The sequence below is a fragment of the Numida meleagris genome, chromosome 1, assembly GCF_002078875.1.
Source record: "Numida meleagris isolate 19003 breed g44 Domestic line chromosome 1, NumMel1.0, whole genome shotgun sequence".
Classification (NCBI taxonomy): Eukaryota; Metazoa; Chordata; class Aves; order Galliformes; family Numididae; genus Numida; species Numida meleagris.
In genome coordinates, this window is record NC_034409.1 from 152,151,007 (window position 1) to 152,613,177 (window position 462,171).

General features: G+C 38.7%; 8 protein-coding genes and 2 long non-coding RNA genes across 28 annotated transcripts in view; 7 read left to right on the plus strand and 3 right to left on the minus strand.

Annotated features, from left to right (window-relative positions):
* SCEL (sciellin) overlaps window positions 1–38,568 on the minus strand; it is a 50,510-nt gene extending 11,942 nt beyond the window's left edge. Inside the window, exons 1-12 of one of the 4 annotated variants that reach the window (XM_021416987.1) lie at window positions 38,376–38,568; window positions 32,471–32,544; window positions 28,092–28,209; window positions 27,380–27,442; window positions 26,980–27,045; window positions 21,693–21,761; window positions 19,768–19,833; window positions 16,022–16,087; window positions 14,793–14,828; window positions 13,868–13,933; window positions 2,305–2,364; window positions 1,090–1,146 (exon numbers count right to left, since the gene is read on the minus strand). In XM_021416987.1, coding sequence (XP_021272662.1) covers window positions 1,090–1,146; window positions 2,305–2,364; window positions 13,868–13,933; window positions 14,793–14,828; window positions 16,022–16,087; window positions 19,768–19,833; window positions 21,693–21,761; window positions 26,980–27,045; window positions 27,380–27,442; window positions 28,092–28,209; window positions 32,471–32,513 — 710 coding nt within the window. In that variant the 5' untranslated portion in view covers window positions 32,514–32,544; window positions 38,376–38,568. Of the gene's footprint in view, window positions 1–1,089; window positions 1,147–2,304; window positions 2,365–13,867; window positions 13,934–14,792; window positions 14,829–16,021; window positions 16,088–19,767; window positions 19,834–21,692; window positions 21,762–26,979; window positions 27,049–27,379; window positions 27,443–28,091; window positions 28,210–32,470; window positions 32,545–38,375 lie in introns of all 4 variants that reach the window. The other 3 variants (XM_021416981.1, XM_021416974.1, XM_021416994.1) reach the window with 3 other exon arrangements.
* On the plus strand, window positions 33,817–68,668 carry LOC110408386. The gene is made up of 6 exons (XR_002444300.1): window positions 33,817–34,361; window positions 37,047–37,173; window positions 46,355–46,404; window positions 47,736–47,960; window positions 64,640–64,760; window positions 65,687–68,668. It is a non-coding gene; the product is annotated as an uncharacterized LOC110408386 (long non-coding RNA).
* On the plus strand, window positions 85,040–95,750 carry LOC110398505. Of its 2 annotated transcripts, XR_002438729.1 has the most exons (5): window positions 85,040–85,120; window positions 85,298–85,387; window positions 87,712–87,890; window positions 88,621–88,689; window positions 95,456–95,750. It is a non-coding gene; the product is annotated as an uncharacterized LOC110398505 (long non-coding RNA). The 2 variants fall into 2 exon arrangements; XR_002438565.1 differs by lacking the exon at window positions 85,298–85,387 and having other exon boundaries at window positions 85,041–85,120.
* MYCBP2 (MYC binding protein 2, E3 ubiquitin protein ligase) lies at window positions 132,238–328,324 on the plus strand. 14 transcript variants are annotated; one of them, XM_021417056.1, is made up of 85 exons: window positions 132,238–132,554; window positions 154,740–154,815; window positions 162,668–162,883; window positions 164,933–165,086; window positions 169,123–169,319; window positions 169,521–169,763; window positions 170,008–170,079; window positions 173,986–174,082; window positions 178,847–178,920; window positions 180,059–180,197; window positions 180,941–181,017; window positions 181,563–181,767; window positions 183,424–183,588; window positions 184,298–184,456; window positions 185,211–185,415; window positions 187,182–187,327; window positions 191,000–191,101; window positions 198,014–198,121; window positions 205,500–205,619; window positions 206,057–206,138; window positions 212,458–212,575; window positions 214,726–214,930; window positions 215,308–215,461; window positions 218,615–218,787; window positions 219,859–219,984; window positions 220,099–220,226; window positions 221,805–221,896; window positions 222,855–222,989; window positions 223,080–223,163; window positions 225,092–225,188; window positions 226,823–227,015; window positions 227,619–227,893; window positions 228,816–229,037; window positions 230,675–230,866; window positions 232,002–232,208; window positions 232,955–233,086; window positions 234,496–234,674; window positions 235,837–235,979; window positions 236,833–236,933; window positions 238,135–238,353; window positions 239,721–239,946; window positions 240,458–240,576; window positions 242,571–242,658; window positions 246,346–246,398; window positions 247,610–247,782; window positions 248,087–248,231; window positions 250,043–250,255; window positions 252,527–252,582; window positions 252,966–253,081; window positions 254,984–255,081; window positions 259,382–259,498; window positions 260,293–260,433; window positions 265,919–265,993; window positions 268,449–268,673; window positions 269,553–269,685; window positions 271,508–271,633; window positions 276,729–276,890; window positions 286,577–288,217; window positions 289,405–289,574; window positions 291,233–291,477; window positions 292,076–292,243; window positions 293,840–293,997; window positions 294,454–294,653; window positions 295,056–295,205; window positions 295,607–295,767; window positions 296,365–296,521; window positions 297,292–297,516; window positions 298,338–298,403; window positions 300,515–300,754; window positions 300,893–300,991; window positions 301,734–301,814; window positions 302,620–302,886; window positions 304,494–304,777; window positions 305,050–305,146; window positions 309,482–309,601; window positions 311,045–311,146; window positions 314,327–314,455; window positions 316,914–317,046; window positions 317,294–317,397; window positions 317,887–318,075; window positions 318,567–318,674; window positions 319,666–319,875; window positions 325,787–325,894; window positions 326,084–326,249; window positions 327,517–328,324. In XM_021417056.1, exons 1-85 carry the CDS (start codon window positions 132,271–132,273, stop codon window positions 327,630–327,632), a joined length of 14,256 nt encoding a protein of 4,751 aa, XP_021272731.1. In that variant the 5' UTR covers window positions 132,238–132,270; the 3' UTR covers window positions 327,633–328,324. The 14 variants fall into 14 exon arrangements, with proteins under 14 accessions (XP_021272731.1, XP_021272720.1, XP_021272739.1 ...); XM_021417045.1 differs by having other exon boundaries at window positions 246,349–246,398; window positions 276,705–276,890; XM_021417064.1 differs by having other exon boundaries at window positions 246,349–246,398.
* Window positions 338,219–351,628, plus strand: FBXL3 (F-box and leucine rich repeat protein 3). Its single transcript, XM_021417142.1, has 5 exons — window positions 338,219–338,396; window positions 341,998–342,361; window positions 344,656–344,778; window positions 347,369–347,540; window positions 349,217–351,628. The coding sequence occupies exons 2-5, from the start codon at window positions 341,999–342,001 to the stop codon at window positions 349,858–349,860; spliced, it is 1,302 nt and encodes a 433-aa protein (XP_021272817.1). The 5' UTR covers window positions 338,219–338,396; window position 341,998; the 3' UTR covers window positions 349,861–351,628.
* On the minus strand, window positions 353,421–360,817 carry CLN5 (ceroid-lipofuscinosis, neuronal 5). The gene is made up of 4 exons (XM_021417157.1): window positions 360,630–360,817; window positions 358,748–358,913; window positions 357,556–357,781; window positions 353,421–354,523 (listed from the first exon to the last, which is right to left on the minus strand). The coding sequence occupies exons 1-4, from the start codon at window positions 360,743–360,745 to the stop codon at window positions 354,012–354,014; spliced, it is 1,020 nt and encodes a 339-aa protein (XP_021272832.1). The 5' UTR covers window positions 360,746–360,817; the 3' UTR covers window positions 353,421–354,011.
* LOC110408461 (ES1 protein homolog, mitochondrial-like) lies at window positions 369,493–374,139 on the plus strand. Its single transcript, XM_021417186.1, has 4 exons — window positions 369,493–369,685; window positions 370,608–370,779; window positions 372,392–372,596; window positions 373,846–374,139. The coding sequence occupies exons 1-4, from the start codon at window positions 369,578–369,580 to the stop codon at window positions 374,036–374,038; spliced, it is 678 nt and encodes a 225-aa protein (XP_021272861.1). The 5' UTR covers window positions 369,493–369,577; the 3' UTR covers window positions 374,039–374,139.
* On the minus strand, window positions 374,208–399,429 carry ACOD1 (aconitate decarboxylase 1). 2 transcript variants are annotated; one of them, XM_021417173.1, is made up of 5 exons: window positions 399,103–399,429; window positions 379,453–379,614; window positions 378,271–378,360; window positions 377,584–377,789; window positions 374,208–376,769 (listed from the first exon to the last, which is right to left on the minus strand). In XM_021417173.1, the coding sequence occupies exons 2-5, from the start codon at window positions 379,528–379,530 to the stop codon at window positions 375,815–375,817; spliced, it is 1,329 nt and encodes a 442-aa protein (XP_021272848.1). In that variant the 5' UTR covers window positions 379,531–379,614; window positions 399,103–399,429; the 3' UTR covers window positions 374,208–375,814. The 2 variants fall into 2 exon arrangements, with proteins under 2 accessions (XP_021272848.1, XP_021272847.1); XM_021417172.1 differs by lacking the exon at window positions 399,103–399,429 and adding an exon at window positions 381,721–385,427.
* Window positions 400,184–402,159, plus strand: LOC110399106 (feather keratin 1). The gene has a single exon (XM_021397643.1). It carries the CDS (start codon window positions 401,342–401,344, stop codon window positions 401,636–401,638), a length of 297 nt encoding a protein of 98 aa, XP_021253318.1. The 5' UTR covers window positions 400,184–401,341; the 3' UTR covers window positions 401,639–402,159.
* Window positions 408,624–412,997, plus strand: KCTD12 (potassium channel tetramerization domain containing 12). The gene has a single exon (XM_021417199.1). The coding sequence runs from the start codon at window positions 408,784–408,786 to the stop codon at window positions 409,765–409,767; it is 984 nt and encodes a 327-aa protein (XP_021272874.1). The 5' UTR covers window positions 408,624–408,783; the 3' UTR covers window positions 409,768–412,997.

Consider the following 462,171-nt stretch of genomic DNA (forward strand, 5'->3'; position numbering starts at 1 on the left):
CCCTTGGTGAAGCCATGCTGGCTGTCTCGGATCACCTCCTTGTCACGTATGTGCCTTAACATGTCTTCTAGGAGGATCTGCTCCATGATCTTCCCAGGCACAGATGTGAGGCTCACCGGCCTGTAGTTCTCCGGGTCATCCTTTCTCCCTTTCTTAAAAATGGGAGTAAGGTTTCCCTTTCTCCAGTCACCAGGGACTTCACCGGACAGCCATGATTTTTCAAATATGATGGAGAGCGGCTCGGCAACCATATCAGCCATCTCTCTCAGAACCCTAGGATGGATGTCATCCGGCCCCATGGACTTCCACACATTCAGTTTCAAGAGGAGGTCTCAAACTTGTTCCACTGTTACAGTGGGACAAAATCTGCTCCTCTCACCCACACCTCGAGGTTCAGGGTCCTGGCAGACACGGGGAGCCTGACCACTAGTGAAGACCGAGGCAAAGCACTTATTGAGCACCTCAGCTTTTTCCACGTCTGAGGAAGCCAATTCTCCAGCCTCATTTACCAGAGGGGGAACACTCTCCTTGACTTGTCTTCTCTTGCCTATGTCCTGTAGAACCCTTTCTTGTTATTTTTCACATCCCTAGCCAAGTTCAGCTCTACCTGCGCCTTGGCAGGTAGCGCCTTTCAACTTGTTAACATGATTTCCCTTATAACAGGCACCAGCACCATGAGCAACATGGTTGCCAAAACGTGTTATTTGCTTTGTAGTTATATCCAGCACCATTTTGTCTTACTATTATTTAGGTCTGTATATGTTCCCTAGAACCATATGAGCACATCTGTACTAGTAACTGGTAACTCGTTGGCTGTGCAACAGCTGATTTGATAACAATATTTCATATTAAATGGTCTATAATTAAAAAAGATGGTCATGCACTAAGATAAAATCAAGCACTAAGTTTCCTCCACACTGAATTATTTACATTTACTATCCTGAATTTAATGAGGAATTTTAAGTAATTAGCTCAAATTGAAGCATTAATTTTGACTTCCCTAGTTATCTTCACAGAAAGAAATCTATTAATATCATTATTTAACCAAAGAAGTTTTAAAAGTATGTAAGGTAAAGATGAAAATCTTGCCTCTTATTTTTCTGAGAAGCAGCATTTATTTCAGTAAAATCCTCAAGGTCTTTTACTCTGAAACAACAAAAAAATACAACTGTTACTATTCCCTCCAGCTAAAAAGAGGTAAAGTGTAATAAAATAAAGAAATATATAAATTAATAATTCTTTATGTGATTAAACTAGGAGTGACTTTTTCCTCTCAATTTTTATATTTTAATTAAAATTTAATTTATTTAAACTGACTTTATATTGGTTCTGTTAACTACAGGAAATGATGACCTATGAAAAGCACTCTAACTATTGCAATAAATCCTAATTCTTTTTAGGTAGAGGAAGAGGGCAAAAGCAAAAGGTAAGTTAGCTCTTTGAAGCTGATAACTGAGTTGGACACTTTCATCCAGAATGGACTTATTGATCTTAGAACTCTGGATGTCTCCCAAAATTAAGAAGTGCTTCAAAGTCTTGGACTCTATCCTAATACATTCTCTGTAAATGAGAATTTGCAAAAAAAAAAAAAAAAGTCACATTCAACTTACAGTTTAGTTATAAACTGTATACAAATCTATATGTATGTATACATATAGGTAATATTGTCTATTATAAAATAGATGATCACATCTTGGCAACATTTATGCGCTGCTTCTTGAAGTTCTCTGTACAATTCTAGTGTTAGATGCGAAAAATGCTACACAGCTCCTACTAGCACAGTACAGCATTATATAGCTCTTCTCGCACTAGCACAGGGCAGTTCTCTTTCTGTATGCTGAAGGACTGATAATAGACTACAAGAAATTTGGCCTGAAACAAAGTGAACTGACATGCTGTTCAAAACTGTAAGTTCAAGCTGCTCTTCATGGCTCACTTCCCTCGGCTGACTGAAATGCTTTGTTACACATTGCTGGGGCAATGCTTATCATCCTTGATTCATACAATATTTTGTTCAGTGCACCTTCCCTAACTATATTAATATATTTCTGTAATACTTTTATTGAGAAGGCATGTTGGATATGTATGTATTCCACAGATGACATTTGTTCAGCTGACAGTGCACACACCAATTAATTCATCTGCATTTTTATATTCATGTTAATATCATTCTGTATAAAGAATGCTACTTGTTAATCTAAAAACATTTTAGAGATTTGCAGCATTACCTTTCCTGACATTCACGTTATTACAAACTAGTCACTGCCTTAGAAAAGCAGGGCCTGAAAAGCTTTGAAGACTTACTCCTTGTCTCTTGTGAAAGACTGTGGATTCACTTTGACGAGGTCATCAAGATCTTGACTGCTTTACAGACAAAACAAAAACCAGATCAAATCAAAATTTATATATCCAGCTACCAATTAGCCAACATGATTTACTTAAAATGAAAGTATAATTTATACATCGTTAATGAAAGTTGAAATTAAACTAATTAAATGTTCAAAGCATACATCACTTTTGTAATTCAAATATATTCATAGACTCAGCCATGTCCTTTATCTCTTTTCATAGGATTTAACCAGTGTCAACATGCTTCTGCAAAAAAATTTTTCATTTCCATGAAGAATGCATTTTCCAACGGAAAACTCCTCCACTGTAAAACTTAAAGCAACTTTACCAAGAAATTACCATCTAGTAAACTTAACTCATGACAGCAATGAATAATTGACTGAAAAAAATGAGAAAAATTTGGCTTAAGTAGGCAATTTGGGAAAGAATGATGCTCATGATAGTACGACAGTGTTCCACTACTGATAGCTTGGTAGCCAACAATGTTCTATATGAGATTTCATTCCGTACAGTTCTGCCATGAAGCAGAATCTTAGTGAAAGACAACGACAGCCCTTTCAGGTCAGGTATGTCAGCTTTGAGAATCACTACAATGAGATATTCAAGATATTCACTTCTTTAGGAATGAAATAAAAACAGATCAATATGCAAGAAGAGTTTACTGCCAATTAGCTGGAAGTCCATACCTGTTATTAACAAATAGAGTAATCTACTTATTACAGTTTTCCAAATGTTCACAGATTTCACAGTTTTCATAGTTTTTTCTCCAGGACCTAGAGTCATGAAGTTATGTAAGAATTTCATCTTTCCTTTAAGAATTAGAAAGCATATTATTTCCTCACTATTTGGAGGTGGCAATACTAAGATGGGTGGGTAAATGATGAATAAGGCCTCAGGTAATTATTTTCTTTACTGTTTTTTTTTTACATTTTTATTAAGAAAGAACATCCAGCTGTGTATGTATCTGGCTTGAGTAAAACATTATTACTCCTCCATCTCTTTATATTCTTAGAAGTGTTTAAAATATGCATCTCAAGTCTTCTATAAAGCCTACTGAAGCTTTGCATCTGCAGCTATGTCAATTATAATGTTTAAGTGCTACATAACCCTCATGTATTTATCAACTTCAGTGTTGCACATTCACTCAAAACACAGAAAGCAGTAGATTTGGGGCTCCTGCTCATTCAGTGCACACTCATGACTTTATATGCAGTTTACTCAAAAGGGTTGTCAGTAGCCTTTCTGCTAATTTCTGCTGACTGTCACAGAGTGGAACATCAGAAAGGCTGCAATAGTACCAGATCCGGGCCCTGCAGGATAGTATGCCTCTGTCTGATTTCCAAAGGAATATAGACAGCTAGGGAACTAGATTCTGATTGGCTTTTTCTAAGACTTAGCTCAGTTAAACAGATATACTTGACATTTTCACTCAAGGTATATATATAAAATATTGTATTCATTTTTTTACAATTTTCAATTTGTTTTTTTTTTTATATTTCCTGGGGATTCTTCTATTAAAATCAGATAAAAGAATTGAAGATGACTTCCTATAAAAAAATCAAACAGACAAGATGTGCTCCTACCAAAAAGCCAGAAGGCCAAAATGCTAGAACTTTTTGTATTAATACTTGAGAGAAATAATAAAATATAATAATGGTTTTGTATCAAATGCTTCTTCATGGAGTTCATAATACTCTAGAAATTGATTGTAGAACACTGCAAAATTATATCACGTACTTGCTGTTCTTTTAGAGAACGTTTTTCTGCCAACGGGGAACAAAGAAATTACCTCAAGATCAAGATTCTGCCTTACATGCCCAATCTTCCTGGATGACTCCAGATTTACTTTACTGTAAATTGCTGTGTTCACTTTGCACAGTTTTCAAACAAAAAAAATAGAATTATCTGAAATAATTCACCCTTTATGTACTGCATTTTTGTAAATCATGACAAAAGTAGATCTACAAGCTGGCAATAATTTAAGAATCATTACTTTAGAATAGAATCACAGAACTGCAGGGGTTGGAAGGGACCTTGAGCGATCACTGATTCCAGCCCCCATGCTAAAGTGGGTACCCTACAATTGATCACACAGGTAGGTGTCCAGATGGGTCCTGAATATCCATAGAAGGAATCGTCACAACTTCTCTGGGCAACCTGTTCCAGTGTTCCATCACCCTTACTGCAAAGAATTTCTTCCACATGTCTGTACAGAACCTCCTATGTTCAAGTTTTAGACTGTAACTCCTTGTCCTATCACTACACACTGAGAAGAGCCTGGCCTCATCCATTTGCCTCCCATCTCCCTTTAGATATTTATAAACATTTACTAGATCCCCTCTCAGTCTTCTTTTTCCCCAGGCTAAACAGATGCAGGTTACTCAGCCTTCCCTCATATAGGAGATGCTCCAGGACCTTTATCATCCTTGTGGCCTTCCGCTGGACTTTTTCTAGCAGATCCCTGTCTTTCTTGAACTGGGGACCCTGGAACTGGTCACGGTAGTCTAAATGTGGCCTCAGCAGGGCAGAGTAGAGGGGGAGAATCACCTCCCTTGCCCTGCTGGTGATGCTCTTTTTAATGCTTCCCAGGATACCACTGGGGTAGAAATGTGTCTACTGGTCATATTAAACCCGAATGCTGAGTTTGTTCCATTCTGTAGACTTCAAAACATCACAACTTTGCAGATGGCAGCATTTTTTACTTCTTCATACATTATTTTCAACACTTTGTGTATTAGAATGCATTGATGGACTTGTGATGGAAACTTGCTGTCCAAAGGGATTGTAACAAAAGTAATAAGTCTAGGCTGTATGCACACACCCTGACAACAAGCAGCCTGATTTACAGAAGAGTAACACTGAAGAGCCCTAGGAAGGGGATGGAAACAGTCCCAGCTGCAGCTTTCAGCACAAAAGCACATGCTGATTGACCTGTTCAGCTACAGTTTATGGCTCCTATGGAACAAAACATGTATAGAACATGACCCTCAGAGGATGCTAATTTATTGCACTGGTAAGACTTCACTGACTTTCAACTTCATGAAACAGCTGCTTGATTGGACTGCAGAAAGTAATCAGGGCTGACATCTTGCAAATTCCTTGCTTTAAGGTAGCTGGGAAGTGCAAAGGAGAAGTCACAGGAGAATATCACTTCAGGCTACCAGTTCTAGCACAGCCCTGGTTACTAGCTACTGAAGTTAAAGAATTATTACTTATAAAAGGATAAAATGTAGCATAAGGCAAACTATAGGATTTAGTGGGTCAATCAGAATTTAACTTATTAGGTATTGGGCATACTTTCAGAGTTTTTTAAAAATTTCTCTTGCCCTTAGTAAAACTACATTTACTTTTATTATAGAACAGTGGCTGTAATTGCAGTTAAAACCACATAACCCAATGTCACGTTTACTAATATTTCTGAAAGAGATGTCAAGTATTAAACTGTGGAGAAGACTAACCTATAAACTCATTTATTAAATAAGCTCTTTTAATATCAGAAAATTTCACACAGTGAAAAGCCATTGTGGAGAAGTATTTCCCATTTCAGGTATAAGTGTTATTTGAAAAACAAATCACTGTCCAAACATGGCTAAATGTAATTCATTCTTCTTAAATTTGTCAGCAGTTTTTTAGAATATAAATGACAATGGAAAACAACAGCATAAATTTTCTAGGATTACATACAGCAATTTAGACAAACTTGGAGAAACGTCTTTCAAATATGGTAGGTGGCTTGTAATGGATGCTGACATTTTTCATAGGTCATTTTGAAGGATGCCACCTCCAAACATGGTATTTCCAGAGACAGCCATTACACCACTATAAACATTCTGCCTGGGGTGAGTATTTTTAGAAATGGATGGGAAGGAAGCAGGTTAGACAGCTTGCCAGGAAGAGAATATATTGTTTGTTCATAAGTTCAAGAAGATGAAATACATTAATACAACCTCAGGACATGACTGGAATTCTTTTGGAGCACCCAGCTCAGGACAACAAATACATTTTCAGCATTAAAAAAAATACCTGGAACAGCAGTACAGAAAGTTTTGTTATCATATCTTATATAAAAGGATTTGTTTAAATTAAGTATTGACAAAATTAATAAAATCCTTAAGCTGTACATGTGCTTGTAATAATCACAGAGGTATGGACTGCATTTCTATTGATTCATTTACTTTCCATTATTAAGTAAGTAACCACATCCAGGAGAAAAAATAAAATAATTAAAAAAAAAAGTCTTTCTGCTCTTAACATCCCCTTACAGAAAAGCACTTAACACTTCGAGTCCCCACTCCAAAAGGCAGAAAAACCCATGTGCAACTGGGCCATAGTGGGCCTCACACTATAAACTTTTTAACCATGAACTTTGCTGGTGCTGTCTGTTTTCTTACCTCTAGCTCCTTGTGCAAGATAGGATTAGAGATGTGATAACTAATGAAGAGAATCCAGCAGAAAAAAGAGGCTGGCAAAGAAGTTAAGTAAAGTAGGTTTAAAAAAGAGCTGCCAAGGCAGGCTGCATGCAAAAATTATCACTTATTTAACCAGAAACTTCTCTTTTGCCATATCTTGGACCTCTGTGCTCCTCAGACACAAACTAAAAGGGAAATTATTCAGATAAAAAGCTCTCCACAAATCAGCTAATTTTCAAAAACGTGATGTATTTGACCCTGAATCAATATCAGTAAAAGTTTCTTCATTTACAGAAAAACTATTTATTTTGGCCTATTTCAATTTGCTAATGTTATCTATTGAATGTTTTTATTGATTTAATGCATAAAAGACCTACAGACATATTGAATGAGTAAACCTTGAAGGTATTGAAACTGATGTATAATGTAACCAAAAATTTTGATTTTTTTCTTTTATGCTCTGTATCACAAATTCAGAAATTGAGTTGTCTACATTTTGCTTTGACTTTCATTGTGCATTTGATTTCTAACTCAGTTCACATGAGATAAAGCTCTAATATTTTCCAGTCCTTCTGCTTTGTCAGATATGTTTATGAATCTCACTTATTTCAGTGGATAATAGTTCTGTAATTCTAGTTTGACTGGTGACAAGTCAGACCACAATCAAAAAAGAAAAAGGAAAATGAATCCTACCTATAAATTCCATAAATTCAAGAATAGCTAATAGTTTTGGTGGGTTTTTTCTTTGTTTCTTTTTTGTCTTGAAAGCATCCAGATAAAATTTCAAATGTCATAGAAAAAGGAAATATATAAACCATGCCTACAAAAGAGTTTTAGCATGTCATTGATGGATGAAAGCAATGAAAACATTTATAATGTTTGCACTTGCAAATTTGGAAGGTAACGGAGAAAACAATAATCTAAAAGTATATCTAAAAATAGATCTTAATAGAAAAAAATAGACCACATTACTGTGTCATTATGCTAAGGCCAAACTGCAGTCAATCCTTGATGCAAGTGAGAGAGTGAGAAGAGAAATCTTAAACAGACCCTGGCCTTACTCTTGAACTATGCATCCTGAGTACAAGGCAGAAAAGTATATGGAAGCAACTCCCTAGGCATTCAGTGAATGAATACTTAACCTGTAAAAGTCTTGCTGAGACCATTTCTAGGTTCAGATGTTCCCCAATTCCTGAAAGAATTCTTGTCTCATTACCTAGAATACCTCTTTGCTGATGCACAAACAGCTCATACAGTATGGAAGTCTTACAACATTGTAGGTGGTGTTTTACAGACAAGACAAAAGAATTACTACTAAAATTTCAGAAGACTTACTGATTGCTGGATATGGTGAAGCTGCCCATGAAACTTAATCAAACACTATTCTGACTGTTGGCTCCTCTGGTGAATTGCTACAGGTCATGGTGAGCCATACTAAGCAAGAAGTAAATACCTTTGATCTGGATAGCCATTGTGACAAAATTAGAAATCTGTTGATAAACATCAACCACCTTCTCTATACTCAGAATTTACTTTTCTAGATGTGATACACAACAAGTATTATCTGTTATCCTTTCTCCAGTGATATTTGTACCTGCTACAAAGCATCTGATACAGTTTTTTCCTCTAACAGAACTGAATATGTAAAGGCTATGCTGATAAATTCTGGCTAAAACATTAAGGGCATTTCTGACCTAGTAATTTCAGCACAGAAGACAGTTTAAGGTTACAAAAACAAATGGTTGCCAACTGGACCTTCCAAATGTGAACTAAGAGAGTTGGTCTAAAATATATTAAGTATGTCAGGCACCTCACTGAATAAGGCTTAACATCATGGGCATGTCTGAATTTTGATCTGCCATGAATGGCTGCTTTACTATCCTTATATCAGACTTTTTTCATGAATAAATGAGAAAGAATAAAGAAGTTCTTTGAGAAGTGAGACATCTATTCTGAGGCAGGCTGCATTTCTTTCCACACCAGTATGCTCACTAATTAGCGCCAGGAGTCCTCATTCAGACCAAGAGCTGAGGATGATGGAACAGAAGAGTTCTGCAGTCAACTATGAAAGCCAATTTAAACAGTGCCAAAACCAGCATAATGCTTAGCTTAGAGGATTTCAGAGTTAAATGCAGAGGAAGAAGCTGTTAATCAGAATGTTTTGTAGAAGGTAGACTGGGAAAGATCACTGAAGAAAGGACACCAACATATTCAGTTTTGCTTGGAGAATATGTATGACCCTGAAAATACTGTATTATCTTTTCAGTTAGGAGTAAAGGGCTTGGATCTCTGCAATGAAGCTCTGCAACAGCAAATCGTTTATATCAAAAGCAGAAAAGCTGCAAATCAGCACTTCATTCAAAGGCAAATCTCTCAGAAAGGGCAGGCAGGAGGTCCCCATCACTAGAAAGTAAATTAATGTTTTTGCCTTCTACCAAAATGCAAAAATGTATCATCAAAAATAAGTGTACTTACTTGTACTATCAAAAACAGTTTTGAAAGCTTTAAGACACTTCTCCTAACTATAAGAAATAAATTGCTGTTGTAGTCAAAGCCAGATCTGGCTGTCTGGCTGCAGTCATGACTATTACATTTTGACTGTACTTATGTGACTCCTGTTATAGTATCTTTGTTTCCAACACTTTTGGAATGACAGAGGTCTGCTGAAACATTATACAGCCTATAAAAAGTGAAAGTAAATGAATAATCTGCCACAATGATAAAGTCACACAGGACAGGAATACTTGGTGTGAGATTCATGCCTTCTTCTTTTGGTCATCTAAAAACTATTCCAATCAATGATAACTTTCCAGTGTGTTTCTAGTGGCTGTTTGAAGCTGCCTGCCTTTGTCCACAAAACAGATTTCTCTTTTCACGTAACAGGATGACATAATTGTTAAATGCCTCAAGACGTACAAAAATGTTCTTTCAGTTTTGTGCTCATTGCAGCTGTATAATAATAGAAGTTCTATCAATAAATGTTCATTTAGAAGACCTGACAGGATGGTCTTAATTCCATTGATTTGGAAAATTCCAAGGTGAAACCAATTTATTCAAAACTTATAACTCAGTAAAATATGAGAGAAAATCTGTATCTTTTTCCTTCAAAGTCACCAAATGTAGACGGACACAGGAAAATGTGTCCTTATTACATGAGATGGCTTAAGCACAAGTAATTAATGTATTGTTCTTTCATGATCTTTCAAAATGAAAACTGGTAATGTACCTCAGGTCAAAGAGGAATATCAGCAAAGAGGAGCATAATAAAATATATTTACAGAACCATTAAATTTGCAACACTCTAAGAGAGATAAGTGAATTACCCTGTACACAACAGAAAAACCTAGTACAGGCTACTGTACTTTATAGAAAATATAATGCTAAAGAGTCAGAAAAATATTCTAGCTCTTCATTTCTGTTCCATAGAAATTACCATTCTTACCCATGTACATACAAATACACTGCTAAGGTATCTTCTTCAACCTATCTGCACTGTAAATGGTATGTCAAAAAAGACAAATGTATGTAAAAGCTCCTATAATATGTGCTTCCACAGACTAATAGTCAGTCACTGTTAGCAGCCAATACCACTTCGGACGCTTCAAGAGTTGAGATGTCAATGCCATCCAGAGGGACATGGATAGGCTTGAAAAATGGACACATGCGAACCTAATGAGGTTCAACAAAGCCAAGTGCGAGGTGTTGCGCTTGGGTTGGGCTAATCCTAGATATAAGTACAGACTGGGAGAAGAACTCCTTGAGAGCAGCCCTGTGGAGAAGGAGTTGGGGGTCTTGGTGGATGAGAAGCTGGACATGAGCCAGCAGTGTGCGCTTGCAGCCCAGAAGGCCAACTATGTTCTGGGCTGTATCAACTGAGGGGTGGCCAGCAGGGAGACGGAGGGGATTGTTCCCCTCTACTCTACCCTTGTGAGGCCCAATCTGGAGCATTTGGGTCTGAAGTCCTCAGCACAAGAAAGTCGAGGTGCTTTTGGAGCAGGTCCAGAGAAGGGGCCACAAAGATGATCAGAGGGCTGGAGCACCTCTCTTATGAAGAAGTGTTGAGGAAGCTGGGCTTGTTTAGCTTGGAGAAGAGAAGGCTCCTGGGAGACTTCATTGCAATCTTCCAGTACTTGGAGAGAACTTATAAACAGGAGGAAGACTGACTTTTTGCATGGGCAGATAGTGATAGGACAAGGGGAAATGCTTTTAAAGTAAAAGAGGGGAAATTTAAGTTACATGCTATAGGAAGAAATTATTTGCTCAAAATGTTGTGAGGCACTGGCAGAGGCTGCCCAGAGAAGCTGTGGATGTTCCATCCCTGGAGACATTCATGGTTGGATGGAGACCTAGGCAGCCTGATCTTGTAGGTGGCAGCCCTGTCCATGGCAGTGGTTTGGAGCTAGATGATCTTTAAGGTCGCTTCCAATCCAAGCTATTCTATGATTCTATGAAATTTGGATTTCTGATTATTCCAGTTCTTTTGGTGGTAACGCTTTTGTTACTGTACTGGTAAATGTGTTCCTCTATCACAAATCCTGTTGGTTTCTGTATAGATCATATGCAAGAAAACAGCTTAGCTGAATGCAAGTGAACTCTCAAAGTATTTCATAGAAACATATATTTTTATTTCCCTATTATCATCAATGATGAAAAATGAACTAAAGTTGTGTTAAACACCCTTACAGGATGCTTGAAATGATTTAACAAGACTGCCCACAAGGCATGGTTCATAATGCAGTTGTCTAAACAACTGCATTTTATAGATGCTGCAATTCTGTATTAGAAAAAAAAAAGTGAAAATCTTGGTTCTCCACTGAAACAGAAACAAAATAGAGAAAGTACTTGATAAACAACGTATAAAAGACTAAAAGACCCATAGTGTAAGTCAGAAAAATATCTAGATATCTGATTTGAGGACAGCCTGTAATACTCTGAAAAAATACACAACAATTATTATATAGTGGTTATCTCTGCCTCTTATTTATTTATGCTGCCTATGGAACCTTTAGATGCCCCAAAAAACTGTGGTCTATTATAGTCTGTTAATCATATCAAATAGGTGGCGGTCCAGAGGTTAATTATGCCTCCGTGCATTCTAAATGTATTTTTGTTTTAAGACAGTACTTCTAACTCTTCTCTTTGAAAACAACACAAAAAAATTTTCCTTTAATAGAGGCAGGCTCAGGCTTTTCACTGAGCAGTGCATAGTGAAGCTATGAGAATATCTGACATCCTTTTCAGGTAAGTCCTTTCAAAAGATTTTCTTTATGTCATTAATGAGGTTTGATAGAAAACCACTTAGCATACTCTCTTTATTTTATACGGAAATTAATCCATTATGCCATTAACATCCATATCAGAATCCTTGACAAAAGACAAATAATCAATTAAGTATCACTTCAAGAAGCATGACCTGAAAATCTTTGCATTTTGAGTAAAAATACATGAAATTAAAGGATTTAAGATTACTTTTTATACCAGTCAGTGTTACTAGAAATATTCTTAATGTTACCATTGATTTTTCCTGTGTGGCGCAAGCATTTTTGATAAAAGCATAATATTGATATGTCATCTTTAAAGGAAGAAAGGCGCTTCTGCTGACAGCTGCTTAATGCATTTTTGGTTAGCATAAATTCAGCAAAAATTTGTAGCTTTGTGAAACTGACACATAAGTAGCAGATGGTTGACATCTAAATCATCAGCCAAACGTAAAGGAATTACAGCAGGAGGAAAGAGAGCAGAATTTTGCCTATGAAGATTGCAGGCTACTTATAGTTTACATACTGACACATATAGCTGTAGTTAGTGCGAGGTTACCATAGTAACTTGTAGACCAGTCAAATATTCCTCCAGCTCTCCGCCAATGGAGGGACTCGAATACAAAGCTCAAGATGGTAATGAGAGCCACCGGGGACGATGGATGTAGACTGATTGAGGCTGGGGATTAAGTAAGACTTTTACACGCCTTTAGGAGCGAAGAATGGCTGTGAATTCCCTCATTAATACAGTGGCATATTTAATTCTCTAAGATCTCCCACATTTGTTGGCAGGAAAATGTTTCACTAAAACATGGCTTTTTTTCCAAGGAATTACACTGTCACATGTTTTTTGCATGTTATCCTTAACTATTCTGTACTGATTTTACATACTGAGAGGAGCGAACAAGATTCAAAATAGTATAAACTGTGACTGCAAACCACAAAACTACACATGATGAATCAAACAAAAGTGAATTAGCTAAACAAGACTAATTTTAGTATCTGCACAATTTAGTATTTCCAGTTAAAAACTACAAATTTGAGCTACCGTAATTCTCAGGGCGTATCTAGAAATCTATTTCTAATTCATCCACTTTTTATTTGCATATTCAGGCATTTTATTCTGGTTGAATATTTTGACTCAAAATATCTCAACCCATGAGCTCTTTTTTTTCGACTGTATTTTCTTCCCCTGTTCTCTGGAGGAGGGGGAGTGAGACAGTGGTACGGTGGAGCTTAGCTGCCCATCAGCGTAAAACCACCACACAGTTCACTGGAATTTCAGTAAAAAAACATTTCTGTCTTTCTCACCAATTGTTTTCATGGTATTCTGTACACTGATACATTTCTAAGATACATTACTACATATGCCATCTAACTTACCACAAGAACAAATGCTTCTGCATGAACATACTAATTTTTCACAATACATGTTATTTTTTCCTATTTAAAATTTTAAATTTGGGACTTTTTATATACATAGCAGTGTGAAGGTACTCCTGCTCCCACAGTTTCTTGAAGCCCCAAGAAAATATACTATGCAAACCATACTACTGCAACGCATCTGCCTCTGTTTTTTTGCAGCAACTATCCATATACTACCCTTTATGACACAAGCTAGACAGACTGAAATAATTAAAAATGAAAACATCTGAAATAACTTAGCAAGTCAGTGAGGTGGGACTCAAAGTTCATACTTCTAGGACAATTGTTAGGAGTAGAGAAATGCTGCATTTATCACACACCATGTCCAAAAAAGCTATCAAATACAGAAATGAAAAAAAAAGGAGTACATAAAATGACATTTATCACATATTATAACATCATTTTGACTATGTCTGTTTCTGTTACCTTGCTTGATCATCTACATCAGTCTCTGATTTTTGAGGGGTTACTTGTTCTGATGAAAAAGCAGCACTGCAATACAAGTGGTGAAAACATACTTAATGCATAAGATATTTGGAAACAGATTATGCAGTTTATCACTTATACCAGTTATCAACGTAGATATATTTACTTATTTCTGATAGGATCAGTCAGATTGGTCAGTATTGGAACACTCTGAAATAAGAGAAGGTGGCAAATACAATTGGAAATTAGAGTACATGCTTCTGTAGACAGTCGTTCTATTAAGACAATTAAATTATGACAAATTTTGCAACTCCCTTCATCATAAGCCATGAAATTGCAGGCTGGTGAAGCAATCTTTTTCTAATTTAGGGCATGTGAAATGTACATTTCATTAGTGAACTGATTTAATAAATTGATTTTCTGAAGTTAGAGCAACCTTTGCAAACACTCAAATAAGTTTAGGGATACTCTACAACAATTAATTGTATGTCAATGCCTTCTATTACAAACCTTTGCATTTGTATAGCTTTTTCATTTATTACTTTCTCCTTCTTTACTTTGCTTACTCACTCTTTAAAACATCAATTTAGCATAAAGGAATGGTCACCTTAACTTCATATATAATCGTGGAATTAAAATTTTGGAGCAATTTTAAATATTTTTATGCAGCTACAGGTTTTTAAATTTGAATAAATATCCAATGAAGTGTTCTAAACTATATGAACATAACTATACTTCTGCAAGGATGGATGTCTTCTTCATGCAATGCTGGGACCCTGACTTTGGAGGAAACTCCCCAAATAAATCATTGCATTATAATGAATAAATATAAAATAATAATCAATGTTTGTGCGCAAGGGTTTGTTTTATTTCTAAATCTAAATAAAAATCTTGCTTCTAAAGAAGCAAGATAAACAAGACATACCTTGTTGGATGTTTTGAGTTTTCTGATGAAGGGGCCCTGTAGAAAGAGGAGAAAAAAACATTTCAGAAACCAAGAAATAAAATGCTAATATTGAAGCACTTTGCAAGCTTTTAGATCAATAATTAGCAATTAATTTTACTTTTCTTCATTCAAGAATGTACTTTTCTTTATTTCTTAATGTAGCACATAACTCATTTAACCCAAGTATTATAATGATAAAATTGTAATCATACTCTTTATATGTTACTAAGGCACTAATTCTGCACTTAATATTCTCCAGTAAATCATGGATCAGTGTTTTGTTTACAGCACACAATTCATAGCCCAGAAAACTCAATTACAGTCAATTGCTTATATTCTTAGCTTAATTTTTTCTAAATGTTCTGTAAAGTGTTATTAATCCATTTAGGACTGAGACAAAATACTATAAAAGTTCAAGTGTCATGCTTGAATACAGAAAACTAGAACTGGGTCTCAGAATCAGAAAAGGTTATCAAATTATAAACTCTATAGAAAAAAAATCCTTCATTGCTGAACTGCCTTTCTGAAGATAGCAAAGATAGCAGAACATGGGCCATTCTCGTATTTGAAGAAAAGACAATGCTTTGCTCCAGCTGACCTAAGACTGATAGCGACCTTTTAAAACTGTGATTATTAGCATCTACACAACATACTTTATTTTCTGAAAGTCATAAGCAAATAAAAGGCTCTTCTTTGGCTACTATTAGTTACAGTGATTTTCACGATTTCACATAGCTTACCCATCCTCAAAGCACTTTTCAAAGATAAACAAATTAATCATTTAATGCCTAGCACTGTTTAACCAAGTACGCTTGAGAACATTGCAAGATGATTCAAGAATGGCAAGAGTTCATCAAAGCTCCATCAAGAATAGGCCTGTATTTCAGTTATCTCTGTTTGATGATAGTAGAGGAGTAATTGGATAATCAGTGCTGAGAAGGATATACAAATCTCAGTATTTTACTGGAAGCTGGGCAGGTGTCATATAAAGATGTACTCCTTGCTTTCAAAATTACCATTATCATAGTGAGATACTGAAATTAAGTCAGATAAATTCATTGTAGCTGACATATTAAAATATCTATTAAGCACTGGGTTTGCACTGGTTGATGAGTGACCCATGCCATTTTAGCCCTGTAGGCTTACATGTGAAATCAGCTCTATCCCAAAATTACAAAAGGAAATAACTAATGATCATCAGTACTTACTGTTTGAATTCCACTGTTTCTGTTGTGGTCTTATTACTTGAAACTGGGGGAGGCATCCAAGATTGTCTGTCAGTGTTAACAAACAAATGCTTGAGTATTAGTATATGTTATAGGACTGAACTGCAGCTTGAGTCTGTTTCTCTTCTAATGAATATTAGAATCTCAGACACGGTGTAGAAATGTCTGTAATTATTCTTAAATTACTAATATTTTGAAAAAATAAAAATAATAACTCAAGAAACATTTTCGGGCTTGTACTAAAGGTCTTATAAGTATTATAAGCTCCTTCAGCTGTCATTTTTTTTCTTTTCCTCAAACTTATTGCTCAAGTGGTTGTTTGCAAGGCAAAAGCAATTGTACCATAAACAGTGCAATTCAGACCTTCCATATCTTGAAAGGACCTGAAGAGAACTACTAGGCTGAAAACACCATAAATCTCCACTGAACACACAGTAATTTCTACTTTTGTAATACTACTGATTATATTGTTTGCACATGGAATATGGAAAAGAAAATTACGGACAGAATTTATGAATGGAAAGAATACATAAAGCAGGACTTCATAGCCTTGGAGGCACAAGTGAAAGGGATGAGGATCCAAGTGACAGTCTCCTTTACATTGCCAGTCAGAGATATGGAAGCAGACAGAAGCGGACAAATGGAGATTAATACTTGGCTACATGTCGTTGCTAAGTCTTTGGTTTTTCTAATCACAGAATATATTTCAATGAAAACAGATTACTGGTGAAATATGGGATCCACCTCTCTAGGAAAGGAAGGAAAATCTTCACTGGCAGGTTGGCTGACACAGTGAATTGTGCTTTAAACTAACAAAGCTAACAAAGCTATGACACTTTGTATACTTGCAAGCTACAGGGTGGAAGAATGCCCCTCAGCCCTCCAAAACGAATGCATCAGAAACATTTGACAGTTGAAACTCCAATTGAACTGCTCATATTAATATACGTAGCATGAATAACAGGAGGGGCTCATACAACGTGTCCAGCTAGAAAGCTGTGGTCTGAATGCTGTCACTGAAACATGGTGGGATGAATAACATGATTGGAGTGCTCCAATCAGTGGCTGAAAGCTGTTCAGAAGGGAAGGCTGCCCTCTATGCAAAATGATGAGTGAGACAGGGGACCTGACTACAACTGATATGGATAGGACTGAGGTATTCAATATTTTTGTCTCAGTCTTCACCAGCATTTTTTCTTTCTATGCCTCCCAGTTCACTCAATCTCAAGGCAAGGATTGGAGGAATTAAGTTTTACCCACCATAGGAGAAGATCAGGTTTGAGACCATTTGAGGAGCTTGAAAGTGCACAAGTTCATGAGACCTGATGAAATACATCCCAAGGTCCCAAGAGAGCTGGTGGCATTTGACACTCTCTCTCCCAGTATTCCTCTGGAGAAGCTGGCAGCCCATGGCTTGGACAGGTACACTCCTTGCTGGGTTAAAATCTGTCTGAATGGCTGGGCCCAGAGGGTGGTGGTGAACAGAGTTAAACCCAGCTGGTGACCAGTCATGAGTGGTGCTCCTCAGTGGTCAGTATTGGGGCTGGCCCTGTTTAATATCTTTATTGATGATTTGGATGAGGGAATTGAGCATACCCTCAGTAAGTTTGCAAATGACACCAGCTTGGGAGGAAGTGTTGATCTGACTTAGGGTTGGAAGGCCCTTCAGAGGGACCTGGACAGGCTGGATAGCTGGGCTGAGGCCAGTGGGATGAAGTTCAACAAGACCAAGGGTTGAGTCCTGCACTTTGGTCACAACAACTCCACACAATGCTACAGGCCTGGAGCAGAGTGTCTGGAAAGCTGCACAGAAGAAAAGGGTATGGGGGTGTTGGTCAACACTCAGATGAACATGAGCCAGCAGTATGCCCGGGTGGCCAAGAAGGCCAATGGCATCCTGGCTTATATAAAAAATAGTGTGGTCAGCAGGAGCACAGAAGTGATCGTCCCCCTGTCCTCAGCTCTGGTGAGGCCACACCTGGAGTACTGTATTCAGTTTTGGGCCCCTCACCACAAGAAAGACATTGAGGCCCTGGAGCATGTCCAGAGAAGGGCAGTGAAGCTAGTGAGAGGTCTGGAGCACAAGCCTTATGAGGAGCAGATGAGTCACTAAGTCACTACCCATCATACGTGGAAAGTCACAGCACCCAAGTGAATTTCCCAGTACAAAAAGGGAAAAACATCTTTGTCTCTTAAGAGAGCCAAAAACCAATGTTTTTGATGGGTATACTTTTAACTGGATAATGAATTGGCTGAATGGCCACATCTGAAGTGTTGTGATCAATGTCTCAACATCCAGGTGAAGATCTGTGATCAGTGGTGTCCCTTGATGGTTCATACTAGCACTAGAACCATTTAGTATCTTCACTGGTGACATGGACAGTTGGATTGTGCACACTCAGCAAGTTTAAGGATGACAACAAGGTGAATGGTGCAGCTGACACTTTAGAGGGAAGGAATGCCATCCACAGGGACCTTGCGAAGCTTAAGAGGTCAGCCCATGTGAACTTCAGAAAGCTCAGTAAGGTCAACTGCAAGCTCCTGAACCTGGGTCAGCATAATCCTAAACTTCAGTACAGACTGGACGATTAATGGATTGAGAGCAGGCTTGTGGAGAAGGACTTGTGGGTACAGGTGGATGAAAAACTCAACATGACTCAACTATATGTGCTAGTAGCCCAGAAAGCCAATCATATCCTGGGCTGCATCAAAACTAGTGTGGCCAGCAGGTTCAGGAAAGTGATTGTCCCCCCTCTACTCTGTCTTTGTGTGATCCTAACTGGAGTACTGTCTTGACCTCTGAGGCCCATAGCATAGGAGAAATGCCAGAGCAGATCAAGAAGAGGGCTATCGAACGATCAGAAGATTGGAGCACATCTCCTATGAAGAGAGGCTGAGAGAACTGGGATTGTTCACCCTAAAAAAGGACCCAGGGAGACATTATTTCAGCCTTCCAGTATTTAAAATGTGCCTACAAGAAAGATGAGGAGAGATTCATTATTGAGGCGCATAGCGATAGGACAAGGGGTAAATGGTTTTAAACTAAAAGAGAGTAGACAGATTAGATAATAGGAAGAAGTTTTTCACTATGAAGAGTGTTCAAGGCCAGGCTGGAAGAGACTTTGAGCAACCTGATCTAGCGGAAGGTGTCCCTGCCCATGGCAGGAAGTTTGGAAATAGATGAGTGTTAAAGGTCCCTTCCAACCCAAACAGTTCTATGACTGAATCACAGAAATACAGCTTTCCTAAGCAGTACGTTTTGAATTGAAAAAATGTCGTTCTTTGTTCTACACCCTGTTTTTTCTCTTTTTCAGACAATATTATTTGAAATCTAAATTTTTAAAGCTAGCTCTGTAACATTCCAAAACCCTTTATGTAGTTTATATATAATGAAACAGCATAGGGTCAAGTTTGGCATCAGAGATTTCAGCTGGTCGCAATTAGAGTAAGCTATAATGCTTTGAATTTATACACTGAAAAGGCATAGTTTTGCTGAGTTAGGGGCTGCAGTGAAGAATCAGCATCTATTGTTGTGTCCACAGATCTCAAATTGACAATACAGACAATCTTGCAACACAGTACTCTCAGGGAAAAGAACAGAGAATTCTTCTTGAAGTTGGAGTTTGTTAGAGGAGAAAGTTGGTAGTGTTTTTTGATACAGTTATTAACTGAGGTTTAATACAGCGCCATATATCCTCTGGCAACCAAACAATGGTGGCAACGAATACCTTTTTTTCTTGATTGGAGAAGTGGCAGGAGTGTTTGCAGAGGACGCATTAGGAGTCCAAGATTGTCTGTTAAGGAAATATACTTAATTCATTCATATATTCATTCATCTTCAATAAGTGCATCATTTTAAATGAGATAACAAGGATAAGAAATGACATTTCCCTTATTGGAAAGATACAACTGTACAGAGTAAATTGTCCAATTATGTTCACATATGTCAAATGAAATTTTGGAAATACCTCAAATGATAGCAGATTTAGGATACCTTAAGGAGTTCTGTTGCTTAAAGAATAAGTGTCTTCACTTGATATCCAAATTAATTTCTGACTTCTGAAAATCTGGACTTCTGTACCAACACTTTCCTCTCCAACTGCTAAAATATCTCCATTTTTCATATTTTACATTTTATGTTTTTTTATGTAGCTGTCAAAGCTGCTCTATTTTACTATATGCCTGTAAAGGAAGCTGATATCCCTCATGTTCCTAACTACATAAATTCCAAGTCAGAGATTTTTCTCATAAATGTTATCAAAAATTACTGTCTGTCCTCTTCAATCCTTAATGTAATTAGAATAACTAAAGAATGGAGTTTTAAAAATCATTTCATTTCATTGCTGTCTGGCAGGAAAAAGTGTTACCACTGAAGTCTCACTTAAGTCCTACTTCAGAATTCATGGTAGATCTATTAAAAATTATCACCAAACCCTATAACTTAAAATTCAATTTATATGATATTTCACATGTCAGCATCACAATGGTCTACAACATTATGAGATAAAATTATAATTTAAAATAATGACCTCACTTGATGTTGAAATGGCTTTATTTTGCTCTTCAGAGTGAAATCTTGGCACTTTGTATGATGACATTTAATCTCTGTGCTCAGTCTTCACTAGCCACTGTATTCAGTGCAATTTATTGTTGATAGAACTCTACAGGCACTGATGAAGGCACACATCAATATATTTGTTTGTTTACATTTATAAGGATGGCAACTGAGCTCTTCTGACTTCCGATTTTTAAATAAAAATTTCAATTAATAGAGCTGTGCATTCCTTAGAAATTAAATTTTCAGTGTTCATTGATCATGTTATATGTATCCTATGGACACTTCTGAATCATAACAGATTTTTTTAATATTATGCCACAGATTTTCTACTATCTAAACAAAAAATTGTCTTCAACTTGTTTGTAACAAAAACAATGAACTTCTGAAGAAATAAAAGCTTTCAAATAAACCATGAATTTTCTGTTTGATTTTAACTGGAAAAGATCAGCCTTGCAACCAAAAATATTTTTTTTACAACTTGGTTCTCAAGTTTTCCATTGGCCAATGTTCAATGGCATTGTCCTCTGAAAACATGAATCGGATTTTTTTTTCCTGTAGACTTCCCTCATGAATTCATGCAGACAAATGTAGAGCTCTAGAACATAACCACACTACAACGAATTGATTTCAAAATGTTCTCAGTCTTTCTTTTCTGTATCTGTATTGTATCTAAAACCCTGTATTTCTTAAATAATTGCTATGAAAGTAAATATATAAATCTGAGCTGATTTTTCTTTTAATCTGTGTGAAGAAATAGGCAGTTCTAGGGAAATATAATTTCTCTTGTTCTAAAAAAATGTGAAAGACATCAGATGAATTGTCCTCCAAAAGACTCTTTTTCACAGCATCACAGAATCACAGGGGTTGGAAGGGACTTAAAGAGATCATTGAGTCCAACCCTCCTGCTAAAGAGTCCATGGTAACTCAGGCATGGATGGCTGTATTACAGATGTCAGATGGTGAAATGAAACCTACTGTTAAACCATATACCATACAAATTATTTCTTTGTACATTCTTAATATATACATATAGGTAACTAAGGTGATAATACCTGATATATAATGCTTAGATGATACAGTTTCCAAAACACTTACCTATTGTTTTGCTTATTATTCAGAGTGGGAGACTTATTTATTTTGTCGATATCACTACTGCCTGGAATTCTGTTTAAAAAGAAAAACACCAAAACACAGAAATTATTCATAATACATACTCCAACTCTTCATTTAAAACCACTGAATAAAATCAGAAGATGAAGTATCCCTTTGTCCTGTGTTCAGATTACAAATTTATTAGCACCACAAGAAGCACAGAACAGAAGCTGACTTAATATAAATTTAGTGCATTCATATCTGAACAGTCTAAGAAGCTCACTGAAAAACTGCTTTTTAAAACAGTTCTAACAGTCTTCTTTTAAGACTATGTTTACATTCTAATCGACGTATCAAGCCTTATTGCTGTAACAGTTAATTTTAGAATAGAATAGAGTGGAATATATAGCAATTCTTTTGAATTATAACTGAACTCTAGAAAGAAAGCAATGTTTTTCAAATAAGCAGTGTGTAAGTTATACCCTTTCCATCTACTTCATCTCTTCATCTCTTGAGCAGTATGGTTTTCCTTATGGCTCCTAGAGGTCAATATGATTTGAAAATGCTCTAGTGAAAAATCCCTGATAAAGCCTAGTAGTGGCCTATAGGAGCACCATCTATCACAGAAGTCAGATTATTTTAGCTTAAATTGATTTTATTAAGCCATTAAAATTATACTAAGAAATAACCATATGACTTCTAAGGCTCTTTAAGGATTCTACAGTTGCTGCCCAAAACCCTGTCACACTTTCAAAGAAAGCATTATGTAGCTATTGTAGCTGAAATACAGTTTAAATACTTAAATACTTATATATATTTACTCCATAAATGAAATCACAGAATCAGAGTTGATGTTGGAGAAGACCTGTGGAGGTCATTTGGTCCAGCCTCCCTTGAGCAGGGCCACCTACAGCAGACTGCTCAGGACTATGTCTAGACAGCCAGAATAACCTTTAGTAAGAACAGAGTGAGTCCCAAAAGCTCAAATATAAATTGAAGTGCATTGAAATAAATTACAAATACTAAGTTGAGATGTTTATCTTAAATATTTGGTTAAATTAGCTGAAAAATATTTTGAGCTGCGACTTATTTACATATGGAAATTACTTAATTTTAGGTAGAAAATAATTATTTCTACATCTATAATCCAGTAGTGTGTACAAAACATTTTGTATGCTGCCTTTAGCCAGCTATCACAGAAGACAGTTGTATTTAAAGAAAATCCTTCAAGGACACTCTGGGAAAAAAATTTGTTCTTTTTTCAAATCTTAAATTTAACTGTTCAAATAACTACTTCATATCGTAGCTGTCTCGTAAGTGACCAGCAGCTACAGTTACCCAAAAGATCACTAGAGGTCTCACTAATCTTGCAAACTTTACAGTGGATGCAAATATAAGTGCTGTAATACATCCACTGAACAAGCATTTCATTAGAGCTTCGTTTCCTATTTTCAAAATTTAAGCACAATACTTTAAGTGGTGAAGTATTATACAATTCTAGGTAAGACTTAAAGGGTCCATTTGGCATCCATCTGGCTGCTCAATGTTGTAATGTTTTGAAAAAAGGAGAAGAAGTTAACTATAAAGTTAACTTTTCATTGCACAACTTTTCTGCTTCTGATAAGCAGTGATGGAAGAGTATGCACAGTTTGCACACACAGTGCTATCTCCAACAGACACCTTTGGACTAGTGATCCATTTATCCATCTAATTTTTTTCTGAGCCAATTTAAATATCTAACCTCCACATTATCCTGCAGTGGTCACTCCTATAGTTAATTTATGTGTTAACAAAAAAAAACAAATATACTTTATTTTCTTCAAACTTTTACCAAAACCTTTCATTGAGTATCTCATCATACTTAAATTCCTTCTTTACTCACTTTCCCTACATTACACTCTTTTCCAAGCTGAGAAAATGTTTTCTCTTCAGACATTCCATGTGTGAAAGCTATTCCGTACCTACATACTTTCTGACATCTCCCTTTTTACATAAGTGAAATACTGCATACAGTGTTCAAGATGTGAAAAAGCAGTTAATACCATGACTGAGTAGTAGTTTATTTTCACATTTGAATATTACAATTTTTCACTGATATATGAAGTATAGATCCATGTGCCAGTATAAGTATATCTGGATCTACTGCAGTCAAGCTACAGATTTCTCACAACTCAACTGCCCTTTCGCTTGCAGTCAATGGTGTAAACATGTAGAGATCCCCAACATCTCTTCCTGGTCCTTGATACTGAATCTAATGTTCATATTTTGTAAATACTGGGTTATCATAGAATCATACAATTGCGTGGGTTGGAAGGGATCATCTAGTTCCAGCCCTCTTGTTATGCGCAAGGATGCCACCCACTAGATAAGGATCCCCAGGGCACCATTCAACCTGGCCTTGAATGCCTCTAAGGTTGGGCTTAGGATAAACTCATATCAAGCAACAACATTCTTGAATATGGAGATGGCAGGAGTTGGGAAGCATAGCTGTACTTGTAGGTATGCTTTCACAGTCATATTTCTACATGCATTGAAGAACCCACAATTACTCCTGTATTCTTCAAGCAGTGTATTTCTGATTTTATTTAATTAGAGTTTCAATGACTATTTAGATGTTTTGAAAACTAGCCAGTGAAGACACATTCATCTAGATAGGACCACATTCTGAAAATCCATGTCTTCTGGAGTATTACAGTAACGGCCACAACAGATATAAAGCAGAAATGTGGAAAGATACCCTAATCTCTGGCTTAGAACTGCTAACTTCTGCACACCTTCTGCAGGATAGAGGATTACCATTTTACAGCATCTTAGCTAGACAAAAATTATTTCCCATACAGGCTTTGGTAAACTTGGTAAACAACTGAGAAATCCCCAATACCAAGGTAATTATTTTCAAAGCTGTCAAGCTATGAAGAATGCTCTAGATTTTATTCTACATTCCAGAATCACAGAAGACATTTTTCAACTATACATTTTAGATTAGAGCAAGGGAAAAAAAAAAAAAAGAAGAAGAAAAAGAAAGAATGATTCCTTTTTACACAGGAAACTATGGAATATTGCTATTCTGAAGACTGCTTTATTCTAAGCTTGAGATTTCTGTAGTAGTGTTATACTTGCCAGAAATAATTTGTAAGAAAATAAGGGAATTATACCTGGTGGAGAACATCCTTCACAGAGGAAGCAGAAGTACCAAATTTAACTGCAAGCTACAAAGAGGTGCTAAGAGAAAATACATCACCACACCCTTTTATGCCTCAGGTTGCATATTTAAGAAGATGCAGAACATATGGCTCATTCTCATAGAAGTGCCTTCTGGCAATGGGTGTGTATGAATTAATCCTGAAATTACTATATATCACAGTTTTGAGAAGACTAGTGATGACTGAGAAAAAATAAACTACTTGACTACCTGCTTCCTCATTTTTATCATTTTAAGATAGAACCAACATTATTCACATAATTCCACATCAGTTATCAGAAATGTATATTCATATATATAACCATTTCTTTATATTTTTTGTCATCTGCTGCATTTTAATAACAATTTATCTTAGAGATTTATGTGTATGAGAACACAAAGACAGGCAGCTTACAACTTCAAATAATTCAGTCACCTTTAACATCTCATTATAAAAAAAGAAGTCCCAGATGGATAGGGATGTTCAGGACAATGCTCCTCATCAACACTATAGAAAGTGGAATTGCCCTATGACTTCTAAACCAGCAGTCAGAGCTTCTATTCTGGAAAATAAAGCCTTAAATTTGTTTTTGAGTCAATGAGTGCGTGGGTAAGAATGACACGGTAGATATAGTCCACTTGCATTTCCAAATAGATTCCTAGAAAATTACTCATTAAACTGCTAAATAAACCGATTTACTATGTGGTTAATAAGAGTTCTTTCATGCACAAACAACTGGTTAAAAAGTCAGAAATAAAGGTTTGGAATAAATGACATTTTTTTCAGAGTGGAAAGAGGGATCTGTACAAGACCTGTGCTTTTCCATATGTTCAGAAATTATCTGGAAAAGAGACGTGAGAGAATGTTGCTTGCCAGTTACACTAACTCATGATAGTCAAAGCAAATGCTGACTGGCAAGGCTTTCAGAAGTCATCTGCTAAAACATCAGATTTCTAAACTGGCAGATGACGTTCACTTTTCTTAGATGCAAAGTAATGCCTGCCAAGAAAAACAACTGATCTCTGAACTAGCTATTATCACTCAAGAAAGAGGTCCTAGAGTTATATAGATAATATTATGAAAATGACAGCTCAATTCTCAGCAGTACTCAAAAGAGCAAATTCAATATTATGAAGTATGAGGAAAGATATGACAAATGAACCAGAAACCGTTGCTATACTCTTGTACATGTACAAGGTGTGCTCTGAGGTGCATCCTCAGATCAAAAAGACTAATATAGAAATAGAAGAGATATGGAGAAAAGCAATAGGTAAAATAAAGTTATAGGCTTGCTTCTTCATGATGAAGGAACAAATACAGTAGAATTCATCAGCCTGTAAAAGAATCACAGAGCACTGTAGCCCATTTTATTCCATCTTTCCATGGACGCAGTAAATTTTATGCAATAATTTGTCATTGTTCTTTACAACACCAGAAATATGGGTCATCAAACAAAATTACAAAGTACCAAGATCCAACCAAACAGGCTCATGTTTTAAACAGAGTGTGCATTTAAATTCTGGTACTGATAGATTCAAGGTCTTGTTGATAACAGATATTAATTGTCGACTGAATTTTGAAGATTTTATGCAGAAAGAATCTGCAAATACAGGTGTGATCATGTCTTAAACAACATTTAGACAGAAGTAAACACTGATAAGAACATTTAAATTAAGCACCTTTATGATATATATATGGTACTGATATTTGTGCTGATCATGTATGAAGTGGCAACAAGAATTTGGAAAGAACTAAGGTTTTAGACATGTTGTGCTTAACTGTTGGAGATAGGATGCTGATTCATAGTTTGAAAAATGGGAAATGGGTCATCTGCACAGAGGTGTTTACTTTTATGAATACAAGAATCCACAAAAACTGATACAAGGGAAGAAGAGAAAGATTTCAAAAAGAACCTTTTCCCAAATCACATTTCCATTTGTCTCACTTACAATTCATGCAAAAATCATTCAAATTCTTCTACAGAGTAAACACTAGTAAATAGTTAGTAAATAAATGATATATAATTTATTTCATTCATGCCTTCATGTTCGAGACCACTTATATGTATGAGAATCACAAAATATTACATATATGGAAAACAGCTGTACCTGTCCAAGTTAGTATCAGATCTGTATCGTCCAAGTACAGTTTTCTGATCTTCCTTTTCATTTGCACTACTGCCATAAAAAAGGTTAGAAATAACACATTTGTCACTGTTTTATTAAGCAACTCATCACATACAAAACAATATAGGAATTGAATTAAAGTATCATACAGAATTTCAGACGATTCAGGCGTTAACAGATCCAACCCTGTATGCATTGCAATCATCAGCTTAACAATTATGTCAGATTTAAAATGAGAACAGACGTACAAAGGGAAACTAAAGTCACATTTATAATGGATTATTATTTAAAGAAAGCTGTTGCTATAAACAGGATATAATAGAAGGGTCCTTGGTTTTCTCGGTCAATGTCATCAGAAAGATGTTTAGATAATCTACTGTACCTGTGTAGGCTATCTTGGGATTTGTATTGGTTAAGCACAGCCCTTCCATAGTTTTCATCAGCACTTCAAGGAGAATAAAGACAACGGTTAGTTTAAATTTGAATATCAAAAATAGAAGAATATATCTTGGCTTTCTGTCCTCAATCAGATTTCACAGTCATTCACTATCACTGTAGATACAGCAGAACTCTGCATTAGATCACTCCAGAGATTTTGGATTATAAATTATCTGGTCCTATGTGCTGTTCATGGACCATATAATGAGGACCTGGTCTCTAGGTAGTTTCTACTCTAATGGAAGCCCCAGTTTGCATTACAGTGTATTTCAAATGATTCTGACTTTACTAAGTTCCTTAGAGGAATTTGTGAAGATTTACAGTCTTCACACCTGTGAAAAAGAGTCAGATGGTATTCTTGGAACATACATACAGGAAATATGGGACTTTTCATGCAAAGCACAAGGCTAAGATGCTCAATACATCTCAAATACTGAGTGCACAGAAGTCCTACTGAAAATCACTCACTGAATGTCCAACAAACTAGAGTTCCATAACACAATGAAGGTCTCATCAAGATGAGCAAATAATAGTTATTTTATGAAATCTATTTCATTTTTGGTAATATAATTCCTGAAAAAGTAGACATTCTATGAAAATGTTTACTTAGCATGATAACCTGAAGACTGAAGAAACGTACTTCAGATCTTTCCTACCTTTCCTCTTCAGGTCTCTTCTTTATCCAGCTGTTATCTTGCAGAAGGGTCCGTCGTTTGTTAACATCATGATTAACTTGCTGTCTGCTTTTAATTGCAACAGAAGGGCTCTTATTATCTACAAACGCAGAGAAACATGTCTTGAAAATGAAGGCATGAAAAAGCTTTGGAAAATTTTACTATTAAAAAGTACTATTAGAAAGGCTGAAATATGTGAAAGTTCAGCTTTTTTTTTTTTTTTACCATCGGAAAAGAAAAAAGCACAAGGAATATGTTTGATGATCTTGTTTAGCGTAGACTGTTTCCTTGAGAAGTTTGCGGCTTAATGCCTTCAACTTTACAGGGGATGCAGAAGGACAGTTTACCAAACTGAATTCAGTTTCATCCTCAATATGAAGTAGCTCGGAATATTTTTTTAATGTAAACAAATATCATAGATCTGATAGAGGAATTATGAAATGTACATACAACAGATATTCCAGGAAGGCCAAACATACGATTCCTATCTCCCATGGGATTGTCTGTGACTTCTGTATTTTCAGATGTGGGACAGGATACAAATTTCAAGTGAAAGCTAATCTGGAGAAGATCACATGGTCCTCCACCCACATCCAGCCCAACTTCTCCAAATTTTCAGGTTCCTCAAAAGGCTCAGGCTCCCTCTGAACCTTTTTCCTTAGTGGCTGAATTAACAGGGTTCTTTTTTTTAACCTACTATCTAGTTTTGCTTAACTATTTCTAAATGTCGTATTTTTATGTTTTCAAAGGTTTTCAAGAGGAATAGAACAATAAACATGCATGCTCATAGAATTCTTATTTACTTATGTAAGCAACCTAAAGTATCTTTGCCCAACAACGATGATACCTCGTATATTGAATAACTAACAATATGATGTTCACTTGATCTGTGAGAATATATGTTCTTCACTGTATTAGAAGGCTGATGTTTACCTCCTTTGGTTTCTCTTTATGAGGAGTTTGACCCAGGAACAAGCAAAAATATTAAAAATATTGTCCATTATTTCCATTTCTTTTCCTTCCCACTGAGTTTCATATCATCCTCTTCTTTGAAGTGGAATGGAGTATTTTTTTGCCATTACAACATTTCTTTCTAAAATGAAGGAGTAGAACTTGAGCCCTAATAGAAACTACACTTTTTCCCAGTCAAAATAAGGTAAAATATTAAATACTATAAATATTTATCAATGGCATCCAATTAATCAACAGCCTGACTGATGAAGAACACTGAATTTTTCAGGTTTTCCTTTGGAGACCTTATTGATTTTCTTCATGAAGTCCTAATTCCCTGATCATCCTAGCAAAAGTAGTAGATTTCAGGAGGCATTATTATCTGGTATTCATTAAGGACATTCAATTTTAAAGGAACATCACACTTCACAGTCCATACTGTGTCATTTTTCAGCACTGTGTTTTGACATTTTTCTGTGATTTGTAAGAAAATATAGCTCTTGCTTTTGATCCAAGATCATCAGTTGTAGTGGTAACATGAAAAATGACAAATAACTACAGAGAGTGGTACACAGAATCATAACATAACAAGAAAACATTTATTTTAAGTGACAATGGCCAAGATTTATCTTTCAAATGTTTTCTTCAAGAAAAAAAACAAACACTATAATATCATGAAAAAAGTCAGTCTAAAAATGTGTACCTAACTTCAAACCAAACTATGCCTGCTCTTATCTGTTTCAATTCACTGCAGATATGTCCAGACCCCTAAATAAAGGAAGGCCAGTGAAGGAATTCAAGGATTAGACTCCTCATCATTTGTATTTGCTTAGCTGTAGGCATGTCCTCTGTCTCTTTGTCTCTAGGTCTCTCCAAGACTAAGTGCTAGAGAGGAGACAAACATTTAAGAAGCACGGATGTGATAGTATGGATGTGTGTTGCTGTCTCTTGGCCTTGATCCCAAAGTTTGATTTTATTCTTAGAGCAGCAAAGATGCAGCCCTTTGAGACTATTACAAAATGAATGTACACATCAAATACAGATTTGTGAGAACATGTTGACAATCACAAATTAAGAATAAAACATCATCTATCCTTACTGTGTAATTTCTGTATCAGCCTGTTCTCTTACACTTAGTTTTTCTCTTAAAAATATTTATTGAAACCTGTGCTAAAGCCTTCAAAAAATAAAAATATCACGGCCTTCTCTGCATAGCTCCTATGGTTTGTTAAAATATCTATTAAAAATCCACTTCACTTCTTGCAAACAGAAGAGAGGAAGGAACTTCATCAGTTTAAACAATGTCATTGTCTCATAGTCACTGTCAATAATGGAGATAGTTGTAATTTGCAAGCAAAACTCTAATAAGGGCATTTGCTCAAAATATTTATTGTTTTGAATATACTGATGCTATTAGTAATGACTGGAATGTACTAGGGACTTGGACAAAGACACATAAAAATAAAATAGGCAACAATCAAAAATCAAGGACTTGAATGAAGACACAATAGCATGAACTGTGGCTTCCTATTCTCATAAATACGTAGATATTTTTAATTTGGTGCAATCATTTGCATTGGAAAAAAAAAAACACTTTAATGAAAGTAGGAAAAATATGAGTTCAAGTATATGCATTCCAGAGATAAAATTTCTCTTTGGCAAGGAGTGGAGGTAACTCCAGCATTCCTTTCATACTTACAGTTTTCGCCAGAGAAGCTTTCAACTGTGCGATAAATCTAAATATGTGCTGTGCTGTTAGGCATAACCTCCAAATCTTGAAGACAGGAACATAACACAAGTTATGTTCAAGAAGTACTCAATGTAAATCCAGTTAACTTAACTTGTTATATGCAATCTTTTTCTATTCCAATGGCATTTTATGAAAACTCTTATCATCTACCCCAAAACTGTTTGGATTTCAGAGAAAACGTGGCTTTTTTAATTGCTTACTGCAAATAAGGCTTCAGGAAATCTCCCATAAAGGCAGCAGCCAAAGGATATATACTGTTCTTTCTTTTCAAGAAAGAAGTATTTGCTGGTGCATGAGGCCTACGGTTTGCTGAACAGCACTCACTTCTGATCTAATCAATTACTTCCCAAGTTTCAATTAAAAATTAAGTACAGATCTGATGCAGCTGTGTAGGTCACATGAGCACAGGTAGACAGAGCTCACCCGATTCTTATTTTGGCAATAGTTTATGTCCTTGTCACTGTACAGACTTGAATACAGATGCTTCTGGTCACTTTTTCATTTACTGTTTCTTCACTATTTCAGCCTTAATCTTTTCAGCAGGGCTTGAACACAAGAGCAGAGGAATTACCTCCCAAACCTAAGTGATTTCATCCAGAGTTGACGAACATTCAGAATAACACAAAATTCTGATTTTCAGTATGCTCAAGGGCATGGGTGATATAACCTGTTTCAGGATGCATGACCCCAGCATGTTCCCAGAGGCCATTTCTAATTGTGCTGCTTCTGGGGAGCCCTCCTCAGAGGGCAGAATGTTTGTTCCCTTCCTGTCCTCTGCCACTCTGCAGCAGGGCTGCCTTACTCTGAGCACTGCCTACAGGAAATCAGAACAAGTTCTTGAAAGTTGTAAATAGGTAAACGCACAAATAAAGTTTTTTGCAGTCAATCCACTGGGGAGGCTGCATTATGCTCATTACTTGTGGCTGAGCTGCCTCCAGCCCTGGTCAACACTGAAAGCATGGCTGTGGCCATCTTGATGCACTGAGGCCTCTAGTATCTCACCAAAACCAGGCCCTCAGGCACCTTGAAACAGTGTCTTTAGAAATATTATGTTTCATCTGTCAACGATTAAAGAATTTTTCTCCCTCCTCCCTTCCCTTCTAATTTTCCACGGTTTCTCATTTCCCCCAGTGAAATCAAAGGGTAATGGATGGCCCAGCTGCCCTGCTCCCATGGGGTTTCCATGGCAACCAGGATACCATGGGGAACTTCCATCTTGTACCACACTGCCCAGATCTGCTGCCCAGCACAGTGTTTTGGCCTAAAACTCTGCCAGAAAAAAGCTTTCACATGACACAGAATCATAGAATCATAGAATCATTAAGGTTGGAAAGACCACCAAGATCATTTAGTCCAACCATCAACCCATCACCACAAAACCACTAGACCATTTTACTCAGTGGGACATCTAACCTTTCTTGAAAACCTCCAGGGATAGTGACTCCGCCACCTCCCTGGGCAGCTTGTTTCAATTAAGAATCCTGGCTTTGCAGCGGTAGTGGGTCCAACTGTGTGTCACTGTCAAAGGGCGGTCAGTGCCAGTGCTGCTACCAAAGAGTTGTGGTGTGCCTTGGAAGGGACCTGTTCAATGGGCACTGCAGTGCTTGCAAATGGGAAAGAAGAGAGGCCCCAGGAGAAAATGAAAGATACTCAGCATTACCACTTTGATTAGGAGACTGCTTTCGTATGCTGAAGACCGACATTTTCTTCAGTGGGGTGTCGTTCTGTGGGAATCTAAAAGAAAACACGAAAAAGAAAAGATGGCAGTGAGATTAGGAATCAGACTTGAAGCCAGTGTAAATACATTTGCCACTTTGATCAGCTACTTGGACAAGTTTAGTAAGATAGAATGACTTAGAGATACCTGCAGCCTTCTTTGAACTGAAGCTCAGACATGGCGTTCATTTTTCCATCCCTTGTTAAGATAATACATAATCCTGCCCTGCATCTGTGCTTGTCTTTCTCCTTGTCTGGAGCTTCTTCCCTGAGAACATGTGGGGTGATGAGAGCCTTCAGAGGAGAAGACTCGGGAGGGAAGATGATATCAGTCTGTGGCTCAGAGTGCTGCCTGGAGCACACGTGGGCTCACCCAGCCCTGCTGACAGGTCTCACAGCTTCAGTGGCCTGCAGCTAATAGCAGGGCCTGCAGCTAATAGCAGGGCACTGAGGGGAGAGGGGGAGGAGGAGGAAGAGGTGGTTCTTCTGCCCTGCAGCAGTTCTCAAATCACTGACTTCTTTCCCTGTCCCAAATGAGGTCAAAAAACAAGCCTGCAAATACGCTGATTTAAAAATATATATGGGAGATGAGTCACGTAAAAATTTCACGATGCACTTTGAAACTTTTATTATCAGTTTTATACAGAAAACATCAAGTAGAACATAATGACGTTTTAATAACCAAAAAAATCCCCTTAAGGAAAAAAAAAACAAACAATACTAACACTAACTTAAGCATGTGAACATGATCCTCTTTAGAAAATGGTTTTCTGTTTGAAAAGCAGTATTTTCCAAGAAAACAATGTTAAGCTGGAATTCTCCCAACCAGCTCCACTGGTCAGGCTGGTAAGAGTAAGAGAAGGACAAGAAAACAGTTTTTGTGACAGAGACATTCATTAAAAAGTCACAAACATTCCTGTTTCTCTGGGTGACACTGTTGTGTCTTACAGATGTAAACAGCAGATTGAGAGATGAGAGCCTGTGGCTGTTTCTTTACTGTCAGAAGGTGATCATGTTGAATTTTGGCAAAGCTTAGCAAAGGTACTAAAAATAATGTTGAAATGAAGGTATGGAAACAAAACAAACTAGTGGATGCCGTAATGAATTGCACTTAGAGCAGATTTTCCCTTTGTATGTTTCTACTGCCAAATAATTGTTAAAAGAGCTTATGATGACCAAAAAAGGAAAACATTAAACCAAAATCCGGACATTAAAAAAAAAAAAAGTAGATTTTTTATAATGTAAATCTATATACATTTTAAAATAGTATTAAAGTACAGAAGTCTTCATCTATCTTACTGAGCTGTGAAATTCCAGATGTTTATAAGAGTTCAAAATTCCAACGTGCTGGTTGGAAGGCTCTGAGCCACACTCCTTTCTTTTAGCATTAGTTGTAAGTACCAAGAATGTGTTGGCAAAGTGCATGTAGAAAACACGTGACTGCAGGATCTGGTTCCCACCCAATAAAAATATGCTCAGGGCTACAGTGAGCCTTATTTATTTTGCAGTAGGTTACAAAATACCTTTCAAAATTACTGATACAAGGTTTTAAGTAGATAAGTACTGAATTTCCTGGAAACTGTTCAGGCAATCCATTTAAAATAATGAATATTCTTGCTATACATTTTCCTGATCTGTCAGAGTCATATGAGAAAAAGGTGATAGAAAGGCTTCTGATTTATTTATATTTTCACTTAGCAACAGCTGGACATCTGATACTGCTCTTTATTTCAGTTGGTCCCTGGATAATAAGAAGCTTGACATTTCAGCATGTTTCACAAGCAAGGAGTTCTGTCACTTCTTCCTCTGGATAAAAAAAGGCGTTTGTGTAGAAGGTACTTGCATTTTTTTTCTATTAAAGATTTTAAAATATATTTTCTAAGGGAAGAGTATCATAAAACTTCGAACAGCTTTCTTTTGTCAAGATTAGATCAAATGTGGACATTCTAAGGCTTAGAATAAAAAATTAAAAAAAATTACATTTCGCACTTGAAATATTTCTCATTAAAACAGCAAGAAATTGCTACGTACTTCACAGTATACTGTCACCGTTTTTTTTCCATAGATTCATGATGGAAACTGAAATTTTTCACAGAATTGACAAGGAATATCCTTCATATTCCTTTGTTAAAAATAAAAAAGAAAGTCACAGATATTAGTTCAGGAAAATGTTATATCCACAGCAAAAAATTCATACGTTTTGAGTCTTGACTTTAAAATCTACAGAATAACTAAAAATGCATTGAGGATACTGAGACACTGAAAACAGCTGAAAAACAGGTTTGCTACTCCCACTTGTATCCATGCATGACAAAACTAAGTCCAGCAGAGAACTAAGAACTGTCCACAGCAAGAGTGCTTCTTTCATCCTTCATCTTTTAATTGAAACTGTGTGTTGTCTCATCCTATATTAATTTTTTACTCTTCTTAGGGCAAAAAATTATTTCTGTTGCACATGTGTACTGCATCCAAAATAAACTACTACCTAGTCTTCAAGCCTCAAAGTAGAATGCATCAATGAGCATATGAAACAGCTCATTACCTTTTACAGCCAGCACTAAAAATGTGTCAGGCATTCGGAAATTTCAAACTCAGGCATTTTGGTCTTACAATATGTCATGTTGTCCTCAAGGTTTATGTCTTGCTTTTGTACTTTCGAGTTGCATATCAAAGATTAATCCATTAAAATTTAAAATGCAAATTAAAAACCCTTCTAATTTGGTCTCTAGCACAGATGATCAAGAGTCATCAGAGGAAGAATTAGACTTCAAGATCTTAAAAATGAAAAGAATCTTGCATAAAGAGGCAGGGTAAAACTCATCAAAGCATTTTTTTCTTGGTCTTTACTATTACATAAAAGGTGTGCGCATCTGTGTATGATGTGAAAAGAGGAATGGACAGAAAATTGTGAGAATCACATTAGTTTGAAAACTTCAACTTATAAAGATCTAGAACCATCAAATTATTCACACAGGTCAGTGAACAGTTTATCATCATCCCATAGCTATGAAGAGATTTTTTTAAAAAAGTTTTTAACTTCTGAAATTAAACTGTGAGAAAGAGAAGTTCTAGTCTTCCATAGTAACGTACTAAATTGTGTTCAGGTTTTCTTAATAAGAGCTCAGCTACTGAAGCAAAACAACTGCTGGAATGCAAAACAAAAGCAAACAGGAACGCTGCTTCAGTGCAATTTGAATTTAAAAATAGCGTCAGGAAACTTTAAAAGAAAATGAAAACTGCCCAAGCCAGTCCAATGAGCTGCTCCCAAAAAGTTTTAGGGCATAGTAGACCTGCATTCAGAATTCCCCACATTTTTGGGGAAATTAAAACACAGTCCTAAAGAAACCCAGAAAAAGCCTTCAAACATGACTTTAGGGAGTAATCAAATGCCTCTTCAAGCTGGTAGCACAGTCATCATAGAGTCATAGAATCCTTAGAGTTGCAAGATGACCTTCAAAGGCCATCTGGTCCAACTCCCCTGCAAGGAACACCCACAGCTACATCAGATTCTCCAGCCTGACCTTGAATGTCTCCAGGGATGGGGCATCCACCACCTCTCTGGGCAACCTGTTCCAGTGCCTCACCACCCTCACTGTAAAAGACTTTTTCCTTACATCCAACCTAAATCTACCCTCTTTAAGCTTGAAACTATTTCCCCTTGCTCTATCACCACAGATCCTGCTAAAGAGTCTCTCCTCTTCTTTCCTGTAGTTCCTGATGTAAGTTAGTCAGCAAGCACCAGAAGTCTCTGAACCTATTTTTACCACATATAACCATTGTCACAATTCTACATCTCATTTCCATATCTTGATCAGCAAAAGACCTCAGGCTACCATCATTACAATTCTAGATAGATAACCGTACATGTGAGATGCAATCTGGAGGTTCTGGAAGTCAGCATCTATTTTGCTGTTGTCTACATCCATCATTTCTCCCTTCAAGTGAAGGTCTATCATGATCCTATCAAATGCTGTGACTATTCAGATGTTCAGACTTGACTACACATACATAAGAATTTGTATTTCTAAACACGGGTTTGCTTCCTGAACTTCACTTCTTGTTTAACAAGTGTCTCAGCATCACACAGTCATTCGCTCACTCCCCCCCTTCCCAATGGGATGGGGGAGAGAATCAAAGAAAACAAAGTAGGACTTGTGAGTTGAGCTAAAACTATTGTCAAAGAAAATAGGGAAAGGGTAGTAATTATTACAAATATATATATAAATATAAATGTATATGACAAATGATGCACAAGCAACTGCTCACCATCCCTCAACCAATGCCCAGCTAGTCCCCTAAGCAGCAAAAGAGAGCCCAATGAACTCACGCTCCCTTCAAAACTCCTTCCACTTAATGTCATATGGTTTGGAATATCCCTTCAGCCAGTATTAGTCAGCTGTCCTAATTCTGTTCCCTCTCAGCTCCTTGGGCCTTTTGCTGAGAACGGCCTTGGCTCTGTACAACATTGCTTAGCTGCAGCTGTAAACATCAGCGTGTTATCAACATTGTTTTTCTCCTAGAACCAAAACATAGCATCATACCAGATACTCTGAAGAAAACAATTCTGTCCCAGATGAAACTAAGACACTCACCACAGTACCAAGCGAGTAGTCAAAGCTTAACACTGAACATGAGAATATCAAAATTGTAAGTACAATGTTTATCTGGCAATTCATTAACCTTTCTCTACTTTTGCTGAAAACAAGACAACTACATTTATTTTACAGGCATGGAAGAGCAACAAAAACACATTCCTAGAATATTTTTTCTTGAGTTTCATGTCAGATCAAAAGCAATATGTTATATTTTTAAACTTCTGGAAAGAATACACTGTGTATAAATGAATATTTTACTACATAGTTTAGGCCAGAGAATTCATAACAACCCTTGCAAAGAATAGGAACAATATGTGCACGTACATAAACTAGGCAAGGTTAGAACAAGCAAGGTTGGACCAGAGAGCACACGAATGTAAGACAGAAGTCATTCATCTATTTGTAGCAGAAAGAGCTCTCAAAACTGGTTTTTCAGGACGTGGGTGGAGGAGATTCTGTTTTGAAAGAACTGAAGCTTTGGAATTGTCCCTAATGTATGCCAAAAATCAGCTGCTAAGTCAGAACCCGAATTTGTATGCGTTTTGTAATTAGAAATATATGATCACTTTTAAATGTGTGTTGTTGTTTTAATGGGCTGTTGAAGGAGAGTATTAATTTTAGATTTTATTAATCTATTTCCTTTCATTTTGCAGCATTTTTAATGCAGAACTTTTCCTGTTTATACATGAGTTCATATCATGGTGTGGATAAGTCATTGTATAAAAGCAGAACAAGTATTTTGCTACACCTTATGCAAAGGCAGAAATGAATTCTGAATATTTCACAACTGGTTTGTTCTTAAAAAACAAACTATTGCTATTTTCTTTTAAAAATCATACAACTAAAGCAAATTTAAGTAAATGATATCTTAATGGACTTTACTTCATTTAGATTAAAATTCCAAAGAAAGAGTAAAGAAATAATAAACCAAGCCATAGAGTAAAAATGACAAAATGACATTAAAACAGCCATTCATGAAAAGGGGTCCTAACAGCGACTTTGTCATCAAAGAATTACAATTAGTAATAAAATGTAATTAATCATGTAATTAAGACAGTATGGGCAAGAGGAGATTTCAGAAAGGTGAATGGAATTTGAAGACCTAAATTGAGACACATGAGTTTTCATAGCACATTCTCTGCACTTCTTTGAAAATCATATTCATTAAAGTTGGACACTCAGAAATCACAGGGCATCTGGAAATGGAGGACTTTAAATACTTGGTACATATAAGCAAAAAGTCAATGCTCTTACCTAGATATGGTAGAAGTCAATGTCCTAGTGTGGCTCAGTATGGTAAGTCAACCTGGAGATACCTGGAAGTGAGGTATAATCAAAGCAGACTGAGAGCCGAACTGTTGTTCTCCATCCAGCTGTCTGCAAAGTCAAGAGACTTCTACTTCAGAGGCTGAGTCACTTAAGGAGGAGGCAGGAGGTGTGGAAAAGGGTGGCACCTTGTAGAAATACCAGATCAATTAAAAGCACTGGGAAGCTGTTATACTTCTGTGCTTGCTGTACTTTTCAAGTGTGATAGGGCTGGGTTTCACAAAATAAAGTGCTTGCACACACCTTGAAACAGAAAACCAAGCAATTGCTATCTGAAGAAATATACCAGTCTCATTTGGATTTTCCACAGATACATATATTGCAAGGCTTTAGCACTGTCTCTCAGGTAGAGGGCTTCAGGTATTTACACAGTCAAACATAAAGAAATGCTGTATTTCATCACAGGAAAATTCTACAGAAGTGGAGAAGACACTGTATACTGATAAACATTAGGTATTTGCTCTGTTAGAATATGTGGGCAGAGGCAAAACATCTGTGGGGAAAACCCTCCCACATGAGATCTTGTTGCAAGTCTCTCTTATCTCCACACATTTGCATTCTCCTTCAGTGCAGCCAACAATAAACAGAAGGAAGAAAAGAGACTGTCTGTTTTTTTTTTTTCTTTTGTATTATTTTTATTTACAATGACACCACTGTTTGTTTCTCTGAAGGCTAAAGCTGTCTCACTATTAATAAATACAGTGATAGAGAACAATCATTTTGTTATATGAATGCTTTGTAAGATGCTATAGTTCAGTTTGGGGCACAAAGTCTGTTATAGATACATAAATATGTGTACATATATATACATAAGTCTACGCTTATTTTATATTTGGAGAGTTTTTATAACAAAATATGTGAGACATGGTTATACAAGATGCTCCTTTAGTCCTATTGTCTTTCATGAAACTTAAGACTGTCTTTTAGTAGTAAAAAAGCAAACACTGACACAAACCACTTAATAAATATCTCTCAAGCCATGTTTCAACTCCTTCTTTTTGCTTATGATTATCTCTTTACAGGCTTGGTAGTTAGTAACATGAAGTTATTGTCCAAACATTGGTTATATCTGATGAGATGCAGCTGATGAAGCAAAGCAGCAGACCAGAAAACACCAAGTATGAGCTAAGAACAACCACAAGTTTCAGAGTTAATGAATGCAAGTATACCTTCCCAAGCTTTGAACATCTCAGCCTCCAGGACTCTGAAAGTGAAAAATATTTGTATCACTGATGGCACATTCAAGTATATTGTTCTATATCTTCAAATTTTTACAAGCAAGAAGAAAGTTTTGCAAATGCATCTCTTTACATACACATTGCAATTTTACAGTTTTAACATGCATGCCTCCCAAATGAAGTAGAAGTCCAATTTCATAAGGAATACACAGTGGAAATCAGGCTAAAACAAAATTCTACATATGTTTTGAGTTGAAATGGAATTGCAACTTTGATTTATAATAACAACACCTGAGACTCAGAATATCTTTTCATTTTGAAGGGCCCTTTTCTTACAATCCAGGTGCTGGATGTCATTGCTTTGTCAGCATTTTACATTCAACCAAAATAATTTTGCCCGTAAATCCAAAATAGACTTAACCTGCCTCACAGCACTGCCTTTTTTACCCAATATGTTTGAGAAACACCAAAAGGGGTGAATCCAACAGAGTCTGCCAAAATTCAAGTGATACTTTCCTAAATTTATAATCTTTAAACTCAGAGAATAAATCCTATGGGGTACAGCAAGTCAGTTCTGCTACCTAAAGTCAGAGACTTTCTTTAAGACAGCCTTGCCAAGACTTTATTGGCTGGCATGACAGCATAGAAGCTCCTCAAGAAAATGCATAACCCAAAGAAATTCCAACAGTGCTATTGAATTCAGCTTAAGAGTAAAGAAGGCCATATATTATTGACTGATCTGCAACAATCAGTAGAGTCAATGGATGATGATTTTTTAACATTAGCTACACTAATTACTTACTGTTTCAAAGCTGGAAAAAAATCAATGAGAAAACATTATATTCTCCACATTTAAGCAACTATGACTCACTGCTAGTCATTCTGTCTGATTTTCTCTATGGCAACTGTACAAGTATTGTATCTGGTGAATAAGGAATATATTACGCAGTACCACATATCAAGAATTGAGCATTTGCTGCACAAACATACAGTGGAATTGACCTACAAGTATCTCCCATGAACCACCTCCTCATTTTCTGAAGAAATTTGGCTTTTGGATCTTCAGAGGAACTCAGATTTTGCCTCTCAGTCTCCAGTTTATTCCACAGATTGTGTGTGGATTGTGTTTTACAGTCAGCATGAGAGAGCACTTCTGTTTTCAGATCCTAGTTTAAAGTCCTTATTTAAGTAAAGAAAGGACAGAAATACAGATAGAGTGAAACAATTGCACAGACTTTATTAAAATTTGAATCATGTCTCCCTCATTCTCTTCCTTCCCTACAGTAAAATTCCCCAGTTATAGCACAGACATCCATTCTGGACACAGACTTTTCAGTGGTGTCAGAAAACGGTAATGCAAAAAATACATGCAAGTATGTGGTTCTGTACTGTCCACCAATGACTTTCAGTGAAAGGATACAATTTACCTGATCTACCAGCTAACAGCATGGGGCCATACTGTTCCTTTGGTTTATCAGAGCTGAAGGAATTACTGATAAGTTTAAACAATAATGTAGATTTGGTGATGACAGTAATTAATTTCATAACTACCTATTTGACATAACTTCTATACTTTTTCTATATACTCTGCTTTTTTCTTGCAATTCCCTCAAAAAAGAGAAGCTTCTTTATATAGAAAATACACAAATGGCCACATCCTCAACTGATACAAAGGAACGTAACTCCACCAAAATCATTCTGATGGCATGATTCCCGTTAGCAGAGTATCTGGTCTGACATGGTTTATGAGGGAAAGCAAGAAATGACTTAGAATTTCTCCTTACATTAAGTCCTCTTTTTAATTTATTAATAAAAAACAATAGAGACACATTAGTGATTAGTAATCAGAGTTCACTGTCTCTTGCTGATCAGGCTGACAGCAAGTTTTGGAGGCCATTTCCAACAAGCTCATATTAATTACTTGATCAACAATTGAGGATTAGGCTTATTACTCATTCAAAGAATTCTTAAAATGACTCTCAATAAACTGCCAGTTTCCAGTAGAGGATATTGACTTTTAAAATTGTGTAGCACTGGCAGAAACCTGTCCATAAGTAGTTCAGAAGGACTGTCGTTTAGGTTTGAATGACTGATTCAGTGTTACCAAAGTCAAATGCATGTAGTACTCAATAGTGGTTAACACACTATTGCACTTCCTGATTCCCACCTCTTTCTGAACATGATAGTTGTGTTCTACATATTTAACTTCAGTTTATACTTTTCTACAAAGTCCATCCTTGACTGCTACTAAGATGCATTTTCTCTACATAATTTTTTGTCAATTTTTATTGAGTTCCCATTTTTTAAGTACAAAATGTACTGCTAAGTATTATTCTCCTTCCACATTCTTATTAAGGTTTGTAGAGTGCCTGTCATGTGAAAGTAGCGTACTGCAGCCTAGCCCTGTTAAGATATTACATAGACACTCAACAGAGAGAGGAATGAGTGATGACTCAGCAGGCAAATTTTTTGGCAAATACCATTCTGTGACTCCTCCCAAAAAGGGAGGAATACCTTACTGAAAGCATTTTTTTTCATACACAGTCTTTCAAAATAAAAGTCCTTTAATACTCTAGACCTTCTAATTAGGATTGGTAAACTAATGTCATTCAGGATATCAGATGCTTCTGTTGTTATTGTTGTGTCCAAAAGACTTAAAGACCTTCAAGCAAGCGGTGTTCTAATTTTTGAGTTTCAAAATACAAAAAAAATAGCTACATTTCTCCTACTAAGTTAAATATACCAAGCTCAGTCTCTGGCCAGAGGACAAGTGGTACAGCATGGTTTGCACCCACAGGGCTAAACCTGCTTGCCAAAAACAATTGTGTAGCTTCATCCTTACTCCTATCAGAGCATGGGGCTTGTATCAGAGTCAACCAGGCCTAAGTTTTGTTTCAGAGAGAATTAATTGGCAAAGACAAAACTGTAGCAAGGAGTGTGCTGTTAACAGGAAGGCATGGAGGACTGGGAGATTTTGCTCAAGTCTACCTCTTCTGAATTAACTGGCATGGTCCTACTCGTTCAATCTGAGTTTTCTACAGTGAATTGTGTTTGACATAACTTGTGTCAAAAGGAGACTAAAACTATAGCATACAGAGAAGTGTCAGCAGTGGATGATGGCCAGCTGACAGCCAGCAATGCTTAGCAGGCAGAAACAGTGACCTGTATTTGGCAGGACAGTTGCACATCTGTGCTACCAGCACATTTTTCTTGCTAAGGTGTCATCTAGATCACCTATGCATGTAAGCAGCAGTTTTGATAAGTAACTCAAAAAAATTAGGGAAGAGAGAAACCAGCCCAGCAAATGTAAAACTCCCGAGGTAAGAAACTGGTGCTTATGCATAGGTGATATCTTCCTCTTACAGGTGACTAACAGAAGAACCACTCCTACCTTCATTTCCACTCCAGTCTAACCTTATAAAATAAGAAGATGCTTGGGACTTTTGCTGCTTCTATGAACAGGGGCACTTTTCAACTCCAGTGACAATAATTAACCAAGGGAACACATTGCCTATGAGTACATCCTTACCAAGAGGTATTTATGACTCAGAACCAGGCTAGATACGGTTATGTGAATCCCAGTAGGATTCACAGCTGCAACAGAGAGGAGAGGAAGAAATAAAGAGTGTGTGTGTGTTTGGTTTTTTTTACAGGCAAGCTATTCCATCACTAGATCCCCACAGCTTTCTGTAACTTTCTCTTGAAAATCCTGGAAAGACATCTTAAAAAAACCCAAACCCAAAATCTACTGATTTGATGTGAGATGGCAACTCCCTTTCTCTGTAGGCATCTTGGCTCAGTCCAGGATGGAGATTTTAAAGACAGACAAGCAATTTTGAGGGCAGCCTTGTGAAGCCTAACTACTGGCATTGGCAAGTGCCTGAGCTCCATTTTAACACCTTTTTCCTCCCCTGCTGCTCAGAAGTCAGAATTCCTCTGCCTAATCTGCATGTATCTCAGAGAATGTCTAAACCTTTCAGAGGACAGAAAGAGAAAGGAGCAGTCTACCAATTGGAAAAGTCATGTAGACTATGTCTAAAACCGAGTTCACACCACTCCTCTTGACAGCAGCCCATTTTTACCTGCAGACTATCTTGGGCAATGAGTTGTAAGGTGGCTTACAAAGGCCTCATCACTGACTAAATGAATATTTAGATATTATATATGGAATTCCTCTCTTTATATTGTATGTTTCAGAAGTGTATCGCCTTGGTGATTAAAATAGAGAGGAAGGTCATTTTGCAATACAGCAGTTGCACAGAGGTGAAACAATTGAGAGCCACTTTTTGTAGATTATGCTAGTGTTAAAATAAGCAAAATATTTCAGTGAGACTTAAAGCTGATACAAAATTCTAGAATACACAGGGATAATGTGTTTTATGAATTTTTTTTGGTGCCAACCCAGCTTGCATTTGTTACTGCTATTGCATGTTGCCATTTCTGGGGAAGACCTTTTGGCTGATAGTTGTAGGGTGTGAAGAGCAATTGTTTAACCACACCTTCCTGAGTGAAGGAAGGAGCGCCGTCAGAGCACTTTCATATACATTTTTTAATTGCGAGGAAATCCTTAGTGACACTGCAGATGTATTTAGCAGCCCTTTGTTTTCCCAAAAGGTGTGGCAAAATTCATCAGCTAAAGAATGGGAAAAAAAAATGCTATAGTAGTATGCAAGTTGTCTAAACCATTTCACTGCTTCTAGGTGCCACAGAAAATGGCTGAGCAATTTATTCCATTTCCCTTTCTAAAATTGCTTGGTAGAGAAAACATGCTAATCATAGCAGGTGCCAGCACTTTCCATGGCAGATAAATTATCTTCAGTGTTAATGGTCTTGCTTTTCTCACAGTTTGAATACCTCCCTACTCTGCAAATGAGCGCAATGTTTTGCAAAAATGTAAGTCTGGTCCGTATTATTCTAAACCTGTGTATCTTAATCTCGTACCACTACCATTATTACTTTAGCTAAAAGAATGCTAAGAGTTGCTGATAAAATCAGTTGTCTAAATATAATATTCAGCTGAAAATCTGGCTGTATCAAGTGACAACTGCATGGTACCAGCTGAGTGGCTCTAACTGGTTTTGTAGCTCATGTTGCTGATAAATAACTTATTTGTTTCTGTGTTATCATTTACAAATAATGCTTGTGTAGGTGGCTAAAGAAATAACAATCAGGCTCTGAGCAATAGTAGTGGGATTGTGACAAATTAGATGTGCTTTTTCATTAAAGAATAAGCAATACTACCACCATCACCTAGAAATCCTCACTGAGAAATCTGGAAAAGAAGCCATGGTTGCTGATTTCAGGGAAGGCATCTTGTTAAAAGACACTAAAGGAGAAAGTGAAGAGAGGAAGCTGTTTTTCTGCAACGTATCTAAAATTTTCTCAAAGCAATGAATTTGCCATGGGCATTTTAAACACATAAAAGACATCTTCCAAGCTGTTCTTTTAACGGAGCAGATACAGAGATGTATCTACACCACAAAATGATATCCTTGTGAGGAGGTTCAAATTACACTTATCTGATAGATTGCATTTTCCTCCTTAGCCTGGTACTGTGTAGGGATTATCTGTGAGGACTAAGCAGCCTCTGCTATTGTAATTATTATTTATTCTACTCTTTGGTACAAATTAATTTATACAGAAATGAACAATTGTCTGTCATTTGAAAACTTATATGGAAATTTTGTATCAGTAAAATAACTGATGGACTAGTGAAACAATATTTTGTTTATTTAATTTGATCTTAATTTGGTAAGTGGTTCCACTTTATTAACACATAACTGCCGTGCTTAACGGATCATGATCCTGTTCCCCATTCACATCAAAGCCAAACATGAGAATGGCAGAAAAGTAGCTCTTCCCCTATTTCCCATACATATATATCTGTGTTTCTCTGCGCATATCATACAATCACAGAATCATAGAATGACCTGGGTTGAAAAGGACCTCAAAGATCATCGAGTTTCAACCCCCCTGCTGAGTTCAGGGTTGCCAACCACTAGACCAGGCTGCCCAGAGCCACATCCAGCCTGGCCTTGAATGCCTCCAGGGACGGGGCATCCACAACCTCCTTGGGCAACATGTTCCACTGCGTCACCACCCTTTGAGTGAAAAACTTGCTCCTAATATCTAACCTAAACCTCCCCTGTCACAGTTTAAAACCATTCCCCCTTGTTCTATCACTATCCACCCATATGTGTATACATATACATAGATGCATATGTGTATACACGTATATGAATGAGTGTATACTCCTAACTAAAACAGTTTAATGAGAAGGCTTCCAGGCTCATGGAAGAGAAATCCATTGACAGCTACTAAGAAAACTCTAAGAAAGACTCTAATGTGCAAATTGATAGAGCTTGTAAGGACACTTAAGGAAAGCCATACATACACTTTCCCTGTTCTTCCACTCTTCCATAAGCATCTGCTTTTGGCCACCACTGGAGATAGAATACTGGGCTAAGTGGACTGACTGAAGACTGGACACTCACATTATGCCTCTGTTGTTAAAATGTGTGAATGCAGAAAATGTCTAATGCAGAAAACTGAAATTCCATTAAATTGTTCCTAAATCTTTGATGATGATGTAAACAATTATTAATACAGTGAAGGTGATATCAGATTTTTTTTAGAATGTTTATGCTTTGGGTATTAAAATAAGCCAGTCCTCTTAGTAAATCTCAGCACCGTTGCTCAGTCACTCAGCACTCTTTTTTTTTTCTACAGACTGAATTTCTTGTCTAGTTACTCAGTGAATGTGGAGAGTATGTATATAGGTAAGTATGGAGAACACTATATTTTGCTAATGCATGTTTAAGACAGTTTTCTTACAGCTAACTACCTTTTCTATCAAATAAAATTGCTCATCTGTTCAAAGGACAGATAAAATAGCAAGGCAGATTTATGGTATGTGTTGAAATGTAGGTCATCTGCAGGAGTAAAATAGAAAATGGTATTACAGAACTGGAGTCTTCTCTCCTTGTTCCCTTTCCAGCTTCTCTGGAGAATTCAGCTGTTTCACTGTCCTCCCTTGCCCTCAGAAGCAGAAGAATCAATAGCATTCCCAAGCATATTCTGAGGTGTAAATTTCAAGCACAGATTTCAATATCAAAGAAACGATGTGAAAGAGGTCAAAATACATTTCCCAAATCAGTGCTTCACCACGCAGGGTATAGTGGGCTGGGACACAGAAGAAACAATTGAGCCCTCATCTTGCCTTTATTAAACACTTTTCCTATTGTATAAACCATCCAATAGACTTTTATAAATGTTAGTTAATGTATTTTAAAAATCAACTTCTCTCTTATTCTGTGTAAATTATATACTTCTGAAAAATTATTTTAAAAACTATTAATACTTTGGAAATAATGTTGGCAGAAACAGTCTTTCAAATTATTTTTAATGTTCACTACATAAAGAATTTCACTGAAAGTTTTTTTTCACTTTTTATTTTTTTTGCTGTTCTTGTTAAGATCAGTGAAAACAAGGCTGGGCTTTGAAACAGGATATTTTCAAAATAATTTGGGTGATATTAAAAGGCAAAGAGTATGGACAAAATTATTATAATTATCAGGATGTAATCATGGAGTCTCAGATCAGTTCCTAACATTCCAGATCCTGCCTTGGCCCTACAGGAGCACACCATGAAGAACCCAGTAATTTAAAGAATGGATTGTTGTGGATCCTTGTGCAGTCTTGTAGACTGAGAAAACTAAATGAAAATTAATGCCCAAGTAGATAATCTGAATTCTACTCAATGAAAGGAGAAGCCAAACTGGTGACAACTATATTCAAACACTTGTTTCTTCAGTGCGGGGTGAGGATTTCCATCACAGGCCCTGTTTAACAAAGCTAAGCAACATCAAAAGTCAGGCTCCTACCTCTAGGTTTGTCACCCAAGACTCTACTAATGAAATTCTTCTCACTAATGTAGATGACTAAAGTAGGTCAGAGCATTGGGCTCTAGAAGTTACTGTTTCGCTTCGTTGTCTTGAAAGGGAGCTTAAGATGACAAGTGAGATGTACGCATCTACGCTGTAAACACACAGACACGTCAGATCAATCCCATGTTATGGCAGGATTTCAAGTTAAATTTTTTCTCTTGCAGAAAGCAATGACTTCTTGCCAAACTGAAAACCAAAGGAAACAAGCATGCAGATTTTTTTTTCTCTGGCTCTGGACAAAACTCAAGTTGCAAAGTTCATTCTGCACCCTGAAAAGTTCGCCACCTATACTAAATCAATATTTGTCTCATCTTCAAGCATGTCCTGTGGTGCATTGTAGAAAACAGCTTCCCTGCAACTGTGGCAACTGACAGAAAAAGTATGATGAGGTAATCTGGGCATGTGGAAATCTGACTGACGGAGAATAAGTAAGGCAAGGGGTGAGAGAAAAACCAAAGAATAATGGGTGTTGGTTTTTTTTTTTCCTTTTTTGGCAGTTTCTTCCCTTTCATTCACAGGTACACAAGGAAAACTCCTGTTTCGAGAAGGAATATGCCAAATCCTTTTGGGTTTGAACCCCCTAGTAATAACAAAAGTGAGACTTTAATTTAGGGGTTTATCTGCCTTGTAGTTAACTGTACTCATTCTTTTCAGATCCCTGAGCTGCAGACAAAACAGTATCAGTGAGATTTGACATCTGTGGACTTGTGAACAGAATCTCCGTAGTATTGTGCTTAAATCTCCATCTTTGATTTTTTTTAATTTTTCTCAAATTTTCATTTGAAATATGCAATTCTGCTCCAGAATATTTGAAACTTCTAAGTTCATTGTGGTTTTACCCTGTAGGTTGCAGCAGAAAGCTCCATGCTGTAGCTTAATTATACGGCCAGGATGGGTGTGTGAAAATAGCCACCGCATGCTGGAGAATAAATTGCTGGGTTTGGTTTTTCTTGATTTACAAGTTGCTATATGAGGTGCATGTTCCCAGGGAGTGGTGAAAAGTACGGGTGTGTTAAGCAGGTTTAAGAACATTTTAAAGAGACACAGTCAGGTTTGTGACATACTAGATTTGGTGTACTTCCTCCTTCTTCCCAAATAACATTTTCTGTGCTTAAAAGCAGCTGCCTCCTTGTGTAAGTGATACCACAAAATCCAGTGTAGCACTATGTGTCACACTGATCTCTGTGTCATTTTTTTTTATTTTTCTGTCATCAGCCAGGAAATGAAACTGCCAAAACTGCTGGTCTTCATACTCTTTGGAGAGCAGAATTCACATGCCATCAAGCCCAGCCATTAAAGTCCTGTGGTTTTCTATAAAAATGGCTGTGGTCAGGACAAACAATGCTTAGATCAAGCTATTTCTCAACTCTGAGCAGTATAGAAGTTATTTGCTAGTGCTGCTGCGACCACTGCTCTAGGTTATGGAATACAGTAGTCTGAAGTCTTGCAAGTTCCCAAGAACTTTGTCAAAAATCATATTGTTTTGAACTTCAATTTTCTTGCATCCCAGAAGTTCTGCATGGAAAGCAGGCATCATATTGAATCTTTCATATACATAGTACTGGCTTTGAGCCTTGAAAAACTAAAGGATATTTTCTCCTTCTGGGTAAAGATCTCTACTGGAACTAAAGATAATTTCAATTGAAAATTGAAAATAAGAGCAATCTTTTTTAAATGGCTTTCACAAGGGATTACTGTAATATCAATTTCAATCTCTTGCTCACTGTAGGAGAAAAGAGTTCAAGCCATATACAAACTTCAGCCTGCCATTATTGAAAATAGCTCTGAATTTTTTGTTTGGAAGCATTCAACGTCACATTCTAGGGAATATTTTAAAATCTTTTTTTCTTTTCTCAGTGATAAATGTGTTAAATTTTGGATGTTTTCCATGACATTATACTGTATAACTTACAGTACTATCTGATGTTCTGTATAATCAAAACATTTAACATCGTAAGATCCAGTGTTTAGTTATTCAAGAAAATGTATGTTTTAAATTTGCCCTTCCAGAAGTAATAAGTGAGCAACATGACACACACAAAAATCATAGTAAATCAGACTAAAATTTAATTCACAAAAAGAGCTCTTGCAAATGCCACTTTGGAAAAAGGAGAGTACATGGAAACTGAAATTCGGAAGTAGGTAGCAAAGTAACTGAAGGGAAAGGAGGACAATGTCAAAGAGAAAATGTAAGCAAGCAGAAAAGGATTTAGGAGGGCAAGGATCAGTCTAATCTTTGATACTGACAGTACAAATCATAATGATTTGTGATTATGAAGGGTTTTGAGAACTGGAGACATGAAGACACATGTCTTCTGCTATTTTTAAGCAAAGACAGAAGTGTTTAAAGGGCTAAAAGAATAATTCTTTCCCATAAATTTTACATTATAAAAAATCCGTGATCAAGTGAAGAAAGAGGATGAACAGTGATGTTACATGAAAAGTATGTCATGAACAATGCGTGGCATGTTAGTTATTCCTTCCACATGGCTTGTGATCAAGGTGGAATAACATCTGAATTTTGCTGCAGAAGGAAAAATGAAAGCCAATACTGGAGGAAGGGCAGTGGTCCAGCTGAAAATTACCCACAGACAAGCAGCCCTGGGAGGTTCATACAGAAGAACAAGTTCACTTATAACCTCTTCAGACAATTTTTCTCATGTCAGCCTCCTGAATGATCGAAGGTGTAACTGCAGTCACTGCCTGCTCAGGAAACACCCCAGTGATGGCCATGAATCAGTATCTCTGTCACTTACCTAACTGTATAGTGCAGTGATCCAGTAATCCAGTGCTGACAATAGCTTTGCAGTTGGCAGCAACGGTATGGTTTCATTATCAGTTTAAACTGATAATATTCTAATTTCTAATATTCTAATACTCTATTTCTAATGTTCTAATATTCTATTCTAATAATAGTCCCTCAGATCACCTCAGTCAGATCGGTAAACTGATCCAATTCACTAAAGGTCTTATGATCGAAAGAAGTGAGGGAAAGCATATAGCAAAAAAGAAAGATACTGGGTAGAGCAAGACCACCCATTAGACTTCATGTGCTATTAGGAGGTTTACACCAGTCACAAGACCAGCTATTAAAGCTAGTGTGTTAATTTAGCAACTATTAAACCAACAGGACAGTCCATACCATAAAAACAGTATTTTAACCTCTCTGTAAATCCAGTCATGTTGTTTCTAGTTATATTCTTCCTCTAGAGTATTTTCCCAGCCTTAACAGGCACAGATTTTTACAAGAGATCTTCCCCATAGGTTTTCAACTAAAAGAACTTGCTAATAGTTACAATGAACAAGATACGGCCTTTCAGATTATGTCTAAAATCTCTTAAAGTCTTAAAGTACTGCACTAGCTTTCCTCTCATCTATGAATTACATCTTGCTCAAATCCCTTCAAATACATATATGGGAAAAGCTATTAAAAACATCAATATTTGCCAAATGTTATTCATACATCATATTTTCTATATGAAAGAATCTTTCCTGACCTCAAAATTTGTTTTCATATTAACGATCCTTAATATCTTCCAGGCACTACTGGTATGGACAAAACTTGAGATTTGATGAGAACATTATCATATTAGGTGTTAGAGAAGTCAACTGACCACCTAATTGGTTGACAACTCAAAAGAGAACATACTTTCTTAGATTTTTAGACTTATACCCTTGCAAGCAAACTTCAATTAAATAATAGGATCCATTCACAGAATTACAGAATTGCTGAGGTTGGAATGGACTTCTTAAGCTCATGTAGTAAAACATCCTTTCTTAAACACGACCACCCCCCACAGTAAAAAAAGTGTTTTCTTGTTTTCAGATGGAATTTCAACATTTTTAATTTGTTCCTGTTCCCTCTTGTCTTGCCAGTGGGTACTAATGAGAAGAGTCTTGCTTCCTTTCCTTTATTCAATCCCAGCAGGTATTTACACATCAATGAAGCCTTCTCCAGGCAGAATAGTCCCAGCCTTCTCAGCTTCTCACATATACGAGATGTTCCAGGACCTTAACCGTCTTTGTTGCCCTGCACTGAACTTGCTCCAGTAAGACCTTATCATTCTTACTCTGAGGAGCCCAGAGCTGGACACAGTACTCCAGATTTGGCTTCACCAGTCCTGAGCAGAGGGGAAGGATCATCTCCCTTCATCTGCAGGCCATATTTTGTTTAACACAGCCCAGGATATTGCTGGTCCTTTCATGCCATGAGGGTGCATTGCTGGCTCATGGTCATTTTGTTGTCCATCTCCTGGACAATTTCCATTCCAAGGACCTTCTCAGCAAAGTCACTTACCGGTTAACTGATCCCCAGCATGTACTGGCCCCTGGGGTTAATCCTCCCAAATGAAGGACTTTGCCTTTACCCTTGTTGAACTTCATGAGATTCCTCTCTACCCCATTCTCCAGCTTGTCAAGGTACCTCTGAATAGCAGCACAATGAACTGGCACATCAGCCAGTCTACCCAGTCTTGCATCACCTGTGAACTTGCTGAATGTGCACTCTGTTCTTTCATCCAGGTCATTAATGAAGATGCTGAATAGTACTGGCCCCAGTGTTAAGCCCCGGGGCCATCTAAACCATCTAATTCATCCATCTAAATCATAGATCTTCTTTCCTCTTATGATGAATGACAATTTCTCTTCTTCCTAAGCCATAAGTATACTGTATAAATTGCTACTTCCTCATAGGGAAAACTGAATTAATAACTTTGAAAAGCAGCCCACACTTTCTCTGTAATTATGGGCATATTTTCATGGGACAGTGCTAACCGGTTTCTTTCCTATTTTGTTTTCTCCAATCCTTTCCACATCCTGTCTCTAACAACTGTGATTAGTGAAACAGATAAGGGCATCCTTGAGCCCTTCATGGAATAACAAACAAGAAGGAAGGAGGTAATCACATGTGCATTTGCAACTCTTATTTGGAACTATTATTATAAAGTCAATGAAATGTAAACAATCCCCACTTCTGCCTTATAATTAATTAATTACTAAAATGTACTGATTTATTATCATTCTGCTACAACAGAGGTGACTATTAAGAAGTTTGCGAAGAGAAAGAATAGTACAAGCTCAAAAAGTAAAATTCATTTACAAGAAGGTATTTAAACTTGAATATAAATTTCTGTTAGAAGCAAAGGAGATGAATGGAGTAAGTAGGTATACTGTATGGTGATGCTCCCCTCTGAGTCAAATAGTATGTAATCTCTTGAAGTTTTGTGTATGTACTTAAGGTGTTCATCTGTGATGAACATCCAAGCTAACCTGAATGCACAGGCAGAGTATCTCATAAGCAGTAGTACTATGAAATCTAAAATATATAAGAGATTTGATTTACTCAATAAGGTACAGTGTATGTATTTAGTCAAATATATGACCACACAGTCGAAGAAGGCATCATAGACAGCGTAGAGATGAAGGAAAGACGAGCCATAACTTTATGTATTTTAATTCCACAGTAAATTTCATATTTGTAAAAATATGTATATTACTTTACCAAATTTAAATAAGATCACGTACAACATTAATGTTCCCGATGACAATCCTTCTCTGTAGTTTCCTTGTGTAGCGTGCCATTAGTACAGGAATCCTAAACTCTGGCTCTTGGGTCGCTCATGCAGAGTCTCTAAATACAAGGTGGCTGTGTGTGCCTTGTATTACTTTCTCCTCAATTTGTGGTTAATAGAGTAGTCCTCAGTCAACACTTGGCAACAGCAATGGCAGACACAAATCTGTTTCTGGTTCCTGATGAACAGAACTCAGAATAACAAGGCACCTACAAGATGTAAGAGATTCCTGCTCTCGGTATTTTTCTATTGACTAGTCCTGAGTGTCTACACAAAGAAAAAGGGAATTTCAAGAAGCTCTGTATTGGGGCATATCTGCTCCCATGAATCATTTAAGGTGCCTGACTCCCCACAAAGCTGACTCAGAGCTTTGCATGCCAGTGTAAGTGGCAGATGACTCCCTGTGTCCTGTGGCTATGTCTGACTTTCCCCAGACTGTCTGATGTTCTTTCTGAGACCTTCATAAATTCTCCCCATAAATCCAGAGAGAAATTTGGGTCTAAGACTAAAGGCAGACAGAATGTGTAAAATCCTCACAAAACAGCACCAAACACAAGGGGTGAGATTACTCCTTTGTAAATATCTTATCTCTATCAGCGGATAGGAATGTGCAATGCACTTGCCTAGGAATGTCCAGGTGTGAATTCTCAGGGATCCTGGGCCGGTTGCGTCCATAGCTATTTCTGCCCCTGCCTCTCAGCCCAGTGTGGTAACTCCAAATAATGGCAACTGTCCTACATCGAAGCTTCAAGCAAGGATCAGATGTGATATCTTCTGCCATTTTTCAGGATCACTCAGTACAATAGATAGAAAAATTGTGAATGGCTGCCTCTTTATTTCTGGTATCACCGGATGAATCTCCAGGAAACTGCTCAAGGTGAGCAGCTTTATTATCTTCGTGCTAAAGAGAGCAGTGCCCTTGACTGCAGGTTTTTGCACCTTCCCCGAGCTCTGTCAGAAACAAGTTACTGGCCAGGATGGTGTGTACATCTAATCTAGTGTGTCCATTCCTCTAAAACAGAAAGCATAAAAAAGAAAAAAAATAATAAAGAATATTTATCAAAGATGCCCTTCTTTCTACTAGGTCTTCAGTGATTCAAAATATAGCATCAATATTAAAATGCTGCAAAAATCAAAGTCAGCTTCCCCCTTTTAACTCCAGTATTTAATTTTCTGCAATATCTCTCATAAAATATTTTTATCCACATACTCATTAGTGCAAAGATCACAGGACTGTATATACAAGGCTGAAGAGGACACACAGTATTAATTTAATATAATCACAATCTATTAAATATTTGCATAACTGCCATCCTCCAAGGAAATCTATTTTTGTTTTGCCAAGAGCAGTTCTTTAATGGATGATGGGGTAAGAAATATGATACGTATTATTACAAAGAATTACTTAGAGGTGAATGTACTGATTTTAATTATATCAGGTAATCTTGAGGCTCCCCATACTATCAAAAAAATCACCAAAAAACATTTGCTCTGCTTGCACCAGTTTATAGTTGGCTTTAGACACTGGCGGTGTGTTTTTTCTCCTATTGCTAAGTCCTGCCTTCCACTCCCTTGGAAGGACACTGTCTCAAACCCACCCTGACTAAAGTGACTCAGATTGTCTTCATCTGATCAGGCAGCTATAGAGAATAAATGCTTGCAGGCTCTCATCCTGGTGGGGGATTTCAACTACCTGGATATCTGCTGGGAAAACAATGCAGTAGGCTGCAAACAGCCCAGGAGGCTCCTGGACTCCACTGACAACAACTTGCAAAGAAGAGTGTACTCCTTCTCATGAAAGAAAAGGGAAAGCTGGTCTCCTCAGATGTGGAGAAAGCTGAGGCACTTAACAAGTTCTTTGCCTCAGTCTTCACAGCCAGTCAGGCTTCTCATGCCTCTCCATGTCCCTGAACTTCTAAGCAGGGGTCAGGGGAGCAAAATCCCTCCTAGTGTAAGAGTGGAGCAAGTCTGAGAACACCTCATGAGGCTGGATGTGTACAAGTCTATGGGGCTAGATGACATGCATTCCAAGGTTCTGAAAGAACTGGGCTGCATTAAAAGAGGAGTGGCCAGTAGGGAGAGGGAGGTGATTGTCCCCCTCTACTCGGCTCTTGTGAGGCGCCATCTGGAATACTGCATCCAGGCCTGAGGCCCCCCGTACAAGAAAGACACAGAGCACTTGGAATAGGTCCAGAGGAGGGCCACCAAGATGATCAGAGGGCTGGAGCACCTCTCCTATGAAGAAAGGTTGAGGGAACTGGGCTTGTTTAGCTTGGAGAAGAGAAGGCTCTGGGGAGACCTCACTGTGGCCTTCCAGTACATGAAGGGAGCATATAAACAGGAAGGGGAATGATTGTTCACAAGAGTGGATGGTGATAGGACAAGGGGGAATGGTTTTAAACTGTGACAGGGGAGGTTTAGGTTAGATATTAGAAGGAAGTTTTTCACTCAAAGGGTGGTGATGCACTGGAACAGGTTGCCCAAGGAGGTTGTGGATGCCCCATCCCTGGAGGCATTCAAGGCCAGGCTGGATGTGGCTCTGGGCAGCCTGGTCTAGTGGTTGGCAACCCTGAACCCAGCAGGGGGGGGGTTGAAACTAGATGATCATTATGGTCCTTTTCAACCCAGGCCATTCTATGATTCTATGATTCTATGATTCTATGATTCTATGATTCTATGATTCTATGATTCTATGATTCTATGATGTGGTTGCCAAACTGCTCTCCACCATATTTGAAAAATCATGTCTGTCAGGCAAAGTTCCTGATGACTGGAAAAATGGAAACATCACGCCCATATTCAAGAAAGGGAGAAAGGAAGATCCAGGGAACTACAGGCCAGTGAGCCTCAACCCTGTGCCTGGGAAGATCATGAAACACATCCTCCTGGAAGAGATGGTAAGGAATATGTTAGATGAAGAGGTGATTGGAGACAGCCAGCACAACTTCACCAAGGGCAGATTGTGCCTGACTAATCTAGTGGCCTTCAATGATGGAGTGACGATATCAATGAACAAAGGAAGGCCAACTGATGTCATCTATCTAAACTTGTGCAAAGCCTTTAATATTGTCCCACACCACATCCTTATCTCTAAATTGGAGAGAGATCGATTTGAAGGTTGGACTTTTTGGTGGATAAAGAATTGGTTGCATGGTCATAGCCAGAGGGTTATTGAAATGGCTCTATGTCCAAGTGGAAATTGATCACGAGTGGTGTCTCCCAGGGGTCTGTCTTGGGACTGGTGCTCTTCAATGTCTTTATTAATGATGTGGAAGGTGGGATTGAGTGCACCTTCAGCAAGTTTGCTGATGACACTAAGCTGAATGTTGCTGCTGATACAATAGAAGGTAGGGACACAATCCAGAGGGACATGGACGTGCTCGAAAAGATGGCACTAGAGAATCTAACGAGGTTTAACAAGGCCAAGTGTTGCACTTGGGTCAGAGCAATCCCAGATATGAGTACAGACAGGGAAAATAACTTATTGAGAGCAGCCCTGTGGAGAAAGACTTGGAGGTACTAATGGATGAAAATCTGGACATGAGCCAGGAGTATGTGCTTGCAGCCCAGAATGCCAACAGTACCCTGGGCTGCCTCAACAGCAGGGTGGCCAGCAGGGTGAGGGAGGTGATCGGCCCCATCTACTCTGCCCTCATGAGGCCCCATCTGGGGTACTGTGTCGAAGTCCAGGGCTCCCGGTACAGGGTGAGAAGCTGTTGGCATGTGTCCAGAGGAGGGCCACAAAGATAATCATTGGGCTGGAGCACCTCTCCTATGAAGAAAGGTTGAGGGAGTTGGGCTTCTTTAGCTTGGTGAAGATGTTGGGGTAACCTCATTGTAGTCTTCCAGTGATTGAAAGGAGATTACAGGCAGAAGGGGGACTGAATTTTTACACAGTCTGACAGGACAAGGTGGAATGGCTTTAAATCTAAAAGAGGGTAGAATTAGGCTAGATGTTAGGAGGAAATTCTTTACACAGAGGGTGGTGCCTCCTATCTAATAAACCAGCACTTAGTACGCTGTCTTGAGAGAATGGCCAAGAAACTATGAGCCTGAGACAGTCCTCTTCCTTAATCTTGGCATGAACTTATTTCCCTTTTGCATGTAGTCAAAGAGAAAATGCAAGAGAAAAAAAGGAATTGAAGCATTTTTCCTAAAGCAAATGTCCAAATTACAAATGCTGAAGAGAGGAGACTCTGTCCCCCTACACACTGGAAGCATGGATAAAAATCCTCTATTTTTCAGAAGGTGCATGTGGTGCAAATCAGTCGTTTAGCTATTTTGCTCTAGCAAGAATGGGCAAACAAACAGAATTGCTGTATCTAGATTTTGCTAAAAATTGCATGAATAAAAAACTTAGCTCTCAAAGCTATTGCCATACTTACCTTTTATGAAAGACTGTTTGAGTTTAGCAATACCAGTATTTTTTTTTTACTTTTTTAAGCATATATGACATATTAAAATGTGTAAGACCAAGGCCCAATTTGTTTAGTCTTATAACCTAAAAGAGATGTAAAGCATCACTTGCACTGTCTATATATGCTTTTTATTCATCCTTAAGATTCCTACATTTCAGAAGGTAGATCCATAAACTGAATCTTTTAGCTATGGTTTGCTGAACCTCCTGTCATAGTTCAGCACAAAAATCTTTGCTCTTTTCTTCCACATCACTGTGGAGTTTTTGAAGCCTCCATATTCTGTTACTAAAAGGTTATGGTTGTTATAAAGTCTGAAAGGTACTTTATAGCTTGAGATGCATGGAGAAAGATTGCCCAGATCAGTCCGCCTGAATGAAAACCTAGGGGCAGTTCAGAGACCCCCTTCTAGACTTCAGCCTCAGCACACTCTTGCCCGTGAGAGTAATGAATGTCGTTCAGTCACCACAGTGCATTCATTTGTCTTCAGTTCAACAACAGTCCTCATGCAAAAATGATATCCACAAGAGGGATTCTAAGATTTAAGTAATCTTTAAAATAACCGAACAGATCATGTAGCAAAGACTATAGTCGATACTTGATTGACGTAGTGATAATCTTTAGGAACTATTGAAAATACCTTTTAGTAAGAGAAATATTTAATATTACTGTACTCATTTGCTTATTTGTAATGCAAATGCCCTCGAAGCTCAGACCAGCGCAGATTTGCAGTTACCAATTCTGTAACGCACTTATCATTTAGTGTAATTTGCAGTTTGAACGCTAGGTGGAAACAGAGCAATGAAAATAAGATCTGTTATCAAATAATCTTCAGCACAGCAAATGGAAGAGCTTTCTCCAACACACATGACTGAAATCCCAGAAGAGAGAAATGGCAGCTTAAACCTGCTTAATTTCACCGGAGACCTCTATCATTCTCACTTCTTGTGCAAAAGAAGAGGACAAAATAGTCTCCCTACATTTCTTAAACTTGAATTTTTGATTTTCTTTCCTTGATGGCCAATTTTAAATTTTGAGATAGGATACATATATTCAGAATGCTCAGATGTATTTCTATTGATTGTTCAAGTATTTTGGTGGAAATTGAAATCTGAATTCAACATGTAGAAATTTTTCCTCTATTGTTTTTGCAGTTTTGCAAAACTTCAGATTGATCATATTCTGAAATGCTTTTATCCGCTGCTACTTGTTTGTCATACATTACAAACAAATACAACAGTGAAAATTATGTGTTATTTTTCACATCATGTTTATGCAATAAGAAAAGCACAGCTAGAAAAAGGCAGCCTAATTTTACTTCTTTGTGTAACAGTTACAGGAACCTCTTTATTTTAAATCCAAATTTCTTCAGCTCAGGAAAGGGAACCAAATATATTTAGTTTTGGATGATAGCCATCTTTTAGATTTTCTGTTGCTTGTGAAAAACTTGGCTCCAGAAAAATACATATGCAGAATGCAACTGAAGCAAAAACCCATAGAACGAAGGAGGAGTGATGTAGCATTTCACAGGAAACCACAATGCAGAACTGAACTGCACAACAGCAGTTCTGGTCAGGATGTGACATTAAAACATTCTCATTTTTTTTTCCAGGAAACAACCAATCTTAGGGTAAGACTATCCTGCTGAAAAGATGCAGCTACAATTTACAACACCTCAAAAGAGACTGGCCTGGTGATCCCTCGCCCCTTTGAGTATGGTTTGCAGAACTTGAAAGAGTTAAGAAGAATCTGGTGTAGTAGCAAGAGACAGCTCAAGGTTTCTTATAGTTCATAAAATGCTGTTTCATTTGTGAATGGTACCCAGCTTGCCTCCAGAATGAATACATAATGAACCACGAGGTTTCCAATTTTCACTTCTTCCAAATTTTTCTACTTGCTTTACTTCATTCTACACGTTTATCAAAGTTCTGATTCTTTGTCCATCTTTTAACAGAATAAATTCTAGCATCACAGCCCAGTTTTACAAACTGATGGGGATTTCAACTGTCTGAGCTTAGTCAATTGGCTCAGATACCAGAGAAAGTATTCATACTGGTGGAATGCAAATCAAAATCTGAACTGAACTTGAAACCTGCTGAGGCTTGGTGGATAAGTAAGTTTATTGTTCCTGGACCTGGGGGTATGGTCGATGCTTGGCTGAGCATGAGCCAGCAGTGTGCGCAGGTAGCCAAGAAGGCCAATGGCATCCTGGCTTGTATCAGAAATAGTGTTGCCAGTAGGAGTAGGGAAATCATTGTCCCTCTGTACTCAGCCCTGGTGAGGCCCCACCTCGAGTACTGTGTTCAGTTTCAGGCCCCTCACTGCAAGAAAGACACTGAGGCCCTGGAGCGTGTTCAGAGGAGGGCGACGAAGCTGTGAGGGGTCTGGAGCACAGGCCTTATGAGGAGTGGCTGAGGGAGCTGGGATTGTTCAGTCTGGAGAAGAGGAGGCTCAGGGGAGACCTTATCGCTCTCTATAACTACCTGAAGGGAGGCTGTAGTGAGCTGGGGGTCAGCATCTTCTCTCTTATAACTAGTGACAGGACGAGGGGGAATGGCTTCAAGTTGCGCCAGGGGAGATTTAGGCTGGACATTAGGAAATTCTACTTACTGAAAGAGTGGTCAGACGCTGGAATGGGCTGCCCAGGGAGGTGGTTGAGTCACCGTCCCTGGAGGTGTTCAAGGAACGTTTAGATAGTGCGTTGAGAGACATGGTTTAGTGGGGTTATTGGTGGTAGGTGGATGGTTGGACTGGATGATCTTGTAGGTCTTTTCCAACCTAGCTAATTCTGTGATTCTATGATTCTATGATTCCTGATCCAAATAAATATAACCCTGTGTCTACTGAGTATTTCAGTATGTTAGATTAAATGATTTTGAGTACATTTTCAAAACTCTGTAGGAACGAGTGCGAAGATGAAGTCAAAGAGCAAATATTGTGTAGGTGCATAAGACCTACCGTCAGCATTCCTGGGGAAAGTGTGCATGTGATGTGTACAAGGAAACTGAGATAAGGCAAGATATAAATGTAATTATGAAATAAAAACTTCTAGTTTGGAAGAGTTTTGAGGAAGTCAATGCCTCTGAATTAAACTTGCCAGTAGGATACTATATATTTCCTCAACCAACGCTTTTATAAAGTAAAGAAAAAGATTCTGTAGAATAAACTATGTCTGAGTTAGTTCTTTGTTACTCAAAGGATGATTATCCCAGTCTTTATCCTTACAGTCATCTTTCAGAGGAGAAGACATGTTAAATAAATAGCATGGAAATCTTCTTGAAATAAAATAAAACAGTGTCAATCATTCTTCACATACAATGAGAGGTAATGAACTCCTAAATAAAATATAGCAATTGTTAAATGTAGAATGACAACACTTACTTAATAAACCACATTCTGTGTACATCCAGTATCATCTCCTCTTGAAATTATGCCAGAAGATGTTGGCATCTCTTCTATTTGTCTTATTATTCCCGTCCTGCTAAGTATTTATGAACTGGATTTGTATCAATGGGTCATTTTAATGCAGTCTAGATGCATGACTGACCAGTTTCCTAATACCAACTTAAAGAAGTCAAATATTAGTGCTGAGAATAAAGAAAAAAAAAAAAGAATTTTTCATGACAATTAGAGTCCAGATTACACACAGCAGGACTGAAAGGATAAACACTACTTTGTAAATTTAGCAGCTTGTGTGGAAGACACTGAATATAAATCACAAATGTGATTTGCTTTTTTTATTTGTTTGTTTTTTAAATTAATAAATTAATTTTCAAAGTTTCACAGACAAGCATACTTCTATAATATGGACTTACCAGTTTTGGCACTGAAGCAGGTAGCTAGGGAGAACTTTCCGGAGGAAAGGACTTCCACTGCTTATAAGCCGTTGACTTACTGATCACTCAGTAGAGGACCCCTAATGTGTCTTCAGTTAATACTTCCTCAAATCTCTCTTCCACTAAAATTCAAGCTTCAGGTTGAAGCAGATTGAGAGTTTATCTCTGCTGTTATCTGTTCCCACTGGTTGTCAGTTGCTGTTAGTGACTGAAAGTGTTACTAGGAGTGGTTTTGGCACTGAGTAGGATAGTTGTGAGTCAACATGTGGGAATAAATCCAGACGTGCCCAGATTTCCCTCTGCTCTCTAAACAAAGTGATCTGATAGAGAAATCTGACTAGGATGATCTTTAGGTGGAATAAGTATACCTGACTTTGACAAATGAAGGCTGTCTTCCTACTGAACCCAATAAGCATGTGACACAAGTTATTTTTTGAGGCACTCTAAATTGCAATCACTTCCTTGCCTGCAAGGTCAAGCTCTTGTGATAAGCACCGAGACAGTCATCTTTGCTGCACTAGAGCCAGGAGCAAAAATCCCACTGATCTCAATAGAATAATGGCATTGCCCCAAGACACTGCAGAGCACTGCAGTGAGGGGAAGCTTCCCACAGCCCATTTTCTCCCTCTCAGGCTTACTCTTCTGGCTCCTCCTTTGCATTCTTCCCACTTCTTAGCTTCCAACCAGTTTCTTCTACCAGAAAATCCCAAATAACAAATTTCCCTGTCCTGTTTCCATTGTTACCTTAATCTTCTGGTTTGATTTGGCTGAGAGAAATTCTAGCTAATAAAATAATCTGAAATGTTTACATTTTTTTTTATTTATCCAAGTGTATGGCTACATTGAAGCAACAGTCGTTCAGCTGAGATCTTAAGAGTAAGACTTTATGCTGAGTACTTGCTTTCCCAAGTTAATATCACATGCTACAAAAGTCTTGGCACTGTAGAGTATCATAGAACCATAGAATGGCTTGGGTTAGAATGGACCTCACAGATCATCCAGTTCCAACCCCCCTGCCATGGACAGGGCTGCCACCCACCAGCTTGGGCTGCCTAGGGCCCCATCCATCCTAGCCTTGAACACCTTCAGGGATGGGGCATTCACAGCTTCTCTGGGCAGCCTGTGCCAGTGCCTCACCAGTAAAGAATTTCATCCTAATATAAAATCTAAACTTCCCTCTTTTTAGTTTAAAGGTATTTCCCCTTGTTCTATCACCATTTATCTGTGTAAAAAGTCAGTCTGTTTTGTGCTTATAAGCTCCCCTCTTCTATTATCTTCTACAAACAAACAGATTTTTAAGCAGGTGAACAGCAGGATGCTGTATTCTTTCGCTGAAGCTACTAAATGCCACAGTAAAACAGGAACCGTGTGTGAAAATGCTAAAGGAATATATTCAATAGACAAACTAGAACTGTGCTTTTGCAACAGAGGACATAAAAAAGTTGTGTTTTAAAGGTGTAGAAATAAGCTGGGCACAGACAGAAGAATAGACATATATAGCTATGTTCTTTGCAGACTCCTGTTGTCTTCAATAAACTAAAAGACAGAAATAAATACAGTCTGAAAAATGTTTTTTAAGAAAATTCAAGGGTACAAGAAGATATGAAATTAGAGGAATAAGAATGATTTCTCTGAAGTTGGGATTTGTCCATTAGTTGTTACTTGTATCACCTGCTCATCCACTAATGAATCTGCTTTTCTGCCTGTATAATATTGTAGAATCCTAAATTATAATCATGAAAGAGAACATTTTGATCTTTACCTTGACATCCTGCAGAGTCAAGGCCATTCAACTGCCGTGAGTTTTGTTCACATTTGATCATGTTTTTTCAGATAAAATGAGTAATATTATACTTTAATCACACTGCAGTAGAGATTCTGCTTTATCACAGACAATAGAAAACTGGATATTTGCAGCAATGCTACATCTGCAATAAAGTTGCTTGTAGAATTTGTATTCAGGGCATAGTAAAATTTTCTCATTACTCAAATTAGGCCATCAAACTGGCAGGCCAGGGAGAAATTCTCACATGGTCCTCAGATCATTTTCCATCATCCTTTAAAACTGTAAAATTTATTTGCCATCTGATCCTTGAGTAAACAGCTATAAAGTAATCTCTCCTCTAGTTGTCAAGAAGTTTGACAGCCCTTGATTAAAACATAAGCATCTTAGATGAAGAACTGCTGCCTGTAGGATACTTTTAGAAGTAAGAGCATTTTCTGAAGCCGAAAATAGTTTATCTGTGGTGTTTGCTTAGCTTTTGGATGCTGGTTTTCATCTTTATAAATAAAAGGTACTGAAAGTAATTCATGATGAGCTCTGCATATATAAATGCACGTCTGAATATTCTAATCACTCACGTTTAATTCAGTCTCCACAACAAGTCTCTTTTAAGTAATTTCATAGAATCACAGAATGGCCTGGCTTGAAAAGGACCTCAAAGATCATCGAGTTTCAACTCCCCTGCTGAGTGCAGGGTTGCCAACCACTAGACCATGCTGCCCAGAGCCACATCCAGCCTGGCCTTGAATGCCTCCAGGGATGGGACATCCACAACCTCCTTGTGCAACCTGTTCCAGTGCATCACCACCCTCTGAGTGAAAAACTTCCTCCTAAAAGGAAGTTTTACTCTATTTATTTAGAGTGATGGACTGAATTATATTATTAGAAATAAGTCTTAGCATAAATTCTAAGGGTAGTATACACACAGAAAAACCTGTATCTGACAGTACTCAGTGGAGAGTACTGAAAATACCACTTACATGTTGATACATGACATTGACACAGTAATTTTCTAACAAAATAATTCATAAATAACAATACGTTAGAATTGTTAGCACAGCTGATCATAGAATCATGGTAACTGATGAAGTAGCAGTTTTAACAGTATTTTAATATGTCAACAGTGCCTATTTAATGTCAGTTAAACATAACTGTAATTTCACATGTGCACTGCCTATGAGACTGTGATTCTCAGATTCAGGAGATGCTAATGTTGTGATGTCAGTCTCCCACCACCCTAACAGAACCCTTTAATCAGTGCCCCTTGCAAAATGGCACAAGTTCAAGATCATATCAAGGAGTGGAGACTTAAAGCAGACACAGTCACTAACAAGTATTATCACGCACTCAGAATAATTATTGCTAAAAAAAAAAAGCAGCAGCTACTGAGCATCATTTTAATCTTAATTCAAAATAGCTACAGTGTATTAAGCCCCTCTTCCCCTTCTTCCCTGTACGCTGCAGTTTCTAACTGGAGATGTTTATGAACACCTTCCAGCTGGAATGAAGGGAACAGCTGAACAACTACTGCCCATTGGTGTTTGCTCAAACTACTGAGGAAATCACGACAGACTTTCAGCTACAAGTAGGCACAACTTCTCCTTCATTTTATAAAACAACAATGTAAAAACAAGTTGGATTTTGACTTGATAACACTTCCTCTTTTAAATGTGTTTTAAATACATCTATTTGGCATGTGAAAAATGAAATGTCTTCCTACGCACAATATACAGAAGCATGTGAGTTTTATCTTAAGAGTGTTTTGTGTTAACTTACACTTCTGTGTCTTCAGCAAATTTCAAGAAGACTGAATATAAATCATAGGCACGCATATTATATATAAATTGATATAGACCGCTTTTATTCTTGAATAAAATCATAGAATCATAGAGTCGTTAAGGTTGGAAAAGACCACTAAGATCATCTAATCCAACCATCAACCCATTCCCACCATGTCCCTAAACCATGTCATTCAGTGCCACATCCACATGTTTCTTGAACACCTCCAGTATGGTGACACCACTACTTTCCTGGGCAGCCTGTTCCAATGCATTATCACTCTCTCTGAGATGAAATTTTTCCCAATATTCAACCTGAACCTCCTCTGGTTCACAGATTCACAAAGAACTCACAAACTAAAGTAGTCCTTTACAAATGCAGTAAGGCCATGTGGTCCTTTAATATGTTAAGAAAAAAAAAAATAAAAAAAGTTGATTACAACAGGTGAGACTGCTTCTTCCATACAAGGTATCTTGGCTCTCAATGCCTGCTTCCATTTCTCAGAGTTGATACAGCACATTCTGAACCATTCCAAGCCACAAAGGCCATGTGCCAGTCTTAAAAATGGCAAGAAATTCTCATTAAAAAAATGCTGTGAACAAAGCTGGTCCCAGAAGCTAAAACAGAAAGGAAGACAGAGTAATTACTTCCAGTATTCTCAGGGGCCTTGCTCATATTCAGAACCACGAGTATTAAAGCTATACATTGTTCATTAACTGTTTCTTCCTACAGGTGTGATGTAAGAAAAAATGATACTTATGGAGGCGTATATGGTCTTCAGGAGGACTCTGACAGTGACGCTTAGGCTTACAGTGCAATGGGACTATATGTGAAAGCTTCTTATTCACAAAGTAGCAGAGAAACACGTCCCCTGGCTTGCTTTGCTAGTGGAGAGTGTGCAGACCAGCAGACAAAGAAATCAGCTGGTCACTTAAGGCTTTGCAGAACTGGTGATCTCACCCTCTCCTCCCACTATTACAGAGGGAAGGACTGCTAGGATTCAACTGATTGGTTTTATTGCCTATTCTCCTGACATATGAGAGAAGTTAACGCCCAGTTCTCTGCCATTTAAATTAATTTTAAATAGTGCTGCTTGAAATTATTGGACACAAGCCAGCTGATGATGACAGCGCTTGGGATTTTTTTCTCCCTATAGGAAAAAGGAAACAGCACTGGACAGTTACATCAGAGCTTTTTAGCAAGGCATTAATAAATCATGTGAAGATTACTGATACTGCTGGTTACTCATAAGCAATAGTTTAGCTCTCACGTTCCTGAAAAGAAATAGGTGCCTAAAAGTATGCATTTCAACGATTCAATCTGGATGGTGAATATCTGCCTTTTCTGTACTGTGTAATGGTATGGAATGAATCAATCAGTCCTAGAAAACATTATTGCTTGATTCAATGTCATTGTTATATGAAAGTAGCAGAATTGAATCTGCTGCATTTTGAGAAATTGTTGCTAACAAACAGAATGTGTAAGTTTCTTCACTGTTCATTTACTAATGGAGTTTGAGTTTGCATGGCAAGCAAAAAGAAGTTGGAAAAAACCCTGTTTCTCACTGTTGTGGAGGACAAAATTCTTTTGATGATTGGTCTGTAGAACTGAGACATGGACACTGAAAGAAGACTACATGCACAAAATATCTAGAAGTAATTCGTGAGAGAATGAAAGTGGAGAGAATATCAGTCGAATGAACTATTTCAGAACTGTCACTTGATCTACCTGGAAATGTTGTTTTGTGCACCGAGGAACTGCTGAAAAAGCATTTTATAGAGCTTGAATCCTCTGATTCATTGTTGTTTTGTGGTGCTATATAGATGTTCTGCCACCCTGCTTTTCTACTGCTTTAAACTAACGAAATCTGCTACTTTGATCATCTGTAGCATGTACCAAGACGTAAAACAGATATTCCAATAGTGCCATTGTACATCTTCAGAAGATAGCTTCTTATTATTGGAGAAAAAATGATCTCTGCACTTGAGATTAAAACAGATTAATACTTTTCCTTTATTTATTCTCCTGCTGATGGTAAAGTGCAGCTCCCTCGGAGAATGGCAACTTACTCGCAATGCAAAACGGAGATGTGTGATTAATGCAAAGGATTATGCAGAAGAAGACAAAGATTTTTATCCTCATTTTCCACTGTCACCTTGGCAAGCCCCCAGACAGTGAGGTACAATACTTCCACGGATAGAAAAGGAGCTCTTTAATGGATGAATGTAAACAGAAGATCTAGAAACAAAATGCAACATAATGTTTGATTATTTACTGAATTTTCAAGCAATAAACTCAGGTAACTAACAGTCCCTCTTTAGAAACAAACCGATATCATTATATAAAGAAGAATAAGCTGTGAGAGTGGGCAGGAGGAACATCAAGGCATGCCTAAGTTGCTTCTTAAGTAGGCAGAGTCCACAGAGGAGGCAAGCAACTTGCAAATGGCAGAGGAGGTGGAAAAGAGAGTAAAGCGTCCCCTCGGATAGCAGAACTGGGGAAATAAACGCAATGTCACCCTCTTGCCAGCCTTCAGGAAGGAAGTCCTATCGAAGCTGTTACCACACTGCAAAATCTCTGTAGCTGCTAAAAGGCTTTCAAGGGGCAGCTTTAGACTAATACCACATTCTAGGAGGGCTTTTCATCAATGTCGATTTGGATTACATTTATTTGTTCACTATTGATTTTCTTACCAGCTTCAGAGCAGGCACTGAATTAGTCTCAAAGGGTAGCTGCACACCACTGCATAAACAAAGTTAGGCTAATCAGGATCCTCAACAACCCGTGCTGCCTAACTTTTTTTCTTCTGCAGGGCCCCACTGCAGACCACACCAACTAGCTGTCTCCAAGGCAGGTTTGTTAGTGAAGAGACACACCATAGGCAGTGTGAACTTGTGGCTGTTGACCTCTGGCTCTGGTCCCTTGCTCTCTTCTTTTAGCTGTCGATGTAGCCATAGGTTACGTGCCAAGCTATGCCCAAAGATATCATAGTCAGCACAGGCAGGGAAGCAGGCTTAGACAATGGTTTCATGATCAGAACTGGGTCATTTATACACAGGGAAAAACTTGACAATACTTGAGCTTTTGAGTTTCTTTTGGACTGGCAGACAGTATTGCCTGAATGAAGTGCTTTTCCGTGAGATGAGTCAGTTGCCTAAAGCACAGTCTTTACTGATGTGAGAAGAGGATTGTAGGTTATCCACATTTTAATCTAAGCTGTCCTCTTCTCGAGACAATTTATCTCCCTATTATATTTCTGGGAGACAGTGCTTGAGACAAGAGGAAATTCTCATCTGGAATACAGTTCAGTGATATAACTGAAAGAAGGTATTAAAGCAAAGGTCTGTTTAAACCTGTCCCAAAGCTGTGAGTATTGTTTAAAGAGAGATGGAGATACTGTCATCTCACAACAGCAGTGAATAATAGCTTGGTTGAGTTGTCTTTTTGTAAACAAAGGAAAACTTCTACAAATGATTCTCAAGAATGCAAAACATGCAGTGAACTCTAAATGAAAAAGTGATACATAGAGCAACACACATGTGGCAATACTTGTCAATTAATAAAAGTATCCCAACTAGAAAATGAATAAAACAGACTATTTAATAGAGACTATAGAATAGGTTGACTTTAAAATTTGAGGAATGTTGGGTTGGAGGAAGGGAGATAGGAAGTAATGGAGGAAAGAAGAAAGGAAAAGAAAGAAAATGATTCAAAGAACATAGAAACGTGAAGGAGAAAATAAACAGAAAATAAAAGAGACATGGAGAGTGATGGTGGGTATGTTTTTTTTTTTTAATTTTAATTTTTTTTTATTAGAGCTACACAGAAATTATACAAAACAGGCTTCATAACTGGCATACTCCTTACTTCTCTTTAACAGCTTTTGCTGTAGTAGAAACCTGTGTTCTGTCTCCTTTCCACCCCATAAAGAGTATCTTTACATAAGACATACCATTTACAAGACATAACCATTAGGACTGTGTTAATTCAGAATGACTCAGTCATGCCATTCTGCCCAACTGTCCCAAACCAAGCGCAAACTCTGTGGCTTCAGTTACATGTCTCAAATCTGTGCTTCTGAAAATAAATAATATCCTTTACTTCCTGTGATAAGAGAGTCCTAAAACATTTCTAGGAAAACAAAAATTATGATGACTATTGGTCAAAGGCTTTCTCCTGTGAAGCATTACAAAAGGAGAAGAATTTAAATACCATAATAAATTTATGAGAATTAATATCCACTGACACAGTCACTTTTTAAAGTTATATTTCTGTAAGTGAAATTACCTCATCCAACAACCATCCAACTTTACTCAAAAAAGACTAAAATGAAAAATAAATCTATTCCATTTTTAATACGGTTCCATCATCCTTTCTTTTAAGTCTCAGAGATCTACATGCTTAAAAGCAAGTCAGTTACAGTTCATCATGTTGTTCCTGCACTACATTTGTAGCAGAATAATGCCATTTGTCATTCCTAGAGCCATAGCCATTAGAGATCAAAGTGACCTTTCAATGTCATTGCATCCTACTCTGATTCCTGCAGCCCATGGCAACAGACTAATTCCAAACAGATTATTATGACTTCACTGCAAAATGTAGCAAAAGAGAATCATAGAATTACCAGTGCCGGAAAAGACCTTCGAGATCATCTAGTCTAACCATCCACCTACCATCAATATTTCCTCACTAAACCATGTCCCCTAATATCACATCTAAACATTTATTTCCAGTTGTAAGCTAAATTTTAGAAGGCAGATAACTAGCCCTTGCCATTCAAATGAAAGTTATTTGCATTTCATTTGCAAGCTGCTTGACTGTCAAAGTATTTCTAACCATCCACCTTGATTTGGTACCTACATTGCCTGCTAAATTGAGAAAAGAAAATAAAAATGGCCAAGTCAAGGAGAAACAAGCTGTTCCTGATCCAGGAACCTTTCAAACCAAGGACAGCTTTTTCATACAGCTGCATGGACATAGTTTATCTGCTTTACTCATCCCCCAACAAAGACTGAGAGCCTCTGGCTTTCATGGCAGGAGGTAGTTACAGAATGCTCCATTTGATATAGCATGGAATCCAGCATGAACCACTACTCAGCTGTACCTCCCTCCCACTCTTCTCCAGATCAGACTGAACTAATGTGTCTGCAGTGTGGGGAGATGGAATCTGAGGTAAACACAGAGAATAACCAATATCATGATGTAGATGCCCTTTTAGAGATGAACATTTAGTTTTTATCTGGCTGGGTGTATATAGGTATCTGTATATCTAAAATGCACAACTGTGTAAAGATATTTCTGCTTGATTTAGGCCAGAATCTATGCAGCATTGTCAGTGTAACACTAAACCTATCATAGGTTGCCCTTTTTCAGAGGTAGGAATAGTTTATCTAGGCCACTGCCATCCTAATACAGATCTACTGCTTCTAGGACCTGCGAAAATATGCATACAGGACTACTTACTGAAACATACCTGCTTAGTTTTAATTTGTCTTTATTCAAAACAATTCTTATAAAAAAAAAACAGGGGGGGATGAACTGAATTGGACAATTTATCATCAAAATGACTGAACAGAACTCTGTAAGGGCTCTCTTAAGAAGTCAGCCCAAAGCTTTTTAAAATGCAGCCTTGGAAAACTGAGCATCTGTCGTTTTATATTTCAGGGATGATGCAAGTTTTTTCGACCTTTAAATTTCAGCTTGTGCAAGCAGTGCTGTTACTTAACTCTAACAGATTTGCAGATGTGTCCATCTCTGAGGTAATGGGCATTGCATTTCTGTCATTCAAAAGGCTGAGATTCAAAGCAAACCAAATAATGAATTAATCCTCTCTTCTCATTCTCTAAAAGCCTCTAAATACGACTTAGAGGAATTCTAGCAGAGATAATAGATTTTTATAAAGAGATTCTGAAGAGTTTACAGAAAAAAAGAGAAGTAAGTACTTTTAATCTCTGTTTTAGAAACAAAAGAGAGAAGGGTGCTTTACTTGGACAAGTGATATGGGCAAATCTCTGCTAATGGTAAGTATAAACCTGATCCAAGGTCTAAGCCTTACCAACTGTAATACAGTCCACTCCTCTGCCCACTCCTCCAAAAAATCTAATGTGAGAGGGCAGATGGACCAACAGAAGAAAGGAAAGAAGGGAAAGAGGAAGGAAATGAAGGGAAAAAAAGGAAGATTGGTTCTTGAAAGATAAAATTGATAGTACTTAAGAACTAAGTGAGTAGGTATTTACATTTCACAATTGAATATAAGGCTTACAAAAAGCTGCATATTTTTATGACTGATAATATCTGCAGTGAAGCAAGCTAAGATAACAGTTCTGTCTCAGCATAACGGCAGAGTTCACTGAAAGGACATGGTGTTACGTGTGTGCAATCACAGGGAAACACTGACTGGCATTTTCCCTTTTGACCTGACACAACAGTGATACATTCCAACAGAAAACATCGCCAAATCTCAATTCAGCCAAAAAACAACACTGAAGAAAATAATCTGTAGCAAATAAAATAAAAAACTCTTTCAATGAAAAAGACCCACACTTGGAGCCAACAGCATCTCTGAAAGTCTGTTTATTCTGTTGCCTCAAATCTGACAGGCTCATAATGAATTCAATGAGCTACAGTTAAAAGAAGTGTTTGGAGTGAACTAGGAATGCTATGTTTTCTTTTCTCACACTAGGATTCAGCTGACTTATATAGCTAATCACAAGATGCAAGAATGTGACTCTGTCCTTACTGTGTGATAAAAACTTAAAAATGGAGGCCGTGATAAAATTAAAAAATAAAATCCTGGGAGCTTGGCATTACGCAAGTTATTCCGTAATGCACCAAAGTGGTATTTTTACATTTCAGCTTCATGATTTGGGGTGTGGGGCTGTATGTTTACAGGAATAAATCAAAAAGGAGAGTTAGTTTTTCGTGGGGTTGGGAGACACTGGTACCTCAGCTCTCTTAAGGACCTCTTCGCACTGGACTGGAAAGATTGGGCTGTTAACCTGTTCTTCCTGAAATTAAGGAAGTCACATCTCTTTTACCACTTTATAAAAGGTTTCAGATGAAACATATCTTCTGGATATGAACCTATCTGAAATATAATTTTCCCTGCTGAATAAAATTTTTCAGACTCTCCCACTACTCCTCCATAACATTTATAAGATTTTTTTCCCCAAAGAAGGCAAACAATAATATAGCTGACTGTGAAAAAGAAGTCTCACTGTCCCCTCTACAGCAAAAAAAAAAAAAAAAAATCCCAAGAATTTTATTTTCCATGGGCAGAACACAGATACTCCTGAAATGTGTTGTGAGGGTTTCCCTCTTCACCTTCAGAGCCACAAACCGGATTTGGAGAGATTCCCCACTTGGAGGTGCCCCCACCACATCCAGAGGAGACTGTGGATCCAGAAGAAGATCCAATAACATCCTTAAAACAAATCCACCTGGTTATGCCTATACTGGTACGGTGATACTCAGATCCTGACACTGCTATTTTGCTATCTCTGCTGATAAACTGCTAAAAAAAAGGCTCCAGTATGGTTGTGGCCTTGACCAGCAAGCACATTCTCAAATAAACCCTTTGCAAAGATTTAGAGCTGGGCAAGGCCAGGGACCCTGGCTGTGGCAATGAGGTTGGAACTAGGTGATTTTTAAGATCCCTTTCTATCCAAGAAATTCTACTATTCTAGATGTTGATGAGGCAAAAGCTGTTACATTTACTGCGAAAAATGGTATGAAATCTGTGATTCCTAACATTAATAACACTTGTGGAGAGAGCGGAAAACTTATACAGGTGAAAAAACAAGATTATATCCTCCAGGTCGGTAAGTATCCATGTTAATTGAAATAGAGGTGAAAACAGGTGGAGTGAATGGATGTGCTATTTTGAGAAGGTGGTGGAAACAGAGCCTCAGCCCATTTGGGGCATTTAAACACCAAGGATTCTTTTACCTCACAGTATTAGCAGATGTGTTTTCATGATTCCAGACTGTTTTGTGCTACTTTGTATGTTGGTCAACTGTTTTCCATGGCTCTAGGGGATGTTTACATTACAGCAAGACAAGATGGGCTTCCCAGATCATGGGTTTTTGTTAGAAATTCAAAATGTAAAGCAAACTCGCCCAGATTTGCCAGCTTTCTAGACAAACTGTTGTGAAGTTTCAAGAGCTAAACAGGCAGAAGATGCTAACATATACCTACTACCTAGACAAAAACAAGAAGGTAAACTGATTTAATTTTAAAAAAGGTACATATATGTTTAGGACTAATCTACATTTAATTATTTATTAATCTAAAATTATTACAACCTATTTTCTTTGCTTAGAAGAGAAAAATGAGACCTCTTTTTGTAAAACTGAGGGTAATTCTTTAAAAATCTTTAAAATGAATTTACAGTTTGTAGCAGGCAAAGTTGATCAGCACAGTTAGTGTCAAAGATACACCCATTTTAATTATTTCAATTTGCTGGAAAGATTCACTACCACTAAAGCTACAATAAGAATGAATTCCCAAACAGTTAAGCTGGCAAATTTTGATGACTACTTTTTCTCCAAGGAGAGAGGGTAAACTTTATATCATTACATGTTTTGAAGTTATCCAACTGGTCAGGTTAAAAACCTGTTTCCATTTGCTTCAAAATTACTTTGAAACAAATAATTTCAATTACACTAGCAAATTAAGAAAAACATAGTGTTAAATTCCTTCCCTCTAGCGTTCTTACCACAAGTAAGTCAAAAGATAATATTAAACTCTGATCCTTCTGTTGGAATTCATTAAGACAGATGAAATGCTGCTTTGACTGTTTTTTCTCTCATTTTATTAGAAGATAAATGTAGTTTTGATACATGCTGAATCACTAAAGCATATTAGCAACTACTTTAGCTAGGTGTTAATTCAAGCCCCAAAACAGAAAAAAATTTGCATGTTCTGGAGCCAAAGCTGATGTTGATATTTTCCTTTTAAGGGAATGAATTAAACCGAATGTTGATGTTTATCCTACATCTACTTACACTGAAGTTTCTTCATTTCCTGTACAAACCTGTTCTGCAATGGCATTTGCACCAATAAATAACACACTAGATTCTAATGAAAGATAAAAGATCATGAAATCTTAACATGAAATTGCTTCAAACATTACCTCTTCACCACACGTTGATTAAAATGCCGCACCCCATAACAACTCATAATGACATTTTAGAGTGTAGAGAACAGATATATTTGGAGAATGTAGGCACCCCTAAGCAATTTGTGTTCCATCAGGAGTCACAGAAAAACAGCCAATCTGACAGAAATATCTTGAAAGTGGGTTTAATATGGTCAGAGGAGAGAAAAATCTATGTCCTGCCTCACCAGATCTCCTTGACGCAGCAGCTGCTATCTTTGGGCTTTTGAACTGAACTCAGTGGGGTTGCTGTCTGCCTGCACCCCACAGCAGAGCTAATCCTGACATGTCTGAATCAACTAATGATTTCATATTGCAGGAAGCCAAGGTGTGGAATGACTGCAGACTGCAAAGCGCCAAGTACCACAAATGCGCCAAAGGTGCGTGTAAAGCAAAAGATGAGCAGATAGGCAGCCTTCAGAATGGATCCATTTTCTCTCTACCTAAGGGTATGTTGTGGTTTTACCTGGCAGGTAGCCCAGCATCACACAGTTGTTCACTCACTCCTCCCCTTTCCCAGTGGGATGGGGGAGATAATCAAAAGAACAAAGTAGAACTCATGAGCTGAGATAAAACTTTTTACTGAGATGGAGAAAAAGAAAACAGTGGTGACTGTATGCATATATAAATGTATTTGACAAGTGGTGCACAAGCACTTACTCACCACCCTCCAACCAAAGCCCAGCTAGTCCCCCTGAGCAGCAGAAGGAAGCCAGATGAACACCCATCCCCTTCAAAACTCCTTTTGCGTGATGTCACACAATATATTGTGTTATCTTTCACTCCAATATCTTATTTAGTAAATTAGCTTTCCTCCCCAGATCATCGCTGCTGTTTTCTTTTTAGGCTCATCCATGGGTCCCCTCGCCCCATTAGTCACGGAACCAGGCTGAACCAGCTTGTAAACTATTGACAGGGTATCACTTGAAGTGTGGCTGAACACGAGCCAGCAGTGTGCCCAGGTGGCCAAGAAAGCCAATGGCTTATATCAGAAATAGTGTAGCCAGGAGGACCATGGAGGTGATCGTCCCTCTGTACTCAGCACTGATGAGGCTGCACTTTGAGTACTGTGTTCAGTTTTGGGCCTCTTACTACAAGAAAGACATTTGAGGCCCTGGAGCATGTCCAGAGAAGGGCAATGAAGCTGGTGAGGGGGTCTGGAGCACAGGCCTTATGAGGAGCAGCTGAGGGAGCTGGGATTGCTCAGTCTGGAGAAGAGGAGGCTCAGGGGAGACCTTGTCACTCTTTACTACTAACTGAAGGGAGGTTGTGGCGAGGTGGAGGTTGACCTCTTCTAGGTAACTAGCAACAGGACTAGCAGTAATAGCCTCAAGTCAAACTGGGGAGGTTCAGGTTGGGTATTAGGAAAACCTTCTTCTCTGAAAAAGTGGTCAGGCACTGGAATGAGCTCCCCAGGGAGGTGGTTGAATCACCGTCCCTGGAGTTGTTTAAAGGAAAGGGTAGTGACATGGCTTAGTGGGTAACATTGGTGGTAGGTGGACGGTTGGACTAGATGATCTTTTCCAACCTTAACAATTCTATGATTCTATGAAATGAACCGTGGGTGATGTTGCACAGTGGCACAGCTACAAAAAGAGGGGGAAGGAACCCAGAGTAGTCAGGTATCGGGAGGATTTATCTAGGAGTTGGAGAAGGTGGATTTGACCTCTGTCTCCCTCAGAAAGAACTGAATCTCAGCTTCTCAGTGCTTGAGTAAATGCTGAAATGATAAAAAAAAAAAAAAAGGAAGGGGAACACCTCCACATTATGATTTCAGAATGAATGAGCATGCCCACTACGAAGGCAGAAACTCTGCTTTCAGGAGGGGAATCTTAGCAGTGGGTCACAAATATGTAGAGATGCTTAACAGCTCCTGGGAGTGCTTATACCCTATGTAGGAGGATGTCAGGCACGTTTGTAGGCCGGCAGTACCCCTGCTTCCTACTCTCTGCTCAGAATGCTCTGGATCCAAACTGAGGCATTTCACTACTTGCAGAGACTATGCATGTAAATTAGATCCAGCAGCATACCTGAAATTCAGCTATTTTGCTGTCCTCATACCTGGGTTCCCGAGATCTGGAGTCACTTTACCTCTCTGATCTTTCAACTAATATCCTTACAGGCTTTCTGTAGTCTGTTAAGAGACTTGGCTTTAGGGAGTGAATTACCTTTCTGGAGATGCCCCTGGGAATCTATTAGAGTTCCCAGACCTAGACGCATGCCCAACCACAGACACTCCAGCCCTAAGACAAGCAAAACCCCCCAGAAACACACCACTGCCTGTCATGGTTTCCTGACAGATGAGAAACAGGTGCAGAAGATAGAAGGGAATCACCACACTCTCCAGCAGCTCTCCCATATCTGGGCTATCTGCATACATGCCACAGGGCAATTTTTTTTTTTAAATACATTTTTATATCATCAGTACATTACTGAGCAGAAGCATGAAGGATAAATGAATTAACAGACATTCACTAAGTTACATGTGGCATTAAAATGAGAATGGCTGCAAGCAGAAATATGTTGCTACCTCACCTCATTGTCTTCTTTCTTTTTTTTTTCTTCAGTTCTTTTGGGTGGGAGGAGGAATTTTTTTGAAAATAGTTTCTCTGTGTCTTTTTTTTTTCTGTTGTATGACTTATCATGATGTTCTTAATATATTACCAGCTTTGAATGGAAGATTCTGAAAGTTTTTACATCACTAGCAGAGAGCTACATTTTGCCCACAGTTTCAGAAAATATAAGAGGACATTTGCAAGGCTTTATTTTATAGAAACATTATAATGAGTTGCTCAAAGATGTGAACTCTGACCAATCAAAGGCCCTAGGCAGTAAATTAAATGACATTCCTGAAGAGTAATTCACTTTTAAATTCAGAATTACAAGGTAGCCTAGATAAATCATTAAATATCTCCCAACTGAATGACTGTAAATTTAAGAATTGTAATCAGGGGAATTAATGAGGCTGCTGAAATATGTGGTAATGTGAACAAGACCACAGTGACATGAAGAACCCTGTACTGTTTGTTTGTTTAAATATCACAGCAATATTGTTGAGACCTGTGATTCTGCAAAGAAAAAAAGAATGATAAAGCAGACTTTGCAGAAAGGAATAAGGCACAAAAACAGTCATAGGCCACTTGCTGGCAAATCAGATAATGTATCTGGCTTGGCTGTGTCCAGCATCTCTGCTATATTTCCTAATGTACGAGTCAGTCTTTCTTTCAACACTTGCTCAATGCAGCACCCTTCGGAAAATAATGTGAAATCTATAACAATTCAGCTGCATAGGTAGAGACCATAAACAGCGTGAAGGAACTCCTGAATCCTCCTGAGGGGATGTTTTCGCTCCACCTTCTGCTCTCTGCTCCCTCCTAACTTTCCTCCAGTCCAGGCACAACACAGAGCCTTGCCAGACATTCTGCTGAGCACTTGGCACGCTTGCCCCAGCCACAACGTATGCTGACACTGCAAAGTGTTCTCACCACTCGGTTCATTTCCTTTTTTCTTATCTAATTTATTCACATCCTGGAAATTCTGCCTCTTAGAGCAGTAGATATAATGCCACTGGATAATAAGAGAGGGAATGTTAATAGCTATTTATTTTTATACTGACATTAAATAGACATGTTATGAGTTTGAATCTTATTAAATGACTTCTCTACAAGTTTGCTGTTTACATATTTATATTCCATGGGCAAACGAAAGAATGCAAATATTTACATTCCTTTGGACCAGGAGATCTGAAAATTAACAGAAAATGAGTTTCCAGTATTGCACTGAAGACTGTGACCTCTTGTTCTCCTAGAATAAATGTGCCCATTTTCTCTTTGGAGGCTTGCCAGATGCTACGAGTGAGTTAAAGCACGTGGCAAGCACAAGCTGTGGGTAGAGCTGAGCTGCTCGTTGGGGTTGCTTCTGTAACCCAAGTGCACAGACTGGATCCTTCATGGGGTGGGACATCTCTGTTCCCGCCCAGCTAAAGCATGGAACTGAAGCCAATGATAAAACCATGCTCCAATAAGCACTATGGGTGGAATCAAACCAACTCTCACTACCTCCACCCAGCCCAGCCTTTGAGCACCATTCTACCAGGGGATGAGCTGTCAAAATACACAGCTCCCTCTGCAAACACTCCCTTGGCAGCCCTCACAGTTACACCAGTATTAGAGACGCCTGTGTATAAGTGGCCGCATCAGCAACATCCAAATGCTATATGCTGCAGGCTGGGCTGCGTGACTGGGAGTGTGGCAAGCTGTCGGACACAATTCACTTGCTTGAGAATAGCAAATCCATCCCTGCAGCGGGTGGTGGCACCAGCACAGACACACTCATCCTTTCGCGGCTGGATCCTTACAGGCAGGCTGTGCACAGGCCAGCCCCATAGAACTTATAACTGTGGGAAGTCTGGCAATGCTGAGAAACACAACTTATTTCCTCCTAAGTCTTGGCTCGAGAAATAGTATCAGCTGGGCTTTCTTTTTTGTTTGTTTAATCACTGAGATGGGCTGTGCTGAATGCTGCAGATCAGGTTTGGTTAACCAACATTGCTCCAGGGCTTCACGGTGTGTACAGATTCCTGCACTCCACAATCTACTTCTTCATGTTTGGTGACTCCTCCCTAAGTCACTGCCCACTTTCACCCCAGTGCCTGTTTATATTTTCTATGCTTTCTGTGATTTTGTCCAAATGCCTTATTACTTGTATTTTCCAGAATTAAATATATATATATATATATATGTTGTTTTTGTCTACTCTTCTAAATTTATCTTGGTCATTTTCAGGTTAGTTCTAGTGTTTCCAACAATGCATCTCATAAGAATACAAACACATTTGAGGGTTTTTTTTTTTAGATCATTAACAGCTTTTTTTTTTCCCACAGAAAATTAGTAGACATCTCCTAAATTCAAGAGATTGTCTCAGGTGGATACTTTTTGTAATTTTTTTTAGACATTTTTTCAATTTACGTCACTAAAGATGTAGCCAAGCCCATCTGGATTAAAAGAGCTGGCTGTGCTTTGAGCAGGAGGTTGGACAAGAGACCTCCTGAGGTCCTACCCACCTGAGTTACTCTGTAGCTCTATGGCTACAAAGATCTCCTGCAGAGTACCATTAAACATCACACAATATCATTCTCTTAGATCATCTTATTAAGATTGTTCAGGTTCACCACTTACATGGTTAGCACAGAGACTAAATATCATCACTTGTTGTGGTAATAGCTGATGGGAATATCTGTAGCTCTGGTTTGTTTCATATACTCTTTGCTATTGTGTAGACACTAGAGCACATTCATACTCTTGTTCTTTGCCTTCTGTCTCCTAGCAACTCCATCTGCTGCCTTATTTTGTATGTTGGAAGTACAAGTCAGATTTTTATTTTTTTTTTGTTAGGAAAAAGCTGCTCCTTCCCTGCTTCCAGCCTAGCTTAACACACAGTTTTATATTTAAGATCCCTTTTGTACAAATGAAGATCATTTCATCCTGTGTTCCATCACAACAAGACCGTCTTTTCCATAGATCTAAGCCAGTCCTTTGTCTGCAGGTTCTTGGCCACATAGGCATTTCAGTGACTGTAAATATTGTCTGTTCTCTCCAAGACCTGTTAATCTATCCTCAGTTTGGGGAAATGTTTCTGTTGTTTTTTTACCCCTATTGTTTGGCCTTTCATGAGCTATAATTAGACATTCTCTGGCATCCATAATTGATACAAATCTCTGTTGCTCATTCCCTGACACATGACACATTTCCCTGCCAATGCTTGCGGAGCACACTGCGAACTGAGCAGCACTGAGAAGTACGTAACAAAAACTGCTTATCCTATGTATGCCTGTCAGTTACACACCCATTAATTTAACTCATCTAGCTCTGCTGTGATATTTGTGTATCCTTGACTACTAGTGATTAACCATCACAGCAACATAATCACCCATCCAACTGATAAAACACCACAGTATTGGGTTATGAATAGAAAAATATTAAGGAAAAATCAGTCTGCACTTGGAAGATGTGAGAGTGTCTCAAGAGAACACCGAAATATTATGAAGCAGTTTGCCTTTCTTAAAACATGTTGTATTTACACATGGAAGGGTAACATCTATCTGCAAAGTAGCAGAGTAAAACCTAAGACCTCTCTGTAGCCTAAAGAAAAATCTTGACAACTTTCAAGTGTATTCAGTAGAATTGGAGATTAAACTTTTCTTTCAGAGGTCACTGGCTCCTTATTCTGAGTATTCCCTTCACTATCTTCAGTCCTTTTCATAGTGTGTAATTTTCATAGAATTTAGTCACCTCTCCCAAAGCTCCCCCACTGATCTCTGTAACAACTTCAGGCATTGTCTTTTCTGATATCAGCAAAAAATATCATTCAGCTACTCATTTCTGGAGTGGAATTTGTGCCTAAATTTTGAAAAGATGGATTGAGAGTGAAAAGTAGGCTGCCTTTACTATATCCAGGCTAAAATGTACCCTAAACAGAACATAAAACAGAAAAGCTGGCAGCGCAACAGCTGGAAAGATTTTGTTTGTGAACGTTTATGAATTTTCAGCTTTATAAATTGTCATTCCTATAATTCTCTCTTTTGAGCTCTAGGACTGAGTTGTGTCACTGAAGCTAAATCAGTGTATGAAGTACAACTGTTCTAGGAGCACAAACTAAAAGAAAATGCAAACATCAAATTGCAAAATGATGTGAGGAGCTTCTCTGGTGCTGTGTACACAGTACAGCAGTAGTCCAGCCAAAATATTTATTTTGCCTTCTACATGCATGACTTTGTAAAAGGAAGGGAAAGTTTCAAGAAAATCTATGTACTAATGGTATCATAGACTGCCACTGTAGGTAGGGAGGACTGCTGTCTCAATCTTTACTGGCAGGAACAGCAGAAAAACTTCTCCTACTGCCCCAGAAGGTTTCACAATTCTGAGCAGGCCAAGGGGTTCCTGTTCTGCACTTTTCCTTACCCTGTCTCTGCCAGCATCAGTCTTGGCAGATTAATTCATAACATGTTATTAATGTGTTTTTTTTCTCTCTCTCTCTCTCTCTCTCTCTCTCTCTGTGTGTCATTAGAAAGTTTCTCCTGGTATCTAATCCAGCTCTTATGTAATCATAGTACCTCTTATCTTTGGTGCATAAAACAGAGAATAGATATATTCCACCACTTTAGAAGCTGCTTTTACCACCTGAACTTGTTTTATTTTAGATCTTCTCTTTCTTGACATTGTTCAGTCAATCCTTCCTTACAGGCCATATTTCCTAACCATCTGACTGCTCTTGGTCACAAAGTTTTTAATTATAGAAGGTCTGCCAAATCCAAAATAAAATAAAAAAGTAACAGAGAGACAGTTTACCAGGGCTTTGGTTTTTAAAGCATTCCTAAGCAATATCTAATGGCCAATTTCTAGCAGTACATGTGAGCCTAGGACTGGTGAAGGGATGATGTAGCTGACTATAAAAACCCATCTCACTCCAAAATTCCCAATTGGAGTGAAGCTAGGATATAGCCCATCTTTCTTAATGCCTTCTTGGGGCCTACAGAGGCTGTAATAAACAGAGTCAATAATCCCCTAATTTAGCAGTGAGTAATGATGGCAATGGGTTAATCCTCTAAGTGCTTCACCCATCTCAAAGAAACAACTAGCAAACAAGCATGGAATCCACTAGCTGTTTGTATTTTCTCCTTTTGTAGTTGCCACTGGCAATAGAAAATTACCATGTAAAAATTATAATAAAATACATGTTGATTTTAATCAGTAAATAATATACTGGTTTGAAAATAAATAACCCTAGCAGGAAAAAAAAAAAGATGTAATGAAAAAAATACGTGCTTTAAAAAAATTTTTAATTCGCACAGCTGCAGTTTCCTCTAATAGTGAACTAAAAGGACAGTAAGTAATAGGCATCTGACCCTTAAATCATTATATACCTTCTATTTATCAGCCCAGTGTTTGCTGCATCATTTCTCAGACTTCAAAGTATCTGGGAAGAAAGACTAAGGAGAAGAGATACTCATCTTTTCAACTGAAAGCATGTATTTCTGAATGACAAAGGACAACAGGCCATGTTCCATTGCTATTGCACAGCAGAAGGGCACTATGAAACTATCTTTTTAATGTAATAGCAAGTTGAAGTGCATGTGTGTGTGTTAATGTTTACAGGAAATAGAACATAAACTCAAACCCCAGTGAAAATGAAGTTATCCATCTTTCCATAAGACATAACATTCTGGTATCCCAGCTATTTCAGAGAAGGACAATGTCCTCAGGTGCCTCTAGGAACCAGTTCTGGGAGGCATTTGTCTTTCCTGTGCCCCACTGATTTTCGGTGCCAGAGATTTCTCATTTCAAGACTTTCCTCCTTACAAAGAAAGGGTTGGATTATTCTCTCATACTTACACAAATCAGGGGAAAAAGACCATGAATTAATACCAGCATTAAAGCAAAAAGAGGATAAGACAACAGCTTCACTAAATCATTCTTTATCATCCCTTTCATTAAAGGGAATTAGAATTAATTATTCCAGCTTGAAGATAAATGAATATTCCATACATATCTGAATAAAACCTTCTATTATACTTTTCTAGGTTTTCTCTGTGCTTGTCAGAGCCTCTATGAAGGAGCATACTAGATGACTTTTCCTTATATCTTTAGAAAACCCCTATATGTTTTAATTTAGAATCAGATCAAAATACTGTAGCTCAGTATTTTCCCTTTGTTAGGGGAAGTCATACAACATTTGAAGGACTTCAGAAGACTCAATGCTGTATTTTTAAAAGATTGAAGAACTAGAATCCTGAAGAATCAAGATATCGATGCCACACTGCTAACCACTAGATCCTGGTTGTCCTCATGTATCTACCCCCTGCCTCTATTTTGGACATCTGTAGCCAAGACCATTTTGATGTTGAGAGAGCTAACACCAAGCAGGATGGATTTCAGCCAGTCAGTGTCATTTGAATGCAAGAGTGGCATTAAATCCCAAATCCAGCAATTAGAACTTCAAAAAATATATATAGAATCGGGGAGACTGAAACTGGGAATTTAGAGACTGGGACACAGCCTCAAACTGATATGAAGGTGTGTGTTATATAGCCCCTTCCTACACACATACTCAATGGGCATGCTGTCAAGCCCTGACTATCCCAGTGTGTTCAGAGTATCAGCTTTCACTGAGCTCTAGGGAAAACTGATGAAGTTAACAAGGTAAAGGAGTGAGGGATGCTTTCAATTCCTTCAAACTGCCCTTTGACAAAGGAGAACAGCCTTTGCTTGGCTCAGTCACAGCTGGAGCAAGTGCCTCTTCCAGCCAGTACCGATCGCAGAGAAGCATTCACTGATTCCTACAATTAAGAGCATTTCTCAGAGGTCATTCCTGTTTCTTGAAATATAGCTGGAGGGTCATTCAGCTATGTTAGGTGATTACAGCCACATTCATGTCCCTCAGAACCACTTCCATCTTTTACACAGTATGAAGGCAATCCTGAAAGGAGGGAATACACTCAGACCCTCCTGTTTAATCATTTTTGCTTTGAATGAATCAACTAAAATGCAACAGAAATAGGCAGACAGCTCAAGAATGAAGCCTGGTCTCCAGTTTTGTTCGTTATTCTAGATCCTGGTTTAATGCAAGTTTGTCACATAACCCAGGGTTAAATTACTCGTTTTTTGAACATGCCCTTTCCTCTCTATTTTTTACAGATTAGCTTTTGGCTTGCTAGGTTTTTATGCTCCTCACTCATAAGCCTTAATTCTACACACAGTACACACATACATGCACACACATAAATACCTTTGCAGGTGCGTGTGGTACCCTCATCACCTGGTGCTATGGAGGGATTTCACTAGGCAGCAATATCTTTGCAAGACATATATTGCAACAATGGATTTTTCTGTGAATCTACCCTGGCCTAGGAAGCTAGTTAGGTGCTCTGCAAAATATTAGCCCTGTTGCCTGGTTACAACACACAATATTTCAGAGCTTGGACAAAATAGACCTAAGCAACCTTCTGCAAGAAATGATCTAAAAAAGAAAATCCCAGTGAACCCCAAAACCATTGTTCTGGTCTGAAACAGGCCAAATTCTACAGAAGACATCTTTGCCAATAATTCCAGTAAAACTAAGCTTTCATGTTACATTCACATTGACGATTAAGTCAGTTTGCATGAAAACTCATTTCTGAAAAGGTTAATTTGCACATTGCCTTGAAAATCATGAAACACAAAGTCAAAAACATTTAAGGATTTTTTTTCTCCTAGTGTGGCAGGACTTACCACTCCTTTTCTCGTGATCTGTCTTTTCCAGTTAAAAAAATAATGCTTGGAAATCAAAATTTACTTTTGCTAAATAAATATAAATGATAAGGAATCTAAAATCCTTGGTTTTGATAGCTTCATTTCATAGTGTTCATGTACTACATTTTCTTTAAAAAACCATGAAAATACTATGCAAACAATAGGAATATTCAAAACCATTCAAATATTGATACAAACCACTGTCTGTTGCTATGGTGCTGTACTCATTTTATATTCCCATAGAGGCTTTAATAACATTTTCTCTGATGTTTTCTACAAAAAAAAGGAAGTCTTAAAATGACTAGTTTTATTGTCTCTCCTGTTTAAGGAGAACTTAAACACATTCATTCTACATACATATATATATATATATAACATATACACGTGTATACCTCACCTTGCCTTTTGTTAGAGTCACAGGGACAGGACATCACCCTAGAAGTCAGCACTGAGCGTGTTAGACTATTGATCTTCACCTAGTTATAAGAAAGAATAAAAATGCTTACTTACAGGCTCATAAGAAGGGATATGCATGTCCTGTGGGGAAACACCCCCAGAAATCATTAACAATAGTCCTAATTTCCTTTTCCACCTGTGCCTAAGCTGACAATTAAAAGCAGCTGGTAGGGGAGGAAAATCCATTGGGAAGGCAGGTGTGAGAGGACTTAGAGATCTTTTGGGTTTACAGATTAAGAAGAAAAAATACTATGCGGAGAACTAATGGTAGAGAAGATAAATAAGAGACAAATAAGGGTTTTGTTGGTTGGTTGGTTGGTTTTTGTTAATTATTTCATTTGGGATTCTTGCCTTCTGGTTTTAAGTAGTTTCTGAGGCTGGTTCTTCTATATATTATCCTGTGGCTGTTTTAAGGCAACGTGGTTTGATTTATCTGTCTTTCAGGAGCTGATGCTGCTTTAACTGGAAAAGTGATGTCTCTATTCCCATGATTCTTTCTTTTTAAGGAGAGAAATTGTAGAGGAGTGTCCATAGGTATTTGGCGTACCTTTGGTTTTTCTGTGCTTTATAGCTCTCTTCTTCTGCAGTGGAGTAGTTTTGCCTTTCTTGTTTTTTCTCAGTGCCATAAGAAATTCTGGAGGATGAAAAGCAGTAAGCAAAAACTATGCCCAGATTGCCAGAGGAACAGGAAAGTAGTGAGGCTGAGAGGGTGCAGTGGCCTTGGGGATGAATGAAGGAGTTCTTGTGTCTTTTCATGGCATCTCAATTGCCATTTTTCTCTGTATGTACTGGTCCTACCAGTTGTTTCCTTGCACCTTTCCTTGCTCTCTCTTATCCATATGGGATCCCACCAGCTTTATAGTAACCTGTTTGTCTACAAAGCTCAGCTGCACTGTCAGGAAGCTTGAGTTGTTTGTTGTCCCCGACCAGAAGGGAAGCAGTGGCATTAGGGAGCAAGCAATACAAGGAAGAGATCAAGACTGACCATATAACTACTCAAATTATGTGATGGGGATATGCAACTCCAAATTCCCTGTTGGGTGGGGATTATTTGCTGAATTATACTGACAGGAGGCATTGTGGGTGCCTGTGATATGTCTACATAGAGGTAATCCCAAGGATGTTCTTGGTGCTCTTTGTGTAAATATAAAATTGAATATATATTTTTTTCAATGGGAGCCCCAAACAGTATGCAGGAGGGCACTTAAACTACATAGAAAATAATCCTGGGCTGTAAGAACTTTTACAGGCATAGCAGTATGGTCATCTGTCATACAGATTATATTTCAGAACAAAATTGCTGTCTAAAATGTAGAAATTTATGGCGTAACTATTCTGGCATAATAGTATTAGCAATGGGTTGTTACACTGATCTATATGCTACTGTACATGCACAAGTGAATTTCTCTGCATAAACAAGCTTTACAGAGGAAAGTGCAATATCTTTTATTGTTCCTTGATGAAAGACTGAAATGTAAAAAGAACAGCGTACACAAGCTGCCTCTTGAAAGAAAAACCACGGTGCTGAGTGTCCCTTTTCCTCTCAACAGACACAAAAGATTTGAAGGCAAGCCTGTTGTAGGGCTGCTTAAGTGCTCTCTGCCCCTTCTTTAATTAATGCACAGCACTGAGGAGGAACTAAATCCTCCTTGTTTTACTCAAGGAAGTGATCCCATTGACTTGAATTAATCTACCTGCAGGATTAGAATTAGAAGGATTAAGACCTCAGTGTAGCAAATTCATTTCACTCTTTTTTTTTTCCACATGCAAATAGTTGTCTCTCAATTGTCAGCGTGATTTGTCTGGTGGTTGTTCAGCACAATGAGTGCCTGATTCTGCTCCCTGACTGTTTCCTAGGCTCCACTGTCTCACAAACATGCTCAGCCTCAACAAGATAATTGGGATGGAAATGGAACAATAGGTGCTCTAACAATTATGTTTGTATGTACATCAAAAGGGACAGAAAATCATTCTCATAGGGAATTGTTATAGTAATTAATTAAATCCTGAGCTTCCAGTTTGCACAGGGGCTTTATAACTACTTGCTTTCCTTTTTATGTAGACAAGCTTTTGCTCACCTCTCTCCCCCACAGTGATGCTGAGGGAGAGATGCTGATACTTGATATGCAGCATGGGAAGTCTCACATTATTTTACAACTGATGTGACTATCTTGTGAAACCACTTTATAGCTGCTCTCATTAGAGTGTCTCTGCTGAGTTCAATAAATTACTCAGTGTTAAATCAGCTGTAACTGGGAACATATTTTGATCTGAAATGTCATCTTAGTATGTAACCTGTTATTTTAACATATCTAATCATTATTTTTGGTGGGGTCAATATTCACATTTTATTGTTTTTATCTAGATTATTGAAAAATTCAGTACAAGAGATTGCTACTATGTTTATCAGAACTCTCGTGGTGTCTAGAAACTCTCCCAGAATATTCCTGATTTTATTATGTATATTTTTTCTTTACAGCAAGACCGAACCTTTTCAGATCTTCTCTTTGATCATTTATTTGATCTGCCACTAAAGATAATTTTCCTTTTCAACTGAAGAAGCACAGGTTAAGAATTCTCACTATAGTGTCCAATTTTGTAATAAATAAAAATTCAATCTGATATTATGTATTGCTGGAAATGACTGAGAAAGGGAAGCAGTGATTTTTATGAGTTTATATATCATTGAATCATCATAGAATGATGGAATAATTTGGACTGGAAAGGACCCTACAGATCATCCAGTTCCAGTCCCTTGTCATGGGTAGTTTTGCCACATTATGCCATGTCTTAGTTTCATTTGTTTCTTTAATTGTTTTCTTCTGAGTGTCTGGTATGATGCTATGTTTTGGTTCCAGGAGAAAAACGAAGCTGGTAACGCACTGATGTTTGTAGTTGCTGCGTGGCACTGTTATACAGAGCCAAGTACCTTCTCAGAGAAGGGCCCAAGGAGCTGGGAGGGAACACAATTAGGACAGCTGACCCAAACTGCCCAATATATTCCACACCATATGACATCAAAGGAGTTTTGTGGCAGGTGAGTGTTCATCTGGCTTCCTTCTGCTGCTCAGGGGGCTAGCTGGGCTTTGGTCAGCGGGTGGTGATCGTTATTATTTTTTTTCCTTTTCTCTATCTTGCTAAATAGTTTTATCTCAACCTATGATTTCTACTTGATTTTGTTTGATTATCTCCCCCATCCTACTGGGAAAGAGGGAGGAATGAGTAAATGACTGTGTGGTGCTTAATGTTGTGGTTAAACCACAACATGCCACAAAGCAAAAAATGTAATTTTGAAGAGCACAGAAAAGCAGTTAAACTGTTTAGTTTTATTTTAGTAAACATATAATCTTTTGTTCATCACTTAGAATGTCTTCAAAAAAACTCTTTAATGACATGCTCTATTTCATGCATTTCTTGCTTTATAAGTAGAATCAGTGTATGAGTGTCTCCTGCCTGTATTGAAATGTTTATCCTACTGAATCTAGAGATGATTTGAAAAAGGGATCTCATTAGAAACAGCATATTTTGTGTAACCCTCAGAAACTGTAGGTGCTTTGCTGAGTGGTTGTCAGGCTTACAGCTGTGTTTTCTTATGCCAATCCTCAAAAAGTCAGTATGGTCCCTGTAGATGTGTCATCTCTATCTACATAATTGTGATTGAAGAGTAAGAACTCAAAAGCTGGAATGCTTGTCTGAATCAATATTTCTTGGAGTTTTAATGTTGGGTAGTTTGTGTTATTTTTGTTTGTTTTGTAATGCCTTGTCAGTAACGACCCTCCTGGCTTTGAGATTATGCCGTGTTGTCCTGATGTGATGGCAAGACTCATTTGATGGAGGTAAGCCAGTTCTCCCTGTGGAATTTTAGGATGCCAAGTTTAAAGAATAAGAATAAAGAAATTACCTGGCAGTTCTGTCTTTGTAGCAAGGAACATCCTGGAAATATTATAGATCAATTACAAAGTCAAAAGTATGCTCTAGCTTAAAAACATCAGAAGTTCCTGTAAGGAAACGTAACGAATATGATGAAATCCAGAGTCAGCTGTTGTATTCAACGTATCAACAGTTAGACATATTTGACATAGTAATAAAACAGACTAACAAATAGAGAAGTACGGATAAAACACTTGCTTTTACACTTAAAAGAACTGCTTGGACTGAGGACAAACAGCAGTTAACGAGTTATTACACGGTCATGGTACAGACACAAGCTTGCGTAGCTTGGGCTTGTACAGTAAAGTTGAAAATGTATCATCTTTCTGTTGATATTTCACCAGGAATGTCACAATGTCACAAGTTATTTGCTAAAACATTAATATAATTCACAGTAACTTTGTAAGATATCAAAGCAAATCTCTATTGAATTGCAACAAACATTTTACAAGTAAAATGCTCTGTAAATTAAATATTCATGCGAATGCGTTAGTTGTCTATCAAATCTTAAATTAAGGAACTGGTCTGGTGTCAGAGGATTAAAAAGGCTACTGGACTTCAATAATATTCAACAAAAACTCAGGTGCTGGTCCTTACAAATCTATCATCAACCAGTACTGGTAATAATAACTGATAATAAACTAAATAATAACTGATAATAACTAAAACTGCCCATTAGTTGTTGAGTAAGCAACACTTGAAAAAGTTGTGGAGGACCCTCTGGCCATGTTCTCAAACACTTCTGAGTATCCTGAGCTGAGAAGCCACATTCTTGCAAATAATGAACTGAGATTTCTCTACTCACAAATACCTTTTTGTTAGAGAAAAAGGCAGGAATAGGATTAATTACTGGGGTCCTTCACGGATGCTTTGTTTATCTCACAGCTAGACACCCTTGAGAGCAGCGTGATTGCACCTGTGTTAAGTACAGGCTATGTTGCCTTATAATACAATGTGTGTGTTTTAGAAAGAGTTAGCACTTTGTTGCTTTACCTGCACATCAAAACAGGAGGAATCTTGAAATATATCTGTAAGAAGCCATACTGCTCTTTCAGAACAATGCTTAACTTTTATTTTGCATACAATCGCTCACACACAAAAAATAAACTCAGAGAATATCCATTTAGGTCTAATCCAGAGAAAAAAGTTAGATGCCTATAAGTTATGTGAATAAAATGTCTTCTGAGAATGTTCTGCACTGTCACTGTAAATGGAGATGTCTCAGGATGGAATTCAAATCAGACAGCAAGCTAAGCAGGAAAATGTCTAGACTTAGCATAAAGATGTCTGAAATCCCATCACTCTCTAGAGCTCAGGGCATTTTAGTGTGCATAATGTTCTCTTCAATACACAGGTTCACATTCTTTCTTTCAAAGGTCTGTGTAGGATTGCATATGACTTCTTAAAAGCCAGTAGATCAAGTCCAGAGCTGCATTCCATACTGATTGTTGAAGTAGAATCATACTAGTCTTAGAGTATAGGAGTCTGATATTTCATTTCTAGTGATTCTTCTGACCATTATATAAAAAGTTCCTTTTTTCTGCTATTTTCTTGCTCCCCAGTGGTACTTTCAGGTTTGACCTGGGGCAGTACGCAACTTTCTATTCAGACGCTGCCTTGAGATCTGAGACTTGAACTCTCTCAGACACAGCATTGAATCAACGCAGTGTGGGCTGGGTGAATGGTATCCCTTCTGAATTATTGCAGAAGGTATTCCACCTTCTACTAGAGGAAGAGGTGTTTTTCAGCTATGTTTTGGAGGCTCTAAATTCATTACAGGTGTTGGGAATCTCTGAACACTCCTCTGGGATGTGTGTTTCTCAAAGGACTCAGCAGCTGACAAGAATGCCTGGTTTCTGACTCCCAGTGAGTTTTTGGTGGAGGGAAGAGGCTGAGTTGCTCAGAAAGGCCACTTCTCATTCCTGAATGAAACTGCGGGCTTTAAGCTTAAATTCCACTGGTACATACAGTACTTTACAATAAACTACCACAGATTGTACATGTGGAAGTTTCAATTACAATGAGTTCTATTCTTTCAGGCTGGTGCAAAAAGCTTTCTCAACATTCAAAGAGATAAACATTTTTGCTTGGAAAATTTTGAGCAATACAAGTGGTGAATGTGACCCCTCAAAAAAAAAAAAAATATTTGGAGAAGCAGAGAGAGAGAAGTATAGTATCTTATGGTGCATACTCAGTGGACAAGAGGCTCCTCTTTTTTATGCCCACTAAGGCAATAAATTCTGCTTAATGTAATGCATGCTAAAGCTAAATGAAACCATTTCTAATTCCTTGGTTTGAGGAAAGTCTAGGGAATAAGGAAAAATATGTGTGGCCATTTAGATATGTGATAGTAGAGTTATATTTTTAAATGATGCTGGAAGGCTTTCCTTGAAGTTAATTTATGGTGAACGTGCACAATATGCATCCACCACCAAAACAACTAAAAAATTTTTAATTTTAGCAGTTCTAGAATTCGTCATCATGAACATGATGAGATACACAAAATCTGGTACAAATGAAAGGGAGAAAAATGCAAGCACACAAACATGCTTGTAATGTGAGATTTATTTTCTGTGGTGCTACCTTACAGTCCTATTTCTGTAGCAGCTGTCTAAACTCATTTCAGTAATAAAATATACGCATCACATTCTTGTACTATTTTACACATTTCAAGACAAATATTCAATACTCATTCAATTCATTTTTCACTCAATTCATACATGTTTTCTCATATCAGAGTACAAATATAAAGGCAGAGGATATTAGAGTTTGAGATAAGACTATGGAGGTCAGAAAGGTTAAAGAACTCACGTTAAAATGTTTTATTGCTTCAAAAGGCTTCATTACAACTTTTAATGTATTACATGACAGGGTTTTTGTCATGAAAGAAAATTCTGAGATGGTCAGAATTTGAAAATTGGATAGTAATCACCATGATTTTTTAAAAGCAAAATCCATGTTGTAGCTATCAGTTCTCTTTTTTGTATTTCATAGCTAATTAGATAAGTATATATTTTAGATTAATGGTGTTCAAAAAGATAAAGTTGATTGGCTATCCCTCTTTTTTAATTCCTCAAAGTATATACATATGAAGAATTTCCAGCTTTTAGAACTGAGTTTTGAACATATTCTTCCTCTGAGGAGAAGTGAAGTTGATGTGTAATGCCTATGTAGTGTGTAATGGGCATCTAGTGCAATTTCAGATACTCTATGACACATGCTGCATGCATGTAGGGTTTGCAGGCATGACACAAGTCGCATCTGTAACCTCATGAAAGGTTGCACCATTTTGAAATGCCTGCTGGAAGGCAGCTTGGATGCGTAGTCTCCATTTCATACTTTAAAAAATGGTAACCTTCCCATGATTTCAGACTTGAAACTGAGCAAAATAAACAGTAAAGAAAATGTCGTATTTCTTTTATGACCAAAGGGGCATCACATACAACTCAGAGGAGGTGCTAGATAGGGCTAGCTAGCTGTGGGCATCCTCCTAACTGATGTCAGTGACAGCGGTTTTCACCACCATGACTACCACCACTGCAACCCTTATGGCATATTTTCTGTTTGTGTGTTTTCTGAGAGTTCACTCATTGGGGCAGCACCAAGTGAGGAAAACCAGGCAGTACCGGAGCTGTACTCAGCACAATATTGTCACGTTCATGCTCAAGTTTCCAGAAATCCTATACACAAATTTCTCTGTTCGGCAGATGGAAGAGCTGATGTTATGATGCTAATCGTTTTTCTTTCATCGTATTCACAGTAGTAATAGGATTCTATAATGAAGATCAGCATTTACCAGCTCTAGGGATCTTTACTTATTATAAGGGTAATTGATAATTATTTCTGGCGTATTTGCAATTTGAGATTTCTCCATATTTTTGTTTCTTAGGATACAAAATAAGGCTAGCAATCACAGTTATACATACCAGTAAATAACAGTTTACTGGAATAACATCTTTGGGCTGAAATGTCATAATTTACAACAATTTATGTGACAGGTAAATATGAATTTATACTGACAGCATGAGCAACAACCTAGGAGAATGACAGAAGCTTTCATGTTAAATTCTAAAATAAATTCCCTAATTCCTATGTCTTTTCCTAGCCTGGTAACATCAATAACTATTGAAATATTTTTGTATAGAGTATTATTTATAATATAATTTAATATTATATTATCTATAATCATTTTGGCTTGAAACATCACACTGGTGCCTAATGTTGACAACTGCTACAATTAATTGGTTTATTCTGTTAGAAAAAAAATAGAGGCTAAGTAATTCACACTACTTTAAAAAATATGATATAATTAACAAAACATAAGCAAAAATCTTCATGCGATACTCTCTGTGAAATTATCTATAATTTATTATAACTTCAAATGAAAATAAAGAGACCGTCTTATTTAACTTCACTGATTTCCAAACAGTCTTTAGGCACTAAAGCTACATCCTACACGTTCATTTGGTCTTTTAAAATATTCATGGAGCCAAATTAAGTATTTGAAATAATTTCCATGTTGAGTCTTAATATGAATATTAAAATCCCAAGGCAACTCAGAGCTTGCATATTTAAAACATCTCTTAAATTGACTTAAAACTTCTTAAAAAAAATGGTAATCTTGCTGGGTTAGAGCTTGGAACTTAAAATGTAAACAAGCTATTCAATAATATGACATATTTTACAAGAAAAAATTAAGGATAGATGCTTGGTTGGTGTCATGGTTTTGTGAGTTTTTTTGTTGTCAGTATTTTACATCATAACATCATGTTAAAGAGCTAATGTTCCGGTTCTGTGGGCTGCTGGTTTCTGGGTGCCTGGTTCTCAGAGGAGGCAGGGAGGAGCTGCATACCCCAGAGGACTTTGTGCTCAGAGGAAAAAGGTGGAGCTCCTCACAGGTCAGGAGACCCTCTCTTTGTTTGGTGCCCTGTGAGCGCGTGCTCCCCTGCCATTTTCCACCTGCAGCTTCAGAGTAAGGCCTTCGGTTTTGGACACACTCTCTCTCATTTTGTTTGATTTTGTTGGCCTTAATTCCAGTTGTATTGTGTTGTATTGTGTTATCTTGCATTCCGATATCATATTTAGTAAATTAATGTTCCTTCTCAGATCGTTGCTGCTGCTCTATTTTTTAGACCCATCTACTGTCTTCCTACCTTTCCCCCTTTTCCCCTTTTCCAGGCATAGGTCTGCGGGTCCCCTGCCTCATTAGTCATGGGGCCAGGCTGAACCAATCCGTAAACCACTGACACCTTCTTTTTATTTCCCTTCTTTTTTTTCCGGACTGGTGGGCCTGTGGGCCTGCTGTCCTCCTGTAATGGACACAGATAGATATAGAGACAGTTGTCTTGCTTATAGATTAATCCTATGCATGTTTTGCTATCCCAGTTAGAATCACAAAGAATTTCTGCATCTGTCTTACCTGTAGTATGCACTGAATTTAAAAGTATACGTTATATTTTACACAAGTTTTTAATTCAAATTACTAGCTGAAAATCAGAAGGATATGGGCTTCATCAACGCTCACCTAAAACAGAAAACACAGGTCAAGTAAGTGGATCAGCTAAGGTACCCAATACTAAAGTGCACAACAGACAATTTTTATAAGATTGCTTACTTTAACTATGCAGTTCCAAACAATTTCACAGCCCAAGCAGATTTTTACGTCTGTATAAAACACATCCACTTATAAAAAATAGTTTTGAACCTAATCTTACCATGAAAATATCTTAAATTGGGTGTTCAGCTGCCTCTAACATTTGCTATAGGACAGAGATTAGAGAGAATCAGCAGAAAGGTGGATGTGAGTTTTAAAAATATACTGAAAATTATATGAGCATTATATATGTGTACCTTACCCACACTCCAACGTTGTTTAAGGTGATTTTGTTGCATGTTAATAAATCTCCAACATTAAGGAGTACTCCTCGGTATTTTTTGTGCTGGTAATGCTGAAAGACTTTTAACAAACCTGCAGGACAAATTCTGGCAGACTACATGAGATAAATGTGGCAATCCATTACCCTAAATGATAAGCTGATGTTAGACTTGGTACTTCTCAAAAAATGGCTAAGAACAACATACTGCGATTATCTCTTTATTAAACTCAGCAGATATGTCTATCTTTGACTTTTGAAATTCATTTCAGACTTTCACATTTTATGCCATAGCACTAAATCCTTTTGTTGTGAATCTAAAAGGTTAAAGTAAACTTCAGCCTAGTGGAATACACTGTAGTTGTGCATAAACTGTAGTTTTGCTGACTTCCACCTACAGGTACAGAAACGCCGTGGACAAATAAGAAGATTAAGAGATTTCTTTTATGCCTTCTGTGAACACGCTGGTGTTCTGTTCTAGGCATTGCAATCTTGAGTTCAAAAATAGTATTCAATGCAATATCAAGTCTGGATCCCTTTGCCCTAAACAACCTCCAACACTATTCTAGTAGGTTTTGAATGCATGTCTTCACCTACATCAACTTTTAGGACTCACCATGCCTTAATTTCATTCTACAAAAACATCATGGTGTTGGGCCCTTCCCAGTACTTCAGACACTTTCAGTAGAGCTGGATGCACTTGGCAGTACGGATGCGGTCATGGAGTCCTGCCTTGCAAACACAGTGAGGCAATGGAAGTACAACCAGCACTAATTTGGTTCTCCTTTCTCTACTACAGATGCAAGGCAGTCAGCCTGTGCTCCTGTCTCACCTGAGCTCCTCTCCCTGAGCAGCAGGGATCCCCCCAATCCTTTTCTGAACCTTCTCTGCAGCCAGTGCTCTGAAAAATGGGGTATGCTTTTGTTCAATACTATCATTTTGTCTCTGCAAGCAGAAATCCTCTTGCAGTAGGAACAGACAGCTTTGAAGAGTAACCTGCTTACAAAGAAATGTCTTCTCAGCCCAAGTTCAAAATCATTTTGTTCTGCTAGCAAACAAAAATGTATGTTTGGACCCTCCAGAAGTTAAGTAAACCAAGATGGATTTAACAAAGATATGCCTTCTTGTTTTACTTTTTAATTTTTGATCTTTGCATTCTAATAGTTTTTGAAATTAGCAGGAGTCTTTGAGACATTCTACAAATCTGAGCGTGAAAAAGCACCTTTTTAACTCTCATACTTGTTCTCTCATCTCCATCTAAGATATTTAGCTGAGTGGCCTCTAGTTTCACATTTAAATAATGCAGAGATACCATGTACCATGTACCATGGTACTTCCTGCTCTGGCTGGCACAAGGAATTTTGCAGTAATAGTGCCTTCCCAGAGAAAGCCATTGATGCTATAATTTTTAGTCATTTGTTTTCAGGAAGCTTTCAGGAATCTCCAAGGAAATCTTTAGCAGGCTGCAGAAATCAGCTGTCACTTTAAACTATCCTTCATCCTCTTTTTCTCCCCTGTGAGAAAAACTGTCTCCAATGCAGTGGTTTGCATTAAACAAGATCAGATTTTAGCTGTACTTTATACGAAATTCCAACTAAAAATACAAAAATAGAAATACATTCATGAACATAAGTTACCCTTTGTTTCCTTTTCTCTTCATCACTGGATCAGGGGATGCCACTGAAGCAAGTCTTAATTCAATAACATGATTCAGCTTCTCTATTGAAATTTGGCATCAGATTTTCAGAGATTTGAAATGTAATATGTAAATATGTACCATCTTATCCATGTGATTTCTGCTTTTTCTGCATTGTTAATCTGTTTCCTAGAGGAAGATACAAGCTACCCTACTGGTAAGACAAGTTCTGCTATATTATTCAGAGGAAGTAGCTATGGGAATGGTGTCTTGTGAAACTATACAGGTATATACTGAAACTTGCTCTGTTCCTAAACTTTGGTGTTTGAGTGAAACGTATAATTAAAGTGCAAGTCATTATCTGGCAAGACAATTTTGATGCAGTGTCAGGAATTAGATGGTTATAGTGAAATACAGGTTTGCTCAGGTCATCTAGATAGGTGTTTAATAACCTAATATAAGAAATGTGGGTTGGAAGTTGCTGAGAGACCCCTCAAGTCTCCTACATCAGCAGTACAACAATTTCTCACCCTAGCTGGCTGCCTAGGAACTGCCTCCCACATGTTCTGCTTCTAACCGCTGATGCGCTGATTATTCCAGAAGAGACATTTAGGTTACTACTTAACTGCTGATGTTCCTAGTCCAGCAGGAATATGCCCTGTACATGGAATAACAAAAAAATACATATGCTGAGGAATTCTACTGTGTAATGATATTCTGTTTTCTATTCAATCTCAATACATTATGGGAAATTATTTATCGTTATGGATTGTAGTTTTCTTAAAATTCTCCTTGTAGCTACTTACATAAATAAAAGATAAAATCATGGAATCATTAAGATCATAGAATCACTAAGCTCAACTAGTCCAGCCACCAACCCATCACCACCATGCCCACTAAAGCAAGCCCCTCAGTGTCACATCTACATGTTTTCCCTGGGCAGCCTTGTTCCAATAACTCACTGTTCTTTCGGAGAATATTTTTTCCTAATATCTAACCTGAACCTCCCCTGGCTTAACTTGAGGCCATTACCTCTTGTCCTATCTCTCGTTACCTGGGAAAAACTCTCATGTTGCTACAACCTCCTTTCAGGGATTTGTAGAGAGAGATAAGGTCTCCCCTCAGCCTCCTCTTCTCCAAACTCAACAATCCCAAATGCTTTAGCACAACGAATTACTAGATATTAAGAACTGGAACAAAGAAGATAAATACATTCAGCTTATAGATGCACATTTTATAATTAGATGTGTTACATGAACAGTAATAAAGAAAATACATAGAACAATCTTATTTAAACAAAGTTTTAGTTTTGCTCAGATCCCTGAAGACAGGCATACCCAGTTAATTCACTCTCATCAGCTACTGAAGAGCTGTCTCCTTGTGAACTCCTTACTGAACTGTAGCATTATTTACATACTACAGGCCTTCAACCTTTCTTGCAATTAGATCTGGCAGTGGAGGTTTGATTCAGTCAAATACTCTTCAAGCACCCAGAAGGTGCTTATCAACAGATGTTTTTTTCAGTCAAGCTTGTGTCTTGTGTTTCAGTGTCTGTGCTTCTCATGAAAGATTTCTTATTAGAATGGATATTTGTACGTATGACATGTTGTCTAATCACAAGTGCAGTAAAGCTTATGTGAGGAAACTGATTTGTGGGCAGAAACTACTTGTTAATTCTGATTTATAAATGCCTGAGATGTTTAGTTAGGAAATAAAAATGGTATCTTAGGCTTTGAGTTGCCAGTAAGTATCATAGACGTTCATGAATCTCAAATCTAAAAATTTGGCAGTAGCTTGGCTAACCTTGACTGATACCCGTGCACAAAACATGATAGACATATAAGAAAAGCAACAGAAGAAATGAATCAGTTGATCTCAAATTTAATTTCTAAGTGGTAGTTTAGATAAATCTCACCCTAATCAGTAACAATCAAGTATAAACAAAACTGTTAGTAGTGATTTTTTTTTATGCAACAAAACATTTGACTAAAAACACATGAAACTTTATATTTGGTAAACCAATACCAACTAATTTCTCAGCAGGATACTTGGATCATCATAAGATGTTTAACTGACATCAATATAGCACCTTTCTCCTAATTAACTTCACAGTGCATACATCACACCAGGAACGTGCAAATCACTTCATGCCAAGAACTCCCTAATCTGCTCTGTCCACTCTTGCAAAATATTTAAGGAAATTATTCTCCAGGTACTGGACGTACTGAGAAGATTTGAAGGAATCCAGTCATAACAGAGACTGGATATTTTATGCATACAGTTTTACAGTCCTTTCCTTGCTGTAGGCCTCACAAGATCTTGAAAAATTCCATCCACTTCAATCAGATTAAACGAGTCAATCATTTCTCCTTTGCGTCTTCCAATTAGAGTAACTCAATCTCTTAACAACAGACTTTGTCTTTTAAACTGATTAAAAACCATATGTAAACATCGTTAACTTTAGAAGAATTAAAATAATGCAACTTTTGTAACTACATTTCTATGGTTTTACAGTATTACTGAATGATTCCACAAAAAGTTACCTTGTGTTAACTAAAGCTAAAATTCCACTTAAGAAACTGTAGAGGAGCGTGAAAGGAAGGCTTATAATGATAGAAGGTGGCAGCATGCCATTATTCTTTCTGTTGTCACTGGCAAGAACACAATCGCATGCCTTTTAATCTTTGTTAGTCAGCCTGCTACTCGTATGGATAACACAATCAACCACTTCTTTCAATCAAAGGAATCGTCTGTATTGAGAAAGCAGCAGAACTAGTCTGGACTTATGAAATTGAGCTACTATGCATCCCAACCTAGCATGTAATTCTAATCTACAGAGATGAAAATATTCTATGGTTTGCTGTATGCTTAATATCTTCTAGCACAACAAATTTTGAAAATGCTCAAAGTAGTAGACCAGCAGATTAAAACTTAGGGAGCAAATATACTGCTTAATTAAATGGAGATCTGCAGTGTCACAAACTAATATCCTTGGCGATAGCTTTAACTTATTAATATATTTTATTTCATATCTGACATATGTAATACACACACTGCATTATTAATGGTAATAATGTTACTAGAAAAAGTAATAGAGTGGATAAATTCTGTTTCTTCAGCTTTACAGAATGTTTTTCTTCGCAATTTCCTAATGCCATTTATGCCTGATGCACATTTCAAGGTGGTTAACAACAGTTTCACCTGTAAATTCTATGAAGCACTTTAAGAGTCTTTATCCTGTTTTTTTTTTTTCTTATATGATTTCCCTTAAATAGTAACACCAGAGTAATTGATAACTGTCAAAGTAAACTCTTGTCAACTTTCAAAAATTAGTTAGAAATAGTTTTGGGTTGTGGAATGCCCCTCCTAATTCTGTTTTTTTTTAATTGTCTCTTTTTAACGTGTTATTTCATTATAGCAGGAAAAGAAAATTATAGCTAGGTTCAGAGAACGGAGTTGGTGCAGCAAGGCTAACCATTGAATGACTGTTAAGTAGAACAAAACCAGGTACTAAGACAGAGCAAATATTTCTGAAGATGGTTCTGTGCAATTTCCCAGAACCTTGTAAGAACATTTATAAGCAAGATTAATTATGTAAATACAATCTCACCTAATTAAGAAAATGAGAATTCCTCATACATGCCTTAACACAATTTAAATAATGTGTGCAGAACACCTTCATATTTATGTCATTGTATACAGACCTAATCATGCTCATACTAAGTATTTTGCTCTGCCCAGGCGCTTGGATGACTCAGTATGGAATAATCTAATTTTTCCAGGAAGAACTCTCACTAGAACATCAAGTCAAGGAGTAAAAAGACTATGACAGCAGAGGTCTCACGCTTAAATATGTGAGAGCATTCATAACACCAGACTTTTAATTTCAAAAGTAGATAAAAATCTGACTTAATTTTAGATCTGTTCATCTGAGATCATTAGCACTCAGTGAAAGCTTGCCTGTAGTACAAAAACACATTTATTTCTTTAGTGACAGCTGGGTAAGTTCATAGGCATTCTCATTCCTTCTCACCAAAGAGTTTTGCCATACATGTTTATCTGTTTTGGACTTAATGCAGATATTTTTAACACTTTAATAAAATGTTTTATGAGTATTCTGTCTAGACTAATTTAAGAACGTCTACTATCTCTACAGCATGACAGATCTCAATCCCTATGCTTCTTTTCTGGATAATCTTCTTAAGTTTCATTAATTTGCTTATTCCTGAATAATAACTCTTTGTATAGATTTCAGTCAGTTCAGACATCTAGAGATACTTAATTTCTTCACTTTGATGACACTATATGGTACACGTATAAAAATGTAAATACATATATATCTATAAATTTTGCACATTTGTAAATAATGTTAACAATTACTTAGATATTAGGGGAGGACGCTGAAGCTGATCTCAAGGAAATGCCTAATCTTTTCCTGTGATGCTAAGAAACGATCACCTAATGGTAATTAATTCCACTAGAGCTCAGTGTCTCTCCCTTAGTGCCATATTGGAGACAGAAAGTGAGATAGAAACCTCTCTTCTGAATCTCTTTTTTGCGCATAGTTGTGCAGCCACCTTACAGTGCTATCATCTAGATCCCTAACTTCTGTGTGATACTGTCATGTGAAATGGTGCCTGAAGCCTTTCAGGTCAAAATAAATCATATCTGCTCATTCTTCTTTATCCATTTGACTGTTACCCTGCCATAAAAAAGAAATCATTTGGTTTGACATGATCTGTAGTGGACAAATTGATGAGGGCTGTTATTTCTCATCTTGCTTGCAGTGAACTTACTTGATCCAGTACTTTTACACTTTTACATGCTATAGGTTTATAGCATGGTACATAGCTTCCTGGCCTACTTCCTTCCCCTGGCTTTCAAGGATTAGTGCTATTTTTGTCCTTTTACAGTCTTTTGGAACTTTATTCATTCTGCATGAGTTCTCAGATATAAATGCTAATGACTTTGAGATGGTCTCATTCAGTTTGCTGTATCCCCTACTGTGAATCTTACTTGGCTGAGCAAACTTGAAAACGTCTTGCAAATCTCTTACCTTTTATTTTCTTAAACTACAAGATTTTTACCTCTATTTCTATATGTGTTAATTGTGTTAACTAATTAGGCTTTTAAGTGAAGACTGGAGAGAAAAAAAATAAAAAGGCACTAACAACTTTGGAATTTTCTGGATTGTCCAACACTGGACATCCTTTACTTTTCTGTAGAAATTTTTCTTTGCTCTTCTACCTACCATTAAGATTACAAAATATTTTATGTCTCCTAATAACTGTTTCTCATTTTCTGCTTCTGTGTTTTGTCTTTTAGAAGTTCATGCTATTTTATTTTCATCCTTAGTAATTTGAGCAATTTGTGCTTGAGGTCACTGAAGAGTTCATATTCATGTAAAATTCATTACATAGTATGCTTTCTTATCTTTCTTTCTATTGGGTTATGCATTTATGGCCTGAATACCACTTCTGAGAATCTATCAGCATTGCAGTCCTTTTTTCTTTAAATGGACTTCCAATAGTTATTTACAGCTTCATTTTCTTCAGAAGACCATGACCACAACAGTAAATAACATTTTGTCATTAGGCAAGTAGGCTGAGCATGCCTGTCTATGAGCAATTTAGGAGTTTGAATGCCCATCTATATATATTTGATTCAAAAGGCAACATCTTTTTTCTTTTCCATTCACAGTTAAGTTACACTTACTGTATCAATATTCTAGCTCTTTGAACTAAATTTGTTATGCATGTTAAATTGTTATTTGACATTTGTACATTTAGTCCGCTGTGTTCATTACTCATCTAAACCTAATCTAAAGCATTATGTCATATGCCTAAAAGGTTTACTACATCATTTTCTTCTTTCTATCACTATTATGACAACAGAAACTTCCTTCTTTTCAGTCATAGGTCTTTAATGCTGGCCTGTACACTTAAACTGCCATCATTTGCTAATCTAATCGAAAATTCTCCTCTTACATGGTATACGGAAAATTCCTCAATCATCAGTATCCCCTGACTGAATAGTCTTACAGCCCATGAACTGTGGTAATTAGAGTTACATGGGTGTCAACATCTTTTCCTTAGCACCTGTTTTGGCTTCAGCCAAGACAGTGTTAATTGTGCACTAGTGTTTTTGTTGTTGATGAGTGATAGGAGCATGCCGAGAACTAGGCCAGGCTGCTCAGTGCGAAAGAGCCACTGCCATTATGGTGCAGTGGCAGGGGATGAGGCAGAGCCAGGACAGGTGTCCTGAATTTGACAAGGGTTCCTTACCATGTGACATCGTGCAGAAGGTCATAAAGCTGTGGGGAGTTTGCCGGGTGGGCAGCCATTACTTGGGGATTTGCTGGGTGTCAGTGGGTGGGTAGTGATACATTGCATTAATGGCAAGGTGTCCATCAGTGGGCAGTTGGCTGAGCATCGGTTGGCAGGTGTAGAGTAATTGTATTGTGGAGATATATATATATATATATACACATATACATAGTTATCATCACACTTCTATTTTCCTTTTCTGTCTTTTTAAGTAGTTTTTATCTCAACTCATGAGATTGCCTCCCTCATCCCAGCTGGAGGGGACTGAGCAAATGGCTGTGTAGTGCTGAGCTGCTGCCAGGTTACACCACAACAGTTTCACAGGTTTCATTTCCTGAAAATCAGCACACTTCATAGGCTGTTAATTTAACTTACAAAATGGACGCTTTCAGTCTCTTCAAATGTGCATCACTGAATTCCCCCAATATTTTTCCTCTTGAAAGGGGCAATCATTAACTTCTCAACATTTGGAAATGTTAGTTCCTCATTATTCATGTCTGAGGCTAGTCCTTCACTCTCTCACAGTACAGCAGATCATTTTTTGATTGAGGAAAATGCAAAGAGAACCAGCAGACAGTTTCCAATCCAAAAGTCATCCCAGTGCATCTATCTTTGTCAGCACTGCTCCCGTTCCTTTTATTCCTTTCTGTATTCATCACTGTTGTCTGTTTCTATGTCAACCCTATTGATCAAGGCCTCGCGATACTGGATGCATCTTATCTGTTTCCCAAGAGAGTCTGCAAACAGATGCATCCACTATGTCTGCAAGTCCCACAAATGAAACCTGGGAGCTGAGTAAATGAATTAATCTGCTTTCCCACCTTTTTTATTCTGTGGTTCTTATACAATGTCTTCTCCCTTTTCCCTTACAAATGTAGTATTTCCTACTGCATTTGAATAATTTTATCTACCTAACTGTAATATTCTGCTGTTAATCCCTTTTATTCTCTTTGTTTCATCTGAGTCTTCTTGGTAAAGATATGGTGTATCGACATCCCAAACGGGATGTAACTTCCCTGTTCTATTGTGAATCTGACCCCCACACAGTACATGATTTATTCAAGAATTCTTACTTCAGATCATTCATCTTTCTATCAGTTAATCAAAAATAGCTCTTGATTTTGGGGACTTCTTTTTTTTCTCCGAAACAACTAGAGGGACATGTGCTCTTCCAGATTTTCAGCTGATGTTCATCACTGATTTCTGTAAATCTTCTGTTTTTATAGTACTGTCCTGTGAATATAATTAGCAAACCCACAAAAAGCTCTCAGGATGGCTACATAAATACTGAGTCCAAAGATTTTTACACATTGACTGTCTGGCTTTTTTCTTTCCAGATACATCTCTGAGAGATTCATTCATACAATGCTAATAGAAGCAAATGAAAAAAGACCACATTTAATCAATTTGAACTTCTTGATGATTATGGAAACATCTGTTTTATAGAATTTATTTGTCTAATTCCTTTCATTAGCTTCCTACGTTAGCAACTCCAACTCAAAGCAGGCGATCTTCCTCTAGTATATGTTTTTAAAAATCACTTATTGTCATCATCATCCATGATCTTTTCAGCAATGCATGTTTTTCTCAGAAATTATTTGTATTATCCCACAATGACTTTTCTTGGGTTTACACCTGTTACTATGTTACCTATGAAAGCTTCCAAAGCTGCTGAAGTCAATATAGGAATCAATCTCAAAAGATGCATCTGTAGCCTTATTATAATATTTTTTCTTGTCTGTGATGCTGCAATATATCATCATTTGAAAATTTTGCTGGTGAATGAAACAAAGACAAAGATATAAAACAACAGTGGTTTCAGGGGAGACGCAAGAAGCAAACCAGATAGAAAATTCAGAATGAATGTGCTAAAAATAAAAACATTCAAGAAACACATTTCTTTTCTCACATGGCTCTACTCACACTGAGTACATCCATGCTAATACTTACACAGCCACAGCTTCTAAGCTGTAAACACATGAACAATATTGATATCAAAAAGCAATCAAGTACTTCCTGATAACATGATTAGAAATACTAAGAGAAAGAAAATTAAAAAAATAGGAAGCGATAGAGAATAATTTCAAAGCTAGTAACTTTTGTGTATACATCTTTTATAATACCTGGGAAATGACAGTAAACCCCAGAAGCTCATGCAAATGGTGCCTAATTAACTTTTTGTGCAAAGGGAAAAGTCCTCTAAGTGGACTGATTAACAAATTAAGCATATCTCCATTTACAGACATAATTAAGAAAACAGCTGAAACTGAGGAGTGAAAATGAAAGTGAACATCATGGAAAACTTCTTAATAGCAAACTTTTTTTTTCCTATTCATTCCATTGTTATTACATATGTAAATACATAACCAGTACTATGGCCAGTGAAATCTCTTAAAGTATGAAATATTTTCACAAGGGAGTCAAGTGTAAATTCTTTCACTTAACATATCAAAATGCTACAAAACAAAACACTAAAAACATTTTACTAGCCAGCAAGTATCTCTAGTTAGCATCTAGAGCATCTCTAGCATCTTAGCATCTCTAATTTCCATGAGTCAAGGATCTATAAAATTGATTAATTTCTCATAGCTGTCACCCCTATTTCACTCACCACTAATTTCTATTATTTCTGCAAAAACAAGGTGACTAACAAAAACACTAGTGTCATTTTGCTAGTTGAACTGCACGTCTTATTCCAATGCTACCATGACATATATTTTCTGAAAAACTTTCTGATTTGCATGAAACTTTATTAAGTTAAAATCTGTTGCAATCTATTTTCATATATCTCTGTAGAAATATAAATAGAATTGAATGCTCATATACTTTTATTAGTTTATTTTCAAATAGAATTGAATGCTCATATGCTTTTATTAGTTTATTTTCTCATCCTAACTCAGTATGAGAATACAGACCCAATATAGTTCTACCATCTCATTAGATGATGCTAGACCAAATGTTTTCTTTGCATTATTTTAAAAACAGCCACACAAAACAACAAAAAACCTAAGGAATATGTTAATTACCAATGGTCTGATAGGCCATGTTCTTGTGAAGTAAGAATGTGCAGTAGCTTATAATTTGAAAGTTTAATTCTTTATCTTTGTAGTCAAAAAAAAAAGAAAAAAAAATAGGAAAAGAAAACAATTTTTTTTCAGGCACTTTAATTTCTTACAACTATTTATATCTAGTTTAGGGTTTTGTTTTTAGAGTTCTACTAAAGCTCTGTGCATAACAAAAGTACAGTAGTACGCTGACTTCTCACAAATTATGAGGAAACAGAAGTATTAGTTTTAAAATACATCAAATCTTTAGACCAGCAGGACACAGGTATCTAAGTCTTACTGATGAGAACATTACAACCTAGTTCAACTCACTACACGTACTAGCAAGTGAAAAATATGCAGTAACATCTATTATATTGCACGCATAAAAGTAGTATTTGTTAACTGAATTCATCAGCATGTGCACGAGATTTGGTAAGGCTTATCATGTGATAAAATATGAAGAATAAGATGAGACTTATGAAAGTAGAAGCCATAGAAGTAGAATAGAAAATTAATTTTGATGCAAAAGTTCAAAAAGATGTTCTAATAATAGGGCATCAATTTTAGGTTGCATTCCAATCATAACATCTTGTAAAATACCAGTTGTTAGAAACACACACAACTGAAAAATAATCATAAAATAAGAAGATATTTCCTTTTTTTTACATAACACTACTCATGTCAGGCTTCTCGTAATTCTTATGAAAGCAAACTCAGGAAGGTCAAAGTTTTGTCTATGTTGGAAAACTTTCATAGTAGTTTTATAGCTGCAGATTAAAAACATTAAATGTTCAAGTTCAACATTAAATGTTAAAAAAAAAGAAAAAAACACCAGCAACTTCAAAAGTGATTAACAACATTTCTTTTCTGTATTGAAAATACAGAAATTCTTTCAGTTCTTCCAAATACTCTTTTTTCTAGTTTTGCCTGTTGCACTAAACATCTTTCTCTTAGATATATCTTACTAGAGGCCTACAAGAATGAGGTATACGTATTTAACCTCCTGTTTTGTTTTATGCTTTCTTTCTTCTGTCTTTCCTTACTAGCGCTGCTGACTGCACCTATTCATTGCTATTCTCAGCCAGTTTTATTCTGTACATTCCCAGCATCCTAGCTTGCTTGTGCTATTGTTCATATTATTAATTGTAGGAACTGATCTTGCACATACCAAGGTCACTGGGAAACTGGAATTTAACTGAATAACAATGGAGTCAGAACTTTACTTAGAAAACTGAGCAACAATCTTGCATTAAAAATTATAAATGACACTAAAACTCATAAACTCCCTTGAAGTTAAGGGTTTGGCAGGAAGATGTACATGGTGACAAATACACTCCAAATAGGGAAACGAGGCAAGATAGAAATAGTGATGGAGAACAAAAGGCAAAATTAAAAAATCACAAAGCAAGGAAGGAATGGAAATGAAAAAGGGGAAGTAAATAGAACTGCAAAGAAAAAGATAGGAAGGGTTGTAAAAATATATAAGGAAAAGTATTTTATTAAATGAGTTAACTCTAAAATTAGGAAAGGTATTTTATTTATAACAAATGCATTTGTAGAAATCCTAAACCAGCAGCCTTTATCGGTTCTGACAGAAGAAAGATTTTTGAGGAAGAATTATTTTGTTTCTTGGTTGATTTTTTTGTCTCTTTCCATCTGAAACACTAGCATTTTTGGTATAAAATGTTCTGATTTAATAATGTTCCGAAACCAAAATTTAGTATTACTAAACTTAATACAGATCAATAAATACAAGTTACTTATCATGTGGCATCATGAATTTTCTGTATTTTCTTTTGCTTTGCTATGCATATTATTTATCTCTTTGTGACTTATGAAGAACTTACAAAGAACTTGTTAATACCATTATTTAGGGGTGAGTGATGATATTAGGTTGTAGTGCTGCTAAGGCAGCAATACTAGCTATAATTAATGAATCAATCCCATCGAATGAAAGCTGAAGAAGGTAATTTTTCCAAATTAAAAAAAAAATTAATTTGCCCAACATAAATGTGGCTGTACAGCTGAGGAAAAACATAGCTTTCCAATATCTGGATTAGGAGAGCTGGTCTGAATAGCTCTTTGATAGTAACTCTTTGTTTTGAATAATTATTTGGTAGGATTAATGCAATAAACATTCACATACTGTCAGATGTAATCCTACAGAAAAAAAAATTAGAGTGGTTTAAATTATTACAACCTTCAGATGTTAGCTGATGGAAGTATGAAAAAAAAATTTGAATTATAGTTTCTTGATTACTCAAGCTACACCACCCTAATGCACTTCAAGAAAGCTTTAGGAGAACACACTGCTGTTACCGTTGTCTCACGGGTAACATTTAAATTGCTTGAGTTCGATTCACAATAGGCTGTCTCAACATACAACTATCTTCAGTCTGAAAAAAATAGAAGAAAAAAAAGAAAAAGGAAAAAAGAATAAAATAATGCTTTCTACTAAGCGATGCCATTGCCCATCTCAGAAAACTATTAAATATACGTAGACACCAAAGACTAGCCCATACCTATTCAATACCAAAAGACAATTTAGTAACTGACATACCAGCCTCTGCCTTTTGAGATCCTAACCAATCTGCTAGATTCAAAATCCTTGCTGTATTTATTTCTCAACAGCATAATAAATCTTGATTTATTTTCTGCCGAGTAGTGCAGCTTTGAAAGAAAAGTTTTTGCCACTATCTTCCTTAGCATCCTGACAGTGAGGTCACTCTTCAGAAGTAGGAGTTCTTGGTTTGAATCAGTGAGTCAGTGAACATGAAATGTGAGACTTCAGTACCAGCTAAGATAGTGAAATCTGATGATGATTCTTTAACAGATATATGCCTATAACTTTTTCTCCGATGTGCTAATACCTCGGAATGACTCATCTTCCTATCTGGTGGCAGATACATATATCTAGTGGTATAAACATGTATTTTCAATATAATATATTTCATGTATTTCTTGGTGAAGAGATTTGTTCTATAAGTACAAACCTGGAAAATATAAATTTAAATGTACAATAAACCAATATAATAATTTTCTATTTATGAAAGCACTTTATACAAACTATAAGGTCTTTGTAATAAGATTCAACCAATTTTAAACCTCATCTATCTTTAATTAAGGTAAATGAGTTACCCAGTCTCCCTCTGCAATTAATTTTCAGCATCTTATCTCAAGAAGTTTGTATTTTTTTTTTTTTTTTTTTGGACAGTGTCTTCAGCTGTTCACTTCCATATGACTCCAATGGTGCTTTGTTTTCCACTGAGGTCATTCCTTGTTATCACTTCCAAGTAAACTAAGAGATCATTTCTGATGACTGCATTCATTCATAACATACAGCGCTTTCTATTTCAAAAGGGGTGACTAATGAGAAATCTTTCGACAGTGTCGTTTTTCCTAAATGGTAAAGTATCCTTAACAATGATTTTTTGCAGCTTCACTGACAATGTGAAGACCTTCCACCCATCTCTTCCTTGCAACACTTTGTGCTTTGTGATTGTTAAGTAGCTTATTTAACAGCTTTATCAGCAGGTATTTCAGCCTTGTTCAAGTTCTGACAGCGTCCATAATTGGAATATGACAGCAGATCCAGACAGCTCCCAGAAAATATTATTAGGAATTTCTCTTAATGTCACTAGGTTAACGTGGACCTTCAGAAGCTGTGTAAATTAAGTATCTTTTGCAGTCAACTGAGATAGTACGTTTTGATACTATCAGAAACTGTAAAAATACTATCAACATCTTGTAAGCAAGAATGTTGATGACAACTGTGCAAACCAAATCTGCACTGTGACATTCAGTTTTCATTTTGGTGCTCATTTTCAAAAACCACTCAGTTTCACCATGGATAAAAAGACACTACTTAAGCTATACTTAATATAAGTTATAAGCTATACTTATATAGTACTACAGTGAAATCCATCTGACAAATTTTCCTGTTTCAGTTGGCCTTGGGTATCATTCCAAATTATGTTTTAAAAGACAATAGAATGAAATAATCCAGACTGCACCTCTGTTTCTAAGCAGAACATTACTTCAACTTGATTCTTAGGAAAAAAAAGCCATGTATACATATTCCCTTTCACACAGAACTCACGTCTGCACAGGCTTGAATTTGTAATTTCTAAATGTCTCTTGCTGCCAGCTGCATGCTCCATGACATCAAAATACAATCTTTGCCTGTAATAGCATTTCCTTTCAAAATCTGAGGAGTTCCAATGCTGTAAGCTGTTTTGTGGACTTCACATCATTACAGTAAAACTGTTAGTCTCTTTACTCCTTCACAAACAGTGCCAAAATATTTTCTTTTCTGGAAATCCACTTGTCTAAGGAAATGCATGTTTTGATTTACATCTTATAATTTATATTTTTTATTCGTATCTTAGGTGTTGACTCTCATAATAAATAGGCTGAGGCTGGTCCTTCCAGACTCACATGGATTACATAAAGTACATTAAAATTTGGCTGCTTGCAGAAGTCAGCAAATGTCCCTCCTGTTACTCTCAGATCTGTTTATCCCAGTAATCAAATGTTTGAAGAATGTATCTACTCTGAATGCACATACAAAAGTTTACGAATGGGAAACAATTCTAATTTAAAACTGTGCCTGCACACAGATGCTATTAATTATTTTTAGTAATTTCTGTAGCATGTTGGGCAGAAGCCTAAAAAGCACTTACGTACACTTGTACAAATAAATCCTAAACTGAGATTCTCAAAATCTTTCCTCAATTTCTGTATAACTATTTAAAACCTCATGCAAGTTCCTCATGTTTTGAGATTAAATGTACGCCTAGATGTACAACAGTATTAGAGAACTAATTGCCCATGTTTGACTATGATCAGAAATAAAGAACTCCTCTGCCTTTGTCCAGGACAGGCAGAATCTCACAAGCATTGAAAACTGCATGCAAACAGTGCACAAAATACAACTGCTGCAATTCATTTTGAAATAGGTAAGTGGAAGGGGCAGACTCTCAAACACTACATCAGGGAATAGTAAATTGATGAAAATACCCATCCAGTAATAAATAATGAGATCAGGTTCCTCAAAAATAGAGTGAAATTTCTTGTAAAACAATCTGCTGGTCATATGGTTCTCCCAGGAAGAAACTCAATTACCTTTTTATGATGCAATAAACTTTGGAGTTTTTGATGCAATAACTGGCACCTCTTTGGAAAGAGAGATGGAAAGCATCTGCTCTCAAAATAGACTATTCAGTGTTTAAGTTGACTCCGAAGATACACATTTGAAACTCTCAGGGAAAGGATGATCTTTAACCCAACAACTTATTTCTTTCTTCAGTGTTCCAAGTATGTGGAAGAGAAACACAACATTGGAACACCCTTCCATAACAATAAGGAACAAGAGCACCAACAACTCTCTGTCTCATTAAAGTCCTTTTACTGTACTTTGAGATGGTGTTGATTCTGTTCACATCTGTTAGTCTTGCTCAGTGCTTGGGCACTTAATTAAGCTAACAAGGACATTTAACCTAAAGATGTCTAATACATACTTGTGGGATTCAACATGCCAAAGTTCAAATGTCTGTAATGTAAGTAGTCTGTAATGTAGTAGAAATCTGTCTACCTTTAGTAGACAGATAATTGGACCAGCCAATGGACTCCAGAAAGCTATCCTCCCAGGGTAGACACCCACATTTCATCATCTGAATATCTCTCCACACTCCAGCTTTTGCAGTATCTAACACTAGAGAGACTATAATTGGGTCTAAAACACCTAGATCACACATAGACTCTATCTGCATTAAAAAAAGAATTAGAGAATTAAAAAAAAAAAACATAACAGGCTCAACATTTTCAGTTGAAAAATATCCTCAGTAGGTGACGTGAGACAGAGAAGTCAAGGAATCAATAGACCTATTGAGCATATACATTAAATATAGATATTGTAATGGAGAATTTTTTACTTCATTGAGCTGTAGAAGTTATAAGCCTGGCCCTACTACATTTGTTTGGGGAATTGAACTGAAGAATGTTCCCAAATTAAAGGCCAGTTTCTCATCCATTCACACTGAATTTACTCTGACTAGAGTTAGATAAGCTCAAAGCTGTTCGCTGACTAAACATCATATTTTTCAGCCTTTGTTTTCTGCCTGTGAGAAAAAGTATTTCAGGTTTTCCAGAAAATCACTGACAACTCTTCACAAGTTTCAAGACAAGTCTTGAAATACCAGTCAGTGAGTCAGGTTTAGTGTAATGTTAATTAGTAATGATAATTAGGACTTTATATTGCCTTTTATCTTCAAAGCACCTAAGAAATACTGACTTGGCATTAACTCTCACATCTTCTCTGACCTTACTGAGTACACTTAAAACTAGACAGCTTAGTAGAAAATAAATAAAAAAGAAGAAAGAACATCTCAGTTTCTACCTATGCTCTGTCAGATTCACATACACACATAACTCCTGGAACAGAGTCCCACTGTGAACAGAAGCTGCCCATATCTGAAGTTCAGATAGAGACTCAAAATCTGTCATACACACTTATTTCCAGTATTTGTCAAAGCACCATTAGTTAAATGTTGGAAAACACAATTTATTTTTTAAAGATTTAACCTTAAATATTCATGGAAGTGAAGCTCTAGAAAGGTGTCCTTGTGAAAATCACGTTTTATTTTATTTTTAAACAAGAAATGTATTGACAACTTTGTCCTTCTAGAAACACTATCAGCAGTTAACTTCAAGGTTAGACTAGGTGACCTGGGGAATGTTCCAAAGAAATTTCATGACCTCTGTTAGCAATATATTCCAATGCTTAACAATTTTCACACTAAATTTTTCTTCCTTGTATTCACTCACAATTTTCTTTATGTAACTTGTGACCAATGCCCCTTGTCATTTCACTGTGCACCTCCTACAAAAGTTTGGCTGTGCAAGACCCCCTTTAGGTCACCAAAGACAGGAATTTGATCCCCTTCTAACTTCTCTAGACCAAATCCAGATCACTCTGCCCCATACATGGTGTGTTCCAGCCACTTAATCAGCTCAGTGACCCTTTGCTGGTCTAACTGTTTCTGGTACTGGCACGTACAACGCTGGACACAATACATCCAGTGTAGCCTTCAGAGTGCCACATAATGGGAAATAAAGAATTTCCTTGACTTTCTGGCTATACTCTTGTTAATGTGCTTTGGTATGATATTGGCCTGCATGACCACCAGTACCCTCCATCTGTATAGTTGCTATCTAAGCAGCCTGTATTGTTGCATGGTTTCGTTCTGTCTCAAATTTTGCATTTGCCTTTGCTTAATTCCATCATGTTCCTCTTATTCTATTTCTCCAGGATACCAAGGTTGCTCCAAATTGCAAGGTTTTCCCTCCAGTGTATTCATCAGGGTTGACTCACCAATACCACCCTCCCCAGTTTAGTGACATTTATAAACTTGCAATTTAATCTACCATCATAGGTCACTGATGAAAGTAGAAAATAGTATGAGCCCTAATACTGGCCCCTGGGGAATATCACTGCTAGTTAAACTTGGATCTGTTGACAACCATTCTTTAACTCTGGTGTTCGGACAGTTTTTCATCCTGTTTGTAGTCCATCCAGTCTATCTTTCCCCCTCTAGGCTATGGATTTTCTATGGGAAACTATGTCAAAAGCCTTGTCTAATTCAATGCAAACAGCACACATCACTACCTTTATTCAGTACAAAGAGCCAGTAATATCATAGGAGGTACTCATTGCAACATATCTTGGCCTTGGTAAATCCATGCTGCCTGCTCCCAAACAGATTCTTGTCCATCACATGCTTGGAAATGGCTCCCATTAGGTCTTTCTCCATTATCTTTCAAGACACTGAAGAGAGAATGTGTGACCTAGAGTTCACAATATCATTCTTCTTGCCCTTTTTGAAGATAGATATAACATCTGCTTTTTCCCAATCATCATGGACCTCCTTCAATCACTTTTACTGTTCAAAGGTGGTAGAGTGGTCTAAAGCTTAAGAAAAACATAGTGAACAAAACAGGACATAGTGTTCCCCCACTGTATACCAGTACACTCCAAAATGAAACGCAACGTTGCACTGCTGACAGATTCTCCTCCTTTGATTCATGATAGCTCCCACACTGGATTGGAGATTTTTCTGAAGTCTGGCAAGGCAAAATAATCACATTTCTGATTCATAAGTGGTAAGATTACCAGTCAATGCCTTTCTCTCAGGAGAGATTCAGGTTTCAAAGACATTGAATTCAGTGACCTCTGATGATTCACAGCATCTATTGTGATCAGAATGATAAGACTAAGTGTCCTTGACTAAGAGTTTTTTCACACGGAATTACTACAGATGAGCTAATAAAAATAACTCACTTGTTATATTGAACTCATTCTACATGTCTGCCTTAGCATGAAATATAAAAGTATTCTATTTTTTCCCAATTGAAGCACAAAAGTACTTAGCACCTCTGATTTAATTAATGTTATTTTTAATGTTAAATATTTATTCACAACACCAAAATCTCTCCTTTTATAGAGAATGTTTTAGTAATTTTATGGGTTCTACTCTGATCATAACTACTGATACATGCTTTTTCATTGAATTCCTCTTTCCTTACCTGCCTAAAATGTTAAACCTGATGAATTAGGTTTTGACTTGTATTTATTAGTTAGAAATTATTGCACTAGCATTTACAAAGAAATTTCAGTGTTTTGGCAGTTATTTTTAAGAATGATTTACATTGTATTGTAATTAGTTTCATATCATAGTCAGATAGTACTATTTTCAAGTTTATTTTCAAATAATGTCTTTTTAAATCTACCACCACTTGCAAACAAAAATGAGATGGAAATAATTTGAACAGATTTTCATATCAAATAAATTAATACTTACCAAATCTTTCTATTTAGATGTAGAAGCAAATTTAACACTGGTTTATTCCTCACAGCTTTCTACTCTCCTATGGCTTCTCCAGCAATCATATAAGAAATTATCTATATCGTATTTTGTATGGTATTAAAATAATCTGACACAAGACCACCATTTTTATCTTTTCTGCCATCTGCAGATGAGATAAACTTGATGAAGGACTGCCATCTGAAGGATTGCCTGCATATGTGGGATGTCCTGACTCTTTAAATTCCATAACCATATGAAAGCCGATCTCAAAATTTTTAAATTGTTTAAGTAGTTAAACTGTTTTGAAAAATCTCACCTTTATTCTAAATACAGTCTCTCCAGTTGTATATTATTGTATCTGTATTTGATATCAGAAGAAAAATCTCTAGTATCATCTCACTAGAAATTAACAAGAACCAGGAACAGCACTCTCTCACAAATTCACAAATCCTTTCATATATCCATATCATAGGATTGGAAGCTCTAAAACATAAATAAACTAGTTTCTGAGGAAACTTGGATCAACTGAAATAATTAAAGATAAGCTTTCAAAAGATTGTTTTTGATGATTTTTGAAAAAAAAAACCCAAAAATACAAAAAATTTTGAGGATGTTCTTCCCTTTTACTAAATCATTTTCAACCATAAGCTTGTAGTAGGAAAGTTCAGGAGCAGAAACACCCACTTCTATAGCTACTAAGTTGACAATTTACACATCCAGTGCTCTGTTCTAAAATGTACTAAGAAATGTCTGTCTAGCTTCCCCAAAGCTAAAAAAAGAAAAGATATTTTCACACAGAAGCCAAGAACATGTGTGTGGTATACACACATACCCTACTCCTCTCTGTATCATAGGAGCTGTTTCATTGCTTTGATAGGACATGGAAATATACCTTATGAGGAAATGAACAGCAGCTAAGTTCCTGTCTACAGGAGGGATGCCTCTGCTCTGCTACGTTTTTCCTTTCAAAATATATTTTCTCCTGATTCCCAAATGAACCATCATTACTGGTGAACGGATTTGTTCTGTTTTCTCTTCTTTCTAAGCAATAAGTCAGAGTGGAACCAGAATCATTAAACAAAATTTCATACTCCTTCATTATTCATAGCTATGCCTTGTCTTAATATTTAGAATTGTTAGTAATGCTGCTTTTTTTTTCTCATGGTGTAACTTTTGCTAAATTGAAAACACAGGCAGTAGTATTAGTAGAAGCCTTTCCTGGCAGGGAATTTTTCTGAAGGCACAGGTAAATAATCTTTTTTAGACATAAGAGGGATTATTTGCACTGAGAAGAAAGATTAACATATTATTGCCATGCTTGATCCTGCCTTAACAGTTTCTGTGATGACTGAAAATACATGCTATGATTTATTGTGGACCAAAAATTATTTCAAATGGCCTTCTTAATTAGGGTTCCCAATGCTAAATATTTTTTCATTTCTTATGGCATTAAGAAGATTAGAAGAATTTTGAAACTTTCCAAAATTTGCTAAAATTCACTGAAATCTTGTGAGTTATCTTAATTTTTATGTACTACAAGTAGTAACATCTTTTTCTCTCTTCATATATTTATTTTCTCCTTCAACATGGATGCACGAAGAATACCCCTAGACAATGAATTAACTTAAGAATCTTTTATGTAGGAATTTCTGTTTTCTTTCATACTGAATGGGAATGAGATGATTAAGTTTATTTTTAGCAAAGACAGGCATTTCCATCATTCTAGTACCATTATCCAGTTCCAAAGGGGAAAATACCTGATGTTTTACCTAAGAAAAATTTTGGCTATTGTGCTTTTGGAACTATGGAAGGCAAAACCCTTCCCAAAAGCTGCATTCTGTCATGAAATTTTCTGGAAAAAAATCAAATCAAATCAAAATCACCATTCACTGCAATCTTCAGATGTTCTTTTTAATTAAAACTCACCTGAATCTAGGGCATATAAAGCATGTGAATAAAACTGAACTGTAATTAAGCAATGTTTGCGACAAACACTCCACTCTCATTGTTCATGATTATATGGATTAATAAAATACTCTGAAAACATGCTACTTTTTAAGTGTGGCCACCATAATATAATCAGTGTTGTCTTTTTGACTTAGCATACAACAATTTTCTTCATAATAATGGGCAAGTAGTTATGATAGACATTACTCATTGTTGATAATCTCAGCCTCCTAGCAATTTTAGACCCAAGTTATTGAGCGCTGGACACTGTCTACAGCTTCAAATTGAATACAAAGGTTGACAAGTTTGCAGTATATAATGTCAGTAAAACACTCATTAAAGAAATCTTACGACTCATACTGTGGTATCCTGCCATAGAGGTAGGGGCCTTACAACCTAGGCTTCAAAATTAAATAACCATCCAGTATTTTGATGTGGCCTTTAAGAAAGAGGAAGCTCTTCCTCTGTGATTTTGAAGAGTATCTACAATCTTTTGGTATATTCTCCTGGGAAGTTTTGGTTTATAGCCCTTTCAGCTAGAGGAGGTAATAGGATATAAATCTCTCATTTCCTTGGCAACTGTGCTAACCATTAGGTTACTCTATGAAAGAAAAGAGTGGATTCAGTTGAGCTCTCCAAGTAAGAGACTATTGGCACTTACTTTCAAATAAAAGATTTCTCAAGCTCTCTGTGTTTTCTACAAGTTTTATTCTCCTTAATAAGTTTTACTGCAAGTGGATAAAATGATAAATTGATATAAACTATGAAAGCCACAAAATACATAAACTTTTTTTTTTTGGCCTAATCACTGCCAGCAGAGTATTTAACACTGCTGTTAATAGCATTTAAATAAGTGTATTTAAACAATAACTTGACCCAACCTACATAAAGGGCTAGGAAGTGATCCTTGAAACCAAGGGCAAATGGCATTAACCAGGCTGAAACTGCATGGTGTACTGTTGGTCACTTGTTGAGCAAATATTTCTTGGACAGAGCTAAACCAATACAGGCACTGTTGCCAAGCTAACAGTTAAATAGCATGCTCATCATCATTCTCTGGCCCTTTTTCATGTCATCGCCGACATACAAGAGACATACAAGTTAATGCTTATGTATTCTCAAAGTTTTCAAAATCTCATACAGGCTTCAAATATTGATAACAATATTGTTTTTTGTTTAGATTTTATATTAATCCTTGTGAGCGTGTTTTATGCTTTTTAAAAAATTATTTTTAAACTAGTAGTCTTACATAGAATAAACTTAGAACATTCCAGTTCATAAAAGGACAGGTGTAATAAAAGGATGACCTTGTAATCTGAAGGTAGCTATATCAAAGACAGTTCAATCAGTTCAAGTGTTCCCACAATGATAACCTAATGTACTAGAGATGTGATTTTCAGATGTTTCTACTCTTGTAAGCTCAGAAAATTTTTAATAGCACATAGAAAAATTGATGTTTACTGTCAAAAAATTGCCCTGCTTTTCATAATTCTTTTATACTATTATGAAGGAATGTATAGTCCCCAGGAGTTTAGGTATCACAGGTTAAAAAATATTACACTGGACAAATACCTTCAGTATGTTCACATGCACAATTTTCACTTTTCTTTCTTTTTAATTGAAACAAGACTTCAGATTGATGTGGTTTTGGGGTTCAGATGGCCTCTTGCTTCCTATCTATTTTCTAATGGAGAAGGTGTTTCCTTCACAGCTTGTTTCCAGATGGTAGTAGAACTTTTCTCGTATGAAAGCTTCTGAAGACAAACTGACAGATTTGTATAAGATAAAAGCATTCTTCTCTCACAAACATGGAAAATTAAAATTACACAGGAACCTGTATTCATAGCGATAGATTCTTTCCACATATAAAGTAGGTGTACTATTTTGCATTTGATTTACTCTCAAAGAAACTTAACATTTCAATGACATCTACTCAGGAAAGCAACTTAATAATGAGTAAGCAAACTACTCTGAATTACCCCATAAGACATTTATTCTACCATTTTCCCTAGTTCTAAAACTAGTAAAGTCTTTACATAACAATCTCTTCCCAATCTTCTATTAAGAGCAGAAGCTGAGATTTTTCTATGGCTAAGGGATGTCAGTAAAAATGTCAGGAAACAAATGCATTATGGATTATAATATCTACCTGACAGATTTTTAAGGAACAAAGCTGTAGATAAATTTTAAGAATACAGCCTGTTCTTCACATTTGAAAGAAAGGCAGAAATTCAGAAAGGGAAAAAGGGAGAAACGGAGAGTGTCAGTGTTTGCTTATTTGTCTTACGGGGAGGTATTACTAGGAAATCCAGTCACAAAGGAGATACTTTCAACAACAGTGAGCTAATGAATCCCAAAAGGAAGAAAGAAAAGGGCAAACTCATAAGAACATACCACTCTGAGAAACTTCTCCTAAATAAGTTGATCTTTCAATAAACAGGGAAAACTTTTTAAAAATAATTCCTTTTAGTCTGCACATGTAAGATGTTTTACTATCATCTCTGATAATGCACTGACTTTCTTTCTTTCTTTTAAATTTATTACAAAGTATTAACTCATAAATATCCTTGAAAAGTTTGTTTTATTTCTGGATTTTAGTCCAAAACAATACCCACTGCACAAGGAACACCAATGTACCAAGCTTCAACATGTAGCCTAGGCATCTCCTCTAAATTAAGTATCTAAGTTTAGGATTAGCTTCAGAACAGTGCAGAGGCAAAGTTAGGACCACAAAGCTGGATTCAAAAGGTGTTCACTTTCATGAACATTGGCATCAAATGCCCTATTTTTTCTGATTGATACCCTTACGAAGAAATAACTATTTGTTCATAGCTTGCTTTCAGGTGGTCCTAATACTCTTAAGCAGTTCATTAATGCCTTAATTGCTTTTGGTCATTTCAAGGAAAGGGAGAAGCTATTTTGGATGAGAGTGCACTACTTCAGTAAATAATATTTTACTGATTTTGTTCCCATTTAATGGCTAAGCACTCCTTCAGCAAATATTTGCCCATGGGAACAGACTGACTTATGAATAGATCAAGTGCTCTTCTCCATTAATCTTCTGGGACAACAAGCTCTGTTCTCTATTTCTGAAGTGATTTTCTTCAAGACAAATTCATTTGGAAAGCTCTAAAGAGTTGCAGACAGACAATGTTTCAAGAGTTTCTTACCTTTCTACAGACTTCCCTTCCTCATTGCCCGAAAGCCTCAAGATCAGTCATGGGAACAAGGAAGATGCAGATGTAATCATTTATATTATCAAGATGTTATGTATTTTTCAAATCTTTCAGGCAGGGTCCTCCTTAAGATATGAGTACAATCAAGAAGACCAGTGGGATGGTTTGAACTTTACCCCTGAGCTGAGTTTCATGGAGTTTGTCTGGGTAACAGAGCAATGCAGATGATTGCCAAGCCAGAAACAGTAGGCTTGCAGCAGTTGCAGGATGCTAACTAACCCACTGGCAAAGCATTCTGACTCAGCAGGCAGAGTAGGAATAGGATAGCATCCATGTAACCAAAGCTGACCCAGAGCTTTGTAGGGGTATAGACTGAGAATTCAGTGATTCCCTATCTTCCTTGCATTCCTGAACATCTGTTGCACAATTTGAGCTGTGGTGAAATTATACTGACCTTTTCAGTTTGCTGTGGTAGGTCAAAGCTCTTGAGAAAGCTGCTTTCAGACTACAAAATCCTAACATTCAGTGGTGCTGAGATGACTAGTTTCAGACAGTACAAGACAGAGTCTAAGAAAAGTATGTTAAACTTGCATGGGACTAGACAAAGAGTGTGCCCACGAAGGACAGTCACGAGATCATTAGCATCCAAATTGTCTAATCTTTCAGTTTTCACCTGACCAGAACCCATTAGTCTGCTCTAGGACTTCATAGGTAACTTGTGTTTCTCTCTCAGCAGAGTGCATGAGCTCATAGATCCATTTACATTATTAACGTCTCCTGTCTTACAGTTTGCTATCTTCATTGGTATTAGAGTTTCAGGGAAAAGGAACTTGAAGCATTGTTGCTGCAATACCAGCCCATCAGCCAGATTTCAGCTTCCTCTCTTTCACACGCTGAATCATCTGCTATGTCCAGAAGGCATTCCAAGGGACTGTTGCTGCTCATGCTGGCAGAAATCTGACATATCATAGAATCACAGAATCAAGATTCTACCACATTTCAGCCCACTGAACTAACATCCATTCTCAAAGTGTATTCATTTCAGTGGTCAACATGGGTCTGATTCAGTTGCCTAAGCACAGACACCAAGGGTACCTCTCTGACTCCAGCTGCCATTGAAGAAAGGTGAAGATCCCTTACAGAACTTGTGCTGTACTTGTTTGTCCAGTATACTGGATAACAAAGATATTCTAAACGCTCTTTGGGAATCTCAAATGACACTTACCAGTTATGTTTGAGCAACATCTCTGTGCTTCTGATGTGAGACCAGAACTAGATAATCTCACTCCTGGCAAAGACTGAATCAGTTCTTCCAGCACTTTGGCAGCAAAAGGGGTAGTCTCCAGTCAGACCTTGAGCCAGCAGCATCTCAGGCTATCACTTAAAATAGCTAAATTAATATCAGAGCCAAAGCCATGACAAAATCCTGGAAAATATGTTAGGAACAGGATTTGGAAGAATATATGAAGCCAAACACATTCATTATTTTATGATTTTGCTGTTTCCTCTCATGTTTATTACAGAGGGGACACATTTAGTTGACCTTTTCCCCTCTGCAAATGAAGCATTAGACACAAATAATAATGCCTAAAAATATGAGAGATTCCAGTATTTACACCTCTACAAGAGTCTATAGAGCTCAGAACATAGGGCTTGACAGTGACTTAGCTGAATCCAGTTTAAACATGTGAGAGGCTGAATCCAGTTGCAACAAATATTGCATGTTTCTGCAAGAATTGCTGCTGTGTGTCATCTATTTTGGAAAATGGATTCATCAGGTAGATTTCCTCATTAACTCACATGCTGACTGGAAAGACAGGCAGAAACCTTCTTTCATGGGAAAACATTCTAGCAAGATTCTTTTTTGTTGAAAAATCTTCATTTAGGATATTAATTGAAAGGCCTCTCCTAACAGACTATAATTTTGACTTTCTACCGTACAAACTGGAAGAGCATTTTACTGCTTTTAGCAGATTCTTTAGTCTGAGTGACCCCAGGAAAAGTTTGTGGGTTTACTCTGTCTAATACCAGACGTGTATTTTAAGTCATCACTAGCTCCATCTACAAACTTATGAATAAAGACAGAAGACTCATTCATGTCCTTATGTACTCCCAATAGCACCTACAGATGGCAAAATAGCCCAGCATCATCTGAGTTACCCACTGACTCTTGAGAGTCAACAGCAACCATCTTCCTGAATTTAGATCTTCAGGGTTTTTTTTTTCCTGAAACTACTTTGAAAAATCAGGACTCTAAAATGTTTTGATATGCCATCTGGTTAAACTGTTGTTTATTCTTTCAGAATGAACAGCAATTTGCAGAGGAGAAGTAGAGTTGGGAAGAAAAGCACAGAAATCTCTGTCTTTCTTCTATGTAGTTAATCCAAATAGTCAGATAAAACATTCAGTCAGATTCAGCAGCCCTACAAGAGTTTTCCATTCTCGTACACATCATCAGTCTTAAATGGAATATCTTAATTAAGTTCTCAGATTTTTTTACTGACCTATCTTTAATTTCCTAATCATTTAATTATGTAATCATTTTGGCTGGAAAAAATCTTCAAGACCATCAAGTCCAACCATTAACCAAGTTCCATCACTAAACCATGTCCCTTAGTGCCACATATTCTTAAGATTTCATGAATCCATTTTCTGTCTCGTTTTAATCGTTTCCAGATGATTGTCCTTGTTTCTCATTATCTCCTGATAAATTATGTTGCAAGGCATGATTTTGTGGTTTCTAAAATGAATTTATGCATGCTAATGTTTATGAGCACTAGCAGTGTGGCTGATACTCAGATAAATCACTTCCTGTCCCCTAAGCTTTCATAAATAAACAAAAAGGGAAAGGGAATAATGATGAAGGCTTGCTCTCAATCTGACATGAAGCTGGAATGCAGCTGGAGGTTGTAGCTGGACCGAGATGTTGGGACACGGTCTCATGTTCCGCAGTTTATATTGCTTTAAGTACTTTTAGGCTTTCTGACCTTTCTTTCAAATAAGGAGTACTGACTGATCCATCTCTTCCCAGAACGAACACTTAAAGCTCTAAAATTTTTTTGTATCTGTTCAGATTATGACTAGATAAGGCTTTTCCTGCATTCATTGTGAACCATTCACTTTAGGATTATTAAAGGAAGTTACAGACAAAATTCAGTAGAAATCAAGAAGAAAGAGTAAATTTATTTAATTGCTACAATCAAAGCTTTGGCCTGCTTGTTTGCTTACCTTTAAAATAACCCGGCAGAAAACACAGTTTCATGTTAATAAACAAATTATGCTGGAATCTTCAAAGAAATATGCTTATTTTCTCTTCAAACCTTTAATACTTTCTAAACTATCCAAACCATTCATTTCCAAAGCATTTCTAAATCATTAGATTGTCTGCTATTAGCTACATTCATTTAAAATGAATTTGTGTTAGCTTTTATTACCAAATATCTGTGTATAACTTGCTATTATAACTTTGAACTTGGGTGCTTTCAAAAAAAGATTTTAACTAGTGTGGGCTAAACAGCCAATACATGGGTGGTTAAAGTAGCAAATCCTGCTAGATTATTAGCTACTAGTGTTAGACTGAGTTATGTTATGTGCCTAATTAAATTTTAAGCCAGATTATTCTGAGATGCCTAACATTTATATGACTAAAATTAGATAAAATAAATCCTCCCTTTTGTAATTAGAACAGCTATCCTAGAGAAGTGGTTGTAAATTAGCTTCTATTATTCTGAGCATGAATAGAGGCTAATAATTTCTTATTTATCTTTCTCTTATTGTTGTGAGCAGGAAATACTTGAAATACTTGAAAATATCATTAAAATGTAACTAAATAACTTTATATTTTGTCTCATTACTTTAAAATCATTATTTCAATAACTGCTTTGAGCAGAGAAAAGTGCCAAGAGCCTCATGAAGTTATCCTAAATCCAGTAGTTGCATGTGGCACTTCCAGATTATTTCTGAGCACTCTGTTGCAAACAGTCCTGGTCTCACATCACCTGGCAATAATAAGCCTGCTCCATACTGAGTAGTATAGTATAGATTGATAGAATCACTTCTCTTTGCCCATCCTTCTCCATTTTGCAATGAAGGCTTACATAAATTCATGACACAACACTGTTGTTAGGTGTTACAGTAATGAAGCATGGATTCTTTAAAGATAAAGGAAAATAGGCTGTTTCACTTTCAAGAACAGAGAGACGTCCATCATTATGAATGAGAAAAGGAAGGAAAAGGAGAGACTGTGTGTGAACTGAAGGATAGGAAAGTCTTTGCTTGATGCACTGAATGATGCTTTCTTTATGAGTTTGTTTGTAAAATAAGATATAAAACCTCACTGTTTAATAGCAGTAGTTGTACAGGGCTGATAGTTTTCACAGCTACGCTACTTTTAGTCTCTTTGCTTATCATAAAAAAACCCCATGCAACTAGTATTGTTCTTGTATACTTGTATACTATAGAACAGTATACTAGAGGTAAAATCTTTACAAAACAAACAAAAAAACCTACTAGTAACTGGACTGCAAAAAACCACGTAGCTTGGAATTTTTTTGAGGGTTTTTTTTTGTGGGTTTTTTTTTTTTTTTGTGGGTTTTTTTTGGAGGGGAGGGTTTGTTTTTTTTTTTTACTTACTAGCTAGCATGACTGGGGCTAGATCCTGGTCAATAATAGAAGTATACTTTGCAGTAGAAGTAGATTCTATCTAAGGATGCCCTATGCATTTATATTTTGAGAAGTTCTTGTTAATCAAATAGTTTATTTATTTTATGGTCTATTGCTTTCTATGGTGTTGATGTCTGAGTCAGAATTTTGTGTAGTACTAACTTGGATGGCTATGCTTGTAGTTCTGTCAAAGACAGAAAAATTTATTTAATGAGACCTACTTTCATATAACAGAATAACTAATGCTATTTCTTCTGTGGTTGTCTAGCACTGTAGTCTCTCCTGATACCTGAGTGAGGAGTGACACTAAAATAATTACAGGGTAATTATTGTTGTCATCCTGTGTGTACTTCTGATACTAGCATAAATTTAGCTTTCCAGTTATCTTTTGATAGATATTTGAGTACCAGGGAGTTCTAGGGAAAAGAAAAACAAAAAAAAAAGAATGTTTGAATTTTTAACTAAGGTTCACAGAGTTTTTATGTCTCTTCTCTATAGATCTTCCTAACATCTAACTTAAGTGCTGATGCAAATGGAATCAGAAGTGCCACTCTGCTTCAGGGTAACACAAGAACTTTCCAAATACAGAACAAATGTGTAAGAGCACTTAGTATTTTTAGCAGCTTTACTATCTTTACTTATTAGTAGGAAAGACGATAGATCTCTTCAGAATGTAGTTTTTAAATCCCCTTTGTGGCTTTTCCCACCTTTTCTCATAACTTAGAATATCCTCACTTCTCTTTTTCTCAGTTCATGGGTGCTTTAATTTTACTTGTTGTCTTTACTTTGCAGCTGAACAAGTTTAAGATAACTTGTCTTGTTTTCTGACCTAAAACAAAAAAGAAACAACAACGAGCAAATTTAGATATATTACTAAAAGCCGAGAAACTATGTTTAAATTTTTCTTCAAACAGAAATATTATTAGTATATCCAATGTAATCATGGCATGAGGATGGGTTTCTCTGTGATCATATTTCAGACAGGTATGATCACCTTCATACCTTGTCCTTGTAGTCCAAGTCCTAGCCCTTCTTGTCCCAGGGACCGCTTGACTCAGGGTGCTAAGCAATGTATGATAAAATTCACAAACACAGCTATGAAATGGGAAGTTCCTTTTGATGCATATTAGTAAGAAAATAATCCATCTAGCGGCTAATGTTATAGTCCTTCCTAACTGTAAGTCTACAAGGAGGGAAAAAAACCAGCAAAATAAACCAACCAAAAAAAATGACAACCAAAATAGCATTGCTGCTGTAGCAACAGGTATGTGCGTAGCGTTCAAGGTTTAATAAATGCAATCTGATGATTCTGTGCTTGTTTCAACTTAGGACTGAGAAAGTTCACTGAGTTTTTCAGTGAAACCCTGGGACTTTGTATTTTTAACACAATGCAAAGCCCGAAAGAAAAGTCTGTTCAAGTAACTTTCAGTTACTAAAAATACATTTGTGCATGGGTTCTCAAGCAGCTGAACCCTAGAATATTTTTTTTTCTGTGATCACAGCACCATCCCTTCACTCTAGACTAGCTAGACTTAAAAATCCTCTGCAATTGTTCTAAATATATCCCTGGCATCCTTCCCTGAGACTGGATTTTGTATTTAAGACTGATCTGTTTTATCCATTTGACAAGTCTCAATAATGTAATTTTAGTCTTGCATGAAGACATGGTCCAAATGGAAATATAATCTCAACTCACTTTTCTTTTTGAAATACACAAGATTATTGCTGGCAGAGTAACATTTGAAGTACTAGGTTGTTTTATGCTAAACCAGTTTAGCTTATACAATCATAGAATCAGAATCCTTAGAGTTGGAAGGGACTTTTAAGGGTCATCTAGTCCAACTCCCCTGCAATGAACAGGGACATCCAACACCAGATCAAGTTCCTCAGAGCCTGATCCAGCCTCACCTTGAAAGTCTCCAAGGACGGAGCAGCATCTATCACATCTCTGGAAACATGTTTCAGTGCCTCAACATCCTCACTGTAAAAGATTTTTTCCTTACATCTAAAAAAAATCTACCCTCTAGATTCCAACAGAACGTAGGTGCTCTGTGTCTTGTAAAGGGTTTACAGACTCCATGTCTCTTGCATCATTTCTGGTGGAGGACTGGTCTTGAAGACTGATGTGATTCCTCCACTCCTGTATTTCTACAGTAGGACTTGTGAGTGAGATTGCATCTAAGTCTGTATTTTTTTTCTTCACCCTAATTAATAATTCAATAAGCATTTCATGTTATCTTGGAGAGCACTTGCTGTTTCCAAGGACAATGTCCAGTTTCAAATCTTGCTGGCATCTGTAGATTTGAATGTCAAACCACATTTTATCTTCCTCTCAACCTAGATAATTTCATAGCCATTATATTTTATGAATCATTGGTAATGTCACCTTTGCAGGTTTCTAATAGTCTTTTTGGTTCTTTATTTTTTTTCCACTTCATTCACACTCTCAAGAACCATTGTTTAAAATATTCTAGGTAACTTTTCTTGCAAACTATGTCTTGGTCAACTTTGTCTTCATGTGACATCTAACTGATTTAGACACACAAATGTATGTAGGAAAATTCTGAATTTCTATGTAACAGTAAATCTTGTGGGAATACTTTTAAATAATTAACTGCAACAATTTTGAAAGGAAAGTGTTACTCATGAACAGTGTGCTCATTGTAACATGCATCTATTTTTGTTTATTCTAATGCCAGTCATACCACCATGGTAGAAGTAAAATGTAGAAGGTTTCTTTGTTGATCTCACTACTACTTGAATGGAATAATTATCTTAACTTCAAGAGATGATATACATGGTACAGCTTTGTGAAATGCCTGAGCTGTAAGTTTTTACTTTGCACGCATTTTTCTCTACTAAGTGACTTTTCAAGAAGGAATTTCAAGGAGAACATAGACCTTTCAGTTAGCAAGCTCTTTGGGATCTATGACTGCTTGCACACAGAATAGAAAGTATGCTTTTGTTTTGTTTATTTGTTGTCTTTTAGCATGTCTCTACAATTAATGTTGGGAAAACTTAACTTGCAAAAAAAAAGAAAAAGGAAAAAGGAAAAAGGAAAAACAACTATAGCTAAGAAAATAAATTTATAAGTACATTTTTTCCCTTTTTTTTTAATATGTAAGCTTTGTTTTCCTTCTCTTGGGCTGTGTAGAAAAGCTAAACATGGGCTAGCATAAGAAGACGTCAGCTGGAAAACAAGCTGAGAGAGGGATGAGCACCTCCATTGCAGGAATGAAGAAGACTGTGTTCATAGAGTCAACATAGTTCCTGTCCTGCACATTTTATCACTAAAGAATTCTTTGCTGCTTCAGGTGCACAAGAAATTTAACAGCTAATTGTAGTAAATTGTAAAAAATATGTCATATTGAGAAAGTTTTAAAAAATCAAGGCCTAGAAATGTGATTAAAAAGTGAAAGGGTTGGATTATGAAATTGTAGAACCTTCTCCTTTCCATCCAGTCATGCAGGATACTAGATCTTCTCAATTAGATATTAGAAATTCTTGTTCTGCTGTGCTGAAATTTATGTTAATACAACGATTCACACGAGCAGCGATATTGAACAGTATGGACTATCAAACTCTGAATTTCAGATGACTTCTGACCAATTTTTTTCAGATAGAAACTACTCATAAAGATGCCAGGTTTATGAATGCAACTGCTGAAAATCCCATGTTAAGGTAAAAGAGAGATGCTGACTGGCAAAGTGCTTCATTCAATACCAGCAGGTAAATGGTACCAAAAAGGAAGAGAGTATTGTCAGAAGATACATTATGGTTGCAAAGCAGAACTGCCAAAAAATTGTAGCTTTCAGTTGACTGAGGTTATACTTATAATGAATCTGTCTTCCAAGCGTCTTCTACTAGACAAAAAGCTCTGGAGCTACATAAAACAAAGAGCTAATCTGGTGTAAAAAGGTTCTCTAAAACTGTATCACCATTTTTTACCTTTTGGATTAACGAATCTGAACATGTAATTATTTTATACCAACTGCCGAGTTATGCAGTATGCCCACGTTTCTGGTACTGGGGAGCCCAGAACTGGACACACTACTCCAGGTGTGGCCTCACCACTGCTGAGCAGAGGGGAAGGATTATCTCCTTTGACCTGCTGGCAATGCTTTGCCTAATGCAGCATCTTTTGCAGCAATAGCACACTACTGGTTCATGTTCAGTTTCGTGTCTACCCAGACCCCCAGGTCCTTTCCTGCAGGCTGCTTTCCAGCTGGGTGCCCCCAGCAAGTCTTTTGGCTGGGGCTGCTCCTCCTCAGTTGCGGTGTCAGTTATCAAATATTTTACCTCACCCTAAGATGAAGTTTATGAGAGGAAGGCTGTGCACCACAGACACTTCAAGAGATTCCCTCCAAAAAAGCAAAGACTTGAGATAAAAAGATTCAGAGCAGCAGTTGCAGCTTGAAAAGAACAATATTCTGCACTCTGTGTACAGCTCTGTACAACGCCAGCCTAGACATGTTCTAGAGTGTGCAGCAATATGCAATAATTGTAATAAATTGCATCACTTTCCTAAAACTTTGCCAGTACTTCACTTTCATAGCACTCGTAATAAGATGGCTACAATAGCATACGTGCAGAGGAATGGTTTTGAGACCTGATGTGCAATTTTACACCAGAAGATAGTTCATTTGTCAGGCACTGTGTGCTTGGTGAAGAGTAGCAGCTGTTGCAATAAATCACATAATGAGCTAAACAGTCCCCCCAGTTCTTGCCTGTGTGAATGATTTCAGGCAGTCCCAAAAAGTTGCATGAAAAAGGCAAATCACTCTGTTTGCCAGAGCAAATGCAATTTGATGGGGTTGGTACCATGAGACATGGAGCTTGCTTGTGGTTCCTTTTCTCACTGCTGAATTATCCTTTTCCTTTTTTTTCCTCTCCAAATATTCTACAGTATATAAACTGTAAGGAAAGCTTTTTATTTAATTAGTATTTTAATTACCCAGTGGGTGGTTTCTGGTGCCTCAAAGTGCATTCAGAAAGCAACATTTCCTCAGTGATGGCACCAATCTGGCTATCTTTGTTACCAGGCCAGCTATTCTGAAGAAAACCTGTACAGTTTATTATCTTTGGCATCCTTCATTCCTTGTACAAAGAATTTGAAATTTGGCACAAACACATAAGTGTTGGTGAGCTACACATGAACATAACAAAGATGACAGATACATAGTTCATTTGTATTCGCTATTATGCAGAAAGTTGTTTGCAACTCTATCGGTAAGGATAGAGCCCTATAAGAGGGCTGCTCCGAAAGTAATGCCTTCTATTTGAAGTTGGCCTATGACGTCAGAGGCAGATGTTAGTGGTATAGCAGTACAGGTTGAGCCTTCCCATCAATATTCCATTACATGTTGTTGCTGTGCGATGGATGACAGCAGAGGGGCAGTCTGACACACTGGCATCTGATACAGAAGTGCGTATGGAGCAAAGGTGTGTCACTGACTTCTTCCATGTGGAAAATATGGCACACATTGACATTAATCAATGCTTACTGAGAGTTTGTGGAGACCAGACATTTGATGCGAGCACACTAAGGCAGTGGGTGGTGCATTTCAGCAGTGGTGACAGCTACAGTGGGTCACCTCCACCAGTACAGATATTTATAAGTGCGTCATGCAGGCTCTTGTTCCTCACTGGCAAAAATGCATAGCTAATGGTGGTGACTGTTACAAAAAATAGTGTTCTGTAGTTAAGAATTTGCTCTCTCAAGTAGTGTTGTTGTATTTGTTGTCATTTCCATGGAGATAAATAGGAGGCATTACTTGCAGAGCAACCGATGCATACATATTCACTAGCAGCAGAATTCCAGGCTTTTTCAGGCCCTCAAATGGAAAAAAATTGAAGGGGTCCCCTGCTGAATGAGGAAGGTGTCTCAGTAACGGGGGATGCTGAGAAGGTGGAGATGCCAAATGCCTTCTTTGCTTCTGTCTTTACTTCAAAGACTGCCCCTTGGGACTTCTGGACCCTGGAGGGAAGAGAGAGAGTCTGAGAAATGGAGAGCTTCCCTCTGGATGAGGAGGGGGTGTTCTGGGAGCATCTGGGTGGGATCAATGTGCACAAATCCATGGGCCTTGACAGGATGCATCCACGTGTGCTGAGTCCTCGTGAACGACAGGTTGGCCATGAGCCAGCAGTGTGCCCTGGTGGCCAAGAAGGCCAATGGGATACTGGGGTGCATTAAAAGGAGCGTGCCTAGCAGGACAAGGGAGGTGATTCTCCCCCTCTACTCTGCCCTGGTCAGGCCTCACCTGGAGTACTGTATCCACTTCTGTGCTCCCCAGTAAAAAAAGACAGGGATCTCCTAGAAGGAGTCCAGCGGAGTGCCACAAAGATGATAAAGGGCTTGGAGCATCTCCCCTGTGAGGAAAGGCTGAGTAACCTGCGTCTATTCAGCCTTGAGAAAAGAAAACTGAGAGTTGATCTTATTAACATTTATAAATATCTTAAGTGTGGGAGTCAAGGGGACATGGCCAACCTCTTTTCAGCAGTCAGCAGGACAAGGGGAAATAGCCATAAACTGGAGTGTAGGAAGTTCCACACCAATATGCAAAGGAACTCCTTCACAGTGAGGGTGATGGAGCCCTGGAACAGGCTGCCCAGGGAGGCTGTGAATTCTCTTTCCCTGGAGATAATCCACCTGGACACCTACCTGTGCAGCCTGCTGTAGGGATCCTGCTTTGCAGGGTGGTTGGACTCGATGATCTCTAGAGGTCTCTTCCAAGTCCTACAGTTCTGTGACTGTATGCACTGTGTTTGGGGGGCAGTTTTTTGCAGACTTAAATCCAAGCTGCATTTTGCACACACTCTTATTTTACTACGTATTTTCTTTATTTTTGTAGGACATACTCTGACCTGTGCACTTGAAGCTTTCAGCTGGGTAAAATAGTAGAAAGACTGACAGAGCTGCAGAGCTAAAATTACAAGAGATAAAAAGTGAAAATGAAAGAAGTCAGAAAGAAATCGGAATGAAAGGAGGTAACAGAATATACACTGAAAAGGTGCCTGCTGCAGTGCTCCCTTTTCCTCTGAAGACAGGCAGGGCATCCTGGAGTGAAGATGATCTAAGGAAATTTTGGCCACGTGTAGCCACTGCAGGTAGCAAGCCATGTGTTAAGAAAGAGGGCATTGCTCCCTGACAGGAGTCCGACCTGCTCGTGGTACAGAGCACAGACAAAGGCCGTGGGAGGCCGGTGCTGCAGTAGGTCACGCCAGCGAGAGGCCTCGAGGTAGAGATTGTAACATGAGGGGCCAGCACGGTGACAGTCCTCTCGAACCGGGCGTTCTACCCAAGTACGATGGGACAGCGAAAGAAACGCGCTCCCCTCCATCCTCGGCAAACAAAAGGGCTCCTCTCAGGTGCCCGTGGCCCTCGCAGCCGCCCGCCCCACGGCGCCCTGAGGCAGCAATACCCCGCCACCCTAAGCACCGCCGCCGGCTGCCGAGGTCAGGTGCCGATCCCGCCTGCCCCGCACTTCCCGGGGGCCGCGCTGGGGGCGGGGCGGCGCATGCGCTTGGCGCCGGGAGGGAGGTGGGGCCCGGGCGGCTGCGCGGCCAGGGCGGCGGCGCTGGGCAGAAACTCCGGAGGGGAAGCGGCAGCCGCCGGCCTCCTCCCCCTGTCGCGGGAGGACGAAGCGAGCGGCTGGGCAGCCGGTCCCCAGGCTTACAGTGCCTCCCGGAGCTCGGCGCGCCCGCCTGCGGGAGAGAGCGGCGGCGGGCAGCGCTGCGCCCGGGCCGGAGGGGCAGCCGGGCCCCCGCGCCCCTCCGAGGGGAGCAGCGGGCGCGTTGCCGCAGCCCGACCCCGGGCCGTGTGGATGTGCAGCTCGCGGGGCGGCGGCGTCAGCGGCCTCCCCATGGCCGGGCCCCGGCGGTGAAGGCAGCGGGAGCCGCCTGTGTGCGCGCCGGGCCGGCGGGCAGCGCGGCCACCAGGGGGCGGGCGGGGAGGGGATGAGCGCCGCAGCCGCCGCCTCTGCGGGAGCCGCCGTCGCCTCCTGCACCGGGGCAGAGGGCGGCTTCTTCTTCCTCTCCGGCGGCTCCGCTCCTGCGGGGGCCATGGGGCCCGAGGAGGGCTCCGGCGGCGCGTTGGGAGCCTTGCCCGGAGCCTTGCCGCCGCCGCCGGGCTGCCGGGGCCGCTACCAGCTGCTGCTCTCGGGGAAGGCCCTAGCCGACAGATACCGGAAGATTTACACGGCGGCGCTGAGCGACCGGGAGCTGGGCGGCCACCCGGGCAGGTAACGCTCTCCTCCTCACCGCGGCGTAGAAGAGGCCCTTCCCCGGGCTCTCTTTCCGCTCGTCGCCCCGTGCCATGCGGCCGCTGTCGCGGATAACGCGGCCTCGGGGTGGGGGGGATGGGGGGGGTGCGGCGATGCAGCCGCCCGGGTGCCGTCCCCGCCCCGCAGCCCGGCCCTGCCGCCCGCCCGCCGTCACGGCGCAGATGGCGCTGCCGCCCCCGGGGCCGGCGGAGCGCTCACCTGCGGCCGCCTCCCCTCCCCCTCCCGCGGGCCCGTAGCGGGAGCACGCCCGGATCGAAACAGAACGCCGCATCCCCTCTCCTCCCTTCCCCGCGAGGCCCCCGGGGCTGGCCGCTGTCTCTTCGCCGTCCCCGTGCACAAACGTGCAGCCCCGCCGGCAGTGCCGGTTGCTCCCCGCCGCCCGGTGGCTGGAGGAGCCCTTTCCGCGGGGAGGCGGCTGCCCCCGCCCGCCTGTTGCTCCGCCGCCGCTCACCTGGGCCGCTAAGCCGCAGTGCTGCGGGATGAGGCGACGAGGGGCTGCTGGGGGGGGGGGGAGACGGGGTGAGTGGGAAAACACCATTAGCCCCATTATTGCTCTGCACCGCCCCGCCCGGCCTCGCGGGCGGCCCGGGCCGAGCCCTTTGTGTGAGGGGGCTGGAGGTTGGAGGTTCGTTGGCATCCGTCCGTGCCCAGGTGCGCCCCATTGTTCCTTTCTGGAGGTTGTTGGGGTTGTGGATGGCACGAGAACGGGCGGTTCCTGCATGAGGATCCCTGAGTGCTGTCAGGCCGTGGTGTGGGTGGGCCTGATTGTAGGTGACACTCGGGTTGCTGTTGTTGTGAGTTAGCAATGGCTGAAAGACACGAGGTGGTTGGCATCTCTGGACGTCTTCTGCTTTCTTTTTCTTCCCTTTTTTTTTTTTTTTGTGTGTGTGTGTGTGTGTGTGTCTGAGCTGAGTAGCAGGAGTTATTCCCTAAAGGAGGGTGCATATAGGAGGGGATTGGTGTGAGAAACTAGAAGAATAATGTAACTTTCCCAAATTGCTTTTGGCCGGTGTCACAAAAGTGGACTTACAAATGTGGACTTACAAACGTTGGCATGTGACATCTTTGTAATTACTTGAGCTCTCTTCAGAGTGTCTGACAGGGAAACTATGCTTCTTTACACACATATATATGCGAACATACTATTATATTCATTGTCTGTGTATATGGCATGTATATATCTATAGTATGTGTGGATGTACACTATTTCCATGCGTAGTACCTGTCAGAGTTTTCTTGCCCTCATTATCCCTTAGCCGAGCGTTCCTTCTTTTTCCTTTACATCATCTTTCCTGCTTTTGAGCGCATAATCCTGGGACTGCAAGTGCTCGCTGTAAGGAAGTCTATGTTGAACTTTAATCAGGCATGTGATTGTTCTGTGGCATTCAGACATCTACCTGAATTTTCACCTTTACATGACTGTATTGCTTAAAGCTATAGTTTTGAATTTGTTGTGTCATCGGTGGTTTCTGGTTTCATCGTAATTTGACAGATATCTTTTGAACATATTGTTGTGGAAAATACCAGCTTTGAGTGTCAATTTCAGCTTTTCTTTTAATTGACATACTTAATATATTTACTTTCAACTCCGAGTTACCATACATTGTGTTCTTTCTGAGTCTGTTCCTGATTAGCGTGTTATTGTGAGGCTGGCAACCAGAAGAAACAGTGACGTTGGAAAGTTACTGTATACCTTTAGTTTTGGAGACCAGATTTGGTCACTTGTTGGCTACATTGTGTCATCATAGAAGAAATCCAAGAAGCCTGAATCCTCTGTGCAGGGGAAACAGATTGTCTCAAGGTCAATGACTGCTAGTTACTTCTGGGGAATACAGCCAATACTAGATAATAGAACTTTTAAGAGGTTTAATACATAATTATTAGCTAGTGCCAACTGTCTCTTGATGCTGACCCCCAACATCTCTTGTATTGGAATGGTGGCAGCCAAGGTACTGCTCCTAATCTCCACCCTTTATCAGTGTCAAAACATTCCTGTTGAAGGTTTGAGAATTTCAGCTACTTAGTAGAATTTAAAAAGAAATTTCAAAAATGCTTTCTAAAATTATCCTTTAAAACAATAAAGATCTCCAACACTTTCTAAAGAGATACTGTAAAGTAATTTGCGCCTCCATGTAGTTACTACAATAGATAAGTGTCAGATAGGTAAAATTAAGACTCCTTATAAACCATGTTACCTTAGCGTCCAATTAATCTATATGGAAAATCTAGCCCTGTTAATCTGTCACTAAGAGTGTTTGTGGCTATAAAAATATATTGAAGTAGCTTAAGCTAAAATTGGCTTTCAGACATTAATAACATCTGCCTGTACTCTGAGAAGACTCTCTGCTATGAAGAGTGATAGTACAACCTGCTTGCAGTAAATTGACATAAAAAATTTTTGTTTCAAGTCTGCAAAATTGTGTTCTGCACTTAAAATAGTGTGGTCAGTGCCTCACTGAGTGCTTTTATTCCAACTCTGATTTAAATGCTTATGAAGAACTAGAAAACAGTATCAGAGTGCTTGTGCACAGACAGGGAAATTAGGCATTGTGAAGAATGTTTTAAAGCTGCTTGTAAGATTAATTTCACATTTGCAAGGTGTTTGTGCTAGCTGTCATCTGAAAGCAGTGAATGTCACGTGCTGAGTAGGATGGAGTAATTGGCTTTGAAACAGAGCTAGTAGTGCTTTGCATTTCCTCAAGTAGTGCTGGCTGTGGTGTTATGAACACTTTGGTCTCCAGAGGAGACAGTTTGGTTGCTATGCTTGTTGCCCCCACTGTGTTGATATTATTTATATAGACTCTTGCAGTAACAGATTAGAGGCTTGTTCTGGGTTAAAATTAACTTGGCAAAAATGGTTTGTTGTAATCCGGACTAATTCCCCGATCTGACTCACCTTCTGATCGTACCCAAGCGTGTGACAGCGTGAGGGGAAGGGCTGCACAGAGTCTCTGTACAGAGAGGTGGGAGGAGAGAAGCAGCTTCTCTTGTCATCTGTGTCAGGCTAACAGTTTTATAAAAGGGAACAGGAAAATGCATCTAATCCTGTAATTTAACATCATCTTCAGTCAGATGGCTTGACATTTCCCACTGATATTCAGGATTGGTCTGGAAGATGAATGTATTTTGAGTGTGCTCAGTTTGTAGTCCCCAGTTTGCGGCTACTGAAATATACAGGAATTACTATCAGTGGCATTATGGCTGGTATGGTCATGGAGGTCTCTAAAGCAGTAGTAGGAAACATGAGTCTCTTTAGAGGACAAGTAAAAATTTTGTCATTGGAACATGAACTCACCCATGCTGGGTTCTGAGTGGATGAAACTGCTCTCTGTTATGAAGAATAATAGAAGTTGTTAACTGCTTTCACTCCTGAAACTTCGTATGGGCAAAATAGGGTACTTGAAAAAATATTTTTGATTTTCATGTTTTGCTGTCTTCAAATGTTTCACTTAAAATTTAATCCTAATAAGCAAACCCATCTAACTGGATTGCTGCTATTATTTCCTGTACATCTCAGTTTTCCTTAAACTGTCAGTCCCTTCCTTTTTCCTTGTTTATTGTCAGAAGTATCAGGTGGGTTTATTACGTTCTTTGAAACCATTCTCAAATACAGATTGAAATACATTTGTAGTGGCTCTTGTGCAGCCTGTCTTGTAGTGAAGATTTTTACTGTATGAATTTGATTAATATGAGTTTTTAATATTACAGTGATAATATATTCTGAAATAGTAATAGTGTGCTACTCATTTCTGAACGTTTCCCATCTAATTTACGTCTCATCAACTGATCTTTACCAAAAAGTTGTTTTTTATTTGTCTGAAGAACATAAACTCAGCAGCTGTAGAGGTAATATCATGCAGGTCCAAGAATCGTTTTTGAATAGGTTCTGATTCAATTCTGAATGCATTTTAAATTACTTGTGAGGACTGTCTAGATTTCTGTAGTAAAAGTTGGTATCAGAGATGCAGCAGTATTTATTGGAATAATAATCAATATTGAATATACCCTTTACGCACCTTACTAAAGGGGGTCATCCTGCTGAGCTCCTCAGATTCTTATTTTTATTTTTTTTCCCCCCACTGGAAATATCCTATCAATTACTTTAAAAGCATTAGGAGTTTAAAAATACGGCTGTTTTTTTTCTTCTGGTTTACATTTTTTGTCTGTTCCTTCTTTGCTAAGGTTGCCTCTCTTAAATCCTCCACAGGAGGGGAAAAAAAAAGCTTGTATTTGTGTTCTGGAGGGAACAAACAAATAAAAACACAAAAAACCCAACAAATGTAATGTTGTGAAATGACTTGCTGTGAGACCAAGGAAAATTTCAGTAATGACTGAAATAAAAGATTTCTGCTATTGACCAGAAATCAGATGGCAGTTTCTTCAGCTGTTTTGAATGAAGAAGAGGCAGCCAACTTTTGTTTTATGATGATCTTTTCAACTGGATGATGAAAAAATTTTTGGAGGGTGGCCAGCTCGTCTGCTTCCACAGTGCTAAATTATACATCCTTTGGAGCAAGTTTATCACTAACGCTTTGTTTAGGCCTTTCACAGTTAAGTGAAAGTCTGGAGTTTTCCCTTATGCCCCTTCTTATGCTCAGTAATGCAATGCTTATTTGGCTGGGGAATGTTTTAAATATATACATTTCAAAATTTTACTGGAGAAATGCTACTGAAACACTTTACCTTTCTACTGCCAAGTTGTTTAAGAAGGTGTAGATGCATAGAAACCATGCTTATTATATTTAGATATATGAAGTGTACGTTGATTTGGTAGCTGGTACACAAAAAGCCTAATAATTTTTTGGATCTAAAGTCTTTACAAAAGCTGTAAGTTCTTGTTTGTTTGGGTCTTGATGTTGTCTCTTTTTTGTTGTTGTTTTCTATTTTTTTTAAAAATAAAACTGTAATTGCAAAAAGCTTGGAAACATTCATTTGATTGAAAAAGAAAGATTAGTATACATAGAGACTAATAAAATTATTACGGTGCTGTTTATTGTGGAGAATTCTGTGTTCTTTATTCCTGTAAAAAGGATTTGCTTCCCTGTTTTTTGATTCTTGTCTTTTGTAAATATCATTTTGTCCTCTCCTTGGATATTGGGACTAGCTTGAGGGACTAGTTTGTGAAGTCCTTTGTAATTCTGTTGTTGAAGGCACTGAGGTCCATCAGTGCTAGTCACTTTTTAAGTACCACCTCTTAAGAGCACAGAAGCAGGGTGGTCCAAAATGTTGCAAGTCACATGGGCAAAACAGAAGGGCAGCTTGGCTGAGCAGGGGTTTTCTAGAGCTTAGACAGGAAATTGAAGTGCATGGCCAGTGGAAGTGAGGTTGAGTGACATGGGAGGACTATGGAGATACTGTTGGACATTGAAGGGAGATAATTAGAGTCGAAGCAGGTCAGTACTTTGGGGGAAAGCTAAAAGGACTTTTTGAAATATGTTAACAGCAAAAAGAGTACAAGAGATAACATTAGTCAGTTGATTGATAAGGGTGGTCACCTAACAAATAGGGTTGCAAACAAAGCTGAGATATTTAACACCTTCTTTACCTCTGTTTTCAACACTTGCAATGGGCCCTTGGGATCCCCAGAGCCCTGAGCTGGAGAACCCTTACTGCAGGAACAATAAATTCTCTACCACTTCTGAACTTGCACAGGATTTCCTGCTTCAGCTGGATGCATATAAGTCTGTGAGGCCCAATGGGGTTCATCCAAGACTCAGAGCTGGCTCATGTCATTGTGAGACCTCTTTCAATTATTTTTCTTGGAAATCTGGAGAGGTCTCAGTTGACTGGCAGCTTGCAAATATTGTCCCAATTTTCGAGAAGGGCAAGAAAAAAGACCCTGGTAATTACAGGCCTGTCAGTCTCACTTCAGTGCCTGGTAGAATTATGGAGAAGGTTATTCTGGGAGATACTGAAAAACATTTGAAAGAGTGCAATCATTGAACAGGTGACGTGGGTTTGTGAGGAGAAAGTCCTGCTTAATGAACTTAATCTCCTTTTCATAAAACGTTACTCACCTTGTTAACTAAGGGAAGCTTGTATATGTAATCTATTTGGATTTCAGCAAATCTTTTGATACTATTTGTATTCAAATTTTTAATTTTTCAAATTATTAAATAAACTCCTATATGAGCAAGAAGTTTTTTGCTTTCTGAATTACAACAGATTCTTAACTTCGCTGACCATCTAGAACAGCCTTGATGCTCTTACGTTAAGAAATCAGGACTTAAGTTCATCTCTATTCTGCAACAAATGAAATTCGTGACATTGGCTAGCACTACTGGCTGGTGCAGTGAAGGGACTGTCTTGCTCTGTTGTTGTACAGCCTAAAGCACTGTGTGCAGTTCTGGGTGTGACAATACAAGGCAGGCATAAAAATACAACGTATTAGAATGTGCGCAAAGGAGGGCTATGAAAATGGTGGAGGGTCTAGAGAGCAAGGTATGCGAGGAGCGGCTGAGATCCTTTGGTTTGCTCAGCCCAGAGGAGACTGGGGGAAGGTCTCATGGTGACCTCTATCTTCTCACAAGGGGATTGGAAGGATAGCACTGAGCTCTGCTCTCTGGTGACAGCGACAGGATCCAAGGGAATGGCACAGGTCTGTGTCAGGGAGGGTCAGTTTGGGTGTTAGGGAAAGGTTCTTTACCAGAGGGTGGTCAGACACTGGAACAGGCTCCCCAGGGCAGTGGTCATGGTGCTGAGCTGCAGGAGTTCAAAGAGTGTTTGGACAGCTCTCTTGAATATATGGGTGGAATTCTGGGTGGTCCATTGTGAAGCCAGGAGCTGGACTCAATGGTCGTTTGGATCTCTTTCAACTCAGGATATTCTGTGATGTATCATACATGCTATTGGTTAGTGAGGATTAACTATCAACTAAATCCATGTATTGTATGTATCTTCTTTACCTCATGTTGTGATAATGAAAATTGTTTTACAGAGTAGCTATTTTTGAGATGCTGTAGTAGATGCTTAGTCTAACATGGTTTGTATTTCTGCAGTATTAGCATGGAATGCATAATGAAAGCTGGAAAGGAGCAAGTAATCTGGGTGATGACAGGATTAGCAATAAATCAAGTTGAAAAAAAAATTCAGAGTGAAAACACTGTGGCAAATGTACTAAAATTTGAATGCCTTTAAAAAGACAAAGAATGGAATCCACAAGGTGAATATTCAGTTTTTGTGGATTGCAAGAAACAAATATCTGTTTTTGCAAAAATGGACATGGAAGTTTATTCAGAAGTCTAGTGATGCTAGAGGACATCTTTGTCCTATTTGTAGTCATGCATCCTACTGTTTCTCACAATTGTGTTTGGAAGAGAATTAATGCACATGATAGAATCACATTGTCTGGTTTTGTTATTTATTTTGGAGTACAAAATAATACTGTGTGGGACCTCTTGTTTTTCTGTCACAATTTCAATTACAGGCCAGCTGGAATTCAACAGAAGTTTCAAAAAAACCTGATACTAGGTTTTCTAGCTCTGGGACTGTGCTTGTAGAAGAGTGTGTCCAGTAACAGCAGCTACTGTGTGTGAGCTCTTAATTAGTGACATTCTGAACATGTACTCATGGAAAAGGAAAACAGTTACATGGAGAACACGTCAATTTGTTACTGTTCAGCTATAGTATTTGTTCATTATTACTTAAGATTTTTTTGTATTCATATGGTACCTGGGTCAGGGCAGTCCCAGATACATGTACAGAGAGGAACTAATTGTGAGCAGCCCCACAGAGAAGGACTTGGGGGTCCTGGTGGATGAAAAGCTGGACGTGAGTCAGCAGCGTGTGCGTGTGGCATGGAAGGCCAACAGTGTCCTGGACTGCATCAGGAGAGGGGTGGCCAGCAGGGTGAGGGAGGTGATTATTCCCCTCTACTCTGCTCTTATGAGGCCCCATTTGGAGTACTGTGCACAGACCTGGGGCCCCCGGTGCAGGAAGGATGTGGAGCTGTTGGAGTGGGTCCAGAGGAGGGCCATGAAGATGATCAGAGGGCTGGAGCACTTCTCCTACAAAGAAAGGTTGAGGGAGTAGATCTTGTTCATCCTGGAGAAGAGAAGGCTCTGAGGAAACTTTGCTTTGGCCTTCCAGTACCCAAGGGAGCTTATAAGCAGGAGAGGGACTAAATTTTAGCACAGAGTAATAGTAAGAGGACAAGGGGAGGATGGCTTTAAACTAAAAGAGGGGAGATTTAGTTTAGATGTTAGGAGGAAATTCTTCACTCATAGAGAGGTGAGGCACTGGAAGAGGTTGCCCAGAGAAGTTGCTGATGTGCCATCCCTGGGGGTATTCGAGGCCAGGTTGGATGGGGCCCTGGGCAGCCTGAGCTGGTGGGTGGCAACCGTGTCTACAGCAGGGGGCTTGGAACTAGGTGACCTTTAAGGTCCCCTCCGACCCGTGGCATTCTATGACTATATGATATGATTTGCAGCAATTGTGCCTTAATCTGTTTCCTTAATATTTTAACCAGTGACTGATTTTTTTTTCTTAATTTATTTCAAGATGCTCCACAGCTTCATAGATCAAGAAATAATTAGAATTAATTTTACTTGATTGGGATTGTACTTCTATTTTTTTAAAGGCATATAAATTCTGTTGGCAATTTACTATGAAGTCTGATATTCTGTTCTCAGTAATCTTCAGCCTAATCTGTGTGTCCCTGGGATTCTTCCACCTACTGATTTAAGACCATATATGTATGTGTTCCAGAGTCTCCACTTATCCTTTCTTTTTATGTTGTTAGTTTGTGGGGAAGGGTTCTTTTGTGGTTCTGTTGCTGTTTCATTTTTAAACTGAGAGAAAATGTCAGTTAATGTTTCAGTTCCAGTTATGCTAACTGCCCTGACATGTTGATGGACATGTTAAGTGGCCAACGTAAGCAGTTAAAGTTAGATGGTTGTTGGAGTAATTTAAGAACTAACCACCCCCCACTGCTGACTGCATTAAATGTATTGAATGAGCTTTCTGCTTCCTGAAAGCTTGACACTGAAATTATGCTTCTGCTGTCTTTTGCATGGGTGTGGGGATTTTTTTGTTTTGTTTAGCACTACTTCTGCTCCCTGCCCCTGCTGTGTCGTGGTCTTTTTCCTGGCCAAAATATTTTGAAGATGCTTTAGTAATTCTTCTCTTGACCTATGACTGCTTACATTTTCAGAGAGAGCACATATATCAGTAACACAGTCTTTCACGATGAGACATTCTTGCAAGCTGTTTTCCAAGTCCTTTGATTACATTGGAAACATGACTCCTCACAGCATCTCTCAAATACACCGTTGCATTTCTTTTTCTTGCCAGGAACAGTGCTTCAGACTGAGACGTTGATTGGAATTGTAGTCTTATAATTAACTAAAGCTCTTACATTTCAAATATACTCTTGCTAAGTAGCCTTTCTTAGCCAATTGCTGCCATTGTACCACTCCAAAGATGAATACTAGAAATTGGTGAAGGAGAATGGGCTACTTGTACTGTAAGTGGCTATGTTAAAGTATATGGATTTTGTATGTTTACATTTATTTTGCTTCAGGTTGGTAGGTTGTTTTTTGATGTTGTTTTTAAGTAACCAGTATTTCTTAGTAAATAACATGTCATTAGCTCCTTTGGACTGATTAATGTGTTGGATTAAGGTTTTTTTTTTGTTACAACTGAATGATACTTCTTTCTTTGCTTGTGATTTATTTGTGACAACTTCAATCTGAGAAAGCTGTGGATGTTTTTCTTCTACTGATTTAATGAGTCTAGAGCTGTACCAGTTGCACACCCTAGAAAAGAAACAAAAATTAGCTTTTTGTCCCTACGTAAATCTGGAGGCCTTTGGTTAGATAAGAGCCATTCCTCATTTTTCTTTTTCTTCCCATGACTTTACTCATGTTCCCAAGCGTAATTGTCTAAGATAATGCTTTCTGAACAGTGGTTTGTGAACAGTTTTATAGATTCTCTGAAAGGGAGAGTAATATCATGTCTTGCTCTCCCATGAAAGAATAAGCCTTTTGTTAGTAATTTTAGATTCACTGGAATGATCCAAACTGCTCCCAAAGTTTTATAGGCCTGCAAATGAAAATAATTGGAAGTCTCTTATATAGCTTGTGCTACAGTGTCACTGGATTTAGATTATTTGATCATGGGCTCTGTCAGTCTATACAAATATTTAGATATTAGATAACCCCTGTTAAGGGTCAAACTCTGAACTCTTTATTTTACTTCTCCATTAGTCTCTGTCTTTTTGATATTACTTATCTTTTCTGTTGCTGAACCTTTAATCCAATGATCATCTTTATACAGATTTGCAGCCAGTCATTTGCATTAGATCGAGGTGAGCTTGTCCTTAAATAAAAAACTTATTATCCACTTTTTAGTATTACGGCCTCATCTCTCTATTTGATTTTCTCACCATGAGTTATTGTAATTCATGACTCACCCTTTTTTTTCTTTTGCATTTCCTTTTTTTCCCACCAGCCAATATATTATCCTCTCTAACAGATTTGCTCCTATGTCTTCATTACACTCGTATGTTCTCAAAGTCATCATATCTCTTCTATTTGTCTTCAAACCAATAGATTCTGTCTTGCATTTTATTACTACAATATACTGTTAGAGGATGTTGACCATTGGCAACGGAAAACTGGTGGGCTTTCAGTAGTATGCACCAGGGGGAGTTGTCTTGTGCTGTTCAGTGAAGCTTGCATATCATTATCTGCTGTTCATGTTCACTTTATTAATAAGTACAGTTCTTCCTAAATTTCATGGAGCCTGTTCTCTAAATTAATTTTCTTCTGATATGATTCCCAAAAAAGTGGCATTGTACACATTTCAGTTGTTATGGTTGCATTTAGATAGAAAAGTAGCTAAAGGTGCAGATATTGTTGTTCTTGATATGGCTGAATTACTTTTTATTTTTACCAGAGCAAATAAAAAACAGTCCTAAAATTGTAGAGGTGAGAGATACAAAATGTTTTCCTGTGCACTGAAGAACTTGAGGCAGAATGCTTACCTTGCATCTAATTTCATTGGTAATGTGGCAGGTAATAAGTGAAAAACTACATAATTACAGAAAAGAAACAGCACCTGACAGTGGTTGTATTGAGAAACCATTCTCTTTGTGCAGAGAATACTAGGTAGAGGTGCTTCCTTGTGTGTACTTTGCTTCTAAAGCAGCATAAATATATCAAATATTTTGATTTATTAAAGGGAATCTTCTAGATACTGCTTTGCACTTCCACAGTTATCTCCAAGCTAAATGCAAATTAGATCAATTTTGTATTTGATGTTAATTTCATTTCTAGTACATGCAGTATCTAGTTTTCAGACTATAGTGGAGAAGTTTAGGAAGGATATTCCAGGAGTCTGAATAAAATCCTTCTCCCTTAGGCCTCCAAAAATTTGGTTTTCAAGGAAAAATCTAATTGTTTTAAAAATCATATAATAGTAATAATAATAGTGTGATGTCATAAGGTCGAGAAATTGCTTAGAATTATGAAGCTAACAAGTCATAATTAAAAAGATGTGCAATTTCAGGCTTGAGTATGTTTGTGTACTTTCACAAGCCTGATGAAATTCCTCTGGCTGGTGGCTGGGATAACTGGCTGAGACAATTTCAGAGCTATTACGAGTTATCGTGAAGCTTCATAGTTGTATGAGGTTCTAAAAGACCAAAATAAAGCAAATTGATAAAGAGTGCTTGAATAAAAAAATGGATGAAGAAGATTCAGTGTATTTCTAAAAGTGCTGTAAAAAACTGTAATATAAATGAAAGTGATAAATTAGACAAAGTGAATTTATGATGAACCCTGTCTGATATTGTAGTTTAGTTTGGGAGCCAGCTAAGCACCACACAGCCATTTGCTCACTACCACCTAAGAGGGATGAAGGAGAGAATCAGAAAAACAAGTAAAACATATGGATTGAGATAAGACTGTTAAATAGGAAAGAAATGATGAGGGGAGAAAAAAGTAAAAACCAAAATGAAAATAATATACAAAAGAAATGATGCACAAGGCAGTTGTTCGCTATCTGTTGACTGTTGCACAGCCAGTTCCTGAGCAGTGGAAGCTCCCCTTGGCCAACTCTGTTCTGGTTTTATTGTTCAGTGTGATGCCACATGGTATGGGATATCCCTTTGGTCAGTTTGGGTCAGCTGTCCTGGTTCTGTCCCTTCCCAACTTCTTGTGCACCCTCAGTCTCCTTGCTGGCAGAGCGGTGTGAGAAGCTGCAGCGTCCTTGATTTAGCACAAGCACTACTCAGCAACAACTAAAACATTGGTATCTTACCAATATGATTCTCATCTTAAATATATAACACAGCATCACGCCAGCTACTAGGAAGAAAATGAATTTATTCCAGTCAAAACTTGGACCACTTGGCTGCTTTTGTTCTAGGTGTAACTACTGCAGTGTGGGTTTGAAACTGTTAAAAACAAACAAACAAACAAAAAACCACACTGTGAATAGGTGCTGCTGAACAGCACAGCCAGGTATTGTGGGGAAGGATTAGGGTTTACATCGTGGGGAGCAGTAGCAGTGGCTGTGCTTCTGGCTCTGTCCTAGGTCCTGAACCGTACAATCTCTTCAGTGGGGTTTTCAATGCTGGAATTGAGGTTGTAAGTGAAAAAGTTTGTAGGTGATGCAAAGCTGGGAAAGATTACAAGTATTACTGGAGATTATAACATCAACAAGTGCTTTACTCCAAGGGAAAAAAAAACAATACATACAAATGTCATGAAGAATTTCTACATTAGCTTTCATTCATTTTGTTTTTACAACTTCTACCTATTGCATAAAATTATAAAGTCAAGTTAATTCAGAAGTGTCATGCTGTAGGATTGTTCTCAATTTTTTTTTTTTTCAAAATTATGACAAATTATTTTCTGTAGGAAACCTGAAGTACTTGACCTTTTCTTTGCACTTCATAGTGATGGAGGATTTGGAGAAGCATCCTCGTCTCTTTTTTTTTTTCTCAGTGGGAGAAACTAGTTATGAGCATAAGAGAATAGTGAAATTACATATCAGTGGTGTAAATTATGTGGTTTAGACTGAAGGAGCTGACTTGAATTGGCAGGTGACTTATTTTTCTTCAGAATTGAAGTAAATTCAGGCTAGCCCTGGAAAAAGAGGAAAACAAACTGATTTTTTCAAAAATAAAGAAGTCAAGAATTAGCATTAAATTATCATTAAGGAGATTAAGACCTCACCTTAAGAGCTTTCTGGTAGGATTGGCAATATTTAGAAACTCCACAGGGAAAACACCTGCCAGGAGTTGTTGTGGGTTAACTATAGTAGGCAGCTAAGCAGCACACAGCTGCTTGCTTTTTACCCTATTTCCACTGAGATGAAAGAACAGGAAAGGAAGAGTGACAGTGAAAAGCAAAACCAAAATTTTGTGGTTTGAAAGAATTGCATAATTAGTGAAGGAAAAGTGGAAGAAAAGAGAGAGAAAAAAGTGAGGCAAAGATGACAACTCACCACCCCAAGAGGTGACCAGTGCTTAGCGAGCACCTGAGTAAAAGGTGACTAACCCCCCTAAACACCATATTTTCACTTATTATTGCTGATCATCTTGTTATATGGCATGGAATACTTTGGTTAGTTAGAGTCATCTGCATAGTTGTGTCCCCTCCCAACCTCTTGTGCATTCCCTTATCTTTTTGGTGGGAGTTTGGGCATGTAGAGTGAGAAACAAGAAAAAGCCTTGATGATGTGCAAACACTGCTCAGCTACATTTGTTGTGATTTAACCCCAGCAAGTAGCCAAGTACCACGCAGTCACTGTCTGAGTCCCTTTCCTCAACAGAATAGAGGGACAAAATATAATGGATCGTATATAATATAATATATATAATTACATATATGTAATGGGGGACAGTGTACTCTACTGTGGGCCTCCAGGGGAATTCTACTCTGTGCCAAGAGTATGTCCTGCCCTCCTTCTGCACTGACCTTGGTGTCTCCAGGGCTCTCTCTCTTTCATTTTTCTCACTCTTCCAGCTTCTGTTGTGCAAAATCTCCCCCTTTCTTAACCATGATCTCTCAGAGACATACCCAGTGTCACTCTGGCCAGCACTGGGGCTGAGCTGCCCCTCTGCTCACAGATTCCACCCCTGTAGCTCCCCACTGTCAAAGCTTTGCCACGTAATTCAGGTTACAACATTTACGTAACATTAGTGTGTTATCAGCATTGTTTTGGTTCCAAATCTAAAATGCAGCACCACGTGAGCTGCTATGAAGAGAATTTACTTCATCGCAATTGCATCCAGTATAGGAATGAAGTGGAATTTGACTATTCCTGTGCTGGACCAGGGAATGGTGAAATTAACCTTTTTGGTTCATTCACAGACAATGTTTTTAATGATTCTAGAGTACTTTCCACTTGTTAAAGGATGTTTTAGGTTGCCTGCACCGTTGAAGTTTGGAAAAGTCTTGTTAAGGGTGCTATACACATTGTCCACAATGATCCATCTGTACAAAGCAGCTTACATTTGTTGTGTATAAGCATTTTTGGCAGGCATTACTAAGTATGCACTTGGGTGTTGGTTATTGTTAAGAGAGTGTGTGGATTGATTCAACTGATTGGCTTGCCTTAATAGGACCATACATTCTTATTACCTTTGCATAGTATTGTAGTTTTTATTATGTTAATTTCCATACAGATCTGCTTTTTTTGTCTAAATTTGCTGCGTTTGCCGATCCAGATGGTGAGCAGATGAAAAGCTCAGTATGTCTCTACTTGGAAACATAATCAGAGACATGGCATGGCACCAGGAAAATGATAAACACCGGATTAGAAAAAACATACTCCTATAATGTATAAGCACAGTTGCCTCTTTCCCTGCAGTCAAATTTTTCTTAGTATGTAAACAATGAGAATCACAGCATAGTTGAATTTGGAAGGGACTTCCGTAAACTGTCTAGTTCGGTGTTTCTGCTCAAAGTAGTATTTTTGTGTAAAGATACCTTCCAGTCAGTTGGTTGACAGTGTGTACAGGTGTGTGGGGTTTTTACTCAGGCACAGGATTTTGCATTTCCCTTTGTTAAATTGGATAACGTTCCTGTTGTCCCATTTCTTTGGCCTGGTGAGATCTTTCTGAATGGTGGCACAACCATGTAGTGTATCAACCTCTCCTCCAGATGTTATCTGTAAACTAGCTTGAAGATGGACTCTGTCCTATCGTTTAAAGCATCGACTCCAGCAATTTAGTCAGTCTTCAGTCAACATTCATCTAGCTTGTACTTCACCAGTTTTCATAAGGATGTTGTGACTGAAAGTGACAAAAGCCTTACTGATATTGAGATAGACAATACCCATTGCTCTCCTGTTACCTGCCAAGCCAGCCTTTTCAATGCTACCATTTGTTCAAGTGTGATTGCCTCTTCATAAGTCCAAACTGACTGCTCTGTCACTTTTTTGTCCTTTCTATGTTAATTTCCATTGTTATTTGCTCCATCGCAGATAAACCTTAAGTTTCCTAGGTCCTCTGTCTTTCCCTTAGTGAAAATAGAAGGAATGTTTGTTTTCTTCTTCTTCTCAGAATACTATGCCAATTGCTATGACCTTTCAGAAAATTGTCAACAATGGTGTTGCAGTATCATCAGCTAGGTTCTTCAGCATTTGCAGGGGCATACATGCAATTTATTTAACTTTTTCCTAACTTGATCATGCTTCACTGACGATACATTGTCCTTACTCAGACTTTTCCTGTGGGCATCTGATTGCTGAAGACTAGTCTTACCATTAGTAATGGAGGTGACCAAAGTTCTTTGTGACTTGGTTCTTCACCTCATTCAGCATGGGGCTCACATTTTTCATACTCTTTCTTTTGCTACTTGTTCTTGTCTTTCATATCTCATGCCAGAATCAGCTTGAGGTGGGCTTTTGTCTTTTATAAACCCATCCCTGAACACTCAGACTGTGTCTTTGTATTCTTCCTGAATGACTTGATGCTGCTTCCATCTCCTATATGCTTTCTTTTTATACTTGAATTTTGTCAGGAGGCTCTTTGTACATCGATGTATGCCTCTTGTCACCTTTGCTTCACTTCCTGCATGTATTAACAGACTGTTATTGAGCTTGAAAATGAATTCTTCTGCACCCCTTTCTCTGGAGGAGTGTACCCCCATAAGGTTATTCAAAGCAAGTCTCTGAATAGGCCAGAGTCTGTTCTTTTGGTGTTTAGGGTTGTGATTCTTCTTTTGCCTTGTTCCCTTGTCTCAGGATGCTGAACAACACTGTCTCATTGTTGCTGCAGCCACGGACACATCCAACTGGTTCTTCCTTGTTTAAATGCCAAGTCTAGCAGAGTGCCTTCCCTAATTGACTCCTCAGTCATCTGTGTCATGCATCCATACACTCAAGAAACCTTGTGCATTGCTTGTGCCCTGCTCTGTTGCCCTTCCAGCAGATGGTTAGCATCCCCCATAAGGATCAAGGCCACAGTGAATGTGAGGTCTCTTGTACTCCTCGTCAACTTCTTCCTGTTTAGGCTGTGAGTAGCCAACACCCGATGTCATATTGGTCTGCCCTAATTCTAACCCTTAAACTCTCAACTGGCTCATTGTCAGCTGTTTCATCTTCTGTTTAGATCATGAAAAGGACATTATGTTGCACTATGCAACAACTATAATAGATGTTGTGGTGAAGTTTAATGTGGGAAGATAAAGAAAAACCATCAAGCTACACAACAGAGATGTGAAAATTACTGTGTTAACAGATTTCTTGAGGTATCATTTATACCTCACAGAAACTAAAAGAAGAGAGTAATGAAGTCGCTGCCTTTTGTGGGTACTCATTTTATGTTGATTCAGCTTGGTTTCTCAAAATAATCTCTTCCTCATCTCTCTTGTAGTATTTCAGTTCTCCAGTGGTGACGTAAGAGTAGTGGTGCTTCTGTGTGTTACTGGGCATCTGTAAAGATAAGACTTTGGAAAAACCTTTTGACGGTCAGATCTTGTAACATGCTTATTTAAAAAAGAAAATCACAGAGGCATCTAGGCTTCTTAGAAATCCAGTGCCATCCTGACAGCTTGCAAGTTAGAACTTAAGGTAGATAGTTCACTATGGTTGTTTTTTAACTGCTTTGGACTTGTTTGTCTTCCTGTATTGCCACTACCTTTTTAGCAAACATGATATTCCACCTTATAGTGGTAGCTTGTGGAAAATGTTATTTTGTAATTCATGGATTGTTTGTGACAGTACAAAGAAAGCTGCCAAACAGCACTAGTTATTATATGATTTCTGTACATAAATACAAGTATTACTGATCTTGCACTGTTACTGAATATGGGGTTAGCTGAGAAATACACTGGAGGAAACATCAGGTCATTACTTTTCAAGCAATACCTGTATGTCAGTACTCATATTTCATTGCCCTTGCATAAAACGTGTTGGTAGATTTTCAGTTTTTTAGGTAACTTGATGCTGTGATGACAGATCCTGAGACATCAAGGTGACTAAATGACTGTTAGGGCTGTAGTGCCATTAACTTGCAGTTGCAGGCTACTTGAGAGTTTCAAGTTGAGATTTCACCTTGGATTGTTCAGAAACAAATGCTGCTTCTTGTCCAGCCAAACTGACTACCAGAGGCAACAATTCACTGAACAGATAGAATACAAGAATTGTTTGATGTCACCAATCTGATTGTTTCACTTCAGCGTCATTGAGCAGTTGCTGCCTCTTAAGAGGCTCTTTAGTTGCTCTATTAGTCCTTGAATGCTTAAGCTGACTGCCTAACCACCTATGGAAACAAAATAACAGTACATTTGCCATTTATCTGGGTGCAGTCTGACTTAAATGGACCTCTCCTGTCAAATATGTACCTATTCTCTAAGATAATTAATCATCTAATTGAAGCCACCAAGTCTAGACAAATACACTGACTCAAAATCAGTTTGGAAGTTTGAAAAATTCTAGGAAGTAGGTTTCTGAATTCACACTACTTTTTTTTCCCCAAAATGAAGATTTTTATCAGCAGTAGATTGACTGAGTCTTGTGCTGCACTTGTTGCTGTGACCTTTGGTAATAAATTTCAGATATGAGTACAAGTTTAAGGGCCAACAGCACTTTAGTATAACTTGTGTTGCTCTTGTTTTGCCTCAGCAGCTGGCACAGTAATATTTTTGTCACTCAAAGGCGATTCTTTTAGTGTAACATATAGCCTAGAAGAACTTATGCAGATGTGAACACAGTGTTAATATAAGGTTAACTCACTGACTAATTCAGTAACAACTCTGGGCACTCAACACACAAAACAAAACTTTTCTTCCTTCTCAAATTTAATTTCATGAATTGCAAATCAGGGCTATTCAGCCCTGGGGTAAGAGTTCTGTTTGCATTTCTTCAGATCTTCCAAACAGTAAGAGCAATGCTTTTGAGGTGATTTCATCCCCCTTGCAATGCAGCAAATATTGCAAATGCTAGCTAGTGCTACTTGTAATCTGAAAAGAAATGAGTTTTGCATGCTTTTACTGCCATTCACTAAAAATACTAGAAAGCTGGATAGAAGTTGCAATCATGTTATTTAAAAGCTTTTTTAAATTGTCCAGCAATCAGTTGTTGCTTTTCTTGAGACGGTTGTTAAATATTTGAGAGTTGAATGTTTTCTGTCTTTGCTTTTATTTTCAGTGGATTTTTCTGAGAAGGCTGTAGTATAACCACGTGCTCATTCTTAGGGTCCACTTGACCCAAGTATTTTATTGTCAAGGTCTCCTCATGTTCTGCATGATTTTCTTTGTGGTCCAATTCAAAATTATGAATTCAGTCTCAAATATTACAGAGGCTTAAAGCTGTTTGCAGAAAACCTGCCTAAAACTTTCTGGTAATTGAAATATGGTTTATTAGACTGAATGGTATCAACATCTGACTTGATAGTGAAAAGCTTCTGTTTCTGGAATTAAGTTGTCAGCATAGAGTTTGAGGACCTTTACAACTGACAGTTTATAGCAATTTACAATTATTAACCAAAACAACTTGATAATTTAGTTAGAAAATCCAACCTAGCCATATCAGATGTTGTTAATCTTCAGGCAGTAGAAGAGGTGGGCTTGTAATTAACAGTTGTGGTTTTAAACAGGAAATGACTCATAATCTTCCTAACATTATTTTTCATGGGTAGACCTGCCCATATATTATCTTCTCTATCTGAATATTAAAATCTCATGACGTAACGGTATGTAACAGTAATCCCATGGAAATCATATATATCTTATCTTTTTTTATTTGAAGATACATTGTCAACAGATGATAGGTTGCTCGGAACTGTTTATAAAGTTAGAGTTGAGTGGTTTTTTGTTTTAATGATTAATTGCTTTCTAGTTCTGAAGTTTCTTTTGGAAATGAGTCTTAGAGAGGAGAAAAATAAGATTTAATTTTTGGGGTTTCTGTTAATACAGCAGCATTCCCCAGGGGTCAGTGCTGGGTCTGATCTTGTTCAACATCTTCATCAACCACCTGGATAAAGGGATAGAGTTCACCCTCAGCAAGTTTGCTGGTGATACAAAGCTGGGAGGAATGGCTGACATGCCAGAAAGCTGTGCTGCCATTCAGCAAAACCTGGACAGACTGGAGAGTTTGGCAGGGAGGAACCTGATGAGGTTTAACAAGAGCAAGTGTAGAGTCTTGCACCTGGGGAGGAATAACCGTACAGGTTAGGGGATGACTGGAGAGGAGCTCTGCAGAGAAGGACCTGTGTGTTCCAGTGGATGACAGGTTGGCCATGAGCCAGTAGTGTGCCCTTGTGGCCAAGAAGGCCAATAGTATCCTGGCGTGCACTGAAAAAGAACATGGCCAGCAGGTCGAGGGATGTGATCCTCCCCATCTGCTCTGCCCTGACGAGGCCATATTTAGACTACTGTGTACAGTTCTGAGCTCTCCAGTTTAAAAAAGACAGGGATCTCCTAGAAGGAGTCCCGCAGAGGGCCACAAAGATGATAAAGGGCCTGGAGCATCTCCCTGTGAGGAAAGGCTGAGTAACTTGGGTCTGTTCAGCTTGGGGAAAAGAAGACCAAGAGGGGATCTTATTAATGTTTATAAATATCTAGAGGGAGGCGGGAGGCAAATGGATGAGGCCAGACTCTGGTGTGTAGCAATAGGATAAGGAGCAGTGGCTTAAAACTTGAACATAGGAAGTTCCATACTAACATGTGGAAGAACTTTATTACGGTAAGGGTGATGGAACACCAGAACAGGTTGCCCAGGGAGGTTGTGGAGTCTCCTTCTCTGGAGATATTCAAGACCCGTCTGGATGCCTACTTGTGCGACCTGTTGTAGGGTACCTACTTTGACAGGGGGGTTGGACTTGATGATCTTTTGAGGCCCCTTCCAACCCCTGCAATTCTGGGATTCTATGTTATACACACCTGTACAGAAAAATACTTAACAAAGTATGAGTATTGTTCAGTGAAATACTTGCAAGCTAGAAAGGAAAAAGTGCTTATAATATTTGCAGGCTGTAGTAAGTTTGAAGAGTTTGTAAGGATTTTGGCAGGTGGGATGTTTGAAATGTCTTGACAAGTGGTGTTAGTGTCCTTTTAGAAAAAAAAAAGAATGGAAGGGACCACAGTGTAGTTCTTCGTGTTTGGCAACAGAATAAGAATTGATTGCATTAAACTGTAATAAGGAATTAAAACTTGTCCAGTGTAAGAATAATTGAATAAGGAAACATGCTATGGAGGGTGATGATTTCTATCACACATTTCTATTCACACATGAGAGGTTGTGTGGATTTTTACTACTTCCCTCCTCCTCTTTTTAAATATGTTGAACAGACTTTGATATATTTTTGTTAATTGTTGAAGTGATCTTAGGATGTCATCTAGGTTCTCTTTGTAAGTTTTAATTTACTATTTTTTTCTAATCACTGAACTGCTTCTCTGAACTCCAGGATAATAGTGCTTGTTCCTTTTTATATTCAAGACTTAAAATTTATAAGAAAAGTGATGAGGTGATTAGTTTTTGCAGCAAGTGTCTTGAAGAAGAATATGCCTCCCACTTTCTAATTCTAGTATTAATAGATGAGATTTCTAGTGGTCAACTTTTTGCAGAGATTCTTTGATTTTTTTCTGGCTGGTTGGTGTCAATAAAACTTTAGTTTCTAGCATTTGACTGCTGGACCATGAGACTTGTATCCTCTTCAACTGTAAATGCTGAGACAGTTGTAAGCAATATATTTCTAGTCCATCAACATTTTTGTTTAGACCAAAGTTGTTCAAATAAAATACTAGTTTGCTTTGGTTCTCAGTCTCTTTCCAGTTTGTTATCTGTGATTTTCAGTTTCCATACTTCTGTTTTTCTAACTAATCTGAACTGTAAACCATTTGAGTAATGTTTGAGTGGCACAGAGGAATGTTAGTAGCTTTCCAGTCTAGAATAGGCTGTATGCTAAGCAGATAACATTTCTTTTTTTTCGCGGAGTGCTTGTAGTCTGAACAGAGTAGAAATGTAGAGTAAGTTAAAATGCATACATCTCAAGCAGAATAATCTTGGTAATGGCATGTGTACAGTGTCTTTTATTCTTTGTGTATCTTCTTTGTGTATTTTTTTGTTGCTGTTTTTTTTTAAACTGGATAATAAATTGGAGAAGAAAAAGAATGTGGTAGGAATGAGATGTGGGCAGAAGAGAATTAGAGGAGCATGTGTTAGCTGGAGCTGTAGCGTGAAGGGGTGGAAATAAAAAGTCTGTAAATTGAGGGTGGAAGAAGAACACACAAGTTTAAAAACATACATGTTCAAAAGTTGCAGTTTCTTCCATCACTTGAATTCTCTGCCAAATGATGCTTTATTAAAGCTATCTTTTTGTATTGGAAGGCTTGGTAAAGTGTTCACAAAATGTGTCTTCTCACTTCTGGTATCGGTATATTATATTAATCGACTTGCAATAGGAGCAGTAGGGTAAAAATACAAAATGGAGATGTTTGATTTTTTTTTTTTCCAGTTCTAGCTTATATTCTTCTTAAAATATTGAAAATAAAAATCTTTGATCCAGTAGAAAAGCATTGTGTTAACGACCTCTGATTTATACTCTGAAATTTATCGGTTCTTCCCCTTAGGAAAAAAAGTTTTAGAGGACTTATGACAATATTTTATTTCCTAATGTTGCTGTTTACTATGAGGAGAGGAAGGAATTTTAATTATTTTATTCTCATGGGTTTTCTCCTCTTTTTTCAGGAGTAAGAAACTTTTTAGCAAGAAAAAATTGAAAAGGAAACAGAAGACTAAATTAAAAGTAAAAACACGCAACAAGGTACGTCTGTAACTAACTTTAAAAAGTTCTGCCTGAAAAAATGAAATAATTTTAATTTAAGCAATGTTAATCTTTTTATTTTATGCTGAGCATTGGTAGCAAACGCAATTGGATATGAACAGTGTTTTTGTTTCTCCAGTTCATGGAGTATAAATGTAGCTAAAACAGTACTGATTTATAGTTAAATTTTAAGAGATGCACGTCTAGCCAGGAGCTGGAGACTACTGCTACAGAGTTATGTCCATGTCGGTTGAAGAGAAAGGGAGCACTCTATGTCTAAGGAATTCATAGTTATCCTTGAAAATTTCTCCCTAGTGGAACAGAAACTTAACAGTTTCTATTGATATTTTCTCACCTGCACCCATCACTTAAGTGCCAGGAGCAGTACAGTGTGCTTAATCAAAATGTTTACACGTTTTACTTGCAGAAATCTAGGCAAGTGACAGTATTTTAAATTATTGCTTTGCTGTAATCGTTCTCTATTGGAGACCCATTATTTCTCTGTTCAAAGCAGAGTTTTGGAGGGATTTTCATGAAGGCTTACTGTAGGCCTGGAGGATTCTTCCTAGATTTTGATTATAATCAGTAAAGAGAAAGAAGCTCATCTGTAGAATGGTTTTGCAGGACGGTACCACTGAAATAACCAGTGAAAACGCTTTCTAGTCAGTTGAATGTCCCTATAATACCAGTAAGCTGTAGATTGCTTTGACCATCTTATCCCTATTTGCCATACATCCTGTAGTTACTCTGTCTCAAGGCAGATGACTTTGGGAGGGTGAAGCAAGCCTTCTAATCTCTTAATTTAGTATTGCCTTTTGGATACTTGCTAGATTGTTCTGCTTATCTCAAGTAATGCAGCTCCAGACTAGGGCACAGAAGAGACTTATCTTCAAAACTTTTCTTTTCAGTGCTGGACAGTAAGTATTTCTAGTCCAAACGAAATTTTTAACTTTATTTTCAGTCACAGAGAAATTAAAGTTTTTAGTCTTGTTTCCTTCATTCTTTTTATCAAACTCAATAACAACACAGAAAAACAAATTAGAAATCAGAGGAAACAGTGCAGGATATCCTTCGTCTTTGTATGTTCTGGCTGGTGACAGAAATGTGTGCTTTTATAATAAGTTAACTCTTCATTTTTAATCATGGTTACTATATGAAGGGAAACTTGCCTTTTTGCATAGTTGTGCCCTAGTTAAACTACTAAATAGGAAACTAAATCTAGAATTGCTTGTTCCCCACAAGTTTCACAGTCCAATATATTTCTTGGATTCATTTGCATTGGATAAATGGATTTATCCTTTCTGATTGGCCAGAGAAGACATGAATGTATTAAAGCCTGGCTCTTGCCAGTAGTTATAAATATGGCACTAAACAATCATCTTGCACATTGTGACTAGGAAGGGTTGTTTCCAAGATTTTTCTTAGATTTAAAACAGCTTCTGCATGAAATGCTAGGTGGAATTTTTCCACTCTTGGAAAGTCGTAATGGGTTTTAGCATGTTTCTATTTTGTATGCCTCTATTCTGTGCCGTCTTTAAGGTGGACAAAACAGTCGTATTTCATGTTGTATATCTCATGTCCTGAGATACAGAGGTGTAGAAAAGCACTCCAGCTTACTCCTGCTTGATAGCAGGAAATTGAATATTTCCTGAAAAATAAAATTGATTTCATTTCTTTAGACTATTAAACTTTATTTGTGGACAAAATGATTTGTTGTTGGTGGTGATTTTGTTTTGTTTTCTTTCATCCCCATAGTGCTTTTCAATGTATCCCTATGCTTACCAGTGCAGAAAAAGCTTTATGATCATTTTTGCATGGGAATGTCTGACAACGGACGTGTTGTTTTAGGAAAACCTGGATTTCCATTAAAGTCTCATAATAGAGCAGATCGTCCTGAAGTGATGAGCTTTTCATTCTGAAGAGAAGAAATTGCAGAGATCAGTTTACTTTATATCAACTGGAGTTTAAACATAGATGGCAGCTTTCTCTTACTATGCTTTTAGAGGATGGGGAAGGCCTTAAATTAAGAATAAGCTTAAGGAACCCCACAAAATTTTACCTATACACTGCACTTACTAAAAATGACAATTGAATAAGAGAAGACTGAGTAATTGAAGAGGGGATAACAAAAAAAATCATTATTGAGAAATCAGAAATTAGTTTTACCATTTAGGCACTCATATTGTAACATTTTAAGGGTAAAAATTAATTGGTGTCTTCTACAGCCCAGTGGTTTGGACCTTATTCTGTTATGAAGCTGGGGTCATGTTGTAGTCACTTGTATATAAGCCACTTTTAACTTCTGATTTTGGAGTTTAGTATCTTTTTTAAAAAAAATAAGATAAAATTAAGTTTTCCGTGTGAATTTGGTGTGTTTTGGCTTTAGCAATAAAATATTTTTTACACAGAAAATGAATATGTGAATATTAGACCTAAATTCAGCACTACTATGAAAAATTGGAGATTGCCTGAGGAGGAGAACGTGCTTTGAATGAGATGCATTCACCTGTTTAGTTTATGCAGAAGTTCTAAACTCTAATTTATTGAGCTTAATACAAACATAAGGAATAAAATTTTGGGACAGGACTGTTCACGTAGCAGAAAAAAATATTGTAAACTGGTGATTGGATGTAAAAAGTAAATCAGATGAGATAAACATTTGTCTCTTTAAAAACATATCAATAATTTGGCAATGTTCTCACTGGCTTCTGTTTTTTTTACCTGGTATTTCAACCTCAACTCCTTTCTAAATGATGTTTGAAGTATTTGAGGAATTTAGGTAGGTTTTATATTTTGTGCTACACACAGGTTAGATCAGATGTTTAAGTTTACCATCTTTAACAACAGATTAGCTTTCCTCTGTTAGATATCTATTTCTGTCACATCTGAGAGTAAGCCATTCTTGCAGTTACCTGGTTGAAGAGGAAGGAAATAAACTGGTCAGAAAATAAGCTATGTTTGGATTTCATCTTTTGGTAATTGAGGTTGTTTGGGTGGGAAAAAGTTTAAAAAAGACCAGAGGGTTCTGTTTTTCCCACTTCTTTCCTTGCATGTATTAGAACATTACAGATGGCTAACTGAGAAGAGTGCTAGTAAGTCTAGTTGCTCCATTTTATGAAGACAACCATTTCAACTGGAATATAACAATTGAAGGCTACAAGATTTTTAGAAGGGATAACCAAAGCAGGGTGAGTGAGGGAGTTGCCTTCTATGTTAAGAAGTGGATACATTGTGAAGAGCTGCCTCTGAGAGCTTGCTCATGGCTCTGAGAGCTTGTGCGTTAAAATTTGCAACCGCACCAATAAAGGACATCTGTTGGTCAGGAACTACTACAGGCCACCTGATCAATGGGAGCCTGTGGATGAGGCCTTCTTTCTTCAACTACAAGAGGCATCACACTCAGAGGCTCTCATCCTAGTGGGGGATTTTAAACACTCGGACATCTGCTGGGAAAATGACATGGTAGGCTGCAAGCAATCCTGGAGATTCCTGGAGTCTGTTGAGGATAACTTCCCGGTCCAGATATTGGACAAACCAACCAGAGATGAAGCATTGCTGGACCTCGTGTGCAGCAATGCAGAGGAGATTGGAGGCAGTCTGGGCTGTAGCAACCCTACCCTGGTTGAGCTTGTGGTCTTGAGGAATAGGGGCCTGGCAAAGAGTGGAATCAGGACCCTGAACTTCAGGAGAGCGAACTTCTAGCTGTTTAAGGAACTGTTGGATGGTATCCCCCTGGGAAGCCTTCTTTAGAACTTAGAGTGAGCTGGCAGCACTTTAGGAACACCTTTCTGAGAGCACAAGAGCTCTCCATCCCCCAGCATAAGAAATAAGGCAGAGCCAGCATGGCCAAGCAAGGACCTGATGATCAAATTAAGGGTGAGAAGGAAATGTACAGGCAGTGGAAGCAGGGATGTGTGGCCTAGGAAGAATACAGGGATGCTGTCTGGATGTGCAGAGATGTGATCAGGAAAGCCAAAGCAGAGATGGAACTGAACTTGGCAAAATATATGAAAAATAACAAGAAGGAAGGGATTCTACAGGTACGTTGGTCAGAAGAGATACAGGCAAAGAGACTGTACACCTTCTGATAAATGAGAAGAGAGAACTGGCTTCAACAGATATGGAGAAGGATGAGGTACTCAAGAAGTTCTTTGCTTCAGTCTTCATTGGCATTCAGGCTTCTCACATCTCTCGTGTCTCTGAACTTCAAGGCAGGGATTGGGGGAGCAAGTAAGACAAATTGAAAAGACGGGGAAAAAAAGCTTGCTGAGTGAACATTTGAACTAGGAAAGCAGAAAATTATTGCTTTAATATACCAGTTCTATCTCTATGTTTGTAAAAGAAATCTAAGAAAATGTTTCTTATATAACCTATCAAACAGATAGTTTTGTGACAGGAAACTACAAATATTCTGATAACTATAATCACCGAAGTTAAAGCCACTGAAAGACTTGAGCAAATTGATTACCAATAAATTATCAGTGGTTTTTATCTTATGATAGAGTTTGCAGAGAGAAGGAAGAACTTGAGGATCACAGGTACCCTTTCTACTCTCCGACATGGAACGATGTGTCTTGTTTTTACTGAGCACCTTTCTTTTGCCTTGATAAGTGCTAAATATTGGTATACATTTGCTTTTATTTTAGTTTAGTTTTTTCCTCTAAATAAAGGATAGTAAACAATTAAAGTTACATTTATCCTTCAGTTCTAACCTATTCTATCAACAGAGCAGCTTATTGTTCAAAAGTGGATTTATTTAGTGGAGTCAGAAGGCCAGTGGTTTTAAACTGCCAAAAGGAGATAGTGTATTTCAAGATTATTCTTAAGGGGCTTATCACGATTGTGGCTATATTTGTCAAGTGTGTAGCAAATGGAGGATAGGATGCTCCTTGTTTCATAGAATTTGCAATTTTCAGAAACAAGGTATTGTGAGAGAAGTGGAAATATGAAGCAAGACAAATGCAAACAGTAGGTCTACATCACAGCTATGTAATTCTAGCTCTGACTCATTCTAATGCTATACTGTCTGTTTAGGGAATGCCTGTAGTAAAGTCTATATGGGATATTTTTGGCTGTAGTGTACTTTCGCAGAAGAGTGTAGAATTAAAGAGAGTGATTGAAGTGCTAACTGTTTAAAAGCTAAAGCATTAGGTAAGAAACTTTTTAATAGTGAAGTATTGAGAATAAGGAATGAGTTTATTTTTGAAAATTAGTCAGCTTATTATTAATAGGCAAGAGAACAGGCATTGATATTTTATCTAGCACTGTAATGTCTAAAATTATCTGTGCTGGTGAGATGATTTGGCCAACCCATTTCAGAAGAGGTGCCTCTGAGCTACAGAACTCAGAACTGCTCCAGAACTTAAACTGATCTGGAATAAAAACTAAGCTGAACTCCTGGCAAGAAGAAACTGGAAGCTCATTGCTGAAGTTGTAATTGCGATACATGATACTAATTAGATGAGTGAACTTCAGATAGAGGTATTTCAGATGACCCTGATATTTTTATTTTCCTCTAATCATTTATCAGTAAAATAGGAAAATGCCTAGTAAATTTACTATTTTTTTTCTTAGTGTGGGGAATTCAACTGAGTTAGCATTCAAGCTGAAAGCTGATATTGTGTATTTGTTTTATCAACACTTACAAAAATCTTGGGATGTGTATACAAATATTTCTCGGGGAAAAGAGTCGTATGTTATAACCTTTCAATTTTCTGATGCCAAATGAATTCTAAGGTATGTAATAGTCCTCATCATTGATACCAGTGTAAATCGATTTGTACTCAGTTTGAAACTGGAGTAACACAGCAGCCTGTATCTTGACTTACAGTGCTGTGCAGTATCATTTTTTTAATAGCATCTTTAATAGTTTAGGGATATTTATGTTGAAAAAGGACTAAGTTATGTTGCCTTTCAATCTTTAATGGCAGAAGTTCTGTTGTGCTTAAAAAAAATCTGCATTTTCTCTCTAGGTAATTTCTTATCTTATTTTTTCACGTTCTCTTCGTGTTTTTTGTGCATTACTGCTAACGCTGACTCAAGTAAGAAAAATTAGCTCACTGCATTGAATAAAATGGTGTAAATCCTTGTTTCTTAATGTCTCAGCTTGTAATAATTTTGTAATAATTACGGAAAGAAAGGTTATGCAAATATATACCACTATGGTTAGAATAATACTTAAGTCAAAAATAAAAATAAATTGTGTAAACAATGAAATATTAAGTTGTTTTGAATTTTCTTTTAAGTTTTGCAGTGTATGATATTAAGTACTCTGATTGTCCTGCCTGTGATTGTCCTCCCCTGTGTCATTTCTGCAAATAATTAAAACATGTGCAGGAAAAAAATTTATTACGATTCATTACTGAGTTTCAATGTTCAAAGTTGTGGCTACCATAGAAAAATAAACCATCCCTTTCAAATACCTTCTTATTCACTCTTTCTCAAACATCTTTCCTCTTAACTTCTGCTAGTTTATGGTCCTTTTTTCCAATCCCTGCTCTCTATGTGTATTTCCACTGCAATCTTTTCCAAATCACTGTTATAAAATTCGCTGTGTACTCCCATGCCTAATGAATGCATACTTTCACAATATCTATCCTCATTTAGAGAAAGGAGAAGGCAAAAGCCCTCCATGTTCACCACATCTAAAGAATACAACAAACCAAACAAAATACCCTTATGAAGGTAGTCGTGACCTTGACTAGTCTAATCATCCCCCAGATTTTTCCAGACTTGTTCAAGTGAGGTTGTCCTACATTCTTAACCTAGGTTTTCCCTCCTTACTTTGTACGTTTTATCTACACCAAGATGTTATAGGGAATTCCTTACAGACACACCATATATCTTAAGTCTGTTTTTTGTTTTGTTTTGTTTTGTTTTGGACCAGCCTAGTTTTTGGTAGTTTGCAGCCTAAGAGAAAGTATAACCCTGACTGCTTTGGTTGAGGATTTTGGTTGTTTTAAAGTCTTCTTTTGTCCTACCTTATTTTATTATTGCAGAAAGGGATAGTATGCAGCAGAACCTAAAATGTTTTTTCCTAATATTTTTCCAAGTTTAATGAGAGTCCTGTGGTTCTTCTGTGTCTCAGGAGTGGCTGGCAGTAGCATACCAATTGTAGATAACTGGCGAAGCATAGGACAGGGTGTAGCTAATGACAGTTTCTCCAAACAGTTTCCCAACTCTTACTTTGTGGTTCAGAGCTTCTGAAGACAAGGTGGTGTCCTGTTACCGCACAGGTCTCTACAGGTTTCTTTTGATAAGTAGTTTGTCCATTAGATTTTCATTAATTTTCTATCTGTGTAAAGTTATTATGCACAGCTCCTGCCATTTGTTTTATTTAATCAATTAAATTGACAAATCAATTAATGCTATCTTCAGTTTCTAATATGCATTTAGCAAACAGCTTAAATCTTTACTTACTAATAGATTAAAATTAACAACTACAGTAAATAATCCATTTTAAAGTTCATTAATAATACTAAAACTGATATGAAGATAAATTCAAAGTTCTACTAGTCATTTGTCTGTGGCACAGATTTGGACCTTTCTGTAGCCTGCACTGCCCTTGGCTCTTAGCATTTTCCATCTCAGTTTCCTCATCACATTGCGAGAAGAGGGACTAAAGCCAGATGGAGTATAGTGAAGTTTCTCCCTCTTCCTCCTTTCTTCTGTGCCTGAAATATGATTCACGTCTCAACAAGGAAGTTCAATCACCAGTTTGAAAACCATTTGAACAGCAAAAATTACTGAGTCTTTGTTGAGACAACAAATTAAGCAAAGTTTGAAACTTCAAATAAACCACAAGCCAGATTTTTTCTCTTTATTAAAATTCAATCTTGTTGTTGTTTTTCAGACGGAAAACCTAGAGAGTACAATAACCATACCAGATATCAGATTACATAGCAACCCTTCAGCTTTTAATGTTTACTGCAATGTCCGGCATTGTGTATTGGAGTGGCAAAAAAAGGAAGCATCTGTCTCTTTGACTTCAAAGAACAGTGTACAGAGTGGAGATTCGGACAGTGATGAAGAGGAGGAATCCAAAGAGCCACCTATTAAACTTCCAAAGGCAAGTAACTCCTTAAAATGTACCACATATGTAGTCTGAAGTTATTAGGTTATGTTGGTGGAGACTTACCAGTGGATGGGCAGGATACTTGTGAGTGGAAACTAAAAGGATAATGTTATTAAATGTGCTAGAGAATATATCAGTAAGAGGCATGGAATGGTGTAGTTTCAAAAAAAGATGGGTTAGAAAAAGAAAAGGTAGGAATACTCTCAATAAGAGACTTCAGTTTTACTTTCTCAAAACAGAAAATTGAATGAGATATTTGGTTACAGTTATTATAGGAAATATAAAATTGATGAAAATCTGTGTTCTTCCAAACTATTCATTTTTTTTAGCAAAGAAGTTGTAAAATATCAAAGAATTCAATAACTTTTACTTATTCAGCAATGACTTAAATGCTTGTTGCAACCTCAAATTTCTTAATTTTTGAGTTTGACAGTGAGGCAAAAATCATATTAAAAGTATAACCACTATTTCTGCAATTCCAGGTTCTCCAGTGCTAAACTGCAGAACTGTTAAAGTTAGTAATTTGTGTTTCATAGTATTGGGTTGCTTTTTGTTCTCAAAAATACTTCATTTAATTGACAGTAGGTCAGATTACACTAAAACAAGAATGTGTATAGATCAGGATAAATCCCAGTGGTACTATGTATAGTTGATGACAAGTTAGTTACTACAAGCTTACCAAATTACTTTCTCTGCTGTTTTTCATGTGTTAGGTTCACTGCTTTCTCCAGCTATTAGTCTTCTGTCTGAAGACTGGGAATAACAGAATGAACGTCTCAGTTTATTTGGATATGCTTTTTTTTTTCAGTGATAAGATTTCTAAAAATATCCTATGTATTCTTTAGCCTGCATGATCAGATTTTTATTCCCTGTAGATTCCATAAATGTGTTTTCCCCTGTTCATTTTATGGTATGAAACCTGAGGTGTAATTTGCGTGAAAATTGCTGTTGAAGACTTGATTTGATTTTTGCTTCTTTTCTTCCTCCAAAAATCAAACAGGTTGTAAAATGATAACTTCTGAAAGATAGCAATTGAAATAAATTGAAGGACAGAGAAGACAATTACAAAGCATCCAGTATATGTTATCGCTGGCTATCAGAACAGATCCGTTTTGTTGAATGGCAGTTCCATTAACAATTTTATTTGTTTTCACATTTCACTCTTCTTTAGCTTTTAGTCAAGGGTGAATCAGATACTCTAGACTTTAAGGCTCTTCTGTTGACATCTTAGCCTTAATGTTATTTTTGTAATAGAAACACAGAGTTAACTTTTGTAGATATGCTTACTTATTTGTAATGAGATAATCCTGCTCACTTTTCTTTCATCTTCATAATTGTTGAAACTACTGACTTTGAGACAGCAGCGAATGGAACAGTCAGTAGAAAGAAACATTAGTATAATCTAAGAATAATCAGGAATGCTGAAAGGGGAAGCTAAGGGGCGCTGTAACAGCGCTCTTACAGATGCTGTTTTATTTCCCATGAGGTGTGTCTGTGATAAGAACATATGGAGCTTTCTTGACAGGTAATTAACTTCCTTTTTTATTGTCACAAATAAAATCTCAGAGTCTTTGGAGAGGAAGGTACCAGTGCTTCCAGTATCAGCTGTCAAATATACTCTGACCCATAGCTGGAGTAGGAACTCCTGCTGCAACTCAGTTCTTACTTGTTGGCTCACATTAATGAGTGATAATAAAGAGGAAAAAATGGTATGTCAAATCAAATATGAACTGAATAGAAAGCAGAAGGGCTGGGAGTTTGTCTTACACTGTCCAAAAAATTGAAACTTTCCTTATTTTTCAGGGTACTGTTAACTCTGCTTAGATATGCTCTTTCATATAATCTCATCATTCCTTTTTAATATTTACTGGTACATGTGCGGTTTTGATTTTTTTTTTAATTATCATATTCTATATTACATAGTGTTATTCAGAGAACTATTTTGTTATGTCAGCGTTTGGATGTACCCTAATTGATGGGGATCCAAAATGGTCATATGAACAGATATTGTAAAATATCTGTACTTTTTTTTTTTTTTTTTAGATCATTGAAGTTGGATTGTGTGAAGTTTTTGAACTGATTAAGGAGACCAGATTTTCTCATCCATCCTTGTGTCTCAGGAGCCTACAAGCCCTACTTAATGTGCTTCAGGGACAGCAACCAGAAGGCCTGCAGTCAGAGCCTCCTGAAGTATTAGGTAATGTCTCATTCTTCCCCACCTCCCCATCTATTACTGTGTTCAACTGAAAAAAAGTAGTTCCTAGCAAGTTTTTCTGATACAGGAAGATTTTTTTCTTTAATTAATATGTTTGTTAGTGCTTGTTTTCTTTTCCTGAGTGACTGACTTTATTCTGGAGTGTAAATTCCGTTATGATGTCTGTAATCAGTATTTCTCAGCATTAATCTTTTGTAGAACAGAAATGTTGGCAAAATGTCATATTTTGTTGTGTAATGTAGAGTTTAACTGAAGCATAAACCTGACAGTCTTATGATTCACTTGCCTTACTGAACCTATAAAATGCTTGGTCTTACTGGAAAGATAAGATTCTGTAGTGAATTTTTGTTGCAGTCTACTGTTGTATTCCTTAGCTTAGCTGTTTCATGTTGTGATTTATATAAAGCTGCTAAACAAATAGAGTAGGATAGTGAGAGCAAACTAAAAGCACTTCCCCCTCAACTCCTCTTCTTCCTAGGCTCAACTTCAGTCTCAGTTCTTCTACCTTTTTCCCGTATTTTGAGTGGTGCAGGGGAATGGAGATTGTGGTCAATTCATAACACTTTGTTGTGGTTTAACCCAACTGACAGCTCAGTACTACACAGCTATTCACTCTCTCCTCTTTCCCAGTGGGATGAGGGAAACAATTGGGAAAACCAGTGTAGAACTCCTGGGTTGATATTAAAATAAATAAATAAATAACAACAGACAAGGAGATGGCTGAGGTACTTAACAACCTTTTGGCCTCAGTCTTCTCTGATAACTGCTCGTCGCACAGCCCTCAAATGTTTGATTTGGTAGGAGAGGATTGGGGAAGCAATGTCCCTTTCACTGTAAACGGCTGTCAGGTTCCTGACCACCTGAAGAGCTTGAGCATCCACAAGTCTATGGGTCCCAATGAGATGCATCCCACAGTCCTAAGGGAATTAGCTGATGTAGTTGCCAAGCCACTCTCAATGATATTTTACAAGTCGTGGCAATCAGGTGAAGTCCCTGGTGACTGGAAAAAAGGCACCTTCACACCCATTTTTAAGAAAGGTAAAAAGGATGACCCCGGGAACTGCCAGCCTGTCAGCCTCACCTCTGTGCCAGGTAAGATCATGGAGCAGATCCTCCTGGAAGCTACACTAAGGCACATGGAAGACAGGGAGGTGATACGGGAGAACCAGCATGGCTTCACCAAGGGCAAATCCTGCTTGACCAACCTAGTGGCCTTTTATGGTGGTGTAACTACATCCATACTACATCAGTGGACAAGGGAAGAGACACTGATGTCATCTATTTAGACTTCAGTGAGGCCTTTGACATGGTACCCCACAACATCCTTCTCTCCAAATAGGAAATATATGGATTTGATGGGTGGACTGTTCAATGGACGAAGAACTGGCTGCAGGATTGAGTCCAGAGAGTGGTGGTCAGTGGCTCAGCGTCTGGTGGTGAATGGTGTCCACCAGGGGTTAGTGCTGGGACCGATACTCTTCAGTATCTTCATCTATGACATTGACAGTGGGGTCAAGTGCACTCTCAGCAAGTTTGCTGATGACACCAAGCTATGGGATGCGGTCAACACACCAAAGGGATGGGATGCCATTCAGAGGGACCTAGACAGGCTTGAGCAGTGGGCCCAGGTGGTTCTCATGAGCTTCAACAAATCCAAATACAAGATGTTGCACCTGGGTTGAGGCAACATCTGCTACCAATACAAATTGGGAGATGAAAGGATTGAGCGCAGCCCTGCTGTAAAAGATCTGGGGTACTGGTGGATGGGAAGCTGGACATGAGCCAGCAATGTACCCTTGCAGCCTGGAAAGCCAGCTGTATCCTGGGCTGCATGAAAAGAAGCATGGCCAACAGGTCAAGGGAGGTGATCCTGCCCCTCTACTCTGTGCTGGTGAGGCCTCAACTGGAGTACTATGTCCAGATGTGGAGTCCTCAGTACAGGAGAGACGTGCACTGCTGGAGCATGTCCAGAGGAGGTCCACAAAAAGGATGCATGGAACGGAACACCTCTCCTACGATGACAGGCTGAAAGAGCTGGGGCTGTTCAGCCTGGAGAAGAGAAGACTGCAAAGTGACCTGATAGCAGCCTTAGAGTATCTAAAGGGAAGCTACAGGAAAGAAAGGAACAAACTCTTTAGCAGGATCTGTTATAGGACAAGAGGAAATGGTTTCAAGCTTGAATGGGGTAGATTTAGGTTAGATATAAGGAAGGAGTCTTTTATAGTGAGGGTGGTGAGGCACTGGAACATGTTGCCCAGAGATGTGGTTGATGCCCCGTCCCTGGAGACTTTCAAGGTGAGGCTGAATCAGGCCCTGGGCAACCTGATGTAGCTGTAGGTGTCCCTGTTCGTTGCAGAGGAGTTGGACTAGATGACCTTTAATGGTCCCTTTCAACTCTAAGGATTCTATGATTCTATGAAATTGCTCAATACCTGCCAACCAGTGCCTAGCCAGTCACTGAGCAGTCTCAGCGCCCCGGCCAACTCTTCAATTTTATGGTTTCCTCACATGTTGTCATGTGGTATGGGATATCACTTTGGCCAGGTTAGGTCAGCTGTCCTCCTTCTGTCTCCTCTCAGCTCCTTGTACCCCGAGGCCCCTTTGCTGCCAGGACAGTACAAGAAGCTGAAATGTCCTTGGCTTTGTGCAATGCTGCTTCACAGCAACTAATACTTTGGTGTGTTATCAGCATTGTTTTTCTCCCAAAGCCAAAACATAGCATCATACCAGATGCTATGAAGAAAAAAAATCAACTCTGTCCCAGCTGGAACCAGGACACGCTTCCTCTTTGCTACTTCTTCCTGCTCACATTCTTCCACTGCTCCTACATGGAGTCCTTCCGACAGGATACAAGTCCTTCACCGATTGCTCCAGTGTGGGCCCATGGTGCTTCTCGTAGGCCATGGTTCTTTAAGAACTGCTCATGCGTGAATCTGTTCCTGTGGCATACTGTAGTCCTTCGGAAATAGACTACTCAAGCACAAGTCTCACACAGGGCTGCAGTTGCTGCCAGAAAACCTGCTCCAGCGTGTGCTCCTCTCCACGGGCTATAGTTCTTGCCAACAACCTGCTCCTGTATGGGTTTTTCACAGGCTGCAGCCTCCTTCTGTCCACATCCACCTGCCCCTGTACTGTCCTCCATGTGCTGCAGGCGTACAGACTGCTCCACCATGGGCCTCTCCATGGGCTGCAGGGAACTTCTCCTCTGGCACCTGCAGTGCCTCCTGCCCTTCTGAATTGACTTTGGTGACTGCAGGGCTGTTTGTCTCACATTTCTCACTCTTCTCTCCCAGTTGCAATTGCACAGCACTTTTTCCCTTTCTTAACTCTACTTTCCCAGAGGCACACCCAGCACTGTTCATGGCTCAGCTTTGGCCAGTGGTGGGTCCCTTTTAGAGCAATTGGAGCTGGCTTTTATCACAGAGGTCGCACCTGCAGCCCCCCACTACCAAAACTTTGCCACATAATTCCAGCGTGCACAAAAATTGAGGTAGATTTCTGTTCACACCTTGATTGTTACAGATATTTAGCCTTTCAAGCATTGTGAACAGTACTTGAAAAATTGCATATGATCCAAAATAATTTTCAAGCTGTAACTTGAAATGCTCATTTCTGAAGAATAGGGTGTGTTCCAATATGGGTAATGATCATAAAGATTAGGCAAGACCTGTGGAAACCTACACATCTCAGTGATGAGGTAGACTGAATAGGCAGGTAAAGTAACTCCTTCATCACTTACTGTTGTGCTCAACTGTATCAGAAAGACTTGAGATTTTTCTTGTTCTTCCTTGTGATTTTTAGATTTTCTTTTTTTCTGGGTGAAAAAGAAAGTCAATTTAAGGATGATTATTTTAGGCTTAACAGGTGCTTTCTCTTCTCTCTGGAAGTAAGGCTAAGCTTAATGACTGAGGAAAGATACCATGTATTCTGTAAGTTCCAAATTAATTTCCCATTGATTGGCAAATTGTTTAGTATAGTTTTGTGATGTGTCTGTTGAATTGCTGTGTTTTTTCTGCAGAATCCCTGTTTCAGCTTCTTCTGGAGATAACTGTCCGTAGCACGGGAATGAACGACAGTACAGGACAGTCCTTAACAGCACTTTCCTGTGCTTGCCTCTTCAGTTTGGTAGCTGCATGGGGGGAGACAGGAAGAACATTGCAAGCAATCTCTGCTATCCTCACCAATAATGGCAGCCACGCATGTCAAACTATTCAGGTTGTGTACTAAAACTTCTCCATATCTGGAAATTTTGTGTATATGAATTCTGAGATCTAATGTGCAAATTCAGTTATTTTTTTCTTGCTTTTTTGAGGTAAAAGTAGATATTTCTTTTTGCCTCTTAAGTTGGAGATAGAACTGAAAATAGAACATTTGAAAACAAGCATGTTTTTTCACTATTTCTTTTACTGTTTTTAGGTGCCAACAATTTTAAACTCCCTTCAGCGGAGTGTGCAGGCAGTTCTGGTGGGCAAAATCCAAATCCAGGACTGGTTCAGTAATGGGATAAAGAAGGCAGCCTTGATGCACAAATGGCCATTGAAAGAAATATCTGTAGATGAAGATGACCAGTGCCTACTTCAGAGTGATGGTTTCTTTCTCTATCTCTTATGTAAAGATGGACTTTACAAAATTGGCTCTGGATATAGCGGGACAGTGAGGGTAATGTTATTTCTTGTACGGTGAATGACGGTTAAAATACAAGTTTTTAAGATGTCCCAATTCCACTGAGAATCTTTTGTAGCTTACAGTTCTACGGTTTGTCTATATTTTTTCTGATGATTTCTGCGAGCTTTACAGCATTTTCTTACCGTTTACATTTCTCAATATGTTGTTTAGATTATAAATGATTATTTTATAAAATGGTCATTCTGAGATGTGCTTAACAACTTTTTCTGCTTTCCAGGGCCATATATACAATTCTACATCTCGCATCAAAAACAGAAAGGAAAAGAAGTCTTGGTTAGGCTATGCTCAGGTAGGTGAATACTTGAAACTTAACACATATGCTCCCCGCTCTCCATAGAGTAGTTTAAGTACAGCATGACCTAGAGTTAGCTTACATAGAAACTGCATTGCTCCTTTGGCTTTACTTACTATTTGTTTGGTGCTGACTTTTAAATTATTGTGGAAGATAAGGAACATCTTATAGATGAATATAGAAAGGAATAATGAAAAGTGTCATTTATTTACATCGTCACTTCTCACTTGCCAGTTCTTAAATATGATTTTAACATTTTAAATTTTTGAATTGTGCAGTCACACTTAATTGATGTTTACTTCTTAAATAATGAATTTGGTGGATATAAATATCTAATGCAACAAAGTAGCGTAACAAATGCTTATAATATCTATTTGCAAAAATGAATTGTTTTAACACATTTGCAGCAAAACACGGAAATACTGTTTGGTTGACTGAGGATTGAGGGGTGCATAAACCATAAGGAGACATATTGTTGATCTTAACTCCAGGAAATGTTAACTATGTTTGGATGCTTTGGTTTATTTAGGGTCAATTTATGGAGAATCAAGAAACTTTTCTTACACCATTACAGTTCATTATAGAAATAGTTTCGATGTGTTTTTTTTTGTTTGTTTGTTTTCAGAATCCTGTTATTAGCACTGGATGTTTTCAGAAAATAAATACATTGAGAGAATTCTGAGTTTTCTACGTTTTTGAACTAAATTTTTATTGTACATTTATTGTTAACCAAGTGATCTCATTGTCCTTGCATGAAACCATATATATCCTTGCCGTAACTTCAAAAATTACTGCTATTATCATAGTTATCATATATATATATAAACATTTATTTTCTTTAGTAGTAAAATAGATATATTATCTAAAGGTACACCAGTGCAATACAAATGCATGATGATGCATTTGTTCAGGAGCCTTTTTTGTCACTCTGGAAAGGATTAAGGTCCATAAAGTTTCTTTATATTCAATGACACATTTGCACAGTCTGTACCTAGCTATAAATATATTGCATGTTATTCTTTTCATGCTATGCTTATATAGCTGTATGCAGTCACACAGCAATTGTGCCCAAGCGAAGGCACTGCTAGCTGTTTAAAACTCAGTCAGGGGGGTTATGTATATGTGAAGGTGCACAAGTTTCATTTACTTCACATAAATAAGAGTGTCCTCAGTCTCATTTCCGTTCAGGTGCTTGGTTAAGTCAGCTCAAGTTCAAGTGATTTTTCTTATTTCATCATGCAAATTATTTTAAACTAAAGCTTTACTATCTACATTAATGCTGTTCACATTTTTTCCTAGTCTGTGTAGTTTCTTTTCCTCATCTCAGGATGATTTATCCAGAAAAATTTAAATAGTTTAGAAGGAAGAAAGAGAGTCAGATCTATCCATCTGTCTGTCTACGTTAGGTGATTGTAGTTGGAGTCTCTGAATATAGCAAACGAAGATATTTTGAGGTTAGGCTTTTTATCTAGGCTCTAGATATTTAGAGGTTAGGCTTCACCCTGTGAAATGCATCCATTTTCAGATGTGTAGAATCCCCACCTGAGACCAGTCACGCTTCAAGCAAATGTAAGCCACTGTCAAATCTCTTAGTATGACACTGCCATTATCAGAATTGTGATTTAGTCATTATTCAAATTGGCCTCTGGAAACCTCCAGGTGAATTCTAATTTGCTTGGCCTCAGTTGCATTTAATGAATACGTTCATAAGTGCCATTAAGTAATCTTCATCTTTTCCTGTAGCTGCTTTTATAGCAGAAATATTTTCTAAATGTGGTTTCCCCAAGTGTTCCTACCCTCTCCTCAACATCTTTGAAAGGTTCCTAGGCATTGCAAGATCTCAAAAGATAGAACAAAGTTGCCAGGTGCCCCTAATATGTAAATAGCACCTATGCTTGTTATGCAGCAGTATGGGCTTATGCAAGCTGTCTAAAGTAAAATTAAAGTAAAGCATAACATAGAATCATTAAGGTTGGGAAAAGACCTCTAAGATCATCTAGTCCAGGATGATGACTCCACTTCCCTGGGGCTCTGAACGCTTTCAGAGAAGAAATTTTTCCTAATATCCAACATGAACCTCTCCTGGGACAACTTGAGGCCATTACCACTTGTCCTGTTGCTAGTTACTCAGGAAAAGAGGCTGACCCCAACCTTGCTACGACCTTCTTTTAGGTAGTTGTAGAGAGTGATAAAGTCTCCCCTGAGCCTCCTCTTCTCCAGACTAAACAGTCTCAGGTCCTCATGAGACTTGTGTTCCAGACCCTTCACCAGCTTCAGTGCCCTTCTTTGGACACACTCCAGGGCCTTGATGTCTTTCTTGTAGTGAGGGACCCAAAACTGAACACAGTACTCAAGGTGTGGCCTCACCAGTGTCGAGTACAGGGGAATGATCACTTTCCTGGTTTCCTGGTCCCTCTTGCTACACTATTTCTGATACAAGCCAGGATGCCACTAGCATACCTGGGCACACTGCTGGCTCATGTTTAGCTGGCTGTCAACCAACATCCACAGATCCATTTCCTCCATACAGCTTTCCAGCCACTCTGCCCCAAGCCTGTAGCATTGTTGTGACCAAAATGCAGGATCTGGCACTTGGCCTTGTTGAACTGTATCCCACTGGCCTTAGCCCGACAATCCAAACTGTCCGGATCCCTGTGCTGGATCTTCTTATCCTCAGGCAGATCAACACTTCCTCTCACTTGGTTTCATCTGCAAACTTACTGAGGGTGCACTCAATCCCTTAGAGTTTAGTTCAACAATAAAGGTATTAAACAAGAGTCTGAAAAGCCAACCCCTGGGGCTGGTCACCAGTTGGATTTAACTCCATTCACCAGTCTCTGGGCCTGGCCAACCAGCAAGTTTTTTACATGTGAAGCACATACCACATACGATATTATCTAAATCATGATAAGCTGCCAATTTCTCCAGGTGAATGATTTGGGAAACAGTGTCAAAGGCTTTATTAACATCTAGTTAGGCTACATCCACAACATATTTGTGTTTCTATACTCATTCAAGGTTATAAATAAAAAAACCCTCAGATGTGAGCTTCAGATAGTTAAATCTTTTTTACTGAGAAGCCAGCAGAGCAGGTGACCGAGAAACTTAAGTACAAAAGCAAATAAACAAACAACATATGAACTCAGAGAAGATAATATTTTGATATAGCAAACATTGATGTGGACTGCTGACCAGACAGATAATTTTGAGGAGGTGAAGGTATTCTACCTGCAGGGAGACTGGAAGAGAAAATCATTAGTCCTGAGTACATCTCTTCCCCTAGGTTTGGTTAGGAACTGGGAGGTAAACAACACAATAACTCATTGTATGTAGAATTCTGTGTCATGGCTGCTGTCACCAAAATCATCATGTACTTCTGAAAAAACTGTTTCATGAAGAGCTTAAAATGTTCTCCCTAGTGGGAGTCAAGATACTTAATTAACGTTTTTGAAAAATTCTCTAGTCTTTTAATACAGTTACTAATATTCATTAATGTTCACTTTACTATATGGGTCAATAAAAGTATCTCCTTCATGGAATTCTTGTGAATCTTTCACTATTTTAGAAAATGAGGACAAAAAAGTGTTCTTTGTTGTGGCTTTCAACTTTATTTTATACACGTATAAAGAATGGATTTCCTACATGTGGCTTCACATGCTGTGTATGAGTTATCAGCATACTGATCAAAGTGTGCAGAGAGTGTGGAGGGTTCCAAATTTCCAGTTTTTATCCTAGTGAAAAAAAAAAGCTGAATATCAAAATAAAATATATTTGATATAAAAGGCTTCAAAAAATTTTTACCCGATGTCTAAGATAATAATCAAAACTCTTTAATTTTTTGACAGTACCTTTTGATGTATTTGAGAATATTTTCATACCAATATGTATTCTTACTTTTACTAGGGCTATTTATTATATAGAGATGCAAACAATCACAGTATGACAGCCATAAGAATAAATCCTGAAACTCTGGAGCAGGACGGTACAGTTGCTTTACCAGGTATGAACCTCCAGATATGAGAAGATAGTTATATTTTACTGTTTACATGCTATGTATTTTCAGGTAAGCAGAAGAGAAATCATGATAGATTTTGAGATTGGAAAGAAACTGCTTTTTTATGCCTTTGATTTCCTGCATTAGACCAGTTGCAGTATTTCATTTAGAGGTCTTGCGTCTACTCCAGATGCTGTAGGAAGAATGTTGTATTTTTTAAGAATGTGTAGTTATCTTAATTGTAAGACTAAGAGCTCAACTTCCTGCTTAGAGAATTTTTACTTATTTCTGGTTTGAATTTTTGAGCATTTGACATAGGTGTAACTTTGTTTCCAGTATCTTCTATATGGAGGTAGTCCAAACTGGCCGAAGTCATTTGTTTTTCATATAGGCAGAAATAGGCCCCAAAAACCGAGGGACGCTAAAGAACACTGATTAAGCGCACTTCTAATGTTTCAATTGGTGGTGTTTAGATTTTGTTTTGTTTTTCTTTTGGTTTGTTTGTTTTTCCCTAGACTTCCTGGTGAAACTCATCTGTTAGCCACCCATGTAAACAGATCGGACACAAGAGTATCAAATGACAGGCTAATTCTTATTGATCAGAAGAAAGATTCTGTGTTGCATCCTGATGTATATAAGAAAGCACTGACTGAAAACTCAGGATATGTCTCTAATCTTCTATACTTCAAAAAAAAAACCAATAATTTTTAAAACAAAGGATGAATGTAGAATCTAGTCTGTGCAACACAGTCTCTTTGGAGCTGTATAAGAAATTTGAGCGAGTGATGTTCAAGGACCTGACAAATTGCCTTACAGGACTATATTTCCACTTTCTTCACCTCAAGGCAGTTTGAACCATTAGGGATTTTGAGGTCCTTAACTGTGTTGCCACTGATAAGCAAAGCGGTATTCTTCATGGAGGTCTTGCAAGACGCTTAAATGCATTTGAAGTCTACACCTCAAAGCTGTCAGCTTCCTTTTGCAAATCACGGTGGAAACTAGACTCATTCTACAAGAAAGTCTGTTTATACTTCAGAAAGGCACAAATGAATCAAAATCTGTTAATCTTTCAGTGCAAAAACAAATCTTAAAACTGTAGAAACACCCATTCAGAAATTCCTCAAAAATTGTTACACAATTGTATTTTGTGTGGTTTGTGTTAGCACTGAAGTGAATGCTAGATTTTGTGACTACTACCCTTTGTACTTCAGCCTTTGAACTTTATTGTCTTGCTTTCTGCACTTATGCACAATTACCTCGTATTTATTTCTTGTGAGCAGATATGGCCTCATTCTTCTGGGTAGGGCAAATGTAAAGGGCTCCACTTCTGGTTATTTTTGTTTGCCCGCAGTAGGAAAGAAGCGGAGGTGGGTGAGGGTATGTAATCTGTTCTGAGGAAACCTGACTATATACGTAACTCTAAATAGTTATTGCTGTCTTACTCTAATACTATTAATGACTTGTAGCATGTGCTATAGCTTTGAAAAATCACACCGGATAGAACTAGAGGGCGTTTACCCTGCTTACAGCTGAATTCTGATAGGAATCCAAGTATTTCTTCCAAGTTGGTACATTATTCAGATGTAGTTCCATCTGGAGTTAATCTCTTTCAAATACCCTAACCGGTCATAATACATTTAAATAAAGTATTCACGTTTATTTGTAAAGAGATGAGTAGGAGGTTAGGAAATGTGATCCTAGCTAGAAGTCATGTGGCCTTAAAAAATTCTGTTAACTACGGAACATGATCTTCTCTTTTCTCAGATGATAGGATCCACAAGTTTCTTGAAACTATGAACTGTTTTAAAGGCTAGCGTTTCCACTTTAACTGATGATGTAGCAAATCTAACAGTGTATCTGGAACTATCAGACTGTGTGTCAACATTCTTACATCTAATAAATGCCTTTGCCAAACTTCATACACTTTCCATGAGCTAGCAATCTGTCTTTTCAGTAGAAATACCATACAAGAATCCCCAAAGTCTGAGATTGGCTAGATAATTGGACCTAAATTTACAGAGGAGGTTTTCATCTTGACTTTTTCATTAACAGTAACACTTACTACATACCTTAGAGAAAGGTTGCTGTGTTCAGCTGAAGAAACTATACGGTATATGTTTTCATTGTTAAAATTGCACAGGAATATCTTGGAGCTAAGAACTGTTCGCTTGTTCTTGAAGAGACCCACTGATGATAGAATCATATCATATCCTGAGTTTGAAGGGACCCATGAGGAGCATTGAGCCCACCACTCAACTCCACAAAGGGCAGTGTGTTAAACCATAGTCATTCCCTACTGACACTGGGGAGAGTCATAGAATGGCCTGGGTTGAAAAGGACCTCAAAGATCATCGAGTTTCAACTCCCCTGCTGAGTGCAGGGTTGCCAACCACTAGACCAGGCTGCCCAGAGCCACATCCAGCCTGGCCTTGAATGCCTCCAGGGACGGGGCATCCACAACCTCCTTGGGCAGCCTGTTCCAGTGCGTCACCACCTTCTGTGTGAAAACTTCCTCCTCATATCTAACCTAAATCTCCTCTGTCTCAGTTTAAAACCATTCCCCCTTGTCCTATCGCTATCCACCCTCGTAAACAGTCGTTCCCCCCCTGTTCATATGCTCCCTTCAAGTATTGGAAGGCCACAATTAGGTCTCTCTGGAGCCTTCTCTTCTCCAAAGAGAAGATCAGCACCTCCCTCTCTGCTCCCACTCATGAAGAAGCAGTAGACAGCAATGAGGTCAACCTTCACTCTCTTCTCTAAGCTGAACTAAATCAGGTGACCTCAGCTGTTTCTCATATGTCTTGCCCTGTAGTCCTTTCACCCTCTTTGTTACTGTCCGTTGAAGATTCCTAGTGTTTTTATCCTCCTTCAATTGCGGAACCCAGAACGGGTAAGCTCAATAGCACTTAATGTATTTAATAGCAAACAGCATGTCCACAGTACGCTATATGAATATGTAAGGTGATACTTGACTGTTACCTTCTCTTGGAACCTTTGAGGAGGCTGCAATTAACAGGTGTCTGTGGTTAAGTTATTTAGGTAAGACAGAAGAATTTTGTTACAGTGATCTCCAGACAGAAACCTTGAATAGTTTTCTTAGCCCCCAGAATAATTTCCAAATTCATATTAAGATTACAAATGATCATAAGAGCTTGTTGCTATCTGAAAAATTTTTATATTATTCTATTTTTTTACAGATACTCACCTTTCATTTCTCCTCTTGCTATTAATTTGGTATTTAATCATGTGCCTGGGTTATCTTATTAAGTGCTAACATCTAGGAAGTTTTTCTGAAGAATCTATTAAATAAAATAAAAAATAAGGCAAACTTGTTCCCAATTTACTTTTCAGAGCCACCTGCCAAACAAACAACCCTCAGAAGTTTTTTTTTTGGGAGGCTTGTCTCTTCTTCAAATGACTCAAAAATTAGGCCAAAAAATGTAATATGAAGCCAGTGATGGCCAGAATATCCCATTTCCTTGACAGTTATGCATTCAAGAGGTCTTAATACTCATCTATAAGATATCCAATTTCCTATAGCCTTTCAGAAATGTCACTTAGATTATTTTTGGAACTTCTCTTCAAGTTATTGACGACTTTCTTTATTATATCACTAGTATCACTTTACAGCATAGAGAATTAATAATGTGATTAGTCATTGAATCTGAGCTTAGTTTTGAGAGGGCAGTATTTCAAACTTCAGTGTATTTGCCATTTTCAATCTTCTTTACTACTTACCCGCGTTTCTTACCTTTGTGTGTTCTGCCTTAGGTCTGTTGCTTCGAGATCTGAGAATTAGAGTATGTCATCTAACACATATTTCATTCCTTGTAAGATATTCTATTAGACTAGGCAGTATAGCAGGAAGTAGTAATTAACTACTTAACAAAAATTTAACAAAAATTTGTTCTAGTTAAGATGCAAGTATGTAGAACATAAAATATCTGTTCTATGGTATTTTTGGAAGAGCCCTCTTTCCTGTGTGTAATCAATGTAGGAAACACCTTACAAGTCATACAATCATACTACCTTTGTTAGTAGTTCCATCAGCAGAGCAGGAAGAGAAGAAGAGATGGTATAAGGGTGTACTTTTAGACGTGTAGAGAAAATGGACTTTTCCCTTTTTTTTCCTTTAATATGGGCAGAATTCTTTCCCTGCCTTCATTTCTTGAAAATGACTGACCTGTTTTCAATAAATGTGTGTTATATGCAAGTATGTGCCTTACAGTTTTTCAAAAAACACAAAACAAAATAGAAGGTTTCCTTCTAATAGTTTGGCAAAAGCTACGAAGAATGGAAGAATGAGATGAATGTTGAGAGGCTTGATTATCTCTGTTTCATTTATTTCTGCAGGTTTCATATGTTGATCTAAGTAAACTTTTCCTCTAAAGAAAATGATCTTACTTTAAAAAAAAAAAAAAGTCTTTGGGGCATGGGAAAGACTAACACTCAGCAAAACTGAAATGTAGCTCTGTTATAAAAATTTAGGTTATCCCTTAAATGTAAATACTAAAATCTTCTGAAGTTAAATATTAGGGAAACCCTTACATTTCACACAATGGAAAGAACTTCAGTAACTTGTAAAGAGGCAGAAGAGTAACATATTTAATATGTAGGTTAGAGAGAGGAGATCCTAGTATAAAATAAAACATTATTTCTCTCTGTACAAACTGAAATTCTTATTGTCATCGTGAGAGTGAATTAGACAGAAGGCGAGAATGGTGTCTGAAGGTTAATATTAACTAATGCGATGCACTCCATCTTTCGCAGATTGTCATACTGAAGGGCAGAATATCCTCTTCACTGATGGAGAATATATTAATCAAATAGCAGCATCTAGAGATGTAAGTGTTACATACGATGGGCAAACTATTTCTTCTTCTCACCCTATTCCTTTACTTTATAAAATGTACACAACTTCTTTTTGTTTAATATTTGGCTTTTCCTTGGCTAACACAACTAAGGAAGAAATCTGTGCAGCTAGAAGTCATAAGAAGCTGCCATTTATGTGTATATTCACACAATTTTGATTTGTGATGGAACATGATTTTTCAGATGAGTTTTAGGAAAAACTTAATTTCTATTTTTGGAAAAAAAAAAACCTCTAATACATGGAATAATATCTTCTTAATGTATTCTTCTACTGGGGCTCTGTGGGATAAGATGCTTAGAGCAATTTTTCTTTTAATTTCATTTTCTTTAATCGCTTTGGTACTTTTTGGAGAATTTCGGCCAAATTTAGTAGAAGAGGTAGCAAAGATACTATTTTAAATGAAAATTGACTGTTGGCTGAAACTGTGCAAATCCAAATATGTGCTTATATGAGGGGCAAATCAGTTTTAGCTGTTGTATGTTTTGTCTGTGAGGTAGTTATTACATTAATAATTCTGGACCAGTCACTGTTTTTTGCCTGGGGCTGTAATACATGAGTGGGGAAGAGTGGGCAAGAGGTGTGGGTCATGTCTCTGTAAGGAAAACCCATATGATGCGGTTTTCGTGTTAAGACAGCTTGTTTTTAACATAGCCAGTTTAACGTATTTCCTCTGTACTTAGTTTTTTTCTTTGTTTGTATTTTTACAAAAAAAAAAAACAACTTATTTTAGATACTATTTGAAAAAGTAAGTTGTCTCCCTTAAAACTGCAGTTAGAAATTTGAGTTACGAATCAGGAGAAGTTGAGAACTTAAAAGATGTGTGTGTATATATATATATAATAGCAAGATTTGTCTGGTAAAGTTCAGAGCTAATTATTTCTATAGCAAATCGCTATTTTCATAGCCAATTCAAATATTTTAATGTCTGTCAGATACTCCAGCTCATTGTGTTTGCCTTTCTTTTCTTTCCCTCTATACTAAATGTTACTTCATCTGTCTATCTTCTGATAATTAACTGTGATATAGTATTATTCTCACGCGCTTAGACTGTGAAGAGTAAATCGCTGCATTTAATATTCATTGTAAAGTGGTTATTTTATTTATTTCAGGATGGCTTCGTAGTGCGAATATTTGCAACAAGTACTGAGCCAGTACTGCAACAAGAACTGCAGCTTAAGCTTGCAAGAAAATGCTTACATGCCTGTGGCATCTCATTGTTTGATCTGGAGAAAGACTTGCACATTATCAGTAAGTTCTCCTCTTTGAAGGTTAATTAGAAACTAATAATTAAAATAGGAAGACTGAAACCCTGCCCCTTCCATTTGTTTGTCTTTATTATGTGAAGGAAAATATAACTCCATTATAAATGAGAAGCATAGATTTTTGAAATGGCTTAAACACTAACTCATAGTAAGCCATACACTCGTTTTGATCTACAGTCTTTTTGTCTACGATGCTATCTGCAGTTTTCCATTGTTTTCCTTTAGTTTATAATAAATACAGCATTATTTGAAGCTTAGACTTGATCATACGGCTCACACAACATGTAGTTAAGCTATAGAACTCCTTGTTGTGGGTCAAAGCTTGCAAAAGTTGTAAGGACTGCTGTCTGGACACAAGGAAACGAATGCACAGATACTACATATCTAGAAACCACCTCAGTATCAGAATTTCTGAGATGCAAAACTCATGGTGACTAAGAAGGTAGTTTAGAGAAATCACTTGACATTTGGATTGTTCTTTTGCTAATTCAGCTGTCTGCTTTTGACAGAACGGAAGAATGTTTGGCCAAATAGACCTTTTGTCTGACCAAGTGCTCTTATGCTAGTGCTTTTTTTTCTCTTTGGACAGCCCCATTACATCTAGCTCAGCAAGCCTTATTGTGGCAGCAAAAGTTTGTTTTGAGAAACACTCCCTGGTGGATGTAGGTCCATAAACTATTCTGTGAAACTGCCTTGTAAAACTGGTTAACTGCAATCTTCCTTGCACAGGTACAGGGTTTGATGAGGAGTCAGCTGTCCTTGGTGCTGGAAGAGAGTTTGCACTTATGAAAACTGCTAGTGGAAAGGTACTGAAAATATAATTCCTGGTTTTGATCTGTTTAAGTTGGCTGTTTAAGCACGACCTAATAATAGGACCTAATGAAAGATGTCTGTAAGTGTACTCATAGGTCAACGTACCCATTTCATAAGTACTGTTGAGTGGCATAGTACTAGGGGAAGCTTTTTTTGTCCATATCACTAGTTTTATATTTGTTCAAGTGAAATATTGTGTTATATCTTACAATTTGTGTACTCACTTTACTGAAAATAAGCTTTAAAAAAACATATTAAACATTTTTTTCTGTATATAAATTATCAAACCAAACAAATATGAAAAATAATTATATGGCACAATATAGATAGCACATATAGCTCACTTCAAAGCAAATAGAATCTGATCAGAATGCTTCCTCCATTAAATAAAAATTCATAGGGTGTAGGTTGTAGATACTTGTATTAGGAAAAGTTCTGTATGTTTTGAAATGACAGGCTTTAAAAACAGTGCTGCTTTAAAAATGATGTACATTAAATTATTGTGGCATAACTGGAAATGATATACCATTTTTCCTAGATTTATTATACTGGTAAATATCAGAGCCTTGGAATCAAACAAGGTGGTCCTTCAGCAGGAAAATGGGTTGAACTACCAATCACAAAATCTCCAAAGATTATTCAGTTCTCTGTTGGACACGATGGTTCACATGCCTTACTTGTCGCAGATGATGGAAGTATATTCTTTACAGGTTCTGCTAGTAAAGGAGAGGATGGCGAATCAAGTATGTGCTATGTTTTCTTGATTAGTAGTTGATAAAAGCCTATTAACCAATTTTTCATTTGAAAGGATTGTTGTTGAAACTTTGCAAGAACATGAAAGCATGCTGCTGGTAGAATTATCTTATGTAAGTGATAAATGATTAATACACCATTCATAAAAGTGTTCCTAATAAAGTAATTAATACATATTAAAAGGATTTAAGGTGTGAGCACAACAGCTAATTTTGTGAATCATAGAATCATTTGAGTTGGATGAGTCCCTTAAAGGTCATCTATTCCAACTCCCCTGCAGTGAACAGGAACTTTCAGCATTAGATCAGGTTGCTCAAAGCCCCATCCAGCCTGACCTTGAATGCCTTCAAGGATGAGGCTTCCGCGACATCTCTGGGCAACCTTTTTCCGGTGCCTCGCCACCCTTACTGTGAAAGACTTTTTCCTTATATCTACCTATACCCTCTTTAAGCTTGAAACCATTTCCCCTTCCTCTGTCACCACAGACTCTGCTAAAGAGTCTGTCCCCTTCTTTCCTGGAGCTCCCCTTTAGATATTGAAAGTCGGCTATTAGGTCGCCTTGGAGCCTTCCCTTCTCCAGTCTGAAGAGCCACAGCTCTTTCAGCCTGACCTCGTAGGAGAGGTGTTCCATCCCTTGGATTATTTTTGTGACCCTTCTCTGGACATGCTCTAACAGGTCCACATCTCTCCTGTACAGTGGAGTCCTTTTATGCTTTGAAGCAAAAATTGTATATTGTGTTTCAAAAACACTTTCCAATTACCTTAAATGTTGTTGAGTTTGAATTTTACCCCGTTAATGTGCTCACAGTATAGGAAGTTCATTGTACTACTCTTGTATGAAAGACTATGGATAACATAGCATGATCCATAATAAACTTGAAGAGTCTTAAATGCAAACCTACTGAAAAATGTGCAGGACAAAATCATACTTCTTCAGTAAACTTAGAGTAAATTTAAGAGATCTAATCATCTTAGGCAAGAAGATTTCAGAAAAAAATATTTACAAGCAGAAATTTCAAGAAATTTCTTCCATCACTTATTTGGAAGTTATCTGTAATATAATTTAATAGATTCTTTTTATTGTATATTAAATTAACATTCAATTTCAGATGAAACAAGTCAAGTACTTTGCAGTAGATTACTGAAACTGTTTTTCTTTAAATTAGGGAAGTTGAAGTGGATCTTAGCATTAGATCTTTGTACTGGAGTATATGATCAGGATCTTGGTCAAAGTCTCACTCAATTCTTTTGAAAGTTCAACTCTGTTCAGACTGATCTGGTTCTCTTTATCACTCTAAGTTGGCTCAGAGCGAAGTGCACAAACTTTACAATTTTTTCTACTTTCTTTTAAAGGTGCGCAAAGAGATTGTGTTTCTGACTGCAGAGTCTATGTGTGTGTTTTTTGTAGATAGTTGGTAACTCAGCGTTTAAAGGTTACAGTTGTCTGATTTGGATGAAAGTTGACAGGCAGTAATAGTAGCTGTTAGTTGTTTGTTCTGTTATTTAGCAGTATTTTTACTGTTTTGTTTAAGGACAGAGTGCAAACAATCAACGTTTTTATTATTTTTCGTTGATAGTTATAAAACAAATGCTATTGTGTCTTCAGAGGTTTTTTGTGGAATAACTTGTGATTTATTTATTTAAAGCAAAAAGCAGACGGCAGTCAAAACCATACAAGCCTAAAAAAATCATCAAAATGGAAGGAAAGATTGTGATATCTACGGCTTGCAATAATGGAAGCAGTTCTGTAATTTCAAAAGATGGAGAACTCTACATGTTTGGAAAAGATGCCATTTACTCTGATAGTACAAGTAAGCTAATATTTGTTTTAAGTGATTTCTCAAATAGACTAAATTAGTCTGGAAAGCTCTAGCCTGTGGAAATGATGTTTGTGTATTTCTTACTCTCCTAATAGATTTCTGAATTTCTGCTGATTCAGACAGATATGACAGAAGGATAGAAAGAAAAGGCAGTTTCCTTAAGTTATGTAAAAATGTGTATATAGCAGCCCTGGAGAATGCTTGCACAAAGGGAAAAAAAAAACATTAGTTATATACTTACAATATCTGTTGTGTATGTATATATATATATATGTATATATGCACACTAGGCAGCCACACAGGAAAGTCAGAAATGAGACATAATATAACAAAGCATGCAGGAAACACCAGGCCTTACAAGTTTCTCTACTCACAGCACTGCAGAGAAATTTGCTTGTGATCCAATACGTATCAATTTAAACAACTTTTTTAAAGAAATAAAGTCCAATGTGATGATTATGATTCCTTTAGAATTGTTTTTCAGAATTGGTTTTGACTTTTCTCTTTTGCAGGGCACATAATTTAGAGCTAATTCTCTTTTCACTTCTTATTCTAGCACTTGTTTTTTCTATCAGTTAGTCTCCTCCCTTACCATTAATTTAAAAATTGTTGGTGCTCATTAGCAATTGTGTTATATTGTGGAAGTTTCCATCTCAGACAGAAAGTGCAATCTACCACTCAACTGATCTCTGTCATATAGGCTTAGTAACAGATTTGAAAGGCCATTTTGTGACTCAAGTAGCCATGGGGAAAGCTCACACCTGTGTGTTAATGAAGAATGGAGAAGTTTGGACATTTGGCGTAAATAATAAAGGACAATGTGGAAGAGACACGGGCTCCACGAGCCAGGGAGGAAAAGGTAAGGAACCTAAGTTTTTCCTTTTGGTTTGTCTGCTGAAAATTATTACAAGCAAAAACATAACTGTAAGTATTTTATCTAAAATATAGTTCTGATACTAAAGCTTAATACAATATGCTTTCAAAAAAAACCAAAAAACCAACAAAACAACAACAACAAAAACAGGCATGCATGAATGCTTTTACTTCATCTGTTGGGCATTTGGTGTATTGCACATACTAGTTAACTTATCTGTGTAAAATAATTCTATTTTTCTCCTGAAGAAGCTTTTCTTTACTACAAATTAATAAAACAAGACCTTATCACTGTTTGTCTTACTGTGTCCTAGTAACAAAAAAAAAAAAAAATCTACCTTTGTTCTCATTTCATCTAGTGTCTGTTTTGTTTGCATAAACAGTGCATGAATTCAAGTCTACATCTTTCTGCATACATCTGAATGTATCCCTTACTCCAAAGTACAGATATGAAAAATTTGTCCTTCACCTTATCAGAATTGGAATATTTTATAAATTACAAGTAAATGACCTGTTACTTCTATACAGAATAAAAATGTTTAATTTCCCTTTTAGTTGTGAGGCCTAAATATGTGTCTCAGCCCAAGCTTGGATAGATTTCAAAAATGCAATTGTACCAAATGAGCATGTGAATCAGGCGTTCCTAGTCATTCTTTTTAAAATCTGATTGTGAGCATTCTTCAAATTAGCCACTATTGAGCTCAGAAAACAGCTGTTCTTTGTTTCAATATCTTCATTAGGCTTTGGAGTTGAGAACATGGCAACAGCAATGGATGAAGATCTAGAGGAGGAGCTGGATGAAAAAGATGAGAAGTCCATGATGTGCCCTCCAGGCATGCATAAATGGAAGCTGGAGCAGTGCATGGTGTGCACAGTATGTGGAGACTGCACAGGCTATGGAGCTAGCTGTGTTAGTAGTGGTCGTCCTGACAGAGTTCCTGGAGGGTAAGCAAATATATGGAAATATACTTGCTATAGTTGTTTGAACAGGCAAAATGTGTTGAATTCAAACTGGACTGATGTACTCTTAAATCTAAGATAACATTATATCTGAAGATAGGTATGTGCTTTCAAAATCAACAAGCACAAGCAAATTTACAAATCTTAATTTGTAAATAGCTTGTTGTGGTTACAGGTTATTTAATTCTAAATGCATTTTTTATATTCTTTAGGATATATTTTCTGTTTTACTAAAAGCTGTTGAATATGGGCAGTAACATAGTCTGTCTTGTGACAGACATGTCTCTTGAATGGCATTTATAGAACAAAGCTATTATCAGACATAGTCAACGTGAATTCATGAAGAGAAAGGCCTGTCTTAGTAATTTGATCTTCTATGATAAGGTCAGTGGCTTGGTGATTGAAGGGTAGGCAGTGAACATAACCTTTCTGGATTTCAGTAAGGCCTTTGATACTATCCCTTGCAGCATCTTTTTGGATAGTTGGAGTTTAGTAGGTTCTGGTTACACTGAGTGGTGAACTGGCTGAATGGCAAAGCTCGGAGGGTTTTGGTGAATGAAGCTGCATCTGTTTGACAGCCAGTCAAGAGCAGTGTTCCACAGGGCTCAGTACTGTGGCCAGTTCTGTTCAGTATTTCTATCAGTGATTTGGATGCAGGAGTTTGATTGCATCACTGGCATGTTTGCTGATTATGCTAAACTGGGAAGTGCTGTTGACTTTCTGGAGGAGTTAGAAAGACCTAGATAGAATGGAGCATTGGACAATCAACAATGATATGAAATTCAATGAAGGTAAATGCTGGATGCTACACCTGGGACACGATAATGCCAGACACAGGTAAAGACTGGGAAATGAGTGATTAGAGAGTGGTCTTGCAGGAAGGGCCTTGGGGTGCTGGCTGACCGCAGGCACAACGTGAGCTAACTGTGTGCCTGGACATCCAAGAGGGCAAACCTCATAGCCAGGTGTTCAGAAGAGGTGTTTCTCCTGTTGTATTTAGTGTTGTTGTGGCCTCAGTTTGAATATTGTATACAGTTCTGGACACAGTATCAAAAGAATGATAAGATATTTGGATGTGTCAAGAGGAGAGCAACAAAGCTGGTAAAAGGTCTTGAAAGCATGTCCTGTGAGAAAAGGCTGAGAACACTTGAATTGTCCTTTCTGGAGAAGATGAGGCCAAGAGGCGACCTCATTGCTCTCTAAAACTCCCTGAGCAAAGAGCCAGGCTCTTCTCCCTGGTAACCAATGATAGAATGTGAGGGAATGGCACAAAAGCTGCACCAGAGGGGATTCAGGCTGGACATTTGGGAAAATTTCTTTACTGTGTGAGTGACCAAACAGTGACCAACTCAACTTGTTCTGTTCTATTGGCAGGGCTTTGGAATAAGCTTTTTGTTCTTATCTTTCTATTCCATTTGTTTTTATCTGTTACTTCAGAGTTGAGCTGCATAGAGAGCCACTGTTTTGCATTGCATGTGCCCGCCATTTCCTTGTATGTGTTTTCCCATAGTGTGCTTTAATTAATTGAAGAAAAGTTAATGCTGAGAAGTCAGTTTGGATGTGTATTGTCAGTGTATGCTCCCAGGCACCATGCAACAGCATCTAGAATTTAAAGTAGCTATACTGTGTGTTCATCAGGGGAAGAATTATGTTATAGGTTTGTTCTATCTGTGGGCATATGTTTTAATTACCAAGGCATTACTAATGCATGAAAATAAAAGGTATTGATAAAGCAACTCTATTTGCTGCAGAATCTGTGGCTGTGGCTCAGGTGAGTCGGGCTGTGCTGTATGTGGCTGCTGCAAGGCATGCGCTAGAGAACTGGATGGTCAGGAGGCAAGGCAAAGAGGAATCCTTGATGCTGTAAAAGAGATGATACCTTTAGATCTCTTACTAGGTAAGTGATACAAAACTATTAAGATGACTTAATTTTCTTACTTAGGACATTTTTTTTTATTTCCAGTTGAGATGTTTTTATTTTTTTATTATTATTTTTGTGGGTTTTTTTCCTTTGATACTTTTGTTTGCAGTCTTTAAATAAAATGAGTCCTACTACAGTCTTCTGAGACTTGAGTTGGAGTAACAGGCTAATGTAGAAATAGGTTTGTTCTTTCAGTTAAGACTTCTTTTGCATTTTCATTTTGTTCTGTGATAAAACTTTGTATCTTAACTAATGTAGTTCCTTCCTTGGAAGCAAGTTATTGAATTTCTGGACTTAAATGATAGTTCTAATATGTTAGCATTAAAATATATAAATATAGCTCATCAGGCAGATTTACTTGTTTACTGGTAATGTGGAAAAGTGGGGTTGTTTTGGTAAGTGAAACATTTTAAAATTTGTGTTACTGTAGGCACGAGTGTGCCATTTTGACCTGTGTGGTTTAGGATACTAATGCTGTTTTACTCGCCCATTTTTGATAGTATTTCAATGTTTTTGCAGACACAGAAAAGATGGGAAATACTGTTTCTTGAGAATTTTTTTTCTTCTTCTGTCAGAAATTTTTGGATAAATTGTGTTGCCAGGATTATGGAAATCACTTCAGACATACAAATCATATCATAGAATCCTTAGAGTTGGACCTTTAAAGGTCATCTGGTCCAACTCCCCTGCTGTGAACAGGGATAGCTACAGCTGGATCAGATTGCTCAATGCCTAGTCCAGCCTGGCCTTGAACGTCTCCAGGGATGGGGCTTCCACCATATCTCTGGGCAACCTGTTGAACACCACCTTATGTCTCACCTTTCTCTTGAAATCTGTTATCACAAGATTTTTATATTGCATTTTCTATACGTACAGCTGGACAGTTTGAGGTTTGGGGAGACATTGTTAGGCCCAACTTCCCTTATTTTTTTATACTTAAATTTCTGTAAAGGTTGTAATGCTTTGTGGATGTAGTATCTGTTATAGAAAAGGACCATGAAGCAATCACATGGTTGAGTTAAAATATTTGTTCATCTCAGCAATTTTTTTAATTTTTTTTTTCCTCTGAAAACTAGGTGTAGAAAATCCTACACTATACTTTGAATGTGGGATTTTGTTTCCATGTAAAAGCTAAATAGAAACTGGAAGTGATCCTCATGGTGAGTTATTCTAACTCTAAGAAGCCCCTGAGGTTACAGAAGTAGGTTTATGCTGTATTTCACTGACAGTGGATGTGACAGCAGCAGCACTGCTTACTAGCTCTATTCTCTTGCATGGCCTAGGAATGTTCCACACAATATGTGGAACAGCCACAGGACCCGTAGCACGAGCAACCAAAAGGCACACTGCGAGGGCTGGAACGACGTCAGGGTCTGTCGCAATGATTGGAACAGCTGCAGGGCCTGCTGCAGGAATTGGAGCTGCTGCAGGGTTTCACAAGAGTTGGAGAGTCTGTTGCACTGTCATCAGATCCAGAAGTGTTCTCCTCCCCTTGAGGATGCTGAATAGTGTTGAACAGAGCTCGATAGGCATAGGCCAGGCCCCAGCATGCTGCAATGATTTGTGTCTCTTTAGAATTGCCAGTGTGACAGCAGACTTTTTCCAAATATTCTACTAGTTTTTTAGGATTCTGTAGTTCTGAGGTGAAGTTCCAAACTACTAGGGTTGCCCGCTGCTCTAGGCACCTGACCATCCCATCCCATCCTGCTTTGGGGCAGATCTCTGGGTGATATTCTTAAATAATTGTTTAATCTCAAACATAAGCTGAAACATATTCATGACACATTGTGATAGGAGCACACTGGTTTGAACATTCAAAATTCTCAAGAGCTGTTGTAACTAGCTCTTGCGCTCTGCAGAAAGAAGAAGTGAAAGGGAGGCTGAGGAACTGCTGGAAAGTGTCCTCCCTCATCTCTTTCATAGCTGGGCTCCCTGAGGAGACAAATCAAAGAGTGTAATTACTAATAGTACCAACATTATGGCTTCCAAAACCCAAAGATGACTGCAATGCTGAATACGCACAAAGCATTAGTTTCTCTGCTGCCAATTTTATCATGATACAAGCCAAGACCACACAGCCTAGCAAAGTAAAACCCTTAATCCAACCCCCACAGATAACAAACAACACAGCAGGGGAAATGAGCAGCAAGCAAGGTGCTTCAAAATATAATTCCATGAGAAGTCTCTCAAATAGCTCCATAAGTAGGAAAAAAATCAACATTGTGATCAGCAGTAAGCTACCACAGTACACTGTTTTAACATGCTCTGGCCAGATCTGCAGTTATCTCAACCGTACAAACCACATGTTGGGTGCCAAATTGACTGTTGTGGTTTAACCTAGCAGGTGGCTCAGCACCACACAGTTGTTTGCTCACTGCAACCCCTTCCCAGTGGGATGGGGGAGAGAATCAAGAAAAAACAAAATAGAACTCGTGGGTTGAGATATAGCTATTTACTAAGATAGAGAAAAAGAAAAGGCTAATAGTTATGACTATGTATATAAATGTGTATGTGTGTGTGTGTGTATACACAAATATGTGTAACAAGTGATGCACAAGCAATTGCTCACTGCCTCCTAACCAGTGACCAGCTAATCCCCCTGAGCAGCAGAAGACAGAGGGATTAATTCCCACTCCCTCCACTCCCTTCAAAACTCCTTTTGCATGATGCAATATGGTGTGCAAAATATCCCTTTGGCCAGTTTGGGTCAACTGTTCTAATTCTGTTCCCTCCCAGCTCCTTGGGCCAGTCACTGCAAATGGCCTTGGCTCCATACTGTACTGGTTAGCAGCAACTATAAATGTCAGTGTGTTATCAACATTGTTCTTCTCCTGGAACTAAAAACATAGCATCATACCAGACACTCTAAAGAAAACAATTCCATCGCAGCTGAAACTAAGCCAAGGAGTTAAGTTTTCTTTACTATCTTCTGCTTTGCTGACTCCTTTCCTAGCAGGATAGACAGCTCTTGGCCCTATGTTGTGCCTAGCATAGTTTGAAATGAGGGCATCAAACTCATTGAGCCATATTTTCCTAGGGAAAAGTGAGAGTGCTTCAAGGTGCAGTTTTTTATTTGACATCAGGAGCAGGATATATATATACCTAATTTGGTAAATAACAGGATTCATGTAAAGATATATGTGTATGTTAAAGTAATTGAATGTTTTTTACTAAGCACATAGCATACGATGGTAAAGTATTTAAATATGTATTTAAAATGTTTTTATTATGTAACTAAGTTATTTAGATTTTAAAATATTGTTTACATATTGATTACAATATGTTTTATGTTTGTTTATTATTGTTTTGTGTTTGTGGTTTATTAATAATCCTTTCTGAAAGTTTTTGGAGAAAAATTGAGATCCAGGATAATCTGCAGTATTTATAGAGATTAAGTACTAAATGCTGTTCAGTGAAGTTGGAACTGTAGCAGACTTGTGAAAATCAGGAATTTCAACAATAAGGCTTAAAACTCTTAATAAAATTTGCTCATCTCTTTTGTCCTTCTCTAAATATTATGCAAGAATTATTTACAGGACTTGTAGTAAGTAGGCTTTGGTTTCCATTTACTAAAATTCCATTAAGGTTTATTGCTGTCATAAAATTTTTGAAGTTTTTTAAAGTGCATTGTTTTCTTAATCAATGTAGCTGTCCCTGTTCCTGGAGTTAATATTGAAGAACACCTACAGTTACGGCAAGAAGAAAAGCGGCAGCGTGTAAATAGGAGACACAGATTGGAAGAAGGAAGAGGTAAGTGACTTGATGAGAGGTTTGAATTATTTAAGCAAACTTAGTCTATGTTCTAAAAATGAGAATTAACTGGTGTTGCTTAAGTTGATGAATGCAGTAACCATACAAAAATCATAACCTGAAAAACTAGTTTGTTATATAGCCTGCTTTTGAAAAATTGTGAAAATCTATATGTTTGTCAGCATCTATTCATTTGAACTTAAGTGGTAAAAAACAGTGTTTTATATGAATCGCAGAATCACGAATTTGCAGGGGTTGGAAGGTACCTCAAGAGATCATCGAGTCCAACCCCCTGCCAAAGCAGGTACCCTACAATAGGTCGCACAGATAGGTGTCCAGATGGGTCTTGAATATCTCCATAGACGGAGACTCCACAACCTCTCTGGGCAACCTGTTCCAGTGCTTTAATATTATTTTAATATTGTCAATTTAATTTTTTTTGCTAAATTGCAATTAAATAGTAGCTTTTATTTTTAATGTAAATGCTTAAACTGACTTTATAGAAAGTTAAAATGCTTGCAAGATTGTACCATGCTCATTATCGATTGTATGAATTATTATAAATTACTATAATTCATTAATGAATTTATACAGTATAATAGTAAGCAGAATTTCTTGCTTTATAAAATGGAATTTTCTATACTTAAGTAGCCCAAAGCAATCCAATATGTTGACTGAATTAAAACAGATGAAAAACCCTGGAGCATTTCAAAATTTGTTTGTTTTGTGTATTACCTATGTCAGGAATTATTGTTGATATTTTATGCAGACTGTGTTCTAGCAAGCCTTCAGTGCTGCTCTTGTTTTAAATATTTTAGTGTCTTAATCTGGTAAATAATTAAAGTTGAGAGACTTTAGGCTGATAGATATGATATTTCAGTGAAGTGTGCTGATGTGGTTGGTGAGATTCTTGTGTGTTGAGAGGAGGAGCAATGGTGTTGAAATTTTGTGCTGTATAAGCTTCTGCTATTTTAGCAAATACCATTTTGATTATGTCACTAATTTTTAAAGATGTGATTATGTCTGATTTAAATTTTTTAAAATAACTCCTTTTCAGAATTTGCTACTGTTTTTTTTCCCTAAGATACAAAGTGTGCATTGTGATTGAACTTGGTTCCTAGAGTTCAAGCCACCAAATTTTGTGGGGCAACTTTTAACTTTATTTCATTTGCCTTCAAGAAATTACTAGCTTTATCATGAATAAGGAGCAACAGAGAGGAGAGAATCTATGGATGTAGAGAAGAACAAAATATTTATTTTTCTTTGAATCTTTGCAATTGATTTTAGCTTAGATGGGTAGAAAGGGAGGCTTTTATTCTGTCTGTATACTGCTTCTTAATACTAGGAACAGCTAACAATACTGAAGTGTCTTAGGAAGGTGTTGATGACAGAGCTGAGAAGTAAATTTTCACTTGGAGGGGGGTGGGTGGGAATGAAAAAAACAGCAGAACATTTCAGTGTGTTTCCATTTCTGTGGTTGGAAGTAGAACCAGCACAGCTTGTCCACTTTGTGTGCTGTCTGTCTTTTAAACAAAGATATTCTGGATCTAACTAAGTTTCAGATGATCAGTGTATTTTTATTGTCAGTTTGATAGGGTGTAGAGGGACTGTACTTAAGGTGATATTGCTGGCCAGCTTGTTGCATACACCTATATTATTTGTGTGGAAGAGCATTGTAATTCTAGCTGGAAGAGTGTAGATTAGTCTCCTTTTCAGAATGGCTTATGTTCTAAAGCTGAGAATATTTTTTCATAAATACTTAGGATAAATCTTGATTTATACAGTCAGGTGTTACCAGATGAAAAATTTGGAGTTCTGTTAATTCTTCATACAGATGCTGTAATTTTCCATGAGTTGGGGGAAAGAGGAGCATTATTCTTGAGAAATCTTATGTCATTCTTCTGTTTCTTGCGAGACACTGGGAACATTTAAATGTTTATCAGATATTCATTTAGATATGCAAAAGGTTTTACAACCTGAAAAAACATAGATGATCATTAAGATGCAAATTTTGTGTGTAGTTAACCAAGGTTTTAGTTTTCGATACCAATACAGAAAGGAAAAATTATTTTCTTTCAATCTTATTCTACTTGGTATAAAAAAAAACCTGAAAATTTATTAATTTTAGTCAAAGCTGTTGTGTATTGAGACAATATTAACTGAGGCTGCCTGTATTTGAACTATTTTAGATTACTCTGAAGTGTAGCTAATTCACTTATTTCTGTAATTAGTTTTACTTTGGTAGGCCAACTGTTTAAATACTATTATTTAAAATGCATTTGTCAGCAATGCCATCCTTTGTTCATTGCCAAACACATGCATAAATATACAGCAGAGCTGTCTTATTTGTATGCAATATTTTTCATTTAAAATTAGTGCAGCTTCTTTCCATAGTTTTAATTAAATAACTATGCTGATGCTTTCAAGACCTGGAAGGTATATTTGTTTCTAAGTTTCTTAAAATTTTTTTTACTTAAAGTTATATTAAACTCATTCATGACTTTCTTTTTAAGAAAGCTTTCAAGAGGAAGTTGTGTATGTTTGTCCTCAATTCCCAGAAGATATGGATATGAAAATTACATTTAGTATACTTGAGTCAGTGACTTCTAGCTGAAAGGGGTGATGATTACTAATAAAGACAAAATATAAATATTTCTACTTTATAATATATTACAGTTTTAGAACTCAGATTTGCCTCAGGCTTGATTAGAACAGTTGTTTTATATCTAGTGTTTTAGTTTAACTTGTGTATATACATGTTTGTTTAATAATATGTAAACAATGAAGTATTCAGAAGAGAGAAAGTGCCTAAATTAATATTATTACAAATACAACCTCCATTTAATTTTTACCACTCATCATATTGTCCTGTGTACTCATACTGGCTTGTCTGCATTTCGTAGTTCTTTTAAAAAGTTCTAATGATTTTTCTTCCCCATCTGATTTATTTATAAATTCAGTCAGTAGAAAAGATCTTTAAGAACAGAGGAAGAGAAATGTCATCTGTTTTTATTTTCAGTGTTTTGAAAAAAAGAAGTAAGCTTAGCAGAGGGCAGTAAAACAAAAATTAACCCTAGTGTCTGCATCACTGTGTCACTGTACATGACTGTTTCTGCGGGGAGATGCTACTTAACTGAAAAACAGTTTCAAAGAAATGTGCACCTTTATCAGTTATCCCTGCCTTGTTAGGAAGATTAAGGTGTTGTGTTTTTTGGTGGGTTTCCTGTTTTTTTTGTTGTTTGTTTTTTACCTTAAAGCGTATAGCCTATTTTGTTTTCTGATCACCTTTTAAGTTTACCTACTGTTGAGCTGCTTTTTCTATGATAAGAGTTTGTCTCCATATTTTGTTGTTTTTTGTTTTTTTTTTAAATCTGTTTTTTCTCTTACAACTATTCAAGCAGCCAAAAACAGGGTTTTACAGTGGAAAGCACTATCCAAGCTAGGAATCAGTTACTAACTTTGAACAGAAGAGCTACTGTGTTTAAAAGAACATAAATTGTGAAATCAAACACTGATGAGTTAGGAAATAGCATAATAGAGTTTGTCTGCGCAGCCTTAATTTTTACTGCTCGTGTAAAGCACTACTTTCTCATGCAGCTTCTGATTATATAATTGTGTCCTGTGTTTTCAGGTAACCTGCTACATTCAGTGCATAGATCTACATCATATGGCAATTTGAAATAATTGATTTCAGTCTTCTGTAATCACAGCCAGCCAAATAGCAGTTGTATAGGGGAAGATACTAGAAGAAATCAAATATGCATAAGACAAATTCAAACAGAAAACTCTGGAAGTTCTGTCTAAGTGCTAAGATGGACTAGAATGCAAAAGTGCATGTGTGTACTTGTGATGTTAATTCACTGCCAGACAAAGTTCATTTTGAAAGGCCTGGATCCTGTAGAACACATGGGAAAAAAAAAAAAGAGCTAATCTTGATGTTTCTAGTTTGGGATGTTTGATTTGACAGCTGTAGAAAAGCGTTCTACAAAAAGTAAAGGGAGAGAGTGAGTATCATTTGTATCATATAGCAACTGGTTTAAAACAGCAGCACTACTGTCTGCTAGTGACTCCCCTTATGTTTGTAACCTGAGCTACTAAAAATAACTGAATAATAGGTTATTGTTCCTCTTGTAGATCTACATTAGAGACTTCTCGAAGAGGTTTTCAAATACTGTTTGGCCTTTTTAGCAAAATAAAGGAAGCATCTGATGTATGGCTGAAATATTACAGAAGAATAGTTAATAGTACCTAAACTCTGCTCCCTTTATACAGAGGACCTTGGATGTGAGCAGAGAGCAGATAGGATCTTTGTGAATTGTTCTCGTGGTTTGTTTCCCATATTAGTTTGGAGGGGAGGAGGTCCTTAACAGCACATTACTACACCTACAAAATGTAGGTGTTTCCTATTATATTCTCATTCTTAGGTTACATATCTAACATTCTCTTACATGGGTTGGATACAAATTATTATGAAATGAAGAAATACTGCATTTAACTTTATTTTAGACTTGAGTTCTTCAAATAACTGATGGGAATGTGGAGGATATAGGAATATCCGGAAGCATAGGTAAATTCTGCTCTGGTCAGAAGGTCAGACACTGTTACAGAGCCATATTGAGTAGGGGAACATGGCTTGGCAATTGTAGGCAGCAGTGTGGTAGCTGTGTGCTGAAGCTGCCATTCTTTAATGCATCCCCCAATATTCTCTGTCTCCCAAATTACCTATAATTGTTTTACTCACCCTAGCATACGTCACTTCCTTCTGACCTCCTATAATTTTCTCTCTTTTGCCATATTTCCTCTTAATACCCAAATGCCCAAGATTGCCTTCAGGGCTGCATCTTGTCCCCTGGGCTGTATGCTATACAGGTGTTTTCTGGAATTGTGGAATTTTTTTGCCTAAGTTATCTGGAGATCACATCTTCTGTTTGATTATCTACAAAGATCTTAGACTGTAATGCTTCACTTCTGTCATTCTATTTGGTCCATTCTGTATTTCATTAACTTTTCATTTCATTTGGAACTTCTCAGTAGTAAGCAACTCCCAGTCTTTCATTGCTATCATTTTTAAACTCCAGTCTATTTTCTCCTGCTATTCATCGAGTTTAGCTCGGTATCTTTTGTCCTCCAAACTTTCCTAGCTTTTGTTACCTGCCTGTCATTTCTCTTTCCCCTTCCTTGACTTTTCCCGATCTGCATCTCCCCTCCAACATGGAAAGAGGAGAAATGAGAGCATTTTTGTATGAATCTAAGCACTAGGAATTGAGATGCTAAGCGCAGCAACTGACCTGGTAGAAGGTAATCTTTACAAAAAACGTTAACTGAGAATATGGGGTAGTATTATGTATCTGTTAAACAGAAGCTCTGATTGAGAGGAAGCTGTGAAAAGTAGTAAAAAAAAAAGCAAGACAATTAGAGGAAGAATTTGCATGGTGAAGGTAAATCTAATGATGATCCTTGGTCATCAGGAGAAGTTAGTTCTTAATTAACAAGTGAACCTATTCTAATTGAACTAGGATGAAGAAACTCCGGGTAAGCATGGTAGAATTTAAACAAAAATCTATGCTATATATAAAAACATATCCAGCTATTGAGATTTTTGGCCATTATATTAGCTAGCACATGTAGGAAACTTAAAGCTAGGAGGAAAGGCAGTAGTTGATTTTTAAGACACTTATAGTTTCTCTTCTAAGTTAGTGCTAAAATTTGTCAACTTCCCTGGATTTGTCCTAACTTCCATTTAAATTTCTGTTCATACTACTCCATGTCAGTGAAGGATCTGATGGATTAAAGTGAACAGCGGGAAACTTGAGACAGTGGGCATTAATGGAAAATTAGCTTAAATTAATTTGTTGATAAAGATTAGCTAATTCACTTATTTATTTATTTATTTATTTATTATTAGCTAAAGATTAGGGGAAGAAGAAAGAGCACTTATTGTTTGAAGTTTCACGTAAGACATTTATAATGTGTCACAAAACCTGATTTGGGATTTTGTTTTCTTGTTTTTCTTTTAAAAGTGCTTTTGAGGATGGGGTTTGGAGACTTTTGGAATAGTGGCAGACATATTAGTTGCTCATAATTAATGATTTCCACTGAATGTCAGACTGCCAGAAGTAGGAGGTGCTTCCAAAGAAATTCCTGATGGCAGAGTTAACCTTTAAATTAGACCAGAAAATACAGATTGAAGCAACAAATTGCTTTCCCATGATACACATAGAATATCTTCGCCAGTGCTTAAATCTAGATTTTCAAATTTGGAGAAAATGTTAAGTGAATACATTACTGCTTTCTTCAAAAGTGTATCTTCTCATGAAGATTTGACCTTTATATAGATGGGAAATATTCATAGAATAACTTAAATAGATTACAAAATTGATAAGAAAAATAGAAAAAAATCATATGATTTCAGTAATTTTCTTCATGGAACAGATATTTTTGGATTGCTCTTTCCTGTGTGATTAATAACTGGAATTTAAGCATGATAATGACAAATAGTTATGTGGTTGCGCTGTTTATTTTAAATTTAGCATTCATAGGGTGATATTATTCCAAATTAGCGGTTTTAAAAGTAATATTTTAAAACGTAAGGCATGATCTAATCTTTTTACTTATTAAAGACAGCAATGTGTATTTATTATCATTATGAATCTGCCTTTGCATTTCTTAGAGTACAGATGCATACTTACAAATTCAGGTTAAGCTCTCACTGTGGGATATTCACTGTTTCCTTCAATAACATCTTGGTTTTATTGTCAAGAAATAATGATTTTCTTTTCATTAGTACCTTCTGAATTTAGATAAACAAGTTTATTATATATTTTTTTCTATTGATTTTAATTTGAATTTTGTTTAACACACTGTTTTCATTTTGTGAGCTTTCCTATGCATGTGCAAAATGTTTCTCCTCAGGCCCCCTTGTATTTCCTGGTCCTATTTTTATGAACCATCGAGAACAGGCTCTAGCCAGAATCAGACCCCATCCAGCACAGCTAAAGCATAAGCGGGACAAGCACAAAGGTATTTGGTCTTCCTTGTTGGCTAGGGTGGAAAAAAGCTGATACTCCCACCTTACCTCTTCCATGCACTCAAGCTGTCTTTTCAAAGAAACGCACAAAAATGGCTTCTGCCTTTCTTCTTGTTAGTATTTTGTTACCTGAGGAGAAAGAGAACACATTTATATGTTGACTTTTTTTTAAAAAGTGTAAATGTTTGGTAGTCTGCATCATCTTTGTTTTCCTTTTTCTCTTTATTAATGAAAAATGTGTTGTTTTTCTGGGTCTTCTCTCATTTCTGAAGCTATCTCATTCCTGAAGTTCTTAAAGTTTGCTGTAGGAAACTTTAACACCTTCCTGTGTCTCAGCTGTCACATTTGCACTGTGCTTGGTATTGTTTCTTTTTTTCTTTTTGTTTTTGAACTTGTGCGGTATAACCGAGGTGATTCCTGTAACATATCAACTCAAGAGTTTTTAATTCTAGCCCAGAGTTTTTCCACGGTTAAGCCATCTGTTTACAAGCCTTTTTTAATGAAACGAGAGATTTGAAATAATATAAATTGCACTTTTTTCAGAATTTAAGTAAGGAGATGTTTTTGGCATTTATGACACTTTTGTATGTCTGGAAGGCCAACTCATTAAAACTAATTTTGAAACATGGACTGTATTCTAGTGTCTGTATGTATCTGTATCTATATATAAATACATGTGTATTTATAGACAAAGAATATGTATGTAAAGTCTAGATTACAGACCTGACCTTAAGTAAACAGAAAGTTCTAAAATGGTGGGGGTCCAGAATGTTTCAATTTTTTTTTTTTAAAGAATAGATAAATTGTTAGAATCACTTTTCAGTCGGATTAATGGAATTTAGTTGTTTGCATGTATGCAAATAAATTGTATGACAGTTTGAAGCCTTTCTGGATATGACTTTTCAGTGCATGAGGGTGATAGGCCTGTCTAGTTATGAAGATACTAGATCAGAAAATTATCTCAAGTTTATTTTAGGGAAATGAAAGCAGAATCTGATCCTTTGTTTTTGCATATCTTTTCAGTCTACTATATATAATCTGAACATCATTTTTTTTTTTAATTAAAAAAAAAAAATCTATCTAAATCTCCCTGGTAGAGATTTCATGCACAAAGACAAAACATACAGAATCTGCTGTGACAGTTGACTGATAACCACTTTTCTTGAACTAGGCACTTCTGCTAGTTGCACTGCTTGCAAAACCTTGACCCTACAGGGAAGTGCATAAGGGAGTATATTTGTCCTACCTATGTCTGTTTTTTTTGGCATATTTTAATAGTTGAAGTTCCCTTTAGCTCTGGGTATCTACCTCACATATTTCCTTACAAAGGGTTTATGCATTAGTTTCAATTTGAGGTTTGCATTGTTTCTTGGAATTTGTTAGCACAGTGCAAATGCCTGTATTGTGCTGGAACCTTCTCACAGATATGATCCATAGAATTGACTATTTAGTTCTTTCTGTCTCATGCTAAACAGGTAAGGGAGATTTGTCTCATGTAGTGTCTTTACAAGTAAACACTGATGGCTGTCAGAAGATGGATTCCCTAAAGAAGATCGTAAATTCCACTAGAAACTATAAATATCCCCTAACTTCTGGAAGACCTTTCAAGGGAAAATGAAAAACTTGTGAAGAAAGTTGCTATCAAAATTATGGAATTGTGAAAAGCATAAGAAACTTACCTCATCTTAAAAGACATTCCTCATTTGCTTCTCTTACTATATGCAAGATAAAATCAATAATCTCAAGCAATCTGAGGCAGGGATGTTCATTTCAGGAAAAAGACACTATGACATTGAAATCAGTATGTTCTTCTGTCTTACTTTTGAATGTGGTGTTTTCCGAGCCAGCATTTTAGCTTCAGACATTTCTTTTAAAGTAAACTTGCAACAGTTCATATCAACCAGACCTTAAAGATTTTCTGACAGGGAAAAATCATTTCAACTGGTAGTATTGAACAGCAAAGTACTAGACTTGCCAATACCTGTTCCTGCTTCTCAGTCTGCAGCTGTAGAGATTTTCCTGAATGTTATTTATTTAAACTTGAACATGAACAGCTTCTTCAGGACTGACAATTGTGGCCTTATTGGAATCTTGTACATTGGTATCTTACTGAATCTACATGGCTTTTATTTGGGGAATTCTTTTGAAATGTTTGGTTTAAAATTTAATTAATTTCATTGCCCTGCGGAGAAGGACCTGGGTGTCCTGGTGGATGAAAAACGGAACATGAGGCAGCAGTGTGCTCTTGCAGCTCGGACTGCCAATGGTATCCTCAGTTCCATCAGAACAGGGATTGCCAGCTGGGACAGGGAGGTGATTGTCCTCTACTCTGCCCTCGTGAGGCCCCATCTGGAGTACTGTGTCCAGGTCTGGGGCCCCCAATACAGGAAAGATGTGGAGCTGTTGGAGAGGGTCCAGAGGAGAGTCATGAGGATGATCAGAGGGCTGGAGCACCTCTGCTATGAAGACAGGCTGAGGGAGCTGGGCTTGTTCAGCCTAGAGAAGAGAAGGCTGCAAGGAGAACTTATTGCAGCTTTCCAGTATTTAAAAGGGGATTATAAAAAGGAGAGGAATCAACATTTTACAAGGGTAGATAGTGATAGGACAAGGGGGAATGGTTTTAAGCTCAAGGAGGGAAGGTTTAGATTGGATGTCAGGGGGATGTTCTTCACAGAGAGATTGATGAGGTGCTGGAACAGGCTACCCAGAGAGGCTGTGGATGCTCCATCCCTTGAGGTGTTCAAGACCAGGTTGGATGGGACCCTGAGCAACCTGGTCTAGTACCAGCTCTGGAGATTGGTGGCCCTGCCTGTGGCAGGGGGATTGGAACTTGATGATCCTTGGGGTCCCTTCTAACCCAAGCCATTCTATGATTCCATGATTCATCATGAATTCACCTATTTTATGGAAAACTTGCCGTTGTCATCTACTTGTTTTGCATTTTTAGAGTATACATATCAAGATCTTTCTTATTACCAAAACTGTATATTAAGCATCATCATAAACTTTCTGATCTATATCTGCATCTCCATCATAAAATCAGATGGAAAGGAGTAGATACCATATTCTTTAGTAATCATGGAGTACTTTGAAAGTAAGAAAGATTCTGCTTGTCCTTCATTCTCATTTTTCAGCAAGGTAGTGACTTCTTGTCCTTGTTTCAGCTGAAGCAGTACTGATGGCACGCTGATGTTTGGTTGTTGCTGAGTGATGAGAGCACTGGGGCCAGGGAGGGCTAGTTGGTAGTGAAGAGCTGCTGCCATGATGGCACAGGGAGGGGGTTGGGGTGGAACCAGGACAGGTTCATGAATTAGGCCCAGGGTTGTTCCATACCACATGACACTGTGTGGAAGGCCATAGAGCTGTGGGCAGTTGGCCAGAGCTGGCTGCTGCTCAGAGATTGGCTGGATGTCAGTAGTGGGGGGGGTGAGATGTTGCGTTGTTGGCAGGGCAGTTCCATGTTACTCTTCTGTCTTAGTAAATAGTTTTTGTCTCAACCTACAAGTTCTGTTCTGTTTCCAGTTCTCTCCCTTATCCCACCTGGTATGGAGGGGATGAGTAAATGGTTGTGTGGCTCTGAGCACTACCGGGTTAAACCACAGCACTTCCCAGTCTGTATTTCCAGACTCTGGAGAATTCATCTTTGGGGATCTTAGGTAGCAAAGATTAATTATAATCTGCAGAAGTCTGTACATTGAGTGGAAATTAAAAGGAAAAAGTGAGCTTCTCTAGTCAGTTAAGGTTTTGTATCAAATTCTGCTTTTTTCCTGTATTTGGGAGTAGTGATAATTTAAAAAGTATATATATTATATAAAATTCTAAAGATATATGAAAACCAAAACAAATACTCTCAAAAGGGCAGGTTAGAAGAAGCTGAACTTGTATGGATGGAACAAATTATGTATAAATGATTTTGTAAATGCGGATACAAAATTGTTCAAGAAAATTTCACTGTAATTTACTTTTTAACAGTTTAGGGATAAGGTTGTGGTAGTTTGAAGCGCTTATTGGAGAAAAACACCTAACAAAATCCATGTGCCAATAGTGGTACAAAAATTCAGAATAGAATTTTTATTGAATTTGTAATTAGAGTGCAAGTTTATTAACACAATTTCATAAGTGTCATGCACTTGAGATTCTGCATACCAGTTTTCACTCAGCCTCTATAGCCACCTCTCAGGAATTCAGTGGACTTATTTACTATTTTTCTGCCCTTGTAAGAGAGATGACTTTTCTTAATTCCTGGAAAACAGTGGAGGGTTATGCGTTTTTTAATTTGTGATAGCAATATTAGCCAAGAAAACATCTGGGTAAGTGTCACAGCGGAAAAGATTATCTTCAGGAACTCAAAATTTTCTAAGGAGAAGAGAGTAGAGGAACAGTTGTTATTTTTAATAATTAAAGTAGTTATAACAGTTACTTCACTTTCCTTTCCTGGCTGTGTAAGGTATCAAAGCTCAAAAACTATCTTTAGGAAGTTGTTTTTAGTGCACACCACTCAGTACTGACAGCAGGAAGCAGTTGGGAGTTTTCCCTCAGTGCTTTGCTCTCTTTTATAGAACAAAATAAAGTTCCTGTTCAGTGGAAGTCCAGCTGGATAGTACTGAAAGTACTAACTTGTTTTGCTTGCAAGATTGCATTTATTCAACCATAATAGTAGTTTCTTTGATTGTGCTTCCCCTTGAGAAAAAGTAGCTTTAATATTATTTCTGATGAAATGAGTATACACACTATTGTTTGAGGAAAAGACAGCAAGCATCTTCATAATTATTTATATTGATTCATCAAGGCACATTGTGCAAATAAACTTTCTGCATCTACCTTTGCCCAGGTAACTGAAGAAATGTTGAGTTTCTGAAAGCTGTGAAAGGGGATAACCCAGTTTATTTGCAGTTTTGCTTCTAACTGTGTAAGAGCTTATAGAACTTATTTCTCCTGACCAGTCTTGCTAGAAAAAATATAAGACGTGTTGACAGTGCAATAGAATGCACAGATGACCAGTATATCCCAAATATTAACTTGCTGTAAAGATCATTAGTGGTCGTCTATTTAGTTTTAAGCAAGACTAGCTGAATTCTTTTTTTTTTTTTCTTTTTTCTTTTTTTTTGGAGTTACAAATGTTTGTGCTTACAACATGAGTGCTTATCAATGATTCTGTAATTTTATGAAGGTCTGAAGATCTAGCCAATTCAAAACTCATGGGAGAGTTAGTTACCACTCACGTCTGAGAGAACTTCTGTTTTCAAATAGCAAATTACACACTTATGTAGAGTAGGACACGTCTCAAAATTTGTTGCTTCCATTCCTCCATTATTAAAGACTTTGGCAAGTCCAGCTTTGGAACTCAAAAATGCCAACTCAATTTATCTTTTTCCTTCAAAATAAATTTGCTTCTTTGATAAGGAAATGCAAAATATGTTTCATATGAATGATTTTCTCTATATCTTGCACAACAGTATTTAATATTTCCTTACATATAATATGATAATATGCAGTGTGTCTAGCTAGTTTCATTGAAAGAAGCACATGCTGCCCCATCGCATGGTTATTGGACATGTGCATTCCTGGCAAATGACTGTTCAAGTGCATTTGCACAGGAGCTTATATTTGTTATTATTGTTGTCAGTGATAGAGGGAGAAGAGAGAAGGTGCCACAGGTAAACTTCAAGAACATTTCACTTTGCACTGTTCCTGTTTGAAAAGCTGGTATGAAACAAGGAAGCAGTAAGTAGGTTGCTTACTGAATACATTTTTCTGGTGGCAGTATTAGCCCTTAGAATCATCCCTGGATTATATAGGCATATTGAGTTCAACAGAAAAATAGGCATAAAAAGTTATTACTACTCTATTAGAAATAATTCCTTAAAAGTATTCCTTAATACCTGTGTGCACTATTTCTTTACAAATGCAAAATACACGGAGATACATTTATATTCTTTATGCATCATCACTAGAAAATAGCTTTTTTTTTTCAGAATAGTAGGATTTTTTAAAACTTTTTTTTTAAATATGCTGAAATTACTTTGGAAGAATCATTGGGCAATATATATATAAACAGGATTATATTTTAAGTAAAATATTTGCAAGTTTTTCGGTAAAATGTTTGCATGTTTTTAAGTACTGTACTGCACAGTGAATGCTCAGTGTTCACATTTCCACTAATAATTCCTCAGGAAACAGTTTGGAAATTATAGATATAAATTAACTGCACCATGAATGCTTTTAGCAGCAGCTGTTTCCCTGTATCACAATTTTAAAAAAAGCAGTAACCAGTCAGAATTATCACAGAATCAATAGTGGAATCTCTTGGGTGTAGTTATTTTATACGTTCATCCATTTTTCTCCTCTTTCTGGAGAAAACCTCTTTAAATTAGAAGGATTTTGTAAAAGAACAATAGTTACTCATGTTTATTACCTCACTTTGGTAACGTATGTGTGTATAATGCAGTCATATGACATTTTTTATTGTGAAAATGCACTTTCTTTAGAGCTTTTATTGCCAGCTTTCTTCACAGGTATAGACGTTTTAATGGCGATGAATGTACTCTCTTTCTCTGTCATGTTGGTTTTTTTTCTGCTAGTATTATGAAACCACTTTCCTTTATGACTCCATGTCTAATTGTTAGCAGACTTTAACATTGTTTTCTGAAGGAGAGTGGCTTTCAAGGTGCTCATAAACAATGCAATTATTTGTCACTTCTGTACTTTTATCTGATGCAAGGACTGTTTGACTATAGGAACCAATAACACACCATTCTTTATGAAAGAAACCACAGAATGTCTTGAAATGCATCTTAGGAAACAGACAATAGTAGTAGTGGGTATGTCAGTGTTGTTAGTCAGTAGTGTGTATGTCAGTGACATAGTCGCCACATAGTATCATAGAGAGTTAGTTATGTAAAACGAGGGCTATATGGCCAGGTTGGAGTCAAGTAAAATCGTTAACAAATATTGAATAAACCAGACCAGGCTATGCTTACCATGTTCAATTACAGTGCTTTCTGTGTAATTGATAATATTATTTCCTTGAAGAACAAAAATGATGGTTATTAAACAAAAATTCTGAAGTTATTTCAGTTTCCTGTTTTGCTCATTGTTTTCGTCTGCTCTTTGGAAGCTTCTGCTTTAGAGGATGCGTTATTTTCCTTTTATGCGTGTAACTTTGATGCAGCAAATTGTTTAGGAGTAGAGTTTCTGTCATCTTTCACATCTACTTTGATCCTTTGTCTTGAGCTGTTTCTCTCAATATTCCGTGAGTTCCTTCTCTTATCTTACAAATGGCAGGGTGGGGGGTTGCTTACTATTCTCATTCTTTCTTTTAACATAACATTTTTAGAGGACACAGGATATAATTACAAGTTTTGTTTATAGACGGAAGTGGAGAAAGAGGTGAGAAGGATGCAAGCAAAATTACAACCTATCCACCAGGGGCTGTTCGCTTTGACTGTGAGCTGCGAGCTGTACAAGTCAGTTGTGGATTTCACCATTCAGGTAAGAGTAAATGTTAACTGTAGTATAAATTTCTTGTTGTTTGTGGGGATTTTTTGTATGTTTTTATTTTATGTTGTGATACGTGTTTTCACTACGTTATGTTTAAAGTTCAATAAGGATATACTTGGAATTTGAAAGGTTCAGAAAGGTTGCAGTGTCATTTTGTAGCCTAATACACTGTCCTTCAACAGTGCAAGAGAATAGAAATATATAGAGAATTCTGTGCAAGCTTTTAAGGAATTCTTGAGCCATTTTGTAATGTCTGCGAGGCAGATCTGCATGCCTCTGTAGGGATACTAGCTGTGATGGATTGTGGAAGATGGTAGTGTTTTAGTAGGGATTGTTAACTGTGCTGCTCAGAAAGACTAACTGACACTGATGCATGTTAGCATGGATATCTCTGAAAAATATTGGTGTTTTTGTTTGTTTGTTTTCAGTGATTTTGATGGAGAATGGTGATGTTTACACATTTGGATATGGGCAGCACGGGCAACTTGGACATGGTGATGTTAATTCCAGGTAAGCTGATAATCACAAAACAAGACTGCATATTGCTGTACTGCTGTTTAAAAAGTGGTTAAATTTTTCGGTTACTGTTTAGCTATGAAGTGGGAAAACTCATATATTGTCCGCATTAGGTTGATGAACTCTCATTTTGCATTTATTCCCCATAACCTTTCTGGGTAGATAGACTGTTAACGGTAACCATACTGTTGTACCTTGTAGGTAATTTAATACACTAAGGCTTGTATGAATAGCTCTGATAATTGGGTTTACAATGCTTCTTTCTCTTCACTTCTCTGTTACATACAAGAGAGAATTACATTGAAATATCTTTAAGGTTTCATTATGTCTAGAAAATATTACATATGCAATAATTCAAATAGCGTGAAGTTGTAGACTTAGATTAATATGCTTCTCTTACATTACTAGCAGTAATTTACTCACAATTCTTTTTGTTTGTAATTAATAATAAAACACCTTTTTGCTTATAATTAATCTTCAAAAGTAAGTCTGTATGTATGAGTCTCAGCTGCATGTTGTATATGCTCATAGCATGAAACTGACTTGTGGGTTTTTGTGGTCAGTGGAAATAAAGGAAGTCAACAGAGTCTGGAGTGCTATTTGACTAACCAGCCACTGCTTATCTACTTCAGATACGCTCAGTAACTCCGTAAAATATATTGACTTGATCTCCATTGACTACAGTGAGAGCACAGACAACTATGTACAGGTGGCTTTAATGGGAAGCTGAATTTTCACCCTTACTATCTCATCTGCTCACTCAAGTTGACAATCAGTGTACTACTGTAAAAGGAAATTCAGTAGTGTTGTTCTCTGGGCACACACACATACTGTAGATGGCATTTTGAATAGCAGGAATCATTGAGGCTTTGTTTCTGTTCAGTAATGCCCAGTATCCTTATGAAAAAGGCATATAGAGTTGCAGCATCCATGATCTGTCTTCAGTTCTCTTGTTTCTCTTGTAGTAGTGAGATGAAATCGCTTGTACATCTGTCCTCCTAATCTCTTTTGAGACTTCCAGATCATTTCTTTTGTCAAGTTTCTGGAGAAATCATCTTCATCTTAAAATTTTAATTGTATCCACTAAACAAAGGGATAGAGGGAAGGAAGGATGAAGGTTTACTGGAAACATTACTTTGCATTGGTTGCTGTGCCTAATGGTATTCCTTAAACTGTTACCCTTACTCAGTCTGCATTGGATTGGTGAATGCAGTCTGTGTTTCTGCCTATGGTAGAGCCTTATCACAGGTAAATACTCCTTTTAGTTCCTGAAAATTCATGGATACTTGAAGTTACAGCTACTTTAGTGAGCACTTCAAGTCACTACTAGAATTAGGTTAGATGTTCTTTTAAAGACTGAAGAGATACAAAAATAAGTGGCATTTGTAGTGGTAACTGTGTCCCATTTCCAACTTTGATGAAATCACTTGGCTTTTTTGAGAATATCTGGACTGTCTGCTCTATTTGTCAGAATTCCAGGCAGGAAACACCACATTTGTTGCTTATTTAGACAGAAACTAGATGACAACTAAATGTAGTTCCAGATGAAATCCTAGAAGAGAACGTGAAACATCCTATGTCAAAGGATAGTGCCTGACCAGTCCTAGAAGCTAAGGAGGTACAAGCAGCTTGGCACTGACCTTTGTATCATTCTACAGCATATCCCAGACAGTGTCTGTAAAAAACCTTGAAGAAATTGGGCATATGTCCTGTGCATGAGAACTGGCTATAAGTACTATATTGCTGTTTAGCACCATCATTCAGGTGATGATTTCCTCATTGATGTACTTCTTTTTCCAGCTTTTAAGTAGAGATCACTCCTCTGTCCTCACAGTAAGGGACTCAGAAAAGGAAACAGGGAATCCTTATGCAGAGTTCCACCTCAGTTGGGACGCACTGGTGCTCAGATGGCCAGCTCCAGCCAGGTCAGTGTTATGTCAGTCATGCAGTGTGTCACATTGCCTGTATTGACCTTAGGAAGACCATCGTCTTCTGAATGAAGGAAATGATAATCTACTGTGTTTCCAGGAGAGGGAAAAAAAGAAAAAAAAAAGAGGACATACAATATAGATAGCCTAGCTATTATATGGGGCCCCTGAAAACAAGAACTGACAGGACATGTGCAGCAATTGTCATTTTCATCTGAGTCAGCCATCTTCATTACCAGATAATGTAATGATGTAAGTTTCTGGGCAACAACTGATGACATATCCTTTCAGAAACTTCTGTCTTACAGCATAAAGATTTAGTAGTGAGTCTTGTAAATGTTTAACTATTTTGAATTCTGCACACTTGTCCAGACATCTCCTTATTAAGAGGATTCTGAACTCCTGCTTTAGATTGTGGTAAATACTACAAATTCTTCCTGCCACTTCAGTAAGAATGAGGCATGTTACATGCCCTAGAAGGATTTCAGACAATTTTCTATGTTCACAAGCCAACAAAACACCAGATGAACAGGATGACGTGATTCTCAATAAACCATTAATAGAACTGAAATAGTGTGGAGGAGTAAGCCACATACACAAGGTAGTGTTATTTTTTTTTTCTCCAGCTAAAACTTGAGTCACTCCCAGATGGATCACTTACAGATGCAAATGATCTGGTTCCCGGGAGACCATTTTTTCCATATCAGCATACTAGGGTTATTAAACTAATCTGAGTAGGCTTTCTGTTGTGAAGTCCAGAGCAGTTGATGAGATATTCACTCCACGAAGAATTTAACAGCCTCTTCTTATTCCCTCTTCAAAGGAGTTGCTAAATGGATGAATAGAAACTCAGTGGAAGCAAGAAACACTTTATGGTATCTGCTCTTGGTAAAAAATAGTACATCTTGTATTTGGGTAAGCAAGGAGCTGTTTCTTGCTGATGCTTCTCGCCAGAAGCTCTGACTTAAACCTTCAGGATCTTTTCATTACTGTTCAAACTTTGCCTGCATTTCTTATGCCAACTGTTGATTTCAGCACTACTTTAGCAAGCGCATGACATGGAAGTCAAGTTCCAGTATGGAACCACTGAAGTAGGGCAAAACTTACATATCTCTGTTTCCCAAGGGTCAGCAATAACAAGGCAGAGTTAATTGGCAGACCTTCCATGGACAGCCATGTATGTTCTATTGGTAGACAAAGTGTAAAGATTATACCCTATTAATATGTCCAGAACAAAACATGTTGCATAAGGCTCTATTTCTAGGTGCCTTGTCTGATTAATTTGCTTCAGTGGTGGTGCGCAGGTCCTATTTACTTATTTCCTCCAAACTCTCAGTTACATCTAAAATCTAAAAATCTCCACCTTCTTACCCCTGTACTGTCCAACTCTGCCTGGAATTGAGTTTTTCTGTTTTCGGTTGATGCACTACACAGTAACAGCCCACGGAGAACCTGAATTTACAGCACCACGGTCAGCAACCCCAAGTGAAATTTCATTGCACTTCAGAGTTAGCTCTGGCTGGACAAGTACCATGGACAGCGATCGTTCAAACGGCTACTGTGGGATGTGTTTTCAAACACCAAATCTACTGCCAGAAATGCTTACCCTTCAGGACAGAGGAGGGTTTCAGTGTGGGTAGCCTGAATTGTATTTGAACTTTCTGTGAGGTCTTGAGTTACCTGATGTATGGGTATCTGCTGTTTTTCACACAGCAATCTGAAGTTACCCCAAGGGATCTCTCTCGGGTTGCAATGTATATAGTTGAGCTTGCCTATGTCAAGTGCCTGCGTCGTAACCAGAACCACATCTTTCAACACCTTCTGAGAAGAATAATTCTCAAATGCACGAAACCTACTTGTCAAAACATTCTGCAAAGGGTCTCCCAGACTCCTAATTGTCTTCATGCAGGTTTTCTGTGTTGAGTTTCCACGGGATAGGAAGATACTCAATTGTATCACAGGTTTTAAACTCAATATAAGTGACTTAAACTTGGTTATTGTATTTTACCATTTTTTTTCCTCCTTCTATGAAGTGAAAACTATCATTGTTCTGCAGTTTTGCTGTATTTTTGATGTAGTTAAGTGCCTTAGAATTTTCCTATTCACTTCCATTGTAGATACACCATTTCAAAAGCTGAGCTGTCTTAATAAAAGGGATATATAAGAGGGTAACGTGCTATATGTGTCTGTGTTAATTGCTTCTCCACTTTTGCTCTGCTGCAACTAAGTAATTATTGGATTTAGTTAACAGAGTAGATATGATATTTGTGAAATTCGGAGGCCAAATACTGCTTTCTGGCCATCTGTACAATGGGATTCACAGAAACATGCACTTGAAATAAGAAGCAACTGTTATTCCTTGAAATTTTTCTTGTCTCCCATACAATCTATCCATAACACTCTCAGAGTCTTAAAGTCATTGTGGGATTCATACTGCAAGAAAGCTGAAGAAAACTTGTAGCTTCTTGCCCTTGAATCTTTTATGTAAGTGTATAAGCAGTCCTGCAATGCATTTGTAGCTCCAGGAAATGCCAGTTCACATTTTAACATGCTTCAGGCATGTGTGTACTAATATGAATTCATTATTTTAGGATAAGTAGGTTTCGTGAAAATAGCTTCTATGTATCAAATAGATTAAATGTTCCTTATTTCTTGAAAAGTATAAAATTGCAATTCCATGCCTACGGCTTTCACAATGCTAAGGGGAGAAAAAAATGCATGCGTGTTTTTGAAAGTGAAAAAAAAAATCTTTCATGGGAATTTTTCCTTCTAAAGGGAATGCTTTTGCATTAGTTCTTAACTATTTTTTTTTTCTGGTTTGGTACCTTTTTGAGCTTTCTTAAAGATTTTTAAATGTTTTGTCATTACTACTGCTAAACTTACTCCCTGTATTTGAGTATCATCTTACTGGTGTCCAAACCCTCATGCTTTTAGGCCAACAAAGTCTTCTAAATCTGTGAATGTTGTATTGTACATCCTCTAACAAATTCTATGCTGCTTTTCATTCTCTCCATCTCCATCCACTGCAAGCAGCATTTTCCACAAAGGAATTACTTATTTCTGTTATATGTATGTTCTCTCTCTTTCAGGTCATTATCCTTTCTTCATTCCCTATTTCTCTGTTCTGCATTTCCATGTATCTGCATCTTCCTTCCTCTTGGAATTCACAATGTCTCTCCTTCCTCCTACTTTCTTGACTTTGGTTTTGCATGCAACTTAGCCAAAAGCAGAACATGCAGATAACCCATCTTCTTGAGCATCAGCTGCTAAACAATTGCTAGGTAAATGTGGGCTGATGATTTTTTTATTCCACTCTAGGACAACCTGTTCTTGTTTTAGATTAACTTGCTTTGGAAATGTGTGCTTAGAAGTAAGTTTATATAGTACTGCTATTCTCTAGGGTCAGGGTTCCCAAACATGGAGTTGTTGCAGAGCCACTTGTTTGTTAAATTCCCATTCATTCTAAGTCTAAAGTAGTTTTGATTTATAGGTAGACATTCATTATGGGACTCAAATTCTGATACAGTTCTTGCAGGCTCCTTTGCATCTGTTTTATTGTGACTTAGATGAAAATTGTAGTTGTATGTCACGTTTCATTCTTTTGTATTTTCTTCTATTTCTGTTCTAAGTATTCACTGCTGTTTTTCTTTCTTGCTTCTTGCTTGTACTACTGCTTTTTTTCCTTCATTTTATTGAAATGGGAAATTGATTTTCTTATACCTGTCCGTATTTGAGAGGCACAAATAGTAGAGTTGTCCAGATCTTTGTTCTGCAAAACAGTTTGGAGAGAATTTTTCTTTCTCAAGTCTATAAGTTTGATGAAGAGCAGTTTTTTAATGACTTACTCTCCATTAAAAAGTTGCTGGAGGTGGGTAGACATTCTCTTTGTTTTATAATTCTCTGTCTCAGGAGGGCCATATCAGTATTGCTCCTGGTAATTGTACTAGAGTACCAGTCACATATGGCTTTTATTGCTTCATTAATCAAAGTTTTGTTAAGTGCTTAACCAATATCATATCCTCACAGCAGAATTTTTTTAATGCTACAATTCATTGCTGTATATTTTATATACCTGTACACACATACATATTACTGTAACTATAGTAACATTGATGTAATCATGCAATAATACAGGTTAACCATTTTTCTTCCTGTGCATAATTAAAAAGAGTACCTGATTGGTTCCTTGTATCACAAGGACATAAACTTAAATACTGGTACACTTTTTAGAGATCCTGTTCATTTAATAAGCAATTTGTTGCTTAATTTTGGTACCATATGGTATGTGAACATAGTGAATATATTTTAGTGGAATCCTAGTAACACTAATATACTAAATGTTGAGTAATCATGTATTGATACAAAATTAATTTATTTTGATATAGGGGATGTCCTACTTTGGTGCAAGCATTACCGGGTCCTAGTACGCAAGTTACTGCTGGAAGCAACCATACAGCTATTCTCTTGATGGATGGCCAGGTTTTCACATTTGGAAGTTTCTCAGTAAGGAAATAATAATGTTTACTTATAGAAATAAGCTTATAATCAATGTATTGTTCAAAGACCTTTCAAAACTGTTTGCTTATAATTGCAAGCACAGAACAACTCGTGGATTTTTTTTGGATGTTTTTTTATTTATGTCTCATGTTTGAAAATGGGACCTCTAATGTTGATGTGATTAGAAGAGCATGGTGCCAGTTATTATTGATGTTTTTATATTCTATAGAATATTGTTTTTTAAAGTTGAGTTGCTTCATAAGATGGACCATTTTTCTCAAAGTCCTTATTGTTACAAGGTCCATTGCAAATAAAAATCTTTTGCATATTCTATTACCTGCCTTAGAAAAATATCAGGGTCATCTTTTCTTCCATAGAAATGACAGTGAGTTTCACTTAAGGAAAAATTATGGCTCTGTATGACACTGCATAACTCTGGTACTTTTCTTTCAAATGCACCTGGCATGTACTCCTCATGTCCATTGGAATCATTGTGTGTATTCACTGAATAAGCACTTCAACTTCATTTAATTCCCCTTCATCCTGACTTCAGATCTTTGTCTCCTTGTCCTTCCAAATGTTCCCTCACTACAGTCTCTCCAGGATAATTGTAGTTGGTGCCTTCCTCCTAATGTCCTTTTGATAAAAACTAGAGTGTAGACATTGAATTTTTATGTTTTTAACACTACTGTCAAACACAACAGAAATCTTATCCTTCAAGATCTGTTGTTATACAGAAAATCAGAAAAAATGAAAATTTAAATTTTAGAGTTGAAAATACTATTTTAAATTAAAACTGTGCCCTAAAATGGCACTTAAATTAGTTAATATTTGTTGGTTTTCAGACTCTACGTTATAGCTTTTGTCTTTGTCAAAAGTGACATGGGCACTTAAAAATTTAAGCTTTGTTGGCTGTCCCTGAAAAGCCAAATTCACATTGAGAAACAGCATTTAAAAACCTGTCTGTTGGTTCTTTTTCTGTAAATAAATAAATAAATAATCACCCAGAAACAAACAAGCAAAAGTTTTGAGGCTATATTTAGACTACTTGCTCTATGTCTGCTCTTAATGCTGCAATGCTTGAAAGTTCATTGAGAGCCTTATAAAGTCAGGGAATCTCAAGCACGTTACTTGTAAATGTTTTCACTAATTTTGCTTATATACAGATTGACGTATTCTCTTATAGCACACAATTACTGTTTCAGATGAAAAATTGATAATTTCTAAATAGGCAAAAATTGAGAGAAATGAAAGCAAAAAGTAATTTTTTTCAATAGTGAGATTTTTCAAGGAATGGTTTTAAAAATAGAAATGTGTGTTTCATTATCTTATTTGTTAATTTGGTTTTCGTTATGACTGAAGGGTAAGAAGCAGTTGAGATTAGATATGTACAGGTAAAAAAAGGTGGGCTGTACAAGTTTACCTACTTAGAAGGATGAACAATAGTATCAATACATTCATTTTATTATAGAAATACTTTACTGAAAATGAACTTACTAATTAAGACTGTATTCATTTAACATGTAAATAAGCAGAAAAAAGAGCATAAGTAATATATATCAAAGTATATATATTCATTAGAGAATGTTAAGGTGCTGTAACAGGTTGCCCTGAGAAGCTATGGATGCCCCATCCCTGGCTCAGGACCAGGCTGGATGGAGTCCTGGGCAGCCTGATCTAGTTTGTGGCAACCTTGCCTACAGCAGGAGGATTGGAGCTGGATGATCTTTATGGTTCCTTCCAACCCAAGCCATTCTATGGCTACAAACTGCATTACATACATTTACTACAACAAACATAGTTATTTTTCATTCTTGGTTTGACTTTGACAAATTTCTGATGTTTTTTAGGTAAATAGTACATTCTCTTCAAAAGTAACACAAATGTAAATTTTAAAAACTGGACCAAACTTCTGTCTTAATTGATTATCTTCTCATTAAATAACTGAAAAACCTAACTGAAAAGGGAGAAAAGCATTTGTCAAAACCTTGTATTTAAATGTATAGAACTTTTCTTAGAGAAGTCATTATTTTCTGAAGGTACTTTTTCAGTAAGCGCTCTCTTCCAGATGACTTATATTTTTTGTGCTGAAGATGTCTAACTTGTTCATCTTCGAGACTTGCTATTAAGTACTAATTTTTGCATTCTCTCTATAGAAAGGTCAGCTTGGTAGACCAATTCTGGATATGCCCTACTGGAATGCAAAACCAGCACCTATGCCTAATATTGGTTCTAAATATGGACGCAAAGCAACATGGATTGGAGCAAGTGGAGACCAGACTTTCCTCCGGATTGATGAAGCTCTCATTAATTCTCACGTGCTTGCTACATCGGAGATATTTGCAAGCAGGCATATAATAGGCAAGAACTCTCCTAGAATATTTTATATGTTTACAGAATTTTTGGAAACAGATCACCTTCAGTCAGCTGAAAAAGCTGAAAAAGCAAATGAAGGGAATTAAAATATTTTTCCTTTATACTTACAATGCAAATGGTGATGCTAGCTCCTTTAGGTAACTCATTTTATTAAAAAGAAGAATGTATAAGTCTGTGGATTTTTTTGCACTTCATAGTGCAAAAAATTTTGCAGATTTTCTTGCAATCTTACTATGATGTCGTTTTTTGCAATGGCAGTATTTCTTCTTCACTACTGTGTGTATTAATGCTTTGTGCATAGAGTTTGACATGTAATTAGTGGAGTCTTTTTTTCTTCTTTCTCCATTTGCTCCCTGATCTAGGTTTGGTGCCAGCTTCAATATCAGAACCTCCTCCTTTTAAATGTCTTCTGATAAACAAAGTAGATGGCAGTTGCAAAACATTCAATGATTCTGAGCAGGAAGACCTTCAAGGTTCTGGTGTGTGTCTGGATCCTGTCTATGATGTTATTTGGAGGCAAGTGTGGATTATAGCTCTAAAAGTCATAGTATAGAAGCGTTTTAAAAAGTATTTTGGAAGGCTGGAGGTTTGATTCTGTTTATTTACCTAGTAAACAAAAAGCAATTTTTATTCTTTCTTGCATCTTATTTAACTTTTTTTTTATATGTTCAACTAAGCCCAAAACAAACTCCTACCTGAATTTTTGGATTTCTGTTCTTTTGTGCATCATTTTCATTCAAGTATCATGGGGACCCCAGTTAACTCTACTTATTTTCTGTTTTTCATTCTTCCCTGGCTTTTCTCCATCTATTTAACATTGACAAATGTTTCACTGACAAATTTCTTGACATGACAGCTTTCACAATCTTAGCTTTTATCTGAAGTGTTAGTGATTAAGACTTGAATAGGAGAAAGGGTATAGTAATAGTATTCTTTTTACCTCTGACATTTTGAGAGGTCAAAATAAGTATACTTAGAAAGATAGCTTAGGCATTCAAGTTATGGTTGTATTTGGGAGTGGTTGCATTCAGTGAACTCTTTCAGCGCGTGTAGATCATAAGCACTTGTTCCAAAACATAATCCTAATCTCAAATACTTCTATAAGAACTTATTTTAAAACTATGATAGCCAGGATTTGGGAGATAGAGTTGAACTGTTATCTATGTGCAAGTGGTGGATGATGTTTAGACTCACTGGAAAACTTGGGCAAGACAGAATAGTCAAAGTTGAAGGAAAGCAGGGAACCAGCTAGTCTATGTTATCTGGAAAAGATACTGTCATGTAGGATTATGTCTTTAAAAGATCATTGTGTTTGTAGGCTACCTGCATTCTGCTTTGGATGTCTTCATCCAAGATCAAGACTTGAGAATTTAATACCCACTTAACACTGAAGCATGCATATTTGTTAGGCATAATTCTTCATGACCTCTGAAGTCTCCCAAATAACTGTAGTCCTGCACTGTGCACATCCCCAGGATTGTCTGAGGTTCGTGATTTAGGCATCCACTCTCACTTAAATTATGCTGAGATTTGAAATAAGGAAGAGTAGCACCCACTTTCCATAACAACTCTTGGTCACGTAATGAAAGACTTCGTTTTTGAACTCTGGATTTTTTCCTGGCCATGGGAAAGCATCACATTTCAGGGCAGAAAAAGGCAGGTGATACAACTCGACTTGATGTAAAATAATATTGGTTGTTCAGCTGGATGAAGCTCATATTCACATTTCATATGATAAGAAAGTAATCTAAAGATGAAATTATGGGTAAATGTGGATTGAGGTATTGTTCTGTTGTCTGGCAAAAATCTGGGGACTGTAGACCTAAATCTAAGACTTAAGGACTTAACTGTGAAGAGTAGATTCTTGAAGTCTCTGGTTGCAGACTTATTTCTATGTTACATTCCACGCTTGTTTAATAGAAAATATTGAAGCAATCTAAAGAAGAGACATATTAAAAGTGCTCATTAATCATTAAATATTTGATATATTTATTTTTATACTAGCCATTTTTATTCATGCCCATTTAAGTGAAGGGGACACTTCCTCTGTACAGAGGCAGCATTCTTGACTGCATAAGTTTTAAAGATTTTCTTTACAGTTCTGTGTTTTTTTTACGTTACTATTGTAATAGAAGTGACTCAATCATTTCATGTCTTAATGTGCATCTGTGTATGTATACAAACTTACCTATTGCTTCATTGTTTAAATCCTGCATGGAATCCTAGAATCCTTAGAGTTGGAAGGCCATCTGAAGGCCATCTAGTCCAACTCCTCTGCAATAAACAGGGACACCACAGCTAGATCAGGTTGCCCAGGGCTTTGATCCAGCCTCACCTTGAAAGTCTCCGGGGATGGGGCATCAACCACATCACTGGGCAGCCTGTTCCAGTGCCTCACCACCCTCACTGTAAAAGGTTTTTTTCCTTATATCTAACCTAAATCTACCCCATTCAAGCTTGAAACCATTTCCCCTTACTCTATCACCACAAGCCCTGCTAAAGACTCTGTCCCCTTCTTTTCTGTAGCTCTCCTTTAGGTACTGAAAGGCTGCTATCAGGTCACCTTGCAGCCTTCTATTCTCCAGGCTGAAGAGCCCCAGCTCTTTCAGCCTGTCCTCATAGGAGAGGTGTTCCATTCTGTGGATCATTTTTGTGGCTCTTCTCTGAACACACTCCAACAGGTTTATTTCTTTCCTATATTGAGGTCTCTACATCTGGATGCAGTACTTCAGGTGAGGCCTCACCAGTGCAGAGTAAAGGGACGGTGTCACCTCCCTTGACCTGCTGGCTGCGCTTCTTTTGATGCAGCCCAGGATACTGTTGGCTTTCTGGGCTGCAAAGGCATACTGCTGGCTCATGTCCAGCTTGCCATCCACCAGTACCCCCAGGTCTTTTTCAGCAGGGCTGCACTCAATCCATTCATCTCCCAGTTTGTAATGGTAATGGGGGTTGCCTCGACCCAGGTGCAAGAATACGTATGGTATCCTGTAACATCTTTAATTAAGACTATTTCCTTCTCAGTTGCTTATACCATCTTAGTTCCTTTTGGGTTTTAGGTACAACATAACAAGTGAAAATGTATTTTTCTCTCATTCATTGGCCTATGTCTTCTGTTTCTTCCTTTTATGTAGTGATTTCAAAGATGTAATTTTCTGCACGTTAAGCTATAGTATGAAAAGTCTTTTTATTCCCTTGTTTGCGCTGCCATTTTCTATAATCCTGTAAAAATTTGCAGTGTGATGTTATCCATTTAAAAAGTCCAAAGTATGCTGGATTTCTCAAGATCTTTTTAAACTTACTTAGAGAGTACTTTGTAGTTGGTATCTTTATCATTCTTGGGCACATCTGCCATTATGCCAAAATACTTCACTAATTAATTCATGCTTCTTAATAGACTATACCATGTTGATATTTATAAGGCTTGAAAAATGTCAATTTTCTGATATCTGTAAACTCTTAATATGATTGTTTGTCTTAAAATACAATAAGAATTTTATGTCTCTCCATTTGCTGGTGTGTTAAGCTAGTTAAGTTTATATGTATTTGATGTAATGATGTTCACTTTTAAGAGTTTGTACAAGCAGATCTACATTTCATATTAAATAGCTTATAAAATTTAAGAATCGGTTAGTTTTTAAGTAGGTTTTACTCTGTTTTGTCTTACTCTAGGTTTCGTCCAAATGCTAGGGAACTGTGGAGTTACAATGCTGTAGTTGCCGATTCCAGACTTCCCTCAGCTCCAGACATGCAGTCCCGGTGTAGTATTTTGAGTCCAGAACTTGCTCTACCAACAGGTTCCAAAGCTCTGACCACCAGATCTCATGCAGCTTTGCACATTCTAGGTACACATTTATAATTGATAAGTCAAAAGCTTAGATGAAATAGACACGTTACTTAATGTATAAATTAATTGTAATCTAGCAACTTTTTTACTTTGGTAGGGTTACATTTTTTTTTAATCTTTCACCTTTACTCTTAACAATTTTGATCAGCCTAACATTCATTAATTTTAATGAAAATATTTATCTTTTGCCATCTTAATGCTGTTGGATGATTTCAGAGTTCTGATGGACATGGCTAAAGAAGTAAGCAGAATAAAGTGAGAGAGCTTCCTAGTTAATCATTTGGACAGTTGCAGTATAAAGTCAGTACGGTTAGGTTAATTTGCAGTCTCCAAAAGACAGGGAAAAATATGCAGTTTTCTGCACCCTTAAATATGCAGTTTTTAAATAAATTGAATATTTGTAATTAGATTTTACTTTTTGCAGCATTGTACAGTAAGATGTTAAGAGTAACGTAATTTCTTTTTCTTGTCTAAAAAAGCCTACCAAAATGAAAAATAATCCTGCAGTGTTCATGTACAAATTGGCCACCTGCAACATATGCAGTGCTTAAAAGTACAGCTTTGAAAATGATTTCAGATTACTTGCTCAGTGATTGTAATTAATTCTTTGTCTTAAGTGTTAGAACACTATTATTTGTGTTCAAGGCAGAATAAGGTCTCTTAGGTAGCCATGTAAAATAAGCTTTTTAGAAGGGCTCTCAAATCTGCCCATTATTAAGTTGCTACATTAACACTTCCTTGGTAATATAGGAAGTAAAAGTAAAATAAATAAATAAACAATGAGAGTGTTATTGGCAGTTTAGTTGCCACTAGATTCATGTTTCTTGATTATTTTAAAAAAAGAATATGAAAAAAATAAATCAATCTTCTACAACAGATTTTTAGATTCTGTAGTACTGACCCCTAACCTAATCAAAGTTAAAACGATACACAGTAGTAGCCTGTGTGTGGTTTAGGGACAAAGTAGTTAGGTTGCTTTGATCTTTTTAACTAGTATTAATTATCTGTTTCGCTGATTGCAATCAACAGTAAGAAATTTTGAGCATTTCTCGGTTTTGCTTTCTTGTAGGTTGCCTTGATACTTTGGCTGCTATGCAGGACCTAAAAATGGGTATAGCAAATACAGAAGAGGAGACTCAAGCAGTAATGAAAGTTTATTCTAAAGAAGACTATAGTGTTGTTAACAGATTTGAAAGTATGTATATAATAACATTTTATATCATAAATTAATCAAGCTTGTGAAATAAAAGACTAGGGCAAGTTAACTATATTTCTTATCTCCTTTTTTCTTGTGTTTTTTTTTCTGTAGGTCATGGAGGTGGCTGGGGTTATTCAGCCCACTCAGTAGAAGCTATCCGTTTCTGTGCTGATACAGATATTTTGTTAGGTGGTCTTGGTCTTTTTGGAGGTAGGGGTGAATACACTGCTAAAATAAAGGTAAGGTTTTTGGGTTTGTTTTAAACAATTTTTTGTCTCAGAACTTTAGAAATGCCACCTGAAAACATCATTCATTTTATTTCTTGACGAATTAGCAGTTTACTGTATTTTAAAAGCATTAGTGATGCAACTGGAACCAGGCTTCTTAGAGAGAAGTAATGAAATGTATGCAGTTCAGGTGGATGAGGTAGAGAACTGAGGATTGTCAAGATTTGGCTTGTTCTTTCCTTCACTAAATGCTACACGATCTTAGTGGCTGGAATTCCTTCAGTACCAGCTGAACTGTTGCTTCTCACCATCTCTTTGCCATTTCTTTCTCAGACTGATCTCAGGATGGCTTCTCAGCTGGGATTTTTCAATTGAGAGGAAATTGAAATGGCACCATACTTATGTTTACTTTGTGCCATACAAAGATGGTTAGGGCTGGAGCATGTGTACTGATTTAAATAAATAAGTCTGGCTTTGAATAAAGAAATTCATGTAAAGACAATGTGATTATTACAGGAATCTTATTTCTGATAAATATTCCTGCATTTAATAGAAATTTCAGAAATGCCTTGAAAAATGTTTTAAAGGAAAGAGCTAATAGCTGTATGAGATTTATGTAAAGTCTCTATATAAGGAACATGTTACTGTTATCGTATATTTGTCATTTAGTGGATTATTGAGTTTTCTGTTTTCAGATGATAGGGCTGCTAATTATTACTATTTGTTTTAGGGCAATTAATTGATGGTGTGTGGTTAGCAGTAACGTGCATAAGACAACTGGAGGTCTGAAATAAATAGTTGTAATTTATTCTACTTTGAGTTTATTCTAATACAAACATGGAGAATTGCAAATGGCTAAGGAAAGCAAAGAAAGTTGGCCAAGAAAGTCATTATACTAAGGTTTAAATACTAAAGGTAGAAACCCTGTCAGACCACTCTTGTATTATTTGTTCAATTTGTTTCTTGTTGTCTAGGATTAGTTTATGGCCATGGTAAGGTTTACCAGTCCTACTACAGTTAACTGCATATTAAATAGGGGCCTACAGGAGAAGTTAGGCATGTATTGTGAGAATTTCTCAAACTAGTCAAGTCGTAGAAGTGATTTTTGACTGAGTAAGAAGCCCATATTCTTTTGTAAAAGGTAGCTTTTTTTTCTGTCATACTTGTGGACTGTTTACAACATTATTGACTTAATAACAGTCAACCTACCCCTTTCCAGATGAGTTGAATGTATCTCCAGTACATTTCAATCTATGATAAAAAACCTGCACCTTTTTTTGACTTTTCTAGATGCTCTATATTCAGCCTGTCTGCAAGATTTAGGGAGTTTCTACACTTAAAATCGTAATATATTTAGGCATAAGGCTGGGAAGGCAGTGTAAACTGCTGTTTTTTAATAGTTCGTGACATTACAAAATCATGAGTTCCAGGTGCAAATTTGCCTATCAGTGACAGAAACTAGCAATTGCTTTTGGGAAGCGGAAAGGGTAATAGTAGACTGTTTACAGAATAACGGACAAGAAGTAAGTGGTAATATGAGGTTTCTAACAGCTGAGACATATATATGTATATTTTTTGTTACTCTACCAGTTGTTTGAATTGGGACCAGATGGGGGAGACCATGAGACTGATGGCGACCTTCTTGCTGAAACAGATGTCTTAGCATATGATTGTGCTGCTAGGTAAGATGTTTCTTTACTTACTTTTTCCTATTTGATTTTTTGTTTTTCCTTCATACACTTTCTAAAATCATTTAAATGTTGGCTGAGATGATCAACTTTATTAGCACTTGTAGCCTGGAAACTAAAACTTTAAACACACTTTTTTTTGCTTAATTATAAGTAGCAGAATGCCACATACCTCACCAAGACAAAAAGTTGCAGCAGCTCTTTTACGTACTCATATTAAAAGAATACAAATGAGTATTTGTATTGAACAACTTATCATTAAACTTTCTGCAATGTAAAATTATCATAACCTTGGGAGAGCTTATTGTGCTTCAGCTCATTTGGAAAGAAGCAGTTGGAAAAAAGCTTTAAAGCTTTTTGCTTATGGAATGGGTTGACTTTTGTTTAGCCTGCATTTACATTCCCTGTTATGAAAGAATTTTTAGCTGAAATCATCTGTAAGTAATTCTTTTAATTCTTATGAATCAAGATCCCCTAAATAGGTGTTTCAATGCTTTCTTAAGCATTCATGAGTAATACCTGAGAATCTATGCCTAAACTCTTGTCACTTAACAAAAAATTTACAGGTAATTTTCTGAAAATGAATTTTAAAATTACAATGAGTATCTTACTTATAGTTTCATGTAATAAATGTAATTAGGTTATTGTACATTTTAAGTTAACCTTATCTTTTCTAACATTTTTGAACATTTAATAACTAATTGTGTAAAAATGCAAGGCTATGCTAGACTTAAGAATTTGCAACTTCTTCTGAATTTAAAACAAATAAAAAATAAAATTTACTATGTTTTTCAACGAAGTATTTTAAATGTCAAATATAAATAGATACTTGAGATTAAAAGCTTAATTCTCATTGATTTTCAGTTTTCTCTTCTAAAGAGACTATAATTTGTTAAAGATTTATCTATAAACTAATTCAGATACACCTTTTCTTTAAATTTACTTCTCTTAGAGAGAAATATGCAATGATGTTTGATGAACCAGTACTCCTACAAGCTGGCTGGTGGTATGTAGCCTGGGCAAGAGTGTCAGGACCTAGCAGTGACTGTGGATCTCATGGACAGGCTTCTATTACTACAGATGATGGGTATTTTTTTTTCTGTATTTCTTAATGCAGAAGAGGAGATCTCATATTACTTGAATAATTGCTTTCTCTGCTTGTTTTTTCCTCTTTCAGTGTTGTCTTTCAGTTTAAAAGTTCCAAGAAATCAAATAATGGTACAGATGTTAATGCAGGGCAGATCCCGCAGTTACTCTACAGGTAATATTTTGACCTTTATTTAGAACAATTTCTCAACATGTTTTTAAACAAAGGCCCTGTTAAGCATGTTTCATTACATTATTATTTTGTAAAGTTAAGGAAATAAGTATCTGAAAAAATTAGGGGAAACCTAGTGTCTAAGAAAAGTAGTAAGTCTATATTATAGCAACATCTGTTTGTAGTTTTTCTTTGAAAGCTGATTTTTTATATATAATGTTCTGAGATTTTAATTAGGAAAAAAATGGCTTAAATGATATCTCACAGTTCTTTAGAGCCTCATTTCATCTAACATTTCGTTTTTTTGTAGTTGGAAATTATTCTACTTAGTAGGTCTCATTTTAGGGTGGAATACTATTAAACAGTTTTTCACATTGCATTACTTCCATGAAAAAAAAGCAAAAATTAGTTACGGTTTACTCTTAGTTACCATAAATTTATTGTTCCAGTGATGAGTATTAAATAACCTGGATTTAAAAAGCGAGAAGTCTTTCACTGTATTAATGTATCTTTCAGATTTCCTCAAATATAATGTTATGCAAACATAAATTTAGATATCCTTATGCATTTAAGGTCACAGGACCATAAATAATATGTACCAATTCTCTTCTGTGTCCTTTTTCACCACATTCTCTTCAAGGCTCTTGATCAGAGCAGCTGACTTATCCAGTTAAGCTCTTTATCAGTAGACTCCTCTCTCTCCAAAGGAACGTTTCATTTTGACTAATGCATGTAAAGCCTGTGCACAAACTGTTAATCAGTTGGTTAATTTCTATAGAGAGACAGCTGTAGCCAAAGACAGACAAGTTTTGAGCCCTCTGAGGGAATGACATGGCTGAAGAGCTACAGGTGGCATGAGCAGATTGGTGTTGCATTAATACATGCTTTTTTGTGATTCCAAACAATATCCTATGCACTTCAGAGTTAAAGATAAATTCAGGGATGCTATAACCTCAAGAGAGAAAAAACTTTCTTATTAGGAGTCACAGATCTTCTAGATGTTTGTATCCCTTTGTTCCCCAATTTGTTCTTTCTTTTCATAGAATCTTAGAATGGCTTGTGTTAGAAGGGACTTCAAAGATCATCTAGTTCCAACGCTTGTGCTGTGGGCAGGATTGCTAATCACTAGATGTCAACGGTTTACGGGCGTTCGGCCCGTAATGCACTAGATGAGGCTGCCCAGGGCCCCATCCAGTGTGGCCTTGAATACCGTCAGGGATGGAGCATCCACAGCTTCTCTGGGCAGCCTGTGCCAGTGCCTCACCACCCTCTCAGTGAAAAATTTACCCCGGCACCTAATCTGTATCTTCCCTCTTTTAGTTTGGAATCATACCCCCTTGTGCTATCACTGTCTACCCACGTAAAAAGTTGATTTTCCTCCTGAAAAAAAAAAGGTTTATTTCCTTACCTCCCTGTAGTACATAAAGTTTTGTCTTTCTAGATTTCTAGATTGCAGCTTGAGCTAAATTGGAAGGATAAAATATGCTCAAAGTTGCATCTGCCTTCAGGAGATGTGGACTGATTTTGTCTCCACAAATACTCATAGACAAGGTTTTGAGTTTGATTCTTAGTGCCAGTTATGCATAGATGTCTCAACATAAAAGTGAAGATGCAGCCTATGCATGCTACAACCTAGCATTCTGTGAGAAATGCCAATTCTAGTTCTAGAAATGTTATCTAAAGAAGTACAATATATACTTGCATCAATTTCGCATGGGTCTTCAACTTAATTCTCAGTTGTCATGGTGTTGCTAGTTGAACAGATAATTGATTTTTGTTCTAAAAGGGTTAGGATCTAGAGGAGATTACGCTGAAATTGAGCATTTCTAGATAATTCTTTTAAACCTCTCATCCATTATTATTCTACTTCAGCAATACAAAGAATAAAGCTTGGTGCAGATTTCGGGTCAGTTTGTAAATTGTTCTTCCAGGCTACCGACAAGTGATGGCAGTGCATCCAAAGGAAAACAGCAAACCAGTGAACCTGTTCATATTTTAAAGAGATCTTTTGCCAGAACTGTTTCAGTGGTGAGTATTATCAAGAATCCTCTTTATTCCTGTTCCTTGTTTCCTGCACATTCATTTATAGTTAACAAAACGGAAAGGTGTACATGTGGATGTAGCTTATGAATTTTTTTCTACCTACTTATCAAGACACAGATGGGTACACTGATATAAAGAACTTTGGTGTTTTATTTTTGTTCATTTGTTGGTTTGCTTTTACTTTTTCTGAAGATTTCAGACTTAACTTTAAGCCTAAGCTAAGGTAGGTACTGAACTGATTATGCAAGCCTAGAAGTGGTTTTGTTTATAAGGTTTAGCTTACTTTTCATGCCTGAGCTTCTTAGTTTTTTTGTTTGTTTGTTTTGTGTGTTTGGGTTTTTTAATTTTATACTTACTGCTTGCATTCAGTGTACAAGCCCTTACTGCCAAGAAATTAACATTAGCAGATTTTCAGAGTTTTGATAGAGCTGTACTATATGCTGATTTCTGTGGCTTTTAAATTACCATCAGCAATTAGTCATTGGTAAGATTCATTTTCCTCTTGGATACTTCCCAGTATGCATTGAGTATCAGAGAGCATTTAATTAAGCTTTGATAAGCTGAGGTAAGGAATATTAATAGGTATAGTGCACTTCAGCTCTTGTTAGAAGAGTGTTGAGTTCTTTGCATATAGCAGGAGGCTGGTCAAATTTTGAAGCATAGTGCTCTAAGTTGAAATCCCGTATTATGATGCAAAATAAGGCCAACTCCATCTTTTTGTTTTCAAGTACAGTCTTTTCCATATCTATTACAATGATTATTTGATTTTCAGTTTCATCCTTTTTAAAATATATTTTTTATTGCATTGTGTGTACTGCCTGTATTCTCAGCTAATAGTTACATTCAAGTTACTGCCTCCATAGAGACATCAGTTTGATTTCCTTAACTTTTTTTTTTTCTTATTTATGTATTCTTCATTTCTTCAGTATCCTCTAATGGTGAGGATGATATTCTGGTGTTCAGATTCATTCTATACATTTATCTTAATGATTTGCATTTTTAGTAATTACATTATCAGAACATGTTAATAGCTTCTCTAAACATGTTTGCATTAAATTAGTGACTACTATGGCTTTTAGTACATTGCACTGCATCTTCCCTTATCATCAATTATATACTTTCTATAAGGGCATGTAATGACAGGACAAGCAGAAATGGCTCTAAACTGGAAGAGAGTAGACTTAGAATAGATATTAGGAAGAAATTCTTTACTATGAGGGCGGTGGGAGACTGGAACAGGTTGCCCGGCAAGGTTGTGAATGCCCCCTCCCTGGAAGCATTCAAGGCCGGTCTGGATGAGGCTTTGAGCAACCTGGTCCAGTGGGAGGTGTCCCTGCCTGTAGCAGAGGGGTTGGAACTAGATGATCTTAAAGGTCCCTTCCAACCCAAACCATTCTATGCTTCTGTGATTACAGTGAAATATTCTTTACTTTCTCCAGCTGCTTATTCTCAACTAGGTTTTATGTCTCGTACGGTAGATGTGTGTAGTCACAAACATGGGTAATAGATAATGTTTGTTTTTCATCTTATTCTGATGCAGAAAGTTCACTTTCTGTTGTTTTTGTTGTTTTGTTTTGTTTTTAATACAAAACCTGTCTTCCTTCCATATCTTTAAATAGGAATGCTTTGAGTCTTTATTGAGTATTCTTCACTGGAGCTGGACAACACTGGTGCTGGGAGTTGAAGAACTTCGTGGACTGAAAGGATTCCAATACACTGCTACTCTTTTGGATCTAGAAAGGCTGCGTTTTGTGGGCACTTGCTGTCTGAGGTTGCTGAGGGTCTACACCTGTGAAATATATCCAATATCAGGTATTTTTCTTAATTCACTTGTTTCCTGTTTATTAGCAAATAATAATGTGTGAGGCATTGAAAAATTGATTGAAGTATTCTTGTAGAGTATGTTGTAGGATGAAATTGCTTGTACAAATATCTTTATTGGAGCAATTAAGAGTATTGCAGTCAGAAATGGGATATTTGCAATTAACTGCATAACAAGTGTCTATCACCATATGTTTGCATTGAAACTCAAGTGTGTTTCCGTTTTTGGTTGCACATGACAGTTGGGTTATTTTAGTCTATTTTTATCTTTGTTTTTTTTGCATTTCTCTGCATAGTAGCTGCTTTGCTAATGAGCACAATTTAAATTTTGAATGTTTTTCACGCCTGTAGTTTAACAGTACATATATTAAAATGCAGTATATATTATGAAAAACTGGAAAATTTGAAGTTTCTGATGTTCCAGTTTCTTTGATATACCTTAACACCCTTTACTGTTTTGCTTTGTGAAATTAACTTCTCTAAAAACAGAGGAGCTATATTAATATCTAGCTATAACATTTGCTTGTATAATATGCATTTTATATGAAAATGGTTCATTTACTGTACATTAATGCTCTTCTTTTTGTAACCTAGCTACAGCTAAGGCAGTTGTAGAAGAAACCAGTAAACTAGCAGATTGCATTGGAAAAACTAGGACCTTGCTGAGAAAAATTCTATCTGAAGGAGTTGATAATTGCATGGTCAAGTTGGACAATGATCCCCAAGGATATCTCAGTCAGCCCCTGAGTCTTTTAGAAGCTGTTCTTCAAGAATGCCATAATACTTTTACAGCTTGCTTTCATTCTTTTTATCCAACACCATCTCTCCAGTGGGCGTGTCTTTGTGACTTGCTGAATTGTTTGGACCAGGTATTTTAAGATGTCACAAATGAATATTACAACTTAGGTTGCTCTTCTGCTTAAAGAATCTAAACAGTATTTAAATTCTTTATTCTTTATGTGTGTTTATCCTGAATTGCAATTTGAATTCTGCTATGATTAAAATATATATATATATGATTGCAGGTTTGGCAACTAGAAACTTATATGTCTTTTAACATAAAGATTCTTTCTCTGGGACAGTGAAGAAAATCTACTGTAGCTGTTAGCAACTGCTTTTTCAGTGCGTAGTCCACACTTACTGTATGATTCCTGTTGCTGCATATTGCTTAAAAGCATATTTATGACTTTTTTTATACAGTTCATCAGTAATAATTGAATAATTTTTCAAATAATTTTTCATTGTTAAATGTTGCAACTGTGCTCTGATCCGGCAAAGTGGATGAGAAGCTAGCAATGTTATCCTATAAGCAGCAAGTGTTTTCTGAGTATCTTGCTAATTATGAATGGTCATCCTATGTCTAAGCGTTCTAGTTGTTTGTTTGCATAGATTACAATGATATATAAACAGTTCATTTTTTGGCTTGAAAATCCATTTCTTGTAATAAAATTCAAGAGGGAACCAGTTCTTTAACATATTAGTCTAATTATATTTTGATTAATTGTAAGTCTTTGAGGGGTCTTTTAATTTCAAAAGTAGTTTTGATGGGTTTATTATTTTAAAACATGTTAGACAATGAATTTTAATTATTCCAATGTGGAAGATCTAAATGGAAATTCATGAGAGAAGGTAATGTAAAATTCACAGGATAGCTAAAAGTATATGAAATAGTTTATTTCAATTATTTTTTATAGCTATTATAAAACTATAGATTTCCTTTCAAAAGTTGTTTTTCCTCACTGACTTTGAATGCAGCAGTGCCTTTCTATTAATTTCTTTTTACGCTTTTAGGATATCCAGGAAGCAAATTTCAAAACCTCCAGTAGTCGGCTTCTTGCTGCTGTTATGTCTGCTCTCTGCCACACTTCAGTAAAACTGACCTCTATCTTTCCAATTGCTTATGATGGAGAAGCATTGCTGCGATCAGTGGTCAAACAAGTCAGCACTGAGAATGACTCTGCTCTGGCCCATCGTTTCCCCCTTTTGGTTTCACATATGGAAAAACTGAGTCAGGTCAGGATCTATTCTAAAAATCTCAAAACGTGTTTTACTTTGCTACAAAGAAAAGCTATGTATATTAAAATTTTGACTAAAGAAGGATGAAGTTGAATTTGCCTAAGTGCTTCCTTTTTAAAAGACTGCTCTCAGGAGCTCTCAGTATTCTTGCATATTTTTATCTTTTGGTCTGAAATACTCCATACAATTCTTTCTTGTTTCCGAAAAAATGTTTCTTCTTTATTTTTGAATGTTAAACTTGTAGAAATGTAGTTCAGAATTGTCTTCTATTGCATAGTCTTTTCTGCAACAGTTTCTCAGCTTTTGCACATGATCACAGGAGTGACCGTGTGAATAGACTCAGTGCTTTGAGGAAGAATCAACATATCTTTGATAAGAAAAAGTCATGCCTCAGAAACTGGAATTTTTAAATGACTCACTGAACAGTTTAGACAAGGAAAGTCCAGTTCATATAGTTTTCAATATTATCCTGATCAAAAGGTGTTGAACAATGTATTTTTGCAGTTCTAGTATCTTCTATTTCAGAAAAGATAAACAGGAATATAAAGGGTAAAGACAATAAAGATCTGGGTCTGCAAGATAGTATTATTCAATTTAGAAGATAAGGAGGCGTAAGGTCTTACAAAATTGTTACTTATACATGAAAGGTATGCAATAGATAGAAGTTGAGTCTTCTAATAGCAAAACTGCCGAGCAGATAGAGACTTTAGCAAAAGGTAAGTTCAAAAGAGAGCTATTTTTCTGAGAACATGTAATAACATTGCTCTGTAGACCATTTTTATGCTCAAAGATTTCATGGACGTAGAAAGCAGCTGCATAAGATAATGAAAAAAATATCCATCAAAAACTGTTAAATGCTAAGTTAATATTTCCATCTTGGAGACAGCTCTTTCTTAACGTCTAAATATTGAGTGTACTGGGTGGCTATCAGTACAGGTTTGCTTGATGTGATTGCTGACTTACCTGTGCATACAGTGTTGGATATTCACAGGAGACAAAATAGTGAGAAAGACAAACCTTTGTTTCTGATCACTAGAGCTAGTTTTGTTTTTCCTTACTGAGAATGACTTTCATGGCTAACTGTTTTGAAGAACAGTGGATATCACTGTTAGGTAGAAGACACAGTAGGTACCTAAGCTTAGATTTGTTTTACATTCTTAGTTCAGTAAAGAAAACCAGTTTTTATCAGCTTCCTGTCACTGGCTTCATCTTCCTTGTTTGCACAGAAATTCTCTTCACTAACATCAAAGCCAAAAAGCTTCTGAGTTTCTTTTTAGACAGTGGAGAAGATGATGGTGTGGAGAGCTCAATAGATATCAATCTATTTTATGCTTTTAATCCATGTGTCAGGGAGGGCTGCAAGAAATACTGCCTCCTGACAGGGCACCTAGCTATCTTTCCTATACAATAAACAATGTGGACACCAGTTCATTCTGGAAATTTAGAATAGATAGTATTTTTTTGAAAAAAGGAGTACACAGTGTGATAGCCTTGAGAATATTAATAAGTTTTTACCCACTAGACATTTCTTTTTTTTAATTTTACCTTCAATTACCTAATGTTTGTAATATGCAGAAAGTTAAATTTTAAAAGAATAAACAATATTATGTGCCATTTTTCTCTTCATCATGCAGAGTGAAGAAAATGTTTCAGGGATGACAAGCTTTCGGGAAGTGCTGGAGAAGATGTTGGTCATTGTTGTTTTACCAGTACGGAACAGCCTCAGGCGGGAAAACGAACTTTTCTCTTCACATCTGGTTTCTAATACCTGTGGGTTGCTTGCTAGTATTGTGAGTGAGCTTACAGCATCAGCATTAGGATCTGAGGTAAAGTTTCTTTAAGATCATTCCTGGAAGTCATTGTTTAGGACAGATATATTATGCAAGTCATACAGACTGTAACAGTGGTTATGTAGGTGTACGTATCTTTCAGAGATACTGGAATTGTTCTCAGTAGCTTTCAGACGTCTAAGTTTTTAAAAAGCATATATATTCACTGTGTTAGTTGAATACTGTTGAAAAATAGCTACTTCATTATGGCTGAAGAGTACTGTAATTTTTTTACAAAGTGAGTGTTTTTCTTTTTGCGTGCCTACTCATGCAAGTACACACTCAAAATATATTGGTTTAGAGCTCACTGGAGGCAGCACCACATTTTGAAGTGTTTCTGTGCCTCTCATTTTATCATAGGGTCCGCCATGTGTTCTGTATGCTTTTGACTGTGGGTCAGAATTTGTTTTTGGATTGTCTAACTTTCTCTTGTATGTGTTAGACCCTCCTTAATATTATAATCCTTTACGTATTCAATATTAAATAATAAATTTGTCAAATTTCTATGTATAAGTATATATATTCTTTCACTTGACTTTCTCCAGTTAGTTTGGTTTGTACTGGAAAATTGAGAATGGTACTGAGTCTAAACTCTTAAAATCCAGAGATGCATATGTATGAAGCTATCATATTTTTAAATGATAGGAATTTATTCAGTTTTATTAAGCTCACATCCCAGTTTATGTACTATCAGCATTTTTTTTTTCACAGAATGTACGTAACTTTTCATAGCAGTGATTAAAGATGTTTTTATTATTATGTAAAATCTGTTCCTTTACTCTTGGTCTTGACCATATCTAAGGCAGAAATATGTCACTCTTCTTGAAGCATGTTTAAATTTTATCTTTTTTGATTATTCATATTATATGTTTAGATACGTGAAAAATTTAGGAATAAGATTCTTAGTTATTTCTCACTATTTCATAATTACCACAAAAAAATATATATTTTTAGATAATACTAAAAAGAAGCTGATATAGTGACATCTTTTATGTTTTTATGTATGAGTTGACTTAAAATTTACCCACTTGAAAGTCTTAAATTTTAATTCACTTAACTTTGCTTTTTTTTTTTTTTAAGTTGTCTAGTGTTTAGCAGCTAACTTTTCCTGCTTTTATTTCATTTTCTACAGGTTGATGGGCTGAACTCTCTTCATTCTGTCAAATCCACTCCAAACAGATTCACTAAAACAAGTCAGGGTAGAAGCTGGAATACTGGGAATGGATCCCCTGATGCAATATGTTTCTCTGTGGACAAAGCTGGTGTCGTTGTAGTAGGATTTTCCGTTTATGGTGGAGGGGGAATTCATGAGTATGAGCTGGAAGTATTAGTTGATGATGTAAGTACTACATTTGAAAAAAAAAAAAAAAACTGAACAAAAGATTTTTTCATAATGTATTCCACAATGTAATATTGTAACATGCTTATACAGTCTAAGCTACCAGTGTAGCTGTAGGGTTTTTTGCTTTGCTTGTGGTAGTGACTTTTGTCATGTTTCAAGCTACATGCAATATCCGGTAAGTTTCTTAAGTCAGTTATGACCTTGAAATCTTACTTTATTACAGGCAGTGTTTGTATTAGGCTTTTCACTTCCTGGAGCTAAATGTAAATTAGCGACAGGTATCTCTCTATACACTGCTAAGGAAAATAAGAAAAAAAAGTACTCCAATTTAAAACATTTTTACACCAATAGTTAAAAAAGAAAAGAATAGCCTGCCAACATGATCAGACTGACTCTTAAAGTACTCACCTATAACATACATGCTTTGTGCCCTTGTGATGAAGACACACTTGCGTTCTTTTAAACTCAATTGTTCATTTTAAGTGACTATTCTAATCTCTTTCAAAGGGCAAGCATAGACTGCTATGGAAGATTTGCCTATCCACTCAGTAATTTCCTTTCTAACTGAGAAGCTTCACTATTGACTCTAAACAATTTTTTAGTTTTGCTTTATGTATAACGATTTGTGTAACAAATTTTGCAAGAAGGCATTACTTATTTGCGTATTTGAAGACACGTATTTGCATATGTGCCATGTATTTATAATGTAAACATATTAAAATTACATTGTTTCTTTGATTCAGAGTGATCATACGGGAGATTCAGCTCATTCTCATAGATGGACATCTTTAGAGTTGGTTAAAGGAACATACACCACTGATGATTCTCCCAGTGACATAGCTGAAATTAGACTTGACAAAGTTGTGCCACTGAAGGTAAATTAAAAAAGTACATGTCTGTAGGTTTCTTGTGAAACAAGTCTTATGACTTGTAGAAAACAAGAACTTGAATGTTCAGTGTGATTCTTTTTGTTTACATGTTTACAATTGATCTTGATATCTTTGCTTTATGAATTGTCAGTTTTGCACTGAAAAGTGCAAATCCTAGAAGAAATTAGAACTTAACTTTTAAAATGGTATAAACCAGTTTGTAATTCCTAAGCAATTACAGATCTTGAATGTGCAGCTTTCTTGTATGCAGTTTGGTATCTTGACACTTATCAAACAATTAGAAGGAATCATAGAATAGTTTGGGTTCGAAGGGACCTTAAAGATCATCTAGTTCCAACTCCTCTTTCATGAGCAGAGGCACCTTCCTCTAGAATGGGTTACTCAGAGCCCCTTCTAAACTGGCCTTTGAACACCTCCAGGGATGATGCATTCACAACTTCGCTGGAGAATTTGTTCCAGTTCTTCACCACCCTCACAGCAACTAATTTCTTCTTTGAGGGTAGATTTAGATTAGATCTTTAAGTTTAAAGCCATTATCCCTGTCGTTACATTCCCTCAAAGAGTTCTTCCCCATCTTTCCTGTAGGTCCCTTTAGGTACTGGAAGGCTGCTATAAGGTCTTCCCAGAGCCTTCTCTTCTCCAGGCTGAACAACCTCAATTCTCTCAGCCTGTCTTCATAAGAGAGTCCTCTGGACTAGCTCCAACAGATCCAACAGGTCCATGTCCTTCTTGGTTGGCATGGCCCTAGACCTGGACACTCCAGGTGGGGCCTCATAAGTGCAGAGCAGAGGGAGAGAATGACTTGGTTGCAATCACCTCCCTCGACTTGCTGGCCTCATTTCTTTTGTTGTAGCCCAAGAAGTGGTTGGCTTTGAAGTCCTTTTCCTCTGCACTGCTCTCAATCCATTCTCTGCCTAACCTGTATTTGTGCTTGGGATTACCATGACCCATGTGCAGGACCTTGCACATGGCCTTGTTGAACTTCATGAGGTTCGCACAGGCCAAACTCTCAAGCCTGTCCAGGTCTGTCTGTATGGCATCCCATCCCTCCAGTGTGTTGACTGCACCACGCAGCTTGATGTTGCCCACAAACTTGCTGAGGGTGCACTCAATCCCGTTGCCTACATCACCAATAAGAATGTTAAGTAGTGCTGGTCCCAATACTAAAGTAGTACTTTACTTAAGTTTTATTCCATAGCTTGGGAACATGAAGCAACTTTGACTTCTGTTAAATATTTTTTTCAGTCAGTTACATTTGTAGAGTCCTTTGAAGGACTTTTCACGCTTTTCAGTATTAATGTAAAATAATAACTATAATAGCTTTCATAAAACTATGAAGCCTAACTTATGTACTTGTTTTATACTGCTCTCTATTTTTGCCTCTCCTTTTTAAGGAAAATGTGAAATATGCAGTTCGTTTGAGGAATTACGGAAGCCGAACTGCCAATGGAGATGGAGGAATGACCACAGTTCAGTGTCCAGATGGTGTAACATTTACCTTTAGTACGTGTAGTCTGAGCAGTAATGGCACAAACCAAACACGGGGACAAATTCCACAGATTCTTTATTACAGGTTTGTGTGTTACCATGATCTGTTTCTGAGAAAAGTGAATGAGAACAGCTGCTATACAACTTTTTTTTTTTTTTAAGAGAAGTAACAGAAATAAGCACATCTGGAGTGTGTTTGTGTGTTAATTCTCTAGCAGAATTAACATGTTTTTTCAGGGTAATTTCAGTCTTTGGTTTTAAAATGTTTCTGATTAGGGCAGAAGTGTGTTGGAAGGATTCATTGGAAATATATAGTTGCATCCAGAGTCAACAACTAATAAATATAAATTAAAAACCCATGAGACTGACAGCAAAAGTACAATTCTATGAGACAGTGAAAAATAAGGCCTTTCTGCAGGAGTGTTTTATTGAGGTCAGAGAGAAGTTACCCTGCTGTACTTTTCGTTTGGTTGCACTTTCAACTCTTTCACATAAAGTCAAGTCATTGAGCATTCTGAGCTGCTAGTTCTGGAATCTTAATGTTCTGTAATGCTGTTTTGGAAGATCAAAACTTTCTAAACATAAGAAATCTAGTAGAATGGGAAATTTGCTTTACTTGTTGACTTAGTGATTTCAGCAGTCTATGAAAAAACTGAATCACTATCATCTTGAAGACTTGAATTAGTTTATAATCATCATTAGGCTGCTTTGAAAGTATAAATCAAAATAGATCTTTTGTATGTTTTGGGAAAAAGATTTTGTGCGTAATCTCCATATATTGATTGGTAGAACCTAATTTGACATAAAGTAGATTTCAAAGAGAAAACTATTTGTTGAGAGTAGCCTTACATTGTATTTCAAAAACAAAATTAATCTTTAGAATGGGGAGTGAGAATCTTTTTCACAGTTATAGCACATAAATATTAATTGAAAGAGTTTTACTGGTTTCTGTAAAGTGTTTAGCGTTTTGTTTGGTCTTGGAAGAGCAGTACATTTCTAGCTTTTGTCAAAGCAGACATTTCAGAAACATGCTTTTCATATTTTCTGTGAAATAAAAAGAAAACAATAGCTAAGGGCAAATACTGAGGTGTTGCCTCCAAAGTACCCTCAGTGGTTGACTTGTGTTGTTTCTTTTATTATTTTATCGTAAAATAATTGTTTTAATTATTCTATGCCAAGAATAAGTCAGCCATGTTTAAGTTAATTTTCTATTTTATGAACTTACTTTAACTTAATCTACCATCCAGGAGTGAGTATGACGGAGATCTGCAATCACAGCTTTTGAATAAAGCTAATGAAGAAGACAAAAATTGTAGCAGGGCTCTTTCAGTTGTGAGTGCTGTTGTACGAGCAGCCAAAGACCTGTTGCACAGGGCTCTTGCTGTAGATGGTAAGATTTTTGATAACTGACTTCCAAAATTGACTTTTCAGAACTTCTTTCTTTGTTAGAGGGATTTAAGAGTAGAAAATCAGTGATAAAACAATTGTGATATTTCTCTTCTGTCTTCTAAGAACGATTGTGATGTTTGTCTTCTGTCTTCAAAGAATATTTTTCTAACCTGTCATAGCTGTACATACTGAACTGGGAGTAACTTTCTAAATCATTGAGTTGCACTTGAAGTATATGCACTATCGTAGGCATATACTTCATATAAACTTGTTCGTCAGATTAGCAAACATTAAAGCTAGAAAGATTCTGTATTGCCAAAACATATGCTTTAGTGGGTCACTTCCAAATGTTATTGCATGTATTGCACAATGATGGTAGCAGGAAAACTGATGAATGTAATGCATTTACAAACACTTAAGCATCCATTTTTGAGAAATTCAGACATTAGTCTTAAAATTTAATGCTTTTAAGCTGTATCAAAGGAGTCCAGAATATTGAGTACTGTTACAGAAACTGATTTTGAGAGCTGGGAGGGGCATGTTATACAAGATTTTATAGCACATAAAATATTAACACAGTTTTACAAAATGGCAAAGAATTGATAAAATTATGCTCTAAAACAAGGAAATTTTTTAACACAGAACTGTATATAATGGCATGCTTGTCTCAGGTGAACTTTGCACATTTATAATTTGGTTTTGAAATAATGAAAGTAGCTTAAAGTAAAAACTAATGTAGAAGCTGGAAGATTAACTAATAAGAAGCAAACAAGAAAAATAAGATGCTCTTTCAACCATGATACATTTATTATAAAGAATATTACAATACTTGTGTTGTAACTATCTTTGTTTAGCTGAAGACATTCCAGAACTACTCAGCTCTTCCAGTCTGTTCTCAATGCTGCTTCCCCTCATAATAGCCTACATAGGACCAGTTGCAGCAGCAATTCCCAAGGTATGCTCCTCAATAGAAATTACTGAAAAAAATTAAGAACATTATATAAGGAAGAAATTTACTCTGAAAAATTTTTACGTGATGATTTTTTATGATTTTATGAATTAGTGTTTTATGTTTGACCGGTTGACTCATCATGAAATTTCCAAGAGACAGGAATTTTAAAAATGTCATTCTTTATCTATGACTTTTTTAAAAATTTATGTGGAAGTTATCAGAAAAAAAAAAAAACCTTAAGGAAGAAGATTAAAAGAATACAGCTTTGACAGTAGGAAAAGGCAAAAAGTTAGAAGGATCTGGATTTATTACTTATTGATGAATACTGATGGAATGAACTTTTTTATATTATATAAATTCAGATTTTACAATGAACATTCAAAGCAGTGGTAGCTATTTATTAAACAAAGGTTGTTTCCATCAAATTTACAGATGGGAAGATGTCACCTATGAATAAAAATACTTTTCAGTGGCAAAGTATACTTAAACATGTCTGAAAATTTTGAAAACTGATATTGAATTTACAAATGTTACTAATCCCTAGCTATTAGACGTTATTATCTTTTATGTCTTTTTCATGAACTGTAAGCTCTATCCTAACTTCTCTTTAAAGGGGGAGGACCGCTACTTAAAATCAAACATTCATTTCTTTAAAATATATTTGAAATTCAAATTACCTTGTTACTATGATGAACTAAAGTTTGCAACAAGTGTTTTGCTTCAGAAGCATTCCTCTCCTATGAAAATCTCATAAGGATTACTGAGAACAATGCAGTGTTTGTCAATACATGCATTAAAAATGTTCAATATTGGAAAAATAACAATTTTCTTAGAAAACAAACTACAACTGGAGTATGACTTTTAGCCAGTGTTTCCTTTCTGTCAACTCATAATTGTTGTTCATTCGTGTTCAAACTTTCTGACGTTAGAGAAGGTGTTTTAATGTACATATCTCACAGCTGCAAACACAGATTCTTATTCTGTTCTTTGATAAGTCTCTTATTTGAGATTAACCTAGTGATTCATTTTCTACAAGAATTGTGTAGATGCAGAATTGGAAAATGTGACTGAATGAATTGTGATAGTGATTTATTAGAATATCTAAAACTGCCATTGTACAATGGTTGCAAGAAATGTAAGTTTCTATTTTTTTTTTTCACTCAGTCATAAGTAATAATTTAGTGTATTTGGTGTTGTGTTACAGGTTGCTGTAGAGGTCTTTGGCCTAGTACAACAATTACTTCCTTCTGTGGCAGTTTTGAATCAGAAATATGCTCCTCCAGCTTTTAACCCCAATCAGTCTACAGACAGCACCACAGGAAACCAACCAGAGCAAGGGCTTTCAGCTTGTACTACCTCTAATCACTACGCCGTTGTGGAAAGTGAACATCCCTATAAACCTGCCTGTGTTACACACTACAAGGTAAACACTAGATCTTAAATATTAATTTTTTATTTCTTAAATACTTCTAACATATTATTTTCATTTTGTCAAAATTTGCTGTCTGATAATGTTGGGTGAGAATTCATACTGTCTAATATAGGAAACTGTTTTGTATATTGTGAATGTATTGTTTTCTGGAGAAAGTTATCTTTCTTTAGTGTAAATTTAACCTTCAATTCAGGTATGTAAGGAAATCACCTAAATTTGCTCATTCTTAGATTTTCCTACTGTTATATACAGTTTATTTGCTCTAGTTGTGTAGGCTGTAGAAGTTGGAATTTTTTATCTAACAGACATTATCTAATCATATCTCAGACATTCTTATCTAATGCTAAAGCAGTGCTTTGTGAAAACACTTAGCATCCATTCTAGTCAAATTAATGTGTATTATAGCATAGGCATCCCTACTCTACTATTTTGGTTTGCCATTTAAATTCTTCGCAAATTAGATACACTTGGACTATGATTTCACTTTGCAAAGGTCTCTGATGTTATCTTCACTGTGTTGAGTCACTTTGAATGGGATTAATTCTGCCTTACATAGGTGACAATTAAATAAATTTTCAGAATGTCAATTAAGAGAGAGTGATTTTTATTCCGCTGAGTAAAGGGCAGAGGCATAAATTACCTGTCTGAAATATAAATCATGTGTTTTGTTTCCAGAACAAGTGAGTTCCACAGAGGCATTGATTTCAAAACAGTAAATCCAAGAATCCAAGATAACTACAGTTATCTGATCTTCCTGAAGTGACAATTCTTATTATTGCTCTGAAAGTTTATGGGGCCTATTTAAAGCTGGTAATAACTAGCTTTTACCACTTTTAAAATAGTGTAACTGTATGCTACCATAATACAGACCATATTCTTAACAATGCTTCAGCTCCTATGTGCTTTTCTAGGTTTGTGCAAAGCAGACAGACATTGAATGTGTCTTTTAAGGGTTGCATTTTAAAAGGTATTTGAAAGGTAAATACATATACGAGTCTGTCAGTTTCTTTAATGGTCTTTTATAGGGTTCTTCAACACAGAAGCAAACACAAATGATATCCTAAGCATAAATACTTAATCCGGACATAAGATAAAACATGATCATAGCTCAGTGTAAAGCGTTTCAGGTGTATCCGAATGTCAAAACTAATTTATGGTAATGTAAAGGATGCTAAAGCAATTATGCAGAATTACACAATTGAATCACTTTCATAGCTTGAAGTGTTAAAAACAGAAGGCAAAAAGAAAACAACAAGCCAAATGTGGTGTTTTGTTTTGTTTTTCTTTAAAGGTGAAACAAATAAAAAATCCCACAAAATTTGCATGTAATTAGACTTTTCTCCACTATTTTGTTTTAGGTAACTTTTCCTGAATGTGTCAGGTGGATAACAATAGAATTTGACACTCAGTGCGGCACTGCTCAGTCAGAGGATGTTCTTCGTTTACTAATTCCTGTCAGAATTGCACAGAGTCTGGGATTTGGACCAAAACATGCTTCTGTTCATGAAAATCTTAATTCATGGATAGAACTGAAAAAATTCTCGGGATCTTCAGGATGGCCTACAATGGTATTAGTATTGCCAGGTAATAAATACATATTATAATAATTTTTATTAATGTTCATTCCCAGTGAGGTTGTGAATGCCCCCTCCCTGGAAGCATTTGAGGCCAGGCTGGATGGGGCTTTGAGCAGACTGGTGTATTGGGAGGTGTCCCTGCCTATAGCAGGGGGGTTGGAACTAAATGATCTTAAAGGTCCCTTCCAAACCAAAACATTCTAGGATTCTATGATTGTTAAAATAATGAACCATAAGTTTGATTTTTCAGCAAAATCATACTAGAAAACAAAGTCGATGAAGTATCACCATCCAAGATGGCAAGAGGTTGTTATGAGCCATCAACTGAGTATCTGTGGACTATGTTTATATTAGATTTCTTTTTTGAAGTGTTCATTTGCATGTTATTTGCTTTTATTTCACACATTACTTAAAAAGTTTACGTTTAACTGATGTTCATGTAACAGATACATTCCAAAAGACGAGAAATATTAAAAGTTCTTCTTATTAATTTTTTGTATCATTTTACTTCTTATAAGGAAATGAAGCTCTTTTTTCTCTGGAGACCGCATCAGACTATGTGAAAGATGAAAAAGCTTGTTTTTATGGTTTCAAATGTTATGCAATCGGATATGAATTTAGTCCAGGATCTGATGAGGTAAGGAAAAAAGTGGAATTGCTTCAAATGAACCTGTTAATTCACTCTTGTATGGCCAGAGGGTTTTTTGGTAAAAGTAGCTGATCTGCACTTCTGACTAAATAGCACTAACAAATATTTTTCAATGATTTGCATATAATTTTTAATGGTGTGTTGTCACTAACAGTTTATTTTGGAATTTTTTTATCTGAACATGTTTAAATGGCTCCGTTTTTGTTTTCTTTTTTCTGGGATTTTTAATAACTGTGAATTTATTCAAATACATAGCATTATGATTTGTGTATTACATCAGTAAGATAAGAAATTTTGTAAAATTCTAAAACTTCTTTGTCCAGATGAGTCACTAAATACAATATGGACATCATAGAAGTTCTCCACCTGAAGTAGCAGCATTCATATCACAGGCTTTCAGTGCAACAGTTAGACTGCAAATACATTCTGTAATAGAAAAGCAGGTTTTTAAGTAGATTTTAAGCTACCTTGCATCTCAGGACTGAAGCCTCCATAAAAGTTGTATGACAGCAATGTCTGTTCTTGCCATTTATGTTTAGGGCTTGGTCTTTGTTCACTTTAAAGGTTCTGTGTCATCTATGAGTATGTTAAAAGAGTTTATAGAAAAGTGTGGTACTCCATTTATGGAATAAAAGCTTAACTTTAATTAACAGAACTTGCATTAAGTAGTTGGATGTGCAATGCAAATTTCTGTTCTTTAGAGAGCTTTGTGATTACAACTTTCTGAGGCGTTACTGGCAGTAGAAAAGTGTGTATTGTGGTCACTGTGTCTTCTCAAGCTTGAAAGAGTAAGGTATCTGTAAGGTTTGGTTTGAGTCACTGTGATACATTTTGTGTCATCAGATTCTGCCTTTCCAAAGAACAAGCTACAACCATTACGTAACTATAACATACTAAAAGTCATTCCTTGTTAGGGAAGTCACTAGAAAAACTGAAAGATGCCCTTGAATGTCAGTGTCAAAGAAACAGGTTTATTTAGAACTAGTAAACTTTGCTTAAACCTAGGATTTTGCAAAAATTGTCTTAGATTTGTGCATTGATGGATGGAAAGGAAGGCGTTTTATTCTGTTCATTTATTAAATCTACAAAAGCTACACTTGCATTCTGCATATAGGTCAATTGTTTTAGAAATAGTGTTGTTATAGGGAACTGTCTGGTAGGTTGACCCACTTTTCACATATTTACTTGCTTACTATTTCAAAACAGTTTAAGACTTAAATATGTAGTTTATTAAAGGTTCAGTTTTAAATGCATTTTGGAGATTTTTCAGTCTGCTTGCAAGGCAAGTCTGAGATTATTGACTTCGAAGGCTCCTTTGAAAGGGTTTCTGACCTACTTTGTATATTGACAGTTTTTGGCAAGTCTACCTAGAAAATCCATCAGATGGAGATCCCCATGCCCCCCATTGTTTAGTTGGTTTTATTTGTTTGTTTTTCTCCTTCATGGGAAGAATTTGTCATAGGTTTCTTGAAAGTAATGAACTCTATCTGCAGATTTAAGTCTGCAAAGGAAAATCTGGAAACATTTTTCCGATGCAACTAGAGAGGGGGAAGAGGAAAACAGTATTACCTTCAAACAAGACAGGAAACGAGCATTTTTGGTATAATGTATGGTATAATACATGTACGTCTGTACAGTTTAGAAGGGGGATTGCTTTGTAATCTGAATATTTATCAGTAGATTTTTTTAGTTGTGAGTTTCCTTTCTGCTTAGCATCAGACAATTACAATTAATCATGCTTTTACCAGGCTACCACTAGCTTGGTAGCTACCTAGATGAAATTGCTCTAAAAATTTTGCTACTGTGTCGTGTGTCATACTAAAATATGGCAGTCTAGCTGTAAGACAAGAAGAATATCAGAGAAAAAAATTAGAAATGGAGCATACAATTAATATTTCTTATGATAAAGTAGGATCAAGAAAACGTATCTGTTGTATTTTCTGAAACACTATTTTTGTTTAAAAATATATTTAAATTTTAAGGGTATTATTCAACTGGAAAAGGAATTGGCCAATTTAGGAGGGTCATGTGCAGCAGCTTTGATGAAGAAAGATCTAGCACTTCCTATTGGTAAGTCTGACTCTTACTTCACTGTTGTTTCAAGTTTTATGAATAAATGCTCTCTTTAAGTCCAAATGTTGCTTTTAGTTAAAGATGATCGTATACAGTTGATTCTAAAATCAAATTAATCAACCAAGTTTAAAAAAAAATGTTGTTTTCTGCTTAAGCTGCTATGGAGAGAATGGTTAAATCTAAACCAACTCACCCCATTTACAGGTGTAGTGTATCAGTGTACGAGCTATGTCCTACAGTTCTCTTGTGGTACTTCACAAATGTGCAGGTATCTTATTTGTGTTTCCCTTTCACTATTTTTTTCTCCCTGCACTTCACACCTTTCTGAAAGAGCAACATCTGCAGCATTAAATTGTAAAATTTGAAATTATTTCTTTAAAATTGAGAGTGGCTATTGTATCTGTAGACCTTGCAGCCTACAATATCACTGCTATATTTTTTGCAGTTATAAAAATATTACATACTTCTACAGCAGATGCAGCAAACAAAAATTTACAATAATCCAAATGCAGTTCAAAATATAAGGATAAGTAAGAGTTTATGCAAATGAATGGGTATGGAAATTGAATTAGAAAGTTCTAACGATGTAACCATATTCTGTTTAATAGCGTTTATCCTAATTAACATTCATGTATAGGAAAAACAGTTTCATCATCTGTAATAAGGTATCTTTTGTATCATTTTAATTTAGGAATGCAAATGAGAGCTCAGATATTGTTAAGCAGACTGGCAGAGAAAAATGTTTATTAATGAGCATGAAGACATTATTTAGTGTGTAGTTAGAACCACAAAACTAAATTTGATTATTTTTTTTTTTTAACGTGATACTTTGCTTGTGTATTTGAATGTGCAAATTTCCTACTTTGTTTTAAATAAGCACTTCAACTGCACTGGTTAATCTGTATTTCTCTCTCAAACGTACAGGCAATTCTATAGTTTATTAAAAAGAGTGCCCTCTTCTGTTTTCCTCCTAACAGCTGATAACTGAGATAACTCCTTACTTTTGTTGATTTCCCCAGTACCCATTTATTGTGCTGTTCTCTTCTATACAGCAAAGAGGCCAAACTTGAAATGCTTCTAGTTTCACTTCCCAGGTTTTTTAACACTTCATTCTTATTTCAAAATAAGAATTTTTGTTTTCGTTTGTTTCTAATTTTGGTTGCCTAAAAGAACTGAATGTAGATGATACATAGATTGTTCTTCCTGAAAGCGTAGAAATCAAATTTGAAATAAAACATGCAGTCCAGTCAGTTATGCAGACTCAGCCAATTTATGGAGGGGATTGTGTGTGAGCTGCAACAGAGGAAGGATGGTTTTCTGATTATTGAAGTAACTGATGTAACACTATAAATGGTATGTCTCACTATTTACATAACACCAGCTCAAGGACTTCAGTCAAGTCTGTGAGTATGGCTGACAGTACTGCAAAACTAATGGCAAACATATGTAAGTGGGTGTAGTGTTTCTCTACAAGACCACCGGACTTTATGAATAAACAGAACCGATAAGTTATAGGCTGGAATGGTTTGTCTTTTGTGATGGAAATTACTGTGCAGTTTTTTAAACACAATTTTCAGTTGTCTGTAATTTTACTTGGAAGTGTTTGAAGTGGCTCAGAATAAATTTGGCAGGAAAAGAGCTAAAATGTGGTTTTCTAAAGCAACATTTAAATGCCTTAATATCAGACTGCTTTTTTGTAAGTAATGTATCTTTTCTCTTTTGCTGTCAGTGATGTCTTGAAAAATACTATATATTATATATTACTGCCGTTGCTCATTTGCAGAGCAGTAAAATTTTAAGAAAAACTTATGTAATCATATACAAGACTATTGTAGTGCATACAAGAAGAAATAACTTTATATTTTAGTTTTCATACCTCATTTTATAATTTCTACAGTTTTACCTTTGTTCCATGTGCGAGTGTATACAGTTTTAAGAAATTAACTGTAGGAAAAGATTCACTCCAGAAGGGAATATGCAACTTAACTTAAAATGTCTGAACTTTGGCATTTTGAAGTTAGAAGCATCTGAGTCTAAGCTGGTAGTTCTAACCTTTTTAGAGATAATGTAGGTATGTTCAAAGGATGGTTCCTGTCATGCTAAGATGAGCATCCGAAAAAGAAGTGAAATTAATCGCTGAAAAGAGGCGCCTGTTTCTCTTCCATTTGTTATAAAAATATCTTGTAATACCTACATATAAGCTCATTATCTCATGCTATGCTGCCCAAAAGTAGGTGAAATAAATCCTGCTCCAATTTCCTGATGCTACTTAGGCCTCTGAATCCAACCAAGTGCTCTTAAAACCTGACAAATTCAAAGTTTAAGAAACTTCATGAATGTCATGACAGAATTTAAAAAAGAAGACAAAAACACATGGTTAAAATTTTTCAAAATGTACATTCATGAGAGGTAAAGAGGGCATCATGGGAGTAAGAACAGAGTAAAATAAGAATATGTCCAGACAATTTGTATCAAGGAAGATAGACATGACGACTGAAGTGAATTTAAATCAGTTAGTAGTTGTTACCAGCATCCCTAAAGACCCTTCCATCTTTAGCATTATTTACATGACTGCATTATGTTTTCAGTAATGACTTTACTGAAGGAGGATGTCCTTCACAAAAAGGATTTTTTTTTTTTTATTAACTGTTGTGGTGGGTATATTCTGAATACAGTTGGCCAGATACATGTGTAAATATTTCTCTCTAACAATTAGAAAATCTTATCATTGTGGGTATACCCAAATATTGAGTTACCATGTTCACAAGGTAATATTTCTTCCTTGCAAGTTCTTCAAGACTTTAATTTAAGATACTTGAATTTAAGAGGTTTTCCTCTCTTCCCAAGAGAGATCTGGTTCACGATTGAGATCTAACCTAAGCAGCAATGGGGAATTGATCAATGTATTATTCAATTATTAAATATTATTAGTTAATTATTTCAAATTCTGTAGATGTGATCTCTGAGAGCAGGGTTTCTATATATCTTAATTTGTTAGAATTTTAAAAATAACTTAGGACTTGATTCATCTCTTTTCTCTTTCCTTACTAATAGAATTGCCTGACATGTTTTTGAGAAAGACTACAAGTGTGACAACTTTACCTGTTTGACTTTTCTGTTAAGACTATGTTTGGCAATTCTGGTCGCTATGGAATCAGATTTTTGAGTTGCTTATGTGAGAAAGGAATACCATGTGATAGCATATAATTTATTTTTATGCTCTGTGTTCATAATTTACCAAATTGTGCAGTTTATGAGGTTTTTAAATACTTTTATTAGGGTAAGTTCTTCTAAGGGAGCAGCTGGTGCATAGTTTTGAGTACTGCTTCCTGGCAATCAGCTTGACCTCCTAAAGTCTTTTTCTAGAAGTATCTAGTTGCATCCAAAGATTTGCCATACATACTGTCTTGGAGATGAGATTATAAGTACCAATTTTCAGTTTTTATTCTTTTATGTGTAACATCTATTGGTTATGTGCTTGTACACTGAACTACGCAGTACTGCATGTTTACTAAGTTTTTAGAAAATATTAATCTTTAAACAGCTGTTTAAATTATATTGCACATCTTCCTGCAAACTTAGATTTTGTAACATAAACTAAATAGAATGGAATTTCAGATTATATAATGTGTAGATAAATGTCAGTATTATTGTTATGAAAAATACATGTTTATATTTTTACAGCAGGTAATGAATTTGAAGAAGACCTTGAGATTCTCGAAGAGGCTGCTTTACAGGTATCCTGTTCCTTTCAAGTCTTATTATAAATCTGCTTAGATAAAATGCATGAAATATCAGATAGGAAATAAGGTCACTTGTGTATTTCAAAAATAGGTGTCTGGTTTAGATTGAGTGGTATAATAAATTTCAAATGTTACCAAAATTAACCTTTCACATGTCTTTTTAATGGCAGAAATAAAGTAATTTTTTCAGTTGGATGGTAACATTTATGTAGTCTCGAATAATATGACTGTAGTTATTCTGGATTGATGATGTGTTCTGGGGGTTGCGATAGCAGTTGTTACAGATCAGTAGCTCCTTATTTTTGACCCTATCTGATGACGAACAGTAAAAACAGTGTTTTCATGTTCTTTCTCTCCTAATTATTTTCAGGGCAACTATTTTGAAATTTAGTTCTTACTGTACTTGCTGGAAAAACATACCAGTGCTACAGAATGATACCGTACCATAGGCCTTAGAATAGCAAACAAAAAATGTTGAGAAGGAATCGGATGTTCTTGAAAGGAATATTTTTTACAGCAATCTGTTCTTGGATCCCACGGTATTTTAATTCAAAAAGTGAACTAGGAGTATGCGTACAAGTAAAGGATGATTCATTTTCACTTGCAGTCCAGTGCATCTGATATTTTATGCATCTTTCCGCCATTTTCCCTTTATTGCAAAGAAGGGATTTCTTTTATTTTATCTAACCCAAAAATATTTAAGATATGTCTTACTGTAAGCTATTATCTCTGGCCTTTTATTTTCTTTGGAACATTCTAATTGGTCACATTTTCAGAAGGGCTTTCTTCATTCTTCTTCTGACCATAATTCAACTGGTAAGGATACTCGTAGCATGAAAGTTCTCGTTGTTATGATCTTTCTTCCAGAAATTCTTCCTCAGCTCAAACTCATTTCATCTCTTTCCACATAAATTACTGACATGTTTTACTGAGCAGACAGTACTTTTGACACCAGTTATTAGTGTTTTCTAGACTGAGTACGTAAAACCAGTGTTAGGAACTGACTTTCTTTGATTTTTTTAAAACTTTCATCAAAATAGTTTATCCACTTAACTTCTCCTTGAATGGTTTTTAATCCCTCAAATGTCTGTGCCAATAGTGTCATGTTATGGGAAAGTGTCTACATGTAAGATACTAAAAGACACTCTTTTATCTCTCCACCCTTTCACCCCCACCTCAACTCCTGCAAAAAAACAATAATAAAGGTGTGCAAATCTCATTCTGGAATTCTTGGAAAAGGATTGGCACTGTCTCACTCACCAACAATATTGGAAGCTCTCGAAGGAAGTCTTCCACTGCAAGTACAAAGCAATGAGCAGTCTTTTCTGGAGGATTTCATTGCTTGTGTACCAGGATCAAGTGGAGGACGACTTGCCAGGTAACAGTTTGTGCTGCTGTAATGAATAAAGCCATGTTGTAATGTTCAACTTTTGCAGCAAATTAGAAATTTCCTACCTATGTGTTAAATTAAAAAAACTGTGCACTGTTGTTTGTATATACAAGCAGCTATGTAGCTTTAATTATTATGTCAAATATCAGTTAAGTAAAAGTATTTGTATTGTTTTTATTCATACATTGGATAAAATATATACATTTCTTAGCTGGGTGTCATATTTGTACAGAATAAGAATTTATCTTTTGAGAGGCTAGAAGAGATTTTAATGTATTTGTCTTTGCTGTAGATGGCTTCAGCCAGATTCATATGCCGATCCTCAAAAAACGTCATTAATTTTGAATAAGGATGACATTCGTTGTGGTTGGCCAACTGTTATTACAGTACAAACAAAAGACCAGTATGGGGATGTTGTTCATGTTCCTAATATGAAGGTAATTGTTGAAATCTTGGTTATTCTTAAACTTCATCATGACTTTGTTTAATATTTATTGGAGATATTCCACAAAGTACTCTTGCACAGAGCAGAAGGTGATATTCTTAAATTCAGTGGAGTCGGACTTCTTTTTACCTTTAAATCCACAAAATTATCAAATTCTGTATTACATCAATGCCATCTCATGTGACTTAAATCTTGACTGTTATGAGCTACACATGTATAGTAGTGGAAATATCCACATGTAGTCCTTTGGTGTTGTATAGAGTGACGAGAATCCACTTTTAATTTGCAAGCCAGAAGAGAGTATTATAGATTATAAAATGAATAAATATGATGGAAAAATGAATCAGAAGCACATTGAACCATTTTATAGTCATTTTAATATAGATTAGAACAGAACTTCCCCCTCTCAAATATTTCATAGTTTCCGTAGTTTTTGAAAATATTTTTAAAAAATCTGAGATTGTTGAGTTTTGCTTCATCCTCTTCAGTTAATCACAGGTTTTTTTTTTTTCTGTTATTGAATTAGTAGAAGTTTTCATGATGGCCATAGCTACAGTAAAATAAACTCTTCGAGTCTTTGGATCAAAACCTATAGGATATGCATAAAAGTTGGCTATTATATTTGAGATAATGAAGCATGCAAAGAAAACAAATTGAACACAAAATTTTATTTTCCTAATTTTAATAAATTAGGCTACTACTATGTTTCAAAGCCCACTACTTTTCAAGAGTAGTACAGATGTTTTGAAGTCTTGATTTTGTCAAGCCTAGAAGTAAGTTACCTTAAAAAAGATAAAATCCCTTTCATAAGAACTCTGAAATTTAGTTTCTGTGTAGGACATGATGTGAGTTATTTTTCAGTGAATTGTAAACTCATTAACAAATGCTGAGTTTCAGTGGTAACGCAAGAATCAGCTTAGTAAGAAACACACATAATTTAAATGTATTGTTACTAACTTAAATTTTTGACAGAGGAAGTAGAACTTCTAGTGATTCTACTGTAAATCAGGAAAATGATTTATACATCAAAATAGTTACTGTATTTTGTACACAAATGTAATATAAAGTAAGAGAAATCTTAACCATTCTTTTGGATTCATTCAGTGTTCAATGCACTGATGTAACTTCCAGTAAATTAGGTCAGATTTTGATAAATTGCATATGAAATCTGCAGCAATCAAACACACTTCATTGCAGATTTAGGGTGAATAATGCATGAATTTACTTTCCAGATAGTCTCTTTCTCCTTAGAAAACTGAATTCAGCTGACTCTTTGTTACCTGCACTAATAGAAGTCTATGGTCTGACCTCTGGTAGAGAAAGTCAGGAAAAATATGAATTGAAAGGCAGAGTTAAATGTACTGTGCTGATATAGGAGGGTAGCAAAGCTAGCCAAGATCTGATTTAACTTTTGCTGATCCAGATCTAGCAGGCCATGATGATTCACTCTGAAGCCTGTGCAAGTATGGCATTTGTTGCATTTTCTGTTGTGGAAAAACTTACCTAATATATCAGAATATATTCTACAGCTTGGGGAGTGCTATGCAACTCGCGTAATACTAGACTTTACCAATCATGTGCGAAGTCACTAGGTGTTTCTCTCCTGTACATTTCCATACTCCAATTTTTCACTGTGGTGTTTTTCTTGGTTTTGCGAAGTGTAGCCACATACTTTATTAACGTAGCAGGATTCATAGTGAGTGCTTTAAGAACTCTGTTACTGGACTTTAATCAGATCTATAAGATTTTGTGGGCTTTTTTTTTTCCACTAATTCATCTCCTAAATTTCATATCTCACTGCAGGTAGAAGTCAAAGCTATTCCTGTTTCTCAGAAAAAAACATCTTTGCAACAAGAGCAAGTTAAAAAGGTACAACGGATACCAGGGAGTCCTGCTGCAGCTGCTTCTCCTAGCACTGATATGACTTTTGGAGGACTTCCTTCACCAAAGCTTGATTCTTCTTATGAGCCAATGATAGTAAAAGAAGCTCGATATATTGCTATTACAATGATGAAGGTAAATTACTGTTAATTTAATGAGGTAGCTAGAAAATCCAGTATTCAAGGTGGGTTAAAGTATTCAAAGAGGGTTGAAAAAAGTATGATTCCATTTTTTTACAATCTAAAAATGCACTAGTTGTAAATTACTGTAAATATATTTATTAAGCTCAGCAGAATACTAAGTGCACCAAGGAGGCCAATTGCTTGAACTCTAAAGCATAAATAAACTGAATGAGAATTCAAGAAAAGTTGTCTTTTGATTTTGATTATCCTGATTAACAAAATAGCCTGAGTCAGAGGAGAAATTAAAAAAAAAAAAAGTTGAAATAAGGGGAAAAAATCAAACCTATGTACCCGTATAGGACTGGAGTATTGATGAATCTGTATTGAAAACCGTTGAACACAGGAAAATAATCAGAGCTCAGCACAGTATGAAAGATCATAGAAATGATGTGTGTATCAATTCACTATTGCCAAAGAAGTCGGCTCACGGACCCAAAATGACTGATCTGCAGATATGTTCAAATGTTATTATCTTTCCTCTTTTTTCCCCTGTTGTTTCTGATGGAATATGGGAACCTGATAACTCAGCAACCATTTTATCCAACAAAACTCTTGCTGAGTTCTGTCCGCTTTTATGGAGTTTTTCAGTACAGTCATTACACAAAAAATCATGAAAGTAGAACAAGTTGGTTTTTTTCCTAGTGGGAAACAACAGAGCTACCACTTGAATACAGAGGGAATTTCTTCATTTTGAGTAGGAAGAAGGAGAGTCCAAAATTCCATTGGTAAATCCACTGGACTACTTTGCAGTTTTTGACCTGCAACGTAATTGCTTTCTTACCTTCTCAAGAACTGGTGAATATAGAGACAGTGTCTGACTCCCCTTGACAAGTAACTAAGATTGTGCTCACTGCCTTCTTTTGGAACATACTGGGATAGGCTGCAGAAAGTGTTGAGAACATCCTGACTCATGAACAGATTGAACTAAAAACTCCAGAATCTCAGGAATCTCTTTGTTTTGGTGGACAGAGCCCAGATTATGTCAGATGAGGAAACTGTTTGTAGTGTTTGAACTTTCTCCAATTTCATCTCCTGGGAAAGCAGTGAAATCTAGCCTTTATAATTAGTACCTTCTATACGGCATGCTTTCTGAATGGCATACAGATGTTTCCTAGCTGTTCGAAGGGATGTTATCTAAATTTCACTTAATCGATTTAATTATCTGACAGCATTTCTGTCTCACAGAAATTCTTACCTGCACACTCAGAACATATTCTGTATTTCACTTTACAGTGGTTGCTCAAAAACTTGCTTTATCTTTTTGTTCTGTGGCATATCATTAGTTTTCTCTTTATTGTGGGGAATTAATGCATCATTTATACTACTTACTTTTTTTTTTTTTTTTTTACTTTTTTAGTTTAGTGTTCTGCTGGCTTAGTAGTCTTAGAATAGATACTGGCACTCTCATGAGAGGTATTAGAGAAGTCAAAGTCAGACTCTTCTTGTGGTTGCACAGAGAAAGGATATGGAATAATGAACACAGTTTGTAAAAAGGAGAATACTGGTTACATATTAGGAAGGAAAAAAAAAGCAATGAGAGTTCTCAAACATTGGAACAATCTGCCTGGAGAGGCTGTGAAATCTTTGCCTCTTGAGGTAGTCAAAACTCAGCTTGAGCTTGCTGCCCTGGAATAAGCTGAACTAATCCAAAAGTTACAATTACTGTGAGGATTGCTCAGTTTTGTGGAGGAGGTGGACTGAATTTGCGTACAGAGGTCTCTTCCAATATAAATTATTATATAATTATATTATATACGCAAAGAGGGCAACATCATGTGAGAGCATTATAGTGATATTACGACAGCACAGACTTAGATTGTCGTACATAGTCATGGTGCTGTATCCCTTAGATACTGTAGGGGTTCAACAACAAAGCTGAAATCAAACACAGTAAATTAGAGGTAAATTAAAAATTATTTAAAGCTTTTTATTCAACTTAGAGTAGAAGAGCTTCAAAGACTTAACTGTGAGCAAAGCTTTTGTTAGCAATGTGTGTTTTCGTTAATGAAAATCTAATATAATTGTTTCATTTGTATATACATTATATATATATGTTTCTGTCTGTGATATGCAATTGATTTCTGGTTCCCTGTCCAATGCTTCTAGTGAGCATGAAGTTAGACTTTTTTGTTTGTTGAGAAAATACTCTGCTTTCTTTTATTCAGGATAATAATATAATTGGTTACTGTTGATTTTACATTCATCTAATTTCATTTGTTTGTAGGCATATGAAAATTATTCTTTTGAAGAACTGCGCTTTGCTTCACCAACACCAAAGAGGTAAGCATTAAAGAATTACTTTTTATTAGAGACTAAAATTAAGATGTCCTGTCTCTTTTCCTTACATGTAGACTTGCAAGACTTTACTGCTGAGCAGAATGTATCATATTTTCTTAAATGTAGGGACTTTTAAAAATCTTATCTAGTATTTTTATTATTATCTACTCTCTGAATATAATCTTTCATCATTTGTTATATAAAAAAATGTGTAGAGGGTTATGGCTTCAAAATGAATAATATTAGGTTATTACACTGAACAGGGAAAAAATAGTAGGTGAGTCATCTGAAAGAAAAAAAAACATAGTTTGCAAACTAAGTATTACAGGTGTTTTTCAAGACAACAGTAATTGTTTAATGATTTCATTTGTTTTGTTTATGCCTAGACCCAGTGAAAACATGCTGATCAGAGTCAATAATGATGGTACATATTGTGCGAACTGGACTCCTGGAGCTGTTGGTCTCTATACCATTCATGTTACTATAGACGGCATTGAAATAGGTATTTAATTTTCACTAACCTTAAGAAAAATTTAATTGTATATGCAATTTGAATACCAATAAAGGCATGTTTTGTTCTCATCAGATTTAATAGTAAAGTTCATAGCAAAACTAAGTAACCAAGTTTTGATTCAAAAGCCTGCTGATGAAATCCTACATTCTCAAAAAAATAGAAGACCATAGCTATTCTCATATTAGAATAAGGACATATTTGGCAAATCATGTATTCATAACGTGTTTAGACTACAAAAATAGTAGATATCTTACTGTCCGCTCTGTGTTGCTTTGAGAAGTTTAGGATTGCAAGAAAAATATCTTCTTTCAGCTGATAGTGACAGAGGTGTATAGATTAGGAGTAGGGGGAACTGGAGAACCTAAAAGGAAGAGAAATTGTTCCTGCCTATGCAGAAGTAAATAATATCATTTCTTTGAAAAATTGAGAAACTGAAACTACCATGTCTCAATTATTAATACTAATTTTAAATGCTTTTGGTTTCTTCCTTGCTGAAGATAATTAATATTTGTCTTGACTACAATATGAGGTACTGTAGTATGAGGGTCAAAATATGTCTGTATCTTGAGTTGTCTCTTGTTAGTCTTACTGATGGTAATGGAAGCAGCGCAAATACTGAAGACATTGTAAGTAGGCCCATATCTTACAGGAGGGTTTAAGTGAGTTCGTCAGCACCAGCAATTTCTTTCCCAATACCATGCAGCACCTTTGCAAGTAGTTAGATATACAGAATGCACATTGGATTGGAACAGAACACTCAGTTTTGTGTTACCAACAGAAGATAAGATTTAATACGAGATTCTTCTTGATAGTTCATTTCTTGCATAGGATTATGTTTTACAAATACTAGAGAACAATTGCTAACACTGGTTATTAAGCAGGCGTGAATGTCTTCTAATGCTCCTCAGTGCCATCTTCAGTGTCACTTTTGTCCTCATTTAGTGGGGTTCATATGCCCATATTTCACTCATAATTTTTCAACTTAGAACCTCTCCTTAGCACTTTGGTTCTTCTCTGTTTCAAACCTTCTTGATATTCTTAGATTCCTGCTGTTACTTGCACACTTATAAAGGGTATATATTAACACATAATCACAGAGTCACTTGTTTAAAGGAACATTGCTGAAAACAACAGATTTATCAGTAGTTCTAGCTGCTTCTTTTCAAGTTGATGTTTTTCAAAAGATCACCCTATAAAACAAAAAAAACAACCAACTGAACAAAGGACCTATCAAAACTATTAAATTATTATAATTTGGCATCAATTGTGATTGCTAAAAAGATTTATTTTAAGATTATTTCTCTATTAGTAAGTTCAAACTGTTTCTTTACATGTATTTTTCTTTGTGATCTGAGAATTTTACTGTCTTTAGATATTTTCCAGCACCTTGTGGTTTTGTAAGCATTGGTAACTAAAGATGCTGATTTATTTATATATATAGGCCTTTTCTTTTTGTGGAACTTGGCTTCTAAGGCTGCTATCTGCTTTTCAAATTTTACAATTATCATCCAAAGCAATACAGCATGCATAAGCATTGCCTCTCCAGGAGCTTTTACTTGGTACCCCCCAAACACTTAACTCCATCTTCATTGGTCCTTGAAACTTAGCTGTGCAGACACTATTAAAATACAAAATTACCCAGTAGTGCTGTGTACACAATCTGTGACAGATACCAAAACATAAAATTCTCTATCTGTGGATTTTCATGGGACAATGTAAATGTTGAGAAAATAATACTTTGCATTGTTAAGCACCTGCAAGTGCTGTTTGTCAAACAGTTGACTGGTTATTTTACATGCTCTTGAGTTGTAGCACTGCAGTAACTGCAGTTACTATTTGACTGATAATTCCCCTATTTTTTCTTTAAACTTCATCTTTGTTTGTTTATAGATGCTGGGCTAGAAGTGAAAGTTAAAGATCCTCCAAAGGGAATGATACCACCTGGAACCCAACTTATTAAACCAAAGGCAGAACCTCAGCCGAACAAGGTTTGGATATATAATAAATAAAAACCCCAACAGACAGTTGTATTTGGGTGGCATTTACTTGTTGCTTAATACATATAGTGGTGCAGGACATAAGGCTATTTGAAATCACTTTAATGTGCTGAATGGAATGAAATGAATATACTGAAAAAAAGCGAAAGGTGCTCATTACATTTTCTTTCAGTATATCCATTAGTAAAACTGTTAGAAACTATACAGAGTGTGCCCTTCTCTTTGCTTGTCAAACAAATATTGTGCAACTGTTATGAAAACTGTAGCCTGCATTTTAGGCTAATATTAGTTCTTTTTATTTGGTACTGTGCCTAAGATACAGGATGTAAAAAACGTTTTACAAAGATTGTATTCAGATAAGGTTCTTTTGTTAGTCAACATAAAATTGTATATTTGTTTCTTTGGTGATGTCTTCCTTTATCAGAATGTCTTTTTTTAAAAAAAAAGTTATCCTTTCTGTAGCATTTGACTTTCCAATTCACCTTATTGTTCCACCCCAAAGGACTAAAGTAGACACATATAACAGAGGAAAGCTTAAAGATGGTGTTGCACTGCTGGGAAAGTGCCAAGTAAGGGAAATATCCCCCACTTCCTCTTTGATGCTCAGAAAGATTTTAAGCAAGGTGCTGAATCTTACTTTCATTGAATAAACTTGTATAGAAAGATACAAAATACTGAAATAACACGAAGTTAGCCTTCCTTGTCTTACTAGAAGAGCAAGAGTGGGCTCTTCTCCTCTGCTAAGAAATATTTAGTTACAAAAAGGATTCTTCATAGATCTCCAGTGCATCTTGATTTTTTTCCAGCTTTCTGGGTATTCTAGTTACAGTACCTTTTGTCATACAGCTCCAGAGTCTGTAAATGCATCATGCAGTGTCTGCTTCAGCCACTAAAGAGATTCTTTTTCCTGCACTGTCTTCTCAAAATAAATATAATATATTTACTTCTAGTTTCCACTACATGTTTTATTCCTCATGGCTTTTTTCAAAAAATACTTGTAGGCTGTTTCCCTTCTCATCCTTAGGAATAGCTCCTCATGACTTTCTGGTAATTTTGTTATTTTATTTATTATCTTGTTCGTTACCTTAATTAAAACATCTTACTGGGTGAGATTCATCTCACAGAATTTAATGGTATTTCCACCTAAGCTATATGCTATTTACAGTCCTCCTTTCTTTTCAGTTATTACAGTGGCAATTGAGGTGACTGGTTCATATTTTGTCAAGTAACAGTAGTCGTGACAGTTAAAAGCTAAGAAACAAAAAGTTAAGCACTGATGTTAAAAGGCAGTAGTCCATGTTTAATAATCTCTCTGCATTGGTGCTTTCTTCTTGTTCCAAGTTGCAGCGTCTTTGAAAGAGGAGCTGTCTTTCTGCCCTGTAAATAGTGTCTGTTCAGCCTTTATTCACACTAGGATTCGTTGGTGTTGCAGAAGTACATTAGATTTTTCAGTCTTTAAATTTTATCTTTTTTTTCCTTCTGTGTCATAATTGCGTAGCAAACCAGGGCAGAGTATTTCTCTGTATATGAACAGTAGTATTACAAAGAATGCAGAAATATAATAGAAATATCATTATTGCACCGTGCTCCATGTTTCTGAACACAAGAATGCAGATTAGACGTGTATCAGAAATGGTCCAATGTACTGAAATGGTTCATTGAAACAGGTGGGTTACTTAGACCCAAGAAGTTTCTTTGCTTTCCCTGACCTAGATTTCAGATAGTTGTCATCAAACAAGGGTATCAGTGCATTCTCAGTAGTAATCTGTTCTCAGAGAGAAACAGCAAAGTATCTTCACTAAAACATGTAGAGCATTCCAGTTTTGAAACTAGGCCTAATTGAATGTTAAGTTGAAAATGGGTAATATACTATGAGTTTGTATTGATTTCTTCTTTTTTGTTAATTCAAGTCAGATGAAAATCTGTCTTTCCTATCCATCAAAACTAGAAAAGGGGGTTATCATAGTGATCTATGTTCAATCTGGAGTATGTGAACAGTAAGAACTGGTGCCTGCCTCCTCATAGGCTGTGAAATTTAAATTAATTGATTTGTAGAAAATCCCATTCTTCATCCTACTTGAAACACTGTCTTGTAGCGTAATTCAGGGTGGTCCTTGTTTAGTTGAATTGGAAGGGGCTTAGATTATGATGTGTTTTGATTTCTTCTACTGTCCTCCCATTACTGAACAAGAAACTAGCATCACTCAGAGAGAGAAAAAAAAGACAAACTTTGAGCAGGAGTGTTGTTCAGCACTTGTAAAGGTTGTTGATTTTGTATGACACATATTCCTTTCCTGCAAGATGTACTTCTTTTCAGATTCACCAAATCAGAAGTCATAGTAACAAAGCTCTTGCAAAGTGCTGTGGATTGTAAGAAATATGTATATGTCAGTTGCTGTGCCATTCTGCATTAATCACCTTTGGTCAGAGCCCAGTTTATGTGTGCTCCATGGAAGAAGCGGCTTGGGCAGTATTTCACTGATAAGTTACTGAGGTGTTATGCTGTAGAGAATATTCCAAGCAGAGAGATGCTGTATCAAAGACAAGGCTCATACAATTAAGTTTGTTGTTGTTGTATGAAATAAGCATAAGAGAACTTTTCATCTGTTTTTGCTGTATTTCCTGTCCATGGATGTGGTCCCTGTGCTTGCAGTTATAGTTTGAAGTTTTCTATTAAATAGCAGCTGCTTCAAAGGGAAAAATGTTCTTTCCGGGCCTGTTTGTATCCAAATCCTGTATGTGAGTTTTCCTTCCCCTAAATACAAATTTTTAATTCTTGCTATCCCATCACATGATTTTCTGATGTGACATTTAGGAGTAATAATGTAAAAATTAGCCTCCCCTAATTTGCAAGGCTTTGTTCATAGGCTTCTCCACGTTGAGAATGCAGTAAGCGGTGTTCTATTTTTACAAGGAATAGAGCAGTACAATCTACTTTAATTTGGTTGGAAGTAACCTACAGGGATCATCAAGTCTAATGCCTGACCCCTTCAGGGCTAATCAAAAGTTAAAGCATATTACTAAAGGCATTATCCAAATGCCTCTTGAACACTGACAGGTGTGAGGAAATGAACCACCTCTCCAGGAAACCTGTTCCAGTGTTTGACCACCCTTACAGTAAAGAAGTTTTTCCTAATGATACTTCCCCTGGCACAGCTCTCTGCTGTTCACGCATGTCCTGTCATCAGTTACCAGCGAAGAGAGACCTGCACCTGTCTCTGTGATTCCCCTCCTCGGGAAGTTGTAGAGAGCAATGAGGTCACCTCTCAGCCTCTTTTTCTGCAAAGTCCACAAAAACATTTACATTATTTTTGTTTAAAAATTACTAGCTAATAATAATAATAACTCTTAACAATATATATGACTTCTTAAATAATTTCTTTAGAGCAAAAAAAGCAATTAATGCACTTAGCTATTACCTTTCCGTACCTTTTTTCTGGGTCGATTCCTTACCATTCTATGCTTTATGCTAGTTTAAAGATTGTGCTTGTACTTCAGTTACTACATTTCTGTTTTATAATGTTGAGTTTGAAAATAACCTTCAAAGAAAGATTTTGTACAATGCAGACACATACATGCATTTCTTAAACATCTTTTTGGTTTCAGATTTTATTTTTCTTTGGGAGAATTACCTGATAATATGTTTGAATGCCAAAAAAAAAAAGCAGATAGCTGGGAGATTTTGTGGGCTGTAGTATATCAAACTAGTAACATAGAGTTTGATCTAACTTTCATGTGAATAAGGAAGACATTATTGAAACACTATTTCAAAAATAAGTAGAAAGGTCTGCTCTTCTACTGTTTTTAAAAGGCTATTTAAGCTATTTACTAAGGCAATTATCCATATGTTTGCCAAAAAGACTAACCAATATTATGGTAGTGTCAAATAAGAGCTGGTAATCTTGGGTTGGTCAGTTACTGGAAACACTATTTGTTACGACAGAACCCTGACCTTTGAAGCTTATGTGAATGCATAAATTGTAAGTGAGCAGTAAAAAGAATCAGAAGCTTGTTCTTACCATTCTCTGATATAACAAGTCTTTCAGTGATTGAGTCAATATATTTGTTGACCTTTTTTTCAAAAAGCATGTTTGTTTGGTTTTTTTGCTATAATTTGAAAAGGAAAAAAAGGTGAAATCATGCGCAGCAGCCATGGGAAACTAGCAACAAACTGTAACTCTGACTGCCATCTTGTCACTAGCATTTCAGAATCTGTTAAACCTATTTCTTTTTACTCTGAGAGCTCTGTTCCAATTTTTTCTTCCTTACTGTCTTCCTTTGCTTCTCTTAGGTTCGCAAATTTGTGGCCAAGGACAGTGCAGGGCTTCGTATCCGTAGCCACCCTTCCCTTCAGAGTGAGCAAATAGGCATAGTGAAAGTCAATGGATCCATCACTTTCATTGACGAGGTAATTAATAAGAAATTTCTATCGAAAATTGGGCTAAGGTGTAAAGTTAATCCATGCAAATAATGTCGTTGTTTTTCATGTTTAGATGCTGACAGATACAACTTAAGAATATGAGAGTATAAATTGCAAAAATCTAAATATTTACCGATATAATTTTTCCAAGCTGTCATTTCCTTTTTATTTATTTACTTGAAAATCTGTTTAACAGTCATTGTGATATCAGGAAACAAAATTCCTGGAGTTCATCTTACAGTAATATCTAAGTATTTAGTTGTTCATGACCTACTATTTCAACTCTACATAAAAATTACATAATATATACATAAAGATATAGCTATAATTTTTATTACATCTTTCATTTGCACTTTCACAAGATTGCTAGTGTATTAGACTACTCTGCATGTATAACTTCCAGTGTGACTTCATATACAAGGAATATTTTTGTAATTTACTAAGTTAACTCAGTAAAAAATCGGTAAAAAAGTGGAAAGCGGGGAACAGTAGGCTTATAAAGGCTTGGCTTTCTTTGCTCTTTTCTCTAAAAGCAAATCTTATTGTTGCATTATCTGATTTAAATTTATCTTTGCACCTTGCCTTCTAAAAATACATGACTCTCATTGCTTTGAAATTCTGATTTGTTCAATATTCCTATCTACCTTTTCTTATATTCTGTCAATAACAGTGAAGATCATTACTTCCTTGCTACTGCTGTTTGTCTAATATCTGTTAATCCTTACTAGCCACAGAATGGTTACAGGAGGGCATGGCTCGTTTTTGTTGCTTGTTTCCCATAGATCCACAATGATGATGGTGTTTGGCTGAGGCTGAATGATGAAACAATAAAGAAGTATGTTCCTAACATGAATGGTTACACTGAAGCCTGGTGTCTCTCTTTTAACCAGCATCTTGGCAAGAGCCTTCTGGTACCTGTTGACGTAAGTAAAAGGTGCCTTTGAAAAATATCCGTAGTACACTCTATCCTCATTACAAGACTTTCTTTAATTAAGGCTGCAAATGAGTCCTGAGGTAAAAGAATATTTTAATTTATAAAGACTGTCTTATATGTGTTTCCATTTTTGAGGGCTGTTGTGTAATGAGGGTGGAGTGTAGAAATGTGCAAGGCTTTTTGTGTGGAACTCTTATCCTAAAGGAGAAGCAAAAGCAGAAAGACCACTACAATAATCTTAAAAAAGTGTAATCATTCAATTATGAACCAGGTGTTTCCGATGGAACACTTCATTGTCTGAAAAGTGGCCCACTAATGTCATGATTTCTGAAGAGGCTTCCAGCCCGCAGTTAATGCTGTTGTGACATTTTTTTATAAAATTGAAAAATTCTTTCATCATTTTTCATTGGTATTTTTCATAAACATTGTTCGAATCCTTGAGTTTTAGATTATTAGCTAATCAAAGAATCAGAGCACCAAGGCTCACTAAAAAAAATAGAATTTATAATAAAAATAAAGCATATTTTGTCAGGATAACTTTAATAGTGAACATCATCACTACAGTTCAAAGGTGGTTAGACCTTTTCTGGCAACAAGATCCAGCTTTAAAAAAATAAATATGTAAGCCAAACCAATGTTTCTCATCAAAACTTACAAAAGTACAGGTCTTCTGGATCATGTGTTATAGTGCATTCTTCACTGGGAGCAGTAACTTGATTTCTTCAGAGATGTGAGAACTAGATCTAATTACTAATACAGCTATTTAGATTCAATTTGTCCTCTTATATGAGTGAGGTGCTGCCTGCAGTTGAAGACAGCAAATACTTGACCGGTTTAAACACTTGCAGCCAGTACTTTCACCTTGTTTGTTTTCCTGTCATATAGGAACTGAGATATCCTCAGTTCCAGTGAAATGGGACTGCTTGCAAGTAGCCAAATCTGGCAGCTCGTAAATCCCCCGTGGCTACAGCCTGTGTTCTGACAGTGCTACATGATGTGACTAGATCTTCCTACTCACCTTCTTGTCTAGGATTTATTTGTTGACATCATTTTATTTGGAGAGTATATTCAATTACATCTTTAATTTGAGAACCATTTTAATACTGCATTTAGGAAGCAAATTATTTCTCAGCACAACAGTCATTTATCTATCTTGTTATAAAATATATGAACACATGGAAAAAATAAGTTTTGTTCAAAATTCAAGCAAGATTTTAAACTTTTCTGTTGAAGTTTGCTATTGAGTATCAATTTCTTTAATATACTTTTGTCAGACATTAGTGTTTTTTATGCAGGAGTTCACCCCTAATAAAAATGAACTCACCCATGACAAAATAATCAGCTTCAGTAAATCTTGTAAGCCTGGACATGTATTTTTCAGATTTTTTTTCTATTCCTAATACTTTTTATTTGCTATACGGAATGTTATTGAGCTCAGTAGTCACGTAAATGGTTAGCAAGGACTTACTCTTTTTCAAATGATTTCAGTACATGTGCATTTCTAGAGGAAACTTTACTCTCTCAGGCAAGCTTAAAAGAGATGGCTCTCTTAGCAAACAGTAAATGATCCAGAATGTTCAGTTTTGATAACATCAAATTTTGATTGAATAAGTAGGCAAGATGCAATGAAATGTGAAAAACAGCACATCAGTCATTTTACTTTGTGAATGCTTTATAGACCTTTTCTTATCAAAGAGTTCTGCAAAATAGTTTTGATACCATTTGAACACTTAAGATCTGATAGATATTAGTAATTTTCTTTCATCTATCCAGTTCTATTACATCCTCAGTGGCAAAAGGTAAAAGTCGCATGCTTTCATAGCTTTGGATCAGTAAGCAGCCAGTGGTGAACACAGCAAAAATTTTAAGGAAGTAACTATTACTTTAAGATGATTATTAAATTAACAAATTTTTTGAGCTACTTATGAATGGAAGGTTTATTTGCATCTCTGTCATTATTATTATTTTTTGTTGTTGTTGGAAGGACAAAGCATGTCCTGAAATGGTATGACCATATTTAAGCATTCAAATTTCTGTGTTTGTTTCATAATCAGAAAAGGATATTTTTTCTTTCTTTGTTAACAGTCACAAAACAAAACAAACATCAAGGTTCCGTGGCTTTTAAATATCTTAGATTTTTTACTGCATGCTAGTTTACCATTAGGTAGCACACCATTTGATGAAATTTTTTAAAAGTTTTTAAGCTCCTGATCTTTGTCAGTCAGTTTTAAACTCTTTCCTGATGACTCTTGATCAAGCAAAATGATACTGCTTACTCATTTGAAAGCTTTAAAATAAATTCTCTTGAGGTGGTCAGTGGTATGAGAATACTTAAAACTAGGTGTTTGTTGTTTGTTTTTTCTCTACATCTGTCTATATTTTTCAGTTGTCAAATCTGCTAAATGCAGTCTTTTAGAGGTGAATGACCCATGTGGCAGAAGATGAATTAAGAAATATTAGAGGTTCTGTTTACAAAATTGTGAAATAACAATGAACAAAGGAAAAATGTATTTTTTCTGCAGTGTTAATTTCCTTTTTACCAGTGTATTTCTTCTTTGCATATATACTGTATTTACTTTTCTTCGTAGACATTAACTGTTTATTTTAAGATAAAACAAGTATTGAGTATCTTATATCTTCTCAGTACACTGTATGTTGTGATCAAAGGTATTACATTTAAAGATAAATGATCATGGGAACACAGAGATTCAGTCTAGTTGCCAAGCTCTGTTTTAGTTTTGGTAATTTGCCTTCTTAAGAAAATCTGATAGTCAGATCTTTTCCTATATTTGCTCTTCTCCTTTCATGAGGAACAAGTATGTGCCCATTGATTTAAAATTGCACATCTAACCCATCTTAATATACTGTGATTTTGGATTAGCTTCTATAAGCTAGTCCTGCTAGTTACTATTCCTTCTCTTTGGTCAGATTCAGTTAACTGTTCTTGCTGCATTCAAGAGGATACAGCATAAAACAATACAAACTAGTGAAAAACAGTTTTGTTTTATGGGAAGTCAGAGAAAGTAATATTTTGGTTTCTGGAACTTTAAAAATACATATATTGTATTCTGAATATTTTTACTACTTCATTTTAAATGTCAAATGTATAATTATAGGGAATTCCGTACCCTGCTGCTCAGTTTTACTGTTACATTCCCCAACCACTGTAGACAGACAGAACTGAGAAACTGCATATTTTTCCAATGATTATTGCAGTGAAAGAGAGAACTGAAATTAGTAGGTGGATTATGTTTGATCGCAGAACCTCAGAGCGTTCTATGAAAACACTGAAGGATGTTCACAACAGATTTCTACCATCAGTTTAGGCATGATGGGAAGCAATTGGAGAGTGAGGGTATGCTGGGTAAAATGTCTAGATAATTGAGATAATGCTTAGCTTTGAAAGATAATACTGAGATTTTAAATGTTTTTACATCTACTAATTTTTAGTGGAAAAGTAATTTATATTCAACTTTATGATTCTTGAAACTTAAACTTTATTAGAAAAAAAAGGTATGAAGTTTTTCCTGGAACAGTTCCTGAAATTATTTTTTGTTTTTGGAAGGAAAAAAGTGAAAGGAAAAAATAAACTGAAATCTACAGATTGCAGCGTAAGAACTAAATATAAAAGCTTGCATGTAGTAGTTTCTTCTGAATTAAAAGTTAATTCTCAACTACATACTACATATATTGATCATTGCATGCTAATAGCTAGGAAGCCAGAAATCTCTGAAGTTCCAAGAGCAGAGGAGAGGATCTGACTTGATCTTCTCTGTGATGATGAGCCATCACGGTCCCGCTTCACCACTGTTAGTTTCTTCTATGTGTTTTTCATATAAAGCTTTATAGCATGTAAAAAGAAATGATATTTCATTATCTTGGGTATGGATTATCCATGTTTGTCTGAACAGTAGAATTCCATCACAAAGTATGAGATATGCAGCAAAGTAAAATCATCAGTCTGTCAAGCTACATTGGATACCTATGAAGCAAACTGTCATTAGGCAAATGTAGCCTTTTCATAATTGTCGTGGATTTATATCAAATTGGTAAACCTCTGCTGTGTGATCTTCCTGTCTAACACCCTCCCTTTCTCCCCCGATTCCCCAAAGCATCTTTTACTTGTGTATTAGTACCACTTCCAATTTCAGGAGGAGGTACTACATTCTAACGAAATTATGGTGTTTGATAATTTCTTCATTTTTGTCAAAGTTTTAAATTGTTGTCTTTATTTAAAAAAATGATGTAAGCAGTATTTTTGCAAACAGCATGTAGCTAGATAATCCATCTCATGATAGAAGTAAATTTACTTATTTTTAACAAGTTGGTGTGTTTTTTCGAGGAATATGGATAAAGCATGCAAAATGTATTTTGTACTTGCCGATTTCTGCCTACAGTGATTAATTTCCTTTCCTTTAATTACTGCTAAATTTTAATATAAATACTGTCCAGGGATTTTAGTTGGTTCCCCATAAAGGCAGAGATAGGAAATAAGGTTTCGATAAATCTTTTCATACAGATTAAAGGATGGCTTTGCTAAATGGTTTCTGCCATACTGATTATTGATACTACTGCATATGTACTATTAATTCTTTCATTCCGTAGGAGCAGTGAAAATTTCTTTGAAATGAGTAGAAACAAGTTTATGGAAGGATAAACAAGTTTATGGAGAAAAAATGTCTGCTTTTAGTGTTTTCTAATGGCTAATAAATGCTGTCCTAGCTGTTTTGTGGAGGCAAAAAATACACAGTACAGCAGTGCACGTTTCTGTAATATGGACCTTTGCTTATAAAATTAGTGAACTCTTTCTCATATCTCCATTTGATGATTTTCCATAATAAACTAGTAAATGTACTGTATATCTTATAAAACAAATGAGGTCTTAGTGATTGTTCTCCTTACAACACTGAAATTTTTGCTTTCAGTACAGAGTACAATTTTCATGTGCATGCTTGCAAAATCTTTTGTATGAGTGAGTTAAGTTGCTTTCCAAAAGGTGATCTTAGCTCTTCTGCATCTTTTCAGTTCTGAATTGGTGACAAAAATCCTTGTGCGATAGTCCTGATATGATGGAAATTCTTTCAGCACAGCAGGCTGTCTTGCTATAAAACTGTGGTTTGTGATGGAACAAACTACTGTTTCATTGTAACAGAAGTGTGGGATTTGTCTGTGCACAGTCTCAAGCTTTATAAGAAATGTCTGGCTCATAGTTTCAGTAAATGGCATGACACACTCCATCCATTTAGAGCTTTTGACATACCAAATGGTTTCTGTTCGATAGATAACTTGCCAAGGGGGCAATGGATTCAGGTGACTTGACCAGAAAAACAGAGCTTTCCCCTTTGAAAAATATTCTACCAGTAAAATTACTTATGGAGAAAGTTTGCAATACAGTGCTTCTAACTTCTTCCTCCAATGTTTCTTTTTCCATTTCCTTCTTGATATATGTCTTTTCTTTAAACTTTGTTGCTCAGAATGTCTTTAATGCTAGCCAAGGAGTAAGGGATTTGGACTTTTTTTCATGGACTTCCAAAGCTTTACCCCCTAAGGTGAGTTAAGTGACAGGAACAGTCACATTGAATCTTTTTTTTTCAGAATGTACCTCATAAATCAACTTTGCATAAAATATTCCTTGAAGTCTATTTTACCATGAATTATTTTTACAATAAATGGAAGGTTTTCATAGAATGCTGTGTCTGTATCTCTTCCTTTTGTTAAAATAAAAATACTAGGGCAGATGGCTGAGTTGTCATTGATATATAAGTTGCACTCTCTTTTACTAAGAAACGAAATGAGAAATTCAGAGTTGGCCGTGTAACATAATAAAGGCTTTCATTCTCATTTTGATGCAGAATGTTATTAAAGTATGCAATTTAAGTTGCAATATCAAATAAGTTGACATTCATATGGGTAAGACTGCAAAAATTTAATAAATAAACCATTTTTAATCTTAAAATTATGGAATTGTAGGAATGTGTTACATTACATGCAGTTAAACAGTTTAAATTATCTACTTATGTGCTTGTCTCAATCTCTTTACAGCCTTGTAGTGATTTCGAGATCAGTGTTGTTTTCATATAAACTTTCATAGGAATCTCGTAAAGAAAATGACACTCAACCTGCCTACTGGTTTAGAGATACAAAAATGTGTTTTTCACTGGATTTTCTTCCCCAAAATAGCAGAGTTTTTACTGTTACGTCAATATCTAGAAAATGTTAAAACTATCTTTAGAGCATGCCTTGTTTTTTGTTTTTTTTTTTCCCTCTTTGAACCAACTTAGTGCAGCTTGAAAGCTTTGAAAGTTCATTTTCTTTAAAGGTTTCTCAGAAAGGCTGATGTATAACTCTCGACGTAATGCACAGACTTCAATACCAAAAATCTGAAAATATGTTAATTAGAGTTTACAGGAAATCATGTAAAATAAAAAAGAAATAACATAACTAGAATTTCAGTTTGATTTTAAAACGTATTCTTCTAAATAGCAGGGGGTGTTACAGGAGATTGTGGAGGCAGAAAGTATTAGTGCATTCAGAAGAAATAAGATCTATATGAATCAGATTCATAAACACACAGAAAAGGAAATAGGAGTATGCCCTCTAACATCCATATTAAAAAGATTTTACAGATGTCGCTCCCAAAGTAATGCCTCCTATTTATTTCCACAGAAACTACAATAGATACAAAGAGCACAATAACATTACTTGATAGAGCAAATTCTCATCTACAAAACACCCCCATTAGCTGATTTCCATGGATGAACAGATGGAGATGCTCTTCATTTTGTGATGTAACAGCGGTACTTGGCCAACCAGAACATGGCTTGTCTTTCACATCACTGTTACCCTTGCTGAAATGCACCACCCACTGCCTCTCTGTGGTCACGTCCACTATTTGGTCTCCATAAACATTCAGCAAGCACCAGTGAATGAATTGGCAGGATGGTTCAGGCTCTACTGCCATACCACCTACATCTGCCTCTGACGTCATGAGCCAACATAATAAAACAGGAGGCATTACTTTTAGAGCAGCCCTCATAAATACTGGTATATGAGGGATGGCCCAGTAATAATGGTTTGCATGCTGCTTTTGAAAAGCCCTTTTGTGTTGCCATGACTAAAGACATATGTGGACTAGGTGAACCGCTGGCTTCCTCCAATAGGGCATTACTTAGTGTGATAACTTTCAGATCTTCTTTAAAGAGTACATATGACTTGTATTTTAAGGGTAATAGAGCTTGTTCCTGCTTCTCACTTGCTTTCTTCTGATGTTACCCTCTCCCTTTGTATTTTCCAGACCTCTTAGACATTTAATTAAAGCATGACTGACTGAAAATCTGTATTTCTCCTATTTTTAGTAACTATCAATTTTTCTAAATAGGAAACACAAAGTGTTTTCTCGTTTCAAATTCGGGTGTATTTTAATCTGCAATTGGTACTGGGTAAAATAAACTGCTGGCCTTTTTATTGTCTGAGTGAAAATAATAAATATGCCCTACATTTTATGAGAATCTATGCTGTTTCTATTATTCGTCTTAATTTTACCTTCAATCTAAATTAGCGATGTGTTTTAAAAGTAAATCGAAAAAGAAGCTTATCATTTGGAAAGAGATTATATTTAATTTCCTTTTATATATCCCCAGGCTTTTTGCTAGATTATTTCACAAATACAGCAGGAGGAATGAATGTATATCCTAGTAAATGTCAGTATGAAGCAGGTTTTAGTGAAAGTGGTAGGATAAATATGTAGTATCCAATTCCCTTTTAAATAATTTGTCTGCATTTAAGCTGCTTCTGTTTCAAGAGTAACAGGGTGACTTTTCAATTGATGATTTACTAGTGGTTCAGATTATTATTGCATGCTAAAATTAGCAATGTAAGTAGTACCGCTTCTCGCTTTAGAATTTAATTATTGCTTTCTTGAAATAAGTATTTCTTATGTGAAGAGTTCAAAAGTATTAGTGATGGATTTTGTTCTGTTCTGCTTTTTGTTTTCTAATTTCTCAGGAGTCTAGGTCTAGTACTGGTGATTTTTTCAAAGACCTAAATTCGCACTGCCCACAGGAAGCAGTGATGCAAGAACAAGATATCTCATTACTTCGAGGTGGTCCTGGAGTGTACAAGGTAGTGAAGACTGGCCCATCAGGTCACAACATCAGAAGCTGCCCTAACCTTAGAGGTATCCCAATTGGAATGTTAGTTCTGGGAAACAAAGTCAAGGCAGTGGGCGAGGTATGGATCCTTGTAGCTTCAGTTCATGTCTTCATAGATACCAATATATAACTAGTAAACTCAACAAAAGAATCTGCTCCTGTACAGGTTTGCTTTTCCGATCTTTATGATAAATGCTACCATTTGAACCTGGTTTATATTTTAAATACTAATGTAATTCTGTTTTTTGTCTTTTCTGTGTGTTCACTGAAATAATGTTAAAGTTGTACAGTGGTTACATATGCTTTCTTATATATTTGTTACACTATTCCTTACAAAATGATGTTTCTGTTTTATGTTTTTGTTGTATGCTTTGAAAGAAATTTGTTTCATTGAAAAAAACACCTTTTCCTGGGACCTAACCAATTAACAAATTACTCTGCTACACTTGTTTTGACTCATTTGTTCAGTTTCTGAACTATTGTTACTGTTCGCGGTTTTCCAGTTGTGATGTTTTATGGTTAAGAAGGGCTTAAGGATGAAGTGTGTCATGCTATTTCCTAAATAGAGTGTCAGGAACAAAATTAGTACTCATAGAAATATTTCATGTAAAATTCACGATTACAATTCTGTTGTTGCAGCCACCCATAAAAAGGCATACCTTGAATATCTCCTCCAAGTTTTTACTTAGGTTTGTTTGAATGTTCTAAAGTTGTGGTGTTGGTATAAGCAGGTCTAATATTTTTTGAAATATTCCTAACTGTAGATATGTCATGAATGATTTCGGTCCTTCAATCTGCCTCAGCCTGTGGCCTTAATTTAAGAAACTTTTTTTAAAACTTTTGCTGTAATGTAACGATTGAAATGCACGTACTTTTCAGATTCTGAAGTAAGTTGCTGAATTGTGTTACTGAATAATCTGAAAAGTCAGTATGTTATGCTTTTTTATGTGTACAACAGGTGACTAATTCAGAAGGTACTTGGGTGCAAATGGATAAGAACAGCATGGTAGAGTTCTGTGAAAGTGATGAAGGCGAGGCGTGGTCATTAGCTAGAGACAGAGGTGGAAACCAGTACCTCCGACATGAAGATGGCAAGTTATTTTGTTTTGTTTTCTAATTTACTTAGAAAAAAAATTGCAAGAAATTTAAATAGGACAAATAAAAAAGAAACTGAGTTTTTAAAAAGCATAACGTAAATTAATATTTTTTCCTTTGAATTACTTTGTAGTTGAATTTTAAAGTTGTTTACAAGCATTCTTTATATGCTTTTTTTTTTTAAAGAACATTTAAAATATTGCCCTGTGTTTTCTTCTGTACCGGTTATGGATCATAATTCTATCCTTCCTTTTAGCTATAGGGATGATTTTCAAATAAGTACTTGTGTACTTCTTTCAGGAGCTTTCTTTCGTCTTTTTTGTGTCTATATGGAAAGAAGAGCAGAAGGAATTGTTTATGTCCCTTTTGGTTTTGTTACTTCCACTACACTGTATCCCATTAAAAAACCATCACGGAGTTTTTTTTTTAACACTGAATTTTAAATTAACATCACATTTCTAATTATTCTAGTTAGCAATGAATGATTACATTTTCTTAAAATGCAGAATTTCTGTCCTGATAAATTCATGTTCAGACTGGGTAAGAACTAGAAATAATGAAAGAAAACAAACAAAAGGTTAGTATGCAAAGTTTGCTATTGCATATTTGTAATTTTATTTTGATCATGCTTCATACTGATCATCCTCCAAACATTACTGATTATTATTACTGATCTAAAATATGTTTCTTTTACCTCAAATGCTTCATGTGAACACTTTGATGCATCCTGAAATTGTTAATTCTTTAATGGATAGATTAACCAACCTACCTGAGTTCTCAGGTACAAGATCACAGCCTACCTATTGCTCCCTCTACAGATGAAACAGGAGTGATCTGACATTATTTGTACTTCTGGAGGAGATCATCTAGTCCAACCTCACTCACGGTGCAGAATCAGCTAGATCAAGTTGCTGCTCAGGCCCTTGTCTAGTAAAAGTCAAAATATTTAAAATACTTCCAACCACTCTGGATAACCTGTTTCAGTATTTACTCATCTTCATAGAGAAAAAAACTTATAATACAATTTCACATGCTGCAACATCTGTTGTCCCTTGTCCTGTCACTGTAAACCTTTCAGAAAAGTCTGACTTCGTCTTCTCTGAACCTTCCAGTTATTTAATTGAAGGGAGCAGAAAGATCTCTCCTTAGCTTTCTCTTTTCAAGACTAAACAAGCTCACATTCCTCAACCTCTCCGTAGTTGTGTGCTCTGTAGTGCCCAGACTGTCTTAGTGGCTTCTGCTGATTTCATTTTAGTCTGTATTTGAATGGGAAGCCTGAAATTAGATACTACTGTCGAGTGCCTCACTCTTACCTTTCAAATTTCTAGTAAAAATGAATATGAATCTTCATTAGCATGGTTTCATTAAATATTTCTGTCTGAGAATACTTGTTCTTCCACAGCTTATAGAAGTTTGGTATTATTCCCTATGAGGCTGATTTGTTTCAACTCACTTAAAGAGTTAGTTATCTATTAAATGAATTTAACAATTGTTGCCCAAAGAATAAATAGTTAAATGGTGTGATATTACTGGAAAGTAAATTGTCGAGCCTATTCCTAAGTGACATGACAGCAAAACTTGCAGCAACTCAGTCAAATATAAAACCAGTCTGCATGATATTAACTCCTCAATCTTTTTATTTTTAAAGCATGAGCTCTAGGGAAGAAAGATGTCCTTTTCTCTCTGAAGAGAATTGAGTGAAGTGAAAGAGTACTCTCTGGAGGAAAAAATATATATATTCTTTTTTGTGACTCATCTTTCCATTGTAAAATCTGAGAAGGTCTAATTCTAAAGTGATATGGGTTTTTTTTTTTGCAGAGCAAGTTCTTCTAGACCAAAATGTTCAGACTCCTCCCCCAAGTCCATTTTCAATACAAGCTTTCAGTAAGGGGACAAGCTGTAGTAATGGACAAGGGTTTGATTATGGCCTTGGAAATAACAAAGGTATGTTTTTACACTCACATTTTTTAAAATGACGGTTATCATAATCTTGTTTATGTTTTTGTCACTCATTTTAGACTCTTTTAGTCATCATCAGATGTTCTCCAAAAGATGAAATCAGTAGCACAATGAATTGTAAGGCATTTTTTCCTCTACTTCAATTTCACTCAAAGTACTCTGTATAAAAAGCATCGTCAAATGTTTGAATGTTACAGACAGCTGAGGCTATCTGTGATGCGAGGCGCAACACTATAATGTAGAAAAGAAAAATAAACATTTGTGAAACAAGATATGAAAGCTATTGTATTTAGAAAAAACAGGTTTTGAAAAGATTTGAAACTTTCATGAACACTTCTAACCTGTCTTAAAATGTTAAGTGCTTTTAACTGGATGACAGACTACCATCTGAGATTTATGTCGTAATACTGAAGTTACCTTTCAGCCACATAGATGCCAGTTACAAACACTGGGAAGTAAATAACACTCATTTTACTGACATCAAATAATAGTTTCTCTTAAGCATGATTTATTTCATTGATAAGATGTAAGCACGCATAAGCCATCACAGTAAACTGAAATTGATTGCCTTCTGTTCATTCATTAATTAAATCGAGAATACTTAATAATTATGAAAGGAACTTTCGCTGAGGCTGATGTCCTTGATGGATACTACTGAAGCGCGGAGCTCTGTCATTGTATTCTGAGATATCTGTCCTCTATCAGTGCCAGTAAGAATGTAGGCCTTGGGTGAGCACTCTGTTTTTAATACCGACACATATTATGAGTAGTCTCTGAGATTTAAAAAAAAAAACAAAAAAAACTATCTTGAATTGAGACTTGTTTTAAAGGAGGACATGTACATATATATATGATAGCCATAGTTCTACCATTACATACCATTTTATCAGTAGCTTTTAATATTCAGATAGAAAGGTTAAAATATGGTCAAGTATTTTCAGGAATAACAACATTAAGGAGCTTATGAGTAATTTCCTGTTGGAACCACAAGCGTTAATTAGAACTCTGTCTCTTCTATTGCCTGATTAACAAGACCTGAAATTGTCCAGTAACCTGCAAGCTATGCTGTTATCACCGTAGCTCCAAGAGTCATTTAGTCACCATCTTATATCAGAGCATTTCATCATAGCATGAAGTTCCCTAAAAAGCTGTAAATCTACTGACACAGTTTATTCTAGGGCAGTGAAATGTGAGTATTAATGTGTAGACATTGCGAAGTAATGAGTTAGTGTTTCCTCCGCTGTTTTTTGCAGCTGCCTCATACTCAGTTACAGGGCAAAGTCATCAATACACATAAATATGTGCAGAAATCACATAAAAGCATTGTTTGGCAGATTTCTTTGTAAAGGTCGGCTAGATGACTTTATTAAGAAAAAAGAGTAAAAGTTGTTGGCAATTATATTTGAAAGAGTAATGATATTTCCTTCCCCCCAAAAAAAGAATTAATATATCATTTTATATACTGCCAGCCTGCATTCTCAGATCTAAGAAGATCTTTGAGTTTTGTGGAAAAGAAAGAACTGAAGACACGAGCACTATCTGTTAGGAAAAATGTCAAGTGAAGCAGTTCTGTTGAAGATGCTTGTTTGTCAGAAGAACCTTCTGTAGTGATGCAGTAGTTTAAATGCAAATTTAGTCACATACATCGGTTGAATGTAAAGATACCCAGTATTAGGACTGTGTTTACAGTATTGCCTGTGAGACAGAAGACGTAAACTCCCACAAATATTCTGTTCTATGTTTGAGCCTTCTGCATTACAGTCAGGTCTTTAATATTCTTCATGAATGACCTCATCCATCTCCATGTTTAATTTAAGCAGATAATTATTTTGATCAGGTAACTTTCAAGCTCTTCTTAGAGGTTCTTCTCTTTAAAATAATTACTTGTTTTAGGCCTGTTCATTTAGAATTCTTCTATACAAACTGGAATGATTCCAACAAAAAAGTTATTTACCTTTTCATATACTGTCACATTTTGGAGCATTTTATCACTCTTATATTCTAGATATTCCATGGCTTAATAGACACTTCAGCAATTGCTGTTCTGTGTCCAAAGATATTAACAAAAATAATATTTTATTAATTTCTGAAAATCAGCAGGTAACAGGAATCCCATTTTGTTCTGAGTAAGTAAATGTCAGAAGGAAACATCTTCCTTGTTTATATTTAAAGTATTTTTGGCATCAACTAGGCTTTAAAAGTGCTGAAAATCACTTTATGGTTTTGTGACAGCATTATAAGTTACAGGGCATTTGAAGTAGTGCCTGAGCTCAGATTCCTGGATGATTCTAGAAGAGAACAACTACTACAGGCTGCTGGGCTTTGCGTACTTCTGTAAAAATCATTTCCCAGTCCTCTTCTGCCAAACAGAAAAAAGTAACAGTGGCAAAACTGATGATAATATTAGACTGTTAAACTGGTTACTCTTCAAGTATCCCCTCTACACCAACACTAAGAAAATATTAGGAAAGAAAGAGCGAAAGGAATAATTTCATGAATTCTGGAATGGGCTCCCTGGGCAATTTTTACTTCTGTATCGTGTACATTAGGTATTGAAGGAGAAAGAGAGAAAAATATATACATTCAGTAGTTAATGATTTCCAAAAATTTTTGATACCCTTTTGGGATCTCAGAGTCAAGTTCTGTTTCACTTCTATAGATATTCAGTTCCATAACTGGCCTGAGAATTTCATACAAGAATGCCAAAGTATAAGGCATTCACTTATATGATTATGCTTTATGTACTGTGTGGAGATCTAAAGCTACCATATCTAGGGAAAAATATTTCTCCATACTGTCAACACCCACATGATAGAGGAAATCTAGCTGTTGAGACAAATGTGTGTCAAACAAAGTTGATTGATTTTATCACCAGTATTCTTCAGAATTGTAAAGATTTAAGGAGTTAGTGGTATTGATGATTGGTTTAATAACAGATAATGAAGGAGTAGCTTTATGATTGTTTGAAATGAAGTGCTGGAGTACATGGAATAATTGGATGACTGGAATAAACAACCTGATAGATAAATACACAGTAGATGAAAATATATGTATACGTTGTAGGTTGTTCTCAGGAATGCAATGTAGGTATACTGAGCATGACCTCCTTGAGTTTTTTATCTTCAGGCCAGCATCTGTTCTCCCTCATTCAGCGTGATTCGTTCAGAGCCAGTGCCCGTGCATCTGTCTGGGATCACCTGCACTGCTTTGTGTTCTGAAAGGGATTCTTATTTTCGATGCTGAGACTGTAGCAACTCTGTCTTACTCATTTTTGTAGTATGGCTGTTAGATCAGTAAGCCTCAGTGATGCACTGAAGATAGCAGATGGCACACAGGAAAAGTTCTTTAGGTTTTGGCAGTTAACTTGGTGAACTGCAAGTTCACTGACATTTGTGCTTTGGGTTCCCAACTGTTATATAGAATGCAGTGCCCAGCTACTTGGGCTGCCTTTATGCTAAGGCATCACTAAGACAGCAGAGTTTGCTAGCTGGTTTTGCGAACCATTCATTGAACTGAAGATGCACAAACCATGCTCTGAACAAAACCAGCACAAGAATTTTTACTTTTCTGGCAGAGTAAATAAACTGCCCACACACAGTTGCAAGGCCCAGCTGGGTCCTGTATTCTAGTGTTGATTCTTTCTCTGATAATTAACATGAGTTATATCCAGAAGAAAAAAATACTGTGCAGCTCTTAACCTGGAATTATTATTTTTTCATAGGTGTTTTTTTGTTTTTTGTTTTTTTAAAGAATAATATGCTTTGCCAAATGTGTCACTCCCTTCTGGATTATTATGATAGGAATGATTGTAGTACTGAATTACTGTAGTAATTATAGTAGTAATATTGTAGTAATATTAGTAGTACTACTACTAATACTGTACTACTGATTGTAGAATGAAGTACTGATTCTAGTATTTTTTGTTATACTACTTCCAAAATAGTGGAATAAAATTGATGCCCATAGGTGATTATTTAGAATGGAGTTCCAGCTGCTTCCTGGTAGTGTTGTTCTTTCTTTTTCGAACCCAAAATATCAAGAAAATAATTGCAATATTTATTATTGGAGTTCTTAGGTAATGTATGTTTCCATATACCCATAAGTCTTTCTCTAATTCTATGAAAAAGCAATAAGCAATTGATTATCACCTAAAACTGATAATTCTTTATTAGTTGCTGTATTCTTATTTCTAGAATGTTTTTTAAATGATCTGAATTTGCAGAATGAAGTGATGCTGTTAGGATTTGGTAGGTGATCATTCAAATCTGAGATGCTCTCAAACTCGTGGTATCTCTGATCTGATAAGACTAAGTTTACCTCAAGTTACAACATGGTGTGATAAACTCTGCCTTCTTATTGTAGGCTTCATATATTTCTAACGCTCATGTGTGGCTTTTCTGAAAATTGACATTTAGAAATTAAAATTATGCTTGTAACATGCTAGTTTTTTGAAGGCCTTCATTTGCCCCACAATGAATATCTGTAGTTCTTCTGAAAAACAGTCAATTCCTAAATTGTAGTTATTTTTTAAAAATGATTTTCAATCTGATCTTGAAAAACATCATGACCGAAGAGTTTTGAAGATATTTGCAAAAAATGAGCAAATATTAACCAAAACCTAGGCACAGAAATACACTTACCAAAGTCTAATTACTTGTTATCCTTCCCTTCTCATCAGTCTTTCTAATCTTTATCTGCATGTTCTGTTGCATGTGTGTATTATCGTAAATGCTAGGGATGCTGTTTTTCTCTTGGCTGCTGTTCAGTTATTGGTTTCTTTTTCTTTCTTTCTTTCTTTTTTTTTTTAGCAAAGTGACTATAAATTTCTATTTTGAAATGATTTAAGTAACTGGAGTAAAGTGTCCATGATTTTTTAAAAACCCTGCTTGTTATTTTAAGTAATTTTATTGCCATGCATGGGATGAGGTTTTTCTATTTAGCCACAATCAGAGCTATATGTGGCTAAATAAGAGCTTTCTCTATTATCATCATTTAAACATTAATTGAGCACCATTTTACTCTGCTGTTCCAGAGAATGACAAGTAACGGGTTGTAGTTTTGACTGTTTTGCCCACTACAGGTGACCAACTGAGTGCCATACTGAATTCCATTCAGTCACGGCCAAATCTCCCAGCTCCTTCCATCTTTGATCAAGCTGCAAAACCTCCCTCTTCCCTAGTCCACAGTCCATTTGTGTTCGGACAGCCCCTTTCCTTCCAGCAGCCTCAGCCACAGCTTCAGAGTAAGTTTGTCAGCCTTACCTGCCTCATCAGTCCATTTCTGCAGCTTTTACATTGCTGTCCTCAGTTGCTTGCTAGCTTCTAATCATCCCTCAATGCGCCTTATTGCTTTTATTTTGTTGAGTTAGTTTTTCATGATTCAGACACATGTGAGGTAACGCTCCTTAAAAAGTATACCTGATCAACTTTAATTTTGATATTGACAGTATTTTGCTTTTGTATGTGTCCTGCAGCATAGATAACATTCATGAAAGTGCATTTCCAATATTGTATGAAACTCTGGGTTTATAATGAAGGTAAATATCTTTCATGGTACAAAATGTTCATAACTCTCTTAACATAAAAAAAAAAATTGACTGCATTTAATTCTTAGTTGCTCAGTTTTCTTCTTAAATTTCTGATCCTGTCATCACTTACAAGTTTTAGGATGTATCTGGAAAGTTGGAGCACCTTAGCACTAACTCATAAGGACTTGGCAGTCTTGTGCTGAATGCTTGTAAGATTGGTAGGAACATGCAAGTTTGCATCTAGAGGTGAATGGCAGTTGACCTGATTGCTTGCAGGAGAAGTAGTAGTGAAAAATAAAAGCTTAGCATTCATTGTGAGTAGCAGACATGGCAGTAAATTCTTGCTTATGTACAAGACAAGTCTAGCATGCTAGTCTCCTCTCACCCATAGAAGTATATGTTAGAAGTGCCACAGTTCTTTCCTGTAGGACATGTCAGTCAGTTTAGTTTGTCTCACACAGCACTAAATTGCTCCAGCTCAGCTTATGCAAATAAGTATTTAGTGGAGTGCTGCAGCTGAGAATAAGATTTAAATGTCCGCTTCACTTCTGTATAGACTGTCAGACTCATTCTGACAGTGACATTGTGGGCTTATACGAGGCTTAAGCCAACATTCTGAAAACATGTTCCAAAACCTACTTAGGTGAAGCAGATGATTCCCAGTATCGTCAACACACCATCAGTGGGAATTTGACAATTGTATGTTCTTTCCCTTCACTTACATTTTTATTCTATTGTCCAGAGTAGTAAAGTCAGAGTTTCTTACTCAACATTTTATCAAAAATTTCCATACCGGTCTTATTTCAAACTTCTGACATTTAGTATTTAGACTTGTATGAAAAGAAAAGCTGTCTATTTTTGTTATATGCTGCTCAATAAGCTTTTTTTCATTAAGTTGCAATCCATGTTTTGTTTTAATAAGGATCCATGATTCAGAATTAGGACCTTTTTTTCTAAGGGGAGTACTAGTCCAATAAATAAAATAAAAATACAAAAGTAAAATAATCTTAAGTTTCTGTCTGATTTGATATCTCAGCTTAGTACAGTATTTCAGCCAGTTAGGTTATTTGCCCTTCCAGCAGTGTAAACTGAACCAGAACTCAAACAGAACTAGTGTACTGTTGCTGTAACTGTGATGTGATGCAAGGACCTTTTGCCTAACAATTTGTCATTTAGTTTATGACTTCATGCAAGTAATGTAAATTATACGTGAAGGAGATAAATATCAAAGTTTTTGTTTCCAGTATTAAAAATCTGGAATTATATGAGGGGAAAAGAGTTTTGAGTTAGAACTTCCTTACTCTTCTGAAAATCTGTTAATCCTCCTTTTACCGCTTGAGAAAGTTAGAATATTGTCTGTGAATATTAGAAAGTAATGAATTAACAGTATAGATCTATCAGACTAGCAAGGCATATATGCAATAAAAATATTTAAACAAGTAAGGTCTATTTAGATCTGGTTTTGGTGTGCTTTTTAATGTGTTCAGTGTGTTCAACTCTGCAGCTATAATTGAGCTGTAAGAGAATCCCTTTTAACACTTTCATTCATTATTTCCAAAGCACTTTATAGCTTCCTGTTTCTAAACAAGTAATTAGAAGTCAAATCCCTTAAAGAGCATATCCCAAGGCTCCATATCACATCAATTGATTTTTGCCTTAGTCATAGGTAATTATAGTTTCAAATGATGTCCTTTGTTTATAAGTGCTTATTACCACAAGAATTTAGATCTAAAATTAAAGCAAATGTTTGTAGTCAATACCTGTTCTATTAAAAGGACCGGTGATAGTTTAACAGTTGAAAGTAGTCGCCCCCCACCCTAGATTCCTATGGCTACAGATATGGAAACACGGAAACACATTTTCTGATCTAACAATCGGAGTAAGTAGCTCAGGCTACCACTTACATTTTCTGTTACCTGTCTACTTGAGGCGGTTTTAACTTGAAGCATAATTTTGAGGAAATTTAAGATCATGTTGAATGTCCCATAAATTTATTTCCTTAAGTAGTGTTTTAGAATATGGAGAAAAACTTTAATCTGATTATGATGCATACTTTTTGCCAGAGACAGACTGTAGTTTTCCTTCAGAAAAATAGCTGTTCTTTCTGAGGAATGCTTTCTGTTCATGGGATTTATTTTGTTTTGTTTTCTGAATTGATTTGAGGAAGAGGGAATGGGCTTCTCACAACTTTTTTTCTTCAGATACAGCATCTGGCTATTTTTTGCAGAAATGCTATAATGCTTTTAGACAACCACTTCCTCAGATATTATGCTTCAAACTACAAGAAGTGCCTTTGGTGTTCTTCTCAAATCATAAACAGATAAACTAACTAGTCACAACAAGTCCATTGTGTTTTTTCAAAGAAACATTGGAATGTATTGTGGAAAGAATAGAATAAAAAAGAAGGAGGGATTGTGCTACTCAGTTCTCTGTTATTATTAGAACTCCATGAAGGGCTGATTGTTCTGTGCTGTTCAATTCCTCTGCTAATTTTCACATGATTATACAAGGGAAATAAAGCTGGAAAGCTTTAATCATGTATTTTAATTCCTTGTCAGTCTTTTTATGCAGCTAAGTCTGAAAACACTAGAAGAGATGGCATAACCTGCATGGATTTTGGGAACAACTGTGTTTGTTGACTTGCAAGGATTTTTTTTTTAACAGAAGGAGCACGAGCTTTCCTTGATTATTTCAACAAAATAGTGTGTAATTACTCCGGCCTAGATATGCTTGCTTCCAAGAAGACTGTAAGATCTTCATTAACATTTGTTCAGGACCACAGCTTCCAAAAGCTGCAAGATTTATTACTCATTACTTGATTAATTTGCCTCTGCATTTTGTCAATTTTGCCCAGTTTCTGCTTGGATTCTGAGTGTATGGAATCCTGAAAGGTCAAGGAAGGTCTGGTTTCTCAGCCTTCAGCGTTTTGTGCTGGTTCATGGAACTCCTTAGACACAACAAGACAGGGTGATAAGTGGGATCTTATCATGCTGTTCAACACCAGTTACTAAAATTTAAGAACTGGCTGTTGAGCTCTGTACGTGGGGAGGAAGCTTGCAGTCACAGAAGTTAGAACTTTTGTTAGAACTATTTTGTTCACATATGAGTTGCTATTACAAATGAGGAACAGATTTATAGACTGGAGATGTGTTAAACCCCTTCGTTAGATTCATCTATCTATTCTAACTCTTCCACCGTAGCCCTGGCAACTTGCCTTGAGTAGTTTGCAGAGCACAGCTGTTGTTTCCTGACTCATCTCAATCCAGGCAGAAGTTGCAGTGCTGAGCTGCTGTTCAACACATTCGTGGTGTCAGTCTGCCTCATTGCCAATACACGTTGCAGAGTTGCAATCCAGTATATGATCAGACCCTACCATTTGTGTCAGGAGTTCCTGGATGTGTTCCTTTGGTTCTGTGTTAGCATTTTCCTCTTGGTTTTGTTCCTTTCCTTCCTAGGTGCTAATTACAGAGCATTTGCAACCACTGGTTTGCCTGCAGAGCTTCTATCAGCCTTTTATAAACAGTGGAAGCTACACAAAATATTAGCACACATATGGAGTGCATAACCCTTTTTAGTAGCATTTCAGTAAAATGAAGGGAGAGAGTGGTCTTAGCCAATTACACTGATCTATTGTCACACTGAAATGCCATGTAAAGTAGACTGAGAGTATTGGCTAACTTTTTTTTTTCCTGATGCTTCTTGTTGCCAAAGTATTATTCCTGAACAAAGTTAAACTGTTTCATATCTTAGGCTGTAAAGATTTAGTATTGTAAGATAGATATGAAACACACTTATTTTTTTGTGTGTGCTGAGCAATTTAAATCCAAAACCATCCTTGGGTGACTGCTAAGGTAGTTTGTAGGATGTGTATAAATTGTGTCAAGGTTTATTTTAGAAATAGATTTGACTCACTCTTCAAAAATTATGAAATTATAGACTCATTGTTATAAAATTATAGATTAATTGTATATAGGCCTCTAGCATGGGAAGTCTTCTTTCAGTTAAAATATTTAAGCAGCTCCAGTGTTTGTTATTAAAACCCTGCCTTTAGGCAATAAACATAAATATTTTTGTTTGTAATGAACAGTAATATTTTTTATAATGATACCGCATTTTAGCAATTGCTTCTGTTCACTCTTTCATTCCCCTACTAAATTTACCTAATAGTTCTCTGCTTTTTTAATATGCAGTATTCAAATGTTTGTTGACTTCTGTGTATTCTTGCGCTTACAAAGAAAAGGAATTCATATCCAACTGTCAGTACAGCATTTGGCATTTTTCAAGATATGAAAAAACATAGGAGGCATCCAATGCTTAGGCAAAAGTGCAGAAGGCAGGTTAGCGCTTTCCTTCTTCATCATGCAAAAAGGCTGAAAAGGAGTGGCATTTCAGAAGAAATTTTAGCTTATCTTCACAATCCAGAGACACTTCAGCAGTCTGTTTCAGAGTTTAAAAAAAGATTAACATGGACCAGTTGGCAGTATGTGATGCCTCCTGGTCTGGCTTATCAGTTTTTCCTCAGAGGAGGTAGACATCGCTGCTAGAAGATGACATCCTGCCATGAGCTACCTCTTATGTTTCCATGCTGTGTAACTTTTCAGGCTGGAACTATTTCCAAGTTGAAGAAGAGAATGTGACTAGAGAGAGGCTGTCACATTCAACTGTGACTGGACAGAGCTTGTTTACCTGACTTTGAAGCCTTTGTAGTCTGAGGGTGTTTGAAAAAGCAGGAATCCTGTCCTTGTCACTGACCAGATATGTTGGATAGACATAGATTGTTTCCCAAGGCAGCAAGGAGAGTGTATGGGAAACTCATTCTCTGACCCAGTCTCCTTGAAATGATTGAGTGGTGATACTGTACTCAACATAAGCTAGATTACAACATTATAATGTAAATATTTTCAGATATAGAATGAAAGAATAAAAGGAAAATCTGCATACATTAAATTGGATTTAGTAAAGATTTTAATTTAATTACTCACTGAGTGGAAAGCTGATACATGAAATTGACATTTTTAGGCTTGTATTTACAGAAGTGTTCCTTCAATGCTACTTTGCATTCCTGATGTATTTTCCTGCATTTTAACTTTAAAAATGTGTAAAGTGACTGATGTCCTGCTAGTCAAAAGCTATACAGTTGGCTTAGGATCCTTACTAAGCTTTTGTAGGCATCAAAGTGGGTAATGCTATTCTTAAACTTGTGATAGTACTAGAATGAGAATATACAGATTATTTTATTGCTTTAAAGAATGAAAGTCTTACATCAAGCATGAGTGAAACATCTCATTATAGAGTCTGTAGATGTATACTTTGTTACTCCAGGTAGGGATCTTAATGTATTTGTGTACAACTTAGTAAATGTAGTGCCAGACAAAACAACAACAGAAAAAACCAACAGTCAAACGCTGTAGGAATTGAAATCCCTTATTTTCAATGCACTTTTCTTCCATTTGTACAAAAGTGTATTTCTAAAGCCAAGTATCAAAATCTTTTTAAAATTGCTGATGCAATAGGAATTTAACATTTTTTTCCTAAAGAAAGGAATAAAAATTGAAATTAGAATTAAAAACAGTGTTATAGGAAAGCAAAATCATAGACTTGAAATTAGAAGTCCCTGCTGTTATCTCACTCCATCTTGGATTATACCAGAGTTTAACTTCTTTTTTTCCTTTATCCTTAAGGCAAAAATATTTATTAGGCCTGATACAAATTTGTTTTCATGTCTATGACCTCAGTGGCCCCAAGTTGCACCAGGGGAGATTCAGGCTGGACGTTAGGGAATACTACTTTTCTGAAAGAGTGGTCAGACGCTGGAATGGGCTGCCCAGGGAGGTGGTTTAGTCACTGACCCTGGAGGTGCTCAAGGAACGTTTAGACGTTGTGTTGAGGGACATAGTCTAGTGAGAATTATTGGTGATAGGTGGACGGTTGGGCTGGATGATCTTCGAGGTCTTTTCCAACCTTGGTGATTCCATGATTCTGTGCTGTTTGATGGAAAATTCTACTGCTAATTAGGTCTTCTGATGGTTTTGCAATACTACAGTTCACATTATAAATGAAGGTTTTCATAACATTTCGTTACTGAGGTGAATTCAAATTTGAAAACAGATAGCTTTGATGGGTTTAATGTATTTTTCACCATTCTCTTCAGTGAGTAGTAAAACTTCCAAACAGAAAAATCCAGATATTCTCTAATTTTATCAAAAGAATGTTACAAATAGCCATCTAAAGCAGACAACACAGCTTTAAATAACTAATCTCTGATTTTACAGATTAAAATTTTACATTTAAAAACAGAGTTCTGTTCAAAATTAGGTACTGCTGATTTCATAATAAACCATACATCTGATTGACTACTCTATAAACATTGCATTTTAGATCCCATAAACTAATACGCAAATCTTTTATTTTTTGAAGTTCACCTCAGAGAAAGCATTTTGAAGTAACAGTTTCTCATTTAAAACTGATGTAGGAGCATTGATGAATTCAAGAATATTTAACAGAGGAGATGCATATCATTTGAAATGCTTGTTTTTATATCTGCTATTTTTTCCATTGAATCTGTGCTGCTTCTGTGCAACTGTTTTCCACTGTAGAAACTCCATCCTGCTGCCTTGCTTCTCGTGAGCGTATTTACAAATCTAGTGATGTAGCTGGGCCTGCCTCTGCTATTTCATCTCTCTCTCACAAACTGAAGGGTGGGTATGCATGCTAACATGGCAAGGTTGTTCAGATTTTGCATTCAAAGTGTTGTAGTTTTTTTTTTCTCCTTTCATTCATTTTCATTTCATTCACTTAATACAATTTGTTCTAGTTTGGTGCTTGTTGGGAGTTTGTTTGATGCAGCCATTCAGTGTTGCCTTACTGAGTGGCAGTGATTTCAGGGTATGTGTTTTAGCTATCAATTTTTGTAAATGGGGAACTGTTAAAGTAGTATAACACTATCTGCTCTCAAATAGGTAAATGAAATATAGAAGGGGAAAAAAGTAATCTTTTTTTTCTTTGCTTACAGATAAATGAGTTAGATACCTAATTATGCAGTTTCTCATGTGGGAATTTTCTTTGTGCTGATACTCTGGAATGCTAATAGGATTATTTACATGTGAAACCTTTTTTTAAAAAAACAAAATATTTTTCATTGCTAAAAGCTATTGCAAAGCTATGCTTTTCATAAACATTTTTGTTCTAGATGTTTTCCTACTTTTTTTAAGTGGTAATGCATATCACTTGAAATGTGATACATTGCTGAATGGTTTACCATGTTCTGTGTCCTCTAAGAAGCCAAGTGTTTTCTGTTCCTTTTCTTTTCCTTTATGAAGAGTTCTGTAAAAAGTTCTTTAAATAATAACATCTAGAGTTTTTTCTCTCTGGCAATATTTTGTTTGTTTGTTTTGGAGGAAAGTATCTATAAAGTAATTACTTGCATTTCTGAATTGATGTATGACAAAGCAGACATCTTAAAAATTGTTCATCAGTAGAACTGGTGAATAACAAAACTGGCATGAGCAAAATGGTTGCACTGTTATTTAATAAACACTTTTTTTTTCTTTTAGCAAGAACAATCATTTTATAAGACATGATGTACTATTTCTTCCCTCCTTCTTCCCCCTACCTCAAAACAAACATGCAAATAAGAAAACATCCCAAAAACTCACAAGAAAAAAAGGCTATAGACAGTTTGGACACTCAAAAGCGATGATAAAAATGTTTGAAATGTTCTGTTTACGTTTGGCATGTTGTCCTCGAATATAGACAAAATATTCCTTTTTTTGCCTGGAGAAATATGAACTCCTATTGTGTCCCATGTCCTGGGAAGCAAGGAGAGCACCCTCACCCTCAAGTTTGTTAAATATTTTGGTATAAGTATTCTTAACTTTTTCCTGTTGCTGTTTGTTGTATGACCAGTTACTTAAACATGGGGGAACAAAAAATGTTTTGTTTCCTGAGGAGACATCTTGGTTCCTAGTCTTTATTTGATTTATTTATTGTGAGATTTAACAGTATTAGTAGAAAAAAATCCAGATCATTCCATGTTTCTATATATTATCTAGCATAGGGATAAGGCTTCATGCTTGGGAGCTAGAAGAATTCAGAATCCTATATTGCAAAAGGAACTAAACACAGATTTCCCACCTTCCACGTAAATATTGAAGGTACTGAATAGAAGGTGACTACCTGTCATCTCTGCTCCCATTAGAAATCATGATTCAAATTAGAAACATTATTTGATTGCTTTATATTCTTTGACAAATAATTGTTTCCCCCAGAATGTGCTTGGGCCACAGTGAAAATAGCATTTCAATGCTAATAAAAAAAGTAAATTAAAAAAAAAAAATCCACAGTACAGTGACCTACTTTTACAAACTTTACAAGGATAACTACTTCTTTTTTAACTAATGAAAGCACATTCAAATCAGAAGGACTAACTATGTGTTCGAGACTTGGAGGTGTATGGCTTTCTGGAGAGAGTTGTATATTATTACAATTTGATGATTGTTGCATTATTACCAGTAATTTAAACATTTCTTGACTTAATTTTAAAAATACAATTCTACAAGGGAGATTGAGTGTACTCATAAAATTATTTGAAGTAGAATTTTTCTATTAGCTACTTATTTACATATACTAGTTTGGCATCTATTAGCGTGCCCACGGTATTTCTGTGTGTGGATTACGTACACTGACTTTATACATGTATTAAGAACAATAAATTATTGCATCAAGCTAAGATGGTTGATGGTATGGCTTAGTAGTAGTAGATGATGGTTATTATGAGTAGATTATGTTGTAGGAGAAAAACATTGATAGCATGTGGTCTTAAAAATGTAGATAGATTAATGCTAATTGTTTTAAGAAAGTTTGTAAGCCTTTTACCCAGTTATTTGCCTTATAATTGTATTTACTTCCTATGTTGCCTGACTTTTGAGCATTAAGAAAAATAAATCTGGTCATACATGTGGTCTTTTTGCAAGTGTCTTGTGTCAGTCTGACACACAGAGATAGTAAAGAAATTACCCTTGGTTTCTGTTGCAACTGAGGTAAACTTAGTTAACTCCTAGCTATGTTAATTCCTTAGTTAATTCTAGCTAAGGAAGTAAATCATTGTTCCTTTATTTGTGTTGTGAGAAAATAGTGAACTGTGCCTTTATATACCACCATACTGTGTTTTCTATAAATATTTCCTAACCAATGTTTGGAAATGTACATTTGTGCATACTTTCAGGAGAAGAGATGTATCAATATTTCTGTAGGGGAAAATATTCCCTTAGACTTGCCTGCCTTACATGAACAGAAGCATGTGTTTGAATTTTATTGTGCATTCAGGTCTTTAATGCTTGTTTTCTTCTATTGAACATGTCACTGTCAAATATATCAATTTAATTATAAAATATACCAAACAGGTGATCGAGTGAATTTCACAGGAGCTGCTAGACCAATTTCTCCAGCAGGAAAATCAGACATGTCATCAAAACACAGAGCTGACAGCAGGTCACCCAAGCTTGACGTGCGAATGAATAGAGCTGCTGCTGACCAGAAGAAACCTAGGAATACTGACGGCCTATCTGCCAGTGAATCTCTGCTGCTGAAATCAGATGCTGCAAAATTGCGGTCAGATTCTCACAGCAGATCTTTGTCTCCAAATCATAATACTTTGCAGACACTAAAAACTGATGGAAGAACTACAACTGGTCTGAGAGCTGAATCTCCAGGGCCAGGAACTCGGTCATCTTCTCCAAAGACAAAGACGCTTACAGCAGTTAGATCTGGTGCTAGTTCTCCACGATCCTCATCACCCCATGATAAAATGGCACCTCAGAAAGCTTCGTCTCCTGTAAAAACAAAGCTTGATCCTCCTAGAGAGCGATCCAAATCAGATTCTTACACATTAGATCCAGATACCCTTCGAAAAAAGAAAGTTCCACTAACAGAGTCTTTAAGGGGAAGATCCACTTCACCCAAGCCAAAAATTATTACAAAAGATGTAACACCTACAGAAACTGAAAATAGAGCTCCATCTCCTCATGTTGTCCAAGAAAACCTTCATAGTGAGGTTGTTGAAGTGTGTACTTCAAGTACTCTAAAGACTAACAGCATTACGGATAGCACCTGTGAAGACAACACAGAATTCAGAAGTCTGGATGATGGTTCTAATAAAGTTCATTTCAGCATAGGGAAAGCACCTCTGAAAGATGAGCAAGACATGAGAGCATCTCCAAAAGTGAGCCGCAAATGTGCTGGTAGGCATACAAGACCCAAAAAGGAGAAATCCAATTTTCTTTTTAAAGGAGATGGCTCCAAATCTATAGAGCCAGCCAAGCAAGCAATGTCACCTTCTGTTGCAGAATGTGCTAGAGCTGTGTTCGCTGCTTTTCTTTGGCATGAAGGAATAGTTCATGATGCTATGGCTTGTTCATCTTTTTTGAAGTTTAATCCGGAACTGTCCAAAGAGCATGCACCAATACGAAGCAGTCTTAGTCAACAACCTGCAGAGGAAAAAGAAACCAAGTTGAAAAATAGGCATTCATTGGAAATATCCTCTGCTCTTAACATGTTCAACATTGCACCTCATGGACCAGATATATCTAAAATGGGCAGCATCAACAAAAACAAGGTCCTTTCAATGTTAAAAGAACCGCCTTTGCATGAAAAGTGTGAGGATGGAAAAACTGAAACTACCTCCTTTGAAACATCCAGTCATCACACTATGAAATCCAAGTCTCCTCTTCCATTAACTCTGCAGCACTTGGTAGCTTTCTGGGAAGATATTTCTTTAGCAACTATTAAAGCAGCTTCCCAAAATATGATTTTTCCGAGTCCTGGTTCTTGCGCAGTGTTAAAGAAGAAGGAAAATGATAAAGACAACAAGAAAACCAAGAAAGAGAAAAAGAAAAAAGAAAAGGTTGAGGCTAGACCAAGGGGAAATCTTTTTGGTGAGATGGCCCAACTGGCTGTAGGAGGGCCTGAAAAAGACACCATCTGTGAGCTGTGTGGAGAATCACATCCATATCCAGTGACTTACCACATGAGACAAGCTCATCCAGGTAAGATTCAGTATTTTTCTTCCTGTGTCTGCCTGAAAAATAGATCATACACATACATTTTTGTATTAGTTGCTGTTATGGAGATAAGTCAGGCTGCCTTGTTTACTGTTTCAACACAGTTTACCATATATGATAAATTTAAACTCAATGTAAATAATTTCAAGTACTTAAGGATATGAGCTCTCAAACTTGAAGAATTTTTTTGTAATAAAGACAAACCAACAATCAGACTTTACAGTACCTCTTAGAAATGTGCTGTTTGTTACGCTCTAGCACTTCGGACAGTGCTGAAAAAAAAGGAAAAAAAAAAGTATAAGTTATGGTTAGTTATCATGTCTATGCTGCCAAAAGTTTTCTGTTCTACTACCAATTAACTACTGTGTCATCACCTGTTATCAGCGAATTTTGATTTAAAATTATATTTTCAAAAGAAAGAAAAGTCTACTTAGTGTCTAGATTTGTGAGCCTTAATCAGAAGTCAGCTTGTAAAATAAACCACAAATCTGCTATTTTTTTCCTCTGCACGTTACCTGACTCTGTTCAGGAGTTTGTTTAGTTTGGGTATCATTAAGGAAATTAGTGTTAGCTAGACATTAACTAGTGTTTGTTAGTCAACTGAGTTTAAAAGGTACTTGTAATATAGCCAGTAATAAATAGCCTTGTCAAAGACAAAATTATTTGTGTTTCCTATCTTGTAAACTAAGCTAAACTATTTTACCAGTTAGTGAAGTTCAGGCTCATGTTGTATGCATTAGTTCTAGTACTGTATGGTAAACTAAGGAGCCTTTATCTTCAGCAATTATCAGTTCTCTGAATTTTTCTGAGAACCAATAATCAGCAAAGGAATACACTTTATTCTCTTTTAAGCCTCGTTAGACATGTTGTAGGTCTTTAATTTATGTTAAACTGTAGATATGCTGGCTAACATGTAATACTGATCTGACCATCACTTAGATGTCTGAGTAGAAAACTGTTGATGCACTAGGCCAGTTAATAAAAACATGAAAACACAGATATTTGGATTCTTCAGATACCACTGGGATACGTGAATGTGCACTATGATTTTTTTAGTCTGTTAAGAGAAGAGGGACAAACAGCCACCTTCCTTCCCCATCTACATCCCTGTTTTGAAGATAGGAAAAAAATCTTTATTTTGAAATAACTTTTTTTTTTTTAACCATATGTAGGTTGTGGTCGTTACGCAGGTGGCCAAGGTTATAATAGCATAGGACACTTCTGTGGAGGATGGGCTGGTAACTGTGGTGATGGTGGTATTGGAGGAAGCACTTGGTATTTGGTATGTGATCGATGCAGAGAAAAATACCTGCGGGAAAAGCAAGCAGCAGCAAGAGAGAAGGTATTTTTATCTGTTTATCTTATGTTTTCCTCTCTATCTGCTCAATAGTAATGCATTCACAGTTTGAAAGTAGACTTTGAAAAATTTGGAATTTCGGGATCTTGGAAGGTTTTGAAATACCAGTGTCGTTGATAAGGTTACAATAATAAGATAGAAACTTTGGTGATTGCTTCTGACCTAAGGAAGGTGTTGTTTTCAAACTTGTATTTTTTTTAACCACAACACAACTGCATCATAGGATGTAATACCTAATTTTTATGAGTATGTGTTGATTTATTTAACTTTGAATTTCATTTTATTTGTTTACTTGAAATATTAATATTGTTTTAATATTCTTATAGTTTCTTTAATGATCTTGATTATCCGAATTGTTGGGTCTTACTCCAACCTGCCACTGCTACTATTGTTGCCATTATTGAGACACAGAACAGTATGGGAAATTTCAACTACAGTTTGCTGAAATTGAAGAGAGGAAATGTGTTTTATATTTCTGCAGTCCATGTAGCAATCTCTTCTGGTGATGTACTCCCTCACTGATGTGGCCACGCAATCTTTGCATTTTGTTACATTATTGAAAAGATGACATTTATGAAGATGTCTGGCTCAGAACCATATTCCTGGAAAGATGAACATCTTAACTGAGTATTAGTTCAGTCTTATTCAATAAGGTTGTTATGACTGGAAGACTGAACTGAGCTTTATTTCTGCACTGGCCTAAAATGGTTCCCAGCTTAAGAATATGGAGGAATGTGATCAGTGCAGACTTGAATGTGTCCCTGTTTTATTTGCAGGTATTTTGTGTTATCCTAAAGCTCAGCAGGGTTTTGCTGTTTGTCTGACACTGAGCATCTTCTTACCCTGTACAGCAGAACTGCAACAAAGTCTAGGCAACTATCATCCCAGGGTGTTTCTCAACCTTTTTATGAGTTTGAGAGAATTTTACTTCAGTATATGGCAGAGGGAGGTACAGAATTGAAGTAATCTTCAAAGAGATGATCTGTGTATAACTTTCTGGTAATAAGTACCTTGAAGTCCTAGTTTAGGTAGAAATTAGGCAAAAAAAGTCTCATTTAGCCATATGTTTATATTGCAGATCCAGCTTTAAATTGTACAAGCTAATTCAAGTGTTCCCTAAGTTGTGATTGGTTTAATTTATTGTTTTATTATTTACTTTTCTATTTACTTTTTTAATATGGGAAGTACCTTTTGGGGAAATAACTGTTTTGCTCAAACAGAAAAGCCTTGTTACATGAGATCATATCCAGGTCTTTATGTGATGACATAACCAAGCTTTGGGTGAACTAGAGTAATGGAGTAATGGCATGAAAGTCATTCGTCTAATATTGCTCTTGCCATATCCAGTTTCAGATATTTGCTTAAAATATGCAAATATGTGGATTTTTTTTTAAGATGAGCAGAACAGTGTTAATTTAATTTGAATGAAAAACTAAATTTATTGAAACTTTTTGGGCACAAAATTCATCCTGAGGCAAACATGAAAATTTTCAGCTGTTCATTAAAAGTTGGAAGTACTATTTTAGAATAGTATCATTTTATAACAGGAAGAATCGAACAGCTTACCTATGTGACATTGATACCCTTTCTTGTGATGAAGAACAATTTAAATATACCTTTTTTCTTTCAATTAATTTCTGTAGATTAAACAATCTAGGAGAAAACCAATGCAAGTTAAGACTCCTCGTGCCTTGCCCACTATGGAAGCTCATCAAGTGATTAAAGCTAATGCACTGTATTTGCTGTCACTGAGCAGTGCTGCTGAGCCTAGTATCCTCTGCTATCACCCTGCAAAAGCATTCCAGTCTCAACTTCCCAGTGTAAAAGAAGGAATTTCCGAAGATTTTCCCATTAAAATGCCATGTCTGTATCTACAGACTTTAGCAAGGTAATTAAAGGAAGTTTATGAATATTCATTATAATATTCATCTATTTAGAATGTTTGTATAAAAATATGCATAGAAACTAAAACTTAATAAGAATTACAAATTCTTCATGATCTTTATTCTTCTTTTTCCTTTATTTCCATGGTCTTGTTCAATTTCTTAGATTGTATTTGTCCTAGAGCCTAAATAGCTCTTGGATGATAATTATTTTTTTAGCAGCATCAGTTTATGTCCAAAGAATTTAGAATTTCCTGAAGAATTTAACTTATGGTGTTGTTCTACCAGATATACATGCTTCTTTCTTCTCTTCAGCATTTAAAATAGTAACAAGGAAGCCAAAAAACCTGGGCTTGCTGAGTATTTCTGAGTAAATTCTACCTTAGTGTCTCATGTCTACCATGGGTTTCCCAACCACTGTGCTGGTTACTGTTTAACTCACCAGTTGAAAACGCCACCATGTGGAAATTACAACTAGACTGAATTCATTAGGTGAATAGTAAATGAATAGTGTTAGCTGGCTACATGTATCTGCAAGGGAGTATTTTGTATATGTATTTCAGCAACTTTTAATCCTAACTTAAGAAATCTTATTTGATGCAGGCATCATCATGAAAACTTTGCTGGGTACCAGGATGACAACCTCTTCCAGGATGAGATGAGGTACCTGCGCTCAACTTCTGTACCTGCGCCGTACATCTCAGTTACTCCTGATGCAAGCCCTAATGTCTTCGAAGAACCAGAGAGTAACATGAAGTCTATGCCTCCAAGGTACTTCCTTGTAGTTGTAGGTACTATGTACAAATGTTATTGCATTAGCAAAACACCAAATTAAAAAAAAAAAAAGAAAGAAAAAAAAGAAAAGAAAATGAAAATAATGGGAAACATTGTCATAATTAAGTAGCTAAAGTACCAGGTCAGCCCAGATCAATCTCTTGAAATGGCAGAAAAAATGCCCAAAACACATGAAACTGTTATAAAAGTGTCTCCAGTAAATGATAGCATATCAGATCTATTTTCAAACACTGGTAATACAAGTTTGCAAACTTTATTTAAAACTTTAAGAGTAATGCAGACGAGTTGCTTCTCTCTCAAATCTTGATTTCACAGCCAATATATATTTAAACATACAAATGCAGTTTTTCCACAATCCCCAGAACTGCAAAACTGAAGAGGTTATTTAAAAAGCAATGATCCAAAGAACATAGCTGAAAATTTAGCACTTCTTCCTCATATTTCCATTCTGTGACATGACTGATTGATTGTATTGTGGATGAACTACCTTTTTAAAAAGTAGTAGCTCTTCAAGATTTCATCCTGAAGGGAAATTGGACTAAGAGGGAATTACATTACTTTACATTTTCAAAGCAAAAGTTGGTGTTTCTTTCTGTAGGAAGTTAAAATGTCACTGGAGAAACGACAGCTTAGTGCTATCCAGGACCAAGAGTGCTAGGTGATTTCTACCAGGTTAAGCCAAGTCTTTATTTTGTTATATTTTCTATGATCCAATTCATAGAATTACAGATTTTTTTCTGTTTTGCCAAGGGTAAAAAATACTCTTATTGTTACTTAATAATAGTCCTGAATCAACATAGATGCTTGAGGTTTTCATACGTCAGTGATGTAATGAAGGGAAAACTTGCTTTTAATCTGTTTTTTACTTATTTCAATTTCTTATTTTATACTGATTGAAAAAGCAGTTTATTGGAATACTACAATATGCAATATAGTCTGTTCAGAAGTAGAACTTATCTAAAAATAACAACTCCTTAAGAGTGCATCGTATTGGTATATCCCTTTATTAAAACTGTGGACACCATGGCCTCCTGAGGTCTATAGGGACAGCATAAGCTGGGAGTTCTTCTGCAGACTGTAAGAAGTCCCCTGAAGGTAAGGAGTAAAACACGTCAGAGACGTAGCCATAGCAATTGAAAATTGACTTTAGGGCTAGAGATGCTGGAAACATTTCCTTCACTTAACATTCTAAATTTCAGTTGGCTTGCATAATAAAAATTCACTTCACAGATGCTTTTACTTGCATTCTCAGGCCAATTTTGCCTGAAGCTTCAATTCAGACATTATCAAAATGTTTGTATTCTCTCTGAAAAATACTTAAATTCTTGGAACTTATGATGTACATCATTACATTTATTATGAAGTCTTTGCATGCTTTTTCATCAAATATAATTCTAAAATGTTTCTTCTTTTCCAGTGTTTAAACAATTTTTAGGTACATAAGACAAACTTTCATGCAGCAGTAGCATTGTCATTATGAAATGCATGTTCCTTCATTTAATATTTATGCATAACTTAAGCATACTGTACATATTTACTAATGAATCTATAACTTCCCTGATTTCTTTTTAGTTTGGAAACCAGTCCAATAACAGATACAGACCTTGCGAAGCGCACAGTCTTTCAAAGGTCATATTCAGTTGTTGCATCAGAATATGACAAACAGCACTCCATTTTGCCAGCACGTGTAAAGGCAATCCCCAGGAGACGAGTTAACAGTGGAGATGCAGGTAAAAGTGCAGACACTGGAAAAAGAGGAAAAAAATGTCGAGGATGTCGCATTGGATTTATTGTCCTGCTTGGAAACTATAGACAATTCTGTATTTATATATATATGTAATGGCTTTTATTTCTCTTTATTAGTTAAGTATTGTTTTTTGTTATTCTGCACAGAATTAGCCTCAAAACAGATCAGGGATTACTGCAATTCTGAAATTTTGGTTCACACTCTGTGCTTGATTTATAAGCTAACGTGGTGTTTTCTTGGTGGTGCTGTCTGCTTATTTTCTCAGTTGACGCACCATTTTTCCATGCTGATTTTTTTAATATGTTTTTTTCTGATAGAAGAAAATGAACAAAAGTTTATCAATTCAGAAATTTCTCTGCTGCTTTTTATTTTTACTGTGGCTGTAAAATGAAAATGCAGAAGCAATCTAATGTATGCGTATTTTTATGCTTTTGAATAGAAGTGGGGTCCTCTCTCCTGAGACATCCATCTCCTGAACTTTCTCGGTTAATCTCCGCCCACAGCTCTCTTTCCAAAGGAGAGAGAAACTTCCAGTGGCCGGTGTTGGCATTTGTAATCCAGCATCATGATCTGGAAGGACTTGAAATAGCAATGAAACAAGCCTTAAGGAAATCTGCTTGCCGAGTATTTGCCATGGAGGTATTAATGTACTGATGGATCTTCTGTGATTAAAATAGGACATATGTAATTTCTGTCTCAGTGTTTGTTTTTCTTGTAGGGTTTTTTAATATATATAATTTTTATATAGGTATAAAAGCAAGAAATTTTAAAAGCCCATTTTAAAAATTCACTTGTATTATGAACTCTAGAAGTTAGGAATACAAAAATATTACCTGAAAACCTTCTTCAGTAGTATATTTGTTGTCTGGAAGTGCATTTGTCATTTTAATAGATTGCTTTAGCTATTGAGCAATGTCTTACTCGGAGACCTCTGCAGAATTATTTAACTGTCCAAAAGCATCAGTGAAGCTCCTTACATAAATTGTTTTTATACTAGTTTACTTACTTGATTGTTAATTCCCTGTGTGTGTTTTATTTTAGGCTTTTAACTGGCTTCTTTGTAATGTCATTCAAACGACTTCTCTTCATGATATTTTATGGCATTTTGTGGCTTCCCTGACTCCTGCACCTGTAGAACCTGAAGAGGAGGAGGATGAAGAAAATAAATCAAATAAAGAAAATGCAGAACAAGTATGTGAGATTGAACAATATCCCCTGTATCTCCCTTGATTTTTGCAAATAACTTAGAAATATTTTTAGTGTGTGTGAACCTTACCCCCTCCCTATGAAACAAAACTTTATTTTATGGAATTCAAATTTTTAGTATGACTTGTGCTTGACCTCTTCTGACAGTCATAGTTGAATTAATTTTTCCTCTAAAATTACCAGATTGTGTGTGTTGATGAATTCCTTTATTTTAATGCATTACTTAGGAAAGTGGAAAAACAAAGCAAAAACAAACAAAAAAGCCATTAGCACATTGCTAATCTAGTACCAAAAAAAACCCATACCCCACAACCTACTGTTTGCTTTGACTTTTTTTTTTTTGTATGAAAGTCTGTTAACAAAATACAAATTGCTTTGCATCTAAGGAGAAAGACACAAGAGTGTGTGAACATCCTCTGTCAGATATAGTGATTGCTGGGGAAGCAGCTCACCCGTTGCCCCACACTTTTCATCGTCTCCTCCAAACAATCTCTGATCTTATGATGTCTCTACCCAGTGGTAGTGCGTTACAGCAAATGGCCTTAAGGTAAGCACAAAGTAAGAAAATTCTTAGGAGGCTAAAAACATCCTAAATGTTATAGGTGAACAGATTTTGCAGTATAGATTCAAAGTTGGAAACATCTTTATGTTTCCTGTAAGAAAATGAGCATGCATTCCCTTACACGTAGGAAGATATATGTAAAATATGTTTATATTTATTTATATGTGTAAGTACTGGTATAAAAGATTTTTAGAGAAAGTGTATTTACTCTAAAGTGCTGTATTGTGTACTATTTTAAAATGTGTTTACTGTTGAAGAATATGATAGTATTTGCATGTATGTGCATGGTAGTACGCTTTTTGCCCAGAAATCTGTCATCTGAGTAGTCTCCTTAAGCTTTTCCCGATGTCTTGGTCCTGAGGTTGCAAACTGAGTAAAAATGATTCTATTTCCTGTTAAAGTGTTAAGATTATTCCTACCTTCCTTAAAAGATATGAACAACCCGCCCTGCAAAGATTTGAAGTTAAAGGTTTATTCAAAACATTTTGAGAAGCAAAAATGTAATTAATAGCATTCTTTGCTAGTACTCTGTATCTCTTAATCGGTGTTCGAAGTATCAAAATCTGCTAAATGTGTTTCCAGGTGTTGGAGTCTCAAATTCAAACAATCTGACCATCAGTTCCTGCACCAGAGCAATGTTTTCCATCATATCAACAATATTTTGTCTAAATCTGACGATGGAGATAGTGAAGAAAGTTTTAGTATCAGTATACAGTCAGGTTTTGAAGTCATGAGTCAGGTCAGTATTACGCCTCTCTCTCAAAAGCAGAGATCAACTGTGAACAGCGCGTAGCTCTTGTAACCATTGTGATGGAATAAAAATATATTTCATTGTAATGTCATATATTCTTGGATGAATCTCTGTTTGGAATCTTGTTGATGATATTCAGGTTTTCGTCATTTAACTTTAAGGTTCAGATACTGTCCCTTAATCTGTGTAATTCATTTAGCTAATTCATTTAATTCATTGAGTTCAGTTTTTAAGTGCTAAATAGTTCCAGTTCTTAACTTGCTCATGTCTTTTTTTTCCTTTTACTGTTCTGAGGAGCCACAAATTAATACTCCTAAAAAAATAGCTAAAAAGTGTTTTCTTCTGCTCATTAATACATTTACACATTTACTAATGGATTTATCTGCGAGCCACTAGTATTTTCTTTGGTTCAAAGGCCTGAATAATTTGAACCAACAAATGACTTCTTTAATTCAAAGAACATGTCTTCTAATAGGAGAGAGAAAGTGTAAGGTTTTTAGAAGTGTAAACAGTGCCTGTGTTTGAGCTTAGTTACGGTGGTGAGGTGCTGGAACAGGTTGCCCAGAGAGGCTGTGGATGCCTGTTCTCTGGAGGCATTCAAGGCCAGGCTGGATGGGATCCTGGGCAGCTTGATCTGGTGGGTGGCAGCACTGCTTATGGATGGGGTTGGAACTACATGATCTTTAAGGTCTTCTCCAGCCTAAGACATTCTGTGATTAGTTTAATATATTTAAAAAATTTTTTGTTTGCTTTCGCAGGAACTATGTATAGTGGTTTGTCTAAAAGACCTAACAAGCATTGTTGACATTAAAACATCAAGCCGACCTGCCATGATTGGTAGTTTAACAGATGGATCTACAGAAACGTTCTGGGAGTCAGGAGATGAAGATAAAAACAAAACTAAAAACATCACAATTAACTGCGTAAAAGGAATCAATGCACGTTATGTGTGTGTTCATGTAGACAATTCCAGAGATCTTGGGGTAAGAGAAAAAGGAAATTAAAAATGAAAAATGAAAGTGCATAGTCAGCTGTATATAACCACCTTTCAAGAAACACCATATTGTCCATCCAGTTGAGTGTGTTACTTTAATTCAGAAGTTCATGTTTTAAAATAAATTTTGTTTCTGTGGTTTTGAAAGCAGTACCTTGATATGACGAAACATGTAGTTGATGTGAACCTGAGAAACGTAATTCTTAATGGCACGTTCAATTTCACATGCATTTTCAGTCATGTAATTATTTCATAAGTTAATTTCCCTGCTCATCATTTCTATAGAAGCATTCAAATAAGGAGTTTTCATAAGATCCAAACTATTTTCTAGACCTTCTAGACACAAAGTACAGTTGTCTGCTGTGTCCTACATCAGAATTCCTACCTTTTTGCCTCCATTTGTCTTTTGTATAGTAATAATACTTTGCAAAATGCAGAACTGTTACATGTAGGGAAATTATAGCATGCTTAATTTAAGTAACTTAATCTATCGTAGTAGTGCCAATAGGCCTTAACTGAACATCTCAGAACTGTATCACCATGATAGTAAAGACCTTTTAACTTACTAAATTCATGTTTATAGATCTGGACAGCATTGCTGCAAATATATATTTATTTCAGGTAGAACTTTTAATACAAGCACGTATAGTGAGCTACACTTTGGAATTCTTTGTCGTTGGTCTTGATCACTTTTTAAATCTTTTTTCATAGTGAAACAGCTTGTCTCTTTTATGTATGTACTCTCTTAATAGTGAAGAAATAAAATGCTCTTTAGTTTAAGTGTTTTCTTGTTTTCCTTGTCTGTTGTAGAACAAAGTGACTTCAATGACCTTCCTAACTGGTAAGGCAGTAGAAGATCTCTGCAGAATAAAGCAGGTAACCATTTTAACTGTTGACATTGGAAAAATTGCGGGGTTTTTTTTTTTTTTTTTTTTTTTTTTTTTTTTTTTTGGTACATAGACCATAGTTTCTGAGCAAATATTTTCCATTTCCTATGGCAGATAAATTGTTTTGCAAGTATCACACTTAATAATGTCCTTTGAAAATACTGTTATCAATAACAGAGTTCAGTTTTCATATGTACTTGAATATTGGTCAAACTTTTATTCATTTACTGGATCAGAAAAGGGTGATTTAAAATGTTACTTGAATTTTTTCATTACCACAGCTGAAAGGATAAGAGATTGTGTAGAATGTTTTTGAAATAGACCATTTAGCTTGTGTTTTATGACGTCTGACAAACTGTTTGGCTTATTTTAGGGATATATGTATCTAAATATGCCTGAAATAATTGCATGGTGTTCATTGTTATATACTCACTCAGCTGCTTTGTGCTGTATTGTCATTACCTTTTATCTGCTACATGGAATCATTTTTCATTAGAGGAGGGCAGCTTAAGGCTGAGCATAAGTAGGACACATAAAAGATAAGAGAAGAAAAAAAAATATGTACCTTCCACATACGTTATCTAATATGTATCCATAGCTCTCATTTTCCCATCATTTTTAGTTCTCAAATTCAAGTATCTTCTGGATCTCTGTCCAGAGTCTGTAATTCAAAATAGTATTCAATCTTTGTAGTTCTGTTACTAAACCAAATGATAAATGCACTGTTTTTATACAGAGAACAATGCTTTGTAATTTTGATATGGATTTGACCCATCAAATATATTTAAGGTTTAAAGTAGGCAGTTCCCACTTATGCCTCAGGACTTCTATCCTTTGTCTTATTGACAGTGGTAAAACTTTTCAAGGAGCAGTTGTCTTAACTGTGTCACAGCCTTGACCTTTGTTGAGGTAACATCTGATCTCACTGAAATTCTGTACCGTGAAACTAGATGAGGGAGAGAGAGATGGCTTGTTTTGCTCTGCCTTTTATCCTCAGAGAGCATTTAAGGTAAAGATACCGCTCCAAAGGATGTTAGTTATCTGATTAAAGCAAACTTGGGTACAGTTGGCTCCTAATAACAGTGCAGTATGAGTGTGTGGATTTATGTAGACAGATACGAAGTGCGTGTATGTATATACGGTGTATATCTTTCTCTGAATCTTGTTAGTTTGCTCTGTGTCTTTGTTTCTGTCTGCCTGAACACAGTGGCCAGGCATTTTCCCAGATTCACTCCCAGAAGATAGCAAGACTCCATTCAGCTTTGTTTGCTCCTTGCTAAACAGTCTTCTGGCACTTCTCCAGCAGGCTTTTCATCTCCTAATGCACCAACATACAGTACCCCAACTCATGTATACCCTCTATCTCATGATATTAAATAACAAAAAGTCATTCCTTTCCACCGCATCTCAGTTTCATGCAGACACAGAATTAGTAAAAATGAGGGAAGAATAAATATTAGCTTGATATGTATATATATATTTATATAGAGATCTTGGGACACACAGGTTGCCTTTAGTAATGGCATGAGGCATTGCACCCTGTCATTTTATCTCCTCCAGTGGTGGCATTACAGTTTAAATGATACCATTCACCTGTCCTTTTTACAGTTATTAAGTCCTGCCTCTCTTGAAGAGGCAATCAGTCAGCAACTTCCACAACACTGGTATTTCTTTTGCAGAGGTTTATGTGAATCAAGATAAAATAACTTAAGTACTGATAATTGTACATTATAATTTCAGGTGATTTTTTTTTGACAAGAAGTAGTAAGTAAGCAAACATCAATTCAAAGTGAATGTTTTGAATATGTGAACTGTTGCTTAGAAGATAAAAAGGTGACTAAAAACAGTTCAATCTTTTTTAATAGGCTTTAAAGACAAAAGTAACGCTTGTATGTCATTTTATTTAAGGGTTGTTTACTCCGAATTCACTTTGTTGAATATTTTTATAATTAAACGTAGCAGTCTTACTGCTCTGAATAAAAAATGTATTGCAGATGCTCTATTGGTTCCAGTGTTATGCAGTGGATTTGCTTTAGAAGTAGGGGTCTTTATGTTTGAAGTTGCAATGTCAGTTCCCATCTTTATATTCCTATTTAATAGGTAGACTTGGATTCAAGACATATTGGCTGGGTAACAAGTGAACTTCCTGGGGGTGATAATCACATCATCAAAATTGAACTGAAGGGTCCAGAGAACACACTCAGAGTCCGACAAGTGAAAATTCTTGGATGGAAAGATGGTGAAAGCATTAAAATAGCAGGCCAGATTTCTGCAAGTGTAGCTCAGCAAAGAAACTGTGAATCTGAGACACTGCGAGTATTCCGACTTATTACATCTCAGGTGGGATTTTAATGATGTGTTGTGCAGTGAAATTTACTATAATTTCTGCACTTTCAGTGCTGTATGTTTCAACATAAAATGTCACCTCTGCACAAGTTTATCGTGGAGATAATGTAGTTATCACTTCCTTTCTTCCAGGTATTTGGAAAACTCATCTCTGGTGATGCTGAGCCAACTCCAGAACAAGAAGAAAAAGCACTCTTGTCTTCCCCAGAAGGAGAAGAAAAAGTACACAATGTATTTATTTGTATTCTATCCATATTACTTTGCTGAAAAAATTAGCCAGGATGATTTTCTGTATTTGCCTTATGCACCATAGTTTCCAAATCAATACAAAAGTAAAATTTTACAGTTGCATGTATATATTTTTTTAAGTTGTAGTAGTAAATATTTATTGGGGCACATGTGTTTAATGGAAACACCATCCTCCTGGTGACTCATTTTATGCCTACATATACAGAAGTACTTAATGCCTGCAGTAATGGCCAGCCTGACAATCCTTCTTGCCTAATATCTTCTGCTCCAAGAGGGAAAGTGGCTCTGTTGACATTTGGAGAAAAAGTATTTAAAAAATTTCACTGATGTCCTTTTAGCTAGTATACTCTTCTGTCTTCCTGCAAGGAGCAGTTTAGTAAGTGTGTGTTCCCTGTTACTTTTATTGCAAAATATATTAAGTTTATAGAAAGTATATTCTGTACACTGCTCTACAAAGACATAATCAGAGATTGTATTAAGGTAGATGAGGAAGCTGAATCTCAAGTAACTGTGCTTCACTTGTTTTGGTTATTGATTATCTTATTTTGTGCTCAAATTTCCTCTTATTCATAAAGAGGAAAAAAACCCTAAACATTATTAAATTTATTCTGCTTATATCTCTTGCTTCTAGTAACAAAAAGCTGCAAACTTTTCAATTTTGTTGGTATTTCATACTAATTGTTCTTGGCACTCTTCTTTAATACTAAATACTCTTTTTATGAAGGCAACATCAGATGCAGACCTGAAGGAGCACATGGTAGGGATCATATTCAGCCGGAGCAAACTGACAAATTTGCAAAAGCAGGTTTGTTGACTCTGAAATACCTTGAGGATTAAATATTTTTGTGTTATAATAAATATACTAATTTTCAGTAAGTACGGAACCTCTTATTTGACCTTTTCAGTTACATCTTCTGTTGTTCTCTGTTGTCAGATTTTGGGTTACATTTTGATTATCTCCTGCAGTAAATGGAAGTTTGGATTTGTGCTTTTACTTATCTTTGTTTTTCTCAACATAAAGTAGTAACTAAAGAGTATGTTTTTCTATTAAATACTGAAATTGTTTTAATATACCAATTAACATATTTGCTATTTTTAATACGCTTACCATGAGACAAACATTGCAGTAAGATTTTCACAGTAATGCGGGAGGAATTGGTTCTGTTTGAAGTTTAGTAGATTTAGTAGTTTTAGTAGATTCTGCTTGTCTTGTCTGACTTTTTGGTGACCTGTGTCAGCAAGCCTTAAATCCTTAAATATAATTTTTAACATGGTATTGGTAAAACAAAAATATGCTTTCTAAAATCTCCTCCTGGATAGTAAACTGAACAAGATACTGACAAGATCATTGTAATTTTCCTGAGTGAAGATGAGCAAATTCAGTATTAAATCTAAATCTTCATTCTAAAGAACTTTATCTAAATATTCTGATTTGAAATCTAAATTTATCTTTAATTTCAATGCAGTAATGTTGAGAAGTAATTTAAGTACAGGCCAAATTTTACAGGTTTTCCACTTTTGTCATTAGCTGTGAAGATACTTAAAGCACAAGTAATAACACTCTAAAAGTTTTTAGGAATTAACTGTGTATTTGGATTCCACTTGGCCAGGTATGTGCTCACATAGTCCAGGCTATACGAATGGAAGCAACCCGTGTGCGTGAGGAATGGGAGCATGCCATCTCTAGCAAAGAGAACGCCAACTCACAACCCAATGATGAAGACGCTTCTTCTGACGCATATTGCTTTGAGCTGCTGTCAATGGTTCTGGCATTGAGTGGTTCCAATGTAGGCCGGCAGTATCTGGCTCAGCAGCTGACTCTGCTCCAGGATCTCTTCTCATTATTACACACTGCTTCTCCCAGGGTGCAGAGACAGGTGAGTGCTAGTTATTTCTTGTCCATCCTGGTATTCCTGGAAAAAAAGTCTTCAGAATCATATAATCATGAACTTGATAATATGTACTTGAAGTGGTGGTTTTTTGAAATGTAATTTTGGATTTTCACTTTAATTTTTTTTTTTTTTGCCAGTCATATTCAGGCTATTTCACATAAGGAAAAAAGTCTAACTAGGGCAACTCAGTTTAGTATTGTAGTTATGAGTATAGGGCAAATATGCAAATGTTAACAATATGAACATTTGAAAACAAATTACAGAATCTCATTTTGGAATTTAACTGACAGACTGTTAACAGAAATGTCTGTCAAATAGACAGGACCTAAGAATCCAGTGTGGTTTGGGTATTTTATATTATGCACGTGTTACATCTGCATATCCTGTGTAGATAGGTAAGATCACTGGCTTTTAATCAGCAGTCTCTCTTGTTGATCTGGCCTGAGTCCTTAGCACCTTTATCTTATGATCAGGCTAAGTGCAATGTTGACCTAGACAGTTCCTTTCTGCTTTTGGTATCCTCAGGTCGAATTTTAATATCCATTTCTTTCTGAACTCAAATGCTGTCTGCAAGTATATTTGTATTTATTTGCACGTAATATAACAAATATATATACATGTAAAATATTTGCTTTAGTACAGTTAATGCACTAGCTTGCTGTTGCTAGCTGGTGTGCCTTCTCCATGTGGATTTTCAGTTCATATTTTACGCAGTTTTTTTGTCTCGGATTTTCTACGTTTCTTTTACCAATTTTCTGATCTGTTAGGATTTCACATTTCCAGTTGTCTGAAGGCAGATACTGCCGCACTTGGTAATTCAGATTTATCACTGGTATGCAAAATACTGTTTTTTCTTAAAGTGCACGGAGATTTTTCAGGAGAACATGGAAGTCCTGAGAAATTAGGCATAAAATGTTACTGTATAAACTTTCATACATTTTAATTTGTCCCAAACTGTGCAAAGTGTATCCAATTCCTGCCCCACTTCCAACAGCTGATAAAGCTGAAACATATCCTTTCAATGTAGCTCCTCTTAGATCCAGATCAGTTGGCACAGATTTCCTTTCCAAAACAACCGAGTTTGAGTATCACAAGGAAAACTAAAAAGGAGGGAGGGAGGGTATTATGGAAAGGTATCACGATTCTCAATACCCCAAGACAAGTATTTTCTGTTTTCAGAAGTCTCAAATGTCTCTAACTGTTCTGCTACAGAGTTTCTGACATCTGAAGATTATATACAGAATGAGTATGTAACATGCCAGCAAATTAAAGTTGTACAAACATCTGTATTTCAGAAATTTCAGTACAAAGTTCAGTACAAAGCATGTTTTCAGTATTATATGAAGATGGAGGTGTTTTTTGTGTTGGGTTTTTGGGGAGCTTTTTTTTTTTTTGAGTGATATTTGTTCTGGACTCTTAAGCCTTGACTCATTAACAATTATTTCAAAGCAAGATAAAAACATAGAGTTTCTTACAGATGTGATTTGAATACACAGAGTAGATATATTCCGTCTTACAGGTCAATTTGTAATAATTGCTTGAAAACTCCATTTCTCTTGTTAAGAATTGTGATGTTTTGATTCTTTTTCCAGGTTACATCATTACTAAGGCGTGTTTTGCCTGAGGTAACTCCTAGTCGCCTGGCTAGTATCATAGGAGTGAAGTCTCTTCCACCAGCAGATATAAGTGATATTATTCACTCAACAGAAAAAGGAGACTGGAATAAACTAGGTATCTTAGATATGTTTTTGGGATGCATTGCCAAAGCTCTCACTGTACAGCTAAAAGCCAAAGGAACTACTATAACTGGGACAGCTGGCACTACAGCAGGAAAAGGAGTTACTACAGTCACACTTCCAATGATCTTCAATTCCAGGTTTGTTTAAAAATGCATATAGTTTCTCAAACTAACGGTATAAAAGGAACATATATTTTGAAGTCAGTTATGTTGCCTTTTATAATCTTTGTTTAATAAATGGGAAAAAACTGAATAACACTGGCAATATAAGTAAAGTTATTAATACATTTGATTGAAAACAAAATAAGAGAAAAAAATAATCCTGTGCTGAATGTGTGCAGTATTTCTTTTGGTGGATTTTGACAACTATAATTGAATTTATTTCATGTGTTACAATATGTCCTTTGTAGCTATATTCGGCGAGGTGAAAGCCATTGGTGGATGAAGGGTTCAACACCAACACAGATTTCAGAGATCATTATTAAACTGATTAAAGACATGGCAGCAGTAAGTTTCTGTGATTTAAATGTGTGGGGGATAATCAAATATCTCTGGTAATGAATAATACATTTTTTCATTAATTTCTGTTAATGTTAATATTGGGATGAGTTGTTCAAAATGAGCTGGTCTCAAGAAAAAAAAAGGTCTACTCTTTTGGGTAGAGTCCATGCCTAGAAGCAATAGAACTCAAGTTCTGATTCAGCTAAATAGAAGCTCAATATTCAAATGAACTTTCAGATGAATCACCGGAAACTTAAATAGTAATCACTAATTTTCTGTCATTTTCTACATTATTTACTTAGAAAACTGACTTTTTTTTTAAGAGTCATGAGCACTCAGAACTCCAGTTGAAAAATAAAAGGTGTCTATAGAGTATGGGATAGTGTTTCTTTCACTTAACTGTACGTATGTTTTATATGTGACGTCTAGTTAAAAATGCATGTTAAGACTGACTTCTTTTGGTTTTACTGAAATCCATGTAGGTCACTCTGAAAGTAATACCTCCTGTTCATTTCCATGGAAATTAACAACAGATGCAAAGAGTGCAATAGCACTACTTGACATAGCAAATTCTCATCTACAAAACACTATTTTTCAACAGTCACCACCATTAGCTATGCATTTTTGCCGGTGATGAACAAGAGCCTACATGCTGCACTCGTAAAAAAAAAAATAAAAAAAAATTAAAAAATCTGCACCAGCAGAAGTGACCCAGTGCTTCACAGCTGCTATAATGGCATTGTTGCTAGAGGAATGTTTCCCATGCAGTCCACCTTTCATCTTCTTGAAGAGACAGAAGTCAGAAAGTGTCAAATCTGGACTATACAGTGGGTGTGGTAGGACAATCCAGACAAGACTGGCAACGTGGTCCATGGTCTTCAATCTAGTATGACATTATCGTGTTACAAGAGAGAGATTGTTTTCTTTTCTGGTGTGACAATGGAAGTTTGAGTCTTCAGCTTAGTCAGTGTCACAATGTGGTGGTCAGAGTTGATGATGGTTTGTGTGGGTTACAGGACATCCAGAAGAATCACCTCTTTCCTCTCCCAGAAGATAATATGCATCACTTTACCCACTGAGGGCTGTGTCTTGAACTTTTTATTTGATGGGGAATTCACATCGCCACTCCATTGGCTGCTCTTTTGACTCCAGCTCATATTGGTGAAAACACATGACCAGTAATGACACGGTCCAGGAAACTGTCACCTTCAGTGTCATATTGGTTCAATAAATCTTGACAAAATTGCATACCAGTGTTCTTTCTGTTCCCATGTGAGCATCTGTGGGACCCACCTGGCACGAACTTTGTGATATTCCAGAGCTGCCACCATCATGTCCAGCAGATTGAAGCTGACAAGTTCCCTGGTCATAACCCACCTATTCACACAGATGAGCTGATCAGGACACTCTTCATTTCATAGTCCAACAGCTGTGCATGACAGTCTGGAATGTGGTTTGTCTTTTACATTGCTGTCACCACTGCTGAACCACCCACCACCTCACTGTGCTCACATCCACTGTTTGGTCCCCATAAATGCTCAGCAAGTGTCAGTGAATGTCAGTGTGTGCCATTTTTTTCCAGATGAAAGAATTCAGTGACACCCCTTTGCTCCATATGCGCTTCCATGTCAGACGCCATTTTGTCAGACTGCCCCTCTGCTGCCATCCGTCACACAGCAACAAAATGTAACAAAATATTGGCAGGAAGGTTCAACCTCTACTGCCATGTCACCACCGTCCACCTCTGATGTCATGGGTCAACATAATAAAATAGGAGGCATTACTTTCAGAGCAGCTCTTGCACCTTTATAGCTGATTATTACTTTAGCCATCTGAGTTGAAATTTTCCATGGGTGTATGTTTCAGGCAAATTTACTTGGCAGAAGAATTTGATGAAAGCTGATACAGCTGTTTCCCAGAAACAATACTGGGGAAGGAAATAGGGTTTGTATATTTGTTACAGAAAGGGAAAAGGTAGTTTAGTGAGAAGTTAATTTTGTTTCCTTCAATTCTACACCTAGTTCAGTGAGATGCTCTAAATGACCCTGATTTTCCTCTGTGATTACCCTCAGAAAGCTGTTTTCAGCATGTTTGGCTTTGGAGCTCTGTATTCTAAACCATTCAGTGTGTTTAAATTAAGAAGATCACTTCTAAAACTTGCTGGATCTGGATAGGAGTTCTTTGAAATTGCTACTTTTGAATCTGACAACAAGATTTTGGAAAATCACAGTTGATCTTTAGTTAACAGTAGCAATTAAAGCTTTCGTTCTTCAGGAGTGCTGGTCTATACATAGAATGACCATTTATTCTCATCAGTTGTTCCAGTAGCTAAAGGGGAAGGGTCTATTGTAGGTACCACTGTGATTCCACATGGTGGATTTTTATTTCTGTTTACTATATCAGCATCTTATGAAATGTTGTATAAAAACTCAGGCTAAAAGGAAATGTTGGCTGCAAATATGAGTACTCAGTATTTTTAGTGAATGACAGGATTCATGTGGTAACTCTTGTATGTATGTGCATGTTTTTCTCGGTCACCCCACTTCAGTGCATAGGATGCAACATACATTGGGAATTAATTGGCGAGGGGAGCCAGTTTGTTCAGGCCTTTTTTTTAATGGTTGTTGCGAGTATTTTATGTAGGTATGTTATGGATACGTGGGAAAACATCAGGAAGACAGTAGATTCTCTTCTGAACCTTTTTCAAATGATGTTAGGCTAGTCTTCTGAAGTAAACTCTGTGGTTGTTGCTTTATGGGATTCTGGCTTCGCATCCTGTCGAAATGAGCGTTGGGCTCCAGTCTCTGAAACTAAGACTGCTTACTGTTAAGACCTTTCCCAGTCTGTGTGTCATCCATATTTAATCATGTATGAAAGTTGTAAGCTGGCTCCAGTACCACTTCTGTTTTTCATAGAGGGAGAACTAGAGTACACAGAATGTCTGGGAGCTGCCATGCAGAATCAGCGTCATTTTGTCTATCCAGTGCCATGGTCCTTGGCACAGGTGAAGTTATAATATGAACATCTATGAAATGCTTGGTACTGTTGTCATTAGCATGACAGGGAATTCCATGAACACCTGAGTTCTGAGAAGGATTTGAATATTGTGCCTATAACAATTTGTGAAATATAACCACTAAATTAAGAAGACAAAATACTGGATTGCTATTCATTCATATTCAGAATTAGCAATTTTGAATGAAAATGTATGACAAATGACAAAAAAAGATAATGATAAAAAATGAGGGATCAAGGCACTTGAGTAAAGTGTAGTCTTTTCAGATGTGAATATAAATCTCAGTAGATTCTGAATTGCTTAGTGTAGCAGCTTCTAAAGGAATGATCGGTACTGAGTTACTTTAAAGAGTCTGATAGCCACGCACTCCTCTCCTGTTGTATATAGAGGAGCTCTGAACTTTATTCCCTTTTATTCTAGATGAGGGAGGCATAATTTAGGTCATTTGAGGGTTGGGAGAATTTCCTAATTGTGTTTTATAAGGGACCTCAGGGATTTAGGGTTGGGGGAATAGAGGGGCCACAGATTAGAATCTTTAAGGTTTGTTTGGAAATTATTCTTTGGTTCTCTTCTTTCCTGTGCACTTCTTTTTGCTTCCATCAAACATCGAAGCTGGACAGTATTCAGAAAGGCTGAGCAGGGCATCTGAAGCTGGTTTCTCTAGGATATGACTGTATTCTGTTTGATGTTGATAGTAGTTTATTTGTGCTCCAGTTCTGATTCTGTCTTTATATGGAAGACTTTAAGAATTTATCCTTTATTTACTCCAAGTCAGTTATATTAGGAGTTGCTGAGATAGCCAGATAGTCAAAAGAAGTGATTCTCGCACTATATTTCACATTGGTGCAGCCTCACTTTGAATACTGTGTGCATTTCTGGACTCCACAATGTAGGAAGGCTGATAAAATATTTGACAGCATCCAGAGGAAGACAGCTAAGCTGGTAAAAGGGCTGGAAAGCATGCCTTGTGAGGAGAGGCTGAGGACACGTGGGTTGTCTAGTCTTAACTTTTGATTAGCCCTAAAGAGATCAGGCAGTTTGACTAGATATCGTTGAAAGTCCCTTCCAACTGAAGGATTCTATTTGATCCTGTTCTAGATTGTATCTCAGTCAGTCACCTGAGTATTTGAGGATTAATTTTACCAGATCTGTAGGATTTGAAAGCACCTGATTTGTTGAAGTCATCCCTGACTTGCTCTTTTATGTTCTAACCTCTGATTCTAACCTAGAATTGCTTGTAGCAATTCAGTTTTAGTTGTAAATGTCTATAACAATTTATTACAGTTTCTATTAACATGAAAAACATTTATCTTCCTCTTTATCAGGGTCATCTGTCAGAAGCTTGGTCCCGTGTGACAAAGAATGCTATTGCTGAAACCATCATAGCTCTGACCAAAATGGAAGAAGAATACCGATCACCAGTGAGGTGCATTGCAACAACCAGAGTAAGTGCTTTTCTGAATTGGACATTAGTTCATTGCAAGCATGGATTAAGAGCCTATCGGAGAGCTTTCCTATGTTTGGCAAAAATTTCCTTATATGGGAATTCCCTTATATGGGTTTTCTCAGGAAACAATATACACAATATACAGCTTACATTGTATCCCAACTAAGGCAAGCACTGCTTGACCTAATAAAAGTCTTCCTTTCTCTGTGTCACCGCAGTGATTTGTTTGTGGCAAGAATACTGCAGTAAAATCAGAATTTTGAGTAAATACACTTCTCAGGTATCTCTGCCACATCTCAGGGCTGCTATGAAAACACTCAGGAGAAAAAAAAGTTCTCTAGCACAGCTAAGCTAACCTTCATCTGTGTTTTAGTCTCAAGGAGCTCAGCAAATTATTTTTTTTTCTTTCTGTCTTTACTTCTATTAATCTTTTATAGAAACAGGGACTGACTTAACTTGAATAAGGTTACTTGAAATACCACTAAAAGCATAATTGTAAATTATGGCAATCTTGCCACCTTAGGTAGTACAGATTTTGGCTTCAAAAAACATAATAATTAGGAAGGAATAATTAGGAAGAAAAGGAAGCCTACAAACAAGACGGTAGTCAACTCTTTACAAGGGTAGATAATGGCAGGACAAGGGGAAATGGTTTTAAGTTGAAGGAGGGAAGATTTAAGTTGGATATCAGGGGGAAGTTCTTTACCAAGAGAGTGGTGAGGCACTGGAACAGGCTGCCCAGAGAGGTTGTGGAGGTGTTCAAGGCCGGGTTGGATGGGGCCCTGGGCAGCCTGGTCTACTATTAGATGTGGAGGTTGGCCATTCTATGATTCTGTGATGATATGATTCTGTGTTTTCTGTTTGGATTGCAGGATTACTGACAAGTTATCCTCATGTAGCTAATCTTTATAGTATTTCACTGTAGTCAGTGGAGAGAAAGAGAAAACCTTCCCTGAAACTTGAAGGACATTTAGAGAGCCCCTTGCTAGTTAATCTCAAATGGCCAGTATGAGAAGAGAATAGCGAAATGGATCACATTGACCAAAGTTGACTTTTTTGATTAGTGTATTTTATTCAGTTTTCTCCCCACAAAACCTGCAATGCTTGGGAATGATATGCAGGTTGCCATATTTATAATATACTCTGATTGATCTTTCTTCACTGTTTCTCTCTTGTATGCTAACTACCATAGTTTTGTCCATAAAGTGACATAATTGAAAGGAACAAGGTAATTTCTAAGAGTTGAGTAAGTTTTATTGTGTGCTCGACTTCTTTCGGTAAAGAAAAGTCTTCTATTGCAGGGACAAGGCTTCAGTTAATTATGATACAATTTGCAAGTATTGATGTTATTCTTATCTGTCAAAGTTTAAATTTTTTTGTATTTGGGATTTTTTTATTTCTTTTTTTCTATAACATTTAATTCTACCTTGCTTTTCAATAGTTATGGCTGGCCCTGGCATCTTTGTGTGTACTTGATCAGGATCATGTTGATAGACTGTCCTCGGGAAGATGGATGGGAAAGGATGGGCAGCAGAAACAGATGGTGAGACTGAAAATTTTGAGCTTCTGTGTTTATTTTTAATTTATTCAGTAGTCAAAGAATTTAGAATAAGTGATAAGGAAAGGTGAACTTGTCCTGACCTTATTCCTCCTTTTGTCCCCCACGGAAATAGTACATACAGGTTTGAAGTATTTGCTTTATAGACAAACACTGATCAGAAAACGAAAATTCCAACTTAAAGGAGTAATAAGGTAGCAATTCTACTGGTATTCAGGGTGAATGAAAACCTGTCTAACACCTATAGGGTGAACTTTTTAGAATAGAACAATTCAGGCAATACAATACTTTCCTGTATGGAAAGCTTTTTGCTTTCTAATCTGGATTTTTATAACATTGTAGAGTCAATTCTTTTATATTCCGCAAGAATTATATCTCTGCAATTTAGCTTCATCTTCCAGATCTAAGATAGAGCAATTACCCCAAAGAAAAAGAAACAGTCTAAATGAATTTAGTAAAGCTACCATTCACCTGGAGGATTTACAACTTTAATATGAAACACAGTGGATGAATTGAGTTTGTCTGTATTTTTCAGGATCACAAAAAGTTTATAATATTTTTTTAATATGAGTCTGGAAAGAGCAAAATAATGGAGCTGATCTTTCTATAATGAATCTGGGTTTGATGGATCCCTGTGGGAGGCAAGGGGTCATCGTGCCTTCCTGCTAGCAACTAAGTATGCTTAAGAGCAAATGAGCCTCGAGAGCAGTTTAGTGTAGACAGAAAGATAATACTGGAGATGTAGAGCTGCAGCAGCAAGGACTGAAACTCTGCTGAGAGAAGGAAGCAGACTCAAAAGGTTTCTGAGGTGATTAAGAAAAGAGGCTTTCTTCTGTAGACCTTTGCAATTCAACACAGAATATTGCTCAACTGAGTGAAAACCTGAAGACTAGGAAACTCTGCAGTCATGAGCAAAGACATATTTTTAATCTTTAAATGTTGGCTTCCCAATTTTTTTTAGTTTTCATACCTAAAAACACATCTTCATAATTTAATGAAACAGCTTTAGAAGTAGAACATCTTGTTGTTTTTTAAGAATCGTACAGTATCTCAAGTTGAAGGAACACACAGGAATCTCCAAGTCCAACCCCTGGCTCCACACAGGAACACCCAAAATACAAACTCGACATCTGAGCACGTTGTCCAAACATTTCTTGAACTCCAGGAGGTTGGTGCCATGACCACTCCCCTGGGGAGCCTGTTCAATGTCCAACCACCCTCTGGTGAAGAACTTTTTCCTGACACCCAACCTGACTCTCTCCTGACGCAGCTCCATGCTGCTCCCTTGGGCCCTGTCACTGCCACAGAGAGCAGAGCTCAGTGCTGCCCCTCTGCTCCCTGCGAGGAGCTGCAGCTGCCATGAGGCCTCCCCTCAGCCTGCTCTACTCTGTGCTGAACACACCAAGGGACCTCAGCCACTCCTCATACATCTTGCCTTCCGGACTCTTCGCCATCTTTGTAGCCCTCCTTTGGGCACTCTGATAGCTTTATGTCCTTCTTACACTGTGACAACCAGCCCTGCCCCCAGTGCTGGAGGTGAGGCCACATGGCACAGTGCAGCGCGGGACAGCCCCTCCCCTCAGTGTCAGCACTGGGCCTGGTGCACATCAGGGTATGGCTGGCCCTTTGGGCTGCCATGGCACACTGCTGACTCATGTTCAACTTGCCATCAACTAGAATCCCCAGGCCTCTTTCTGCAGGGTTACTTTTCAGCCTCTTGTTTCTAGCCTGTACATATATCCAAAGTTTTCCTGTTGATGCAGAATCCGGCACTTTCTCTTGCTGAGCTTCACATGGTTGGTGGTTGCCCAGCCCTCCAATTTGTCAAGATCTCTCTGCAAGGCATTTCTACCTTCAAGGGAGTCAAGAGCTTCTCATAATTTAGTGTCGTCTGCAAACATATTTAGTTTACCTACAAGCCCTGTGCCCAAGTCATTTATGAAAACATTGAAAACAACTGGTCCTAAAATGGAGCCCTGTGGAACCCTACTAGTGACTGGCCACTAACCAGACATAACCTCCACATACTATAACCCTTTGGGTCCGACATGTCAGCCAATTGCTTATCCATTGCATTATGGTTTAACCATGGAACTAACCATTTTAGGACAAGTCTGCAGAAGAGATTTTGTGTTATATAATTAAATATATGGATTCCATAATAAAAAAGACTAACTTGATGAAATCATACTTAACCCCTTTCATCTGTCTTTGCTTTTCCAGAAAGTATTTCATTGCCTCAGGCTTCCTGTGTTGTTCCACAGGGACAAACAGCAGAGGATTAGAAAACCAGAACAGAGGTCTAGTTTGTAGATAGGAAGAAAAAAGTCAGAAATTGGAGCTTATTTGAACGAGTGGAAATGTCAGAGAAGCAGACAAGACACAGGCAAGGAGGGATATGAGCTACTGAACTCGTTCTGAAATTCCCCAATCTTATTTATATACCAGGATATTCAAATTTTGAGGTGAAGTGTGTTCCCCCTACCAGGAATGCTGTTGAATGGATTCTAAGTTTCATGAGCAATATCTTGGAAACCAGATATTCTGGAGTACAGTGGAAACAGAGATTTGCGTAATCAAAGTCACTGAACCTTGTTTTTAGAGATATTTTGAACTGTAAAGTAAAAACTGTGTTGAATTAAATGTATATCAGTATAGTAAGGTAATTTTATGCTGGCTTCTGAAGTTAGTTGCTTTGGCTGTGTTCTCTGTGTTGTGGATGACCTGCAGCTTCGATTAAGTCTTTGAACAATCTAAATACACCATATCATAGTAATTAAGGGTAAATATTTTGTGTATCTATGAACAGTTCTGTTAACATGCCCATAACCCCATGTTAACAGATGAATTTTTCTGTGTAACTCAGGCTAGCTGAAAATGATGTCCCAAATGTATTGCTGTAGAATACGTTTGTGCTACATCACACAATATGTAAGATGAAGAATAGTGGAAATAGTTCTGTAATAAACTGGGAATCTTTGTGTGCAGAAGTGGTTGTTAAGATACTGATTATTCTAAAAATAGCATTAGTAGTCTAAAGAAGCTCTTTATCATCCATTGTGAGTTTGAGGGGTAGGGGTAGGGGAAGATACAAACAAATGCTGAAGGGAAATGAAGGATTTAGTAAAGAGAAGATTATTTAATGATGTTTCTTAATTTTTTCAGCCAATGTGCGATAACCATGACGATGGTGAAACTGCTGCCATCATTTTATGTAACGCCTGTGGGAATTTGTGTACAGATTGCGACCGATTCCTTCATCTCCACCGACGAACAAAAACTCATCAGAGACAGGTATTCATAGCATCATGTTGTATGCACTGCATACATTACGTACATTTCCCCCATTAATATATAAGCAAGTGGTAGTAACAAGAATCAAAACTGAAAATGCTGTTTTATTTTGAAGATGGAATAGATACATTTTCATTTAATTTTCTTCCAGTTTAGTTAAATTTCCTTGTCCGTTATCTTTTGGAGAAGATCTGAAAACAATGTCGCATTCCCTCATTGTAATTCTTACACTATGTCAGCTTTTTTCTGTCATTCTAACGTTGTCTAGGAATGGCTTTAGGAAACTTCTAGAAACTGCAGAGCCTTATTTAAGTATACTATGGTTCTTTATTCCTTTTAAACTAAACGTCCTTTACTACTACTATTGCATTATAGTGCTTGTGAACCCCTTTATTTTTAAGTGTTTATATTTTTTTGATGTTCAGAAGATCACTTGATGGGAAATTATCCCACTGGTTCCCTACGTCAGTCATCTCTTATTTTTCTATATTTCTCCAGTCCTCGCTGTCTTTTCACACAGAAATGTTGCCATTATCCATAAGCTTGAAAACTTCCTAATTTTTTTTTTCTCTTAGGGGTGAAATGTCTTTCCTCTTTGACTTACTTAGCTGATGTTTCACAAGTTACCCTGTACTTTGCTAATTAGTGTTCCTTCGTGCTACCCTTTCATCCTATTATTGGCTAAACCTGAATGTTTACTCTTTTTGGAATATTTCTTTTTCTCATTGCAATTTACACTGAAGATGCTGCTGCTTTTGAAACTATTGAACATTTCCTCTTTCTTGACACAGCATTTCTCTTTTATGTTTTTGTGGTCACTTATAAGTAGTCACAGAAAAAGGGGAGAATATTTGTACAGGGGCTAAAATAATAGACCTTGTTAATAAAACTAATTCAGTGGATGAATTACTCATCTCCCTGCTGGAACACGACTACGATAGTGTTTTACTTAGAATCAGGAATGTACTTTTGAAGCAGATATGATCATCCCTCCTTACCGTGCTTTGATTTGATAAAGAAGCCCTTTGAGAGCTTGAACTGGATTCCTTCCATGTGAAACAGACAAACAAACAAAGATCCAGGGATATACCTAGTGCACTTCAACTGCTAGCGGGCAGTCAGTGCAAGGGATCAGCTAGTCCAGGGCGTATCCTGTAAATATCAGGTCACTGGCACTAAGATCTATGGATCTTGTCCTTGGTGCCTCAGCATTTGCAATGTACATTCATCCTGGAAGTTCCTTGTACATCTGTTATATTCTATTTTTTAGCATGGATCTTTGCAATCCCATTTGAAATTTTCCTTTTTTTTGTCATCTTGAGAAGATGGTTTTATGCGTCTGTTCTTCTGTCCTGTCACAACACAGTCTAGTCTCATTTATTTTTCTGATTTCTCCTATATAGCCTGTTCAGATTACAGTTGATAAAAGTAAGTTCTTATCTCATAGAAGTCCTCACATCTCTCCTTTAATCTGTCCAAAACAGCTACTTATCAAATTTTCCTATTCACCTCTAAAAGCATGTTTAAACTTTTAATCTTTATGTACCACCTTTACCTTTACATCTTTCATGTCAAAGCCTCTCCATTTAAATTTTAAATTGTCATGTTCCCTATTGCCTGTTTTCTCTTAGCTTCCTTTTCTTTGTCCAACTTCTGTTTCTCTTATACGTACTCTTTATCTGTTCTTCCTCTCCTATCAAGAAAGGAGTTACTGTGACCTGCTTATGCAAAACCTTTGTGAAGCATTTACAGTTTTTGTTTTCTGATTCCATTATAAATTAAGACAAAGTTTGAGTTTACACATCTATGCCCAAGGGAATTCTAACTTTTATTGCATTGCAGGTGAAATAAATAGAAACAGAACTACCTTTGAAACTAAGGAAAAGAGAAGACACTCATGAAGTCTAATATGGATCTCATGTGACTTTGTGATTTTGGGAAAAAAAAAAAAAATTCTTGATTTTTAGCTAAAAGCATTCACTGCTTATTTATGTGAAAGTGATGTATTGTTATATAACTCATTATATAGTCCATAATATTATACAAAATGACCATAATTATCAGTGCTGCTTTGATAAATTACTGACATGGTTATGTGAAGATATTTCCAATGTTGTCTTCTGCTTTTAGTACTGTGGTCAACTGGAGATGAATATTAGCTTTGAGCTGCAGTCTCCGTAGGTTTTGAATTAGAAAAAATATTGTGCAGCTCTCTTGCATTGCTGCTGTATTGCTTCCCAGTCATGTTATCTTGAGTGTTAATTTTCAATATTTTTACCTTTTAAACCACAAAACCTCTTCCCACTCTGCAATATGTACAACTTAAGGAATGTATAAATTAAAAATAGCTTGCAGTAGTCAAACCTGACAGAATCTTTAAAACTCTGATCAAAATCCAAAGAGAATGACAAGAATAACATAGAAATGCTATTTATTATCTGCTTGGTTAACCTAACAGGTATTCAAAGAAGAGGAAGAAGCTATCAAAGTTGATCTTCATGAAGGTTGTGGTAGGACCAAGCTTTTCTGGCTGATGGCATTAGCAGATTCTAAAACTATGAAAGCTATGGTGGAGTTCAGAGAACAGACAGGTAAAACTCAACTTTTATTAGATGTACTCTTTCCTGATTATTTTCGACCTTTTACCTGAGCATTTGTCCAAAAAGAATTAGGGCAATGATCTTGGCTTCTGCTTGTAAGTATAAAAAAAAACATTTTAAATGTGTAAGAGTTACTGTTTATCTGGTTGGTTTGTGATTGTTATTCAGGTGTCTGAATATTGGTCACTTATATTTCACTATGGTAACTTTTCATTTTTGTTTCCTTTTGTGGACGTAGGCAAACCGACCACCAGCAGTTCCGAAGCGTGTCGCTTCTGTGGTTGTAGGAGTGGAACGGAATTATCAGCAGTGGGAAGTGTTTGTTCTGATACCGATTGCCAGGTCTGTATTAATAAATATCAGTCATTATGAGGTACAGAAGGTAGAAAAAAGATAGAAGAAAAACAAGAAAGGGTCTTGTTTTGAGCAAACCTTCTCTACCCCTTCCTTTCTTGAAGGACCAAAATCTGCAGATGTTTTAAAGGCTGTTAATACAGGGCAAGCAGTGTTTACATGAGAGGAATGTAAAAATACAGAGTATTAAAAAATATTTCTCTGTGTATCAAAATGAAATGTTAAAATGTAAAAATAATGGTTTCTTGATGTCATCGCTATTTAGGAATAATACTTCATGGGTATGTGAAAGTACCAATTCTACTTCATTTACACAAAATGTGCAGTTTTCCCCAAGTACTTGCTCTAGCAGTGGACAAGATGAATTGTCCTTCTTTCATCTCAGTTAATGGCATGAACTAGTAATCTTTCAAAATGTAGCACTATATCAACCCATTCTTTGGAGGGGAAAAAAGACCAACTGTTTACTATTCACAGGAGTATGCTAAAATTGCCTGCAGCAAGACACATCCCTGTGGCCATCCGTGTGGCGGCGTTAAGAACGAAGAGCACTGTTTACCATGCTTGCATGGCTGTGATAAGAATGCTTCAACTCTTAAACAAGATGCTGATGACATGTGTATGATCTGTTTTACTGAAGCACTTTCAGCAGCGCCGGCTATCCAGGTTTATCTTTTTTTCTTCCCTTTGACAAGATGAATATTGTGGTTGTAATGCTAAATGTGGAAGAAGTTAAAATAGAAGGTCCCTCAAATGATACTCAAGAATTTCAGAACAAACATGGTAACAGTATAGGATGTAAATAACTTGAAATGCTTTCATTCTTTTCTGGCATTACTGCTGTTTGAAACAAGGAGGTTGTATCAACTTAGTTTGCTGTGTTTATTTAAAATATTTTATAAAGAAGAAAACAACTGAGATGTTAACAAATTTACATTAAATATATTTCGTATGCCCACTGGATGTTTTGGAGTGGAAGTGCTATGATTTTAACAAGTGCTTAGTATTCATTCTTTAAGAAGAAAACAGAGGTCTTCCAGGATTTAAAGCAAATTTATTTTATTTCATATATGTTGCCACTTAAAAGCAAAGAACACTTATATTTTAGTGGTTAATGTAACGTCAGTGTTCATTTGTATGTTGTTCTTTTTCTGAAGTTGGACTGCAGCCACGTTTTCCATTTGCAATGCTGTCAACGAGTACTTGAAAACAGATGGCTTGGGCCAAGGATAACCTTTGGGTTCATGTCCTGTCCTATTTGCAAGGTAAATGAGCTATGTATTTTCTGCAGAGATCCAACAAGTTGCCTAATACTCTCTTTTTTTCTTTGCTTTTCATTTTTAATGATACATTGCTTGTTACAATATGAAACAGGTATACTTCGTTTCCTTAATTTCTCATGTCACTACAGAAAGGGTGTCATTGACAAATCTTTTTACTTTCCCTACCATTCCCTGAATTAAGGTTCCTCTTAGACAATAAACATAATGCAGACATTATCTAAACGCTGTCTTATTCTTAGCACCATCTGCTTGTAACTTTGCAGTTTAGGTGCTGAGGGGAGAAAAAGGGAAGAAGTAATCATCTTAATTCACAGTATCTCAAGCAGGAAATCTGGATTCTCCATTTTACTTGCCCTTTTCAAAGCTGCTTTGCTTTTCGGTGACAGGACAGACTGAAGAGTATATGTATCACTTACTTCAGTATAAATTATTAAGCTGTCTGCTACTCTACAAAATTGCAATTGCTATAAGCAAAAGTATGTGGTAGTTGCTGGGAAGCATCTTAAAGCCCCAGTAGTGTTACATTTGTGAACTGTCAGGCATTTCTGCATGCTATGTTTCTTTCTTCATGTTGTGTTTTGGTAATTTATGGCAATAGCTTGTGATTAATACTTAGTACAGAGAACTAAAAGGCATTAGTCCTAATTGCTGAGTAATAAGTCAAAAAGGAGCAAAATTAGAGAAAACATAAAATCAGGATATTCCTGTGACGGGGTAAATATGTCACGTACCCTTTACCATCCCTTTGTGTTTAGTACAGTCTGTTGTAAGGGCTGCTGATTTCATGTTACACAAGGCCATATAAAACATTCCAGCAGCAAATGAAATGCATATCAGCCTTTTTTTAAAAAAAAACATCCACTGAGTGCTTCCCATGTGATGTCCATTATGCTATTTGTGTTTGACCATAATATAAATCATTACAGCTGTTGCAATAAAAATACAAGAAATTTTAATATTTTTTTTATTTCAGAACAAAATCAATCATACAGTATTAAAAGATTTGCTTGATCCAATCAAAGAACTCTATGAAGATGTAAGGAGAAAAGCACTAATGAGATTGGAGTATGAAGGATTGCACAAGAGTGAGGCCATCACAACACCAGGAGTTAGATTTTACAATGACCCAGCTGGCTATGCCATGAACAGATACGCTTATTATGTTTGCTACAAGTGCAAAAAGGTATGACAATTAGCACTTTCTCAAATTGAATGCGTGTTATTCTATCAAAAGTCATTTAAAGAATGGAACATATATTTAATATATTGTGTATGGAGGAGGAAAGCAGGAAAAGAAATGGCTTAATTTTTATTTTTTTACTTAGATTTAACAAGTTAGATGTATATAGTATCTTAAAGTTCAAAAGTACATATGAAGGTATTTAGAAACCAAAAGCACATTGAGGTGATAGCCTTAAAACAATGTGGAGGTGATACTATGGTAGAGCACCAGCTATCCCTTTCTCCCACCTCTACCTCATACTTCATGTGAACATAAAATACTATAAACATAGGTTTTATTTTAACTCTGATACGGGGAGTTTGTCACTAAGCTTTCACCTAAATTTTACTTTTACTCAAGATGGAATTAGAACTACCGTAAACAGCAAATTTGGGGCAGAAATACAACTAATTCTGCAAGTCTGTTGGTGTGGTTTTCCCCAGCAATAGTCTCAAAAGATGAGAAAGTGTCTTTATGACAAAGCGTTTGGTGGAGTAACTCTGATGAACTTGTGAGAAAGACACTGGGGTGATACCCCTCAAACAGTGGTGGACCCCCTCCCCTGCCTTTGTTGAGCAGAGAAAGGCAATTTAAGAGAAGAAGAGTGGAAACAGGTCCCAGCTCAGTGTCACAGGCAGCCCCATCCCAACCAACCTCAGTTCCCCAGGTGCCCCTCCGTAATAGGTTTGTGGCTCTGGAACTTGAATGAGAGATAAGTAGATAAATGAGGATGTGGTAGGAAGTCCACCTCTGAGGTTGTCTAGGGTGAGGCGATCAACTCTACACCTGAAGACTGCCTCTGCCAAGAAGGACAGAAGGGTGATTGTCGTAGGCGACTCCCTTCTGAGAGGAATGGAGGGCCCTATATGTCGGCCTGACCCTACTCGCAGGGAAGTGTGCTGCCTCCCTGGGGCCCAGCTCAGGGATATTTCTAGAAAACTCCCCAGTCTGATTCATCCCTCTGATTATTAGCCTTTATTGATAGTTCAGGCTGGCAGTGATGAAGTCGCTGAGAGAAGCTTGAGGATTATCAAAAAGGACTTAAGGGGACTGGGCAGGCATACAGGTCATATTTTCCTCTATCCCTTCAGTGGCAGGGAGAGGAGTAGGGAAACACATCTCATAAATACATGGCTGAGAGGCTGGTGCAAATGCAAGAATTTGGGTTTTATTTTTTTTTGACCATGGGGCGGTTTACTCTGCACCTGGCCTGATGGCTGCGGATGAGTCTCACCTGTCTCAAAAGGGGAAACAGATCCCAGCCCAGGAGCTGGCAGGACTCGTTAAGAGGGCTTTAAACTAGATGTGAAGGGGGAAGGGGATAAAACCAGGCCCACTGGAGATGAGCCTAGGGAAACAATGATGGGATTGGGGGTGAGGCAAGGGGCTCAGCTGAAGTGTATCTACGCCAGTACATGAAGCATGAGCAACAAACAGGAAGAGCTGGAAGCAATTGTGTGGCAGGCAAACTATGACTTAGTTGCCATTATGGAAACGTGGTGGGATGGCTCCCATGGCTGGAGTGCTGCAATGGATGGCTACAAGCTCTTCAGAAGGGACAGGCAAGGAAGGGAGGGGTGGTGGCGAGGCTCTCTGTGTTAGAGAGTGTTTTGATGTTAGTGAGCTTGTGGCTGGGAATAAGGTTGAATCTCTATCTATGGACAAGGATCAAGGTAGGGACCAACAATGCAGACATCCTGGTGGGGGTCTGTTATAAACCACCTAACCAGGATGAAGAGACAGATGAGGTGTTCTACAGGCAGCTGCCAGAAGTTGCACGATCGCCAGCCCTTGTCCTCACTGGGGGGGACTTCAACTTCCCTCATACATGCTGGGAATACAACATGATGCAGAAGAAGCAGTGTAGGAGGTTTCTAGAGTGCATAGAAGATAACTTCCTTCTGCAGCTGGTGAGAGAGCCTACCAGGGGAAGTGCCCCGCTAGACCTGCTGTTCACAAGCAGAGAAGGTCTGGTGGGAGATGTGGAGATTGGTAGCTCTCTTGGACAGAGTGACCATGAAATGGTAGAGTTCTTAATTCTTGGTGGAGCCAGGTGAGGGGGCAGCAAAACTGCTACCTTGGACTTCCAGAGGGCGGACATTGAATTGTTCAGGACACTGGTAGGGAGGGTCCCTTGGGATTCAGTCTTGGAGGGTGAAGGGGTCCAGGAAGGCTGGTCACTCCTCAAGAAGGAACTCTTAAAGGTGCAGGAACAAGCTGTCCCCCTGAGCCACAAGATGAGCTGGTGGGGAAGAAGACCGGCGTGGATGAACAGGGAGCTTTTCCTGAGGTTCCAGAAGAAAAAGAGAATCTACCTCCTGTGGAAGAAGGGATGGGCAACTTGGGGAGAGTAGAAAGAAGTTGTAAGGATGTGCAGGGAGAAAATTAGAAGGACAAAAGCCCAGCTTGAACTCAGCTTGTCTGTTGGAGTAAAAGAGAACAGAAAACATTTTTACAAATATATTTACAGTACGAGGAGGGTTAATCTCCTCCTTTGCTGGATGCAGTGTGGAATGTGACCACTGAGGTTCTCAATGCCTTCTTTACATTTGTCTTTAAAAGTCAGACCAATGATCCTCAGGGTACTCTACCCACTGACTCAGAAGTCTCAAATGGGGATCAGAATAAATCCCCAAAATTGAGGTGGAAAAAGTTAGAAACCTACTACTCTATCTGGACTGTCACAAGTCCAGATGGGATCCACCCAAGGGTGCTGAGGGAGCTGGTGGAGGTGATAGCTGAGCCGCTTTCCATCATCTGTTAGCATGCCTGGGTGAGCTGGAGAGGTCCCAGAGGATTGGAGGCTTTCCAGTGTGACTCCCGTCTATAAGAAGGGTCATATTGAGAATCTGCAGAACTACAGGCCTGTCAGCCTGAACTCAGTGCCAGGAAAGATTATGGAGAAGATCATCTTGAGGGAGATCACACAGCTTGTGCAGGACAACCGAGGGATCAGGCCGAGCCAGCATGGGTTCATGAAAGGCTGACCAACCTGATCTCATTCTGTGATTGAGTGACCCCCCTGGTGGATGAGGGAAAGGTTTTTGATGTGGTCTACCTTGACTTCAGCAAAGCCTTCAACACTGTCTGCCACAATATTCTCCTGGAGAAGCTGGCAGCCCATGGCTTGGATAGGTACACTCTTTGCTGGGTAAAGAACTGACTGGAGGGCCAGGTCCAGAGAGTGGTGGTGAATGGAGTTAAATCCAGCTGGCAACCGGTCACGAGTGGTGTTCCCCAGGGGTCAGTACTGGGGCCTGTCCTGTTCAATATCTTTATTGATGACCTGGATGAGGGCATTGAGAGTACCCTCACTAAGTTTGCAGATGACACCAAGTTGGCAGGAAGCACTGATCTGCCTGGGGGTAGCAAGGCCCTACAGAGAGATCTGGACAGGTTGGATCTCTGTGCTGAAGCCAAGGGAATGAGGTTCAACGAGACCAAGTGCCAGGTCCTGCACTTTGGCCACAACAACCCCAGGCAACGCTACAGGCTTGGGGCAGAGTGGCGGGATGACTGTGTAGAGGAAACGGACCTGGGGGTGTTGGTCAGTGCTCAGCTGAGCATGAGCCAGCAGTGTGCCCAGGTGGCCAAGAAGGCCAATGGCATCCTGGCTTGTATCAGAAATAGTGTTGCTAGCAGGTGCAGGGAAGTCATTGTCCCTCTGTACTCAGTACAGGTGAGGCTGCACCTCAAGTACTGTGTTCAGTTTTGGGCCCCTCACTGCAAGAAAGACATTGAGGCCCTGGAGCACGTTCAGAGAAGGGCAGTGTAGCTCAAGAGGGGTCTGGAGCACAAGTCTTAAGGGGAGAGGCTGAGGGAGCTGGGATTGTTCAGTCTGGAGAAGAGGAGGCTCAGGGGAGACCTTATCACTCTCTGTAACTACCTGAAGGGAGGTTGTAGTGAGCTGGGGATCGACCTCTTCTCTCTTGTAACTAGTGACAGGACGAAGGGGAATGGCCTCAAGCTGTGTCAGGGGAGAAGCAGGCTGGACATTAGGAAAAAATACTTTTCTGAAGGAGTGGTCAGATGCTGGAATGAGCTGCCCAGGGAGGTGGTGGAGTCACCAACCCTGGAGATGTTTAAGGGACATTTAGACATTGAGTTGAGGGACGTGGTTTAGTGGGAACTCTTGGGATAGGTGGACGGTTGGTCTGGATGATCCTGGAGGTCTTTTCCAACCTTGGTGATTTTATGGTTCTGCAAGCATTAGTTCAGTTATGCAGGGTGGGATTAAGGAAACTCTGCTATCCTTAAGTGATTATGCCTAAATTCTTGAGTTCCTTTGGAATGCAGACATGGAGCTGACGGCCAGATGTGCTAAAAGAATGAAAAAGGTCTAGAAGCAGAGTATGTACACACAATCTAGCCTGCTGGGCTCTGTGTCATATGTGTATAATTTTCATCAAGTAGAGGAAATTTATCAAGAAGAGAAAAATCATATACAAGCAGCCCAGTTGCTCTGTCAGCTGAAAAGAGACAAATATTGTTTATCTGTGGTTAGAGACAACAGTTAGAAAAATGGTTGAATGTCGCTGAACCCTTCTTTCATCTGATGCTGATTTTAGTGCCCACTTTGCTCCCATCTTTTTCGTTTTTTCCTTAGGAATTAATGGAGTGAGGAAATTTCATGATGAAATTTTAAAGGGAAACACCAATAATTTTTACGTTAAGTGGAAATGTAGCATTTGGAAATAGAGGAGAAAGGACTGACTTCCCTTCCATATGCTAGGGAGGAGCAGTAATGAGCCCCTCTAGCTCCCTACTGTGCAGTTATTTGGTTCACTCATGTTCCTGCCTCCCACAGTTTTCAGTTCTCATTCCTCATCCTTTTGCAGCTTGCTTGGTACCTTCTTGAGCTTCCTTACGAAAACAGTTTCTCTTCTTCATCGTACTTTCTCCAGCTTTTATTCCTGTTCCTGTCTTTCATTATACTTTGTTTCCAGCATTTAATTCTCACTATTTCAGTGTTTTTCTTATTTCCCTCTTTTTCTCCCCTTGTATCTAATTAATTCCTTTCATACCGTATGCATGTGTCTTAGCAGTAACTTTCAGCTAACTTCTGACTCTTTTCCTTCCTCCAGCTCCTGTTCACCCTGAATTTCTACCTAATTCTCTAACTTCCATCCCTTAGGAATGTCCCTTTTTGTTTGCAGTGTTTGGGGGAAGGTGGGCTGCTTACATTTTTGCTTCCTCATACTTGCCTTGAGACCACTTTCCCTAACCTTTTACAGTCATACAGTCCTAACCGTCACAGCAAAAAGGAGGGAAAGCTAAGAGCAAACAATCTATTTAGAATTCTTTTTTGTTAGCAAATAAGATTTTAATGAAGGGAATAAGGGTGTTACCCTTCACCTCATTTCACTGCTCCGTGTGAAAATACTTCAGTATATGAAGAAATTCAGAGTTGGCAGTCTGACCTGGTGCATTTTAGTGCCTAATGTGTCCTGCTAGAACAACATGAGAAATTATAATGGATTTATAGAAAATAGCAACATTCTAATTATAAGGGATCCCATGTGAGCATAAAAACTGATATTCCTTTCAGTTTATAGAAAGCTGTCCTGGTAGAAGGTATCTCTGCTGTCTCTAGCCTCAGTCTTGTCTATGTAGCATCCAAAAGCTGTTTCAAAAGCCCTCCCTTGCAGTCCCTTCCATAGAACAGAGTGTGTTGTATGGTTTTTGATCTTGTGTATCCTGAGGTTGAGAGATGTTGTCTGAGTGCCTCAAAAATACGTATAGAATTACAGTTATTCAAGATAGTGGGCACAGTGGTAATGGCCTTTATTCATCATTTTCCCAGTAAGGTTGGTTTAGTTAAAATAACAGTTGTCTGTTGTTTAATGTCCTATTGTTCCTATATCAAATTTAGGCATATTTTGGTGGTGAAGCTCGGTGTGATGCCGAGGCTGGACAAGGAGATGACTATGACCCGAGAGAGCTTATTTGTGGTGCATGCTCTGATGTTTCAAGGGCTCAGGTAAGCAAAGAGCTCATACTGGTCTTATTATCTAATTCCAAAGAGCACGTGAGCTGTACGATAATTCACTGTCATTCACAATGATATGTATTGTATGATATATATACTATACAAAATGTAGAAATATATTGTTTGGATTGTTACAGCGTTGTTATTTCATTTAACGGTGTTCATTTTCTTTCCATTCAGATGTGTCCCAAACACGGTACAGATTTCCTAGAATACAAATGCCGCTACTGCTGTTCAGTTGCTGTTTTTTTCTGTTTTGGGACAACTCATTTTTGCAATGCTTGCCATGATGATTTCCAAAGAATGACAAGCATCCCTAAAGAAGAACTCCCACACTGTCCTGCAGGTAGTATTTTTACAAAGCAAATTTACCCAACTAAATCTGAGATTAGTAATTAGTTCTAACGGATGTTCTTATCTTTCCTTGCTGATAATTTGATCACGGGGTCAGTCATACAAATTTTAAATTCAATAAGTGCAATTATGCTGGAATGAGTTTCCTCTATGCAGGCCTTCAGTGTCATCACACTGACTCTATAAACATTAGATAGTTTTTTACTTGTTACAGAAAGACATTTCAATCCACCCACACTAATCCAGGCTCCAGGCGTTACAACTATACTGAAGAATGTAACACACCTCTATTAAAACATGCCTGGACTTAGGTGCCTGCCATGTCCTAATTTCTGCCAGTACCTTAGTTTCTAACTTCACATGCCATTGATGTGATGCCGATCTCCTTAGACTGTGCTGTGTTTCTTGCTGTTAAAAACAAGTGGCATTTTTCATTAAGATACTCACATAAAAGAAGTAAACAAAAAAGAAATGAGATGTCACTTTAGCATTACTTTTTATTGCAGAAAACAGCTCTTACTACTTCTCTGAAAGAGTGGTCAGGCACTAGAATGGGCTGCCCAGGGAGTTGGTGGAGTCACCATCCCTGGAGGTTTTCAAGGAATGTTTAGACGTTGTGTTGAGGGGCATGGTTTAGTGGGGTTGTATTGGTAGTAGGTGGGTGGTTGGACTGGATGATCTTGTAGGTCTTTTCCAGCCTCGTTAATTCTATGGTTCTTGCTCATATTTACTGATTTCACTTTTAGATTGTGCAATTATTCTTTTCCCAGTATCAATTTGATGAAATTTATTTCAGTTACTTCTTCATGTAAACTTTTTGCCTTTTTTGCTTCTTATAATTACATGGCAATTTGGTCTTTTCCCTTTAGATATGTATTTAATGTGTGATATAACTCTTAGGGAGCTAACAGTTCTTGATCAAATTGAATGGCTGTATTTCTCCTTGCCTATTAAGCCTTTAGACTCCTTGCTTGAATTTGTGTGAAAGCACCTTTCTATCTGCCATTCCTTATGAATTGTAAGGAATCAATAATAAAGGCTAAGATAGATTCATCTAGATATAAGTAATATGTAGCACACAATATTGGTGGTAGGTGGATGGCTGGACTTGGATGATCTTGGAGGTCTCTTCCAGCCTTGCTGATACTACGATTCTTTATTACTTTCACTTAATATGTTTTTGACGATCATGCGTTTGTTTCCGTTGAGTCTGCAAGCACTGATCCCCTCTTTTTCCCTCTCCCTTATATTCACTGTAGGTCCCAAAGGTAAACAACTTGAAGGAACCGAATGTCCACTTCATGTTGTCCATCCACCTACTGGTGAAGAATTTGCTCTGGGTTGTGGGGTTTGCAGAAATGCTCACACTTTTTAGACTTTTTTTTTTTAACCAGAGCAAAACAGGTGCCCTCATCCCTCAAATGTCCTAAAAATAAAATCCAGTTGGGATGAGGATGGGACCATTTCATAACCCAGGTAAAAGGAACAATTTGCAGTGCAAGAAGAATGCCAAAACCATGTACATAATTCTTGCTGTGAGAAATTGACATTTTTTTGAACCGAGACATCAAAATTTGTGAGGTGTTTGCATGTGGCCATTACAGTCATCGGCTAGGAAACATTGAACATTTACAAATAAATAATTGCTATTAAAGGATCTGTGTGTCTGTGGACTATGAATGATGCTGGCTTTCAGGAGAAAGAAAAAAAAAATATTGATTATTGTATACTGACTTTTTGTAATCTTGTACAATTGTAACGCATCACAAGTGGGGATGGGAAAGAAGAATATTCTGGTTTATTTCCTCGACTGTTATTAAAAAAAAAATTGTGTTAGGAAGGCATAAATGTAACAAGTATCACGCTGTATATAAAGGTATCAATGTTTGTCCTGTATAAGAATTATTAAGTTACAACAGCAGTTTCATTTAAACTTCTGGGTTATGTTTGAGCCTGAAATTTTAATGAAGTGCAATACTGAGTGTGCCTCATATCTCGCAGCTGTAAACATAATGGAATGTACATGTCAATAAAGCCACTGTACATTTTTATACAGTGAAAGTCTAACAAATGCGTAAGTCTTAATTTTCAGAACCATTTTCTAAAATGAGGGTTTTTTTCCTCATATTTACTTCAGCGGGTTCTCCTAAAAAGAACGGGCACTTCTAGGATATGGTTCATTCCATCTCAGCGTAAGAGAGTTGCCACCTGGATAGCTCAGATGTAGATGACTAAAATGTGTGTCTTTAGGGTTAGGTTAAGTCATCACAACCACCTCTACAGTCTGAAGTAGAAGCAGTGTTTCAGAGCCTGGACATCACAGCGTTCAGCACAAGGCAGATTTTTTGGGAGGGTGTCAGAATACGAAGAATATAAAAGGTCTGTGTGTTTGAATTGTTCTTCTGCCTTTGTGGCTCTGTGTTGGCTGGTTAATGTCTTACTGACTTTGATGGGTTTTTTTTGTAAATACATCATCAGCCTTTTCTCTAGTCTTGTGTGAAAACACTTTCTGAGAGGTGAAGGGTAGACATTGTGCCCTGAGTTCTGATAGTCATCTTTAAACATTGCTGGATATTTTCAGAGAACTGCTATGGACCTTAAGAAGACTAAGTGTCTTTAGTTGAAAATATACATTGATTACTCAGTATTGTATAATCCTGTTCCTACAACCAATGAACTCCTGTTGGACAGCCTGAGTCACTTCAGAATGGTAGATGAGGTCACGAGTGGTATTCCCCAGGGGTCGGTGCTGGGGCCTGTCCTCTTCAATATCTTTATTGATGACCTGGATGTGGGCATTGAGAGCACCCTCACTAAGTTTGCAGATGACACCAAGTTGGCCAGAATTGCCGATCTGCTTGTGGTTAGCAAGGCCCTACAGAGGGATCTGGACAGGCTGGATCGCTGGGGTGAAGCCAGTGGGATGAGGTTCAACGAGACCAAGTGCCAGGTCCTGCACTTTGGCCACAACAACCCCAGGCAACGCTACAGGCTTGGGGCAGAGTGGCTGGAAGACTGTGTAGAGGAAACGGACCTGGGGGTGTTGGTCAATGCTCGGCTGAGCATGAGCCAGTAGTATGCCCAGGTGGCCAAGAAGTCCAATGGCATCCTGGCTTGTATCAGAAATAGTGTTGCTAGCAGGTGCAGGGAAGTCATTGTCCCTCTGTACTCAGCACTGGTGAGGCTGCACCTCGAGTACTGTGTCCAGTTTTGGGCCCCTTGCTGCAGCAAAGACACTGAGGCACTGGAGCGTGTTCAGAGAAGGGCAGTGAAGCTGGTGAGGGGTCTGGAGCACAGGCCTTATGAGGAGCGGCGGAGGGAGCTGGGATTGTTCAGTCTGGAGAGGAGGAGGCTCAGGGGAGACCTTATCACTCTCTATAATTCCCTGAAGGGAGGTTGTAGTGAGCTGGAGGTTGGCCTCTTCTCTGATTTAACTAGTGGTAGGACTAGAAGGAATGGCATCGAGTTGCACGAGGGAAGATTCAGGTTGAACATTAGGAAAAACTTCTCCTGACGAGTGGTCAGACGCTGGTATGGGCTGCCCAGGGAGGAGTTGGAGTCACTGACCCTGGAGGTGTTCATGAAACGTTTAGATGTTGAACTGAGGGACGTGGTTTAGTGGGAACTATTGGTGATAGGTGGACGGTTGGACTGGATGATCCTGGAGGTCTTTTCCAACCTTGGTGATTCTATGATTCTATGAAAGCTGAAAGATGCAGAGTGAAGTTCTTAAGGACCCTTCTACTCATTACACAAGAAATGTACTTTGGGGTTATCAGAATTAATACAACTGTTGTTTCAGATGTATTGCAGTAAATTTGGATGGGTTGTACCAGTGATATTAAACCAGTGATTAGAGTACAGTGAGTGGAATATCAAGGACAGAAGGTGGAAGTGTATTTATTAAGACTCTCCATGTCATACTATTCAGATCAAATTTTCCATCACAACCCAGCCCCTCCTCATTCCCTCATCCATACTCAAACCCTCATGTCACTGTTTTTCTGCTCTTCACCAGGATTCTCAGGTCCTTATTTCTGTCCTCCTCCACCACAGACAAGCCCTTTTTCTTCTTCCATTGCTTTCTGGTGACTGTTTCTCCATTCTAGGAGCCTCTTCCTTTACCCCGGTGAGGTTATGAACAGTGGGTTTTTCAGCTTTTCCTCTCACTGCCTCTCCTTCCTCTCTAAGATGCCTCCATTATTTTCTACTCTGTGCCATAAAGTGGCAGCACAAAAAGTGGTGGCCAAGACTCCCGGCAGGAAACAGAAGAGGTAGCCAGAAATTCAGAGCCTTTGTGCTCAGTGAAATTTAACTCTCCAGAAGAGGATGAGCTGAGCTAGCCTTGTTCTTTGCAGAACTGCGAGCTCTTTAAGAGGCAGGGAAGGGTAAGGTGAACTTAAGATTATGCTGTACAGTTAGCTGAGCCTGCTGTGAGCAGACCCATCAGCCATTTATTGGCTCTACCCAGGGAAGGAATAACCCCTGGGTATTTTCGCCTCATACTCCCTAACTTAGAAAACAAACAAGAACAACAACAAAAATTGGCTTAGATGTGTGCACCACCTTTCCTCATCTTCCTTCACTTGGTTCCAGTGGCTCTGGGTTCTTTTGATGAAGAAGATAGGAGATGAGGAGAAGTACTAAAATGGAATGTAGTGCAACCTATTACTGTCCTGCCTTTTTATTAGGTGTTAGGGATTAAACGCTGCTGGCCCCTCCCAATCTATTCTCAGTCATTGTCTTCAGTGGGCGCTGCACCTACCTGTAGGGTGTGAGGATCTGGCAGGCCATGTGATTGCTGCATAAGCTCTTGATACAGGTCCCCACAGCCCTAAATTATGGAAATCGTTACAGAGGGTAGACAAGTCTGAGCATTTTTAGAAAATTTCCAAGTATAGCACCACAGTTACAAATTAACTTGAATTTTGCGATTTTCAGCCTTTCATTTTAGAATAACATTAGAACTAATTTATGAAAATGATATTACAGTGGGGAAAGGAATGCCAAACAACGTGCCACGTTCAGTGTATACAGAGGACTGAGTGAGGGACAGGCAGTGTTGCAATGTTTTCACCTAACACTGCTGCCCCTCTTTGATTCCTCCCGGGGACACAGCACAGTCAGGTGTGAGGGTCAGGCTCTTGGGCAGAGCTCAGCTCCCATGCCAACACCCGCACCTTGGATGCTCCGCTCCTACGCAGTGCCAGACGCTCACGTCACCACCTCTCCCCCTGCGCCAATCTCAGCTGCTGATTATAGCCAGATGTCAGCGCAGGCCACTAATCAGCTCAGCACACAGCGAGGTGGCTGTGTACCTTCCCAGCAGTTTCACACGCTTTTCTGTCAGCTGCTGTTCCACAGCCTGTGCAATGGAATCTCTCTGTTCTTGCTTGCACCACCCTGTCTGCTGCAGCCAAGGCGAGTCCACAGCTTGGTTTATACTACATCATTCATTCAACAGCTTAAACTTTCACGGGTGTATCTACTTCCTGAGCACACACCAATTACAGTAGAAGTTAACACAGTGCAATTAACCAGTCACCAGCAGGGCCTGACAGTCACGGTCCTTACAGTGCGCTGGGATTCAGGAGGCACCCAAGATAGCGCTGCTCCTGTAGTCAGCAGGAGCAGGGAGGTGATCATCCTCCTGTACTCAGCCCTGATGAGGCCGCACCTCCAGTGCTGTGTTCAGTTTTGGGCTCCTCACTACAGGAAAGACATCACGGCCTGGAGCGTGTTCAGAGAAGGACAACAAAGCTGTGAGGGGTCTGGAGCACAAGTCTTCGGAGTACTTTGAGTACTTTGGATGCATCTGTTTCTTCTCGTGTATCTAACACAGGGTTTGGTCACGGAAAACCTTAAGCTCAGCTTGAAGTATTGTATTTTCTTTTCTACACAGGCCCCATGAGCTAGCCATGTGTAAAACTGGACAATAAATAGGGCTCTACAAGGAGGACAAAACTGGTATGAGAAATTAGCCTTTGTGAGTCACCTATTCAGAGCTCCAGTAGCTAACACATGGTTTGTTCTGGCATCAGTAACATCACCAGCCCAGGTCTGCTCCTACAGACCTTCAGGTGGCTGAGGAACAAACCAGCCTGCGGGGTCTCCATCCAGCTGGGGCAGCAATGGTGGAGGTAGCCCCTGGGCCTCAAGCTACACCTGCAGCCCATTACTGCTCCACCAGAGGAGGCGGTCAGGGCTGTGCCCCTGCACCAAATGTCCTCCATTTTGCATGCATCCCTCATGCAGCTACCTGCTTGTAGCTTGGCACCTAGTACTGCAGCTACTTGAGTGAGCAAGCACTATTCTTTGGAATGGGAGGAGGCTGCTGCCTGAGGGATGGATCCAGTCATTTCAGCATCCTTAATCCACAGGAGCTCTCAGCACCTAGTGTTTCCACCTCCTCTTTTGAAGGTTCATTTCTGAGTCAGCACGTTGTGCCTTTGTGTACACCCTCCCATGCAGCTTATCCTTTCTGCTCAGTCAGCTGCCCTGTAAAGGAGTCCCATTCCACCAAGCCACATTCCTGGCTCTCTCCAGTGCTGCTTTCCCCAGCTTACCAGCCTTCACAAGGCGGGCATTGCAATGCAGACAATACTTATCCCCATGATGGGGAGATGTATTGTGCCTGGATGCCTGCAGATTCAAAGAGGCTTAGAAACGTGACCTGTGAACCTGAATGACAGCCCTTTAGAAGTATTTGCCCAGAGGCAGGTTTTGTCAGTGGACTCTGCCAAGGATCAGTAACACCAACAGAGATGACCCCATGTACGGGGTAAATGCAACTTTTCCCCACAGGTTTTTTTTTGTAGTGCGTGTAACATAAAATGATGCATTCCATGTGCATCCATCTCTGTTCCCATTTTCCCCATACAAACAAGATTTGAGCAACAACATCCCAGTTCAAGCTGTTGTAACTGTTAAAGCTATCATCACTACCTCCACAGCTTTGGGTTTTCCCATACTGCCAGTGCAGTGCCATATAGCCTGGGGCCATCCATCTTTATTTCCCTCCTGACGGAGGCAGGGCATAACCACATCCCTCCCACCAGGCAAACTATGTATTCTGGAAAGTCTCAGGTGCCTTAATGCTGTCTGAATTTAATGTTTCCCATCAATAGGTGTCTACTAGTGGGACACCGGATCTCTTCTTCCAGCACAATGCAAGGAATTGGTGAACAGTATCTGTGTTTTACACCCAGTGCTGGGATACAGGAGTTAGGGTCCTGGACCCACATTTGAAAAACTACACTAGGGTGTCCATGCAGGAGCCAAGGTACACTCTTTCACTGCCTAGTTACCAAGGCATTCAAACCTAACACAAATGCCAGCCCCCTCTTAGCAACAAACCTGTTTGGGATTTTAATTTTACAACTGCTATCTCGTTAATCATGTTAACTCCTCACCTCCAGTCAGAGACAGCTAAACTGCTTTTCAGGGAGACCCACGGGAAAGAGAACTGCTGTAAAACAGAAAGCTGCTCTATTGGTAGTGTGTCAGGTCAGCCTGACCCAGCACTATCCCCTTCCAGAAGCCTCAAGTACTGTTCTCAGCCAGTGATCCATGGCTCGTGCCATGGAAACGCTCACCTCCCATCTGTGCTGTCACTGGCATGGTTCACCACACTCAGCCCATCTGCACTGAACTGAACTGAACCAAAGCAAGGCTGGGATATTCCAGCATCAGAGATGAAAATTGTACTGTGTAATCCTACAAAACACAGAAGAGTGACCCAGCTTTTCCTGATGAAGAAGCAGCCATTCGAGCTATCCATCTGCCAAGAACCACCAGAGACTCTAGCAATAGAAATATCCAGACGGAGAGTTCTGAGGAACCTGTTACAGCAATTCACCCCAGCTCTTACTGCAGCACGAGCAACAATACCAAGAAATCAACCTGCTGCAGGCAACACTCCGTCTTGCTCTCACTCATCCCTAGTTCTAGCTTATTTTTCTGTCCATGAGCAGCATCAGAAGGTCCTGTGTGCAAGACTTAGGTTGAGACCCTCTGTTTTAAGGACCATTTCCCCAGCAGCTGGCTCCTTTTTAAAAAAGGGTGATTTTCAGCTCCTGTTCTATTTGGCTTTTTTGTGAGCGTGACAGATAGCGTATACTTATTTTGGCAGTCCCTAGTGCTGTATTCTAACAGCGTAAACGCTTCCTGCCTCCTAGAAAAACCTTCTGGACATACTAAAATAAAAAGGGAATCTTCTCTAATGATATCCATCGCTGGAAAACATTTGGCATCAATGAAAAACAAGCTTGGCTTTCCTGTATTTTTCAGCAGTCTACTGAGGAATAAGGCAGTAACTCAGACCAGGTGCACGAGCCACATCCCATGAGTCTCTCCATATTTTCCACAACTTGTATCTTCATTAAATTGGAATGGACTACCCACGTCCTTCTTGCAAGCCTCACACTGTACCCTCATAATAGCTGGATCTGGTCTACTTTATTCTGATCTAACTCTCTTCCAGCTCCACGATTTTCACCTCTGCATTTTTTTCCTAGCCAGATGCAAATCTGTCCTAACAGCCAGGCTTGTTAGGCTGGATCACAGCTAATGCCCAACTTTTTCAGAGCTACTTCAGTACAGCCAAAGAATCAATAAAAAAGAGACTTTCAGTGGTAAAAGGTACAGCACCTACAGCCAAGATCTCACTGTTGCAATACCGCTGCAGGCTTTATCAGTTGCCATAGGCAGTCTGTTAGCTGAAACAGCAAAAAGTGTACTTGTACCATCTCAGCCTGATGTGGTGAGACCTCCTGTCAGAATCCAGGCTGTTTTCAGAGATCGTTCTCAGCTTTTATGGAAGGAGATCTGTGGACTGCTCCTCATCTTCACATGATGATAGTGATGGCAGCTTGAAATCTCTGCTGTGAGAAACTCTCCAACCAGAAAGACAGAAACTTCACAGAATCACAGAATGGTTGAGTTCAGCAGAAACTGGATGTCCAACCCCTTGCTAAGCAGGGAAACCCTGAGCAGAGTTCCCATTGTCAAATCTGAAGAATTGAGAGCCCTTTAGCAGAGCTGCTCTATTCTGTGTAAAATACTCCTTTCTCAAAATCTCACCTTTTGTTAATTAAATCATAAGGCAAACAAACCACATAATAAAGACACATCTGCTAAAGGTTTCCAAGAACTAAAGCTTCAGGATGCACAGTCAGAGCTGGCAATCATGTAGCAAATGAAGCTGCAAGTCCAGAAGATGTCAAATCTGAAGAATTGTCAAAAGATAGTATTGTCTGAACTATATTGTCTGACACTATGTCCCAGTCACCACAGAGACATTCAGGAAGGTTAAAATTGTTCAAGATAATGTTGATGGGACACCTTGGAAATCCTAGGTCAAGACCAGCTGTACTATATGCAACTCAATATTCAAAGCTGGGTGAGGCACCCTTTCAGAAGTTCCTTCATAACCCATTTCTGCTCACAGCACTTCTCAGCCACAGTCACCAGCAGTGTTTCCAGAATGCCTCACAATTCTTTCACAGACCAGCGCAGAGACCTGTGAATGCTGTCTTTGAGTCTTTGTTACCTAGGTCTTTCTTTACCTGCTGCCACCTATCTCAGCTCCAGCTACCTCAGAGTCCAAGAGCTCTACAAACAACATGGCTTTGCCTAGAGCCAGCCCTGAGGTGCTCACCAGGTGCCAGAAGAAGATGCCCAAACCACCAGCTGCTCATAGGTTTTCTTTTATTCAATCCTGGCAAGCTCCCCTGTTCTCATGCTTTGCCAGTGGACACTACAGACACTGTTGGCAGTGTTTTCCACCATATCCTGCACCTGACTCGGCTTCATACAGAGCTGCAGCTGCGTTTCGTGCTGATTCTGGCTGCTATGCCACCAACTAGTGAGATGCACAGTGTTCCTTCTGCACATGTGCTCTTCTCCTCCTGCGTGCAGTGTGCCTAAAACAAACATAAGCAATTACAGAAAAGGAAATAAGGGCACAGGAACTGAAGCAAACTATTTTCAATTCTGAGAATCAGGAAGTAAAATAAAACTGCAAAGCAGTGCAGTAGGTCTCCCTCAGTATGTCATCATACATACACACGGTGTATTACGGGTTATAAAATAATGTTACCTCAAAATACTGAAATTGCAGCCCTGTTACATCACCTGAGTCTTCTATACAGACCTCAAAAATATATTTTTTGCAAAAGACATTCCGTTTCTTTTTTCTGCAGACATCAGAACTTCATCACAGCAGTCACATAGCTGTTATATGCTATTACAAGCATAACTGAGTTGCTCATTAATGCTAAAGGAGATAACTCAGCTCTCAACCCAGTCTTCCTGAAAAGCTGAAGGCTGGAGGATACCGAGACTTAGACAAATACACGCAGAATCATAATGCCTGAGCTACAGTAAACCTCTCAGGACATCTTGAGTTTGAGAAAAGTGATTATTCTATTATATAATTTCAATATTAAAATGACCGTTTCTCACGGGAAAACATTGCTGTTTGTATACAAGTAATTTTTCTCCCACCAATAATCTCAAGGAACTAGACCAAAAGTAAAGGAAACAAGCCAATCAAGCTTACTGTTAATCACCTTTAAGCATGTAAGCAAAGCCGTAGATATGTTTTTATGTGAGGTGTTTCATGCGGAACTGAGGGACACTGACATCTCAGAGATCACTGAAGAACTGCTACACTGTGTCAACACCATTTCAAGACGAGGAAATCATTGGGCCACATCCAGCTATTTTTAAGAAAGCGGGAAATCAGGATTGAGTGGAAACCATTTCACAGTTCTGTATGCTTTGGTAATCTCAACTTTAAAATTTCAGCCACTTAAAAGACCGAATAATCTGCTGTATGCAATGCAACACATTTGCAGGGGAAACATACCAACATTCACAGCCAAGGAGAGCTGTCATCACTTTACATCACTTTGTCTTCTTGGCAATAGCCCAAGACCTTCATTCTGAGCACTGCTGGACCCGCTGATATTTGCTTCACAGAATTGTAGGGGCTGGAACGGGCCTCTGGAGAGCATTGAGTTCAACCTCCCGCTAAAGCAGGTGCCCTACAGTAGGTTATACAGGAAACCGTCCAGGTAGGTTTTTAATATCTCTAGAGAAGGAGACTCCACAGCCTCCCTGGGCAGCTTGTTCCAGTGCTCTGGCCCCCATCACAATAAAGAAGTTTTTCCTCATGTTCAGATGGAACTTCCTGCGTTCCAGTGATTACTTGTTGTCCTTGGTTCTGTTGCTGGGCACCGCTGAAAAGAGACTGACCCCATCCACTTGACTCCCATCCTTCAGATATTTATAAGCATTGATCAGAACACCCTTCAGTCTTTCTTCTCCAGGCTGAACAGTTCCAGGTCTTTCAGCCTTTCCTCATAAGAGAGATGCTACTGGCCCCTAAGCATTTAGAGAATTCAGCAGAAGGCCACAAAGAAGTTCGCTGTCTTTCTTGAACGGCGGAGCCCAGAGCTGGACACAGTACTCCAGATGCGGCCTCACCAGGGCACAGCAGAGGGGAACGATCACCTCCCTCGACCTGCTGGCCATGCTGTTTAATGCACCCCAGGATAACATTGGCCTCTTGGACACAAGGGCACACTGCTGGCTCACGGGCAACCCGCTGTCCACCAGAACATTCAGATTCCTCTCCGCAGAGCTCCTTTCCAGCAAATCAGCTTCCCCCATTACATTAATCCCAAAGGCTAGCCTGACATCGGGCTTTCAAATTACGGATAGATTCGGGTCTGAGAAGACCCAGCTCCTCCACAGCGTTGCCCTCGCTATCTTCTCAGGGCTTCCCTCCTCCACTCCCTACGCGCAGAGCACAGCCACCCACTGCCCCACCAGCCTAACGGCAGCGGGCGGCCGTTACAGGCAGCCCCGCCTCTCGGCGCCCGGGGGCGGGAGGGGGCGCGGCGTTACGCAGCGCGCCGCCGCCATTTTGGTTGGGCTTGCGTCGCTTCCGCTGCCGCGAAGTAAACAGAGAGGGAAGGGAGGGAGCGGAGCGGTGAGGCGAGGCGGGCGGGACGTGCCGCCGGGCGAAGGAGGCGCCGGGGTCGGCTGCGGTGGAGGGGCTCATGTGGTCGGAGCGGAGGCGGCAGCGCGGCCCGAGCCCCGGTTGACGTGAGGCGCAGCAGGGAGCCGCCAGGTGAGGGGTGCGGAGCCCGGGGCCGGGCCCTGGGGGCGGCGGCGGCCGTGGGAGTAGCGGTACCGGGTACTGGAGGTGTCACGGCAGCTGGGGCTGTGGGCAGCGATACAAAATCGGAGCCGTGCGCAGTTTTTTTTTTTTTAATGACTGCCATTATGTTTTGTCTGCGCCTTGCTTAGTGTTACCAACGGCGTTAAGCGTGTGCTCTGCTCCTCCTGCCCGTCGGTGGCTGCCAGACTCGGCAACAAACTGCTGTGATGCGTTGAGGTTTGTCTGGAGAACCTCAAGGAGTCGTGCATCCGGATATTGCACCTCTGTAGTTTGGTAGAGCTTGTTGTTTGTCTGTCTGCCTTTCTGTGTTTTTTTGTTGTTTTTTTTTCACTTCTGTCAGCGACTTTGCTTTAAAATCTGTGATAGTTGTAGCAGAAGTTAGGGAAAACAGGTCGGGTGTACGTCCTGGGAATGAGCTGAAAGGAAGAGTGATGGCTCACATGTTGAAGGAAGGGTTAAACGGTCACTGATTGAAAACCAGCGAGATACAAATGCTGATAATTAGTACAAGCAATTAGCGTACAGAAACACTAACGCCCATGTGAAATCTTGCATCAGTACTTTACTCACTGAACTTAGTTATTTCTCTTGGCCTTGGAGTCAAAATTCAGCCAACTCCTTGGACTACTGGATGCATAAATGAAAGACAACGTAGCTGCCAGTTTCATTTTCCTGTTCTTGCAATAATTTTTTAGAAAAGTTTACTCTCTTAATGGGCTTTTTCTTTAGAACTTCAGAGAAAAATGCCCTGGAACAGGTTGCTCAGAGAGGTCGTAGAAGTCCTGTCCTTGAAGACATCCAAGATCAGGCTGGATGGGGCTCTGAGCAGCCTGCTGGAGCTGTAGGTGTCCTTGTTCATTGCAGGGGAGTTTGACTAGATGACCTTCAAAGGTGCCTTCCAGCATAAAGAACTCTGTGATTCTTTTAGTTACAGGAGCATCTGAGATGTCAGCAACAAAAAAGTTGTCTGCAGGTGTCTCTTTCCATCCCCTACTTGTTAACTGTGCACTTAGAACATGTACCTTCTTGAAAGGTTGTAACCTGAAGTTGATCATTGCTGCAGCTTTAGTGATGACCATGTTATCTCCTTACTTTCTGGCTATCTGTAGAAACTTCACATAGTACCCTGCAGCTTCTTGAGTGTGTTTTGAACTGTAACGAGTGTATGTTAACTGTTTAGATCTCATCCAAGCTGGTCGGTGAGCTCTGAGGTGCAGCTTGTAAGTTGGCTGTTAGTGACCTGTCTGCTTCTGGCAGTTGCATCCCAGAGTTCTTTCCAAGTGGAAAGGTTCTGACAGTAGCAGTTCATTCCTGGTCAGTTCTCTAGAAAAGTGCCAGATGTACTGCTTGTGTCTTTGGAAAGATCACTTAGTAAATGTGGTACTGTACCTGCACAGTGGTCTCTAAATGTGATGGGGGAGTAACTGCAGAGTTTGACCCTCTGAAGCTATGGTAAAAGTAGCATGCTGACTAAGAAACGTGTGCACCTGTATTAGCTTACCATCAAAAGATAAGGCAGTCTCTGTAAAAGAAGATGTGGAGAGCTACTGACAGGCTGAGGGAGCTGGGTTCAGCCTGGAAAAGAGAAGGCTGCGGGGTTACCTCATTGCAGCCTTCCAGTACCTAAGTGGAGCCTACAGACAGGAGGGGTATCAATTCTTTACAGGGGTAGATAATGGCAGGACAAGGGGAAATGGTTTTAAGTTGAGGGAGGAAAGATTTAGGTTGGGTGTCAGGGGGAAGTTCTTTACCAAGAGAGTGGTGAGGTGCTGGAACAGGCTGCCCAAAGAAGTTGTAGATGCCCCATCCCTGGAGGTGTTCAAGGCCAGGTTGGATGGGGCCCTGGGCAGCCTGGTCTAGTATTAGATGTGGAGGTTGGCGGCCCTACCTGTTGCAGGGGGGTTGGAGCTTGATGATCCTTGAGGTCCCTTTCCAACTCAAGCCATTCTGTGATTGTATGTCTAACTTTTACCTTCTGTAGTTCTTACAGACAAGCAAGAAGTGGATTTGGAAAGATTTAAAAGGCATCAAGCATGCTGTCCCAAATTTAGCACCTGAATAACTTCTGTATGGTAATTGCTCATTGGAATGCAGTTATCTGGAGCATCTCTTCAATGTGACGTTTTAAGAAATACCGCATTTCAAACAAGCTTATTGCGGATAACAATTTTGTGCTATGCTTAGCCTTTACTTTAAACGTTAGCATGATGGATCTCCTGTGAGTTTACTGGCTTAATTAGCACATTGCTTAGATACTTCAACTATTCAATTTTCAGTAGCAAGATAGAGTTCCTTCATCTTTCCATTAGTCGCAGACAATATGCTGCTGTATTCAGTTTTTCTGCTAACCATTTTGTGCAAGTGAAGGCAGCAGCTCAGCAGCAGAGCTCTTTCTCAGGAGGAGAGCTTTCACCGCAGCAGCGATACTTGGCCTGGGTGTGGATCACAGTAAGCAGTTCTCAGCAAGTGAGAGGAGACTTTTGTTCTCCTGTGATCTTGTGATTGCCCCCAGTGCCAGTGGGATTAGGGAATCAGGAGACAAATGGCGTTCATCAGTCTTTCATGACTGTGTTCAGATTTGAGCGCAGCATTTTATAGCTTCAGACCTCAATTGATAGCTCGCTGTTATCTTGTGAGTAGGAGGTGCAATTTAGGTGTTTCACAGATATTCGAGGAGATACTCAGTTTGGGAAAGCAATCTGTGACGTGTTGGATGTTAAACATTTTTCTTTTTAAAAGACTTCTAAATGTTTACTTGGTTGCAGTTCATAGCATAGAAAGTTAATTGTCCAGGTAGCAAGTGAACTGGACAGGCATCCTTCAAACTTCATTTGAAGTTCCATGCCTTAGGGTGCCATGCAGAACAATAAACTGGGGGAGTTGGCTGGGGGGGGGGGGGGCTGTTACTTAGGGCATGGCTGGGCATACGTCAGTGAGTGGCAAGTAACTGTGTTCTGCATTACGTGTATTATTTCTTACTTTCTTCTGCTTTCCCCCTTTCTTATTAAACTATCTTTATCTCAGTGTATTCGTTCTTGTACTTTTACTCTCTCCCATTCCCCCAGTTCTCACCCTCATCCTGTTGAGAGATGTGGTGGGGAGAAAGTGAATGGCACATTGGTTAATCACAATGTGTAATGATTTTATGTTTACACTTGCACTTAAACACTAAACCAGAATGATTTCACTGTGTGAAGTGCAGAAATCATGAGAGGGCAGAGGTCTTTATGCATATCAAGCCTACCTTGCCCCCAGACTCTCTTAGCTTTTTAGAGGCTTGAAATAAGGGTATAGTAGCTTAATTTGAGGCATCGTTCATAGTCCTTTAGAATGTGGTATGCATCACGTGCAGGCTTTTAAAAATAAATGACTGGGTGCTAAGTTCAGTTTTAAGCTGGCATCTACAGAAGAACACACTGATCAAAACCTGATGCTAAATTTCAGATGTACGTAATGGCGGTTTTGTCATCTTTCATGTGTAACGTAAGGTATTGTTTGTACAAATGAGGTCACTGGGGTCGAAGTATAACATTTGTACTTATCTTTATAGAATGAAACGAGGAAGGAAGACTAATGAGGCCAACAACAGTTCATCTGAAGAGACAGCAGAGAAAGAATCCAAGAGGCACAAGAGTGTAGATGACAAAGCCACAGTTGTGCAGAGTCCTGACTGGGGTAACTTGCTCCAAGACATTATCCTGCAGGTATTTCAGTACTTGCCCCTTTTGGATCGTGCTCACGCATCCCAGGTCTGCCGAAGCTGGAACCAGGTGTTTCATATGCCTGATCTCTGGAGGTGTTTTGAGTTTGAACTGAATCAGCCGGCTACATCTTACTTGAGGGCTACACATCCTGAACTAATCAAGCAAATAATAAAGAGGCATTCCAATCACCTGCAGTATGTAAGCTTCAAGGTAGGGTATTTTATCGGCTTTTTTTGATATTAACTTTCTTAAAATGGATGCAGGTTGAATTTTGTTCATTTCTTTTACTTTATTAGGAATGTTCCTAGGAATTATCTCTGATACTTGAGATAGCCTTGGTGGCTCATCTAATTAACCAACGTGGCTCTGGGCAGCCTGGTCTAGTGGTTGGCGACCCTGCACTTGGCAGGGGGGTTGAGACTCGATGATCTTTGAGGTCCTTTTCAACCCAAGCCATTCTATGATTCTATGATTAGTAATTGGCATACTTACGATGTGGTCTTTGTGATGAAGCTTGTCAGTTATTAAAGAGTGAATATGGCAGTATTCAGTCTGGAAGACTTGCTTGTCAGGTTCAGTATGCTGGACAACAAGAAAGGCTTCGTTAAGTGTCAGTAGCAAAAAGAAGGCTAGGAAAAGTTTTGGTGTGCTGCTGAGTGAGATGTGGGTGCCTTGGTAGTGGAGGACACTGAGAAGGTAGCAGAAATGACTGAAGCAAAGAAGGCATTCAGTAACTCTAAGACTGTCCCTCCCAGAGCCTGGAGGTAAGAGAGAGAGTCTGAGGAAAGGAAAACTTGATTGAGGATCTGCTCAATCCAAGGTTGGAAAAGACGGCTCAGGTCATCTAGACTGTTCACCTACTACCAGTATTGCCCACTAAACCATATCTCTGAGTACTTTATCTACCCTTTCCTTAAACACTTCCAGAGATGGTGATACCACTGCTTCCCTAGGCAACCTGTTCCAATGCGTAACCACTCCTTTGGATAAGAAATTGTTCCCGATTTCCAATTTTAACCTCCACTGGTGCAGCTTGAGGCCATTCCTTCTTGTCCTATCACTAGTTATCTGGGAGAAGAGGCTTACCCCCACTTCACCACAGCCTCCTTTCAGGTAGTTGTAGGGAGTGATAAGGTCTCCCCTCAGCCTTCTCTTCTCCAGGCTAAGCCAGTTGTGGGCTGTACCCGTGAGTGCTGAGAGGGAGCAGGCAGAAGCGATAGCCAAGTTGCTCTCTGTCATCCATGAAAGGTCATGGAGAACAGGAGAGGTTCCTGAGGACTGGAGGAAAGCCAATGTCACTCCAGCCTTCAAAAGAGCAAGGAGGACTTGGGCAACTGTAGGCTAGTCAGCCTCACCTCCATCCTTAGGAAGGTGATGGAACAGCTTATTCTGGATTTCATATCTTCAAGCAAGTGAAATAAAAGATGGTTATCAGGAGTAGTCAACACAGATTCACCAAGAGGTGATCATGCTTGACCAATCAGGTAGCTTTCTGTGTTGTCCTGACCAGCTGGATAGATGATGGGAGAGGAGTGGATGTTGTGTACTTTGACTTCAGCAAGACATTTGATACTGTCTCTCATAACATCCTTGTAGATAAGCTTAGGCAGTGGCGGGCATAGATAATCGGACAGTGAGGTGAATTGTGAACTAGCTGACTGACAAAGCTCAGAGTTGTGATCAGTGGTGCAGAGTCTGGCAGAAGCCTGTAACTAGACATAAACTGGCTATCACAAGGCTTGCAGGTGTTTGAGGCTTTTCATCTTCTATTCAAATGGAACATGAATGTTCATCAGACTTCAATCGGTTGCTGGCAAGCTAGCATGGCCTGTGCTAGGCTTAAAATTGATCTTGTGGTCATGCTTTCTGCTGTTCTGTAGGCTTACAAAGTTGTCGTGAGTTTTGCATAGAAGAGGCTATTCTGGAAGCATATCTCAGTGTTGGGGAAAATTGACTGGAAGCACATAAAGTGATTAAATTTTGTAACAAGCTTTACAGAGTATCCCTTGCATATCTGTTGTGGCACTAATGGTGGAAACCTAACCATACAGCTTCAAATAATAGTGTATTTAAATCTCCAGAAACTCTTTTTTGAGCTGAGTCACCAAAAAGGAAGCACGGGGCTTTCTTACACAGTATTCCCATCTTTTGATAAGGAAAGAAACAGTGATAGGCTCCGGAGCCAAAAGAAACTTCACATATTTCATATTTGATATGGATTAAATGCTTGGAACAGACTGTGTAGTTGATCCCTCAGCATGCTAAGTTTTACCAGAGTACTTAAGAGTATGCTAAATTGATAGTAAATTATCTTTGGATTTTTGATGTGTGTCTTCTAGAGAAAAATAAAAGAGGACGTTGGTGAGATTCCAGTGCATTTTTTTGTCATCATATGACAGAAAATAAAGTGGAAAAAAACATGGAAAACAGAGTGACTTTATTTCAGTAGTGGTTATATTTTGATGCAGTGTTTTCTGATTCAGTACATTTACTTTTGTCTTAAGGTGGACAGCAGCAAGGAATCTGCGGAAGCAGCTTGTGATATTTTATCACAGCTTGTGAATTGCTCTCTTAAAACACTTGGACTAATTTCAACGGCCCGGCCAAGCTTCATGGATTTACCAAAGGTATTTTAATGCATGTAAATGTCTATAGAAAAATACTGCAATGATTCATATAGTATTATGAAAAGCTCTGTTAAGAATGCGCCTTTGGCAAAGAAAAATGTATTATTGGGCCATACTAACGGGAAGGACTGAGGTGATCTACTAAGATGGAGAACTGAAGTTCCACTCATTCTCTGCATCACATGAGAAGCTAATTCAGGTCTTGTTCTTGTAAGTATTCCTGTCTCTTGGCTTGAATGTAATATTGGGCAGCATGTTGGAAGGAAGGCTAGAGGACTTTTGAGGAGATGACCATAATGTAAGAGGTAGAGTTTAGTCCATGTGAACTTGCTGTAGCAATTACAGACATTGATAAGTATATTTTTTTACGTTCATACCACTTCAGTACTTGATGTCACATAGTGAAGTGCTGGATTCAGAGGCAGAGTGCTCTATATCTCTGAAATCTGTCAAATATATTTTTTTTACCTAGTTTGCTTACCAAAAACTAGACTGCATTAGAAAGCTCCTTATCTAGAAGTCAAAAAAAAAACAAAACAAAACCAACCAACCAACAACCCTCTCTGTATATGCTTCTAAACAAGAAGTTCTGATAGTGAAGTAGAAGGATGCTGGTGCTGAGGAGCAGTTGTGGTAACCTGGGCTGTTTGTTCTATGCAAGAACATCTTGGATGTCTGTCAGCCTGAATTCTTGAATCTAGCCCGTGTGTATGTCAAGAGCCAGTTACGACTAAGCTGTTAGCTGGATAAGGATGATGTCATTGCTGATGGCAACAAGGACAAGGAAGAGGTAGGGACAACCTCGGGAAAGGAAGTAGGATATAGGGTTTAAGCAAGGTTAGCTGCAGAAGGATTATCAATTATTATCCTTGTCAGCGATCACAGCCGTGTCATGTACTTCTCCTGAATATGTATTTTTAATCTTTAATTTTCAAAGGGGTTTTTCAGATCTTTGATTTTCGTACCCTTTTTCTTTCAGTGTGCTTTGAGATGTGACCATTAGACTACCTAAATGTAGTGAGAAAAATGCAGTCTTAATGTGTTTAACAATATTTTGTGCATTCAGCTCTTGCATACTTTATTCTTAATCTGAATGCTACTTCAGCTCTTTCATGTTTTTCCCTTGAGTCCTGTTCCACAAGCTAAATCAGTAGTAGTCATTCATGCTGTGGTCTTATGAAGTGTCAGTGCTTCTAAAATACAGACTTGCTTTTCATTACTAATAGGTTCACGTGTTCCTTCTAAAAATATAATCAAGATAGTCTGAATCAGCTCTTGAGAATAATTTGCCTTTTGATGTTTACGGTGTGAAGAACTATTGCCTGCCTTCAAACTGTCGTTTCAGATGAACTGATTTCTTTGAGAGCATTTGATTTTTCTTTACCCTTCTGTTCAGTATCCATCTTAGAGGGGGTTACATTCTAGATTTAGAGAGTATAAAACACAGTACCAGCACTTTCTGTATGCAAGGTGAAAATATTAATAAGCACCTTTTCCTCTTCAATCTGTAACATACATAATTAGAGTGCTCTCAGTGTACTTTGGAGTGGTGCCTAAAGCCTCCTGCTTCTGGTTTGAACATTCAGTTTTCATATACATGAACTGATCTTGCCAGTTTATGTTAATTTGAAAATATTAATTCCTGTTCTAAACGTAACAAGCACACTGTATCAGAATGAGCAAGTACCATTGCCAAGCCTTTCCACGTAACTGTATTCAGTCTGAGCCGCATGAGCAATCCTGAAACAGTACTGAAAAATCAATGTGACGGGTACATTTATGGAATAGTTAACACAATGCATTGGAGATGTATTTTTTGTAGATCTTCAGTAAGTCTTGTAGGAAATCATGATTATAAGCTAATTATTCACTTACTTCATACCAGAAATCTGCTCCTTTTTCAGTGGTTTTTCAAGTTAAGGCATTCTGGGCTGTCTTTCTTTACTGGTGACTTTCAGTTGTTACCCAGAACTGCTCAGGACCTTGAGCACTGGACCTCTACTAATGACTGGTTAAGTAGTATAAATAATTGATCATCTGTTCCTTGGCTGTGAACCACTCCAGCCAGCTTTCTAGGATAGATTCATTCCTACCCTACATGCTCTGCCAGCCAGTGGTACCATTTGCCTTTGGGCACACGTAACGGTACAGGCTTTCCACACTTGATTGCATCTCACCAATGCAGCCTAACTCATGCACGTGGGAATTTTTACTCTAGAAGATGCTGCTTTAAGAGCACCAATTTTAAATTATCCTCAAAGTTAGAGCTTCTATGCTCTATCTTTGGTTGTGGTCTTTCTATAGCTTTAAGTTTACATAGTGGATTGTCCTGGGTCAGTTTCTCAGTTTTTCTCAGTTTAATGTTAGACATTCTGGTTTGCCAAATACTTAATCTGACAGCAAAAATTATTATTCTTCTTCTCTTTACTAAAAAATGTGTACTATTTTTGATTGTGATATCAGATGAAAATAAGGCTTTTTCAGCAGATAACAAGAGTAAGTCAAAGGACACTGTATACACCTGCATACAGCACAAAACCATTGAGATTTGTTTCAGATACCAGTGTTTCATTTAAACTTTCTTTTCCAGTCTCACTTTATTTCTGCACTGACAGTGGTGTTCGTAAACTCCAAGTCACTCTCTTCACTTAAGATTGATGACACACCAGTAGATGATCCCTCTCTCAAAGTGCTAGTGGCTAACAACAGTGACACGCTCAAACTCTTGAAAATGAGCAGTTGTCCTCATGTGTCTCCAGCTGGTAAGCAACTGTTTTGTTTTCTTTAGTGCGTGCATTCAATTTGGTCAAATCTAAAGCCTCTGAAAAATATAGGGTTGGTTGAGGGGGAGACTGAATGTGGTAGCTACAGCAGCTGTTACTGAATAAAATATTAACTGATGGTCAATCAATCCGTCCTACTGCTTCTCTCTGCAAGAGTCTTTCAGATTGACTACTGAGCTAGTAACAAAATAGTGTGTTTTCTGGGTAAGGAACCTCTTACAGAAGTTCAGAGAGTACTGTTGACTTGCTAGTGCACCGCTTCTGCAATGAGTATTTAAGTATTCCAGTATAATTCAGCTCTTTAAACAGCTGTAGCAATGTCTGTCGAGCGGAAGAGGCTCTAGCAGTAATATGCAGCTAGCCAAGAGGTGCAATTCCTGTGAACTTGGGTTTGAGAACAACCCGGGTATGTCAGCTCTAGCAGACTTTATTGGCTTGTGGCTAAGCCTTCAGAAAGTGTATGGTGTTCCATAAAAGTTAATAATCTGGGGAGCATTTGGGTTTACAGAGTTGCTGAACTCATATGTTTAATATATGTCACCGTGTGGTGTTGCAAACTGAAGGAGCAGTGGGGGAGAAATGACAGAAGCTGCTTAAGGAACAAGCACAGCTGTTGTTGTCATGTGCTGAGTTGAGGTGAATAGAATGGGATCAGATGCACGTGCTACAAAACTAGAGTGTTAAGCCAACAGCAGAAAAATGTAACTGCTTAATGCAGGTCTGGGTGTGCCTTGAAATAGAGAAAGAAGTGGAACAAAAAAAAAAAAGGAGCCGGTATGTGAGTAGTTTGCTTCAGAGCAAAGAGACTGCCAAAATGAGACTTGAAGGAAAAGGAGAAAACTTGAGTACTGGGACTTTCCTGGATTTTTTTTCTCATGGGAGTGTTACAATTACGAGGTTGCTGCAAATTGTGGAAGAACTTCAACTGAATCAAAAGGGTCATGAGTTACACACAGGTAATTACTTGCCAGTGCACTTAAAATGTATAGCACGCCTTCAAAGTGCACATTTGAGGGAGCGAAGATGTTTGGTACTAGACTAGTTCTTAAGAATTGTATTAGTGCAGGACAGAGAAGTAATACAAGTAGTGAAAAAGAGACCTTGCTGCTGCTGGCGTGAAGGAAGAAGATCAGTGTTGGACTTGCATTGTATCTTCTGTATTTAATTATGATGTAGCATTCATTAAGTGCCTGTTCCTGGGGTGGCAGTCAGATTTCCTTCTTGGCTGCTTTGTCAGTTGTAGATGCAGGCAACAGCGCTTCCAGAGCGGGCTGTGGAAATATATTTATGGTGAGTAAGCCCTTTTGCAAAAATGAACTTGCATTTATAGATGGACTTAAGGCAGGGCAGAACAGTTAAGAGTATGTAATTCTTACGTTTCCCACATACAAGAATCAGCTTCCAAGGGAAAGTATACAACACAATGTGTGGATATTTTAGTGTGCGCAAAGAAGTCACAAGGTGTTGGTCGCGTGACAAAAGATTCATGTTCTGGTTGTCCAGTATGATGTGATTTTGATCTTGCATCATGATTTCACATTAAAGTACATGTCCTTTATGACTTTTTAATATATGGAAATAAATTCTTACGTTTCATATTCAGTTACTGGTATATTTACTTATGTAACCCATTCTGTAATGTTCTGTTTTCTGAGGAATCCTTTGCGTGGCCGATCAGTGTCATGGTTTACGTGAGTTGGCGCTCAACTACCATCTGCTGAGCGATGAGCTGCTGCTCGCCTTGTCTTCTGAAAAACACGTCAGGTTGGAACACTTGCGCATCGATGTTGTCAGTGAAAATCCCGGACAGACTCAGTTCCATACGATTCAGAAGAGCAGCTGGGACGCTTTCATCAAGCATTCTCCTAAAGTGAACTTAGTCATGTACTTTTTCTTGTACGAAGAAGAGTTTGACCCATTCTTCCGTTACGAAATACCTGTCACTCACCTTTACTTTGGAAGATCGGTAAGCAAAGATGTACTTGGCCGCGTTGGGATGACGTGTCCTCGGTTGGTTGAATTGGTCGTGTGCGCCAATGGATTGCGGCCGCTGGATGAGGAGCTGATCCGTATCGCGGAGCGGTGCAAGTATTTGTCAGCTGTTGGCCTAGGAGAGTGCGAAGTCTCTTGCAGTGCCTTTGTTGAGTTTGTGAAGATGTGTGGCGGTCGTCTGTCTCAGCTTTCGATTATGGAGGAAGTTCTGATTCCTGACCAGAAGTACAGCTTAGAGCAGATTCACTGGGAAGTCTCAAAGCATCTCGGTAGAGTCTGGTTCCCGGACATGATGCCCACGTGGTAAAGTCCTGAAGAGACTTCAGGGCAGACAGAGTAGCACCTTACGCGTACCATGTTGCAATTTATTGTGTAAGCTTAATTAATACTGTAGTTTATTACTGTAAGTCACTGCAGCGTTTGATAGGATTTCATTTGGAAATGATTTGTGAAATCCAGGTAATTTAAAACAGAAATCATGAATACCTCTAAAACCCTTTTGCGTCCGATGATGGATTAGATTTGTTCCTTTTAATTGATAAATTAGAAACTTTTAACTACTGTAAAATTAAATCATTGAAATGTAACTGTAAAATAACTTCAATAGCCTGACCTTCTTTGATTTATATACTAATATCGAACACAATTGGAATTTTATTAAAAACAAAAAAATGCACGAGTTGCATGCTGTGTTGCAGACTATAGCATTACTAAATCCAGTCACCTAGATGACAGGGTTAAGAATATACGGAGAATTTAGTAGGCTATGAAATATATACTTTGTTTATATAAAGTCATAAAAAGCAAGATCAATATATAACAACATAGGTTAGAAAATTAAAATACTGAGTTTGCTACCTTCTTCAGCAGATAATTAGATCCATCTAAAGCGTATTTAGAGTGCAAACAAATAGTAGTGAGAGCTACCAGAAGCGGTTTGCTTTTATTTTTCCTCTAGGCATTGTAATGTAGTTTGCTTATGGGGTCTCAGATTCATGTCCAAACCTGTTTTAAGGTATTTTATGTCTAGCTCAGGAAGCGCAAGCATTCTGGGGAAAACTGTAGATACGTTGTATGTAAAAATGCATTGGAGTTAACGAGCTTTTCTTGCACATTAACCAGTTTTGCAGCATATGGTTAGACGGAATAATGTACAGTTAATAAATGTACCCTGCGGTACTCAGTGGGACAGTGTGGATGTGAACAGTGTGAGATGAGGTCAGATTGGATTGGTGACCAAGGACCTTTTAACAGGATCTTAAACACTGTTGGCTGCTTTCAGTTTGAGGGGAAAAATGATATTGTCATGGTTACTTATGCTGTATAAACTAATTGTACACTGTAAATCAGTTTCAAATAATGTTTATGTATAAAGTAAATGTTTGATAGACGATCATTTTGTATACCTTTTAATTCAGCTAGTTCACAATCATTTCATATTTTAAAACCTTGAAGCAGTAAACTTGGGTGAAGTAGAGCAATAGGGAAAAAGTTCTTTCGATTATTTGGTAAATCAATTTTTTTTAAAGAAAGTTCTAGTCTTAAATCATGCAGGCAGCGTATTGCCTGTCATCTGGATGTGTCTTGTGACTTCACTTCCTACTGCCAACAGTTAGGTTACTTTCTGCTCTGTAGATTGATAACACTAAACTGTTCATGTGACGGAGGAATGTTTGCGGGGTGTGATTGGCCACCCGCAAGGCAGAGCTTCGCCAGCCTGGGGCTGCATTGAACTCTGCTGGTGGCTGCTTCTCATTCGAGCTGCACAGCTCACTCATTACTAGAGTAGGTTTTCACTTCTGATTTCAGTGATGTTTCATCAAAATGTATAGATCAATGGTAATATACTTATGAGCGTATTTAGTTCATAACGATATTTTGAGCAAGCGCTGCTCAGTGGACTGGACGTCTTTATAGGGAGTTGTATGCTTCTGTAGAGCTTTGTCATTTAAAAATCACATTTTATGAAATACACGTTTTGTATTAGAATTTGTTAATGTACTGCTATAATTTGCTTTTATTTGTATAAAAGGTGTCAATATATCTAGATCAACAAAGTAAAAAAGTTCAGTGTTTTTCATATTCTGACTCTTAGAATGACCTGTGTGGTAAAGATATGGAGTAACTCTAACAGGCTGGGGAGCAGGGAGTGTTGTCACTAAGTCAGTATGTGATGTCTTCTGCTGATGCAGCTCTTTGGACCTTGACTGCTTGTGCTGTGATACTGGCAAGGTAAGCGGTACTTGGTCTGTCGCTCACTGCTGTGGTAGTGGGAATGACGGAAAGGCAAGGTAGATATCCCAAATACCTTCATCTCCTCACTCCAGGAATTCCCATCTTTCAATTCCAGCCATCTGTTTCTCGGGGAGAGAAATCTGAACTGGGGGATATGGCAGGAAGGCTTGGTGCTTAGTTGTCATTGAGCTTCTCTTTTGGGCAGCCTGGTCTAGTGGTTGGCAACCCTGCACTCAGCAGGGGGGTTGAAACTCGAGGATCTTTGAGGTCCTTTTCAACCCAGGCCATTCTATGATTTTCCTAAAATACAGGCAAGGTAAAAGCAAGTTACTTAGAGAGTTTTGATACTGTTTAACTAGGACAGTGAAGCTGAAGTTAACCTTAGATGTTCTGTATGATTTGTTCAGCCTTTTCAGTAGATTTCTCTTGATGGATTACGTCTGCTATTGGCTGTTGTAAGTTCCCGTGCTGTGAAGCACACCAGAGGGTGTGTTCTTCCACTGTAGTTGGACAGTCCTCTTGGCATTTCCTTGCCAAGCGCTCAGGAAACGGACAGCTTTGGCCCCATGGCATGGGGAAAGGAGGATGAAGTCTGATTTCCCAATGCTGTAGCTGAAATCAGTCAAGGTACTGGAGTATCTGGGCTGGAAGGCTTGTAGGCCTACTCGATGGCTGGTTCCTTTGGTCCCACAGCTTGGACGCTGTGCGGACTAGAAAATGATCATGTTACAGAATGATTGTGTATTTTCTCTCTTAAATGCAAGGTGTATAAAAGCAGGGAGCACAACTAAGCAGAGTTCAAAGTGACCTGTAACGTCTGAAGCAAGAATGAATGGGTGATGTGTTTGCTGGAGACAGGGAAAGCAGGAGTGCATCTTTGAGCCTGGCAGCTGGGACCGTCCCTGGAAACTGCCGAATACGAGAGCTTACTTTCTACCGGCTGACTGTGAATGTAACAAGAAATATGATGTTATTCATTCCCCTCACCTGTGTGAATTTCAGCAGGAAGACATCCCACTCAAATGCTTGAGTTAAATAGGTTTCTGTGGGTTTGTGCTTGGGGAAAAAAAAAAACAAACCTCTACTGATCCCATTTTCCCTTTAGAGGATTAAGTTAGCAGATTTCCCCTGTAGACCACAGGTGAGCTCATGAGCTCAATGCTCTCACATTAGCTCTGACGCTCCTGACATCACACGAGAATTCAACAAATTGTTTTTAATTCCCTTTAACAGAGGTTCAAGTTTCTCCATTCTTATGCTTTGAATCAAATCAGTGTGTACCTGTGTGCTCTCTTTGGCTGCGGCAGGCCCTTCATTCACCTTGAGCCTAAGGAAACTGCAGTTTGCTTCCCCTATCACTGGTTAACTGCTGTGTAGTAATACCCTCCCATTCTGCAAGCGGCTTAAAAGCAAGCGACCAGACTTCCCTTCGAACTGGTTGTACTTCTGTGTATAAGCATCCCACTGACCAAAGCACAGGAAAGGGGGGGAGAGTAGCTGCCAAGCCACTTCAGCCCTAGCCAGGAATGGAACTCTAACGGTGCTGCAGCACTACTACTGCAAGCAAGGCTTTGATTATGCATTGTAACAGGTTCTTTGCGTTCCATCTGTGATAGAAAACTGTCACACAAATTCAGGGAAGAGAAATCTGTATTTTGTTGACAGTGCAGGTGAAGGAAGCAAACTGGGGGGAAGATAACCCCCACACCATATAACGCATTCACTGCCCCTTCCCACCTCACCAAACCTCTCCTTCATGAACTGTGGAACAGCCTATAGGCCCCAGTCATACAAACCAAAGAAATGCAGTGTAAGGCACAGATGGAGGGAAGCAGGCACTCAAACCAGCGTACAGCGGGATTGGTTGCACCAGGTCCTTGTACTGCTCGTGTCCCACTCCCAGTGGCAGCCAGGTGCCGGCTGTTGCCACGTTGTGACAGCTGCCTCTTGCTCAGCCTCCAGCGCTGTGAGTCAGAGCTGTGCTGGAGCCACATCAGGTTGCCCTTAGGCAGCTGTTGTCCATAGGTGCACACAGCTGTCAGTCAGAGATGCTTGCTATGCAACTTGTACGAAGGCAGCTTCTTTTCTGTGGCCTAGCAAAACTTGCCCCAAACAAGTTTGATTAAAAGCATTTTATATTTCACTGCTAATACCATCCAAGGAGCGCTCCAGAATCCTTAAGCATATTCTGGCAAAAGCACGGTTTAGTTCTGCTGGAAGCAATTAAACACCAGAAGATGTTTTGCTTCCAATAGGCAAAGGAACCTCTTCATAAACTATTTTGAGATAAGGAAACTTCATAGGTAAAAACCAGTATTCCAAGTTGTAAAAGAGGTAAAACTGATGGTTCAAGATGACACGATCAATTATTTTTAAGAGATCCACAAGAAACTCTCTGACTGTCTTGTGAGGTTTGAAGGGATAGTAGAAGTCTCTTATAGCCGCCGCCAGTGTCTTGTTCCCTAGAGGTCCAAAAATTGATGTTTCGTTTCCCAAATAAATAGGTTCTCCACTGAATAAAATTATGCTGGTATAGTTTGTTTGGATCTTATTGAACGTAGCTCCTAGGTCAGCCAGCTTCTGGTACGTTCTCAGTATGAATTTAGAACATTCGTAAGAGTCAAACCATACAACTGATTTTTTGTCAGGACTTGCTTGAACTGTCCAGGTCTCATAGTAAATGCCTGTCTCGTTGTCATACTTCACCCATTTTGCCATTTCATTAAACATGGTTCCTGTAAGAGATGGAAACAAGTATTACAGAGATTAAATTAACAAATGGACAGCTCAGAATATTTTCTCTCCAGGTTCACCTCCCTTCTCTGCAGAAGTTGACTTACCACGTTACCCATCCGCAGAGATGCAAGGCCTAGGTTGGAGGGAGAACTACTCCACTGCATAAACTAAAAGTAACAACTTATCTGTCAATGTAAGTCGCCCAAACTGCATTTCCTTTTTCTGCCCTGTCTCTTGCTGCTGTGCGAACATTCAAACTTCGGAGAAATGTGACATTCATCGTTGCATTTTATCCACGCAGACAAACGGAGCAGGTAGTACTGTCTGCAACAGATGCTGACAGCGTTCACCAGAACTACAGCTGTTTCTGCCCTTCCTAAAACTGTGACCAAATTCTGCAATTCAGGGCCACATTTTTCATGCTTCTCCACAAAAGAAAGCTAAGTAACCTCTGACTAAGACACAGCACCTCCTTAGCCAGCAATGTCAAACTAAGCCAAGATGTAGGAGTGGGATGTGATGACCAGCAAACTTAGATTATATATATATTTGGAATACCCATCTGGAGTGTTCTGCTGAAGGGCCATTTCACAACTGAAATGGGAAAAGCATCTCTAACTTCATCTCTGCCATAGCTCCCCGTGGGTGATGAATTTGCCTCCTCAAAACAGATGTGAAGCACAGGGCTCATCTTTGTTTTTTTTTCCCATGTTCCTAGCAATACATTTCAGCTCAGCCCTTCCCTCCATCTCTTAGTCACTGCACTGGGTACAGCTGCCTTTGACTCACATCCATCTATCACCTCACATTCACAACACAGCTGCATTTTGCACATTCTTCTTATGCAATACATCAAGAAGGCGCTCGGATGACAGCTTGCAATCATGAGGCTGTTCTAAGCCACAATCTCTTGAGCTGCAAGTGTCACTGCTGTGCAGCTGTGCTAGGTAACTGCTAATGAGTCATCTGTGACTGTCACTAATGCTGCCCTACACACAAAAACAGGCTCTCACACTGACTTAATGTAATGCCTTTCTCGAGCTCCAAGGAGAGTGCTGCATGCCACACACAATCCTCCAACACAACCTGCAAAGACTGTATTTCCAGACCCACTCTTCCTAAGAGAAGACATGCCTGTCACATTTATCCCAAGGGAAGGCATGTGTGCAGGCAGCTACCACAGAGCAATGACAGCTCTGCACACCGTCCTCCCATGCTGCCCCTTTATAACTTGTTCTTCAGACTTAGCTTTTGGGCTTCACAGTAAACATGGCAATCACTCTGTTTAATTGTCCACTACTTGGTTTGGTCTCTGTATCAAGAACTGCACTTAGTACGCTGTAGATGTGCTTGCAGCTCCCTTTTATCTTCTCTAATTCCTACCAGATTAGCTTCCCAGGGGGTATTCTGCCATGTACGTCACTGAACAGGATTTGTCTCTCCTAACAAGACCAGGATGGACTTAACACGAAGTTCTGGCTTTAACAACTTTAGCTAATCAAAAATATTACGAGTTCATGCCTGGTTCCCCAATAATCTGTTGGAAGATGCTCAGGCAGTCAGAAACTCAGACTTTAGATATTCCTGCCCTACCTCCACAAAAGAAGCACGCCCCTACGTAGTGTTATCCTGGCCAACAGCGTTTAAAAGAAAATCAGAATGCTCCATTGTGGCCTCTGACACTGCTGACCAACTATCCATTAGGGTTTTGTAGAGGAAAGAGGGTCCACCTGTCCCACGCATTGAAGTCCTTCTCCCACAAAGAGAGGACTTGCTTTTTGTTTGCTCTCTGAAGGAAATGAGTTTAGCTCGTAACTCTGTCCACCTGTGTTTGCACACACTCACTCTCTGCCATGGAAACTTTCAGAATCCTAGTTAAATTCAAACTCAGAGATGCTACCTTCCTAAAGGCTTTGTGGAAATGGGAAGCAAGAGAGCCTAGGACAGTAACAATGCCTGCACAAGGCACCAAAGCCTCTCTTTTCTTAGGCATTAAATAATCCACACAGAGAGCACTGCAAATTCCACAAGCGTATGAAATATTGACCTTAGTGTTTGCACAAAATTATCTAACCACATCAGGCACTGAAGCCTTCAGTCATAAGATACAAACTCACAGGAAAGCAGCTTCACTTGTTTCACTGTTTAAAGAGCCTCCTGCAATTTCTTTCCTGCGGCAGTGAGAGAATGTAGAGACCGTGCCCATCAAGCTGCTGGAGGTGAAAGGAGGCGAAGATGAAGCACCACACCAGCTGACACCCGCTGTGATCGGACACTGGAGAGTGCCTTGACCCACTTACTACACCACCTTTAGAAGTAAGTCGTTTTACTCAAGTCCTCAGAGAGCTCTGTTCACAGCTCACTCACTGTATTACTACAGTCATCCACCAGATTTATTTAAACGACCTTTTTTATTTCAGGATTTCAGTTTTCAGTGTACACCAGGAAGTTATTCTGGTGATCAGCCACGAATGTAGCGGAATAAATCCTGGTTTTGTTCTATGACATGTAGGAGAAGGCCTTTTACTAGGGACATTTGCACAGTTTTTATGATATGAAATGGAGAAGATGGAAATCAAGATGAGTATTTTTGACATTTATGAGTATTCCCAAATATGCCTTAATTGTTTGTTTGGTAATGCACATTTTTTTTTACCAATTTTTCCAATCTCAGCAGTCATCCACCCCTTCACAATAGAGGGCTTTGTTTTGATGACAGCATGTGAAAAGTCCGTGACCTTTCTGTATAAGCTTTTTTTTCTATTTTTACAGTGAAGAGACTCAAGTGGTTTTGCACGGCAACTCCAATGACACCCACTTAACAACGGTTCAATGCATGCTGTTGAAAAGGCAGCAGCCTCATATCCCTTTCTGTCATAAAAGAAGTGCAGAGATAGTATTTCAGTTTGAAATCAGCAGCATCAGCCACTTACGCTACAAATAACCATAAATGAAAAGATACTTCTTTACATGAAGACGAAGCTGACTATGTTTTATGGTATTAGCACCATCCAAAGCATCTGAAATATACCTGATATTTTGGTCACGAGAACCAGAGTTCCATTTTCCTTCCAGTGTGCGTCATCTATTCCTTCATAAAAGCAAGCAGCTCCCTGGTTACACCAGAATGGTGCATCCATTCCAGGCCGGAGATGTGGAAACGTGCAGTTCCCAAGCTGGAAGAGCTCATACCACTCCATTGTGTAGTTTTTGCCAGTTAAACTGCTCTTGAAGCCCACAGCATCATGCATGATTTTCTGGAAAAGAAAAAAAAAACTTTAACAGAAAGAAAAATAATTCTACAAAACTGCCAGCAGCTTGACCTGCACACCACATCAGGTACTTGGGAGCTGCTGAGTAGCAGGGTAGCCCCTACTGCAGTTTTCAGTAGTGCTGATGCACAACATACTAGATTGTATTACGCACATACTTCTAACAGGGAGTCAGGCTGTCTCAGTGCCCATTTATCTATCCATCGTGCATTCTGTTATTTGGAGGCAGACACTCAGTGGGAGCTCAACATCAAACTCCACACTTGCTTTTGATGCTTACCTCACAAGGGAATCAAAGAAATAAGGAGCAAAACTGCATTAGCAGCAACAGATCTTAGCAATGAAAGCCACAGAAAGATAAATATTTATTTTTAAAGCTGTACAGTAAATTCATAAATTCAGTCTCAGTTTAACAAGTAAGGTAAAGAAATTTGAAGCTCTCTCCATTTTTGGCTCTGTGCTTCATTTTGATGTTGCTTTATATTCATTAATATTTCTTGACTCATTAGGGATCAAGGTCTGAAGCTTATTTATGCTACTGTTACAGCTATAAATACTGTTGAACTTGAGATTCTATCATATTTGCATGACTCCATCTAGACTTGAATTCAATAGTAATTATAACACCCAAGAAGATGCAGTGCTGGTGCAGTTAAGAAACCCAAAATGTGTGTCTACGAAATACTCCCAGCACGCAGCTCAGTGGTGGAACACATTCAAACCCCCTGACAATGCTGGTCATGCTCTTTTCTTTAGCTGAAATAAATTCTGTAACTTTTGCCAGAAACTTCCTGCTCTTTTGCTGTCTTTCCTACAGGCAGCCTACTTTTTGTGCTCCAACACTCCTCCACACAAGACTATCCCGACCTTACAGCTCTCATTATTGGCACCGGCTGTTAAATTTGTCCAAATCTGCTGCTATAGCTTTGCTAAACAAAAACATCACCTTACCAAATGTCCAAGTAGATCCCCATATTTGAATTCCCATACTGGAGCCTGTAATCGATACACTTCAATGGTATCTTCTTCTTTCATAACTGGAATAGCAGAGCCAGTGGGACAGAAAGTATAACGAGCTTGGCAGTAAGGATCAGTTTTTGGACGGAAATCAAAGCGCCTGTGTTGAGAAAGAGAAGCACAGACAACAATAAGCACAGCTTCACGGCTGGAGTAGTTCCTTTGTGACTTCCTAAGAGCCGACGTTGGAGGGCTCAGGTGCGCGGCACCTCTCAAAGCCAGACACTGCCATACAGATGCTGCAACGCTTACAAGTCCATAAGACTGCTGAGGCACACACCCACAAGACTGACAAGTCTTTCTTTCCCCCTTTCCTTCAGATTCACTCACTGCACCTCACCTCCAGAAAGGTTCCTATGTGCCTGTTAACAAGGTAGACTGGCATACACATCCTGTCCAGAGCACAGCCTGTGCCTCCAACAAAGTTGGGCAGCTGTTGTCCAGTGCTATGGAATGGTACAAATACCCGTTCTCCCAAAGAGATGACTCAGTGACATAAGACTTTCTCAGCCAACTAAGGGCACTTGCCCTGCCTAGGCATCCTCCCTGTGGACTTCTCCAGGGTTGTTGCTGTTTTTCAGCATTTCTGCCTTTATACTGGAAAGTGAACACACAGCCAGAAAACAGAATTATGCCAGCCATACATTTAAGTCCTGTTTCTAAAATACCTTAAATTTTCATTTTCCCCTCCCACTGCACCTGCATGTGACAACATGATAATAAGCAAGTTAAGAAGCATTAAAATAATGCATTTCTGAGTGTCAGACTGAAAGGCCTGTACACCAATTTTGACCAACTTGATACCAAGTCTTACAAGTACTGAGCTTCCTGGAAAATTTGAAAGACTCTTGACTGCAAGATCAACTCCTTAGGCACCACCTGATGTAAATGTAGCTGCTAGGAATTACTCTCAAGCTTTCAGAGCCTCAAATATTCATTAGATTTTTTACTCAGAAGGTGGTAAGGCACTGGAACAGGTTGGCCAGAGAGCTGGTGGGTGCCCCATCCCTGGAGGCATTCAAGGCCAGGTTGGATGGGGCCCCAGGCAGCCTCATCTGCTGGGTGGCAGTCCAGCCCACAGCAGGGTGTTGGAACTAGGTGATCTTTAAGGTCCCTTCCAACCAAGCCCTTCTGTGATGCTATGTATTAGACAGCGTTTAAACTGTTTAACACCTCCCTCTACAAACAGCAAACCCCCATAAAATACACAGTTACGGCCTTCCTCCTGAAGGGGCTCATTTCCCTACTATATCCCAAGCCCTGTCCATTCCCTTCAGTATGAAGCAGTAATACAGTCTCCTGCTTTCCCTAGCAGCACCCGCCTTCTTCTGGAGCTGCACTATACACCAGCCATCAGGATTTTATTTCATTCCACTGATCATAAACCAGAGTACAAAGTGAATTTCGACAGACCAAGCCAAAGCAGCCTGATTTTCCCACAACAATTCATTAAAAACGGAATTAAATGAGCACCTTTGAAGCAGGAGCTCTCATTTCTGGGGGCAGAGGAAGGAAACAGGCAGCTCTCCGGTCAATCTGTGGCACCTGTCCTCTCACTTTGTGAGCTCACCGTACCAAGTACAGCACTAGCGACAAACCACGTAAGTCTACTATTATTAAAAATGCGAAGCTCTGCGGAGCCTTCCATAACTCAGTGAAAAGCAACAGGCCCTGAGCAAAGCCTCGATGGTGTTTTCCAGCCCCGCCTCTCCCGTCGCGCGCCGCAGCCCGGGAGGAGGGGCAGCCCCGCGGCGCGGCTGCGCCAGCGCAGGCGGAGAGGCAGGGACGTACGCCTTCCCCCCACAGCGTTACTCACCTGTACGGCACCGGCCACCGCCGCTGCGGGGCGTGAGACCCGCCCGAGAGGCACGGCCCGCAGGCCGCCGCCAGCAGCAGCAGCAGCCGCCATCGGTGGCAGCCGGCGGCACTCATGGCGGCCCGCGGGGCTGCGCGCCGAGCCGGGGGTGCTGGCGGCCGTGTGAGGCGGCGGCGGGGCCGAGGGAAGTTGGGCGGGAGGGGGCCGCCCCTGCGCCCGCCCACGCGGCCCGGGGCTGCCCGACAGAACTCGGCCGTGTGCGGGGAGCGCCTGCAGAGGGCCGGGCGGCGGAGCGTGGAAGGCCGCGGCTCTGCTGAGTGCGGGATCCAGGGGAGCGGCGTAAAGCCGCGGGGTGACATTGCTTTCACTCCTCGTGCTTTGGAAAAGCGTCTCTTGAATCGTTCTTTAAACGTGACGCTGTGCTAGGCACCAGCAGGCAGCGTTGGCTGTGGCCAACGTAGGGGTTGGAAGGGAGATCTGCAGATCGTGGAGTCCGACCCCTGCTAAATCAGGTTCCCTACAGTAGCATACACAGGAAAGCATCCAGGTGGGTTTTGAATATTTCCAGAGAAGAACACTCCACGGCATCTCTGGGCAGCTTGTTCCAGTGCTCTGTCATCCTCACAGTAAAGATTTTTCTTATATTGGTATGGAACTTCTTACATTCCAGTTTATGCCCATTGCCCCTTGCCCTGTTGCTGGCTCCACTGAACAAAGCCTGGCCCTACACACTTGTCGCCCACCCTTTAGATACTTAGAAGCATTCATAAGGCTCCACCCTCAGTCCTTTTTCTGCAGGCTGAACAGCCCCAGGTCTCTCAGCCTCTCCTCACAAGAGTGATGGTCCAGGCCCCTAAATGTCTCTGCAGCCCTCAAGGTGCTAAATTTTCTCTGCTCGTAGTTCCTTTCTTGGAATGAGTCCCAAATGCACCTGTGAAGGAAGATAGGGTATAAATGGAAATGAAAGAATGTGCAATAGAATACTTCTGTGGAAAGCTGCAGTGATGTGTGCCACTCAGTGTTTGACTCAACTGCATTTGGATGCAGTTGTATGTTTGTTTTTTTCCCCACTACCAAAGACAATTTTGCTTTAAGAAAACATTTGACTGAATGAGGATTTCAGTTTCTGGAGATTTAGGCAACTATGCAGTTTTGTAATTTAGCTTAAGTAATTTTAGCAGGCTAGTGTGTGCTTTTAAATACTGCTTCAGTGCTGTTTTACAAGATGCATCAAATGCCCTCCTTTAGAACTGGAATTTCTATCATTGCTTATCATTTCTTACCATTGCTGAGAAGACTGGCTTCAGGGCAGGTAAGACTGCAGTGGGCAAGGGATCTGAAGTGAAAAGGGTGACAAAGAAAGCTCTTTTTAAGGCTTTTTCAAGCCAGCAAAAGAGCTCTGCCTGTGTTGGGGGGCTGGCAGCTTGTGGGCAGGCACACTTTTGACCTTGACCCTTGGCTGCTAGGCTATAAGCAGCCTTAGGGAGGGCAGAAGGGTTCTTCCTCCCACAGAACACACAGGGTGAGCAAACAGTGTCACTGCCCACTGAGCACAGCCTGCACTGCCCACATGGTACTGCAGCAGCAGGTGTGGGAGGTGGGTTGAGTGGCAGGGTGCGTAAGTGTTGTCCCTCTTTGCTCAGGAGACCAGCTCTCCTACTGGCAGTCTCTGAGACCACAGGTTTAAACATGGTCTCCACCAGACAGTGGGCTTGCCCCAAGAAGACTGTGGTGACCCAGACGGAGGACCTGCCCAGAAATGTGGCTGTTCAGGTCTCTGGGTGCAGGAAGTGCCTGAGCCTACTGCTGCCAGTGAAGGGCAGCAGGGATTCCACCTGCGTGAGGTGTGAGGAGATGGATGATCTGCTCAGCATGGTGGTGGAGTTCAAGGAGGAGGTAGAGAGATTAAGGACCATCAGGGAGTGTGAGCAGGAGGTAGGCTGGTGGAGTGACTCTCTGCAAGAAAGACACTGGAGTGACACCCCCCAAACAGTGGTGGACTCTCTCCCCTGCCATAGTCAAGTAGAGAGAAACAATTTGAGAGGAGGAATGGAAACAAGTCCCAGCTCAGCAACGCAGGCAACCCCTATCCCAACCAACCTCAATTCCCCAGGTGCCCCTCTGTAACAGGTTTGAGGCCCTGGAACCTGAGGGAGAGGTGAGTGAGGATGTGGTGGGAGGTCTACCTGCAAAGTTGCCTAGGGTGAGGCAGTCAACTCCACGCCTGAAGACTGCCTCTGCCAGGAAGGACAGAAGGGTGATTGTTGTAGGTGACTTCCTTCTGAGAGGAATGGAGGGCCATATATGTCGGCCTGACCCTACTTGTAGGGAGGTGTGCTGCCTCCCTGGGGCCCGGGTCAGGGATATTTCTAGAAAACTCCCCAGTCTGATCCGCCCCTCTGATTATTACCCTTTATTATCAGTTCAGGCCGGCAGTAATGAAGTCACTGAGAGAAGCCTGAGGATTATAAAAAATGATTTCAGGATGCTTAGTTGATGGAACAGGCGTACAGGTGGTATTCTCCTCTGTTCCTTCAGTGGCAGGGAAGGACACTGAGAGGGGCAGGAAAACCCACCTTATAAACGCATGGCTGAGAGGCTGGTGCAAATGCAAGAATTTTGGGTTCTTTGATCATGGGCCAGTTTACTTGGCACCTGGCCTGAGGTCTGCTGATGGGTCTGTCCTGTCTCAAAGGGGGAAACAGATCCTAGCCCAGGAGCTGGCAGGGCTTACAGAGAGGGCTTTAAACTAGGTATGAAGGGGGAAGGGAATAAAACCAGGCCTGCTAGAGGTGAGCCTTAGGGGTGAGGCAAGGGGCTCAAATGAAGTATATTACACCAGTGCACGCAGCATGGGCAACAAACAGGAGAAGCTGGAAGCCATCATGCGGCAGGCAAAGTATGACTTAGTTGCCATTATGGAAACCTGGTGGGATGGCTCCCATGACTGGAGTGCTGTACTGGATGGGTACAAGCTCTTCAGAAGGGACAGGCAAGGAAGGGAGGGGTGATGGCGAGGCTCTCTATGTTAGAGAGTGTTTTGATGTTATTGAGCTTGTGGCTGGGAATGGTAAGGTTGAATCTCTATGGGTAAGGTTCAAGGGAAAGGCTGACAAGGCAGACATCGTGGTGGGGGTCTGTTATAAACCACCTAACCAGGATGAAGAGATAGATGAGGTGTTCTACAGGCAGCTGGCAGAAGTTGCGCGATCGCCAGCCCTTGTCCTCATGGGGGACTTCAACTGATATATGCCAGGAATACAACACAGCACAGAAGCAGTGTAGGAGGTTTCTAGAGTGTATGGAAGATAACTTCCTTCTGCAGCTGGTGAGAGAGCCTACCAGGGGAGGTGCCCCGCTAGACCTGCTGTTTACGAACAGGAAAGGACTAGTGGGAGATGTGGAGGTCAGGAACAGTCTTGGACAGAGTGACCATGAAGTGGTAGAGTTCACAACTCTGGTGGAGCCAGGAGAGGGAGCAGCAAAACTGCTGGACTCTGGAATTCCAGAGGGCAGACATTGAATTGTTCAGGACACTGGTAGGGAGGGTCCCTTGGGATTCAGTCTTGGAAGGTGAAGGGGTCCAGGAAGGCTGGTCACTCCTCAAGAAGGAACTCTTAAAGGTGCAGGAACAGGCTGTCCCCCTGAGCCGCAAGATGAGCTGGTGGGGAAGAAGACCGGCGTGGATGAACAGGGAGCTTTTCCTGAGGCTCCAGAAGAAAAAGAGAATCTACCTCCTGTGGAAGGAGGAGTGGGCAACTTAGGGAGAGAGAAAGAAGTTGTTAGGATGTGCAGGGAGAAAATTAGAAGGGCAAAAGCCCAGCTTGAACTCAACTTGGCCACCGAGGTAAAAGGGAACAAGAAACTCTTTTATAAATATATTAACAGTAAGAGGAGGACCAAGGAGAATCTCCATTCTTGACTGGATGTGGCTGGGAACATGACCACTGAGGACAAGGAAAAGGCTGAGATTCTCAGTGCCTTCTTTACGTCTGTCTTTACAAGTCAGGCCAGTTATCCTCAGGGTACTCTACTCTCTGACCTGGAAATCTCGGATGGGGAGCGGAATAAACCCCTCACAATTCAGGAGGAAACAGTCAGAGACCTACTATTCCACCCAGACTGCCACAAGTCCATGAGGCCAGATGAGATCCATCTGAGAGTGCTGAGGGAACTGGTGGAGGTGATAGCCAAGCCACTTTCCATCATCTATCAGTGTTCCTGGTCAACTGGAGAGGTCCCAGAAGACTGGAGACTTCCCAATGTGACTCTCACCTACAAGAAGGGTCATAAGGAGGATCTGGGGAACTACAGGCCTGTCAGCCTGACCTCGGTGCCAGGGAAGGTTATGGAGCAGATTGTCTTGAGGGAGATCACATGGCAGGTGCGGGACAACTGGGGGAGCATGCCAAGCCAGCATGGGCACATGAAAGGCAGGTCCTGCTTGACCAACCTGATCTCCTTCTATGATCGAGTGACGCACCTGATGGATGAGAGAAAGGCTGTTGATGTAGTCTACCTTGATGTCAGCAAAGCCTTTGACACTGTCTGCCACAATATTCTCCTGGAGAAGCTGGCAGCCCATGGCCTGGACAGGTACACTCTTTGCTGGGTAAGGAGCTGGCTGGAGGGCCAGGCCCAGAGAGTGGCAGTGAATGGAGTTAAATCCAGCTGGCGACTGGTCATGAGTGGTGTTCCCTTGGGGTCAGTACTGGGGCCTGTCCTGTTCAATATCTTTATTGATGACCTGGATGTGGGCATTGAGAGCGCCCTCAGTAAGTTTGCAGATGACACCAAGCTGGCAGGAAGCACTGATCTGCCTGGGGGTAGCAAGGCTCTACAGAGGGATCTGGACAGGTTGGATCGCTGGGGTGAAGCCAGTGGGATGAGGTTCAACAAGAGCAAGTGCCAGGTCCTGCACTTTGGCCACAACAACCCCAGGCAACGCTACAGGCTTGGGGCAGAGTGGCTGGAGGACTGTGTAGAGGAAACGGACCTGGGGGTATTGGTTGATGCTCGGCTGAACATGAGCCAGCAGTGTGCCCAGGTGGCCAAGAAGGCCAATGGCATCCTGGCTTGTATCAGAAATAGTGTTGCCAGCAGGAGCAGGGAAGTAATTGTCCCTCTGTACTCAGCACTGGTGAGGTTGCACCTCAAGTACTGTGTTCAGTTTTGGGCCCCTCACTGCAAGAAAGACACTGAGGCCCTGGAGTGTGTCCAGAGAAGGGCAATGAAGCTGGTGAGGGGTCTGGAGCACAGGCCTTATGAGGAGCGGCTGAGGGAGCTGGGATTGTTCAGTCTGGAGAAGAGGAGGCTCAGGGGAGACCTTATCGCTCTCTATAACTACCTGAAGGGAGGTTGTAGTGAGCTGCGGGTCAGCCTCTTCTCTCATGTAACTAGTGATAGGACTGGAGGGAACGGCCTCAAGATGCACCAGACCAGGGAAGATTCAGAGTGGATGTTAGGAAATAATACTTCTCCAAAAGAGTGGTCAGGCACTGGAATGGGCTGCCTGTTCCAGGTGGTAGAGGTGGTGGAGTCACTGACCCTGGAGGTGTTCAAGGAACGTTTAGATGTTCTGTTGTGCGACATGGTTTACTAAGAACTACTGGGATAGGTGGACGGTTGGACTGGATGATCTTGTAGGTCTTTTCCTACCTTGGTGATTCTATGATCTCATAATTTGTCCAGAGGAAACTGTACACAGCACCATGATGCAGGACATCAAATGGCAGAAGGCTTTCACTGCAACCAGCCATGTCACAGCCTCTCCTGTCCCATGTGAAGCTTCCCAGGCCTTCCAACTAAGTTTCTGTACCACTTAACAATTGCAGAAGGAACCAAAGGAGAAGACAAGCTGGTTTTAACAGCTTACACAATGGGTATTATATAGCAGTTTATTTCTCACATTTTTACAATGCTGATATCAGTTTATCTTTGGCTAAGAGATACAGTGAAAACAAGTTTGCCAGCAGCATCTGTGCAGAAAACACAGGTTTTTTTTTCCCCAAATCGGTAGAGTTCAAAACAGGCATCAGAGTCCAGGAAGCTGTTAGGTAGGTGGCATCTGCAGTGGGAGTGCTGGTTAGTGCTATTCTCTGTGGACTTCTGACTACAAGGAGTCAGAAATACCACTGCTCCTTTCATGTGAGCTCCTCAGGAACTGTCTGTTCTCTACTCAGCACTAAGCTAGAATATATTAAACCCACCAAATTTGAGGTGAAAAACCCTGTGTCTTACATAAAACTGCAGAATATGCTGCTGAATATCAATTTGGGTCCTGCTGAAGTTACTGAAAGTGTTCAGAAAATTGTAAGGCAGTAGAGCTATTAACATCTTCAGTCATCTACATGTCTGCATCCTGCTTCAGTGCTACCTGATTCTATACGGCTCGTCTTTTGAGTATAAGTAGTTCAGCGCTATGCATTAATTTAATGCATACATACATATTAGCAGTACACACATAGATTTCCATATTTCATTTTCCATCACATGTATTTTGTCTGCCTCATAATGATGTCCTTTCTGTTGCTTATAAAATAAAATATGCAACTATTCATTTCCTAGTTTGAATGTCATTTGAGGTGACAGTCCTGTTCAAAAACATATGCATTAGTGTGGAAAACAGCAGTAGTTCCTAGCTGTAGAGATTTTGATGTGCAACTCTTGGAGTGCTTCATGAAATAAGGGAAGTATAATTTACCCCTTCTGTGAAATCAGAATGCAGAGAGGCAAAGCGCCATAATGAATGTGCCAGAACTGCCCATTAGCCAAACTAGAAATACGATATGAACCAGTTCTTAGTTGTGAGCTCTGCATGTTTGTGGTTTGGACTAGTAAGTATCCATTCAGGCACTGCGGGGGTTGCTGGAAGTGTTGGGTCAGATGACTAAAATGGCGACATTGCATGTTGTTTTGTTTTGTTTTTTAGCATTTTTTGTATTTCACTTCATTGCATCCAATAGAAAACTTTTGCAGCACAGTACTGTTTTTTTCTTCTCATGCAGGCTAGGTTATGTTGTGAACCATGTTTTAAAACAGAAAGTAAATTATTAATGAATTTCTGAATAAATACACTTGAGCTTAAAAAGCTCACATGCCAGCACTTTGAGTCAGCAGCTGCCTACTTAAATATTTAAAAACATATCAACATGCCCTTTGTCAGCTCACAGAGCCGATCTCCATCTTGGTCCACTAGCAGGCTCTGGGGAAAAACCAAGTTTAGTGACAAATATCAGCTTCTGGACTTGACTGTATTCCTACCTTTTTCTAATTTAGTAGATCATTTTATTTGGATTATTGAAAGATGAATATTTTCCTGAAACAAGAAGACTTTGTATATTCCTATAATAAAACAGTATTTTATTGTCTCTACCTATGAGAATCTCAGTGTGGAACTGTGAGAAAGGGGAAAGCAAACCCTCTTGCAGTTTGGAACAGCTAGTTTAGTTTTGAATGTAATGACCACTTAACAGGCCCTGGCACATTAAATCTGAATTTAACTGATGGTAGCAGAGCAGCAAATCCTCTTTTCCACTCCAAATAAATCCATGTTTACTTAAAATCAGGCACCAAATGCCATTGCTTGCTTGTACTAGATCTCAGGGAATCAGGGAGCAGCAGATGTGGTGCTGATTTGAAAGGGAAGACATCATCAGGACATCAGGAGACCAGACTGGACATACATACACCTGCACCACAGTTCAGTTCACCTTTGGATGCCCATGGGTGTGTGACAGAGCCCCAGCTGGGGCTGGGCAGGGTCATCAGGGCTGATTAGTGCAGGCAGGGCAATGCCAGCAGCTTTTTCCCCCATCATGGTGTTTTCACACCTTGGAGAGGTCTGGTTTAAGAGGTGAACCTGTTGTGAATGCTTTCATTGCTGTTTGCTGTTGTGGAACTAGGCCAGAGAAAATTCATCATGGCTCTTTCAATGTGAATGCTGGGCAACGAAACTGTGAAGGCTCAGGAGCACAAGTCTCTTCAGGAGCAGCTGAGGAAACTTGGATTGTTGTCTGGAGGAGGCTCAGGGGAGACCGTATTGCTCTCTACAACTACCTGAAAGGAGGTTGTGGTGAGGTGGGGGGGTCAATCTCTTCTCCCATGTAACTAGTGATAGGATAGAGTGGATGGCCTCAAGTTGCGCCAGTGGAAGCTCAGGTTGGAAATAAGGAAAGACTTCCTCTCTGGAAGAGTGGTCAAGCAATGGAACAGGCACAGGGAGGTGGTGTGGTCATTGTTCCCAGAGGTGTTCAAGAAATGTGTGGATGTGGCACTGAGGGACACAGTTAGTGGGCACGGTGGGGACAGGTTGGAGTTGGACTTCATGATTTTAGAGGTCTTTTCCAACCTTAGTGATCCTGTGATGCAGCCAGAGCCCCACTGAGCCTCTTCCATGTCCTCCTGGGAGCAGAGCCACTTTCAGGCAACCTGGGGAAATGCAGATTTTGGAAAAACAGCTACAAAAATCAACGGGATGCATGTTCTCTGCTTCAGCTGGGTGGCTGCTCCTCTGTGTAAGCAGGCCAGAAGAGAAAGGAAACCCAAAGCACTGCCAAGCCTGCTCCTTTGAAAGCTGAATAACACCTAGACTTCCCACACATTCCACTGGGAGGTAAACCCTACCCCACCCACATCTCACAGGCAGAGGAGGCAGCACAAAGAGGTAAGCGAAACACACAGACAAAGCCCGGCAACCGAACTCGGCCGCTAACTGAACAGCATCACGACACAACAAAATGGAAGCCGCGCCAGCGCAGGCGGACGGGCGACGCGCTGGGAGGAGAACCTTCCCCCCCCCCACGCCTCTGCCCCGCCCCGGGGGCGGTGCTGCCCCAGCCCCGCAGTGCCGCAGCCCTCCCCCCTCCCCCTTTTCTCCTTTTGGGCTGCGGCGTTAGGTGCTGCTGCCGCCCTGTGGCTGGCTGCCACCCTCTGTCTTAGCGGCCGCCATGGGCAAGCGGGTGGCCGTGGTGCTGGCCGGCTGCGGCGTCTTCGACGGCAGCGAGATTCACGAGGCCTCGGCTGTGCTGGTGCACCTCAGCCGCGGCGGCGCTGAGGTAGGAGCGCGGCCGCCCCTCTGCGCGGCCCTTTCCCCTCAGGCGGCTGCGGGCGAGCGGTGCCCGGGGAGGGCCCTCCCTGGCGGGGAGGCGTGAGCCCCGAGCTGGGGGCGGTCCAGGGCCGTCCCCAGGTCGCGGTTCTGCTTTCGGATGGCTTTTGGTACTTTTTAGGTAGCTGAGATCCCTCTGAGAAGCTGGGAACAGGCGGCTGTCTGTCTGCATGTAACCACAGCCAGGGGTCTGCCGCTGCGTGCACGCGAAGCCCCGTGTTCAGCACAACTTGACCTCCCTAAAATTGGCTACAGCAGCAGCACTGAGATGTCTGCAAAGCAAGCATCAAAATGCATGTGAGAAAGCCCCTGTGTTGGCCTTCCTCTGTGCTTTTGATGAGGCTTTCACATTTGGTACCTAACCATCGTGTGTGCTTCCATGTTTTGTTTTTCACTTCCTGCTACCAGGGAAGTGAGTCATGTCTGTGTTAGAAATGCTTGTAAAGTTTGCATCTTTCTCTGCTAAATTTTCTTTTTACATCTGCTTTAGCACTCTGATCCCATGAGAGCTAGGAGCGGCCTTCCTGTATGGTCTGCCATGCGTCCAGTCTTGTGGTGGTAGCAGTCACAGTGCTCTCTTTGTCCTTCAGGTTACCTGCAGGCCCCACCAAAATGGGTGGTGCTGGCCTAAGAGTGCACTCCCTATCAAAAAGCATTAGGAATAGGATGGGGAGAGTGGCTGGGTTTATCCACACTGATACATCATCTGACCCTTCATTTATATAATGCAACAGATCCATCCTGTGGAATCCACTCACAATGGATAAGGGACTTTCGAAATAAAAGCTCATTTCGTATAATGACATTTGTTGTCACCAGTGTGTTAAGAGTTCTGTTTTCATGCATAAAATTGCTTCATTTCTGTGTTCCAGGTGAAGATATTTGCCCCTAATATTGAGCAAAGGGATGTTGTCAATCACCTAAAAGGAAGTCCAGCAGATGAGAAGAGAAATGTGTTAGTTGAAAGCGCCAGGCTGGCAAGGGGAAACATCCAGGATTTGGCTGAGCTGAAAGTCAGTGAATTTGATGCAGTTATTTTCCCCGGTAGGTGCTTTTACAATAAAATAATTTGTGATTCTTCAGTTGCAAAGAACTTAGCAAAGAATGAACTAAATTCATGATATAATAAATCATAGTCTTGAATTTGAGAGGTATGTGGGCTTTCTCTTTCTTTGTACTTTTGAGGATGAGAAAGTATGTTAGCAAGCTCTCATGGGCTGACACGTCATCTTGGAGATAGAAGAGACCCATCATAATCGAGTCTAACTCAGGATATTCTACGATTCTGTGATAAGGTTCATTAATTTAAAATGCCTGCGTTCTTTATACATCACACTGTTCCTTATTTCTGAAAATAGTCAAGACTTCAGTACCTACCTGTGGTTGAGAACATTGACTGGAGTTGAGAAGTAAGGAATAAAGGAAATAAAGCATAACGAGTAAACTGACTTGCTCAAGATTTAACTTTGTCAAATGTTGTCTTCACAACTGTGCCCAAGTTCTGACTGAAATACTTACGCTGCTTTCCGTAGTGAGGCCAGCAGAGGGAGCGCATGGATAGCACTGGGAAGTCGCTTCCCAAGCCAAAATGGATGGGTCACATCAGGAGTAGAGAGCTGGCAGTAGAGGCTAGCAAATATTTTCCACATTAATTTCATGCTCTATTATAACCTAGGCTCAGGGGAGTTGGGAGTTGCAGCAATAACTGTTACAGGCAGATAAGCGCTATTAAGTTTGAAAATTAAAACCTCACCTCAGAGATTCCAGATAACATTCGGAAGAGGACAAAGGGGATGGAGGGAAAGCACAAACATTAAAAATGCAAAACTTCTTGATGTTGTCCCCTGAAATTCTTCTGGAAAATGGTGTTTGTTTATTGTGGAAAAGTTGATGCTGTGCATGTTATACATAAGGAAGCAAATATAATGGATGGTTACTCTTCGCAGTAACCTCTTATCATTGTGGTAGTTCTAAATCTAGCAAATGAAGGTGCTGCAATATGTACTCTGTACAGTTAAATGAAGATTAAATGCAAGTAATGGTTTGTTGTAACTAAGTTCCAGAAACGTTTTTAAATAGGAAATCATGTTTCAGAATATAATACATTACGAATTCCTTTTTATGAATCATCTGTTTTGTTCTTAATGTGTTAAGCTTGTTTTATTTTCTTTAACTTCAGAGAGAATTCTAGAGGAGGGAAAGATCTCCTGTAACTGTCTAAGTACTGGACTAAACCTTGTGAGCTAAATTACTGTAGAGGGGCAGACCACCGTTTGCATTAGTCCTGCAGTCTGCACTTGCCAACAACAAACCACTGTTGATCTTCCCTCTCATCCCTCTCTTGCTTATTGAGGGGTTCGTATTGGATTGTGCAGCTTTTCCAGTGTCTAGTGAATCTGTGATTTGCAGTTTCTCTGTTTTTCACTGCAGAAACATGAAGCTTTCTGTCCTGTGGAAAGTACATGGTATAAAAAAATATGCAGCTAAACTTTTAAAATTACAAACCCATTATGTTTCATACACCGAGAGCTTTTAGTATGGGAACTTGAAGGTCCTATGTATGCTTCGATGACATTGTAAAAAGGAGAAATCCTTCTGGTGTTGAATTTAATTGCTTTTAGCAGTGCCTTGCATTTGGGTGTTTGTTTGTTTTCAGGTGGATTTGGTGTAGCAAAGAACCTGTGTTCCTGGGCTGTGGATGGCAAGAACTGCACCGTCAATGAGCACGTGAACTCCACTCTCCGAGCTTTCCACAGTGCTAAAAAGCCCATCGGTTTGTGCTGTATATCACCTGTCCTGGCAGCTAAAGTCTTTCCTGGTTGCGAGGTCACGGTCGGCCAAGATAAAAACGTAGATGGAAGGTAAGAAGGAAATGGATGGAGTTAATTTGTGTGCGAATGAAGATTAGAAAGTGCCCGATCCTCTGTGCAGAGAGCTGAGGGCTCTGGAATCAGTAACTCTTTGGTAATTATTTCTTAGTGGCATTTTGCATATTTTAAACTTTCACTTGTGTACTAATAGTTGATGTAGTACTCTCGGGGCAGGTGCACTTCTTATGCACTATAGAGTTGGGACAGTTCATCCCTGAATTTAGAAATATGTTGGTCTGTGATTTTTTCCCTATGATAGCAACATCCGCATTACGACTAAATAAAGTAAGAAAAATAGAACCCTATCTCTTGCTTAAACCATCTGTCTGCGAGCCACTGAAGGCTCAGGTTCCTGCACACTTCATTGTGCAGTGTGGGTTCTAACGAGTCACTGCAAGTATTGTTGGTCGGTTCTGAAAGTGGCAGAACAGAGAGTGATTTTTTTGCGTCCTCCTCCACCCTTTGCTACATTCATGGTAACCGAGTGACAGATTTTAGCTTATATTAGGACAGCAAATTCTGTATCTCACTTCAATACCTCTGCAGACTGTGATTCACGTTGCAAATGTGCAATTGAAGGACAGACATCTGTTTGGGTGGCGTTCAAAAATTTGGTAATTGGAGTGGCTGCTTAAACTGTATCTGTGGCATTTTGTCTGCTCAGGGATTTTCGGTGAAGTTTTTCTGGTGGCAGTTTAGGAGAAGCAAGTGAGAACCATGGCAGAAGTTGGTGCTGCTTTAAAGACTGTCAACTCCTGATAAGAAATTCCACTCAGAAATTTCATCAGCAGTGATGTCTGGGGATTGCCTTTATCTCCCCGTTCCTGCCTTGTCTCCAGAAAATCAAACTCACCGCAGAATCCCAGAGGAAGACTTTTATATGGAGGTGCTGGAAAAGGTCTCATGTGTCTGCACGTTCATCTGGCATCTCAGAAAATATTGAGGATCAGTTATTGCTGCACTTGGTATCACATTATAAACACACTGAAGGGCTGTTAAGCAGAGCTGTACCTTATGGCATACAGTGACTGTGCATTTCAGCTGTTTTCAAAGATACTGGATCAAGTGCTGTGGGGAATGGAGATGCTCTGACAGTGGAAGTCTGTTTTAGTCCCTTGTCATCATCAGCTACAAAACCACTTAAATATTCTTCTTGTTCTCTCATTCAAGTTAACATTGGCACAACTTTATGGCTGTATCATCTCTTTTTATGGTTATTGCAATCTTTTTTTATTTACAGATTTCCCGATGCTGAAACTGCATCTGCTATAGCAGAGCTTGGATGTAAGCATATTTGCAAAGACGTCAGTGAATCCCACGTGGATAAAGCCAATAAAATAGTTACTACCTGTGCTTTCATGTGCAAGGCTCCTCTGCATGAGATCTTTGACGGGATTGGAACAATGGTAGAGGAAGTCCTGAAACTTGCCTGATGGGGAGTGTACAGACGTCTGTGAGGAAATCAGTTTAGCAAAGCATAAACATTTAGCTACTCTTGGTGGTATTAATAAAATCATGCAGCTATCAAACTTCACAGTTCTTGGTGTTTTTTTTTTTTTTCCTTAGCCTCATCAATTAGTTACTGCCAAATTTCTCCTCTTTGTTTTACCTTTAACATAGAAAACATGCGTTGGAAGTGTGTTTATTATTTTATTTTTATAAATCCAAATGTATCAGTCATAGTAAGATAATGTAGTCACCTTCCTCATTCAGTGGGGTTTTATCACATCACTACTCAGTAACTTACATTTGAGATCACCCAGGTATAATTACAGATGACGTGGCTGGAATGTCTTTGTGTCTCTATGTATATCTTCAGCATAGAAGAAAGTAATTCAGTTTTACTTTCTAATCAAAAGGGATAAAGAAAAAAAAGTTTTTTTTTTTTTTTTCCTGCAAGACCAACCAATGGACTTGTGAAATTTTTGGAGCCCCCAGATAAACTAACGTTATAAACCAAGAGTCAGAGGCTTAAGATTGGATTAATACTTCACATGTGGAAAATAGACAACTTTCGTTCTAATAAATGAAATAATTTGGGGTTTATTTCCTAAAATTAGTTACCTTTATTCTGTGATTTTAGTTTTTGTAGGTACCTTTTTATGCATCTTAGGACAAGTGGCAAGACTCGAGGGAACAGATTTAGTTGTGAAGATGAGGTGACTGTCCCTGTGGATACTTGGTGGTCTCAGCATATGAAGTGTTTTGATACATACAGCTCTCAGTCTATCGTAACTACTGTGCTGGAGCCCATGCTTTGCACTGTCTGCAGTAATCTAAGCATGGCATCCCTGATTGGTGCGGGATGGTTGTGAAAGCAGAAAGACAGCACTGTAGTAAACAGCATAAACTCAGCATAGCAGAAGCAGAGTGTTTGTTTTAACTTGCAACCATTCACAAGAGCGTAGTATATCTTTTAACAGGACTACAGTTGCATTTATGCAGTCAGAAAACATAGAGGACTGCTGTAACCTATCTCATCTTAAAATGTTTCTTGCCTACCAAGGATAAATACCCCACCGCCTTAGTGCACAGTTCTTTAAAAGTGCCTGGTCATCTCTTTGGCTGCTGCTGGGGAAAGTGGGGCTGAATTTCTTGTTGAGCTGGGGCCTTGTAACTGAAGTGAGAATACTGCAGTAATGAACCCGTACTATTAGGCAGCCAGAAGATAGAGCTGGGAAATAATGCTTTAGGACAAGAAGCATAGGATGTCCCTCGCTCAGCAAGCTGGTGCCAGAAAGCCAGTCCTGATATTGAAGCCTGATGTGCTGCAGTGTCAAGTGCTGCTACTCTGTTTGGTGTGTTCCTTTTAGCACAAACACCAAAGCTCTGGTGCAGCAGGTGGCCTCTTCAGTAAAGCTATATAGCTAAATGTACAGAAATACACAGGTAAAGGCTTCAATTTTCTGGACTCATAGCAATGTTTCTCACAGATAGCATTTCCAAGCTCCTCCAGAATTTGTATTTCCTTTATGAAGTGGTTAAGCTGAAGTAGACCGTGCAGACTTCTTTTGGCAGAAGAGGGAAATTTTTTGTGCAGCATGCTGGCAGTACTCTACCTTTAGCGGTATAAACATAGAAAGATAGCTGAAGTAATCTTCAGCCCTTCTGACTGAACTGTGCATGCTATCTCTAAATTATTTACTCGGTGCTTTGGTTATTAAATAAGAGCTTTTCCTGAATTTTGTTTGCTTTGTGAGTTGGAATGTTCAAAGTAAGTGCAGCTTCTCTGGAAGTACTCTAGCTGACTGTCCTGACAAAAACATACTTAATACAGAACAGTCCTCTACTTTTTCCAGATTGTACACGGTCTCTATAATGCCTTCTATGGCTTCTGCGGGGAGGACTTCAGAAGCGTTGGACTGAAATTTTTTCTCCAAGTCCTCCTTTGTCAGAGGTTTCCTCCAGTGTCCATAGAACGTGTCGCAGCGGTCGCTAATCGTGCTCCCATCCCGAAGCACAACAGTCACTTCGCAATAAAGACTCTCGAAGCTGGGTTTGTTATCAGAAGGGTGCTCTAGCTGTGTTTTGTAGAGGAGCTCCCGTAAGGCTGGCCGGTGAATGTTCTCACTGGCGAAGGACTGGACGGACATGGTGCCATCCAGCAAAGCAGAGCAGGCAACAAACTGGAAGGAGTGTCGAGCTTCGTGTTCTGAGTTAGGGCTGGGTCTGTTCACGTATTTGACCTCTGGGACTTTTACAATAACTTTCTCAATTTTATCAAGGAGAAGCAAGTTGTCACTGTTTTTGACAAGCTTCCTCCTTACAGAAGACGCTGCATCAGCCACCCAGTGTGTTCCAAGATGAGCAGGGAAGCGTTTGATGGCCACATCTTGCTGGTCCAACAGCCAGGGATAGGACTGCAAGGTTGGCAGAGTCTGTGGGTTGTAATCTGTATAAAAGGCACCTATCCCTGACTCCATGTCCAAGATCTGGTTGTTTCCTTGAAGACCCCGTGATGCTAAGGAAGCCGCTTCCAGTCCATGCTTGGCAGCATTGCCAATGTGGAGGGGTTTCGTTTGAGTTGCTGCGTTAGCCAGTGGGGCACCTGCATAGGAGGCAGCAATAGCCAAGGTGTTTTTACATTTCATCTGGTTAAGAGCTAGCAGTTTTGCGCAAGCTGCTGCACTCCCCATTGTACCAACCACTGTTGGTGGGTGAAACCTGCAAAAAAAAAATCTCTTCATTACTATAGTTCAGAAAGTTACGCGGATTCGCTATACACACAAGCTTCAATTTCCCTTTACTGCTGTGGATTGGACTGTAAGAAACATGCATTCAGATTTCACCTGTAGTCCTAATGGGAGAAACTGCTGCTTTTCCCCAGGAACAAGTCAAACTGGAAAAGCACCTCTCTTAATAGGGCCTCCCCAGAAAGCAACTGAAAAGCTAGAACTGCTCATCGTTCAAGGTATACAGGAACAGAATAATGGCAAAAGTATTACAGTTTTTACTTGTCTCAAAATTATACATACTGGAGGATGCATGTTTTGTTATTCTGAACCAGTTTTGCAAAACCAGTAGAAGGAAAACACAGAAAATAGCAAGGAGACATCCAGTCCATCCTGTGCTTCAAGAGTATTTCCCCTAAACACACCCGTCTCCTTTGGCTCTTCTCTGAACCCAGTACAGTCGACTCCAGTCTGCTGAGAACAAGCAAGGGAGGAGTGGTCGTCCTTGTCCTTGAGAGCTTGAGACCTGTGCTGTACAGCGTTGCCCTTTTGCTGCTGCTTTAGTTAATAGAGAGATCATCAGCACTGTCTTGTAAGCTGATAGATGCTCTCAAAAAGAAATCTACTTGCCAAGCAGTAAGGAGTTATGTAAACGTACTTATGTTTAAGATTCACTTGAAGCTTTTCTAAATTGCTGGACAAAGAACAGAAAATACAATTACCTGTGCCATTTGTAATTTGACTGGCATTTAATTAAATACATTAACAGATCCACTGAACTTACTACTAGAAGTATTTTTACGTACCTTTTAGGAATATTCCTGGCTTCGCTGGAAAAGCGTAACAACCTGCCTTGCACTTCAATTCCCACATTGAAAGCTAAGAGCAGGTCAAGGCCTGAGATTTTTTTCTTCTGAGGAAAGGCCTCAGAGAGAGCAATCACAGCAGGGAGCACGGCCCCAGATGGGTGCGTGGCGGGATGCCATGTGTCATCAAAATCCATTGAGTGCACCTAACAGAAAGAGACGCCTTGATTTGTCATCAGAAATAAACTCTGACTTGGCAAGATTGGCTCAATCAAATGAAAATACTGTAGCTGGTGTAAAAAAAGGCTGAAGAACTAGATTTTCCTTAAAATCTAAGAAAGCAAAACTTAAAAGGTCTTTCTTCTAAGTCCTTTGCTAGATGCTAGAGCATCTCTTTGTTATGCAGTTGCTGTAGCCAGGCTGCAACAAACTGTAGAGTTCTGACCTATAAAATCAGTCCCAAGACTCAGATTAAAGCTAAGGGATGCAGATATTTATTATACCTTGAGCCTGGTCTAAATTAGGAAGAAAGCTGAAGCACATTAGGAGAACAGAGTAATAAAGTTTTGTAGGAGGCTTCAGGCACCAGAAAAAAAGTAAACTAAGTTTTTAGGAGCATTCTGTTCTTTGGAGTGAAAATGAAATCAATTAGTGTGATTTAAGAGCAAGTAAAAGAGCATCGCTTACAGCCACTCCATTCACAAAAGCTGCATACAGAGGAGGCAGTCGGAAATCCAAGTGGCCCCAGATGGTGCTGGATATATCTGAGCTGTAGATCTGGAACAAATTGACATCAATTAATTCAAAATCCTGAACCCAAGGATAAATGTAAGCTGAGATCAGATCCTACCCACTTGAGACCCAACTGTTTCCTTTCATAGGAAAAATAGCCTTCTATTGGAAAGTATGAAAAGAAACTGTTTCTTGTTGACTCCTGTCAAGGGCCTTTCCCACCCAAACAGATCACAGAGGCAGGCCAACACCATGGACCTAACAATTCATTACCTTCCCAAAACCTCTGGCCATTGGTGTCCCTCCTCACCGCTCATTAGCATTTCCTCAGAGTTGCCATTGTTTCATTGGGAAGATCTCCAGGTAAAGGTTATGTTTTTTAACATTTTAGTAGACTGTGGGTAAATGATACATGGCCTCCTGATGCTAGTACCCCCATGCCCTAAATGGCACTGCTCCTGTCCTTTTGATGTGCAGATCTTTTAGCCAACAAAGAGATCTTTATGAAATTAAATAAAAGGGCCTAACTCCCGCCGATTGGGAATGGGGATATCTGTGCAAGGAATCTTATTGGCACAGTGTTCTGTAGCCCGAATCCAGCTAGCCAGGTATTACCAATAAAACAGAGAGCTAAACTCCCCCTCACTGATGCGAGCCCATGTTGGATAGGTTCTCCTTGAGGTCAAGTATTCCTTTAATTTAAGGAGAACAGGACTGGAGGAGAAACACCAATGTACCCCAGATGGCAGTTATGTTACATGGACTGGAAATAATCTGATACTAATTTTTCATCCATGTAACCATCCTTTATGCTGGAAAGTCCAGTGCTAGGTAATATTTGCTATGCTGATGCGTTTAATGAAATCTCATAGGTGAAAGAAAGGAAGAGGTTTGTAATTAACTGTGTTCTGCTTGTGCCTGGCAGTCTTAGCGTACAGTCTGTTACACAGACCTTTGCCCATCCAGAGTTAGAAGTAACTCGAGCAATTTTTCCTATCTCCAGTGGGAAGAACACAATGTCTTTATTTCCATCTCCAAAAGATTTTCACCATTCTAGATTCCCCTTATAGCCTATATTTTCCTTTGCTTTTCTTGTAGGTAAACCTTAGCATATGCTGTGAATACCAAGCCTCTTACCTTGCTGTACTGTTTGACTTTCTGGCACACCTCAGTGCTGGTACCCAGAAGTCCTACTCCAAGGGTATCCAGAATCATTCGCTTGCTTCTCTGGATGACTTGATCTGTCAGATGGTTTGTACTCAAACCATGAATCACGTTGGCAAAGTTTCCTGTAATCGTCTGAGACAGGAAAAAAAAATATATTAGATGTTCTTCTTTCTTTTTTCCTTCAGTCTAGGGTTAGCTGGCCATTTTTGTCACCCTGTCCCCGCTTACATGAATTGCATCAGCAAAATCAGAATTCTTCCTTTTTTTATTCCCAGAAATGCTATGTTGTTATTTATATTTTGGTTTCACTTTCTCTGGTGTCTTTATCTGTTCTCTATTTCTGCTGCTTCCTGCATAAGTACTTGAAGCTAAGTACTGCAGGTGTTGTAACTTTGCAAGATGTATATATACGTGTGTGTGCATGTGCGACACACACATGCACACACACGTATATATACATCTTGCAAAGTATGTGTATGCACACAAACATACACATAGATGCATATACATATAAAGAAACACAAACAAAAGCCACCAGGCTTTCCGTAGCACCTTTTCATTGCAACTGAAATCAGTGGGAATGTGGTAGTACAGGCCAGTGCAGCCACTAGCACTCAAGGCAGCAATATTTAACCTCCCTGAGAAGCGGAATCCCTATCCCAAGTTTTGCTGAGCTTGAGGTTCAGTGGGAGATGGGACTTGGCAGTCCTATCTTGCACCTGCCTGCTTCCATTGAACTCCATCTCAGCTACAGTTCCAGCTTTTCTACAAAGCAAGATCACAGAATCATAGAATCAAAGAATCGTTTGAGTTGGAACTGACTTTTAAAGGTCATCCAGTCCAACTCTCCTGCAACAAACAGGGTCACCTACAGATCCATCAGGTAGGGTTGCTCAGAACCCCCGTCCAGCCTGACTTTGAATGTCTCCAGGGATGGGGCATCCACCACCTCTCTGTGCAACCTGTTTCAGTTCCCTTATTGTAAAAAACATCTCATCTCCAGTCTAAACCTCCCCTCTTTTACTTTGAAACCATTTCCCCTTGTCCTGTTGCCACAAACCCTGCTAAAGAGTCTGTCCCCTTCTTTCTTACTGCCCCCCTTTAGATACTGAAAGACAGCTCTCAGGTCTCCCTGGAGCCTTCTCTTTCTCTTTGGGAGTGAACAGCCCCAGTTCTCTCAGCCTGTCCTCGTAGGAGAGGTGTTCCATCCCTTGGATCGTTTCTGTGACCCTCCTCTGGACGTGCTCCAACAGGTCCATGTCTTTCCCATACATAGGACTGCACATCTGGAGAACTTACCTCTCACCTCTCTGAAAAACAGTGACTTGTTTCTGCCTCCTGATGATCTGATAATTGTATTTCTAATTTCCTTTGCTTTCTCTTTGAGCACTAACCCACTATGGAAACACAGGCTGCTTCTTTTTGATTGCAGCTGTTAGCTGCTGTAATATCTCTACTAGAAACTTTATTTATTTGGAAATTGCCTCTTTCCATTTACCTTCATCCTTCCCCTTCTCCTGCTTCCCTGCACATATCCAGATACTGTGATAATACTCTTCTTGGCCTTCATTTTGCTAAGCCAAATAAACCAAACTGTGGTGCTCTCTCCTTTGTAATACAGGCTCACCCCTACTATGCTAGCAGCTTTTCATTGTGTCTTTCCAATTGAATTTCTCTCTTCTGGCAATTGTGACCAGAACTGTACCAGACCTGACAGCAGTCTTTCAGTATCTAAAGGGGGGCAGTAAGAAGGAAGGCAACAGACTCTTCAGTGGGGCCTGTTGCAATAGGACAAGGGGTCATGTTTTCAAACCAAAAGAGGGAAAGATTTATACTAGATATAATGAAAAAAAAATTACAGTAAGGGTAGTGAAGAACTGGAACAGGTTGCCAAGAGAGGTGGTGGATGTCCCATCCCTGGAGACATTCAAGGTCAGGCTGGACGGGGCTCTGAGCAACCTGGTGGAGCTGTAGACTTCCCAGCTCACTGCAGGGGAATTGGACTCGATGACCTTTAAGGGTTTCCTCCAACTCAAATGATTCTGAAGTTATTTCAGGTGGGTTCTCAGTGAGCTCTGCACGAAAGCATTAAGACCACCTCTAGGACCACAGGACACTTAAAGCAGGTGAACCACGCATCCCACAGCGTGATGCACAGCCACTGAAACATGTACAAGTGAGGATACAAATACTTAAACAGAAAAGTTCATCTTATAGTGCAAAGAAATGAGACAGTACCTTTGCCCACATCTCGGAGGGATGCTGTGTAGTCCCGAGGAGAAGCAGAGAACCAGTGATAGCCAGGAGCAAGGGAAATCACTCCTTCACTACTTTTATACACGTGTATGGGGTGGAGGGATGCAGACTAAGCCTGTTCTCTTGTTCATCTTGTCCCACCCATTTCCTCCTCTGCCTGGAAATGTTCCTTTTTCTTCATTTTCAACTTTTCTCTGACTAACTGTGGTATAAACTGCTGGCACATGTGCAACAGGACTTTACCAGTCATATTTGCATGTCATGTGTAAACTGATAGATTACCATATATTGAGTACAGTGCCTTACATTTGGGAGCACGAAGAGAAGAGGAAAAAGCAACATAAAATGGGGCACCTCCTGGATTAGGGAACAAAGTAGCAAATCTTTTCAGCGTTGCAGTCTCACACTTCAGTACCTAAAACTTACTTGGAGGAGCCTCAGTCTTTTGAGTTCCACCTCAAATCCTTTTGTAAAGCTTTCTCCAACTCCTGAGTGCTCTCAGACAGAGAAAAGCATGGATCTATGGATGAAGTTTAACATTGATTGGAGTGGATCATACACTACAGAAAGGCATAGTCCTGTTCTGGGTTGCACCCTGTCCCCGCTCCTGTCCCTGGAAATGTAGTTCTCCCTATGCCAGCTGTGAAGCTCAGCAGACTCATTTTGGAATCCAGCCTCTCACCTAAGCCAGTCCAGGGATTCTCAGTTGTCAGGCAAAACTGTTCAATTGCCTCAGAACTGCAAAATGAAATCTAGCAGCACAAGCAGAGGGAGAGAGGGGTAGGGCTAGCAGTATTCTGTGAGTTCTCGGGAGGGCACAGGCATGGAAGAAGAGATGGGAAGAGTTCAGTTGTTCCTCAGCCAGCTCCAGCTGAGACATCTGCCTATTTTGCCTACATCTGACTCTGGATGTCATCTTCAGGTGCCTTACTTGAGGCTGAAAATTGAAGCAGATGACAAAGTGCCTGAAGTGAAAGAAACAGCATTGTGTCTGCTTGCAGATGTAGCCAAAGAGCCTGGGGCCCAAGGCTCCAAACACCCAGCCCCACAGACATTACTGACTAACGTGCACCATGCGTGGACTCCATTTAAAACTGTGGTCCTATCTTTCTTTTAAACATGAGCAGCTGTTCAGCATGGCTAATAAACCTCTTCCCACACACACTTCTCTGTGAGTATACCACAGTATCCTCACTCATGCATGCATGACCTATGTCTACATGAAACATCCCAGCAGCTTTGCCTGGTTCCCGGTTGAGATGTGCACTTTGGCCAAATCCTGACCCTATAAGGAAACGGAACCTATGGGTACCTCAGTGCTTTTTCCCTGCCCCGTCATTTCCACACTAAGGGAAACCTCAGAGGTAGCATGGATATGCTGAAAAATTATCTTTGCCCTTGATATTGGAGCATAATAATCTACTGAGCTAATGATACTGCTCATATTGACAAGGTTGGCAACAGTTACAAAGGTTAACAGGAACTAATGCTATGAGACTAAAAAAGGAAAGATTTTACTTTTCTCTTTTGTTCTCCCAGCTCACTCTTCCTTCCTGGAAAAGAGAAAGAGATACCTAAATCTTGATGTAACGGAATCACTTGGCAGGGACCTCCAGAGGCCATCCACTCTAACACCATCCTCAGCAGGGCCACCCAGAGCAGGGTGCCCAGGGCTATGTCCAGTAGGGTTTTGAAGATCTCCAAGGATGGAGGCTCCACAACCTCTCTGGACACTGCACAGTAGTGTTTGACTACCATAAAATATTAAATAAAAGATATTCAAATCCTCAAGTCAGTCCTCTTTCAGTCATCTTTTTCCTTTACGTTTGAGATATCATTTACAGTCCCATTCTGTTTCTCATTTTCCTTCTCCTTTGAGAAGGAGTGAGAATGAAGTGAATTTTGAGCATCTCCTTGGCCCACTGACGCTACTAATTGTATTTAGGAATTTTCCTAACAATTCTGGACCTTTTGCACTTCCCCTGACAACTCCAGCAGAGGGAACTGTGAATACAGCTGAGCAGATGAAAAATATGAGAAAACTGTGCCGCAACATAACTCCTGAGTGCACTAATTTATTACTCTAATGACTAAAGCCCACAGTCAAGACTGGAGCATAAAAGGCTCATAACCCTTTCAGTCTCTGGAAGGATAGTGCAATGCAAGCCTGTAGGACCGCATCCTCTGCCATTAACTCACTGTGTCTCAAAGCAAGGCATATACAACAGCTTCCAGCTTCCAGTATTTTATTGCCCCCCAACACTTAGAAACACCTTTTATGGGAAAGAAGTGCAGAGGCCCAGCTGGGTTTTGTCCCTTGCCAAAGCACAAAAGTGAATTCATGGGAGCCAGAACTATGTGCTTTGCAATGCAATTTGCTGTCCCACGCTGCTGGCTGAACTTAGATACATGGCCACTTCCTTCCTTCTCTGCAGTATGAATTGTCCAATACATTGCCATAATAACATCAGTATTTGTAGGGACTGAACTGAGGTATTATAAGAAAGTGACTGGTTGTTTTTTTGTTGTTGTTAGGGTTTTTTGTTTTTTTTTTAAGAGGAAGTGAAAATGTGAACACACAGAATTAAATTGCTTGGGAGACTAATTTTCAAAATGGTACCTCTAAGTCAGTAGCCTGAAAGGGAAAGGAAAGCAGTATGGTTATCACTGCAGGGGAAAAAGGCATCTATACAAAGTCCTGTACCTCCATAGGAGAATTTGCAGGGGTCTAAATGGAAGAAGGTTGAAAATGACTGACTGAGAGCTTGGCACAGGCTGTCTGCTTCTGACAAAGGGAATCTGCTCCTTGCCTCTTCTTTGACACAATGCTCATGGTTCAGCAATTTGGGCACAAAAATTATCAACTAGCAAGCACGATGGAAAGACAAAATACGTTCATCAAAATGCCATTTGTAACATTGTGCACAGGTACAGTAATGAGCTGTGTTGATTACAGAAATCAGCTTCAGAAAGCTAGTGTCCCACAGGCACATTATCTCCTGCTGACATCACATTTTTAAGCCATTTTTTTCTTCCTTTTGCCTCCAGTTATTTTAGGCTAAACTCTGCCCACACCTGCATTCTGTATACTTGCAAATGAAAGCAGAATCTGGCCTCAGTAATACGCTCCTTTTGTCCTAAAGAAAAATATTTTAAAAATGACCTTATATGCAGGCCAGGCTTCCTGTCCTCTAATGCAGTTTTTAAGATGTAACTTCATTCATGAGCTGCACTAACATGAGAAAATGGGAGACAGGTGCCAACGTGTTTGTTTACAGAGCCCCTGCTGTTCTTAACGATCTTTGCAGACACCTTGTAATTGCAGGACCTGGGCCTGAGTAGTGTCCCCTCCATAGAGATAGATCTAAGTACAGCAAATAAGTGAGAATTTTGTTAGAAGCAGAATCTCACCTGGTATAGATGGCTTGATCTAGAACCTGTGAAGAGCCATACAGATACAACTTTTGGGATCCTGTAATTCTGCCCCTCTATCATTATGCCCTCCGTGCCTCCTTCTGCCCAGCCCCCCTTCCTGCACTCACTGCAGCAGCAGACAGTGCTCCAGGCAGCCTGCCAGTGCAGCAACAATACACAGCACAAGAAATGGGCAGCAATTGCATCAGAAAACATATAATTCTGGAAATTTCCAGCCTATAGCAGTTCTCTTATTCACATACTTGCGCAACTAGTGACAACTGCAATTAAATCTCAGGCAAGTTACAACATCCTTGTTTCTTTTTTTTCTCTTTTTTTTTTAAACTTCCCACAGCAAATCTTGGAAGTTCCAGACTGTATTCTGGTAAAGGTTGCTAGAAGTCAGTGCACCAGGTCTACAATACATTGTTCTTCTCTCCTTCCAAAATTAGTGGTGTTACTTCTAAAGACAAGTCCACGCAGTCCATCTAAGCTTGTATGTGTTGATTTGCGTGCATGCATTTTTAGACAGCAATTCCATTCCATGTAGGTTTTTGTTCAACACAGATCAATCATGAACAGGGCTCAGATCACTCCACTAATAAGCAAAACCCTATCTGAAGATAAAGAATGTATCAAACAATTAGGCAAGTCTGTTTGATGCTATTTACGGAGCAGTGTGAGGGGACCTAAATTATAATAACATGAGAAGACACTGCACATGCACGAAATTTCTGTTGACCCTCTATAGATTTTATGTCATACAATCACAGAATCATAGAATATCATAAGCTGGAAGGGATCCAAAGGATTGAATTCTGCTCTTGGCTCCACACAGTAATACCCAAAATACAAACTCTACCTCTGCGAACACTGTCCAAATGCTCCTTGAACTCTGGCAGCTCAGTGCCATGACCACTGCCCTGGGGAGCCTGTTCCAGTGCCGGACCACCCTCTGGTGAAGAACTTTTTCCTGACACCCAACCTGCCCCTCCCCTGACAGCTCCATGACGCTCCCTCGGGCCCTGTCGCGGTCATCAGAGAGCAGAGCTCAGTGCTGCCCTCCGCTCCCTGTGAGGCGCTGCAGCCGCCATGAGGCCTCCCCTCAGCTCCTCGGCTCTGGGCTAAACACACCAAGGGACTTCAGCTGCTTCTCATGCATCTTCCCCTCCAGACCATTCAGCATCTTTGTAGCCCTCCTTTGGACAATCTCTAATAGTTTTACGTCCTTCTTTCACTCCGGCACCCAACCCTGCCTCTAGTGCTGGAGGTGAGGCCACTCAGCGCAGAGCAGAGCGGGACAGCCCCTCCCCTCACTCAGTGTCAGCGCTGGGCTTGGTGCACCTCAGGGTATGGTTGGCCCTTTGGGCTGTCAGGGCACACTGCTGGCTCATATTCAGCTTGTCATCAACCTGAACCCCCAGATCCCTTTCTGCAGGCTGCTCTCCAGGTCCCACCCGTACTGTACTCTTTACCTGTAATACCAGTGCTGATAGCAATGCAAGAGGCTACAATATACTTGGGTGCTTCTAGATGGCAGCTCAGAAGTTCAGGAGAAAGAGGTGTACGGGAGGGTGACAGACCCAGGCCCATGTGAACTCTGCTGCTAAACTATGGTACCCCTCTGCTGGCTGGAGCACCACCACTTCTTGCCAGGTTTCCACAGCCAGGCTTCCACAGCTTTCCCTCATCCTACTGTAGCTTCCCACCCCATTTCCTAAAGAAACGAGGTTACCACAGCTAGCAGCAGATTGTTGTAGGGTTTCCATATGGCGTGGTTTCTAGTTTGAGTAACAGCCCTGGGTGTAGATTCCATAGGCTTTTCCTATGTGTGTGGACTTTGCAACAACTTTTCTTTGTTGATGACTGTGGCAGCCTGGGGCAGACTGTATCACACACGGTTTCCTTAATCAAAGAACAGTCAATGATTGTCGGTATTGAAAGGCGAAAACACAACCAGCTATTACTGCAGGACTTGTGTCATTTAGGGAGGTGATACAACCTGACTAATATAAATTCAGGGTCTGATTAGCAGAAACCAAATTAGTGTGAATGCACGCAGGCATGTGGCAAATTCAGTTAAAAATTCTGGTAGTGCAAATGAGGCTTTAGTCACTATGCTAAACTGCTGCATCCTACATAGAAAGGAGCCCAGTAAAGAGGCCTTCCTAATCGTTTCAGAGCATACTCATTCACAGCAAGCCTGCGGTGGCAGTCCAGGGAGAAGCATTAATTACCAGATGTAAGACCTTCTCTGCATTTAAGTTATTGCTCAGGGATTTTGAACCCCCTAGAAAAGTGACCCAGACACCATAAAAAACTTTTGTCTGCACACGAAGGGCTAAAATAACACCTGAAGTATACACAGCAAAAACAGAATGAATGATAAAACACTTGCTTCAAACGAAATAGGCTTTGGGTGAGAAATCCACCTGATTTTATGGGAATCAATCATTTATCTGTCAGCAGCTGTGGAAGCACTCGTAACAGGTACTGGGATATGCTGCGTGTGTTGGCAGTTATTCCTCCAGCTTTCACTGCAGATGCTTTCTCCACTCCTACCCACTCAGACTCTCATAAACACAGACCCTCTGACAGGATTTAAACACATGTTGCTGGATGTTTGTGTGGCTACATGAACAGAGCTCAAATCACTCCACTAACAAGCAGAATCCTTGTTGCTGATGTATTGCTCATCATATGTCACATGTCTTTTTTTTCTTCCTTTTTTTTTTTTTTTTTGCTGGACTACATCATCTGCTCAGGCAATGTGCTCTCACTGAGGTCCCAGAGGCAGCTCAGGTATCCTAGGAGCTACACTCATCTTTCTGTCCTTTAGCATCTTGTGGTCTTTCAGGACACTACAGTAAGCAGACAAAAACTCTTTTTCCTCATCCGTGTTTATACACAGTTAAAGTATGTATTTTCCATCACTGGTAGATTTCAAAAATGCCAAAAATATTGCAGAACAGCTTAAATTACACATTAAATGTGGCAGTCTGTGACTTACGGTGTAATTATAAAACATGACATGGCAGTTATTAGTTGTGAGATTAAGTATTACATGTCTCAGACCATAAAACACACTGGAGAATTTCTAACTGACTGTGTATTTATCTCTAAAAAGAAAATGAGCATAATTTCATCTACATTTCTAAAATGGGGAAGTAGCTGCAGAAAAATGAAGAAAGTTTATTTTTGAAGACGAGCTGTAAATACATAAAGCATTTATTACACTTTTTAATTGAACATTTAAACAGAAGCTAACAATTTGATTTTAATCGGTCCTTTTTTACATAAGTGCATTTGAAGAATCTTGTTTTTTAGAATTTATAACACTACTCTCCCCCCACATTAGTCATCTTTGGCATAGTAGATTAAGACAGATGCAGGAAGCATTAAAAGTCAAAGAAAATAACTACTTCCACAAAATGAAAGGAATGACTCCATAATCTCTGATCGTCTGTGTTGACTCTTAAGAAGTAACAGAGGTCAAAATTATTCATATACAAGTGGTACCTACTGTCAGATGTAGTGGAGGAGTTCAACAAATATTTTCTGTCTTTGTCCCGCCTCACAGTATTTGATGTCCCTCCTCATGTGCGCTTACCTTATTGACTTTGATAACTGTTCTGAATGGCACAATGGCAGCACCGTGAGTTTGGTTTTAATAAGCACGTAAAATAATCTTATTCTGCCTTTCTACAATTAGGTTTCCCAATTTCTGCAGTCTGGCTGTTTCCATTCTTTATCAAATTGAGCAGTTTTGAAGTCTGTTTTGACGTCTACGTTTTCTTCTGGGATACTTTTTGCTTTTTGATTTGAAACAAATCAAAAGAAGACAAGAAAAAGTACAAGAAAAGCAGGCAGCTGCCTTGGGTGGCAACTCTGAATGGGCAGTTTGCCTAAGTTGCCTATGAATTAAAAGAGGGTTTTTTAAGCCTGATCTACCCATCCCTGCCTTCTGCTTCCGCGTTCCTCCGCTATGGCTGCTGCTGCTGCCAAAGGAAGGTCTCATTAGGAGGAACAGGGTGGTTGATGCTATGAAGTTGTTTTCCCTGCTGCTTCCTGGTATCTCATCCTACTACCCAGACACTGGAAATGTGCTTTACATCAACACTGCTTGTGCTGCTGAGAAGCTGAATAAACCACTGCTGTTTGGGAAGGATGAAGTTGTGTGAGCTTTTCGTATCTCCCTCAGCATCAGCTGGCTGAGATGGGAGATGTGCCTCTGCTCAAGAGACCCTCCCTAACCTAAAGGGCAACTGCTCCAGATTCCTAGTGTTTTGTAAGGAGCCGGTGCTCTGGTGTATGAGGTAACAGCCTCTGAGTTCTTTGACAGAGGTGTAACCAGTTTGCTCAGTGAGCATCTGCAGCAGAGTCAAAATTGGTACCCAGTCCAGAGCACAGCCCACACCCCCCACTGCAGTCTGCATGAAGTTTGTGGTTACTGTGCACGTGGGTGAGGCTGGCTGCCCTACATGTCTCCCAGAACTTGAGTTATATGGTTTTTTGTCTACCAGTGCTGGTGGCATTTGGTTTGCTTCTTTCTGATCCTCTGGAGCAATTCAAAATATGGGGCTGGGTCAAAAGTCTGGCATATCTGGAGAAGGAACTGCTTGGCAATGGTGGCAACAGATCCTCCTTATGCTGGAGACAGGCTCTGCTGGAACTGCCTCTTGCCTTCTTGGAGGTGTGTGCAAGGACCTAGAGCAGATGAGCCTCATGCTATTTGTCCTCTGTACTCCTTCATTCTGTCAGTGACATCATTTCTGGTCAGAAATGCTGCTTATCTCTTTCAGAAGCAGGAAGAGGCTGACCATGCGAGAGACTTTTCCTCCTGGGGGCTTGATGCAACATTGGAACTAACTGTGTTGATGAATGCTCTTGAGATGTGCCTGAGAAGAAAAACCCCAAACCAAACAAAAAATCCCAAGCAGAATTCTTTCATAGAATCATAGAACCATTTGAGTTGGAAGGGACTCTTAAAGGTCATCTAGTCCAACTCCCCTACAATGAACAGGGACACCTACAGCTACATCAGGTTGCTCAGAGCCCTGTCCAGCCTGATCTTGAATGTCTTCAGGGATGGAACATCCACCATGTCTCTGGGCAACCTGTTCCAGTGCCTCACCACCTTTATTGTAAAAAATGTGTTATATCTAGTATAAATCTTTACCTCTTTTGGTTTGAAAGCATTTCCCCTTGTCCTATCACCACAGACCCTGCTCAAAAGTCTGTCCCCTTCTTTCTTATTGCCCCCCTTAGATACTGAAAGGCAGCTCCCAGGTCTCCCTGGAGCCTTCTCTTCTCTTTGGAGCTGAACAGTCCCAGCTCTCTCAGCCTGTCCTTGTAGGGGAAATTTTCCATCCCTTGGATCATTTTTGTGGCCCTCCTCTGGATGTTCTTCAGTAGGTCCATGTCTCTCTCATACTGAGGACTCCACATCTGCACATGGTACTCCAGGCGAGGCCTCACCAGCACAGAGTAGAGGGGCAGGATCACCTCCCTCGACCTGCTGACCACACTGTTTTGGATGCAGCACAGGGTACAGTTGGCTTTCTGGGCCGCAAGGGCACATTGCTTGTGTATGTCCATCTTCCCTCAACTCCTACTTTCACAGGGCAGATGAGGAGTGGAGTTTCAGGAACATTTGAGAGAAAAAAGGTGCAGGAATGAAGGTGGAAATTGATTTGGAAAACTTGATTCAGGGCTGTGCCAAAGATATGGCCAGACCTCAAGAAATCCCTGTAAGGACTTGGAAAGAGGAGCTTCAAAAATTTGCTGTATTCTCATAAGCAGGTTGGCAGTATATAAAGGTAAGTGTGGCTCCTTCCTTGGTGTCAGCACCTTACCAAGAAGCCTGTAGTGAGAGACCAGACATGAAGGCCCCATCATCCACATAATCTCTGAGCCTGAAGGGCAGTGAACCTAGAACCTGCCCCTAGGTCTCTGCTGCTCCTGTACTCTGAGTGGCTTCTCAGGACAGACTGCATAGGATGGACAGAAAAGCCCAGCAATTCTTCCCTTCAGAACAGGCATTTCTGACTTTCTTCATCGTGTCTCTTCCATCTGGCTGCTCCAGTAGCATTGACTTCATCTGGGTAGCACAAGGTTTTTAGCCAGTATGACTTGTTGAAACAGCTGACCTCCCTGTGGCAGACTGCTTCATCGTGTTCATTACAGCAGATCTGTGGGCTTCAGGTCATCCCCCCCTTAAGTTGCCAGAAAAGGATCCCAGAGAGATGAAAAGACTGCTTTGCAGCATGCTCTATTAGCACTGCAACAGCAAGGCACCAGTGCTCTGCCAAGGAAAAGTGCAAGAATGTGTCAGGGCTGTGGGCTGAGGTACACTGGGTTCCTCCTAGAGGACCGGAGCAAGCTGGCTCATACCAGACAGAATCTGGCTGAACAGGACAGAGTAACTCACAGGTTAACCAGTCTGCACATGGGTTCAGCTAAACCATCAGGAAGGAGTCATTAGGAACGCAGCCTTCTTCGCTGTGGGTTTCATCCACAGCAGACACACTAGCACAGACTCCAACCTCAAAATTGTTTAAACAAGCAGTGAGATTAAAAAAAATGGATATACTTGGGACCCTTACTGTTTTAACTTTACTGTTTCTGTATCCTCAGGCTTCACATTTGCTTCATTTTTACAATGATAAAATAAACTATTACAGTAAAGCCTTCTCATTTGACTGTATGGCTTCAGATGGTGACAGCTTTAAATTAAAAAAAAAAAATTCTTCGAGATTCTGGATAGTGTTGAGAGAACTATATGAATATCAATCAATAGCGAACCCATGCTGGGAAGTATAAATTATTTACAAATATCTAAAAGACATAATACAGCAAATCTTAGCATCTCATTCCTACAGATTGCCAAAAGAATACATGCATGAAGCCAGTAACTCCCAGAGTTTACGTTACATTGAAGACAGAATGCGAATCTGTCACATATCTATTCTCAGTGTAGCTCTGTGTATGCACATGGCAAGGGCTCTTAGAGGAAATGATGTTCTCCAACTAGAGAAATACTTGACTGAGTTTCTGCTGGAATGTCCAAAGTTAAAATTAAACATGATGAGAAGGCCACATGAGCAGTGACTACACAGGGGAGGGTGGAGATCAGAAGGACCTTCCTTAAACTGAAAAAGCACGGCACAGGATGACACATTTGTTTTTATCCATTTATCTTGAAAGCACAATTATTATACATGTAGACAAAGTCACAGTAATGACACTCACAAATTAGGCATGAAAAACCAGGAAGAGGAGCATATGAGCAACCACAAATCTTCTTAAACTTCCTGATGAATTCTTGTTTTATGTGGGGAAAAAAAAAGAAAACAAAAAGCTATAATACAGGAAGTGTATTGGGTACTCAAACATTAAAATAGCCAGCATAAGAATAGCGTTGAATTCCCTTCATTGTAATCAACTCTGCTGATGTCTGCCAGGATTAGTCCAAGGTTTCTTATCTTGCCTTGGTGAAGAGGTGGGTTGGAAGTTGATCTCTTGAGATTCATTCTATCCTTTCATTTTTCTAACTTTAAGATTTGTAGAGTTCACTCATCCTGCCTAAACTGACCTTTCACTGAACTTGATACTACTTGAAATAATGGCTTTAACAAAAACAGGGTCAGCTTCTTATCTGATATTGGGTTGGATATCTGGAAAAGATTCTTCTCAGGAACAGGCTCCCCAGGGCAGTGGCCACAGCACTGAGCTGTCAGAGCTCAAGAAGCATCTGGACAATGGTCTCAGTCTTATTCTTGGGTGGAGCCAGGAACTGGACTCGATGATCCTTATGGGTCCCTTCCAACTTGGAATTTTCTATGATTCTATGATTCTAATACTGCTATTTGACTAATATTTTGTTGAAGACTAGAGAAACATCTGTGAGTATAATGTATACAGACACACTGCTCATTATATGCTTTGTATTCTGGAAATCCTCCTGGATTAGCATAGCTAGTCTCTAGATACTCCATAAAAATAAGGCCATGAGCGTAAGTCATACTTTAGAGATGATTCCCAAGTTTATGACTGTGACTGCAAAGGATTGCAACACTCACAAGTACTTGCTCAAGCATGATGGAAATTCAGTTGCAAACACGGAAAGTAGGGTCATGACCTGGGAAATTTGTACACTGAGATAAACAAATTCATTAACATATCAGAAGAAAAGTGTAATGCCTAGTTATTTTTGTTGAAGTATAAGTGATATTCATATTCAAATTACAAAAGTATAAAACTGGAATTAAAAATGAAGCAAAGAAACATGCCATATTCAGGCTTTTTTCTTTTTGCAAATTTTTATAAATGACAGGTTGCAAAATCAATGAATTGGCTTTACAGAAATACTGAAATTCACCTGACCTTCTGTTTCCTCAGAGTCAATAAATACCATTATTAATAATGCCATCTAGTGAGGTAAACAAACTAAACATCATATCTCTCCTATATCTTTAATGCACTAAAGTTCTGGGAAAAGCTTTGTAGGAAGAATCTAACAACAACAAAATTGTACAAGCTTTTAATATGAAAATATTCCAGTTACTTTAATTTATATATATTCAGCTAAAGAACTAGAGAAAACAGTTCAAATGCAACAAGTCTGTGGATTCATCTAGACTTTACAGGTGAGGGATCAAGCTAAGAAGTATGCTCTGCTGAGCAGCTTTTCAACTCTTTGAAAGCCCTGTCAAGTGGAGAGGATCAATAATTAGGGAGCGTGTGTAACCTCTTCAAAGAGATCCGAGTGCAGCACTTGCTGTATAATCATGCCCACCATGTCGATGCCACGGCCTCACGTGGGAGATCCCACCCTGGGACACGAAGCTGCCATCCTCGGTTTGAGGAGCGGGCAGCTTTCTTCTTTGAGAAGCCCTGCTACCTTTGAAGCTCAGATCTACTTGTTCTAATGGGACTGATTAGAGAGGGAAAGGAAACTTCAAAAGTCTTCACTGCCTCTGTGAACTAACTAGGCAGAAGGCTGTGCTGACAACCGCTTGTGACATGTACCATCATTTATTTTTTCCCTTGGCCCTCATTCTGCCCCTTAACATTAGCATCTTCTTTCTGTTTGTGTGTGAGAATGCTGCAGTTTGCATATACATCACAGAAGAATCAGTTCCTCCACCTGATGAGGGACTCCCATATGTTTCTCCCTGTTGAGCTTCACTTTTCTTTTTGCTCTGAGGTTCCGCTGTCAGTCACATATGTTAAAGCCACTGTGATCCTGATTCAGCAGTGACACTTGGTCATGACTGCCTGACTGACAAGAGGCATATGGTTAATTCTACGGGAAGGATAAAGAAACCTGATACATGGAGTACGAATGAACATAGTGCTAACAGAAAACCCTGAGCAGGGGTCTGCAACTCCTCTAAGCCTATGTGGATAGGGATGTGGAGGGTGTTAATTAATTTCTTGTCATTCAGTTAACACTGATCTGTGCTGATGCCTTCTCTTCCCCCATTGCTGGATGCAGTTCATCTACTTTGTGTGTCCAAAGCAAGATCATGCACCAGCACTCTACCCTCTGTCTTGATGCTGACACTATAGCTTTCCATTTCCTTTTTGCACTTCCGTCTGCCCTTACCGGAGGAATGACTTCCTCTGCTGATTTACCAAAATACCATTTCTCATCCAAACCTCTTCTGAAAAATGCAGTTCACCAGACAACCTTACTTAAATAAATAAATTTTAAAATTAATCTTACAGGTAACTTTCAAGTGTTTCTCGTTTACAGCAGTGTCTTTTCAGAGTGTAATGCTAAAAGGTCAGGGATTTTCTTTATTTTGGTGACACAGTGTCAAATAGAATACCCATCAGGTAACTCAGATGTCCCATTTAAGGAGTCCAAACTAAAGACAAAACCAAATGCATATTTAAATAAGATGACAGAAGTGCTCTGGTGACTGTGTAGGCATCTAGGTTTAGCTGGTCTTGGAACAGCTGACCTCAGTGACTCACATCTCATCTTATCAAAGAAAAAAATATTTCACTTATTCTCCCAGTTTCTAGATTGGCCTTCTGTCTTACTTCCATTGAACTCCAGAGGCGTACTTCATCCTTTATGCAAAGCCTCTCAGGACGACAGACTTAGGCCCAGGCTACTCAGACTTTTTACTGCATTTGGATTTGTCTTGGTTATTCAAAATGTGGCCCAAAAAAATGGGGAAAAGAGAAAAAAGAAAAAGATAACTTCTTAATTGAGAACCTCATCGCAATCATCACAGAGACTTGGTATTGTAGCTCCCTCCCACCACATGTTTGCAATAAGCTGGATCCTTTCCCCAGAGTTCTAGAACAAACTGAGGAAGCTGCTGTCATCATGTCCCTGCTCCCTTCCTCCTCCATCTCACGCTTTGCTGGTGGCAAAACAGAAAAGGGTAAAGAGGAGGTGAGCTTTGGTTTTGGACCCATGAATATCTACATTGCTTAATTTTCCTCTTGTTTTGGCTCTGCTTTGAAGCACTTCTGTCAGCTCTCTCTGCAAGACAACTGGTCCTCGAGCTGTAAGCAGACTGGACATGAGGCAGCCAGTGCCACTTGGCCTCAAAGCCACAGGCTGCAAGCAGAGCTTGTGGGGCTGGAGAAGATGAGGCAAGGCAGGCACCCTGACTGCTGCCTTCCTGGCAGCCTTCTAGTCACTTGGTGAGCCATTATTGTATTCAGTCTTTGTTCTTGTCCACGACCCTGCTGCTGTACTGACTGCTGAGAGAAGAGATGAAATAAAGGCGACTGCCAATTAACCAAGTGATTCTGGAACAATTTCCAGAACAAGTTTTTACTTGCATAAAAGTGGTAACATTTTTTTTAAGCTCTATAAACAGATGGTGACTTCTCCTCTCAGTGAGGGCTGCCAACAGCATCAGTAAGTATACACAGATCATCAGACAGATAAATCTTGGGTTAAAAATCCAAGTAATAAAGAGTCGCACTCCTTGCTACATATGCTGGAGCCAACACTATAAATAAGACTGGGAGGAATTTCACACAGAGAACGATGCTATTCAGAATCAGTGGAGGATAAGTTCCCACCACCCTGATGAGTTGGCACTGCCTGTAAACAAAAGCGCCTCTGCTTGGAGAACGCACGCCTCACGAAATGGCTTCCTTCAGCTGCGGCACCGCGGAGCCCCAAAGCTGCGAGCAGAGGCAGCACCGCCACCTGCTGCTCCCCAGGACACGGGTCTCACTTCCTTCAGGGGAACAGCAGTTTAGGTGCTTAAAGTCGGTATTTACTACGATAGTGCATTTACTGTAAATTAATTAAAAAGTAAAATTTAATAATTAAAAAAAAATAAAGGCAACTGTCAACTTTGCAAAACATAAGGGGATAAAATAAGCTGTAATTACTGTGCTGTCACAGCTTCAAAAATACAAACAAGCCATCTTGCCACTTGTTTCACAGCTTAATCACATCTTTTGGTGCCGTTATCGTTGTCTGGTTCAATTGAAGGAGTTTCATTAGCAATTTAGTGATACTGCAGGCAATCAGCATCTCACCAGATCAAGGCTTTATATTAACAATACTGTCCTTAATTAAAGGTATTATGGGCAATGGCAGAGTAATAATACAAAGAATAAAACAGAGGAAGTCCAGATGAAAACCATGCTAAAACAAATGCAGGTGCCCTACAGTAGGACCCACAGGTAGGTGTTCAGACAGGTCTTGAGTATCTCCATAGAAGGTGACTCCACAACCTCTCTGGGCAACCAGTTCTGGTGCTCTGGCACCAGAAGTTCTGCACCTTCTTATGGAACTTCCTATGCTACCCTTCAGTCTTCAAGCACCTCTTCCATTGACCAAGACCTTTCGAAGATGATAGAGGGTGGTTCAGCAATCACCTTTGCCAGCTCCCTCAGCACTCATGGATGCATCCCGTTGGGGCCCGCGGATTTGTGTGTGTTGATTTTGACTAGATGCTCTCTGACCATCTCCTCCCGAAGCCTAGGGAAGCCTTCCATTCCCCAGTCTCTCCCTCTTATCTCCAGGGTCTAGGATTCCTGAGGGGCAAATCCTAGCAGAAACCTCAGAAAATTTTGCCTCTGAGTTGAGAGGGGCCCAAAACGTCAACTTTCATGTTTGTATTTGCACATGGATTCCACTAGGAAAGATCTGCAAGATTTTGTTTTAGAACAATTCTTCTTTGTGCTAGATTCTAAAGAAAACAGCTTTTCCCATTAGTCAGAACACTCGACACGCAGTGTAGCATTACAACTTGTTCATACTTTCTCTTCCAATGCTTTGAATCGGGATCATCCTTGCTTGGCAAGTCAAGCTGCCTACGGCTTATCTACTCAGTGTGTGTTAATGCTGCTCTGTAAGCCCATTCATCTGTCCCTGACAAGGTCCTTGATCCTAAGTCATTCAAGCACATGAACCTGAGCCCTTCTCTACCACTGTCTTTTGCCATTCTTTTTTTAATGTTTGGAAACTCTTCAGAATGTCAAAGAAATGTCGACTGACCCAAGTGCTCCCTCCCTCTTTTGATGCAAATTCAAACAGTTTAGCTTATAGCACCGAGTGGAGCTTATAGAATGAGAGTGGAGCAGAAGAGTGTTTTGGCAGACAGACACGATTCTCAGCCATATGATAGCACTGCCTCCTGAGCAGTCTGATGCCTAATGTATCTTGGCCGAGCCATCTTTGACCACATCCTGATCTGGCTGCACCAGGCCAGCAGGCTGCTATGCCAAAGCACTGTGAGCATCCTCAGAGTCCTGAGGATTAAATTAATATGAATGTTAACACAAATCAGAACAGTAAACATGATGTGCTCCCAGCCTAGCTAAAACACATGACAGAAAAAAAATATATCAAGAAATCTTCTAAATATAAGGAGGGTTAGTAGGCTGCTATGAAATTAAAACTTAACAAGCATGGAAAGTTTATGTTAAGAGAAAATTATTCAGGGGTAAGCTAGGACATATTTCTTTATTTGAGCAGTGTTGGCAAACAAAAATATCCAGACTTCATGTGCACTTACCAGTATATTGCTTGTTTCTCCAATACAGCAGCTCTAAAGAGCACAAAATTACCTACTGTCTAACTAGCTCAGGTGATAGAAGTTTGTGCTTCAGAAGCAGGGATTAACAAATTACATTAGCTATCCTTCCTGTGCAGTGATTTTCCAGAAATGATATGGATGGGTTTATGATTTGCATAGTAACAAAGGTTGAGATAGTCAAAGATAAGGGAAAGATTTAGCCAAACAGCTCCAATTAAAATAAGCGGGAAACGTGTGGCTAAGACCTCCAGTTAGCATTGTGTCCAACCAAGAATCTCCTCATTGCCACAAAGATTCTTGAAGAACCTAGTATTTGTGCTTCAGATAGTCAGAATATAATACAGACGAGGAGATGGTTACATTCTTCAAGAAAACCCAAAATAAGATACAGAACAGGTGAGCGGAACAAGTCAGCTGTTAGCCCAAGGTGATGTGATCTGTGATCTGTAAGGTCTAAATGCTTGGTAAGCTTACTGACAATACCTGACTGAGATTAGTAAACCAACTTTTTCTTCATAGAGAAAGTAAAGTATGAAAGTATTTTTGCTCAGTGGATAGAAAAAAAAAGGGGGGGGTTATGCAAAAGAAAAAATATTCTGGTAAGCAGCAGAAAAATAGGTTGTGGCCATGCAATCAATTTTACAGCATATCCGTCACTATAGCAGGTATATATGAGATTACCTTGGAGCTTCCCAACCCGTATGCTAAAGGTATCACTAGAATGTATCCAGCTCACTTCTGAAGAGCTCCTATGGGTAACGGTTACTATCACTAAATGCAGTTACTGGTATTTTTCCTTTGTATAGCTAACACAAGACCATTCTCACTCCAGTCCTCTGCTCCTCCAGCCCTAACCCCTCTTTTGGGTGTGTGATGCATACTTAATTTCGCACTGTTACATTATTTGTCCTCTTGTACTTACAGAGTACTTAGGGCCGTATGTAAGCGTCTCCTACGGCTTCCGAAACATTTTTTTTCCACTGCGAAATGAAAAGAATAAAAACAAAATACAAAACAAATAAATATATTCACTTTGGCTGATGGAAACAACGTACCAGTACAGTAAAAGCAATAAGGTAAAATATGTGGAAAAAGGAAACAGAACATAACTTATTAGTGAATCTACTGTTGTCAAAAGGCAGTGACCCAAACATCACCTTTTTCTCATTACAAGTCAAGGGGACAGCCACATCAGCCTTGATCTGAGGACAGAGACTGAGAGATCAAGAAGAGAGATTCCATGCATAGGTTACTGATGAATATTTTACCCTTTAAAGTCATTCCAGTATTAGACAGCTCTTGAATAACCACATTTATAATCTATACACAATATTAAAGACAAGGCTATGTAACTACTGTAACTCTAAAACACTGAAAATATGCAGTTCAAGGCTCAAATCCAGAAAGAATTGCTATCCATCCTCTCTGTACTTATTTTGCTTTTTCTTAGCTATAGGTTTCATTTTTTCCTTTCTCCTTTTCCCCCATAACAAGCTTTATGCTTGGCAATTTACATTTTTTCTTTTTACTTTTTGGACTGCCAGTCACAGAGAGTTTTGACTTACAAAGAGATCTTTTCTTATTCTGGAAGCCTCTTTGTCACTTTGACTGCAGGATTTACGCTTATCTTCTGCCTCTCAGATAAGCTTCCCCTTCACTGAGATCCATTCTACAATCTCAGCTTCTTTCTATGTGATTTAACCTCCCTGAGATGAATAAATGTGGTTTTTTTTTTTTTTTTTGGCCTCATTTTATTTGAAAGGATTTTATTTAAGGAAATTGATTCTCACACAATCAAGACTTCGTATTAAAAAATATAAACAATAACAATGAAAGCATTCAATTATTTCAGGATGGCAGTTTGGCAAAAGGCAGGTATATACAACACACATGAAAAATTAAAAGGTGAAAACAAATAAACAGGTCCCTTTGCATGGCTGTAACCCTTTTCAAGCTAGAAAACTTTATAGCATATACTTCTGCAGTCGTCTCACTGCAGATATGGGAAAGATAATTTCTGAGTTTTACTACCCATGCCCCCAGACATGTATTCAAAAGTCAGAGCAATCTTTATTTTGCCAACAGTTTGCAGGTATGCAGAAGGGATCTAAAGAAGATTTTTTTATTAGACACTAAAACAGGTTGTGCAGAGAAGTTGTGGGTGCCCCAGCACTGGGAATGTTCAAAGTAAGGTTAGATGGATTATGAAAAACCAGATCTGCTGCCATATGTCCCAGCTCATGGCAGGGGGTTGGACTAGATGATCTTTAAAGGTGCCTGCCAAAATAAGTCCTTCTATAATCTAAGATTTTATTATAGCATTAGAGAGAATGATTGATGATACCGTCCCTCCCACGTGGAAATACAGGTGAAGCTTCAGGGTTAGGAGGAGACCTGTCCCAACCATAAGGACAAGTGTTGAAGCAAGGCCCCGGAGGGTAGGAGGCTGCTGTTCCCTCTTGAGGTTACACAGTGCTCATCACTGGCTGCATCATCTACTTGTGCTGACGTGTCATGTCTCCAGGAAATGTTTTGGCCTCTAATCCTGTCACTTGAAAGGAGACTTAGTGGTAGACTGGGCATGTCCTAAACACAGAAATGAAAAGGGAGTATTGCAGGGAACAGAAAAAAAGACACAAATTTCTTTAATTGTGGTGTTTTGCATGCAAGATGAGCTTGTTGTTACACATAATGTATGTGCAAAGGGTGCCTCTGGACCTATGGGCAGTTCTGACCAGTATAAAAGCCCGTCCAACACCACGCTCCCTCATTCACTTCTCTTGCCTTCTCCTCCTCGGTGAACAAGGTGAGCTGCAGTGGTCTTCTCCTCACTGTCCTCTTTCTCTGCTTCTCCTCCTTCTCTTCTGGCCTCCAGCGAGTCTTTGCCTTCTGTTCTGGCCTTGGTGTGAGTCTTACTCCTTGGTGGTGCTTCTACCAGCTCTGTTCTGCTTGCCAGTGTCGGGGGATGAGGGAGAAGGCCTTGGGCTGTCACTGCAGGGGCCCTTGGGACCTGGACTCCCAAGCGTCTCTCAGTCCCCATGCAGCCTCTCCCTTCTCCCCAGCCTGTAGCTCCTCTCTTGGTGAGCAGGCCACCAGGCTGCTTCTCATGCTGCCTGTGCTTTGCCTGCCCTTTCTCCTAGGTACACCTCCATCCCACAGCCATGTCCTGCTTCGATCTGTGCCGTCCCTGTGGCCCGACCCCGCTGGCCAACAGCTGCAACGAGCCCTGTGTGCGGCAGTGCCAGGACTCCCGTGTGGTGATCCAGCCCTCTCCTGTGGTGGTGACTCTGCCCGGTCCCATCCTCAGCTCCTTCCCCCAGAACACTGCTGTGGGATCCAGCACCTCTGCTGCTGTTGGCAGCATCCTGAGCCAGGAGGGAGTGCCCATCTCTTCTGGGGGCTTCGGCATCTCTGGCCTGGGTGGCCGGTTCTCTGGCAGGAGGTGCCTGCCCTGCTAAAGCTGAGGTGGACGTCCCCTGAGCGCATCCCGACGACGCTGGAAGCCAGGCGCCGGACTGAGGATGGAGCTGCTGGCCAGGGTTTCCAGATGGGCTGAGCACCCTTCTGCCTTCCTGCAAAGCAGAGAGGGAAGCCAGGGTGCCAGCCTGTGCTGTCTGGAAACATGGCCAGCAGATGTCTTCTTCTTCTCCTGCCTTCTTCTCATCATCACAAGTCCTTGCTGTCTCATGCTGTCCTGTGCCATAGGTTCATCCTGAAGCAAGCTGAGAGGGCTCTGCTTCTTCTTCCTCTTGCCACGTGAAGGAGGAAGACGTGCACCCTATTGTGGCGAAGTTTGCCAGCCGATTGCCAATCTGTTTACCAGCTGCCTTTGTAGCAGCTTTAAACTATGCACTGCTTTGATTCCTTCTTTAGATTCAATAAAATTTATGCTGCACTGTAATCTCAGTATCGTCCTGTTCCTTTCCTGTTGAGATTCACAGCAAAGTCATTCAAAGAAAAATATTTTGACTCAGTCTAAGTGCTGTGTAACACCCTAAAGTTTACCTTCCTCTTGCTTGCAGGAGTTGGGTGCTCTTCAAGGGAGATGGTGTTTGCAAGAGTCACAGGGATTGCCCAGGTCTTATCAGTGTCCAGGATGTCCCTCTAATGGGCATGCCAGCAATGAATGATTATGGATATTGTTTTTCATTTGATAAGATAGGATAATTTGATAAGCTGGATACAGGACTAGGACTTACTGATTTTTGTGAGTCCCTTCCAACTCAGGATATTCCATTATTCTAAGATACAAAGAGAGGAGATCTTAAAAATCTAACTCCTATATTCTTCAAGGGCTTAAAGAGTCTGCAAACTGCTGGAATTAAGTGGATGTGATTTGTTTGATAATTTAGATACTTGCTTCATTAAAACTTCATTAAATCTGAACACTGATTTTTCATTCCATATATTTCTGAAATGTCCTGACCATCTCTCAGACACTTGCTCATCAATATGTTAATTTTTAGCAATAAGGTGTTTGTTAAAACTTATTTAGATGACTGAAAATCACAGATATTGCAGACAGATATTATCTTACAAGAAGTCCCTACAAAGCAGAGTGATAATTCCTCTATGTAAACTTGGAACAGGAAAGCACATTCAGAATTTCCTAGACACAGTGACTGAATCCCATTTTAGTGTCTCCAACTATGGAGCACAATACATAGAGTAAAGTTCCCTAAGAAGGAAGAGAGCTTCATCAGTCTTACTTCCAAATGATCTGCAGTTTTAATTTACAGGTAAGAAACAGCTGCTTTTCACTACTTTATACAGTAACATCTCATTAGCATGGGGCATCAGGAAGCTGGTGAACAATCAGCTGCGCCTGATGAAGTTGATTCCAACATTCTTCTAGCTCGGTTTCAAGAAACAAAACTTAGTCCAAGCTGAAAATCAGGTTGGGTTCTGCAGCAGATAAGGAGCTAGGAGCACAGGTGGTAGGGGAAGCTCAGAAACACTGCTGAGGATGAGGGCTGGCACTTCATGAATGAAATGTTCTGGCAAGCTCAACTTCAGTGCTAGCAAATGCTGACCTGCTAATTGACTTGTTAGACTGAGATGTTCAGCAGTTAGGCAGCAAATCGTTTTCCTTCTCAAGTAAGTGAAAATAAATGTTCTCACTACAACATTAGTTTACATGGTGGGTCAGAGAGGGTGTGAGCAAGCAGGAGGTCCAGCAGCTCCTCCAGGCATGGCCACGCAACTGAGACACACTGTTTGCAGGAGCTAAGAGAGGAGCTCACAGCCTTCACTCACACATGTTCCCACTGACATGAACGTCGGTTATGGCCATAAGTGGCGTGTGCCTCAGAGAGATCCTGACTGAATGGCTATTTTCCGGCACATGTGGAGCAGAGAAAACCTTGTGGAGCTGCACACCAAGGAGGGCCTGTACTCTGAGGCCTAAGAGGCAGAAACGAGTTTGGGCATCCTAACAATAAAGGGTCTTTTTTTTATGCATTTAAATTCTGACTTTAATCTTCCAGGTAGGAAGGTGAACACCGAGTCTCTAATGAGACATCATTAATTTTGTTTCAGTGTATGTCAGAAGAGATGAAGACTGGTGGACAGATGCTTAATCACAGAGCCCAGGAAAAAGCCGGGCCCACCTCTGCCACATTCAAAGCATCTTTCAGGACCAACACTCTGAATGAACATTAGCATGCTAAATAAGCTCTGTCAAGCCATTCCCTCCTTGCCAATTTAATATTGCTCATTAGTTTAGACGGGCTGTGAAACTAGCAGGGTGTGACCCCAACACACACAGTTCCGCATTTGAAGACACAAGCTTAAGTAGCGCAAAAAATAGCATGCACATTTTTCATCACCAACCCACAGAGTGCCTGCTGTGGGTTCCCACCTAGGGGCTTTCTTCCCCTCCTCTTTTAATGGATGCAGTAAGCATTCCTGGTGAGGATGACAGCATTTCTTCCATTAAATGAAATAGGAATTTTATATCAATTTCAACAGAAAAAGATGCAAAGAGAACAAAGAAAAACATTCATTTCCTGAGCCTGTTAAAGTGAACCATTCCAGTTTACATTTACATTACATATAGTGGCAAAAAGCCGAAGCAAATGAATTCCTTATCGTGCACTGACCACAAGTATCATTTTGAAAGGAGTTAAATTACCGAAAAACACACCAATAACCAGAGCCAAAGGGAACAGTTGCTGTCACCACCACCTTTATTCTTAACTACTTTATCTTTGAAGAATACGTTTTGAATTCCTCTGTTAAAATACAGTTTCATAAATAAGAAAGAGATTTAAGCCAAACCTCTAACTTTTAAAAAGTTCCTTAAAAAGTATTTTCTCTTGGATAGATTTAATGCCCAGGAGTGACACTGCCCTTGTGATTAGCTTCTCAGAGGAACAGACTTAGGGTCAGTTCTTAACTGGCTCCTTGGCAAACCAGCACTCCAGTCTTTTGATTATAGCTTCCTTCGAGACTTGTCTTCTGGGTCTGAAGCGCTCCCAGCCTTGTCTGAGCCTTGACTCCTGACTTCAGTTCCTACCCTGGGGCCTCCAGTAATGAGAAGGACTGCCAACACCCTGCTCTCTTACGTTTACCACTTGCAAGTGCTTTTTCTCACTGAAAGCTATTCTGAAGCCTGACAGACCCTACAGGAAGACAGGCTGGAAGTAAGTGGGAGTAGAGATTGTTTTTGATATCCTAATTAGTCGTGTTAAAAAACCAACAGATAATGAGTTACATTTTTCCTATTAGAAGAAACTCTTTTATTGAATCCTCATACTGTCAGATTCTAGGACAGAGCATAAGGCTGCTGATCCATGCTGATGGATGATGCAGAAGACTGATGTAGCCTCTACTCATGTTTGCAAAGGTCTGATTGTCTTTCTGTCAGTACTGCGGTAGAAGCTGGGTAAGAATGCTATTTATTCACAGAAAGCAAAACTGCCAAGGGAAGACTTGAACATGTGAATGAAATATTTCACAGAGATATTGAAAATTAATTTCTGAGAGCCAAGGCTCACAGAAAGAACACTTAGAACTGCTCCACAGGGACCTTGAGTAATTTAGCACAGGAGAAAACCTGCACATGTTGTGCATGTAAAATATCACATTGCTACACATTATAAAATGACATAACTGTCCCATATCCCTCTGGCAGGTGCTGAGTGTTTTGACACTTGATCAGGTCTCTCCCAACCTGAACTATTCTATGATTCTTCTTCAATGTCATTCGCACTTGAACATCTGTATTTTCATAGCAGTTGGGCTTCCTAGGACATGCAGTTCCAGCTAACTAACATATCCTTTTTCTTGCATCCTAAAAGCAAGATTGTGAGGCTTCAATGAGCATAGCTGAGCCTGCGCTTCAGATCAGTAGTCCTTTTGTTGTTTTTATGCAGGAGGCTACATATTTTACTGAATTCAGTACTAAACTCTAAAACAATTCAATCATATCTAATCAGACATTTTCTAAACAAAGTAATGCACACAGCACAGCACAGACTTGAAGAAATAATAAACTGCAAACCACTACTTTTCGTTCAGAAGAAGGATAAAATGCGTTCTTTCTTTGTTAAGTTTCCCAGGAAGAACTTGAATATGGTAATGTGTTTACTTCTACTTTCTGTAACTAAAAGTCTCTGAGAGACATGATCTAGCTGCAGATGTCCCTGTTCATTGCAAGCGAGCTGGACTATGGTCTTTAAAGGTCCCTTCCAGCTCAAACGGTTCCGTGACTGTATGATTTCTCTTTGTCAGGTATTTGGGTCGTGTTAGCAATACTTTGGAGCCCTCTCCACTTATTAACTGCAATATGGTTCACTCCCACTAGGTGCTGCCCTTCCTCTACGGTTAGAGAAGGAATCCGTCCTGCTCGAGGGCATCTGAATCAGACTACCGCTATGGCTGTTCTACCCACACCGCAAAAACCGGGCTCCTTCTTCATCCCAGCCTGGTGCCGCTGGCAGTCGTGATGGAAACCTTCTTTTAAGCACTGATACAACAAAAGCACCCACCCAAAAAAAGAACAACAACACGTGTAAACACAAAAGTGCTAAAAGAAGAGAAGCTGATGGATCCCACCGTTAGGACAGCACGCATCCAAAGCATAGCTAGTCCCACTTGACAGCTAACAGCACACGCTGCAAGCTTGTGCCTTACCTGAAGCAACTCATTCTCCGAATTGTCACGGTACCACAGAGTTAAAGAAAATTGCATTTCCCATCATAATGCTTAGCCTGTCTACTAGGTCCCACAAGCTCCCTTTACTGGGGTTGTATGTCTACCATGGTGCTCCGTGGCACCCCTGAATGTACCAGTACCTCACTGAGTCTCCCACACAAAACGAGAATAAAACACGGAGGTTATGGCTGTGTTATGCAACCTAGTGACTGACATGCACATGAAAATAGTTGATACATTCATCCATTTTAATAGCCCTGGATGAAGTCCAGTTCTCCTCACTGAAGATAAATATAGCCAAGTATAAAGAGATGGGAAATGGAGAAAAACTATTTTAAAATTTGGTGAAATCAGAAAAGAAACAACTGTTAGATGTTACAATAACCACAGCCTTGCAGCCAGGCAAAGCATCCTCGCTTGCATAAAGCTGCAGGAGATGCCCAGAAAAGACAGTAGTTCTGAGGAGTGGTCACTTCAAGACTGATACTTCAGTTCTGGGTCCATCTTTAAGCCCAGAGAATGACAGCTATCTTGGAAACAACCATGGCAGGCTGGGAGCCCTGGGCAGCCTGACCTAGGGGGTGGCAACCCAGCCTACAGCCAGGGGTTGGAACTGGATGGGCTTTGAGGTTCCATCCAACCCAAGCCATTCCATGATGATTCTGCGGTCAGCTTGCTTAATTAACAGATGAATTAAACGTCCTATTTTTTACATAGAAGCATCTGCAAGATGCACTGCTGGCACACAGAGGATGTTCCACTGCAAACTGTGCAGTGAATAATTGCCCTCACGAGCATTACGTGATCTCATCTCCTGGGTGCACAGGCTGATCACAGTGCTCTCAGCAGAGCCCACACAAGGGAAGCTGGGTTTAAAATATGCATCTGTGGGAGGCTCCCGAAGTGGATTCCTGCTAAGGATGGCCGGGAGCAGGGCGATGCTGGGGGAGACACCACATGAAGGAACTGAGGCAAAAGTAACCCCACAAAGCTGTTGCCAGCGAACCATGTGTTTTAGTCTGGTGAACTGACTCTGAAATAGCGTAAGAAGACAAAACAAAGATTCCCTGTGTGATAGTGGATAAATGATATTATTTTCCTTTTTGTCTATAGTGACAAACTTGTGTATTTAAATGGACAGCAAACCAAATTCTTTCGTGCTTCCTGTACTTCACCTGATCTTCCAAAACTACAGTTTTAAGCCAATTTCTACTCCTCTCTCAAAAAATTAAAAAAAAAAAACAACACAAGAATGAACCAAGTCACTTGTTACAGCATGTCAGCAAAACATGAGATTAACCTACTGCACCATTTTGCTTCCACAAATGAAAACACACAGTGGCCTGAGCGCTGGCAGCTTGTTTTTCCATTTGGAAAATGCAGTGATGTACATCCCTGCTGCCTTATCCTTAGTCCTTTCCAACGGAACTCTCGTGGCTTCTGTGTGACTCAAGCTCACCTCATCCCCTTCCTCACCTCCCCGTTCTTGTCATCTGCTCTCTCAGCAAAACTGTTATTTCTCAACTCCCTCTCTTCTTCCTCTTCTCTTGGGCAAACTTACCTCACTTCTTGAGAACTAGCTTGCCTTTCCTTCCTCCCCCATTTCTCCATTCCTGAAGTGCTTTTAACCCCTGGCTCTGCACCTTCTGATTTCTCGTTCAGTGCACTCGGTGTTTGTAGCAGAATAGACCGGAGAGGGCTCCCTGGAAAGTGCTCCCTCCTGTCCCTCCAGCTGCTCTCGGGAAGAGAGCACGCATGGACGCCCCGAGGAGAGAAACCGAGCACACCACAGCGGCATCTCGGTGCTGTCGCTCGTAAAGAGACAGAAAGGTGGATGAAATTCAAGCAAAACCCTGAAACATAATTCAAATGCTCCCTGCCGTTACATTGTAAATAGGCGCTTATGTTTCCTAACGTACCCAGTAACTCCAAATCAAACCTCGGCTGTACGGTGACAACCATTCCCCCCTTCCCCCACACCCAGGTGCCAGGCTGCAGGGTGCCCGCACCGCCGCTCCCGGTGCTACGTTCCTCCCGAACAGCCGCCCAAGACCGAAGGAGCGGAACCGCGCTCTCGCCGACTCCGCAGCGCCCGGGCCCGGCCTCAGGGAGAGGCAGGGCAGGACGGGGCGGGGGCCGGGGACCCTGCGTCAGTGCCGAGCCGCCGCCGTCCCCTCCCCGCGCGCTCGGCTCTGCCTCCCGCCGGCCTCCCCCGCCTCCCGCCGGCCGCGGCCGCGTACATAAACACGGCCCCGCCGCCGCCGGGGCGCTCCGCTCGCAGCCCGACGGAGGCGCCCGCTCCGTAGCGCGGCCGCTCGGCTCCACGCACCGACGGGGCGGGGGCTCCGGCGGGCAGCGGCCCCGCGGCACCTGCCGGCAGCGGCGGCAGCAGGAGGAGGAGGAGGAGGGAGGCGGCGGCTCCCCGCCCGCGGCGGGCTCCCTCGGCATGGCCCTGGCGGACAGCGCCCGCGGGTTGCCCAACGGCGGCGGAGTGTCGCCGGCGGCGGGGAGCGGGGCGGCTGCTGCGGCGGCGGCGGGCGGCTGGTCGGCCTTCCCCGAGATCGTGGAGCTGAACGTGGGCGGGCAGGTGTACGTGACGCGGCGCTGCACCGTGGTCTCGGTGCGGGACTCGCTGCTCTGGCGCATGTTCTCGCAGCAGCAGCCCAGCGAGCTGCCCCGGGACAGCAAGGGCCGCTTCTTCCTCGACCGCGACGGATTCCTCTTCCGCTACATCCTGGACTACCTGCGGGACCTGCAGCTGGTGCTGCCCGAGCACTTTCCCGAGCGCAGCCGTCTGCAGCGCGAGGCCGAGTACTTCCAGCTGCCCGACCTGGCGCGCCGCCTGGCGCAGGCTCGAGCCGCTACCGCCGCCGCCCGCCCCGCCGCGCTGCACCGCGACGGCTCGCTGTGCGCCGACGAACCGCCGCTGCTCGGCTGCCTGGAGGCAGAGCCCGCGGAAGGAGGCGCCGCGGCGGCGTCCGCGCCGTCGCCCACAGCCAGCCGCAGCCCCTCGGGCGGGCCGCTGCTGACGCCCTCGCAGTCGCTGGACGGGGCGGCCGGGAGGCGCTCGGGCTACATCACCATCGGCTACCGCGGCTCCTACACCATCGGGCGGGAGGCGCAGGCCGACGCCAAGTTCCGGCGGGTGGCGCGCATCACCGTGTGCGGCAAGACCGCGCTGGCCAAGGAGGTCTTCGGGGAAACGCTGAACGAGAGCCGCGACCCCGACCGCCCCCCCGAGCGCTACACCGCCCGCTACTACCTCAAGTTCAACTTCCTCGAGCAAGCCTTCGACCGCCTCTCCGAGGCCGGCTTCCGCATGGCCGCCTGCTCCTCCACCGGCACCTGCGCCTTCGGCCCCGAGCAGGGCGGCCCCGCCGACGACAAGATCTGGACCAGCTACACCGAGTACGTCTTCTGCCGGGACTGAGCCCCGCCCGGCGGCGCGGGGCCGCGCGGCCCTTGCACCCGCTGGGCTCCCCTGCCGGCCCCCGCCTCGCCTCACCGCAGCACGCAGTCCCGGAGGGCCCCGGGGCCGGGAGCCGCCGTGCTGCAGCCCGCTTTGGCTGCCGCGTCGTGGCCCAGCTGCCCTGTCCCTCGTCGTGCCCCCCCGTAGCTGTGTTGGGAGCGGGGAGGAAAGAGGTCACGGGTGTGCATAAGCATCCAAGCCGGGAAGGCTTGCGTGTGCCCAGCCCCTGCCTCTCTCTGCACAGTGCCGTCAGGTTGGGGTGTACGGGCCGAAGAACTCTTTTTCTGGTTGCTTTTCAGTGATTTCTGTTGACGCAGTACGTGTCTTTTCTCGTCCCCATGCTCAGACTGAGGTTTTGCCTCCTTGGGCAGATTATGGCAGCCCGTTTTATGGCCCTTCCCATGAAGGCGATGCCAACCTGTGAAGGACAGCCATGTGGTGGTGATGGCTGCCTGTGGCACTGGCATGCAGCTCGTACTTAACCTGTAGAGATGAGTAATTTTGCGGGAAGCGAGCATCTTCATGACCAGACACATGTCCATCCCCCCTCCCTCAGCCTCTGAACTTCACGGGCTGTGGAGCTGGGCCAAGGCCTGTGCAGCAGAAGCGCGAGGCTGCAGCGGAGCGCTGTTCTCGGGATAACCAACCCCTGAACTGTGGTGTCTGCAGAATCAAGAGTCAACCCTTTGGGAACTTAAACTCTGTGTACATTGTAACTTTCATGGGTGGTGTGAAGTCCTTATAATTCTCTCGAAGTCTACAATATGCATAGAAAATTCAGTGCATATTTCCTTAGCATCCTCCAAATGTCTGGGGTGGGGTAACAGCCGGGCTGCCATAGTGAAGGTGGGGCCTGCTTACCGTCAGGGTGAAACTGTGTATGTATGTTGAATGGGAGCAGATGGATTGTTTAAGTGTAATCAAGAGTACCTTGCTTATTACTTTGAGTTTTGTCATTTTAGTGGTGTAAAACTTTGAAGCCAACAGAACTGATGCTGAAGCAACATTTTTAAGAAACAGTTTCCTGTTTTTCATGTCAGTATTATCTGGGAAGTGATTGCTGAGAGTTAAGAACCTCTCCCACGTCACAGCTCATTCTTAGAAAGGATTAAGCCCCGTCCTTATGAAAACAAGGGAGACGCCAGTGTTCTTCAGGGGAAATTACCCCGTCAGGAAGTAAAGCTGTGTTGTGTTCATGCTATCTGATAGTCTGTCTTGGAGAAGACGGTCATAGCTTGCTTGGAACCCACAGCCCAAGCAGCAGTTTGTACAGTAGGGAAAGTCAAGCAGTTATTTCCAATAAATTCCTGAAGGTTTGAGTACAAAAGCACTTTAAAACCTGGTTTTGAAACCTGTGTTGTCTGTTCAGACGGTGACAGAAAAATACCTTAAATGTATCCCAAGTGTTGGAAGAATTTAATATTTAAAGCCTGAAGTTGCATTTTTTGAAACTATTGAATAACAAGTTGATCATGCTAACCCCAAATTTAGAAATACTGCTACTGCTTGTGTCTAACCAAAGAATTTCATAGTAGGGTTTTATTTTTAAAACCTTAGTTCCTTTGAAGAGAGCTATAGCCACTTACGTACTGAGTTTCAGCGCTTGGTCTCCATATGCATCACTTGGTCATTCACTAAGTACATCTGCAGTTGCATAAAACTGAAAGTAACTTGCATAGCCATGAGTTTTTTAATTGGCAAGATTGTTTATCAGTGTGACTAACGTGATGATGCACATGCGAAAGCTCTGGGTATTTTCCAGCTGTAGATAGATGTTTAACGGAGTATTTTTAAGTGGAGAGAAATGACCATGCCTTGTTAGATGAGCAATAAGATAGAGTGAGAGGCCAATACACCTGAAGACAGAATGAAACCTGTTTGTCCTATGCCTTACTCTGAGATAATTTCTTTGTGCATAACTTATTTATACCGCAAGTGAAAGAATCTTGATCACAGCTACTAGGTCTTTACAATGCCATTCTCAAGAATAATGACTGTCTTTTTCTAGTTTCTGTTGAGTAACTCTGAAGTATGTTTTTTAAAATTTTGTATAAAGTCAGTTTTCAGTAAAGTGTTAGGATTCACTCTAGATAGCTTTCTTTTTTTAAGAATCTGGTAGCTTACAAAATCCATCATAGAAGCTATGTATAGGGGCAGTTTTGAATTGAACTTGTGATTTAGTATGTATATATATATACAGTATATAAACATTTTACACGAATCATTTAGTTTTTTAATCACTTTAGCGCTACAAAATTTCATATCTAGCTGAGCATTTACATATTGCGCTATGTACGTAATATGGTAATGTTTTATTTGTTTCTTATACCTGTTTCTATGGAAGAAAACTGAATACGAATATCAGCATCAGTGTAGAACTGAAATTGATTACATATTTGCTTGAATGTGAATCATACCTAAACTTCCAGGTGGCTGAATGCATCTCCCTAACAAAGATTGCCTGTAGTTTGGTCCGCCCATGCCGACCCATTTGAAGGCAGATAACCCAGGAACTCTCAGAATTTTAAGTAAAAGTTGATATAATAAAAATGTAAATGGATCATTAAAAAAAAAAAATCTTTGTGTTTTTGTGCTAAAAGCTCTTTTAAGTGTGATTAGTATTAGATAATGCGTCTGCTCATTTACAGATAGCTCATTAAAGTCTTGGTTTGAGATGACAGTGCCACAAATTCAACAGTCATTTGATGACTTGCTGCAGAAGACTGTTTTTCTTAAAGATTAATTGGTAGTTTCAGTCAAATTTTGAAAAGGTACAATGCCCCAGGCCAAGTCCCTGAGTTCGGATGCTCTCCTGTGGTGAGCGCTCAGAGAATGGGTGGACGCAATGGCTGCTCTAACCCATTATTCTACAGAAGGACAACATCTAAAGGCACACTGCTGGAGTCTTGTACATGGTTTGCAGCTGTTCGTTGTTGGTGTACTTAGAGATAAATGCAGTAGCGTTTACAAGAGCTGGTAAACTCACTCATTCTTTTAATTAGAATTTAAGGTTTTCAGTGATGCATAACATGAAGGGTGACTGCAGATGTTTGATAGGATGTTTATATTTTTATACATGTAGATAACAAACCACTTGCTCATTCTTACTTTCACATGTATAGCATTGAAAATAAAGATCCTCCTAGGAAAATGTTGCATACCAAATTAAATTGTTGTTCTTTAAATATTAACTTGGTTGTGTGATTCATGCTGTCCTTTTTACTCTGATAAAGATGTTGTTGGCTTTGCACGCTGTTCACAGTGTCGTAACCATTCAGCAAATACTCGTAGCTAATAAATAAAACAGAAACATCGAACCAAGAATGGGGATTTCTAGTAACACCCGTAGCACAATAAATGGAAATGTATAATGCTCAGACACAGTATTTTAAGTGTCACAGAGAATTCTTGTGATATCAGTCAGTATAAATCCGTCCTTGGGGAGCCATAGTGAATAAACAGCTTAATTTGAAAAGCACAAAATGTTAATGTAAAATGCCAATGTTTTTTAAGAAGCTAGAGAGTAATAAACTTGGATATAATAATCATTTAATGAAAGAAGCTTTAATATTCGAGGAAAGATCTGAGAGAAATGCTTTTAGGAACTGCTGAAGAGCAGAAGGGTGATGGTGTTGGCTACCATGTGAACTCCACTAAACTATTACAAACCCCGTGGAGTGTGCTGTGATCAGTTGCAGATTACTGAATTGCCACTCAAATCCACTTGTGTGAAGCATCTATATATTAAATGTAACTTTTCTTAGGTGGAACAATTACAGTGCAAAGGAGCCAGCTGAAGGAAGTTTGATCAAGTCATCTGATCGTATTTGAGAGCTTTGTTGTCACATAATAGTACAAGCAAGGAGGTTGTTTCGTTACGTAACAGAACTTTGTGTCTGTCTTTCTACAGAGTTCTCCCTTCATTTATATCATCACTTCAAATATTTAGCCACACTCCTTTTATTTTACTTCTGTAGGTGAAAGATGGCATTTTCTTTGGCATCTGCTATACTGAGGGTTACGGCTGAATTCTACCTTTCTCCCTCAGTGAACAACAGCATTTTTTCCTTTCCATCATCCAGCCATCAGTATTTATGGATTTTGTAAGAATACAACATCTGTGAGGTTTCTTTAGTTCTTTCAATTTTGTTCAAAATTACTCGTAAGCTCAGAAGTTATTAAGGAGGGCAGATGTTCAACCAAACAGACAATGCGTGAGCCTTTTTTCCTTAGGGAAAATAGGCTAACAACAAATTACTATAATTTATGCTTGGCACTGTCTATATAAAGTCTTTTGTCAAAGGGGGACACAGTAGTCCAAGTGTAGATTGAGGAGGTGAATGTCCATGCTTACTTTTGTGACACTGGCCAGTCAACCAAAATGAAGGGGTGCATTAGAACGGCTTAGAACTTTATCCAGCCTCTAGGTTTATTTCTGCAGCGCTTTCATGTGTGGCTCTGACAGCTGTGAGGCTTGTTAGAACAGCCCTTCCTGGCTGGCTGTCCGGAACCCATCTGTTGGTACCTTCACTGGAGACAATTTGTTATGAACACAGAGCTCTTAGGGCTCCCGCTGCCCTTTCGGTGGGCAGAGAAGGATCACAGTGTACGGGGAAATGTTTTGCAAAGGCTGGATTTTGACTCAGTTCTTTTATTCTGGGAAATCTGCAGAGTATTTGTTAATGAAAAAAAAATAGAAGAAATGCTTTATTTATTTAAGAAGCACTGGCATTTAGCCTTATGAACCTGATTGCTAATTTTGTTTTTCGTAAAGCTGAGCTGCATATGCTTTTCCCTTTGCAGTGAACTGTGCTTGATGTAAGGCTCTGCTGGTAAACAAAACTCTTGTTTATGATTGCTGAAGTACTAATGCCACCGTTGCAGCAGTCTGTTGGAAATACGCAGCCTGACTGCTGAGACAGTGCAAACCACAGTCAGTCAAATTACCACATTTCTTCCCTGTTCCACTCTTCGCTGTGTTCAAACTGGAATAAAATTAAGCTCTGTTAAACATTTATTGCTCCCAAGAGTGAGTTAGCACATCGTATAGAATATTCGGTACCTCCATCAAAGATGCTAGCAATAGTGAGTCAGGTTTCTAACACAGATCTATTTCTTTGCCAGGAATAAGAGTTAGATAATATCCTTCCACAAAGTGCTTGCAGCCTCGTGACGTTTTCAAGAAATTTCTTGATATCACAAACAGCTCAAGACATTTCTATATAGTCCAAACAATACGTGTACTTTGATAAAGAGCACTTGATCTATTATTTCCCTTGGTAATTTTGAGGTCAAGCCACTAAATGGTTAGTTTCTTGAGGAACAGGCTGAGACTTGAAATGGAAAGCTAAAGGAAAAGCCCCTTGCTCCAGAGCTCTCCCTGCACACACTTGTTCCAGAGGGAACGGGAACACAGTGCTGCTGTGATGAGAGTGACCTTTCCTTTGGGTTTCAGAGCTAACTGCAGCAACCCACCATGCTGCACCTCTGTTGTGACTGTTTTTCAGTTAATGGCTGAAATGCAGGGTCACAATAGCATTTAATAATCAGTCCTGCTGCAGAGCATATAATCATAACTACGTCGACTTTGCTAGACTTGGATGTAATTTGGTTTTGACTCAGATTTTCCAAATAGCATGGTGACAGTCTCTCCTCTCGTAATACAGCAATGTTTGTGAATATTAGAAGCATAGTGGTTTTTCCTTTAAAAGGGCAGAAACTCTTCCAGGAATGTGACTCTTTTTTTTTTTTTTTTCCCCTTTTTTTTTCTTTCTTTATTTTAGAAAGGGATCCCAATTACGGAATTGTTTCAACCCGTCCAAAATCTATAGCCTTTTACAAGCATTCCCAATTTCCGTCACCTTGTAAAATTCTGACATCTTCCTTGGGCTGGGAGCTTGAGAAGTCATCCTTTCAGAAAGCTGCATGGACGGAGATGGCTTTGTGGTCCCTGTGCCGATACAGCCCCACTGTTGGCACCTAGGCTGATTAAAGGGGCACATTTGTATTCTGATAAACTCTGTGCAGACCGGCAGCCACAACTTGGCACTTCTTCTCCATTAAACTTCTGCACCACATATTTCTAGCATTTGCTACCAAGGTCGGAAACTTATCAGAAGTTTCAGGGAACATGGGAAAGATTTAGCTGTTTAGAGTACGCTTCCTAATAGCTTATCTGCTGTGGTGATAAATGGATGATAAGACACCCAGTTAAAAATAGCTTTACAGTTGCTTAAAATTCTGTGGTCTGAATAACCCATGAAATGTGCTGTATTAACTATAATAAGACTGCATGAAGGCTCCTTTTCTTTTGTAGGTGAGAAAACTAGCTTTATTAGGAAAGCCGCTTTGCTAGAACCACTGGCGTGTTTATCCATTTGGGCTGTTTTCTACCATGCTAAAGGCTGGTGAGCACTCAGATAACTGGACCAAACAGCCACATTTCCTTAGAAATGGTAGAGGAAGAGTATAAGTATACAAATACACTAATATTTTTGTTTCTAAAAGAAAAGTTTACAGGTTGTTAGCAGAATAAAATATTGGAGGAATTTTAACCCATTACCTCCTAGGGTTTGAGGACAGAAGGAAACATCCAAATCACCTCTGTTTTTTGACACAGCACACACTGCAGAACTTCCCTGAAGAAGGTCTGGAGTCTTTAAATCAAACAGCGACATTGCTGAGACTACCATCTGATCTCATGCAAGATAGTGCTGGTGGGAAAGAAGAGATCACAGTGCTTGAGAAATTGTTCCACTCTGTGTATCATAGAGTCACAGAATCCTTTGAGTTGTAAGGGACTTTTAAAGGTCATCTAGTCCAACTCTCCTGCCACGAACAGGGACACCTACAGATCCATCAGGTTGCTCAGAGCCCTGTCCAGCCTGACTTTGAATGTCTCCAGGGACAACGCATCCACCACCTCTCTGGGCAACCTGTTCCAGTGCCCTTATTGTAAAAAACTTCTTATCTCCAGTCTAATTCTCCCCTCTTTTAGTTTGAAATAATTTCCCCGTCTCCTACTGCAACAGACCCTGCTGAAGAATCTATCCCCTTCTTTCTTGTAACCCCCCTTTAGATACTGAAAGGCTGCTCTCTGGTCTCCCTGGAGCCTTCTCTTCTCCTTGGGGATGAACAGCCCCAGGTCTCTCAGCCTGTCCTCGTGGGAGAGGTGTTCCATCCCTTGGATTATGTTTGTGGCCCTCCTCTGGATGCGCTCCAACAGGTCCATGTCTTTCCTGTACTGAGGACTCCAAATCTGGATGCAGTACTCCAGATGTGGTCTCATCAGTGCAGAGCAGAGGGGTGGGATCTCCCTTGACCTGCTGACTGTGCTGCTTTGGATGCAGCCCGTGGTACGGTTGGCCATCTGAGCTGCGAAGGCATATTGCTGGCTCATGTCCAGATTGCCATCCACCAATGCCTCCAAGTCCTTTTTGGAAGGGCTGTGACCAATAATGTCACTAGCTTTGGTAGAAGAGTCTGTCATATCTCCTCCACTGACACCATGGGACTGGAGACATTTTATGCTGTGGGTGAGTATGCATGGAAACAGTTCTACAGCAACTTTGTTTGATCTAAATCTGGGGTTTTACTGTCCTTCCCAGCCACAAGTCCCTGTAAGCAGTTTTCATGTGACCATGCAGTGAACCTGTTTTGAGACCTGGTGCAGCTGAAAACCTTAAACAAGCAAACAGAAAAGGGCAGATTGATTTTCAACCAGGGCAGCTTCATGAACTGGTTCGCAGCATAGTAAACTGCTGGAGCCAGGAGAAATGGTCTGATGGCCAAACTGAGTGTGCTTCTTCTGTCTGTCAACAGAAGGCTTGGTTTTTAGCCCTTTAGACATTTCAATCTCTTCCCAAATTACCTATTTGCCTCTGTTCAATTACAAACAAATTGTGGGTTTTTCCAGTCCTTTGGAAATTTTTGAGGGCGCTGAGACTTTCTGAGAGGTCTGCATCAAGCTCATAGCAACATCAGCTATAACTTGCAAGACCTGATTAAAAAAACTAGCTGTTGCTCATCTTTTTTGATTAGTCTCGGAAGGGAAGCTGTTCATTTTTCTCTACAGACATGTGGAACAAAATGTTTATATTTTTCCCGAACTAAGAACCCTCTAATTTCCATCTAGTAGTGAATCAATATGTTTTTTCACTGTTCCTAATAAATTTATATAATTTTGCTCTTACATATGCTGACTACTACTTTCTTCTTGTTCTTTTTTCTTTTCTTATTGAATTTACCCAATACAATTAGAGTAGCATTTGGAATTTATAGCTTTTGATTTATATGAACTGGGACAGCTTTCTCTTTCTCCATTACAGCTTATATTTATGACTTTTTAATAGCAACTGTCTGGATCCTGTCCTGGGATGTACTGGATATCTGTAACTTCTGTTATCTCAATAAAAGACTGTCTCTTTGGGATGTACTTGAAAATTTATCAAAAACATTTTCTCTGTTTTACATTTAGGACTTTACATTTACATTCATTTGCTGTAACTTGAAATTTAGAAATGCAAATATGCACTATTTTAAAAGGTTTGTTTATTGATATGCTGTTAGTGGATATTTATAATTCATCCACTGGTATTCAAAATAATGATTAGCAAGCTCAGTCTCTATATAATTATATAACTAGAGAGAAAACATTTGACAATCTTTTTCGTTTTCCTAAAGGAAAAAAATTGGCTGACAAGCCGAGTTATAGACCATCCACTGACATTTTTATTACTTCTTAGTATTCGTCATATTTTATTCAAGTAATCTTGCAGGAAACTTTAGGGAACAGAGAAGAATGGCAAACTTAAAAACTTACTCAGCTTTTTAAGGGGAAAAATGTTCAAATTTGCCCTGCTTCATGAATGTAAGATCAGAGGAATTGCAGAAGTGTTGTCCTTGAGGTTGTGTTTGAAGTTTCACTGGACTTATTAACAGAGAGAAAACTTCTTTTCTATTTTCCAAGTCAGCATTTCATTTTCTAAACCAAAGTTACGTGGGGTGGTGACTCTACAGCAGCAATCTTCTGTCCTGGTGCGCTTCTCACATATCTGAAAGCACTACGCTTAACCTTTCCTGAAGCCATTTCTATCTGTATATTTTTATCACATGACAACCCACAGTCCCTTTATAATATTTCCCCAAAGTTGGAAAATATCTGGTTATAAATGTTGTTATACATAAAAGATAATTTTCATGATTATTTTCATAGCCACAGCCTTTTAAATCTGTCCACGATGCAAGGATACAGATGCAGAAGGCCACATGTAAATATTAGTGTTGCTGTTGTTACCTTTAAAACTTAAAGGAGTTAATTTTTTTGAAGCTTTACAAAATGTACTAATAGTAAAGCTGTCACCATAGGAATATGATACAAGTTCAAGACTCAATACCATAATGTTACTTTGTGTTCTGATTGTTTGATCTCAACTTGTATATTGTCTTGCACGTTCAAGGAATGTACGCAGGGTATACCAGAGGGGTATTTTCTCAGGTCTTTGCTAGCACTGTTTTGACACGTCTAAAAGTTGCTGCTTTGTTATATTCAGTTATGTATGTCTTTTCCTGTACTCTACATACAGAGTCTCTTGTAAAAATTGCCTAGGTGCTACTACATGGCGCACAGCTCACTCCTTTGCTCTTACCAGAGGTCAAACTCCACAAATTGGAGTGGAAACTGGGAGCAGTATAGAAATTCAGTGCTGGTAAAGGCATGAGGCCAAGGATGCCATCAGGAACAACTTCTCAGCTCAGGGAGGCCGCACACTTTGTCCATGCACCCTACCACAACAGTGTCTGGAGGCTGACACTGTCTGGACAAATACTAAAGACACTACTGTAAGTAACGGGTTGTAATAGCAGCTCCCTTATTTTATGTGCTTTGTATTACCCCTCAAGAGAAGGCCCTACTGTCTATTTAAACACAGTTTTGGCAGTAATTCCCTCAGTGTAAGCCGTAGAGTTGTCCTCACCATTTTCCCCCTGATACTCTCCTAAATGCTTTGATTTTCCTCCCACGTTTTCAATTGCGAGATTAGATTAGAGAAAATGAAAGGAAGAAATGCTGTTTTAAATTAACATCCTTAGAGAACGTGAGATTACTTTTAACCTTAGTTTCTATAGCAGAGGATGGGAATAAAAGAGTCCCTGACTGAAATCAGAAAGTCATTCCCTTTATAACAGAATATCGAGTTCTGGATAACTTCATTTAAATTAAGCAAGAAAGTCTTCCTGAGGTCAGTGGCTCTCTTCTCCTAGTTCTTCGGTTGCCCACATTTACTAAATCCTTTAAGCTGTGAAGTTAACAACAGCAACAGCAATATTTGCATGCTGCCCTTTGTACTTGCCTAATGAAGATTTCCCCAAGGTGAAGTATCTATCATGCAGGCTTTGCACAAGCAGAGACAGGCAGAACACAGGACAATCATTCCAGATTTATAAATTCCTCCACCCCCCAATGTTTTCAAAAGATACTATGTCCCATGAAACTTTGGTGTTTTCCTTGTGATACATTTCCCCATTCCTCTTTACAGAGAAACTCTCATTTTACAGCAATTTTCATCTTTGCTAAGGCAATATATTGGCCCACAGTCCCCCCCTTCCATCTATCATCTTCCTTAACTATGTATTTACTTGCAACAGCTGGTGCATGTATACTTCAAACAAAGCTGATGCTGGATTCAGCAGTTTTCCTGTTGTGTTACCTCTTCTAGCTCTTCTATTTTTTCCCTCTTTTGTCTTAAAAGACTTTTGGCTGAGGCACACGGTTCTGCTTGTGTATCCACATGACATTTCTGAATCTGCGGTACAGTTTAAGGAACATAAGAGCTGCCATACTGCCTCAGCTAACTAGTTTGCCAACTCACTTATCCTCTCTGTGATTATGACTGGCACTGCGTACATCACAGGAAACTGTAAGAATCTCGGTAAGGACCACAGAGAATCTGAGTATTGAGATATAAAACCATCTTTAAGTATGCACAACTTATTTTGCTTATGCGTTTAATCAGGAATTGTGTGATATAGAATCACAGAATCATAGAATACCTAAGGTTGGAAGGGACCTCAAAGTTCACCTTGTTCCATTCTCCCTGCCACGGGCAGGGCTGCCACCCACCAACTCAGGCTGCCCAGGGCTGCATCCATCCTGGCCTTGAGCACCTCCAGGGGTGGGGCATCCAGAGCTTCTCTGGGCAGCCTGTGACAGTGCCTCACTGCCCTCTCAGTGAAAAACTTTAAATCTCCCTTCTTTTCGTTGAAAACTGTTCCCTTTGTCCTATCTCTACTCATGTAAAAAGTTGTTTACTTTCCTGTTTATAAGCTCTCTGTAAGTACTGGAAGGCCACAGTGAAATTTTCCTGGAGCCTTCTCTTCTTCTCACTGAATGAGCCCATCTCCCTCAGCCTGTCTTTGTAGGAGAGGTGTTCCAGCCCTCCGATCATCTTCATGGCCCTCGTCTGCACCCACTCCAACGGTTTCATGTCCAACATCAAAAGTGGCCTTCTGTGATAGTGCAAAAAAAAGAATGATTTCCTTTCCCAGATCAGAAGAAGCAGTTTGTCCTTTCCTTGCCAAGATCTTTTATTGGATGCAGGTGATTACTCAGGTTTCTTATGGAAAAAAATCAAAAGTTCCTGGGAGAAAGATAAAGCAAATTCTAGAAATTCAACTTGGAATGACATTTTTGTCTTCTCAGAAGCTAAATATCAGAGAAGGAAGTGAAACACAGAGATGGAGTGAGGAAGAAAAGGAGAAGAGAAAGGAAAGGGAATAAGGCAGGAGAAGGGGTAGGAGAAGAGGAAAGAAAGAAGATAAAGGGTATGAGCTGGGGTGCAGGAGCAGGGAAGGAACAAAAACCATCCATGATTACAAATCTCATAATCCTTGTCCAACATAGTCAGAGTCAGAAAGGAGAACCCACAAACCTGGCACCGTATCCCTTCAGAGGAACTCATCTCCACAGATGGGAATTCCCTTCATTGAAGGGATACAGCAGCAGTAGCCTGAGCTGTCTTGAATCTTCTCTCTTCTATATGATGATGATTATTATAAGTTTTTATTCACTGAAATGCTGACACTAGCCACATATACCTTTGTCACTTTATTTCTGCAAAGAAATAGTAAGAAAGTTTAGAAAGAAATTCATATTAAGAAATATTAAGAACGAGAGATGATCCATTAAATGTATTTCACCAAAGGCAATGAGAATAAGCTCGTATCTGTCATTCAGTCCTGTCACAAACAAATCACTGTCAGTAGTTGCTCAGGTTTCAGAAAGCACTGTTTGTTTGCAGACAGCTGGGATGCCTGCGGTCTTTTCCTAAGGGAATTTAAATAGTCTTTTATTTATTAAGTGCTTTGCTTGCGCTATACATTGGGGCTGCAGAGCTATGGAAAAGGGGAAGGGGCACAACTTTGTATTCAAATATTTTAGTAAAGACTATACGCCTGCATGAAGACAGCTGTGTGTACAATAGCAGTACTGACTATCATGTCTGCAGCGCTGAGTGATGTGAGTGTGCTCAGCATCCTTGATTTTCATTCCTTGCATTTTTTTACACAGCGCAGAGCCCAAAGCAGCTGAAGATTTAGTTACTTAGGGTAGCAAGTACTTGGTTTATGACGTGAGTCTGTACATGACAAAAACATAGCATCGCCCCTGTAACATTTCAGATGCCTGCTAGGCGGTTCCCCCTGTATTTCCATGTTCTGCCAACTCCTACACAATCACTGCAAGATCAGCTGTGTGGTGCCTTTCCCCTGTTGTAGCTGACACTTGTATTTTTCCTACTGAAAGGAGTTCAACCCCATTAGACATCATTCAGGGCTCAAGCAACAAAATGGTAGAGGCTATTTAAGTATACGGATCTTTTGGAAAATCTGGTTTCCAAGCTCCTCTTACAGCTCTGTTCTTGTCCTAAGCAAGTAGGAGCAGCATCTGGCTGCCAAGAATGAATATGTGCAAATAAACATGGAGCAGAGTAATTCAATCCTCCAGTCTGCTGCCCATCTGTATTTTCTTTCAGAAATGATCTTCTTACTTCCCGATCTTAACAGGTATAATATATGTAGCTGAAGCCCAATAGAAGGACGGTGCTTTTCTAAAGTTTGTTTGAAATTTTTTAAAGGTGCACTGTTTTGTTCCCATACAAAGAAGCCAGTACAGCTCTGCTGGCATTACCCACCTTCTTGACACCCACACAGAGGTGTCAAGTAAGACGTGTGACAAACTAGCATTCTTCTTTTGCATTCATAATTAACTTTCCGTCATTTCTTTTCTGAGCCATGGACTCAATATACTTTCTTTTCCATTTTGTACACTGCAGCAAGCAAGCTGGTGGGATATGATTTTTGTCATCTTTTTTCCACCTTTTTTAATAACATAGCTGAAAATTTCCTCTAAGACTACTCTCGTGGAATAAAATGAAATTACTGGAAGCATGCGCTCAGGGAATATGAAATGACTGCTTTGTAAATTGCAAAACCACCAGGCCAGAACTCCCAGCATTGTGTCTAATTGGCTGAAGGGGAGGAAAAGGAGCTCAGATGCCACATTTGCAGGTTATACTTTAAAATACATCAGAAAATTATAAAGCACATCCAAAAGATTGTCTTTAAAAAAACAGTCATACGAGACTGTTAGAATGTTATGAAATCCAAGGGTATGGGCTTACCAAGAGATGTGAAATCTCTAGGGGGAGATTTAGACTGGAGATAAGAAAGAAGTTTTTTACGATAAGGACTCTGGAACAGGTTGCCCAGAGATGTGGTGGATGCCCTGTCCTTGGAGACATCCAATGTCAGGCTGGACGGGCCTCTGAGCAACCTGATGGATCTGTAGGTGTTTCTGTTCATTGCAGGGGAGTTGGACAAGATGGCCTTTAAGGTCCCTTCCAACTCAAACAATTCTATGATTCTGTGATTCTAAATATCTGGGAAATGCAAACTCTTCTCCCTCTTTGGTTCTTAAAATTCATGTCTTTTGTTATAAGGCTGGCTTACTTGTTAGACAACACAGATTATTTTATAGGGCATGTAAAGTGTCTGCAGTCAAACCAGGAGTAGGTTTGAAAGATTAGGAAGATTTCTGATCTCTTGTGTTGTAGGTTAGGAGTCAACCTCAGCTGTTGCTGAAAGTGGTGTGGAATGTGAGTGTGCTTTTCTGTGGTGTAAGCAGTCCCTCAGAGGACCTACAGAATGGCTACCTGGTGTTATTTATGATCTTTCCAGAACTTTATTCTCTGGTGAGGAGAAGCTTTGAGGCACGCTGTTTGTTTAGAGTTAGTATTCAACAAATTATGAAAATCTAGATCTATAAACACAGTAAAAAAAAAAATAAAAACCAGGAAGTGTTTGAGCAAATTTAACTTCTGAAGAGGGCTTAAAATATTTAGGTTTTGACCATTAATGGGTACCACCTACACTAATTCCAGTGTATCTGAAGGCAAATTACAATCAGAAGCTCTTAGTATTTTTTCCTAACATTCAGCTCTCCATATGAGAACGGTGCATCACCCCCTAGATTACTGCTTTGATATTGCTTAAGCATTTCAACTTCTGATCCAGTTCATGGCTGAGAGCCTGGCAAATCTCAGAGGATTTATATACCATCATTGTAGCAATCCTACATTACCACGCTTTGACTTAACCTGAAGGCTTTCATGGTATGGGACATGACGTTTATCATAAATGTCCCTTATATCCCTCACAGATGATATACAGGGCCATGCAGAGCATAATTCAAATAATCTTACATTCACATCCAGATACAATTCCTACTTGTAGCACAGCATGAAAAAAGATTTTATGGCTCAATTTTCAAGTGGCTGTACCATATTTAGGGCTCTATTTTCTTCAGATTAATCCACAGGCAGTTTCCCATCATGCTGCAGTAAAGACTTTGAAAGTATCCTTGATGCAATTATAGGCGTTTTGTTTTTTTCCCACACTGTCAAATTCTGTGCCATTTTTCTGCCTTAATGTGAAATAATTACTTACTACATGAAACATGTTTGTATGAAACCGCATTGTATGTGGTAGCCTATAGGGATAGATTGGGCAAGACATACAAAGAAAGCACTGTATTGTAATAATTACACATTGAATTTTTTAATATCATATTTAATAACAGTCAGAAGACAATAAGCATTCAATATTCATTTAGGGTTATTTTAACAAAGCTATGTATCTACAAAACTTCACATTAACAAGAAATTTTCTTAATAGTGCTAACAATTTCTTTGCAGCAGAAACAGAGCTATTTGTCTAAATTAGGGAACTTGAATGCAAGGTAGGACTTAGGCCATCATAGTCTTATAATGTAAATTTACTTTAATAAGAAACATATGTAACTTACCTATCTTCAGAATAATGTTAAATTAAACATGTTTCAAATACACATACACCACAGTATTCTAAGGAAATAGCAAAAAAAAAAAAGAAAAAAGTAAACATTGACAAAATAAAATATATTAATTTTCAAAGATCAAAACAATGAACACAGCAGTCTCATCCCTTCCTGGAAAATTCATCATTTTACTGTCTCATTGATTCACAAACTTTTGGTTAGTCAGTTTGCACTCTCCATCAAAAAAGGACAGGTAACAGAGCTTGTGTTTCGAGCAACTTCTTGCATTCAATCAACACTGGTATTCTCAAACAAATGGAAAAATAGGTCATCTTCCAAACAGTGGAATTAAACAGCATTTTCATTTGTGATAGATGTTAGGTGACAAGTGAACAACAGGGCAATGTGATTACTGAGGCGGGACATAAGGGCATGTAAAGGGCATTCATAAGGGCAGGTAGCAACAGGATGAGGGGTAATGGTTTTAAACCAGAAGAGGGTAGAATTAGACTACATATCAGGAATAAATTCTTTACTGTGAGGGTGGTGAGACACTGGAACAGGTTGCCCAGTGAGGATGTGGATGCCCCCTCCCTGGAAGCATTCAAGGCCATTCTGGATGGGGCTTTGAGCAACCTGGTCTAGAGGGAGGTGTCCTGCCTATAGCAGGGGGTTGGAACTAGATGATTTTAAAGGTCCCTTCCAATCCAGACCATTCTATGATTCTATGACTTGTCTGTAAAACCTTTCTTCACTTCATAATATTACATGGCGAATTTGTATGGGACACAAATCTAAAGATCATAGAATCATAGAATGGCTTGGGTGGAAAAGGACCATAATGATGATCCAGTTTCAACCCCCCTGCTGTGTGCATATTCACCAACCCCTAGATCAGGCTGCCCAGAGCCACATCCAGCCTGGCCTTGAATGCCTCCAGGGATGGGGCATCCACAACCTCCCTAGGCAGTCTGTTCGAGCATGTCACCACCCTCTGTATGAAAAACCTCCTAACATCTAACCTAAACCTCCCCTGTCTTAGTTTAAAACCATTCCCTCTTGTCCAATCACTATCCACCCTCATAAACAGTCGTACCCCCCCCTGTTTATACACTCTCTTCAAGTATTGGAAGGCCACAATGAGGTCTCCCTGGACCCTTCTCTTCTCCAAGCTAAACAAGCCCAGTTCCCTTAACCTTTCTTCAAGGAGAGGTGCTCCAGCTCTCCAGCTCTCTGGTCATCTTGGTGGCCCTCCTCTGGACCCATTCCAAGAGCTCCATGTCTTTCTTGTGCTGGGGGCCCCAGGCCTGGATGTAGTACTCCGGATGGGGCCTCACAAGAGCTGAGGGGAACAATCGCCTCCCTCTCCCTGCTGGCCACTCCTCTTTTAATGCAGCCCAGAACATAGTTGGCTTTCCAGGCTGCCAGCGCAAACTGCCGGCTCATGTCCAGCTTCTTGTCCACCAGGACCCCCAAGTCCTTCTCCACAGGGCTGCTCTCAAGGAGTTCTTCCCCCAGTCTGTATAAATACCTGGGATTGCCCTGGCCCAAGTGCAGCACCTTGCATTTGGCCTTGTTAAACCTCATTATGTTCTCATGGGCCCACTTCTCCAGACTGTCCAGGTCCCTCTGGATGGCTTCCCTTCCCTCCAGTGTATCAACTGCATCACTCAGCTTGGTGTCATCTGCAAACTTGCTGAGGGTGCACTCGATTCCATCGTCTATGTCATTGATAAAGATGTTGAAGAGCACTGGTCCCAAGACCGACCCCTAAGGGACACCGCTTGTGACCGGCCTCCACTGTGACATAGAACCATTAATCACAACCCTTTGGCTGCGTCCAGCCAACCAGTTCTTAATCCACCAAACAGTCCATCCTTCAAATCCATACCTCTCCAATTCTGAGGGAAGGATGTGGTGAGGGACCATGTCAAAGGCTTTGCAGAAGTCCAGGTAGATGACCTTCCCCGATGCCGTCACTCCATCATAGAAGGCCACCAGATTGGTCAGGCAAGATCTATCCTTGGTGAAGCCATGCTGGCTGTCTTGGATCACCTCTTTGTCTTGTATATGCCTTGAAGTAGTTTCTAGGAGGATCTGCTCCGTGATCTTCCCAGGCACAGAGGTGAGGCTCACCAGCCTGTAGTTCGCTGGGTCTTCCTTTCTACCTTTCTTAATCTGGGGATTCTCTAAGGATGATGCCTTGAATGTGCTGCATCTGCATCATCCCTTTGAAGGCAGGATGGGACTGAACCGAGCTTCTCTGTTCATGGCATGGATTTTATCCTTCCAGCCATTTCTCTCCATTCTGAGAACTGATGGATACTTTGTAATCTGACTCACCTGCCACTAAAACTTACTCTGGTTTCACATCCTCTAGAGTTCATACTAGCGGAGCATATTTTTAATTACCAAAACATAATCATTTAGTAACTAGTAGTAATTAGCAGTGCTATTTACATATGGTGGAATTGTTCTATACAACAACAGAATTTACATTGCCTTGTACATTAGACATCAACAATAATGGGACTCTGATCTTCTAAAGCCTAAGTCAAATGCATGTGAAACAACATTAAATATAAGAATGCAGAAGATTCTGAATCACTCAAAGTATTGTTCATTTCCAAATATGGCTTCTTGAGGTGAAAGTTTTATCCTTGCTGCATGAACACAATTTTTTTTCCCAGTGATATGCTGACATTGTTTACTGACACTGTTTGTCTAGTTAAGATGAATTGACACAGTCTTCTTTGTTTTCTGTCAAGCTGGATTTCCATGTTCTCTTAAACAAATGAACTTAGAAATGAACATTTTCTAGCTAAAAAACATATTAATTATAGATCATCATAAAAAAATGAATACAAACTACCTTGCAAGAAACAAATATCTGTGCCCTTGCATGAGAAGATACCTAGATGAAAATAAGAACTGAAACACTTAATAGCTATTTGCATTTTAGTTAAACTTAGTCAGAAATAATAATTTGCACCATTCTTTGAAAGTCCAAAAGATAGCAGAACAATTCTCTGGTTTTTATCACTGAAAGTTTTCTTTATGGAACTAGTTTTCTCTTGTTCCTTAACTCCATTTCATGCTGTCCAGGTATTTCTGCCTGTGGACTGGAATCATTGGACTAGCAGATGACTGAATCCTCATGACAAACTACAGCAGGGCTTGTATGGCATTGATATCTCATTTATTATATCACATATCTCAGACAATTAGTGTATTCACTTCCTCACTTTCTTCTTTGTCAAAAATTCCAGATTATTAAAATACACAAATTCCTAGACACAAGATGTTATACTGATTTGATTAAGATGAGGTACATTAGATGCTTATTAATTGGAAAAAATAGATGACTGATTCTAAGCATGTTTCCATCTAACAAATTAAACAACAAACAAATAACTCAATTGTTCCTGATGTTGGCTGGCTATGATAATATGGCAATAAAGTTTCTCAGTTACATTAAAAACAAATTATTTCCTTAGAAATAAACACAGAAAAAATATATCAGATCTGTACAACGTATCTTATGACTTTGTTTATTTTGAAGAATATTTGTTATATTTCATACAAAAATAAATTTAATTATGGAATGGTAGAATGCAAAGGATTAAGTATCCCTGTGTGTGTACAGTTTTGAAACATAGAACTCCGGTTCAGGACAGCTTAATCTCTGTTTTGGAAATACGTATACACATGTTCACTCTGAAGCATAGATTTGAAATCAGCTTCAGTGGAAGTTAAGGATGAGTTTAAACAAGGGTGCTTTTGTGAACAGTAGTTTTTAATGATTTCCATGAGTTCTATATGTTTATGAAGAATTGAAGTACTCAAGACGGTAAGAATGGATACCACTGAGGTATGCTGGTGCTGCAGAGCTTAGCATGGACTGAACTGACCTGAAAGTCAGACAAGTTCTTATATGAGCTGTTAGTTCTGCCTGTTGCTGTTGAAAGTGTTCTATCAGAACACAGAGAACAAGCTACTATTAACCTAATACAGTTATAGTGTACTAGTTAAATGCATGACAGTAAAGATGTGCACAAAGACTAAGAAGCCTCAAATGAATTAAGAGTATGAGGAGGGTGATGCTGGGTCAGACGGAATGGCTGTGCTTTTGCTGGTGTACTCTTGACCACTGCTAAGTGCTGAGCTGGTGTAGCCACAGGTGTACCCACAGCCAGGCCAACCTCTTTTTTCGAGGGAGCTCATCACTGCTTCTATGAGAGAGGCAGATGGAAAAGTAGTTTTGCATATCCTTTCTGTTGTCCTACTGGAGAATCTGAATTGATATGTTCCTTTCTGTGTTCATATTTACAATGGCACTTCATTGGGAAATGCAGACTCAGTAGCTCAGCCCTACCTGACTGAAGAAAGAATTGGGCTGGGCCCTGAGCTAGCAAGGAGCCATCGGTTATCTTTGTTTTTGAGGAAGTGAGGAATGGGAAATGGACCCAGCTGATGACATTCCTTATGTTTGCTGGAAGAAGATGGGAATTTTTCAAAGGAAAAAATTTTAATGGTATTAGCCTGAAAGTTGTAAGGGTGGCACATGAGAGCAAAGTATCTTTGTGAGCTGCAGCCATGGAGAATGCACTGGGTTTGTTGCTAAGTTAGAGTGATAGCAGCTGCTGCTCCAGGCAAATGGCTTTGTAGAATTAGAAACCATTAGTGTCTGAAGTGACACATTCTGAAAATGTCTCTACGTGAATAATTATTTCACACAGCAAAGCTGCAGCTTGCTGATAGTACAACATTTTTCCCACTTTCGAGGGTTTTTTTTTTGTCTCAAACATTCTGGTGGCTGTCATTGCTAGTTTATTCCCTGCATGACAAATAGGTGGTAAATGAAGGCGTTTTCATGTATTAGAACAACCTGCATGTTTATATTTTTAAAGCTGTTTCAAAGACGTAATTGAAACCCTGAAGAGCTTTTGCTCTTTATGCTACGGAAAGGCACACTAAAGAGCTTCTTGCAAGTTTCCACTTTGAAGAACTGCAGAGTAATTATTCAAGTGTTTATGTGGAAGGAAGAATAATCTTCCTTTAGAGACAGTATGTTGCTGAAGATTTCAGTTCTCCCTTTTCTGTTTCAGCTGCCTTTTCTCCAGTTCAGAATGTTCTTCATTCTTAGAAACTGTTCTTGTTTGTTTTTTTGTAGAATATCTTTGTGTAGTAGCTGAAAATGAACTAGATGTGTCCTTTGTAAATCACGCACGACCCAATATTTCCATAATACATACACTTTTCATTTAGTTATTGAACAAAATTACCATATTTTCTGTGTTGTACCAATCTGAATGGCTGTAACCCAGCATTGCTTTTTGAAAGTAATGTAAAATCTGTGTCAAATCGTGTCATAAGACAAGAATAAAAATAATAGGAGTGTCTTACTTTAAGTATATTCTCTGCAGATTACTATGGCCAAGTGCAAGTAAATGAGGAAAAAATACCTAGTGGATATTTCTGATTTAGATCTTTGAAATCTCAGTGAGTCGTAAGTCAATAGGTCATAATATTGCAATTATTCTCACTATACTTAGTGCACTAAAGACCAAAATAATCTATGTTTTTAATAAAATTTATGCAGGAAAACGCTGACAAAAAATACTAGAATACTTTTAATGTTTGCTCCTACATCAAACATGCTGAGATGAGGCTTAACAGCCCACCAGAGAATTCACATTTGCCTCAGTGCTGCTAGTAAAAGCTGTAATTATCTGTATCTTTTGAAAATGCTTAAAATGAAAGACAACCTAGTTCTCAGTTATAGAACAATATAGTACAGAAAAAACATTATCATCCATTTTTTCATTATAAGATGCAGGTGCATAACCAGGAAGAATACTAACATGATTATTTCTTAGTAAACCTCCACAGAGTATAACTGTCTAGCGGAGCAGTGAAATGAGAACTTCTCTTTATCTCAGCAGACCACTACTGCTCTATGTGTTGAAAAAGAATTTGACTTTCTGGGATATTTTCACTCTCACAGTCCTGCTTCCTCTCCTTTAATTGTCAATATCCCTACTACCTAGTGATTTTTGGGGAGGATTAGGGTTAGCCTAATTGCTTTCCTCTTCACTCTTGACAGCATTAGTGAGGCTGGCATCTTCAGCAAAGTCCCTTGGGCTTTACTGCTGCTGAATAATGCAGGTTACAGCTCTGTACCCCAGAGCAACTTTTACCCACTCATTCTGGAGGGCTTAGCAGAGTGAGGTATTATCCCAACAGAGGCTGAGCACAGACTGAGGCGGGAATAAGCAGAGCTGGCAGTGACCTAATTAGGAGTCATGGGACTGAGAGGGACCGTGACCGTGCCTAGCCTCTGGTCAAAGTTGTCGAGAATTGTGCTTGGATTTGCTTTATTGAAACACTAAAGCAGCCACTGAAACCTTTGAATTTTTCATCTGTCCTTTTACAAGACTCTACTTTTTTACGGCTGAAACCTACTTGTTGAGAAGAAGTTTCCAAATGCTTTGTGACAGGGGAGGGCCTACTGCCCTTTTTACCCAAATTTTAAATGCTAACTGTTCAATTATGTATGCAGTTCAGAGAAAAAGCAGTGAAGAGAAAAGTCAGAGGAGTGAGGGACTATGGAAAGTTACAAGTATCCCAGGTCAGTTGAAGGATTCATCTAAGCCAATATTGACTTTTTTTCCAGAATTGTCTTTGTATGTGATAACACCTGGTGGATTTCTAGTCTATGACTTCATGTAATTACTTTCTGAACACCTGTGAGCTTTTGACAATTCAAACATCTAGTATTAGGAATGAAGAGGTTCTTTCCCTTTTTTTTTTCAACCTGTGAGCTGATTTTTTTTGAAGGCTGCTAGTTCTTGTATAGGAAAAGTATAGCCATTTATTATTCACCTTCTCATTGCTGTGATCTTTTTTGTCCTTGTCAAACTGTTCCCTTAGTCATCACTTTCCCAGGATAAAGAGCCCTTGCCTAGTTGGCCATTCCTAGTCATTCCCTGCCCCATTTTCATCTCCAGCATGGTTCCCCCTGTTCTCCTTGTAAAGCTCACAATTGTAGTTACACTGAGTCCTTCATATATTGTCCTGTAACTTGGAGCTTGGAAGTGGGAAGCTGAACTGGATCAGATCAAAAGTCTATTTCCTATCCTGTCTCAGGATGTCCATTAGCATATCTGGAGAAGCACAGAAAAGTAGGCTGTTCTTCAAGTTTTGCACTTTAAATCTCAGATGCATGCACTGCAAGTTGGTTTTATCTCCTGATTTAGATGACACAAATCTAAGCCTTCTCCAAAGAGCATCCTCCATCTCAGCTTTGTTCTGTATTGAACTCCAGCAATGAAGTGAAAAGATGGCCCCGTCTGCTGATTTATTGTATGTTTTGTTTATTGGGATGCTTAAAAATTGGAAGAAGTTTCCCTTTTAAGAGAGATTGCGTCATCTCTCTTGACAATTGCGCAATAAAAAGTGCTGAAAAGCATACAAACCCTGAGTAACCAGAAATAACCAGAAAACAGAAATAAATTTTTGTATTCACTCTGAAAAGTTACTTCCTGGAAAAAAGTAAAAGCCAGTACCCACCAGCTTTGAAATCTGAAGCTATCCTGCCCAAAATTTGTTCTGCAGGAACAAATAAATAAAGAATACAGGAAAATACAGTAACAGATCTTGATCTGATTACTCTGTTAAAAATGGATTGCAATCTTGTTTTTAGGATATGAATGCTCTGGGCAGGCTGACACACATCCATCCTTACAAGCCTTTTATTACATCTATGAACCTTCAATGAATAACATTTTAGTGGACCTACGAAACTGATCATATATACATTTAAAGAGTGTATAAAGGAGTGAGTCTCTTGAAATGCAATTATAAACTGCTACTTCAGCACAGATCTTTTAAATCAGTTGGAAATAATTAACTTCAGGATGATTTATTGCAGAGATTAATCTTTCAGTTAGACTCTGAAGTATATTGCTCACTACAGTTTTAATGGATAGAGAGTGATAGCATTACATGCCTTCACTGCCACCCAGCAGATGTACTGCCTCAGTGTCTCTATGCATATGAAATTTATTTTCACTACACATATCTAATTAGATGTTATCATATTTTGAATGCTATATTTTCCTGATGCAAGGATTTTAAGAAAGTCAAGCCCTAAAGAGTCCCACAGATGAGATCTTTCCATTTTTCACAGTACACACCATCATAATGCTGAACCATAAATTGTTGGTTGTCAGTCTGCATGTTGAAATCATAAAGCCACGAGAGCTTAATCATACATACAAGGTCCTATTGATTTTTGATTAACAAAGATAGTGTATACAGTCTGTGGACACTGTAGGCATAACGTTCTCATTCTCTGAGAAACGGCCATTTATTGAGTTAATTGAGTGTCTATATCATAATGAATTTGAATGTAAGTAACACGAAGGATGCTTTTCGTATTAGTTTTTGACTTCACATTTTTTGGTACACCAATACGCTTAACTTCTCTGGCACTCAGTAGAAAACAGATTCTTTTTTATATATAAAAAATGCAAGAAATTCTGTAGACATTTCTACTCTCTGTGAAATCTCCCCAGTACAGTTAACTCCCAGCTTTGGTGAGAAAAGCAGACTGCCTTGCACAGTTCAAGATCTCTGACTTTTTATGGGTTTCAGCCAGTCCAAGCATAATCCTTAGCCTGCTGAAAGCATATTCATCTCTTGTTCTTCCTGGAACCAACTTTTAGCCTCATCAACAGTAAGTTGTGTCAAACCGGAAGGAACCAAACATTATATTTCCTACATAATTCTTTTGAGGATCCAAATTGTTTCATATTGTTTGATTTCATGATCCCTTTATCAGCCTCCTTACATTTTGTTCCTGGTGCACAGGGGGGACATCAAAGAAGGCAGAGAACCTAGCTGGAAGAACATGCCATCAGTTATGCATGACAGTCCCTTCCTGAGAAAACATTTGAGCTTGAATAAACCTCTGTTTCCTTTCCAGATCACACATATGTCTCACATAATACATGTCAGATAAATACCTTCTCTACAGCAGATATCTTTACTCAAGGTAATAAAAGGGAATTTTGGGAACATTGGCTACCATGATTCCTTCTTAAAGAGTCCATTTTTGTTGCATTTATTTTCTGTATCTTTTGTCAGAGTTGAAAAGGTAAAAGTTCCTTGAGCCTCTCTGTTATTACAAGTTGGCATGAAAAAATAATAGCTGAATGATTGCATGAATTAACCAGAATAGCTTTCTGCTGGAATGAACCTTTCTACACACCCCAGTGCATTTGTTAAAAAGCTTCTTTTGCTTGCTGCAGCTACAGCTTTATCTGTACCAGCCCACAGCTTCCTCTTGCTCACAATACATTTTATCACCTGCAAGACCGTATCTGATCTATTAGCCAAAAAATCCAAGCAATTGGCACATACAGAGCTGATGGCAGGGCAGTAACTGGGGAGCCTGCAGTTCATGTGCTAAATTGGGGCTTCCAGTCTGCATAGAAGCAACTTCAAGTTTAATAACCCCGTTTTTCCTTAAACTTGTCTTCTCTCTTTATCAGCCAGTAAGGCCTGGCTGTCACAGGAAGGAGTAATCTTGTGGTAATGAGATTTCAAAAGAAAAGTTAAGTTTGTTTCTGTAAAAAAGGAAGGACATGAGATGTAGGAAGTGCTGAGAACAGCAAATAGGATTATGAGAAGTTTACAGAATTTTACGGTTTCTGGCTCCGGAAAAGCCCCCTTTGTGTAACCTTCAAGTCTAGACTCACACAGCCAACCAGCATGTGAGCATCCCCATGTGTGCCTGCATTTTCCCCCAGCAGTTTTTCTCAGATAGTCTAAAAGCCTGGACTGGAAATTTTCATCCTGCTTGAAGGCCCTTTCAATGTACTCTCAGAGATCATTATTGCTTTTACTCACGGCAAATCCTGATGTCTCTATAAAGGAAGAACAAGGGTTTTACTCTCAGTACCACCAATGGCTTTTGTGTTAACAATGTCTCTATAGCTTTAGCAGTTTCCCCTCTTTTCCTTGTTACCTCCAGAAACTGATTTTCACAGAATCTCAAAATAGTTGAGGTCAGCAGTGACCTCTGGAAGCCCTCTGTCCAACCACTTTCTCAAGAAGGGCTACCTAGAACAGGCTGCCCAGGACCATGTCCAGTTGGGTTCTGAATATCTACAAGGATGGAGACTCCCCAGCCTTTCAGGGCAACCTACTGCAATGTTCAACCACCTTCACAGTAAAAAAATGTTTTCTTTTCTTCAGATGGAATTTCATGCATTTCAGTTTGTATCCACGTGTTTCAATAAATTTGTGTCCAGATTTGTGGGTATACTTATTGTGTGGGATTCATTTCAGCTACAGACTCAGCCCACTCAAAATAAATTTCTAAGGCAATAAGTCTATACAGCTAAGTCAAAATGTGCCAGGTTCAGACTGAGGTGCATCTACCCATTGTGGGACTAGCCCTCTCTCTGGCTGGTTTGTCAGAGGTGGAAAAGTCCCAGGCAGAGCCAGGAGTATGGGTTAAGCAGTGTGGGTGACCAAGGGTCCACAGCTTGGGTTTGCTCTCTAGCAATCCCTTCCTGTTGTATAGCTACACCTGTAAGCAGCTGCATTAATTCACCTTTAAACATGCCTGCAAAAAGAGTTATAACCATAGGATCTAACTTCCTCATCACACAGAGGACGTGTGCCATGGATGTAGCATTCCCTTGACATGCAAATGTGTAGTCTCTAAAGAGAGCATAGGAAGGGAGAGATTTAAAATGAGTACTGTCCATACAATGGATAAATACTGAGAATGTCATTTCCATCTGTTCACTTATAAAACAAACAGCACAGTAATAACATTTAAAAATGACTTCATGTTGCCTGTTTCACAGACTTTTGAAGTTGGATAAAATACAACAGAAACAAATCCACACAACTTCAGATCCAGAAGAAACATTTATTAACTGATCCAGTGTACTGTGTATCAGATAATTCCAGCATCAAATACCTAATTTTAAGGTGTGGCATAAATGTTTTAAACTCTCATAGAACATCTAGATAAGCTTTTCCAATGAATAACAATTTACAGATAGCATAGCTAAAAACATATACCATCCTTCTATATCTAAATTTGGCCAGAAACTGTTATTATTTTCTGCTTGATCAGTACTTTCAAACAGAAATCAGTTTTTTTGTTGTTGTTTGTTTGTTTGTTTGTTTGTTTTCCTTGGTCTCATAGATTGTTCAAGAGCTTCAAAGACTTTATGTGGTCTGGAAAACATTTTAAAAATTATTCTCACAACTCAACTGTCACAGAATCACAGAATTTCAGGGATTGGAAGGGACCTCAAGAGATCATTGTGTCCAGCCCCCCTGGTAAAGCAGGTACCCTACAGTATGTCATATAGGTAGGTGTCCATATGGGTCTTTAATATCTCCATTGAAGGAGACTCCGCAACCTCTCTGGGCAGCCTGTAACTGTCACTAGTTCATGCACATCCTTTTTGTATCACAGATGTCTGACTTTGAGTTATGACCTCTCCACTGTCAACCCTTAAAAGTGGTTCCATCACTATCCTCCATGGTAATATTCCAGTATTTGTAGGTATGTACTCAAAGGAATCATTTTATATTCTACAGTATTGCTCCGTGACTGATCCTGGGTCCTGTAGGTAATTTGTGTAAGGAACAGGAAACCAAATCCATTTCCTAAATGTCAGTTCAGCAATTTACTTTCTACAGAATCACTGGAAAATAAATTACAATATAAGCCAAAGCTCATGGAAGTTTTCTGGTTAGTCTCAGCAGGTTTAGAGCCAGGAGTTACTTCATTTTTGGCATTAACTCTACATAGCTGAGTTTAGATCAAGCATTTATTTTCTGTTACAGAAACTGCTTCAAGGAACACTGGTTGTTTGTCAGCTCTTCCTTTGATTGTGCGCATTAGCACTACCGCATGATTGTAAACTATCTTTTTGTATACAACACTAAGCCAAAAGTTTGGAAACTTGTAAGGAAATCTTAGGGAGCTTTTGTACATGGATAAGGAGAAAGGGATGAGAAGGTGTAAATGTCATTGTCTTCAGTAGGGACCTAATTTATCAGTCCTCAACACTGGAAGGTTTTTACTGGGGTTCTTATGATGTGGTAGAGGCTGGGGAGAAGACTGTCCATCTGTAATTGTCCAGGACTTCATTTGGTTTCTTGCTTATCAAACAACTATGCCTCTTAAGCCTTTTACTTGAAATGTGTTGATTCTGCATATAGAAGGCTCAATTAGTTCCTTGTTTCTTGACATATCTGTTCAAGGGGCAGATTGTCACTACATTTCATCTGCTCACTTGTATTCTTTGTTTCTTGTGTTTAGCTGGTGTCCCTGCGGATTATTGTTTATTGCTGTGCACCTTCTTTCATCTTTCCAGCCAGAGCTGCTTGCTATGTATCTATGTAGATGGCAATATGTTGCTCTTATCTTCTTAATCTTGCCATAAAAGAAACATATTTAATTGTGTTGATAAGTACAAAAAGAAAGTTTAATGATGTGCTTAGGACTCATGGTGGAGATAAGACTTTTTTTTATCAGTGCAGGAAAACTACAGCAGATGAGAGAATCTAATCTTGGGAACTAGGGTGAAATTCAGACAGCTTTACAGAAACAGCAAGGAACTGGATATGCTACAGGTTTCTCAAATCATAAACTGTGCCGATAACACCACTTTTCATCACTTTTGGAGCCCTTTTGTGCAAAATAAAGGAGTACTCTGTGCTCATGATTAAAATTGCTTCCAAGAGAGAGACTAAAATGTCTAACCAGTAGCTATTCTGTGTCATAAAAGGAAAATATGGCACTCATAAACTAGAATGAAGGACTTCTCAACTATTTGAGGTAAGGACAACAATTTTGCATCCATTTCTTCCTCTGATAATAGCATGAGTGGGTATTCTGAAAGGACAGGAAAGCCTTCCTCACCCCAGTAACATATAACTAGGTAAGTAAGTCCTGTTGCATTCTTCTCCTCCCACACATGCAGTAAAAGTAGTCTTCATAAATATCCCATCCCCCAGTAACCATTCTGATAAACCCTAATTTTGTGCAGAGACCTTCAGAGTACCAGAAATTCATGTCAGATACCAAGTGCCTACAACCCCAGAACTTCAGAATTTGCAGTCCCAACACCACAATACAAGATGTGACTGAATAATAATGCACCACGTAAGGAATCAGAGCAATTAAGAGAAGGAAAGCCTTACTGATGGAAAACATCTTTAGGTAAGTTAGTTAAATCTGTGGCATGTCCAAGGAGAGATTTCTCTATGGTCATTACAGAATGGAATAATTTAGTATGGAGGTTTCTGTTATTTTAGTGCTAAACTAATAATTCATCACTAAGGCAAGTGCTTATACCTATTAGTTAGCGTTGAGCTGCTTTTGGTAACTTCTGGAAAATACTAGCTCAACTATTGCATCTTTGCCATTGTTCTGTTTCCTGCCCCAGGTTTATTTACTCTGAAGAATATAGGTGAGGCTTCTGCATTTCCTGGTTTGGGTAGTTGCAGTCTCTTAAGCTTTATGTGTGCCCCTGAGTGTAGTTATGATTTTCAAGTCTTCTTCATACAACATATCTAAAATTTAGATGTTAAAGATCAAAAAGACTGATTTACCATTGTTGGAAGGAAAAGCTGATTATGATACGTGGGTCAACTTGTTCTTTTTATAACTGTTAGCTTCAGCTCTGTACAGATGCACACAGAAACCAAGATAATGTTTACATTCCAGTTAAATTTTAAAGCATTTTTCATATCAGCATGCCTAAACACTCCAGAATGAAATTCTAAGACCCTACCATAATCCCTAGGTATCATCTGGTGGTTTATTCTTGGGTCTGTTATAAGATCTACTTGTGCTATCTCTAAAATAAGATAAAGAAGATCCTCCATCATTGTATTCTACTTGAGAGGTATTACTGCCTTTCCTTGAAACACTTTATACATTGGCACTGTGTCTGTGGCTTTTTGGCAAGCCTACAATGGGATCATTTAAAATTTGTGCTATTAAAACTCTTATACCTCATAAAAATCCAATGCTGCATCATGTATTATGCTTATGTCACTTCATGCAAGGAGTCTGCTCAGGATCCATCTTCAGCTTGCAAGCTTTACATTTTACCATTTCTATTATGTTTGGTCAGTATTTATTTGAAATGAAATGAGAACTTCCGCATCTGATTCTGCTGTAGACATTTTGCCTGTACGCTGGTATGTGACAGGTGTAATCTTAGGAGATTACTATTTTATTCTTATGACACATTTTTGTGCACTATAAAACAAAACTTGTTTAAGTAAAATAAAGAAGTTTATATTTAGTGTCTTAGAATTACTCTATTTTTATATTGTTTCTCTTTTTTTTTCCCCATGTTCTTTCTGCTTACAACACTCAATCTAACATAATAACTCAGACTTATATTTTAGGATTTTGACATTAAGAAATGTTCTTTGCTTCCTGAGGGAGTTCCAGCTGAGTTCAGAAAAGCTTGCTTTTACTTGAGCAATCTCTCTAGTATTCCCCTTTATGACTGATTCAGATTATCATGAGCTTAAGCAGGACATATGTGAGCAGCCAGCAGCCTGGCATATTCCCAGATTCACTGAATTTCCAGCATTCAGACCATGTAGACGAATCCCAGTCTGACTGTGGGCAAGCAAGTAGACTGTCCAGACTTGCTCACTGACATATTCACCCCTTAGTGCAGTATGCCCATACTCACAGAATTTCATATGCTCTGCGTTATGTTGTCAATGACTGAAGCTGTCTTGAAGTTGATTTTTGTGCCCATTGAAATATCAGCTAGATAAAATCAATTTTTCCCCAAATTGGGCTCTGTACTAAATATATGATTCTACATAATTTTAAGCTGCATCTTAGTTGTAGGGTTCATGTCTTAAACAGAAAAGAACTGTCAGAAAAAAAAACATACATGATACTTTGCAAGACTTTTTATATTCAGCATAAGAGATCTTGAGATAATGAGGAATGTCTGCAGGGAAGGAAGTGCAGCAGATTTCTCAGGAAACATTTGGATTTCTTTGGGAAAATATTTCTGATTCAAGAAGTAAGAAAAGCAAATAATGGGGAGATTATTCCATATTCTTTGGCAGCTGTGAGGAAGGAGTGAAAACTTGAGATTGGAAGGTCCACTTAAGAATGATCAAGGAAAAAAATTCATGGAGGAGGAATAACAACTGAGTAACAGAAGGTAGAGTTCAAAAAATTCACCAAATCAGTAAATAAGATCTAATGTAAAGAGTAATGCTATTGAAGAGTTAGCTCCTTAAAAAGTAATACAATTACATAATATCTATCCACGGGTACATACTGTGGAGAAAAGAGAGAAAAAGCAGTAAGAGATCACCTGGAATAAAGCATGAACTGTGCATGAACCTTAAACATGAGAAAAAATCAAGCTGGAATTAGGTCAGGCTACTGAGGGCAAGAGATAAATATAACATGAACATGTAGGAACAAAATTGTAAAAAGCCAAAGCTCCAAACAAGATGCATCTGCCAAGTGATATCAATCAATTTAGGAATACAATTGTAAGAGAGGGAAGGTGAAGGAAAGAGTGAGTTGATCAGCTGTGCACAAGAGAGGAAAAGCTGTTGCTGGATGACGCTCAAAAGGTCAAATTTTGCATTTACTTTTTTTTGCCCTGGTCCTTGCAGTTATGGAGTATTATTGTTAATACCAGTGACAAAATGAAAAAAACCAATTTCAAATGGAAAAGGAACAATTTAGATATTAGAGTTTTGCAGGTGAGCAAGTGCTTTGGAATTTCCTAATAGGGGAATTTAAGAACTGCATAATGAAATACTAGATATTGATGTACTTAAGGGCAAAAAAAATTGGGCAGGAAATGTCTTAAAAGGATCATGAAGGAAAAGCCAGGTGGAAGGAGTACTGAGTTTTTTATTCAGTCACTAGCTTAATTTCTTCTGAATGACTAACAAAACAAGTTATTACATAACACCTGGAAGACAGTAGCAGCCAATACAAAATTATCAAATCCATGTGATTTCCTTCTGCAGAAGGACAACAAGATTTGAGAACATAAATGCCATTTATCTTCACTTTAGTAGGGCTTTTTATACTCTCTCATATAACAAATTAGGTCGGTGTGCTCTACATAAAGCACTGACAGTGTGGGTGCAGAAGGGTGGGATATGTTTTGCAAGTCATAAATCAACGACTTGTGCCAAAAAGGCAAATGTGTCTAGTATGGTTCACAGAGGTGTTTCTTTTGTCTTCTTGTGTTCTGTTCTTAGCAGTTTGAAGAGTAAACCTGCTCAATTTTCAGATGATATAGAGCTGGGGGGGATGACAAGACCATACAATTCAAGATTACCTTGAAAAAATGAATAAGTATCTTGAAAACAGTAAGATGAAATTGAATAGCAACAAGTATAAAGTATTATTTGTGTACAGGAGTAATCAAGTAGGTGCATATGAGAAAGAAAATATCTAGTCAAGCAGCAGCACTTCAGGAAAGAGTTGGTAGGCTGCTGTTGGATTTGTATCCCTAAAACTGATGGCTTCCTCAATAATTTAGACCAATGTATGTCAAGAAAACTTAGATATGCTTGATCTATGTGTAAGGCCAGGCATGGCCTAATAACTACCTGTAGTCCTTTCTAGCTCTGAAATGTTTAAAATTAGAAGTCAATTCAAATAAGTTACATGGTTATGATACGAGAACTGAGCTGCCAGTCTGCCTCTAGGAGATATGAAAATATTTGAAATAAAATGGGGTGATAAATAATGCTGAAACATGTTAGTAGAACATTAACAAAACATAACAGAAGAAGACATGCACTATATTGTTTAAGATATTACCAGTGCAAAAGAGGTATGAATTCTTTTGGCACACATTTGTGTGAAAACGGGACAGAGAACACATGTATGAAAAACAGTGGTTTTTAAGTTTTAAGCTTTTTCTTTCTTGTTTAATAAAATTGTTTTATGGTTTTAATCGGAAAGGCCATAAACTTGTATTAGACAGCTCTTTACTAAAAAATACAGTTGTGCTTCCTGAAAGGAAGTGTGCCCTAAATTTGCAGTATGACATTGTATTCAATTGATATAATTTGAACAAAGGTTTAAACTCAAGACTGCATAAATCCATTAGGTAATGTTCTCCTAAAAATATTTGTAACTTGCAGCAATTCAGTCTTTTCTAAAGACAAAGACTTTGCTCTGCAAAACTAATTTATAAGTTATTTTCAGCTTAGATGATTGAGAAGCATTCAAATAAGAAATCTTTCACAGGGAAGAGAAATATCCAAGCCTTCAGAAAACTGATTAGAAGGTTTCTAGGAGGAGACCCCTTGGCTCGTGAATACTTCTACTATAATATCAGAAGTGTTCATAACAGAAAAAAAAATAAAACTTCAACTGTGAGAATGCAGCTGTAGATAAAGTAACGCTCTTTCACCACTAACTTTCAACATAAAAGTGAAATGATATAAGATTAGATGAAGTAAGGAAAAAAGCAAAGATGTAGAAAGCTCAGGTTTTTTTGACTGTCATGATTTGTGAAGAGTCTCTTAATATTATTTGTTGTTAACAGAAATTCTTTATATTGCTGTGATTAGAAAAATGAAGATTTGGGATACAATCAGCTGTTCAGGTTGTACTTGACTTGGTGTAGAACTATAGACCTTGTGAAGTGGATACCCCCTCATTACTGCAGTCATTTCAATAATATTTTAAAGTCAGTGCGTGTTCTATTTCTTTCAAACGATCCATCTGTGGAAGAAATTTTAGAGAAGGCTGCGTAATTTTCCATTCACTAACTGTAGCCCAATGATGCCTGAAACACAGGCAAACAAAATGCATAAAATCCAATTAAAAACAAAGGTACTGTAGAAACGCAGCTGGTTAGAGGTGTTTGTGTTTTGGTAAAACTTAGCTTTTTTATATATCATATACTTTTGCATGCTTTGGAATAGTGAGTGGAATCTTGGTTAATTGATATTACAGTAATAATAAATTAACTTGGCTTGTGAGGCTCCTGGTGTATTTAAAGGTTTATACTGAAGGATTAGAAAGTGTAGTAAGTAATACAGATGTTGGGCCTCTAGTCTCACCTTTTTAAAAAAACTGTATTCCACTTGACAGCTATGGAGTTATTCTTTATGGGTACCATAGTTCAAAACAATAAGGATTCTTTAGATTCTATCGAATCTGCCATGTTTCCTTCCCAACCAGAAGTCACCTGTGCTGGGCTGGCCACATCACTAACTACATGGGGCTGATGCCAGGAGCTGATGCTCCTTATGAGGAGTGGCTGAGGGAGCTGGGATTGTTCAGTCTGGAGAAGAGGAGGCTCAGGGGAGACCTTATTGCTCCCTTTAACTCCCTGAAGGGAGGTTGTAGTGAGCTGGGAGTTGGCCTCTTCTCTTGTGTAACTAGTGACAGGACTAGAGGGAATGGCCTCAAGTTGCACCAGGGGAGATTCATGTTGGGTGTTAGGAAATACTACTTCTCCAAAAGAGTGGTCAGGCACTGGAATGGGCTGCCCAGGGAGGTCGTGGAGTCACCGACCCTGGAGCTGCTCAAGAAATGTTTAGACACCATGCTGAGGTGGTTTAGTGGGAACTATTGGTGATAGGTGGATGGTTGGACTGGATGATCTTGTAGGTCTTTTCCAACCTTGGTGATTCTATGATTCTGTGATCCTCCTGCCCTCCTCTGGTCTGGTTTCTTCGCTGGCGCAGCCACTGCTATACTCTTGCTGGGCTGGCTGTGTCACTGAAACCTCTGTGACACAGCGCTCGGCCAGCATTTTGCCTGCTGTGACACAGCCACTGCATCACTGTGGTGGGTGCCAGGAGTTGATGGAAGGCCCTGCCCTCAGCCAGCCCAGGGAGAAAGGACTCCTCACCTTCACTCAAATATAATCAGATGGATAAATCAAATAACTCAGGCTTGCAGGGAAAATGACTGACATGGGGAGCCCACTGTTAACCCTCTGTGTGGGGACAGCTTCTCACAATGGGTTGCAGTTGCACTGCAGTCCATCATTACTCCAGGCCCGTCCCATGCCACCTACCATTGGCCTTCTCCTTGCTGTCAGGGCCAGGGCTCCTCCATCTGGAGGAACCCAGCGTGAACATGCAGATGAATAAATGTAGCATCTAATCAATGGGGAGCAATTTGGGTGTTTAGCACACAAAGTGCCACTTTGACCGTCTTAAAGCCCAGTATACTATGAATATAAATGAAAGTAGCTGGACCTGGGAAAAATACATAACTTTTTATATTAGCTGGGTGGAGTACACTAGGGCACCTCAAATTGCACTAAACACTTGTTCATATGTGGACCATTCGCTCACTCCTGGCTGCATAGAGCAGGATTCAGTCATCTGAAAACAGGTGCTATCACTCCAGGTTTTGTAGGAAGACTTACCTGACCTGTAGTCATTCCACCTGAACAAGGTAGGCATGATATAAATGCTGCACTGTCTAGAACTCTTGAATACTCCATGAGATCCCAAATGAGACTGCAGAGATGATGTTTGCCTTTGTAGGGAGAAAATACATGCAGCCTAAGTATAGAGTTGAAGCTGGCCAGTACTATGATGGATAATAAAAAAAGGCTTATTTAAAGGGTGCTAAAGGAAGACCAAAGAAAATATCAGACTGTTACTTGATGAGGTAGGTTATCTCACATATAGAGATGAACATAAAGCAGAGACAATTATACTTTCCTCACCTCTGTCTTTTAACACCAGCAATGGATTCTGGGACTCCCAGATCTCTTGTTTGTAGGAATGCAGGTAGGGGGGTGATAAGCTCCCAGCTGACACTGAACTTGTATGGAATTAACTGCTGCAACGGAGTGTACATAAGTATATGTCCACTCTCAGCAAGTTTGCTGATGATACAAAACTGGGAAGAGTGGCTGACACACCAGAAGGCTATGCTGCCATTCAACAAGAATGCACAGCTGCCATTCTGGCTGGACTGACTGGACAGTTGGGCAGAGAAGAACCTGATGAGGTTCAACAAGGGCAAGTGTAGAGCCTTGCACCTGGGGAGAAATAACCACATGCATCAGTACAGGTTAGGGGCTGACCTGCTAGAGAGGGGCTTTGTGGAGAAGGACCTGGGTGCCCTGGTGGGCAGCAGGTTGGTCATAACCCAGCAGTGTGCCCTCATGGCCAAGAAGGCCAACAGTATCCTACTGTGTCTTGAAAAGAGCATGGCCAGCGGGTTGAGGGAGGTGATCCTCTCCCTCTGCTCTGCTCTGATGAGGTCACATCTGAAATACTGTGTTCAGTTTTGGGCTCTCCAGTTCAAAAAAAGACAGGGATCTGCTAGATAGAGTCCAGTGGAGGGCAACAAAGATGATTAGGGGCCTAAAGCATCTCCCGTATGAGGAAATGCTGAGAGACTTGGGACTGTTCAGCCTGGAGAAGGCTGAGAGGGGATCTCATAACTGTTAATAAATACCTAAAGTGAAGGAGTCAAATCAATGGAGGTGGACTCTTTTCAGTGGTATACAACAATAGAGCAAGGATCAATGGGCAGAAATTGGAATACAAGAAGTTCCACGCTAACACTAGGAAGAACTTCTTTTGTGTCAGAGTGGAGCATGGGAACAGGCTGCTCCGAGAGACTGTGGAGTCTCCTTCTCTGGAGATATTCAAGACCCGTCTGGACACCTACCCGTGTGATCTGCTGTAGGGAACCTGCTTTAGCAGGAGGTTGGATTCAATGACATCTAGAGATCCTCTCCAACCCCTACAGTTCGGTGATTCTGAGATACTGGGCCCAGTGGGATTCATCCCAGGGTACTGAAAGTGCTAGCCAGTGTTATTGTAAGACCACTTTCAGCTATTTATCAACAGTTTGACCTGAAGAGGCCTCAGTCGACTGGAAGCTTGATAATATTATTCCAAATTTTATGAAGAGCAAGCAAGAGGGTCCTGTCAGCTATGGGTCTGTCAATCAATTTATGAGGACAGGCTGAGAGAGCTGGAGCTGTTCAGCCTGGAGAAGAGAAGGCTGCGAGGTGACCTGATAGCAGCCTGTCAGTATCTGAAGAGGAGATACAGGAACAAGGGGACAAACTCTTGAGCAGGGTCTGTGGTGACAGAACAAGGAGAAATGGCTTCAAGCTCAAAGAGGGTAGATTTTAGTTAGATATAAGGAAAAAATCTTTTACAGTGAGGGTGGTGAAGCACTGCAACAGGTTGCCCAGTGATGTGGTTGATACCCTGTCCCTGGAGACTTTCAAGGCGAAGCTGGATAAGGCCCTGGGCAGCCTGATCTAGCTATGGATGTCCCCATTCATTGCAGGGGAGTTGGACTAGATGGCCTTCAGATGACCCTTCCAACTCTAAGGATTCTATGATTCTATGATCTCACTTTGGTGCCTAGTAAAATTATGGGGAAGATTATAGTGGTAGTTACTGAAAAACATCATCATAGATGGAGTGGAGCAGGAGTCTCTGATCTCTTTGTGATAGGAACAAAGAAACAGCTCAAAGCTGCACCAGAGGAGGTTCAGACTGGATATTAAGAAAAAAACACAGTGGTCATGGCCTCAGTCTTGCTGGTGTTTAAGAAGCAATTGGTCAGTTCTCTTAGATATTTGATTTAAGTCTTACATTGCACTGTTTGGACTCAGATGTTGGATTCAGTCATCCTCATGAGTCCCTTCCAACTCAAGATATTCTGTGATCTCATGATTCTGTACAACACTGGTAAACACATTCATTAATAGAAAAATAGAAAATAGAAAATAGAAAAATGGAGAATTAACCTGTCTACTGCAGGGCTACATCCATGCTGACAAATATAATTGCTCCAGACAGTGAGTCTGAGTCCGCAGGCCAAGTGTGATGTGGTTAGGGCTACCCTGCACTCCAGTAACACAACCACAGCCAAACTGTAAAACACACAGCCCTGGGGCCCATCATATGCCACTGCAGATTTCATTCTTATTTTGTGGTGTTATTTCTGGTTCAAAGAGCCTGAAATAATCTTGGGAAAGAACTGCAGCCTGCCAGATTGCAGCAATTAAAAGGAATGACATTTGTCTAGCAGAGAAATAAGAGCAATGCATCTCTTCCTCCCACCTGCGCTGGCACTTGGAGGGGCTCTTGATGACTAATGTGATGTCTCTCCCAAGCCACTGTGGCTGCTTCTCTAGAATGGGAGATTTCCAAGACCACCTCCAGTCTTGTCTGAGGCCCAGAAGACATGACAGTGAATTTTCCAGTTCCCTTGGTAAGGAAAATGTTAAGATTCTTATATGGCTTCCAGTTTAGGTGCAAATACCAGAAATGAATACCAAGATGATACTGTTTTGTCTGTAAGAACTATGGGAACCTATTTTCTGCTTGTCAGTACTTTGTATGGGAATCTTATAGGGATCTTGGTCCTTTCTGGGTCCTGGTGAAATGTGTCTTGTCTCCCAGCTTATGGCATAGAAAAAAGGCCACAGCATCACAAATGAAAGCCACAAAGGCTTTCCCCATTGTGCCAGTGTAGTAGAGGATACGGGGATGATGCAAAGGACGCATCTCTGGAGACTCCTGCTTTGGAGAGGTGCTTGGATCTAGACTACATACAGCTCTCAGCACTGTTTTGGAGCCAACCTGCAGGGCTGATTTACCTTATGTCACCTGCCAGACTCAGGTGCAGTGAAGGGTAAAGGTAATGATAACATGGAATAGCAAACACAAGCTGAAGGAACACGGTGGCTTAACTGGGAGTGCACACTGAGAAGAGCAGCCCTGAGTACAGTGATGGAAGGAGAGTCGCCTGGCTTGTTGTGAGTACTTTGTGGCATCCACAGCAGTGTGTGGCCCAGCTGGGGCCCTCACCAGGATACCCTCAGAAATGTGGGCACTTCAGGCAGGGCAGTCTCTGGGCAAGAGGATTTTCAAGAGAGGCTTTTTGCTTAGAAATCCATTGCAGGAAATACCCCCTGAGCTACTCTAAAATTATGGTTTTAGAAATGTTTTTATTTAAATACACATTATACCTCATAGCTTTTCAGTCTTCAGATTTCATTTGCCTTGAAGTTTAGTTTCCTCCATATGTTTATCATCAGCTGAAGAACCAGAGCTGATGAGATGCTTGGAAATGTTTTGTCATGCTGTATATGAGGGTTTTTTTGCTTTGCAACTAAATGCTTTCACATTTAACTTGCACTCATTCTGACAAAAGATGAGTATTCACTGTTTATGCTGTTATTTCACACTTTTGCTATTCATTTGCTTTATGACTGAATTTTTCCACAGCTTTCAAACTTCACATCACAGTATTCTGCAGTTGCAGTTTGATGCAACCTTGGCTTACCCATAATTAGTACAGAATGGTGCACGATGCCACCATCTTCCCTAGTATGGAGGCTCTGGCTTTGGAACTGCAGAGCACTCCCATTTGATCTAAACAAAACTGATTCAACTTAGCAAGTCAATCCCAATGAAGAGCATCTTGGAACTTAACATGTATGCAATTTAAATAAAATATGTGGTAAGTGCAAGGGTAAGCAGGGATCTTTTCACGGAAAACTATTAGATAAATTTGCAAACGTATTTGTTTATCAATAATTATAAAAATATATGCAGATCTATAGTAGAATGATTCTATAGATATATTTTTCAAGTATATTTGACTTTCAGATTGCATTTTGGATTCTACTGTATAAGAATTTTGTCAGGGAAATGTTGTGAAATGAAAGCAAACAAAATTCAAATTTGATTGCATTAAACATATTTTAGGATAGATCCTGCACTCAGTCAATTTCTTTTGCCTATTGTAAAGTCAGAATACTTTCAGCAGAAGAAAAGTGAAAAAGTTACTACACATAGCAGTTTTATGAGTCTATTTTCTGGTATTATTTCTGCATTTTAGAACCATTCGGAGATGCTTTGCACTCATTGTATATGCTATTTTATTAAAGGCATGGCTGTTTGCCAAGTAGCAACTAAGAGAGCCTTCCAGAAGTCTTTGGTTCTCTCTTGATCCTAGAGTAAATTACGTTTCTTAATTAGTTTCCAACCACAATGTTGTATCTTTGATTTTCTACTGTGAAGTTAAGGTAGCTAATTTAGATTCATTATTTGGCAGACATTTAATGTCTGAAATTCTACAGAATTTATACCATACAAACGAGAAGAGCCCTCACTCTAGATCGGCCTAGCTGAAGAGGAGCATCAGAGACATTTTGAGGAGCAGAGTCTCACAAGGTCAGCAGTGGCTCAATAACTCCATCCATGACGCCATGTAAAGCAGAGTAATACCAAATCTAGATACATCTCTAGGGAATGTTTACTGGAGAGACTGGGGATCAGAGACCAGATACTGGACAGGCTACAGGTCTGTGTCAGCTACCAGAGAGACCCAAGTGTGTTGTGCATGCATGTGCGCCTTTTGGGAATACATGTTTAGCATTGCACCTAGTCTGGACCTGGGAAAAGGGAGAAACAGTGACCTCATGTCCAGACAACAGGAAAGAAAAGATTTGTGTCCCAAAGCCGTTGTCTTTGCTTCCTTTTGGCTGACATTGCATGCACAACAACCACTCTGCCAATTCCCACAGCCTTTCCCTTTCCTATTCCATAAATTCTTCTAAACTTACTCTGATAATTCAAAATAAATTCTGTAATTTCATACTGGATTTTAGTCCCAGTGCTAATCATGGAGTATCTCCAATCTGAAATTCGTTATGACTGTTTTGCTGCTAGGAAGGCAGGCCAAGGAACATGTTAAAGCACGTAATGTATGTTGGCCTATGTACTTGAATCAGCCTTCCCCTGCAGAAAACGTGGATAACTGCAGAGTTTGTTTCAAGAACTGTTTCAACATCAACGTATTTTCTGAGATATGTTAATGTACAAAGACATTCAATAATTCAGAACTTCCTTACCCTCCAAATTTCCTGAAAGCATGTAGTACTTTTATTGCTTGCCTTTTTTGAAAGATTTGGTACTACATATTTTGTGTATTGAATGTGCTAAGTAAATATCTTACGTTCTACAACATAGAATTCATTATTAGGTAATTTTGAATGCTAGCTAGTTTTGTTTTCTGCAGAATCCTATCATACACTTAAAATATATGATTCTATATTGTTGAGATCTTTTCTGCAGAGATGTTATCAGCTGCTATTTGAGGCGTTGCTACTTTGATTCTGTTATTTGTTGAAAAAAAATAAAAGGAGTGAAAACTGTCTATGGAAAACCACCAATCTATTTTCACAACTGAAACTGATGAATAAGAGGCACAGCTAGCCCACGATTTAATCTTTGCTGCTTTGAAAACAGAACAAACTGTTGAGAGTCATAATCTGATGAAGCAACACAGAATTCTAAACAGTATTTTTTTCTTTTTTAGAACAAGATGAACAAATTTTGGTGATTAATGTGTATTTTTTTCTTCAATGGTAACATAAAGGCATTCTCAGCATTATTTTTAGAGTTGTATTACTTCTATAAATCCAGTTGTATCTCAGTTGGTGTTACGGATATAAGTATTCAGAGGTTTGTTTAGCACTTCAGGAGTTCCTGCATTTTCCATAAGATTTAGCAGGGATTGGAGATTGCCTTGTGAACCGCTGCTGCTGAATCTCCTGCCCTGACTCAAGGTGCTCCTCCCTCTACATAATGATCAGAAGACGACCAGAGTGGGTAAGGAAAATATTGCATATTTTAAGGTAACCCTTCCAGTGCAACCAAGGTTCTTTGAGGCAGGAGGTTTAAGTACTTTTTGCCAGGCAGTAGTAATGGTGAAACTCATTGCTTCCAGCTGTGTTTTATTGTTACCATATGCTCCAGTTCTGTAACCATCATTATCTTCCTACTCTCTTGATCAAAGCTGGAACTGTCCCATGTGGCAGTTCTCCACTTGTGGCAGTACTGGTGGCTTCCTGAACCTAACCACCTGTTTACTACCATGAAAATATCTGTTGCCACACTCCATGCTCTTGAAGTTTCTAGTTTGTAGTGAACTTGAATATTAGTTTCTAGTGTTTGAAATACCATACAAAGACAAATTAAGTGTTGATATTTTTTACCTTCATTTTTATTATTATTACTTGCCGACCCTTCAGATTTTCCTACATTTTGTCCATAAACCAGCCAGAACATTTAAATCCCCTTTGAACATTTTAATTTTATTTGCATTTCTTGTTTCCCTTAATGTCTGTTCTGAAAAACTCTGCTTTTGATACTATTAATTTGTTTTGTTAAAAATTTTCCTCTTTGGCTCCATCTCATAGTGACATGACCAAGCTCTCATATGCATCAAACCTCATAGTTTAATGCATAGTTCTGCCCAGATGAGAGTTACCACCAGTTATTCTCTGTGGAGTACCATGGCCCACACAACACTACTGGTACATCTGAGAATCCATTTGCATGCTCTGGATCCAGCCATCAATCCATCAGCTGGCTGCTGGATGTCATGTACACTGTGAAATATCATAAAGCTTAATGCTCCTTTAAAGTGAGTTTTGAGAAAGCCCCAGATTTTGCTGGTTGTACAAATTTATGTAAGTTTAATGTAAAGTAACATTGGACACCTAGTAACAGTGAACAGTCAGCTACGTAAGTATTAATATATAACTAAATAATCCATTAGGGGATTATATTCCTCTTGGAATCATTGTATGGTTTGGGTTGGAAAGGACCTTTAATATCATCTATTTCCAACCCCCCCTGCTATAATCAGGGACACTTCCCACTAGACCAGGTTGCTCAAAGTCTCATCCAGACTGGCCTTGAAGGCCTTCAGGAAGGAGCATCCACATCCTTGCTGGGCAACCTGCTCCAGTGTCTCACCACTCTCACAGTAAAGCATTTCTAGTCTAAATCTACCCACTTGAATTTAAAGCCATTTTTCCTCATCCAGTCGCTACATGCCCTTATAAAAAGTCCCTCCTTTCCTGTAGGCCCCCATCAGGTACTGGAAGGCCACTACAAGGTCTCCCCAGAGCCTTCTCTTCTCCAGACTGAAGAGCCCCAGCTCTCTCATCTTTTTGCTGTATGGGATGTGCTCCAGCCCTCTGATCATCTTCATGGCCCTCCTCTGGTAGCTGATAAACTCTACCAGCTTTGGAAGCTGGTAATCTGAAGAAACTGTGGAGAAACTTTCCCACCTAAATAGACTCATAGAATAAAATCATATAATCACTAAGGTTGGAAAAGACCTCCAGGATTGATCATCTAGACCAACCATCCATCTACCACCAATATTTCCACATTAAACCATGTCCCTCAGTACAACATCTAAATGTTTCTTGAGCACCTCCAGGGATGGTGACTCCACCACCTCCCTGGGCAGCCTGTTCCAGTGCCTAACCACCCTTTTGGAGAAGAAATTTTTCCTAATGTCCAACCTGAACCTCCTTTGGCGCAACTTGAAGCCATAATACTGTTTCATCATATCTTCATATTCCTGGATTAATAGTAATCCATATTTCCTAGTTTCCAAACTTGTTGCTACTGCATGACAGGGTGAAAAAAAAAGTTCAGTGAAAATCATGTTATAAATGCCTAAATATTGGAAATCCAAATGGCTAATTTTGTTATTAGTATTTTTATCAGCAGCAGTGTGAGACTAAATGGAGTACTGTGAAAGTTTCTGTTTGCTTCCTGGACTAATAAAAAGAGGAACCTCTATAAACGCAGAACATCTATCAGAATCCACCAAACAGATGTCCTTCTTCTTTTTCACTGCAGCCAGAGGAGCTTTTGCATCGTAACTTCCTAATATTTTCCCTGAAGATGGACTGCTTTTGAAAGCAATACCACAGTTTTTTATGTTCACTTAGGATTTTTTGAAAGGAGAGGTCTCACTGTGTATTTTACTTGCAATTTTTTAATGATGATTACTAAAAGATGTTTGTACGGTGTGCATTTTTTATGTAAATTGGCTCTATAACCAATAAGATGGATTTGCAGGCATTTGACTATCTTTCTGACTAACACTTTGACTAAATCCTTGTATTTCATAGCTAAATCAGGTCTGGGACAACTTGACCTGCTTAGTGAAAAAGCTTCAGAGAATCTCAACTTTTTTGCCTCAAATGAACACTAGACTACACATCATCCTGTGAAACACAGCTGTCAAATACCCTTGTTGAGCTGATCATGCATGAAATAATGAAACCTTTATTATCAGCAGGAACAGTCTCATCAAGATATTCATGTCATAGTGCTTCCTTTTTCAGGCATAGATGTAGCCTCTCCTCAACAGGTGAGTCCCTTGAACAGGACAAGAGAAATAAATGCCTTATAATTTTCTGGCTTGATGTGCTATTTAAGTAAGTACACTTTTTTTCCTTTTTTTTTTTTTTTTTTTTCCTGATGATCAATCACCAAAATGCTGATACAGGCAGCATTCCCCGTCTTTAATGAAGATTTTTACCACTGATCTTCTCTGCATCTCTGACAGGACGTGACAGCTTCAGTATATTAAATCATTAAGTTTCTCTTTATGATATGCAGCAAAACAGCATAGGAGGGTGATGACAATCATTTTTATTTTAAGTACAGAAGCTCAAAATTGTCTGGCGAGCTCCAGTGAGCCCTTGGATAATCCATGGAACAAAAGGTAGAAGAATTAATCTAATTTCTCCTTCAATCTTAGAAGACCCTAAATCTTTTAAGTGCACTTTTTTGACTTTGATTACACTTTGAAAGAAGATGTGATCCAATTTTATATTACTGTTGTATATCATTGCTTGTTCTTTGACTAAAGATTCCTTCCCATCCAAAAATCTCCATGTGATTTGAGAACACTGCCCACATCACTGCTATATACGTATGAATGTGTTGCTACTGGCAGAGAAACAATTGTGGGTTTTTCTGAAAAGTTTTTATCAATTATCACTTCCCTATGAAAGTATAACATGTAACTGTGTTATCCATAACTGTGGTCATTAGCAGGAGGGCAAGAAATAGAGTAAGGCACTGTTTTTCTTCTGAATCTTTTAAAATGGAGGCTTATGCAGAGTTCCCAGGACAGATCACATTTGACACAGGAAAAGAGTATTCATGCAAACCTGCACAAAGTCTGTTCTGTATTCAGACAGAATAAAGTCAGTCTAATGAAAGCAGTGCTGGGCTCCTCCTGAGTCTCTGACAAAAAGCACAAATATTGGCTTTTTATTCTCTGCTGCTCTTCTATCCAAATAGAATAAATTATCAGCCATGCATTTTTCTTTAATATATCTGAATGAGCTTTCTTGGCATTTCAGGCTTGCTACACAGTGGGCTGGAAACTTGTGTTTTAATATTCGTGTTCAGCTTAATAACGTAACTTTTCATGGTCGTTCTCTCTCTGCTCCTGGATACCTTGTAACAATCTTTGGAACAATTTTGTGCTTTATGAACGTCCTACACTTCAATATTTGTTCTACAAACAGTTGATATGTAGAGGAAACCAGAAACACCACCCAAAAAGCCACAGACAAGAACTGTCAGTGGGCCAAAAGGCCATATGAGTATCAGCCAGGCTGTGGGGAAGGGTGATTTTGAAGTAATAGTGTTAGCTATTTACACTTGAAACAGCCCTAGGAGCCTTGGGTTGATATTATTTCATTCCCTGACACCTAGGGGAGTTGAGCTCTCAACTCTAAGTCCAAAGGAGAACCCAAGGGCCAGCCTCAGTGAGAAGCTGGAAATCTACGGGTGTTGCTTTTCACTTGCTGCAACATGACAAATTTTCTCTTCAGAGGTGTTAGAAAAGATTTTCTTGAAGCATTTCTGCCTGCCTCCTACATGTGACAAGTGTTTCTGAAAAACTGCATCTTTGTTGTTGTGCCATGGTAGGTATTAGCAGGTCAACTGTTGACTTTTTAGCTCTGAGGGAAATAATCTTTCTCCTCCGACCTGATGAATTGTCAAGATTTGCTCACAAAAAAAAAAAAAAAAAAAAAAAAAAAAAAAAAAAGCTGCTTGTTTTCAACCTCAAGCATTTGTCAGGCAAGGTATTTGGCTGGAGCTGTGTGTCCCTCTCCTCCCACAGATGAGATACCCCCTCAGCCTCCTGTCATCAAGGGCACCCTGCTTGCCTGGAGCACCACAGCAGCACACATCTTTCTTTCGCCTTTGAGACCTGCATATAGGTCCAGAGAAATGGATGCACCTGACAGCCAAAAGCCTGAGCAGAGACCAGGCAGGTGTAAACTGCTCTGGGATCTGGATTAGCAGGTTAAAATGAAGTGTGGGTTAAACATTGCCCTCATATTCACACAAGATCTGGGGTGGATTTTGTAACCCGTGCTAGGTTTCATGTTGCCATGGCTACTCTGCCCTTGCTGGGTGGTTCAAATGCACTCATTGGTTTTTGTGCGAGTGACAGAACTGCCTTTGGCTGCATATAGATGCATCGTGTGCACGGTCATCTGGATTGAGAAAACTCCTCGTGGACTTGGTTTGTAAGCTTTGTATGCACTGCCTTCAAACCTGCTCTGCCGAAGGAGACTGTGCATTAGTTTTAAATAATACAGTTAAGATAGGAATAGGAAGCAAGAATCCAGAGATTTTGGTGCTAACCTTACAGTTATTCTCATTGGTTTTAGGGAAAGATAGTCTACACATTGCTTTCATCATATTTTCATAGGAAAAATTTAGCCCTGAATTGCTATCACTTTTAGTCTGGTCCTTACCAGAGACACAAACACAGGTGAACTGATTCCTAGCTCTCTGTCTTCTACATCCATAAAGTCTCATGAAGACAACTGTATTTTAATCCCAAGTGCATTGAGCGGTTGATGAGCTGCTCTGCCATTTTTGGCCTTAGCCCAGTTTCCCTTCCCTGCTTAGGACTGAAAGTTTTCAGACAGATTGCTATAACATTAGATATACAAAACAGTGCAAAATAACTAGGAAACAAACTCTAGTATTTTGTGTGCAAGAACTTCTACACTTGGACACTGGGAACTGGAAAAATCCCAGAATAGAAGAGTGTATGAAGTAAATTTATATGCATCTATGGAAGATAGATAGCACATTCTGCTTGGCCAGGAAACTAGAACACTTTTACAAAGACCAGCAGCCTGTCCAATGGTAACAGTTTGTCTTTGTTTGTGGAAAGACAGCATTTCTGCTTTGTCTCCTCCTTTCTGAGCTGTATGTAAGTACATTTTTCTTCTTGGATGTCTTCATGTTGTAAAGTGGACAGTGGAGTGGTTTTTGCTTGCCCTTGCAGGTAAAGGCCAAGGTTACTGATGCTCCGGCCCCAATTCTCTCCCTGCACCCAGTATAGGGACTGGCAGCATCAGCTGAGGATCTCCCCAACATAAGTGAATCTAGTTACCATCTACAGGTGTAAATCTAAAAGCAGAGAAAGAAGAATAAGAACTAGTCCCTGTTCTTCATAGCTACTATCTCTTCTGCAACTTTAAATAGAAGGAGGGATGTGTTCTCCTTCCTGTTTTGATGTAGACATTTTTCACAGTGACTTTCAAAATCAGCTCTTTCAAAGACAAAGCTTCCAACTTTGGAAAGCCACAAAAGAGAAGTTAAATTACATAGACTTCTTACAACCACAAGTTACCCAAGACTGAAAAGCTGAGCTGGCATGCAAGAACATATAGCAATTTTTATGTGACTCCACGGAGACTAGTACGCCTTGGGGAATGTGGATATTTGTAATATTTGGAGAGGTTTCTCAGATAGATCTATATCATATTTGCTCTGTTTTCACTTTGCTTTGTTTTCACTTCCATTGCAGTCACCAGCCACGCTGGAAGCACAAGAATGAGGCTAATAAAGTTTCATACATAAGAATAGGATGAGAAAATCAAACCGCTGCAAGGTTCCAAGAAAATGGAAGGTGAAGTGCTATGACATCCAGCAGGAAATTTTCTTGGCATGTACACAAATATTATCCACTTGAGATCATCTTTATTTTCTTCTTCTTTAGTGCAATCACACACGTTTATTTATGCAACTGATGTTAGAATGTCATGCTTATCTTTCTATACCCAGCATGCGTATATTTAACCACAAATACATCACATACAGGAAACTATCACTACATCAGAAAACTCAGTGGTATCTTCTAGATGGTCCGCCCCTGCTGTTAAAACCTTTAGCTCTTAACTTGCCAAGCTACCTTACAGGTCTTTATGTTTTTCAGAAAAATTGAGCTCTTTCTTGTTTTAACTGTGAGAAACTGAATATCAATTATCTAACCTTTTGTTTTTCCCTTCTCTAAAGCCACTTATTTTTCACTCCTGACCATTGCTGTTGGTCAAGAGAAAAAAAAAAATTGCAGACTTGGTCAAAAACCTCAGAAAAGGTCACTTTTTATTCCTCTCTTCCTGTTCTTTTTTTTTTTTTTTTTTCTTTTGACAAAAATTTCTACATGGACATGGCTATGTAGACATATATGTACCATCGAAAACACTTCCGTTTGACCACTTCCCATTTTAGAAAGAAAATAACAAGCTGAAAGGGGCAATATTGGCTCATTTCTGACAAGTTTTCTGCCTTCTAAGTCTCATGCCTTACAAGAAGAGGTCTTAGGTTCAAGAAACAAAGAATGAGAGCCCGAGAATGGGGAGTAGAGCCAATAGCTAGCCTCTCCTCTCTGCTGAATGTAGATACACTGCGAGCCTGTGTATGAGCATAAATTTCTGCTTGAAGCTATACCATTTTCATCACTGCAGCTGGAACCATTTGAGGGTGTCCCCTCTCTCCTGACCACATTCTTGTACAATGAGATTAACCACCATCAGAGGGCCACCCCACACCTGGCAGCATTACACAGGGGAACCCATGCCACTCTGCTGCACTGCAGAGCCTGGAAGCGTGCAGTCCTCACCTTAAACACTGCTCTAAACACAGTATTTTAGCCGTTCTCCAAGTCCCCAGGAGGATAACAGCAGGGCTGTACCTCTGCAGATAGAGTTGAAAGTCTTCAAAAAGATTACGACACAGGAGAGATAAGACCAAAACTGGTCCTTAAAGCAGGAAATATTTCACAGATGGCTAAAAATTGAAGTGCTGGCCTTTCGGATGGAGTTTCAAACTCTTGTTTCATTCCACTTACTCAGGACTGAAATAGAAACAGCTACAGGGAAAGAGGAAGAACTAAAGCCTGAAATTCAGCGATTAGCAATGTGGAGCCTGCAGCGCATCTTGCAGGCAGCTGTTTTGTGAAGCATGGCCAAAGAATCTAGAGAAGACTGAAGAAATAACTTATTTTTGTTGGTAAACATTCATCAGTTTGTGATGAGTAATAATTTCTATTTGTGTGTGATTTAATAGCCACCGTTGTCTGAGATGTTATCAGAAGACATGCCCAAGTATACAAATGTCAGTAGCAGGAAGAACACAAAAAGCAAAGACAGACATGACAAGGTGGGAATCTTTTTAATATTTCTTCTTCAAGGACTTTGGGAAACCTAGAAAACAGTATGAAAATTTCAATTTTCTGAAGTTTTTCCAACCAAAATTTTGGAATAAAATTCGATCATGGAATTACAAAGAAACTTTTCATTTCTGCTTTAAATATGTCTCTCTGTAGCCTGAATTCTGGTGCTATGACAGCCTGAGCTCACTGTGCAAACGCATTCCATTTCCTTCATTGCCCTTGCATCATTTCCCATTTTTACGCTATTACTGTGCTTCACAACTAGTATCCTGTACTCCTCATATGCAGAATACTGAGATAGCAAAAGATGCCATAGATTCCGTAGACAGAAACTACCTTTAAAATTTATATATTTACATTAATAGAAAACAGACAACACTTTGAGTGATGCATTTGCAGTTTTACGTAGAGCATAAATCATTTACTTGTTCTCTGTGACAATCTGCAGTTTAAGCAAATTATTTATTTGCTGACACAAAATGTAACTGGAACTGTAGGTTCAGAAGCTTTGCTCTGCTCTTTTATCTGCTCCTTTTTCTTCCTGGAGCATCTTGATCTCTCCTGAAGAAATATTTTGAAACTCAAAGCTGGTATTTTTATGAGCTGCATGCTGGGTAGTATCACGAAGGCCATGCTCTGAGTGAAAATGGCTTCTCTTTAAAAACAAGTATTTTCAGAGCTCTTTCAGTAGCAAGCTAGCTTTTTTTTTCTTTTTTTTTTCTTTTTCTTTTTTTTAAAGCCCTGAGGACAGAGTGAATTCCCAGCACCTGCTTCACACTCTTCCATCCTGCAGCTTGGTCTCCTTCTTCCCCAGTAGTATGCTGTTTCCTGCAAGGGACACTTTGAGCTGTAAAAGACACCTTTTAATTTAGTCCTTTCCAGTAAACCAAATGATTAATTCCAAAGCCAGTAGCAGAGTTGTCCTGGCAAGGATGCACTCAGCCTCATGCATGGTATCAACTATTTCACTGTGCACAATGTGATTTTAGCTCCTGCTGGAAAACGTCTTGATGCGAAAGAGAAACTAAACTCTTCAGAGAATGGGAAAGGACATCCCAGCATGAGTGCCTCCTGCATTTTCCAGTCTTTTGGAGAAGTCACTCAAAGCTGCTGCTAGAGGCATAGGTTCTTCCCTCGACTCAGTACTCAGTGCTGATCTTACAGAGAGGTAGTAGGAGATGAAGGTCCTTGGGCAACAGGCAGGTCTTCTCTCTCCTTCCACCTGCAAAGTTGAGCCTGGAAAAGAGCAGAGGCAAGTTTTGAGTATTATTGGCAGAACCATGATCAGATATAACATCTAGGGCTGAGACTGCAGAATTGCAAAACAGGATTTGCTCAAATCCAGAATGATTCACTGCCCAGAAATAAGTGGAGAAATGACTCAGAAGCTTCCCTGCTCAGTGAGAATTTATATCTCATGACCATTGTACTTGGCTGCAGGATCAGGATGTTGCTGGAATGTGTAAGTCTCTAGAACCAGCTGCCAAGGTCAGCTCAGTGGGACTTCACAAGTCCTCACCCTCTTGCCTCTTTCTACCCTGGCTTCCGGTGTTGCACCATCTCCTTCCATCCCAGGAGGATGGAAGAAAACTTGAGTCCCAAAGCTTCCGATACTACTTAGTAACAGACATGTACAAATGGTAGAAAAACTTCAGTGTATGTGACAATTATAGTCCTTATTCTTCATCTACTGAAATGAAAGTTGAGGGAGGAAGTCTTTTTTCAGTGCTTCCCCCTTCTCCCTCCTTCCCCTGCCTGATACTGCTGCCTACCAATGCCTCCTGGCAAAACTACAGATATGTCAGCATCAGAAGCTGCTTTCAGGCAGTTTCACTTCTGTTGCTGGAGAGGACAAATATCTGGCTTGTAGGAAAACAGGTGTGCTGCCATGTCTGTGCTCTGATCCTCCATCCCACTGCTGCACTTCAACCTTCTGGTCGCATTGAGCAGCAATGACACATCCTGCTCTGGCTCTGTCTTGAAGCTGCCCATAGTACTCCTTGCACATCGACTTCTAGGCTGTAGCTTTCAGGTAGGCCCTGCTTTGAATGGGAGATGGAAGTGGTGGTTCCACATGGTCCACCATGATCTGCTGCAAATTAAATTGTACGCTGGTTGTATTACTGACTTCACTTCTGCCTGGAAAGGTAAGTGGAGTCACTCTAGTCTGGGAAAATTTTGAGAAAAATTACTTGATTTCCCACTGAAAATTATTTAAGATTGAAAGCTAGTCATATTGGGCCTAGTGTGTAGTCTGCTGTGTCTCCAGATATGATACTGAAGGATACTTGGCAAATTAGATCTCAGTGTTTTAACTGGTTGCTACTTTCAGGCTGTATCAAACCACAAGGTTGTCTCATTGCGCCTTTGAATGGAGGAATGAAGGATTCAATCAATTTGAAAGTTAGCCAAAAATACAGAATTTATGCTGTGAACAGATGAGTCAAAAATATGTTTCTGGCTACCTGTGTGTCACAACTGGAGTATAGTTGCCCAAATATAGGATCTGGACAAGTGATGTGAAAATTTAACTTAAATGTGTACGCTAAAAAAGAAAAATATCAGCTAATGTTTCTGCCATGTTCAAGACAAATCTGAAAGGCATACATACAACTCAAATAAAATTTGCTCAGGTTCGCCTTACTTGTATGAGGTCTGCAGGTTTTGCACTCAGAAAGAAAGGAGTTTCCTGGTGATGGAAGTAGAGGAAGAACTTAACCTCCTGGGAAGGCATTCAATGGATTATTTTATATTTTTATTTCTTTTTTAAATGTTGTTGTGTCTTCTATAAAAATAAGAACTATCATACAAAAGTCATTTTGTCAAGGAGTTTGTCATCTGGACTCCCTAACACTGTTTATAGTGCAAACGTGTCAAACCTGGGTCATGTAATGATAATAAATAATATTTCACCATTCCCTTCACGGCCCTTTTCTGTCTGTAATGATTGTGTGCCTTGTCTTCTACTTACATGAATTCAGACTATAAATGCTTTGTGACAGGTGCTGTCTTATTCCATGTTTATGAGATACTTAGTGTGATTAGATGAACATTCACCGGATCACTGTTTTTTAGCCTTGTTTGATGATAAAACAGAGGGAAGACCTGCAGTTGTACCATGAACATCTGCATTTGAGAATTGTACTCATTCTGAAACTTGTCATCAGCCATCCAAGGAGCAGCTGTCAGGAATGCATCGTGACTTCTAGGGGAGCAGAATCCTCTGTGGTCTGTGGAAAAAGACCCATCTTCTGTGTCTCTCTTGGTGAAAATATAGTGCCTGACTGCTCTTGTAGCATTTACAATGAATGTCAAGAGAACAAGCTGTTCCTGTGACATTCCTGGCTTGGCCATCTGGTTGGAAAAACAAGAGAATGAGAGGCAAGAAAGGGAAATGGCAAGAGAACGGAGTGTGCAGGCATGTGCGTGTGTGTACAAGCATCAGGTAGGGGGAGGGAGTGGGAAAATCATGAGGTTATAAAAAGTAGGAGGGAAATGAGCACAGAAATGTACCCTAAAGAGGAAGTAAATTGTATTGCTGTAAAAGAAAGAAACAAAAAGCAATGCACTGACTAGGTGGGAAGGAAGGAAGGAAGGAAGGAAGGAAGGAAGGAAGGAAGGAAGG

Coding starts and splice junctions, on each gene's coding strand:
- MYCBP2 (XM_021417036.1), top strand. CDS start 132,271: ATGAGCGCCGCAGCCGCCGCCTCTGCGGGAGCCGCCGTCGCCTCCTGC. Junction 185,416..187,181: donor CCTGACAGAGTTCCTGGAGG/GTAAGCAAATAT, acceptor TATTTGCTGCAG/AATCTGTGGCTGTGGCTCAG. Junction 198,122..205,499: donor TAAGCGGGACAAGCACAAAG/GTATTTGGTCTT, acceptor TTTTGTTTATAG/ACGGAAGTGGAGAAAGAGGT.
- FBXL3 (XM_021417142.1), top strand. CDS start 341,999: ATGAAACGAGGAAGGAAGACTAATGAGGCCAACAACAGTTCATCTGAA. Junction 344,779..347,368: donor GCTTCATGGATTTACCAAAG/GTATTTTAATGC, acceptor TTTCTTTTCCAG/TCTCACTTTATTTCTGCACT. Junction 347,541..349,216: donor TCCTCATGTGTCTCCAGCTG/GTAAGCAACTGT, acceptor CTGTTTTCTGAG/GAATCCTTTGCGTGGCCGAT.
- CLN5 (XM_021417157.1), bottom strand. CDS start 360,745: ATGAGTGCCGCCGGCTGCCACCGATGGCGGCTGCTGCTGCTGCTGGCG. Junction 358,914..360,629: donor CGGTGGCCGGTGCCGTACAG/GTGAGTAACGCT, acceptor TTCTCAACACAG/GCGCTTTGATTTCCGTCCAA. Junction 354,524..357,555: donor TCTCGTGACCAAAATATCAG/GTATATTTCAGA, acceptor CATCTCTTACAG/GAACCATGTTTAATGAAATG.
- LOC110408461 (XM_021417186.1), top strand. CDS start 369,578: ATGGGCAAGCGGGTGGCCGTGGTGCTGGCCGGCTGCGGCGTCTTCGAC. Junction 370,780..372,391: donor TGATGCAGTTATTTTCCCCG/GTAGGTGCTTTT, acceptor GTTTGTTTTCAG/GTGGATTTGGTGTAGCAAAG. Junction 372,597..373,845: donor GATAAAAACGTAGATGGAAG/GTAAGAAGGAAA, acceptor TTTTATTTACAG/ATTTCCCGATGCTGAAACTG.
- ACOD1 (XM_021417172.1), bottom strand. Junction 378,361..379,452: donor AAGTCAAACAGTACAGCAAG/GTAAGAGGCTTG, acceptor AATTTGTTCCAG/ATCTACAGCTCAGATATATC. Junction 376,770..377,583: donor GCCAGGAATATTCCTAAAAG/GTACGTAAAAAT, acceptor TTTTTTTTGCAG/GTTTCACCCACCAACAGTGG.
- LOC110399106 (XM_021397643.1), top strand. CDS start 401,342: ATGTCCTGCTTCGATCTGTGCCGTCCCTGTGGCCCGACCCCGCTGGCC.
- KCTD12 (XM_021417199.1), top strand. CDS start 408,784: ATGGCCCTGGCGGACAGCGCCCGCGGGTTGCCCAACGGCGGCGGAGTG.